This window comes from Panthera onca, chromosome C2 (assembly GCF_046562875.1).
Source record: "Panthera onca isolate mPanOnc1 chromosome C2, mPanOnc1 haplotype 2, whole genome shotgun sequence".
NCBI lineage: Eukaryota > Metazoa > Chordata > Mammalia > Carnivora > Felidae > Panthera > Panthera onca.
The window spans coordinates 132,986,812-133,523,073 of record NC_138347.1 but is presented as its reverse complement, the minus strand read 5'-3'; the positions used below and the strand labels follow the sequence as shown (position 1 = coordinate 133,523,073).

Sequence of the window (536,262 nt, the reverse complement as noted above, 5' to 3'; positions counted from 1 at the left end):
ATTACATACCTTACAAAAGTGACAGCTTCTGCAGGTGTGAGCAATTAGGATTTCTCTAACCCCATTGGAGGATGCCTGCCACTCCCTGCTTCCTACAAATTGCTCATGATTACATATTTGAATGGGAAACCATTTTACAAATTATTCCTTGTTAAGGGCTTGAAACAAAGGACAAATGAATAGGGAATCACAGTTAAAAATACTATCCCCTAGCTCACAAAATGCTTACATGGGGGAGGTGTATCTAAGGAAGTCAAATGAGGGGCATTTGACAGGGGAAGGGGTTCAGTAAGAGGTGGCTCCCAAATAGAGGTAAATGTCTAGTAAGGGATGAGGCATCCCAATAAGTGGCACAGAGCCACAGGTGCTATTCAGTGGGTCAACACTTGGGACCGAGGCAAGTAGTTCCCATCTGAGACCTGATCATGGTAGCAGGGTCCAGTCACTAAGCAAAGATTTGGGGGCAGATTTCATTCTTAGAGGGGAACTGAGTTCTTGGATAGGGTCAAATGTTGAACCTTTGGACAAAGATGAATGCCAAAATTGAGAGTGGAGAAGGGGAGGGGGGGGAACAAACTGTTAATGGGCACTATCTGTGAAGGCAGCACAGGCCATCCAGGGTCACCCCAGAGGGCACTGGGTCCCAGTCTGCAATCCCAAGTGACAGAATTTGGAATATCACTTCCAATCTTTCTCTGGTGGCCAATGCTCCCCTGTGGTGACCACACAGGGGAGGGGATTCTGGAAATGTAGTTGTGTAGTCCCAGTTTAACCAAATTGGCAGCAGATACAATGTTGGGAAGCCAAGGTGAGAGTGGGGCACTTCATTTGTTCTTAAGCAGGTAGAATGATAGTAGCACGATGTCATTTGGATTACATGTAGTGTTGATATCATTATCCCAGTGTTAACTGGAACCAAGTTTTTGTTAATGTGTCGAGTATTGTACTACAAACCACCCAAAACTTAAAACAGTAGTCGTTTGTTCTCTCTTGTGTCTAGGGATCAGCAGGAGTTGGCTGGTGACTGTAAACAGCAGGCTGCAGCTGGTTCTGGTCCCATGCCACCCTTCTTCCTCAGACCCGGGGACTTGCCAGGACAGCAGTGCAAGAGCCATGTCTGCCAGTTTTCCATTGGCCAAAACAAGTCACATGGCCAAGCCCAAAGTCAAGGTGCAGGGAAATACAATTCTCCCATGGAGGTGGTGGGTAGGGAAGGGGTGGCTATTTTTGGAAAGTAATCTAAGTGTCAGGCTTGGCATTTCAATCCAATACTTTTGACTCCAAATCTCATGTTCTCTCTTCTGTGGCCATGTTGGAATAATTGAAAAATTTTCCAAGTGATAAAATGGAAGCAGTTTGAAACATTAAAATAAGTCAGCCACTCTCATGTTGCTGGCCAGACATCAGACAGCAAGCCCATGGGACTAATTTTTTGCTAATTTTTTGTGTTTTGAGATGAGCGAGTCTTTGGCTGTGTTTTCCATATTCAAATTCAGAGCAATGTAACTCTAGTAATAACAGATTAATATTTCCAAAGTCTGCCATAAATATCCACTTGAAGATATTGAATTATTAGCCCTAATTATAGAGAGAAATGGAACATAGGCTCATATGACGTCATTAAAAGTGAGATGTAATACTCATGGGAACCTTCACTACCCACCTTACTGACATGTCTGTTTCCTGCTTGCTGGCCCTTTGGGATGTTCATTTTGAATGTTTTTATGACAACTAATTCCCTGATACATTTCAGCAGTACCCAATGGTTTGTTATCCAAACTGTTTCAAATCAGGTGAGCGGCTCTTGCTTCAAGTCTCAGGTGACTGTGGTGCCATATCTGAAACCTTGAACTTTAGACCTTTGACACAGTCCACCAGATACAGCTTATATGTTTCCAGCCAAATGTGGCCTACTCATGACTTGTCCATCTGGCATGGCTAAGCACTCTACACACCATGCTGAGGGGGAAAAAATCAGTGAAGTTAGAATTGAAGCAGGACTTTCTGCTTATAAAAGTGTTAGGATTGTTAGTAGTTAGCCCTCAAATGGATAAGTACTCTTATTCAATCAGTAAATATGCTCCAAGGTATTTTTGTTTATGAGAATTGGGCCTCATCTCTTCAAAGGGCAATTAAAGAAATAGAATTATATTATGGAGACTCTTTAAGAACAAGATGGAAATGTTTTGCTCCTGTAAATGACCCAAAGGCATGCATTGATAGTTAAGGATTAGAAACTTGGTTCTCTTTGCCAAACTTAACCCTTATTCACCATCACTTTTTTTTAACTTTATTTTTTATTTTTTTAAAATTTACATCCAAATTAGTTAGCGTATAGTGAAGCAATGATTTCAAGAGTAGATTCCTTAATGCCCCTTACCCATTTAGCCCATCCCCCCTCCCACCACCCCTCCCATAACCCTCAGGTTTGTTCTCCATATTTATGAGTCTCTTCTATTTTGTTCCCTCCCTGTTTTTATATTATTTTTGTTTCCCTTCCCTTATGTTCATCTGTTTTGTCTCTTAAAGTCCTTATATGAGTGAAGTCATATGATTTTTGTCTTTGTCTGACTGACTAATTTCACTTAGCATAAAGCCTCCAGTTCCATCCATGTATTTGCAAATGGCAAGATTTCATTCTTTTTGATAGCCGAGTCATACTCGATTGTATATATATACCACATTTTCTTTATCCATTCATCCATCGATGGACATTTGGGCTCTTTCCATACTTTGGCTATTGTTGATAGTGCTGCTATAAACATGGGAGTGCATGTGTCCCTTCGAAACAGCACACCTGTATCCCGTGGATAAATGCCTAGTAGTGCAATTTCTGGGTTGTAGGGTAGTTCTATTTTTAGTTTTTTGAGAAACCTCCATACTGTTTTCCAGAGTGGCTGCACCAGCTTGTATTCCCTCCAACAATGCAAAAGAGATCTCTTTCTCCGCATGTTTGCCAACATCTGTTGTTGCCTGAGTTGTTAATGTTAGCCATTCTGACAGGTGTGAGGTGGCATCTCATTGTGATTTTGATTTGTATTTCCCTGATAATGAGTGATGTGGAGCATTTTTTCATGTGTCGGTTGGCCATCTGGATGTCTTCTTTGAAGAAGTGTCTATTCATGTATTTTGCCCATTTCTTCACTGGATTATTTGGTTTTTGGGTGTTGAGTTTGATAAGTTCTTTGTAGATTTTGGATACTAACCCTTTATCTGATATGTCATTTGCAAATATCTTCTCCCGTTCTGTCAGTTGCCTTTTAGTTTTGCTAATTGTTTCCTTCGCTGTGCAAAAGCTTCTTATTTTGATGAGGTCCCAGTAGTTCATTTTTGTTTTTGTTTCCCTTGCCTCTGGAGACGTGTGGGGTAAGAAGTTGCTGCGGCCAAGATCAAAGAGGTTTTTGCCTGCTTTCTCCTCGAGGATTGTGATGGATTCCTGTCTTACATTGAGGTCTTTCATCCATTTTGAGTTATTTTTGTGTATGGTGTAAGAAAGTGGTCCAGGTTCATTCTTCTGCATGTCGCTGTCCAGTTTTGCCAGCACCACTTGCTGAAGAGACTGTCTTTATTCCATTGGATATTCTTTCCTGCTTTGTCAAAGATTAGTTGGCCATACGTTTGTGGGTTCATTTCTGGGTTCTCTATTCTATTCCATTGATCTGAATGTCTGTTCTTGTGCCACACCATCACTTTTTTTTTTTTTTTTTTTTTTTTTAAATTTTTTTTTCAACGTTTTTTATCTTATTTTTGGGACAGAGAGAGACAGAGCATGAACGGGGGAGGGGCAGAGAGAGAGGGAGACACAGAATCGGAAACAGGCTCCAGGCTCCGAGCCATCAGCCCAGAGCCTGACGCGGGGCTCGAACTCACGGACCGCGAGATCGTGACCTGGCTGAAGTCGGACGCTTAACCGACTGCGCCACCCAGGCGCCCCCCACACCATCACTTTTAAGGGAATCACTGCATGGACGTAACCAGGAAAGAGGAATGCCTGACCATGGTCAGATGGCTCCTGTTTTCTTGCTTACACACGCGTTCTGCCCCATCTGTGAGCTCAGTGGGTCAGGGCCCTAGGCAAAGAGGCCAAGGACGTTACTGGTCACCTCTCCAGGCCTTGTCTTAACTGTGAAACAGGGTGGGTGTGAAGAAAGAATTCTGAAGGTCTCTCAGCTGTGTTCTGATATGACTTTTAAGCAGGTGAACAATTATTTCTATTATCTGATGAAGTTGTCCTGTCCTGATTTCTATCCTCTGATGAAGTTGTCCTGATTTGCCTGAAGGAGCAACCTGGGGATGAGTGCCGTGCTCTGGGCTGGGAGAGGGGACAGAGGAAGAGAAGGAGGGGGGAGCTGACAGGGGCCAGGCCCTGTTGGGGGAGCCAGAGCCTCACTGGACAGGAATGTTGACAGCCCAAGCCATGTCAGCAGCTAAAACCTCTCTGGCCCCACATGTTCTTCTTCCCAAGGGGCAGCCTACTTAATGTGAATAACATCTGTGGAAGCTTCACTCCAAGGCCTGAGGCAAACACAGCCCACTGGCTGCCAGGCAAGGGGACATCTTACCCACCTAGCAGGGCTTTTGCATTCTGGAGCTGCGCTGTTCAACATGGTAGCCACTGACTATGTGTGTTTTTTTAAATTTACATTTCAATTAAGATGAAATAAAATTAAGAAGTCAGTTCTTAATTTCAAGTACCCATGTACACATGTGGCTGTGGCTTGTGGCTACCATATTGGATGGTTCAAGTAAAGAACATTTCCATCATCACAGAGAGTTCTATTGAGTGCCTCTGTTCTAGAATGCAGCACAGTGCTCAACTGAAGAAATATAAAATGCCTCTCCCTACTTCCTCTTCTTATATGACCTTTCTTTCTTTGCTTGCATTAGAATGGCCCAGCAATTTATTCTGGGAGGCTGAAAAAGATGAGCTCTTTGATATCAAAAACCTGAGTTCACATCTCAGCTCCCTTAAGTCAAGTTTACGATAGTCACTTTGTTTCTATGTCAGTAAAATGATGAGTTTGAAGATCAGATGGGATAATGAACATGAAATTACTGATAAGACCAATGAACTGTACAGATTCGCACCAAATGATGCACCAAGAGAAAAAGGAGGGGAGATTGTCATTAGAGTTCTATCAAAAAAGGGGTGAGTTTTGGAATAATATTGGTGGCTTTTCCAAGGGGACTGTAAAGGTAAAATAAGGATACTATCTTTGAGGGAGAAAGCACCTATCTCCCATTTCTCCATCCTTAGGGAGTCTTCATGCAAACCAAATGGGCCTAAGAAGAGGCACAAACTTTTGATTTTATAATGCAAGGTTGAGGGGCACGTGGGTGGTTCAGTTGGTTAAGTGTCTGACTCTTGATCTTGGCTCAGGTCATGATCTCACAGTTTGTGAGTTCAAGCCCCTCATCCGGTTCTGCAGTGGTGGCAAGGAGCCTGCTTGGGATTTTGTCTCTTCTTCTCTCTGCCCCTCCCCTGCTCGTGCGTGTGTGTGCACGCGCGCACGCACGCGTGTGCTCTCACTCTCAAAATAAATAAACTTTAAAAAAATAAGAAAATGCAAGGTTGAGGTCCTTCTGACCCCTGGAACTATAAACACACACCATGAAAAATGAACTCAGGGGTCTCTGTATGATAGGGAAAGATAGGATAAAATAAGCAGAGAGAGAAAGGTTAGGACCTGAGGTTCCTGGGTGGGGGAAAACACATGTTTTGGAACAATGCTTGGAGCATCTGACTATAGCAAACCCCCTCGGATAGAAGGTTCCTCTTAAGAATGTAACAAATACCACCTACTTCCCCTTAGGAATTTGACAAAAGACCTAACTGAAAAAACATGGTAGACCATAAAACATATGACCCACAAGGAACATTATGGCCATAGACCATCCCCTCATACTTGGAATCCAGCCAATCAGGAGTGGACAACCCAGCATCTAGAGTTATCAAGCCAATAAGGGTAGAACCTGAGAAGGAACGAGGGGACAGGGAAGGGGACAACCAGAACCTGATAAAACAAGGACCCCTTGCCTATAGAAGGCGTTCACCTTTGAATGCCCCCTCTCTGTAAAGAGAGCTTTCCTGCTGTTCTTTCTTTCTGAGCTTATACTCTCATAAACTTCTGTCTGCTGCTCGTTCCGTATCCACCTCTTCATTCTTTGAAGCAGTGAGCAACGAACTCCGGGTTTTGAGGTAAAAATTCCTACAACATCTGGAGGTACTCAGGAGATCCTCACAAGGCCTACTCCTTAGCCTCTCAAGGAGATGAGAGATGAGAAGTTGTCCTTATTCCTTCTTCTACTTTACTGCAGAAATTCATGTGCAATCATGTCGACTCCAGTCACTTCTGAGTTACCTCACATGTGAGTCTGTTGGTTCTTATGTAACAATAAATTGTGTTTGCTCTCTTCTGTACACACATGAAGAGGTCTTTTTGTTGGCAGGATTGTTTTACGCCCCCAACAGAACCAGCGAACACTTGGGTTTCTGATGTGGAAAGGAGGTGCCTAAGGGAAGGCCTCCTTCTGAAGGAGATGGGCTCAGAGGAGGGCAGGGCTGGGTTTCAGGCTGACTCGCAGTCCAGGGATGCTGCATTTGAGACCCAGGCCAGTCTACGGCCATACCACCCTGAACGCGCCCGATCTCGTCTGATCTTGGAAGCTAAGCAGGGTTGGGCCTGGTTAGTACTTGGATGGGAGAGACCCAGGCCAGAGGAGAGCAGCAGCTCTGGTGTCCTGAGGCCCAGCAGTGGTGTAGGCCAGGAAGGGAGAGGAGTAGTATAGACCAGTCCTGAGACTGCCTGGTAGTAGGGCGGCTTTCCACCTCCAGCATGGCAGACTCCCTGATAACTCCAGAAAAGTCCTTGAAGTGAAATTTCTGTTTTAAGTGCTACAGGGCTTCTTTGCCTTACATGAGATTTCAAGTCACTGAGCTTTCAACAACAAAAGTCCTCATAGTATCCTAGACGCTGGGAAGGAGTCCCAGGTCATACTGTAACTTAGTGGTGGAAGCAGGTGGAAGATTTGGGAGCCTATGTGCCCTTGGCTGAATGGTGGTGAGTGATCACACACTAGTACAGTGCTACACAGGGGCAGGGCGAGGGCAGCCCAATGGCTGTAAGAACTAAGGCACTGAGGGACAAACGAGGGAGGGAACCACCTCGTCCTACCAAACCTGGCGTTGCAGGATTTTCTGTACATCAATACCCAGGCTTCGTTGTCTCGCCGCTTCGACGAATGAAGAGGTGGACACGGAACGAGCAGCAGGCAGAAGTTTATTAGAGTATAAGGTCAGAAAGGAAGAATAGCAGGAAAGCTCTCTTTACAGATAGGGGGCATTTGAAGGTGAATACCCGCAACAATAGGCAGGGGTCTTTGTTTTATAAGATTCTGGTCACCCCTTCCCTGTCCCCTCGTTCCTTGTCAGGTTCTACCCTTACTGGCTGCACAACTCTAGGCGCAGGCGCTGGGTTATCCATTCCTGACTGGCTTGACTCCATTGTGTGAGGAGTCAGACTGGTCAATACTGTCCCTCGGTTAAGATAAGTTTTATGGTTTAGTTATTTCAGTCAGGTATTTTGATTGTCAAATTCCTGAGGGAAACCTGAGGGGGAGTAGGTGGTGTCTTACATTCTTAAGAGGGTCCTTATGCCTGAGGGGGTTTGGCGTAGTCAGATGCTCCCAGCATTGTTTCAAAATATGTGTTTTTCTCCACACAGGGACCTCAGGTCCTAACCTTTCCCTCTCTGCCTATTTTATCCTATCTCTCCCTATTATAATCCCCACTCTGAACACATGACTCCTAACTGCTATTATGAACCAGGACGACGACCGATCTAAACTGCTTCCTGCTGAAGGGGGACGATGACAGGGGAACCGCGCAGTCAGGGCAGGTTCAGAAGTCGATCCAGAGATCCGATCTAATGAGAAGGTGTTTGTTACATCTTGGTTTGCAAAATTACCTTGGATGTCTTATTTTTCTGGCGTATACAACAGCGTCTACGAATGACACACAAAAAGAATATCAGACCAACAAGCAATATTCCAAAGGCAACGCCCCCTAGGGAGGAAGCCACAACATAGGAAGGAAAGCTGCATTGTAGCCATCTTAAAAATCCCTGGCATGTCTGGTCATAATTTTTTACCAATTTAACTATAGCTTTTCCTCCCTCTTCCATACTTATTTGGATCTGGTGATATTGTTGATTAGAATAATTAAGCACCTGAACTAGCTCGTGGTCCTCAATCCTCAATTCTTCCTTTGGCCATCCAGTTTCCATAGGAACAATTCCATGAGGCATATTTAATTCTACCTCAAGGAAAGATTGATCTTCAATATCCAGATTACTATAAGTCTTGTTAATCTTTTGTAAATGTATTCGACCAACGGTTCCAGTGTTGCACCATACTCCAGTATGATTTAGTACATGGTACATATGCTCACAGGTAAAACTCTCTGTGTCAGCTATTTCTCCTTGTTTACTTTCCCAGCAAAATTTCCCTCTACCCATGTACCAAATGCTATTGGTTATCGGGGTAGAGATGAGTGGCCAGACCTGAGCGAAATCAGGGTTCCAGCTTTGTTGAGGGCACAGCCAGATTTTATTTCTCTCTTCGCAGTTAGAAAGAGATATGGGAGCCCAAGCTGATTCATTTGACATTATGGCCCATCGACTCCCCATTGGCAAAATCCTCGTCTGATTTAATATAATCCCTATGCCTGCAAGCTGAACTATTGGATATGAATTAGCATGGTCCATCCGAGGCACATGTGCCCTTAAGATGCAACGCCTCGAGTTACAGCCCCCAGTAATAATCTTCCATAACTTGGGGCTTCCATATATAGGCCATAATTTTTGAGTTTCCAATTCAGCATTCATTAGAGTAGGCCATTGTCCCATGGCCACCTCAGATTCCATCTGCATTAACATGGTGAGCAATCCTTCCTGGGTGAGAATACATGCCCTTTCCCAGGTTTGAGTTTGGAAATGCCTTTGTACGGTTTCTCTGGTCTTACTTATCCACCTTACTAAGACCTCGTTTTCTTTTGAAAGAGTTTCCCATCCTTTGCCTTCTTCTTGAAACAAAGTGCCTTGAATATGGCCTATTTTGGATAAGGAATCCTTTTCCAAATTGTGTCGTTCCTCAGCAGCAGCAAATTCTGCCTGCCCCAATATGCCTAATCCTGTTCCTATCCCTCCTATAAGATCTCTTTTCATTATCTTGTTATTTTGGGGCCAGTAATGTTGTATCCACCATAGGTGTTGTTTCCATTGTAAATCTACGGAGTGGGAGCAATTAGGATAGTAAGTATCAACCCAAAACCTCTTGGTGTCCCAAGTTAGAGTCAACAAAATCGAGGAGACTCCCAGGTAAGCGGTGGTTTGGCTTTGCCACAAAGGTTCCCAAAGCCTTCCGGGTCTAACCGTGATGTTTCCCGTAGGCACTTGGGTCCACCATTGGACCTTTAAGAATAATGCGTGATTAGCCTTCCAGCTGCATTGGCAGGGCAGGAGACTATCTGGACAAGCAATACTATGGCACATCACACATCCAGCTGCAATATCTTGGTCTTCATAACCTGGGACCTTTTTAATTTTTCGATCATCTATATCTATGGCAATACAATGTGTCTTTTTAGTTGAGTTATATAATTCCCTTCCAGTTTCATTGCTGGGCAAAATTTCAGCCCAATATTTATGACTTTGTTCTAATTTTACAAATAAGTAACCTGTAAAAGGTTTGCCCTTAGGTAAGTTAAGGATATGGCTATTATCCCAATGCCAAATTGTAAAATTGCCATATTCCAGGTCATATTTTAAAACACGGTCTCCCTCTATAAAAGTTAGGTTAGCTGCCTCAACCAAAGGGGTCCTATCATTCACCCCTAATAGTGGTGGGGTTGGTGGAATACATACAGGAAGTGTTTCTGAACCCCATAGGCATATTATTATTATATTCCAATATATTGTGTTACTTATCTTCATTCTGTGCTGTCCTTTTCTTGAATATCAATTTAAGGCCTTCTCCTGTTTCACAACTTAACTCAGGCTCCGTGTTGTCCTGTTCTGATGGAAACCATGGCTTAACTCAGGAGCGATGAATCAAGGAGTCAGATTCCAGTACTTTGACAGCAGTAGGATTTGCCAAGATGACCATGTGTGGACCCTTCCACACTGGTCCTAAAGATGGGGACAAAGAAGGAAGGGTTTTCATGAGTACCTGATCTCCTGGGTTATACAGGGGACGCTGGTCATCCCAGAGTTAAGAGACAGATAATTCCTGAAGAGTCTGATGGAATTTAGCCAAAGGAATTACATAGTTTACCAAATCAAATACCTCTTTACCTGCCATCGAGTCATTAACAAGAAAGGGTCTTCCATAAAGAACTTCAGAAGGGTTTAGGCCCTTTTTCATGGGGATAGTTCTAATCTGAAACAAAGCAATTGGAGGTAGGAGTGTCCAGTTCTGACTTGTTTTTTTTTAGGCCATCTTTCTAAGATGTCTCTTAATGCTTTCTTTGGTCTTTTCCACTTTCCCTGAGGTTTGTGGCCTCCAGGCACAGTGCAGATGATAATCAATGCCCAGAGCCCTAGATACCCCTTCGGTTACTGAAGACTTAAAGGAGGGACCATTAGAGCTTTGAAGGGATCTAGGGAGTCCGAAACAGAGGAACGATCTCGTTTAATAGTGCTTAACCACCTCTGAGGCTTTTTTAGTCCTGTGAGGAAAGGCTTCAACCCGAAGTGTGAAGGTATCTACCCATACCAAAAGATGTTTATATCCTTGTGTTTTTGACATATGTGTGAAATCTATTTGCCAATCATCCCTGGGATAATTTCCAGTTCTTTGTAACCCTATTGGAGCCTGCGGGTGAGAGAGTGGGTTATTTCTTTGGCAGATATCGCAGGTTTTTAGAATATATTCAATAGTCTCATCTAAATTCCTTCCTGTAGAAAGTTTTTGAGCCATTTGCAGGGTTTTACCCTACATTTACGTAGGTAAAACCCTGCACATGTAGATGGAAGGTGTAACGTAGAGTTTTTAAGCCTTCCACTGGCTAGCGGCCGGTAAATGAAGTCTGCCGTCATCCATCTACAACTACCCTGTAGGCTGGGGCGTGGAACCCCGTTCTGATGCCCATTGTTTTTTCTTCTGTCGAGTAGTGAGGCTTTTCTTGAGTTATACAGCCATCCCAGATAAGGGAGGCAATGGTAGGAGTAACTTAAGATCTGGCTGCCGATTGTTGTGGCTACAGCCAGCTTGTCTCCCTCTGCTATCTCATCCATTCCTTTTTGGTGTCCTTTGCAGTGTTCTATCTCTAAGGGCTGGTGAACAGCCTGTAAAAGTCGGGTAATTTCCTGGTAATACTTGATAGGAGACCCTGAAGCTGTTAAAAAAAAAAATGTCTTTTGTATCATGAGCATGTAAGACTAGGAAAGCATACTTAGAGTCAGTATAAATGTTAACTGTCTTTGCTTAATTCTAGGGCTCTAGTAAGGGCAACTGATGCGGCCAGCTGAGCACTAGTTCCTGATGGTAGGGTGCCAATTTCCAGAGTTTTATGAAGAGTCACCACTGCATACCCAGCTTTTTGGGAGCCCTGCTCAACAAAAGAACTCCCATCTGTGTAGAGGGTCCATTCTGGGGTTTCCAAAGGAGTTTCCCTTAATTCCTCTCGGGCAGCATAAGTTTGGGCTAACATTTGTTGTGTTAGCTCCTTACCTTCCTCTGGCAGGAAGGCTGCTGGGTTCAGAGAGGAGCAGGTCTTTACGTACACAGCAGGCCCCTTTGGCAGGAGTGCCTGAGGCTGCAGAAAGCGGCTGTGAACTAATGGCTGCCGTCCACCAGTAGGAGCCCCTGGATATTATGTGGGGCCTAGACTGTAAGGTCTTGCCCAAGGGTTAGTTTTGTAGCTTCAGGAATTAAAAGGGCAACATCTGTGTCGGCCCGAAGACATGCAGGCCATCACAAGCTACCAGATCAAGTTCTTTGCCAAGATGCCCCACTGGTTGCTCTATTGGGCCTCATTTCTGAGTCAGAATGCCCAACGCTACCCCCTTTCTCTCTGTAACATATAAGTTAAAAGAACTTCCAATGGGAAGGCTCGAGGCTGGGGCGCCCAACAACGTGAGCTTAAGGTTTCTAAAAGCTTGTTCTCACTCAGTGTCCCATACCAGTAAGTGAGTATTTGTGGCCTATGTGTCCGTGATCAGAGGGAGCGAGTTACCTCTCCATATCCTGATATCCATAAGCGACAATGGCTGGTAGTGCCTAAAAACTCTCAGTTGTCTAAGAAGTTTCTTCCAGAAGGGGGTACGAGACAATAGGCTGAATTCTGTCTTTTCCTAGTCTTCTTGTGCCTTCCAAAAGGATTAATCCTAATATTTAACAGAAGTCTCAGACAATTGGGCCGGTTGGAAGACTTTATATCTTCTTTCTGCTAGAAAATTGAAGAGGGCCTTGGTACCAGCCTGTATAGTTGGTTCAGAAGGGGCACACAGCAAGAGGTCATCTACATATTGCAGCAAAGCGCAATTATCGGCTGAAAATTCCAAAAGATCACGTGTGTTAAGATAGATGTGGACTATCTCAAAAGCCCTGAGGCAACACTGTCCAAGTTAATCGTGAAGCTCGAAGCCGGAAGGACGGGATCCTCAAAGGCAAACAAGAATTGAGAATCTGGATGTACTGGAAAACAGAAGAAAGCGTCTTTTAAATCTAAGACTAAACCATTTCATATCTGGTGGAATCTAGGCCAGCAAGGTATAGGGGTTTGGAACCACAGGGTGGATGGGGACAACCACTTCATTAATGATGTGTAGATCCTGCCCTAGCCTCCATCCCCCATTAGAGTTCTGTACTCCCAATATCGGAGTATTACAGGGGCTGTTACATTCCTTTAAAAGCCCGTGTTCTTCAGAGTTTCTTTAATTTTTATTAGCTCTGTTTTAACCTCTGGTTTTAGAGAATACTGCTTCTGGCATGGAAGAGAAGTGGGATCCTTAAGATGTATTTGCACAGGTATTGAGGTTAAGGCTCTGCCCAGTTCTCCCTGTATCGCCCATACTGGTGAATCATTATCAGTTTCCATCAGAGGGAGGCAGTTGTTTATTTGGCCTAGAGCCAGGAGCACTGTAGTCCCTAATTCAGTCATAATGTCCCTTCCCAGCAAGGGAGTGGGGCTCTCTGGCATTATCAAAAAAAGAATGTGAGAATGAGAGCCTCACTGGGGTTTCTTCCTGTGTCTGTAAAATAGTGGCCAGTTTAGCGTAATTTGAGGGCTTAACCTTAGTTCTTTTTTTTTTTAAGTTCATTTATTTATTTGGAGAGAGAGCAAGCAGGGAGGAGCAGAAAGAGAGAGAAAATCCCAAGCAGACTCTGCACTGCCAGCACAGAGCCCAGTGTGGGGCTGAAACTCAGAAATCATGAGATCATGACCTGAGCCAAAGTCAGATGCTCAACCGACTGAGCCACCCAGGCGCCCCTCCTTTTATCTGTCTTAAGTCTTACAATGAAAAAGGTGCTTGTGATCTTATCATAGTGCTCCCTCCGTGTGGCCCTCCTCCTGGCACTCCAGCTTCTCTTAGGGAAAACATGCCTGTTTCATTATGGGGAAGGCCTGGCTAAGGTGGGCAGTGGGGAGCAGAAGTGCACGTTTTTAAGTCTGGATCTATGGATGGAGGACCCGAGGAGGAGATGGAGGTGGGAGACTTTGCTTCCTCCTTCTCTAGGTCCTGCTTTGGGCGCAGCCAAAGGGCCCTTGATTGTCTCCCCTCCTGACTGCTGGAGCTTGGAAAGGGCTGCCAATAAGCCAGGGTCGACCTTGCGTTGCATACACATGTCCTGATTTTCTCTTAAAGCCCAAAAACATTGAACAGGGGGACTTCTCCCCATTTCCCCTCACATTTACAAAACAAGTCCTATTGTAGGATAGTATTATAATTGATACTTCCCTCTGGCGGCCAGGTTTCCTCCTCCAATTTGTATTGAGGCCAAGCCTCGGTGCAAAAGAAAATGAGTTGCTTTTTCTTCAGGGTTTGTGGATCAAAATCATCCCAGTTTTTCAGAATGTATCCCAAAGGAGTATTGGCCTTGGTTGGGAAATTGCCCATCTATAGGAAAAAGGAGGAAAAGGCGTCCCTTATCTCAATTTCCTATAGCTGGCCAGGAGATACCTTACCTCTTGATCCCGATTGTTGGCCAGGAGAAGCCTCATCTCCTGGCCCCGAGTTTTGACTGGCTATGCGACTGGCAGCCAAAAGCCCTGCCGGTCTCATGAGGTGTTGGGAGTAGTTCTCTTACTCAGGCTTGACCCTACCTCTGAGAGCTGATCTTGTCCTCCCCGATTTCTCCTACCCCTCCATTTCCCCTCCGTGGGATTTTGGGGGGATGGACTGTGACCAAGCAAGACTGCCCTGGTTGTAGAAAGATGCACTAATTTTATTTTGGCCCAACAGTAATTTATATATCGATCGTTGGCCATTGAGGGGGGTGCTAAAAGGACCAAAGTCAAGGTCTATTCCCCTGCCTTGTTCAGCAATGCCCACATAAATATCTTCCAGCCATGTGGACGTCCATTTTAGAGTATCTAGTTTGTTCCAAATCAGCATACACTGGGCTAAGTGTAGCAAAATGGCTCCCATGTAAAAGCCCTTCCTATATTATCCATCCTTTACATGGTACAGGCATCTATTCCTAAAGAGAAACAACACAAGTGTGGAACATTTGGAGGCTACTAGCAAGGTCATCGCCATCGTTTTCTCAGCCTTTGGATCAAAGGAGGGGCAATTTTAACCAGGCCTCGAGCAAAACAACTCAAAAGGTCATGCTGTCCTGATCTTTTGGGTAAAAATCACAGTTCTTTCCATCTTTCTTTCCAAACACCATTAAGTACAAGGAGTACTGTATGTTCTCTCCTGTATATATCTCTCAGACATATAGTAAATCTAGCATCCTGCAGTTGAAGTTAAAACACAAATTAGAGACAGAAAGAGGAGAATTCGCCAGACACCCAAACAGGCAGTCAGCGATCAGGTTCTACCGACAGCCTTCAGGCATTCACCAAAGAGTAGCCTTTGTCAGGACCCTTCACAATTGCTGTTCGGCCTCCCCTGAATCCAGCGCATCTGGGGGTTCTTCTCGAAAGGCAGTTGGGGCTCCATCACACCGACAGTGCCCACTATGTTGGGGGATCAGATGGGAGGAGACCCAGCTCTGCTATTTATTCTTAACTGGCTAACGGGTGCCCATTATTTTGGTTTGAGAGTTTTATTTAGGATAGAAAGGAAAGGCTGGGTGCCGGCTGCTCTTTACTTACAGTTAGAGGACATTGATATCCCGGGATGAGCCCCTAAAGAAAAGTTGCAGGATTTTTTTTTTACCTCAATACCCGGCGAGTTCGTTGTCTCGCCGCTTCGAAGAACGAAGAGGTGGACACGGAACGAGCAGCAGGCAGAAGTTTGTCAGAGTATAAGCTCAGAAAGGAAGAATGGTAGGAAAGCTCTCTTTACAGAGAGGGGGCATTCGAAGGTGCATACCCCTGACTGTAGGCAAGGAACTTTGTTTTACTGGCTTTTGGTCAGCCCTCCTCCCTTCCCCCTCGTTCCTTCTCAGGTTCTGCCCTTACTGGCCGGCCAACTCTAGGCGCTGCGTTGTCCACTCCTCATTGGCCCAACTCCATCGTGTGAGGAGTCAGACTGGTCGTACTGTCCCTCCGTTAACATAAGATTTATGGTTTAGTTATTTTAGTCAGGTATTTTGATTGTCAAATTCCTGAGGGGAAGCCAAGGGGGAGCAGGTGCTGTCTTACATTCTTAAGAGGGACCTTACACCTGAGGGACCTTACACCAGAGGGGGTCAGAGGCTCTGGCATTGTTCCAAAATACGTGTTTTTTCCCCCGCGCAGGGACCTCTCTGCCTATTTTATCCTATCTTTCCCTATTATACTAGAGCTTACGCTGGGGTCCAAAAGGAAGGCAGCTGGAAATTTCAAAGAAGAATTTGGTCAAAACCATTATATACATACATTCCAGTCAAAATTCTTTCAAGGATTCCTAACTTTGTGACAGTATAGAATATTTGGCAACTGCTTTGCACATGTACACACTTTTGGAGAACTTTCCCCTCACTCTGTCTCGTCACATAAGCATTTTGTCATCTCATGTTATCACAAAAAGGAGAGTGAGTACAATACAGTAAAATATTTTGAATGAGAGAGACTACATTCACATAACCTTTATTACAGTGTATTGTTGTAATTGCCCTATTTTATTACTAGTTATTGTTGTTAATCTCTTACTGCGCTTAATTTATAAATGAAAGTTGATCACAGGTGATGAGGGAGCTTAAAGCAAGCTGACATCCCACAAACCACCCCCTCTTCTAAGTGGGATATATATGACATCCCTCAGGCACTCCTGGCTGCCCAGGAACAAAGGAAAGGGGAAAACTGTGATAAAGATCACAGTCCTGCAGGACGTGAGTCTCCATCAGTTTACAAATGTTTTAGTAAATTACAAGAAAATGGCAATCTTATCAATAGCCTAATCTCCAGAAACCTATAGACTCAGTTTCCTGGAGAACTAACGTCACCCTCCCCTCCATAGTGACCTGGGGAACAAAGGCAAGAAGGATACGGTAGGTAAAATTTAAAAAAAAAAATTTTTTTTTGAGAGGGAGAGAGAGACAGAGCACAAGCAAGGGAGAGCAGAGAGAGAGAGAGAGAGAGGGAGACACAGAATCCAAAGCACGCTCCAGGCTCTGAGCTGCCAGTAGAGAGCCTGACGCAGGTCTTGAACTCACAAACGATGAGCTCATGACCTGGGCTGAAACCAAGAGTTGTTGCTTAACTGACTAAGCCACCCAGGCGCCCCTCTTCTGAGTCCTGTTTAGTATATGAAAGTCCTTTTGGAAACCTCCCTTTTGTCTTTACCTTCCCCAGCTCCACAGTATATAACCTTTCACTCATCACGACCCCAGTGCAGCTCTTTCTGCCCATGGGTCCTGTCCCTTGGCACTGTAATAAAAATCACCTTTTTTTTTTTAACCAAAAGCATCCCAAGAATTCTTTCTTGGCTGTCAGCTCCGGACCCCCTCCATTCCAAAACCTCATCAATAGCTGTGTATGCATGGAGAAAAACGATATATGTAGGGTTCAGTACTATTTGCAGGGTCAGGCATCCACTGGGGGTGTTGGAATGTATCCCCCATGGTTAAGGGGGTCTATTGTCATGAAAACAGGAAAGATAGTGATGTGACATTGGCCAGGAGTAAACAGTCAAGAAAGAATACTTGAGACATTTTTGGTGCAAAAAAGTGTTTTTATTGAAGCAGGGAGACAGGACCTGTGGGCAATGTGATTGTGGGGAGCGATTGACTGTATACTTTTCTTTAGGGTGAGGGGCTGGGTAGAAATAAAGGAAGTTTCCAAAAGGATTTGCATGTGTTAAAGAAGATGTACAGGATCCTGGAGGTCTGGCTATTGTCAAACTAAGGTTGTTTTTTGCCTCTAGCGAAACATTAACCTGAAGATAGTAGTGGGTTCTTTGACGAACCTCACACTAGTCCTGTCTCAGGTATTTCTCAATGGGCTGCAAAATAAGGACGTTTAATTTTATCTACATTTCTTTTGCCTTTGTTCTCCTCATCAATAGGACTACAGCAGGGTGGGGAATGGAGCAGTGGGCAGGTATTTCTCAATGGGCTGCAAAATAAGGACGTTTAATTTTATCTACATTTCTTTTGCCTTTGTTCTCATCATCAATAGGACTACAGCAGGGTGGGGAATGGAGCAGTGGGTGGGCAGATAGTTAATGACTGGGTTGGAGAGTTATAATTACCCAAATAACCCCCCACCCCCATCCCCCGCTGCTCACAGATGAGCTGGAGGCCTCACTGCTACACACACAGGCCACATGGTTCCCAGGAGCACCCCCCCCCCCCCCCGTACTGTGGGAGGTGTCCCCCCTCTAGCTGGGTCTTGCGGGCACAAGGTACATCTTCAGTATTAAAGAACTGAAAAAGCTGTCCCCGTGCTTGTTCAGGATGGGGACGGGGGCAGCAGATTCGGGTCAAGGGAAGCCTTGGAAATTTGGAGGGGCCAGGGAGATGGTTAGGGGCTTCTATATTCCTGGTATAGAGAAAACATTTTATTTCAATAGAAAACTGCTTTGTCTAGAGGCCACCCTTACAGGTCTCCTGAGTCTAGCCTCTCATTGTCTTTGAGCTATTTTGCAACTCCGAACTCGTAGGCAACCTACAGCCACCAGATCGCTCTTGCCTGCAGGCATGCAGGTTCTGTGCTGCCCAGTAAAGTTTCAATTGTCTGCCCTCCCACCATATAAATAAACAGGTTTTCCCCTCATTTACATACTCATTGAAATACTCCTCATCTATAAACATGCCTTTTCCTTGGATTCTCTTTTGAACTGGCTATAACGTCTCCTAGTCTCCCATTAGTTAAATAAAATAGTTCCCTATTAGTTAAATAAAATCTTTAACATATTCATTTTTTACATCTGTATGAGGGTCATGATTTTACCCTTTTGTCTTTTGACAGTTTCGGCAGGACTGAGGAGAGGGCAGCTGGAAGGTGAAAGAGGCTATGAGCTACCTGGACACCCCTGGGGGTATAGGGAAGTCGGCGATGGGACCAGAGTGATGCAGTTTTGGAGTGATGGTGGGATTCGGAGCTGACGGCCAAAAAGAATGCTTGAAGACGTCTTTGGTGCAAAAAGGTGATTTTATTAAAGCACGGGGACAGAACCCGTGGGCAGAAAGAGCTGCACTGGGGTTGTGCAGTGAATGCTTACATTCTGTGGAGTTGGGGGGGAGGGGTAAAGTCAAGAGGAAGTTTCTTAAAGGGATTTCCATATGCTAAAGAGAATTTACAGCTTACTGGAGGCATAGCTGTTGTCAAGCTGAGGTTGTTTCGCCCTCTAGCAAAGCATTGATCCTTAAGAGAGTAAAGAGTTCTGGAGATGAGTCTATTGAGATATTTGTAAACTGATGGAGACTATCGTTTACCCATTTGTTTTCTGTCCTTTCCTTTGTTCTTGGGCAGCCAGGGGTGCCTGAGGAATATCACACAGATCCCCCCCCTGGTGGAGGGAGGGGTGTCCTCACTTGTGCTTGACCCTCAGCTTGCCTTATAGCCCCTTATCAGAGGCACCAGGTGTGTGTGGAGGGGCAGAGAATGAGGGAGGGCAGGTTAGGGTTGTCAAATGACATTGAGGGGACATTTCTGGAAGTCTGCAAGGGTTGGATATCTGGGAGCCCCAGGGAACCCACAGCCCTGTGTGAGGAAGAGGGGCTCTAGACTGGACTCCCCTAGCACAGCACCAGTTCTCTGGCGACAGATCTTCTTATCCTCAAATTCCTCATCTACAAAATTGAAGGTGTTATGTGCTTTCTGAGAATCCCTGCAGCATGAGGATTCCATATTGTTCTGGAAACATCTCAGGACTAGTCCAACAGTTCTGCTGAGAGATCATCTAAAACCTGTAAATAAGGCAAAAGGATGGCTGTATGTCCTTCCAGTATCACCCTGGGGCATTATCCAACAAGACCTACTCAAGAATAATCTAAATGTCTATAGAAACGTGCCTCTGGCTTACTATTTATTATTGATTAGGGCTCAGAGTCCATGAGATTGGATGTTAATTTGTGAAAGAGTGGTCACTTCTAAATGTTTTTTTTCCTCGTACAGATGCAAAATAAATTCTATCCACCAGAAAATAGAACTCCCAAAGGTTTCATTGTCCTGTAAGACTTAATCTAATTTAGCGTTTCGTTTCGATATCCTTTCTTCCTCTGATTATGCCAGCCTCTGCTATTCTTTGACCCAAGTTTATCATTCTGCTGATTCCCTCATTAATGAGTTAAATAAACCTTTGGCACATGCTTACTCTAATTTGAATGAGGGTCATATTTTTTTTTTTTTTAACTTTTTGAAACTTACACATTGACAGTATGGTTGCCAGCCTGTGGTAGAGTCTGCATGATCCTGCCCCAAGGTCTCCTCACAGAATAGTGTGATCTGCACTTTCTCATTATTCAACATGCTAGGCGCTGAAGTTGGTTGTGACGGGAGAGGGGGGTAGCTTGGGGGTGGACAGGGGTGGGGATAGAATTCACACTTGTGGCCAAAGAAAAGTTGTTTATTTGTTTCTCAAATCTGCAATTACAGTGAAATGTGCTAAGTCCCATAATAGAGGTTTCCAAATTAAAGATTAGATACTTACAGCAACCCTTGGCTGATGCTTGTGTTCATGTCATCTTTCACATAATGTACACTTAAAAATGGATGTTTAAAATGGTAGCTGGATGTAAAAGAAGAATGAAATCTATGGAGCACCCGGGTGGCTCAGTCGGTTAAGTGTCCAACTCTTGATTTCGACCCACGTCATGATCTCATGGTTCATGGGTTCGAGCACTGCGTTGGGCTCTGTGTTGACAGCGTGGAACCTGCTTGGGATTCTCTCTCTCTCCCTCTCTCTCTCTGCCCCTCCCCTGCTCATGTTCTCTCTCTCAAAATAATTAAATAAACTTTTTTTTTTTAAGAGAATGAAATCTTACCATTTGCAACAACATGGATAGGTCTAAAGGGTATAATGGTAAGTGAAATTGGTCAGAGAAAGACAAATACCGTATGATTCCACTCATATGTGGAATTTAAGAACCAAATGAACAAAGAAAAAGACAAATCAAGAAACAGACTTAACTAAAGAGAACAAACATGGTTACTAGAGGGGAGGTGGGTGGGGAAATGGGTGAAATAGATGATGAAGAATAAGAGTATCCCAAAAAAAGAAAAGAAAAATAAATAAAATGGTAGCTGGAATCTTCAGTGGGTGAACGACTTTTGAGCTACTCAAAAGTGTGGTGATGCTTAAAAGGAAATAGGAGTTTCCTCTCTCTGAATCACTTCACCCCATCAGGGCACGCTCAGCAGCCCAGGGGTTTTTAACTTCCCTGAAATCTCCTGGCACTATTTGTTCTTTTTTGGTATTAAGGTGGCATTGGATTTTGCTGACTTTGTTTTTTTGGCCATGAGGTTGGGGTGAGGGTGGGACACAGATGAACCTGTTTGCTTCACCAGGTTTCACAAACTGTTTTAGGGACAGGTAGCTTGCAGCTTCAACAGCTTGATGTCCACTGACCTGGTGCCTATTCTAATCCTGCCACCAGATGGCGCAAGTTCCCTTGTCAGGACTGCCACAGCCCAACCCAGAAGAAAGCGAGGGCATTGAGATCTGGTGTTTCTGGATTTGAATCCTTTGTTAGTTTTGTGATCTTGGGCAAGCCAGTTTCTCCCTCTGTAAACTTGGAATGATGAAAATCACCAGCCAGTGATGCTGGCTCAGGACAACTCCCTCAGGATGGGGTTTGTAGGCCAGTGTGCCCTGAGTGGAGGGTGTGTGTGAGAGAGGTGGTTAGGGCTGGGCTGTGGGCAAATAGCATGGAATATTAAGCAGGTCAGTTTTTTGTCATAGGCAATGGGGAGCCAGAGCAGCCTTCTGAGCGGAGTTCCGCTGGGACAATATCACCAGTCATGACCCCTGGAAAGAGCAGGGACTGTCCAAAGCTGGGAACTAGGTAATTTCATCCTCATTTCCTCCCAAACCTCCTTCCTTCATCTCTACCTCCTCTCTTTCCCACCTTCTCTTCATTCATTCATTCATTCACTCACTCATCCATTCAATAAATACCTAGTAACCACATACCATATTGAAGATATGTTTTGGTACTTGAATTAATCAGTGAACAACTTTTTCCTGAAGCTTACAGGAACCCATTCACATGATATTTGTATATGCGTTTGTCTTCTTTAATATGGGCCTTCTGAGTTTTGGGGGGCCATCTTCTCCAGCCAGGTAAAGAAGCCAGGGTCATGGGGAGCCTGAGTGCCTCAGTCAGTTAAGCATTCGACTCCTGATTTTGGCTCAGGTCATGATCTCACAGTTTGTGAGCTCGGGCCCCGTGCCGGGCTCTGTGCTGACAGTGCAGAGGCTGCTTGGGATTCTGCCACTCTCCTGTGCTCCCCCTCCACCTTGCTCACCGTCTGGGCACGCTCTCTCTCTCCCTCCCTTTCTCTCTCCCTCTCTCTCTCTCTCTCTCTCAAAATAAATAAACAAACAAACAAACAAAAAAAGAAGCCAGTGTCATGCTCCCCTGTTATCCAGCCCTTCCTTCAATTACATGAGATACTTCAATATTCTCCTACTAATCTCCCTGCCTCTGTAAGACTAAGCTCATTTAAGTGCATTTATGTCACTTGCCATTAAAGGTTCCTGATAGAAAGGCTGACCCATCCAAAAAAAAAAAAAAAAAAGGAAAAGAATTTCTTGATTACGTTAGGATGTAGGACCAGCCCTATAGTGGGGCCTAGGGCCCTGAGGTAGGATTCTCAGAGGCATCTGGATGTCTGGGCTCTGTTCTAATTCTGCAGCCCTGAGTTGGAGAACAAATGTACTTGGCACCAGCTGTGTTTGTCTGGAAAACCCCTGTAATAAAGGAAGACTGTGTTTGTGCATGGTTTTGTGAGGATTCTTCTGAAAGCAGAGCCTGGCACAAGGATTGGGTGCAGTTGGTTGATGTGGGAGATGAAACTGGGAAGTAGGCCTGGGGAAATGAGGAAGTGAGACGGGAAAGAAGGAAAAGCCAATATAAGGGCATGTTCTCAAAGTTGCAGGTTGATTCTGCTAGGCCCTTCTGAGAAGTATACAGAATGCCTCCTAGAATTATCTGCTGAAAAAGTAGAGACTGGAGCTTCTACCCACTGGTTCCTATCCCTGAAATGACTAAGCATTGCCTTGGGAGTGTTAACTTTCCCAGCAAGTCAAGGGGCTTGCTCCCTGGCTCTGTGAACAACTCTGTTTTCATAGAAGATCCGGTGGGGGCGGGGGGGGGGGGGGGGGCGGTGCAGAAGACCCTTAGCATGGGGTTAAGGGAATCAGAGCTGCATAGAGCTGTCCAGCAGCCGTGGCTGAAAGCAGAAGTGGTCTGACGGCATGTGAAGCTGGCACCAGAGGTGTCTCCAACAGCACCTTACTGAACTTTGTAGTCAGAAGTTGCATAACCCCAAGTTGGGTGAGGTGCTGCTGGCCAGATGAGGTTGTCTCTGGCTCATGCTAGCCTCTGTGCAGAACCCCAGTTTTAAGCATGGGAAGAAAAATGTTGAGCTTCCAGAAATTCTGATGAGGTCCTTCTTTGACTTCGCATAGTTTAAGTGGCAATGGTGAGGCTGATTTGGGGATCAAGGAGTCTGATCCTCTTTTGGAACATGTAATTTTCCCTACCGGGTACCCCAACTGTGCTGACTTCCTTAAACCTTTGATTTGCCCAAGGGCATTAAAATGCCTGGCTGTCCTCCAGCCTGGGCCACTATTGTCATTGGTCAAAATAGTGGTCATGCACAAACCTTGCTTCAGAAACTGCCCTACAGGCTCCAAGTCCCATTTAAAGCACTCCTGTGATGGTTTCAGCCAACAGCAGTCTGCAACATGCAATGCCTGTCACTCTCCTCCGTGACAGCCTGGCTCCATTTAGATTAAGTATTGTGTGGCCGGGAAGGTTATCTGAGCTGTCACCATCATGTTTTGTCACCTGCAAACAAATGGCAGGAAATGGATCGGTGGGCCCTCCCTACTTCTGAGGTTCAACCATGGACATCACGGTTGTGAGTCACTGAAGAGGTAGAGAAAATCTACTCATACATCTCCAGGCACCCTTAGAGCTTTTCAAGAGACAGAAGAGCCCTCCTGATCTGTGCCTACTCTTCTGAACCATGTACTTCATGAGCTGATTCTGCTTACAGCCTCGTTGCACTGGGCTAACGAGGGCACCTGTCACTCTCATGAGGGCAACACAGCCTGTATCATATGAGACCCAAGAAAGAAAAAGGCACCAGCCACTTGGCCTGGTACCCATACCTGGGCTGCAGAGTTCCCTCCCTACTTAACACAGCATTTCACAGAACACCAGCATTAGACAAAGTTACTTGTGACCACAATGGAGTGAGACAGAACAAAGCCACGCTGTAATCATGTGAAAAGACAAAAGCAAAAACATTGGGCAAACTACAAAAATGACCAAATAGCTTCCTCTCCCTGGAAAGCATGAATGGTTGTTGATCAACTACAGCTTTAGCCCCACTCTGTGCCTCCCATCTCCTTCTGTATAAAAGATGCTCAACCATAAAATTGCCCCATTTGCTGACAGCATCCAGTCTAGAGCAAGACATACATCCTGGAACTTCCTCGAACCACCTAATCCAAGATCTGCTCTCATAAGCCTCTTTGGACAACCTCCTACACGGTTCATTATGGTGGGTGGTCTCCCTTGTTGCAACGAGTGCCAGGGAACCCACCTTCGATTGGCCACAGGTGTGTTCTGGTGGTGTTGGCTGGTGCCACTGACAGGCCTAAAGGGAAGATGTCCTGCACTGATCTGCTATACAGGAGGGGCTCCCTGGATGCCCAGCACATCAGCTGCAGAAGTGCTCCTTGGAGCCATTTGGCAAAGTGACTTTGGCTCTGACCCTGCGGGAGCCATTTGTTGGTTGGCTCCTGTGACAGATATTTTTGGTACCTAGAGTTACATCCCTGGCCCTCTGGATTTCAGCATCAGCTCTGGGAACACGTTTCCATACAGGCTAGACTCATCTTGCACCATGAGAAGGTCAAGCTCACATCCTTTTCTGCCTTGGGACCTTCTCTGAAGCCTTGGGAGCCTGCTCTGCTCCTGCAAGTTCAGTCTGCAAGGTGCATTTGGAGATGCCCCCAGGAGCAGCCTTTAACCAGTAAAGAAAGGGAACTGGTGGAACAATGTCCCAGCCTGCTGTCCTTCAGGTGGTCAGGTTTGGAACATGTTCTGTGGGCATCTCAGAGTAGGAAGAATCAAGCCTCATTGCTCACAACGCTCTTACATTGGCTTTTCCTCCCTCTTGTCTCCTTCCCACTACTTCCTCACTCTTGCTCCCTGGGGTTACTTCCCAAATAAAGCACCTGCATCCAAGACCTTGTTCAGGTCCGCTCCTTAGGTTACTCCAAACTAACATCCCTGCCCAGGACCCATGCACCACCATTCCCTCCCTATAGGATTTCTTAGCCATAATATTGGCTAAAATTATTTCTGCACCCAGCTCCAATCAAAATTTCCCACGCTCCTTGTCAGAGAGATTGGTTCAGGCATGGGTGCGTTCCCCAAGCCAGTTTGACCACAGATTAATCTCAGGGCTTTTGCTAGGGGTTCTGGAACGTAGATTCAGTCTTTGCCACTGGGCCTGTAGGGGTGGTGGTTTAAAGACACCCCATACAGTTTTTGTTATTCCTTCCTTTGTTAGGTAGGATTTGTTTCCCCTCTTCTTGAATCTGAGATGACGTGTGATTGTTTTGCAATGGAGAACGGTGCAAGGGGTGCTATATCCATTCCAAGTCTGGCCTTGAAGAGGACTACCAGCTTCTGTGTTGCTCATGGGTGTGCGGAGCCACTTTACGAGACACCTGACAGTCCTGCTGGAGAGACCGTGAAAGGGGCCCTGAGGCTACCGGAGAGGGGAGGGCCCAGGTGAGCCCAGCCTGCCACATGCTCCTGCTCAAGGGCCCAGCATGTGAGCACAATTCTAGAGTGGACGAGCCACCAATTGAATGCCACCAAGTGACACCCGTTGGAGTCCCATGAAGAGAGGAACTGCCTAGCCGAGCTATTCCTAAACACCTAACCTACAAAATTGTGAGCTATAATAGACTAGCTGGTTTAAGCCATTAAGTTTAGGGATAATTTGTTATGTGGCAGTTGAGCACTAGAACGGTGTAGTGGGAGGACATGTGGTCTGGAATTATTGTGGCCCGAAGAGAAGTCTAAATCCCTCAGGTGGCCATTTTGGGCAGCCAGGTAATGGAGCTAAACCAGAGGAAGTGATGGATCCCTGTGATCTCTTTCGAGTCCTGGATCAAGCCAGATCTGAAGGCAAACCATCCCAGATTTGCCAATTACATGAGTTTATTATTTCCCCTTTTTGCTTAAATCAGTTTGGGTCAGGTTTTCTTTTGCTTATAAACCAAAATATCCCAAATGAGCCAACCCTGAGTTTTCCTTTATGTTGTAAAGAATATAAAGTTTAGTTTTGTTCTGGCCTCTGCAATTGTTGAAGGGCAGTTACCTGATAAGGGTACATTTCAAGGACATCAGAAACCCCTGAACCTAGCGACATGTCAGAATCATCTAGACACCGTTTAGAAATATGGATGTTCAGGCCTCACCAGGTGTGTAGCATTTACTGCCTCGGGGGAAATATTAAAATTCAGAGAAAAGATGTGTGAGTGTGAAAGTCTAGGTTCTGAGGGAAGTGGGGTATATCCACATAGCCTGAAGCTCTCCTGAGGAACCAAAGTGAAACTTCCATACAAGCCCCCACTCCGTTGTCTGGGATATTGGATATGCCCGGATGGCGCCCCGGCCGACTTGGGAGAAGAGTAGGGGGTTAGCTGCTGATATGTGCCTTGGGAAGGGTGCTGGGCTAGTCCCCACTCCAGACTGCCATCAGGGGTTGTCAAGTGCAGGGCAAACCTATGACTCCACAGGAGGACCCCACCTCCCTGGCTTGCTCTGGGACCCACAGGCTCCAGGTAGAATGCCAAGCCTTCTGTAGGGAAGGTGGGTGCTCACTTCCTGCCCTCAGCATGGCTATCTTTCATGTCTACCACTTCCAGCCCCTTTCAAGTTGTTCTCCTTAGTCTCCTTAGTTAGAACAATGAGTTGTGCTCAGTCCATTTCCAGTCAGCACACTTGGCTTTTCTGATTTGTGTCCCTGGGTGCACTATTTGGAAAAAAAAAAAAAAGATGCTTCTGCTTTTTCAAAAAGGTTCCTTTTTCGTTTGTTTTTTTTTTTTTTTTAATATATGAAATTTATTGTCAAATTGGTTTCCATACAACACCCAGTGCTCATCCCAAAAGGTGCCCTCCTCAATACCCATCACCCAACCTCCCCTCCCTCCCACCCCCCATCAACCCTCAGTTTGTTCTCAGTTTTTAACAGTCTCTTATGCTTTGGCTCTCTCCCACTCTAGCCTCTTTTTTTTTTTTTTCCTTCGCCTCCCCCATGGGTTTCTGTTAAGTTTCTCAGGATCCACATAAGAGTGAAACCATATGGTATCTGTCTTTCTCTGTATGGCTTATTTCACTTAGCATCACACTCTCCAGTTCCATCCACGTTGCTACAAAAGGCCATATTTCATTCTTTCTCATTGCCACGTAGTATTCCATTGTGTATATAAACCACAATTTCTTTTTTTTTTTTTTTTTTTTTTTTTTATTTTTTAATATATGAAATTTACTGTCAAATTGGTTTCCATACAACACCCAGTGCTCATCCCAAAAGGTGCCCTCCTCAATACCCATCACCCACCCTGCCCTCCCTCCCACCCTGCCCTCCCTCCCACCCCCCATCAACCCTCAGTTTGTTCTCAGTTTTTAACAGTCTCTTATGCTTTGGCTCTCTCCCACTCTAACCTCTTTTTTTTTTTTTTTCCTTCCCCTCCCCCATGGGTTTCTGTTACGTTTCTCAGGATCCACATAAGAGTGAAACCATATGGTATCTGTCTTTCTCTGTATGGCTTATTTCACTTAGCATCACACTCTCCAGTTCCATCCATGTTGCTACAAAAGGCCATATTTCATTTTTTCTCATTGCCACGTAGTATTCCATTGTGTATATAAACCACAATTTCTTTATCCATTCATCAGTTGATGGACATTTAGGCTCTTTCCATAATTTGGCTATTGTTGAGAGTGCTGCTATAAACATTGGAGTACAAGTACCCCTATGCATCAGTACTCCTGTATCCCTTGGATAAATTCCTAGCAGTGCTATTGCTGGGTCATAGGATAGGTCTATTTTTAATTTTCTGAGGAACCTCCACACTGCTTTCCAGAGCGGCTGCACCAATTTGCATTCCCACCAACAGTGCAAGAGGGTTCCCGTTTCTCCACATCCTCTCCAGCATCTATAGTCTCCTGATTTGTTCATTTTGGCCACTCTGACTGGCGTGAGGTGATATCTGAGTGTGGTTTTGATTTGTATTTCCCTGATAAGGAGCGACGTTGAACATCTTTTCATGTGCCTGTTGGCCATCCGATGTCTTCTTTAGAGAAGTGTCTATTCATGTTTTCTTCCCATTTCTTGACTGGGTTATTTGTTTTTCGGGTGTGGAGTTTGGTGAGCTCTTTATAGATTTTGGATACTAGCCCTTTGTCCGATATGTCTTTGCAAATATCTTTTCCCATTCCGTTGGTTGCCTTTTAGTTTTGTTGGTTGTTTCCTTTGCTGTGCGGAAGCTTTTTATCTTCATAAGGTCCCAGTAATTCACTTTTGCTTTTAATTCCCTTGCCTTTGGGGATGTGTCGAGTAAGAGATTGCTACGGCTGAGGTCAGAGAGGTCTTTTCCTGCTTTCTCCTCTAAGGTTTTGATGGTTTCCTGTCTCACATTCAGGTCCTTTATCCATTTTGAGTTTATTTTTGTGAATGGTGTGAGAAAGTGGTCTAGTTTCAACCTTCTGCATGTTGCTGTCCAGTTCTCCCAGCACCATTTGTTAAAGAGACTGTCTTTTTTCCATTGGATGTTCTTTCCTGCTTTGTCAAAGATGAGTTGGCCATACGTTTGTGGGTCTAGTTCTGGGGTTTCTATTCTATTCCATTGGTCTATGTGTCTGTTTTTGTGCCAATACCATGCTGTCTTGATGATGACAGCTTTGTAGTAGAGGCTAAAGTCTGGGATTGTGATGCCTCCTGCTTTGGTCTTCTTCTTCAAAATTACTTTGGCTATTCGGGGCCCAAAAAGGTTCCTTTTGATCTCAACGAACTAGATTTATGCATTCTTTAAAATTTTTTTTTTTTTAGCTTATTCAGGATCTTTGTCTCCTAGTCCATAGACTCTGGAAGACTGAAAAGTGATCAAGACAAAATTCTCTTAATAGCACATAAGAGTTCTTGGGAGTCTGAATTTGGGTTCTATAGCTTTTCTTCTCTTGCTTTCACTCTACCTGACTCAGGGTACACATACATGCACAAAAGGTGCTGTTACCACTTGAGTTCAAGTTCAACAGGCATGTATTATGTGTCTAACGAAAGTCAGAAAGTGTGTGAAGAACTTGGGGCAAAAATATGTGCAAAATTTGATTAGTCTAGTGGAGGAATGTGTGTGCTCATTGTAATACTGAGTGGTCGTGTTCAGACAGAGCCACATATATAGTGCCCCTGAAGACGGGCACTTAGCCCAGCCTGGGAGCATGGAGAGATGGTGCATGAACAGATCCTGCATGATGGACAAGAACAAGCTGGTGAAAGGACAGAAGGGCGCTCTGGGCAGAGAGAACAGTGTGGCAGAGGCAGAGAAGAGAAAGTGTTGTACTGGAGACTCCATGTTAAGAGATGGTGTGGTAAGTCCAGAAAGTCAAGGCCAGGCTAGGAATGACCTTGTAGCCAGGTTGCATTGGGGAGGCAGAGCATTGTTTTGAAGGTGGTGGGGAGCCATGGGAGGATTTCCAGCAGGGGAGAACTTAAGGTTCATCACTTGGGTTCTAGTGTCAATTGAAGTTGCCTGAATGAGTGGATCTGAGGTTCCAGGATGAGTCAAGGCTGGAGAAATACCTGGAAATTATCTGAACATAGGTGGATTATGTTTTAAGGGTCACTGAATGCTAGGATGTCCCTACAGCGATTTTGGGAAAATAATTGTTATTTACAAATTTAGGTCTGTTTTGTGTCCCACTTGGCTAACGTATCAAAGGACACATTTGCTTCCTTTCCTGGAATTGTTTTTGAAATCTCTCTGCCTTCCCAGAAACTGAAGAGTACATATCCAACTCTGCCTGAGCCTGTGCTGACATAATATGCAGTGAAGATGATATTTTGCAATTTTCTGATTCATGGGTGATTCATCAAGGTCATCAGAGCTAACAGTTCAGAAAACACATGGGTCAAGGACCTGGAAACGTTCTTGGCACATAGTAGGTATTCAAGAAATATGTATAGTTTTTTAATTTGGAAAGTGACCCTAAGAGTCTAGAATTCACTCTGGAAAGAGCATTATAATTTGGGTTTATAACAGTAAACATACCACCCAGACACTTAACTTTGTCTGGGTGCAAATCTAAAGCCCAGCCATTGAAATTTCTGGATTTTTCATTGCATTGCATTGCTTTCAGAGCACAGAAAGATTTAAACTTTTCCAACTCAGCACTCATGGGTATCGGCCAGATGCTCTTACCTTCTGTGGTTACTGACTGGCCTAAGAGGGAGCAGATTAGAACCAAGGGGTTGGAGGATTTTGTCGTAAGCCCCCCGCCTTATGGAAAAGCCTTGAGAAAATCCAGAGCCCCCTTGACATGATCACATAATAGCTTTCCTGCTCATGGGAAGCAGATGGGGTTAATAGGCTGTAACTTGTTTTCAGCAAAATTCCCAGGCATCTTCCTGTATCATATACTCCCATATGATCTACAACAAAGGAAGGAAATCATTATGAATCCCATGGGAAGATGCCCCCTCTCATTTTTATAAGCCATGCTTACTTGCTTTTTATGTCTCTTTTTAAAAAGCAAATAGAAACCTGCCTCTCAGAGACAGAAATAAAGGAAAAGAGCTTTGTTGGATGGTACTTTGGGGCCACATTTTCCCCTAAAATGTGTGTAATAAGAGAGATCAGAACACTTTTGCTTCATAGAATATCTGACCAATTGTGGTAGTAGAGGGTAAGATCCAGATGGCAGGTACCCTTATGCCTTCCTTTTAGCCAAAAAATGAGTAAACTGAGCTGGGTCTGGGGCAATTAAAGACTACCACTTTGGACAGGAAGCAAAGAGACCTGACCAGCTGGGAGGGCCGTTGCTCAAACAAATATGTGAAGGGATGTTGTTGCTGGGCAAAGAGCTGGAACCTCAAGGAGACAGTAGTGGCTCTGTGCAAACCAGCCCACCACCTAGAGCTATGTGCAAGGCCCTCCCATGGAGAGTGGTCAAGGATATTCTCAGGGGCGCCTGGGTGGTTCAGTCGGTTGAGCATCCAGCTCTTGATTTCAGCACAGGTCATGATCCCAGGGTTGTGGGATCGAGCTCCGCATGGGCTCTGTGCTGAGTGTGGAACCTGCTTAAGATTCCCTCTCTCTCTCTGTCTCTCTGTCTCTGTCTATGTCTCTCTCTGTCTACCCCTCTCCCCTTCTTGTGCTCTTGTGCTCTCTCTCAAAAAGAAAAAAAAAAGGTATTCTCCAAGAGTTGACTAAAGAAGTAATGACATTCCCAATGAATAGTAAGAACGGGGGCTTCTCATCCTTCTATTACTTTAAGCATCTGAGTAACAGGGGGGAAGAAACAGGATCTCTCCAAAATAGAAGTCAACAGGCCTCAACTGTGGCTTCCATCTGGGTACCCAGCTCTATGGAGCTATGTGTCCCTTGTGCGTTGGTGAAGGCTCACTGGACAATGACACGTAGGCTCAGCAGTGTGGAGAGCAGAACACTAGGTTATAAGGTAGAGATGGGGTTGGACAGCTCTAGCCCTGTCCTTGAGGGTGGGGAGGAGGAGGCACCCCAGGATCTTTGTTTTATCTGGAGTCAGCCTTGGATATGCCAACACTGACACTTGAAGGGGCATGATGGGCTGGCAGCCCCAAACATAGGTTATAACAGGCAGGAGGCATCACTGGGCCTGGCCTTTAAACCTGCATTATGGACCTGTGCTGGCCTCGGAGCACAAGGAGTGAGGTTTGCTGGCCTGGTGCACCCCCGGGGCTCAGGCCAAGCTTTTGGAAATCACTTTATTCTGCTTGCCTTTTGCTGTTTGTGTTTTGAAGTCTGGTGAACTTGGATGTCAGGGAAGAGAGTTTATAGAAATACCCAAAGGTTATTGCTCTTGCCCATGTAAGAGCTTGTATCTGATTGTCTCCAAATCCCAGCTGCAAGAGAATTGTGTCAGGGAAGGGAGGGGGTGTGTGCATTGCCCTTTGTGAGTGTCTTCATCACAATAATGAAAACTACAGTAACAAATTTCATCTGTTAGCACAATTTAATCCTGTTTGCTCAGCTAAAATGCGGAGAGTTGCTCTTTGCTTCTTAGCAGCCTCCCACATTGCTGTTCTTGCAGCCTGTGTGCTCGTTAAGAAAGCTTGTTCTGCCTAACCTCTGGGGACAACGAAGGCCCCTGGAATCTGTAGGTCCCCGGAAGAAAGAAGGCTATGGGCTGAATGTCAATGTTTTATGTTTTTATTAAGAAAAAAAAAAAGATTTATTTGTTCCTATTTCTTTCTAAAAAGGATTGAGGTCTGCTTACAGTGAGAACATATGCTGTATATTGTTTTCCCCTTTTGTTTTTCTTTGCTCTTTTGTTATTTATAGTACAGAAATATTTTACTTTTACATTTTTCAAGCATACAATTTCTTTGGTAATATTTTTCTGTTTTTTGAAATCTATAATTTATCTCCTTCTGCAGCTGGGTCAAAAACTCTATTCCAGGGGGGTGGCAGAGTATGGTTATGCACCAAGTCTGGTTTTCTTTTTTTTTATATATTTATTTATTTATTTTTGACAGAGAGTGAGGGAGAGAATGAGTGGGGGAGGGGCAGAAAGAGAGGGAGACACAGAATCCAGAGCAGGCTCCAGGCTCTGAGCTGTCAGCACAGAGCCTGATGCTGAGCTCAAACTCATGAACCTCGAGATCATGACCTGAGCTGAAGTCAGACGCTCAACCAACTGAACCACCCAGGCGCCCTGAGCCAAGTCTGTGTTTGTAAGTAAAATTTGATTGGGACACAGCCATACTCACGTGTTTATTGTTGTCCGTGGCTGCTTTTGTGCTACAGTGGCGGATGTGAGTAGTTGTGATAGACCGTAGGCCCCGCAATGCCAAAAATATACTGTCTAGCCCTGTAGAGGCAAAGTTTGCTGACCCCTACTCTAGTTCACAATCTAATATAATTTTAACACGTTATCTTGTCTCATTGAATTTATCCTTATTGACACGGTGTGGTGGCCAGACTTATATTGGTTCTTCTCTATACTGATGTTTCCCCACTTCCCCTGAGCGTCCAGTCTCACTGGTATCTATCCAACCTGCAAAGGCCGCTCTCTTTCCTCTCTGTCCCAGACGGGTTTCTCAGCCCTGTTCCTTCCCATCCTCCAACACGGCACACATGTCAGTATGTAAGCCTTGGCTAAAAGTTTCAGGTGAAAATGAGGAAACATGTTTATATTGAGGACTAATCACCTAACTCCGAAAATCCCTCTGGCAAACCCTCCTGCCCCCACTGGAAATCCCTCCTGGATCATCTTGCTCTTCAGGACTTTACCATATCATTTGGCCCATCTCTTCCTCAATACCCCCTTGTATCCGGATCCCCCTCATTTTATCATGGAGAACAATCACGCTCTCCACTCCTATCTTACTAGTATGCCTGCACATCCTCTAACGCTGGTATGCACCAGTTATTGGAAAATAACTAGAATATGAAAGAGAGCATTTTGTGTGTATGTGTGAGATTCAGGAGGAACCTGGGCCTCCCTAGGCTTTAGGCTCCTACAAGGAGGAATACCAGTTAGTGGAATACTTGTGGCCTCTCTCTATGCCTCAGTCATTTTCCCCTAGGGATGAAGGATGTCTACCATTATTGATATGTTTGGGATAAGGACTGAGGATGTTGCCCCTTCCTCAGTCCCTCCCTCCTGAGACACAGCTGCCTAGAGGTCCATACCCCGGTCTTGCAGCTCAGTGGGATAAGCTCAGCTCAAGGGAGTGGGGCATCTGGTACATGGGGTAGGATTACTGAAAAAGAGTGGAATTGATGAAGGGCACCTGGGTTGCTCAGCTGGTTAAGCATCCGACTCTTGGTTTTAGCTCAGGTCATGATCTCACAGTTCTTGAGATCGAGCCCCATGTTGGGCCCTGTGCTGGCAATGCAGAGCCTGCTTGGCATTCTCTCTCCCTCTCTGGGCCCCTCCCCACTTGTGCTCTCTCTCTCTCTCTCTGTCTCTCAAAATAAATTAATTAATTAACTTTTTAAAAAAGAGTGGAATTGATAAGCAGGGTAATTCCTGCAGATGGAAGCTTTTGGAGAGTCAGGCCGTGTATCTTAAGGTGGGTTTTCCCATTAAGAGACACTGAAATAAGGATTTGAGTGTAAGCAGTTTACCTGCACCAGTAGGGAGTGGGAAGGAGATGTGGCCCATTAAAGATGTATTATAAAGCCAGCTACCACTGTGGGTGATTAGAGTAATCCCACAGTAAGCTGTAGGAAATGGTATGGAATTTACACCTCAGAGTTATCCTATTGTAGAGGATGAGGGAGCTGAGGCATCTATACTCCCAGCAGTCATTGATTGAGGACCGCTCCCTGGGGATGACTTTCTGGCCTGCCCCACATCATAAAGCAGCCTTCTTCAGCTTTTAGGAAAAACCCTCAGGCAAAGAAATGCAGATACTGACAGTTGGAAGTTCTTCAGGGGCTCCCTGAAGCTGTAAGGCCAGAGGGAGGTGGGAGGGACCAGAATACTCTATGTCACTACCAGAGACTCTGATGTTGAAGGGTGGATTTGGCATCTCATCTCCTTAGTTGTGCTTTATCTTTATTGTGCAACTCAAGGATTGAGGGAATCAAATTTCGGGCTTTGGCAGAATTTGTTTACTGATCATCTAATCTTATGACTATTAGATGTGGCTAGTTTTCAGAGGTCACAGGTCCCGGCCCATCTCCCAAGGGTCCCCTACAGCTGCCTGTCTGTAGGTCCTCTGTAGATAGGGCTACCTGCCTGCCAGACTGCAGCTGTCTCCTCAAGACAAGGGCTGTATTCCCATGACTAGCAGCCGCACTTCCAGCAGCACCAATCATCCCATGTCCACGTGAAGTGGCATTTCTACTCCTTCCTATCCTGGAGTCTTCCAGGAGAGAAGCGAGGGCTGAGAAGAGCTGAAAAACGGAGCAACTAATTGATGTGATCCGTGCTCCAAAAATCCTTTGGAGAAACCGATAGTGTTCATTCCATCAAGATTAGTCAGTTGTACTTGGTAATGGAAGGGCATAGAGGGCCAGAAGGAGGAAAGGGAGAGTCAGAGAAAAGCTGCCACAGGAGCATGGATGCTGTAAAAACAGCTTTGATCAGAGATGAGAAAAAGAGAAGCTGAAGGCAAGATAAGGAAAGCAAGGAAATCACAACATAACCATGGACCAAACAGCAAGAACAACAAAAAAAGTAAAGAACTCTCCTGGTCAAAAGAGCAGAACTAGTAGACAGAATGAGAAGGAGGAAAAGTATCGAGGGGAGAAAGGAAAAGGAATTACATTGAACAAGGTGTATTGTCCTACATCATATAGGATCAAACCATCCTGCCATGTGGATTCAAAAAAAGATCTGTGAGAAGCAAAGAATAGTTCAAGAACTGGTCCAATGAGGACTCTCCTAGTTCCAAGTAACAACAGAAGACTACTGGAAATGTTTAAATGTTTGCTACTCAGAGAGTGGTCCACAGATCAGCATCAGCATCCCCTGGGAGCTCATTAGGAATATAGAATCTCAGGCCCCACCCTAGACCTACCAAATCAGAATCTGCATACAATCCCTAGCTGATTTGTGAGCACAGTGAAATTTGAGGCCTGCTGGGTTAAATCAAAATATTAAGAGATGTCTCATGGACTCTGAGGACAAGGATCTAGCAAGACCTTGAGAACAAACTGGAACCAGCAACTTGAATACTATCAAGATATTCCATCTATCTCTTGCTTCTCCTTCTGAACAATAAAGTCCAATCATAAAAGTGAAGATCAAACTCTTGGGAATCAAATCTTCCAATTGTCAGTTTTCTCTACTTTTAAAATGATCATTGTGGATAAAATCAAAGCAGAATCCACAGAGAACAGAATTTGAACACTTGGTTACACAGTGAGGAGAAGGTTGAATTTCTATTAGAACTAAATGGAGACATCTGTTTTGTTTAAATTAAGGATCTGTAAGTATCAGCCAGGGACCAAGTTGACAGCCATTTCTATAATAAAGCAATAAATCATGGGGATGGTTAAGGAAGCAAGGAACCCCACATTCTCACTTTGTTCAACCAATTAAGCAATAAGCCATCTGGGTCCTTTTGTTAATTACTGTCAAACACAACTCACACAATTGAATTCTGCCTTTTATTTAATTATATTAATTTATTCCAGCAACTTCAAACACAATGCCAATAATTAAGTTCATTTAAAAAAATAGAGGTCTTGTTTAATTTTTATTTTGCAACTATTAATACCATTTACAAGGTTGACATCTGAGAATGTTTAGCTCCATCTCAGTCTCAGGATGTTAGGGGAATTTGCTTTAAATATAATCATGTCTGAAGGAAGAAGACAGTGTCCAAAATCTCTTCTCTCAATGGGATGATGAATCTATCCAGATCAGCACTATCCAAATAAAACTGTTTGCAGTGATAGAATGTTCTATATCTGTGCTCTCCAATACAGTAGCCACTAGGCACAGGAAGCTATTGAGCACTAGAGATGTGACCAATACAACTGAGGAACTGAGTTTTAATTTTTTTTTTTTTAATTCTAATGAACTTACATTTAAACAGCCACGTGCAGCTAATGGCTACCGTAGACAGCACAGGTCTGGAGCGTATTCTAAGGAGGGAGAAGTGCAGCAGGCCATTGACTTAAGCTGGTAGAAAAAAATATGTTAATTATGATAGGCCTTGTTTAGAAACCCTCACTTCCTACCTACTTTTTCTTATTTGAAATGCACTGAGTTCTGAGACAGCCCAGAGGAGATCAGTATCTTCAAAGGGAGGTTTCCTAGCTGACCATGTGAAGAGTAAACTCCACCTGGAGGAGAAATGGGCATAAATGGTGTCTTCTTAACAGCAGAACCAACCCCACTCCACAGCTCTTTATGGACAAACTAGGTAGGCCAGGTCACAGCCAGGAGAGCCTTTCAGCTCTTGCTAGCACTGGCTCTGCTCTAGCAGAGGCACGCTCTTCCCACAGTTGTGGACATTCAACCTGCAGGCACATTTGGGGGACTGAGGCTCAGAGATGGCCACATCAGCCCTAACGAACATTAACTCCCAACTCTGGTTCCTCTCATGTGAATTTGGGCTCAGATGCTGGCATTCCCTACTGTGGAGGTTTGCCTCTTTGCAGAGGTTGCTATTTGTGATCCAGTCCATGCAAACCCTGTAACAGGGCATCAGGAGAGCTTCTCCACTGTATACACCTTGTTATTGGGAATGCTTAGTCTGATCTGACCCAACGCCAATGACTAATGAGAAATACATTGCATGAGATTCTGGTTGGGGTTAACCAAGCTAGAGAAGGGCTAGGGCAGGGTGAATGGAGGTAGAAAGTCAGGAGGAAATTCTCATTTACATGAAAACATCCTATTCCAGGTGTGCTGACTCTTTCCAGCTGCCAGGCTGAGCTGGAGAATTGGGTCAAAGCTTTTCCATCTTCTCTTCAACCCCGTTCTTTGCTCAGTGGCTTCCCTTCCTTCTTCTGAGCTATGGCTCAACCAGTGAACATGGAATTTGTCCTAATGAACTTAATCCAAAGTTTTGGGGATGTCAGGCCTTTACACCCTTCTCACACTTTAACTTTCATGGTTGGCTACACAGATAGTTCAAGGTAAGGCCATTTGCAAAAATATTATCAACCGGATGTATGTATCCTGGAGGTGTTGCCCAAGACGGTCCATGCCTCTCCTTTGTCAGAGATAAAAGCAATTCTCAAGTGCACGATGGAAAACAAAATAAAACAAACAACAATCTTCTGTACTACATAATGACCATCATCCAGTGATAAAGACAATGAGACAATGAATCCTTTTTTTTTTTTTTTTTTTCTAAAACAGCCAACAGTCAATGCAATAAGGGGCGAGAAGGAAAGACTTTCTATACTCATTCATGGAGTTTTCTTCTCTACTATCACCAGGAGCGCAAACACAAAAGGGTCAGCTTCATGAAATATATATGCTCTTTTAGTTCCCTTGGGGATGAACTGAAATGGCTAAACTTCTCTTTTCCCTTTGACACAGGCATTCATCGTTCATCCACAGTGTAGACGTTGTCAAATCGCCACAGCTGGCTGGCTTTTCCATCACACTGGCGCAGGTACAAATCTTTGCTGTTTTCCTGCACCACAGCTTCCATGCATTTCCCAGAAAGAATGTGAACAATCATTCCATTCTGAAAAAACAGAAAAGACGAGGGAAAAAAGTCATTTCCCTGTAATCACTAGGCAAAGAAGGATATTTCTAAGATTTGTGTTAATCATTACGAGAATTACAGAGGTGGTGTGAACTCGCCTAGTAAAGAACTGCATTATGTTGGTTAGTGTAAAAATAATTTAGGTAAATATATATAATATAAATATATTATGAATATAAATATCATTTGAAACCTTGAGATCATTAATTCAATTACTTTATTGAGATTGTATAATTGTGCCATTTCTTAGTTCTGTTTAGTAACATGCCAGTGTATAGAGCATGTTCAGTCTTTATACCATATTGGTGAAATTCATTGTTATCACTGTGCTTGTACATTTCTGCTTTCAAAATGATTTAGTTTGATCTCTGCCCACTGTGACTCCTGCAATTTAGTACTGTTGCCACCACGTCGCAGTAGAGAGTAAAAGCTCAAGGATACACTGAGGGCCCAAGGCAGCCATGTTTCAAAGACTATAGCTGCCTCCTGCTCAAAGTCCACCAGACTTAATACTGAATCTAGCCATCCCTTCTTCAACAAAAAATTGATTTCTTTATGAAAAGTTAAACATTTTAACCAACAATGCCGAAAATGTCCATTTGTGTATGTACTTTTGAGATAGAATTCACATACCATAATATTTACTCCTTTAAAGTATACAACTTGATGGTTTTTAGTATATTCACAGAGTATATGCAACCATCACTGTAAAAAGAAACCCACTATCATTAGCAATCACTTCCTGTCCCTCCCTTCCAGCCACTGGAAATCACTAATTTGCTTTCTATATTTATGAATTTGTTTATTCTGGACATTTCCTAGAAAGGTAGTCATATAATAGACAGCCTTTTGTGATTGACTTCTTTCACTTTGTATGATATCTTCAAGGGTCATCCATGTTGTAGCATACATGTTACCTAATTTTTTTTCTTTGTATTGTAGTAAAAATAGATAAGATAAAACTTACCATTGTAACTGTTTTTTTTTTAATTTTTTTTTTTAACATTTATTTATTTTTGAGACAGAGAGAGACAGAGCATGAATGGGGGAGGGGCAGAGAGAGAGGGAGACACAGAATCCAAAACAGGCTCCAGGCTCTGAGCTGTCAGCACAGAGCCCGATGCGGGGCTTGAACTCACAGACTGTGAGATCATGACCTGAGCTGAAGTCGGACGCTTAACCGACTGAGCCACCCAGGCGCCCCCATTGTAACCATTTTAAAGGGTAAAGTTCAGTAGTATTAAGTATATTCACATTGTTGTGAAACATATATTCAGGACTTTTTCATCTTTCAAAACTGAAAGTCTATTATTTATTAACCAACTCTCCTCTCCCCCCATTCCCTGGTCAACACTATTTACTTTCTGTTTCTATGAATTTGACTATTTTAGATACCTTATTTAGGTGGAATCTTACAGAATTTGTCCTTTTGTGACACATTTATTTCACTTAGTGTGATGTCCTCAAGGTTCATCCATGTTGTAGCATGTGATCCTTTTAAGGCTGAATAATATTCCATTATACACACACACACACACACACACATACATACATACACACACATACATATACATACATACATACCACATTTTGTTTATCTATTCACCCATCGCTGAATGTTTGGGTTGCTTCTACCTCTTGGCTATTGTAAATAGTGCTACTATGAACAGTAGCTGAATGATAATACTTTTTTAATGTTTATTTATTCTTAGAGAGAGAGAGAGCACGAGCGGGGTAGGGGCAGAGAGAGAAGGAGACAGAGGACCCAAAGCAGACTCTGCACTGACAGCACAGACCCTGATGTGGGGCTTTAACTCATGAGCCATGAGATCATGACCTGAGCAGAAATCGGATGCTTAGCCGACTGAGCCACCCATGTGCCCCATAATACTTTTTTAAAGTCTTAGGTTTTAATGCCTGAAATATATTGGGTATATCTTACTCACTAATCTTGTTCTTATTATTTTAACATGCTGTTTCTAAGATGTATCTTATCCACAGGACTTGGTTAGAATGATCCAAGACGTCTTTGAGCATGTATGGGCCCTAAGTCTTCGGTTCACTTGTCACCAAGTAGAGAAGGAAGGGCCTTTCTGTTGCTCCTAAACCACACCACTGAGGTAGTTGGCTGCTACTGTAACATGCTCCCTGGTCTTACTGGTGACCTGAGCTAATAAACTTCAAAAAGGGACCGTCTCTTCTCTCTGCCACGATCATGGTCAGAGCTTTACAGAGACATGGCAAATGAGTACACTTTAAGATGCTTGTGGTCCAACTTTGCTACAATGTTGGCTTTACTTCCTCCTGAGGTCTTAATGCCAGGTCACTAAGTTCAACAATAGGGGCTCTGGCCTGTATGGTACTATCTGACCCCTTAGAAGACCCTGGGCCACAGTCCCAGCTAGAGGCACTGTTGAGCCCTTCCTGGACAGATTACTTACCTCTTGGAAGTCCCAGTGCTGTTGATGGATAGCAGGCCCTTCCTCGGTGCAGTTCTGAAGAGTCACCTGCTCTTGCCTGATGTCAAGACACAGGTGCTGTGGGCTGCCAAAGTGTATCTCCTTCCTGCCGGTGTGCTTCAGGTGCTGGGACAGAGGGGATGTTTGTTAGCACAGCTAGGAGACCTTCTCCAAAGCTGGAGATGAAAGAAGGGGAGTTCACAATGGGGCTGACGTCAAGTGGCAATCTTTAGATTCTCTTAGGGTCAGCCAACATCGTATCTCATAGCCGAATCCACACGTGCAATGCCAGACTGGACCAAGCCTCTGAAATCTGCACGTGCCAGCTGCTGTCGCATTCATATTTCTACACTGTGGCATGTTTCTCCATTAGTCTCTCTTACTGCATCATGGTGAGGCCATAAAAGAGTGCCGTGTGTTGTGTGAGTGCACTACCGCAAGAGCACATGAGGAGCACTTCTGAGGCCCAAGAGATCTCTTTCTGGAGAGAGCTGACCTGGCCTGTCACCTGGCCCAAAACAAATTGTCTGTTGCATCTGATGACTCTCACTCATGGTCATTTTTTTCCTCCAGTGTTTTATACGATTCGATTGTGCATATCTTTGCAGAGGGGCTCTCACTGTAGGAAGCCTGTGTGCCCTGGCCGGAGAGCACGCTCTGACAAAACCAATTTCTGTTTATTCCTGCCAAGTGCAACCTGAGTGGATCTTATATTAATTTTGCGGTTGGGAAGCAGTGTTGCCCTCAGTGATCTGTGCATTCACATGGGGCCTCGCGCTTAGAAGGGGTTAGTGTTCTTGGTTTAATGTATTTGGTTTAATGCTCTCCTGTTACTATCTTGAAATCCTTTTTGTTTTTGTTTTTGGTTTTGTTTTGTTTTGTTTTGTTTTTTGAGATAAGGCACAAGTGAAAGAAGGGCAGAGAGAGAGGAAAAAGAGAGAGAGAGAAGGGCAGGGCTCACCTGATGTGGGGCTCAAACCCACGAACTGTGAAATCATAACCTGAGCCAAAGTTAGATGCTTAACCAATTGAGCCACCCAGGCGCCCTATCTTGAAATTCTTTTTTTTTCTTTTTTTTAACATTTACTATATTTGAGAGAGAGTGTGAGCAAGGGAGGGGCAGAGAGAGAGACGACACAGAATCCGAGGCAGGCTCCAGGCTCTGAGCTGTCAGCACAGAGCCCCACGTGGGCCTCCGACTCATGAACTGTGAGATCATGACCTGAGCCAAAGTCAGATGCTTAACCGACTGAGCCACCCAGGTGCCCCAAGATGTTACACAGTTTTGAAATTCTTAATAATTGTTGAACTGTGGGCTCCACATTTTCACTTTGCGCTGGGCCCCAAAATTAGATAGCCATTCCCGCTTGAGGATTCTCACACCACACAATTCATATAAATTTGAATCCTACACCCATATTAGATGCAGACTTGTGGTTAAAAAAATTTTTAAGAGTGATTTTATCCTATACAAAGACCCTGTGGAGACAGACAAGCTTCCTTGTCATCTTCCTGTGGCAGTGGGTGGATTTTTCTAGTCAAACTTTTCACAGGTAAGTTACTCTTTGAAGGTCAAAGCTGGCTTTCTATGGCATCTCATTTCCAACTTCTCATCTGTCAAAGGCTGCAAGTAGGCTCTCACTGACTACTGCATGTAGCTAATGGCTCATGTATCCTGAGGCAGGATAGCTTGGCCAATGCCCTGTGGCTCTATTTTCAGATGCCTCTTGATTTGTGGCCCCTGGAGATTTCCCTTTGTTACAAATTCACTTACTTATGTGTTTCTTCTTAATTTTTTATCTGGCATATCTAGGTGCTTTTAGGAAAAGGGCTTTCAGCTTATCCAGCTCACAATTTTGCTAGATATAGAGGTCCTTGCTAGTCCCCTCCTCCCCACCAAGAATCAGAAAACCCACAAAAGCGAACATTCTGTTCGCATGCCTGAGACTGCATTATTCCCGGTTGCAGAGGAGGAAACCAAGACTTGGAGGGTTTAAGAAGCCTCTGATGTCACACAGCCAGAAAGTGGTGAGCTCTTGCCACCATATTACACTGCTTCCTCACTTAGCAATTTATATCTGTATCCTTCTCCCCTGTGCCAGGTGTGAATGCCTTTTGCTGTGTTCCGGAACACTGGTAAAGGGCAAAGCGGAAAGAGGCCACATGGGTCCTAAGAACCTGCTTCCCCATGTGCCCTCCAGATGCAGGCCTCCCTGCCCCCAGCCCAGCCCCCTCCGCACCCCCCACCTCCAGGATCCCAGAACCTGCTTTGCCAAGCCTGGCCTCACCGGTCCTCCCTCCAAGACATGTTCTGGCATTTGCCTCCAGGCTCTCGGGGCCTCATCTGACTCATTTGATCAATATCTCTAGCAACTCGTACTTTGTTGCTTATTTTTAACACAGGCCTTTGGGATATGACACCTTAATGCAAAGGCCCCTGTCACAGGCTAAAAGAGATTTGGGGGCGGGCTAGGCCTTTCTAGGTTCACCCAAGTTGTGAAAAGAAGTGGACCCACCGACCCTCAGCCAGCATCTCTGAGCCTTCCCACCACCTCGGGGAGTTATTCTGTGATGGCAAATTTGAAGAGAAGCTTAGCCTAAGATACAAAGAGATCTTCCTGATAAACAAGGGGTCTTCATGGATGCTGGAATGACCCTGCTGCATCGAGAGCCTTTCTCTGACTCAATTACCTTCTTCTCTTCTCAGACACTTGAGGGCGTAAAATATACCAACCCCTGGGGTGCTGCAGGAGGAAATATGGTTCTATCCTTTCACTCATTCCTTTAGCTTCTGGGAATTATGAACTAGGGATTTTAGAGCGCCAGGGACCATAGGGGGCTTCATGGGAATCTATTCACCCTGGAAATTGTTAAAATTTTGTGCAGCTGTGCTTATATGTGGTTTGTTTTTTTTTTTCTGGGAAAGGGTCCTTAGAATTTATTACCTTCTTAAATGAACGATGTGACCTGTAATAAAGAGTCTAACTCCTTGTCTAATGTCTGGTCTCTTAGCATTCAAGCTCCACTCCTTCACCTTATATCCTTGCTCTACTTCTGGGCAAGCTCTTAAGAGAGCCCCGTGCTTTCTTCTTTGGTGCTGGTGGGAAGTTCAATCCAGGTAAGCCCAGCCAGAGCTTGGGAACCCTCACCTGACCAACCGCCCCCCAACCACATAAGAGCCAAAGTCAGCCGCCCCTTCTTGCTGTCTTGCTGTCTTGCTTGTCTTGCTCGCTTGGGAGCCTGTCCTGCTCCACTAGGAAGTCTCATTAGGTGAATAATGATGCTTTCCATTCTCTGTTGTTGCATGTGGGGAGTCATCAGTTTCAATATCTGAACCAAATTTGGGGTCAGGGGTTGATCTTGCCCCCACAAGGCAACCACTAGATACAACCTAAAAAGATGAGGAAGCACAGGGAGGGATGGAGGGCCCTACTAGGCCTTCCTAGGCCTACACTTTAACCAGGTGCCACCTGGATTTCTTGATGTCAGTTTCAAATAGTCTGTCCTGTGGTGAACCATCTATATCCAAGAACAGGAACCTTGGCTCAAGGAAGGGCCTCCCCCTGTGGGCAGGGTGCCTGTCAGGCATGTTCAGCATCTCTCTTCGGCTGCCCTTTGGGCCATTAGCTTTTTCTGTCACCAGGGCAGCCCTATCCATCTTGGGTACTGACAGGTCTGGCCACACTGCAGAGTGGGGCCTCGGGGAAAGTCGTGCAGTTTGTCTTCATTGCTGCATCTCGGTCCTTCCCCAGCAGTCATCAGAGCCCTTTCTCCTGGGGAGAGGCCCCATCAGCCCTGGCATCCCAGTACAGCTTATGTGCTGTTCCCCAGGGGTATTTGTGCTCTCCGCTTTCCATCTGACTGTGGAATGAAAGACTTTCTCCTTGTGGAAGGAATCCCATGGACCAAATTGCTCTGTGCCTGGGAAATCTTCTAAATGACGCCAGTGCTCTGCAGCTTGGAGCCAGGGACCCCATCTGTGTGGAAGCCCTACTCTAGCAAGTGCAGCAGATGGTTGGCCAAGGCCACGAGGCCTATCTGCTCCAAATCCAGCCCTCCTTCTCTGCTTCACACACACACACACACACACACACACATATACACATGCGTGCATATGCAGAGACACCCACACAGACAGACAGATATATGCACAGAGACACAGACAGCAGACATGCACACACCAGGCCTCTGTTGTGCAGTAAAGATCCCCCTCTGTGAACTCTGGCTCCCATAGAGCCCCGTTAAATCCTGGAAAGCCACAACACATCTGCGTGGGAGGACTCGGAATCAGAGGACTGAGACAAGACTGTAACCACAAGTTGTGGGTTGGAGGCACCACTGTAAGTGGGGAACACACTCTGGGGTCCCCTTCCCTCCTCAGTGCTTCTGTGCCTACAGCGCCCACTTGGATGACCCATATTACCCCATCTCTGGTTCTAGCTGGCTGAGGATCTCTGGCTGGTCCAGATGTTTCAAGTGGTGCCCTGATAGAAATGTGTGTCAATTTCTTTGACCTCTGATTAGAGATTTTTAATTTAAATAGGGAGGTTTTCCACAAACTCCGGATTTCCAATGTCTTTTAAATTTGGGGGCTAATCTCATAATACTGGACCCACTTACAAAAGAGAAAACATGTGTTGAGGCTGGGGGACGGGCATAGCTGTCCTTTCTGATGGGCACGTGCTCCTCAGGCATAGCAGCCTCCACCCAGCTCACTGTGCTCATCCCTGCCTGACCCTGGGGATATATGAGTTTGCAACCCCTGGGTCAGTCACTCTCTGAGCCTCAGTTTCCTCATCTGTTAGATGAAAGCATTGGCTAGATAGTCTCTATTTGCTTCAGGCTCAGATGCTTGTATTCTCTGATGATGGCCCATGTCTGTGATTGTGCCTGGGGGCGGCGTGGGCAGAGCTGGGATGCGTCATTGTGGTGGGGGACATGGCACCACTGAAAGGAGGTGCCCCAAAGGGAAGTGAGGAGCATCCCAGGAAAAACCATTCTTAGGTCTTGCCCGGATGTTACCCTGAGAACTCTGACTACCCACCTGTTGCTGCCGGCTGTCACTGCAAGGAGCTAGCATCATGGTGCAGCCCAGGATGTCCCCTTCTTCCTGGCAGTCAACACAGAAGCCAAGTCCGGTGTTGTGGAGCTGAAAGTGGACATCCATACGGAAGTGAACCCCGCCCTCCACTGTTAAGACACCCTCCATCAGGCGCTAGTCCTCCTCTCCTCCTTCCCTGCAGTGTAGCTCACGGTTCCAGGTTCAGGCCACAGAAATAAGCAAGGTCAAGCTAAAGCCTCTAATCCCAATGGACAGGAGGCAGGCCACATCTGTCATGATGAAAGGACCTGAAACAGGTTTTGGGGCAACCCAGTCATCTCCCTCAGGGTAGGCATGGAAGCCTCCGAGGCTCCCCTGACCTCGGGACTGTGTGGCCAGGGTCATGGACAAACATCTGAGTATCCAGTTTCTGTATTGGGAGGCTGCCCATCCCCTCCCCTTCCTCCTCATCTTCCCGGGGGCATGCCTTGCCTTTCCAGAGAACCTGGGCCTGCACTCAGATGGGTAAAGCTCAGGGTAGATGTTGGCCAGAAACCAGTGGAACGTCCGACAACCCAGTCTCCTTTGCAGCTGCAGGCGTTCTGTGCAGTCTGGCTTCTCAGCCTGATGGAGGAGAAAGACACGGGCACTGAGATGGGGGAAGGCCGACTGTTCACCACAATTCACACGTGGGGGAGGGACAGAGGTAGCTGGGAAGAAGCTGAAGGATTGGGACAGAGTGAGGGGACCAAGGCCACGGTTCCCTAGGGCCGTAGCCAGGCGGGGAAAGTCATGTGTTAGGGGAAGAAGTTTAGAAGGGACAGAGTAGGATGGTCCTCCCTACAGAGAGCTGTGGAACCAGCAGTGTGGTTGTGAGAGCACTCCCTCCCCAATCCTTCACATCTTCAGTCTACAAAGACGATTATACCTGTGCTTTAAGGACTTTTTGTGGAAGCTGGCAAAATGGCGGGGCTTTGCACCTAGGCTGGTGTGCTGCAGCACCATAATGAGCCATATGGAGGCAGGAACTGACCCAAAGGCAACTGAGATGAAATAAGCTAGGAAATTGTGGGGTGGGATGGGGGCAAGACAAGTTTACTTTTCTTCCCCTCCTAGTGCCCAATTTCCTCCATTACCATTAATAAATCATTCCTTTGGGCTACTCTATCCCCTTTCCTTGAGATTCTCCTTTATAATACAATTGTCCTGGGATGGATATCGGGTAAGTCCTTAACACTCGAGTATAAATTTATACATTTGGCTATATTGATAAGATACAAGGAAACCTACCTATACATTTAGTATTAAATCCTGGATACCTTGAGGGAAGACAGGGGTGCTAAGGAGGGGTAGGAAGGACCAAAAATAAAAACAAAAAAGAGAGATCATATTTCCTGGGGTAAGGAGAGGAAGGGAGAGGGGGCTGGAACAAGAAGTCCATGTCAGAGTTCCAGTTTGATGGCCTTTAGTCTGGCAATTAAACACTGGGCTAACAGGCTGAATGAAGTGATTCCGCTTTTTTCCATCTTTTACTCCTCAGATATAAATGGTGTGGATCTGCCATACTGACATGCTCTCGGTATGCTTCCCAGACTATGATCCCCTGAGCACCTGGCTCAGAAATGCCCACGGAACTTGTTAAAAATGCAGGTTCCTAGGCCCTATACCAGAGACTATGATTCAGTAGGTTGGGCCAGCAACCCTGGAATCTGCATTTTGACCGTTTCTCCTGCTGAGTTTTATCCACAGAAAGTTTGGGATCAACTTCTCTAAGGCAGGGATGTCTTGTTTATTCAGCACACCTGCCTACCATTAAACCAAAGAGATCTATTACTCTTTACTCTAAGGAAATTAGTGTAAGTTTTTTATGGTTTCTTGGCTTTCTTAGTGTTCGTTTGAGACCTCACCAGTCATTCTGCAGGGCTGGACTTTGCTACCAAAGCAGGAACATTCCTTCATGAATTTTCCATCACCTTCACCTTTCTCAGTGGTCAAACAAAGTGGCAAATCTCTCCAGCCTTTTGTTTGATCTCAAATGAGGGGCATGTGCTGACAATGAACTTTCCCTTCTGTACAACCAAACTTGACAGGGGAAAAACAAGAGAATGTTAACTCCTCCAACAGTGAAACCCTGACCTTGTCTTTTGGGTGCCTATAATTTCTGTATCTCAAAATCCATGTGAGGGTTTGGATAGAAGGATAGAAATTGTAGAGCAAAATTAATTTTTAGCTACTTAAATTTAAACTAAGAGCATAAAGTTAACGTCTCCAACCTTCAGGGAGGCAGTGATATTATTAAAATCTTAACATCGATGTCAGCCATAGGACATTTCCAAAACATGAATTAAGAGGAATGTACCAAAAAAAAAAAAAAAAAAAAAAAGCCAGAAAAACAAATGTCTTCTCATTTACCAGTAGGAGGTGCCATTGTCCTTGTGAAAGTCATCAGATGACCAGATGACGGGGAGATTTGTGGATCAGAGAATGGAGCACACCCAGCAGTGTGGGCAGGCTGGTGAGAGGCTTATGGGAGTTGTCCCAAGACCTTTGTGGGTCACGGAAATCTTATCTTCGGAGCCCCCACTCCCAGCCTAGGAAACAGTAATGGGAACCCACGTCTCATGCTGAATAGTATTTATGTGCCAGTTCCACGAGAATTGGGCTACGTGGCAGTTGAAGATGTGCTGTTTGTGGACATTAATGAAATGTTTAAAATTTTAAAATTTTTGTGGCTTGTTTTGGATCTTTTATGTTTATATTTATATTTATATTTGTTTCATGTCTTGGATGATTCCACAGTTTGAGTGCTTTGCTCAGGAGGAAAGGGCGCTCTGAGACCCGTCACTGCTTATTCCCTGCCCAGTCTGCCCTCTGGCCCCACGATAAAGGATCGCAGCCCATAGATGTCCCACAGACCTCAGGGGGCTCCAGGCCAAGACCAGCTGTGACGCTGTGTGGAGATGCTTGGGACAGACAGGCAGCTCTGCCAGGGGGCCACTTGAGAGGGGCAACTTAAGGGAAGCACAAGCCAGAAGCTTTTGTTTTCCCCTCCAGGTTGGACAGAGAGGCACTCCTTGGCCCAGCCTCCTGCTGGCGGCCCGTGCCGGGCCCAGAGGCCCCTGCCAGGATCTCTCCTTACCTGGCTCAAGGAGAAGGCCTCTGGGCTGTGCCTGTAGAAGGTTTCTTTGAATGAGCCCAGCCAGGTCTCGGCGATGCGAACCTTGTTCCGCAGAGTGGCCTCCTGATCACGGGGGGACTGGGCTTCCTGATTTTGATAGATGTGCCCCACCCGAGAACAGGGAAGGATTTCAACAGAGCCACCACAGAGCCAGGCCTGCCATAAAAGGAGAAAATAAATATCTGAACACAACTCCAAGGACATGGAGTTAGGGATCCTGACAGGGGCTGGAAAAATGCACAGGAAATCACGAACACAAAATGGTGAAGAGAACGATAGTCCGAGGGGTGCCTCAGAGTTTCCAGATCTGGGAGTTCCGGGCAGGCGAGTGACAGTGCGGGAAGAATGGGTGCGGTTGTCCCGGGACAGAACCAGTGGAGTAAGGGAGCCGCATCCATGCAATACCGGAACGGGCCCTTTCCCAAAAGCACATGGACACGTTTGGCACCTTTAGAGATATAGCTGTGTGGATTAGCACCCCTGTTCCCCAAAGCTGCTTCCTCAGGGAAAAAGGGGTCCCTGGTGGTCAGAGAGTTCTCCAGTAAAATTCATTTGAAAGGAAGCCTTTCGTTTCATCCTGGGGATCAAGAGGAAAGCGAAAACATTTCTAGCAGAAGGCAACATGTGGACTGAAACACACCAAAAACAGAGTTCCCAAACTCTGGGCCATGGTACCCCTGGGGGTGCCCCATCAACCTCAAAGGGCCGTGCAGGATATTTTAAATGTTTGAGAAAAACACGGTGACATCTATTGGGTGTTCTGCAAACTACAAGCTTGAGATAATTCATGATTTCCACATTAGATGGCTGTATTTTCGATAATGTACACCTTTACGGGGTTGGGTTTTCAGTGGTTGCTGTGATGAAAAAGCCAGTCTCGTGTTCAAATCGACATGGAACGGGAAATGAAGGTGATGGTGTCTGGTCTGATTCCAAGGCTTGAGAAGTTGTGCAGTGCCCAACACTAAATTTAGGCACTAAATTTTTAGCGCAAATACTTATTTTTTGGAACTATAGTAGTTCCCCCTTATCCATGGGGGACATGTTTCAAGACCCCCGGCAGATGCCGGAAATCACGGATAGTTCTGGACCCTATATACACTATGTTTTTTCTTATACCATACATACATACATACCCGTGATAAAGTTTAATAAATAAATGAAGCACAGTAAGAGATTAACAATAACTAATAATACAATAGAACAATATCATGATATACTGTAATAAAAGTTATGTGAATGTGGTTTCTCTCTCTCTCAAAATGTCATCTTATATTGTACCCACTCTTCTTCATGTGGTGATGGGAGATAATAAAATGCCTACGTGATGAGATGGAGTAAGGAAATGACAAGGCATTGTGACCTAGGGTTAGGCTACTACCCGTCTGATGATACCTCAGAAGGAGGATCATCTGCTTCTGGACCAAGGTGGACCATGGGCAACTGAATCCGTGGACGAGGCAGGACCAGTGAGCGCAATGCACAGAACTGTTTGGCATTTGTTTTGGCCTATGGGTGCCATGAATAACGCCTGAGATGCCAAGGGTGCTGTGAACACAGAATGTACGGGAACCCCTGTGCTACAGTGTAGACGGCTGATATGATGCCCTTTCCTATGCACAGGTTGGATAGCTGGTTTCAAGAGGGAGGCTGGGGGCACAATCAGAATAGGGCATGATAGACGTGGGAAGGGAAAGAAACACACTACATTTCATGACTCGATACATTGCCTGCAGCTTTATCCCTGACCAGGGGCATTTCTAATGGCTGCGTCTCAGCTGGGACCTCACATACTACTCCACAGAACCCATCTGGCTCCTCCCTTGGTCCAGGACATACCTTGAGAGACAGTTCGAGGTTTTCACCACCCCGCAGTGACATGAGAGGGTCATATGCACCAGTGTTTTGGAAGTAATGTCTGTCCATGGCCACAACACCACTGGGCACCACAGGGCTCCTAGGCAGAGAGAAGACAGGAACAGACTGCAGTTCAGAACCTCAAGTATATCGGGAAGTCTTACCATGTGGGAGCTCCAGGGGCCGAGAGAGTGGACTCTGGGCCCAGATAGACCTCAGTGCTTTTAATTGCAAGACTGGAGCCAAGCAACCAGGTCAAAAATCCCAGTATTTTTTTTTTTTTTTTTTTTTTTTTTTTTTTTAAGATTCATTTGTTCTTGAGAGAGAGTGTGTGAGCAGAGGAGGTGCAGAGAGAGAGGCCGGGAGAGAAGATCTGAAGCAGGTTCTGTGCTGACAGCAGCAAGCCCAATGCGGGGCTCAAACTGCAGATGGAGGGCGACTGCCCGGGGGTAAACACCACATGATCCCTTGTCCCACGGGCCCTTCTTACAATGTGACATTGATATTGCTTCCCCCTGAGAGGTGGGGTCTAGTCTTCTTCCTTCCCATGAACCTGGATGGGCCTGCGATTATGTTGGAAGTGACCCTGGGTGACTTCTGAGGTTTGGTTATAGAACGGGATATGTACTCTGAAACATTATACTGACTGAAAGAAGCCCGACACAAAAGGTCACATATCCTATGATTCCATTTATATGAAACATCCAGAACAGATCAATCCATAGAGACAGACAGTGGTTGATGGTTGCCAGGCACTGGGGGGAGGAGAGGGTGGGAAACACCACTTAATAGGTATGGGATTTTACTGTAAAGTGATGGAGATGTTTTGGAACTAGATAGAGGTGGTGGCCGCACAACATTGTGAACGTGCTACCTGCTGCTGAATTGTTCATTTTTAAACGGCTCACTTGTGTTACGTGAAATTCACGGCAATAAATTGTTCTTTTAAAGGGGGAGAGGGATACAGCTTGTTTCACCTGGGCCTCTTGAGTGGGATACTTAGTCTTAGAACCCAGTGCCATGGTGTGGCCAGCCCCACGTGCAGTGACCTCAGGGAGAGAGCGGGTGAAGTTCCCACTGAGGTCCCCCGATAGCCAGCATGAACCTTCAGACATTCAAGGAGCCTCACGGGGATTCCAGCCCCACCCCCACGGCCCCTTGAGCCATTTCCTGCCATTCTAGTCTAGTGCATGGTCCTGCTGAGGCCCCAGATACCACGGAGCAGAGACACCCAACCCTGATGCTTCCTTTCATAATTCATGACACACAGAATCTGTGCGCTTAAAAAAACGGTTGTTGTTTTACAGTGAAGTTTGGGTGGTTTGTTACAGAACAGAAGATATCTAGAACATCTTCTTAAATAGAATAATTGTCCCAAACCCAAACACACCCAAAAACCAAAGCAAGCAAGCAACCATAAAATTTGATATATTTTGAGAGTTACGGTGTCTTAGCATTCACCTGGCTGAATTCTTCCTTTTTAGCAAGAAAGTACTTGAGGCCAGGGAAATTCCAGTGTTACCTGGAGAAGTAGAGTTAGCTCAAGATCCCAGCTCGGGTTCTCTCACTGCCCCACACAGAGGCATCCACTGACGCTCCCTGGAGGAACTTAAGCTGGACCCCATTCCCATAAGAATATAACACTAATAACACCAAGTGTTGCGCTCGGCACTCTCTCCATGGTTTTCACGCAGGAACTCTTTTACTTAGCCTTCCCAACAACCCTTTTGCCCTCAATTCACTGATAAGGAAACTGAGGCACAGAGTAAGCAACTTGCTAGGAAACTGGTGGGGCTGGGATTAGATCCCAGGCAGTTTGGCTGCTGAGTCCACCCTGAGGAAGCAGAGGTATAAAGCAGGCTATGTGACAGAACCTCACCTGATGGGGCTGATGGGGGACCGGAGGGCCTTCCTGTCTCGCTCTGGCAAAGGCTCCCAGTGGAAATCCAGCTTCCAGTCCAACACTCCACGCTGCAGGTCCTTGGAAGGGTAATACTGCAAAGTCTTCCAGTCAATCACGTCTATGACTGGAGACACCACCCGGCTCCTGGAAAGCATTGTGGAATCAAATAAGGGATACAAACCATTCACTTACTGGAGGTTAGAAAGATGATCTACACTTGCACTGCCCAGTATGGGAGCCAGTGGCCACAATATGGTCTGGGTTGAGGTGTGGTGTAAGGGTCAAATACACACTGGATTTAGAAGACTTAGTATGAAAAAAAGATGTAAAAATCTCAGTAATTTTTCCATTCATCGCATGTTGAAATAATAACATTTTGGATATATTGGGTTTGCTAAAATGTATTATTAAAATTAACTTCATCTGTTTCTTTTTGTTTTGTAATGTGACTATTAGAAATGTTTAAATTATATACATGGCTCATTATATTTCTGTTAGTACTGTTCTAGAAAATATGTTTTTGCATGAGGGGCTGGGAGCTCATTTCATTAAATAGCATGCCTGCCTCTTTTTTTTATTTAAAAACATTTTTTTAAATGTTTATTTATTTTTGAAGGAGAGAGAGACAGAGTGTGAGTAGGGGAGGGGCAGAGAGAGAGAGAGAGACAGAATCTAAAGCAGGCTCCAGGCCCTGAGCTGTCAGCACAGAGCCTGAAGCGGGGCTCGAATTCACAAACCGCGAGATCGTGACCTGAGCCGAAGTTGGATGCTCAACCGACAAAGCCACCCAGGCGCCCCCCTGCCTCTTTCTTTTTTCATAAACCTCTGTTGATAACACTGAAAGACAGGAGAATGGGGTTCTAGGCTCAGCTCTGCCACTAATGGGCTGTGTGATCTTGAGACAGCTGCCATACCTCTCCGGGCCTTGGTTTCCTCCTTTGTAAAGCGGGAGGTTGAACCACGTCCCACAAATACCTTTCTCAGCAGTAACACTCTAGGACTATGGCTATTGACTTCTTTTGGGGTCTTTTTCCCTTTGAAAAGTGTAGACTCCTCTTCAGAAAAATAATCATAGGCACATATCCAAAGTATTATGCATAATTTCAGAAGGTTCATGGGCCCCTGCTCTAGGGTCTGTTTCTTGTTCCTGTATTATACAACTTGATTGGCTTGAGGAATCAGGTTTGCCAAGCCCCAGACGTGTCCCTGATGTTAATGCAAGTGTATGTGGGCACATGGTGTCTACAAGCAAATGGCGGTCCTGCGTCTAGACTTATTTGCTTGTTCATTTACTGATGGCTGTTGGTGACGGTATTTTATCCTTTTGTGTGATTGTTGTTTGTTTTGTTCTGCTTGCAACAGCCTGGGATATGACCTCAGGGAAGGTAATGTGGGAAACTGGTACAGGTCAGAAGCTTTTTTTTTATCTCAAATATAATTTATTGCCAAGTTGGCTAACATACAGTGTATACAGAGTGCTGTTGCTTTTGGGGGTAGGTTCTGTGGTTCATCGCTTACATACAACTTCACATTGTAACTAGACAGGTGACCACTCAGGTGGTGTGCCAGGAGCTGATCTCCACCTAGCCAATATCTCAGTCGCATTGTTTTCTGTTTTGTCACAGGTTTTCTCTCATGGCTGTTACTTTTTTTTTTTTTTTTAATTTGAGACAAAGAGAGAGAGCATGAGTGGGGAGAGGGCCAGAGGGAGAAAGAGAAAACCTTAAGCAGGCTCCACGTTCAGCGTGGAACCTGATGTGGGGCTTGATCTCATAACCTTGGGATCATACAAAATCAAGAGTCGCGTTCAACTGACTAAGTCACCCAGGTGCCCCCAATGACTATCAGTTCTAAAATCTATGCCAGGAAATAGATCAGTCCTGAACTCGGGGGTGGCTGGGAGGTGCCACTCTAAGAGAAGAGAGATTCCTGGCAGGAGAGATGCCAGCCACGCTGTGTTTTACACTTCTATTGATGTCCATCTCTGTTCCTTCCATCTTGGAGATGGCCAGGACTAGGGTAGCCCAGGCTACATGGAGAGGGCCAGGCTGGTCTTGGGACTCAATTATCTGTCCTCAAGTGACTGACGTTGGCATAAGAAGTCATGGGGTTTATATTTAGAGCAAGGACTCTGATATGGTTTTCCTGCCCTTTTCACATTGTTGCCTCTGGAAGGGAAGGGAAACTTAATCCCTCTGGGTCTCCACTATTTCTGGCATCCTGAATTGACCAAAGAAAACTGAGAGGCAAGATCAAGGAAGAAAGGAGGACACCCAACCCCCCCACCCCACCCCAAGTCCCCACTTACGGCAGAGTGAACTGAGCAGATGGAATGGATTTGGCTCCGGGCAAAGCATTTTGTGGAATTTCAGAATCGAGAGCCAGGGAAGCCGTGTGGCTGAATCCTGAAGAATCCCCTCAAATTTGTGCCATCTTAGTAATCATAACAGGACAAGAAAGGAAATTGCATCCGAGCAACCATACAGCTTGCTGGTCCTAGATCTTCGAGCTGTGTCCTTCCTGACAAAGGTGTACATTACTTTTGACCGGAAAATGGGAACTCTGGAATTTATCGAATTTCTCTTTTTGCTCTGTGTTGCTGGAACCTCAGAGTCTATGCAAAGCTCGCGATTAATAACTGTATCACCCCTCATATCCAACGCTACCTTTTCCTGGCTGAAATCTCCTTTTGCTTCTATCTTGACCAGACACTTAGGTGATTATTCACGAACCTCTCTAAGTGCCTTTTGGGTAGAGATTAAGAGGATAGCAGCTGCTTGACCACGGCTGAATTAGGGAGTGACTGTAGTCTAGTGACTCAAAAATGGTGATTTAAAAAACCCAAACAGTCTTATATTTAGCTTTGGGTTTTGCACCTACAGATGTGTCTGGTGTTCTTGGAATACGCTTAACGCAACATGGCAACGCTGCCTTGTTTGACTTGGAAGGAGCTCAAAGTGTCTGCTTATGCCATCATTCTCTCTTTCAAATTGAGCTTTAACTCTCAGGCAAGTGCAAGGCTGATTCTCTTGTAAGCCTCTCTAAGTTCCAGGTCAGGCGATTGGGTTTCACAAGACACACAGAGGTAGGAGAGCTATCAGCCAACACTGGTTGACTGTTGACTGTAATACATGAGGTCAGCTTAACTGGGGTTTCAACCTTACCAACCAAACCTAGTTTATTTGTAAGCCCTAGTTTATCTCATCCTGCCTTATTCCTGTGCTTCAGTGTCCCTCTGGGTCTATGATGACTACAGTCATTTTGGAAGTTCACCCAGATTCTCGGTGTTGGGGAAATTATCAAGGCTCTAAATTCTCTCGCCCCAGAGCTCTTGCTTCTCAAGGGTGACCCCAGGACTGCCGCGGCTGGCTCTTTCAGACTCTGTCATGCTGAGGGGTGTGGAGCAAGATGAGGGCTGGAGAATTTCCCAGGGACATGAGACCAAAAGGAGGCTGCTCCCTTTGTGGGCTGGAGGCATCTTGGGCCCCTGCTGCTCCTCAGCGCGCACGCACACACACACACACACACACACACACCACTTTTACACAGGATTCCTCAGACTGCTTTCCATCATTTAACCTCTTGCAGGGCAGAGTGGTTCTTGCTTCTCCCCACTGAGCAGGCCCAGCCCTGGCTAAGCACTAGGTGACCTTAAGAACTAGGTATCTCGGGGCGCCTGGGTGGCTCAGTCGGTTAAGCGTCTGACTTCAGCTCAGGTCATGATCTCACAGTCCATGAGTTCGAGCCCCGCGTCAGGCTCTGTGCTGACAGCTCGGAGCCTGGTGTCTGCTTCAGATTCTCTGTCTCCCTCTCTCTGACCCTCCTCCGTTCATGTTCTGTCTCTGTCTCGAAAATGAAAAAATATCAAAAAATATATATATTTTTTTAAATAATAAAAAAAAAAAAAGAACTAGGTGTCTCTAAGATAGAGGACCAGACCCAATTTAAGTGGAAAACAACTTAAACAACCTCTGGAGCCAGCATCGCCCCTCAGGGGGTGTTGTCTTTGAGCACTTCACTAAGGACTGCCCCCTTCCCACTGGAAACCTTCATTTGTCTAGGGCCATGACTCTCACTCCATGGCTTGGGTACTAGAGCTGGCAGTTAGCACATGGCAGTTGACCGCTACCCTTGATCTTCACCTTTGTTGCTTTACATGGAAACCAACCACCAATCAGCACCTTTAATTCTGCTCTACAAAAACTGCTCTTTGAGTAACTCCGTCTGGGGCTGCTATGTACAGTTATGTGGGCTGTGCACTGCCCAAACTTAGAGAATGCCTCAAATACTGACGTTGGAAATTTGCATACCTATTTCTAAAATTTCTGGCAGTTATCATTAAGGTATGTTGTTCTACAAAACGAATGTATTATGACACATGTTCTGAGGAATGGGAGTAAAGGGTAATGAAGAAAGGAATCCTTTTACCAGTTCATACAAAGTTGCCATATGGCTCTCCATAGACCTGTTCTGTGGGCAAGGACAGAGAACCAGGGCTAGGAACCAGGCCTTGAACCCTCTGACCAGGTTGATGAGGAAGTTATGGCTCTTTGAAATAGTTGATTTATGGCTTGTTACACTGTTACTCATCATCCCACTCCACCTTTTTAATGAAAGTTCTTAAAGACCTTTTCTTACCTTCTGCACAGTGGGTCCTCACCTGGTGACAGAATGCCTCTTGCCATGAACCTCAGCTGGGGACCCTTTCCTCTCTCAAAGAGCAGCAGCTATTAGGAACTGTGCCCACTGGCTTCTATGGCTTTGCTTTACACGAGGTGAGTGGCCACAGGAGGCCAGAGGAACACTTGAGCAAAGTTGCCATGGGAGTAAAACAAACCTTAAGAGGGGACCCAGCTGCAGGTTTCAGAGTATCATTGTGTGCAGTGGAGAGAGATGAGAAATCAGACCCAAGAGAGGTAGCTTTTCTTTCAGACCCTCACCTGCAAAGGCCTTCAAGGTGAACACTAGGTCCCAGAGCAAATAGGGTGCACAGGAAGCTGTGAATGAGGTGGGGGGTCGCAAAAAGATGGTCAAACCACAGAAGGGAGGGGACATGATGAGGGAGCCAAGCCAGAATGGGTCTGGGACCAGAGGCTGTGTATGTGTGTGTGTGTGTGTGTGTGTGTGTGTGTGTGTATACACACGTGTGCAAGAAAGAGAGAGAGAGAGAGAAACAGACAGAGAGAAGGAGGGAGAATGAGAGAGAGAAGGAGAGGGGGAGAAGTTTGATAAAGAGAAGAAGGGAAGAGCCCAGGAAATTAAAATTTCATGGACCCACCTCTTCACTGTGGAAGGTTTCTCAGGGAGACCCATTTTATTTCAAGCTGAGGACACTGAGGTATTGCCAAGTCTTCCTCACTCAGCCTAGAGTGAGAAATCTCCAGATCTGTGAAAATGGCACCAATGTGAGAAGCAGACATGAGGGGCTTGTTCTAATCAATGTTTTAACACGTGTCTCACAACCAGGGTGGGGGTGGGTATGACCAAATTTTACTCCCTGATCAGCTTCTCCAATTCTTTTTTTTTTTTTTTTTTTAAATAGAGTTTATTTATTTATTTATTTTGAGAGAGAGAGCAAGAAAAGGAGGGGGAGAGAGAGAGGGAGAGAGAGAGAATCCCAAGCAGACTCTGCACTGTCAGCACAGAGCCCGATATGGGGCTCAAACTCACACACCATGAGATCACAAACCAGAGTCAGACGCTTAACTGACTGAGTCATACAGGTACCGCTCTCCAATTCTTAAAAAAATTCCTAGACAACAAAAAGAGCAGTGGACCCAGAGTTGGAACACCTGGCTCACCTGCAGAGTCTCTGTGTGCCCTTGCAGATCATTTCACCCCAGGGAGCCCCAACATCCCTCTCTGTGAAACGGGAGCAGAATTAGCCGCCTGAGACATCTCACGAGGAGGGCAGGTCAATGAAGAATTATACGAAAGCGATCTGTTAGGGTTATGCATACATATGGCTTAATAATATATGACCAGGCTCCTAAATGTCTGCATAAAAGAAAACAGCCCAGCTATTGAGTGCCTGTATGACCCTGAGGGGTCTCCTTGCCCTCCTAGGAACTCGGTTTTTTTCAGCAGTGCAATCCTGAGGTAGGACTAGATGGTTTTACAGGTCCCTCTGAAAGCCATCTGTCTATGCAGGGAATAGGCAGGACCAACTTTAGGTCCTGCTCCAAAGATACACAGTCCTTGTGATTTTGAGAGGAGAATCCAAGATGGCAGAGTTGCAGGCTTCGCGTGTTTGCTTGCCTTGGTCTTGGTGCTGGACTTATGCACGTTTCCTTTTCTTCTGAGATAATAGCCAAGGATGGGCAGTAATCTGCGTCATGGTCCTGCATAATTAATCCTTCTTGATTTCGCTTGAGCTCTGATGGTTCTTTATTAAAAAGGAATTGCTGGACTATTAACAATTTGCATTGTGCTGCTCGAAAGCTCCTCCGTCTAGTGGAATATGCTAATTCCTCTACCTCCTCGTCCAGTAATGACTTTTTTTTATATGTGGTCATCCCCAACTTCAAAGGAGACAGCGAACATTTACCAGGGGAAGGAATGCAAGAATAGAAGTCATAAGGCTTGGTTCTAGCATCAGCCCTGTCTGGCGGGGCATCGTCAGAAGCAATCATTTGTTGAACCCCTACTGTGTAATAGGCCTCTGCAAACCCCACGGGCTGGTCCAAGGTGGGCTAGCCACCAGGTTTTGCTCTTCCTTAGTGGGATATTCAGGTTGAAGAAAGTGGTCGACAAGACATGTTTAGAAACTGTATAAGGAGAGCAGGAAGTGGGGGAGTAAATGACAGTAAGATGGGGAAAGAAGAATGGAAAATGGTCAAGGAAGAAATTTTAAATGTTTGGCTAATGCAATTGTCTCTGACTGCACATTCCTGAGGCCTTGGTTAGAACATTAGAGACCCCTCATCCAGAAAAGCAATGCTGGTTCTCGATAGAAGTTTAGCAATCACCGGGTCTAATGCTTTCTTTTTAGGGATAAGTACCTATGAGCAAAGTATAAAGACTTTTTCTCAGGTTATATTACAATCTTGATTAAAATTGCTCACTTTTCATCAAAGAGAGTGATAACCATGGTAAGATGTTACCCTATCCAGGAGTATTTGCAACTTAATAGAAGCTGTTCTCCAGGCCTCAGTCTTTGTGTCTAGAAGGCAGCAAACAAGGCAGATGGACTGGAGAACCTCTAACTTCCCTTCCAACGTTACCTCCTTGTACTTTTGAAAAGGCTCAAACTCAAACATCAGAAAAAAAAAACAATGACACATGCTGCTCTCTAATGGCGGAGGAGACTTGGGGACTCTTTCAGTGGTGGATAGATGCTCTGTGAGTGGCTGAGGCTGCCGATAATTTCTCCCAATCCCACCTCTTCCTCCCCAGACCTCAGGGGTGAAGTTACCTGTCACCAGCTATTCTGCTGAGGAGGGGCTCCAGCCAGCCCGGGTGGCACTCACAGTGGGAATCCACGAAGACCAGCACGTCCCCGGTGGCCCTGGTGGCCCCCAGCATCCGAGCCCCGATGGCCCCCAGCCTCTTGTTGCTCCTGAGCAACTTCACCCCCTCCAGCCTGGCCACGTATTCGCTGAGAGAAGACTTGAGTTGTCCTGGAATCGACAGAGTCATGGTCAGTGGGGTCACAGACACCACAGCCGGTGAAATTGTGACGACTGTCACTAGGATCACTATCAGCAATTCTCTTGGGAGCTGGGGTGAGCATAACGTCCTGAGACTCAGATACGTTCCACTGTGGCTGTTGCTAGGATGTAAGTTGCTTAGTTAGTTTGGGGTGGGTCAGTATTCTCTCTGGTAAAAACCAGCAGAGATGGTCATAAAACCAGGAGAGGAGAGGAGTGGCTAACCTTCTCTAACTGCAGCAGCGAGGGTATGCAGATACTGTTGGTGCCCTACGCAGATGCCCTAGGGTCCCTTTTACTGGTTTGGTTTTGGTTTTCATGTAGCTGTGGGTTTACTACTAATTGTAGTCTGCATCCTTCTCTGGAGACAGGCCCTTGGATATGGACCTGCCTCTCCTGTGAGTGCCAGAGAGTCATGCAGAACACCACCCTTGGCCCCACGTGCCCAGGGCCAATGACCAAACAGTGCAGGGTTACCAAAACCCGCTTTCTTGCCCCAAGGCAGGACAGATCCTGAGGTGCAGCTTGCACTGCAGAGCTGTCTGTGGGATCGGGCTGTGGCTGGACTTCATCTGAAACCTCATCTTGGTTTAGCTCCTTCCTCTCCTTCTCCTACTTCCCCCACTCTTCTGTGGGGTTCCCCTGAGAGTGCAGTGCCCCCCAAATCACGAGCACATGAATCTCATCTCAGGCTCCACTTCTAAGAAATCTGACCTAAGACAGTGGTTCAAGACAGAGGGTCCGTGAAATGTGGCTGCTGGTGGGCCATTGGTGGTGCTGGCCAAAGTGGTCTCCTTGTAGTGGTAGGGGTGGGTGGGCAGCACAGTGGGTCGAAGAGAATGAGCCAAGAATCTAGACTTTCTTTAGGAACAATGATTCCATAGGGGATAAAGAATGAGAGAGGCTTCTTAGGTTTTTCATGTAAGATAAGAAAAGCTGTGTGTGTGTGTGTGTGTGTGTGTGTGTGTGTGTGCGTGCGCGCGCGCACACATACGCCAAGATGAACAAGCCAGTGGAGACCAAAGGAATAATGTATTCAGAAAGAAGTAGCGTCCTCCATGAAGTCGTGGAAATGGGGCGCCCCTAATCACTGAACTAAGACGTTCTCAAGGGCAGGGATCGTACCTCACCCATTTCCACTGCTCTGAGCCCTAGCACAGGGCTGGCCTATGGTAGGCATTCAGTGCGTGTGTGTTGAACAGAACTAAGCCAAAGAGCAAGGATTTCCTCAGTTCCTCAGCCCAGAGACAGTCTTGACAGGGATACACCCAGCCCTGCTGCTTTGGCGACTGGGTCTCCGGCGAGGGGAGGCTCAGGCAGTCTTTTTAAAGCTCCACCTTTTAAACAGCATGTGGCTCCCCAAGGAGACTTTTCTGCAGGGGAAACTGTCGAGCAGTGGATGGATTTCCAGTCACTTGGCTGTTGAATTTCTTGGTGGTAAAATTTTTTGCCTATTTATTACTTTATAATTATTTTTCTGGTAAGCTTATTAGCCCCAGGTCCATTCCCTCGAGAAGGACATCTATTAGCAAAGCTATTAAAATTTCTGAACTTGGATATGTGAAAAACAGCCCGATGGTGACTCCACTGTATTGAACACTGCTGGTTGTCTTATCCAACATTCATTCCCCCGCTCCATCCTACTAGAAGAAGCTTGACTTTGTTCAGTGCAGCTAAAATCACTCACTTACCCCAAGACTCCCTTGCTACTAGTAATAGACTTTTGATCCAACACTGGTAGAAATATACAGACATATGGGCCTGAAGCCCCCCAAAGAAAAGCAGTGTTTCTCAAAGTGCAGTACATAAACCAGCAGCATCCCCATCACCTGAAATATCGTTAGAAATGCATATTCTTGGGCCCAATACCAGAATTGGGGGCTCTCTGGGGGAAAAGCTAGTAATCAGTGTTTTAGCAAGCCCGGTGATTCTGATGTACATTCAAGCTTGAGAACCGCTGAACCTTCTTCTGTCTCCATCATCTTTTAGTGACTCAGTCATGCAACGGGCTGGTCCCTAGTAGTGAGTTTCCCGTCAGTGTAAACATCTGAGCAGATTCTGCGAGTCTAGGCTCTGGGCCCGACTCTGCTGCGCTTGGCCTGACTCAGTCCTGGTCAAGTCTCATCTCTAGGCCTCAGCTTCCTCATCTGAAAAATGAATGGATTAGGCTAACCAAGAGTGATTTAATGACTAATCCGCTCAAGTGCATCACCCAGTGTCTAGGAGGCAGTGAGCACGTATGAATGGCCACCCTGCTGTGATTCTAGAGTGTCTTGGGAAGAAGCGTATTAGGATGTGTGGAGGTTGGGACTGGGAGATACCTCCCTGGGATCAGGCTGGAGTTACTTCCCGGGACTCTGGCTCAGATCTCTTTGCCTTGCTTGGTGGCTGTGCTCTCTATGCCTTCTCCCCCTATTTCCTTACTGGTTGCCCCTGGGGCTCTTCACTCATGAGTTACCTGCACCTGAATCCTCATCTGGAGGTACGCTTCTGGGAACCTGGCCTCCAGGGGCTCCAAACCCCAGTCTTTGCATGGGAACCCCCCAGGGTCCAGGCCCACCCGAAGAGCTGGGAGGAGCCCATAGCCACCTTGCTGGCTGAGGTCGTCCACCAGGATGATCTCCTTCAGGAAGGCCCTGGGCACCGTGTCAAGGATACTGTGCATGGTTCTCAGGAGGGTGGACCAGGCCTCGTCGTGGAAACAGAGGATGATGCTGGCTGTGGGCAGGCTCTCCTCGGGGTGCTGTTGCAGACACCTGAAGGGCAGAGAACCAGAAGAACAAAATAAACATTGGACGGCCTCTAACTCCCTCCCTAGGGCCTGACTGGAGCTGCTTTAACCAGACGGCTCACCCCATCCCCCAACTTAGTAGCTGTCTCTCTGGGTTTGCTTGAAACTTCCGTGTAAAGAGAACCCATCACACCCTCGCAGTGGTGCTATGATCTCCCAGTCCTCATATCCCAGGAGCATCTTGACAGTGTTTAATCCACGTCTCTCTCATAGCAGTTGAGGGGTGTTTCCACCACTCCCAGGAGACGGCTGTCCTAATCTGTAAAATGGGAATGAAGGACATCACCCACCTCACGGAGCTGTTGTTAGGCTTGAATAGGACGAGGTACACAGTGTGTGTCTTATGAACACAAATTATCATTCATTGAAGGGCAGAAACACTATTCTCTTTGTGTCTGCTTCCATACAGTCTAGCATAGCACCTGGCACATAATAAATGTTAAGTATTATTCTTATTCTTGCGGAAGGACAAGGATTGAACATGTGCGAGGGCCAACAAAATGCCAGACCCTTTACACATATTACTGCTTGTTTACACTAAAATACGTCTTTGGTTTGGGCTTTTACCCCCATTTGGGGGATAAGGAAACCGAGGCTCAGAGAATGGGCAAGACTTATCAAATGTCACAGTACCAGTAAGTGGCAGAGAGGTTCAAAGCTGTCGTGCCCTTTCCCCTCTGCTGGTTCGTGGCTGGACAGATGGGAGTGTGAGGAGCTCCCTCCTCCAGGCCATTCGCAGGCCTGTCCGGTTCCCTCCTTCCTTTGCAGATGAGCACGATGCTTCGGATTTGCTTTGCCCTGCCTCTGCTGAGGGTTCCGACTGAGACCACAGTGGAATGAATTACAACAACAACGGGATGCGTAGAGCAGTGCGTGACTCACGACTGTTCACGGAGGCACTTGTTTTCCTAGGTCGCTTCTAAATGTCCCTCCGTGGAGGAGTATTTGCTTTTGAGTAGGGCTTATCTCAGGGACCTCAAACTTCCGACACCTAAAGGCAATTGTGATGGTCAAAGTGCATGCGGTTCTTAGTCTGACAGCCAGACTAAGGCTGGCCCCGCCTGAGAGAAATACCAGGCTGCCCCATTGGCTCACCATCCCTCTGCCTGGCACCGTGCTAACCAAGGCAGAAACCCTCCGTGTGCAGGACACCTGCATGTGACTCGGGAAAAATCCTATCGCAGGCGGTGAAGGGAATTGATAGTCAGGAAGAGCTTTAAGGTAACAGTAAAACAGAAATCCTAGATTTCAAAAAAAAAAAATGAACATCCCATAAACTAGCTGTGCCAGTTACTTTATTAGTTTCTGTATGTATGCACTCTTTCTTTCCATAAAGGATTTGAAGTCACTCAAAAGGAATACGTACAATCAAATAATGGTAATATAAAAGTAAGGATGAAAATCAGGAGTAGGGAAATACAAGCAAGAGTAGAAAGTCAACATTTGGAGAAAGAACATAAATATATAGGCCATAAGGGCCTGGGTGTTTCCAGAAAGAATTTTAAATGTGAGCTTCCTAGTAGCCAAAGGAAAACAGGAGGTTTATTCTGCAACGGAATTGACACCATCGGAGAGGTTACATCCCAGATTTTTTAAGGGAAAGTGATGTTCTTTCTAATACTTTTTTTAAAAATAACTTTTATTTTGAAATAGTTTAAGACTCAAGAAGTTGCAAAAATAGTACAGAGAGTTCCTGTGTTATCATCACCCAGCTTCCCCCAGTGATGATATGTTACGTAACCATCCACCACGAGCAAAATCAGGAATTTCACACGGTTCAGATACTATTAGCTCAAATACAGACCTTATCTGAACTTCACCAGTTGTTACATCCAGCACTAGTTTTTAAGAGAAATTCCTATGGACTTTAGAAAGAAGTCCCTAAATGGGTGACAGCGTCCTTAGCAGCATGCCTGTGACAAATGAAATAATGAGTTTTATACGCACTTTTACAGTCTGCTTTCAGGGCTGTTCAGATAACAGGTCCAAAGGGGAACCCATTCCCGTAAGGTTTTTGGAAGATAAAGGGGTCCCCAGCGCATATTGTGGGCTATGCGGAGGTATTTTACCCCTTCATCTCCTCCCCCCATTCCCCCCTCCGTTCTCCCCAAACCCCGGTGGAACTTTTCTCCCCCACCCCACTGACTTTGAGAATTTCCACTCTGCCCTCAGAATTGCTCTAGACCTGTTCACAAACAGATTCAAAATTTCCTTTGTGTCCTCTCTGTTTCCTTTGTGGTTGAGAGTGTAGGCAAATCCCGGAGTCCTAGGACGGGGGCATCTGGTGGCTGTGAAAAGAAATCATGCCTCCTTCGTGAATCCAGTAGGTACTGAAAACATCACTAGGGCAATGGCTTGGGGTCATGCTTGGGGACAGAGAGGCCTGCATATGGCATTCTTGAGGCTGCAGTTTTTTCATTTGTTTGTTTTTAATGTTTATTTTTTTTTGAGAGAGAGGCAGACAGAGCGAGAGCAGAGGAGGGGCAGAGAGAGAGGGAGACCCAGAATCTGAAGCAGACTCCAGGCTCCGAGCTGTCAGCACAGAGCCCGACGGGGGGCTCGAACTCACAAACCATAGGATCATGACCTGAGCTGAAGTCAGACACTTAACAGGACTGAGCCACCCAGGTGCCCCGGGGGCTGCAGTTTTACTGGGACTGAAGTCTGTCACCTTGGTGCAGAACATGGCCTCGTCTTTTCTGTCCCCAGTCCATAGAATGTGAGCACTGGAAACAGCAGTGTGTGGTGCGTGTGTCCTTGAAGAAAGGTGCTGAAAGAGCTTATACTTTAGGATCATATTTAGATTTGAATCTTCACCTTGCTGCTTCCTAACCCCTTGGGTAATATACCCGATATTTATAAGCCTTCATTTCCTCATCTGAACACTGGATGATATTTACCCCTTGGGTCTGTTGTGAGAACGTAAGCCTTTTTCTGAGCATGTCATAGGCTTAACCTCAGTTTTCTCATCTGTAAAATGGGGTTGTTGGGAGGGCCAAATGAGTTAATACATATAAAGTACTCATAGTAAGAGTTCAATAAATGTTCATTTTTATTATTTCTTACAAGCCTTCTGTGTGCCAGGATACCTCACTACCTGAATTTGTTTGTCTATAAAATGAGGATAACACGTAGATTTACTTTACGGGGCTGTGTAAAGATTATATAAACAAAGATGTGTGTTGTGTGCTTTGTCCATACAAGCTTTCAATAAATGGAAGCTGTTGCCATTACTCAGGTTAGTGTTGTGTGCGGGCTGGTTTCCGGTGTTGCTTTCTATCGTGGCAGAAGACTGGTCAGGTGTTCTAAAAATAAGGACTGCTGGTACTTGTAGGATTTTCCCACATGCTATGTCATTTAATGCTCACTCCCATCGCGGGGCTTTTGCATTGCCCAACTCCAGTGGGTGCCACGCTCATAGAATGCCACGTGATGGTGCCCCTCGGAGTTGTACAGCATGACGGTAGCATCCACCACAGAGGATTCCAGGCAAAGAAAGCCATATGAGTGATTGGAGTTCATCCAGATCCCCTGCCGGACCCACTCTCTGTAGAACACCAGCCTACAATCGCCCAGGCAGCCATTGGGAACAAGGGCCTCCCAGCCCCTTTGTTCATCCAAGTGGCTTAGGTGGCTTCCATTTTGTTTTGTAAAAATACAGGATGAACTCTCCTCAAGAGAGTAAGGCTTGTGATAGCAAGCATCCACTCACTCCTTAACTGACGTGAGTGTGTGAGGCTTGGGAGATTCTGATGGAACAGTAAGGAATGGTCCGGATCATGGGGCCCTGATCACCTGTGTCTGGGAACCCTGGGCCCCTGATGTCACCACGGGGATACTAGGTCCCTAAGGAGAGAGAGGGCACAAGGAAGGAGGTGGGAAATGGGGAAAGGAAGGCAGTTGGCACTAAAAGCCTGCCGTCTGCTTCACAATATACCCATGCTTCCTCCCCACCTCCCACCAATCTTACAGAGCTTTGGAGGGTGGAGAGCGAGGGGTGTGGTAGGCCAGAACTAGGGAGAGAGCTTGAGCAGTGATTCAGAGAAGTTGCTGGAAGCCTCTAAAAAAACAAGCAAGCAAACAAAACAAACCCTCTAAAATCCAGCCAACAAAGATTGTTAAAGGGGGGCCTTAAAGTTTATCTAGGCCACCACCTCCTTGCAAGTGCTCCTTGGTCGGGTACAGAGTGAGCACACACTCAAACGTCCGCAGAGACTGGCATACATCCAGAGGACAGCAACCTGGCCCCGTGGGGGCTGCAGTGAGCTGAAGATCACATGCCTCACCCGCCACCCCCCACCCGCCGCCCTCCCCAAGAGCAGCCAATGTTACTAGGAGGAAATTCAGTCCAGTGTTGCCGGATCTTTCTGATTTTCAGAAAGAGCCATAAACCTGAATTATTTATGGGAAATCTCTTGGTTTGATTAAAAAAAAATTTTTTTTGAGGGATACCTGCGTGGCTCAGTCAGCTGAGTGTCTGACTTCGGCTCAGGTCATGATCTTGCAGTCATGAGTTTGAGCCCCGCGTCTGGCTCTGTGCTGACAGTTCAGAGCCTGGAGCCTGTTTTGGATTCTGTGTCTCCCTCTCTCTCTGTCCCTCCCCTGCTTGTGCTGTCTCTGTCTCAAGTAAATAAATGTTAAAATTTTTTTTTTTAATTTTTGAGAGAAGGAGAGAGAGAGCAAGAGGAGGAGAGGGGAAGAGGGAGAGAGAAAGAACCCCAAGCAGACTCCATGATCAGCATGGAGCCCGACACAGAGCTCAGTCCCATGACACTGGGATCATGACCTGAGCTGAAATCAAGAGTTAGACACTCAACCGACTGAGCCACCCAGGTGCCCCAAATCTGTCAATTTTTAAATATTGGTCACTCTTCCAATATTAAAAAAAAAAAGACTATGGCCTAGCTGGCTCAGTCAGTAGAGTATATGACTCTTGATCTCAGAGCTGTGGGTTCAAGCCCCATGTTGGGTATAGAGATTACTTACAAATAAAATCTTAAACAAAAACAACTGTGGCCAAACCACATGTCTGTGACAGGATACAACTTGCGAACTGTCATTTGGTGACATCTGAGTTACCCCTGACTCCTGTGACTCCTGTCCTTCATCCCAGGCAACAATTTGCCTTCGGTGCTTCTTTTCCCTCTAAGACCCTCATGCTTGGAGCCAGCAAGCGCTATGATTAGAGCCCGAGCCGGGGTACTGGTCTGGAGGGAAGAGTGTGAGACGAGGTGTCAGAGAGCATGTGCCGTGTGCACTGAAGAAGACCTATGTCGTGCTCAGACTTCCGAATCCCCTGTGAGGAAGGGAAATAAGGGACTTTGAGCAGGTCTGTCTCTTCTCTGGGGCCCAGTTTCCATATTTGATGAGGGAGGAGTTCACTCACTGCACAGTGTCTAAAGACATTTCCAGCTTTGTCGTCTACACTCTGTTCTCTCATTGTCTACAATGGGGGACTGGGGAAATTAGGGTGGACCATGTGATATTGCAGTGTCTTATTAATATTCCTTATAGCCACCACTTAATGAGTCTTCTCTTCCTGTGTACCAGGTGCTGTGCTAAATACATGCGTTATCACATCTAATCCTCCCAAGTGCATTTTGAAATAGGTCTTTTCACGTGTGCAGAGATGGTCACCATAATTCTGTCCACCCTCACATGCATGTTCCTTTGAGACGTGACTGTGCCGCTTTTCTCACTGAGAAGTGCAACCTATTTCTCCACCCCCCGAACCTAGCTGGTCTTGTGATTTTTTCTGATGGATAGAATGTACTGGAAGTGATGTTCTCTCAAGATTAGGTTCCCAGGGGCCTTGCCGCTTCTGCTGGCTGCCATAAACTGCAATGCCAGGAAGGCTATCTACTCTAACAGAGGGTGAGAGGCCACTTGGAGAAAAGCTGAGGTTCCCCAGAAGACAACCAGCATCGGCTGCCAGGTACGTGAGTGAGGCCATCTTGGATCGCTCAGTCCCAGTTAGCCTCCAGAGGACAGCAACCACAGGAAGGACCCCAGGTGGGGCTGGCAGAAGAAATGCTCAGCTCAGTCCAGCCTAATTATAGAATCATGGGTAAATGGTTATCGTTTTAAGCTACTAGTGTTTTGAAGTAATGATTGCATTGAGACGTAATTCACACCTCATAAAATCCACCCTTAAAAAAGTATACAATTCAGTGGTTTCTAGTATCTTCACAAACCTGTTCATCTACTACTGCTATCTAATTTCAGAATATTTTCTTTTTAGATTTTTAAAAATATTTCTTTCTTATTTTTGAGAGAGAGAGAGAGAGGAAAAAAACATGAGCGGGGAGGAGCAGAAGGATAGGGGGGTGCAGAGGGTCTGAAACAGGCTCAGTGTTGACAGCAGAGAGCCCGATGCAGGGCTCAAACTCATGAACCGCGAGATCATGGCCTGAACCGAAGTTGGACGCTTAACCAACTGATCCACCCAGGTGCCCCCCCAGAATATTTTCATCACCCCAAAAGAAACCTATTACCCATTAGCAGTTACTCCCCATCCCTCTGTCATCCACGCCAGCCCCAGGCAAACACTAATGTACTTTCTGTCTCTATAGACTTCCCTACTCTGGACACTTTATACGTATGAATGGAATCACACAGTACGTGGCCTTTTGTGACTGGCTTCTTTCACTTAGCATAATGTTCTCAAGGTTCATCATGTTGTAGCGTGTATTAGTACGTCACTCTTTTTTACTGCCAAATAATATTCGTTGTTTGAATACACCATGTTTTATTTATCTGTTTGTCAGCTGATGGGCATTTGTTTCCATTTTCGGTTGTTTTGAATAACGCTGCAATGAAAATTCATGCACAAGTTGTTATGAACTCATCAAACAAGTTTTTTGGAACATATGAACTATGTTTTCAGTTCTCTTGGTTGTATACCCAGGATTGGCATTTCCGAGTCATGTGGTAACCATTAAGCGTTTTGAGGAGCTGCCAGACTATTTTCCAAAGCAGCTGCACCACTTTGCAACCCCACCAGCAATGTGTGAGGATTTCAACCTCTTCACATCCTTGTCAGCACTTGTCATTGTCTGTCTTTTTTATTTTAGCCTTTCCAGTGGGGGGTGAAGTGGTATCTACTGTGGTTTTCATTTGTGTTTCCCTGCTAACTAATGGCTTGAACATCTTTTCATGTGTTTTTTGGCCATTTTCATGTATTCCTTGGAGTAATACCTATTCAAATCTTTGCCTATTTTTTAAATATAAATTTTTATTTATATTTGAGAGAGAGAGAGAGAGAGATAATTGACAGTGTGTGAGTGGGGAAGAGGCAGATATAGATGGAGACAGAATCTGAAGCAGGCTCCAGGCTCCCAGCTGTCAACACAGAGCCCGATGTGGGTTCAAACTCACAAGTCGTGAGATCATGACCTGAGCCAAAGTCAGATGCTTAACTGACTGAGCCACCCAGGCTTCTGGAAATCTTTGCCTATTTCTAAATTAGGTGTCATTTTGCTGAGTTGTAAGGGTTCTTTATGTATTCTGAAACAAACCCCTTATTAGATTTGTAAATATTTTCTCCCGTTCTTGGGTTGTATTTTCGCTGTCTTGAAGCACAACACTTTTAATTTTCATGAAGTTCAGTTTATCTGTTTTTTTAAGCCATGGAATTTTGAGGTGGTGTGTGTGCAGCACTAGATAATGGGTTCATATTCCCATTTTAAAGATGAGGAAACCAGAGCCCAGAGAGCCTAAGTTACACAGCAGATAGCAGATGGCCAGTCTGACTCTGCACCTAATGCTCTTAACCAGTATAGATATCGCTATTTTTGACGAAAGTGCTGACAGAATGTTCTGGATTCAGAGTCGTGAGGCTTGGGTCCCACTGTCCGGATCAAAGTGACAATGATGGAGGGTTATCTGAAGAATACTCAATCCATTGATTCCTTCACATGTTCTGGGCTGTCTACACTGATTCGTTAAGGTCCTCAGAAAGCACTGTCTTGGCTGCCTTAGAAACGTGCTTATGTGGAGTCATGCTTGGCATCACTCTCTCAGCTTTCATCAGGTTTATGAAACCTGCTTTGCATTACAGAGGGAAACTGTTGAGGCTGTCGTGTCCTCTATCACTGACTATTCCCTCTACGCAGCTTTGAAGGCAAATTCCTTTCAGGCAGAAGTGTCGGGAAAAGGCACTTTTCTTCCTCTGAGGACTTGGTATGTTTTCTCCTCATGAGCAATAAGGATCATGATATATCTAAGGTGTTTCCTTTCTCAGTTTGGCTGCCAGGAAGCTCAGAGTAAGGAAATAGGATATTTAGTCACCGAGACGGTTCTACGGATTGTCTGTCTTCATTTTAATTTTCTCTTTGATCCTGACCTTCCATCGTCCAACTGGTGGTTTAACAGATATTTACTGACAAGCTTATATGCATGAGGACTAAAATAGATAAGATCGTTGAAGCAGAATTGTGATGGCCCAGCCATATCCCCTTCGGCCCTATCAATATAGTACAGAACAGCCTGCCTTCCAATCGTGTGAGGGCTTTCTCTGACTGCTGGAGATGCTCTCCTCAAGCAGGGCTGAAGAGCTGGAGAATTAACCTCCCACCCGCCCCTGACAGCTGTCCTCAGCCAGCGATGAGAAAGAGTTGGCATATTAATACCCAGCAACCCCTGACCCTAAGGAGGTCTAACACATGGAGCTGCGTGTGCCACAGCCTCTCCCAGATTCCCCCGCAGGCCGAGCTCTAGCTCTAGTTAACCACCGAGGTAACTGCCTTGAAAACACACCTTTCGTTGCTGTCCTATTTTCTGCTCCACATTGCCAGTCCCCTACCGGTGCTCCCTGACATCATCTGCAAAACAAATGCTTGTCTCAGGGTTTGCTTTGGAGGAACCCAAGCTAAGATAGTCTCTGGTGTCATGGAGCTTACATCCTATTAAGCGGATGACCAAATAATTATTTAACCACCGTAGCAAGTGCTCCAAGGAGATCCTCAGGGAGTGGGGCAGCAGTGAGATGACAGGCAAGACCTGAAGGGTGGGTAGGAGGCAGTTGAAGGAAGGTGTGTGGGTGGGGAACAGTGTTCCTGACAGGTGTCATAGCGTCTGCTAAGGCCTAGAGGTAAAAAGGAGCTTGGTGTATACCAGTAACTGAAGGAAGGTGTTCCAAAGTATATTTCCCCTTATCTTGATTAACATCATATTAATAGCGATTTTCTATTTTATGATGTATTTTTAAATCCTTTGAGGGATGAAGGTAGGTAGGTAAACAAACAAGTGAGCAAAAGGTAAATGGTCCATGCAAGTGGCCCCGGGCAAGTCACTTCACCTGCCCACGTCTCGCATCCTTTCTGTCGAGTGGGGATGCACATTCTTCCTGCTCTATCTGTGCCATGGCTCTGTTGGGGGGAATCAGTGGGGCGGCGCATAGAAACAGCTTTCGGACATTGCAGAGCAGTATCCAAATGTGACAGGTGGTTGTGAAAAGGAAGAAATGCACATTCTTCTTATTAGCTAATAGGGTTACGTTCTTTGTTCTTCAACCATATATCTGGTGGATATTTTACTATCTCAGTTCGTATACATGAAAAGCTCACCTGACCTCATGTGTCCATCTTCTGAGTGGCAGCAGTGGGGAAGGAAAGACCAAGGGCTTTGGAATCCAATCAACTCGGCTTTGAATCCTGGTTCTGCTATTTACATCCCCTAATTAGTCAACACAAGGATGCTGTTACTTTTCGATAGCCCAGGGGAACTTCTTGGATTAAAGGGATCGTCCTGGCTCTAGAGAGCTGCTGAATACAAGTTAGTTTCATATCTTCACACTCCAAGATCAGGGGAGTCCGGGTCTGGCTTTATACACCGATGCATGCCCTCTCTGCATGCAGCTCCAGGGTCCCCTGTGAACTCAGAAAATGCATTTGGATGATGATTCTGGAGAGGATGAGTCACAGCTTTGCGCCAGATGGCCTGGCTGTGGCACAAACACCGCCCCCACCCTTTCCTCACCTGGCCAGGGTAGAAAGCTTTCTGCTGGGTTTTCTGTCTTGGGGTTACTGACCTCCAGCTTCTACCAAATCAGCAGAAGTCCCCCACGCAGACGAGTTTCCATATCGCTGCCCTGAGCCCAGCGATGTAACAACCTGGTTGCTTATCTGTATCCCTCAACTCACCCCAAGCTCCTTGGGTTTGGGGCGGGGTCCTGCTCACCTTCTCACCTTTGATAGTTGCTAAATAATTATTTGTTCAGTGAATGAAGGTAGACACTGTTCTTGCTCACAAGGAGTATATAGACTGGTTGTCTATATAAATGGGAGGGTAATAACCGTAGACTCAGTTCTCCACAATCTGTGAAAATCCCAATGTTTAGTACATTTTGTCTGTAGTTAATGGGGCTCATCGTGGGAACACCAATTTCCAGGCCATGCCTGGAGACACAAGGGCTGGGACACGGCCTGGGGATGATCCTGTGAGGGATGGACAGTGTTCCTATGAATGAGAGGGAAGTATGTTCAGGCTGGAGCCTGTGGGTAAGGCTAATGCTGCCCGCCTATCATTCCCCAGAGTTAGAGAGAAGTCATACAAGGGGCACACAGTCTCTTTGTAGGGTCCTCAGAAGCCTCACAGCCTCCTTCTAGGGGCTCCAGGCATCCTTAGCTTTGCTCTGATTCTGGCTCCTCAGCCCTGGACTAAAAGTGGGCACTGACAGGTAGTCGCTGGTCTGAACACTGACCAGAGCCTATGAAGCATCCTGGCACAGTAGTTTCCCCTAACAGGCATAGCCTCCCCCAAATAATGGCCAAGTGAAACTTCCAGATCCTCTGTCTCAAGGAGTTTGATATTCAGACAGAGAGGATCAGCAGTTGGTAGCAGGTCATAGGACAGGCAGTAAGTCAAAGGTGAGGCAGCAGAAGTCAAGAGGTAGCCCAGTGCCTCTCACACGTTAACCTGTACCTGTACCACCGGGGCATCTCCATAAATGCAGATTTGGATCTAGGAGGTCTGGGTGGGGCCTGAGGTTCTGCATCTCAGGTGATCCCGATGCTGCTGGGCCTCCAGACCAGAGCTCGAGTAGAGGACAATGGTTGTTAGTGACGAGACACCGGCAAGTAAGTGGCCATGAGGACGATATGAGCAGGCTCCAGGGACGCCAGCTGCTGGAGGACATCAGGAAGGCTGAGCCCTAGAAGTACCATGGCTCGTGAGTGTCTTTCCTGTCCTCCTCCTATACCACCCGCAGTCCTCCCTGGACTGTCCCTGTTCCTCACTTCCTGTGCAAACTACAGGAACCCCACCACCTGCAGTAACACCAGTGTTTCTGCTCCTTTTCACCTAAAAGGGCCTTGGCAGGAGTTCTCAGCCTGGCTGCACATTAGAATCACTTAGGAGAGTCCCCTCGAATTGTATCTAATTGGTTGGTCTGGGGTGGAGCCTGGGTGTGATGATTTATAAAATTCTGCAGCTGATTCCAATGTGCAGGCAGGGCTGTGAACCATTGGCCTCATCAGCATTTCTCAAGCTCTGACATGAATATAAATCAGCTAGAGATCTTGTTAAAAATAGAGATTTTCATCTAGTAGGTCTGAGTGGGGCTTGAAAGTCTGCATTTTTGATGCTGCAGGTCTGAGGACCATACTTTCAGCGGAAATAGCAGTTTCCTTAAGAATTAAACAAGATGAGATGCAGGTTGACCACCTCTGATCTAATCCCCAAGCCTAACCCGAAGCACAAAGCAAGACTCTACTGCATTGGCTACCACGGGCACATTTGATCTCAAGGGGTTACATTTTTTTTTTATGTTTATTTATTTTTGAGAGAGAGGGAGACAGAGTGTGAGCATGGGAGGGGCAGAGAGAGAGGGAGACACAGAATTCGAAGCAGGCTCCAGGCTCCCAAGCTGTCAGCACAGAGCCCGACCGGGGCTTGAACTCATGAATCTCAAACCGTGAGGCCATGACCTAAGCCGAAGTCGGACGCTCAACTGACTGAGCCACCCAGGCGCCCTGTGATCTCAAAGGGTTATACTCAGCCTTGTCTACACCACAGGCACTGAGGATGGGTGGAGATCTGGGGACGCACGGCTCCCAGCCCTGGCTACACTGGGCTTGAGGGCTGAAAGCTTGGTACTTGTGAGTTCCCCTTGTGACCTGGCTGGCCGGGCACCAGAACAAGCACGCCTACTCACCACACTGGGTTGTCTTCCCTCCGTTCCTGAGTGGGAGGGTAGATAAGCTGAGTTCCAGCACCAGGTGTTTGCCCCAGCCTGCTCCTTCCTGCTCTCCCCTGCAAGCTCCCACTGCAGGGCCGCACCTACTCACTCCGATTTATTGGTGCCCTGCCAGCCGTCTTCTCTCACTTTTGTAGCCCAGGTGTCAGGGCCAACATAGGGGTGGGGAGACATGCTGGAGTGGCTCCCTGCCTGCCTGGAACTTGACTGACCTGACCGGAAGGTAGACTGCACCACCACCTTCTCCTTGACAAAATAGAGCTGCTGCCAAAGCGGCCTCTGGGCGGGAGGGAGGGAACGAAGCGGAGGATACCCCTTCCTATGTCTTCCCACTGCCTGTGAAATGCCATTGCCCACCTGGTGCCCCACAGCGTTGCTTCTCAGCCCCGGCTGCGCATCAGAACTACCTGGGGAGGCCCAGGCCCCTCCCCAGACCAACTAAATAAGAATCCCTGGTAGTGGGACCCCAGTATGGGTCGTTTGTAACACTTACCAGGGGCTTCCAGTGTGCCACCAAGTGAGTGATGATTTAGCAGCCCACGGGGTAGAAAATAACTCTTTGATCAGAGAAAGGACAATGACGTGATGTCCACAGCTGCCTGCTCTGGCTTTTCTCCATCTTTCAATTCACTCCTAGACCCTATACTCCAGAATATGATAAGGACAACTTCCGTTTGGATTTGAATTCCGGGGCGGGGGTGGGGGGGGAGATCATCAACATTTTATCTCATTTAACCTACAACCCCACGCAAGGGTGTTATTTTATCTACATTTTACAGTTGAGGAAACTGAGGCTTAGAGAGGCTGAGTGATTATACAAGGTCACACAGTAAGAGATGGGGCCGGGTTTCGGCCCCAGGTTTCCTGTTCTTTGGGCATGTGAGTTAGTCACAGTTGCCGGTATATAAACCAGGCTAACACGGGCCAAAATATGAACCCAAGTTATAAACTGATGCGAGTAGGTAGGTAGCACAGAGCCAGCAATAGCCGAGCTGACATTTATATTTAAGTACAAAACTCCAGGTCATGAAGGGGACTGTGTGGCTCACTACTTCTCTTTTCTATTTTCCAATCCCGCGACTCCCTTCTCTGTGGAATCTTCCAGAGCTCTACTACTTCTCTGCTCATTGTCTGTATCAGTGGTTCCCCAAACTAACATCAGCTTTTTAAAATTCAGATCACTGCATTCCAAATCAGAACTATGGGGAGTCTCTAGAAAAGTGGTCTGAAAATCTACATTTTTAACAAGCAATGTGGGGGAATCCACAAGTACATACTTGGCAAACCAGCGATAAAGCCCCTTGCTGCTCAAAAACGTGGCCTGTGGACCAACAACACCGGTACCAACTGGGAGCTTGATAGAAGTGTAGCATCTTGGGTGGAACCCCTAGCCTACTACATTAGACTGTGCATTTTAATGAGATTCCCCGGGGCAAGGGGTTTGCATACACTTGAAAGTCTGAGAAGCGTGGCTCTGTCCAACCTGTTAGATACAAAGAGTGCCCACACATCAGCAGCATGAACGTCTCCCAGGAAACTTGTCGAAACCAAATTCTTGGGCCCCACCCTTGACCCTTGAGTCAGGTACTGTAGGAGAGGAGGCCAGGAAGCTGCATTATAGCAAGCCCTCTCGGTGGTCCCATGTGAACTCAGGTTTGAGAGCCACTGCCTAGACCAGATTACAAGAGCGCTTTCTCCGTCAGGAGCCTCTTTGATGCGGACAGTCGTTGCCCTACGCTAGGCCCCAGGATGATCAAGGAGAGCTGGGCTCGGAAGAGCCTTGAAAGCTGTTGTGCCACAGGAGGCTGAAGGGCAAGGCCTGCTCCTCCCCGACCCCCTCTGTGAGAGCAGCTTTGAGGCGCCGAGTCAGTCCTAGTCTTCAGTCTGGGGCTCCCATGTGGGCCCCTCTCTTTACTTCCTCTATATATTCATTTGCTATTCCCGCGCCTGCCCCAGGACCCAGCCCTCCACACAACACAGCCACTCCCCGGAGCTTCCTCTGTTCTTGTAAAGAATGCATTGGTCAGCACGCATGGAGTTCACATTTCCCCAGTGATGTCGTGCTATGGACCCCTTTTCTGCGCCTTACTTGTGTCACTCAGCATGGTACTTGAAGGTCTCCCTCCACCGGGTATTGTGCACTGAGTCTGTTGCTTCTACGTCCCGCCGTGTCTCTGGGCTGTGCCCAGCTTCCCTGGTGCCCACTCATGACGTGTCCAGGTGGTTTCCAACTCTTCAGTGCCACCAAGGATGCTGTGACAGACATCCTCCTCCGTGTCTCCCTGAGGACCAGTGTGAGCTCTCCCTAATTTATAGGTGGAAAAACTTGAAATTCTTCTAGCCTAAGTGACTTGCTCAGAAAGTACAACGTGGTGGTTAAGAACATGGCTTTGCAGCCAGAGAAAGACAGATATCATATGATTTCACTCAGATGTGGAATTTGAGAAACTTAGCAGATGATCATAGAGGAAGGAAAGGAAAAATAAGATAAAAACAGAGAAGGAGGCAAGCCATAAGAGACTCCGAAATACAGAGAACAGGGCACCTGTGTGGCTCAGTCAGTTAAGCATCCGACTTTGGCTCAGGTCATGATCTCATGGCTTGTGAGTTTGAGCCCCGCATAGGGCTCTGTGCTGACAGCTCGGAGCCCGGAGCCCGTTTCAGATTCTGTCTCCCTCTCTCTCTGACCACCCACCCCCATTCACACTTTGTCTCTCTCCCTCCCTCAAGTATAAATAAACATTAAAAAAATTTTAATACAAAGAACAGAGGGTTGACAGAGTGGGAGGGTGGGGAAAATGGGTGATGGGCATTAAGAAGGGCACTTGTAATGAGCACTGGGTGTTGTATGTAAATGATGAATCGTTGGATTCTACTCCTAAAGCCAAGGCCACACTGTATCACACTGTATGTTATCTAACTTAAGAATAACACAACAAAACAAACAAACAGAAAGAACATGACTTTGGTGTCAGACACACCTGGTCAGATAACCTGGCCCCAGTCCCTTCACCTTTCTGTTTCTCAGTTTACACATCTGTAAAATGGAAATATTAATGGTATCCAGCTTATGGGTTCATTAGGAAGATTAAGTGAATTAAAACCACTTAGCAGGGTTCCTAGCACATAGTAAGTGCTCAGATAAAAGTTCACCGTAATTTTACCTTTCTTTCCAGAGTTTGCCTTTTGACCTTTTACACTGACTTTTTTCTCTGTCTTGGTCCTACATTATTACTAACTTCCTGGCATGCCCCTTTTCAAAATGACCTCCAGCAGTGACCCCGGAGGTACTCAGAAAAAAGCCTGTGGCCTGGATGGGGGTGATGAGCAAAGGCCAGGGCTGGTCTAGAGGTTTCGGTGCACGAAGGGCGCGCGGGACTAGCCCAAGTTGGGACAGGCTTGTGCAAAGCCCTGGGGTGGGTGGTGCTTGGCACACTCCAGCAGAAGGCAGAGGGACTGGGGTCTCCAGAGTTCTCCCAACCCTGGTGGGAAAGCAGAGCAGGACTCGCACAGAGTAGGTGCTTAATATATGGCCGTTCTTTCATAAGCTGAATTTTGGCCTGGTTTTAAAGCGCTGACAGTAGGAGAGTCCTGTCACCCTGGAGGGACAGTGGGGGCTTGTTGCCTCAGTTTGCAGAGGATCCCTTGTATGTCCTGAGAGGGGCCAGAAGAGACACCCAGCACCTGAACTGCAGAGGGTAGAGGAGAGGCTGGGGGCCAAGGCCCAGACCGCACAGGCTGCAGGGAGCAGCTGCGACCAGCAGAGGGCGCCACACACCTCTAGACAGAGCCGATGGCTGTCGTTAGAACCGGGGCAAGGGGAGGGAAGTATGGGGCGGGGAGACCAACCGTCCAGGTTTGCCAGGGACCGGGAGGCGTCCCAGTCCGGGGAGACCGAGACAAACTGAGCCGAGGTGGTCACCCTGGCTTGAAGCAGTGACCACTGAAGTGGTGCGCACGCGATGTCAGTGCACGTCGCACACGTGACACAAAATGTGCCCACACTCACAGCGCAGGCGCGCAACACCTACCAGGCACTTCACACCAGAAGCATAACACACACAACACACTTGCACACACACACGTACAACTCGCCCAACGCCTTTCTAACCTACGTGCACCACACGCACACACAACGCCTGTGCGCTTCGCACTGCACGAATAGCACACACAGCACACCTACCCGTGTACAACTCTAACAAGGCGTTTATACCACACATGCGAGTCGCACACTCACACAGGCACATCAAACACACGTAGCCCGGGCACAACACAACATACATGCACACACGTCCCGCAAAAACGCATACACAACAAAAGCCAAATCACAACACACGTGCGCGCGTCACACCAGGGCGAAACATACGCAATCACGCGTGTACCACACACGCCACTGCACCTATCAATGTGCACACGCGCATAAGGACACGGACACATCCACACACACGTGCACGTGTGATTACACGTGCACAACTCACACCGCAACGCACGCGGGTACTAGGCACGCGGGCACCACGTAATCCACTACGCGCACGTACTACACGCAGCACACGTACGTAGCATCCATTCGCCACACACGATACAGTGCGTGTACGACACACTCACGCGCAACTATATGCAACGTACCCACAGAACTTCATAGTCACAACGCACTTGCATAATGCAGAGACACACATACACGCCTCTGGGTGGCCAGAGACCCTCTTGCTTGAGGCAATGCTTCTTATCAGCAAAATGAAGATACTCATTTTTGTCTTAGGCCAAAGAGAAAGATGTATCCAAAGACTTTGAGAACAGTACGTTCACTCATTTGGCAATCACTCGCTTCCTGTGTGCGTGGCAGGGACCCCGGCATCGATCAAACCAATACGTCAGCGACCGTTTGGCTTTGACCCCGAGGGTGACTGCCAAGCGGCCAGACCGACAGGAACCCCACCAGGGATCAGAGGAGTACACTGTCTTGCTCTTGACCGCGGCTCTAGATGGATCCACTCACTCGGAAGGTCTGAACGTGGGTTTGCTTCGTGAGAAGCACTCTGGGCTCTAGGAAGAGCAGTGGCTTACAGGGAAGGGTTTTCCCAGAGCTAACCAGTCGCACCGGCCACGGATGCCCGACTGGGGCCCTCCTCTGCAGCCAGCCACAGTAAGGGAGGGGGAGGACAGGGGATGCACAAGGGGAGCTCAGCATCTCCTGGGTATAGCCTGGATGCACTCTCCAGCTTGGCTTCCGGGGGTGGGGCTACCCCGCCAGGTCAGGCTGCAGCACCACCGCATTCTAGCTCCTGCGCACTGGTACTGTCCCCTTAAGTCTAATGGGGTGGCAGTTCAGGCACACTGGAGCTTCTTCCTTCCTGGATTCAAATCCCTGCTTTGGCACCTGCTAGCTGTGTGACGGTGGGCAAGTTACTCAGCCTCTCTGTGCCTTGTTTTCATACCTGTAAAATAAGCCTGATGGTAATAATAGCACTCATCTTGTAAGGACTGATAGACGAACAGCTCTTAGATTAAAATCAGGCACATGGAAGGAGTCACGTAGATGTTAGCTGCGATTGTTACTTTGACCCGAAATGAAAGCAAACCCTAACAACAATCATAATATCAAAACGTCCTGGAGGCGGGGTGTTAGAACTGGAAGGTGGGTTGGAGAACATCTGCCCCAAGCTCCTGTGTGGTATATGGATAAAGCTGTTTGACCTGATAGTCCTGAGACAGAAGGACTAGAACCAGGATGGGGAAGGGAAGAACCAGTAAGAGCTCCCCTTTTCCTCACCTGCAGGGCTGGTTAAATCAGAGTTTCTCACTCAGTGGGTCTGGGATGCGGTCTGAGACTCTGCGTTTCTAACAAGTCCCCAGGTTATGCTGCTGCGGCTGGTCCAGGGACCAAACCTTGGGAACTGCTGCCCTAAGGACAGCCGGTGGCAGAAAGTTGGCATTCCTGGGTCTGTTGATGATGCCTCAGTACCTGGGGGAAGGGGAAGCCAGGGCCTTACTTACAGTGGATGCCGTACCTCGGGCAGCGCCCTCTGCAGGGGGATGCGGGCACTGAGCGCCTCCTCCAGGCTGAGTGGGGTCAGCTCATCTTCAGATACCTCCCCATCTTCCTCCTCGGCCCCCCAGTCCCTCTCTGGGGCCTCCTCATCCTGCCTTCTGCTCGGCTGTCTGATGAGCCGGTAGCTGCCACCTTTCCTGCCCTGGGTCTTGTTCCTTCTGGCCCTGGGTGAGGCCACGGCCACCAGGAGCTGATCCTCCCGCAGTGAGATAAAGGGGGGCAGGCCCTCCAGGGGGCTGTACTCTTGGCCCTCATCCTCGGCCTCCAGCACCCATTCCTGGGATTCCCCGAAGTCCAGGCGATACCCAGCACCTGGGCTGTGTTGGGTGGCCAGGACTGTGACCGCGTGGTGCGGGGCGTGCGGGGGAGGGTGCAGCATGGCCACCATCAGCAGCACGCATCCCAGCATCAGTAAGAGCAGCAGGAATTGCAGTCTGCACGGCCCATGCCTGCATCGCTTCCTTAGGAGCATGTTGCTGGAACTTGCCATATGCAACAGGTCATATTCACGTTCGCGTCCTCCTCCTGCTCCAGGTTCCTTCGGGCTTGCAGGAGAACCTGGCTTCCTAGTTCCACCTGGAAGTTTTTTGCTGGTCACTTAACCTGCTCCTTTTTTTCCCATCTGACATTTGCCAACAGCATGTGTAAGACTGACTTCCACTTATAATCAGAAAGCCACGGGACCTCTCTGAGTGGATTTCTGTATTGCCTTCTGAGAGCCCATTCACAGGGACTTCAAATTGAATTGTTTGGCCCCTTTTACCCCCTTTTTCTCCTAAGGAAAAAAAAATTATTCCATTCTGCTCAGGTGTTTAGTCCCACGTGTTTCGTCTCCCCCCTTGCATGAATGGTCAGGTTGCTAGGCGATGTCTGGAGAGGCAGCTGGTGGGTCCTCAGTCCAGCAGCGCTGACAGTGGTCCTCCTTTGGACGCTTCAAGTCAGGTCAGATCAACAGATGTGAAGCCGGCAGGCAGCGCCTGATTTCCTTTCACACATAGCTCTGCGCTCAGCTGAGAGCCCTCTGCCAGACGCAGCCCCAGCCAAGCCAAGCCTCGCTCCTGGTCCTAATGCCCTCACTGTTCCCGGGGCTTTGCACAGTCCCGCAGCGCACAGCTCCAGGGCAAAATATAAACCGTCACTGCTAGGACCGAACCCAAACAGGAACATCCCAGAAGTTCAGATCTGAATCTCGTTCATAGTTCATAGGAAGACTTCTTTCCCCCACCCACAGGGGAAGGAAATAGTACTCCCTCCTGGTTTCAGAAAGCCTGTGCCTGTGGCATAGATGCAAACAGCTGTCTATTTGTACCCTCAGCCTCCCACAGGCGATGTGTGAAGTTAGGCTGGACTCTCCCTCCTTGCTGAGGACCACTGTCCTTGTCCCTCTGAAAATGACGGAAGCTGGGGGGGGAGGGGAGACGCTCCTGTATGACCCTCCTGCCACCAAAGCATCTGAAGGCACTGGCCACTAAGCAGGGGCATCCGGTGAGGAGTGTTCCTTCAGTTGTAAAACCTCCTTCATCCAACCAACAGATGTTGACGCGCACCTACTATGTGCCAAAACTATTCCGGGACTGGGAGTCCAGCAATGAATAAAGCACCAAAATTTGTGCCTCATGGAGTTTACCTTCTAGTGGGAGAGGCAGACAGAGAATTAATTCAGAAAGGCAGTGGGTCAGGGGTGATACGGGTGAAGGAGAAAAGTAAAGCAGGGAAAGGGGCTGGAGAGCATGAGCTGGGGACTGACAGGGGACACTGAGTGGTGAGGGGAGGCTTCACAGAAGAGCTAGCATCTGTGTGAGAAGGAGGGGCAGGCAGTGATGTGAGGATGAGCATTTGGGGCAGGGGGCATAGCAAATGTGAAGGTCCTGTGGCAAGCACGTGCCAGGCCTTTGGAGGAGCAGAGAGAACCAGTGTGGCAGGAGCAGAATGAGGAGGGCAGAGTGGGATGGAAAACAGGACGAAAGAGGTAAGGTGGGGGCAGGAGGTGAGGGGGGATCCTACGGGACATCGGAGTGCATCGTAGGAATTTTGGCTTCTCTTCTTTCCTCTGAGTAAGATGTGAGCCCTTGGAGGGTTGTGAGCGGAGGACAGACACAATTGACTCAGATTTAAATGGGATCACTCTGGCTGCTGTGTTGGCATCAGACTGGGGGAGCAAAGGGTAGAAGCAGGGAGTCAAGTCAGGCTAACATTATTGCAGCGAGAAACGATGAGGGTGTGGACCAAAGTGGCATCAGTGGAGGAGGTGTGGAGTAGGCAACTACTGGACATATTTTTTTAATGTTTATTTATTTGTTTATTTTGAGAGAGAGAGAGGGAGGGAGAGTGGGAGAGGGGCAGAGAGAGGGGGAGAGAGGGGGGAGGGACAGAGAGACAGAGAGAGAGAGAGAGAGAGAGAGAGAGAGTGGGAGAGGGGCAGAGAGAGAGAGACAGAGACAGAGAGAGAGAATCCCAAGCAGGCTCTGAACTGTCAGCACAGAGCCTGACCCGGGGCTTGATCCTGCAAATCAAGAGATCATGACGTGATTTGAAATCGAGTCAGATGCTCAACCAACTGGGCCACCCAGGTGCCCCGGCTTCTGGGTATATTTTCAGGAAGAACCTACAGCAGGTGCTGATGAACTGATACCCAGTGTCAGAGAAAGAAAGGAGTCAAGGATGATTTTCAAGCTTTCAAGTCTGGTAGTTGGAAGAGTAGAGTTGCCATCGGCCGAGATGTGGGAGACCAGGAGTTGGTAGAAGGGGATGAATGGCAGTGGCTCCTTGGGCCATGTGAAGTTTGAGATGTCTTCTAGACAGTCAAGGGGACATGGAGAGTAGGCAGTGGGACATGCAATAGCTGGAGGTGAAGGGAGAGGTCTGGCTTGCAGGTGGTAAAACTTCACAGGGATGATGTCTGAAGCCATGAGATCCAAGGTCACGGAGCGCGAGATGTAGATGGGAGACAGAATGGATGCCAGCATGCTCAGAGTTCCTGAGCTTCTGGCCCGAATAGCTGATCAAGGGTGACTAACTCCGCATTTCTTCTGATGACTGCAGAACGGCCCAGCCTTCCCAGTAATCAGGAGTGGAGTGGGGGGAGGAACGCCACTGGGGAATTCCTGAAATGAATTGCTCGTTGTTTCTGTTTTGATTTTGATCTTGGAATGTGAGCTTAAACATCTCATGGAAAAAAAAATGCTTTTCCTTTTGATTCTGTTGCTTCTTCTAGAGCGTGTGTGAGTGTGCATGAGTGTGTGTGTGTGTGTGTGTTTCCCCTGAAGCCTTTCAGAGTCAGAGGTGACATGGTGGGTTATATGTGATTGTTCCTAATAGGCTAGCACAGTGTCCCGATGGACAGCAGTTAGGGATTGCTGGATTGGACCGTGCTTTCCGAATCCCACATCAGGGTAGGCTGGGGTGAGAGTTGTATGGCTTTCAGGTTCAAGACACAGGCACTCTGGAAGATGTAATTTAGAATTTCTGGTACATTTTGAGGCTCACGAGGATGATTCCAGGGGACTTTCAGAGAACAAGGTAGGCACAGTCTCCAGCCTCAGGGCAGAACACCCTCCCCTACCCTCTCCGGCAACATTGGTTTCAAACTCGTCAGCCACATCATGCCTCCTCGGGGCCTTTACCTGGCCCGTCCTTTGCTTGACTGCTTTTTCCCCAGAAACCAGCCATAAGGCTCATTTACTCGCTTTTGTGTTTTTTCCCCACCGTTTCACAGCGGAAGCCCTCCATCTTACCCATGGTGTTCTCTGTCCTCTTGCCTCGCTTTCTTTGAGAGTCTCTGGAGCTCTTCCCAACAATTGATAAGTAAGACACTTGGCTCTTTGTTGTCTATGCCCCCATCCCACCTCCATAAGAGGTGGGCTCCACAAGGAGAGCTGTTCTATCAGTTTGTTCACTGCTGTTTCCCCAGAGACTGTATCTGGCAGAGCGTAAGCACTTAATAAATATTTGTCGAATGAATATAGGGACGATGCTGTAGCTATTCTGATTCAACTCAAGTGAGGTCTGTGTGTCCTCTGAGACTCTGGGATATGGATCAGCCCTAAAAGGTTCCACACAGCCCATAATCATGGGGTGATACTTTCAGTCTGCCCAGAAGGAAATAAAATTCCCATGTACATCCCCCCGTGGACAGAGCCACCCCAAGTAGAGGGAGCAGCAGGCCTTCCTGGCCCATCCCAGCCCCTGGCTCACAGGGGTGTTACTTTGCTGCTTGTACCAGCTAAAGGAGCCCCCCTTTAGCACCCAGATATCAGCCATGCATCTTCAGTCTACAACGCTGGCACTTAGCTTCTGTCTTCATGCAGCTGGAATTTTCTTCTCTGTGTCTTCCACTCAAAACAAAAGCAAGCAAGCCATGGATCTCCAAACACAACATAAAGTCCTTTTAGTCTCCACCTTATTCCTCTCAGCCTGGTTGGCTTGGTCGGAAAAGCATGTGACTCTTGATCTGGGGGTCATGTGTTCAAGCCCCCACTGGGTGTGGTGATTACTAAAATAATAAATAGGGATGCCTGGGTGGTTCTGTTGGTTGAGTGTCTGACTTCGGCTCAGCTCATGATCTCACGGTTCACAGGTTCAAGCCCTATGTCAGACTCTGTGCTGACAGCTCAGAGCCTGGAGCCTGCTTCGGATTCTGTGTCTCCCTCTCTCTCTCTGCCCTTCCCCCGCTTATGCTCTGTCTCTCAAAGATAAGTAAAATAAAACATTAAAAATTGAAATAATAAATAAATAAACTTAAAAAAAAAGAGAAAGAAATGGGACTTCCCTGAGGGACATCCCTTCTGTCACTTCCCAGAGCCTCAGGGGCTACCCTGCCCCTGTCCAGGTCTAGTTAGAGGAGGAAGGGCTGGACACAGTCCCATAGGCCCTGTCCCCCATTATCTCTCTCTTCTCTTTCTCACCTGTATTCCTATTACGGGTTGAACTGTGTCCCCTCAAAAGAGGTTGAAGTCCTATACATGGGTACCTGGGAATACGACCTTATTTGGAAACAGGGTCTTTGCAGATGATCAAGTACGATGAGGTCATGAAAGTGAACCCCAATTCACCATTACCGATGTCCTTATGCAAGGAGAGGTTTGGACAGAGGCGCACACAGGGTGAAGATGTGAAGAGGAAGGCAGAGATCAGAGTGATGCACCGAGGGACACCAAAGATTGCCGGCGAGCCACCAGCAGCTGGGGGAGGGGCATGGGACAGGGTCCCCCTCACAGCCCCAGAGAGAACCAAGTCTCTGACACCTCGATTTCCGACTTCAGCCTCCAGACTGTGAGAAAATGGATGTCTGTCGTTTAAGCACCACCCGGTCTGCGGTGCTTTGCGATACCAGCTCCGGAAACTAATATAGTTCCTTTTGCCCGCCCACCTTTTCCTTCCCTCAGCTCTCCCTCTCCCTGGCTTTTCTCATAGGACACAGCGCCTTTAGTGTAGAAAAGACTGCTATTTGCCTAGAAAAAAGTTGAGTTTTCAGTTCAGTTTCGTAGCAGGTTAAAGTGCCTGAACAAGTCAGAGACTGAGAGATTCACAGTGGGCATCCGCTAGTAAATAAACACTGTGCCTTGTAACAGGGGACCTGGCCCAGGTGATTCAAGATGTCGTCAACAGGGGTATGTCTGGTCACCATTCGGATTCCCATCTGAACCTGAGATGAAGAGAAGAGCAAGAAACAGGATGAGAAGATAGTTCCCCAAGGTGCGTCCTCTGCTTTACTTCGTTATCACACATGGTGATGGCTGTTTGCTTTTTTGGCCCCCCTGTTACCGGTCCCTCCATCTTTGTCTCTCCCACAAGCAGCGCGGTGCCCGCTCAGCAACACGCGTCAAGTTCATGGCTCTTGAAGATGAGACCTGATGTACACTGAACGCAGCATTGAGAATAAGGTGACAGCCTGGACGGGTCCCAATGTTCAGCCTAAGAGAGGGGAGAAAAGAAATGGGAGGCCATGCCAGCCCCACCTCCCCCCTTCCCTCAGACCACCTGACGGAACCGGGCCTGAGGTGGCCAACCCCACCGCACTCCTGGTTCTCTGCTGTAACCCATTTGGCTTGGCTTTCCTTGTGCATGGATTGTACTGGAAAAGAGCATCACCAGTGGTTAGGTTGTGTGTCAAGGCCACCATGACAAGCACTGACAGAGAGCAGGTTTACACAGGGCTACCTCAAGGGAGGAGTGGCATCCTTGATGCCTGTAAGCCACCTCTCTGTGCCCAACCACCACCAGCAGGGTCATCTTCAAACGCAAGAGTGACCAAGAATATAGACCCCTCTTAGGCCCTTCTCAGACACACTGAGCTAGAGTTGATGTGGGTGGGCCCAGGCATCTGTGTTTTAACAGGCCTTCCAGATGCTTCTGATGTCAGCTAAGGATGGAGAGTTCTCTCACAAAGAATGTATCTCCCTCAGGGCACCTGGGAAGCTTGGTGAGTTAAGCATCCAACTCTTGACTTCGGCTCAGGTCATGATCTCACGGTGTGAGTTCGAGCCCCACGTCAGGCTCTGCGCTCTCAGCTTGGGATTCTGTCTCCCTCCCTTGCTGCCCCCCAATCCCACTTGCTTGCTCTCTCTCTCAAAAAAAAGTTTCTTCCTCAATGTATATAATTGTCAAAGCACTATGCTGTTTACCTAAAATGAATATAATATTGTGTCATTCTACTTCAATTCAAATAAAAAATTTTTTAAAATAAAGAATACATCTCCCTTAACATGACAAAGAAGAAATCCAAACTCAGGTTGCTTCTCTCTTTCTCCCTGGCCTGGGACATATGCTTCTTGGGCATGAAGGGGAAGTAAGGGAGCTCAGTTTTGTGTGTACAAATCCCGGGTCACAGACTCAGATGTGCAAGGACACATTCTCCTCAGTGTGGGTTCATGAGTTTATTTACAACAAAAATAAAAACACCCATCCAGCCTTTACACATAAACCAGTCTCAGAAAGTTCACATTTTTTTCATCCCCTTCCTCTCCCCAGGGCAGAGTCTAGGTTGTGGGTGCTACACAGGGCCCAGGCATTGAGAGGGAGCATGCCTGTCCTCGTCATTGTCATTTATCTATGCCAGAGTCCCCTGAAAGGGCCCCGTTCCCATCTGGCCTCTAGAAACTTCCCTACAGAGGTTCTGCTGAATCCACTTGTTCTCCAAACACAAGGCTTCCTTGGGTCACAGTCTTCCCAAGGCCCAGCCACACCACTCTTTTTGGGGGGCCCGGGGAACTCTCTGAGACTGCCTCACACCCACCAGCCTAAACCTATGTAAGAATTTTCTCCTGCTCTCCCGCTCTTGCTCTGTGCTGGTCGAAGAGGATTCTGGGAAATTACCATCACCCTGGACAGTACCTGAGCATGGGGACACTGGTCCTCTCTATGTGGGGCTTCTGTCATTTACCTCCGCATGTACTTTCTGCCTTGAGAATTGGCTTAGAGGAGGGGCTTAGGGAACTTTTTAGGAACCCATCAGGATCCAAGGTCTCTTTGCTTTCCCTTCCCTTCAATTATTTCCTCTCCTGGCCTAGTGGATTCAAACAAACAAACCAACAACAACAACAACAACAACAAAAAATATATACATATATATATAATTTTATTTTTAATTCCCCAAGAGATTTTAGCAGCCATGGTTGATTGACTACACTAGACCCACTTGGCCTTGCTCTGAGTTCAACCACAGCTGCAGACGGACACTAGCTGTTCGTGCAGAGAGCTTACCACAGTGCCCACATCTCCCTGCCCATCTGAGAGTCTCTCCAACATCAGGGAGCTTGCTCACCCTTCATGCAGAGTGAGGCAGGAAAGTTAGGGATTTAACTACCGGAGCAATTTCCGTCATTAAGGAAAGGAAATTGGTGTATAATACTGAATAAGCTCAGAGAAACTATTCTGAGATATGACTTCCACAATTCATTAGAGAATTCCTAGCAGGATTGAGGTCCCAGTTGTCCCCAGTGGCAGTCTGCTTATCAATACGCCCTTTGTCCATGTTCTCCCTTCTTTGTCTCATTCTCGCCATCCCCTTGCTTGGACTTCCTGTTTCTCTCCCCACATAAACTACCTGCATCCAAGTTCTTTTAGCGGAATCCAAACTAAGAAAGAGATGCCAACCAGCATAAAGACTTTATTTCTTTTCTTCCTGGTTGTAGAGGAAAGTAATTGCTGAAAGAAACAACTTCCTATAGTATTCTGCAAGATTATTTCTGTTCATTTTATGTAAGTCTAACTATGACACATTTCCTGATCTGAAGTCTGTGCAATAAAATGGATACCTATGTAATCAGCACTTTATTAGATCTGAAGTCCTTAAAGGAGTGAAACATTCTTCAGCATATTCTATATTATGCCTGGAAAAATATGTTGAAGGGTAAAGGCCATGCCTGATATTGTAAAGTCAGACTGTCTTAAAAAAAAAAAACAACTAATTTTTTAGTTTAGATATACTAATTAGATTAACTAATCCCAGTGACCCTAACAGTACTTTGGAATTCATTCTAATCACCCAATTCCACTAAAAAAAAATTTTTTTAAAAGATCCCGTTATTTTGTTTTCAGGTCATGATTATGTATTTCTTTTAAGGCAACAGCTGCTCTCCTAAGTATTCAGAAAATTCCCCCTGCTGCTCGGCAGGCTGCTCAGTGATACCAGCCAGGGGCAGACAGGGAGGGAGATCACGAACACTAAGCTTATCCCCTGTGGATCCATCCGGATAGGTGGGGGAGTGACAGCACTGACTCTGCCTGCCGGGGGAAGCCTAGACTTGGGCAATGGCCATGACCCAAATCAACATCGTGCTGAGCCCAGAAACAAGACTTCAGACAGCTCCTGCCAGCTCCCAGCAGCAATGTACCAGGCAAGTGACTCCATACAAATTCAGTTGGTGTGCATTTTGGCTTCATGTTGTGAGAACACTCCAGAAGAGCCTCTTCTTATTTTTTCCATCTTTTCAGCTGCCGATGACTCTCCTGTCCTTCTGAATGGGGACCAAGATTCTCGTAACCACCCTCAGACCTGCCACGTGAGCCCTCTCTGGGTGAAATCAGTAGCTACTGATGCCACAATCTACTCTCAGCAGACTGTACTTTGGGGACCTTTGGCTCTTGTACAGAACAGGGAGGCACTGTTGATACTCTTCAGGTGTTCTTCCATTTTTTGGGTTTCTGTCCCTATTTAGCCTATTAGACCTCCAAAGCCAAGCATTTAATTCTTTGCAAGCAACATTCTTCAGTGCCATCCTCTTCTCCCCAAGGTTCCACTTGCCAGAATGGGGAAAGGCCTAGGGCACAGAAGAAATTATGGAGAGCAAACACACCAGTTATCCCGCCATTTGAGCCCCAGGTGCTTTGAAGGACTGAGATCTAGGAGAACAACGTGTCTCTGTCTTTCATTATTCCTCTAATTCTGAAAGCAAGGGTCTACTTTCTGTCCTGGTGTAAAAAGCAGGGTGAATGCACCACCCTCAATACTCAAATTTGAAAATGTGTAGCCCGTGTGTGTGTGTGTGTGTGTGTGCATGCGTCTGCGGGCGTGCATATGCATTTGTAGGATACATGTGGGATAGACTTTGCAGATAATTACACTGACTTGAACTGGGGCTGAAGGGATTAAAGATGCTGCTAAACTTTTGAGAGTACTTGGAAGAATAATTGCACCGGGCTCGATGTGGATTTCGGAGAGAGATGAGTCAAGTGACCAATATATGAGGTTTGCAGTATTTATAATTACTCTTTTGGAAAAGCACTGTGAAATCCTACTGGGTGTATTTATTATTATGTTGCCTCCATTCATTCTGAAAACATTACTGAATATTCATTATGTGCCAGGCAAGGTGCCTGGCATGAAGGATAAAAAAATGAATAAGATATGGTCAGTAAGAGAGGTCCACAAGCAATTACAGCCACATACTTTGCTGGGAGTAATCATAGAGATGTGTACAAATATTTGGGTAAATATGAAGAAAACAAAATAAAATGTAAAGACCTGACGTTTCTCCAGGCCTGTTGATGAACAACGAAAGTGCGATTATCTCTCCACCCATCCACAGGCTGTAAGATCTTAGAAAGCTGCGTGGGATCTTGCATGCTTGGCACCTGCTGGTGCTGTAATTTCCAAAGGGCTTTTTAGTAGTGTGTCAATAATGAATTAAAGCCAAACTGGTTCCAGCTTTGAGGCTGTCACTCTCAAAGCCCTGCCTTTGGTTCTGTGACATATAGACAGAACTAAGAAGGAGCTTCAGCAGGTGACCTTGAGGGAGGAAGTTGATCCTGCCATGACCCTCCCACTGGGTCTTGATCCATGGAAGGTGGGTTTAGAAGGAAAATTTTTGTCTTCATCAGCTCATTTTAACCACATGGAGAATTCTGATCATATGGAGAGCTTTCTCCTTATCAACCCAGTTCCTGGACTTTTTGTGTTGCAGTTTTAGGAAAATGGATAGAGAGACACTGAACTAGAGAGGCATGGGGAAGAGAAATGGATTCTCGTGTTGGTCAGTTCTCAGGTTCTAGTTTGGTCTGGGAGAATCTGAATGATGGGAAAAGTGGAGAATAAAGAGGAGAAAGGGGCGGAGGAGGGGGATCCACCATGAAAGAGGCTAAGTCGATCCGTCTAATAAAGAGGTGAGACAGGAGAAAAGGGAAAACGTGAAGAAAGCCCAACGGACTGGGCATGAGAGTGAGAGATGTCAAGTTTGGAGGATGAGATGCCCAGAAATAGCTACAGAAAACAACAGTAGGAGAAGAGATGAAAGGAATTTTAAGAGGTGGCTCTGTTCTTTACTCATCAGTCACAAAGCCCACGCTCTTCTCAAGTGCACATAGAACATTCTCCACAATAGAACACATGGTAAACCATAAAATGAGCCTCAATAAATTTAAAAGTATTGAAATCATACAAAATATGTTCTCCAACCAATTACAATCAATAGCAGAAAGAAATTTAGAAATTTACAAATATGGGAAATTGAACAATGTACTCCTTAACACCCAATGGGTCAAATAGGAAATCGTATGAGAACTTAGAAAATAATTTAAAATAAATGAGGGGCGCCTGGGTGGCGCAGTCGGTTAAGCGTCCGACTTCAGCCAGGTCACGATCTCGCGGTCCGTGAGTTCGAGCCCCGCGTCAGGCTCTGGGCTGATGGCTCGGAGCCTGGAGCCTGTTTCCGATTCTGTGTCTCCCTCTCTCTCTGCCCCTCCCCCGTTCATGCTCTGTCTCTCTCTGTCCCAAAAAAATAAATAAAAAAAAAAAAACGTTGAAAAAAAAAATAAATGAAAATGAAGATAAAACATACCAACACTTATGGGATGTAGCTAAAGCTACATAGAGGGGAATTTATAGCTGTAATTGCCTATATTAAAAGAGAAGAGGGGCACCTGGGTGGCTCAGTCGGTTAAGCGTCCGACTTCAGCTCAGATCATGATCTCACGGTCCGTGAGTTCGAGCCCCACATCGGGCTCTGTGCTGACAGCTAGGAGCCTGGAGTCTGCCTCGGATTCTGTTTCCCTCTCTCTCTGCCCCTTTCCCACTTGCACTCTGTCTCTTTCTGTCTCTCAAAAATAAATAAACATTAAAAAAATTAAAATAAAAAGAGAAGAAAAATTTCAAATCAATAACCTAACCTACTACTTTAGGATTCTGCAAAACAAACAGCCAACTAAACCTAAAGCAAGCAGGAAGAAGAAAAAAAAAATAAAAATCTTGGACATTATAAAGCTGCCTCATTTTATTTAACAGCCACATAGTATTTCACTGACTGGATAAACTATTCAGTGGTTAATTTAACCGGTCTTGTACCAATACACATATAGGTTGTTACCAATTTTTGCTTTTATAATAATCCTGCCTTCCGTATCCTTACACACACAACATCTCACATATGTGTGCATATTATTTGTGAATTCTTGCAAGTGGAATTTCTGAGCCAAATAAAATGTGCATTAAAAACTTTAAAGCTATTACAAATTGTACTCCAAAGAGGTTGAATTAATTTACACTTGCAATAATAAAAGATAAAAATGTCTGTTTCCCCATGATGTTACCTGTATACAATGTTATTAACCTTTTTAATCTTAGCCTACCTGATAAGTGAGAAATGGTATCTGAGCAACAAAAACTCTAAGGTACCTAGTAACAAGTCTCACAAAATTTGTGGGCAAGATATAAATTTTATCAAAGGAATAAAAGCAAACCTGCAGAGAAACAGCATGATCCTGGGTGAGAAGACTCAATATCATGAAGATGTGAATTCTTCTCAAATTCAGCTATAAATTCACTCTCGTTTTATTCACAGTCCTAATTGAGCTTCCATAGATCTTCACAAGCCGTCCTACAATTCCTACAGAAGGGTAAAGAACCAAGAATGGGTAAGTATGAAGACCAAGGATGTCTCTAGATATCTAAATTTATAAAGCTATAATAATTAAATAGTGTGGTATTGGCAAATGAATGAGAAACAGATCAATGGAACAGAACAGCGAGCCCAGATACAGACCGGTAAAAATTTTAAAGCCTGGTGATACTAATTCAGTCAAGGATGGGGAGGAAAGGGACGGTTCACATTACTGGCGTCTGTGTAAGCTGGTGTCTTTGAGGAGCATTTTGGCAATATCCAGTAATGTCAAGGATGCACGCACTGGACAGCCCAGCATTCGCGCTTCTGGGAAGATCTTTTGTACATGTTCACACACACACACACACACACACACACACGTACAAGGATATTCACTGAAGCACTGTAATGACAGAAGATAGGAAATAACCCAAATGTCCACATAATGTCACATAATGAAGTTCCATACAAGCAGTTAGAATGAGTGAACAAAAACTACATGAACTACATCAACACACACAAATCTGTAAAACATAATATCGCGTGAAAACTTACGTTGTAATGGGACAGTGTAATACCTGTGTGCGTTTTTGAAATAACCAAAATAATACCACATATTAAGCACATGTGGTAAACATAAAAATTACTAAAAAGTAAAACACTTCTAGGAGATGAGCACTACTGGAAATGGAGGAAAGAATGGAATAGAGTAGGGGAGGGGGATGTAGCTGTTCCATAACTTCAAATATTGATTAAAACCAAAGATCTGAGGCCCGTATGAGCACAAATCAACTTTTTAAAAACTCGGAATGTAAATACGTGAGTGTCTATTACATGATTTTCAATATGTTTGAGATATTTCATAATCAAAAGAAAGTTAGCTGGTATCTTACTAATGTTTGAATATCCATTTCTGCATGGCCTCAGCCTTTACTCAGTGTATATTATTAGCATCAGAGATGTCCATTGAAAAGAGCAAACCCACTGCCATTTTTATATTTTACCATCCAGTGGAAACAAGATCTGTGAAAACTTAGTGTGGTATTTAGGACATTTCTCTCATCTTCATTTTGTTGTTCTTGTCACCTATCCTTTCTGATTAATGAGTGGACAGACTTAAAACGAAAGGTTCCTATGTTTTTGGGAGGGCAAAAATAAGGAAAGGAACTGGAGAGACAGAAAATTCCACAGCCATTCCTTCCATTTCCTGGGAAGAACATCCCTTAAAATTATATAGTAGGCAGCTCCCCACTGAATCTCTAAGGCCTGAAGGAAGAAATCTAGGGAGCGTTGGAAGCCACCTTAAGCCAAGCATGGCAGGAGGCTTGTCTGTGCCTTCTCCTTGACAGGGTATTTGGGAAAGTTGGCCCCTGGTCCAGCTTCTCCATTGTGTCTCCTCCCAAGGACCACAAGTGCCCGCATACCACCAGGTACCAGGGATGGGCCTAAATGACCTGCAATTTGAAGCCACCCTCTAACAAAGCCTCTGACTTCTCTTACTCTTTTTTTACTCTCTGAATTTGATTTCCTATTTCTAGTTTCTGTCGCTCTGCCTTCAAGTGAAATAATCTTTCCTTCTGTAGCATCTAATTTTCTATGAACCCCATCCAGTGTACTTTTTCATTTTTCATCTCAAACATTCTAATTTTATCACTAGCAGTTCTCTTTGGATCTTTTTTTATATCTTCCATGTCTCTACCTAAGGTGCTCAATCTGTCCTCCACTTTCAAATGTTGGGAATATGTATTTATGACAATGGTTTCCATGTTCTTGTCTACTGATACTATCTGTGTCATTTCTTGGTCTGTTTCTATTAATATTTCTCCTCACTACAGGTCATAATTTACCGGTTCTTTGCATGCCTAGTAATTTTTTCTTTGATGCCAGACGCTGTGAATTTTATCTTCTTGGTTGTTGGATATTTTTGTATTTCTGTATTATTGAGCATTGCTCTGGAAGGTAGTACACTTACTCGGAAACAGCTTGGCCTCCGAGCAGTCTTTAGATGAGGGCCAATTTCTCCCCACTACCGAAGCAAGACCCTTTTGAGTTCTCTGCCTGATGCCCCCGGAATCACAAGGTTTTCCACTCTGGCTGGTGGGAACATTAATATTCCCCACACTCTGTAAGCTCTGAGGATTCTTCCCTCTGTTCCCTTCTTCCTCATGTTTCCTCTCACGCATGTCCTGATCAGAGCTCATATGAAGACTCACAGATCCTTGCAAACCTCTGAAGCTCTCTTTGCACACAGCTCTTGACTCTCCAGTACTTTGCCTTGTAAATCCCAACCAGCTTGGCCTCCTTGGTCCCCCCAGCTCCATCTCTTCAACTCACGGCTACCCCCAGGTTCCACCTGGGTTCCTCTTTCCTGCAGTGCAACCTGGATACAGTCTCTAGGCAACACTCCGGGGAAATCTTAGGACTCACCTTGTTTGGTCCCCTCTCTTGGGGATCCTGTGCTGCCTGATGGCCAATCCCTGCAAACCATAGTGTAATATTTCTCCCAGGGTTTTTAGTTGCTACTGAGTTCTTTGAGGAAGAAAGCGTTTCTGTGGTGCTGTCTTTATTTGGGGTCCCCCAGAAGCTGACTCTGGGGTATAGCTGATTATTCATTATGCACAGATCTTTGTGAATTTGCCTCCTTATTATAATATTTGTAACCTCAAAACCAACATCCGTGGCACTTTCACATTCACTTGTGGACATGCAGAGTGTGACAAAAAAGATGGGGTTACCTGATATGTCCACTGCCAGCTGAAGTCAAACATGGTAACACTCTGCCTTCTTGTTTCAGCTCCTATATTGTAACCAAGTATCCTTTTTCACGTTCTATTTTGTGCCACATTTTCCCCGTTTTTGTGCTTTTCGTTGGTGCCCCCAAGCCTATTACTTAAGTGCTGTCAAGTGTTCCTAAGCCCAAGAAGGCTGTGATGTGCTTCATGGAGAAAATATGTATTAAATAAGCTTCGTTCAGTCATGAGTTATAGTGCCGTTAGTGACGAGTCCAATGTTTATGAATCAGTGGTATATATTGAATAACATATCTTTGAACATAAGCACAAAAAACAAGGTTATATATTGATTGGTTGATGAAAACATTGTGACCAAAAGCCTAGGAACCCAACCCCCAGAAGCAACGATTCAGTATTCGCTATTTCTGTGTTCATGACAACTGCATAAAGCGTAGCTACAAATTCTCATTATTGTATGATAAACTGTACACTTAATTTATTCAGGTGAGATAGGAAAGGAAAGGAAAGGAAAGGAAAAACACTGGCGGGGAGAGAAGAGAGACAGGAAAAGTCAGGTAGCCTTTAAAGGGTATGTCATCCAGGCAGTTACCACGGTGCGTAACTAGAGCTTAATATCCTTGGGGACCTCTGGGACCCAGGGTACAACATGTGTCTCAGAATAATCCCAAACAGGGGGAGGAAGCTGGGGTTTGCATGCACCAACTCCCATCAGTTGGAGACTGTTGGGAAGGGGCAATTTATGACCTTCTAGGGAGCAGAGGGAGTAGCTACCAAAGAAAAACCTCAGGCAAAAGGGTACAGAGCCTGGCAATTGACATTCAGCCTGGGTTTCTACTATAGTGGGAGAGGGGGATCTGTAACAGACAGGACGGCCGGGGCTGTAAACTCAGATGCCTCCAGAAGTCAGGCAGGTCACAAAAGCAAGAGAAATAGGCCAGGTGGGACTGCAGGAGCTGGCAAGTTCCTATCTCGGTTGGACAAGAACAGCTGTCGCTCAGTACAGCCAATTTTTGCCATGCAGGAAAAATAGGCCTATCCTTTTCAAATCTCCTGATCTTTCAAGAAAAGTGGGAAATTCATATTTTTAAAAATGTGAAATCCCCAATTAGTAAAAGTTGGCAACGAATTCAAACATTTTAAAATACACCGTTAAGGCCAAAGAAAACATGTTGGCAGGCCAACTTCAGCCCACAGACTGCCAATTTGCAACCTCTCTGATGGAAGATGTGCAAAACTCCACCTGTTGGGTACGAGCCCAGGAAAATGTATCTTTATCTCATGTACAATCTCAGGCATCCCGGGACAGTCAAGAGATGCTGAGAAGTCTGCCCTGACGTGCACGTGGCAAAGCACCTCTGTGTCTGTCTAGTGAGCTCACCTCTCTCCTGCCTCGAGGTTTATCAGATGTCCAAGGACAACCATTTGTCATGGCTGGTGGAGTTCTCCATGATTTCTTGTCCCTGTGCTGGCATTTTTCTTCTCGTGAAAAAATAGCTGAGCCTACTGGACTATTTGTCTGGCATCTGCTAGTCTGCACAGCCAGTCAACCCACTCCATAGCTGAGACAGGGCTGCCTGCCCAACCTTCCACCTGCACACAAAACAGAGATTGTCAGAAGGAGCTTGCAATGGCAGTATTTGTGGAAGCAGAGACTAGGGAATTAGCCACCATCTGGCATTTTCTGCAACCCAGAGGGAGGGAGAGGTCACTGGTTGTGGGGAATGGCAGAGTACCTATTCAGTCAGGGGTCAGTGGTCAACCAGAAGGGCAGAATCACCAGGAAATACATGTATATTCTTCAATTCTAAGCCATTACTCTTAGCCATTACTCTCCCAATTGGTGAGTCCCAGCCTGGTTGACCCTACCAGACATGATTCTTTGACTCATAGTGATCTAAAGACTGTTGTGGTTTTGTTTTTTTCTGGTTTTTTTTTTTTTTGTTTGTTTTGTTTTGTTTTGTTTTGTGGCTGAGTCCAGGAGGACTTGGCTGTTCTGGCCTGTGACCTCATTGTTTATCTTCATTTTTTAAAGCTTCTGCCTCCCTTCCGTAGACCGGATCAGAGATGGACACAGCAGGGTAGATGTGTGAAATAAACCCTAGCCAGCGTTACTATAATCTTGGACACCCAAACAATGGGTCACATGTCCACAGCTCGTGATTTCTCCACAGTTTGGCTGAACCTGAGTTCTTCCACTTTTATCTGCCATTTGAGATGGGAAGGCATTGGAAATAGCTAATCTGTGAACATTGACAGTGTAAAATCCAAAAGGATAGAGAGGAGGTGAATTTGTGAGCAACCCAATCTTAGTCCCTAGGGAAAGACTAGAAAATACATATAGTCTGATATGCAAAGGTCTGACATGATCCAGATGCTGGATGCTTCTGGTTCAGCATCCAACTCTCCTTATACTCTGCAGCACCTGGAAGGGGAAGGGCGGGTGCTATAGGCCTTCCTATAGGACAGGTATATCCTATATATAGGATATATATATCCTATATATATATATATATATATACAGGACATTCAGGTATAGGAAGATAAAGAGGTCAATGGTCCCCAAGATGGGGGACTGGGATTTGCTCCTTGGATGTCCTTTGCACAGTGTCCCAATTTACAAGAGTGGGACTGTCTCTAAAGGAGGCTTTTGAAAATCTTTTGTGATCTCTTTACAAACATGAGATGATCCTTGAGAGAAAGTGTATAGGCTGGAGATGACTCTTGACAACAGCGGTTTGCCAATAAGCAAGAGTGGAGCAGGCAGAAATGTAGGCCCTCCCTGACTTTAGAGAGGAGGCAGGGCTGGTTCCCTGAACAGAGAACTCTCATGGCCTGCTGGAGTCTTCCATTAGGCTTCATGTTCAGAAGGCTATGTATCTAGACAGTTTGGGGCATAGACACCCCCCCCCCCCAGGTAATTCTGCAATTCTTTTTTTTTTTTTAATTTTTTAACGTTTATTTATTTTTGAGACAGAGAGAGACAGAGCATGAACGGGGGAGGGGCAGAGAGAGAGGGAGACACAGAATCCAAAGCAGGCTCCAGGCTCTGAGCCATCAGCCCAGAGCCCGATGCGGGGCTCGAACTCACGGACCGCGAGATCATGACCTGAGTTGAAGTCGGACGCTTAACCGACTGAGCCACCCAGGCGCCCCTGCAATTCTTAAATAAGGACATTGTGAGTATACTGAGTAAGTTGGAGGTAAGTCTGGAGGAAATTTCTGAGAGATTGTCTTAGAGGCTAGAACTGAAGTTTATGCACCTCATTTGGGGTTGCTCACAAGTGTGGTGGACATTGGATCCCAGTCCAAATTCTGCAACTCATTGTCTATGTAGTCCTGGAAATGCTTCCATATATTCACAGAAGGAAAGGATGAGATGTTCCCCAGAGAATTCTCACAGCTAACGTTCTCTGATGGAAACTGGACATGCATTATAAAATGGAGATTTTACTTGAGCCATTTATATAGAACCTCTGAATTGTCATGCAGCTGGAGGAAAGTGAATAAATCTTAAACAACCCACACAGCGTCCCTGCTTTCCGAACAAGAGAGTTCTTGGAAACCAAATTCCTAGCATCTGCAAATACAACCCCATGGAGAACCAAGTCACCAGCCACAAAGAGCCATAGCTTCAGGCATAAAACTACCCTGCATTCCCATTAAAAATGCCCATGCTCTTGGCTCAAAATATTGGTCTGCATTTTAAATTATATTTGCATATTGATTTTAAGACTCCCTCACAACTCTGTAAATAAATCAAATAAATTAATTAGAAGAACTGACTGTGGTAGCTCTCCAACCCAGCAGTGAAATCACTCTCACAAAGTGCAAAGTTGAGCTTGTAACCAATCTACATAATTGTGTCCTTGATTGGGGAAGATAAGTGTGCTTTGAAGGCAATCCTCTGCTCCTTACTGGGCTTCTTGGAGAGACCAGAAGACAATGTCAGAGAAAGGCCAAAGGACGTTTCTTGGGTTGGGTATTTGGGCATCAGTCTTTTTTCTGCATGAGTTGTGGGGGAAAGCATGCATCCTGAAAAGGTAGCTTTGGATTAAAAATTGGAAGCTTTGCATCACAAGAATCAGCATGAACTGCTTTGTAGAGTCTGTACAACATTTTTATGCTCTGCTTCTTCCTAAAAATAGCAATTACCATCTGCATTTTATTTGTTTGTATTTTAGGACTTTCTTCTGAAAGGGTTTGTGGTGGCTTGTGTGTACATTCAATTTTATTGAACAGAATAAATAGCTAAGGACGCGGGGTCAAAGGGAAAGTCAGCTTAGGGAGTAAGATGAAACCAGAAGTCAAATTAGCATATGAAGCGTAGATCATGAAGTCTATGCAATTGCTAAAAGCGAGCCACTCTGATCTTCCTAGCAGTCAATGTAAAGAAGGAAATATGACTAGTCATCAGAATCACGGTATTCATAGAATAAGAACATTCCAACCGTATAATCAATAGATTCCCCTGGTCATTGTCTATGAAACCTGGGATCCAGGATTTTAATCTTTATTATTTTTTTTTTCAGGGTTTTAATCTTTAAACGGCGCATACCTAGAGAAAAAAATGTGCATGTTGGTCAGTTACGAGTAGTATCAAATGTTTTGACAGTCAAGAAAATGTAATATAAGGGTTATATTCTCTTTGGCTTGAAAAAAAGTGTTACGGTTCACACTGGGACTTATGCCTGTGGAGATCCACTCCACACTCACAGGGAGGTGGGCTGGAGCGGACCATGGATAGAAGCAAGGTTTTCCTCAGAAAACTGTATTTTGGACATAGAGACATTCGAGCGCCCAGTGTTTCAGGTCCTTAGGGCAGTGGATCTTAACTCTTGCTGTGCATCAGAATGACTGGGAGCTTTGAACAACATTGAAACCCAGTCCCCCAGGGGATTCTCACGTGTATCCAGAGATGAGGACCACTGCCCAGGGCGTGGGTGGGGTTGTTTCAGGTGGGAAAAACCCAGGGTAGCTGCTACCAATCATCGATCATAGCCATAGTTAGTAGGATGCCCTTGCTATATCTGGCTGTGAATGATGGAAGATCCTGGTGAACAATGAGGGAAAATGTACCTGGAGATAGTAAACCAGGAGTTGATCTGTTGCATCAAATTATTGGAACTTAGCCAGTTAGTCTTGGAAGACGTCTGCCCACAGGAAGGACTTAAGCCTTTTCAGAATGGGGCCTCCTGCTGTGACGTTGGTTTGCAGAGTGACCAACCATCTCAGTTCTAGGTTTCCCAAGCCATGGGGCTTTCATTGCTAAAACTAGGAAATCCCAGGGATGAGTTGGTCATTCTGTTAGTTTGGCTTCTTCTCAAGGCAGCATCAGAGAGTAGAAAGGGGTGACTTGGCCAACGAGGAAGAGTCAGACCTGAGACACTTGGGACTTGTTCTGAGGCAGAGCAGGGCTGGGGCTTCCTGTGGGTGTTTATCTGCTCAGCTGTGACCTCCTTTCTAGAGGGACTGCCAAGGGCAAGGTTCTCTGCCTTCACCTCTGTCCCTATCTCCCCGGGACATCTCTGCGTCCACTCCAGATTCCAGTAGGGGCCCAGGGCTCTGGAACCTTTGGGGCTTCAGGGAAGTGGAACCTCCTCAAACCCTGAGATCTATTCTATCGGCCTCTCCAGGACCATGGCTCTCCTCCAAAGTTAGGGCATGGGCTTTCAAGACTTTTGCCTGGAAACTTTGTCCTTGAAAATCAAGTGGGCAGCCCCTGCGTTACAAACACTCAGATAATACAAGATTCCCACAGGCAAACGGTGACCTGCTACCAGAGTTGGTTTTGTGGGCATTCACAAGGGGCGCTGTGATCACAAGGGCCCATGCTTAGTTTAATGTTCTGCTGTTGCCATTTTGAAATCTTTAATAATTTTTGAGCAAACCACCCCATATTTTCATTTTACACTGGGTCCTGCAAATTATTTAGCCCACCCTGCCTGCCACCCCGGCCCAAAGGCAACCCTTCCACTTTCATTCTACCCCAACAAATTGCCTTCTGCGGCTTTCGCCAGGGGCGCCATTATAGACAAGACTGACAATAAAATGGCAGAGATTTTACCTCAGGGCCAGTTCCTGAGACTATTTTACAGCACGTCATTGTATAGTGTTTCCAGACACCATATATGTAAGTAACCTTAGGTACATAGATAATAATAATAAAATGTAGTCAAATAATTAGGAAGTGATGAATTTTGAGCACCCCATTACCTTTTTTTTTAATGTTAATGTAGGTATAAATGTATATAATTTAATTTTTAATAATGAGCATGTTTAGCAACCAGCTAGCGAGATTCCTAACATTTAACAACTGGCTGTCATGAGCCAGCACCATTTGGCTCAAGCACGTCTCTACCTCTGAAACTGGACTCCATGATTAACAGTGCTGTGATCAACCAACGATGTTATCTTAAGAACATAGAAGGGACAAGCGGTGGAACACATTTTCTAGAATGTCAGTGACTTTACGAAAACAACTTTTTTTTTTTTGTAATTGCAAAGAGCCTGGAAAGGAAATGGCACATTTCTCCCTGGGAGGCAATATGTCAATCTTGCCGCTCGTTTACAATGCTTCTTCAGTGGTATCTCACTGCGTTTCACTGGCATGGTCAAAGTTCTGGAAAGAAAGGAGTGGGAACAATCTGGGGAAGAATTTCTCATTTTTGCCCCAAGTTGCTAACAACTCCATTAATACTGTACTCTACAGAAAAGTCAACTGCTGAAATGTGGGCGTAAATACTTTTACAGATTCTTTTGCTTGAGTAGAGGGAGTGTTTAAGGTCTGAATTTCACAGTTTAATATCTCACCAAGACTTTCTACACCAGCTTTCCCATTTCTCTTTTGTTTTTCCTGGTGGTATTTTCCAGCAGACGAACAGATCAGGGGTCTGCCTGGTTCTTGAAGGGAGCAGGCAACAGCTGCCTCAGTAGAAGCATGAAGGAATTAATGTGACTTCCAGAGTGTCAAAAGTCTCTTAATGAGCTGTTAGCATTTGGTACAACTTGCCACAGTGGCTGTGACTTGAGGACTTCCAGATATTGCTTTTGGAGTTGAAAAAACTCCCTGAGATCTAGGGCCCAAGCTCCCTTTTCCCCTCTCTGTCATTGTATCTGTGGTTACTGCAAGAATCTGCCCATAGTGGGTGTTTGATAAACCAATATCCCAAGCTGATCAGTTAGAGGGTGTGAGTTATAGTGAAGGGATAACCGTTCTTACCATTTTTTTTTTCATTTCTTTATTGAGTTACAATCTACATGTAGTAAAATACACATATCTTAAGTGTATAGCTCGATGCTTTTTTGCATATACATATGTAAGTATCCATGTGACCACCACCCTATCAAGATGTACATTTCCTTCACCCTAGAAAATTCCCTTGTGTCCTTTTCCAGTCAATACCAACTTCCCCAGAGGTAACCACTATTTTCATCCTTTCATAGGGCTGCCATAATAAAATACAATAGACTGGGTGGCTTAAACAACAGAAATTAATTTTCTCACAGTTCTGGAGCCTCAAAGTCCAAGATCAAGGTTCTGGCCAATTCAGTTCCTGGTGAGAGCCCTCTTCTTGGTTTGTAGATTGCCACCTTCCCACTGTGTCCTCACATGACCTGTTCTTTGTATGTATGTGAGCACTGTGGTCTCCCTTCTTAAAAAAGACACTAATCTTGGGGCGCCTGGGTGGCTCAGTCAGTTGGGCATCCGACTTCAGCTCAGGTCATGATCTCGTGGTCTGTGGATTCTGGCTCCATGTCAGGCTCTGTGCTGACAGCTCAAAGCCTGGAGCCTGTTTCAGATTCTGTGTCTCCCTCTCGCTCTGCTCTTTCCCCGTTAACACTCTGTGTCTCTCAAAAACAAATAAACATTAAAAACAAAAATAAAGAAAGACACTAATCTAATTGGATCAGGGCCTCTCCATTACAGCCTCATTTATCCTTTATTTCTTTCTTAGAGGCCCCATCTCCAAATATAGCCACACTGGGGATTAAGGCTTCAACACAGGAATTTGGTGGGGGGGACACACAAACATTCAGTCTATAATAGACCTCTATCACAGAGTAGCATTGCTGGTTCCAGAGTTTCATGGAAATGGAATCATACCATATATGCTCTTTTGTGTGTGTTTCTTTTGCTCAATGTCATGCTTTTGAGATTTTTCCATGTTGTTGCATGTGTCAGTGCATCTTTCTATAGCTGAATAACATTTTGTTGTATAAAGAAACCATAATTGGTTTATCCATTCCCTATTGATGAACATTTGAGTGGTTTCCAATTTTCCAAGAGATATTTATTCTTTGTAGGGCTCTGTGTTCGCTCCTGGGCTATCAAGAAATATAAACTATGTCCCTGCCCATCAGAAGCTGATGCTTGGGATCTGTGCTTGAAAAACAGCTAAGATTGCACCAACATATCAAACAAAATATGACTCTGACTCAATGAACACAGACTGAGTCAAGGACTCAGAAGGAGGGAGTTTTTTAAGGAACATCAGTACAGTCTGTTTGTAAATACATGTACTTAGAAGATGAGCCAGCTTTAAAACATCAGCTGCCGGAGAACCAAAAGCAACTTCAAGCGAGGTCAGAGCTGGCAGGTAGTTGGGCCTGTTGCATGGGTACCTCTGGGAAGCCTCATAAATGTCCCATTGCCTGTGTCCTGGGCCAAAGAGCTTAATGAAGTGGGAGTAGGGTGAAAATATTCCCCTTGGAACACAGCTGGCTCCTGTCTTGTTTTTGTGGTTTTCTCCAAGAGGGTGGGGAGGGAAAGGTCTGTCCTCAGAAGGACAACCAGATGCCACATCTATGGTCAGGAAGGGCTCTCCGTGGCCAGGCATAGATGTTCCAAGCTGTGGGAAGGCAGGGTGGGCAAAAGGGATATTGGTCTGGGGTCCCAGTTTGGGGTCTAGAGGGTGCATATTCAGCAGCTCTGACCCAAAATTGAATTTGGGTGAGTTGGGTAGGGTTTTGGGCACCAAGAACAGTGCCATAAGCGTAGATATGGGGCTGGAACATGACTGCCCCCAAAGGGGACCTGAGAGTCTGTGGGCAGAGCTGCTAACATCCCTGTCTGTGAGGCTGAGAGTTGAGGTCTCATTTGTTTTCATAAACCTTTGGAAGCTCACCTCTCCAATTCCTACCCCACCAACCTCTAATTCTTAGAGCTTTGCCTTTCTTTAGAGCTTTGCCTCTAAGGTCACTTTCAACTCAATCATGCTGTGTGAGTGGTCACACAGCATGATTGAGTTGAAAGTGACCTTAGAGCTCCTAAGCATTCAGAGGTGAAAGAGTGGTAGAATGGGCAAGTTTGGGGAGATTTCAGGAGAGTTATTCAGTGAAATCTCCTAATGATAGTTTTATGACCATGTTGGTGTTAATGACATCAATAATATTACATAATAATGATGTCCTGGTTGCTTGGGTTTTAAATTTTCTTTAAAAAAAATTTTTTTTTCATTGAAAGGACAAAAAACATCTTACATAAAATTTGGGGAGGGGGGGGATGAGAAATCTTCCTACGAGCACCTCCTCACAGATATTTTCATGTTTGTCTTAACTTCCAGTTCCTATCTTAAATACTGTCTTCTCACAAGCTCACCTCAGCATTTTCCATGTTGCTGCAATAGTCTTGACAATGATTATACTTAATAGCTGCATAATATTTAATGTTGATGTACCACAATTTTTTATTTTCCATTGCTGGACATCTTAGCATCCTGATTTTCCTATTATCTATAACTCTGCAACTGAATAATTCCTTAAAAAAAATTTTTTTTTTAACCTGAAGGTGCCCCTTACCGCAACCCTGAGGGAGGCCCAGGGTGTCATCAGTGATTGAAGAACAGAAAGATGAAGAGGACTCATGACTTAAGACTGCATTTTTGTGGGTCCAAGGGGAACCAAAACTAGAGGTGCTGTGGGGATAACTTCCCAGGGCATAATTATGAAAATGCTTTAAAAAAACCATAATTCCCATAAAAATACATTATGAGTACATAATGTTTTTTTATTTGTTTTTATTTATTTATTTATTTATTTTATGTTTTGGCACCTATTTTATTAGGATAAACTTCTAGAAGTGGAATTGCTGTGTCCAAGTGATATGGTGATGCTTTTTTTTTCTTTTTCAAAGAAAGGAAATAATTTTTAATTTGAATTTCCTCTTCTAGTTTTATGTTGGAAAGGAAAGCCTTTCAGTCAAATTACCTAAGAACCATATTGCTTAAAACAAGACATGCTAAAAAAAAAAAAAAAGATGAAAACAGAAAATAGAACTTGTGTTTTAAGCCACCCTGATTAGCCTGTCAGCTTATAATTTTGGTAGCACTTTCTCAAAGAAAGTCATTGCTATGCATGTTCTTTTCTTTAATTTTATTTTTTTTAATTTACATCCAAATTAGTTAGCATGTAGTGCAACAATGATTTCAGTAGATTCCTTAGTACCCCTTACCCATTTAGCCCATCCCCCCTCCCACCATCCCTCCAGCAACCCTTTGTTTGTTCTTCATATTCAAGAGTCTCTTACGTTTTGTCCCCCTCCCTATTTTTATATTATTTTTGCTTCCCTTCCCTTATGTTCATCTGTTTTGTCTCCTAAAGTCCTCATATGAGTGAAGTCATATGATATTTGTCTTTCTCTAATTTCGCTTAGCATAATACCCTCCAGTTCCATCCACGTAGTTGCAAATGGCAAGATTTCATTCTTTTTCATTCCCGAGTAATACACCATTGTGTGTGTGGTGTGTGTGTGTGTGTGTGTGTGTGTGTATATATATATATATATATATATACACAACATCTTCTTTATCCATTCATCCATCGATGGACGTTTGGGCTCTTTCCATAATTTGGCTACTGTTGATAGTGCTGCTATAAACATGGGGGTGCACGTGTCCCTTCGAAACAGTATACCTGTGTCCCTTGGATAAATACCTACATAATGTTTTTTTAAAATGTTTATCTATTTTTGAGAGAGAGAGAGACAGAGCACAAGTGGGGGAGGGGCAGAGAGAGAAGGAGACAGAGAATCCAAATCAGGCTCCAGGCTCTGAGCTGCCAGCACAGAGCCCAACACATGGCCCAAACCCATGAACCACGAGATCATGACCTGAGTTGAAGTCAGATGCCCAACTGACTGAGCCACCCAGGTGCCCCTCACAGTTTTATCTTAACTCGTTAATAAGGAACCAGGTGTATAAGATGTACAAGGTAACGTATATATGGAAGTACAAGAAAAAATATGGAATAAGTTCACTAAGTTAGAAACAAACTAGTTATTTTTTTCAAGGCAATAAAACCATAACCTTTAGAATTATAGTTTCTATCAAACAGATGCCACTTTTCTCTCTACAGGAAAACAATCGTTTGTACCACTATTGGATAAAAACCATTTGTACCTTAATGATTTTCAACAAATTAATAGCTAACCTTGGAGAGTCATAAAATATTGACTCAAGACTAAATAGCAAGTCAAACGAAGTTTGACTAGAAAGTCAAAGGACCCCAAGGTAGGCTTGACAATAGGGGCCATGTATCTACTTTGCTTTATTTCTGACTTTTTGCTATTGTTTTTCTTGAAGAGAGAAGTGACCAAGGAGGAGACTCCATATTATTGATGATATTAACTGCCTCTCCAGTTCCTTCAGTGCAGGGGGGCCCAGCTGGGTTGTGCTCCTGGCTTCCAGCCGTGTGGGGTGCAGAGGGCCTGTGAGCACAAGAAAGGGAGCTTTGAATAACGAATGCACAACCTCTGGGGATGGATGGAGAGGGAGGGCCCACAGCGTGTGGGAGGAACAGGAGCTGAGCCCTGGGATTTGGCTAGAGCCCCAGCCTACCCCTAACTCACAAGGACTCTTGGAAGGCTGCGTGGAAGGGAGTTTAAAAGCTCAGGTGGAATCTGTTCATTTTACCTAATTGAGTGATCCTTTCCTTACAGGGTGGAGTTCTGCCCGGTGCTTTTGAGCCATTAACAGGATTGTTCACTCTCATCGCTGCACCTTTTTTGTGTTGTTTAATTTTTTAAGTTTGTTTATTTACTTTGAGAGAGAGAGAGAGACAGAGACAGAGACACAGAGAGAGACAGAGAGAGAGAGCACTGGGGAGGGGCAGAGGGAGGAAGAGAGAGAGAATCCCACTGGCAGTGTGGAGCCCAATGCAGGGCTCAGACTCACAAACCATGAGACCATGATCCGAGTCAAAATCTAGAGTCGGATGCTCAACTGACTGAGCCACCCAGGCGCCCCACCACTGCCCCGTTCTTATCCCAAACATCCCTTACTTAGCACACTGAACCTGGAAGTCTAAATGACAGTCTCTGCCTCTGGCTTTGTTCTTTCCCTTCCAGTTCCTGGCCTGGGATCATCGTTGCCCCTTCCTACCTTTCCAGAGCAGAAGCTGGCTCTTTGCGGCACAACAGTGGGGGTAGCTTCTGATTAGGAAAGAGAGCTCCAGTCAGGGTGGCAAACTTGTCCGGGTATTCCCAGAACTTCCTGGATTAAAAAACTGAAAGTCCCACATCCCAGGAACCCCCTCAGTCCAGGTAAACTGGGACAGTTGGTCAGCCTAAGTCCAGTCCCACTTGCCATCCAGGCAGCTGTTGGATGCTGCTGTTCCCAATCCCTGATGGTTCTTTTAACTCTTTCCCCTCGGGTTTCCTAGTCTTAATGTTCTCATTGAAGCACTCTTAAATACCTTCTTAATTTGTGAAACTCAGGCCTTAGCTCCAGACTCATAAATTTCCTGTGTCTTTCATTCTGGAACAGAAATGGATACAAGTTTTACATTTTTATTTTCTAGCAAGGAGGTATTTGTGGAGGCTTCCAAGAAGACAAACTGAACAGGATGGGATGTTTGCTTTCATGGATCAGAAATGAATCACATCACTTTCTTTCAGTAATGACACAGAGTTGCAGAGTCACAAGAAAGAAACAACAGAAAGAAAATGTTTTTGGGGTGGGGGGGGGGGTAGGTTGTGAATAAAGCTCCTGCGTGGAGACCCAGGATTGTGAGACAGAGATTGACGGTGTTTGACTGTGGTTGCCTCTAGAAGGACAATAAACTTGCCATGCTTATTTACAACTAGCGCTGTTTCTGAATGCTCTCTCTAGGCATTTATTCTGCTCCAGGGTCTTTAGAAAAACAGGTTAATAACTGGCCAAGGGAAGGGGGGAAAGGGAGACTGTCGGTGTGGAATGGTCCATGCCTGAACTCCTCTCAGGGATGAAGGCAAAAGCAGATCCCTGGAGAAGGGGGCGTCGTGCACAGCTCTGAAAATAAAATGTTATTGGCTCAAGTCTGAAACTGTCACTTTCCACTGAGATGGAATATATGACTCAGAAAAGAGAAGCACCAAATATTATGCAGACTGCCTTTGGGGAAAGAAAAAAAAAAACACCCACTTCTTATAAAAACACTTTTTTGGGATGAAGGATCTGATTTCAACTGATGAGTCATCACTGTGTTTTTTTACCACTTAGCCAAAAAATGAGGTTTTTAAAAAAGCATTTCTTGAAGCAAATTCTTCCACTGCTTGGGTTTCTCTCATCTGAGAGAGAAGGTATTCCAAGCACTTCCATCCACAGTGCCAGAAGCTGTCCCAATTAGCAGGAAGGATGTAGTGGGACAAGATTTGTAACCATCAAGCTCCAGATTCATCATGAACAAGCAACCTGAAGGTAATAGTTGTGATTTAGAAACAAGAAATTATCAAAAAATAGATTTTAAAACACAAATTTCAATTAGTAAAGAGTATGTTTTAAAATGACACAGTGAATGTTAGAAGCAAAGGGATTTATGAGAGCTTGGTGAGAGCATTGTAGCAGAGGTGACCTGCCTTGGTTTACCAAGGACAGTTTTATTCATGCTTGAAAAGCACCCACTTTTGCTCTCAAAACGTCTTGCATTGGACAGTGAATTATATGGTCATCTTAGCTATATTGATTCTAAAATATGCCTGAAGATTCTTTGACACTCTTCCCGTCAAGAAGTCTATATCCATTCCTCTTGAAAATGGATGAGCTTTTGTAACTGCTTGGGTAAGTGGTGCGTGATATGATATGGCTTCTATCCTGCCCTCTCTCACACACCCTAGAAACTCAGCCACCATATTTCAGGAAAGCCCAGGCCACATGGAGAGGCCATGCGTATGTGTTCCATCTGATAACCCCTGCTGAGGTCCCAGCAGATAGCCATCATGAACTTTCAGACAGCTGAGTGCATTTTCCTTCAGATGATTCCAGTTCCCAGCTTTGGAGCCAGCCCAGCCAATGCGAACTAGGGCCGAGATGATGCAGTCCATCATCATTGTTTTAAGCCTACGCTTTGGGATGATTTGTTATGCCGCAATAGACAATCAGAACATCACTGTGTTTTTATTTCTTAAAACTGTCCCAATTGTGATATATAAGTATTTTTTAAACGATTTGCTTTATGGATTTATGGAATGAATAGATGAATACAAAAACCCGGAAAGTACACGGGAGTGCCAGTGAGGTGGAAATGAAAATCAGACCAGTTCCTGAGGATCCAAAAAATTATTTTGGTTATTAGAAAAGCGAGGAAGGAATATTGCTCACATAAGGCATCTGTGGAGCTGGCTGCCATTTTGTAAGTTTGCATTTGCCAACCATCCAATCATGTCTGGGCGTACACTATCTCAACAAAAGCCTTTGATAATCTTTTGACACCTTTAAGAGTTAGGTTCAGGGTAGATTCTTGGTTCAAGCAATTTCATCAATGCACTTATACAAGATTTAGCTGTAATCACATACCAAAACAAGTATCGTCTCTCATGGGTGGAAACTTTTCAAAGGGAAATAACTTCTCAAGAAAGGAGCAAAACAGAACAAAACACCAATTTGTCAATTTGTGAACACCAGGCAGAACTCAAGGTCCTGATGAATGAGCTTGGCTAGAAGAAGATGTATTCGGGGCCAGAAGCAGCTAACTGCCTCAGATGAGAGTGACGGGCCGTGCAAACAATCACAGAGTATGAATGACTGTCTTTGGGCTTCTTGGGTGTTGACTGCAGGTGAACAAATTAAATGCGTCTTCAAAGAACTGGGCCTCAGAAGAGTTGATACATATCTCCTACTACTGGGGGAGGAACAGACAACCTTGTGAACTGGAGCCACTCAAATGTCACATAACTTAACACTGGTAATCCTTCTGTCTACACCTCTTCCATCCTCCGCTCAGTTTCCCCAGTGTCTGTATCTCCAGTCTCCTTGGAGGCAGGAGAAAAGTAGACATTAAATACTGAAGATGGGGAAGGGGTTCTTGCCCACTCTTATTGGCTGGTGTTTGCACACACGCCCTTCTTTTTATTTTTTATTCATTTTCATTTTTTTAAGTTTTTTTTTAATGTTTATTTATTTTTGAGAAGGAGACAGACAGAGCACAAGGAGGGGAGCAAAGAGAGAGGGAGACAGAATCTGAAGCAGGCTCCAGGCTCTGAGCTGTTAGCATAGAGCCTGACATGGGACTCGAACTCATGAACCATGAGATCATGACCTGAGCCGAAGTCGTCCACTTAGCCGATGGAGCCACCCAGGCACTCCTATTTTTTTAAGTTCCAATCTATTTACTTTTAGAGAGAGAGAAACTGCACGAGGGGCAGAGAGAGAGGAAGAGAGAACCCCAAGCATGTTCTGCACTATCAGTGCAGAGCCTGATGCGGAGCTTGAACTCACGAACCAGAAGATCATGACCTGAGCCAAAGTCGAAGGCTTAAACGACTAAGCCACCCAGGTGCCCCACTCCCTGCTTTTTAAATCCAGTGTTCCATTTATAGTGCAATGGGCTGAATGTTTGTGCCCCTGCCCCAATTTGTATGTTGAAATCCTAACCCCCAGTGTGATGGCAGAAGCGGAGGGGTGGTGGTGGGGGGGGTTTGGAATGTGAATAGTAGTGTAATTACTACTACAAATAGCAGGCAAGAGGGCTCTCTTGCCCTCTTTCTTCCACGTGGGGCTACAACAAGAAAACAGCAGTCTACAACCCCGGAAGAGGGGTCTCACAAGAACCTGACCATACTGGACTGATCTCTGACTTCTGGCCTCCAGAACTGTGAGAAATAGACGCCTGTTGTTTACAAGCCCCTCAGTTTGTGGCTATTTTGTTATAGCAGCCTGAGCTAAGACGGCTACCAAACCTCTGTCCTTTCTAGACTCATTGTGTTCTCTCTTCCCTCTGTAAGTTTGCCCTGAAATGCCCTATCATTGCCCGTCCCGTATATTCCCTATAGTTAACTTTGAGTGCTCTCCTCTTTCAGGGGTCAGTTCGGGTGTTATAGTGGAGGCTGCCCGCACCCCACCAAGATCCCTGTTAGTCGGGCAGGTACACTCATCCCAGCTGCTGAAAGCTACATCCTTTCCCACAGATTCACCCGCAGCCAGCAGGAGCTCCTTTTCCCAGAATTATGCAGGATGTTAGGCACCCTCCTCCCAGGGAGCAGCCTATAGCCCACGACTGACTGATAAGGAGAACAGAAGTCTGGCCTCTTCGACTCCATGAAGGGCAACTCTGGTGCAACTGACACTACCTTCCAGATACACCCTTGGGATCAAACTAAGGCTAGACTCCACCGCTGAAATCACATCTCTGCCTACCTGCTCCCCCTGCTCTGTCATGCTTCCCTCATTTCTTCACAGAATTTTTCTGATCTCCTTCAATAAATCACTTGTCCAATGGGGCTCCTGGGCGGCTCAGTCGGTTCGGTGTCCGACTTCAGCTCAGGTCATGATCTCGTGGTTCGTGGGTTCGAGTCCAGCATCAGGCACTGGCCGTGCTGACAGCTCAGAGCCTGCAGCCTGCTTTGGACTCTCTGTCTCCTTTTCTCTCTGCCCCTCTCCCACTCGTGCTCTGTCTCTATCTCTCTCTCTCTCAAAAATAAACATTAAAATTTTTTTTAAAAATCCCACACTCTAAACATAAAATTAAAAAAATAATAAATAAATAAATCAATCACTTGTCCAAGATTTCTCCTTTCAGGCTCTCCTTGGAGGGGGCCTAACCCAAGCAGATGATGTTTCTTCTGGGAGACTTTCTCTAACCATTTCCCATACAAACTGAAGGGAACTTCTTTTTTTTTTTTTTTTTTTAATTTTTTTTTTGTATGTTTACTCATTTTTGAAAGACAGAGAGAGACAGAGCACAAGCGGGGTGGGGCAGAGAGAGAGGGGGACACAGAATCCGGAGCAAGCTCCAGGCTCTGAGCTGTCAGCACAGAGCCTGACACGGGGCTCAAACTCACGAACCGCGAGATCATGACCTGAGCCGAAGTCAGACGCTCAACAGACTGAGCCACCCAGGTGTCCCCTGAAGGGACCTTCTTTTGTGCACACACCTCTACACTGAGCTTCTCACCAAGTATTGGAATCATTGGTTGATTTACTTATCAGTCTCCCCACTAGTCCACTGACAGCAGAAACCCTGACCCACTGATCTCTTCCTCCCCAGCTTCCAGGACAGTGTTTGGCCTTTAGCTGGTGCTCTGGAAGAGTTTGAGGAGTTAAATTCTTGGGGACTTTTTGAAAGAGAATGGATGAGCCTCACTTTGGCCTCCCATGTTGGAAGAGGGTTCAGAAAAAAAAAAAATCACAGAGATGGCTATAGAAACAGGATCTGGACCCTGGAATGTTGGTTAACATTGTTGAAAATGGACTGTAATCTTCCAGGTGGGTCAATGAATGATTATCAGTTCAATCACTTACAGGGTGCAATGGAAGGTTTTTTAAAAATGTTGGGGCACCTGGGTGGCTCAGTCAGTTAAGCATCTGACTCTTGATTTTGGCTCAGGTCATGATCTCACAGTTTGTGAGTTTGAGCCTTGCATTTGGCTCTTTGCTGACAGTGCGGGGCCTGCTTGGGATTCTTTCTCCCTCTCTCTCTGCCCCCTTCCCCTCCACCAAAATAAATAAATAAATATTTTAAAAAAGTAATACATAGGCCATGTCTTCAAACAACTTAAAATCCAGTTTGGAAAAGATTGATTATAAATATATGAAGAACCATTCCAAAACAGATCATGAACCAACTTGTAGCTCTGGTGAAGAACAGGAAGAAATAGGTTTAAACTATGGTTACAAATATGGGGAACTGTCTGACTCAACTTTCTGACTGGCAGAAAACTGCAAGTCTCGTCAGCCCTGACAAAGTCTCTGTCTTTGACCAGATTTGAGTCTGTTCCTCTGAGCCCTCTTCTTGACTGGGCCTCAACCTTGGCTTGTGAAAACCGCAAACACCCAACACAAATTATTTGTCTGCCCTCTACACTAAGAGGCTTGCACAACACTAGCATCGTTTCTAACAGCTCAAGGGCGCATTCCTAGAATGATGGCCCTAGTCTACTTAAATTCCTGCTTGAGAAAGCTCAATGCTGCCAAAAGAATTTACTGTTTGTTCTAAAACCTGACTATAGGCTCCTGGCCTCCCTTTTCTTAGAAGCATTTATTTTCAAAAACTTGCAGTTGTAAATCTTTTCTCTTTTTGTGCTGTATCTTCCACAAGCTAGGAACATTTTTCTCAAGGGCCAGAGAGCCATCGCTTTGAAATGTAATCATCAAGAAAGGTAAGGCCCTGTCACCCAGTTTTCGGCACATCAGTTATTCTGCCCTGACCCCAACTCTTAAAAGTGCTTTTCCTTTGGCACACCCCAGCGCTTAAAAAGCCACCTGCCCTTCATCTCAGCGAAGCCGGGCGGAGGCCTCTCCCCTACTGCAGTAGTACTGAATAAAGTATGTCTTACTGCCTTTAGCTAGTGGTTTGGCTGTTTCTCTTTGACAGAACCCAAGGAAGCTGTGACTTCAACATGAATGGAAAGCTCTGAAAAGGAGGGCAATGGGGTTCCACTTCAGAGGTTTTGTCCCATAGGGAAGTAAGAGGTGGACAAAGTAAACTTTTCAAGCCCCTCTCCCAGCCAATTTGTCAGATGGTTGGTAAAATATCCTTTAGGAGCCTGTGGGTTTAAGGAAAGGATCAGCAATGAATTAGGTCCCCAAAGGAAACAGAAAAGTTGTCTCTCTAGTAATCAAGAACGAGGCCGGTCCTGACCCTGTTTATCCATTCCTGGGTGACTTTAGATAGATTGCAGGACTCCCCTGAGCCTCAGTTTCTCCATTCTATAAAAAGAAAGGGTTGTACAAATGATGTTCAAGCTCCGTTCCCTGAATTCCTGAATTATCTGGAAAATCCCTCCTGCTAATCACTCTTGATGGTTATGTTGAAATCCCTGTCAGCTGTGTGTTGAGGTGGGGGAGGAGCTCTCTGTTGTGTGCCAAGAAAGAGCTGTCACACCTCTTCTAGGGCCATATGTGGCCAGGATCCCCTGGGAAACCAAAAGCACACATGCTTGCCAGAGAGTCTAACTTTGTGACTCAGAAACTGCCATCTGCTAAACAGCTTTTAATTGAAGCTCCAAGAGGCAGAAGCTGGCTGGAAAAATCTTGCAAGTTGATCCAATAGGATTATCTTCTCTAAAAGAGGTTTTTCTATGTTTAATTAGTTGGAAGCCATTTTGCTACAGATGGATTATTCAGGTGTCAGTCCTTTTGGTGCCCTGCCCCCTCCCCTCTGTATTTGAGTCCCACAGATTCTTTAGTTAGTAGCAGCCTCCAATTTCCGCCCCCCACCCCCACCCCAAGACTGCACTGCCTAACCTCTGAGGCATCCAGTGCCACGGAAGCCTTTTCCCCACCATTCAGGATACAGGTGAGCTGTTTCAACCTGGATGGAGAAGCCTAATGTAGTCAGTTCTCAATTTTTGGTAATCTGAGTCAGTTACATATATTCAGGAACCAAAAACTCATGGTCGCATCGGTCTACTGAGTCATCCTGAAGTCATGAGCCTGAAAGGCAACACCAACCAAAGGGAAACCCAGTCATTTCAGGGGCAGAAATTTAACCCTTTGCAGTCAGAGCTACAGAGGGCTTTCAGTGGCTAAGACCAGCTTCACCTGCAGCTGGCAAGAGGTGGGTGAAGGAATAAATACCCAGAGTCTGAGGCTTCTTCCAATCTGGGATTTGGACTGCTGCGATTCCTTGTCTGTCCTCACGGGACATATTGTGAGATTCTGCTATGACAAAATGGGTAGAGTCAGGGAGTGGAGACAGCGTTGGAACCAACGTCAGACACGGCTGCACAAGTGAGGGTGCAGTTCAAAGCGCTTCTAGGGTTGCAAGTGGGTAAAATACTCCATTTCAACGCACAGGTAGGTAATATTTTCTTAATATAACCTTTTTATTACGGAAAATTTCAAAACATATGGAAGTGGAGAGAACATTTAAAGGATTTCCATATACCAATAGCCTGGTTTCAATAATTAACAACTCAAGGCTAATCTCATTTCACCCAAATCCCCACCAATCTCCTCACTCCCACTTCACTCCCCATATAACGTCTTCACGTTTTAGAAGGGAACCAAGGCTATAAGCATAAATGAGGAAGAATAAATTGGGTCCGTTATTCTCAATGAGTGGGGAGAGGTGAAGGGTAGAGGGCATATATTACATTCTTTGGTATGACTTGTCTGTTTTGGAAAAAGCAAGATTGATAATACACTTAATAATACAATTATTGGGGATCCTGGGTGGCGCAGTCGGTTAAGCGTCCGACTTCAGCCAGGTCATGATCTCGCGGTCCGTGAGTTCGAGCCCCGCGTCGGGCTCTGGGCTGATGGCTCAGAGCCTGGAGCCTGTTTCCGATTCTGTGTCTCCCTCTCTCTGCCCCTCCCCCGTTCATGCTCTGTCTGTCTCTCTCTGTCCCAAAAATAAATAAAAAACGTTGAAAAAAAAAATTTAAGAAAAAAAAATAATAATACAATTATTATATTATGTAATTATTATCTGGAACGTGAAAAAACAATACCTATTGTTGTCATAATATAAATTACAGAAAGCAAAGCAAGACAAAAGTTTTCACGAATCAGGGTGGGGATGACACCTAACGTCTCAGTCTGTGAGGTTTTTATGTTTATCAGAAAGAGGTCAGGGGTTAGAATAGGTCATAAAATACAGAATTAGGATCTGTCCAAAATCCCTCTCCTCTTTTGCCTGCCAGGATTTACAGTCCTAACACCTGGGAATTGGAGGCCATAGCTAGTCTCGTTTATAGCATCTAGCATAGTTCTGTGTAACTGTGGGCTTCACTGAACGCCTGGGAGAAGTGGCTTTTCCTAAAGTCATTGTTAATATATGAACCAGTGGGAGATTTAGAGGAAATGACTTCTGAACATCTTTCACATAGCATTTCCAAATTTGAAAAGTAAGCAAGCTCCAGATTGGAAACATTGCTTGAAAATAAGCAAATCTTGTAGTTTTAAAACTCTGTTCCCTGGAACCTTATGGCCCTATGAGGGGATTGGCAAGCATTGACCTGTCCCGATCCACCGTGGAAGAACTGAACTCTCTATTGCTTTTGTTTTATATTTGGGTTTTGTTGTACACTTTCATCAGAATTTCATAAATGAGTTCTGCTACTGAAAAAAACAGTGATGGAGCACCTGGGTGGCTCAGTGGGTGAAGCATCTGACTGTTGGTTTTGGCTCAGGTCATGATCTCACAGTTCTCGTGAGAACGAGCCCCATGTCAGGCTCCATGCTGAAAGCACAGAGCCTGCTTGGGATTCTCTCTCTCCTTCTCTCTCTGTCCCTCCCCCACTCACACTCTCCTTTCTCAAAATAAACAAATAAATTTGAAAAAAAAATTTTAAAAACCAGTGATGATAATCTTCTTTCACGGAGGAGGAGCTGGTGGTATGGAGAGAGACATGGGACTTGCCCGAGCTCACACGACAGGGTAGTGCAGTGCTGGGACCAGAGCCTGGTATCCTGATGTGGTCGTTGATGTGGTCGTTGGATTGGGAGCTGCAGAAAAAGGGAAAAACCTTTGGAATGAAAGTGCTATCCACTCAAGTTCTCCTTCCAACTCCAGGGTCAGGCTCAGCAACTTTCCAATGGTTTGTTCTGTAATGGTTCCAGTGAGGAAGAGTCACTGTGGTTCAAGAAAACAAATGACTAAACAAACAAACAAGAAGCAGAATCGGACCTATAAATGCAGAGAATAAACGGATGGTTGCTGGACGGGAGGGGGATGGGGAGATAAACAATATGGGTGAAGGGGAGAGGGAGATACAGGCTTCCAGTTATGGAATGAATAAGTTATGAGAATAAAAGGCACAGCATAAGGAACACACTCGATGGTATTGGGACAGTGTTGTGTAGTGATGGATGATAGCTACAATTGTGGTGAGCATAGCAGAATGTATAAACTTGTCAAATCACTGTCATACCCCTGAAACTAATGTAACCTTCTGTGTCAACTATACTCAAAAAATGTTTTAAAAAGAAAAGTGGTGTCCTAGAACACCCCTGTGCTGCTGGTTGAGGGACATGGTAGGCTGAGCCCCTGAACTCTCAAACAGAAGCTCACCGTTGCTAAATGTTCCTCTCGGACTCAGCTAATCCCCCAGAAAGGAGAGTGTGGACACATCGTACCCTTAGGGAACAATAGAGGAACTCTGGACTGGATATTTGGGAGGATTCCTGCAGAGGAAGCCATGGATCGGACACATGGCAACATGATGGAGAATGCAAGCTGTGGTTTTCTCTGCTGAGCTGGAGAATCCTTGACTCACGGCCCTCAGAGTACGTGCTATGAGCTAAGTCCGTGTCAGTGGTTGCAAATGCGTGGTCGGGAGACTGAGCACTACCCTCAGACATGTTTTGTTTAGATTGCAAGGTGTTTGAATATATTTTGGGGGTCAGTCACCAATGTAAATTGAGAGATTAAAACCTAGATTTCTGGTGCCTCTTAGGAAAGAAAAAAAGGAAGGAAGAAAGATCTGGTAACTCTGAACACCACCGACAACACACTCTTCTCAGCCATCTGGAAGCTTTAATACATTCTTCTGTTTGCGTTAGTCCCCACCGTTCCCTATTGCCTCACACCCAGCCTGCTTCACTTGTTCAGTTTACCTCCAGGGTCCTTAGCAATCTGGATTGGGGTGACCTAATATTCTGACAGAATGTTTCAGACAAACATTCTCAAATGTTAGCGTCAGAATCCTCTTGGTGCTTGCCTGAGGCTGTGCCCAAGAGACCTGGTAGATTTATTAGGCTCAGGATTTGCATTTTAAACCAGCAGCCCAGGTGGTTTCATGGCATAGTCTAAGAAAAGCTACTATAAAGTCAAGGTTCTCAATGCTGGGTACACATTTGAATCCTGTGGTGACAGGGAGATTTTACAACATATTCAGCTTTTACCCCAAACTAAATGAATCAGGAAACACTAGAGCGACAGCCCAAAACGGTTAATACTTCCTCATTTGTATTTTTTAATTCCCCAAATACACAAAATGCGGAAGAAGAATTTGTTTGACTCCTTTAAACTTCTTAGCTAGATTCACCAGCTATTAACATCTCGCCGTCCCCACGCCATCACACACACACTTCGTGCAGCCAAACCATTCAAAAGAAAGCTACTGACTTTGCTACTTTGCCCCTAAATGTTGCAGCATGCCTCCCTTTAGAAAAAAGTGTATTCTTCCACACAAGCACATAGCATGGCCAAGCCTGAGAAGAATCGCGGTTTCCTTGTGCTAAGATTCAGCTCCAATACATCCAGCAAGAACCTCACATAGGTGATTCTTGGGGATGTTCTGTACCTTCCACATCACATCAGGAGGCAATACACGCAGTGGTTCACAAACTTCAGCATACACCTCGAGGGCTTGTTAAAACCCAGATTGCTGGGCCCTACCCTTGGAGTGTCTGATTCCAGAGGTCTGGGATGGGGCCCGAGCCTTTTCGTTTTTTGTAAGTTCCCAGGCGCTCCTGGTGCTGCCAGACCAGCTTCTCAGTTTGGAGAACAACTGACCTCATGGCAGATCTTCCCACTATTGCAATAAGTACTGATTTTTTTTAAGTTTATTTCTTTATTTTAAGGGGAGGGAGGGAGGGAGAGAGAGAGAGAGAGAGAGAGAGAGAGAGAGAGAGAGAGAGAGAGAGAGGCGCGGCAGGAGTGGGAGAGGAGCAGAGAGAAAGGGAGAGAGAATCCCAGGCAGGCTCCACACTGCCAGCACAAAGCCCAATGAGAGGCTCCAACTCACGAAACTGTGAGATCGTGACCTGAGCTGAAATCAAGAGTCGGACGCTTAACTGACTGAGCCACCCAGGTGACCCAGTGTTGATGTTTTTAAAGTTCCAGGAGGCAATGACAACACACAGCCAGCATGGGGAACCAGTGCTAGTCTGGCCCCTTGATGCTCAGATACAGACCTCGGAGCTACAACAGCGGCATCACCAGGGAGACTGTGAGAAGTGTGGGCTCTCAGGCCTCCCCCCCAGACCTACCAGACCAGAACCTGCACTTTCACAAAATCCACAGGGACCCATGCACACGTTAAAGTTTGTGCAGTGCTGCTTTGGAGCTTCTCTAGAAGCTTCTAGAAGCTTCTCCCACACCTCACCTGGCCCCTGGAGGTGGCTCTGCAACCATGGCACCAGGGTGGGTGAGGTGGCTCCAGGTGTCTCTGGGGGCCAGATGGAGCCTGCGCTGATGGGTCCCCCAGCCCTGGAGGAAGCGGAAGAAAATACAACCTACCAGCTTCACTCTGCACCCACTCTCTCACCTCTACTTCAGGGTTCTTAAGTCATTTTGAAGAACCCCCTCGCTTCAGTTCCATCTCTAATTTTGGTGCCTTGTATTTCCTGCTCCTCTGGCTTGGGCTTCCTCCTCAAGGGTGGCATTGTTTAGTCTTGGGATTTCTGAGTGCACCGTGTTTTCTAACCCCCGGGGATATAAAGGTGACTAAAACAAATTCCCACCCTTAGGGACCCTGCAGCCTGGTTTCCCTGTTTCCCAACTGGCCACCTGCATGGCATTGTCAGGTCCCTACCTCAGCCTTTTCGGTGGCCTGTTGTCCCCACTCACTTGTTGGCTCCGGACCTGCAGGGTTGGGTTGGACACAGAGCTCACCTGACCTCTTCTTCCTGCCAGTTTTGGGACGGGGGCTATTTAGGGCCATCTACCAGCTATCAACAAATAGTCATTCATCAAACATCTACAGGGAACCAGCTGTGAACTAGACCTCGGATTCCATGGAGAGGTGGTTCCTGGCCTTTGATTACCCACAACATGGAAGAGGAGATGAGACATTTGTGGAAAAGGTAATAATACCAGGAAGAATGTGTTTGAAGACGTTCATGAGATCTCAGACTGGAGAGAAATCATTTCCCGTTATGAAATTAAAGCAGGCTTCAGGGAAGGGGAGGTGATATTTGCAAAGAGCCATTCGACATCTTCAGGGTTGGATAAAATAACCAGGTGGCTTGGCTTGGCTTTGAGACTGGCTCGGGAGTTGCTCAGAGTCAGACCCTGTTTACGGCAAACCCACTTCCACACCTTCGGCGTCAAGGAGAAGGCAATATATTTGCTCATAAAGCATTTTACAAGCCTGAGCAATGGGGCATGGAACGTAAAGGGCTCTAACTAATTCAGTGCTGTGGTGGAAATAGCTTCAACATGTGGGAGGAGAAGAACCAAGTGGGTAATGTGACGACTGGGGATTAGAAACAGCCATCAGAAGAACTGATCTGCACTTTCCACTCCTGGCAGAGAGCAGGTCTGTCAGGAACATAAGCAGATGGCTGGTCCAGGGAGGCTCAGAAGCAAGTCTAGGGCTGGGTAAACTATTGTCCTGGGTGAAACTGAGTTCAGGGATGATCAGGAGAAGGGGACAGAAGAAGAATCAGAAAGAGAGCAGCAAAGACGCCACTTCCCCATCTCAGAGCACCGGGCAGCAGAACCATAATTCCTTAGCTTGATCATCAGTTCAAAAGGAGGCCCCTGCTGGGGATGGTCAGGGATGATTTCAGGGCGGAGGGAAATCTTACAACTTGAGTTGAAACTTTCCATGTAGTTGGGGAGTTGTGGGAAAGTAGAGAACAGCACATAGGAAGCACATGAGCACATGTGCTGGTCCTGGGAATGATGAGACCATGATGGGCTTCCACGGTGGCCCTGTGCTGGCCCTGCTCTCCACTTCTCCCTGCATCCCTGCCCTTTGCTGTGAAACTGGGGTGCCCTCCCACTGGGACTCTGGGCCAGTCATGTGCTTGCTTTGACCAATAGCATGAGACAGAAGAGGTTGCATGCAATAAAGGATTAACTCAGCAAGTGTGATGGTCCAAATCCTGAACATTCCAAAGGAAATTTTGGCCCTGGGCGGCACCTGGTTCCCAGGAGGTAACCTCTAAGTCCTCCGAATAGCCTGCCTCATAGGAGAGAGGCCTTGGGCCAGGCCAGATAGTCATGCTAACAGTGTTATTAATGATGGGGGCCCTGGGCTACATGGTATTAGCTTGATCTCTGGAAGGACTGGAAACTAAGGTCAGTCACAGTGCAGTCAGCCAAGCCAAGTGACCAACTTCCAGGGTAAGAACCCTGGGCACCAAGGCTTGGGTGAGCTCGGCAATATGCCACGTATGTTGTCACCCATCGTTGCTGGGAGAAATACGTACTGTCTGTGTGCAGAACTCCACTGGAGAGGTCAGCTGGCAGCTTGCAGCCTGGAGTCTCTGAGACTCTGACCTTTGAGCCAGGGCTGAGTTAATCTGTATCCTTTTGCTGTAGCAAATTGTAACCATGAGTGTAACAGCATTGCTCAGTTCTGTGACCCCTTCTGGTGAACCTGAGGGTAGTCTTGGTGACCTCCAAACTGTAGGCACTATACCAATCCTGGGCCTAGTCCTGAAGAGGCCTTAAAAGTGCTTCTTCTTGGGGGCCCCTGGGTGACTCATTTGGTTAAGCAACTGACTCTTGATTTGAGCTCGGGTCATGATCTCACAGTTTGTGAGTTCGAGCCCCGCATCAGGCTCTGTGCTAACAGTGTGGAGCCTGCTTGGGATTTTCTCTTTCCCTCTCTCTGCCTGTCTCCAACTCGTGCTCTCTAGCTCGAAAAAATAAACTAGCAAAAAATAAAAATTTAAAAAAAAAAAAGTGTTTCTTCTTGTTCTCTTGCATTCAGTCAATTGTCTTAAGAATTACCGCCTGGGTGGGGGCACCTGGGTGGCTCAGTCGGTTAAGTGTCCCCCTTCAGCTCAGGTCATGATCTTGCAGTCCTGTGAGTTCAAGCCCCACGTCGGGCTCTGTGCTGACAGCTCAGAGCCTGGAGCCTGCTTCGGATTCTGTGTCTCCCTCTCTCTCTCTGCCCCTCTCCCACTCCGCTCTGTCTCTGTCTCTCAAAAATAGATAAACATTAAAAAAAGAAAAAAAAAAAAAAGAAGGGTATGCTTGAGTCTTCCCACTAGTCCAGGAGGGGAAAGAGAGACATGTGGAGCAGTGCCACGTCCAACAGTTTCATCCTAGATCAGTTTACCACCAGCTGGCTGCACATGAGCGAGACACATGGAGAACAGCAGAACCACCAGGCTGAACTACCCATCCCTGACACCAAGCTGACCTACAGGCTCATGAGAAATAATATATACTTATTGTTTTAAGACGCTGAGCTTTGGAGTGATGCATCTGTCATGCAGCAGTAGAATCGATAAGCCTCCAAACAACTGAGGTGTCAGTCGTGCTCTAACTGATATCAGGGCCTCAAGAGGCCTCTGCAAGCAGGTTAATTTGAGGGACTATCCATCCCCAACTTCCAAGTCAGGATAGAGTCACAAAGCCTGCAGCCATGTAGCTTCATTCACGCAACACAAGTGATCAGCGTCTCCAAAACATGCCCAAGATCACCAAGGCCTGGGAGAAGTAACATGGCCGAAAGGAGAAGGGTGGTCTGAAAGCAGGGTTAGGTAAGAGGGAGAAAGAGTGGGTCCCAGGGAGAAGTGCAAAAAGAAGAGAAAGACGAATAAACATGAAGAAAAAGACAAATGGAGGGAGGGGTGGGGAAAAATCTTGGGAGTATTTTTTACAACCTCCCAACAGGTTAATGCACTCTTACACCAGGCAGCATGTGCCTTCCAAGATGCTGCAGGCTTCCCAGGCTCATTCCTGGATTCAGGATTCCTGAATCCAGGCTCCTACTCTTCTGGGATATACCACTGACCTTTTGGACTTTACCGGTTTTGAATTCTCTGGCTCTGACTCTCTGTACCCTCCCTTAAACAAGGTTTGCTTCATTCTCTGGATCCATCCACTCCCAGGCTCCCCGGTGTCCCACCACTACTTGATGGAACCCTAGTCTCCAGGACCCTGCCCAGGCTGATGCCCTCCAGCCTAGGACTCCCCCGACTACCTGTGGTAGATCAGATCACTTTATAACAAATATTCACTGCCTTTACTCCAACTCCTTGAAGGGAGTTACTTACACACACATTGATGTGGAGCTTGGCCATGTGAGTTGATTTTGGCCAATGAAATGTGAGTGCAAGTAAAAATTTGCTTATTACAAGCTTATGTTTAAGGGACATAGTGTTTCTGGCTGCTTCTCCAGGAGATTCTGATCTCCACCATGAGAGATCATGCCCCAGGTCACTGTTGTCCCTTCATATCAGGTCCAGAATGAGACATGAGGGGCAGATGTGAATTTGATCTTCAGCTTGAAATAGAGCTATCTTGGTCAACTCATGGGCATTAAAAACCAATTTGGGGGCAGCTTGTTATGTAGCACATTATAATGGTTGATGACTAATACACCACTCATGAAGAAGGAGAGACACCATCTTACTGAAGTGGGATCACCATTATGACATTAGCTACCCCAAATCACCAATTAAGAAAAGTTCTTTTTATTCAGATACACTTCCATAAACCCATCCTTGGCATCAACATTTTTAAGCACGATAGAATTTGGCTATTACTTTGTTCACAAGAGGTGGGGGAAATGATGCTAAAACATGGATGCTCTGAAGAAAACCCCCAAGTGAGAGCTGGTCCACTATAACCAGTCCAAATGAAGGCGAAAGAGACAAAGTGTTACGATTGTCTCCGGGAAAGAAACTTGTATACAAGCAAATTGAACTCCTCGCTTCTCTCTCGTTTGGCTGCTTTGATGTCAGGAGGATGTAAGTCTGAGACTATGGGAGAGCTCACTCGGTACCCTGCTGCAGGCTGTGCTTAGAAGAAAAAGATTTTGCAGACCTCATAAGATAGGCACCTTGGAGTATGTGAAGGGTTGCCATGGGGAAGAGGGATTACACTGGTTTTCTATGTGGGGTGGAAGACACAGGAGTCAGAACATTCAGAGGAATTCTCTGAAAAGAGACATCATGTACTGCCAAGGGAGAGAAGGATCCTGTTTTCCACCATGGGAGGTATTTGTGTGTTGAATGAATGACGACCTTCATTCAATAATGAAATTCAATAGGGGCGCCTGGGTGGCTCCGTCCGTGGAGCGTCTGACTTCGGCTCAGGTCATGATCTCGCGGTTTGTGGGTTGGAGCTCTCCTTCGGGCTCGCTGCTGTCAGCACCGAGCCCGCTTTAGATCCTCTGTCCCCCTCTCTGCCCCTCCCCTGCTTGTTCTGTCTCTCTCAAAAAATAAATAAATAAATAAATAAAACATAAAAAAGTTGAAATTCATTCAATAAATATGTCTTCAGAGCCGGCCACATGCCAGGTGTTATGCAAGGTGCTGAGTGATGGACAAAGCAAGCATAGTATCTCCCTTCCTGTGGTTTTTAAGTCTGGTGGTGAAATTAGGTATCGTACATGCAGCACATAAGTGAACATATAATGCAGGAAGCGCCTTAAGAGTGTAACAACTGCTTTACGTTAGGTGGTCAGGTTGGATAGGTTAACATTTGTCACTAATGTGACTGATTAAGTGTTTGGAAACCCTTTTATCTCAGATGTATAGGCCCTTCCCCAAGCCCAGTTGGTGATTGAAATGGTTCTAAGCAGTCAGTGACCTCTCATCTCCTTTGACCAGTGACAGATTGTAGGGAGGTCATTTACCAATGAAATGAAAGTCATTTCTGGCCAATGATAGGAAAATCAAAATCTGTTGGCTAGGCCTTATTAGAAAATGTTGCTTTTCGGATAAAAGATGGACAGACTTAGAGTAAATGGCCTTTGCTCTTTGTCCTTCCTTCTTTCAGACTAAAATATTTGAGTGATGCCTGGAGGTATGGCAGTCATCTTGTGACCATGAGGCAGCAGGCCAAGTATTCTAAGAGTAGAGGAATGGAAGGACAGGAAGAGCCTGGTTCTAGCAACATTAACAAGCTGCTGTGTCAGCCCTGAACTATGTATGTCTGACCTCTTCTTAAGTAAGAAAAAAAAAACCTGTTTGTTTTAGCTGGAGAAGCTGAGTTTGCTCTCCCTTGTAGTCTAACACTTCCCACTGATGAGTCCAATAGAACTCTCGAAGGAAATAACATTTGCTGAGACCTGAGGGATGAACACCTGCTATCCAAGTGGACAGTGAGACAGAAGCGTGGCAGGAAGAGGGGCAGCATGTGTAAACAGCCTCGGCAGGAAGATTGGCTTGTGTGAAAAACTAAAAGAAGGGCTGATGGTCTGAAGTTAAGAGAGCAAAGCATGGCCAGATCAGGCCAGGCCATGTAGGATGTGGTCTTTTTTTTTTTTTTTTTTTTTTTTTTTTTTTTTTTTTTTTTTTTTTTTTTACAATCTACACTTGACATGATTTTCAACAACTGAAAGGTTGGAGTAATGAAGCAGACCTTCGAGTCGCCTGTCACCAATGCAAGCCATGTGCTCTCCAGAGTACATAGCATGTGCTGCTGACTCTTGCTAAGCCTGGACAAACATTTCCCTGTATTTTTCCCTTAACCTGATTAGTTGTGAATCTGTAGCCAGTGTCAGAAAATGGGATAAAATATTTGGTGGTTTGGTTCCTGGCCGGTTTGCTTCGGTGCTGGCTATTGATCATATAAAGAGAAAAATAGTCATCTTTGCCCTTGAAATATGAATTCAACCGTTTTTACTTTGAGTGATAATGGAAGGCAGATTTCTACTGTTTACAGTTAAGTCTTTCAGGAACCTCGCTAACTTTTTTTTCTTGATATGAGGAGAGTTGATAAAGATCCTGTTTTCAGAGTGTGTAGGGAAACTCCAAGGCATCATGCAGGATGTTGAGGCTAGTAACCACAGGACACTGGCACCACCTCTAGGGCTGAAGGTTCCAGGAGGGAGAATGTTGCTCAGGGACTGGTAAAGACGGACATAGCAGAGTCCAGAGGAAGAACATGCTGAGTGACGAGGGCTTCCTGCAGAAGCTGTGAACTCCTGTCGAGGGACAGTCAGCCCATAGAGACTCTGCAAGGAGGGAGCCAAAAGAATAAACACCCCCCTGGCTCTCCCACTCACTCCCATCTTCTCCCAGCGGTCCTTGTTAGCAAAACCTGACCAGAAGCCAGGAGCATGAGAGATCCCACTGACTTTTAAATGACTAGAAAAGGGAATGTAGGTTTAATGCAACAGAAAAACAATGTAGGAAAGAAAATTCCTATTGCAGCTAGAGAAACAACACTGTTTGTTTATAACTATTTGTTATAATTTTTTAAGTGTCTAAATTGTGTCCCTCAGAATTATTTCATTCAGGACAAATCATCTCCACTTAGAACTCCAGGCTGCTGGAAAGAGGCAGAACGATCTAGCATCAGAACCATCCCAGTCAGGTGTCTTTGGCCTCTGGGAGATGGAATGAGGCCAAGCCAGGTGGGAGGTGGGCTGGTGGGTGGTTCCTTCTTCTCACTCCCACGTTTGTTTTAACTCATGTGCTGAGCCCTCCTGCCACCGATAGTACGCAGAGACATTTCAGACCAACGATGCTTATCCTTTGGATCTCAGAACCCTCAATGAGAAAACTCTCCGGTGGGGACACTGGAAACCCAGACTCAGTGGATTGATGTGGGCACCCTGGCCTCAGTCACCATGACTCCGTATTCACTCAGGGAAACGCTGAAGTAAAGGAAAATGAAGTCCCCAAGCACCAATGGTGGGGAAACCCTCACATGCACTCCATGTACCTATAACCACATTCCTTCTCCACCGTCCCCTCGGCAAAGATGGGTGGGACCGCTTTGTCCTTAATGTGCACTGTGGGTATACACAGGTGGCTTGCCCTAAACCTTGCTGTGTTTCGAGAAGACCCAGCACACCTGGGCCTGGTGAGGAACAGTAAAGACGAGACACGATGTGACACCAAACAGATCCTACACGTAAGGTCGTAGCAACCTGGTCTTGCTCCCACTAGAAAATCAGGGCCTGGTGAACCTGGACGTCATGTCCCAATGCCTGGGCCTTGCTGCCATCCCAACCCCCCCACCGGGCCCCCCGCCGTCTAGTCCGTCTGCATCTGCCTCCCACCAAGTAAGTCTGCAGGTGCTGCACGGCCGCCACTTTGTTCCACGACATATGAAGAACAATCGTCTCCAGGAGAGTTTCTGACCCATTCCTGGCACGAACTAGTAGGTCTGACGGAGCAAACTTCACATTTGCAGCTTCCTGACTCTAAGTGACGAGACATCTGATGAAGAAAATCAATATTTAGTTGCCACAGTGGAGATTTATTGTATTTGCCATTCCAGTCTGACAGTTAAAATTCGTGAGTGGCCATAATTGTCATTGATTGGTGTGCAGATGAGTTCACGGAAACAAGGAGGAGGGGCGATGTATGAGACGCGGCTTTCACTCTGAGCTGGGCCCCGTAATTGCACCTTCACAGCAAAAGAAAGGCATTGACTGAATATCTCTCAGGTACCGGCAGAGATTTTACCAACTGGATTTGGGCTGAAAGGGACACTTCTGGGCCCTTGCCCATGAGGTCAATGCCTTTCCCCTTCCTCCTTTCCACACCCCTCCAGCCCTTTTAAAAAAGTGTTCATTTATTTTTGAGAGAGACACAGAGAGACAGAGCATGAATGGGGGAGGGTCAGAGAGAGAGGGAGACACAGAATCTGAAACAGGCTCCAGGCTCCGAGCCGTCAGCACAGAGCCCGACGCGGGGCTCGAACTCACGAACCGCGAGATCATGCCCTGAGCCGAAGTTGGAGGCTTAATGGACTGAGCCACCCAGTCAACCCCTCCGCCCCTTTTAAATCCCTCTTGCCAGACGTGCCCCCAGACCTCCTCCCTCGAGGGCCCGTGGATCCAGCCTGCTGGGATGTCTCCCTCTTGGGAGCTTTGCCACCAATATCTGTGCACCTGTCTGAGGCCCCAGCACCTCCTTCCCCATCACCCCCACCACCTCGACTTTGGGTCTCAGTCAGCAAACACTGTTTTGAGAGTCTTCCGTACTAGATTGAAATCTCTTGGCAGTCAAGGACTCTTTGTGACCCAGCTCAGTTGTGGCTACTTGTAGTTATTATCACGGATGATAAATGAAGATGCCGATTCCGTCCTCAGTGATAGAAGGAAATGCCACACCTCCTGTTTATCTCCTTTGCTTGCAGAGGTTAAGGAATAGTTGGTCTCCCAACTTTGTTTTTACCCCCACCTTTCAGAAAAAACTGTTTTGGGGTTGCAAACATTGCTTCCTCCCAGTCATCAACACAGGGACCCCCCCCCTCCACAAAGGGTTTTGTCCTGGGAGGTTGCAGGAGATGAGTTTCTTTGTTTACTGAAATCGACTGGACAGGGGATTCCTGCATTCACAATTCACTTGTTCTTCTCAAACCTCCCAAAGCATTACAAAGGGAGGAGCTTGTACTCAGCCTCAGCAGGAAAAGTCAGAGCCTGGGCTCCTCTGGGGAGTACCAGCGGACTCACATTAACGATGAAACCCCACGTTTGTCCAAGTCTCTCTCTCTCTCAGGACATCCGGCCTCCGGTAGGACAATCACTTCTGGGAACCCACAGAGGATGTCTTGGATGTGCTCTCAGAAAAGTGTTCTTGACCCCCCTGTGACAGCCGCCATGTTCCCTGGTCCTGCTCTGACTCTGTTTGGTAGTGCCCACAGTGCCCAAGAAGATCCTTCCAGGGTATGCACACTAGGTTGGGCCTTTCTATCTTTCTTTCTTTCTTTCTTTCTTTCTTTCTTTCTTTCTTTCTTTCTTTCTTTCTTTCCTTCTCTTTCTGTCTTTCTGTCTTTCTCTCTTTCTTTCTTCCTTTCTTTCTTTCTTTATTTCTTTCAGTTTATTTATTTTGAAAGAGAGAGAATGAGCAGGGGAGGGGCAGAGAGAGAGAGAGGGAGAGAGAGAATCCCAAGCAGGTTCCATGCTGGTCAGCACAGAGCCTGATGTGAGGCCCCAACTCATGAACTGCAAGATCATGAGCTGAGCCAAAATCAAGAGTCAGATGCTCAGCCAGTGAAGCCACCCAGGTGCCCCCTGGGCATTCCTTTCTGATGACTCTGATGCCTCACACTTTGCTACATGAGGACCAACTCCCTGTGGCTTTTACCCTTGTGGCTCATAGCATGAGTGGTGAGAGAAGTCTTGGAGTGTTTCCTTGCTCCCAGCTTCTCAGTCTCCTTCAGGACTCAGATAGAAACTCCCAAGGGACTTGGCTGAGGGCAAGTCTGAATGACAGCAGCCTCCTTCCCCCCATCCCCCCCACTGGCTCTGAGTGGTCTCTGCCCTTAGATCTCTAAGGTTCATATTGTCTAGAAGCCCGGCCCCCTCCTCCTGTAGGATCAGTTCTCTCCCAGAAGCCTTGCACATGTCCCTACTCTGTTTAGAGCTCTAGCCACAGGAAGACAGTCTTGGCTTAGGGAAGATGGGTAGAAAGGATGCTTCAAGCTGGTGGGAACAAATATGCAGAGGTGGGATGTCACATGGGGGGAACAGCAGGCTGAAAACCTTACGTGACCCAGAGCTTCTGAAGTGGGGTCTAGAGAACTGGGGTTGATGAAAAGGGGTTCAGTCAGGTTCTGATTTGGTGCCACACAGCCAGGCAGTAAGGAACCCATGGCAGTCGTTGAGCACAGGGTGACTTAGTGTAACAGTTGTGGTGTCCAGTCTCCAGAGCCCCTCCACAATTCCCACTTTCCACTTTTCATGGTTTTGTGTAGCCCCCTCCCACGCTGGATGGGGCCAACCTATTAGCCAATAGTATTGAGGATATGATGGTGTGTGACTTCTGACTAGGTCCAAAAAGACACTCTGGTGAAAAAAGACATTTTTTCATCCTTATAAAATGAAAAAATTACTATTCTGTTGTAAAGAGATATTGAAATAGAACAGCAGGGCTGGGGATAACGGTATAAGAATTATTGCACAATTTATCAAGATACAAGTACTTAGATATTCTTTTGTTTCTTCACATCCCACAATATTCATTCTGCCTTAGCAGAATAGTCTGTCCATTTCAGGCAGATCACCCTCATTCAGTTCTACATGTTTCTAAGCAGTCTAATTCCCCTGCCTGAAATTGGTACCTCATTTTCCCCATTTATTCTGAAGACCAAATAAATATGGCCCACAGACATTCCCATGGTCTACCATACCTTCACAAAGCCAGGAGGGATGGTGCTGGCTGGGCCCATCAAGGTCAAATATAACCGCATATGTCCATCTGTCTCTTTAAGGCTAGCTTTAGCTTCCATAAACATTTTTGGAAAATCATTAATAAGCATCAATGACTATTGAAATGTTTGGAGTCTTGAGGACATAGCTTATTGTGGGGAGAGGGGACAGGGATAGAAAGAGGGGTGGAAGATTTAAGTTCTCATGAAGAATATGAACAATGTATATAGTCGATCCTCGTTAGTCACGGATTCCACATTTGCAAATAGCACTTACTGGCTAAAATGTATTTGTAACCCCTAAACCAAACACTTGCAGTGTTTTCATTGTCATTTGCTGACGTATGCAGAGAACCAGAAATTTTGAGTGACCCAATACGCACAAATCCGACTGAGGTGGGTCGAGGCAGCACTCTGCCCTCCTGCTCTGGCTCTCACACAGAGGTGTCCAGAGGACGGAGGGGGTGGGGGCAGCACAATGTAGTTCAAGAAGCTGTGTCTGGGGCTGGATGAATAGGGTTTGAATCCCAACTCTGGCACCTGTTAGCGAGGCAGCCTAGGGCAAGTCACTTCACACTTCTGAACCTCGTTCTCTCTTTTGTAAATTAAGAAAATAGAATCTACCAAGAAAAATTGTTTTTAGGATTTAGGAACTATAATCTATGTGAGATGGGTGTGTGTGTGTGTGTGTGTGTGTGTGTGTGTGTGTGTGTGTTTTCCCCTGAGAACAACGTTTCAGTATTCACTGATTCAGTGGTCCCTATGACTATATAGAACATAACTACCACAAGTAACAAAAGACAACTGTCTTTGGTCTAAGCCAATGGTGGGCATGTTGCTCTGTCCAGCCACTCCAACAATGACCATAAGGGAGAAGTCCCGTGAACAACGCGTACAGGAAAACTGTCCAAGATGGTAGTTCAAAGACTGGAAAAATTGGCCAAGACGTCAGCAGAGGCAAGTCTACATTATTTTTCAGCTGAGCGAAGCCGTGGTTGAGCTATCCAGCCTGGAATCAGACCAGGAAGAGGAGTCACACGGAGTCTGCCCCAAGCAAATCAAAGGGGGGTCCGTTCCACTCAAAACTACCATTTTATTACATGTGCTTAGCTCCCGCTAGATACAAGGACCAGCTCTGCGGTCTTCAGCTCCTGCCAGAGGCACAGCAGTATACAGAGAACCCCTCAGATGCTGCTGCCAGGTTTTGGTTCATGTGAACCATTTGTAATTATTCTGTTTCTACAATGAGCCTACCCACTGTGCCAGTGAAAACTGTCAGCATGTGGAGTCTAGTGACTTGTGTGATATGCCCCGGGGACAACAGACCACGAGACAAGAGGTGGCTCATAACAACAGAGAAACACAAACAAACAAAGACACTGTATTTCGTGGCATGCCTCCCGATTACATGAAAGAGCTCCGAGAGGAGACGAGGCTGAAGGAAAGGCAAGTAAATTGTGCGAGGACTTGATACAGTCTGATTCGTCCAAGCGTCACCACCAGCGCCTCCATCTGAAAGTACAGAACTACTGAGTCATGGGGCACATAAGTATGCCCGCTGTCCGAAGTTTTGGTACCGGTTCACGTGCCCGTCGGCCGTGTAAGAGAATTCTAGTCGCTCCACACGGTCACCAACACTCGGTGGTATCAGTCTCTTTAACCGGATCTTGAATCTTGAGTGGACAGTCTCAGGGGCAGGGAAAATAGCCAGAGCTTGTTTGTTCCAATGAGATCATCCCGCCAGGGTAGTCCCACAACCCTGGTACATGGTCCCCGGGAGCGCCATTTCTGTGCGAAGCTCTTCTGCCTTCCCAGCAATTTTCTGAGCTCCCTGATGTCCTCCTTTAAAGACCATTTTGCCCAAAGACCATTTTTGCCGAGTCCGTCTCTGCCACCTGTCACCAAGGAACACAGCTGAGGCAATAGTCAAAGCTACTGAGGATTCCAGACTGCGCCTCCCCGGACCTGAGCAGCAAGGTGCAGCCTCATGGGCCACACGCTGTAGCTACATTGAAATTCTTCCTTCCTCCAAGCTCACCAGGTTGGCCCCGCTTCCCTGTCTTTGCAGAGTATCTTTGCTCTGTCCAGAATTCGCTTCCAGCTCCCTGTTCACTTGGGAACATATTTCAGAATGAAGCCTAAATATCACCTTCTCTGGGAAACCTTCTCCGACCACCTCGTGCAGTTGTGTCCTACTCCACTGAGGAGAATACTGGTCACACCCTGCCAACGGCTGTCCCCCATGAATTCATATGTTGAAGCCCCAACCCCTAGTACCTCAGAATGTGTCTGGATTTGGAGATGGGGACTTTGAAGCAGTGAGTCAGACAGTCAAGGCCCTAACCCAATATGACAGGTGTCCTCATAAGAGAGATCAGAACACAAAGAGGCACCAGGGATGCTCATGCCTGGACAAACTCTATGTGAAGAGGACACAGGCAGTGAGCAGCCCTCTGCAAGCCGAGGGGAGAGGCCTCGGGAGAAACCAAGCCTGACTGCTGACACCTCCATCTCAGACTTCCAGCCTCCAGAACTGTGAGAAAATAAATGTCCGGGCACCTGGGTGGCTCAGTCGGTTAAGCGTCTGACTTTGGCTCAGGTCATGATCATCTTGTGGTTTGTGGGTTCAAAAGCCCCGTGTCAGGCTCTGTGCTGACAGCTCGGAGCCTGGAGCCTGCTTCAGATCCTGTGTCTCCCTCTCTCTCTGCCCATCCCCTACTTGCTCTCTCTCTCTCTCTCAAAAATAAACATTTTAAAGAATTTAAAAGAAAAGAAATTTCTTTTAAGTTTAAGCCCCCTGTGTCTCAGGTATGACACAGACCCCCTGTCTGTGTCTCAGGTATGACAGCCTGAGGTGACTAATGCACACCCCCCCTGCTAGAGTACTTCACGGTGTCACCTGTAGTCATTCATCCACCTGACTGATCCCTGTTCCCAAGAAAGCTCTCATCTGTACTCCCTGAACCCATCACAGTCCCAGGCCCCTTATGGAGGCTCCATGAATGTTTGGTGGGCAAAGGAGGCATGAGTGCTAAGGACAAAGCCAGGAAGGATAGACAGTGGTTCCCTTTTACCCTCCTCCAGTCCTCCAGTCCTCCTCCTTGGGATCTGGTGTGGTCCACGGAAGCAAGAGACCCCTCAGAGTTTCACTAGCTTCTTCAGCTTGGAGCTGTCACCACCTTTCAGCCACATAGGCCCACAGCTTGGGTAAGATCCATCGGTGACTTCAGCCCCTGACTAGGGTTTATAGAAAACACATCCTTCGCTGATCTCAGCTGTCTGCAGCTTCAGGGGCTGCTCCTGGAAAGAGAACCAGTGGTTCTCAAACTTTGGCATGCATCAAAATCAGCTGGCAGGCCTATTAGAGCACAGATGGCTGGGCCACCCCCATAGTTTCTTATTCAATAGGTCTGAGGTAGGGCCTGAGAGTTTACATTTCTAACAAGTTTCCAAGTGATGCCAATGCTGCCCGCCAGTTTAGACACTAATCTAGGCAAAGGGAAGTAGGCATTCTAGGGAAGGATGATAGAAAAGATTCCACGAATCCAGGCAGAATGAGATAAAAGGGGATAGGAATGTATGACTTGGCCAAAAAGTGCTCAGCGTGGGCTGGGCAGAGCCTGACAGTGGAGACGGATGCTGACAAAGTTCTAAGACCATCTCACAGTACCCAGGTTCAGGTGGACCACCAAAGGGCAGTGAGAACATCTCAGTTTATTTCCAGATCTGCAAACATTCCTGGGGATTCTACAGTTTATAGGTTAGACACTGAGCTGGTGCAATGGGGTGTCGTGGGGAGGGGTAGGTTCTGAGTGGCTTGGTTGCCCTCAACTGTGTGCCTGGATCACTTAACCTCTCCTTCCAGGCCTTTGTTACTTTATTCTCCTTAACCCCTTCAGGGTTGCTGCAAGGATGAAAGGAGAGTTGGACAAAGAAGCACTTTGTAAATTGTGAAATTCTGCAGAAGCACAAAGCGTTTAGGAACTGCAGGGATGTTAGAAGTGAGCAGGACTATGTCCTTGTCCACAGGCGGTCACGCCCTGGAGCAGGAGGTTCTGCACACAAAGCACCTGTAAATCCTACTAGGACTTTGCTTCCCTTCATCTCTCTCGTTACCATCTAGCCGAAGTGGCCTCATTGCCCTCCCAGACCACTCAGCAATTCCCTGGGTCTTGTCCTGTAAGCCAACTATACAGCAGCCAGGGGGATTGTTTAAAAAATCTAACCACATCATCTCACTCACACTTAAAATGTTCTGAGAGTCTCTTCCTATTGTCTTGAAACAAAGTTTAAGTTCTCTCTGGAACTCTAAGACTGTGTATGCTCAGCCTGAGCCCATCGTTCTAGCCTCAGCTTGGCCCCTTCTTGAGGATGCCAGCCAATCCTTCTCTGAATGCAAGAAACTTCTCTCTGCCTCAGGGCCTTTGTCTCCTGTCCTCTGCTGGAAAAGCCCTTTCTCTCTGCTCTCTCTCTCAGCCTGCTCACCCTTAAGATCTCACTGTGGCCTTCAGCAGCCCACAATCTCAATCAGGTCATTCTTCTGTTCTCTTCCATTTATTTCACAGCTCTTTGTAATATGTATTTTTCGTTTGTTTAGTGCATGTCTTCTGACCCAATTGTTAGGCTCCGAAAGCTGAGATTATGTCTGTTTCACTCATTTTTTTTTATCCATCAGGGTGTCTTGGATGAAAGTAACAGAAATCAATCTGGCTAATCTAAGAAAAAGGGAATTTGTTGGAAGGACGTCTGGAGTTAGTAGTCAGGCCAGAGAACAGGTCTTGGAAACAAGCAGGAACAAGGCAGCTCTAAAAAGCAGGAAGCTAAAATGGCAGGAAATATTCTGGTAAAAATGGCCTGATTGGGATGTGAGATCCCTGAATGCCAACTTATTTTCAGTTTCTTTAACAATCTGTTTTGATTTAAAATCCGGGGCGCCTGGGTGGCTTGGTCGGTTAGGTGTCCGACTTCGGCTCAGGTCATGATCTCACGGTCCGTGAGTTCGAGCCCTGCGTCGGGCTCTGTGCTGATAGTTCAGAGCCTGGAGCCTGTTTCAGATTCTGTGTCTCCCTCTCTCTCTGCTCCTCCCCTGTTCATGCTCTGTCTCTCTCTGTCTCAAAAATAAATAAACGTTAAAAAATTAAAATAAAATAAAATAAAATAAAATAAAATAAAATAAAATCCAGAGTGAAAACACTTAATTGGCCTGGCTTAGATCATGGGCTCACCCTTGGCTTGAGGAGGGAGAGAAGCCTCATTGGACTGGTTCCAAAAGAAAGTCTAAAAAAGGAAGGAAGGAAGGAAGGAAGGAAGGAAGGAAGGAAGGAAGAAAGAAAAGAAAGAAAAAGAAAAAGGGAAAAAAAAGTGTGTTTGGTTGGCTCTTCTGAAGGGAAGAATGTGTGACACAGCCTCAAACAAGGTATCTACTAGGCCACTGAATTGATTCCTGCTGACTATCCAGACAGGGTAGCTACCCAATAAAAATATTGGTTTAATGAATAAATGAAAACTTGCTTCTGGGAAAAGTTCAGAGCTTGCTCAGTACACATTCTTAAAAAGAAGAGATTGTAAATGCCGGTCTTGGTGCTTTGGAATGTAAACCTCTTGGTACATTTAACAATACTTGGAACCACACATCCTCATTTAGTGTAATAGAATCTATAAGCAATTGGGAATAGTAGGGAGTCATATACCTTCAGCCAAGGACAAACCCAAAATATTCCTGAGATGTCATATCCAGTCCTACTTCTAAGGAGCTCAGAAGATGGTGATTTTTATCTCTCTGGGTAACTTTCTCTAGCATTAACCAGGAAGACTTCCTCTTCGGTCTTTAGGGACATACAGCCCATCACGCACTGAGCCACCTCACAAGAGACTGGGCAATAGAACAGGAGGCATTTGAAGGCAGTTGCCTCTCTTGGTGTCTCAGGAGGACCAAAAAAAAAATCTATAGCCTTCCCTTAAATTATGTATTTATTGAGGAAGAAAATAGATATGTGAGAGAGGAATGAGGGGCACTGAGTGAGAACTTGGTCTTATCTGGCTAGTTAGCAGAACATTCTTATATCTCATGGTTTAAAGATTTCTTTTTCTTTTCAGGATTTGTGAGTAAAATATTTTTAATTTTCAGGAGAACAGAGACATTTCCAGATTCCACTTCCAGGGCCCTTTGGCTACCCTTCCAGTGCCAGAAAATGTTCTCCAAAGGTCTCAGACCAGACATCTGCATTTCCCAATGAGTTTTGTAGCCAAGAAAATTTTAAAGAGGAGACATTTTCAGTTATCCTTTGTAGCTTTATAAACTGCTCCCAAAACTGACTTAAAAACAACAGCTATTCATAATTTTTCATGATTCTGTGGACGACTGGTATCAGCTGAGTTGCTCTTCTGTTCCACATGGTATAGCTGAGGTCACTCATGGGCTATATGCAGCTGGGAGCTTGGCTGGATCTGAGACGTCCAAGATGGACTCTCATCCTCCAGGACCTCTCACCATTGGGTAATTCAGCCCAAATGTCTTTATAGCATGGCGGTTGACTTTCAAGAAGGAGCATTTCAAGAGGACAAACTCCAATGTGAATTCATTTATCACGCCTCTGTTGCATCACTTTGCTAATGTCTCAATGACCAAACCAAGTCTCTGGTTAAGTGCAGAGTCAGTGTGGGAGGGGAGTACACAAGGGTATAAACACCAAGAGGCATGGTTCATTGGAGGCCACCAATGTAGCAATCTACCCCCAAAAGAGCGGGGTTTCTGTGCAGGTGGAGTCTCCCCCATTGTCAGTACTTAGGTAAGGATCCATAATCCAATATCTGGTCTATGACTTTGCAGCTCCAGAAATTCAAGGTGATTGGGGTGCATCTAGCCCCATTCTTTTCTCTGAAAATGCCTCTTATCCACAGACCCTGCCAAAGAAATGAGTTTTGGTTGTCATGCTTTTATTTTAAGATCCTGTCTCCTTTATTTTATTGTAAGCCACTGATCTCTTAAGGTTGTTTGTTAGGCAACATTGTTATGCCAGCAGCTGACTAATACAAATCCCAATGTTAAAGGTCCTGATTGGTCAGTTTTCTGCTCCACTGATCATTGAGGGCCTCAGTCTCCTTAATCTTGCAATTCTACCAACCCTTAGTGTATGATCCTGATCTGCATGTTTGGAGCCTGGGTACGGGCCTGGTCAGGTATTATCTTTGGGAAGGGGAAAAATGCATGGAGAAGCACAAAGGCAATACTTAAAGGCCAAAACTTGGAAGTTGAGTGCATCATTGTCATTTATATTCAACTGGCAAGAATATAGTTACATGACCACCCCTAACTGCAAAGGAGGTTGGGAAATGTAATCTCTAGCTGAGTAGCCAATGGACAATGGAAGAAGAGGAAAATAGCTTTTGGTGAACAATTAGTAATCTCTACCAATAGATGGGGGAAATAGCTAAAAATCTTTGAAGATTTTCATGGATAGTAAGATAGTATGAGGTATCATAGTGACATAGTTTCTGAAACAAGCCAGAAAATGAAACAAATTTGATACAGCCTGTACAAATAACAATGAGAAATGTGATAGTCCTGTTTTGTTCTGTGCTATTTAACATTCCTCTTACAGTATAGCATCCAGTTCATGGTCACCCTTTTAGGAAGAACAAAGACAAACAAAAGTATATTCAGAGGGAGTGAACTGGTGATGAAGGCCTCAGAAGTAGGTCATAAGCAGAATAGGTAAGGACTTGGGGACTTTTACATTGAAGAGAATATTTGGGAAACAAAATGGCTGCCTTCAGATGTTTTAAAGTATGTCATGGTGGGGGTGCCTGGGTTGCTCGGTTGGTTGAGTGTCTGACATTGGCTCAGGTCACGATCTCACGGTATGTGAATTTGAGCCCCATGTCAGGCTCTGTGCTGATGGCTCAGAGCCTGGAGCCTGCTTCGGATTCTCTCTCCCTCTCTCTCTGCCCCTCCCCTGCTTGTGCTCTGTCTCTCTCTCTCTCTCAAAAAAATAAAATAAAATAAAATAAAAATAAAGTATGTCATGGTGAAAAGAGATAAAATTTATTCTGTAGAGCCCTCAGGAATAGATATAAGATAATAAAAGGAAACTACAGAGAAGGGCACCCGGGTGGCTGAGTTGGGTAAGTGTCTGACTCTTGATCTCAGCTCAAGTCATGACCTCATCATGGTCCTGAGATCAAGCCCCTTATCAGTCTCTGGGCTGAGCATGGAGCCTGCCTGGAATCCTCTCGCTCCCTCTCTCTTGCCACTTCCCAGCTCATGCACATGCTCTCTCTCTCTCTCAAAAATAAATAAACATTTTTTTAAAAAGGAAATTACAGAGAAATATATATATATGTTCATATAAGAAAAGATGATTTAGCAGAGAGGTCCAAAATGATTTACACCTCAGATGCATCTTGGACTAGAAGCAACTGAAAAAATGCTAGCACTTGTCGATGACCTACAATGTGCTCAGTATGGCTCAGGCACTCTCACATACTATTCCTTCCAAACTCTGAAAGTCTATAAATGATGAGGCTGCACCCTACAACTTTCTGAAGTCTTCTGAAGAGGCCACATTCCTCCACCTATATTAAATCATACTAGTTCCTATCTGAGAGTTTTCTCTTTTCCTGACTTTGTCTCCAAATTCTGGAGGCAATTTACTGCAACTCTCCATACTTTTCTTTAAATCCTTTTTTTTTTTTTTTTTTTTTTTTTTTTTTGACTCACTGACAATCTTGCAGAGAACATATGTGAGTTAAATTTGTGGGGCGGAACTTCCTAGGGAGAAGATCCTGTTGTATGTATACCAAGTTGTGGGTTCTGCGGTGGATGAAGAAGCTGGCCATGGCAGGGAAAGAGGAATCCTATCACTTAGTAATTTTCCGATTCCCAGCAGAAACCTGAGATTTTTGAGCGGGAGGTTATAGTCTGGGCTAGCATAGCTTTGTGGTGACCCTCATGTCTACTGCATTACCGCATGGGGGAGTCTGGAGAATGCTGCCAAGGAGGGTGAGTGGGCTGGTTTGGAAGCTCGGTCCGGTGCACAGATGTCCAGTGTCTTCCATAGACCTCCTCTGGCAACTAGTGGGAAAAGATGCCTTTTCTGATAAGTTAGGAGTTCCTCTTTCCTCACTAGAGTTAAGAGTCCTTTTCTTATTCCTTGTACCACCGGAACCAAAGTTCCTGGATCTCCCAGATGTATCCCCTTATCTCTCTTTAATTCAACAGTCACCCGAGTCAATACAGAACCTCTAATGCTATGTTATTTTACCAGTGGGGAGCCCAGACAGGAGATAGAAAGTGACATTGAGGAAGACACCCTAAAACTCCAAATCTCCTGAAAAGTTTGAGAAGCTTTAATATTTTGTACGCACCAGCAGTAAGTGGTAAGAACTTCACACGCATCCCCAGGAAATTGAGAGACAGCTGAGAGGGTGAGGTAGGAACCTCTCTGGACACATAAATATTCCAGTTAAGCTGTGAGGAAAGTGCACAGAAGACAATTCAAAGCCCCAGGAGCCATGAAGTAGCATGCCTGAGAAGACTGCTTAGAGAACAAGGGTGTCCTCTCTCTCATACACACCCATACTTCACCTCCCAGCCCCCAGTCTCTTCTTGTGTCCTTGAAACCCTAGAGCCTCATATTTTGCCAGATGTTAATAGAGATTGGCTATGCTCAAGAGTCACAGACTCTAAAGTGTGATTGGGAAGGTTCTTGTCTTGCAAACTTGTGGAATAGAATTGTGAGCACGATCCCATTCAGCCTTTCCAGCGATGGGAGCTCCAGCCAGCCGCCAGTGATTTACCCAACAGAAAGCATATTTCATCACAGCAAGCAATAATTTTTTCCCAAAGCAACAGAATGTAGACTCAAATGAGAGATGCATATTCTTTCTGTTGACTTTCTTTGTTTTTCCTCTTGATTTTCTAAGGACCTCTCATCTTCTGTCTTCAGCTTCTCTTATGGCAAGTGCTACCAAATTACTTGAGAACAGTTCCAGCTGAGCATCCGAAAGAAATGGACCCAAAGAAGATTGGGGATGGATATGATGTCATTACTCTTCATTAGGATTATTTCCTTGTTCTAGATTCCAATAAAGTGAAATTACTGAGTTAAAAGATATGAACATTGTTAAGGACTTTGATACACATCACCAAACTACTTCCAGAAAAGTTATACCATTGCTGCTGTCTTGTATTTTTCATATTTAGTCCCTTAGCAATGTCCTTTTTCTAAAGCTAGTGGCTATACTATCTACCTGAATTATATCACAAGCCCCCATCCTTAGAACTTAAGTCCTAACTTTGATACTTAGAATTTGCCCCACTCACTTGCCCCACTCACTAGAGCTGGGAATATTTGAAAATTGAGTTTAGAATAAATCCTTATTCATATCTGGAGCTCCCACTCCAGGATTACACCAGCCTCATTACACACCCAATACACTAGCCATACTTTTGAAATGAACTCATCACATTAACTGGCAACATTTTGTTAGTGAAGGAAATAAGCAAAGGCTATCTTCTCTCAAGAAGAAAGAAGTGTTGCTGGGAAATCTCAGGTTGCCTCCTATGTAATTGTTTAAATGTTCCTCTCATTAAAGTATTTGCATTGTCTCTGGTCTCTTGTTGGGGAACAGACTGAGGAAGACAATCAGGAAAAAGAAATATTGAGAAAAAGAAATATTGAGATCTCCATTAAATTGCCCTCCAGCTTGGGATACATAATTAATTGGACTGATTTTGACCACAAGCAACAGAAAAGCCAACTCAAAAATTAAGTTATGACCTCACACAGAATGGTCCAACAGTGTTTTCAAGGACACTGACTCTTTCATCTTCTACTCTGTCATTCTCAGTGTGTCAGCAACACTGTTTCCATGCTACCTCCTCTTGGTCAGAGGACAACTGTAACCATATATTGCTGCCATAGCCTTGGACAGTCAGTTTCATACATGTTAAGTCTAAGATGTCTATTACTCGCCCAGGTGTGGATGTGGAGAAGGCATCTGTGTGTATGTCTCTGAAGTTTAGGAGAGACATCTGGTCTGGGTATATAAATTTGTGAGTCACTGGCATAGAGTTGATGTTTAAAGCCATGAGACTGGGTGAGGTCATCAAGAGAGTGAATGCAGACAGAGGAAAGGGTCAAAGATGGATCCCTAAGGACTCTCGTGTTAAAAGGTTAGAAAGAAGTGGCAAAGCCAGCAAAGGAGCATGAAAAGAAGCAAACAAAGAGACGGGAAGAAAACCAGAAGAGTGTGGCGGCCTGGAATCCAAGCTTAGGAAGGGCACCAAGGAAGAGGGAATTATCAGCTGTGCCCAGAGCTACTGAGGGGTCAAGAAAAAAGACTGAGAATCAGGAATTATATCTAGCAACACATTCATTTCTGTCCTTGATAAGTACAGTTTTAATTTAGTGGTAGGGGCAAAATCCTGCCTGGAGTGGTTTAAGAGAGAGTGGTTAGAGAGGAATTAGATACTGTGAGTTTAGAAAAATCTTTCCAATTTTTCTACACAGGGAAGCAAATAAAATGTAATCAAAAGCAGATATTTTTTGATGGGAAAATAACAGCATATTTGTATAAATAGGAATGATCTGCAAGATAGTGAAAAATTAATGATATAGAGAAGAGACAAATGGTTGGGGTAAGGTCTTTGAGTATAGGAAAATGGTTGGGAATTCCTATACAAACAAGATCATTCTTTCTAGAGGAGCACAGATAATCCATCTATAGTATTGGGTGGGAAATCAGATGGTGGCTGGTGGGTAGTAAGTGTAGTGGTGGGAGTTCACAGAAGCTCTTCTTTAATTGTGACGAACAGAGTCCTCAGCTAAGAGTGAGGATGGAGGGGGCAGAATTGGAGGTTTGAGAAGGAGGGAAAAGATGTGGAATCACTGTGTGATTTAATAACCATGTGATGGGCAGCAACAATAAGGACGCATTTGAAGTTCATGCCTTTAAAATGCGGATGATAATAAAAACACTTCATGACAGGCTGTCATGAAGATTAAATGAGTCAACTTATGTAAAGTAATCAGAACATGCTTGGCATGTGGTAACACTTTGGAAGTCTTAACTGTTATTAGGAGCAGCAGAAAGGCATAGATTTGTTAAGTCAGCGGAACTTGAGCAGTGAGTGAGATTCTAATTCAGTTATATTATTTATCACAGGGAGGTCTAATAGTAAATATAATAGTAAATACAAGAAAAAGCAATAAAACTAGGAGGAGGCAAAACACATTTATCTTGAGATGACTTTGAAGCACTCAGCATCAACCTCATGGTGGCCCTTAATTTATCTAGATGTTAGAGGTCAGGAGAGCTGTTGCCTGTGGGAGGTGAGCGGAAAGGCGAGAGAGAAGGTGTGCAGAGACACAGGCAATAATTCTGTTTCTTCATCTGGTGCTGGTTCTATAGGTGTGATTAGTTTGAAAACAAAAAGATCAAGCTGTACATTTGAGATATGTGTACTTTTCTGTATATACATATACCTCAATAAAAAGCTTTAAGTACATAAAAATTTAACTTAAAAAATTTTTAACAATGGGAATGCAAGCTGGTGCAGCCACTCTGGAAAATAGTATGGAGGTTCCTCAAAAAACTAAAAATAGAACTACCCTACGACCCAGCAATTGCACTACTAGGCATTGATCCACGGGATACAGGTGTGCTGTTTCGAAGGGATACATGCACCCCAATGTTTATAGCAGCACAATCAACAATAGCCAAGGTATGGAAAGAGACCAAATGTCCATCGATGGATGAATGGATAAAGAAAATGTGGTACATATATACAACGGAGTATTACTCGGCAATGAAAAAGAATGAAATCTTGCCGTTTGCAACCACATGAATGGAACTGGAGGGTATTATGCCAAGTGAAATTAGTCAGTCAGAGAAAGACAAAAATCATATAACTTCACTCACATGAGGACTTTAAGAGACAAAACAGATGAACATAAGGGAAGTGAAACAAAAATAATATAAAAACAGGGAGGGGGACAAAACAGAAGAGACTCTGAAATATGGAGAACAAATAAATAGAGGGTTACTGGAGGGGTTGTGGGAGGGGGGATGTGCTAAATGTGTAAGGGGCACTAAGGAATCTACTCCTGAAATCATTGTTGCACCATATGCCTACTAAGTTGGATGTAAATTATAAAAAATTAAAAATAAAATTAAAAAAAATTTTAATGAGCATAGAAACCATGAGATGAATGTCTACTAATGTCAGTAGACTTCCTTGGAGAATGATAAACTTGCTCCTTATTTAAATTTTCCTTTTTTGAACTGAAGCTATCTTGAGTGGGTTTCTTCAGCCTGGGGGATGAGCTGCTGATCCCCAAGCCTCTTCTCCTGGGAGGCAGCCCTCCATAATGACAGAGATGTGGAGCCCAGAACTCTTCCCTTCCCTTCCCCTCATCCTGGCCATCTTCAAAAGTAGATGGCTCTATTCTCTTCAGAAAGTTAAGTAGTCTTCAAATTATTAATCTCTAACATCTCATCAAGATCAACATTTATCAAATTCTGCTAAGAGTCTTGAGTTCTTTAAGAAAAGATAATGTGAACCACTAGTGACTAACTCATTAGTGACTCTCTCATCTAACAAGTCACTGCAAAGTCACTCCAAAACAGAGGCCGGATCTAACTAATTTTGTGGCCATTCTAGTCTCCACTCGCCCATCGAACGCTCTGCCTGTGCGGAAGAGAAGCAGCGTCTCACATCAGGCTGGGGGGTGAGATGGGGTTGCTGATGGCTGGATCATCAGCCAACACAGTTTCAGGATTCAGGCTGAGATGTCTTGTAGTCAGCCCAGGCCCTTAGGACTGTGGTTAGAGCTACGCTCTCAGAAGCTTGGTGATTTATACCCCCACCTCAGTCCCCTGGATGGCTTCATGAGAAACTAGAAACAACTCAGAGTCCCGGTCCTCCCACACACCTTCAAGAGAACAGACATCCAGCCCGTGAAGAAGCGGCTGAGCAATGAGGTGTCGCAGCCAAGAGGAGATCAGACCCTGGGCGCTGAGCCCTAACCCTCTCCAGATGGCTCAGCTGTCCAAACCTAACCCAGGCCCAGACAACTGAAGCAGCGCCTTCTCTAGACAGACTCAGATCGACCCAGTTTCATCCAATACAGTAATTATTGTGAAGCCAAATCTATGGAAACTCGACTCTCGATATCCAGTCTTCATGCATCTAATATGACCATTTTCATATGCATCTCTGACCTTTTGTGGGGTGGAATAGATGACTTCACTTGCCTCCAACCGCAATGACTAAGACTTAAAGGCTGCGTTTGCTTGGAAATGCAATTTGGCTTCAGTGGAATCATTCTGTCTCATGTGGATTATGCATCTCCAGATCTCCTTGTGCTGTTCAGAAGACAAGAGTTCTGAGGGTGAGTGCTTCCACTCAACATCATGGCCAAGTGGGAGCTTTATTCATTTACAACAAATATTTAATGAGCACATGTTCTGTTCCATGAACCACTCTAACTACTAAGAATATGTCATGAGTAAGATAGATGAAACCCCTTCTTTCATAGGGTTTACATTCTAGAGAGGAGATAGATAACGAACAAGATTTTTGGTAAGATTTTTAACGATAATTCCAGCTATGGATAGGGACTGTGAACACAAAGGAAACAATGTGGTGAGAGGAAGAGGGGCTAAGGTGGCAGAGAGCTCCCTGGGGAATGTCACATCTAAGCTCAGATTTAAATAACAAGGAGGCGCCTCCAGGCAAAGATCTGGGGGAGGTATTCCAGGCAGAAAGAACAGCGCTTAAAGGCTTGAAGGCAGGGACCAACTTGGCATGTTCAGAACCAAAAGAATGTCGATATGGCTGGGGTAAAGGAAAGAAGGCCAATGAACTGCATAGGGGCTAGATCATGTAAGACTGTGGGCCGTGATAAGAACTAAAATTTGCCTGCCTGATAAGGACAGATCATTTAAATATACTGAGTAGTACCAAAGGGAAAAATGTAGTTTTGTTATATAGCGAAGTGGTTAGGGGCTCAGGCTCTGGAAACAGAACTCTCTTGGGCTATATTCCGACTTTACCACTATGATGTGTGAGCTTAGGCGAGTGGCCTAACCTCTCTGGGCCACAGTTCCCTTATTTTTAAGTTGAAGGTAATAGTAGTTTCTACTGAGAGATATTAATTTGTTTTGAGGATCAAATAAGTTTACATATTTATGGAGCCTAGGATAATTCCCGGCATGTGGTAATGCTTACATTTTAAGTGTTTCATTGTTGTTGTGCTATTGTTATAGACTTATTGATAATGAGAAGAGGACTTTCTCTTTTTGTTTAATGTTTATTTATTTTTGACAGAGAGAGAGAGCACAAGTGGGCGAGGGACAGAGAGAGGGAGACACAGAATCTGATGTAGGCTTCAGGCTCTGAGCTGTCAGCACAGAGCCCGATGTAGGGCTTGAACCCACAAGCCGCAAGATCATGACCTGAGCAGAAGTCAGACGCCTAACTGACTGAGCCACCCAGGAGCCCCAAAAGACTTTTTTTTTTAAGTTTATTTATTCGTTGAGAGAGAAAGAGAGAGTGAGCACAAGCAGGGAAGGGGCAGAGAGAGAGGGAGAGAGAGAACCTCAAGCAGGCTCAATGCTGTCAGTGCAGAGCCCAACACAGGGCTCGATCCCACAAACTGAGAGATCATGACCTGAGCCAAAATCAAGACTCAGACACTTAACCAACTGAGCCGCCCAGGCGCCCAAGGAAAGGACTTTAAGTGTGCTCTTCACTACGCTACATTTAAAATTTTTAAATGGTTATTGTAATAACATTGTCATAAATTGCATTATGTGTCCTTAATTCTCTTTCCCTTCCTTCTCTTGCCATGGCTTCTGTATTAATCTGCCAGAGCAAACAACAGAATTTTTTAAATTTAAAATAAAAATCTTAAACAACAGAAATTTATTTTCTCACATTTCTGGAAGCTGGAAGTCCATGATCAAGGTGTTAACAGGGTTGGTTCCTCCTGAGGGCCGTGAAAGGAAGATCTTCTTGACTTGCAAATATCTTCTATCCGTGTCTTCACATTGTCCTCTCCTGGCCTGTGTCTCACTATCCAAATTTCCCCTTTTTATAAGGACACCAGTCACTTTAGATGAAGGCCCATCTTATTTATTTTTTAAATTCTCATCCAAATTAGTTAGCATATAGTGCACAATGATTTCGGGAGTAGATTCCTTAGTGCCCCTTACCCATTTAGCCCGTCTCCCCTCCCACAACCCCTCCAGTAACCCTCAGTTTGTTCTCCATATTTATGAGTCTCTTCTGTTTTGTCCCCCTCCCTGTTTTTATATTATTTTTGCTTCCCTTCCCTTATGTGATGAAGGCCCACCTTAATGACTTTATTTGAACTCGAATATCTCTGTAAAGACCCTGTTTCCAAATGAGGTCACATTATGAGGTGCTAGGGGTTAAGAGGTTTCCATAGGGACTTTAGTGGACACAATTCAAGAGCTTCACCAAATGGAATCCACCTCTTCATCCCACTTATTTTGGGCTTGGTCATATATGACTTGCTTTGGCAAATAGAATGTGGGCAGAAGTGACACTTGCCCGTTCCAAGACAATATCTTAAGAGGCATCACATGTTTTCACATGTTCCTCTTGATCATGTGATCTCTGCAATGAGAATGTCATGCCCTGGGTCACCAAGGTGACTTTAGTCAGAGTTTCAAAATGAAATTAAGCCGAACCAAAGCTAAAGTCTGGAGTCCAGCCTAGCCAAGCTGATCTACATCTGGCCCACAATCACTCAGCAAACCAATTGGCAAGACATAAATATGTTGTTATAAGCCATCAGAAGTTCTGGGGCTATTTGTCAGGCAGCATTAGCACAGTAAAAACTGGCTAATGAAACATTTAAAATATTTCAAACATTTTCACTCAGAATATAATAATCAACGATTTTTGTTTGCTCACCTCCAATCTTCCAGTCTTGATCCTGATGCCTTCATACTTTTTTAGCGGTGTTTAATTATGTGCCATTATCATTTCAGGCTCTGATTTTTTTTTCTATTTAGCACCATGTCAGACACCTTTCATGCTGCTTCACAGCTGTCATAACAGTCAAAGGTCCTGTCTACATAGCACCTCCTTCATCTTGTCCTCTCTGGGGGTCTCCCGTGAACTCAGCCCATCTCTACCACAGTTTGCTTCGTCCCTAGCATTTCTAACACTTCCAGATTGTTGCAGTTATAAACGCTGTTGCAAAAGGGTGTGGTAAAGCCAGGCTGCCTGCAGGCCTGCCTGCTGACCGCTGGCAGGCCCCCAGGATGTACCAGTCTATTCCATCTTGCCACTGGTCAGTGAGTGGTCTTCAGCCTCGCTGAATTTTAGAAGCCCAACTGTGTCAGTGCTCCCGAATTAACCAGATGCAGAAAGACAGTGATATAAACCAAACCCATGCATTTCCAGCAAGGAGAAGCTCCCCAGGTCAGGGATTGGATAGTTTCTAGCTCATAATGAGGGTTTCCACTTTCTCAATACTCCTGCCTGAGGAGCTAAGTTTGTCCCAAGACTGGCAAATTTACAATCAGAGCAAGAGGAGAATGAGGGCTATTTCACTCAGCCTGGGAGGGAGGTCTGATGAGTGACCACACAGCACTGTGCTTGAGACTCAGGTCTCTTTCCTCAGGCCTATATGAGACAGTCACTGAGTCCTTACTCTCTGACACCTTGGTGTTTCTATGTTCTCTACAGAGGAATCAGAGGGCCTCAGCTGCTGGAGATGGGGTGAATAACTGTCATCAAATTGCACTTGTATAGCTGAAGAAATGTGACTTCCACTGCTTGGGATATACATTTGGGCTAATCTCAAGTAACATACTTGAAGAAGTATTATAAGGATATTTAGCACCGGGGGTGGGGGTGGGGCACCTGGCTGGCTCAGTTGGTGGAGCATGCATCTCTTGATCTCAGGGCTATGGGTTTGAACCCCACGTTGGGTTTACTTAAAAATGTTAAAAAAAAGAATATTTGGAATTTGAAGAAGTAGGTTTGCGTTTCATCCCTTATCAGTGTCCTAAATGGCCTTGGCTGAAAAACTTAACCCCTCTGAGCCCAGTTTCCCCATCTGCCCCTGCAGAGGCAGACTTTCCAAGGTCATTAGGTGAACATGTTTTGAGATCTAACAGTGTTGTAAAAATGGCAGTTGTTTCTACGGCTGCTTGGGGCTCCCCTCCATCACACAGAATTCGCCAGGCTCACCAAACTCCTTGCAAAGTTTGCCATGGTAGAATGCGCCAATGACTATTATACCCCAAGGAGCCCCCCCAAAAAGTCCCTCAGGGGGTAAAACAGGGGATATAAATAGCTGTGTACCTTCTACACACATTCCATGGGTTAGTGACCTGAAATTCCATCCATTGTCTCCCTTCTTCAACTCTCATTAAGGAATGGCTTTAATTTGGGGGTCCAGGGTGGTGTAGGTGATGTATGGAGATTCTAGTGAAATGTCAGGGTATGCCAAAGTGAGGTGAGCCATGATTACAAATGCTAACAATCATCAAGATAATCATATCGTGGAGCGCCTGGGTGGCTCAGTTGAATAAGCATCCAACTTCAGCTCAGGTCATGATTTCATGGTCCGCGGGTTCGAGCCCCACGTTGGGCTCTGTGCTGACAGCTCAGAGCCTGGATCCTGCTTCAGATTCTGTGTCTCCATCTCTCTCTGCCCCTCCCCTGCTCACACTCTGTCTCTCTTTCTCTAAAATAAATAAACATTAAAACAAATTTTTTTTAAAGATAATCATATCTCATGACTTTTATTTCTCAAAGTCCTCTTGGAAAAAAAGTATGAAGTAATCTTCAGTATTTGTAAAGTGAATAGCATCTATACACAATTTTTCTTCAGTTTGTCTTTGCCTTCATCTTCTGGTTTATTGAAAGCAGAAGGTGCAGGTGATAATTAGCAACTGGTGTTTGTGTGCATGTGTGTGGGGAGACAAAAACAGCAATAGACAGAAAAGGAGGGGGAGAGAGAAAAATTAGGAGGAAAGAGAAGGTGAATAGAAGAAGAGGAACAAGAGACAATAAATGCTCACAATGGTAAGATAGAACTGAAAGAAAAAAGGGAGGATAAAGAAGATGAAGAAGAAAGAAGGGGTGAGATGTAGCAAGAGAGAAGAGAGGAGGAAGAGGAAGAAGAGGTAAAGGGAGGCAGACACCTTCCAGCGGGAGCTGGCCCCTCAAGCTGGTTTCAGGAAATGAGCCATATGTTCTAGAGGGCATCTTGCTCCATTGTTTCTAAACTTCAAAGGTTCAGGGGCACCTGAGTGGCTCAGTCGGTTAAGCGTCCGACTTTGGCTCAGGTCATGATCTCACGGTCCGTGAGTTCAAGCCCTGTGTCGGGCTCTGTTCTGACAGCTCAGAGCCTGGAGCTTGTTTCAGATTCTGTGTCTTCCTCTCTCTCTGACCCTCCCCCATTCATGCTCTGTCTCTCCCTGTCTCAAAAATAAATAAACGTTAAAAATTTTTTTTAATAAAAAATAAATAAAATAAAATAAACTTCTAAGGTTCAGAAGTTTAATTTTGTTAGAACACCCGGAGATGACCATGGGCTAGGAAAGGAGTTTCATACAAGCCAAACTCAAAGGAAGTTGAAATAAGTTCCAGAATAACCCTTCATTGTCAAAGATAACACCTTCCCAATATTCACAGATTGGTGTCCAGTCTCCTGAGTTCCCTGTTCCTGGACTCAGACAACATAATTAGTGTCAGACTGGAGCTCTGGCAAGTCTGGTGGGATATTTTGATGACCTCCCAGAAGGGCCCAGACTGAACTTTTTTTCTGGCCTGAATTCTCATTTCTGCCTATGACTCTCCATGAAGTAGGCATCATCAATCACTACGGCAGTTTTTCAGAGCACAGAGCTGAGGCTTATAGACATTAAGGAACTTGCCCAAGACCAAACCATAGTGAGGATTCAGGCTTCAGTTTGACTGCAGGGCCCAAGGACATGACAGGTGTGAGAATAGTTAGAACCACACCTGCCCCGTGGTAGACACTCAGCACAGCTGTCACCTCTGCTACTAGATGCCATCACTGAGCCCAGGGAAATGGGCAATTCCAACCACTGCTGCCCAAATCAATCCTCTGCCATATTTGCTTTTTACATGTCTCCTTTCAGCTATGGATGGCTTAATTAACGAAGCCTAAGTCATGTATTGGAGCCTCCAAGATGTTCTGGGAATTGCTACATAGTGGGCAGGAAAATTCATAACCACTGACCTGGCCTGATGCACACAAGCATGTTCAGGCAGCCCTGTTATTAGGTGAAACACAATACAGTCAAAGCATCTGTTAAAATATCAAAATCCTTCCGAACCAGCTGGTAAGTCATCACTATCTCCAGCTCCCAAGTGCCCACCACCATCCAGGAAATCCCAGCTTTCCCCTAAGATACTTCCTCAGTTCAGCGACTGGGATGTTTACCTTTATGTCACCTTTACTGGGCCATGGGGTGCCCGGATATTTGGGTAAACATTATTGTGGGTGTGTCTGTCAGTGACAGTATTTCTATATGAGCTTAACATTTGAATCAGTGGATCAAGGATAGCAGATTGCCCTCCGTAATGTGGGTGGCCCTCACCCAAACAACTGAAGACCTGAATAAAACAAAAAGTCTGGGCAAGAGGGACTTCTCTCTGACTGTTTCAAGCTGGGACATTGGTCTTCTCCTGCCTTTGGATTCAGACTCAGGCTGGAACTAACACCACTGGGTCTCCTGGGTCTCTAGCCTGCTGACTGCTGCTCTTGGGACCTCTCGGTCTCTGTAATCATATAAGTCAATTCCTTCTATATTGGAAGAAGGTAGATAGAGGTAGATAGATAGATTAGATAGATGATAGATAATAGAGATAGAGACAGACAGAGATGATAGAGAGACAGAGAGAGATCTGGTATATATCTGTTTCTCGGGAGAACCCAGATTAACACATTATCTAAAGGGTTGACGCCTGGCCAACAGCCTTTGGGACCTTCCTCAAGCCAGCGTGGCAGAGTATCACCGTGATTAGCTGCTGCCAGAGATGCCCCAGTAATTAAACATTTTGGCTCCCCCAACAGGTGCGTGCCTCTGACTGCTCCAGGCAACAGCGTCCCCGGAGAGCACAGAGTGGAGGAGTCACCAATCTGAACTTCTGTATCACGCCAGGTCCCATCCATCTGCTGGAAGAGAGGCGTCTTGTCCTGCCAGTCCAACATCAGTGCCTGCTTGCCAGGCCTGGGCCAAAATGCTTCAATAAGTCTTTGCCATCTGTGGGTGGAATCGACTGAGGGGAAGTGGGGGCCCCCAAGAGGCAGGATGGTTGTTACCACGGGTTGTTACCAGACATCCATAGGTGTCTGGCTTGTAATAGATCTGTGTCCAAGATCCAGGTCCCATACCTGTTAAGTCCCTGTGCCAAGAGCCCACATAAAAAGAAAGCACAGTTTTGTCTTCATTCTTCCCGGACCCATTCACACACAGACCTAGATGGGAGGGAACTGCATCGTCTTTTCCACTCTGCATATATTTTCCAGGATAATCGGATGTAGGAGAAAAACATATTTAGTCAAATAAAGAAGTCAGTTTGTCACAGAAACTTCTGTAGGAGGGGAAAAGGCTCAGAAAAACCACAAGAAAGTAGACAAACCCCCAAGTTTATAGGGAGTGGCAATTGCTGTTTGTTGTCTGTGCTCAGCAGTAAAACAACTCAACATCGGAGATTTAAAAAAAAAAAAAAAAATCATCAGTTCCTGTGTGTTAATGTGGGTTTAGCTGCGGGCTTCAGGCCTCTGATTCTACTCGTTCTGGGTGAGAGATGTGTGAAAAGAGGGAATGTGTGCGTGTGTAAGTGCTGGGGCAAAAGAGGGAGGAAGGGTGGGAGAAGGAGAATATAGAAAACAGAACGAAAGCAGCATTTGAGACAGATGGCGAGGGAGGAAACTACGACATTTCCTTTCTTGGCTTAACTGAGGCAGTGGATCGGAGCAGAGTGTTCAGCTCCAGAAGATGGCTGTATGAGAAGCCCTAAGGGGGAGCACGGGGTGACAACCAGGAGCCAGAGCAACGCAGCCAGGGGTGCCCCCAGAGTCCTGGGGGCTGCTGTGTTGGCCACTCTCTGTCCCCTTTCGTGTGTAGGTTAGACAAGATTGATGAGAGACTGGAGCCTGGCGTTCCCCAACAAGCTGGGGAAGGTCCACATTGCTGTTTAGTCTTCAAATATTTCACCTTGACCTCCCTGCAGCTTTGGTATTTGTCTGGTCCTGCACTTGGGGGAGGATGCAAGCGATCCTGTTGGTGGCAAGATATTGGTGGCCAGCTCCAGATCCAGGGCTCTTGGCTGGCAGGTGGAGGGGACAGGATGCCTGGGGCCCCAGGGAGGAAGAGCGGACTCCAGAGACCCCAAGATGAAGGTCACCAAACTGGGAGCAAAGGTAGCACAGGCTCCTTCTGTCTCTCCTGATAATGGCCTAGGATGTGTGCTGCCATGGCTATGGGAAGGGAGTGGGGAACAGAACAGTTTTATAGGCTTAGATAAGATTTCAGCTGGACTGGGAGGTCTCCTTGGTGTGCTAAAGTGTCAAAAAGCCATTCAACTTTCCCAAGGTCCTGTGAGCCAGCCTGATCTCTGTCCTACTCAGAGGAATTTTCCAAGACCCATGACATTAATATGATATGAAGGAATTAAGTTTCCTTCTGGGCAGGGGATGGACTGCAGCAGATTCTGTTTTTCAAAAACAGCTGCTACATCTCTCATCGTACATGTTCTTCTAGAACAGGGGTCAACAAACTACAGCCTGTGGGCTAGCTGTCTGTTTTTGCAATTAAAGTTTTATTGGAACACAGTCTTGCTCATTTTGTCTATGGCTGCCAGGGTGTTGCAGCTTCCTGACAGAGCACCGGGAGAGCTCCGGCAGAGTCTGGCTGCCTGCCGCCCATTGTCGGCGTAAGCCATGCATCTGAGCGCCACCCAGCCCCCCTTCCCTCGCCTCTGCTGGGCTTCTTCTGTCAAGGTGATGGGCTATAGCTTCAGGTCCCCTTCTGTACCCCGGCTCCCCCAAGCCCCACCTTAGCTGTCTAGCCCTTCCCTGTGACTCTTCTCCCTTCCCCCTTTCTATGGCTGGAATGCAGAAGTGGTGGTGGCCTACCCCTAGGGCTAGGATGGAACGAAGACAAGCAAGAAAATAAAGGCGGGGGGGGGGGGGGGGCGGGGGGGGGGGCGGGGGGGGAGCCAGTCACCGAGAAAGAGGTCACAAATTTAAAAGATGCCTTTCTATTTGGGGAGGATTCACAGGGTTTCCCCCACAGGGCAGCTTTTAATTTAAATTACTTCCAACCCACAGCAAGACTTGTCTTTATCCAAGATGGGTCGGTTCCCAGGATGGCCCATGGCAATGTCTGTGCAGCTGAAGGGTTGAACTGTCTCAGGAAGCCAAATGGACAGCCGAGAGCACTGGAGACATGCCCTTAGTGATGCACATGCTGTAGCAAGGCACCGACACGCCACATTCTCCCCCCAAGAATTGGGGATCATTCCAAATGGACCGGCTGCTCTGGGGAAAGGCACATCAAGTTCATCAAGTCAGGGCACAGCTGGCAAAAACAGCCATTTCGTTTTATGGCTGATTTAGTAGCTGTTTCAGCTGGCTTAAATTTCTTTGCACATTTAGCAATTAACCCCTTCTTAGCATGTTCTAGAAAATAAAGTATCTTGTAGGGTCTGCTGAGCATTCAGGTCTGGTCCACAGGCTGTCGTCTGCATGTTCCCAACAACAAATGAGAATCTCTAACAGCTGGCAATGGCATTTGTGTAAATAGGTTAGGCAAAATTTATTGATTTGTGCAACACCCTTTCAAGGAAATTTTCCAAGGTAGAAGGTTGGGTCTCTGCCTTTAAAGAATTAATTGTACTTGACTTTTTCATTATTGAGGGTGAAGAGGGAGGAAGTGAATGAACTTGAAGACATCAGACCTTCCCCTGGATCTGCAGAGACTCAAACTCTCAGCACCTCAGTTTCTTCCTCCAGAAAGAGGACATGGGATTTATCTACCTTGTAGGGATGCGGTGAGGATCAAAAGGAGAATCTGGATGGAAGACTTCTGTCAACTGTAAGGTGCTAAAGGCTAGTCAGAGATTTGTTAAAACTAGTTCCCTCTTATATTCTCTCTCCTCCTTCCACAGGCATGTAAACTCCAAGTGTGCAAACTCAAAGTTTGCTGTTATTAAAATTATAGATGATCAGACCTGTGCTTGATCTTATTTTAGCTCCCTGTTTGCACTGTCATCACAAAACCAAGCTATGATTAGACAAGGAGCTCAGGCTAAATGAGTCACAAATTTGGCAGGATTTGCCTCTAGTGTTTTGACAAGTGTGTGTGTGTGTGTGTGTGTGTGTGTGTGTGTGTGCGCGCGCATGTGAGCCCATGCATATATACTCATGAGCACCAGGCATAATCACTCACTGGGATCACTCTGATTAACGACACCGTAAAACCCGGTGAACTCTGCAAATGTCTCTCCAAGACACTCAATCAAGGATCTTGCATACTATACTCATCTCTGCACTTTCTTTCCTGTGGATATTCAACAAATAGCTGATGGTGGAAGGCTCTGAGGGTGTTAGGCTGGGCCTGGGTGCTCCTTCTGGGACCAATGTATTGGATTCTTATATATTTATGCATTTGGAGTTTCTACGACTTTATCTATTTTCTTTCCCATGTATGATCTTTACACTAGTAAGTTGGCAACGGTTCATGGTCCCACACCAAGCTGCCTGCCTTAGCATACTAGCTGCTGCCCTGGAAAAACTCACCTTGGGTCCTACAAGATCTCTTCCACTTGTACTTCCAATACAGAGCCTTTACTGTAGGACAGAACTCCCAAAATAAAAGACTCCCTGTCCCTAAGATAAATGTGTCAATTGTAGAGATAAGGGGGAAGAATCAGAAAATAATTAAAATTTGCTTGAGATCCTGAATGTAAAATTCCTCCACAGTTTCCTCCTCTTCCTGTTAAAAAAAAATTGTTTTGGAAAAGTGACCTTGGGCAGGGGAGGAGAATGTTGGAGCATGGCTGTGACTACTCTGGTCAGATCACTTCCACCAGCTCATTCTCCTGGAACTTCCACACCCTGGAATGCTACTTCTCGTTAGCAACATGGCCTAAAGATCTAGGCTGACATCTTTGGTGGGTTTTGAAAGAGAGTCATGCCCTGGATGAGGTAACTTCCACAAAGAGCTGCAAACTCAATGCTCCCTACTTATTCCCTATGCTCATCCTGATGGTGCGAGTCTTGGAGGGACAGAGGCCAAGAAACTTTGTCATTTGGTGAAATCTACAAAAAGGGCACAGTTGAGCAATTTCAAGAAAACCATAACCCAAGGTGAGTTCAAGATACAATGCTTTCTACCATCATTTGTAATCAAAGGATTATAAAAAGAAATCACTTTTTAAAATACATAAATTATTACTGGCATAGCTATTAGCATGCTTGCTTCCTGACCTCCAGAAAGTTTGTCTCCATTTTACAGACCATCAGATGTCTCAGTCTCCCAGTGCAGCTGTTACCCCCAGACCACTCTCCCCACCACTGCTCTGAGCATGCACTGGCCCACCCCAATCTTTGACACTGCTCTCCCTCAGACACTTCCACTGGGCCCTTCGGGTCTCACATTCCGCCATCGCTAAAATCTTCTAGAGCTTTGCCATCTTCTCTGAGCCTTCCCTTCACCTCTTGTCCTAACTCTGGAAACTGGGTCTGTTCTGAAGATACCACCTCCCCCTGAGCCCTACCGAGTGGAGGCTGGTTTGTTCTCTCACAATTATCCTCCTTTGCTCTGTAATTACCACTTCCAAGCCATTTTCCATTCTTCTACTGAAAGAGCAGACCTAGGCCGGCCGACTCCATCTTGTTCTGTATCCTCCATCTTGAGTGACTATGTAACCGACATGGCCACAGAAAGAAGTTCCCGCTCAAACCTCAGACCACGCCTCCTCCCCTTGAGTAACTTCCCACTCACCTGCTCACCTGTTCTAACTTCCTGATCAAACTATGCCCAGCAACCTTCGTGATGGGACTCTGACCTTTCCCCAGTCAATCGGCTAGCAAGCCAATTGGCTGAGGCCACGACCCTTCCCCAACCAATCGGCTAAGGCCATGATCCCTATAAAACTTTTGTGCTTTTGAAACCCACTCTCTCTCTCTCTCTGGCATCTCACCGCTGCGTCGTTGCAGGTAGGGGATCGAACTCGAGCTAGCTCGAATAAAGGCTCTTTGCTTTTGCATCGGACTCGGCTCCCTGGTGGTCTTTGGGGATCATGAATTCTGGGCATAACACTACCTGCAAAACCCAGGTTCCTCTGAAGCTCATGCTTCCAAATTAGATCTTCCCAACCTCTCTCCGGCCCTGTAATCTCATAATCCCTAAGGATCATCCCTTAATCATGGAATTTTCCAGCACCTGGCCCCCTATCTTTCTCTCCACTCAGGCTCTGTAACCACAACTTTAAATACATATGTGGATGACTTGTCTTCATTTCTCACCTCCATTTATCCTTTCCTCTAATGCCCTGCCCCCAGTCAACCTTGTCCATAGTCATTCTGACCTCATCACCACTGACAAAAGCACCACCTCAGAAACCTTCCTGCTCACTTACTCAGACAAGCCATTCCAACCTACCAACACTGCTTCTCCATGGAGACTTTCAGTCCAGAAGTGATGGTTTCTTTATCCGTTATCCCCTCAAGAGTCTACCCTCCTGTTTCTCCAAATTACATTCTGTGATCCATCTTTCCACTCACTGCCTGGCAACCTCCCCCGACTCCCTTATCCTGTCTCCCTGCCACATGCTCACCTGGTTAAGTCCCAGCTCACCTGGTTAATCCCAGCTCAGGTTGAATTCACCCTCCACCCACTCCAGACCTCTGAGTAGCAGCTCCCGCTGAAGGAAAATGCACAACTGTGCCAACGGGTCTCACATTAAATTTACGGTGACTGCAACCTTACGTGGGCCTTATCTGGATAGCTTGTCCCACCTGCCAACAGATGCCCTGCCATTCTTGAACATGACCCTCATGGACTTTCTTTTCTGTCCTCAAACTGCCCACATCCCCTCCTCTGGCTTTATTTCCAGATGAGTATCTTGTCTGATATTTTGATGAACAAATAGAAATCAGTCAGAAACTCTCCCACCTTCCTACTACCAAATCTGTCAATCCACCTGTGTCTGACCCCAAACCTCTACTCTCCCTCCTGCTAAGATGGATGAAGTATCCCTGCTCCCGTCTAAAGGGAACACCTCCCTCTCACCTTCTCAAAGTTGTCGCCCTAAAGTTATTCCTGCTCCCTAACTTCGTGGACAACCTCGAAGCCAGACACTTACCCCAAGTAGCTCTCAAAATAGCATCCCTTATCTCCCACACCTTATCTGGGGGCAAGGCCAAGACTAGCATGGAGAAGGACAGATACCGGGGCACCTGTGAGTGTGACCTTTAACTTCCAGCCCTCAGTGCCTTTCTTGCCTCTTTCTAGTCCTGACCTTGTCTCTAGGCTCTTTGAAGCCATGCCCCAGTCTCTTTTTGTATCTTTTCCCCAGACTGTGACAAACTCCTAACTCCTCTTTAACATTCACCACAGTTATAATCAAATAATTGTGTAATTATTTGTTCGATGTATCTCTCTCCTACTGGAACACAAGCTCCCTGAGGCCAGGAGCATATCGACCACATTCACTGTCATCTTCCATAACAACTCTGTTCCTCAGTTTCCCTGTCTGTAGAATGGGGGAAAATAAAGTACTTAATAGATTTTGGGTTTTATGATTAACAATATCCACAGCAGTTGGTAAATTACCAGCACATAAGAGGTACTTCGTCAATAATTTGAATGAATCCATAAATGAAGAAATCATTCCAGGACTGATGCATGGATGAAGATTCAACAGGTTTGAGTACTTTTCTGAATGGAGCAAACTATGAAAAATTGGCAACAAAATGACCTGAGGATACAAGCCTTCTCCTTTTTCTGGTGGCTCGTGAAATGCACTCCATATATATCTTCCTCTCCCATACTCGTGGTTACCTTTATTCTGCTGTCCCAGGTGCCCATTATCAAACCGGGTCCAACCTGCCCTTTCCTTCCCAGCTCCAGGGGAGTCACTGCGTGAAATCTTTGGCAAAACAAAATCAGTAGCGCAGCTTTCCCCTGACATACTGGATAAGGCTTATCAAGCTCTTCAGGGAAATACAAAGGCAGGGAGACTGTTCTGCAAGTTGCTACAGCAAAGTAGTTGCTAAGGAAACAGCCCTATCTCTGGTCTCCTTCTCTACCCCTCAGGGCCTTCCCACCCTTCCTAGGGCCCATGCCACCCTCCTGACAGGCCCCTGTACTTCTGTTCCCTCCATCTCCTTCCTCTCCTTGAAGAGGAACAAAGAGAGACCAAGTCTAGGCCAGACAGCCAAGGAGGCCCTGCAGAAAGCTTTCAGGCTCCTGTTCCTAGTGACCCATTGCCTTCAGGGGCCTCAGCTCTCAAATCTGATTCCCACCCTTCCCTGCACCTCCCTCTCCATTCCCCCCCTCCTCAAACACTGCAAACACGGCACCACAAAATGCCCAGATGCAGGCTTTGGTTTGGCCCTGCAGGATTGACACAGATAACCCGGGCACTTGCCAAAAAGAAATAATAGCTACAACCTGTTCATAGTATCAAGAAGTAAGTGGTATGGGGCAACGCCTTGGTCTCTGGGTGTGGTTTCTCTCCCAGTCTGGTGGCCTGCACTACACATCTCAGAGGAGTCACGGCAGCACAGCCTTCGGCTCCCATGGGTGCATCCTCAGGAGCAATTTTCCTTATTGCTTCCCCTCACCCACTGTTTCTCTTCCCCCCTCCCTCACTCCCTCCATACAGTCAGCTTTCTGACTTTCTTCAGGTTTCCCTCAGGGTCAACTGTCTAATATTTGATTTCACTTCGAAGGTGCTATGGCCTTCTCTGTTCCCCTCTCTTGAAGCATGGCCCAGATCTGAATGGCTGCCAAGCTGGGAGTAGAAGCAGCCCCGTGTTTCCCAGCTTCCCAAGACCCTCCCATGTCTGCCTCCCTTACCCATCAGCCCTTGCTTCAGGGTGACCTTGTTTCAAAGCATCAGTCTTGGCAGATGCCTCCTTTCCTTAGCTTCCCGGGAAAACCTGTGGCTTCGCTATGAGACAGAAGCTCTTTTTTTTTTTTTTTTTAATGTTTATTTACTTATTTTTGAGAAAGAGAGAGAGTACGAACAGGGGAGGGACAAAAAGAGAAGAAGAAAGAGAATCTCAAGCAGCCTCCGTGCTCAGTGCAAAGCTCAATGCAGGGCTTGATCTCACGACCCTGGGATCATGACCTGAGACAAAATCAAGAGTCAGACATTTAACTGACTGAGCCACCCAGGGCCCCAAGATGGAAGCTCTTTTAACTATACACATTGCTAATAGAAAGCTCTTTAGATATTTGTTTTACAATAGGAATTAATAGGAAAACATAGACTTTTTCCAAACCAGCCTTTCCTTTATATTATTTTGAAGGGACACTCCTGGATCCAAAGGAATAAGATCTTTCCACTGGGAACGACTCCTGAATGACTTGATTTCCAGTAACAGAAAAAAAAGAAAAAAAAAATAATATATATGAATATATATATATATATAGAGAGAGAGAGAGAGAGAGAGTCAGAAAATCACTGTTGGATTTAACTGGACACTGAAAATTCACACTAACGTTAGCTCCTTATCTTTCTTATCTTTCTGTCTTTTACAAGGAGACTCTGCTGGCATGCCAGGCTTTTGGCAGAAAAAATATGTTATTGTTCCAAGTACCTGACTGAGTTGAAAACATCCTTGTTGGGTGTTTCATTCTGTGTTTGAGTGAACTAAAAAATGAGACAGGCACAGCTGTATGTGTAGGGACTTGCCTACTTCTTAGCTGTGTGACCTCAGGTGAGTTACCATTCCTCTCTGAGCTTCAGCGTCCTCATCTTTACAATAGGGATAAAACTGCGGTCCTTATGCCATTATTGTTAAGAATAACATTGAAATAACTTATGTGGAACACCTCGTATGGTGCCTGATACATAGAGGCAATCAGTGAATGGAAGTCACAACAGGAAAGCTGGCCTGTGTGCAGGTTCAGCCAAGGGTGGAGGGGGTTTGGGGAAGAGACTGTTTTCCATCCAGGGCACCAAGACTCCTCACTGCACAATTATCCATTAGGCTCATCCTTCTCAGGCCTCCTATCTTTGATATCTAAAGACGTTCACTTATTAGGGACTTCCTTGGGACAAGTGTAGGTCTGACAAGGGACGTCTGAATCCAGGAGATGAAGTGGAAACTACATGTATTTTATTGTAGTAACTAAAAATCGAGTTAACTAAAGCTTGTGGTTTACTAAGAACGGATAGTGGGGCTGCCCACCAGGGTTTTCTCCCCATCTTCCTCAGAAAAAGAAGCTGTCACATCACAATTGGGCAAGTCTTCTGGGCCACTCTTTGCTACGAGCATGTAAGCCAGGGACACCCCTATAATGGAAAAAACGCCTTTTTGAAAAATGTTTACTTATTTTTGAGAGAAGGAGAGAGAGAGAGACCCACCCCCCCCCCACCTTCACCAGTGCTCCGTCCCACAAAATTCAAATCTTTGAATTTAGAAAAAGGGATCTTGGCCTAGGCCCATTGGCCCCAAACCCAAAAATATAGTTGAGAGAGAATTCATGAACTGGCTTTGACCCTAAAAGGGGAAACAGAAGGAAATGGTAGTTTTGTCCTTTTGAGGCCATGGCTCTTTGGATCTACTTATGCCCTGGTAATGAGCAGTATATGTGAGTGGAAAAACACAGCTGGCCTTTGGGAGCTCAGACCCTTAAGGCTTGGGGAGCCCTTCTGACAGAGAATAAAGGATGTTCTTCCTTCTTAAGGGGTGGCTGAGTCTATCAGTCTTTTTTTTTTTTTTTAATTTTTTTTTTTAACGTTTTATTTATTTTTGAGACAGGGAGAGACAGAGCATGAACAGGGCAGGGTCAGAGAGAGGGAGGCACAGAATCTGAAACAGGCTCTAGGCTCTGATCTGTCAGCACAGAGCCCGATGCGGGGCTCGAACTCACAGACCGCGAGATCATGACCTGAGCCGAAGTCGGCCGCTTAACTGACTGAGCCACCCAGGCGCCCCTATCAGTCTTAACCCAACCATTTACGAGGCAAATAGACTCCAAAAACAGCTCCGATTCCACTCTCATAGGACAATCTGTCATGAAAGGAAATGGCAGGATGAGATCAGCAAGCAGCTCCCAGATAGGCAAGCTTAGAAGGTGGTTAGATACAAACTCTGGTCTTTCTGATATTCCTAGCGAGCGAAGGAGGCCCGAGAGTTTCTCTTTAGGGCCCAAGGACACATATTCATCCTAGCGCAAATGATAAAAAGAAAGTCAGAAAGAGAGACTGGCGAAAGAAAAATGTAAATCAGAGGCAATTGATTTACTGTGTGATTGTGGTATGAATTTCCAATCTCTCCTGACTATGAGTCAAAGGAATCCTCACTGGGGAGTGGGCAAGAACATCTGTGTCCTGATCCTATCTTTCCCCTTCTTTTATCACCTGGTTCTGCAGTCCTCACTGATCCCCCCCTTTGTGTGTCATGCCTTCCACAGTTCAGGCAGTAGGAAGGATGCTTTCTTGAACAAAAGTGCCCTGGATATTTTAGCTTTTACACTGAGATTCCTACTCTCTCCAGCTTCCAATTGCTCATGGTTCCAACCTGAAGGCACAGAGCTTCATCACCTGTATTCGTAGCTTTAGCTCTGCCTTTGCTCTTGGGACATTAAGGGAGTTTGCCCTCTTTTCCCGAGTTGTGAAATGCCTGCTCCTGGTTTACTGGGAATGTCTTGTGCTGCCTGAGCAGCTGAACACCTGCCTCTCTTCCCCTGTGTCCTCTCTGCCTGCCTTGCAAGAGGACGAGGAGATCTTAAAGCCTTCCTTGTTTATTGGGTGGCGAGAGATGTAAACAGACTGAAAAGGCCTGTCCTGAATCATCACCAACTCTGCCGGTGCACTGTCAACAGCAACCCCGCCCCCCCCACCCCCCACCCCCCACCCCCCCCCCGCCCCGCCACTGGCCAAACCCCAGCCTCAGCTCTCTGAGGCCTTTATTTTCCTGGCTTGTTACTTACCTATTTTATGCCCATGTCTGTGCAAGCTCCCTAGGCTCCAGACACACACTGCCCAGCTCAGTTGGGCCCCAGGAATTCAGCCTGGAAACCTGTAATCAACCAAAGTACCACTAGGGTGGCCGCCACTAGGAGCACATTTAGTGACACAAAAGGTCCCAGACAGACCTTGGTCTCTAAGGCCTCCAGCTGCCAGGGACTGGCATGTTAGGCCAAAGCTTGAGGAGTTTTAAGTTTAGAAAATTCTCAGTCCCTGATATCAAAATCACCAACTTTAGATGCCCTGTGTAAAACATACAAGGTATACGCACTGAAAGGGTATCAAATTATGAATACTGGAGTTTTTGATTGATTACAGGTTTTTTGTTTGTTTTTAAAATTATCAGCCTGGGGGCGCCTGGGTGGCTCTAAGCGTCCGACTTCAGCTCAGGTCATGATCTCACGGTCCATGAGTTCAAGCCCCGCATTGGGCTCTGTGCTGACAGCTCAGAGCCTGGAGCCTGTTTCAGATTCTGTGTCTCCCTCTCTCTCTGTCCCTCCCCTGGTCTCTGTCTCTCTCTATCTCAAAAATAAATAAATGTTAAAAAAAAATTTAAAAAAAAATTATCAGCCTTCACAAGAATCTCTATTGTGTTTTTGCAAACTTTGTGTGTAATATTCAGGTGTGTACTATAACTTCAAACTTTTTATTTTGCAACAAAAAGCCCAGAGGATCTTTTGAAGAAAAACACAAATAAGCACAGGAGAAATAATACAACAATGATAAGATCCCCAAACAGCCCATGCAGTAAAATTAAGGGGAAAAAGTTCTAACGGGTTCCAGTCTAATTCCAGCAAAGTCCTCCTCAGAGAATGGAGATAAAGTATGTGTGTGTAAGAGTCTGAATGTGTCTGGGGGGGTGGAGGTGCATGTGTGAGTGTAAGTCACAGGAGTGTAAGCATGTGTGTGAGTGGGGATGTGAATGCATAAGCATGTGTGAGGGTAAGTATAACTGAGTGTAAATGTGAGTGTATAAGTGGGAATGTGTGTGTGTGTGTGTGTGTATGTGTTGAGTGGGCGTAAACAGCAGTGTATTTGTTTGTAAGTGCAGCTTATGTGAATGTGAGTGAATGCACATTGAGTGTGGGCGTGAATGTGTGCCTTGAAGTTGTGTGAGTGTGTGTTAGGTGTGTGAGTGTGTAAACATAAGCTTGTGTAAGCAAAAGCGTGTGAGTGTCCACACGCACGAATATAAATTGTGTTATGAATGTGAGCGTGTGTGAGTGCAAGTTGTGTGAGCGTGTGCGTTTACTATGAAAGAGGATCCAAAGATGCAACGTGACAGGATCTGGGCTCGGAAAATCGATCATTTCTTCTTCTTTTTTTAAATGTTTATTTATTTCTGGGAGAGGCAGGGGGAGGGGCAGAGAGAGGGGAACAGAAGATGTGAATCGGGCTCCATGCTGACAGCAGAGAGCCTGATGTGGGGCTCAAACCCATAAACTGTGAGATCATGACCTGAGCCAAAGTCAGATGCTTAACTGAGCCACTCAGGCGCTCCTGAAAGTCAATCACTTCTGAGCACGCACAACAGCTTGATTATGAGACCGTCTCAGGAACTGGTAATGATGAGGATGACCATTTGTCTCAATTTGCTCAGGTCAGAGCTCACTTATGCCTGTTATCCTGGCATAATTATCATTATTTTGTAGCCATGTTGATATTGTGGCTGAGGTATAGCTTATATCAGTAAAATACACACCTTTTGAGAGAGCTGGCCAATGACTTTTACAAATACACACATCCATGGAATCATCCCCATAATAAAGATACAAATATTTCCAGCACGCATTCTCAAAAACATCTTGCTTTGGAAGAGTTGTCCTAGTAAAGTCCTCCAGGATTTCTCCTCAGCCCACCAGGAGGAGGGTGGATTTCACTGTCCACTGACATTAAGCCATCTTCTGGCCCTTGTATGAGATTTTACACATGCTGGGGGCACCTGGGTGGCTCAGTCGGTTAAACGTTTGACTTCGGCTCAGGTCATGATCTCACGGTCCGTGAGTTTGAGCCCCACGTCAGGCTCTGTGCTGACAGCTCAGAGCCTGAAGCCTGTTTCAGATTCTGTGTCTCCCTCTCTCTCTGACCCTCCCCCATTCATGCTCTGTCTCTCTCTGTCCCAAAAATAAATAAACGTTAGAAAAAAAATTAAAAAAAAAAAAAGATTTTACACATGCTGGAGAATCGCAGTAAACGTACCGCAGCTGTCTGGAAACCAAGAAGAGTTAAATTACATCGGGTTGACTTGATGGGCTCAGAGGATGTGTGGATTCTGGAAGGTGGAGACTATTAGAACAAACACCTTCATGGAAATTACCATTAATCCAAAGCGTCTGAACTTCCCTTTACCCCGTCTCCACCACTCTGGCCTTCCCCTGCCAAACTTTCCTTTGATTAAAGGAGTGACTCATCCCCATCGGGAATCATATAGGATCTGTGGGAAAGAGTATGGGATTTGGAGTCTGCCAGGCTTGGCCTTGCAACTTGACTGCACCATTAGCTAGCTCTGTGTCTTTGGGTAAGTTAGTTAACCTCTTAAGGCCTCAGTTTCTTGATCAGTAAAGAGGATAACATGATCTACTCTGCAGAGTTGGGGTCAGGCTTTGATTGAATGAATACAACGTATTTGGTACATGGGCACCAAATATATGATAACTAACGTTTAAGTCAGATTTATTGATCAGCATAAAAGCAAGCCGTGGCAGATCAGCTTTTCCAGAAATGGCCACAGCAATGTCTCCAGTCCCATTCATTCTTCTAGAACTTTGCCACTCCCCACCAAGAGGCAGAGTCTCCCCCACCCCACCTTGAATTTGACAGGACTTTGTGACTGCCTGAATGAATAACATGTGACAGAAGCAATGCTACATGACTTCTGAGGATAGGTGGAAAAAGGCAACATAGCTTTTGCTTGACACTCCCTCTCCCTCAGGATGATCTCCTCTGGGAACCAGCCACCCTCCTGTGAGGAAGCCCAAACTGGCCCCCATAGAGAGACTGAACGGAGAGGCCCATGGGAAGAGGAACTAAGACCCCCAGCCAAGAGCCATAATCAACCACTAGACACGCTCGAGTGAATGAGCTTTTAGATGGTCCTAACCCTCAGCCCCTGAGTCTTCCAACTGAGGCCCCAGAAACTGAGAAACAAATTTAAGCTATCCTTGCTGTGCCCTATTCAAATACCTACCCCATGAGTCTATGAGCATAATAAGTGATTATTTAAGCTTCTAAGTTTGAGGGTAATTTGTTACACGGCCATAGCAACTGGAGCTCAGGGTAATCAGAGTTTTGTTGGATGGGGCTGACATTTCTCACAGACGTCTGACTCAGACCAAATGAATGTGAACACAGCTCTCGGCTTTTGCCCATCTGAACCTCAAAGGTGGGGAGTCTGCTACACAAGTGTGTCCTATTGCCTGTTCTTACTCACAAAATGAATTGATTCCATTATTCAAACTCAAAGTGGTTTCCTATATGCCGACTCCTGGAGCCCTGTCTGTTCTTGAACACTAACCATTTACTAGCCTGTGGGAAGGGGAATCATAAAATAATCAACTATATTATATCCAAAGACGCTTTAAGTTCTGTATGCAAACTGGCTGTTATCCTCTCCAAATATCAGTTATGAAAGCTTTAATCCTGTTTATTTTCTGTCTCACAAAGATGGAAACTTTACTCAGTGCCACGAATGCATCTGGGGAAGGAGGGAGTTATGGCAGACTAGCCAGACCTCCAGTGGCAGCCAAGAATCATCAGGAAAATCAGGCCAGAAAGAGGGGCAGCAGCAAGATCAGCTTTCCAGACTGGCCCACAGCAAGAAAAATGGGTCCAATGGGCAGACCATGCAAAAAGAGCCTGACCATGGCCTAGAGCCTGTCACATGGTCATGGCAAGGAAGCCAGTATAAGAGAGTAGTGAGACCATGGGCTTTGGATCAAACAAACCTGGGTTCAGCTCTGGTTTCTCCACATACATGCAGTGTGAACTTGGTTAAGTACCTTAACTCCTCAATTCTGTCAACTGTCAAAACAGTACCTACATGTGGCAAAGGCAGCTCACTATCTACCAAAGATATGTACTCCTCTTGCGTAGTGCAGTTATGGCTGGAAAGCAGATGTCTAGCATCTAAGTTGGACCATGTGACAAGATGGACCAGTGTGATTGATGTATTAGTGTGCCTTGCCTACATGATCATCCCCTTTCGTGGTGACCTTGGAGGCCAAAAGTTGAAGATGATGACTTCACAGGATTGAGTGAGGCTGTATCCCTATGTCACCACATGGAAGAGACCCACTTGACTAGGAACATGCCCATCAGACTTTGTGTGAGCGAAAAATAAACTTTTACTAGGCGAAGACACTGAATATTGGAGGTGTCTGTTACAGAACGTAGCCCCCTAGTTTAGAGAATTGAGACATACATAGTTGTAGATAATTATAGAGTTGCTTACTATCTGGTTTCTCCATTTGGCTGATGCTCCTTGAGGGCAAGGATTGGGCCCTGGGGAGCCACAGTGCCCTCCACTGTGTCTGGTACATACCAAGAAGGTAAGCAAATTTGAATTGCTTATCTGCAGCTTGATGAAGAGAAGAGAATTAGAACCTGGACTTTTTAGCAATAGGAGAAAGAAAAGGTTGATGTTAAAAAAGACATTTACATTAATACTTCACTACAAAATGTACTTATTTAAACTTTTGTCAAAAGGACCAAAAACAAAACAAAACAAAAAACAAAAACAAAAAACAAAAAACAACACCCACCTGGCAGTAGTCATAATTTGCCAGTTTGAAACTTTGATGCCAAAGAGGTCCAAGGAAATGAGTTTTCCCATTAGAAGTTTTGGAAACCAAAGCTTACTATTAGATTTTCTTTAAAGTTTCACAAAACTTTTACAAGTTAATTAAATGGTTCGCTTAACCACTGGTTCATGTTTCCACAGATGGAGTGGAGTGGTCTAGGGGAAGAAACAATTGTGTAAATGCAAATTTGGTACAAAAAATGTACCTGAAAATAATATCTTATCAGTAACATCAGGGTTTTCTCTTTGAATCATTAGGGTGAACAAACAACTTGCATTTATATAGAGCACTTTCCTTTTTTATTGTTCCCAGTGTGTTCTCACAACAATCCTAAGAGTTAGGGCATGTTTTATTGTCATCATTTCACTGACAGAAAATCTATGAAATAAAGTGAGCTGTGATTTGGCCAACATCTCATGGCTCACGTGAGAATCAGAAGCCAGGCCCCCTGACTCTCAGCATAGGACTTTTTCTCCACAAGACCTCCCAGGTTGATATGGGTTCAACATGGATGACCGCCCACAGAGAACCAAGTCAAACAAACTGTTTTTGAGCCCAGTCTGGGTAACGTCTCATGATTGGGTGTCTTACAGGGTAAAAAGTAAACTAAAACACAGTTCCACAATCCAATAATAACCCAAAAATAATAAGTAGGTGAACAGGTAAAAAACAAAATATTGTAGTAGCAATTCCTCTTCAGGACAGGTACAAGGTAAGGACAAGGTAAGACTATAGGTGTGAAATGAGAAATACGCAGCATACCCAGGAAGTGTGATAGCCATCCAGAAGAGGGAAAGAGGATGTAGGGCTAGAATTTCAGAAAGGCTGGAGGGGTGGAGGAATTGGGATTTCAGAAAAGGGTAGAATTATGTAATAAAAACGGTCTTATCTGCTCAGTACCCCTCCCTTATTCTTCTGAGAACATGCCCCCCTTTATTTGGGGGGTCATTCCTTCCCCTATTCCAGTCATTTGGGATTGATTCAGGATGAGGTTGCCAGTGATAGCATCCTACACCTTGGCTGTTAGTGGGCATGGGACTCATTCTGGCCAATTAGAATTTTTAGGGGGAAAAAAAGAACTGGAACTAAAAGAAGGAACCATTCCTGCTTGTATGAGACCACTGGTGGCCAGGGGTCCTGCTTTGTGGAGGAGACTGGGCTGAGAAAAGGAAGCTGAGATGAGAGATAGGACAAGAGACTACTGGTGGCATCAGGAATGTGGTTCCAGTAGCCTCCACCTCAGCACACCCCTGCCTTCCCTGCAGCTTATGGTCGCATTGAGCTAATCACTCTCTCCTTTTTCCAATGGGGGTCAAGTGGAGCTCATGTCACTTGCACACATAGTCTTGCCTAACGCAATAGGCGGAGAGAGGAGGGGAAGCCGCCCTCTCTTTGGCAGAAGGTACTAAACGAGCCTACATGGAAAGTGTGGAGGCACAAGACTTCTTTGGGGACAGTGAAGAAGCCCGTTGTTCTAGGGCTGAGGATAAGCATAAAGAAAGAGTGAGATACCAAGCACTGAGCATGCTGATTTTGAGACTAGAGCAGGACATGTCCATGGAGACACTGAGCAGGCAACAGGGCGTGGGAGTAGGTCTCCAGAGAGAAGCTAACGCTGATGCAACTCTAGCGAAAAGGGTGCTACACTCAGAGTCAAAAAGACTCCAAAGATAAAGGGAGTATGTGCAGATTAAAGTGGTTCATGAATTTAAGAGAATATTTTTCATTTGGGAGCTATCTGTGTGGAGGAGTCATAGATGTAGAAAAGGGAAAGAAGAGGAGAGAGAGTCTTGGATAAGTGATTAGTCACAATTAGTCCCTACAATTAAAGCATCAAAGAATCAAGAGAAAGCAGAGTCACAAAAGCCAGGGAAGCAAAGAGTTTAAAGGAGAGATTGAACTGTGGTTAAAAAAAAAAGAGAGAGAGAGAGAACCAGTGAAGCCGGTAAGAAGGTTGGTGCGATGTCTGTTTGAATTTGAGGAGCAGGAAGTTATTGGTGAATGAACTTGGATATGGCAGAATGGTAGCGAATGATGGAGAAAAGTTACGGGTAAGGTGATGTATGCTGTCAGTGCCCACCCGCATTCCCTCAGTTTTCCAGTGAGCTCCTGCTGACCTTCCAGTGTGGAATCTGCATCTCTGTGCCTGAGAGACCTTTCCCCACAGAATCACAGGAGGCCGCTCTGCCGGTGAGGAAACCCAGAAGTTGTGGGGAATTAACAGCCCCCAGAAGCAGCCCTTGGACATACGAGTTCGGGTTTGTGTATGAACCCCCCACCTCTCTTGCCTTGCCTCCGCGGGGGGAGGGCAATTCTGAGGGATGGATTTTGCAGCATTTGCGCAGCGTTTCCTCCACTGTGCAAGTGCACTCGTCTGTAGCTGGGTTCTTTTTCCCGTCTTACTTCTCGAGTCCCCAGCAGCAAGTTCCCTGCATTTCCCATTTCCCAAGTGAATGACTGGCACCTGAATCCTCAGCTCAGCATCTGCTTCTGAGTGAAACTGAGCTAAGAGAGGTGATCCTGTGACTTTGGGCTCAAACTAGGGCACCTGTGAGAGTGAAAGGGAGGGGACGTTGTTAATAATGATGCTGGGACAAATAACGATGCTGGGGCAAAGCAGGACTCTGCATATCTGGAGGTATGGCCTCCCTGGCTCTGTGCCTCTCCTTTGAGAGGATGGCATTCAAACACCAATTCCTTAGAATAACAGAGTGATTACCGACCATGCAGGAAGTAAAGATGCCTTTTCTTTAGTGAGCATTTGTGTCCTGTGCCCCATTACCTGGAGGGCTCTGGAAAAGAATATGTCAGTTCAAGAGTGGGAAAATATCTCAGGAGGAGAATGGACCATAAGAAGTAGGTCAGTGTCCAGCCCCCAGGAAAACGAGGCTCATGCGTTTCTGTGATTCTGGGCTCCGAGGCTGCGAGCAATCCTGTCAACCGTGGTCGATAAGACGCTCGTCTTAAGGCATCGCTGGGCACCCCCTTCCTGCTCCCTCTCGCCTTCCATCAGTCACGTGGGTACGCGCCTCTCTGCAGCTGCACAAATGGACAAAGCTCCTCTGACAGCCCTTCCTTACCGACTCGGCTGGTACCAACAGCCCTAAGGGTATCATCTGGAAACCTGGCTGCTTTGATACCAGAGCTCTTCCACTTCACACGGTTCCACAGTATCCTTTGATCATGCCTCCTCTAAAAAGAGAATGTTTTCTGCCAGAAAATCTTTCAAGAAAGCTGCTCCATTTTCTCACATGGTTGAAGAGCAGCTGGATGTGATAGTGTTGAGAAAGGACGAGACACCAATATTTTTTCTCTGCCCTGTGCACATATTAATCCCCATCCCTGGATTCAAGATGCGAGTTGCTGCATTATGTCAATGGTGCAGATGAAGTGACTCTGGAGGGGGAGGGACCTTGGCCTCTCCAGTGCCAGGTGCCAGCTGCTTCCTGCAGCTCCCAGGACATCCCTTCCTGGGAGATGCACCTCATCCCTCTGACTGTCTGTTCTTGACAAACTGGCTCCCAGCTGCCCCACTTGAATGTGGAGTTGATATATAAATAGATAGATCAACATGTGCTGTGCTAAGCCCCTTCTATGTGTGAGCTCGCTTCATCCCCACAATTCCATGAAGCAAATCTCGTTAATCATTCTGTGTTACAAGTGCGAGCTAAGAGGCAGAGAGACTAAGTAGCTTGCCGGAGCTCTCAGTAAAGTTTGCAGTTTGAGCAACGGAAAACAGAAAAGCCCATGGGGTACTCCCTGAGTACTTACCCTGAGGTAAGGGGGGTGGGTTGGCTGGGTTGGCTGAGGAAGGAACAGCTCTGGTGAGTCTCAGTACCACAGAGTTTTCATTAACTCAGTAGATTAAAATACGGTTCTGTAGCTCCACTCCTATCCTAGACCTCAGGCCTGGGGGTATGATGTCCCATGGATGGCCCAGGCACACTTTATCAGGACACCAGACTGTGCTCCTTGTCTCCAGACCCCAGCTCCTTCTCCAGTTCTCAGCTTTGCCGTGGGTTTTTCTCCTGATAAAAGCTGCCCCTCACTGTGCCCTTGTGTCACAGATCAAATTCATTACCTCCTCAGGAAAGACCCTAAAGACCCTTCCACCCTCTCACTGCCCTTAGATCTTATACACCGGTGTCCTTCTCTGCCTGTCCTCTGCGCAGAACTTTGCTTGTCCCCCATCATGGCAGACAGTAGGCAAGTGGCCATGGGTATCTCTCAGCTAGACCAGCAATAGCTGAACAGGCTCCTCTCACGTTTATATTCAGAGGGCGAGTTGCTGAACCAGGCTCCGTGATGCTCCCCAAACACACACATGATTTCCCACCTTGATGGCTTTGCTCATGCTGTTCTCTCTACCACGAATGACTCCTCTCTGACTGCCCATCTGTTAAGGCACAGTACCAGGTAGCCACTGCTTGATGCCCTCACTAAGCCCCTCGCTGGACATCCTCCACATCCCCCTGGAACCCTGGAGGCTTTTTGTCTGTATCCCTCTTAGGTCATACGTGTGCTGCCTTCTCCTCTGAGATATGCGTATTTATGTTCACGTTTTCTTTTCCAGTCTGTGGGTTCATCAAAGACTGAATCACAGTTATTCAACTGTGCTTCTTCAATTTGCTTAGCAGAGAGCCTGGCATGTGGGGTGTTTTTGAATGAAAGAAAAGGGTATACTCTTGCAGACAGGAAAAAAAGCAATGTCTGGTTCTGAAAATTGCAAATAACATATTTGCTGAATAGATGATGTACTTGATGCATCAAATAAAATAATACTTATATCCCAATTCCTATCCTTTGGACATGGGGTCCAAAGGGTAACTCTGAGAATCCAAACAGATCAACGCTCTGCTTAAAAGAGTAGATTCTAGGGGCTCCTGGTGGCTCAGTCGGTTAAGCATCCGACTTCAGCTCAGGTATGATCTCATGGTGCATCAGGCTTTGTGCTGACAGCTCGGAGCCTGGAGCCTGCTTCAGATTCTGTGTCCCTTTCTCACTCTGCCCCTTCCCCACTCATTCTCTCTCTCTCTCTCTCTCTCTCTCTCTCTCTCTCTCTCAAGAATAAATAAACATCAAAAAAAAAAAGAATAGATTCTAACATTGAATTATATTAGTCATGGGAGAGGGCCTAAGAGAGGTCACGTGGGAGTGAATCTTCCCCACCTTCTCTCCTCACCTCCATCTTCCATTGGAATGTTGACAAACCAACTCCAAGGTTTCATACCCTCTCTATGATTTTTCTTTTAAAGAGTCTGATATGGAATTGATTACATAAGGTTTATAGCAAGGTCTTCTTCATTCTTGACTCTTCAGAAGCCTTGTACCTTTTGAGTAGACTTGGAGATAGTGTCTAGTAATGATAATAAGGATAGTACCAGTAGCACAGTAATAACTACCAAGCTCTTTACAAGATTCCTTACTCGGGGCATTTTGATCACAGGCAACGAGAACTAATTCTGGCTAATTTAAGCCCAAAAGAGAGACCTTGAGAGATGTACTATATGCCGTCAGTGTTCCACTCAGATCCTCTGTAATTTTGTCATACTCACCCAGCAGCCACTGTTGGCTCCAGACAGTGCATAGCTGGCCCGTTCACCGGACATCTGGCCTGTGCCAACGCACGTCTCCTCACCTGGCAGATTACCCTCCAACTCCCAGCAGCCCAGGGCCAATGACTGACTAATTTGGGGGTCAGAGAAGGCCAACCACTTGGCCTCAAGGCAAAATTTGCTCCGGAGTGCAATTCACACCAACAGCCACTAGGCTGAGGCTAGATCCCTGCTGAGATGGCATCCTAGCTCTTTCTCTGCTCAATCCTGCTTCCCTCACTTCCTTCCAGATTTCTCCTGAGGGCATCAATAACCCATATGCCAAGAGGCCCCACCTCAGGCTCTGTTTCTAGGGACCCCAACCTAAGACAAAAGGGCATTGGGAAGACCACAGAGCCAAGAGAGGATAATACCCAGGGCAGCCCTCGGGGCTCTGAAGAAGGAACTAAAATCTGATTTCAGTCTGCCTGTCTCAGGATGAATTAGCTCCAACAATTTTCAGGGGTTTTATTTCTGCCTACTGAAGATTCAGATTTAAAAAAAAAATCCTTCTCCTGGATCATATGCCCACCTTAGTGCAAGGGTAGAATGAGGCATCTCCTACAGCTGTCCTACCAAATTATTATTGCCTGGGTACCTTGGTACCTTGAGGTAACAAATACCATCTCACTCAATCCTTAGAACAGGCTGTGAGGTAAACCTGTCATACAACTGAAGAAACCAAGGCACAACTCAGGAAAGACCAAAGAGTATACCCCCAATTTTTTACACCCAAAATTTTTTGATTCAAAAATCCTACTCTGTAGAGTTGACTCCCCAATATCCATTTCACCCTCATATGGATAGTAAGTCCATCATGGCAATCCCATCCCCTTTGGCAGTTATTGGTTTAAGACTGGGCCTTGTCTTTGTCCTGGCCAAAGAGACACAAGGGGAATTTTTCTGGGCTCTTCTGAGGAATATCTCTTTGTTCCTAAGAACAAGACCCAAGAAGGGACCATCCCCGACTCTTCCCCTTGACATTGCTAAGTCTGGGTCCAACAACCAAAAACTTCCTCAGACATCTTGCTCACCCTTGTTCATGGGTCAGAGAGGTGGGCAAGTCTGAAAGAATCACAGAGACATGGAGCCAGTCTGGAGCCTGCTAACACTCTGGTGTCTTTGTTATATGACAAAATAAAATCCCACTATCATTTAGGATATAGCCCAAGATGGGGATGTCTGTTCCTTTTAGCCAAAAGCAACCCAAATGATGTACTTACTACCCTGGGCTGAAAAAGATGCCAAAGGAATGAAGACATTTTCAAAGATAAGTCCCGGGACAACTCATGACTTTGAGAATGGCCATTTCCTAGCTGTGTAACCTGAGACAAGTTTTCTGACCTCTCTGAATCACAGTTTCCTCATATGTAAAACAGAGATGGTATTTGTATGTACTCCATGACATGGCTGTAAGGATTAAATAGGGTCAAGCATTTAGAAGAAACAACTTACCACCTGGCACATAGTAAGTGTGCACTAAATACTTGGCTATTAGATATACTCTCGAAAGAAAAGTTGAAATAGAATAAAAAGTGAATATTGATTGCTTTTATATAGCTAGTGAATATTTCACAATTTTTTCCTCTACTCTCTCCAGATTGTTTCTGAGATCCGCATATATACCTGACTCAGCCATCACATCCTTTCCTGTCACACACACAATTCTGTCATGCACCCACTTACAAGTTTGTTCATATTTGAATTGTGAACTTCTAAAAGGCTAAGACTCCTCCTGTTCTGTTTATTTGAATAACATGATTCCAAGAACATGTGAACACAATATATTCTTAGCTCAGTGGTTTCTAACCACAGGTCAAAAATCAAATGGGATTGCATTAAAAACTGAGAACAAACTGAGGGTTGATGGGGGGTGGGAGGGAGGGCAGGGTGGGTGATGGGTATTGAGGAGGGCACGTTTTGGGATGAGCACTGGGTGTTGTATGGAAACCAATTTGACAGTAAATTTCATATATTAAAAAATAAAAAAAAAAAACAACAAATGGGATTGCATTGGGTTCTTAAACATTTTTGGATCATGAACCCATTTTAAGAATCAAATAAACGCTGTGGACCAACTCCCAGGCAAATAAACAACCAAGCAAAATGTCCATACGCTGGATCTCTTCACCTTCCCCAGGCATGAGACTCCCCGAATTAAAATCTTTAAAATAAACCAGAAACAAAACAGTGAATGAATAATGTCATGTGCAGCAGCTTCACAAACTACATCTTGTTTAATCTTTAGAAAAATGCCAAGGTGAAGGGGTGGCTCTTCTCTGCAGGTTCAGAGATGGTAGATTTCACGTGTAACATGATACATCTACGTGTTTCACTATCCTGGCTTATAAGCCCTCCTTGTTTCCTCACAGGCCTGCCATAGATCACCAACCAAATTTGTAGGCAGAAACAATCACTTCCATGTCAATTCTGCCAGTGAGGAAACTGAGGCATTCTGAGGAGTAGGTCTCATGAGAAGTAGAGATAGTAGGATAAGGTCAACCCAGGTCATCTGGCCTTCATTCATTGGCTCTCTCCTTCCTTCATTCTCTTAGACATCTGAGCATTGAAGGTGATATTGTAGGTGCCAGGCACCGGACCAGGATCTGGTGCATGCGGCATTGTAGAAAGAATCCATGGCAAGTAGGCCTGGATTTGGATTCTAGTTCCATCAGTTAGTTGCTATGTGACCTTGAAGAAGTTAATTAATGCTCTGAGCTGCAATTTTCTTGTCTGTAAAGTGGGGTTAGTTGTGGGGGTTGTCCTACAGATCGAGGAGGTCTATGTCAGGAAAGTAACCTATCCAGGGCCCCCACAGAGTACACACTGGACAGGGGTCACTTGCAGACACATTTGATCTATTTTAGGTTGTCAGATGAGAAGCCCTTCGAGAAAAAAAGTACAGTCCTGCCCAGGAGAGGGACTCAGTAAAAAGGGCAGAGCAGAGACGACGTGCAGTAACACAGGGAACATTAACTTCCTCTTCTCTCCAGACCACTCAGCTGACACTCCTCTTTGTTTTCATGCTGAAAAGGGAAAAATCTTTCCCTGGCAGTTGGAACCAGATTTTTTCCATTAATCTTCCCTTTGCGTGTTGTTTCACCAAGTTCCAAAGTGACACCAAACAAACCCCAGAATTTCACACCAAGGAGAATGGAAAAATACACCCTTGCCAGGGCTGGGCACAGCCTTTTCAGTCCAGGGTAGTGAGTATATCAGCTGGGTTATTGTTGGCTAAAAGGAACAGAAATCCCCACCTTGGGCTACATCTTAAATGATAGAGGATTTTATTTTGTCATATAACAAAGACTCCAGAGGGTTAGTAGGCTCCAGACTGGCTGCATGCCCAGACAGAGGAGCAAGGGGCCATTTCTTCAGGGGGAATTATCAGCACCCTCTACAGCTGTATCCCAAGAGAACACACAAAAGCGGCTTCCCACAGACCTCCCCAAATATTTGAATGCAGTCTTGAAAGAGTGCTTTAAAAATTTCTGGACGTCTAAATAAAAATGATATGCCTGGGAAATATGAAGACTGCCACTGGGGGGCCAGCCAACCACATGAGTCCTGTCTTCCGCCCCAAAGTCTCTATCAGGGGCTAGACTTCAATTTTTCTATTCAGGGGCTCATCAGTTTCCTTCCAGCCATGCTGGATGATATTTAAAATGGATTCCATGAGCCAGTCCAGTCTGATATCCTCTCTAGATATGGAAAAGATCCTCTCCACACACATAGAGTGAAATAAATGGGGACAAGGAAACCAAGCCAGACCTGCAGGCCCAGAATCTAGTCAGGATTGGCTAGAATGTGCCTTGAAGTATTCCCAGTGTTTGGTGGCAGAAAATCAGCCTCCTTGCTCAATGGAATGGTTGTTTTGCCACTGAATAGCTAGCTATTAATTGTGCCAGTGGGTCTTTTCTTTCACACCAGGGTGGGGCTGGGGTCAGGAGGGTCACCCAATCATCTGAATGTGAGCGTCTTGTCTCTGGACACTGTCCTGCTACTTGGAGGCTGCTGGGTCAGCAGAGGGCTAAGGGGAGGGAGTAAGATGTTGCTCTCTCATGCATCTTTCCCTCCATGGGCTTGTGGAGCTATGGGGCTGGTTCCTGTCCAGGCTCTACCACCCACGGCTGCGTGTGTCTGTGATGGAGGAGGGGGACAGACAGCAACGCAGCCTGCCGCTGGTCCATCTCGAAGCCCCTCTCCCAACCCCTTCCAAAGAAACTCATCCCTCTCCCTTTTTCAGCCAAAGAACAAAAACCTTTGTGGATGTTGACCTGGAGACAGATCCCCAAGAAGTCACAACCTACCAGTTCCACAAATAGCCAGACTCGAATCTCAGTGTGGGCTCAGCTGAACACTCCATTTTCTTGGAACCCATAGGGTCTACCCACTGCCTACCGTGGTTGAGAGCACAGCTCATGTTTACACTGATCCCTTCATGTGCATTTTCCCATTTCGTCTTCACTCCCACCCTAAGAGGATGAGGAAACAGCAGGAGGAAGTTGATTAGCTCCCCCAAGGTCACCCAGTTGATCAGCAGAGAGCAGGGATTCAAACCCACCATGGCTGAATGGTCTCCCAACATGTTCTGCTGCCTCCCACTGGTTGGATGAGCAAATAGCCCCTCAGAAATGCAGTTTTCTCCTCTGTAACATGGGGTATTCTGATGTTTGCATGGGTTAATGTTTGTAAAGAGCCTCACTATGTTGGGTACATAAGGCCTTTTCCTCCAGCCACGTAAGTGTGTGAGAAGTGGCAGAAGATGCACGTTGAGTCAGAAAAGTCTCCGGAAATTAAAGTGTGCGAAGTGTATCTTTTTTTGCCCATAGATAGCCTGTCCTTTCTGAACACATGTTACTGGTCCCTCTCACTGCTGTCACTGGAATTGTGCTGTCGATGAGGTCCAGGGCATTTGTATTTTTAAAAAGTCCATGAGGAGAGGAATGCTTCACGTAAAGGATATAATTACTTGTGGTAGGGTTTGAAGCACTGAGGTGTTTGTGGTTCTGCCATTTAGATGACCTATTCATAAAGATAGTCCTCCGGCAGCCATAAACCAGAGGCATCACCGCCCAAGAACCAGCAATGGCCACTGGTGAGTAGTGCAAGGCCAGATAGAAACAAGGGGAAAAGGGTTGCCTCTAGATTACAAAGCCACCCCTACTCCCAATTAGTAAAGATTCCAGGAAGAGGAGGGGGAGTGAAGTGGGACCCATCCTGGGCCATGAAGCAGAGGACTTGAATTCAAGTTCTCCATGCCTACTCTAGACCTGGCTGTGAGTACCACCCTTGCTCCACCCTGCCAGGCTCTCCATTCAGCATCACACTAATGTCACACATCCCATCTCACCTCACCCACACCCACTGCTCCTCTTGAATTGTCCCCAACACCCCCCATGGCGGACTGATCTAGAAGCCCCTGAGTCATGTCTGGCTCCGTCAGGCCCTTGGCCTCCCCACCTTACATCCACAAGGTCTCACACTCACTCACACACACCTGTTCTCTCAGCAAATGTGTAATGAGACCTGACCACAGTAGTGAGGGTATGACTCTCCCTGCCCTGGCCTTCTCCATCAGGGCCCTCCTTGAGTGACAGTTCTCCCTACCTACCTTCTCTCTATTCCTTCTCTTCTGACCCACAGCTGCCAGGGAAATCTTTCTAGAGAACTGCTTGGATCATACTCCTCGTTGCCTCTCTCTCAGCCCCACTATTAGCCCCCAAGAAGTCACAACCTACCAGTTCCACAAATAGTCTTGAAGAACTGCAGTGAGTATTAAAGGAGATCATGTTGGGGCGCCTGGGTGGCTCAGTCGGTTAAGCATCCGACTTCAGCTCAGGTCACGATCTCGCGGTCTGTGAGTTCGAGCCCTGCGTCAGGCTCTGGGCTGATGGCTCAGAGCCTGGAGCCTGCTTCCAATTCTGTGTCTCCCTCTCTCTCTGCCCCTCCCCCGTTCGTGCTCTGTCTCTCTCTGTCCCAAAAATAAATAAACGTTAAAAAAAAAAATTTAAAGGAGATCATGTTATATAGACACTCTCAGCCACACAATAGGTATTTAAGAACAGTTTGTTGAATTGATCTGACTTGTTTGGCTTTTCCCAGGTTAGCTAGTTACCAGTTACCAGGGACTTTCTGGACTCCAGGCACTGAGCCAGGTCACTTATACACATCATCCTTTGTTGTCTTCTTATCAACCCTGTGAGGAAGAGTCTTCTGTTATACCCATTTGTAGCTGAGGAAACTGAGGCCCACAAAGCTGAAGTACTCTGTCCCTGGTATCTTAGAGAAAGGGCAGAGGTGAGACTAAAATCCAGGTCTAACTGTGATGCCACAGAGCCTCTCTCAGTGGCTTCCTTCTTTGTGAACATAATGCTGGATGTCCTCCCCTCCTCACAGAGAAGCTTGGAGAATCAAATGAGTAATAAACCCAGAATGGTAGGCCTGAGAGGGCCCTCAGAGATCATCCTGTCCAACCTCCTCGTTTTATAGATAAGGCAACTGAGGTCCAGAGAGGAAACTTACCCAACACCCAACAGTTATTGGCAGAACTTGGAACTATAGGTTTTTAACCACCCTTTCTTTTATTGTGAAAAATAACACGCATACAGAAAATAAAATGGCTTAATGAAAGATTTAAAATGAACACTCTTGAATCATCAGCTATTTCAAGAAATAAAACATTCCAACATGCCAGAAACCCCCTCTCACATCTGTCTCCTTCTTAAAGGTAACCACAGACCTAACTTTTATGGGAACCATTTACTTGCTTTTCTTAATAGTATCGTCACTGCAGTATACACCCCTACACACTAGAGTCAGTTTTTCCTAACGTTGAACTTAACAGTGTAATGTAACAGTACATTCCCCTTTGTGTGTAGCTTCTTTCACTAAATAATGTTTGAGAATCTCATCCATATTGTCACATGTAGCTGTAGCCTACCCATGTTTATTGTTGTATGGTACTTGTACTGGGTTGAATACTGTCTCCCCAAAATTCATGTCCACCCAGAACCTCAGAATGTGGCCTTTTTTGGAAATAGGGTGTTTTGTTTTTTTGTTTTTTTGTTTTTTTGTTTTTGCAGATGTAATGAGTTAAGATGAGGTCATAGTGGATTAGAGCGGACCCTGAATCCAATGATCGGTATCTTTATAAGAAGGCCATTTGAAAACACAGAGCAAAACAGAGAGGAGAACACAATGTGAAAACAGGGGCAGAGATCGGAGCCATGCAGCTACAAGCCAAGGAACGCCAAGGGTTGCTGGCAACCACCATGGGAGAGACGTAGAATAAATTCTCCCTCAGAGCCTTCAGAAGGAACCAGCCCTGCAGACATCATGCCTTGGGACTCCTAGCCTCCTGAATTGTGAAAAAATAAGTTTCTGTGATTGTAAGCAACCCAGTTTGTGATATCTTGTTATGGTAGCCCCAAGAAATGAATACAGTATTCCACTGTGTGAATCAGTCACAGTTGGCTTATAAACATACCACCATTTCTTGATCCATTCTGTAGTTGAGGTAGTTTGGATATTTCAGGTGGGAAACACTTATGGATAATGCCTCTGTGAACACTGTTGTTCATGTGTCCTGATGCAAAAGGACATGTGATTCTCTGGATGGCGTGCCTCCAATGCACCCTACTGCTACCTGAGTGGCCATCCTTCTATGGCCATAGCAGAACTTCCTGGTCCTGGTCATGAAACACACTCAGATGAAGGCAAAAAGGACAACAGTATAATCAGCAGAGCTCTTCTGGGGATGCCCCCTCTGACCTGCCCCAGCTGCAGCCAAAGCTTCAGAATCAGGGCCCTTCAACCTTTCCTGCCAGAACTCTCCCCCAGGCCTCCATCCCTGGCCTTGCCATGGCCCTGACCTAGTCATCACTTCCTGTGTTCAGGAACCACCCTCCATTGACTTTGACCTTGCGTCTGCCCCCAGCCGGAGTCTCTAAACTCCCGTTCAGCTCCTTTCTTCTTTTGCTGGTCAACTGGGTTTGGAACTGCACCCTACTCTATTGTTGTTCACTGGGCTCAGCCAATACATCTCAGATCAAAAGTCCTTAACAATGGGCCCTTTATGCAAGGAGAGGCTTCTGAATTATTTTCTTTCCATCTACCAGGAAATCCATTGGCTTTAGAGAATGGCTTCTTTTAAGGACAGGGGAAGGTTGAGGACAGAAAACACAGGCATCATGGGGCAGAAGAGGTAAATGGTGTATGTGGTAGAAGCAGAGATGTCAGTACATGTGGCTGGAACAGCATCTCCCAGTGGGAAAGTCACAATAAAAAAGAATGTTTGTGGGGCGCCTGGGTGGCTCAGTCGGTTGGGCGTCCGACTTCAGCCCAGGTCACGATCTCGTGGTCCCTGAGTTCGAGCCCCGCGTCGGGCTCTGGGCTGATGGCTCGGAGCCTGGAGCCTGCTTCCAATTCTGTGTCTCCCTCTCTCTCTGCCCCTCCCCCGTTCATGCTCTGTCTCTGTCTCAAAAAGAAATAAATGTTAAAAAAAAAAATTAAAAAAAAAAAAAAAAAAAAAGAATGTTTGTGTCAGCCTCCAAACGGTTGCCTTTACTCGGTGCCCATTCCTCAAGATGAGTCACTTCCTAAACTTCCAGGGCCATGAGTATGATTGTTTATTTGACACGAACACTGAGCTTGTTTTCATTGCTGCAATACTATCCCAAAGCATATTGGGCTGGCTTGTTTCTGAGTAACAACATCCTCTTATTATGAATTCTGTATTTCATTTGGACCTATCTTCATAGCATTTGTATTACTCTGTACAACTCGTTCTGGGAAATTGTGAAAATAGCAATATTGAGGTGGATAGAATTCTTTTTTTTTTTTTTCCTTTTATTTTTAGGGAAATCCTACTGCTTTGATTTTGAAATCTGATGACAAATCTGTGGTTAACTCCACCCATCAGTGCTCTGAAGCCAGGAGTTGAATGTTTTTTCTGTGAGGATTTCAGCAGCCAATACTCATTCACTCTTGCTCTTCCTACAGAGAAGTTCTGGGAAGGTGATGGGTGAAGGGGAGGTGTGGTTGAGAGCCCAAATGCCTAGAGTTATGGTAAATGGGAAATTTTTAAAAAGAACCATGACTTTTCAGTGATGCCAAGGTCTTCCCTCCCAACTCATAAGTTAACTGGAGGTTGGAGGTATATCAACCAAGGTTAAATCAGGAAAGCAGAACCTTCATGAGGAATACAGAAAAACACAGATTTGGTATGGGGATTAGACCTTGAGTAATGGTGGGATTTGGTGAAAATGTGTAGAGCTGTTACATCTGCATCTGGTGGGAGTCAGTCCTAAAGTCATTGTAGATTGGCAGGTCTGATAGTTTGGAAGGAAGGAAGGTGGGACAGGAAGTGGAGGAGAACAAGGGCAACGATAACTATAAACTATGGGAACAAACAGTAATCCGCAAGGACAATCTGAAATCCATGAGAACCAGCTGAAAGCCATATCTGTCTCCCATCACCTCAACATCAACTACATGGAAGCTGGGACCCTTCATCATGGAGCCGCGCACATACCCAGCCAGGACTGGGAGAAGCTTCAGGAGGAGGTCCGGAGGGAGTAGGGGAGGTGGCAGGGCCACTGCTGCCCTGCACCAGCTGAGTCAGCCTGCAGATCAATGATGAGCTACAGCAGCACCTTGTGCCCTACCCTGACCTTCAGATCGTGGTGACTGCGGCTTCACTTCCAGCTGCCAAATCTGATGTGAATTTTTCATATGACAATTCTCGCCCAGACAACATAAGGAAAGGAATTCTGGGAGATGTGGTTCTGGTAGCTAGATTAACATAATACAAAACCATCAGAGGGGTGCAGTCAGAAATACCAGGCAGATGTTAAGTATGATGCTCCATTTTGGAGGCACCGCTCAGTTAACATATACATACTACTTACTGTGTGCCAGACACCCTCCTAGGCATTTGTGTATATTCATTACATATACTCATTCAATCCTTTCAACAGCCCTATGAAGTAGTTGCTTTTATTATCCTTATTTTTCAGATGAGAAAATTGAGTCCTGGAGATCACAAAGCTAGTAACCAAGAGGCAAATCCTAATACAACAGCAGTAATATTAGGCAGTCTTTCATCCATCCTTATTTTTTTATGACCTGCCATTCTTTAATCTGAATTCTGCTTTTGTTTACTTTTCTATTTTTTAAAAAATATATTTGTCCTTCTCTCTGAGAACTGAGAGCCTCTGACTGAGGTCCATGAATACATGATCCTGGTATGATTATAGCTCTCCTCTTCCCTGCAAACCATCTGAAAAAGAAACCAATGTATTTTCTCATCTCTTCTCCATTCCAGGGTAAAAATCTTTGCCTGGGAAGAACTCACCAGAATACTAACTAGGTTCATTTCCCAAGGTTATATAAGGTGGCGATTAAGAGCCCAGAATGTGAATTCCATCTTCATTGGGCACTGGCTGTGTGACCTTGGGCAAATTATGGGCAAGTTGAGCTAATATTGTTATTTGTTTTAGTCAGTTATTGCTGCATAACAAATTAACCCAAATAGTGTTTTAACCAATTATTAATTCTTGCTTGTGTATCTGAGGCTTTGTGTATCTGTAGGTCTGCTGATCAAGGCTGGCAGCAGCTGGGTGGCTTTGCTTCAACTGAAGATTCAGCCAGGCTTCAATCTTCATTGATTTGGGGTGCATTCTGTTCCATGTGTATTCAGTGTTACTAGGAGGCAGCAACTACTGAGTATAAACTCTTCTCATGGAAATGGAAGAGGTACAAGAGAAACAGAATCCAGCACTGCTCCTTTAGAACTAGGCTCTAATCTGTCATACCATCATGTCTATGCACATTCCATTGGCCCAAATGCAAGTCAAGGTCAGGGAAGTACAAATATACATGGCAAATATAGATGGCAGGTGGTGTAGACTAAGAGAGGGGGACGAACTGGAGCCAATAATGTATAATACTTAACAACGTTATTATTATTTAAAAGCAAACAATTATTCTTAGGTTCCCCTTTAAATACATTTCTAGATTGCAGAAGTTTAACTTTCAGAAAGAAAAGCAGAAGTGAGTTGATATTTCCAATTTGGACAGTTGACTAAATGGACAGCATTCAGAGGAGAACTTTAGGCTTGTTTCTCTGCTCTCCTCCCAATACCTCTAGGTCAAATTCTGCGCCACAATATCCATTGTAAATTCCTGTGATCCACAGGCTTTGGTTCATTGATTGATGTCATCCACATATTGGTATCCTTCACAGCATCAACTGCATGCCTCAAACATGGTCAGGTGTACTTGAAGCCTGACCTAGGAGACAGAGGCCCCATTCTAAGGTCTTACCATCTTCTGCTTCCTTTCTAAGCATCCCACCCAAAGACACTTCATCTCCAACATATAAAATTTGAACCATGATTCTCAAGAATTCTGGGGATAGATTGTGCCTCCAGGGAGAAAAGTCTGTTTCATCTTTGTGACTCAGGTATGTCAACGGCACAAGCTTGAATTTCCTTGCTTTTACATGTCTGCATCTTGTATCTTCTTATTGTTAATGTGTCATTTGTTAAAAAAAAATGTTTTGTTCCCGTGGTGGGGAGTATCATCCATATTTATTCTCTGGGGTGAGCTTTCTTCATTTATTTATCTGGAAAAAAAATAAACACTTTTTTTTTTTTGGAGCAGAATTAACATTGGTCAGCTGACCTCCCTGTAATTGGGGCAGACTTCCCCTGAAAGAACCTTTTACTTGCAGAAGTCTTAACAACAACAGCATCAAATCAAAACCAAATCCCTTTGCCAGTTCTCCACCACACTACAAACTCCTTGAAGGAAACAAGTCATGTTGTCTTCACGTTTAAATTTGCGCAAAGCCTGGCACACTTGGAATTCAAATTATCTTTGTTAATTAAATGAGTAAATTCCAAACTTCTGTGACAGGGTCCTCGTGGCAATACTTCTGAAAACAAGAATATCGCCAGGTTAAGTTGCAGTGGTTGTGGAAGCAATTTTATAGGGAATGATTAATTGTAGGCAAAATTATGACATGGGTGTATAATTCTCTTCAGATCTCCGAGTCTCAGTGCTACAGACCTCATTCTCAAAGTCCTGCTACCCTACAGTTCTCTGGCTCTCTCCCATGAAGCAAAAATGTAGATGGGGTTTAAGGCTATTTATTTATTTTTATTCACAATGATTTATGGGCATCTATTATAAGTTGGGCACTATGTAGGTTTTAGGGACTAAGAAGTCAAATATAGCATGGTAACTGCCCTTAGGGAGTTCACAGTTTGATGGGGGATATAAATGTGTAAACTAATGATTATCACACTGCATGACAAACTCCCAAATGCTTCATGAATCCAGAAGAGGCATCCCCCGTACTTCCTGGAAGAGGTGACATCTGAGCTGATTTTTGGTGGACAAATGAGTTGGGGATGGGGTGCCGTTCCAGCAGAAGGAACGGTATGTACAAGGACTCATGTTGGACACCAGCAAACGTTCTTGGAACACCACGGAGGTCCACATGGCTGAGGAAAAGGGTGTGAGTTCGGGTGTGGCCAGAGCTGTAGCCGCAGAGGGAAGCCGGCTCAGGCCTGCCATCTCTTAAGGCGTCTTGAGAAGTGTTGATTTATCCTGGGGCAGTGGGGAGTCACCAAAAGTTTGCAAACAGGAAAATGACCTGATCAGATTTGTGATTTAAAAAGATACAGACATAAATCAAGGAGACTAGTTCTGAGACCACTGCAATTATCAGGCAAGAACAAGTGGCCCTGTTGAGAGGCCCCTACTCAGTGACAGGTCAGTTGTAGAGTTTCACCCCACGATGCTCTGCACATGCTTTGGTCTGTGTGCCTTTAACACATTACAAGCTTTGGCTAATTTTTTGCACTTGACTTGAATTTCCTTGTTTGGTGGTCATTTCATCCTGCCAAGTTTGAAGTTTACAGCCTACAACGTTTGATAGCTTTTCAGTACATAGTTTTCAGACTTTTTTTTTTTTCTAAGTGGAAAACTATGGGGATATTTCATGCTTGAAACCCAGGAGTGCATAAATGGCTTAGTTCAAACTTTTCCCAAAATATTGACTTTGGGTAAAGACCAAATATCTGAATTTCAGGCCAGAGCTCAGTAAAAGGTTAGATATCTTTGTGGTTTCTTCTTAAAAAAGAGAGAGTCTCAGAGAGAGAGAGAGAGAGAGAGAGAGAGAGAGAGAGAAAGAGAGAGAAAGAGAATGAGAGAGGGAGAGAAGAGGAAAGAGAACAAGAAGTTTCTCATTTCATCATTTGAAGAATTAGCATCTGAAAAAATAAAATCCTATCCATCCATGTAAACTTCCCCGATTCCATGGAAGATGTCAGTATCAAATTCTGAACTTTTGGATCAAAATGTAAGACTCCATATTCCCCATCACACTCAGCACTCTCTTGCCATCTTCCTTCCTTTCCTGGCTGTACCTGCAGTCTCTCCCTAAATTGTCACCACCAGCAGGACAGAGTCCCAAGTAAGAGTGGCCTGGGCTGTTTGTCACTAGAATATAAAAGAATTTTCCAATGATTCTCCAAAGAGAAGCAATAAGCAAGTAAAATTAAAATTTTGCTTTCCATTTTCTCAGGTCTAAGCTAACCATACCTGATTCTGAAGCCGAGTGTAATGCAACTGGATATAACCCATTTGCTGTCCCCTCACAACTCCCTTAGACCAGGGTTCTGAATGCTGTGGAAATTTAGGGGCTGTTTTGATTAACTATTACTGTACAAAACCACCCCAGGACATAAGGACTTAGAACAAAACATTTTATTATCTCCCACAATTCTGTGGATTGACCAGGTGTTTATATGTCTTGCTGGTGTTGCCTGGGGTATTGGGATGGTTGGAAGGTCCTCAAAGGTTTCACTCATATGACTGCAAGTTGGTGCTGGCTGTCAACCGGGAGTTCAGCTGGGACTATCTGCTGGAGACCTCAGTTCTCCTCCACTTGGGCCCTTCACATGGCTAACTGGACTTCCTCATGGTGAGGCAGCTGAGTTCCAAGAAGGGATATTCCAATAGGTGAATGAAGATAGAAGTGGCCATTCTCTTACATAGAGTACTTCTATGTTCTGTTGGTTAAAGCCAGTCACACAGCTAGCCCAGATTCAAGGGGAGGTGAAATAAACTACCACTTATTGGAGAAATGGCAAGGGAATATTTCATGAGAGCATATGAGATGGGAGATAGAGCTGTGACATCTCTGGCCAGAAGAAGAGGAAAGACAATTCAAAGAGGCTTTGTGGACAGCTAACTTTGAAGTGCTTAGACTTGGATGGTAACGGTCAGACTCAGTGGTCCCTGGGGAAGGATCAGTGTGAGTAGCTATGCACTAAACCCTTTACAGAGAACAAGCACCCTCACAGGCTTGTTGCCTGGGAGGTGGTTAGAAATATCCTTCTTGTAAAAATGGTCTTTAATTCAGTCTTTGTAATTCTGGCCCAGCACACAACCTGAACCTGAGGAAAGTAGTCATTGTCATTTCCTTCAAAACAAGTTGCCAACTCTGGGTCATGAGACCCCAGCGACAACTAATGGACTCAGGATCCCAGAGTAGAGAAGCTAGACCCAGGGGAGACCAGCAGCCAATGAGAAGGCCTAGCTGAAACTCTGTCCAATAGAATCACTTCTTATTGGTAAGGCATAGACAATTACAAGGATGCCCAGTTCCTCACCCTTTGGAAATTGTAATGCAAAATGAATTGAGAATTGAGAGAGGAATGGTGAAGCAGAAAGCTGAAAAGATGAAACAGAGAGAGAAGCAGAGGCAAAAACAACAACAACAACAACAACAACAACAACAGCTGAGTCATGAGGTTCTGATGGAGTCAATGTGGCAGAAAGAAGTGGATTCTCAGTTTTGGGGAACAAGATTCTTGGGACACAGAGCAACAGTCAGGTTGAAGGGTGAACACATTAGTTTTCTTTAAGTCTGACCTCATCGCCCAGCCCTCACCTTTACTACCTATACTCCAGCCACATTGGCCTTTGTATTCCTTAAACGTGCCAGAGTTGTCACATATGAGCTTTGTACCAAATGATCCCTATGCCTGAAAGATTCTGCCCCAGCCCTTCTCCCAGCTGGCTCCCCTAGAGCTCTCAAGTCTCGGCTACCATGCCACTTCTTCGAAAAAGTCTTCTTGGTCCATGCAATCTGACGTAGCCTCACCCCCTTCTCCCTTCTCCCTCCCTATCACATCCCCAGATTCTTTTCTTCATAGCACTTGTATTTTTGTACTATCTGTCAACCCTCACTTGAGTGGAAGCTCCATGAAGGCAAGAACCTTATGTGTCTTATTCACTGCTAGAGTCCCCAGAGCCTAGCACACTATCAGACATAGTTGGTGCTCAATAAATATTTGTTCAGCTGAATCTTTATTCCTCACAAATTGAAGGAGCCTCACACAACAGGACAAGGTCCTGAAACACTTCATGGTAGAGACACCCTTTATGCCTACAGCAAGATAGACAAAGCCATAGAACCCACCTGTATTGATGAATATTTAAGTTCCCTAAAAATAGAACAGAAACTGTTACTGAATAAAAGCAAAGCTAAGGACATTTTGCACCCTTTTAATTACTGGATAGGATTAATCCAGACAGAATATTGGATACTTTCGGGGAGGAGCCAAGATGGCGGAACGGCATGGAAGTTTTTTGTGTGTCTCGCATCCATGAAATACAGCCAGACCAACACTAAACCATCCTACACACCTAGAAAACCGACTGGAGGATTAACACAACATGATGTACAGGATTGCACAACCTGAACCACAGAATTCAGCAGTTATGCGGCGGGGAGAAGTGAACTTGGGGAGCCAGAAGGTGCAGGAACGGAGGTGCTTTTGTGAGCGAAGAGAGGACAGAGACTGGGTGGGGGGAGGATAGGGAAAAGCACCCCTCCCCAAAAGCAGGTGGAGAGAAAGTAGAAAATTGGAAACAGCCGCAGGGACTAAACCAAAAAGGGAGAAAGGAGAAAGGAGAAGGTTTAAATTCCATTAAGACTATAAACAAGGGGAGCACAAAGGCTGCAACTCTGCAGCTCCATACCTGGCGGTGCTCTGGTGGGAAAGGTGAATCCCCAGGAACAGAGTGGGGTCCAGGAGGTCCTCAGGCCACACGGGGGAAAGTTGTCCCAATGCTGGAAGGACATTTGGTAGAGACTGTTGAAGCCACCTGGTCCTGGCAGACCCCAGAAAATGGCACATTCGCTGGTGCTGGAACAAGGTCGTTAAGGTGAAGCCTGGTGCCAGATGTGTGTTGTGATTTTCTATAATCCCTGAAATGCTGCTGCTACACTGTCTCGTGAACTTTTTCTGGGGCGGGTGGCACCTGGCCGCAGTCTCGGGGCACCGGCAGCAGCAGGGTCCAGCAAGCGTTCCTGGGTGTGGCCGACATTCGGCCACTGCTCGGTGAGACCCTCCCGCAGAGAGGCGGAACGGGTCAAAGCCTCAGTCCTTCGGAAGTAAGGGGCCGGGGGAAACAGCCGCATCTGAGACAAAACTCGGGAGAGAGGTACTGCCTGGGGCCTGGTCACGGAGAGTGAAAGAGAGGGAAGTGGACGAAAGCTGAAGACAGAGGACCAGTGCGCGATTGCTGATACGGGAGAACACACTGGGTAGCTGGGTAGCGCCATTTTAACCGTTCCGCGCATGCGGATACGCACCTACGAGCGCTGCAACAATCCACCCCAGTAGGCTAGCAGCGCCATCTAGTGGAGAACGGAGCCATTACACTGAGCCCCGCCCAACTGGGCCAACCTGGCTCTTCAAGAACAAGTCTCACCGCCGGCTTAGTTTATGGACTATAAAGCACTACATAGACTGACTTCTAGGGGAAAACGAAGTAATTTCAGTCCTACTTCAATCTGTTAGCAAGTCCATCTATTCCATTTTCCTTCTTTCTTTTTTTTCTCTTTTACACTTCTTTTTCTTGAATACAGAAAGAGAAAAAACTCATTTTTATTTTTAATTTTTATTAAAAATATTTTTCTTTAATTTTTATTACTATATTTTTTACTTTTGTGTATTTTTTTCAAATTCTATTTTACTTCCATCATTTTATTTTAGTCTACTTCAGTATATTCACCTTTTCAAATTTTCAAACTATTTCCCTTTTTCTTTCTCTTTTTTCTCTTTTTCATTTCTTTTCTTTTTCTTGAATGCAGAAAGAGAAAAACTTCATTTTTACTTTCAATTTCTATTAAAATATTTTTCTTTAATTTTTTTACTATATATTTTGCTTTTATGTAAATTTTTTCAAATTCTATTTACTTCCATCATTTAATTTTAGTCTACTACAGTGTATTCACTTTTTCAAATGTTCAAATGATTTCCTTTTTTTTCTTTATTTTTTTAATCTTTTTTCTCTTTTTCGTTTCTTTTCTTTTCCTTGAATACAGAAAAAGAAAATATTCAAATTTATTTTTAATTTTTATTAATTTTCTTTAATTTTTTTCTACTTTATTCTTTACTTTTGTGTATATTTTTTCAAATTCTATCTTACTCCCATCATCTCATTTTAGTCTACTTCAGTGTATTCATTTTTTCAAATTCTCAAACGATTTCCCTTCTCCCCCATTTTTTTTCTCTAATCTGTCAAACCACTTTCAACACCCAGACCAAAACACACCTAGAATCTAGCATCATTTATTCAGTTTTTGTGTGTGTTTAATTTTTTAATTTTAATTTTTTTATTTTAATTTTTCTACCTCATTAATTCTTTTTCTCCCTTCAAAACGACAAAACAAAGAATTCACCCCAAAAGAAATCATGAAGAAACGACAGCCAGGGATTTAACCAACACAGATACAAGCAAGATGTCTGGACCAGAATTTAGAATCACGATAATAAGAATACTAGCTGGAGTTGAAAATAGATTAGAATTCCTTTCTGCAGAGATAAAAGAAGTAAAAAATAGCCAGAATGAAATTAAAAATGCCAAAACTAAGCTGCAATCACGGATGGATGCAGTGGCAGCAAGGATGGATGGGGCAGAACAGAGAATCAGCAATATAGACAACAAACTTATAGAGAATAATGAAGCAGAAAAAAAGAGAGAGATTAAGGCAAAAGACCAAGATTTAAGAATTAGAGAAATCAGTGACTCATTAAAAAGGGACAACATCAGAATCATAGGGGTCCCAAAAGAGGAAGAGAGAGAAATAGGGGTAGAAGGGTTATGTGAGCAAATCATAGCAGAAAACTTTGCTAACCCGGGGAAAGACAGACATCAAAATCCAGGAAGCACAGAGGACCCCCATTAGATTCAACAAAAACCGACCATCAACAAGGCATATCATAGTCAAATTCACAAAATACTCAGGCAAGGAGAGAATCATGAAACCAGCAAGGGAAAAAAAAGTCCCTAACCTACAAGGGAAGACAGATCAGGTTTGCAGCAGACCTATCCACAGACTTGGCAGGCCAGAAAGGAGTGGCAGGATATATTCAGTGTGCTGAATCAGAAAAATATGCAGCCAAGAATTCTTTATCCAGCAAGGCTGTCATTCAAACTAGAAGGAGAGATAAAAAGTTTTCCCAGACAAACAAAAATTAAAGGAGTTTGTGACCACTAAACCAGCCCTGCAAGAAATTTAAAAAAAAAAATTTTTAATGTTTTTATTTATTTTTGAGACAGAGAGAGACAGAGCATGAGCAGGGGAGGGGCAGAGAGAGGGGGAGACAAAGAATCTGAAGTGGGCTCCAGGCTCTGAGCTGTCAGCACAGAGCCCAATGCAGGGCTCAAACTCACAAAGTGTGAGATCATGACCGGAGCTGAAATCGGACACTCAACCAACTGAGCCACCCAGGTGCCATATATATATATATATATACATATATATATATATATATATTATATATATAAATACCAAAAGCAACAAAGATTAGAAAGGACTAGAGAATGCCACCAGACACTCCAACTCTACAAGCATCATAATGGCAATAAATTCATACCTTTCAGTACTCACTGTAAACATCAATGGACTCAATGCTCCAATCAAAAGACATAGGGTGACAGAATGGATAAGAAAACAAGATCCATCTATATGCTGTTTACAAGAGACCCACTTTAGACCTTAAGACACCTTCAGATTGAAAATAAGGGGATGGAGAACCATCTATCATGCTAATGGTCAACAAAAGAAAGCCGGAGTAGCCATACTTATATCAGACAATCTAGACTTTAAAATAAAGACTGTATCAAGAGATGCAGAAGGGCATTATATCATAATCAAGGGGTCTATCCACCAAGAAGACCTAACAATTGTAAACATTTAGGTGCCAAATGTGCGAGCACCCAAATATATAAATCAATTAATCACAAACATAAAGAAACTCATCGATAGTAATACCATAAGAGTAAGAGACTTCAACACCCCACTCACAACGGACAGATCATCTAATCAAAAAATCCACAAGGATTTTGTGTCATTGGAATGACACACTGGACCAGATGGACTTAACAGATATATTCAGAACATTTCATCCTAAAGCAGCAGAATATACATTCTTCTCCAGTGCACATGGAATGTTCTCCAGAATAGACCATATACTGGGGCACAAATCAGCCTCAAGTAAGTACAAAAAGATTGAGATCATACCATGCTTATTTTCAGACCACAACGCTATGAAACTTGAAATCAACCACAAGAAAAAATTTGGAAAGATAACAAATACTTGGAGACTGAAGAACATCCTACTAAAGAATGAATGGGCTAACCAAGCAGTTAAAGAGGAAATTAAAAAGTATATGGAAGTCAATGAAAATGATAACACCACAACCCAAAACCTCTGGAATGCAGCAAAGGCAGTCATAAGAGGAAAGTATATAGCAATCCAGGCCTTCCTAAAGAAGGACAAAAGATCTCAGATACACACCTAACCTGACACCTTAAGGAGCTGGAAAAAGAACAGCAAATAAAACCCCAAACCAGCAGAAGACAGGAAATAATAAAGATTAGAGCAGAAATTAATGCTATCGAAACCAAAAAACAGAACAGATCAATGAAATCCAAAGCCAGTTCTTTGAAAGAATTAAAACTGATAAACCACTAGCCAGTTTGATCAAAAAGAAAAAGGAAAGGACCCAAATAAATTAAATCAAGAATGAAAGAGGAGAGATCACAACCAACACAGCAGAAATAAAAAAAATAACAAGAGAATATTATGAACAATTATATGCCAATAAAAAGAGCAATCTGGAAGATATGGACAAATTCCTAGAAACATATACACTACCAAAACTGAAACAGGAAGAAATAGAAAATTTGAACAGACCCATAACCAGGAAGGAAATCGAATTAGTAATCAAAAATCTGCCAAAAAACAAGAGTCCAGGGCTGATGGTTTCCAGGGGAATTCTACCAAACATTTAAGGAAGAGTTAACACCTATTCTCTTGAAGGTGTTTCAAAAAATAGAAATGGAAGGAAAACTTCCATACTCTTTCTGTGAAGCCAGCATTACCTTGATTCCAAAACCAGACAAAGACCCCACTAAAAAGGAGAACTATAGACCAATTTCCCTAATGAACATGGATGCAAAAATCCTCAAGTAGATATTAGTCAACCGGCTCCAACAATACATTAAAGATATTATTCACCACAACCAAGTGGGATTTATACCTGGGATGCAGGGCTGGTTCAATATCTGCAAAACAATTAACATGATTCATCACATCAATAAAAGGACAAGAACCATATGATCCTCTCAATAGATGCAGAGAAAGCATTTGACAAAATACAGCATCTTTTCTTGATAAAAACCCTCAAGAAAGTAGGGATAGAAAGAGCATACCTCAAGATCATAAAAGCCATATTTTAAAGACCCAATGCTAATATCATCCTCAATGGGGAAAAACTGAGAGCTTTCCCCCTAAGGTCAGGAACAAGACAGGGATGTCCACTCTCGCCACTGTTATTCAACATAGTATTGGAAGTCTTAGCCTCTGCAATAAGACAACACAAAGAAATAAAAGGCATCCAAATCAGCCAGGAGGAGGTCAAACTTTCACTCTTCGCAGATGACATGATACTCTATATGGAAAACCCGAAAGATTCCACCAAAAAACTGCTAGAATTCATTCATGAATTCAGCAAAGTTGCAGGATATAACATCAATGCAGAGAAATCAGTTGCATTCCTATATACCAACAATGAAGTGACAGAAAGAGAAATCAAGGAATTTATCCCATTTACAGTTGCACAAAAAAACCATAAAATACCTAGGAATAAATCCAACCAAAAGAGGTGAAAAATCTATACACTGAAAACTATAGAAAGCTTATGAAAGAAATTGAAGAAGACACAAAGAAATGGAAAAAGATTCCATGCTCCTGGATGGGAAGAACAAATATTGTTAAACTGTAGATACTACCCAAAACAATCTACATATTCAATGCAGTCCCTATCAAAATAACATCAGCATTCTTCACAGAGCTAGAACAAATAATCTTAAAATTTGTATGGAACCAGAAAAGACCCTGAATAGCCAAAGCAATCTTGAAAAAGAAAACCAAAGCAGGAGGCATCACAATCCCAGACTTCAAGCTATACTACAAAGCTGTAATCATCAAGACAGTACGGTACTGGCACAAGAACAGACACTCAGATCAATGGAACAGAATAGAGAACCCAGAAATGGACCCACAAACGTATGGCCAACTGATCTTGGACAAAGCAGGAAAGAATATCCAATGGAATAAAGACAGTCTCTTCAGCAAGTGGTGCTGGCAAAACTGGATGGCGACATGCAGAAGAATGAACCTGGACCACTTTCCTACACCATACACAAAAATGAACTCAAAATGGATGAAAGACCTCAATGTAAGAGAGGAAGCCATCACAATCCTCGAGGAGAAAGCAGGCAAAAACCTCTTTGATCTTGGCTGCAGCAACTTCTTACTCAACACGTCTCCAGAGGCAAGGGAAACAAAAGCAAAAATGAACTACTGGGACCTCATCAAAATAAAAAGCTTCTGCACAGCTAAGGAAAGAGTCAGCAAAACTAAAAGGCAACCGACAGAATGGGAGAAGATATTTGCAAATGACATATCAGATAAAGGGTTAGTATCCAAAATCTACAAAGAACTTATCAAACTCAACACCCAAAAACCAAATAATCCAGTGAAGAAATGGGCAAAAGACATGAATAGACACTTCTCCAAGGAAGACATCCACATGGCCAACTGACACATGAGAAAATGCTCAACAAAACTCATCATCCAAGAAATACAAATCAAAATCACAATGCGATACCACCTTACCTGTCAGAATGGCTAATATTAACAACTCAGGCAAGAACAGATGTTGGCGAGGATGTGGAGAATGAGGATCTCTTTTGCACTGTTGGTGGGAATGCAAGCTGGTGCAGCCACTCTGGAAAACAGTATGGAGGTTCCTCAAAAAACTAAAAATAGAACTACCCTACGACCCAGCAATTGCACTACTAGGCATTTATCCACAGGATACAGGTGTGCTGTTTCGAAGGGACACATGCACCCCCATGTTTATAGCAGCACAATCAACAATAGCCAAAGTATGGAAAGAGCCCAAATGTCTCTCAATGGATGAATGGATAAAGAAGATGTGGTATATATATACAATGGAGTATTACTCGGCGATCAAAAAGAATGAAATCGTGCCATTTGCAACTACGTGAATGGAACTGGAGGGTATTATGCCAAGTGAAATTAGTCAGAGAAAGGCAAAAATCATATGACTTCACTCATATGAGGACTTTAAGAGACAAAACACATGAACATAAGGGAAGGGAAACAAAAATAATATAAAAATTGGGACGGGTACAAAACATAAGAGACTCATAAATATGGAGAACAAACTGAGGGTTGCTGGAGGGGTTGTGGGAGGGGGGATGGGCCAAATGGATAAGGGGCACTAAGGAATCTACTCCTGAAATCATTGTTGCACCATATGCCTACTAATTTGGATGTAAATTTTAAAAAATAAAAAATGAAATAAAAAAGGGTATTGGAAATTTAAATTATAAAGGTGGTAGCATGAGTGAGTAGTTGTGATTATTGAACTGTTCCCTATTTTGACAGTGGTGATGGTTACAATTGTCAAAATTCATAGAACTGTATACCAAGAGTGACTTTTATTGCTTGTGTAATTTGAGGAATAAACAATTTAGGTAATTACAAAAAAAAAAAAAAGAATACTGGATACTTTCCATTGATACTCAAGGACAATCAAAATGAGTCAAGTAATTTCTGCTCATTGGAAACTTTTGAGGATCTTCCTTCCCTCAACAGCTCACCATCTGCCCTCCCACCACCGCAAACATGCATTCTAAGGTAACACTTGTAAATATGTTTGGGTTTGCAGATGATATGCCTAAGCTATATGCATATCTTTCTGAGTTTTGTCCTCTAAGCAAGCATTCAATGTCCTGAACATTTTAACCTCTGATCTTAGAGGAAAACCTTCTAAGGCCAAAAGCTTTTGAATGCCTGAAAAAATACCTGAAAAAAATGATATTGTTTCTCAAACAGAACAAATATAATTCAAGAGATGTTTGAGCAAAATGTACATCAAACATTACACAATGTCTACTTGTTCACTGAGCTATGTTCTTGTACTTCCCACGGGGTAGAAGGGTCAGAGTACCTTTTAATATCCTTGGGGGATGGGAATACTATCAAAGGTCATATGCCAAGCATTGTTTAACCTCGTTACACTCACACTTTTCAGTGTTCCCAAGCCTTGACTGACATGACCTCATCCATACACACATCTATACGTGAAGTCTTTGCCACATGAACAAGATCTACAGAAGTAAACTGACATGTACTTGATTTTTGAGTTGAGGCTTAGTATGTGATCTGTGACTAGGATTCCCAATTCCCTGGGAGAGAACCAATCTCAAGTACATCCCATTTTCCCATCAATACACTTGTCCTTGTCAGATCCCATGTCCTCACTTTAGTATAGAGGACAAGGATCTCAGGGTATGACTCAGGGTGTGCAGCAAAGGGGGTCTCAGGATCAGGGTTCCCCTGATGGCGTCCCCAGGCTGACTCTCTCATCCCACTCTCCTGCCTCCATGTTTCCAGTGGAAGCAGCAATAAGGGATTAAGGACCCATCAAGAGAATCTTCTGGAAGCCTTGGGAACTGGATGAGAAAGGAGGTCAGGAAGTGAGGAGGGAGACTGGGAAAAGCATGCAGAGATTACAAACTCCCATATATAATTAATGGAGGTGGGAGGTTACTTAATGGGGAAAATCCTGTCAGTCCTTAAGAGGTGAATTTTGAACCTCCATTTCTGTGGTGCATGTAATTTTCCATACAAGTTATCTCTCAGAGATTCCCTGCCAGATATTGATTCCCATCCTCCACATTGGAGCTCTAGTGTTTGGGTTTGTTGCAAAGCATCTTCAATATGTGTTTAATATTGTGTGAGCAATTGAAGAATGTGGGGACTTATAACAAATCTAAAACAGCTTAAAATCAAGGGTTTGGTGTAAATAGCTTTGCGGTTGTTATGTTTTCAGTGTTTTCACAGGCTGTTATTCCAGACCATTCCAAAGTAGAGAGAAGTCATCCTATTTTTAAAGACCTCCAGAGTAGATTCCACTGTCTTCTTTCACAGCCTGGTCTGGTGTCTACCAACTCTCAGAGTTGGCAAGTGTTCCTCGGATCTAACTAAATTCTGCCTACAGAAGCTCAGGCCACCCAGCCATGGGAGCCAGAGGAACCTTCTACCATCTTGGATATCATCTTCTTCGGGCCTTCAAGATGGTCAGTAAGCCTTTGGAGACTTGATCATCTTAATTCCCATAGCCTCCTTTGAATCTGGAGTATCTGCTCTTCTAGAAGCCCAGTATTGAATTTCCCCCTCATCGAAGAGGTCGTTTCACCTGCTGGAGAGAAGGAAAGTGGCACTGTGAGCAGAGCTTAGCTTAGTTTCGAGGGTGAGTGGGTGAGGGAGCAAGAGGTCCTGGCGCCCACACAGGCCTGCCTGTTCATACTGCTAGCCCTGCCAGCTGCTGTCAACTGCTCCCCCGGCACTCTGTGCTCCAAGCCAGGGGACTAATCTCCTTCCCCCCATGTTTGTCCTCTGCTCTTCAAGGAATAGGGGCCAGAAGCGTCAAGGAAGTATGGCCTCACCCAAGAGGAAAAGGAAGCTCAAAAGCTGGCTCAGAGGGTGAGGTTCTGCTGGGTCATAGGATGCATCTGGCCTTAACATTTCTGAGGAAGGAAGGGAGGCAAGAAATCAGATCCCAGTGACCTTCTGAAAGCTGCTCAGACTCTGAGATTTGCCACATGCCTGTGATTGCCCAGATTAAGGCTCAAAACTGACTTGAGATCTCTTCTAGCTCACATCCTGACTCCAATATAAGGGCTACACAAGAAAGAGAATGGAGGTTATGACCAGGAAGTGTTGCCATGCCATAAAATTCCAGGGGGTACTATTCACACAGGAAGGTAGAACCCTGAAAAAGAAAGATTTGTGGGTAAAAGGTGTATGGGGGCGCACTGCCTGCATTGAGAGAGTAGCCCTGAATACAGGCACAGCTTAGGAGCTCCCAGACTCCGCATGGCCTGGGTGCAGGGAGTCCTTCAGAATGCAAGTTTCACTGACGTGCAGTTGTGGGTGGAAAGAACATTTGTCTTTAAGTCAGAGGCCTAAGTTCCACCCCGATCTCTAGGGACACGCTGGGGGTCTTACGTTTTTCTGGGTTAGATCAGTGGTTTCCACACAGGCTACCCATTTTGTGCCAAAAAATTTCACAGACCTCCACATGTCACATCTTCCAAGGTGAGTTAAGGCCTAAAGATAAAATATAGGATGAAACTATTGCCCTATAAAAATGTCCCTTTAAAATCCTTTAAATTACTTGCAAACACAGAGATACACTTATTTTGATAGGCATTTGTTAAGATCAGAGACCCACTGAGGGGAAGTAGTCACATCTACCAATAATGCCCAGCATCTCTTCATTGAGAAGAATAGTAGTCAAATCTCTAAGGTTATTAAATGGTTATGGGTTTAATTTTTGTTTTGCTGTTTGTGAGTTTGCTAAGCCCATCTCCTCTAATTGCATGGATTCAGTATGCACACGATGCAACTCTCTCCTAAATGTATTTAAATATGTTTGTTGATTAGAGGCTCCTGGGTGGCTCAGTCTATTTATTAAGCATCTGGCTCTTGGTTTTGGCTCAGGTCATGATCTCACAGTTCCTGAGTTCGAGCCTTGCATTGGGCTCTGAGCTGCCCGTGCAGAGCCTGCTTGGGATTCTGTCTCTCTCTCTCTCTCTCAGAATAAATAAATAAACTTTAAAAAATTGTTGATTAAAAAAAGTTCGGTGTGAGGGGCACCTGGGAATCTCAGTCGATTGGGCGTCTGACTTCAGCTTAGGTCATGATCTCACAGTTTGTGAGTTCGAGCCCCGTGTTGGGCTCTGTGCTGACAGCTCAGAGCCTGGAGCCTGCTTCAGATTCTGTGTTTTCCTCTCTCTCTGAACCTCCCCCGTTCATGCTCTGTCTCTCTCTGTCTCAAAAATAAATAAACATTAAAAAAAATTTTTTTTAAGTTCAGTGTGATACATGTGACTAGAAACTCAGAAAAGTTTTTATATGAATTTGTGTTTTATTTGTTGCAACAGCATCTATGCACATTTGTAAAAACTTCTAAAAAAATGTACAGGTATGGGGGTGCCTGGGTGGCTCAGTCAGTTAAGCATCTGACTCTTGATTTCAGCTCAGGTCATGGTTCTTGAGATCGAGTGCCTGCTTGGGAGTCTCTCTTCTCTCTGCCCCTACCTCCACTCACTCTCTCTCTCTCTCTTAAAATAATTTTTTTAAAATGTACAGGTATGATGAGATGTATGAATTATCCAGGGATGGATGGTGCTAGATGCAGATGGGCTAGCTGACCCCTGGCTGTATGGCCAAGATGGTCAAATGGGAGCTAAGTTAATGGGAAGCTCTGAACAATCCGCAGCTTGAAATCTCAACCTGTCTGTGCTCCGCAGGCAAGTCTGTGCTGATTGACCAAGAAGGGTATCTTGGCTTTCAACCCACATTTCAAAAAACTAATTTTGAAAAAGAGTGGTTGGACTTATTTTTATCTAGTCCCTGGACGCCAGTTATACCTTACATGCTGCCTTGTCATTTTTAGGGTGTTTGTGTGCATTATTACCTGTGGATCTCCGAACAGCCCTCGGAGGCAGGCAAAATGAGTACATTTCCCATTTTTCAGACTCAGAAACCAAAGCTCCAAAATCCAAGGGTCTCGTCTGAGATCCAACAAGCTAAATAAATATTAGAGCTGGAACCAGAATCCGAGTTTTCTAGTTTAAAAACGGTCTAGTTTCCAAAACATTAACATAAAACACAAGCTCTATCACTGCGCTTATCTGGAAGGGTTTGTTTATTCTTGCCTAAAACAGAGACATTCCTATGTGACCACTGAACTTTCCTTCCAGCCCCAGAATAATTCTTTAAATTCTCAGCTCGAATTCCTCTAGATGAGTGCTGTTCTCTGGACCTTGTTCGTCTGCCCCCCTCTGGTGGCCGTTACACAAATAACAGGTCGTAGAGCAACTCCTAGGGCAGTGGTTGCCTTCTCTTTCATCAATCATTCATGCAAACAGCACCTACTATGTGCCGGGCTCTGCACTAGGTGCTGGACATACAAAAGTCAACAAGTTAGGCACTGCCGGCAGAGGCAGTAGACAAACAAGTGAATCGATGATTACAAAAGAGTCATGGGGGAAGTATGCAGAAAATGCTAGGAATATGCAAAAGACACCTGGGCTGGCCTTGTGGGTAAAAGAGTAGATACCTAGGAAAGGAAAAGCAGTGCCTGAGCAGAGTTCCAAAGACCAAATAGGAGTGGGAAATGGGAGGAGGCATTAGGACTTCAGGGAGCTGCCAGGATCTAGTTCAAGATGGTGGAATTCAGACCACAGGTTGCAAGGGAGAAGACCAAGAGGTAGGTCAGAGGGATTGACTGGGGCCAAATGAGGAAAAGCTTTTTATGTCATGCCAGCATTTGAGCTTAAAACCCCTAGGCTAGAGGTCTCCAAACTTTTTCCGTCATTTGCACCATCAATTAAAATATTTGAGTATGGGGGCGCCCTGGTGGCTTTGGTTGGTTAAGCATCCAACTTGAACTCAGGTCATGATCTTGCGGTTTGTGGATTGAAGCCCGGCATCAGATTCTGCAATGACAGTGTGGAGCCTGTTTGGGATTCTCTCTCTCTCTCTCTCTCTCTCTCTCTCTCTCTCTCTCTTTCTCTCCCCCCATCCCCCACTTGAACTCTCTCAAAAACAAATAAATAAAAACTTAAAAAATAATATTTGACTATGCATCTCTAACAAATGGGTGTTTATTTAAACAATTTAATACCTAAGCAATGCAGTGTGATGATTAAGAGTATGAGGTCTAGAGCCAAACTGACTAGGTTCAAATCCTGACCTTGCTAGTTATTCACGGCGTGACATTGAACAAATAACCTCTCTGTACCTCAGCACCTTCATCTGCAAACTGAGGAAAATAGCAGGCCTAACTTGTAAGATTGTGGAGGAGGATTCAATGAGCTAATTCATGGGGAAAATTTAACACAATGCCTGATATGTAGTATATGTTATATTAGCTAATGGTATTAAACACATTTACCATTTATTGCTATTATAAAAGCGGAGTTGAGATTTACAACAAGGAGGGACCCAATTTACTCCCAGAAGGTCTATTTTAACGCAAACTTAGTCCAAAATGTCAAGAATTAATCTGGTCTTCAAAATCTTCAACATGAAGAGCAGACTACTCCCAACCCCCCACCTGCCTACCTAGGACGAAAATAGCTTTGTCATCCCTGGATCCTACTTATGCCCAAACTCATGCATGTAGGTGATTCCTCCGTTTAACTCAAAAAGGGGCGAGGGGGCAGGGCCAGAGAGCCCCAGGGGATGATGTTACTTGTCTGAGCACCACCCTTTGGAATTTTAAAAAGAAGATATAAATACCTAATAAACTACCTTTGAAAAACATTTTTATTTTAATTATTAGGGTACAAGCTGTTACTGTGCTCTCTAAAAATGTGTTTGTGAAAAGATAAAACTTGTTTGATTTTTTTTATAATCTCGGTTTATAAAACCATGTAATGTAGCTATTCAAATTTCTAGTTCTAAATTCATATTATTCCAGTACTTGGTTTTGAAGTAATTGAAAAGGAGCTTCACCAACATGCATAGATACCAAATGCAAAAAGTGCTTTATGGCTATGCCCTAAAAAATAGTGATATTCATCTTCCTGTCTCATCCACCAATTATGCAAAGGTATTTGTTGAAATTTAGCTGACAGTTTCCATTTTTCCTGAAGCCAATCCGTTGTTCTTGCAAAATAATTGGAGGGTTTTACCTTTTCACACTGTTAATGAATTCGTTTATTTAAATAATTTTTTTAATGTTTATTTATTTTTGAGATAGAGACAGATTGTGAGCGGGGGAGGGGTAGAGAGAAAGGAAGACACAGAATCCAAAGCAGGCTCCAGGCTCTGAGCTGTCAGCACAAAGCCTGACTCGGGGCTCAGACTCACCAATCGTGATAATGACCTGAGCTGATGTTGGACACTCAAACAACTGAGCCATTCAGGAACCCCACAAATTCATTTATTTTAAAAGATTTGTATATAACGTTAGAATACCCTGTTTCCAAGTTTTTATTTCTTTAATTTTTTTAAGGTTTATTTATTTTGAGAGTGAGGGAGAGAGAGAGCACAAGCAGGGGAGGGGCAAAGAGAGAGGGAAAGAGAGAATCCCAAGCAGGCTCCCTGCGGTCAGCACAGAGCCCATTGTGGGGCTTGAACTCACAAACCACCACATCATGACCTGAGCTGAAATCAAGAATCAGATGCCTAACGATTGCACCACTCAGCGCCCCAAGTTTTTAAAGTAAGTTGATAAATGAGCTTTTATAGATGTCCCACTTAAATAATTTTCAGCCTTAAAACCACATAACCCTGGAAAATTTTCCACTCTCCATTTTCAGTATAAACTAAAGGCAGGAGTTTATTTTCAAAAGCTATTACTCTCTCACACTTTGTTACAACATAACCTTTGCCTCCAAGAGACAAGTGTATTTATTTTTTTCCAAATATCTTGTAGGTACATTTTCCTGACACCACTTTCGTCATGGAAAAGGTCAGCAGATTTAAAACCTTGTCCATTTATAAAAGAAAGATTCATAACATGCTTACCTTTGATAATTCTTTTAAGTACTTTGCCAAGGGGAAACCCTTTTTACCTCACCTCGTATTGATTATGAGACCAGCTGTATTTCTCATCTTCATTTTTTTCTTCTTCTAGGTATGGAGTTGTAACTTGCTTTTTTCTTCTTTTTGTTAAAAAAAAAAAATTCATACGTACACATATCTATAAAACAAAAAGCCCTCACTGGGCCTACAGATGAAATATATAACACTCTTACCTAACATAATTTTAACTCAGTGGTATGCTGTAAAATGTGTAACAACCAGAAGTCTGAAAAGAAGAAAAGACCCTGATTTGTAGTATTTGCCAACTTCCGGGGATAAACATTCTCACCATGGTCAGTTGCAAGCTACCAACATGCTGTCCCTGATCGCAGAGTTGGGAAGAGATGCAAAGCAGCGAACCATTAGATAACGTGTCCATCATTCAGCTACAGAGATGTAAATGACCTCAAGAGCTTACATATTAGGGCGCCTGGGTGGCTCAGTCAGTTAAGCATCTGATTTCAGCTCAGGTCATGACCTCATGGTCCATGAGTTCCAGTCTCGCGTGGGGTGAGCACGAGCCCCTGGTGAGCCCCACTTCTCTCTCTTTCTCTCTCCCTCTCTCTCTCTCTCTCTCTCTGCCCCTCGCTCACTTGCACCTACTCTCTCTCTCTCTCAAAAAAAAAAAAGCTTACATAGTAGCAAAATGTGGTAAAATAGTTAGGAAGTGATAAGTATATTTAAGTATGCATGACTTTTGTTTTAAAAATAATTTAAGTATAGGTTTATATAATTTTATATTTAATAATGGCTCTGCTTATCAACCAGCTCACAGAACTCCTGAAAATTTGATAATATGCTCTCATGACCCCTTATAAAACTGTCCCGCCCACCATTCTGACCTTGTTATGCTAAAAGAGCAGAGCCCTGTCTGTGTTTATCTGTGCGTGTGCGTGTATACATGTGTGCATCATGTGTGTGTTTGTGTATGTTCCAACTATAAATTGTCTTTACTTCTGAAGGAAACATTTATATGCTAGACGTCTGATTTTTTTATATAAGGAGCTTTTGAAATTAAATATTTTTTAAAAAGAATAATTTGGTCAAGTTCTAACAAAAATGTTAATGTCTGTTTTACATTAATTTTAAATGTTAATAATCTGAATTCACATTATATTTACCGGTTGGTTTGGGAGTAATCAGCATCTTTTCAATATTGACTTCTAAGCTATCAATGAGCATGTCTCTCCATTTACTCTTGTCTTTTTACATCTCAATAAAGTTTTAAAGTTTTTTTTTTTTTTACTGTTGGGCCTTTTTAAGTGTGCTACTTGGTAATACATGATTCTAGTTGCCATGGCTAATAGAATGGATTTTTCCCTAATATTTCCAAATTGGTTATTGATATTATGTAAAAACCACTGATATTATATATAAAAACTATTGTTTTTTATATATTTATTATATAAACAGGGCTCTTTTTTAAAGTTTATTTATTTATTTTGAGAAAGAGAGAGAGAAAGAGACAGAGAGAGAGGAGTGGGGGAGGGGCAGAGAGAGGGAGAGAGAGAGGGAATCTCAAGCAGTCTCCCTGCTTTCAGCAGAGACCCCGATGTGAGGTGCAAGCTCATGAACTTTGAGATCATGACCTGAGCCGAAACCAAGAATCAGACGCTTAACTGACCGAGCCACCCAGGCGCCCCTATATAAGCAGAATTTTTATCGGAAAATATCTTTAGCTTTTAAACAGTATGTAGCAGGTCTCCAGAATCAGTGCTCAGAATCTCAAGCAGGCTCCAGAATCAGCTTGTTCAGGTTAGAATCCCAGCTCTAGCACTCACCACTCACCACCTACTTTATCTTCTAGAACTTCATTTCCTTATCCATACAATAGAAGCAATAATAAATGTGCCTTGTAATGTTCTTGTAAGGATTAAATGACATAATATAGGTAAAGCACTTCACGGGGACCCTGACAGACAGGAAGCACTTGGACAATAAAAATGATTTTATATTCTTGAGCCTCTTGGATTTGCCATGTATATTATCAGACTTATATAGAGTGATACTTTCATATTCCTTCTTAGCAACATTGACATTCACTTTTTTCTCTCTTTTTAACTAAGATTAATGGGTTCTTTTTTTTTTTTCCTATTGAATTGGGTTGACCAAAATTTTGAAAATGTTCAATGATAACCATGTTATTGGCCTCCCAAATCTTATTCTTGACTTTGTTAAGCAGTACATTAGCCTTTCATTGTTAAGTATGATGATAACAATCAGTTTCAGAAAGATATTATTGACTTTTTCGTTTAAAATTTTTCCCTATTTACTGTTTTTTCAAGAAATAAGTAGAAGGTAGTTTTTCTCTTTTGGCTATCAATGAGATGAATTATTATAAAACATTTGTATATGATTCTTTTATTACTTTAGTTACTAATGTAATATTTGATCATATCCTCCTTGTAAAAATGTTAAACAATAGAGAGCTATACAGAAAAGATCAAAGGTCCATTCTTTGGCCCCATTACTATCTCCATTGACCCTATCCTGATTGCTCAAGTTATCTTCTATAGAAAAAGCTTTTTTTTACATTAATTTACAAACACATGTATAGATACATAAACACATATTTCTATTTTTAAATATTAATGGGATCATTCTATAATATAATTGAGCCCACAAGTTTTGTTTTGTTGTGTATTTTTTACTTAATGTGTCAAAGATTTTTCTGTTTCAGCACATATAGAGTAACACATTCTTTTTTAGTTAGCTGCTTCATATTCCTTAGTGTGGAAATAACAGTGTGATTTAGTCATTCCCTTACTGATGAATATTTAGGTTGTTTCTCTTTTTTGGTAATACAAAAAAAAAATGCTACAATATACATTCTTATAGACATTCTTGTGCCTATATGAGAATTTTTTTTAGGACACCGCCATAAGGGATATTGAGAAATCACAGATTAGATTTTGTTTTAATTTAGTAGATTCTACCAAGTTATACTTCCAAAGGGCTATACCAATTTATTCCCCCACCAACAATGTCTCAGATTTTTCTATGAAGGTCATGGATATATTAATGTTTTCTTCATCCTTAATAAATTTTGCTCATTTGTGTTTTATTAGAAATCATTCATTTACCCACATCTCACAACTTGTAGTACAAAGGTCAACATAATGATCTATACGATAAAGCCTGTATGTCTCTCCTTTATCTGTGGTTATAGTCCTTCCCTCATTCTACAGTGTTTGTTTTTTCCTGTCCTTTTTCTTGATTGGCTTTGCAGAAGGGTTCTCTTTTCTTCTCATGTTTTAAAGAAACATCTCTTTGATTAACAACTGACCCTTGAACAGCATGGGTTTGAGCCGTGCAAGTCCACTGCTACAGAGATTTTTTACTGTATAGTACTGTAAATGTATTTTTCTTTCTCTTCCTTCCAGAGCTTCTTTGTTCTAGCTAACTTTATTGTAAGAATGCAGCATATGACAAATATAACATGCCAAATACGTGTTAATCGGCTATGTTATCACAAAGGCATTTGATCAACAGTAGGCGATTAGTGGTGAAGTTTCAGGGGAGAGTCACAAGTGGTACGTGGGTTTTCTCTGTGCCAGGTTTCGTGGCCCTACCCTAACTCCCGTGTCATTCAGACGTCAACTGTACTTAGCAAACTTACTGATTTTCTCTTTTCTGACCACTCATCTCTGTTTTAATCTTCATCGATTCCTTCTTACTTTTCTTAGTCATATTTTCTTGGCTCTCCTTTTAACTTCTGGTTGAATGGTTTATTTTTTATTTTTTTCTTGTTTAATTATAAAAGCTGATAAAGCGCCTAGTGATTCTACGTGCACAGCCTTGGCCTTCTTGCTTATGTAATGCCCTTGTTATCACTGCTTTCTAAACAATCTCTAATTGTACTTTTGATTTCTCTTTAATCCAAAGGTTATGTAGGAGTATGTGGGGTTTATTTTGTTGTTTTCCTTTCTGAGTTGCTCTGCATTGTAGTCCAAGATTGTGGCCTGAATTATTTCTTCTTCATCAAATATGTTAAATTTTTTCTTGTGGCCTAATCGCCGATCACATTTCCCAAATGTTGCATGGGTTACAAACAGAGGATAGATTCTCTGCAGGGAACAAAAGGTGACATATATCTGTAGTTGGGAAAATATTTTGATACGACCTGATTCAAGTCAGTCAACTGAATCACTGAATGCGGTTTTTAATTTTTTTTAATGTTTTTATTTATTTTTGAGACAAAGAGAGACAGAGCATGAGCAGGGGAGGGGCAAAGAGAGAGGGAGACACAGAATCTGAAGCAGGCTCCAGGCTCTGAGCTGTCAGCACAGAGCCCGAAGCCGGGCTCGAATTCATGGTGTGTGAGATCATGATCTGAGCTGAAGTTGGACGCTTAACCCACTGAGCCACCCAGGCACCCCTGAATGCAGTTTTTAAGTCACAGAAGACAAAGTGCTTTTTTTATTGAAAGAGCCAGGCTTTGTTGAGATTTTAGAAGAAGAAGATGGAGGAAGACAAGGAAGAACAGGAGGAAGAGAGAAGAAAGGAGGCAAGAAAGTTACTTTGCTCAGAATTCTAGAAACTAGAGCCTAAATATCCTCCAATTTTTTTTTTAACGTTTATTTATTTTTGAGACAGAGAGAGACAGAGCATGAACAGGGGAGGGGCACAGAGAGAGGGAGACACAGAATCTGAAACAGGCTCCAGGCTCCGAGCTGTCAGCACAGAGCCCAACGCGGGGCTCGAACTCACGGACCGTGAGATCATGACCTGAGCCGAAGTTGGACGCTTAACCGACCAAGCCACCCAGGCGCCCCAATATCCTCCAATTTTGGAGGACTCGCTAACTATAGAGATTTGTACTATCAACCCTAGACTCGAGAAGATGGCAGAAATAATAGAAAACTAATTTTCTATACTTGAGGGGATAAGTGCATAAGGAAGAGGGTTGGAGAGGTATAGGAAAGTTGGATGCACGTGAGTGTTTCCGAGTGGTGGCTGTGGTCCTGCCCTTGCCCAGTGTTGAAATCCTGAAAGAGAGGAGGGAGGATTTGGGTTTGAGGCTCTGAAGAAAGCCCTGTTTCTCCCCTGCAGCCCTAGAAGAAGGGACCCTCTCCAAGTGTTCTATGCCAACACAGTGTGACCACCTTGGAGTAGAAAATGGTGGTAGGGCTGATCTAGACAAAGAGAGGACTCCAGTGGCTCTCTGATGACTGCCGAGAGAGCTGGCAGGAGAGTTTACCTGGGCAAGGGGTGCAGTTACCTGCGTTAGTGGGGTGAAGGCTTAGGCTCCAAAATCACAGACATACCTCAGGACATCTGCCAGAACTGAGGTAAGACCCAAGGTTCCCAGGAACCCTGGGCACAGGTCCGGCCAAGAAAACAGACTAGCTTTGTCCTTTGGCCACTAAGGAAGGAAGCTACCACCAAATACCAAGTGGGACAAGATTGTGCAGTAGAGACCAGCGTTGTCTCACACATCTTCAAAACCATAAGGTCATCTGAGCCTTTTAAACCCAAAAGAAACCCCAAAGAATGGGAAAGGCAACCTCAAGAGATGCAAATTTTCTTCATATTTTAATATCTCTGGGATGGGGATGTGAGTTACAATCAATGACCCCATATAGTTACCCTCATTTGGCCAGTTTGTAGTCATGACATAGTCATGGGTGTCTATTTATGTGTGAAGATCAAAAGTACCAGTTTCAAAACTTGCAGAATAAATGGGTATCAACAACTTGGAGAAAAATCCCAAAGTAATAGGGAAACATTCGTTACCCTTAGAAATACAATGGCTCTAGGGAGGGATGAGAGAAGCAGTCAATAAAACACTCCCAAAACAGAGCCCAAAAGTTGGGGTTTCAGATTGGGTTCCCCAGGAAGTAGGATCTGATATGAAGATAACCATGCAGAAGTCTTATTAGGGAATACCCCTGGAATTGACACCTGTGGAAGAAGCAGATTGGGTGGAGAAAGAAACTGAGCTGTGATGTAGTCACAACAAAGGACTCAGCCAAACTCATGGGGAGCTCTGAAGATGGCTGACCCTTTACAGTAGCTCCAGATTGGGGCAAGGGGCCAGACCTTTATGTCTCTGTGTTGGCCACTTTTAGGGGGCACATCTTGGGCAAGGTGGACTTTTTTCAAATAAGGCAATCCTGAAAGAGGACTGACAAGTGAGAGCCGTCTGCCGGCAACAATCCCAGCAGCTGAGGGAACAAGAGTTTCCTTGCTAAAGGAGAATCTGAGTGGCACATCACAGCTTTCACCACAGCATGCTGGCTCTACCTGATTGAAAATGTGGCTTACAAAGCACCCGGCACCATTGGCTTTTGGATTTTTTATGGATTCATTTTAAGAAATGCTTTACCACCAAAGCTCTTGATGGCATAGAGGATAATATTGTGTGGAAAACACAACATCAATGACTCTGAGTCAAAAAAAAAATGATGCCATTGGATTATGGTGTTGTAGACCCACACTCAGAATAGGTGTCTCTTGCTGTGAGAACAAATAGCCACCGAGTGATCAGTTGGTCTTCTGGAGGAGAAGTGCCATATCAGGGACTCAGCATTGGTCTCTGTTGATGGCAAGTCAGACATTTAGAGGGGGCAATAGCTGTATCAGTTTTTAAGAGTGTGAGTCCATGTAAGTAGGTCCATGTGGAACCCCTATGTCTGTACCGTGGCCAGTCCACTCATGGGTCCATTTGATAATTTATCATGCCATATCTGGGGAAAGCTAATGATGAAGTCTGGCTGATGTCAACTTTGGTTGGGCATTTTGTCTACCTGGATGTTCAATTCCTGTTTTGTGGTGGATGCTTTATAGTGGATACTAACATGTCATACAAAAATCTTCACGCTTGATGCTCACTCCCAGAGATTGTCTATTTGCTTCTACCCCAGAATTTTTTGTTCCAAATCTTCCAGTCATTGTCTTTCTAGGCCTCTAGACAGTACATCAACTCTTTGAACATTTCCCATGAGTCCATAAGTATTCTTATCTTGGGCAACTTCTATTTCCACACAAAGTGGATAGCAGGTGCACTACCTACAGCTCGACCCATCAACAAGCTTTTCCCTTTCCACTTTCTTTCAGTGCCAATGCTGAGCGTGGTTGTGATACGGAAGCTTCATATTCAGCTTTTATCCACGTACTGAACCAATACAAATGTAAACCAAGTCAAGGTTTTTCCTCTTCCATCAACTGGTCTTATAGGATCCCTCATGTGGCTATAAAGATGAGCTGATAAGCTGACGGAGGGGTGCAAATGCAAGAATGGTGGGTGACAGGTAAGCAAACTGTCCATGCAGTTTACTCATGCCCTCTTGTCTTGCTTGGGCTCAATTCCAGGTGTACCATTTCCACCTTACAGCAGATTGCTGCTCACCTCACCCAATTTATGCCTTAGAAGATCCAACAATTTGCTATGAGGAACTGAATTTCGATGTCAAAAATCAGAGTCAGGGGTAGCTCTATTTTCTCCTTTTTATGATTTACAATAAATATAACATTTGGAAAGACTTCCCAGGACCTCAAATTCCTGGAAGAAGCAGAAAAAATGGGGACAGGAGATGATTTGGTTGTGAGGTCGGGATCCATAATGATGGCAATCTGGAATTTGAGGAGCAAATTCAGTGGCAAGACAGACTGGTTTCAAGCAGTAATAGCACTTAGGGACAGAGTTGGAGGCAGAGAAATTCCTAAAGTGAGTGGCTGACTGAGATGAGGACATCCATATACAATGGAGCCACGTATGTTGGATGCTCATATGTTTCAAGTTCCATAAGCACCTCTTACATGAAGCACAGAAGTGATATGAAGCACAGCTGAAGGTGGACATTGCCTGTATTCGGTTATGTGATAGGTTGAATACGGCCACAAAACCTTTGCCACTCTTCCCAAGAGGGAGTCTCCCCCCCTCAAATATAGGCAAACTCTGTGACCTGTTGGTTTGACCAACAGAATATGACAGACATGCCAGTGTGGTGTAGCTTCCAGGATTAACCCCCAAGATCACTATGCTGTGAGGGAACCAAGCCTCTGGAGAAAAAGAAGCCATTTGGAAGAACACAAATGCACTAGAGATGTGCACAAGGTCAAACTTGAGGCTGAGCTCTGCCAGATGGATGGTCCCAGCTGACATCCCCTGGAGCAGAAGGACCACCCAGCTCATCCCTGCCTGAATTCCTGGCACACAGAATTGTGAACAAAAGTCAACGGTTGCTGTTTGCACCAACAAAGTCTTAGGGTAGTCTATTATGCAGCAGTACATAACTACAACAGGTTACTACAGTGTCCAGTGACAGCGGGCTTACGAGAAACCATAGTTTTGATGACTCTTACCCCTTTAGATAGAACAGAAATGAACCTATCAGCAGTCTGGGTGAGAAGCAGTGGAGAGAGAATCCGGAGACACTGACTCAGTAAGTCTGTCTCTTTAAAGGAAACTCATTTTCTATTTGGTTTTCCAAGGCTCTCTGTCATAAAGGAGACACTGGCTTTATTATTAGAGCATCTCACATGATTAAGCTAATGTTTCTATATTCCTCCTCCTCAACCACACCTCCTTCTCCCCACCTCCACCACCATCCCCGCCACTGACAACAAAAAGGCCTTGCTTGAGGCTTATTCTGCAAATATGACATATGTACATAAAATCATCCAAATAAAAGAACGTTTTAAATAAAATGAACTTAGCCCCCAAAAAAACCTCTTTTTAGTATTTTTATATAGTTTTCTTGACCTTGATGAACAAGTAAATGCAGCATATCCCAAGGGCATCTGTCTCCTCAGCTCTGCAGAGAACTCCCTGGAACTTCTCCGAGGAGTTTATTGAGCTCCTACTATGCTCCAGGCACTGTTCTAGGCATTTGGGATACATTGGCATACAAAATAGGCCAAAAAAGATAAAAATCACTGTCTTCTTGGAGCTTACACTCAACTGAGGAAAGACAGACAATAAATACAATAAGTATGTAAATTATACGGTGTAACAGAAAGTGAAAAGTTCCGTTGGGAAAGTAGAACGTGGTGAGGTGGAATAGCGTTACAGGAGGAGGGGAACAGGTTTCAGTACCAAACAGTACCACACCCATTGAGGTAGGCCTCATTAAAGAGATGACTTTTGCACAAAGACTTGAAGGAGGAGAGGGAATGGCCATCTGGGTATCTAGCAGAAGGGCATTCCAGGCAGAGGCAACAAGGAGGGCAAAGATGGGAATATGCCTGGTGAGTTCAAGGAACAAGAATATTATTGTGCCTGGTGAGAAATGAGGGTGAAGAATGAGGGTGGGAGAGAGAGAGGGTAGTTGGTGGGATAAGTGTCAATCATGTAGAGCCTTTGGCCATTGTAAAGTGTGGCTTTACCTCTGATTGAAGTGGGGGCCATTACTGGCAAAGAAACGACATATGCTGATGTGCCTTTTCCACAGGATCCCTCTGACCTCTGAACTCAGAATAAACTTGCAGGGAACAAGGACAGAGGGAGTCTACTGCACTAATCCAAGGGAGAGATGAGGATCCATGCCCTGAGTTGGGGCTATGTTGAGTACATGGCATATAAAACACGGGGGAAAGAATGAGAGGAATGTAAATGGTTTTTCTTGTTCTCTTTGACGTACCAACTCTGCTCTAGACTACGGCTAGAGGCTGAACTGGTCCCGGCTGATCTTTTCTGGGGATTATGACAAATGGAATGGAGGTAGTGAGAGAGAAAGGGAGACTGTTTCCTTCCAAGTGTGCTGGCAACTGCTCATCTTAGAGGAGTGGCTGGCCGGTCCAGAGAAATCTGATCCTCGCTTGATGTGTATTTTGGGGCACTGAGTGCTTGTGCACTCTTTGAACAGGAAATTCAGCCAGCCGGTCGATAATGGCTGAGTTTTAAAGACTGAAAATACCTCTCATCTAGGAGCACTGGCACCCAGCTTCCTTCCAAAAGAACTGGGGGAGGAACTTGCAGCCAAATATGCAGCAGGACATGTGGGCTAAGAGGAATAAGTTCTCCTGGGCTTTTGATGTTCTAACGTCACTTCCCTTTACACGTGACTCACAGATAATCCCATGCCTGCCACATTCAAGGGAGTACAATGAATGCTATAAAGGAAACTGTCTGGAAGGATTTAGCCCCAGAGCTGAATTCATCCAAGACCCACATCAAATACTTGGAGTGAGCTGATGACCCTGTGACTCGTCTTATTCCTCTAAACACATGATCATCCCCAAATAAATCCACTTCATCAGAGGTTCTTCTCAGTTGTGGTTTGGTCAATCAAAACTTGCTGCAGTTTATACAGAGGTTTAGGAACCCTAAGGGAACTTGACTTTTAAAAGGTGGTCTATTGTATTTTCCTTTGTCCCTTTTCTGTATATCTGGCCTCCTTTTCTCTTTTTCCTCAGCTCAGCCCCAAGACTCTCACTGTTTCTTTCAATCAACCAACACCTTTTGGGGACCTCCTATGTACCAAGCACTGAGCTCAGCTTTACAGATTCAGAGCTAAATAATTCAAAATCCCTAGACTTAATTGTATTTACTGTCGAAAGTACAGGGACTTGTACAGAACCCTGATGTACTATGAACAAGAGCTGTAACTAAGTACCCCAAAGGAGGGTTAGATTAGCTTCTGTACCAAGTCTTGGAGTGTGAGATAAAGAGATAAGTGTACACATAGCAGAGAAAATAATAGCTAATAACTACAACTGCTCCTCCCCAAAATATTTTTTTTTATTATTTTTGTTTTGAGAGAAATAAAGAGAGACAGAGCAGAGGAAGGGCAGAGAGAGAGGGAGACACAGAATTCAAAGCAGGCTCCAGGCTCCGAGCTGTCAGCACAGAGCCCTACGCAGGGTTCAAACTCACAAACCATGAGATCATGACCTGAGCAGAAATCTCAACTTAACCAACTAAGACACCCAAGCGCCCCCCTCAAAATATTTTTATACATATAAAGTTATTGTAAGTGTGTTAATAGAAAAGGTGCATAGTACCCAATTTACAAATAATAATAAAATCTACAATACTTATTATTGTAGATTACATTAGTCAATTAATTCTCGTAAAATGTTTTCACTGATTTTTGCTGAAACTTTGAATCCATAACCAAACTATGGTTGCAACTGATATGGATATTGGTTGCTATTTTGTTTTCACAAATGAGGAAGACAAAAGTGAGATAAGAACGCATGTCAGAACTTCACTGGATGGTTGATGACATGAGCCACTTTGCTGAATCAGGTAATCGTTTCAAATATCGGAAGAGTATTTTCTTACGTTTTTATACTATTCATAACATAATACTTATAGACATGACACATTTTTTAATGTAATATGTGTTATTAACAGTTATCTGTCGTTTTCTCTTGTTTTTTTTTTTTTTAACATTTATTTGTTTAGGGGAGACAGCAAGGGGGGGAGGGAGGGAGAGAGGGGGACAGAGGATCCAAAGTGAGCTCTGTGCTGACAGGCCAACAGCAGCAAGCCCGATGTGAGTGAGGCTCAACCTTAGGAACGTGAGATCATGACCTGAGCCACCCAGGTGCCCCTTACCTGTTACTTTCTTAAGTCTGGGCAATCAACAAAACAATGAATCAAGTCCTGATTTGTAACATTTGTTGATTTCTGAGGCTGCCATGGCCAATCTCAAGCCACCAGCGTGGCAAATAGATGCACAATAGCAAGATATGATACAGTATTTCCAGCATACAGATACAATAGACGTAAATAACCTCAAGGGCATAAGTAACAGGAAAATGCAGCAAAATAGAAAGGATGAGCTTTGAGCAATTATTTCCTTTTTATTTCCTTTTTATTTTATTTTTTTTTTAATTTTTTTTTAACGTTTTTTTTTTTTTATTTTATTTTTGAGACAGAGAGAGACAGAGTATGAACAGGGGAGGGGAAGAGAGAGAGGGAGACACAGAATCCGAAATGGGCTCCAGGCTCTGAGCTGTCAGCACAGAGCCCGACGCGGGGCTCGAACCCCCAAACCGTGGGATCATGACCTGAGCCGAAGTCGGACGCTCAACCGACTGAGCCACCCAGGCACCCCCTATTTCCTTTTTAAATATAACTTATCAAATGATGAGTTAATGTAACTTAATGTTTAATAATGGCTATGTTTAACAGTCGTCTTGCAAATTGCCTGGAAACTGAGCAACTGGTTCTCGTCAACCTATCCAAACCACCTCCAGCACAGAACTGATCCCAGCATACAGTGGGAATTCAAATAATGACAACTTCCTTTCTTTCTTCTATTAAGAACCAAAAAAATAGAAATAAATTAGCTGAGGTGAGAGAAAAAAAATGACTGCCATGAATCCATAAAGAAAGGACTTTCCAGAAAGCAGCGGTAATGTTTGCCCCTCCTTCGTCTGAGTGCTCTCTGGGTTATTTTCTCTGGGAAGTGTCAGGCCCACTTTGCTCTGTGAAGGAGAAAGGGCTCTGTGGAATGACCCACATGTGTCAGTCTCCCTCCCAAGCAGGCTGAGCGCGATGGGCTTCCCCACAGAGCAGATAATGCTCCCGCTTTGTGTCCAGACAAGGGCACTCACCCCTGCCTGACCTCACATGCTGTGTCAAGTGACATGGATAGACTGTCTCCAGCGGCTCAGCCATCTCCTTGCCCAGCAAGAACTGGAAATATTTGTGACAGTGGCACAAAGAACATTTCTCAAGCGTCAATCGGGAAAACACTCCATCCTTCTGAAATTCATGTGACAAAACCCACGGGGAGTAAGCTGCTAATATTGAAATAACAAAAGCCATATGCTCTCTGACAGCAGTTTGGGTTTTAAAATACACCTCACCATCCCTGTGAGCTGGTGCTTAACAATCCTTTTTCAGACACCTCCACCAAGCACCAATGGGCTTGCTCTCAGGATGACAAAGAACCAGAGTGTTCCAAATGATGGTCTTAAGGGGTTTGTAAAATGTGATAGCACCTTTTACTTGGAGCACTCAGCAAGGTTTCCTTTGCCTACAGGCTGGAAAGTGAGGACAGGTAAAGAGGAACAGAGAGAGCTAAGAGGAAGTCACGTCCCCAAGCTGGGCAAAGTGATGGTCAAGCTAGTAATCAATTCCCACTTCCCTGGATGAGTATCCAAGGACGACTGCTTCATCTTCTATCTCAGTGGCCACAAGAGATGGCAGAGAGGACCAGCCACGTTGCACATCTATTATTTTGTCCTACACTCTCCCTACTTCTTAGAACCTTCCTTCCCATTTTCTAAGAATCAAGCCACATGGTTTCCATGGGAGCAACCAGTTTGTGCAATATTATCTTGCTCCTCTAGCTACAGATGATGGATTCAGGGATAGGCATCCAGCCCGATTAAAGCTAATCAATCTTATCTCCTAGGAAATTTTGACTTTGTGCTTTGGAAAAGGGATGGGTCTCTCTCCAGAATGCTGAATCTGCCACATGCAAAAATTTGGTCCAGTTGGTGGCCGTGTTCCTCGGTGTAGATTAAGTAGGAGACAAAACCAGTCATTACATGACAGAAAAGAAAAGAAGACAGTAGAGAAAAGCAGAGGCAAGCCATGGTGAGAAATCATTTCAAGTCCATGGTTCTACTGGGATCCTGATGCCCAAATGCCCTGCTATCTGTAGGTCCATATCACTCTTATAAGCCTTTTAAAGCCCTGAATGGCTAGCTTTCCAGGTAATTCTGTGCTGCCCATCAGTGTCCTCTGATGAGTTAGTCTACCATATGGCTTCCTGTTTGCTGCTATAAAAAAAATGACTATTTTTGAACTGTCATCAATGGCAATAATAATAATAATATTTATGGAGCCCTTACAAGTAGCAAAACAGTGCATTTAGAACTGTACATAATTTAGTTCACCTAATCCTACCAACCATCCTATACAGACGGTATTATTTTTATCCCTATTTTACAGATGGGTAGCAATGGGTCTTTGAGCTTTCTATGATTAAGCATCTACACCCCATGGGTCCACCAGAACATGTGAGGAGCTGTGTCCCTTGAGTACTACTATTTGTCTCACTAAACATCCTGATTTCTGTTTCAAAAATATGGCTGTTCTGTTAATTAATTAATTAATCTATGTTTTGCCTTTTTTTAGGAAAGAATTTGAGGAGCACTTCTTTAATAGATAGATAGATGATAGGTAGATAGATAGATGAAAGATAGATTGGTAGATAATGCAGTGCAAAATAATACATTTTATTGGATGCTCAATTGGGATAAAGAGAACGTGCAAACAAGAAGATACGATGAATGCAGGAATAATGACTGTGCAGCAAAAGCATCCAACACAGCGTAATATGGAAGACACTTACCACAGCGTTGTTTACAATAATACAAAGTTAGAAAGAAAGCATAGGTACCACATGAAGAGACAGGATAAATTATGACACATCCATTTGATAAAATGTATCATAAAATCAGACCAAGGACGTTAGAAAATGGTCACAATAGATTTTTTTTATTGATAAAACAGACTGTGAGTTGTGACACCAGTTTTGTGAAAATTTAAGGCAGATGGGAACAAACCTCAGGCCACAAATCCAAGACTGCAAGTGACCATCTTTCTTTAATTTACTTTCATAATGTTCAAGTGGTAGGAATGTAATCATATAACAGCCGCACACCTCGCCAGAGTTCTGGGCACTGTATCCTGAAAACACAACGGTGCCATTCTAACTCGCCCCTACCCGTGCCTTCTCCCCACCTCCTCTGTTGCCAATGACATACACACTTTGGCCACTGGAGTATGCCCAAGTAGGAACAAAAATTCATTTGAAGAGATACATGTCCATATTATCCCAGGGTACATGAAATACTAGTGAATTGTTAGTCCACATGTGTCACTCGTAATAGAGTTATCCACAATCTCGCTATAAATTCACGGAGGGTGAGTATGCTCACTCTTGCCTGGGCTAGACCATGGGACATGAATGGAGTCTTGAAATATGTTTGCATGGCTGAGCCATTCTCTTGTGCCCTTGGATCCACTGTGACAGAAATGCACTCTGGGTAGTTGCTGCCCCTTTGGCCTGGGCCCCTGTGGAGCTGAGGTGAACCCAACCTGCAGACTGGAGCCTGTAACAGAATGCTGACCCAGCTAAGTTGTAGCCAACCCATGGAACAGTAGGCATAGACTAAGAGATTGTTTCGTGCCACTGAACTTTGAGATGATTTGTGACACAGCACTGTCGTGGTAATAGTTCACTGATACATGTGCATCACGTTCCTCCCCACAGCACCTCTGCTACAAGAAAACCACTGGATATACCCTTTGGAGAAGAAAAACGCGTGACAGAGGAGTTCATCCAATAAAGTTATTTGATGTCAACAAGTGTCCTTGCTGTCTTTCTGACTTGGTCTCTGTGAAGCATTTAGCTAGGCTTCTCCATGATATTTCAGCCTCGCATCTGTTTTGTTTGGTCAAGCAGCCTGCAAGGGTGTCCAACGGGCAGTAGTCCACTCATGCAAGCACGGGCCCTAGATAATAGCCCACAGAGTCATGAGCAAGTGTAAGTTCCTGATACGACTCTCCCAACAGCCCGTGTGATAAACAGTCTCCCTCACCTCCCAGGGCCTTCCCCCCCACACCGTGAGTGCCTTCGATAAGACCCCCATGGACCTTATCAAAATTCTTCTCTTTTTTGTTTGAATTGACCGATCTGGTCTCAGCCTCGGAACCCCAAAGCACTTCACCCATGAACCCTAGTAAAGGCATGTGCCCAGGGCCTGTTGCTCCCTTTGTCTGCACCCTGCCTTGACCTCCCTGTGGCCCCTGGAGGCATGCTGTGTACTTCCTCCAGGACCTGTGAGTGATAAACCTATTTCAGTTTCTCCTGTGGTCTGTTGTTGAACCACAGCTCACCATCCCAGACCCTCTGCTTCCCTTACCAAATGTTAATTTAACAAAGTCCCAACAGTCTCCTTTTCCAGCTCATGGGATCTGTCTGAAGTGTGTCCAGAGAGGAAACAAATGCATATGGCCCAGTATGACCTCGCCACACAGAGGCAAATGCCAACTCCAACGGTTCAGGTGAACATCAAAACATTTGCTAAAAGACCCCAAACCCCAGGGTATGTTTCCAGTGTGGAGACCTATTGTCTCTCATCTAGAGTACGTTGTCCAATATCGCCAAGGATTAAACAAAATCATGTGTGTGAAACTTTGTTGAACTGTGCTCCCAGATAGGAGCCCCAGCCGTTCCATATTTGAAGTCGGAACAGAAGGAGGGGTTGATCCTTGGGCATGGGCCAGGCTCTCAGCTGAAGGAGAAACCAGCAAAAAAAAAACCTGATTTTTTTTTTTTTTTCCCAGCAAAGATATATTGGAGACAATTCAGAAACTCAGGTAGTGAGGTGAAAGACCATATCTCCTATCTGGGTCTGCACCAGTTTCCCCCACACTGGTATATATACATCAAGTGAGGAATGTCCGTGTTATCAATTGATTCTGTAAACGAACAAGAGGAAGACACACTGCTATTTCCAAGTTTTGTCGATAACGGCAAGGGGGTTTCAGCCCAGGGAACTGACAGAGCCCAGAGAGAGTCTGACAGAGACAGAAGTGCCAATGGGCTGATGGGCAACAAGCTATGAACACTAATAAGTAATGGTGCTCCTTGAGCCACCCAGATCAACTAATGTTCCTCATATCCTTTTCTTGGAGTCAGCTTCAGGGCAGTCCAAATTAAGAAGGGTTTGTTGTGTTTTTTTTTTTTAATGTTTATTTATTTTTGAGAGAGAGAGACAGAGTGTGAGTGGGCAAGGGGCAGAGAGAGAGGGAAACACAGTCTGAAGCAGGCTCCAGGCTCTGAGCTGTCAGCACAGAGCCCAATCCAAGGCTCAAACTCATGAACCGCAAGATCTGAGCCAAAGTCAGACGCTTAACCAACCGAGCCACCCAGACACCCCCAGGGGGGGTTCAAATTAAGACCTGAAGACTGCTCAGATTCTTTCCCCCGCGCAGAGAGACTCTGTCTTTTTGATATAGTCAGCTCACAAACTGGGCGTCTTAAATAACAGAAATGATTTTCTCATAGTCCAAGACCAACCGGGTTGATTCCTTCCGGGGCTATGAGGAAGAATCTGGCCCATGCTACCCCAGCTTCTGTGGTTTGCTGGCCATCTTTGGCGTTACTTGGCTTGTAGACGCATCACCCCAATCTCTGCCTTCATGTCCTCCTGGTGTTTCCATGAGTCTACACCTGAGTCCGAAGTTCCCCTTTGTGCAAGGACACCAGTCGTGTTGGATTAGGAGCCCACTCCAGTGTGACCTCATCATCACTAATTACGCCTTCCATGAACCTATTCCAAATAAGGTCACATTCTAAGGTACTGGGGGTGAGGACTTCGACGTATGAATTAGGAGAGGGAGACCATTCAACCCACAACAACAGGTTGAAGTACAGTATAATGGTTAAGGCACAGAAAGGAAATTGACTCGGTTTGAATTTTTACTGTTCCATTTCCTCGCTCAGTGACCTTGGGCAACTTCTTAACATCTCTGAATCTTAGTCTCCTCACCTATGAAATGGAGAGGATAACAGCCGTCTCAGAGAGTCGTCGGCAGGATTAAATTCAGTGATGCGTCTAAGTGCAAAATAAGTGAGAATATATCATTCTTGTTACTGTTCATAGCTTGCTGCCCATCGGTCCTTTGGCACTTCTCCCTCTGGCAGAGTCTCTCTGGGCAGCCCCCTGGGCTGAAACCCTCTTTCCATTATCATTACAACTTGGAAATAGCAGTGTTCCTTCCTCCTGTTCTTCCTGGGGTTGCCTGGGCTTTTCTTTCTTCAGAGTCAGTTGATAACATTGACATTCCTCACTTGGTAGATGAGCCTGCATGGGGGAAACCAGGGGTGTGCAGCATGGGAAAGTGAATCAGGAAAGGGGAGTCTCCAGTCAACAGTGTCTGAGTGGCGTGGCGGCCACTCTGGGCAACTGGAGCCCCATCCTATGGAGGAACTCCAGGAAACAGACAAAACACAGACCTCGGAGTTATCGCTAAGAAGAATGGAGGAGTCAAGGCATTTACACACATTAAATCCTATTAATCCTGGCTGAGAGCTACACTGGAGGAGAGGTAGCATTAATCTCCTGATGCTTCTGGCCTACCGCGTGGGTAGACAGGAAGGCCTCCCACAGTTTCAAAGAAAGCCCTCAGGCAAGAGTTGCAGCTGTTGGTAGTTGAAATTTCGCCTGCGGCACAATGGAGGCCCTAAGGACATGGTAGAGACACTTCTGTAGATTTTTCCTCTTGTCCAAACCAGCATCCCAGTGGGTTGGTGAACCATGTTATTGAGAAAAGTTAAAGTTGAGCGTGAGCAGCAAATGATCCAGGACCAATATCGCAAGAGCCACCAAATTAAAATGAAAATTCGTGGAGAACACTCATTTCTCATTAGCAGGAGTGCTGCTGCCATAAAGGCAAATTCATTACCTGAACGGTCTGGGGGCCTCCAGGTGGGATGAGGATCATCAGTGTTAATAAACCTGGTGCCAAAAACCAAGTGCAAATCTAAAGTTGTTGTTTGCACAAGCGGGAGAGGAACAGAGAGAGGGGGAGAAGAAGAGACTCTCAACCAGGCTCTGCACTGTCAGCACAGAGACTGACGCAGGGCTGGAACTCACCAACCGTGAGATCGCGACCTGAACCGAAATCAAGAGTCGGATGCTGAACCGACTGAGCTACCCAGGTGCCCTCCTGAAGGCAAATTTAGAGCTCGGTATTCTGTCTCGGTCAAAGGGGTGTGGGCTGATCACAGGTAGATGGCCATTTTTATTGTTTCCAGCATCGAGGGAAACACCCTTCTCAGAAAATAAATGCTGGACTTGTGTTTGGGACCCTTTCTCCAATCCTTGCAGTGCCCTTTTTATCCGTCCAGGGCCAGGTCAAGTTCACCACTCCCTGCCCATCAACCCCGCAGAAGCCACTTGGTCTGAACTGATGTTCAGAACACTTGTCTGCTCTGGGAGGTAACATCAAACGATGCAGGGCAGCAAGTAAGAAGCCACCATGGAGCTCAGCTGAGACACACAAGTCCCTCATGCCAGCCCTCCTTAAAATGAGGGTAGGCCGAGTCAGAACCCTCAGGTCTGGGTCTCCTCCATAATATCTCTTCTGTCATTTATGTTATTATTGCCGTATCTCTTTTCTTAATTCTCATTATTACTGAAACATCTCTGCATGTGTTCTGTCTCTGCAAAGCCATCATTACCTCCTTGAGGGCAGAGATCATTAATTCTACAGGTTTGGGGTACCCTGTAGCTTCTTGTCTTCTTCCCTGCCAACAGAACTCAAATTTTGTTCAGGAGGTGAGGTGTCCAATTTTGGACAGTGACACCTGCGAATAAGTCTGTTGTGAGGGCTTCTGGGAAGGCCTTTGCCTTCAATAAAAAGAGGCCAATAATGGTGGTGTTGTTCCTCTTTTCTACTTTGTTTTTGTCCTGCTTTCAACGGAGATGTGATGGCCGGAGCTGACACAATAGCCTTGTAACCATGAGGGAAAGTCTGAAAGAATTAGACAAATGCTGCTCCTGATACTGCTGAACTCAGGAACCAACCCAGTGACTGCCTACCTCCAAACTTCTTCTTGAGTGAGAACAAGCCCCCGCATGTTTAAGCCACTGTAGATGAGCTGTCCATGCTTGCAGCTTCACAATCGTCTTTGCCAGAAGAAAGAGCAGAAACTGTAGGAACACAAGTTCCGCTACGTTGTGTTCTGTTCTGCTTCCCAAATCCCGCAGAAGGGCTTGGCGAAAATCGCGTCTCCTGTGAAATCTGAACTAGAAGTGATATCTGGGATGTAAGGAAATATCTGAATTTGCCTACTACAGAGGGGTCAGAATAGAGTTGAGTGAGCTACTCTGCAATACCATACCGTCCATGGTGAGTAGGGAGATGGGGGTCCCCAGGAATGCTATTCCTAAGTCATGCTTGTTGTAGCAAAGTAACACGCTAGCTGTTGTAACAGGCAAACCCCCAAATCTTGATGGCTTAGCACAATAGAAGCTTATCATTTAATCCTGCGTCTTGATGATTGTGGAAGGGCGATGGGAGTGTCCTGTACTGTACAGTCATTTTGGGGTCCAAACGGTCTTCTTCAATACTCAACCGGGAGACAGAGGAAAACACGCTCACTTCTTCAAAGTCTTGACCTGGAAGAGACGTATATCACTTCCATTCGTATTCCGTTGACGCAAACTCGCCGTGTTGCTCCCACCTGGTAAGATACAAGGAACATGGTCTCTGGCTTGGCAGCAACTTCCTTAGAACACTGCTCTAGATGGAGAGAACAAACCTTTGGTGGACAGCTAGCTCTCTGCCACCAGCTAAACTGGATAGAATCTCTGTGGATGCCTTCATCCCTAACGTGGTGCATCAGGGCTCAGTAACTCTTCAGTCCATAAACGGATGAATAAACGAATCTTTGCATCTCAACCCACTTGTTAAATTTAAAGAAACTAGTATCTTTTTAATGCCAATGCCCATAAAAATCATTTTCTCCTAAGAATCATTTTAAAATGTTGCTAACCCTTTTTAAGCGAGGGGAACATGCATTAATAACTTGAATGTATCATTTTAAATTCAGTTTATGATATTGAGGATCTTTTTCATTTTTAAAAATTTTAATTCCAGTATAGTTAACGTACAGTTATATTAGTTTCAGCTGTACAATATAGTGATTCAACAATTCTGTCCATTACTCAGTGCTCATCATGATAAGGATATTCTTAATCCCCTTCACCTATTTTAGCCATGCCCCCACCCACCTCCCCTCTGGTAACCATCAGTTTACTCTCTATAGCTAAGTCGGCTTTTTGGTTTGTCTCGTTGCATCTTTGTTCATTTGTTTAGCTTCTTAAATTCCACATAGGAGTGAGATCATATGGTATTTGTCTTTCTTTGACTGATGTATTTCACTTAGAATTATACCTCTAGATCCATCCATATTGTTGCCAATGGCAAGATTTCATTCTTTTATGGCTGAGTAATACTCCATGGTATGTATATGCCACATCTTCTTTATCCATTCATCTATTGATGGACCCTTGGGCTGCCTCCAGAATTTGGCTATTGTAAATAATGCTGCAATAAACACAGGGTTGCATGTATCTATCCCAATTCGTGTTTTTGTATTCTTTGGGTAAATACCCAGTAGTGAAATTAATGGATCCCAGGGTAGTTCTGTTTAAAAATTTTTGATGAGGGGCGCCTGGGTGGCTCAGTCGGTTAAGCGTCCAACTTCAGCTCAGGTCACGATCTCGCAGTCCATGAGTTCAAGCCCCGTGTCGGGCTCTGGGCTGATGGCTCAGAGCCTGAAGCCTGCTTCCGATTCTGTGTCTCCCTCTCTCTCTGCCCCTCCCCCGTTCATGCTCTGTCTCTCTCTGTCTCAAAAATAAATAAACATTAAAAAAAAATTAAAAAAAAATTTTTTTTTGATGAACCTCCATACTGTTTTCCACAGTGGCTGCACCAATTTGCATACCCACCAACAGTGCGTGAGGGTTCCTTTTTCTCCACATCCTCACCAACACTTATTGTTTATTGTGACCTTGAGGTTCTTAACTGGGGAAGTCTATGGATAGGATTCAGAAAGTTTGTACTTTGGGTAGGGAAAAGGTAACATTTTATTTTCACTAATCTGTAATTGAAATTTAACATTTCCTTCAATTCTGCGGGTAGGTACCCCATCATAGGAATGTTAGCAGCACCTGTGACTGTCACCAAGCAAAATCAAAGATATTTTTATGCTATTTTACAGTTATTGTAGATAACTTATTGCTAAAGCTCATCATCGCTTTGAAACTATTGTGGTCAGTGGACCTGCTGTTGGATCTTGATTGCATGTTAACAAAGAAACACATATTGTGTTTCAGATATTTTGATAGCTGTCCTTTAATAACATAGTTGTACTATGTTATATTTTATGCATGTCAATTTTTCTTCAGCAGGGGGTCCAGAGGCTTCACTAGATTGCCAAAAGGATCCATGGATCAGATAAAATTAAGACCCCCTGCTCTAGAGTGTGCAAGGCTATTGGTGCAAACAGCTTCCCACCACCCTTTTAAGTAAATAGTTCCTTCTCTTTTGCCCCTCCTCCCAGCCTAGCTCCCTTCCCCCAATTTTTTGGGATCTTCAGTTGTCCTGGGCTCTTCTCAGAGACTGGTGGGAGGCCTGTGTTGTATCTTCAGAACTGGATAGAGTTGGCCAGGCAGCTCCCCCAAGGGAAGGGGAAGCAAGGAAATGTGGTCATGTCTGATTCCTGGGCCTCACCCCGAATCACTGAACACGCCAGAACTGTGTGGATGCTCCTCCAGATGCCCTGAGGGCACCAAAGCAGGCTTTCGTCTGGGCTTCCTTCTTCCCTCCCAGCAAGCCCAGGGATTTCCCCTGATCAGACAAGCTTCTGCAGTGAAGGGCATGGGTTGCTTTCCTCCCCAGCAAATATTCACACCTTCCTTTTGCACTGCTCCAGGAGATGCTAGTTAAGTGCTATTAATTGGGACCTGATTTGCATCCCTTATGGATTATTAGCTGTTTGTAGCTAATGGGGATCAAAGCTTGCACATACAACTCCACCCCATTCACCCCCCGCAGGGGCCTGGGTTACCCCAGTCTGCTCCTCGGAGCCTAGTGAGAACAAGGAATAACAGGTTTGACATGGTAGGGCCAGGATGCCCCCTGGAAATGGAATTGACACACACCCCTGGCTCCCGAGTGACACAAAGGAAGCCCTTTCACCGTGCTTGCTTGGGAGGATGGCTGCACGACTTCTGGGCTGTGCTGTATGGTTTAGTCCACTGTAGGAGATTTTTCCTGGCACCCCTGCCCCCAAGCCCTGTCATCACAAGCTGGCTGGCATTAGAATTTGAAGAGATTTTTTTTTTGTCTTGGTTTTTTTTTTTTTTTTTTTTTTAATCAGTCTTTAAGTGCTCTTTGTGTTCATAATTAGTCGTAAGCCCTGGGATGGCTCAATTCACTTCCCTGTGCGGGCACCCGCCCCCCCTTGCTTGCCCAAGTGCTGTTAATTAGCCCTGCAAAGATCGGCAAGCCTGATTGGCAGCAGCTTTTGCAAAAAGGTTCCCAGCCCTCTCAGCAACAAAGAAAAAACGTCTTAGCATCTCGGTATCATAGCTGTCATCCGATTCTTTGCTTTCTCATTCTGCTACTGCTGAGGATTTCATGGATGCATTTATTTATTTTGAAATGTTAGCACCAACGTTTTGGTAGAAATTTGTAAGTTTCGCGTTTGAAAAATAACCTTGTGTTTGAGATTTGTCACATTTGCAAGAAGGGATGGAATGGGGGCGGGGCATTCCTTTTTAGAGTAAGAACAGGGCTAGCTGTTTAGAAAGCTGCCTGGCAGTGTCACTAAATCTAAGCATGGACACACCCGTGAGCTGGCAGTCCCACTCCTGGGTAGTTCCCCCAGAAATGCACTGAGCGCTTCCTCAAAAAGTGCTGAAACGTGCCCAGTTGCACTATCATAGTAGCCTCAAACTAGAAACTGCCCAAATGCCCATCAACAATATAATGACTTTTAAAACTGGGCGAATTCACACAATGGAACACCATACAGCAGTGAGAATACAGACTGCAGCTACAAACAACAATATGGATGAATTTCAGAAACGCAAAATTGAGATAGACACAAAAGAGAGTATCCTGTGTCATTCTGCTTACAGCGAGAACAAAAATTGGTGAAAATTAATCTATGCTATTCGTCCAAAAAGTGGTTAATTTGGGGTAAGGGGGGCAGGCAGTAGGAACTAGAAGGGTTTCCTGGATGCTGGTCATGTTCTATCCCTGACCTGTAGGTTGGTTATAAGAGAGCGGTTAGTGGTTACTGTATGAAAATGTATTGAATTGTAAATGTGTGTGTGTACTTTTCTGCACATATATTGCACTTCAGTAAATAGTTTTTTGTTTTTTTTTAAATGGTGCCAGGTTGAAGTTACCTTCTTAGGAGGAAGCTTTAAGGTTACCTGCTCGTTTAGTAATTTGGAGTAGACACAGTTGATTTTGCCTCCCTAGCCAGCTGAACTCTGCCTGGGATGTGGTATCCTAGAGGCCTGGGGCTGCTTTAAGGACCGAGGTCCCTTGATCATGGACTGTGGTTCTGAAAGCCTAGGAAGTCATCCTAATCATGGCTCAAAGAAAACCAGGTAGATGACCTGAAGAACTTAAGTACAGGGGGGAAAGTCAGGGATGAGAAAAGGAATACAAGGCATACAAAGTTGTCTAGGTTCATCCCCTAGGCACCCTAGGCATGGTGGCCAGGGCCTGGGGGCATCTTTAAACCCTATGAAAAATTTGGAGGGCTTAAAAACATGTGTAATGACTCCAAAAGGCAAAACAGAAAATTATATGATCAAAATCAATACATAATTGTCTATAAAACATAACATTTATGTAAAGTAATTCAGTATTTCTCAAAAACTAATGAGCATACAAAACCTCTGGGGATCTTGCTTGAACTCAGATTCAGATTCAGTAGGTCTGGGATGGGGCCTGAGACTCTGCATTTCTAACAAGCTCCTAGGTGATACCACTGCTTCTAGTCCATGGACCACACTGAATAGCAAAGAAATAGTTAACTGCAGCTCAACCAACTCTTACACAGTTGTAAATACAATAGATACTAAAAATATAAAACAAAAACTCAAAATAATTTTTATTATGATAAAATATACATAATGTAAAAGTTTTTTACGGTTTATTATTTTTGAGAGAGAGAGCATGAGAGAGCAGGGGAGGGAAAGAGGCAAAGGACAGAGGATCTGTGGTGGGCTCTGTGCTCACGGCAGAGAGCCCGATGCAGGGCTTGAACTCGCCAACCATGAGATCATGAGATCGAGTCAGACGCTCGGCTGACTGAGCCACCCAGGTGCCCCCACAATAATAATTATTTTAAGAATCATGGTAAACTGTCATTGTGGTGGCCCAGATGAACATATCTCCCCATATGTATGCCCTTGTGTAATTCCCTCCCACATAAACTGTGGGCTTGGCCTGTCAGTCCTTTGAGTAAAAAAAAAAAAAAAAAAAAAAAAAAGAAAGAAAGAAATGTAGAGAAAGCAATGCTAAGCCAGTTTCAAGACTAGACTTTAATTTGTCTGGCAGCTTCTGTTTCCTCCCTCTTGGAATGCTTACTCTTGGAACAGTCCTTCTTGGAACTCAGCCACCATGCTATGAGGCAGTCCAAGTAGCCACGTGGAGAGGCCCACATGGAGAAGAACCAAGGCCCCCAGATGACAGCCCCAACTGAACTCCCAGTCAAGCTCCATCTGACTCCAGATGCCCAGGCATTCCAGACATTTCGGTCTCAGCTGAGCTCCTGGTCCAGCCTTCAGACAGTTCCAGCTAACTCCATTTGGAGGAAAACCACCACTGAAAGACGACATGTTGTTGTTTTAAGCCACTAAGTTTTGAGGTGATTTGTTACACAGCATTAGCTAACTGCAACAAAACCCTCTCAAATGTTTTGGAGCAAGAACAAAATGCAGTTTATCTAATTACATGTTATCAAATGTAAGATACTTGATATACAGTGAAACAGGTCCAGAATCTTCAAAGACCTTAAATATCCCAGGTCCTAACAAAAGGACCAGCAAATCCTGCTGCAGCTGGTAGGAGAAGGGCTTCTGAGTCACTCCAGTCCCTAGAACCAGTAGCTGCAGCAGGATTTTTGTGGCTGTTGTGGCCGCTGTTGTTTTGTTTGGGTGAAAGGCCTGGCTGGCCCAGATCAGCCTGCCAGTTAGCTGCTATCATCTTTATGGCAAAGAAGGCAGCTGGGGATTTTTCCACATATGTGCCTTGGCATATGGCTTCTGGGGGATTTGAACTCTTAATTAGAAGCTTCCTTTTGCCCAGAAATTATTGTGCAGCTGAGTGATAAGAATGAAATCAGCCAAGTCTGATCTCAGATTCCCAGAAGCACAGCAAATAAGCAGACCGAACAGGAAACCTTGAAAGCAGTGGCTGAGATGTGCTTCTCACCTCACCCTGTCCTTGAGTCCCTGAGCCCTCTCTCACTGCCACACACTACAAGGAAACCAGCTTCTGCTTTGCTCTGTTCTACCAATCTGGGGCCCGATGGCCCACACCTGCAGGAACCTCCCTGACCTTAAGCAAAGAGAATGGTGGGCAGTGGTTCACTCATTATTCAATAATATATATTAAGAATGTCCTGTGTGCCAGGCAGGCACTATGCCGGGCATATGTTAGTAAATAGAATAGACATAGCCCTTCCTGTCAAGGAGGCCACAGCTCAGTGGAGGAGACAGATGGTAAATAGGTAAGCACACAAAAACCATAGAAATGCCGCATCCATTCCTGCCTTGGAGTCTGTTTGCATGATTTCCTCCTCTGAAGTTGCTCTTTATTCTCATATTTTTGTTGTTAGATGTCAGCTTAAACACAACCTCCTGGCAACGGCCTTCCCTGCCACCCAGTCTGATCCATCCTTCTGATTTTATTCTCTGAGTAGCACTTACTATTACCAGATATTTTGAGTGTTTATTGGTTTATCATCTCTTTCTCATCCAACGAAAGTAAGCTCCAAGAGAACAGGATCTCTTGTTCGCTGCTCTGTCTGGAGCCCCGTTAACACGGTGCCCAGCATGTAGTAGGTGCTCAGTAAATGTGAAGGAATCAATGAATGAACCATGACATAAAGTTGGCATCTCACCTTTACATCACCAAAAGTTTTATTTTTTATCATATGCAAGTTAGCTGCTGATTTTACTTACTTTTTCCCACATAAGAAGAAAGAAAGAGGGGCGCCTGGGTGGCGCAGTCGGTTAAGCGTCCGACTTCAGCCAGGTCACGATCTCACGGTCCGTGAGTTCGAGCCCCGCGTCAGGCTCTGGGCTGATGGCTCAGAGCCTGGAGCCTGTTTCCGATTCTGTGTCTCCCTCTCTCTCTGTCCCTCCCCCGTTCATGCTCTGTCTCTCTCTGTCCCAAAAATAAATAAACGTTGAAAAAAATTAAAAAAAAAAAAAAAAAAAAAAGAAGAAAGAAAGAAAGAAAGAAAGAAAATTGTGATAATTTGCACATTTTTAAAAGGACAAGTAGGTACTAACAGCCCATTTTGTCTTCCATTCCTCATGAAAAACCTGGGGCATCAGAGAAGACTGACAGAATTCTAGCCAGAAACAATGCAAGTGGACATTTTAGTCAGGGGAGGGGGGAGGTTCTTAACCTGGGTAAGTGCGTTACATCCAATGGGCCTTGAGAAATCTTGAATTGTGCCCAGGCCCTCATTACGATTGTCACAATGTCCAGGTGGGCATGACTGACTTGAGAAGCTCCCGCCAACACTGGGACTCATTGTCAAGTATTTTAAGATCATTGTCCATCCACCCCTCCATTGAGCACTTGCGAGCCCGGTGCGGAACGGGCGCTGTGCTAGACCTGAGTGTATAAAGATGAACACAACACAGTCTCTGACCTCAAGGTGCTCAGACATCATGGAGGAGACTGAGACCAAAACCAACGGGTATCGTAGGCTGTGATTCATGCAGTGAAGGAGCTGGGCGGAGGAACACCCTGGTGGGACACCTAACACAACCCCTGGTCAGGGGTTGCCCGGAGGAGGCGTTTCCCAAGTTGAATGTCAACAAACTAGAAACGGAATGGGCAGGGTGGACAGAAGGGACAAGAGGGTATGGGCACAGAGGGGAAAAACAGCTTGAGAAGTCAGAGAACAATGAGGAATTGCGAAAGGGTGCTGGAGCAGAGGAGGGCAAGGAGGAAGAGGTGGAAGATGAGGTTGGCCAGACAGCAGGAAACGGTTGGCACAACGTTGGACTCCGGTTCTGATGATGAGATGTTACCTTGTTCCTTCTCTCCTCCTTGCCTTAGCATCCCACCTGGGACCTAGTAACCTGCCGGGTAAGAACAGGATCCAGATTTATGAAGAGCAGTGTGAGCATTTTTGTCATTGTTGTTCATTTCTTTAGGAAGACCTTTTTACCTGCATTAGAGAGTCTGAAGGTAAGCATTTTTCCCTTGTACTTCTTTTTGCTCCTAGTAACAGCTAGCTTTTAAAAAGTCAGCATATGTCCATTAACTTTGAAAAACTGCAGCAAAGAATCCAGGAAATTTCCACTGTTTGGACAACCGGCAAAGAGAATAGTTTTCTCTCAGCAGCAGGCCACGGTTTCACCCATACTGCAGTCAGAGAGGACAGACAGCAAACTGGAGAGAGAGAGTAGCATTGAATGGGACTTATTTTTTTCCCAGTTTCTTAGAAAACCTTAGAGACCCGAATTTTGTTTTCCTTTTCCACAATGAAAATGTGAATATTTCTTGTAGTTCCTTCTGCTTTGTTCATCAAAAACCTTGGCCACTAAAATAGGTGCCGTGGTGCTGTGCAACCTAAAAGGGCAATTTTGGAAGAAGCCCTACAGGGTAGATTTCCGGCTCCCCTCCCAGGCTATTCACCGAGGGGCAAAGAAATTCCTTTTAACCTGGACTACTCAGCAATAAATGTTTTGCCCACATTTAGACCGATAGCCAGAGATCCCTTGTCATCTTAAAATCTGCTGTGCTGGGTTTACACACACTCACATCATGAGACTTGGAGGGGAGGGGGCCGAGTGCTATTGGTGCCTCAAGAGAGAGAGGGGCGGAAGGACCTCAGATGAGTGTGTGGCATCGCCTGCGGCTGCCTGGGGCTGGTAGCACAGTGACTTTGGGGCCTGGGGGACTGGGGACAAGAGGCAGGGAACAGCAGGAGAGGGCAGTATTAATACCAGGATCACGGCCACTGGAAAGGGCATGAAGTCCCGTTAGCCCCACGGCAACACGACCCTCAGAGATGATGACAAGTTCCGGGACAAAAGGGGAATGTGAGAGATTGACCAGATTTAGCAAATAAAAATGGAGGATGCTCAGTTAAATTAGAATTTCAGATTAAAAAGAAATGAAAAATAAAATTTTAATGTATAAGACGTCCTATGTAATACTTGGGATAGACTTACACTAAAAATTATTTATTTGGTTTTTCTCTAATCTGAAATTCTAATTTACCAAGCTGTCCTCTATTTTATCTGGCAATCCTACCTTGTAGATCTGCAGCCCACCAGATCCTCCCCCGTAGTATTTTCTTTCCCCTTTCCTCCTCTTCTGGCCCTCCTTCTTCCCCATCAATACACGAAAGGATCTGACAATAGGTCCCAAGTAACTGAAGCTCATTTAATACCAGTGTATTCTCTTGCCTCAATTTGCATGTTTTCTCTTTTGAGGTTGTCAAACGTTTAAAGACTTTGTTCCCAGCTGAAGTTACCTAAGCAATATGCAGCTGATGAGGGGAGAGCTGGAAGCGAACTGCCTTAATTCAGGTAGAAATGTTGGAGGGTTTGAGCTGTTCTCGCCAGGCTCTCTGCAACCAGCACCTCTCCCCTGAGAAATTCAGTTCACAGCCTGTGGATCCAGTTGTTGCTAACGAAGCTCGTTGCTGCTCAGGAGTTTACATTTGGGGAGCAGGGAGAAAGGGAACACTCTGGGAAGAAAGAGGCTGAGACCAACATCCAGCTCTTGCATGGTAAGATCTAGGATGTCTGTTATTTAGTTTATGTGAGTGTCAGAGTTTGCATGTGAGGTGATAATTAAGTGGTAGGTGGTACCGGGGAAAATTATCAACACAGAGGCTGATGAAAGACACCAGAGACCTAAACACATCAGCAAAGTTAAATGGATTTGGCTGTGTAGAAGTAATACTAATTGCAGTCATTTTGGTGTGCCGTCTACCATGGATGCCTAACTGGTGCCATAATGCTTATGGGTATCATTATACATGCCTTCCGCTAACTTTGTTGTAAAGTATAATTTGATTAGAACTGGAGACTCAACATGTATTCAACCGAGCCTGTACAGTTGGTTACTCACACTGAACGGATACCCGCTACTCTTGAGACTTTAGTGCAAACGGGGCCTGGGTCATGGTGAGAAAAGCAACTGCGCGGGCAGCCTCTGAAATAGCTCCGACAACGCCCTATGTCCCGGGACTCGGGCCTTCTCGTCATCCCTTCCCCTCCGGCGTGGCCTGGACCTGACTCACTCCCAACACACAGAAAACAACGAAAGGGATGGATGTCACTTCTGAGATCAGAAAAACGCCTGTGACTTCTGTCCTCCTAGCCTTCTCTCATGCTCTCTGGCTCTCTGGCTTGCTTGCTCTAGGAAAAGCCAGCTGTCACGTTGTCAGCTGCCCTCTGGAGAGGCACACATGGCAAGGAACTGAGGCAGGCCTCTGGCCAACAGCCAGCAAGAACCTGAGACTTGCCAATAGCCGCACGCGCGTGGGTTCAGCTTCCCCGAGCTGAGCTTTGAGATGCAGGCAGCCCTGATGGACACCTGCAACGAGGTTGAGGTTGCAACCTCGTGAGGAGCTCCAAACTGCAGGGAAACTGCCCCACAGAAACTGCGAGATAATAATAATTATTATTATTAACTTAGCAATAATAAATGTTCGTTGTTTTACCCTGCTAAAAATTGGGGGTTATTTATTAGATAGCCACAGGTAACTACTACAGTCGCTTATTCAAGACAGGACTTACAGGGTTTCTTGGGTGGCTCAGTCGGAAAAGTATGCAACTCTTGATCTTGGGGTCATGAGTTCAAGCCTCACGCTGGACCTAGAACTTTAGGGGGAAAAAAGACTGTACTTATGTGGTAGGGAGGTATGTCATTGAGAGAGGTGGCTGATTGTATTGTATTCTATGATGCAGACACAGCAACAAATGAGGCATCTACACCATGTGGGGGGTGTGTGTGTGTAGTGGGTAGGGACGGGGCAAAAAGAAAGACATGGAAACTGGTGGTTTACTGCATCAGCATTGCCAAGTTCTTGTAGCTCTAGCAGTGCTCCCACCTGTCACTGAACAATCTTGAAGTCTTGGTGTTATAACTCAGACCTGCTGTTTCCTGTTTGCAAACTGAATCTCCAGTCACTGGCTGGGCCCCAAATTGCTATCTTTCTTCTCCCTTTGATTTGTGTTCTTGGGTCAGTCTGTGCTGACCAGGTCACAGGCTACTTCTTTCTGCAACTCCTTGGATATTAATTAACTCTTCGGGGAGGTGGGCTAGTTAGTCAAAGCTCTTGTCTCTTGACTTCAAACCTACCATTCTGGACTCCGCTTGGCGCTGTGGGCCTGGAGCCCCGCAAGCCGAATTCCTGCTTTGTCAGCAGCTCCTTGCCAGGTTCTGCCAATAGGGGGCGTTAGAGGGCGCTTGCCAGGCTGAAGGACTTGTTCTCTCAATGCTGCTTCCCCTCTACTTCCTGTTCCTACAAGCATCGCCCCAGCTGTAGCAGGTCCTGTGGCAGCAGCCGAATGTCTTCAAAACTGTACAGCCAACCTCACAGGGCCCTGTGAGACGCTAGCAGGCGCTGCGTCGCACTCACTTCTCGGAGGGTGGGGTCCCAACCCCCAGGACGTCCTCTGAGTTCCTAAGTTTTCATAATGTCAATCTCTTCCTCGAGTACCCCAGCCTGAGGAGCGGTGGCTGCTTCCCACAGTTGCCACCTCCACGATACGTTAGGGTTCTTGCTTTTCCAGTTACCTTATTCACAACCTTGTCTTGAAAGGGCGGGCCTATGCCGGCCGACTCCATCTTGTTCTGTGTTCTCCACCTTGAGTGACTATGTCCCCGACATGACCCCTTTTCCGGGAAAATCACAGACACCTCAGACCACGCCTCCTCCCCTTGAGTAACCTCCCGCTCACCCGTTCAAACTTCCTGATCAAAACACGCCCAGTAACAGGACTCCGACCCTTCCCCAGCCAATCGGCCGAGGCCACGACCCTTCCCCAGCCAATCGGCTGAGGCCACAGCCATTACCTCACCAACTGCCCCTAGACCCCTATAAAACCTTGTGCTTTTGAAACTCGCTCTCTCTCCCTGGTATCTCACCGCTGCGTCGGTGCAGGTAGGGGATTGAGCTCGAGCTAGCTCGAATAAAGGTTCTTTTGCTTTTGCATCGGACTCGGCTCCCTGGTGGTCTTTGGGGATCACGAATTCTGGGCATAACAGTCTATCGAATCCTCTCTTATAGAAACAAACCGATGCAATTTCTGTGTCCCAATTATACTCGGGCTGTTACAGGGGCTCCCCCGCCCCTACTCCTGGCCTCTGACCAGGCTCGGCCCCAGCTTCCCATCTTACCTCTTGAAAGAAAGCTGCCCACCCTGCAGGGGCACAACCCCACCAGGGACTCTTCTGGAAGTTGTGTGCCCTAGGCTCCTGCTGGCCTCACACTCGTTCCAGCCTGGCCTTTCGGAGAGAGCCAGGAAGTGGGGACCACAGACACCAGCCGACCTCAGAGCCAGACACAGTGACAGTCTCAGAGGAGGAGAGACGTTAGTATAAAGAAGCCAGAGTCCACCCAGCTCAGGGATTGTTGGTGCCATACAGATGATCCCTGACTTAGGATGGATCGACTTGGATTTTTCGACTTCACGGTGGTGCAAAACCACCATAGAAACAGCACTTCGAATTTTGGTCTTCTCTGGGCTAGTGCTATGGAGTCTCTGATCCTCTCTCATGAGTCTGGGCTCAGGCAGTCATGTGATCACAAGGGTAAACATTCGCTCTACTTCAACCATTCTGTTTTTCACTCTCTGTACAGTGTTCAATAAATTACATGGGTTACTCAACATTTTATTATCAAATGGGCTTTGTGTTAGATGATTTTGCCCGACTATAGGCTAATTAAGCATTCGGAGCATGTTCAAATTAGGCTAGGCTAAGCTATGAGGTTAGGTATATGAGATGCATTTTCTTTTTTTTTTAAGTTTTATTTACTTTGAGAGAGGGGGGTGGTGCACTCACATGCACACAAGTAGGGGAGGGGCAGAGAGAAGGAGAGACAGAATCCCAAGCAGGCTCCCACTGTCAGCGCAGAGCCGGATGTGGGGCTCCAACTCATCAACTGTGAGATCATGACCTGAGCCGAGATCAAGAGTCAGAGGCTTGCTTAACTGACTGAGCCACCCAGGCACCCCTACATTTTCAATTTACAGTATTTTCAACTTATGATGGGTTATGAGGACACAATCCCCTCACAAGCTGAGGGAGATCTGTATGTCCAAACACAGCTGGAGCCACAGGTGACAGCTGAGAACAGGTGGCTGGGAGGAGCAGCACTGGGCCACCAGGTCTGGGTACCGTGTGGGGTTATGGTCCACCTGCTGCTGGCTGGTTTCATCTGCTTATGCTACACCTCCACGGTTGGCTCTGTCATTTCTTTCAAAGGGTCCAATGTCACAAGTCTCCGACTGACAAATGGCCGCGAGGCCAAGGAAAGGACTGTATTTTTAAATATTTGTGTTTAAGTTAGGGGGCCCTTTGAAACACAATTGCTTAAAAAAGGAGGCCAGAGTATAAACTTAAATTTGCATGCGAAACTCAGTATAACAAGCAGAGTCTAACCAGAAAAACTGAATTCAGTTTGTATCTAAGCAGATCGGGGTGTAACGCAGTGAATTGGTTACACAGTCAGTGGAAAAATCTAAGTGTCCAAACAGCCACCCAGAGATTAGCACCACAGGAAGCCAGTAGGCTTCAAGGCAGGAAGGACGGAGGGAAAGAAGTGGTATTGGAGGCTGGGTTCTCCAAAAGCAGACTTAAGCATAGTTTGGGGTATAAGACACTTACTAAGGGTCAACCCCTGGGAAGTGGGAGAAGCAGCAGCAGGATGTCAGGGGAAGAAGGTGCAGTGGGGTGCAGCCTGAACTAAACCTCAGCCAAGTCTGGAGGGTTGCTCACCAGAGCATCCCGCATCAAGCCAACACGGTGAGGCATTTAATACCGCACTCCCTCGGTCACCAGATGTAGGTGGTTTGGAAAGGCACGACCTCCAGCAAGGCTGACCCTGCGGTAGCTGACAGCTGGAGGCTGGCTGCGTGCCCTGCCGTTGGGCAGCAAGTCCTTCCTTGAAGGAGATTTGAGCATTTTGTGTTTGCCACCGCACTTTCACTGGAGCCCAGGGGCTCAGGTTCCCTGGCGGAGGCAGGAAACACACTGGGCCTGAACAGGAGAAGTAGAGCTGGGAGACAAGGCTGCCAATGGAGAACCTGCCCAGGGCAGAAAGGGAGAAGAGAAACACCTGCCCTCCCCCTTCCTCTTCCTTATAATGTCTGATCCATAGCTCTTACTGGCCTGGCCAGAAACAGCTAACAGGGAGCTTGAGAAGCTCCACAGGACGCTTGAGAAATGCAGCCTGCTGGTGTCAACACCCTTGAGCAGAGCTGAGGAAGGGAAAGGACCCTGCAAGCAAACAGGCCCAGGAAATCAACTTTTCTTCTTTTTTTGGTTTATTTTTTTTATAGAGAGTGGGGGGGAGGGGGTTGGGGCAGAGAGGAGAGAGAATCTTTTTTTTTTAATTTTTTTAAATGTTTATTTTTGACAGAGAGAGAGAGAGAGAGAGAGAGAGAGACAGAGCATGAGCAGGGGAGAGGCAGAGAGAGAGGGAGACACAGAATCCAAAGCAGGCTCCAGGCTCCGAGCTGTCAGCACAGCGCCCAACGCAGGGCTTGAACTCACAGACCGCGAGATCATGACCTGAGCCAAAGTCAGATGCTCAGCCGACTGAGCCACCCAGGCGCCCCAACTTTTCTTCTTTCCAAAGCCCACCTGTCTCCCCTGTGATGAGCACTGTGCTGCCCCACCCAGCACGGCCTGCAGAAACCAAGGACTCACCCCCTCAGCTGCTGGGAGTGCTGCTGGGAGACAGTCCTTCGGTTGTGACCCTCTTTGGGGACGGTGATGGCTAAAAGCACCACTGTGCCCAAGGTTGTACCCCTTCCTGTGGCGGCCGATACCTAATGACTGAGGCGAGGCAAAAAGGTCCAGCCCAATTAGGAACCACTCTGAAGGGCCGTCTGGCTTCAGAACTCCCAAGAGTTGATGAACACCGTCTCTGAGAAAAGCATCGTAGCTCAGCTTTTCCCTCTGTCCAGTCTTGCTTTCTTTCCCCCCAGGCTCCTTCCTTTCTCCCTCATAAACCTCCTACATACTAATCATCTCAGAGGCTCCTTCCTGGGAACCCAAGCTGGGACATTCATGTTAGGTTCCATAATTGAGTTAACTTTGTTTTGATCCTTTCGGCCTTCGGGGTATCCTCCTGTCATACCAGGGAGTGAGGAATCCCCTACCTGGCCTCCATTCGGTGACTCATACATCCACTGCTAGAATGTTCTTCACAGACAATCAGCAGCCTCAGTCCTTCACCTCATTTAGGTCTCTGCCCAAATGTCATCCACCCATGAATCAAAGCCTTCTCTAGCACCAGACTCTTCCTTACCTTTCTTTACAGCACTTATCGTCAGCTGACCAATTATTTACAATTATTTCTTTATCATGTCTCCACTCAAGAACAGGGAGTTTGGATTTGTTCATAGCTGTTTGCCACACAGTGTGAGCTCAGTTAAATTGACTAATGAATTCATGCGTTCGTTTAGTGAGTGCCAAGCCCTGTGTCAGACACTGATGATGCGTTTGGAAATTTCTGGTCTAGTGGGGAAATTAGACAAGTAGAAAAATCATGGTAACACAACGTGGCAAGTCAGTAACCGAGGCATAGTTGTCAACCGATGAGATCAACTTAGGCAGCCAGGGCAGAGCTCCAGAGAGCAGGTGATAAGGGATTAGCTCCCCAAGGAAGGGCAGAGAAGACAGGTCCTGGAATGGGTGAGCTGTAGAGTGGTCCAGGCACACAGGTGGGTGACAGCAGAGGTCTCTAGGACATCAGGGTCAAAAGGGCAATGAGACAAGGAAGGCCAGGCATGCCCTAAGATCCAGCCAGCACTGCCTTTTCTGGAGTTCCTCATACGTTTGCTTGAATGTGCAAAAATTCACATACAAGGGTGATCACTGCCACACTGGTTACAATGGCAGAAAAAAAGGAGCAACATAAATGTTGATCAAGAGGGAAACGGCTAAATCAGTAAAGGAACCTATGCACTTTGGAGTACGGCAGCTATTATATCAGTCATGGGGCACCTGGGTGGCTCAGTCGGTTAAGCGGCCGACTTTGGCTCAGGTCATGATCTCACGGTTCGTGAGTTCGAGCCCCACGTGGGGCTCTGTGCTGACAGCTCAGAGCCTGGAGCCTGTTTCAGATTCTGTGTCTCCCTCTCTCTGACCCTCCCCCGTTCATGCTCTGTCTCTCTCTGTCTCAAAAATAAATAAACATTAAAAAAAAAAATTAAAGAGGGAAATGGCTAAATCAGTAAAGGAACCTATGCACTTTGGAGTACGGCAGCTATTATATCAGTCTTTATGCACCAACTTGCAAAGACTATATGTACACATTATAATAGTAAGTGGAAAGGGAGATCATGGAAGTATATCAACATATTCATACCCTTTTGTTCAAATACACACACATGGACGCATATGTGTGTTTACATAAACAGAGACTCCTCTGGAAGGAAACTTAGTTGACAGTGGAATAGTGGGACGGGAACAGACAAGGGGAGGCTTTTGTCTTGGGGGTATTATTTGAGTTTGTTAAAATTGTCATGGATTAACTTTCACATTAAATAAAAGGAAAGGAAGAGAGAGAAGCAAGTCCTACAAGCTTAAGGCCACCAGGCAGAAGAGACAAACTGAAGATCCACAATTACAAAGAGGATAACTGATCAAAGCAGGTCAGAGGTGGAATGCTTGGGTGGCTCAGTCGGTGAACATCCGGCTTCGGCTCAGGTCATGATCTCACAGTTCGTGAGTTCGAGCCCTGCGTTAGGCTCTTTGCTGACCGCTCGGAGCCTGGAGCCTGCTTCGGATTCTGTGTCTCCCTCTCTCTCTCTCTCTCAAAAATAAATAAACATTAAAAGCAGGTCAGAGGGGTTAAAGCAAATTAGAGATAGGAGTCAGGAAAGTGAGCTAATTCAAGAGCAGGGCAGGGCAGCGGGGAGGGACTGGGACCTAGGTGACCTAATTCCAGGAGCAGCACTGTTGACTCTCTGGCCTCCAGGCCACTTCCGGCCTCACGTGTGAGGCTGTCAGAGCCTCCCTCAGTTACACTGCACTTTGAAGGAGGAGTAGCAGAGTTCAGATGATGAGCCCTAGCCTTCGAGCTTTCTCTACCTCAGTACTCCGTTCCTACATCCCTGAGGACAGAGAAGGTGGAGCGCTTCTGCCTTCTCTTACCAGCTCCTTTCACCAAAGCAGGTCTTTTCTTCTTTGCTCCTTGTGAGACTTCTCAAAGCCTTTAGCAAGCTTTATTTTTTTATTTTTTTTATTTTTTGCATTATGAAGCTCTAACAGGGGATGCTGTATGCAGCATTTCCAAAAATGATCTGGCCACAGAGCACTCTTTCATTAGGTAATATATTTTAATTGTAATTAAGTTTTAATTACACAAGTACTCTGTGGGTGTTTTCTCCTTGTAAAGAACATCCAGTCTACCCTGCTGGAGGGAAAGGCCACATGGAAAAAGAGGCCCTGGAGGATGAGACACCACATGGTGAGAGAAATCAAGTAGAAAAGGTCCAAGGCATAGCAGCCTTGAGGGTGGGGCCATCTTGACCATCCAGCCCAGTCCCGCTGAATGCAGTTGCACGAGAGGGCCAGATGGTTCTGTGTGGAAGAACCCTGTGGGAAGTCTTGACCCAGAGAATCATGAGAAATAATTGATTTTTGTTTTAAGCCACTAAGCTTCAGTGTGGTTCCTTATGCAGCAATAGATAACAGATACATTCTCTCATCCCATCCCCAATGTCAATCTCCCCCTTCCCCAAGGAAACATTATCTTGAAATTTGTCTTTATCATTACTTGGTTTTAAAAAAAAATAGTTCTATCAAGTATTGTTTTGCAATATAATATATGATTTGTAGCTGTTTTTTAGCATTATAAATATAGATTCATGCTACATGTATTTTGGGGAGAATAGAATTGTGGAATACTCACCCAATGAAATACTGTCACACTAGTGAAAATGAATATTGCCACACACAATACCACGGGTGGATGAAAAGCTTAGAGTCATAGTGTTGTATTGAAAACAGCAAGTTGCAAAAGACTATAATACAGATCATTCATCTTTTCGTATCATTATTGGCCATTTCTTCTTCTTTGATTTTCTGGTTCATTTCTTTTATCCATTTTTCTTTTGGGTTGTTTGTCTTTTTCTTATTGATTTGTTGGAATTCTTTATTCATTTTTAGAAGTGTCCCACTGAAGGTAGAGTACGAGGAATTACTTGAATCTGGAGAAACATTTCCAAGAATAGAGTTTAAAATTACCAAATCATACCAACCAACAAAAAGCACCCTGGAAGGTATTGAAAAAAATTGGACAAAATTAATAACAAATTACCGGGCTCTTCAACTTCTGGGCTAAAAATTCCAAGGATCAAAGACCCAAAAGAGTTTTGGGCTCTATTGCCAGATAAGAGGCTATTTATATACATCCACACTGCACAGAGGTTCTATTTCATATTTTCTTCGCTACCAATAGGAAATGCATCATTTAACTTGAGATATGGCCCCCCTTTTAAACATTTCTTAGGATAGACCAATGAATTACTGTTCTCCCAGCAGCGAATTTATATTGCACTAAGAAAAAATAGACTCCTTTAACCCCTGAAGAGTCACATTTCTTTCATTTAGGTCACTTGATAGGGCCATTATAGACTCCGATAAGACATGTGGGACTCTGTTTAATATCAGGCAATTTTCTTGTGCCTCTTCATTTATTAAAAGAATGTATCCATTAGCAGTCATTAGTACATTCTGTCAAGATGGAGGCTAAATTATCCTCGATGGCTTAAGAGAAAATGCTTTTTGAAGAAAAATAATGGCATTAATTGCTCAGTGGAATAGATACGGCTTTCTTTGTCATAACCTCTCCCTCCTCCCCCCAGTGCAATTGGACACTGCTTACCTCTGTGAAAGATCCAGGCCATTTTCTCCTTACCCTATGAGTCAGCTCCTTGCTCCAGCCTGTGGCCTCTCCAGTGGCAGGCCACTATCCACAGGGAATACACAGAGCTCCTCGGCCCATCACAGTGAGGAAACTTGACCGATTCCTCTTGCTCCCTAATTCATCCAAGGGTGGAAGAGGAAGGAGACGTCTCACTTAGCAAACAATCTCATTTGAAGGGACTCAGTTTTAGCAACAGGAAGCAAACCACATTAGAGAAATAATTGCCCTCCTATAGCTCCAAACTGAAACCCATCTCCTTTTTGACATTTCATTTGGAACATATGCTTTCTGGAATGTGTGGTTGGAGGAAGGAGGTTGTAGGAGTGTATGTTTGTGTGTGGTATGTTTTCATAATTAAAAACAAATTTCCTATGTACCTTTTTTATTAAAAATCTTAAGGTTTGATTAGTGAAAAGCTCCCATCTCCTAATATGGGTATATCTCCAGGTTCTGTCTTTCTCTACTCCCTCCCTCTCAGATTATGTCAGTTCTCACAGGCATTAGTAATTACATCTGTTTTAGTTAAGATATGTTCAGGGGAAAGTAATAAAATACCAACTAACAGTAACATAAGTAACAAAGACATTTAATAAACTTGTGTGTAACAAGAAGTCTGGAGGTAGGCAATTCCAGACTTGGTTCAGCAGATCAACAAGGACACCAGTGACTGACCAAAGGTTCTTACTCTCTTTCCGCTTTGTCACCATCACTGTGACATATGTGTCAGCCATATCTCTCAACACGTCAAGCCACATCTCTCCAACAATCCCATTCTCTCCTGACAGGGTCGCAAGCAGGAAGGAAAGAAATGAAAGCCAAACGGCCTTCTCCTCATGGAGGTCTGTTTTATCAGGAAGAAAATCCTTCCAGAAGTCCCTTGGCCATTGGCCAGAATTGGATCACATGTTCACCCCTTGACCAACCAAAGGGAAATAAGTTATCATGTTTGGACCTTGGCCAGTCATGATTTATCCTCCCTGTCTGAGCCATTGCAACCCAAACACAGGTGGGATTCTACTCAGAAGAAAAGAGGAATTGAGGAGGCAACAGCTCCCAGATCTTATTTCCAGCCCTGACCAGCTCTAGTTACATCTTTCCAACTGCCTAATGGGCAGCACTACCTCTTGTCCTACTACCATCCCAAACTCAGTCATTTGGGGAACAGATTCCTTTTTCTTATCTCCTAATACTGCCTCTCTTTTCTGCGTTTCCTGACATTTCCAGTGGTAATTTCATCCACCCATTATGGAGGCTTTGAAACTTAGGATTACTTTTGATGTCCTCTCTGTCTGGACTTCCTTACCCAGTTGGTCCCCAAGAGAAGTCAATTCTCTGTCTTCCTAACATCTTCTACTCTGGTTCATCGTTCCCACTCTTTTTGCCACTCCCGCCGTCATGCTGTTCCAGTGGCACATGGGCCCCTTCATGTCATCTGAAATAGGCCCCAGCCTCAGAGTCACGCACTCTGCAACCACACTCACCTTCTTAAAGCCTGCAGTCCTCATTCCTCCCACATCTAGAAACATACACCCATGGGAAAAAACTTTTTAGTTTGGGTTTTAAGATATTCCACATTACATTTGAAAACGCTTCCCCATTATTCTCTGCTCCAGTCATACTGGTCAGTTCACTGTTCCCTGAAATATGCTTCATGCACCCATTTGTCCACACCATTCCCTTTAAAAAGAAACTTCAGGGTTAAATAACTAGACAAGTGTAACTAGACAAGTGTAACTCTGCAATGGCCATATTACTGGTGCTTTACAATGTGCCAAAATAATAGTTGCAAGGTAAATAATGACATAATATCCATAGTCAAATATTGGGGAAAGTTTTAAAAATATTTCATCCTAGTGTTGAGCTTCAGAGAGTTCAGAGCCCTTTTAAAAGATAAAGGTAGTAGCACTCTAGACCAGGACTGTAATAGATTCTTCAAAAGAGTAGCAATAGGATAGGGGCACCTGGGAGGGCGGGGGGGGGGGGGTGGTGTTCAGTCGATTAAGCATGACTCTTGGTGTCAGTTCAGGTCATGATCTCACAGTTAGTGGGATTGAGCCCCAAGTCGGGGCACTGTTAGTGCAAACCCTGCTTGGGATTCTCTCTCTCTCTCCACCTCCCACCCCTCAAGATAAATAAACTTAAAAAAAAAAAGAGTAGAAGTAAATCTATACAGTATGATGTCATCTCTTGGTGGAAGGACCATTTATTCGTTCATTCATTGGTAATCAGGAGATTGCAATTTCATTGCCTGACAACTGCCAGGCAGAATTCTTGGCAGGAGAACTCTCTATATTTAGGAAAATATCTTGACAAATTGCTTGGGGGTAGAAAGTGAGGTTCAGACAGAATCTGACTACACTATTTTTATCAGGGTGCCATGCTCGTGTCTAGGTAAGTGAAGGACTTATCTTCTTAAGCATTTTTTCAGAAAGAAAAAACAAATCACTCGAAGAAAAACGGCAAGGTTATCAAGGCAGAACCTTGGGTCGAAAACCAGGATATACTCCGAACTGTTTTCTGTTCAAATATTTTATGAACAAAAAAGTAGGAGGCTTTGGGCTTGGCTGTTAAGATCAGGTGAAGGTAGGGTCTGGTATCAAGTTGCCCATAGGGCTTCTCTGAAGGAATTTGTCAAAGTACAGCTTTTTGTTAATATCTAGGGTTTATAAGCCTAGCAGGAACTCTGGCTCTGTCCCTTCAAAGCTTTGTCGAAACTCTATGAACTCATTTCTTCATTTGGAAGATAGAAGTGGGGGTGGGGGTAGGGGGGACACTATACTCCACCCAGGCCTGCTTTGTATTGTGTTTCCTATATGCATCCACACATTTATGTTAAACTGACTTCTCATTTTTTGATTCACATTTCTTTGGTAAAATTGTCTATATCAGTAGTGATGCCTTTGGCTAAAAGTAACAGAAACTCCATTTCAACTGGTTCATACCTTAAAGGGGATTTACTGACTCATGCAACTAAAAGAGTCCAGATGTACAATAGCCATCAAGTGTGGTTCCATCAGCCTCCAAACTGCCTCTCTATCATCTGTTTGGTCCCTCCCTCTTTTGTAGGTTCGCAGCATAGTCAGGCTGACGGCAAGGTGACCGTAGCATCTCCTGGCTTTGCAATCTGGCCATAACAATGTCCAAAGAAGAGGGACCACTCCGCTCAGTAACACGGCTGTTAAGAGTGAGACCTCTTAAACACTCTTTACCCTAGACAATAGATGTCACATGTGCACTGTAAAAAACTTGAAAAATAGAGACAAACAGATTGAAAATCATAACTCAGTCACTCAGAAAACCACTCCTTTAGCATTTTTCTTCTAACGAGTTTTTGCAATTGTTAAGATTCTAGAGTTTTAGCAATTTTGAATCCTTTTTATTTAATATTATGTCACAATCATTTTCCACATCATTATAAATCTCTTGAAAATAGTACTTTTAATGACGACACAGTGCTCAATTAATTTATGTTCTAAAATGGAAAAAAAAAAAAAAAAGTGAGACCTCTTACCCTGAAACTCCTGCCAAACCTTCCATTGCATCATCTCATTGGCGAGAATTTGGTCAGATGCCCACCCCTGAACCAATCCCTTTGGCCTGAGGAATGTCACACACTAACTAAGGTCTGGATTCCTAGACTTTTTCTGCAGCAAGGAGGGAAGATTATTCAGACCAATCAAGCCCACACTGCAACTGGAGGTGGAGTCAACTTCCCTAAACCTCAGGGCTGCATGGACCCAAAAAGACTCCCTGAACAAATCAGGGGGCCGCCAGAAACAGGCAAAAGGAAATGGATGCTGGGTAAGCATCTTCAAAGTTCCTTCTGTACAAAATTATAGAATACCTATCTCATCTCATACCACTAAACAGGATACAGGCATGTCTGATAACCAGAGGCTGCAATGTTCACAGAGTTCAAGTCTGCCAGATCTTTATCTAACAAGGAAATGGGAAGCATGTAAACAGTGACCGCTCTGTGGGTAACCATCCACCAGCATACGTGAAGCCAATTGTTTCCACTCCATATGGGATACTAATCAGCTTAATTATGTGGGGGAAAAAAAAAAAAAAACAACTCAAGAACCAAAACTGCTCCAACGTTTCACCAGAGTTGGGGGGAAAAAAAGGTGAAAAATATGCTTTCTTCAAACAGAACAGGAAAATGTTTGAAAGGAACAATCAAAAGTGAAATATTCTTTAATCGCTGGGGTTTTTTTCACCAGAGGAACATAAAAGATGTTGGAAAATATACTCTGTTCAGATAGAAAAATAGAGTGTTGGAAAAGATCAATCAGAGACTGAGCAGTTTTTAATTGTCAGTGATTAATATCCATTTTTATTCTGCTACCAAATTTACACTCAGCATTTACATAATATTTGCAAAATACTATGTTTATCGGTTTTGTGGGTGTGGCGAGAAGTCTGTCAATCCAACCCTGCTTTTGATCTCAAATTGACTTAGAAGAACAGTCGATCCATTCTTCCAACAAAACATCTATTGAGGGCCTCTGACGTACCAGGCTGCCCCGTGCCTGCCGTATAGTCACGTGGTCAGCCAGCTGCCTTCCTTACCTTTCACAGAAAGAAGGTGCCTTGGAGGCCATCATCCAAGGCCCTTCTTTTGAGCACCCTGATCCTTCCTCTGATGCCAGCTCAGATGGGTCACCGACTTATTAAGCTCCCACTACCAAGAAAGAACAATACAAAATGCGTTGTGCGAAGATAAAGAGAAATCATTAACATACCTCATATTCCTGGGACCTTCGCAACCTTTCTGGAGATATAGCACCACCAGGAAAGAAAGAAGAGCCCATCTTCTTTCAAAGAGTTGGTGAACTGACACCGGAAGGGTAGGTAGTGCAGGAGTAAACTATGTCCAGGTTAATATTATATGTGTGCAGGGTGGGAAGGGAGACTGGCATGAATGGAGAACAGTGGGGATGAACCACTAAAGGCTAAACTGAGGAAGGCTTGGAAGTCAGAGATAGATTTAGACCCCATGGACTAAGGAAAAGGGAAATGGTTTACATCTCAAAAGCAAGGCTGTGATCCAGTGCTTCCTCCCCCCACCCCCCCTAAAATCCTGCCTGTTGAAGCAGCCAATGTGGTACAGTAGAAAGAGTAAAGCCTTTGGTGTCCAGCTAACCTAGGGTTGAATCCTGGGTCAACCACTTGCCAGCCACGTGACCTTGGGAAAACTACTTATCCTCCCTGAGCCTCGGTTTTCTCATGTAAATAAAGAAATGAAGCCCATGTTCTAAAGTTGTGCTGTCTAGTGAGGTAGACATAAGCCCTGTGTAGCTATTGCACTTGAAATGCAGCTTGTCCAAATTCAGATGTGCTCTTAGTATGAAATGTACACCAGATTTGGAAAATTGAGTATGAAAAAGTAAAAAGAAAAATATCTCGTAATTCTTTATATTGATTATATGCTGAAATGATAATGTCGGATATATTGGGTTAAATAAAATACATTATGGAAATTCATTTTATCTGTTTCTTTTTGCTTTTTGTAATGTAGCTATTGGAAACTTTAAAATTACATAGCTATAATGTTAGGCAAGGCAAGAAACAGTTCTTTTTTTCTGGTAGGAACTGGAAGTAGAATTTTGTTCCTTAATGTCTTTAAAATCAGTGAGCACAGTAATTTGTAAACATGGCTACAATTTCTATCAATGCCAGTTGGCCGTGTCCTCCTACTCAGACTCTGAGCTGAACTTGCTACTTGCTTTGCTGATGGGACTTGAGCAAACAGGGTGCGAGCAGAGGCTGTCAAAGTGCTTGTGCATCAGGGCTAACTCTCCTGTGTTCTTGGGAACCTCACAGCTAAATGAATAAACCCAAGCTAGCCTGCTGAATGACAAAAGATACATGGTCAAGTTTCCCCAATGCCCCAGCTGTCATGGAGCCAACCACCAGACATGTAAGTAAGGTCATGCTAGGTCATCCAGCCCCAACTGAGCTGATCTAGCTGACCCACAGAATCATGAGAAATCATAAATGTTTATTGTTTTAACATAAGTTTTGGGGCATCTTGTGCAGCAAAGGGTAGCTGGTAGAGTGTGGATGGGTCCATGACAGCCATGATATTGGTAGAATCTTCACCAGAGTCTGGGGAAGAATGGAGACTGAAAAATTCCAGTTAATCTGGTCTCTGAGGGGAGAACTTTCAACTGCGTTCATACACACATATACACTGACACACACACACACACACACACACACAACTGAGAGGAGAATTAGAAATGTGGGTGTAAACAGATTAAAGATCTCACACAGGATTTTCCAACCTTTTGGGGCATAAAGATTTCTTTTTCTGAGGGCAAAACACTTGGACAGTTGTTTATTAATATCTATCTATTGACAGAGAACATATATAATGCCCAGAGAGCCCCTGCTGGTATTTACATGCATTTATGAAATTGAGATAAAAGAAATCTTTCTAGATGGATCAATTAAAATATGGTGCCACCTGGGGATGACTCAGCCCCAAAGTAGGACAAATGGCTCATGGAAAGGAATTGGGGTTTGTTTTCAACCCTTGTATGAGCCCCCTCATACAAGGCACTTGGGGCCAGGGGACAACCCATTTAACCATAGGGAAGCCCTGATGACCCAAAGACTCTATGGATTCAGTAAAGCCTTGAAATAAAACTGTGTTTGGCTCATAGGAACAGAATCTGGATGAATTTGAAAAATAGTCATTATTTTACAGAAAAGACAAAAAAAAAGCTTTGAGGTTTGAAATGGATTCAGACTCCTTGCCATAAACTTATACTTCCCCAAGGCTCTATAGTCCAGAGCTGGGTTCAGACAACTCAAGATTGTGTCTAATGGTCACAGTGGGGCAAGAGTGAGGGTGACATTGTCCATCTCTGGCCCGAACTCAGTTCACAGCTGCAGATCAAGTGTGAGTATTGGCAAAGGAAATACAGTGACAACTTACCACTTTGCCCCACATTGAAATCACGGGATATGATGCTAAATTAATCCTTTTACGTTTTGTTCACACGTATTTTTCTGTGAAAAAAAGATGCCTACAAGTGAATAATCTTAACATAAAATTCTGAGTTATTAATAGCACTCAGTTTGAGCCATGAGTTAATTTAGCCACTCAAGTGTCTCAGCGTAACCGAAATGTGCCATCTTAAAAACTGCTCCGGTGCATCAGGTTCCCCCAAAAGGGCACAGATTCCAAAGATGGGCATTGGAACATTATTCTATCGCTCCTCACATCCAACCAAACACTAAATTCAATACAGAAATATGCCTTCGTATCCGTTGACTGTTCTCTTGAGACTGTGTGATCCTCTGCAACGATGTCTTGTGTTTGCATGAGGCATTCGCTTTTTTAGAGCCCATTCATGAAACCACAGAACATAAACCACAGAACTATTTTAGACAGTTAAAATAAGTTTTTCTTTTCACAGTGATCTTATGGGATGACAGGGGCAAGCATTGCACTTTTGCCTGCTTCAGAGATGGGGGGAAATTGCAGGACAGAGACGGTATTCCCAAAAGTATTAGCAGAACTAGTCAGTGCCCAGCTCTCCCCACTAACATGTAGCTGCTTTCTAAGGGGCAATAGGACATCCCAAGGACCATACTTTTCAACTCATTAGTTAACCCAAGCCAGTGGCATGCTGGCAAATGTATAACAACTGAATCTCCAAGTGACAAAGCCGTGATTTGCACAACTTGCCAATTTCCATGGTATAAAGACGCCTATTGCAGCTGATACCCAGCTACCGCGTGATATCACCGAGTGCAGCTGGGGAGAGGTGCTCAGCAATACTCCATTATTTAATATTTCTGTACAATAGACTTCAGCAACCTCAAGAATGTGATAGTAGTAAAATGTAGTCAAATAATTAGTACATGATGAATTTTGAATATTTGTTACCTCCATTTTTAAATAGAATTTATTTAATTGTAAGTTCTTATAAGTTAATTTTTAATGATGGCCGTATCACCCAATTCCTGAAAATTTAACAATTGTCTCTCACTCGTCAGGAGGAGCTAACTTCGCATGCTCCCCGCCCCCCCCCCCCCCCAAGCCTTCCTTTCAAGTTATTTCAGTTTTAAAATAAAATACATATTACCCCTAGGGGGCACAGCCAGGGATACACTTAACTCAGTCCTCCCCAACTAACACACATATTTTGACACTTTTTAGGTTGCACAAGCGAACGCATAGCAATTTGTAGATGGCCTGGGCTAAAAGTCAAAGACAAGTGCTAGAAGCAGAGGTCTGAGGACTGTTGATAGGATTAAGGAATATGCACTGAGGAATGTTCATACAACCTTCCTGAAGACCAGAACAAAGAAAATCTGCCCTCCTGTTGCAGAAGAAGAGAGTACCTTTGGTCTGAATTATTCCGCTTTGGCTACTGACTGAACTAAACCAGATTATTACACAAGTTTCCATTTTCTTCTAGCTTGGCCTAAGGTTTATGTTTGGGACATAAAATATTAGCACTGGGAAAGATAGTAGTCAAGCCCGCCTCATCAGTTTACAGATGAGAAACCCAGAGGATGAGGGAATAGAGTAAGGCAAATAAGGTACTGGGGGTGCAAAATTTAAAGAGGCATGTATTCTCAGGGTCAAGTGCAGTAAGGATCCAGTGTCTCCTTAAATTTTGCACTCGAGGCACCTCACTCGCTTCGCCTTCTCCTGGTCCTGAAACAAATGCCCAAAGAGGTCCAGTTTTCTCTGCTAGCTGGAACTAATACAGGTCCTTTAACCTCTGCTCTGGAATCTTCCCCTCCAGTAGGCTACCCCCAGCTCTGGCCAACCTTTGGAGGGAATACCTTCAAAACCACGCAGGAAGTTTTGTGCCCAGCTAGAGTAGCAGTTCTGGCTCTCAATCGAGGTGGCATAATAGAATATCCCCAGGGAGCCTTAACTGTTTCTGATTCCCGGGTGCCACTCAGATTTTAATTTCAGACTTGTTCTGAGATGGGCCCTGCATCATATTTATTTGTTTTTTTTTAATATTTTTTAACATTTATTCATTTTTGAGAGAGAGAGACAGAGACAGACAGACAGACAGAGCATTAGTGGGGGAGGAGCAGAGAGAGAGGGAGACACAGAATCCAAAGCAGGCTCCAGGTTCCGAGCTGTCAGCACAGAGCCCGACGTAGGGCTTGAACTCACAAACCATGAGATCATGACCTGAGCTGAAGTCAGATGATTAATCGACTGAGCCACCCAGGTGCCCCTGTTTATTTGTTTTTAAAGCTCCTCTGTGATTATTATATGCAGCCAAGGTTGAGAACCATTGCATAATAAAAACAATAATAATAATAACTGTCCAAATAAAAACCCAGATTAGTTAAGAAAGGGCAGGTTTTGTTTAAGCCGTGGTGTGGAACATCATTGTTTGTGTCCTTTCCCATTGTTATTGTTAATTCAGTACATTATCTGCATCCATAAAGAACTACCTTATTTAAGAAAAAATGAAAATCAAACAAGCATGTAGCACCTTGGCCTGCATTAAGACTGCACTGATTCTGTCCCACAGTGCAAGACCTCACCCACCACAAGGCAATCATAGTATTCCAACGGGTGGACTTTTGCACTCTCAGTGGGAAAAATGCAAAGCAATATATATACAAGGGTGGGGCACCTGGGTGGCTCAGTTGGTTAAGCGTCTGACTTCCACTCAGGTCATGATCTCACTACTCGTGAGTTCAAGCCCCACATCGCGCTCTGTGCTAACAGCTTGGAGCCTGGAGCCTGCTTCAGATTCTGTGTCTCCTTCTCTCTCTGCCCCTTCCTGCTCACGCTCTGTCTCTCTCTGTCTCTCAAAAATAAATAAATGTAAAAAAAAATTTTTTTAATAAATGAACATTTAAAAAATTAAAAAATATATATAAACAAGGGAAAATAGAACCATTTGACCAAACAATGACTTTGCTAATTTACAAATCACTCCTCTTATTGATTGAGACACAGAGGATCCTCCAAAAGGAAGAGAGATTTTACCATTTTCATCAGTGTTTGTCAGAGATTTGAGAGCAAGAATTCTGCATTTATTCAAAAATATTCTAGACTATAGGCTTTTTAGTAACACGGGTATACCCAGAAATCCCTATTTCACTCAAGAAAAAGTAAACTCTATGAATCAATTTGTGGTGGTGGTTCCCTGATTGCATACATTAGTCAAAACTCATAGAACTGTACACACTAAAAGTGGTCAATCTCACTGTAAGTAAATAGCATCTCAATTTTTAAAAATTAAACATAGGGAGGGGCGCCTGGGTGGGTCAGTCAACTCTTGACTTAGGCTCAGCCCCACGTGGTTCATGAAATCCAGCCCCACATCAGGCTCTATGCTGACAGTGCGAAGCTTGTTTGGGATTCTCTCTCTCCTTCTCTCTCTGCCCCTCCTGTGTGTTCAATCTCTCTCTCTCTCTCTCAAAATGGATGAATAAACTTAAAAAATAAAATAAAATTGCTCTTCTGAAGGCATTGTTTGTACTGCAGGCCAGCATCTCTGAGACTAAAGACCTACTCAGTTGCCTGTGTAATCCTGGGTATCCCGTTTAAGCACAAGTTATTCATCTTTGAGAACTAACAAAATCAGGTATTAGAAATCATGGTATCACTGAGTAGAATAAATTGTCTGTGAATTTAAATGCAACAATAGCAGAAAGTTTGCCATATGTCAGGCACTGTAATGAAATGATCAAACTTTTCTTTTCAACAGGACCACTCTGGCTTCTATGTTGAGAAGTGATAGAGGTGAAGGGAGGAAGGGGTGTGAACAAAGTGGAAGCAGGGAGGCCCATTAGAAGGGTATTGAAACATTCAGGTGAGAGATAGTGATGGTTTGGTCCGCAGTGAAGGTCGTGAAAGTGGTGGGACAAGGTTGCCGTTTGGATATTTTGAAGACAGAATCTATCATCTTTGCCAATAGATTGGATTTGAGGTGTTAGAGAAGAAGAGGAGGCAAGAATGTCCTATAGATTTGAGCTCCTGAATAGCTAGAAGGATGGAGTTGCCATTTCCTGGGATGGGAAGATAAAAGAGAAGGAAATTGCAAAGGACAGAAGGTCAGGTGTTCGGCATGTTAAGAGTGAGATATCTACTAGCTGTCCAGTAGGGTTGTCAAATGGGCAAGTGGAGAAATGAGTCTGGAGTTCAGAGGAAGGGTCAGCACTGCAGGTGGGTAAGCTACAGCCATGACGCTGGAAAACTTACCATTGGATGAGGGAGGTAAGAAAGAGAAGAGGTCCAAGGACTGGGATCTGGGACACTGCAACATCAGAAGGTTGTGGAGGTAAAGAGCAGCCAGCAAGGGACCGAGCAGGAGCAGCTAACAAGGTAAGAAGAGGGTGATATCCTGGAAGATGAGGGAAGACAGTGTATCTGTAGGGGGAAAGATCTACTGCATCAAAAAGATCTTGGAGGTTAAACTTTTAGTGAGGCAACCTGAAGGCTGAGTGGCCGGTAGCCCTCCCTGGATCTCAGTCCAAGAGGCCACCCTTCCTTCCTCACTGTCAGCTTGCCCATTTCTATCTCTGTCACGTGTGTTATTACTCTCTCCTGTAGTCAGCTCCATTCTCTATCTTGAGCTCTCCTCTTGGTCATTTCACTATTTCCGGTGCCCTGTGTATGCTCAATAAATGGTTATTGACTAAACAAAAGATGAATGAGTGAGAAAATGGTTAGGGATGGGGACGGGACTGGAGAGAGGTTTATATGCCTCCCATCCCCAACATCTAAGGAAAATGAGTTGTCTTCAAGTGCCACAAGAGTCAGGGTTCAGTTGGAGCCTCTTCTCTTGGCTCACATGCACTGTTATATTTTCTGGAATTCTGATAGCTGGCTATTAAAAACAGCCATAATTAAAAACTACATTATGCAAACTTATACCCAAATAAATACATTAAATGCAAAGGTAATAAAATCTCCACTTCCCAATTATTTCACTACATTTTACTATTCTCTGTGCTCTTGAGTTTACCACTTCTATTGTATCTGAATGGTGGAAACACTATAAAATGCGGTGCTATTGGATTCTTCTTCCCAACATCGCATTCGGTGGTATCATGTTGGTAGCTTGAAACAGAAACAGACTACGGTGAGAGTGTTTCCACCACAGACACAAGCACTTTCTACAAATCAGGGACCCCTCCCCCCAGTCTGTTGTTAAACCTTTGCCATCTTACCATTGGCAATGTTCTTTTATTATTATTTTTTTATTTGAGAGAGAGAGAGAGAATCTTTAAAAAAAAATTTTTTTTTTAAATGTTCATTCATCTTTGAGAGAGAGAGAGACAGAGCATGAGCAGGGGAGGGGCGGAGAGAGAGGGAGACACAGAATCCAAAACAGGCTCCATGCTCCGAGCTGACAGCACAGAGTCCAACACAGGGCTCGAACCCGGGAACGGCATGACTGGAGCAGAAGTTGAACACTCAAACGACTGAGTCACCCAGGTAAATATATATATTTTTAGATGTTTATTTATTTATTTTGGGAGGGGAGGGGCAGAGAGGAAAAGAGAGAAAGAATCCCAAGCAGGCCCCATGCCCAGCACAGAGCCCGATTTGTGGCTTGATCTCACGACTCTGAGATCATGACCTGAGCAGAAATCAAGAGTTGGATGCTTAACCAACTGAGCCATCCAGGCGCCCCAGCCCCTGGTTATTCTATATTTCCTATAACAACCTCCAGTAGGCGACCTTTCTTCAACGGGGGAAAAAAAGATCACTGAATTCTCTGAGAAAGCAACATTTTCTTCTTTTAATTTCTATCTTTTACTTGTGTGGATTGCAGGTGGACAAAACAACCAGTGGATTCACTGAATTCTTTTTCTCCCACCAGTGGTTTGATGGTTTGCAGACAGCTAGTGTTTAGCGCCATCAATCAAAGACGTTTGAACATCACCACTGATGACTTCTCTCCCAACCACCACCCTGCAGCCTCTTCTGCTGGATTCTCATGAGAGAAAGTTTAGATTTATAAAAATCACTCATTATTATTTAACTGGGTCGGCAGCTGAGCTGGTTATGAAACATGTGTCTGGATCGGAAATGTGGGTATAAACTGCCAGACTTTAGGGAATTAAAAAAAAAACATATATGGTGAATGTGGAGGAGAGTAAGATTATTCCCTTTGAATGCTAAGATTCCAGCCTGATTCCTCTCCAGGTCTCTCTCCAGCTCCCGGATGATGCAATTCATCTCCCCACTGGAGTGCATTATGCTCTCTTTAAAGACCCAGAGCTAATGGAATGCTGAGAAAATCAATCCTTTCTTATTATGCAGGCCTGCTGTTTGGTAAATGGAAAGCAAATCCTTTCTTCTTCTAAGTAGGAAAAAAAAAAAACAAACAAACTTGAGAGACACCTTGATTATATCCTCTGCATGTCCTGAATGAGAGTCTACACACAATATCTGTGCTTAACATACATCGAATTCAAGAAGGCCAGGTGCATATCCACTCACAATTCAATGGAGAGACGGCACACACACACCCTCTCTATCTCTCTTTCTTTCTCTCTCTCCTCTGAAGAGGGCATATATCATAATGCAATACTTAGGAGGAGATGTATTAAATTGACATCTCACATCCATAGTAATTTTTTTTACCATTTATTAAGCATTTACCATGTGCCAATTATCATGCTTTAAGCATACTTTTTTTTTAAATTTATTTATTTTGAGAAAGAGAGAACAAGTGGGGGAGGGACAGAGAGAGGATCACAAGCAGGTTCCATGCTGTCAGCAAGGAGCCCAATGCGGGGCTTGGGCCCATGAGCCGTGAGGTCATGACCTGAGCTGAAATCAAACGTCATAGCCAACAGGTACCCCTAAACATTTCTTTTAAACAACAACCTCAGTAAGTATATTCTATTCTTATCCCCATTTTACATTGAGCAAACTAGGTGAGATAAGTGGACTGAGGACACTGTTGGGAACACACTCTGGATTTAAGCCCAGTTCTGTCTGACTCTAAAACCAGGGCTACGAAACTTAGTTCCATGCTGATGATCATGCCTCACTTAGAACTAACAAAGTGAAAAGCTATGGGCAGTGTCAGATTTGATATAAGGATTCTGCTAAGAGTGAGAATACATTGCCTTGCAAAAAGATGAGCTCCCTGATACTGGAGGTATTCAAGAAAAAGTTGAAAGAACACTTCCTAGTGGAGGCTTCACCATTTGGTAGGCTTCTTGTTCTAAGAAGAATGGTTGGTCAAATCTATTTCCCTAAGTGGATTTTTCACCAGAGAAACAGAGAACATATTTTTGGTAAGAAAGTTGACTGTTCTAGGGGCACCTGGGTGGTGGCTCAGTCAGTCAAGCGCCGACCTCGGCTCAGGTCGTGATCTTGCGGTTCATGAGTTCGAGCCCCACGTCGGGCTCTGTGCTGACAGCTCAGAGCCTGGAGCCTGCTTCGGATTCTGTGTCTCCCTCTCTCTCTGCCCTTCCCACACTCGCACTCTGTCTCTCAAAAATAAATAAACATTAAAAAAAAAAAAAAGAAAGAAAAAAAGTTGACTGTTCTACAAAACCAGACTAGAAATGATGGACAAAATGCAATGATTGGGCCATCGTGAGGAAGGACTTCTTTTTAGTCCATGCAGTGAACAAGGCTTCGCTGAGAATGATGACCTTCTCTCCATGAGGTTGTTTATGGAAAAGCTGGTGACCACACATAGAGTTTCTTTTGCCTCTACCCTTGTCTAGGGGACTTTATTTTCTCTCACTTGTAGTTTTGCCCCATTTTCCTAACTGATCCGTCCTCCAATCTCTCCACAACCTAGCCCATCCTCACACTGATCTGAGTTATCACCACCACCACCCAAGGCAGTCTTACTTTTCGCTCTCTTGCTTAAAGACTTGTTAGCTCACATTGGCAGACTGAGTTCCCAGGGAAGCAGGACGAGACAGAGACCAGCAGGTCCGATGTTTACTCAGCAGAGCTCTTGACATGAACACCTGTGGCCAGGAGGAAAGGAGGCAGGACTGGGCACATGGAGAAGTCATCACAGCAGAGCTGCAACTAATCCCAAGGGGGACTTTCGATACTGGGACGGCCCTTCAGAGTTCTCCTGAAGTGGGGTAAGATGGGCAGCCTCTTTCTACTCCTATGTAGACCAGTCATCAGATGTAGGCTGCTCCAGGAAGCTGCGCGAGTTCAGGCAAGGCGGCTGCCTTCAGGAAAGAGTGCAAGAGAACTGAGACACAGGGCCATCTGCTAGCAGCACTCCATGAAGCTTAAGCCCACCGCTCCTGAAAGGGGATCTGGGCAACACAGCACAGTATATGCCAGTGGAACACACTCAACTCTTTGACCTGACCTGCCAGGCCCTTTGCAATCTAGCCCCCGCTACCTGCCCAGCCCCATCTTTCTCCATTCCCTATTGCTGAACACAGATCCATTCGGCTTCTCAGGGGATTCTTCAATGTGCTGCCACTTTCATGATTTGTACATACGACTCGCTCTTTCTAGGATGCCCTTACCTGCTGTATTAGCTTCCTATGGCTGCTGTAACAAATTACCACAAACCATGTGCCTTAAAACAACACACATTTATTTCCTCACAGTCCTGGAGGTCCAAAGTCCAAACTTCAGTTCACCCAAGTCGAAATGCAGGTGTCAGCAGAGCCATGCTCCCTGAAAGCTCTGGGGAAGAATCCAACTGTCTTTTCCAGCCTCTAGAACTACATTCTTCGCATTCCTTGGCTCCAAGTTCCTTCCTTCGTCTTCAAAGCCAGCAGCAAAGTACGTATCTTGCTTCATTGTCACCTTCACTTCTGCTGCTGTTACACCTACCTTTGTCGCCCTCTTATAAGGGTATTTGTGATTGCATTTGGGGGTCCACCGGGATAATATCGGACAATCTCTCCCACCTCGAGATACTTAATCACACCTGCAGGTCTCTTCTGTCATATAAAGGTAATGTTCGCAGACTCCAGAAAAAAGGACCTGGTTATCTTTGGGGGCCATTATTCCGCCTACCACACCTGCCTCGACCCACCTCCCTCTCTTTCAAGTCCCAGATCAAGTGTCACCTCTTCTGTGAAACTTACACTGACATTCTCAGGTAGCTTGAATTGGCACCGCATTGTCATCCCTCAGCACTCAGCCTATGTCTTTATTCAATCAGTTACGCTCTCATGCGTACTTCAGTCATGAAACGATGAATTCATTCATTCGTTGAGCACTTCCTATGTGCCAGGCACCGTTATGAATTCTTGGGATTTGAACAGTGAACAAATGGGACAAAAGGCCCTGCCACTGTCTAGCTTCTATTCCAATGAAGGTGGACAGACAACTTAAAGTTAACATAAATAGTGTGTTAGGAAAAAACAAGTAGGCAAAAAAAAAAAAAAAAAAAAAAAAAAAAAAAAAAAAAGCAAGAGCATGAGCATGAGCGACAGCCAGGTATAGGAGAATAGGAATGTAGCGGAGGAAGATGGAAATAGTTGCAATTTAAAATAGGTGGCCAAGGAAGGCCTCAAGGAAATGGTGACATTTGAGTAAAGCCTCAAAGGAGATCTGGATGGATATCTGGCAGAAGAGCTTTCTCTAGGTAGAGGGAAGCACGAGCACCAAGGTTCTGAGGCTAGTGTATGGCTTACCTGTTTGGGGAGTAGAGAAGAGTTTCTAGAGCATTTTGTGCAGAGGGGTAATGTGATCTGTCTTTTAACAGGATCCCTTTCCTGGGGCTGCCACATATAGCCCTATGGGGTGTACATTCCACAGCACAGTCTAGTGGGTTCCGTTTACATTTTTAGTCCATGTACATAGACTATATGTGTAACAAAGAAACTATAATGGCTACTGGCTGAGAGAAAATGAAGGAGATGCCAGGGTGGAAGCAAGAAGACCAATGAAAAGGCCTTTATAATAATTCAGGCAATCTATCTACCGCTAGGCATCTCCAATGCCTAGAACAGTACCTGGAACATGGTAAGCAGACAAGAATAAAATGACTATCACATTTTGTATCATAGTGTAAGCTAGATTTGAGGACTCACTGGTTACTTCTTGGATTCATACTCTTGAATGAAGGGGTAGACCAGATGATTTTTCAAATCTAAAATTCTGTCAACCCAACTGCCATCTGGGCTTCGCCATTAGGATGTTCCACTATCATCTCCAATTCTACACGTTTAACCTGTATTTCTTTCTTTCTACCCTCCCCACCTGAAAGAAGTTCCTCCTGGCTTTCCTCATCTGTTGATGGAGGCATCATTTTCCCACCTAGATTTGAAATCTGTTATTTTAACCAACTGTATCCAGGTCCAAGTCCTGGGACACCTCTTCTTTCAATTTCACTGCCCATAACCCAATCCTGCCCTCACCACGTCTCCCCAGGAGCCAAGAGCCCACGGTGGCATCTCATTCTCTATCCGCCACCAAGTTTCTGCATTTGCGTCTTGCCATCCCTCCCCACCCCTCAGATGCTCTCCTGTCCTTTGCTGTACCTCCAGGACTTCCATCCAAGCTCAAGCCCTTTACGGTCCTTTGTCAGTCCCTATTGGCCCCATCCCTCTATGATCCCATTCTCCTCAAAATTTCTCTGCCCTTTGTGGCCTGGCATTTGGTAATATCTAGAGAGGAGGTGATGGGTAGGGGAAAGAATGCAAGCTTTGGAGGCAGTCAGGTGGGAATAAAATCCCAGCTCAGCCATCTCCTAGTGTGGGGTCTTGGGAATTCATTCACATTCTCTGGGCCATAGTTTCTTCATATTAAAACTTTTTAAAAAAATTAAAACTTTAAAAAGTCTACTTTGTAGACCTGTGTGAGCATCCAAAGATAATGTTTACAAAGCATCTTGTACACATTAGGCGCTTGGTAAATACTGATTCCTTCTTCCCTGCCTGCTGTCCCTTGCCCGCAGCTCCAGTGCTTGTGTTTGGCATTTTGATTCCTTTCCCTACCACCTTATTGAATTCAGTTAAATTCTTATTTATAAGTATATGTTAATAACACATTTATTTCAGCCCGGGTTAGAACACCAGATTTTGGAAAACCCTTTCTCAGTAATTACCTACTTTAGATATGTATCAAAATCACCTTACAATTGTCACTGTCAATTTTTTCAACTTATTTGGATATTCTCAAAAGTGCTCTACAATAGAAGAGAATAGTGTAATGAACCTCTGTGTACCTGTTACCCAGCTCCAATAATTGTCAATTCTTAGCCAGTCTTGTTTCATCTATTACTCTAAATTTTTATTTCCGAAGCATTTTTCCCCAGAGTATTTTACAGCAAATCTCAGACATCATATTGTTCTACATATAAATAATTCAGTAGGTATCTCTACTATGTAAAGACTAGTCTCAGTTTGCTAGACCTGCCATAACAAAATACCATAGATTCAGTGACTTAAACAACAGAAATTTATTTTCTAACAGTTCTGGAATCTATAAGTCCAAGATCAAGGCATCAGCAGGTTTGGTTTTTCCTGAGGCCTCTCTTCTTGGCTTACAGATGGCCACCTTCTCTCTGTAACCCCACATGGCATTTTCTCTGTGCCCATGCACTCATGGTATCTTTTCCTCTTCTTATAAGGACACCAGGCCTACTGCATTAGAGCTCCACCCTTATGATCTCATTTAATCTTAATTATTTCTTTAAAGGCCCTGTCTCCAAATATATCCCTTTGGGGGGTAGGGCTTCAACATTTAAATTTTGGGGGAACACAATTCAGTCCATAATAGGACTTCTCAAAAACATGATTGTAACATCATTATTATACCTAAAAAATAATAATAATTGCTTAATATTATCTAATATCCTGTCCTTGCTTAAACTTTCCTAGTTGCCCCAAAAACATTTTAATTTTTAAGTTTTTTTTTTTTTTTTTTTTTGAGAGAGAGAGAGAGCGAGACAGAGTATGAGTGCGGGAGGGGCAGAGAGAGAGGGAGACACAGAATCCAAAGCCGGCTCCAGGCTCTGAGCTATCAGCACAGAGCCCGACGCGGGGCTTGAACTCACGGACTGCAAGATCATGACCTGAGCCGAAGTCAGACGCTTAACCAACTGAGCCACCCAGGTGAGCTGCCCCAAAAACATTTTTAAATTGTTTAAATTAAGATTCAAAAGGGAGCATATTGTTTTAGAAATACAGATTCCCAGGTCTTTACCCTGGAGTTGTGATTTAGCTTCCACCCACCTGCCTCTTCAGGAGGCAGCCTCTGTGGAGTCATGATAATTTTTGACTGTAATGTTACCCCAATGGAAGTTTGGCCATAAATGTTTTAATCAAAATTATGCCAACATTGATAGATTTCTATCAAGAAAGTAATTTCTACAATAAGTGTTTTGTTTGTTTGTTTTTGAAAGAGAGAGAGAATGACCAAGCAGGGGAGGGGCAGAGCGAGTTGGGGAAAGAGAATCTTAAGCAGGCTCCATGCCCAGCTTGGAGATCAATTTGGGACTTGATCTCACAACCGCAAGATCACGACCTGAGCCAAAATCAAGGGTCTGAGGCTTAGACAGAGCCCCCCAGGTGCCCCTAGAATAAGTGTTTTCTTTACTGAAGTATAGTTGGCATACAGTATCATATTCGTTTCACATGTACGACATAGTGATTGACAATTAGATACATTATGCAGTGCTCACCATAGTAAGTGTAGTTATCATCGGTCACCATACAATGTTATTACAATATTATTGACTATATTCCCTATGCTGTACTTTTCATTCTTGTGACTTATTTATTTTATAAATGTGTGCCTCTTAATCTCCTTAATCTCCTCAACCTACTCTCTAATCTCTTCCTTTGCTGGCAACTACCAGTTTGGTCTCTCTATTTATGATTCTGTTTCTGATTTTTTGTTTGTTCATTTGCTTTGTTTTTTAAATTCCACATATAAGTGTAACCATATGGTATTTGTCTTTCTCTGTCTCACTTATTTCACTCAGCATAATATCCTCTAGGTTCATCCAGGTTGTCACAAAGGGCAAGATTTCTTTTCTTTTTTTATGTCTGAGTAATATTCCATTGTATATATGTATACATGACATCTTTATTCATTCATAGGGCTTGTTTCCCTATCTTGGCTATTGTAAATAATGCTGCAATAAACATAGGGGTGCATGTGTCTTTCTGAATTAGTTTTTTTGTTTTCTTCAGGTGAATATTGAGAAGTAAAATTACAGGATCATATGGTATTTCTATTTTTAATTTTTTGAGGGACCTCACATTGTTTTCCATAGTGGCTGCACCAATTTATGTTCCCACCAACTGTGCATGAAGATTCCCAGAACAAATGTCATTAAGTAATAAAATTCATTGATTCCCTAAGCACAATTCGTTTCCAGTTTTACCACTTTTATTATAGTTTATGGGAATTATTTTCATCAGCATTAATTCTTTTTCTGTTTAAATGTTACAATGAAATCTGATTCAGGTTTTCATCCATGTCAAATTTTCCCAATTATAACATCTGCCTTTCATTTTGTGGCCATTATTTCTACTAAATCCAATTTTTCCCCAGTCAGATTTGGGTGTCTACATTTTGGTCAAGGTTGGATTCTTCAGGCCATTTTTTTCCGGGTATGTAGTTTTAGCTGTTGTTACTCTTATTTTGTGGTGGTTATTTCCATCAGGAATATTCATTATTACTTGGTAATAGGCTGAGAGCTTAGATTTATTTCTTTACTTATCCATGAAAAAATGCTATGTATCTAAGACATAGCAAGGGAGATAAAGTGTAGGAGTCAGAAAATGACAAAAAGAGACACACACAGGGGAGACAGATTGAGACAGAAGCTGCAGCTATCTTGAGATACTGTTTGCTAAGCTCTCTGAGGGGTCTGAATGTCCTGAGGGTCAAAATGGCGAGATTAAAACAATATGGAGACCGCAGTATGGTTGTTGAGCATGGGCTAGGCAAATAATTCCAGGACTTTAAATCCTAGGAAGTTAAACACACAGTGTTACTCACCCCGCCTCCTCCCCCTTTTATGGCTCTTTTTATTTCCTTCTTATCCTTGCCTTGGGACTGAATTTTAGCCCTCTGCTCTTCTTGAACTTCAGACTGACCACAGCCTGCCCCAAACCTCTGTTCCTTCCCTTCTATTGTTCATAAAGCACCTTTATCAGTGGTGACCTCCCACATGGTTTTATCAATGTCTAGCACAGTGCCCTACATGCAGTGAGTGTCCAATAATTACTTGTTACTGGTTTATCTTAAAGTATCACCCTTCTGATTTAAACTCCCATAAGCTAGGCCACTGTTAACAAAATCCAAACACATCTAACTCGACCTACCACTTCCTGGGGCTTAAGTGGGTGGATGGAGCCAGATTCGGCAATTCTGAACTGTTGGGGGGCCTCTCAATCTGTCTGCAGAATTGAAGCTTGAAAAGTTTTATTTTTTGCCGACGTTCCCTAGCAAATGCCTGCTGCACACCCACACACTTAGCCTGCAAGAAGAGAAGAGCTGTTGCAAGAATTGTTCCCTCTGGGACCAATCACCACAGGAGCAGCCCTCCCTGAAGATTCGTCCAGCGGGGGGCCTCCAGTCCCTCTAGTCCAGCCCCCCAGCTGCCATCCGCAGAAGCTCAGAAGGAGGAGGTGTTGAGGGGAGGTGCAGAGAAGGGCTACAAATGGCAGCTCCTGGAGGGAGAGTGAGGCCCTGGCGGAGTGACCCTGTGGAGGCCAGGAGGAGGGACACAGAAACCAAGCCAACAGAGAGACAAGTAGATAAGGAGAAGACTACAGGGCTAGGTTTTTGCAGTTGTCTTAAATGGCTTGGAATGGCGGCACCCATAACGTAAACTGTGTGATTACAGCGTTAAAACCTGAGGATTAGCAAAAGAAAACAGAAGTAACAAGAGAGATCTGCTGGCATTTAAGGGAATAGGAGAAACAAGACTGAGACGGGCTAGACTTGATGTTTCTCAGACTCGGCTGCAGGTTGAGATCGCCTAGGGAGATTTAAAAAGACTGAGGCGTGGGTCCCACCCCAAGAGACTTAGTTAATTGGTTTGGGGTGGGTTCTGGGCATCCAGATTTTGTAAACGCTCCCCAAGGGGTTCTAAAGTACAGCCAGCTGAGATCAACTGAGCTACACTGAAGACCGAAAAGGAAATACAATCTGCTGTGTCTTCTGTGGCCCCGCAATGCAAGAGAGAAGGACCTTGGGCCGGACCCCCTTTGGTGTCTGTGGCCAGCTGTGTGTCTCAGTGGAGACAGCTGAGCATGTGCATCTCCAAGTCTTGGTTCTGGTTTGGGCTTGACCACCACCGTGGCTGGTGTGACCTTGGACAATGGGAGTCCTGGTCAGAGAAGACCTGAGCTCACCCTGTGCTGGGCTGGTCACTTCTCCCTGCCTGCACTTCCCTCACATAATCTCCAGCTCTGAAACATTTCAAGTCTCTACTTTCATTAAAATAGCCCAGTCACTTCTAGTTCAACAGATTTTTTTTTCATGAATTATTCAAACTTGGGAGTTGAATGTTGAAAATAACATGTTCGAGTTGTCCTCATTAGGAAGCTTTTAGCTGCGGATCTCCTGTCTTCCACTATATTTACAAAGCCCGGTATCCGCAGTTTTGGGGATGAACGCAGTCAATCACTTACAAAGTCTCTAGAGAATTCCACATGGAAATAAAGTAAGTAATAAAGCCCACACAATAAACAGAAATGGTGCAACAAAGGGAGCAATAAGGAGCAGCCGTGGGCACCCACAGCCTTCAGTAAGCCTCTCGGCCTCGCTGGGCTTCTGTTTCACTTATGTTCATGAATGTCTACTTCATGCCTACCTTGTAGAAGGGGAATTAAACAGATGACAGTTGCCCTTGAAGGATCCCTAATCTGGGGGATTGTGGCAGACTCATAAATAGCCAATGATAAGGGAATATGAATGAGAGGCAGAAAGTGGTACAGGCTTTTAACATCTGACTTTCTCCTTGACTTTTAACCATGAAGCAGTAAATCAGAGGAAGCAGAAGGTGGGACTGAGCGATGACACCCCTCAGAGGGGCCCAGAGCCTCTGCCTGTGGGACACCATAAAATCATCACAGACGTTGCCACGTTCCAGACAACACAGGGCTTCATTGCAATTGCGTCTTTAGATGGGATTGCTAAAGCGTGGAAATGAAAACCTAGTGGTCTGTATAATTTGTAATAAACTTATAAATATATTGTAACTCTAGAAGAAAGGTATTTCTAGAGAACAGAAGTGAGATAAAATTCATTTGCTTGGTTTTCAAGATCATTCTCCTTAAAGGGGCGCGTGGCTCAGTCGGTTAAGTGTCCGACTTCGGCTCAGGTCACGATCACACACAGTCTGTGAGTTCGAGCCCCGTGTCGGGCTCTGTGCTGACAGTTCAGAGCCTGGAGCCTGCTTCTGATTCTATGTCTCCCTCTCTCTCCTCTCCTCCCCTACTCGCGCTCTCTGGCTCTCAAAAATGAATAAATGTTAAAAAAAATTTTTTTAAAAAAGATCATTCTCCTTATTATTACTTCATGATTAAATAAATCCCACCCAGGACGGTGGAGAAAGTTATATCTGGTGACTGTGTTCATGCATATCTCTGCAAGAATCAGCAGACAGTAGTATCTGGAATTTTCACAGTATATGTCAAGGAGGTGAGGAAATTAAAATGCTAAGACATTTATGATATCATTTTACTTTGCATTGGAAAAGATGGTTGTAAGCTGTCATAATATAAACCAGTAATTCCTGACCTCTAGTGTGCATGGGAATCACATGTAAACTCGGTTAAAACACTGCTGGTCCCACCCCCAGGATTTTTGATTCAGTAAGCCTGGGCCCGAGCTGGAGTATTCGCATTTCTAACAATTTCCCAGCTGCTGCTGCTGCTGCTGCTGCTGCTGCTGCTGCTGCTGCTCCTGCTGCTGCTGCTGCTCCTGCTGCTGCTGCTGCTGATTAGGGACCACACTTTGGAAACTGCTAATAAGGGTATATAATTTCACTATACAAAATGCTGTGCAAAGCAGGAAAAAAAAATGCATTTGAGGACTCTCAGTGCTGTGCTTCTGCTCTACTGTGTGATCTCTCTTGTCTATTCATGTTCTGACTTAGCTCTCATAACCTATAACACTGATCTGTGGTTGATCAGCAGTAGAGAAACGTGTGTCTTCTTGGCCACCATCATCTTAAAGTATTATTGGCATATAAGTGCTATTGTAAAATCTGAAATTTGGCTCGTCGGTGCAGATTATTTTTCCGCCAGTATCTTCACGAGTGAATGAGATGATTTTTAAGAACTTGCTCTGGGTTAGAATCCCATGATTTTATGAAGCAATGATTTTTAAGAAGCACTGTCCATTTGTTTTGGAAGGAGGAGCAACATCTGTTATATACATCCATTCAGCTACTTATGTGCTAGGCCTCATTTAATTCCCTTGTGGCCCTTTGAGCTGCTGGCCATCTTAGAGATAGAGACATAGAAGTTCACAGAGCTTAGGTAACTTGTCTGCATCCCTCAGCTAATGAGTGATGGAGCAGATTTTGAACTCTGGGCAGTCCTTGCTCTGTCCAGCACACTGTGGGCTTTTCTGCTGTGGAGGCAAAGTGAGAATGATGTCGGGGAAATGCTCCTTCCCACGGACTTCTGCTCCCAAACACCACTGCCACTAGGGTGTTTGTGCCCAAGAGGGAAGCTTTGGTGCCAGGGGCCCTTGTTTAGAGATCTGGAATCCCACACACATGGAGAGTGAATGTGGGGCCAGAAGGGAGGGCGGAGGGCTAGGCCAAGCTCAGATAGCACAACTGTCAACCCAGCAAAAAATACAGAGAAAGGCGAAAACATTTCAAAAATACAACCACAGCCATTTTCTTCTTGTTAGAGCCAGTAGCTTTTGACCCTTGATTTGAATGGGCTTTTATTTTCCGTAAAAAAAAAAAAAAAAGGAAAAAAAAAGCTATTCTATTTGCAGCTCCCCTAATGACAGTGTTCACAGGGATGATGGGAGGAAATCTCTCCGTGACACAGGCGGGTCTTGCCAATCTTAACATCAAGTGATTCAAAATCACAGGCTGGAATGAAACTCAGGGAGGAAAACAGACCTACCCAAATCTGACCATTAGCGAGACGGAAGTAAGAGCTATCAACCAACACTTACCAAGGGTCCCTTAGGGGCCATCTAGTCTTACATAAGCAGCTTTTCAAATTATTTGTAATCAGAAAGCCCAGCTCAGCCAGTCCCATAGGCTGCTAGAAACCCAACCAGCAGACTTCGTAGAGAACGGAAGCCAGGAGCATTAGCAGCAGACGCTGAAGAGGTATTTAAATGATAGCCTACCCTAGGAAGAAGCCCACGCGGGGAACACGGACAGATTCCAGGCTGCGAAGCCACGTTCTTCCGGGAGGGGAGTGGCGGTGGTCCAGCTCAGTGTTTCTCAGACTTGAATGTGCTTGCAAATCACCCTGAGATTCCATCAAATGCAGATTCTGATTCCATAGGTCTGGAGTAGGCCCAAGAGTCTGCATTTCTACCCAGCTCCCAGGTGATGCTGATGCTGCCTGTCCACAGACCACATTCCAATAGCAAGAATCTGGACAACTTTCCATGTGAGTCTTGAGTTCTTACGGGAGTCAATTTTCAGATCCTCAAAGCCTGTTTTTCCTCTTTTCTCAAATCTACCTAAGAAAAAATGAGGTCAAAGTTGTACGTTCCTCTTGTGAAATGGACATCTTTCCACCTTACAGAGCAAAGGCCCTCCTCCTTCCATCTCACATCTTAGGGAATACATTGCCTCCGGTACAAAACCCACCAGGTTCCCTGGTAAAGCAACAATGTGAAACATCGATGTTATGACTGAGAAACTGACTCACTCTAATAAATGGTTACAAACATTTTCACAAGTCAAAGAGTATTGATTCCTTGCTTGCAACAAAGTTGAAGGAGATGTCAATTATCCACTGAGTGTTCTTTTAAAATAATCTTGAGGGGCACCTGGGTGGCTCCATGGATTAAGTGTCCGACTCTTCCTTTTAGCTCAGGTCATGATCTCAAGGTTTGTGAGTTTGAGCCCCTGATCAGGCTCTGCACTGACAGCCCGCAGGGAGTCTGCTTGGGATTCTCTCTCTCTCTCTCTCTCTCTCTCTCTGTCCCTCCCGCACTTGTGCGCGGGCGCACACACACACACACGCACACACACCCGCTCTCTCTCTCTCTCTCTCAAGATAAATACATTAATACAAAAATAAATTTTGAGGAAAAAACAACCACTAAGTGATTTTGAACGTTTAACTCAAAAAAATTCAAAGAATTAAAATGACATTTCTATAACAAAACTTCCAATCCCACTGCTTAAATATGAACAAAATATCTCAGCATTTACATCTTTTAAAAAACAAAAAAAAATTGGGGTGCCTGGGTGGCTCAGTCAGTTGACTGTCCGACTTTTGCTCAGGTCATGATCTCACAGCTCGTGAGTTCGAGCCGCACAACAGGCTCTGGGCTGACAGCTCAGAGCCTACGGCCTGTTTTGGATTCTGTCTCCTCCTCTCTCTCTGCCCTTCCCCCACTCGCTCTCCATCTGTCTCTCTCTCTCTCTAATATAAATAAAAATTTTTTTAAATTAAAAAAATAAAAATAAAAAATGAAACAATAGAATGAGTACTGATGCTGAAACCTATTCCATTTTGGCAATTTTATTAATAGTCAACATGGAAATATCAATTTGTTTTAAAAAGCAGAGCAATGTAAATAAAGAAAATATCTCTTATGAAAAGATCTGTTTCCAATAAACATTTTGTTTAAAAATAATAATTACCCAAACACATTTATGTTGTTTTCATAATTTGTATACCAGTGATGACTGTATGACTCAACCCAGAAGAAATGTGTTAACACTTAGAGACTTATAGGCTCTGAGTTTATATATATTATTTTGTTATAGAAAAAGATGACACAAATTATGTTTCATAAGGATAAAGTTTTATGAGGTAAAGGAAGGGAAATAGGAATCAAAGAGAAGAAAGAATGATGCAACGTTTAAGAACCTGTTCTTCTATTTCTAAAATGATGCTGATGTCAAATCACCATGGTATATAGGTTCCATTGGAAGCATTTTTAAAAATCATATAAAAGTCTTGTTTTAAATGTCAATACTTTATGAAGAGTTTGCCCTTGTGTATTTTTATCACATGATTATATATCAAATTACCATAGAATATAGATTCCATTGGAAACAGTTTTTGAACTGTGCAAAAGGTTTGTTTTAAAATATCAGCATTTAGGGGTGCCTGGGTAGCTTAGCTGGTCGAGCATCCAACTGTTGATTTTGGCTCAGGTCATGATCTCACAGTTCATGGGACCAAGTCCCACGTCAGGCTCCAAGCTGACAGTGGGGAACCTACTTGGGATTCTCTTTCTCCCTCTCTCTCCACCACTCACACTCAATCTCTCTTTCAAAATAACTAAATAAACTTAAAAAAAATAAAAAATAATAAAATGTTGGTATTCATAATAAGCAGACACTTGCACTCTTTACAACTACTTAAACTCATAACAAAATGTAAATGAAAATTATGAACTATACATAGCTTTTCATATTTTCTCTAACAAGTTCATAGCAAAACAAACAAAAAGTTTGAAGACCACATGTCTGAAAGCTTTTCCTCTGATCTTCAAGGCGCATCAGGACATATCAAGACACAGAGTCATCTTGTCTGCTATGAAGCCCTCTCAGGCGAGCAGAGCAACCCCCTTGTGACCTCGTGCCTCCAAGTCTGCCCAAGACCTGATTCCAACCTCACACTGTCATCCCGCAGTGCGATTACCTCTAACTCCTGTTCACATCCTCTCCAGCAGCTCCTTAGCCCAGGCATGAAGGAGCAACTCAATGCTGGAGGACAGATGAAGGATGGATGGATGCATGCATACATGGACAGATTGCAGCCTACGTAGTCAGGCATTCTAGATTATTCAGGACAAAAGCATTGATGTTTAAGGTTAAAAACAGCTCTCTGAGACCCTGATTCCAAGGGGCTTTCTGTATAATAGCATTCCACCAGATTATCACCACCTCCTGCTCATATCATAAAGGGTACACCTGACTGGGAGGAATTAATGTTGTGGCAGAACAGTCTCCTCAGCTTTTAGGAGGATTATCTTTGGTATCTTGGTTTTACTGGTTAGTTTTTTATTTTAATTTTAAAATAACTGTATTCAAATTATGGGTTATTTATATGGTTTTGTTTGTTTGTTTTCTTTTTTTTGGAAGTGGGGAGGTGGGAGGAATAGGGAAGGTTGATAGAGAAGATAAAAGAGAATACAGATTGGTATCTCCAAACGATATCATCACTTCCTTGAGTTATTTAATACATAGCCATCCATTCCAGTCATCTTCTCATTTTTGATCTCCATTTTTCTTCCTTATTTAATACTTATAAAAATGTATAAAGTATTAGTAATAATAGTATAAACTGGGGCACCTGGGTCACTCAGTCAGTTAAGTGTCTGGCTCTTAACTTTGGCTCAGGTCATGACCTCACAGTTCATGAGTTTGAGCCCCATGTCGGGCTCTACACTGACAATGCAGAGCCTACTTGGGATTCTCTCTCTCTCTGCCCCTCCCTCACTTGTGTGCTCTGTCTTTCTCTCAAAATAAATAAATATACTTAAAATTTTTTTTTAAATATGAACTTTCATGGATCGACCACTCTGTTCAAGAAAGAGAACATTATCAGTCCCAAGTCCCCTCTGTGCCCCACCTTCGTGTCTTTCTCCTGACTTCCCTTTTCCCAAAAGTAAGCACTGCTCTAAGCTGTGTGTATATCATCCCATCACTTTTTTAAAAATAGATTTTCACACGTCTTAACACTATATGGTTCAGTTTTGCCTGTTTTTGCACTTTGTATGTTATCATAGTCCATATATTCTTCTACAACGTGATGTTTTTCACTTGACATTTTGTTGGAAAAAAGCATCCATCTTGTGTACGTAGCTAAAGTTCATTAATTTTCATTGTAGCAAGGTATTCATTGCACAAGTATGGCAAAGATGATCCATTTTCCTATTGATAGTCATTTAAATAGTATTTTATTGTTTTCACTACAGTAGAAGTGCTGCTGTGGACATATTTGAACCTACCTCAGTTGCACACGTGTATGAGTTAGTAGGAGGAGGGATCCACCCATTCCTAGGAATTTCTGGGTTACAGAACACTTTATGTGCATGTTCAGCTTTACTAGATAATGCCAAATTATTTCTTTTTTTATTTTTTTTTCATGTTTGTGAGAGAGAGAGCAGAGCGTGGGTGGGGGAGGGGCAGAGAGAGAGGGAGACACAGAATCCAAAGCAGGCTCCAGGTTCTGAGCTGTCAGCACAGAGCCCGACGTGGGGTTTCAACCCACGAACCGCGAGATCATGACCTGAGCCGAAGTCAGACGTTCAACCAGCTGAGCCACCCAGCCGCCCCAATAATGCCAGATTATTTCTAAAAGTGGTTGGAATAATTTATACTCCCACCAGCAGTGTATAAGACTTCATGTTAACCCATGGCTTCACCAACATGTTTTTAAAATGTTTTATCAATTTGGGGGCTATAAAATGTTACCTCATTCTTTAATTTGTATTTCCCTAATTATAAATGATTGAACATGTTTCCCTGTTTATTGGACATTCATGGTTTCTTTTCTATTAAATACCTTTCTGTGCCTCTTGCCTATTTTTTTAATAGAGTTTTTGCTTTTTCATTGATTTTTAAAATATGTGTGTATTAAACGTGTGTTATAAAACATATGTCTTATATATATATTACACAACATACGTTTTTTTTCTGGATAGAATTCCTTGTCAGTTATGTTTTGTGAATTTCTTTTCCCAGATTATATCTTGTATTTCACATTGTTCTGCCTTCTTTTGATAATCACAAGTTCTTAATTTTCACAGAGCCAAGTTTGACAACACTTTCCTTGCCTATTTTTCTTTGTTTAGAAAACTGTTTCCTGTATGGAGATCAAACAGGTATTCTCCTACATTTTCTTCTAAAAGTTTTGAAATTTTCCTTTTCACACGCAACTCTTTGGTTTACCTCGAATTCACTATTGTGTTCTGTGTGAGGGAGGAACCAAACCCAAAAAAATTTTCCCGTAAGTATATTGCATGTTCCATACTTTTCTCCCCAATCTGTAGTGCCAGCTCCATTATTGGTATAAAACATTCCTAACCATGCATGGGGCAAGTTCTGGGATCTGCTCTGTTCCGTTGGTTTCAATCTAAAAAATCTCTCTTTAGCTTCTTTCCAATTGTGCTTTAATCAGTGTGGGGAAGTCATACCATTATCCTCATTTGGCTGAGGATTTGGGGGGCTATCTGGTAACTGCATCTACCTCACAGCATTGGCGTGAAGATCTCACACAGGATATGACACACACATTGTTTAATAAAATGCCTGGCCCAGAGTAAACCCCTCAGTAAGCTGTACTTATCATTACCGTGATACCTTATAGTGTTCATAATTTACTTTCTTTAGTGTCAACAGTGGCTACATTCCTTAAAAAATAAATTTATTTTATTTTTATAATTTATTATAAAATTATCTGAGGATATTCAGGGAGGGGGCAGGCCATGTAGCATATACTGCCTGTTTTATGCCAACAAAATTAATTAAAAGAAAAGAGGAATTAAGTCATGAAAAAATATGTGTGTGTATCAGGAGGAAGGATATTAAAAGGAGAGGTGGGCTCTTTGGCCAATGATCAGCCCAGGCCAGATCTGAGAGTGTTTGAAAATTTCATCAAGATTTAAATTTAAGGCATCTTATGGATTGTGGTGATATTAAAATATGTCCACAAATTCTTTTTTTAATTTTTTTTCATTTTATTTATTTGAGAGAGAGAGACAGAGAGAGAGAGAGAGAGAGAGAGAGAGAGAATCTTAAGCAGGCTTCACGCTCAGCACGGAGCCCAGTGTAGGGCTCGATCCCACAACCCTGGGATCATGACCTGAACCAAAATCAAGAGTTAGACGCTCAACCGACTGAGCCACCCAGGTGCCCCTGTCCACAAATTCTTTAACATTCCTCTTCTCAAAAAGTGGAGCCTAAATCCCTTCCCTCAAGTGTGGGCTAGACTTAATGGCTTACTCCTACTAACTAATAGATTGTGCTGGAAGTGATATTTATGTGACTTCCAAGATCAGGATCCAAGGTGTATGGCTTCATTTTTGCCCTCTTTTGAATTATTCATAGTGGAGGAAACCAAGTGATATGCTGTGTGGACACTCAGGTAGTCCTAGGGAGAGGTCCATGTGGTGAGGAACTGAGGGAACCATCTTGGCAACAGATCATCCAGCCCCAGTCAAGCCTTGAGATGACTACAGTCCCAGCAAAATCTTGACTGCGACTTCATGACAGACCTTGAGTCAGAACCACTTAGCAAAGCTGCTTCCTAATTTCTCAGCCCCAGAAACTATTGAGATAATAAATGTTTGTTGTTTTAAGCCACTACGTTTTGAGTTAATCAGCAGTAGATAACTCATATATGGGTCTTCCATGGTTGATAACAAATAAAAAAAGTGATAAAAAATAAATAATTAAAACGTTAAAATTAAAAAATAAATTAATTTAAAAAATAAAATTCAAACAAGTTAATTTAAAAAATTAAAAAATAAAGAAAAAGAAGCTGAGGAGAAGACAGTGATGGATATGAGGAAATGACTTGATGTTTGTATCTGGATAATGACCAGGGTTGGTAGAGGTTTCCATAGTCCAGTGACATTTGCTTAAAAGTAGAAGAGGTACTATCCCATTTGTTAATTTGCTTATTTTAATGAGGAAGAATATTAAGATGAAGAACAGCATTTTAAGTACATGATGTGTCTTCACCTGTATCAATGAATAGCTCCGTTTTACAGATGAAGAAATATAGCTCAGAGTTACACAACCAGTAAGTGGAGAAGCCTGCCCAACTCCAGAGCCCATTCCCTTAAAATTTATGTTATACTGGAATCTTCTATGATACCATAGTCAGTCTTATTATAGAATATCTAATTTCTACCATCCGATTTCATAAACACTTGTTGAACACCCACAGTGTAAGCATCTCACTACCTATGTGATCCCAAATTAAATCTGGGCCTGTCCCTGCTCTTGAGTTGTACACAATCTCAACATAATATCTAAAAGCTGTGACCTTCTCGCCACTTCTGCTGGCACACCCTACCCGAAGGCATCATCCTTCCTCACCTACACCCCTACAAATAGCCTTCCCTAACTGGTTGCCTTGCTGTATTCCTGCCCTGCTCCCTCTGTTCTCCACGTGTCCAAAATGATCTTGTCAAAATACCATTTCAGTCATGACACTCGCCTGTTAATACCCACCAATGGCTTTCCACCGAATAAAATCCAATCCCTTCACCACAACCTGCACAACTCCACAGAGTCTAGTCTCTGCCTGTCCCTGATCCCTCTTTCTTTCCCAGTGGCCTCATTTTCCAGCCACATAGGCCACTTCTCCAGTCCTCAGTCCTGTCGGGCCTCCTTCTTCCTGGAAAACTTGTCCTGCTCTTCCCATACTTCCGATCTCAGTTTAAATGTCACCTCCTCAAGGGAGATTTCTCAGACTGCCCCCTTACTCTACCCACCTTCTGTCTCCCAGCACATCATGGGTTTCCTTACAGCAATTATCACAATATTATGCACTAATACATTTGCTTATTTTTCTATTTTCCCCACTGGAATGTAAACCTCTTGAAGGCCAAAGCCATGTATATCAAGATCACACTTTTTTATGTCCAACCTAGTTCTGTGCCTGCATAGTGTGGATGCTGAATAACTATTTATTGAATGAATCAACTGATCAGCTGAGGGGGGGAGAAAACCAGCAAATAATTATAATATAGGTGTCAATCATAATGGTTACCATTTCTCAAATGCTCCTGATGAGCCAGGCAATGTATTCATACACTTAAAATCTTGTTTTGTTGAGTTCTTATATTGTTCCAAGTCCTTACAAATACCATTTTTTATTTCCACAAGAACTCTGCAGAGCAAATACTATCATCTTCATTATTACAGATGAGGAAACTGAGGCTGTACACAATTTATAACATAGTTTATGGAAGGCCACTAGACAAGAAAGTGGAAAAGTCAAGATGTAACAGAATAGTCTTGCTACCAAGACTACACCTTTGCCTTTTTAAAAATATGTTTATTTATTTTTGAGAGAGAGAGCGTGAGCAGGGAAGGGGCAGAAAGAAAGGGGGAGGCAGGGTCCCAGGAGGGTTCTGTGCTGACAGTGGTGAGCCTGAAGCGGGGCTCAAACTCACAAAACATGAGATCATGACCTGAGCCAAAGTGAGACACTCAACTGAGTGAGCCACCCAGGTACCCCTACATCTCTGCCTTATATCACATCATGTCTCTAAAACTTGGTACGTCACACAAAACATGAGTTAAGTGCAAATCCTTGTATCACCATCACCCTATTCTAACCAATGAAGAACCAGTTATAACCAGGGATGTACCAAGTGCTATAGAACTCCCTGCACTTACTTAATAAAATATAATTGTATACATTAACGCGTTTACGTATATGAAGTGCTTAGCTTCATGCCAGGCACAAAATAGTCACTCAAGAAACGGTTGCTCTACCTGGGAGGTTGACTCTCAAGGTGGTTAAGGGCATGGACTTTGGAGCCAGGCTAAATCTGAATTTGAATCTGGTCTCTTCAACTTACTAGTTACATGACCTCGGGTAAGTTCGCTCACACTTCACACCTCGATATCTTCTTAGGTTTGCTGTAAGATTAAATGCATTTCAAATGCTTGGCACAGTACCTGGCACATGATAAACAGCTAACAATCAATAATTTTCATTGTGTTGGCTATTGAAGCATCACAGAAAAAGTGTTTAACTCTCCTCAGAGCAGCTGCATGCTGTGTTACCTGATGTTAGCACCTTTGCATTTCAGGGGGCTGTGCAAGCATGGAGCCCATCAATGCTGCCCCATTTATTTGGTCATATGGCTGACCCTGTCTTCTTTCAGACTGTTTCCTGATAATGTGGAGTATTTGGAATTCTTAACTTGTGGTTATTGTTTACCAAATGAAACAAATATATATATATATATATATATATATATATATATATATATATACACACATATACACACATATATACACACATATATATGTGTGTGTGTGTGTGTATATATATATATATATATATATATATATATATGTTGAAGCAAGAGAAAACTGACCTCTCACATCAGTTCTTCCTAGCTGTGCATGCTTGGGGTTGGTTAAGTGACTTTTCTGAGTTTCTGTTTCTTCATCTATAAAATGAATACAGTAAAACTTACTTGCTAGATTATTAGGATTATTTGAATGTATATGAGTCATGTGGGACAGTGAATTGTGCATAGTAGGTCCTCAATCCATAGCAAATAAACTCATTTGCTGATCCAGAGACCCAGACCCTAAGTTAGGTGTCAAAACTAAAAAAGAAAAAAAAGGTATCTTTCTGCATCATAGATTCTAACACATGGATTATAAAATGATAATTTCATTTGGATCACATGGTGGTATTGCTGTTGCCAACATTTAAATATTGGCAGATACATTAATACCGTTGGATAACTTCCATCGTCCTCAAGGTATGTTTTCACTAGAAGCATTGGAAGAGACAGTAGGTGTTGTCTCCCATAAATTAAACACTATGTTAATAATTCATTAATTTATGATGAAAAACATTAACTTTAGGAAGCAGGACTCAAGCCTTCTCTAATCAACACATTCTCTTCCGGGAGGAGATGTACATGGATGGCCAGATTGTAGACAGAGGATTCCTTGGTGAAGAGCAAATCAGAATATGGGGTGTGTTCAACAATCCCAATGGCCAGTGACATCAATCCATAATGAATTCATCCAATAATTCCCTCCAAGGGGAACTACAGGAAAGAGCTCCAAGGGGCAATTACCTGAGTCTACGCTCTCTAATGGACAGCCCTGGAGAACACCATTGACTTGTTATTCTTTTGCACACTTGACTCTTCTTTGGTTGCGCTCCATGCAGACATAGTTCAGTTCAAGCCCTCCTATGTAATAAAATTGATAAGTGTAGTGTGTTAGCAGAATACTTTTTTAAGTAAATAGGGGAAAAGTTCACTGGAAAAAAATGAGGGAATTATAAGAAAAGAATGCATTCAACATTTTATTCCAAAATTTAAACGCACCTTTGTATGTCAATCTTTTGATCTAGGACTAAGACCGATTCTTTAAAATTTACCTCATTTCCCTTGCATAAAGCCCACCTACAAGGAGTCATCTACAATTTCCTTTTAGGTTTTTTTAAAGTGGAGGAAGAACATAAAGGTCCCTATGAAGCAATCTGAGGGCAGAATACTTCTAGATTTTTACAATTTCAACCCAAAGTTGTCTCATTTACGTATCATTCAATGGCAACTTTAATAAAAAGCACCTTGGCCAAGTTTTTCACAGCACCTAACTTAATTTTCATCAGTACAAGAACTCATCATTTTTTTTTTTTTGCACTCATTATTTCACAGATTAACATAGTATTTTATTTAAGTATATAATTACAAAAGGCACAACTGGCATAAAACAGGTTTGGGAACAAACCCAACTGAGTCTAGGAAAGTCTATAATGTTATTAGGAGATATACATCAGACTGGACTTCCAGCCAGAAGTTTTTAGTGAGATGTGGGCATTCATCAGAATGTCTTACAGAGAAAACAGCACATCAGCTAACCTAGCTAGTCTGTTCAGTGGGAGTCAGTTAAAAAAATACAATCTAGAAGCTTTTTTTTCAGATCATGGCTTATATAACTGGTTGGATCCATGCTCTCTTAGATACAATTACAATCCTCTCTTGCCTCCCTGAGAATACAGCCACCCACTATTTAGCCACCCAATGAGTGATTATTAAGTCAGGAAGATTCCCTTCTCATTTATCGCAAGCTCATTTTGTAGCTCCAAGTTTGGAACTTACCTTGCTATAGCCACTGTGTGATACTTCCAGGATCTGTTATAAGGATCAAATGTGAGGGGTGCCTGAGTGGCTCAGGTGGTTAAGTGGCCAACTTTGGCTCAGGTCATGATCTCGAGGTTCACAAGTTCAAGCCCTGCATTGGGCTCTGTGCTGACAGCTCAGAGCCTGGAGCCTGCTTCGGATTCTGTGTCTCCCTCTCTCTCTGCCCCTCCTTTGCTTGTGCTCTGTCTCTCTCACTCTGGAAAATAAATAATAAAACATTTTTTTTAAAATGTTAAAAAAAAAAAAAGAAACTGTATCTGTGAGAACACTTTGTTAACTCAAAAGCCTTAATCTAAAGGCTGTCATTCATTCTGTGTGCATTTATCAAACCATCCTGTTAGATTGTGGGTTCCATGAGGATAGGAAAAAAACCATTCCATACAAAGCCAGCAGAGTACTGACCACGCAGTGAGGACCAAGATTACTTGGGAATTGATATTCTATGGGCATATGTAAATCATCCTCGTTGTTCTTATCTGCCAGGTACAAGCATATGCTGGAAAGAGGATCCCGTCAATTCTGCCCATCCCATAAGTACTAGAACATTGTCAATGATCAAGAAAATAATGAATTTTACAGGATCCTTCACTCCAGAAGGAATCAGCTGGTGGCAGCTCCTCGGAATTATCTGGGATGACAAAGGAGATTGACAAGGAAGATGAGCAGGTGGTTTTGTCTGAAAGGAGTGGCACTTTCACATAAAACCACAGCTCAATTTTTTTTGACATTTTTCTTTGCTCTCTTCCTATGCTATAAAAAGTCTGTTTTGAAATCATTGAATGTATTTTTTTACAGGCAAAGTTTCTGTTTTTTCAGGAAGGATAACCACCTACCATTACTGATTTATTTCTTCCTGGTCATTGGTGATATCTTTGTGGTATTTTTCTTTTTCGTGTTTTTTTCTTTCTTTCCTTTTTTTTTTTTTTTTTTTTTTTGCAAAGATGGTGGGTGGCAATAGAAGAGTATAAAGAAGTGTCTGTTACAGAGAAAAAGCATCTGAGTTCTTGATGTCCCAAAGCCAGAGCAAGTCTTCTAAGCTCAAATATTCTATAACAATCATTCTTAAACTTTAACCTGCATCAGAATCTCCTGGAGGGCTTGTTAAACAGATTACTGGACTCCGCCTCCAGGGTTTCTGATTCAGTAGGTCTAGGATGAGGCCCCAAGAATTTACATTTCCAACAAGTCCCCAGCTGATGCTGACACTATAGGTCTGGGACCATACATTGAGCACCACTGCCCTAGCCCTAGAATGCTAGTTCAGTTACCATATATTGAACACCTACAATGGGCTAGGCTCTGTGCTGGGGATACCAAGATGGGTGAGACTCATCTCATGCCCTTGAGGAGTCAAAGGCATGGAGCAAAAAATAGACATAGACATGAATTCATTTACTCATTGAGCACTGTTAAGGGAATACAGCATCAAAGTTCTTTCTCTGGGCCTCAGTTTCCCTCCTCACATCCCAGGCTTCTGGTGTACCATCCCACTGCTCTTTTCGACACTAGCTCTTCCCCTCTCTGACTGGGTGACCAGGGTAGAGAACCGGCTCCAGAAGGTCACAGATGAAAAGGAACCTTGGGTTCTTGAGGAGTGGGTAGAGAAGACAGGGGCTGGTTTCTTTTTATTAGTATGTCCGTGAAGCTCCCTTCTGGGCCAAGAGAGCACTGAGGAAGGAGCCAGAGGGGCCTGGACATAGGTCAGCAGCACTTTGGTGTGGAAGGCAGAGTGAGCATGTCAGAAATTATCCCCTCACCCAATCTCTACCCTTGAAATCCTTATTTCTTCATGTCCAAATGTCACCCTTAATTTAAACCTTGGCTTAGATGCCATCGTGTGTGCAAAGCCTTTCTTGGCCCTCTATCCTTCACTGTCTCCACTGAACCTGCTTCCCTCACTGTGAATAATTACAGGATTTTATTCTTGCCTCTTCTGGGGCAGCTGCTTCCTCCTGCCGTTTAGAATAGCCCAGTCTTTTCTCTCTTGCTGACCATGAATTCCATCTTTTCTTAGAATTCTCCATTGCACGTGGTGCCAGGCCTCACACAGCATTCAACACACATCAGAATGTGGAATGAATCAGAATGTGGAATGAGGAATGAATAAACTAAGAGTTCATGCTACAGAAATCACTTCAATCCCAAAACCCACAATGTGAAGCAAAAGAGAGCGGAAGGGAAGTGGGGATGGAAGGAAATGGGAAATGGAGTAGGTAGGCTGACCAGTTCCAGAATTTGGCTAGGGACTGGGCTGAAGAGATTATAGGCCTTGCCAGAGATTATGATTTAGTGGAGGATCACGGGAGCTCCAGGGTTCACGTATTCACTCAGTTATTTGCTTAGTGTTTCCTTTCTTTAGTGTTCCCAGTGTAACCAGGCTCCCTTGGGCAGCACCTGCTCTCACCCTGAACCTCCTGGAAACAGAACTCACCATTTGATGTGTCCCTCAAGACAGATCCACAATGCACTCACAGAAGAGACAATTTACTGAAGGTTTTGTTGGAGAGAATGGGGAGAGGATTGACCTCACACACCACAACACAAGACTTCTTCAATTCCTAAGGGGTATCTTGGTTCCCTTCCAAATCCTCTTCTAGTCAGCTCCTTCGCTGCTCCCTGCTTCCTTCCCCAGACAGCCTCCAAAGCCCTGTTTGCTGCCCTGAGCACTTCAGATCTTCTCAGATATAATACTTCACTCTGCAAAATGGAAGCCTAAGAGTTAGCCAACCACAATAACCTATGGCTCCTGAACAAGTCCCTCGGAGGCCCCAGAACAGCCCTCTTGCACACTCAGTCTACACAGATGTACGAACTCTTATTACCCAGCCTCCATACTGCTCCCCACTCAGTGAGCATGCCCTTATGGAGTCCCCTCCCAAACGCATTAGAGCTGGCCTGTGTGACAAATAGAATTTGGTGTTAGTAGATTGTGTGACTGCTGGATTAGAGCAAAATGGCCTCCAAACCTCTACTTTATTCTTCCAGATTACCTGCTCCTAGTGCCTTGAACTGCATGTAAGATGCACATCTATCCTGAGGCCACGAGCTGGAAGTACCACATGAGAAATCTCATAGAGAGTCTTGGCTCTGTGCAAAGAGAGACTGAAATGCCCAGCCAGCCCTCAGCAGATCCAGCCCCAGCCATTTGAGTCACTCCAGCTGGGGGCCCAGATGTGGCATGGAGCGGAGACAAGCTCTGTCCAAATTGCAGATTCCTGATAGACTCCTGTTACTTTAGGCCAGTAACTGTGGGGATGATCTGTTATATGGCAACAGATAACAAGGTAAGTGCTTTTATTACTTTTATTTTATAGAGGAGAAAAATGCGGGTCAGAGAAGTGAAGTAACTTACCCAGTAAGTGGTGGTGTCTAGATTTGGATGCAAGCAATCTGGCTTCTAAGTCTGTTCTCACAACGTCAAAGGCTTTACATAAACCCAGAACCTTCTTCAACATTCAAATGTTGAAGGTGTGGACCTCACAGACTGTTGTTCTTTATGGGGCCATGATGCTCCAGGCACCGTGATGTAACTTCTGGCTCACCACTGCCTCTCTCAGTCTGTAAGTTCTTGTTCTCCGTCAGCCAGGCATGGCATACACTCAGTTTCACACCAGAGCAATTCAAATTCCTGAAAACCAGCTTACACATCCAGCAAATCCACTCTCAAGCACATCAGGACGTTCCTGTTGGCCAGTCTTCCATTTTCCTCATAGCAGGGGAGCCTCTTTGGAAAAAGAACTTGGGGTCGGAAAACTCAGAGCCAAGGGAGTAAATGATGCACGATAGGGAAGTTCAGCCCAACATGTGGAACTGCAGTGGGGAGGAGGTAGGGGGTCTGCCTAGTGTCTGGGTTGTGAGGTAAACAACTGATGTGGTCATGTGCTGGCTATTCTCTGCCTGGCCCTGCTCTCCTGCGTGCACTCTCCCCCTTCCTCTGCCCTGCTCTGCGCTCAGGGAAACTGATCCCAGGGGACTGCATCAGCTGGGCTCCCTTGTCAGGTGGATACTGATCGTACTCAGCAATGAGAGGCACTGGCCGGAGACTGGAAAGTGGGAGGAGAGAGGATTCAGCTCTGCACCGTATTTGTGGCCTTGGCTGCACCCCTCCACAGACACAGCTCCTCAATGGCTCCAGCTCATACGAGCTCTGGTAAGACCGCCTTTTTGCCCCTTTCTCCTTCCAAGCCTAAAAGGGTGGTAACATCTTCCCGTCAGTCTCTGGATGCCTCAACATCCTGTTTGTTCCCTTGACCTGAACACACCTTTGTAAGCAGATCCCTCCTGAAAGTCTCCTCGGTTGTACCATCTGGGTGAAGTTGATTTCAGCTGAGACTCTGATTCAGGTGCCCAGGTGTGCACATGGGCTGAGCAAGGTGAGTCAGAAGAAGTAAGGGGCAGATTGGGGTGGGAGTGTTTGGGAGCTGGCCCTGCACCAAAGTATAAATGTCAGATACTCTCAGACATAGTGCTGGCTGGGCCCAACAGATGCTTCGAAGAGCACTTATTTACCATCCACCCATTTGGGGAGCCTGGCAAAGCCCTTCCTTCTATAGGAGAATGATAATCCAAGCCTCCTATGGTCTTCACTGTGGCCAGCCAGGACACCATTACTCCAGGACAGAGCTGGAGAAACCCCCATATATGCTTTTGCTTTTGTTTTTGCAAACATTGCAACATTCCCTTTCTAGCATGAACCTAGATGCACCTCTGCCTCAGTTCAGACCTTGGCTCTACCCCTTGGTACCTGTGTGACGTTGAATAAATAGGTAATCCCTCTGGGCCTCTGTGTTCTCATCTGTAAAATGAGGGATAATAATGGGTTTGGGGCAAGGACTAAATGACCTACTACATATACAGCTCTTAGCACAGCACCTGACACCAGCCAGTGCTCAAAATTGTTACTATCTGCACCGCTTACGTAGCCACGCGACCCTAGGCAGTTCACTTCACCTTTCTGTGCCTCCATTTCCTCCTTGATCAACTGGAGAAGTAACACAGACCTCCTGCATTACAAGGAGATCAAAATGAAGAAAATGTCAATGAAAGCATTCTAGAAGCTCTAAGCATCTTATGAATACAAGGCCTGTTTAAAAAAAAAATGTAATAATAATTACCACAATTGAAAAACTAGCGGGGGCCCTAAAGACATGTTTCAGTAAGTCTTCATGCCATTATCCATAATGAGATGGAGAAGGAATTTAATAATAAGACCCATGAGAAGGTCTCAGGTAAAGAACAAATCATGAAAGAAAGAAAGAAAGAAAGAAAGAAAGAAAGAAAGAAAGAAAGAAAGAAAAGGTTAAGAAAACTTCTGAGAAATGGATTTGGTTTCATTTCTAAGCCTACCCATTTAAACGCACCTCCTGAAAAGGAATTTCTACCACAATATATTTTCCAAATTCACTGATCATTAAGCCACGTATGAACAATGACTAAAACACACAGGATCAGATGCATTGAAATGAGTGAGTCCCCCCAGGAAAACACCTAGAGGAGTTCCCCCACCTCCCCAGGCATCCAGAGTGGACCACTCCCCTCCTCAGGGCAGGACACCTCCCTGCCCACGCCCAGCCGGGAAGACAGCCACAGGCCAGGGCCCAGGGCCCGGAGCCATGACTGTGTTTTTGGGAAATTAGACTCTCAAACCAGACTACTTTTGTTTTCTTGCCTCTCGTGATCTGCCTTTCCCTTCATGATAATGAAAGCATTGACTTTGTGGTAAGGGTTTTAACATCTCCAGACTCAGAGTATGGTCTGTGGACCAGCAGTACCAGCATCACCAGGAGCTCGTTAGAAGTCTACAATCTTAGGCCCCACCTCAGCCCTGTTGAATCAGAATCTGCATTTTAACATGATCCTCAGGTGATTCGTAGGCTCATTAAAGTTTGAGAAGCACTGTTTTAATCTTTCTGAGCCTCATACTTATCTTGCAAGGTTATTGTGAGGATTAAATATGTTCAAAGTGGCTGGCAAGAACTAAGTGCTAAATACATTTTTATCCTCTTCTTTACCCGGCACCCTGCACTGCCTCTGTGCCCGGTCTCCATCTGCCTGAGCCCTTCTTCTTGGCCTGGGCTTCTGAAAGCTGACCTTAACTTGCTTACTCAGACCCTGCCACTTGGCCAGTGCCCCAGACTGACCTCAACTCTTTCCTTGGAGTCCCTGGCAGACTCACTGGGGCCTGTTGCTATACTTTTCAGCACTCCCTGCTGACCTAGACTGTCCTAGACTTATCCTTGCTCTCCCCAAGCCCCACCTCTCTTGGCCCATCGCTGCCTTTGGACACCAAAAACTCTACAACAGCACGTATTTTAGTCACGCTGCCATTGCTCAAAATGGCCTTGGAACTGCTCCTTGGAATTTGCCTTTGCAACCTCACACGGTGCCTGGCCCAGCAGAGTCACTAACTAAATATTCCTTAGAGGAATGAATGAAGAACAAGCCTTCATACTGGGCCACAGGGTTTGTATCTCCTTTTGGGGATTCAGTTTCTTTGCTTTTCCTTTTTCCCACTTTTCTTTGCCATCTCAAAAGTGTGATGCAGAAGGCTGAGATTCAATGTTGACCCAGAAAGAAAGAACCAATGAGAATGCCTGACTTGTTACGATTCTAGACCTCAATTCTCTATGCAAGGGAGCCCCTGTGGCCCCCAGGGTCCAGCCCTGCTCACTATGATAACATGCTGGGGCTTGAGGCCAAATTGCCAGAAAGTACTGTCAGGTCCTGGCCTGGCCTTCTGTGCTTAGGTGGCTATGGGCTATCGGTATCCTGTCCAAATCTCCTTCACTGGCTAGTACGCACGTCACCCAGCTGCTGCAAGTGCTAGGGCCTGAAGCTCCCACCTGTGACCTTCTTTGGACAATTGCTATTGAATGAGCCACCTCACCTAGAAAATTAGGATATATGTCATCCTCACTCTCACCCCAAGGAACCAATGACTGAAGGATATAGGGGTATAAAAGCCAGCACCTTTGTCTCCAGGTGAGAGAACTCTGTAGTGCAGCTCACATTGCAGAGCTCCCACAGATCAGGCCAAGGCTAGAATTTACCTGAGACCACATCCCCGACCAGCTCATTCCTCTGCTTCCTTTACTCCTTTACAAGTTTCCTTCTAGGGCATCCCTCAATAAACTGTGTGCACCTGAAACTCTTTGTCAGGCTCTGGTTCCAGGAAAACTGGCCGAAAACAGCGCTTTTGGGATTGAGTGGCAGAACAAGGTTTCTGTGTTCAGGATCCTGAGGGCTCAGCAGACACCATCTCGACACCAGCCCGACATGACTTATACTGGCATCTCCCGCCCACTCCCATCAGCCCCTGGAGGCCCCAGAGCCAACTCTAAGAGAGAGCGATGAGAATCTAGAGCCGTGTTGTCCAAAATGGTAGCCACTAGCTACAGGTGACTGCTGAACATTTGAAATGTGGCTCATGCAATTAAAAAGCCGGATAGTTAATTTCACTTTATTTTAATTTAAAAAATTGGTATTCGGGGTGCCGGGGTGGCTCAGTCGGTTGAGCTTCCGACTTCGGCTCAGGTCATGATCTCGTGGTCTCTGAGTTCAAGCCCCGCATCGGGCTCTGTGCTGGCAGCTCAGAGCCTGGAGACTGTTTCTGTGCTGACAGCTCAGAGCCTGGAGCCTGCTTTGGATTCTGTGTCTCCCTCTCTCTCTGCCCTTCCCCCGCTCATGCTCTGTCTCTCTCTCTCTCTCTCTGTCAAAAATAAAAATAAACATTAAAAAAAATTTTTTTAAATAAAAAAATTAAAAAAACAAAAAATTGGTACTCAATTCAGTTATTAGGAAACTATTAAGCATATTTGTAACAACTTGGGTGTGTAAATCTACATCTTTGCAGGTTGCAAATCTTTTTTAAAAAAATTTACATCCAAGTTAATTAGCATAGAGTGCAATAATGATTTCAGTAGAATCCAGTGATTCATCTCCCACATATAACATCCAGTGCTCATCCCAACAAGTGTCCTCCCTAATGCCCCTTGCCCATTTAGCCCATCCCCCCACCCACCTCCCCTCCTGCGACCCTCAATTTGTTCTCTGTATTTAAGAGTCTCATATCTTGCCACCCTCCCTGTTTTTATATTATTTTTGCTTCCCTTCCCTTATGTTCATCTGTTTTGTATCTTAAATTCCACATATGAGGGAAGTCACATGACATTTGTCTTTCTCTGACTAATTTTGCTTAGGATAATGCCCTCTAGTTCCATCCACATGGTTGCAAATGGCAAGATTTCATTATTTTTGATTGCCGAGTAATACTCCATTATATATATATATGTATATGTATACATATACATATATATATATAATTTATCCATTAATTTGTCGATAGACATTTGGGCTCTTTCCATACTTTGGCTGTTGTTGATAGTGCTGCTATAAGCATTGGGGTGCATGTGCCCCTTCGAAACAGCACACCGGGATCCTTTGGATAAATTTCAGGTTGCAAATCTTATGAAATCCAAATACAGTTCAAGGATTTTTCCAATGGAAATTTAGCATCCAAATTGAGAGGTGCTGTATGTATTAAAAAGGTACACCAGATTCTAGAGATCTAGTATTAAAAGATAACATAAAAGATACCATTAATATTTTTATTTATTTTTTAATTAAAAAATGTTTATTTATTTATTTTTGAGAGAGTTGGGAAGGGGCGGGGGAGGGGGGGAGCGGAGAGAGAGAATCCCAAGCAGGCTCTGAGCTGTTAGCTCAGAGCCCAATGTAGGGCTTGATCTCACAAACCCTGGGGTCATGACCTGAGCCAAAATCAAGAGTAGGATGCCTGACCGACTGAGCCACCCAGGCACCCCTCATTAATATTTTTAATATTGGTTACATGTTAAAATAATATTTTATTTACTTTGTTAAATAAAATGTTATTAGTATTTAAACTATGGCTTTGAAAAATGTTTAATTATGTACATAATAAGAATATGTACTAATTACATGTGTAATAAGAATTAAATGCAAGGACCAGGCAGGGTACTGGAGTCCAGACTGAAATGTGACCAAAAAGGACTTAGAGATACTGAGCCCTAGAGATGTTAAGATAAAACAGTTGCTCATATATCCTCTCAGGCAACTCCCATGTCTCAAGTGGGGTTCCCCAGAAACAGACATTGATATGAGGATTAATGTGCAAAGGAATTATTGCCAAAAAGCTGGTAGGAAGTGGAGGACAGGATAGGGAAACAGGGAAAACCGGGAATGATTTCAGCAGTCTGCAGAGGGCAGCTTAAGCTTCACCCAGATGGCAAATTCTGGAGTATAAGTTATACTTCAGAGGTTGTCTCAACTCCAGGTGAGGGAGGCTGGTTTTCAAAGCCCCCCACCAATCAGTCCCTTGTCAAAGGACTCAGCAGGAGACCTAAACTCCTGGGTACCTCCTACTTGTGATCCTAGGCAAAGCAGCTCTAGCAGCCCAAAGAGAGTTCTAAGAAAAAGAGTTACATGTACAGACTATTGAAGGCAAAAGCACGCTGAAGCCAGGGGAGGAGTGACCAGACATAGTAAAGAAATTTAAGGATTCTGGGTAGTGCATCAACAGCCTCCACTGTACTCCATCTTGGAAGGTCACCTGCGTACAACTCTTCCCTGCAGCCTGAAGAGTGTAGCTGGATCAGCAACCTTATGTGCTCTCTTCAATTCACCTTCTGGTTTTCAGACTGTTCTTACAGAGTTTCCTTTTGGGTCACTATAAATCCAGGAGAGCCCAGCTGGTAAGGGCTCCATACCCTCTACCTGGCTAAAAATGAAGCAGTTCTACTTTTATTTTCTCCTATGTATTGTGTTTCCAAGGATGATTTTGCTTAACCAGAGGTCTCCACAGCTAAAAGAAAGCCTTGAAAACTACAGTGATAGGCCGTGGTCAAAATAAGTGTATTACTTTTTTTTTTTTTTATCACTGGATAACAAATCGCCCAAAACTTAGAAGCTCAAAATAACATACATTTTTTTCTCACAGTCTCTGTAGGTCAGAAGTCCAAGCACAGCTAAGCTCAGAGTCTCATAAGGCTGCCATCTAGGTATTGACAGAGGCTGTGGTCTCATCAGAGGCTTGACTAGGGAAGGATCTGATTCCAAGCTCCTTCAGGCTGTTGGCAGAATTGATCTCCTTGTAACTGTAGGACTAGGGCCTGTTTTCTTGCTGACTGTCAGCAAATATGGGCCACCCAAAGTTTCTTGCCAGGTGGGCCCCTCCATAGGCCCTCTTGTGACAAGGCAGCTTACTCCTTCAAGGCATAATGAAGTCTCTCTAGTCTATGCTAGCAAGATAGAGCTATATATGTATATAATAACATAATCATGAGTGATATATAACAACATAATCATGAAAGTGACACCCTTGCCATGTTCTAGGGTGAGTTCCTAGTCCTACCCACACTCAAAGGGAGGACATGATACAGGACATAAAAATGGGGCCATACTAGTGTCTGTCCACCACACTGGTTATAGAGGAATGATGTTTAATTGGAGGCTTCTTGGTAAAAGCCTTGCCATGTAAGAGAAAGAATTGCTATATTTCTAATTCTTCCATTCATACCAACCTGGTCTTAAGCAAGCAAGCAAGGTCTTTCTTGTGCAGACCCTAAATGATTTTGATCTATTGTCTTGCTTTCTGACCTCTCATATCTGTGTGCATTTTGACAACACATTTTCAACCAGTATCTCTAGACCACGGGTGCAGTCTTGGGCTTGCCCTGGCTAGTTACATAGCCCTATCTCTGCATTCTTACAGCTGTTGCCTCTGGTCCCACACCTAATAGTCTTTTTTTTTTTTTTTTTTTTTTTCCACTTAATTTCCTGCCTTGGTTTTCATATATTCAATCAAAACTGTCACATGGGAAAAAGCTACAGCTCACTGGATCAAACAAAACACATTATAATAATTAAAAAGCAAATCTTGGTTAAATTTCCTCAGATAAGAAGGAGTTACTTTAGATTAACTGTACTTGACTACCTTGATAAATTTGACATCATTTAGATTTTTAGTTTAGCCTTATGGTAATTTTTAAACAACATCTGTAGGATACCAGCTTCAGGGAATTTGGCCGGCATTACTAAAAGTCACATTTTGCTGAAAGCTTGTTGAATTTAGAGCTCACATTTTATGTAAAATTTGAAGACTTTGATGCTTAATACCTCCAATTTATTACCTCTCTGAGGTCTTAAAGTGTCATTATACTTTATTTCACCAATGAAAACAGTAAATAGTAAATGTTAGGGAATGAAACAAAAACAAGTTATTCATCAAGCATTATCAGAAAAAGAAAACCTTAAGAATCACCAGAGAAACAAAAGGAATTTGAGAACTGAAGATCAATCCAGAGACTGACTAATCAGGAATGGCAAATATTTAGCATGGATGCCTCAACTTCCCAACTGGTGCCCGTGGCAGACATCATCAATTCATCACTACATTCCTCTGCTGAGTCTGAATAGGGCTTCTGAGTTCTCCATTCCCAGAAATGACTACTACTTTAGATAAGGCTCTTTAGTTACAAGTAATAGAAACCAACTTGAGCCACCTTGAGCAAATAAGGAGGAAATTCATAGAAACATACAAGGGTGTCCTAAAGAAGTCCAGCACAAGTATGTAGCTAGGCCTCAGGAACCAGGAACCAGAAAGCCATCAGGCCTCTGTCCCTTACCTCTGCATGTTTCTGCCTGCTTCTTTTCACTTTTTTTCTCTTCAGTCAGGCTTTCTCTTCATCTCCAATCTGCTTGAGGTCATGCGGCCACTCTTAGCACCCATGTTTTCTTATTCCAATTATAGCCTCCTACAGTGACTGTATCTGAATCTCAGCATCAGATTCCCAAGGGAGAAGCTCTGACTGACTGTGCTTAGATCAGGTGACTACCTCTGACCCCGTCAACCCTCATCTAAAAGGTAGGGACAGCGTTCAAAATGGCTATGTAGTGCCCGCTCCCGTGGAATGGCGAGCAGTTCTCAGAAAGGGCAGGGATGGCTCACAGCCTGAGCAGAAAAGTCAGAGATCTTTTCTATTACTATTATCAATCAACAGGCAGTGGCATAAGATGAAACACATTTTCTCCTTAGGATCTAGATCAGGCAAGACCAGTAGGGCTTCCGTGGATGGCGGACATGTTCTGTATCTGCACGCTCAGATGTGATAGCCACTCACCACATGTGAGCTGTCAAGTACTTGAAATGTGTGTGGGGAACCGAATTGTTAATCTTATTTACTTTTAATTTAAATTTAAATAGCCATATATAGCAAGTGGCCACCATACCAGGCAGTGTAGTTTAAAGATAAGGAAACTGAGCTCCCAGACCACAAAGCTAGTTAATAACACAACTGGAACTGAATGCTTGCTCTCCTCTGTCTTTAAAATCTTTCCATCCCATTAGTTGGAATTGAGGAATCCACACAAAGGATCTTCCCAGGTAATTCAAATTTGCTACTTTAAGTGTCCACACCTAACCATTCGTTGATGTCAAGCTTTCTGAAGTGTACTGCACACATCCCTGCCTTGGAAAAAAGCCATGTGGCCGTAATTGTAGACTTTTCTTAATAACACCAAGTGTGAACCTCAGTTGTCACTCTGGGGAATAATAATGAGGCCCTCAGAACAGGGCCTAGTGAGGCTTACAGGGCTGTCTTCCCCACACTTAACGTCTCTACAGCTGGGAGCGATTTGGCTGTTTCCTCTCTCCTTGTCACATCTTGATGTGGTGGCTTATGACAGCATCCCACCTCCCTTCACTAGCTCAGCAACGAACCAAGTACAGGAACTTGATCCATTAGTGAGCTTAATTTCACCCACGATTCTAAACCATTAGGCCTGGGGGAGTTTCACAACTGAGTCAGGTACACAGGGTTTTGTATAAAATTTTCCACAATACACAGTTTTTTTTTCTTAAAGGTGTATAATGATGTGAGTCTCATGAAAGCTGTTTGCGGGATAAATGGTATGATGTTTTTTGGTTTTTGGTTGGTTTTTTTTTTTTTTATTGTGCCACTGTGGGTATGTCAATATTGCCATGTCTAGGGTACCAAGATAGGATAAGACTGTGCACAAAATATTTCAAGAAATGAGATGGAAACTTGGTGTGGATTATTTTAGATTACTTTCCTGAGCTCTTTTTCCAGTGTGTTTTCAGGTCGTGGAATAGCCACAGTTTTACAAATCTTTTGAAAATATTCAAACTCCAAAGTGAATTTGAAGGATACTAAAAGAAATAATTCGTTTCTGTATTCTCTGCTTATATGGGGGCCAGACTTGCAGTAATTGTATCTATTCAAAACACATCTGAGTGCGTGAGAGCCAGAAAGGGCTCAAAGCGAAGGGAATAGTTGTCGCAAAGCCCATGCACTAGAGACCCTGACCTGTAGCCAGGAGAAACAAGACACCCTGATGGCCTTCAGCCTGGGTCTCATGCTCTTCTCCTGGAGCCTGGACTGAGGGTGTGTGAGAAGGGTGGTTCAAAAGGAAATCTGGGCTCTGCTTCCCGGACCACCAAAAGCCACTATATGACTATATGCTCTGTTCACCATTTCTGGGGAGAATATAATCTATTTTAGAAATATTTCCCTTACACGATTAAAATGTTTGGGTTTTTGTAGCATCTGTGAGGTGAGCTTTCAGTTATCTGGAAAAAAAAAAAAAAAAAAAAAGGTTTATGCAGAGGCACACCACCAGACAGAGGTCCTGCATTTTCACTTGGCCTTCTGAAAACACCGTGAGGATTTGTTCAAGGGAAGCACTCATTTTGCCTTTATGCTACTTTACAAAATAACTTCGCTAACGCGTTCATCAGTTCATCAGTTATTTATAGTCAAGTCTTGATTATCCTCTAGGCAGGTTCCTGGCACGGTTTTCAGCCCTCTGTTTGCCTTTCTCACCTCCCACGGACACACACACTTCTGCAGCTTGTAGCAACTTAGAATTTCCCCTGAGTCACAGCTCCCCTACCCCTCGTGCCAGCTCAGCCGCCCTTCCCCCAAGGTGTCTACAAACCCAAACAACAGTTACCTACCTCCCCACGGCCTTTCCCAAGAACCAGACGAGGCCGCCAGAGAGGATTCTGGGGTTCCTGGGAAGCATGCGGAGAGCCCCAGATCTTGCGGGAAGGCTGGAGAGGGGTCACTAGCCAGGGCGGAGCGGGGACATCCACTAGCTTCCCATCTCATTTCACAGCATGGCATCACTTTGTTTGAAGTGTTATGTATTCCCAAGACATGTGACACACCCTCCCCTCCTCAAATTCCAGATGAGTACAAAAACAAATTCCTAAGTTGCATCAGAATTATTTCTTTTCTATCTGCACTTTGGGCCTCCGTGAAAGTGGCACTGGCATTTTTTTTTTTTTTTTTTTGTGATGAGGAATAGATTCTAGGTCTCCTAATTCCTGAGCCAGAGATGTTTCCATGCTGCCCTTAGAGCAGTGGTTCTCAGTCTTGGGATTCTGATGCCTCGGCCTCAGCTCTAGAGATTCTGATTTTAACTGATCTGAGGTTAGACCTGAGCACTGGGCTCTTCACACATCCTCCAAGCGGTTCTAGTGTGCAGCCAAGGCTGAGAACCACTGGCTCAGAGCCTCACTTGGCTAATAGTGATTGCGAGTGCAGCTCTTCAGTTGCACAGCTGTGGCTCCACTGATTTAGAATAAATGTTTGACTAGGAAGGGGAGGAGATGTACACACACACACAGAACAATTCAGGGGCTGTTGCACATCGCCAGGGTGAACATTTCATTCACTCATTCAGTCCACAAACATTTATTGAGGCCCGCCACTAGAATGGGTAGATGCAAAAATGCATGATAAAGTCACTAACCTCCAGGATATAACAACCCCCTAGAAGAAGCTTTCCGACAGGTTCTCTGGACCCCCAGAGTCCCCTAGAGGGACAGTCAATTCTAGCCCTTCCTCCTTCCTGGTTTATGCCCAGTTAGTGACTCATAATTCCCCTGCATTTGCACATGATTTGACTGAACATATATAATCCTGATGCTTGTAGTCTCTGGTTGCTCTGCAGAGTACAGTTGCTTGAATTATGACAGTTATCTCTGCTAATAAAGTTCACTTTTTTACTGCAGAGTTATAAATACATATGCAGCTTGCATATTCGAGGAGGCATGTGGGAGGAAACGCTGAGCTGTGGGGCCCTTCTAGAACAGAAGCCACTCCCTGGCACCTGCACATACATAACTTTCCTGATACATCCCTCCGTGCACTACTCCCCCCCCCCCCCCCCCCCCCCCACCATCCCAAAGGCTCATCTTCAGGGCTTTCTTATAAAAAGGATTTACTGTATACGACCCTGGTGAGAAGATCAGAAATTAGCATCCTTGACATTTGCCTGCTTTCCTCAGCACCCAAATGGATTCAGAGCCATCAGCTTCCCTTTTCCTAGGAGAAAACTGGTCCCACAGTCTCTGAGGAGACTGGAATGGCATTAACTGGGATGTAAAGCGACAGCCAAATGGGGATTAGGAAGACAGGCAGCAGGAAGGGGGGATGGCCGATCTTGTAAATTTGAGCCCTGCAAATAAGTTCATTAAGTCTAGGATCTGCTCGGGGTGCTGGTAAGGCATATAAAGGAGCAGCAGACAAATAAATCTAGCCAGTTGTTTGAAGGAGAAGAGCTAATGGAGGAATTTTTCTAAAAGGAACTTTAACTTTTTACTGAATGCAATAACACTATGCATTATCAATCAGCTGACTATAATTTTACAATTTAGCCTGGAATTTGAACTGCCTGCAGGAGATTGTACCTTGTGGGTAATAATAGGTATGCATGGTGAATGTTGTATAGCATATTTCCTTAAAATATATAGCGGGCTACTTTGGTAACGAATATGTTTATTTGCAGAGAAAATTACGATTATGGTGTGACTCAGCATGGAGCAGGCACTGCTGGTTGTCTAACCAACAGCTTTTCCCCATTTTCCTTGCTAGTCAAGGAAATCCCACTGAGTTGGGAGGGGGTGGCTAGATTTCCACTCTCCCCCAAGTGACAGGGTTGAGAGTGACTTCGCCCTCCCCCCAGGATCAAAGGGAAATCCACACGGGCCTCAGCCAATCCCAGTGACCCATTCCCCTCGCTGGAGCTACTTCAGGGGTGGGTGTACTGGACTGTCTGCTGCCAGCATGGTACCACTATTTGCCTCTAAGTCGAGGACCTGTGCTGTCCAGAATGACCATCTCTGCCCTGTTCCAGCTCATTGCTCGCAAGAGGAACTCGGGTCAGGATTTGCAAAGAGGACGGTGTTATTCCTCTAGAGATAGTTGTAGCTGCATGGGTGGGCAGATGAGAAAGTCCCCACAGCTTCCTGGCACAAATGTAAGGAATTACACACTTAGGTGTTTGAGGCTAAGGTTGTTCAGGGTCAGCTCCTCTGATCTTTAAGGATAGAGTTTCTAAACTCTGCTCCCCTGGCTCTCCCAGGAGTTGTGGGAGATTCTACGATAGGTCTGTTAGATCCAGGATGCATCGAGTGGCTTTAGTTTTCCATCCTGAACCCTGACTGATACAGTGGCCAGGGGTCCAGTATTGACCAATAGGCTGGAGTGCTTTTCTTTACCTCTGAGAAGCAGACTGTAGGAGAGACAGCCCCTATCTGCTGCCTCTGGATGACGTGGCATTTGGATGTGATGCCTGGTACAGCTGTCACCATTTGCTGCCCGCCTGAAATAGAGCCAATATGCAAGTAAAAGGAGAGCCGAGAGAAATGCCCAGCAAGAGGAGCTGAAGTCCTGATGTACCTGCAGCCAATGGCTTTCTAATTGGCACAGACATATTCTTTAAGGAAGCAAATGTTAAGATAGTTTGACAGTGGCTGCCGTGTTTTCTGAGGATGAGACATTATAGAGTGATTCACACCTGCTCTCCAGCCTTTTCTTCTTATATTCTTCCCCCACCCCAGCAAATGAATATCCAGATAATCTCTGTCTCAAATGTATCACACACCTTTGAAATATCTATGTGAATTATTGGTTTGCATTGGCATATGTGTCTACAATATTATTGCACCTTTTTTTTTCAAACTCCAATTACACTTTAAAAGACTTATACTGCCAAAGCATTAGTATAATCCTATCATTTTGAATTTCTTCTTGTTTTACCCATACACATTCAGTCCTCACTTTGCAGGATAGTGCAGGAGCAAAAAAATGACCCTGAAAGCTGAAGCTATACCAAGCAATCTTAATAATTAACAGGAAAAATTACAACTGTTGCATGAAAGTTTTTTCTAAAATACTAAAAACTCTTACTTTCATTTATAAACATATGGGGGTACTTTAAAAATGGTAAAAGTTACATTTATTTGATACAATGTTACTTAAAACATTGGAAACATTGATTAAATGTTCTATTTCTTTGAAAAATTTGAGTCGTTTGAACAGTGCTTATCTTCAGAGCATCTTTTCTCTGCCTTGGCAAATTGTCATGTCATTCTAAGTTTAGAGCAGCTTCTAACATTTTATCCTTTACACTTACAGTGTAAGTATAACTTTAGAGTTTTTTAAATATGAAAATTTTGTCCATGTCACTTCCCCTGAGACATCCTCCTTTTTTTTTTTTTTTTTTTTTTAATGTTTATTTATTTTTGAGACAGAGAGAGACAGAGCATGAACAGGGGAGGGGCAGAGAGAGAGGGAGACACAGAATCTGAAACAGGCTCCAGGCTCTGAGCGGTCAGCACAGAGCCTGACGCGGGGCTCGAACTCACAGACCGTGAGATCATGACCTGAGCCGAAGTCGGATGCTTAACCGACCGAGCCACCCAGGCGCCCCGAGACATCCTCCTTTTTGCCACACCACTCACTGATGATAAATTTGCCTTCTGGCTGTGTACCTATGTTTCTTGAATAGCTGCAGTGTCAACATTCTCACTGTAGAAACTTATGTATTATTTGCAACCCAAATAATCATGATATAGGAAGCATTATTACTATTATTGTTGTAAATTCCATATGAAAACTTCCTGGTGAGTTCTAAATCAGTTATAGTAGTAGCACTTGAAGAGAACTGTCCACAAACCTTGGGAGTCTGCCTCTGGACAGGCAAAAAAGCATGTTGTTATATGAATTCTCCCATCCTATTGAGTACTGACTTCCTAAAATGCCATTGTTCTTCCCCAGGACCCCCTTGGGTGCACCACAAGGCATTGTTTTGGTTTTGGAACCTATCTACCCTTCTGGGAAAAAGAAAAGAAGTCAAGTTTTTACCTGAGGAAAGCCAGCTGGGCACAAAGGAAATTTGTTTTGTGAAGTCGCTATCCATTCAGGCTAGCAATCAAGAGAATCTTATGGGTCAAGTGACAGTACCTTCCTGGATTACTGTGTTAAAAAGGACTTTCAGGGGCGCCTGGGTGGCTCGGTCAGTTAAGCGGCTGAATTCAGCTCAGGTCATGGTCTCGCGGTCCGTGAGTTCGAGCCCCACGTCAGGCTCTGTGCTGACAGCTCAGAGCCTGGAGCCTGTTTCAGATTCTGTGTCTCCCTCTCTCTGACCCTCCCCCATTCATGCTCTGTCTCTCTCTGTCTCAAAAATAAATAAACGTTAAAATAAATAAATAAATAAATAAATAAATAAATAAATAAATAAAAAGGACTTTCAGACGATGTCTAGGCTCAACAGAAAAAAGCATCGCAATTGATTAGCAACGTCTGTTACAGTTAAGGGAGAGGAGAGTAAGGGTATCTGCTCTGGACAGGCCATTCCTAATCTAGAGGCTGCCTCTTGGTAAGGTCAGCCATCCAAGTCTGGCAGCATACGAAAACATATTTGATATCTCAGGGATGGACTCGCACCAACCAAATTCATAAGAAACTGATATATAAATCAGAAAGACAGTTTATTGACTTGATTTAGAAATGAAACTGCGAATGTGCACCTGTTATTAAATGGGAACTTGAATGGCATAATGAAGGAACTTTGGAGTCAGGCAGACCTAGTTTTGCACCACGGCAGCAGCTCTCAGTAGCTACAGGCTCGTCCATAGCATTCTGTTGATAAGGACATTGACGCTGTGTCTGGGGTCAGTAGGAAAAAATGTCCTGGTTAATTAACTATGTCTGAAGCGGTCAAAATGGGGAAAGTGGGAGTGGCTATTGTTGTTACATATTGTTATATGTTCCAGTTTTTAACCAGTGAATGCATGCTGGATTCCTGATAGGAGAGTCTGTTTTCTAGAATCGAAAAACTGCTTTGCGAACAAGGATATAAAAGATGTTTGCTGCAAGATTTGTATGGTTAGTATCACCGAGGCATCTTCACAGTATAAACACAAAGGACACATAAATAAGAAATGATGGTTTGTGGTTCTGGACACTCACTCTCCTGCTCAGAGCTGGAGAGAAAATGGTCACATTTTGTCTCCTATCTATCCTCCATTTTATATACACATTATAGACCAGTGCTGACCAACAGAAATATAATGCAAGCCATAAATGTGAACTATGTAGGTTATTTTAAATTTTCTAGTAGCCATATGAAAAAGTGAAGAGAAATTAACACCTTTTTACAAGGATTCGACCAGTTTTATTACCTCTATACCTTGTGTACATACCGTCATCTTTAGAGAATAATCTCTACATTTAGCTATTGGAGTATCTCTGGCCAAGGACTGGTATCTCAGAGGAGACTGGGGGCCTGGTCCCTCCAAGCCTTAGCTCTCTCTAGTCTTACTGCTGGGTGGTAGGCAGCAGCTGCCCAGCCTGGCATTTGTGGTTCTTTTTGTGGAACACTGGTCTCTCCACAACCACCGTTCTGTCGGGCCCTCAGCAAAGCTGAACCATTTTTCTACCTTGGATTCTTTCAAAGTTTCTCCTATAACCATAATTTTTTTAACTTGGAGAAAAGAACAGGCTCCTTTTTCTTCTTTAAACTGCATTTATGGCACCATTACTGGTTTTCCCTAAACCAGTGGTTCTCATACTTGAGTGAACATCAGCCTCACCTGGAGGGTTTGTTAAATCACTGGTCCAGCTCCAGAGTTTCAGCTTCAGTAGGTCTGAGGTGGGGCTTGAGCATCTGCATTGCTAAAAGTTCCCAGGGGATGGCAGTGCTGTGGTCCAGGAACCACACTTTGAGAACCACTGATATTTACCTTTCATTTCAGTGCAGGAAGGAGATGAGAGGCTTTGGGTATCTGAAAGTGAAAGAATTTGGGGAAGTGAAAAGCATCAGGTTACATCTTTCCTCCAAAATAAGTCAAACCCAGTTCTGTCGTTATTCTTTCCCCTGAACCAGCATCTTAGCATGCTCGAACACCTCCTCTTCCAAGATTTCTCCCCCAGTCTCCTGCTAGAGGCAGAGCAACGGGGCCTCTGTCTTTCACAGACCTCTTTTACAGCCCTCTATTGTTCTCTGATGTTGTAAGCATCTGGGCATGCATGTTGACAGTCATGTGCAGTAGGGCTGGAGACTTCTTTTGGCTAGCAGCACCCTCTCCCTAACACCAGGACCTCTCATAGAACTCTCTTGGCCAAAGAGTATTGAATGATTGAGTGAATGAATGATTCATGTTTGGAAAACAAGAAGAGGACTATTCACATGTTAGTTAAAACTTTCCCAAGTATCAGAGATAACAATGACACAAGAAATTGTTAAGAAAAAAAAAAAACCCAAAAAACAACAGACACACTTGGACCTCCTGAGAACTCATTATAACTTTAATATCACTTACATGGTGTCAATCACACACAGTTCTAAACACCTATCATGGTTTTACAGACACAACTTCCATTTGACATAGATGCTGTTACTTGGAGTGATAGACTTGTAAGGCATGTTATTATGAAGAAAATGTTTTCGGTGCCCTTAAATCACTGGGTCTCAGGGGCGCTTGGGTGACTCAGTCGGCTAAGCCTGTGACCTCAGCTCCGGTCATGATCTTGTGGTTGGTGGGCTCGAGCCCCACATTGGGCTCTGACAGCTCAGAGACTGGAGCCTGTTTCAGATTCTGTGTCTACCTCTTTATGCCCTTCCCTCTGCTCATGGTCTGTCTCTCAAAAATGAAGAAATGTTTTAAAAAAATAAAAATAAACCCACTGGTCTCAGAGACCCTTCTTTTTTTTTTTAAACTTTTTATTTTGGAAAATTTCAAATATATACAAAGGTAAAGAGGACAATACGATGAACCTTCATGAACGAATAATCTAGCTTCAATAATGATCAACTCTTGGCAAATCTTGTTTAATCTATAACTTCACTCACTTCAGTAATACATGTATTTCTTATGAAGCAACCCCCAGTGTATATCAGCTCATACATAAAAAGTTTCAGTGTGTATCTCTAATATTTGAAGATTATTTTAAGAATATAACTACACTGGGGTGCCTGGGTGGCTCAGGTTGAGTGTTGGACCCTCGGTTTCAGCTCAGGTCATGATCTCACATTTCATGAGTTTGAGCCCCACATCGGGCTCTAAGCTGACAGCACAGAGCCTGCTTGGGTTTCTCTCTCCCTATCTCTCTGCCCCTCCCTGGCTTGTGCTGTCTCTCTCTCAAAATAAGTAAATAAACTTAAAAAAAAAAAAAAGAATATAACCACACTGTCATTATCACACTTAATAAATCCTTAACATCATCAAATATTAAAAAAATTTTTTTTTAATGTTTATTTATTTTTGAGAGAGACAGAGTGTGAGGGGGAGAGGGACTGCGAGAGGAAGACACAGAATCAGAAGTAGGCTCCAGGCTCCGAGCTGTCAGCACAGAGCCTGACGCGGGGCTTGAACTCACAAACAGTGAGGTGACCTGAGCTGAAGTCGGACGCTCAACCGACTGAGCCACCCAGGCGCCCCAAAATCATCAAGTATTTTAACCAGTGTTTCAATTTTCCCATTGTCTCATAAACCTTTTCAGTTTGTTTATCTAAACAACTTGTATTCAAGTTGTATTGGTGTATTCAGAATACAATTGGTTTATAAATTGCCATTGGTTGACATGCAGTTAAATCCCTCCTTTTTAAAAAAAATTTTTTTTAATGTTTAGTTATTTCTGAGAGAGAGAGAGAGAGAGACAGAATCTGAAGCAGGCTGCAGGCTCCAAGCTGTCAGCACAGAACCCGATGAGAGGCTCCAACCCTGGAACCACAAGATCATGACCTGAGCCACAAATGGACGCCCAACTGACTGAGCCACCCAGGCGCTCCAAGTCCTTCTTTTTAATTGTTGGGTTCTCATTCTTTCCCTTTTGGGTTTTTAATTATTATTATTATTATTATTATTATTATTATTATTATTATTTTATTCTGAGAAAGAGATAGAGAGCAAGCTGGGGAGGGGCAAAGAGAGAGGGAAACAGAATCCCAAGTAGGCTTCATGCTGCCAGCGCAGAGCCCGACACAGGGCTCAAACTCACAAACCGTAAGATCATGACCTGAGCTGAAATCAAGAGTCAGATGCTTAACCGACTGAGCCACCCATGGACCCCCCTTTGGGTTTTTTTTAAAAAAATTATTTGCTGAAGAAACTGGGTTGGTTGTTCTATAAGGTTTCCCACAGTCTGGAGTTTGCATATTATATTTCTGTTGTACCATTTACCCCTATTCATTCTGTCCCTCTATAGGTACAGATCTAGGATTTATAGGTAAATCCTAAGCTAATTTCTTTTGAGATTTTTATATTTTATCCTTGCATTAAAAAACAAGAGTAAAAATGTAGCATACCATACACACTTTCTCTGCCTTGCTTTTCTTCACTGAATGTTATATCGTGGTGATCACTCCACCACAGTTTACAGAGGAATACCGCATTTCTTTTTTATAGCTGCATATTACTCCATCATATGTTACATAGCTTATTCAACCAGTCCTCTACTGATAGACAAGTGAACTGTTTGAAGTTTGTTGCTACTACACACGGTGCTGCAATGAATAGCCAATACCTCTCATTGTATTTTTGCCTGGGTATTTCTGGAATAGATTCCTAGAAGGGAAACTGCTGAGACAAAGGATAATTGCATTTGTAATTTTGCTAGAAATTGCAGAAGCTCTGCTTTTTAATTTAATTTAATTAAATTATTTTTTTAAAGTTTATTTATTTTTGAGAGAGAGAGACACACACACACACACACACAGAGTATAAGTGGGGGAAGGGCAGAGAGAGAGAGGGAGACACAGAATCCAAAGCAGGCTCCAGGCTCTGTGCTGACAGCTCAGAGCCCGACACGGGGCTCAAACCCACAATCCGTGAGGTCATGACCTGAGCCGAAGTTGGACGCCTAACTGACTGAGCCACCCAGGCGCCTCCAGAAGTTCTGCTTTTAAATGCAATGTGTTTCCAGAAGTTTTGTTATAAAATGGATCCTGGAACAGATCCTATTTTAATTATCTATTGCAATATAACAAATCCCCCCCACAAGTAGTCGCTTAAAATAACACCATTTATTATTTCTCCTCATTGTGCAGTGTGGGTGGGGCTCCCCAGGGATGGTTTCTCTCTGTTCCATTCGGTTCACTGGGACAGCCTGGCTGAAGCTACAGAATCCATGGGACTTTATTCACACCTTTCATGCCTCAGCTGTATGGCTGGAATGGCTGGACACTGCCTGGGCTTCTCTCTCTCCATGTGGTCTCAAGTTATCCACAATTCCAAGTTTCTTAAGCATGACAGTAAAACAGGAAACTGCAAGTCCTCTTAAGGTGTAGGCCTGGATTCATACGACTGTTACTTCCGCATTCCACAGGCCAAAGCAAGTCTCATGGCCATCCAGAGTCACAGGGAAGGAAAATAAACCCTATCCTCTGGTGGGAAGAATAACATGCGTACATAGAGATGAAAACAATTGTTAATGGCCATCTTTCAGGCAATCTACCACAGATCACCACTGCATATGCATTATATAGACCAAAAACACATGCCCTATTCTTATCTCCTTCAACATCAGCAGAATCTGGAAAGAGTCCATAAAGGTGGTAAGTGAAACACCTTTTTATGCTGCAGTGTTAAGTGTGGGGCATGGTAAAGCTCAAGGGGACCCAAAGGGGAGATAACATCTATCAAGGAAAAGGGAGAAAGTCTTGCTTTGAGGCATGGTTCCTGATCACCTATCTAGAACATAAATCTACTAACAGCTATTATATTCATCCATTCTGTTTGTTTATTCAAGAACATTGTTCCAGGTTCAAAGAGTTCAAAGGGGTGAAAATAACAGACAAGGTCTTAGCTCTTGTAGTACTTACTTTCTAAATGGGGAAATGTAGAACATGGTAAGGGATAGAAAGATATGTAAGAGAATATCCTGCCCTTGAGGAAATTTCAATGTACAGTTGAAAGTGGGGATGATAAGTAATCATGACCTACCTAGAACCAAATAGAGATGATGGAAAGGCAAATACCATTTTGTACAAGTGGAGGGACACAAACACAGAGTACCTGCTCTGCATAAATAGCTACAACACTAACAGGACTGACCGCTGAAGTACAAATCTGAGGAAAGGAGAGGTTCAAAGGAAAATAGAGGAAAGGAGGGATCATTGTGGCCTGGGGAAGTCAGGGAACACTGCATTATGGGAGAGAGGTATTGTAGGGACCAGAGGCTTCTTCTGTGTCTCTGATGACATATTGGCAAGTCCCAGGGGTTGTTGTGTGATTAAAGGTTCTCACCAAGATGGCTTCCCTACAAGATGGCCTCCTACTACGTGCTGAGAGAAAGGGAAAGGCAAAATGGATTTTTTTTAAGGATATGTATTTTAAGAGAGAGAGAGAGAGAGAGAGAGAGAGAGAGAGAATCCTAAGCAGGCTCCACACTGTCAATACAGAGCCTGATGCGGGGCTTGAACTCATGAACTGTGAAATCATGACCTGAGCTAAAAGCAAGAGTTGATCACATAAACGACTGAGCTCCCTGGGTGCCCCCCAAATGGGGTTTTAAAATGCAGTTCTACATAAAATATCCTATTATTCAAAGGCCAAAATTGGGAGTTCTATGACAGATGTTCAAGGCCTTGTCCTTGGCTGTCATATCTACATGTTCTCCCTTGGTGATCTCACTCAGCTACATGGCTTTACATAGTATCGAAATGCCAATGACTCACAAAAGGACATCTTCAGCTCTGACATCTTGCCATACTCACATATCAACCATTTATAATCTACATACTCATTTGGAAGTCTAATAAGCTTCACATGGCCAAAATGGAATCCTTGATTTTCCCTGGAAAAACTCTGCTCCTCCTCCCGTTTCCCTATCACTTAGTGGCACCACCAGCACCAAGTTACTTAAGCCAAAACACTGGAGTCTTTCTTGACCCCTCTCTTTTTCTAACACGCCATCTCCAACTAATCAGTTGGTCCTGGTGTTGTTCTACCTTCAGAATGGATCTCAAATTCAACTACTCAACGCTTCTTGCCCTGCACCAAACTACCATCACCTCTCACAACCTAACCCATCTCTTGCCTCCTCTCACGCTTCCCTCAGTCTATTACCTACATAGATATCAGAGTAAACTTTTAAAAAATAAAAGTAAGGTCATATAATATCCCTCATTAAAATCCTCCAATGGATTAAAAAAAAAAAATCCTCCAATGGCTTACCATAGCAATTTCATTAAAATTCAACTTCCTAGCCTTGGCTTACAAGGCCCAATATTATTCTAGCCCTGACTCTTGCTTCAGCCTCACCTTACATTACACTTTACTGCCCTTACAGCTCTCCAGCCACAATGGCTTCTTTGTTTCCAAAACATGCTGAAGTTGTGGCTTTCTTGGGAACTCTACATTGCTCTTTCCCTGCCCCTCTTCTTTGCATGACTGCAAACTCTTCATTTTTTAGGTCTCCGTTCAGATGGCACCTCCTTAGAGATACCTCTCCTGACAACCTAATTTAAAGAAGCCCACAGTTAAAATTCACTAATCAAGGCACAGAGGGCACAATGATGAATAATATAACAAAGTTCTAGCTCTTGGGATACTTAACATTTTAAATGGAGAGAATGCAGAACATGGTAAGGAATATATTGTTACATGGTAAGGGATATATTATTGTTATATTCTCCATAGCATTGATCATACTCTGAAAGATATCTTAATCATCTTCCTATTTAGGTCCATCTCCCACTCTATTCAGTATACATTGGCAAAGGGAGATAGGAAAGGGTCTGTAGCTGTCTTACTCTCCATAATATTTCCAGCTCTTATGATGGCACTTAGCATATAGTTGGATCTCAATGAATATTTGTTAACTGTATGACTGAATGTGCTTGCGTATATTAAAAATTACAGAAGTAACATTTTAGTTATAAAGGAAGAATTTGTTATAGAAGAAAAACTGTTTATATACCCTTTATTCCAATCATATCCTTCTAAATCTTGACTTCCAATCCCACCCCAACATTATGCTGATGTCAAGAATTATTGGACCCCTTCATTACATTTGCCACCAGGGAAATGCACGTCAGCCTAATTACTCCACAGTGGTATGCATTTCCTAGAGGGCAACACACCTCTTTGCTTCCTGTAAAAAATGTGTTCTTTCAGGGCTGTGTTAAACATTGGTGCTCCAGCTACGGTTTCTGATAGTACTTTCTTGACATATGCAATCATGACCTAGCTAGAACCAAATAGAGATAATGGAAAGACAAACACAACTTTGTGTTAAGTGAAGGGAAACAAACACAGATTAGGGGATCTACTCTGCACGCTGTAAGATCTAACACAAATGACAATGAACCTGACTTAACAGTCTTACGCTGGGCAAATTATATAGTCCTTCATGGTTCAATTTCCTCTTTCTGTAACATCTGGATAATAGTGCTTATTCTTCCTGACTTCCTTGTGAAATATGCATTATTTTAGATCATAGAATTATGGAATGTTAGGCCCTCAGGTATCCTGGGAATCATCTAATCCATATCCAAATGTGGAAACTGAAGCCTGGTGAGGGTAAGTGATATACCTTACCTAAGCTCACAGCTAATTACTAGCATGACTGGAACTAGAATTCATATCTTCTGACCCTTAGACCAGTGTTTTTTGTCCTCCCCTACTGCAATGTTTGCTGTTGTTTAGCTTTTCCTGGGTGTCTGTATTATCTTCAAGTTAGTTCACACAATTCTTGGAGATAGTGATAATTTGTCTCTCCCACAGTGCTTCCTTGGTTATATATATAAATATCTATTTAAAAAAAGGGGCACCTGTGTGGCTCAGTTGGCTAAGTGTCTGAATTTGGCTCAGGTCATGGTCTCACAGTTCGGTTCATAAGTTCAAGCCCTGCATCAGGCTCACTGCTGTCAGTGCAAAGCCTGGTTTGGATCCTCGGCCCCCTCTCTCGCTGCCCCTCCCCCACTCTCGCTTTCTCTCAAAAATAAATTAAAACACATTAAAAAAAGAGTAGTTGCCATCCCTCCCTGTCATAATTAGCTGTAACTTTCCAGCTACTTCCCCTCATTCATTGAAAATTTTAGCAACTGGTTCACTACCTTTCTTTCCATGTGACTCATTTTTCTTGGTGACTTCAATAAGCTCATAAATGAACTATATGACACTCTGACCACTTAGTTTACTGAACTCTTCACCTCCAATGAGATTTTTCTCCACCCACCTCAGCCATCCATTCTCATGGTTATGTATTGTAATTCTAAATCTTGATTTTTAAGCATTCCATTGTTTGACTACTGCCTCTTGTCTTCCAGTTCACTTATTATAATAGCCTGACTCCAACCCTTCTGCAACCCCATCAGGAGCTCTGATCCTTTGGCCCCATCAGTGTTTCAACTGTCCCTTCCTCTCCTCACTCTCTTCTTCATCCAGCCTAGAATCCCTGGTCATTCACTGCAATCAGTCCTTTGTGTACATCCACAACTCCATTGCCACTTTCTTTATCACTTGCCTGGAAAAATGCCAATCCTGGTTAAAGCCAACTCTCTACCTATCTTGTCCCTACACCTAAGCAGTGGAAAAAACCTTGTTAAAACAGTCAAAACTTGTGCTGTTTAAACTTATGATTATAAATTAGAGGAGGGCCCTCAACAATGCCCAGTAATCCCTCATTTCCTTAGTCAACCCACTCTCGTTCTTCTAGACTTTTTAAATTTAAATCCCACACTCTCGGGGCACCTGGGTGGCTCAGTTGGTTAAACATCCCACTTCCGTTCAGGTCATGATCTCCCAGTTCCGAGTTTGAGCCCTGCGTGGGGCTCTGTGCTGACGGCTCAGATTCTCCCTCTCTCTCTGCCCCTCCCTGACTCTTGCTCTGTCTCTCTCTCTCTGAAAAATAAATAAACATTAAAAAAATTAAAAAAAAATCCCACACTCTCAATGCCCAATACTCACTCTTACCTGATATTCTCACCCACTGATATACTGGGGGAAAAAATAAAATTAAGCAAAAGAGAGGTACCAGCATCTTTTCCAATAATCTTATCTTCCCCACTTTCCCAACCTCCATGTCCTAAAATGAATGAAGTGTCCATTCTAATAAGGCTAAACTCTCTGTTGAGAGATAGTTCTCCATGTGTCTCTCATATTTGTTTTGATTCAGGCGATCTTATCAAGGATATTTGTAGAGTGAATAGCCTGGGAAGACAGAGATAGTATCTTCCTTTGGAGCAAAAAGCAGGAATACTTACTGTCCACTATAATAAAAATAATGTCTCTCTCTGGAGCAAAGGATAGGCATGTTTACTTCCCAGTGTAAAAGATTCAGGTTCACTAAGCTCAGATTTCCTTACTTGTAATGCAACCCACTGCATGTACAGGCATCTCCTGGCCCTCTTCACATTGCTCTGTGGGAACTGAGGCTCAGGAAATTGATATAATAAAATTCTGATCTCTGGCTACTGCTTTTACTGTGAGAGATGAAATCCTTTGTCTCTGACCCAGGGGTCTCATGTTTTTTTGTTTTTTTTTTTGTTTTTTTTGTTTTTTTGTTTTTTTTTTGCCAGCATCCATGAAATTATGACAGGCTAACTGTTAGCATGCAAGGTGGATGAAATCTCATACATTGCAGAGTTCTTGATACTTTCTACTTCTGAATTACATCTCATTTCCTCTTGCCTTTTCAAGGACTTTGTTCTACAGGTAACTGCTCTTTCTTTTGTATAGTCAATTTTTCCCTTTCATCTGTATCACACCTCAGCCTATACATGGGATGTAATATCTACCACCTTAAAAGACAAAAACAGCTTCCCTTAGGCTTCTCGTTTCCCTGCAACTACTGCTCCATTTCTCTACAGCCTTTTAGAATAAGACTCCTTTAAAAAGTTGTCTTTATTCCTTTTTTCCACCTCTTCACTTTTCATTCTCTTCTAACTCATTCCAATCAGGTTTTTAATTATACCATTTTTTCTGAAACCCTTCCTAAAGTTGTCAGCAACCTCCATATGGTTTAATCCAATGGCCCTAAAAAAATCCAATTTCTCTTTTTATTGGATTTAGCAGCAATCAACCAGTTGACTACTCTTTCTTTCTTGAAATTCATTCTTGGTTTCTGGTTTTTCTTATCCCACTCAATCTCCTTTGCTAACTCTTCCTGCTCTACTGAGAAGATTATGAGTTTTTTTGTCCTTTATTACATTAATATAGCACATTACTTGATTGTCGGATGTTAAACTAACTTTGCATTCCTGGAATAAATCCAACTTGGCCATGATATATTATTCTTTTTTTTTTTTCATGTTGCTGAACTTTATTTGGTAATATTTTGCTAAGGATTTTTGCATCTTTGTTCATAAGGGATATTGGTCTGCAGTCTTTTCTTCTTGTGATGTCTTTGACTGGCTTTGGTTTCAGGATATTACTGGCCTCATAAAATACATTGGGGAGTATTCTCTTTGTTTTCTCAAAGAATTTGTGAAGGGTTGGTCTTATTTCTTCTTTAAACATTTTTTTTTTAATGTTTACTTATTTTTGAGAGAGAGACACAGCATGAGCAGGGGAGGGGCAGAGAGAGAGGGAGACACCAGAATCCGAAGCAGGCTCCAGGCTCTGAGCTGTCCACACAGAGCCTGACGCGGGGCTCAAATTCACGGACCATGAGATCATGACCTGAGCCAAAGTTGGATGCTTAACCAACTAAGCCACCAACTAAGGCACCCCATTCTTATTTCTTCTTTAAAACGTTTGATTGAATTCACCAGTGACACCATCTGGGCCTGGCTTTTGTTTGTGAGATTTTAAATTACTAATGCAATATCTTTACTTGTTAAAGGTTTATGCAGATATTTTGTTTCTTCTTGAGTCAGTCTTGGTTATTTGTGTACTTATAGAAATTTTTCCATTTTATCTAAGTTGTTTAATTTATTGACATTTAGCTGTTGATAATATTCCCTTATAATCCTTTTAATTTCTGCAGAGTTGGTAGCAATATCTTTCTATCTTTTATAACTTTAGTAATTGGTGCCTTTTCTCTTAGCTTCTTGGTCAGTCTAGTTAAGGGTTTGTCAATTTTATTGATTTTTTCAAAGAATCAGCTTTAAAAAATTTTCTCTATTGTTTTTCTGCTATAATAATTACTTAATTCCTTCTACTTGCTTTGTGTTTAGCTTGCTCTTTGTTTTCTAGTTTAATGCAGAATCTTAGGTTTTTAAGACTTTTTTTTCTTTTATTTAATTTTCAAGTTAGTTAACATACAGTGTAGTCTTGGGCTTCAGGAGTAGAACCTAGTGAGTATCTCTTACATATGATACCCAGTGCTTCTCCTGAAAAGTGCTCTTCTTAATGCCCGTTGGCCATTTAACCCACTCCCCCACCTCCCAGCAACCCTGTTTGTTTTCTGTACTTAAGAGTCTCTTATGGTTTGCCTCCCTCTCTGTTTTTATCTTCTTTTTCCTTCTCTTCCCTTATGTTCATCTGTTGAGTTTCTCAAATTCCACATATGAGTGAAATCATGATATCTTTCTGACTTATTTCACTTAGCATAATATCCTCCAGTTCCATCCACATTGTTGCAAATGGCAATATTTCACTTTTTCATCACTGTGTAGTATTCCATTGTACGTATGTGTTTATATATATACATATATATACATTTCTTGTATATATATATACATATGCATATGTATATATATGTACATATATATACCACATCTTCTTTATTCATTCATCATGGGATGGGCACTTAGGCTCTTTCCACAATTAGGCTAATGCTGATAGCACCACTATAAACATTGGGGTACATGTGCCCCTTTGAATCAGCATTTTTGTATCCTTTGGATAAATTCCTAGTAGTGCAATTGCTGGGTCATAGGGTAGTTGTATTTTTAATTTTTTGAGGAATCTCCATACTGTTTTCCAGAATGGCTGCACCAGTTTGCATTCCCACCAACAGTGCAAAATGGTTCCCCTTTCTCCATATCCTTGCCAACATCTGTTGTTTCCTGAGTTGTTAGTTTTAGCTATTCTGACTGGTGTGAGGTGGTATCGCACTATGGTTTTGATTTGTATTTCCCTGATGATGAGTGATGTTGAGCATGTTTTCATGTGTCCGTTTGCCATCTGGATGTAAGAACTTTTTTCTTATATAGGCATCTAAAGTTACACATTTCTCTCTAAGCACTGCTTTAGATACATGCCATGAATTTTGATTAATTTTCCTTGTGATTCTTCTTTGACTCGTTGGTTATTCAGGAGTGTGTTGCTTAATTTCCAACTATTTAGTGTTTTCTCAGATTCTTTCTGTATAGATCTCTAATTCCATTGTGGCCAGAGGACATACTTTGTATAATTTGTCTTCTTTATTTTATTGGGACTTGTTTTAGGCTATAGTGTATGGTCTAGCCTGGAGAATGTTCCATATGCACGTGAAAAGAAATGTGCATTTTGCAGCTTTTGGACAGAGTATTTTATAAAAGTTAAGACAAGTTGGTTGATAGTGTTGTTAAAGTCTTCTATAGTTGTTCTATCGAAAGTGGGATATTGAAATGTCTATTATTATCTATTTCTCCTTTCACTTTTGCCAGTTTTTGTGTCATACATTTTGGGAGATGGTTCTTTGATGTATATATAACTATTATATCTTCTAGATGTGTTGACCATTTATCAAAAACATGTCCAATAATATTTCTTGTCTTTCAATATGCCTGATATTAATATAGTCACTCTAGGCCTCCTATGGTTACTGTTTGTATGGTCTATCTTTTCCATCCTTTACTTTCAATATAATACCTTTAAACTCAGGTGTGTCTCTTGTAGGCCTGTGACATAGAGTTGGGTCTTGCTGTTTTATTATGTTTGATAGTATCTGCCTTTTGAGTAGCATGTTTAGTCCAATCATATTTATGTACTTATTGCTATAGTCAGAATTTCTTTTGCGATTTTGACAGTTGTTTTCTGTATGTCTCATGTGTTTTTTATTCCAGTGAAGTAATGGAGCCATGAAGCACTAATATATTTGGAAACCACTTAAACAATTTCTCACTGAACAAAATATGCAGGGTACAAAAAATAGAAGAAATGACTCCTACTTCTGTTATTTAAACATAACTTTATTTAATATTGGGGTATATTTTTTTTGCAGGCTTAAAATTTTCCCTATTCAGATTTTTGCTTTTTTTGTTTTTGTTTACATAGTTTATATCTCTGCACACATTTGTTTATCTTTATCCTATGTAGTCTATTATATGCGTTTTCTGTGTTTCAAACACAAAGCAGCTATCACCAGCAAAGATATTTGAAGCAGTTAAGCAGAGATCTCCTTGGAAGAGCTTTTGACCAAATGAAATGGTTCTGCATGGCCTTGTTGAAACAATTACACTTGTCAAAAACTGGGTATGTTTTTGACAAGTGTATCTGGGTGCTCAGTTGGTTGAACTTCTGACCCTTGATTTTGGCTCAGGTCATGATCTCAGGGTCATAGGATCAAGCCTCTTATCTGGATCTTTGCTGAGCATGGAGCCCACTTAAGATTCTCTCTCACTTTGCCCCTCTCCCCTGCTCATGCTCTCTCTCTCTCTCAAAAACAAAAACACAATACTAGATATGTCAGAGGGTGTTTGGAAGACAAGGTATCTGAAAAGCACTTGGTACATCAGAAGTCTTGGTTATGCACTTGGTTTTTAGCTTCCTACTTTGTGAAGTAAAACAAAGGAGAGGCATTTTCTCTTGCACGTTTTGTAAAATTTACCTATAAAATGGCTGGACTAAATGTCTGGAGGAACGGTATGGACTATATTTTACTACTGATTATGGGTGTGTATGTGTGTGTACATATCTATAATCTCACATGATATCAAGCTTATTGATCCCATGGTATTCTAATCTTTTATCTGCTTGTTTATTAGTTTTTGCATTTATCAATTTCTCTATGTAGTTTTAGCAAACTTTGCTCTATGTGGTTAAGTGCGCATTAGTTCATCATTGTATCATGACTGTAGGTTGTCCTGGTGGACAGTTCCTTCTATAATTACTACATGTCACTCTTTATCTCTATCAATCTTTGTTTTAAATTCTTATGTTGGATATTGATATTATTAGATGAACAATTTTTTGGTTAGTATTTTCTTGGTAGTTTTTTAAAAAATAAATTGCCTTTCTCCAAATGTTTGGTAATATGTTCTAACCATATAGTTGCAAACGGCACATGGCTGTGTTTCTTCCCTTAAAAACCCTGTCTAAATGTGTTTTTTGTGTCATTTTTTAATAATATAAACCATTTATATTTATTAATACCACTTTGATTTCTCTCTAGAATCTTGTTTCCTATTTATCCTTTGCTTTTCTTTCTCTTCTTTTTTGCCTGCTAATCCAGTAACTAAGTTTTCTGTAGGTCATTTTTTTCCTCTATAGATTAGGAAGTTAGACATTCTATTCTACTTCTCTAATTTTGGTGAATACCTTTCAATGTTTAATATATATCTATATCTATATCTATCTATATATATATCAGTAATAGACTGTCATATTCAAGGCTGCCATAATCTTTTATTTTTAATTTATTTTTTGGAAAGAGAGAGAGAGCACTAGCAGGAGAGAGGGGCAAGAGGGAGACAGGGAGAGAATCTTAAGCAGGGTCCACCCTTAGTGTGGGGCCCAATGGGGGCCTTGATCCCAGGACTCTGGGATCATGACCTGAACCGAAATCAAGAGTTAGATGCTCAACTGACTGAGCCACCCAGGTGCCCCGCCATAATCTTTTAAATAACATTTCTATATTTAGGATAATTCCCTGGTTATAAATCTCACCTTCCCAATATAAAATTCAGAACTCTGATTTCTTGCCTCCCTTGCAACCAAGATGCGGGCCTATGACATATGCTGTGCTAGCCAGAAGCACCTGTGGAAATGTGAGGAATGTGAGGATACAAGCTCTGCACACAGCTTTCATTTTCCTGGTGTAGGTAAAGATGAAAACATCAAGCTTATAACGGCGGCGGTCATTGCAAAGTCCTGATGTTGATAGCAGGAACAGGGGAAGAAAAGTTGAGTTCACGGCATTTAGTGTCTGATGGGAATAGCAGCAGTTTCTTTACCATGAAAGTTCTGCTGCATGGTTTAGGGCAATTTTTTTCTAGAACCTTAACCCAAGCTTTTCTTTTTTCTTCTTACCCAATGACCCTGGAGCTGCTGAATGTCAATTTAAGAAATTCTTGCTTGAAGTCTGTTGTTTGCAACAAAGGATTTTAACCAATATAATAACTTGTGAAAGTCTGAAGTTAAGGCATATTTCACTCCTGAGTAAAAGAAATTGAGTCTTTAATTCAGAACTCCCTTTCTGCCATCATCTATGATATTTTTAAGGGCTAATATTTTAATTTCACCTGGTTTTAAAATTCCAAAATACTGTAATATAAAAAAATAATCTTGATTTAGATTAACCAATATATTTGTTAATTTATTTGTTTATTCTTCCTTATCCCATACTTACTTACTCCTTTTGGGTTCAGCTTTTCTTATTGGAGCAAATTCTTTAGTATGTCCTCCAATGAGCATCTGTGAGTACTAAATTTGAAAATGTGTTTATTTTGTTCTTCCTTTTGAAAGATAGTTTAGCTGGGTATAGAATACTAGTTTTTCAGTTATGGACTGTCAGTACTTTGAAGATATTTTCCTTCTGTCACCTATTGCTGCTTATAAATCTGCTGACAGCTCATTCCTGTCAAAATGGTACCTTTTAACATTTTCTTATTGCATTTGGCATTCTGTAATTTCACTCCTCTATACAGGTCTTAGTTTCAAAAATTTATTCTGCTTGAGCCTCAGCATTTTCTTTTGATTTGGTAACCCATGGTTTCTTCAGGTCTGAAAAATTCTCACAATCATCTCTTTGGATATTGCCTCTCATTTTCTCTCCTCCAGAAACTCTTTTAGATGTATACTGGCTCTTCTATATCTATCTTTCAGGTCTCTGAACTTATCTTGGCTGCTCTGGCAGGTTATTATATGCATTTTCCATGTATTTCAGTCTCTATATAAAAATCATTTATATAAGCGTCATCTGGTTCAAAATTTCCTACCACATTAATTGCTCTTCTGGCTTTCAAAGCTCTTATGCATCCAGACCCTGACATTAGTTAGGTAACTATGGGCTCACAACATCTCTGGGCCCGTTTCCCAACACAAAGAGATAACTGAGGTTATTGAAAAATGTAAATGAAGTGACACATTTAAGGTGCTGACAAGTTCTCCAGACATAGCAGCACACTACATAAAATTTACTGTGACTGCCTAAATCAAAGCAGTTTCCCTGGTGGTCACATCTGTATGACACCTTTCCTTCTACCATTTTAGACATGAATTCTGAATGGAAGCTGTTTTCAGTTCTAAGACCTTGCTCCTTTGGACTGAGGCCTGGTCACATGAGTCTAGCCCAACTGATTAGTCATTCCTTGAAACTTTAAATTTGACATTTCCTTTTTGACTATAGAGTACTTAAAATGTGAATAGAGCTGCTGGCTGTAGTAAAAGAGAATGAAAATGACATTTTAAGAAGTGTGTGTGTGGGTGGGGGTGAGGGAATGGGTAGGAGAGATTGCTGACCATTCAAGTTCCTGGCTTCATTAGCTTTGATGATATGGGATTTTTCAATACTATAGATTCCTTTAATATTTGAATGTTTTATAATAGGGAGGAATAACCTTATCATAAAGATTTGAAAAATTTTATCAGAATCTGAACACAAATCTTACTTCATTGTATTGTTCAATCATATCCATTTTTTATTCTTACTTTCCAGAATGATTGTTATCCTCTCTCCAGCTTTGGAAATGTAGTTGTAATAACATTATATTTGAATGGTCCTGCAGAGTTCCCACAGACTTTCCTATCATTATCTTATTTGATTGTGTGAGATGAACAGGCCAGGTAATGTTACGATTAATTTTTACAAATTGTGAAATTAAGACTCAAGTTACATGTTGTTCAGGACAAAGAAGGGTGGGAACTGAGCTAGATATTAAGCATTCTCTACCAGGAGAGCTCAGAGCTTACCATTTGCAAGACTGTCAAAGATGACACATTATAAAATATTTTCACTAATTATTGTTCATTAGGATTTTCAGGTGAGTTCTGAAAAGTTTCATTAGCTCAACTGTAAAACCTATTAAAATGCACTCTGTCCACAACTTAAATTCATACTCTCAAATGCACTTGTGTTCTCCCAAAAGTTAATCTTTGCCGTGTTGTGAATCAAGTTCCCGTTGTGCTTTTAAATTTTAGAACTTTAACCTGGGGAAGATATTGAGAGTAAAGTTGGGGGAGAAGGGGACATATTAATTCCTGGCTAGACATCCACAGTGCTTAACAGGTTCACGTAGGAATGAGGGTAAATTCTTACACCCCTTGACTAAGAACTATGTTGGGTATAGCCTGTGGGTAATTATTTACAAAGGTGACTTGTAATCACAAAGTAGTCTAGTAATATCATCACACTTTTGTTTTGGAAAATTCAAATGCTTTCACAACCTAACTCATTCACACTCACTGAACTGACAAGGAGTGGCTGAATGACAAGATCTGCTGAAGTTATTGAAGTATAGGAGAGTGAGATACTGAAAATAATACAAAGCAAGAATAGTTTAGCTTCCTTTTTAGCCTCAGCATGATTGCTACCTCTTAGGAGAATCTTTCCATTTCAAGCAGAAAATATAATTTATGATGAGGATTGTTAATTTTAGATAAGAAATTGTTTCTATGAAATCAAGGCATTGATATGTCATAGAATATTGGAAGGATCATACTATTAATCAGCAGTGTTCTTCATTTTGCACTCTGATATTTTCATTTTCTATGGGGCTAAAGATAAGCTTTTTGTTTTAAGGATAGCATTATTATAAGCTGACAGTCCTGGCATAGGTCCCCTTTTCTCCTGACTGCCACTAGACTCAAATCGATCCTCTAAATACAGTCCGTCCCAAGAGACACAATTGATGTCGGAAAAGAGGACTTTTTTAAACCGAGCCTGACGTCACACATTTGTGCTCTAACCATCTGTACCTTTTATTAACCAGGGGCTGGAGCCGCCCAGGGGGACAGACACAGGCGCACAACAGCCTTCTCCCACACAAGCCTGGAATGGCAACAGTGTGCTGCTGCCTTAGAAAGAAAAGCCGTTTCAGAACTGTGGGGTGGCGTGGGGGTGTGTGTGTGGCAGGGTGAGGGAATCATTTCTCTTCTTCTCCATCCAAGGATGCTATTTATTGGAAATCCAGCACATCTTTTATTATTTTTTTTCAATTGATTTCTCTCGAGTGGGAGGCAAAACCCTTTAGATGCGAGAGAAGAAAAGGAAAAAAAAAATGCAAGCCGGGCAGGAGGATTTTGGAGAACCACAGCTTTGCTTCGGATTGGGACTACAGGCAGAGAAAGACTCCAGCCAGCGTCCACAACCTGTTTGGCCTGCAAAGATGCCGCTGTTCCGCCCCGAGTGCAGCATTGCTCCCCTTCCCCTCCCCCCTCCCTCCGGCTCCGTGCTGCCCCTGGGAGGGCGGCAGCCCCCAAGAGTCACCTCTCACTCCCTGCCGTGCCCAGTCCAAGTCCGGAGGGGCGTGTGCTGGGGAAGAGCACTCCTTCTCCTTCGACGCGCGAGACCCGGGGAGTTTACGCTCCCCTGTAGCCCCCTCCTTCTGGCCTTGCCCACAGTCCCCGAGAGGGCAGCAGCCTCCTGGCGAACGCCTCTCCCCCCACTCGTGTGACTCCTTCTTCCTCCCCCAGCCCAGGGGCGCATTCTCACTCTCCCTCCACGTGTGTGTCCGGTTCGCCTCTCTCCCGTCGCAGGAAGGCAGCAGCCCCCAGGTGCCCACCTCTCACGCCCCTTCCGGCCCCTCACCCAGTTCCTTCAGCGTCCTCTAGCTTTGGGGAGCGTCCGCACTCCTCCTCCACGTGCGAGCCCAGGGCCGTTACCCCGCTTCCAGATACTCCCCCCCCACCCCCGCGCCACCTCTAGCCAGGGCTCCGCCCACCGCGCCCGGGGCGCGCGCCCAGGAGTACCTGGCCACCCCTCCCCCGGCTTGGCGCCGCTTCCCTCCCACCTCCCCCGCCCCGCGCGCAGTAGCTCGCAGCCCACCCCTCGCAGCTTCCTTCTCTCCGCCCCCTCCCTCTCCAGGAGGTGGGGGGGGGGCAACGAACGGGCGCGGTGGCGTGGCCAATGGGCGCTCGGCTTACTCTGGCCTCTCCCCCGCGCAGCCGCCAATCGCGGCGGGCGGTGGTGGTAATATTGTGGAGTGGAGTTTGGATGCCGCCGCTGCCGCGGGCTGGAGCGGCGCGGCCGCGGGGGCTGCCAGGGTATTTCGGGAAGGGGGCGTGAGGAGGCGGCGGCTGCGGCGGTGGGCGTCTGTGGCTGCGGCAGCGTGTGGAGGCAGCTGAGAGAAAGAGAAAGAAAGGAAAGAAGAGGGCGGGGGAGTACTCAGGAGGAGGCGGGACCGACCGGGCTCCTTACCTCTCGGTAGCGGCGGCGGGCGGCCCGGGAGGCGGCACCGCCCCCTGCCCGCGGACTCCTCAGCGCAGCCAGCCGCGGACCCGCTGGCTCCGGGCAGCGACCGAAGCTACGGGGGCGGAAGCGGTGGGCCGGGGCGGCGGCGGAGGCGACCGCCATGGCGTTCCTCAAACTCCGTGACCAGGTAGGTGAGGGGCGGCGGGGCGGGATCGCGCCGACCGGAGAGGAAGGAAGGGAGGGAGGGCGGCGGGCCAGCTGTGTGGGCCGCCCGGGCGCCCGCTCGGCGGGGTGGGTGCGAGGGAGGCGGGGTGCCGCCCCGGGGACTAGCGCGCTGAGGCCGGGCCGGGGACCGCGGGCGACCCGCCTGTCAGCGAAGCACCGGCCGGGTGAAGCCCACGTGCGGCTGGGGGGCTCGCCGCCGTCTCCGGTCGCCGCCGCGTGAGGGGCGGGTCCCGCGCTGGCCGCCTAGGCGCCCGCGCCCGGCGCGCTGCCGGGTGTGCACCTCCTCTCTCCTGCCAGGTGAGGCTCGGGCCTAACAGGTGGCTTTCCGCTGCCGGGCGGGAGCGGTGCTGGCGGCCGTGACCTTAGGTCACGACCTTGCTCGCCTGTTTGCTTCGCCGGATAGTTTGAGGCACGCTCTCTCCGGGTTAAAGTCGGTTGATTCTGCTTCGGGACTAGCTATTCAACCTGCAAGTTCCTAGACTTGTTTTCTTTTGACATTTTGTGCACCATTTTGGTTACTTTTCTTGACTTACGAAGAGCTGGTCGAAGAATACCTGAAGTGCCGAAGAGAGTAGTGACTCTTTCGCACTGAAGAAAAAAATTGTGTCTAGGAACGAAATGGCAACTATATCAGAATGATTTGTACACCTGAAAATATGGAAATAAGGGTAAGAAGGCTTTCAGGCGGTGCAGAGGCTTCCAAACATTTGTGTCTCTTTAAGGAGAGGGAAATTAACGTATGAAATTTACCGAGAGGCAGTAGACGTAATAGTGCTGAGAATTTATTTTTGCCATTTGTTTTTTTTTTTTTTTTGAACAGAAGGTACTGGGCAGATTTGAAGGGAAAGTAACTTACATATATTGGGAAACTGTTCTTAAAGTGAGTACCCCTTTTTCAGAAACAATGAGGAAAAACTTGAGATGTCTTTTTTAATATCATCTCTTAGTGAATACTGTGCCTTAAATTCTGAATCTTGGTATCATGAATTCTCATTTCATAAATGAATTTTGTTTTCTTTTTTAGGCCGTTGGCTTAACGCGTGTATCATTGGGTATCAGGAAGGTTTTAGCTGGTGTTAGCAGCGTCAGGAATGATACTTTGAAAAACTCTCCTGTTCAGTGAAGTTTATACATTGTATTTCAAGTGATAGAATAGCATTGTCCATTATGATAGCTACTAGCCTACCTGTGGCAACATAAGTTTTAATTAGTTAAAATTAAATAAAATAAAAAGTTCATTACTCTTAGTCTTGGCAGCCACATTTCAAGTGCTTGGTAGCCACATGTGGTTATTGACTGTGGTATTGGACAGCACAGATACAGAACATTTATATCATCAGAAAGTTCTATGGGATAGCACTGTTGAAGAATAACAGGTAAAACAGAACTAATTCCTGTATAATCAAGTCATGATATACTCTTAAAGGTGTAAAATTCAAGATCTAGATTCTCTAATCTTTACCAATCTAATGGCACTTTGTGCTTCCCTAGGTTATAGTTGAAGTAATGATTGATTTTTATTTTGTTTCTAGTCCTCCTTTTTGAAAACGTTACTTCTGCGATTTGGATCATAGCGTGCATTAGGAATTTGGTGCACTTTTAGGAGATTATCTCATTTTATTCACCATCAGGTTTAAACAGAAACAAGATTATGTTTTCAGATTGACATAAAGTCTACTTGCACCTTTGCATTTGTGTATTTAGGAATTGGAATTATGAAATAATTGTGATGCTTCAGTTTTATATAGCATCTGTTAATACTCAGTGGTGGTGATGATATGTAAAATGTCACCTGTAAACTTAAGGCTACTTGGACAAGTTAATGAAGTGACATAGCTCAGACGGGAAGAACGTTGAGGTTTACCTCTAAACTACAAAGTAATTGACTCATCTGGTCTCTCTTTTGGAAGACTTTGAGAAATGAGTTTGATTTGCCTATTTCAAAGGGAATAGCTGCTTTTATAAGTCATCTTGTATGTTGATATTTTATTGGCTATTAGAAATGAGAGTAAAAATGAAATGGAATACAAATATAATTTTAACCTACATGAAAAACAGTTCAGGTAGATGAATTATTTTATTTGGGGAAAAGGAGCTGACAGTGTAGATAAGTACACATAATTTTAAAGCTGGAAGATACTTAACCTAGCATTTAACTCCGTCCTCATTTACATTTGGGATAGGAAATAGTTCAACCTACTTTTTTTCTATTATTGCCATATTTACCTTGTATTTTGTTCTAGCTCTGCAAATACAACTATTATAAATAGAACCTATTAATGGATAGGAGTTGTTCTTTGTGTGCATAAGCATCAGGTGGGTTCTAGATGGTTTAAATATAAAATCAGTGATTAAATAAAGCAGTTTGTTTTCATGTCCGGTAAATCTGGATAAGACAGCTTTCCCCCTTTCCATGGCAATACCTAATATGGGGGTAAGAACAGGATTGAGTTTTCAGTTGGACATCAAATCTGATTGTACCATTGCATTCATGAATTGCAATTATGAAGCAATTGGGATGCTACTCTGGTTTTATATAGTATCTGTTAATACTCACTGTAGTGATAATATGTGAAGTGTCACCTGTGAACTTTAGGATATCTGGACAAGAACTTGGACTAGTGCATTATTCTTTGTTAGTAGATGAAAATAATTTTTAATTGTAAATGAGGCGAAAATTGTTTTCTCTTTGAGGACTAGAAACATGAACTGTCCCCTCGATTTTTTTCACATTAAAGTGTTTATACAGCATGAATCTCTTACAATTGTAGGATTATATTCAACAGGTATCACTATCCAGATTTTTATCTTTGCAGTTAGCAAAAATGTAATCATATGATTATATTTAAATTAAAAAAATATATTTTTCAGCTTTATTGAAATATTGACATATAACATGTAAGTTAAAGGTGTACAGTGTGATGTTTTGATACATACATATAATGCAAAAGGAATACATAATAAGGTTAGTTAACACCTCCGTCCCCTCCCACAATTACTTTGTGTGTGTGTGTGTGTGTGTGTGTGTGTAGATAAGGTCTACTTTCTTCACAGCTTTGAAGTTTGTGTGTGTGTGTGTATGCATACACGCATGCACATATATATAATGCAGTATTGTTAATTGTAGTTGCTTGCTGTACGTTAGATCCCTAGAACTTCTTTATAGCTGGAAATTTGTACCTTTTGGCCAATTACATAATTACATTTTAATTTATCAGCAATTACATTTTAATTTATCAGAAATGATTCATAGTCTGCCCTCATAAGAGAGAGAAGACTGTCTTTGTTCAGACTGTGTAGGGTAACAAACTCACAATTGGGAAGCTAAATGGTAACTGGCCCTGGCTTTAGCACCTAGAAGATAGTAGGGAGTGATGGCGATCATGGCAGATAGGAGCAGGTATATTAGCTGCTGCTTATTAGCTCCAGGACATTGTTACTGTGCAGGTGTGCCTAGTATTTTTAAAATTCCAATTTTCTTTAGGAAGTTAGAGATCCAGATACTTATGAAAAAAATCTCTCTATAAGTATTGGTAGGTAAGTTGGTAGTTACCATTGATTAAAAAGTTAAAGCTGTAGTTTTACAAATAGGCTGGTAGGGGACCAGTTTGTAATCATGAGTTTAGCTTAGCTTGAGAAAGCAAACTACAAAATAAGATTCTTATTTTAAAAGAGCAGTTTTCTTTCAGATAAAGTAGTTAGAATGGTCATAAACTTAAAAAAAATAAGATGTAATGCATATACCATAAAAGTCATCCTTTAAAGTGTACATTTCAACCAAAGCAATTTCGAGGGGGGGAAAAAAAAAGGCTGGAGGTATCACAATCCCAGATTCAAGATGCACTGCACAGCTGTAATAACCAAAACAGTATGATACTGTCACAAAAGTAGATACATAGATCAATGGAACAGAATAGAGAGCCCAGAAATAAACACTTGCTTATTTGGTCAATTACCATATGACAAAGGTGGCAAGAATATACAGTGGGTAAAAGACAAACAACAACAACAACAAACAAAACAAACAAAAAAACAGAAAAGGCAACCTACTGAATGGGAGAAGATATTTTCAAATGATATATCTAATAAGGGGTTAATATCTAAAATATATGGAGAATTTACACAATTCAGCATTGGGGAAACATCATAATCTGATTAAAACATGGACAGAGGACCTAGGTAGACATTTTTCCAAAGAAATACAGATGGCCAACAGATACAAGCAAAGATACTCCACATCACTCATCATCAGGGAAATACAAATTTAAAAAAACAGTGAGATATCACCTAACACCTGTCAAAATGGCTAGAATCAAAAAGAAAAGAAACAAGTGTTGGTGAGGATGTGGAGAAAAAGGTGTGCTGGGAACGTAAATCGGTGTAGCTACTGTGGGAAACTGTATAGAGGCTCCTCAACACACACACACACACACACACACACACACACACACACACACACAGGAATATTAGTCAGCCATAATAAAAGAACAAGATCTTGTCATTTGCAGCAACATGGGTATACCTCGAGGGTATTATGGTAAGTAAAATAAGTAGGCAAAAGACAAATACCATATGAATTTCACTTACATGTGAAATCTGAAACAACCAAGCAAACAAAAATCTGAAACAGTCCCATAAGTAATAGGTGGTTGCCTGAGGGGAACGGAGTGGGGGATGGGCTAAAGGGGATGAAGGAAGTAGGAGCTACAAGCTTCCAGTTACAGAATGCATAAGCTACAGGGATTTTCATACAGCATAAGAAACACAGTCAGTAGTATATAATAGTATCATATCACAGTACCATCATTGTAATGGTAGCTGCACTTGTGATGATCATAGCATAATGAATAGAGTTGTTGAGTTGCTGTGCTGTATATCTGAAACCAGTGTAACATTGTGTGTCAGCTGTACTTCAATTTTAAAAAAACATTCAATAAGTAACACCCCCAGAAAAGTGTGCAATTCAGTAGATTTTAGTATAGTTGCAAAATTGTGTAGCCATTAGCAGTTACTCCCCATTTTCCCTTACCTCTAGCCCCTGGGGAGTGCTGATTTACTACTTTCTGTCTTTATGAAGTTGCCTATTCTGGATATTCATACAAATGAAATTATACAACATGTGACTTTTTATGTCTCACTTCTTTTACTTAGTATAATATCTTTAAGGTCATCCATTCATGTAGTATGAATCAGTTCATAAAATTTTTATCATATTAAAGAGTTTCTTTTAAAAATTTCTATACTTTTATGTTGTTTTATTGCTTCTTGTAGTGTGCACATGTATAATCTGGGATGTTTGTTTCTATTTTCTGAATTTGTTTTAAAACTGGAGTTAGACTTTGTTTGCAGTAGCACTAAAGGATAATAGTTTTTATATTTGGATTATTTTTGTGTAGGAGCCATCTTTGTGTTCTCTTTTGGGTTAATGGTCATTAGGTAAGGATTCTTGTTATGTTGAAGGGTTTTTTTTTTTTTTTTTTTTTTTGAGCAGGGTTAGCATATATCAATAAATAGATATTGAATGGGTGAGAATAATTTGACTGCTGTTTTGGATAGTTAGTATGCTCTCACTTGATCAAGTATCTACTTAGGGTAGAGCATTTTTTGACCTTTCAGTAGAAAAAAAAAGATCCTAAAAAAAAACTTATAATTAGGGGTACAGAATATGTGAAATGCATGAAAAACACTGAATGCTTATATATCCAAGTATTCTCTATTGAGTGTTCCCTTGCTTTGTGTTGGAGACTTTGGGGCACACAAAGGTACAGTAGCCACCATCTCTGCCCTTAAAAGTCTTATTGGCTAGAAAAGGAGAAATGATACATAAATGCACAGTATCTGAAACACTTCACCTGAAAGGGTTTGTAGAGGTTGAAGAAAGCATATGGAGCATGTTATTTGGACATGTATCTAACAGTTAAAAAGTAAGTGTTTCTTGTGTTTACTGGGTTTTTGATGCCTTGTATAGTAATAGAACATGTAAAGTTGTAGAACATAAAAGATGTAGATAACATGTTTCAGAATTCAGAAAGGATCAGGTGATCTGGTTGTAGGTGGAAGGAAACTTTTATGGCAAGGGAAGTATTTGAGTTTCACAGGAAGGATTTGTTGAAAGCAAATACTTTGAAGGAAAGCAACAAGAGAGAGCTATGAAGACAGGCCAAAAAAAGAATACAGTATATCTATCTATGCTGGGGTACTGAGGAGATAGATCTGATTGGTGTGGGTAGTTGGAAAGGATGGGAGATAGATCAGCTAAACTAACAGTGACTACATTGTGAAGTACTTTGAATACAAGATATTAAGAAGTTTGGACTTGATTGGTAGTTGAGGGAAGTTCTAATAGGTGGGCTTTCTTAATCTAAGGTCTGTGAAGGGCTTCTGGAGGAATATGCATATATGTACTTAAGAGGTGTCATAACTTTTATTAGAACCTGTGAGGAGTCCACAACACCCACAAGTTAAATAGCCACTATGTTATGAGTTTTAGAAGAGTGGATTACAGAAGACAAACAGGAACACCCAAGACCAGTTAGGTGGCTACTGCTATCATTCAGAACATATGTAAAACATTTTAGTGCAAGCCAAGCACATTAAGTAATAAGCAGAAGTTTGAATGGGAATGAGTATATCTTTAAAGGATCCTCATAGCTATATTAATGGCTCACTTAAGTATACAATTAAGAGTGTCTTATATGACACCTGACAGTTTTTTGTTGCATAGTTCCACTAGGGTAAATTAAATATGAAAATGCAATTAATGTTGATTATGGTAGTAAAAAAGAGCAGATAATCCAAGTGGTTAAATTTGGGTTGTATTAGGTTTTCTTTCCAGTATTGTATCTTATTTCCTTTTTATTTTTCTAGTCTAATGTAAAATTAGTATTCAGTGAATACACTCAACCTGGGTTGAAGTGAGACGCTCATGGAGACAGTTTTGTGCCTGGGAAGAATATATTAGGGTAAAGTCTTTTTGTTCTGGAGATTGTATTCTGTGGACAGTTCACATCAAACACACACAGTGATACTGAATCATATAGTTATACAGTGCTTCTCATTTAAAGCAAATATTAATGAAATCTCCAGTTACTTTAACCAGTAATGTTTTAAAATGTAACGGTACATTGGTATACAATGGTTAAAGGTACTCAAATACTTCAAGTTTAATTTCTACTCCTGCTCCTTGGTCCCAGTTCTTTGTTAAGTGATTCATCCACCTTCCTTATATGATACTGGTTTTTTAAAAAAGGATTCTTCTGGATGCACCTGGGTGGCTCAGTCGGTTGAGTATACAACTCTTGATTTTGGCTCAAGTCATGATCCCAGGTTTGGGTGATTGAGCCTTGTGTCAGGCTGAGCGTGGAGCTTGCTTGGGATTCTCTCTCTCTTTCCCTCAACCCCTCCCCCCACTTGTGTGCATGCTCACTCTCTCTTTAAAAACAAAAATTAACATTAAAATTGAAAAGAATGAAGAATTCTTCTCTGTGTATACTGATTGGCATGCAAGGCAAAGTCTGGGTAGAACTACTACTCCCACAACTTTAGTGAAAAGTTCACTTTGCCTAGTAAATTTAAGTTCAACTTCTTAATTGGTGATGGTTTATTTAAATTTATTATAAATTTAAAGGTATATCTTTTCTACTCTTAAGGATTTAAGAACACAGATAATATTAAAACATACAGCATGTGACAGTTAAAATATTTAAAAAGGAAAATCAGAAAGCAGTTGCTTATGAAATATCTACTTGTTCAGAAGCCTGGAATGAGAATTATTATAGTTTATTACTACATTTAACTTTATTTCTTGTTACCTAAGGTACCAGCCCCCCCCCCCCCCCCCCCCCCCGCCAGCTTTGTATCTTATAATAGGAAGTATAAATTAGTCTGGAGAGGCAGCCTTTTCTCTTGCATCATTTTCTGGATTAAAAAGTTTGATAGCCTTTTCTTTTTTAAACAGCTTTACTGCAATATAATTCACACCAATTTAAGTTGTACAGTTCGGTGATTTTTAGTATATTCACAGAGCTGTATAAGCATCACCTCAATCAATTTTAGATCATTTCTAGTCATACTGAAAAGAAACCTCTTATCCCTAAACTATCATTCCCTCAACCCCCCATCCTTCGTAGCCATAGACAACTGCTAGTCTGTCTATTTTCTGTCTCTATATATTTACCTATTTTAGTTAGCATGTTTGTAAGGCTCATCTGTATTGTAGCATGTGTCAGTATTTTTATTGCTGAATAATATAATATTACATTGTATCATACCACGTTTTACCTATCCATTCAGTAGTTAATAGGCACTTGGATTATTCTCACTTTTTGGCTAGTATGAATGATACTGCGAGAACATTTGTGTACAAATGTTTTTATGTGGACAAAAGTTTTCATTTCTCTTGGTGCTTAGAATGGACTAGTTGGGTCATATGGGAACTCTATAGCCTTTTAAGGAACTGCCAGACCATTTTCCAAGAGTGGCTGCACCATTTTACATTCCCACCAGCAGTGCATGAGGGTTCCAGTTTCTCCATATCCTCAATAATGCTTATTATTGTTTATCTTCTTTCATTGTTTAGTCATGGTATCTCCTTGTGGTTTTGATTTGTATTTCCCTGATGGCTAATAATGTTGGGCATCTTTTCATCATAGCCTTTGCCCAGTTTTTTAAATTGGGCTATTTGTCTTTTTATTGTTGAGTTGGAGTTCTTTAAATATTTTAGATACAAGTCCCTTATCAGATATATGATTTGCAAAAAATTTCTCCCATTCTGTAGGCTGTCTTTCTGCTTGCTTGTTAGTATTCTTTGAAGCACAAAAGCTTTTAATTATGAAGTCCAACTTGTCTGATTCATAGGGTTTTGACTAGGGAGCCTACGTGGGTAGGGTATGCAAGAAGAGGAGTTGGCTTGAGGATGAGATGAATTCAGTTTTATATACGTTTAGGTCCTAGTAGAACAGTTAATTGGGAAAGTTGTTATAGGAGGCAGTTAAATGTGAGGCTGGGCTCAGAGAAAAGTGTTTTCAGTAGTAATAGAGGTGAATGAGATCACTTAATGGGAAAAGTTCATGGCCTAGGAGAGTATAATGGGGAATATGGAATGCGTGGAGGAAAGGAAGCCTGAGAAGAAGCTACCAGAGTTAGGAAGAGAGCCTTGAGAGACTGATCACAGGCCAGAGGAGGGAGGAATTTCCCAAGTTGTACCTGTGTTGTTCTCTTAGGCACAAAGTCTCGATTTTTTCATCACTTTTCAGGTTTCTTTTTATCCAGCACATTGTTGTAAACTTTCCGTGGAAATATTTTTCCTATTTGCCCCAATTTGTTTACTTCCTAAGCCAGTAATTCCTAAGTTGGGCATACATCAAAATCAGTTGGCCAGCTTTAATACAGGATTTTAGTGTCCTACTAGACATACTGAATAAGAATCACCTGGGGTAATGTCCCAGAATCTATATTGTAAAACCTCTTAAGGTAAAAAGAGTGGTTTGCTCTTCACCAAGCTTGTTTCCTTTTCTCTTGGATCCCAGCTAACTTATATTTTCCAGCCCCTCTTGCATTTGGGATGGCCATATGATTGAGATATGGCCATAGGAAATTAAGCAGAAGTGTTGAGTGTTTCTTCAGACCTGGCAAATACAAACCTTTCTTGAACAATCCTCTCTTCTCTCTTCTCCTCTCTCCTGCTGGCTGGGTGTTGTCTGCCAAAGCAACTTTGGAATTGATGGGTCCAAGGATGCTGAACTTCTGTCAGCCTGGGTCATCTCCAGCCTCCTCATGCCCACAGCTGATCATTAACATGGATTTTTGGACTTCATGTAAGCATGAAATAAAAATAAGCTATTATGTCACACTTTGGGATTTATCTATTATAACATCCATTGTTACTTTAGTCAGTATACCTCCTTAGCTTATTAACCACAAATTCTGTTTTGGGATCCATTGCCCTTGGTTTATACTGTTTTGCATTTTAAAACTCATTTATATGGTAAGTTAGTCTTCAGCTATTGACTTCCAGACCTTATACATTAATATTGTGTTTTCTTTGTAAAAATTTTCATGGAAATGATTATAATTAACATCCTGATTATTTTATTATCTAACAAACATTTGTATGCCTGCTGTGTGCTGGCCCTTGATACTAGGGATACAGCTGTGTATAAAACATGGTCTCTGTCTTCTAGTATGGGATAAGATGGAATTAGATAAGGGCAATTATCTTACGTGTGCTTTGAGAGCATCAAGGGAGAAACGGCAGATTGAACCCAGTTGTGGAGTTGGGGGTCCTCAAAGTTATTTTAATGGGATTTTGTTTACCCATGTTCCTTTTGTAATCTTGTTCTCTCTTCTTGTTGGTAGATAAGAGCCATACATAGCCTATATAAAATATCCTTTTAGAGGAACAAATAATACAAGTCAATTTTGGTAGGTTTGTGTTACATGTGGGTATTTTATTTGAGTGTATATTTTTTCTTTCCTTTTTTTTTCAATTTTCTTTAATGTTTGTCAGTTTTTGAGAGAAAGAGAGACAGAGTGTGAGCAGGGGAGGGGCAGAGAGAGGGAGACACAGAATCTGAAGCAAGCTCCAGGTTCTAAGTGGTGAGCACAGAGCCCATGCAGGGCTTGAACTCCTGAATTGCGAGATATGACCTGAGCCAAAGTCAGATGCTTAACTGAGTGAGAGTGAGCCACCCACCCAGGTGCCCTTTTCTTTTCTTCTTTCTTTCTTTCTTTCTTTCTTTCTTTCTTTCTTTCTTTCTTTCTTTCTAAGTTTATTTAGTTTGAGAGAGAGACAGCGTGAATATGGTAGGGGCAGGGAAAGAAAAGAGGGAGAGAGAGAATCCCAAGAAGCCTCCACACTGCCAGTGCAGAGCCTGACTCGGGGCTTGAACCCATGAAACTGTGAGATCCTGACCTGAGCTGCGACCAAGAGCCAGATGCTTAACCTTAGACTGAGCCATCCAGGCACCCCATGTGTATATATATTTTCTTAATCTCTACCACCAGGAAAGAATAGAATACTTTATTTAGAGAACTGCAAATCTTAGTCTTGATGCAGATTATATTGTTAAACTTTTCCTGGAGTTAACTAAAGTTGTTTTTTGTTGTTGTTGTTTTTTGCTTTGTCTTGTTCTTAAAGAAATACTATATGTTGTCTTTTTGAGGGAACTTTCTGATTAGAAATGGTGAAAGTCAGAAAGGACCTACTTACTATTAGTGTTGTATTCTTATTAGTGTAAATTAGGAAAAAGTCAGATAATTCAAACAGGACTTTGAAAGAGTGTGTGTGTGTGTGTGTGTGTGTGTGTGTGTGTGTGTAAATAGGTAAACAAGAGCCTTCTATATTGACTAGTTCTCTGAATGGTGAGAGACTTCCTCCAGTTTTTGAAAGCTTACATGCTAGGCAGTGTGTAGTTCCAAAGTGTTACACTGGGTCATGCCAAGGGTGAGAAGAGTGTCTCTGGGAGAACTAAAAACAGCTAGGCAAGCAACGACCACGTCCTGAAGAAAAGGAGTTGAACTTGAGGGTTGAAAACACCTGGTTTTTAAGGGATGTAAAAGCAAACTGCAGCATCAGGAGTGAGCAGTGGAGTTGAAATCAGATGAATAGATCAGAATAGCATATGTAGTATTTATCATGTAGATCCAATAAGTAGCCTAATCCAGGGTATAGGCAGGTAGTTAACAACTAGCATGTCTGTTAGAGCTTGAATGATTCATACAGAGAAGATGTCTGAAATCAAAGGACTTCAATAGATGAAGCCAAAGGGCTATAACCTTTCAGACCTTCTCATTTGATACTGTAGCAGGGACAGGGAGAAGGAACCTGGTAGGAGTATTTCCCAATTTAGAAACATCAAAAGGTGTAAGTGAATACAGTATAGATGTACTATAGAAATGTTCTGGAACATTGTATACATGTTAAATAATGGTTAATCCACTCATTTAATAGTGAGCAACTTTTCAAGGCGCCTGGGTGGCTCAGACAGTTCAGCGTCTGACTCTTGATTTTGGCTCAGGTCATGATCTCATGGTTCTTGGGTTCGAACCCCACATCGGGCTCTGCGCTGAAAGTGTGGAGCCTGCCTGGGATTCTCTGTCTCTCCCTCTCTCTCTGCCTCTCCTCTGTTCACACACACACAGTCTCTCTCAAAATAAATAAATATTAAAAAATTTTTTTAAGAGAGTAACTTTTCTATTTTAATGAAACTTAGGGTAAATTACTTTAAATATAGAGTCTGTTAATAAAACAAATTATCCTTCAGTTTATCTTTTACCATAAAGCTGAAATTGTATATATCACCTTAAGTTTAGACATACTGGCTGTTCAGCTATTATAGATGGTCAGTAACACATGGATTATTTTGGATGTCCTGGTGCATTATTGGCTTTAGAAACTCCTTTGTTTTGGCTGTTGAATTACTGCTTTTAAAATGTCACTAAACAACCTATTTGTATTTTCTTTTCCTTACCAGCAATTTCTACTTTTTAAGACTTCTATTAGACTATAAGATTCCATTATGAAGTCAAATGAACTTTTTTACCAGCTCACCTTGTAGTTTCTTCAGCATCTTGGAGCCACAGTTTTGAACATGGAATTTCTTTTCTCTGACTACAGCAGCTTCTTTCGTTGTTGGTTCTCTTACTTCCTCACCCTAGTGAACCTGAGCTTTGCTGTATTGGAACCTGCTTTACCTAGTCCACTGGGTTTGATTTGGCCACAAACTGGCCTAATGAGAAGCTTTGACCTCCTGGTTTGAGCAGTACTGGTTAGGGTAGTGTTTTCTGAAGCATGGGACAACTTTTACTTGAGATTTATTGTGGGTGACCTGTCTACTTTGATTGCCAGATGTTGACTGATGCTTCCTTGGTTCCAATCCAGACTCATGAGTATTTCCTGGTATCCTGCTTCGTTCTCACTTTCCTCTTGCCTATTCGGAAATCTCCCAGCTCACTCCATTGCAGCCTTTCGTGGTAACTGTTCTGTAGGTTTCATTTTGTCCTCTTCAACACGCTTCCCTCCTCCCTTCAACTATCACCCCATTCCTAACCATCTTGCTGCTTTCATTTCTGTTTTTCCACCTCTACCTCCTTTCTTTTAATCCTTTTTGACCCTGCCTCTTGAACCTCAACTACAAACTTACAGTCTCTTCCTCTTCGTCTGTCTTCTGCCTTTTACAACTTGTCCATTTTTCCCCCTCCCACACCCTTCTCAGGCTGGATCCTTTCCTCAGCAAGCCTTGTTTCTCAGTGGGAACTTTCCCTGCAGTTTCTTCCCTTAATGCTGTTATCATGTCAGTCTTATGTCCTGTCCTCTAGGTTTTATACTCCTGTCTTTAGCCCCAGTGTCACCTTTTACCTTGTAGCTCCATTCTTCCCTGCAGCTGTGTCAGGCAAGGGAAGCAAATGACTTTAAGAAAAATGTTAAGTAAATAATAGTGGATGTCACCATGCATGGATACGGCAAACACTGATGATAATCTTAATTGAATGTCTGAAATGGTAGAATACATGCTTTTAATTCTGGCTCATTAATTTATCACCTCTGTGACCTTGGGCCAGTTATTTCACTTGAATTTGAGCTTTCTCACCTAAAAAGGGAGATAATAGTGTCTGTCTCACAGAGTTAATGAATTAAGATGAGAGTGTATAAAAACTCTAATACATAGTTAGTATTTGCTAAATGGTAGCTACTATTGTACTGAAGATGACTTTGGCTTGAGTGATCTGGGCAGCTCTACCTTTGTCTTACTATGTGATGACCTCGGGCAAAGAAGCTAAATCTGAGCCTGAGTTTGGTTGGTTGGTTGTTTTAACATCTTTTTTGAGATATAATTGACATACCACAAAATACACCCATTTAAAATATACAGAGCAGTGTTGTTGTTTTTTCTTTCTTTTTTTTTAAGTAAATTCACAGGGTTGTGCAACCATCACTGTAGTCTTAATTTTTTAACATTTTTGTCGCCTCAGAAAGAAGCCCCATACCCAGCAGACACCCCATTCCTCCTAAATCCCCACCTACTCCCTTCCCCCTGCCCTGCCCTTCCCTTCCCTTAGTCTTAGGCAACCACTAATCTCCTTTCTGTTTATATGCATTTGCTTATTCTGGACACTTGATATAAATAGAGTCATAAAATATGTTATCTGTTATGATTGGCTTCTTTCACTTATAAGGTTTTCAAGTTCATTCATACTGTAGCACGTATCAGAAGTTCATTTCTTTTTATTGCTGTATTGGGTTGTTTCTACTTTCTGAATGAAGTAAAATGGCATGGCGATATCTTCATTTAATTGTGAGAATTGTGGGTATGTTGATAAAGCATGTAGTATGTAGTAGCTCAATTAATGATCACTTAAGCAAACAACTTAAATTCCTGTATTCCCTTGACTTTCTCAGTTAACTAATCAATTACTTCTACAATATATATTCTCTTATTTTAGCTTTGGGACCACTAAAATTGGTGAGGAAAGTAAGGAACCCAAGTTGAATACACTCCAGTTTGCTGATATCTAACTTCAGTTGCACCTTCAAAGCTGCTTAATCCTTATCATTTCTTTTCTGTGTCCATTAATCTTCATTTCTAACTTCTCCATTTTAACACATAGTTGTGTCTCCTAATTTACTAAGAGAAGTCTCCTTACCCATGGAAGCTTTCTTATGGATCTCCTTCCTTATTGCACATGCTTTATTTCTGCACTTTGCTTTTTCCCCTCTATCTTCTTTTTCTTATTTTGGCTGAGAGAAATGAATATACGTTTTTCTTTCTCAGAGCATTTTTTTCTGCTGTAATCCTAGTCATATCCTCATCTGTGATTTAAATGTATTATTTCTTATTTTTTCATATTTTTTCACTTTCTCTCCCTGCTCTCACACATTGCTATATATTGGTGTCTGGATGGACACTACCTGTTAATCAAGATTCTAATACTCAGATTGTGCAAAACCAAGTAAGCAATACCCCTTGTAGAATTCGGCCTTAACAAGTGTTACTTATGTTTGAGTATGCCATATGTTATAATATAACTTTTAAAATAGTGCTTACTTCATTGTAAAGCAGTAAGTCAAGGTCATTTGAGTTGAAATTTTTTGATTAGAATAGTGAAAACATTTTCCTTTTCATTGTCCTTTGTTAAGGTTAATTACATGTAATATTTTAGAAAGAGTATCCTTTTATTATTATTCCTGGAGACAAATCTGACCCACCCTTCAGGTAGTCTTCTCTCTGAACCACATTGATTGTAAAATGTGCTGATTTTGTATAATTGTCATTGGTTCCACATTCCTGTGTCCCTAAGCACCCTGTTGGAAAATCTTCCTTTTTACCCAATTCAGTTCTCTCCAGCTATAATTCAGTCATTTTTTGTTCTGTTGTCTATAGTAAGGATCCTGTGTGGCTGATCAACCTTTCAAGTTGGATTCAAGGACCTGGCAATTGGTGAGACCAGTGGTTCCTTTTTTAAAAACAATTTTAAGGTATAATTTACATACTATAAAATTCATCTGTTTTAAGAGCACAGTTCAGTTCTTTTAGTAAATTTAAAGAGTTTGCACTCAGCACCACAATCCAGTTTTAGAACATTTCCATCACCCAAAAAGATACCTGTTTTGGAAAACATCAGTTCTTCTCCTAGTGTTGCTCTCTTATTCTCATACCATTACCACACTTGTCACACTAATGACACCAGATGGGTGTCCTACAATTCAACTCAATTTTGACACTGTTGACCTGGAGAAAGCATCAGATTCCATAGGTTAAGGACTTAGTCCCACAAGACCCCCCCCCCCTTCCCCTACTGATGGCAGTTGCAAATCCAGGTTATCACCTGTGCTTCTGACTGACTATAAATTGTAAGTTCCCAAGTAATTTGTTAGAGTGGCTCACAGAACTCAAAGAAACATTTTACTAGCTAGATTACTGGTTTATTACAAAAGGATATAACTAAGAAACAGCCAGATGGAAGAGATGCATAGGGCAAGGTATGTGGGAAGGGGCATGGAGCCTCTGTGCTCTCTGGGTATGCCACTCTCCCCCAATCTTAATGTGTTCACCAACCTAGAAGCTCTCTGAACCCCATCCTTTTGGCTTTTAATGGAGGCTTTGTTACATGGGCACAATTGACTAAATCATTGATGATTGAATTTCCAGCCCCTCTCTCCTCCCTAGAAGTCAGGGGTAGGGGTAGGGATGCTGGTGGACTGAAAGTTACAAACCCTCTGATCACCTTGGTTGGTTATCTTGAGGTGGTTTCCAAAAGTCACTTAACATAACAAAAGACTTATAGCTCACAGCACTGGAAATTCCAAAGATTTAGGAACTTTTTTTAGAAGAGTTTGTGAAGGACTAGTATAATTTTTAATTTAAATATTTGACATAATTCAGTCATGAAGTTGTGTAGGCAAGAACTTTTCTTTGTGGTAAGCTTTTAAATTACTAATTCAGTCTTGTAGGTCTATTCAGATTTTTTATTTTTAAGTTTAGGTAATTTGTGTTTTTTTAGGGAATTTGCTCATTTTATCTAATTTGGCATAGAGTTGTTCATAGTATTCCTTTATAAACTTTTTAATTTACCTGAGGTTGATAGTTTTGTACCCCTTTTCATGTCTGACTTTAGTTATTTGTCTCCATTCTTTAACTGGTCAGCCTAGCTAAAGGTTTGTTAATTTTGTTTGTCTTTTCAAAGAACCAATTTTGGGTTTTGATTTTTATCTTTTCTATGGTATTGATTTTCCTTCTAATATTTACAGTTTCTTTCCTTCTGCTTGTTTTGGGTTTGGTTTGCTTTTTTTCTAATTTCTTAAGATGGAAGCTTACTTGAGGTCTTTCTAATATTGCTGTGTGCAGCTGTAAACTTCCTAGGAGTTTTGATATATTTTTTTTTATTAAAAATTTTTTAATGTTTATTTTTGAGAGAGAGAGAGACAGACAGAGCACAAGTGGAAGTAGGGTAGAGAGGGGGAGACAGAGAGTCTGAAGCAGGCTTCAGGCTCTGAGCTGTCAACACAGACCTGACTGGGCTTGAACTCACAAGCTGAGCTGTATGATCATGACCTCAGCTGAAGTCGGATGCTTACCTGACTGAGCCACCCAGGCGCCCCTGTTTTGTTTTTGTTTTCATTTAGCTTAGAATCTTGAGATTTTTGTCTTTGACCTGTAGGTTATTTAGAAGTGTCTCATTTAGGGGCGCCCGGGTGGCTCAGTCGGTTGAGCGTCCGACTTTGGCTCAGGTCATGATCTCGCGGTACGTGAGTTTGAGCCTCGCGTCGGGCTCTGTGCTGACAGCTCAGAGCCTGGAGCCTGTTTCGGATTCTGTGTCTTCCTCTCTCTCTGACCCTCCCCCATTCATGCTGTGTCTCTCTCTGTCTCAAAAATAAATAAACGTTAAAAAAAAAAAATTAAAAAAAGTGTTTCATTTAATATCCAGACATTTATGGATTTCCCAAGTTTCTTTCTCTTTTTTTTTCTAATTCCATTGTGATTGAGGAATATTTTTTGTATTCTTCATATCATTTTTTCCCACATTTTTATAACAATTTATTTAACTAAGAAATCCAACATCATTATTTGAATTATAATCCATACCAGAATAATGAGTAAGATAAGTTACATACTTTTTAAAAAAATTTTTATTATTGAAGTATAGTTGACATATAGTATTCTATTAATTTCAGGTATACAACATTGTGATTTAAAAATTCTATACGGGGGCGCCTGGGTGGCTCAGTTGGTTAAGCGTCCAACTTCGGCTCAGGTCATGATCTTGCGGTCCGTGAGTTCGAGCCCCACGTCGGGCTCTGTGCTGAAAGCTCAGAGTCCAGAGCCTGTTTCAGATTCTGTGTCTCCCTCTCTCTCTGACCCTTCCCCATTCATGCTGTCTTTCTCTGTCTCAAAAATAAACTTTAAAAAAATTAAAAAAATAAATAAAAATTCTATACGTAACTCAGTGCTCACCGTGTTAAGTGTGGTCACCATCTTTCACTATACAACATTATTATAGTGTTATTGACTATTTTCCCTATGCTGCATTTTTTTATTTCTGTGACTTCTTTTATAACTGGAAGTCTGTACTTCTCAGTCCTCTTTACCTATTGTGCCCATCCCCCATTCCCTTTGGCATCCATCACTTTGTTCTCTGTATTCATGAGTCTGTTTCTTGTTTCTGTTTCTTTGTTTGAGATTCCACATACAATGAAATATAGTATTTGTCTTTGACTTATTTCACCTTGTATAACACACTCTAGATCCATCCATGTCACAAATGACAAGATCTTACTCTTTTTATGGCTGAGTAATATTCCATTTTGTATATATGCCACATCTTCTTTATCCTAGGTTACTTCCGTATCTTGGTTACTGTAAATAATGCAGCAATAAAAACAGGGGTGTGTATGTCTTTTCAGGTTAGTGTTTTCATTTTGAGGGGGGTAAATACCCAGTAATGGAATTACTGGATCCTGTGGTATTTCTGTTTAAATTTTTTGAGGAACTTCCATTCTCTTTTCCACAGTGGGTGCACCAATTTACATTTCTATCAGTAGTGTGCAAGAGTTCCCTTTTCCCCACATCCCTGCCCAAACTGGTTATTTCTTATCATCTTTTTTTTTTTAATGTTTGTTTATTTGTGAGTGTGGGTGAGAGAGAGAGCCTGTACGCATGGGCTTGCAAGAGCAAGTGGGGGGGGGACGGGTAGAGTGAGAGGGGGACAGAAGATCCTAAGAGCCTCCACACTGACCCCAGAGAGCCTGATGCAGGGCTCAAACCTGTGAACCGTGAGATCATGACCTGAGTTGAAGTCAGAAGCTTAACTGACTGAGCCACCCAGGTGCCCCTCTTGTCTTTTTGATACTGGCCTTTTCTGACTGGTATGAGATACTTCATTGTGGTTTTGATTTTCATTTCAATTTTTTAAATTTGAGATTTGTTTTATGGACCTAGCATATGATGTATCAAAAAGAATGTTCTGTGCATGCTTGAGAAGAATGTGAATTCTGCTGTTGCTGGGTAGAGCCTTCCACATATGTTGGTAAGGTCAAGTTGGTTAATAGTGTTGTTTAAATTCAGTATTCTTCCTGATTTCCTGTTTACTTGTTCTATTGTTTAATTGCCTATTTCTTCCTTCATCTCTTTCATTTTTTGCTTACCTTATTTTGGGTTATTTTGTTAGGTGAATATGTTTACATTTACTATATCTTCCTGTTAAATTGATGCTTTTAATATTATAAAATAACCCTCTTTGGAAAAAAAAAAGCCCTCTTTGTCTCAAGCAACTTTTTTTTTTTTTTTTTTTTTTTTTTTTTTTTTTACTGAAGTCTATTTTGTCAGATATTTTTTGAGCTACTCCAGTTCTGATGTTATTGTTTGCATGTTATATCTTTTTCCATCCTTTTAATATATTTGTGCCTTTGAATCTAAAATGTATCTTGTAGATGGCATATATTTGGGTATTGCTTTTTTATCCATGTAACAGATATGTCTTTTTAATGGACTGTTTAATCCTTTCCTGTTTCATATTATTTTTGAAATAGTTGGGTTTGTATCTCCCATTTTGATTTTCGGTTTTTGTATACCTCATGTATTTTTTTTGTTTCTCATTTATCACCTTTGTGTTTTCTTTTTAGCATTTAAATTTTATAACTTTTTAAAATTATACTTTCCTTTTTTTTCCCAATCCTTTTTTTAAAAATACTCATAATTTACATCCAAGTTAGCATATACTGCAATAATGATTTTATACCTTTCTTAGTGTTTGTTTTAGGGATTACAGCATACCTTAGAATTTATCACAGTCTACTTCAGATTAATACTAATGATGCTCAGTATATAATAAGTTCACTTATGTAATAAAGTGGACAATACAGTGTTTTAATTATTGCTTTAAACAATATATGTCTTTTATGTTTTTATTATTTTTTTAACAATGTATGTCTTTCAAGGTTTTTTTAATGTTTATTTTTGAGAGACAGAATGTGTGTGGGGGAGGAGCAGAGAGAGAAGGAGACACGATTGGAGGCAAGCTCCAGGCTCTGAGCTGTCACCATAGAACCTGACGTGGGGCTTGGGCTCAGGAGCTGTGAGATCATAACCTGAGCCAAAGTTGGACACTTAACTGAGCCACCCAGGTGCCCCAACAATGTATGTCTTTTAAAGAAGAGAAGAAAAGAGTAAAATATTTATAGTCTTTTGTAAATGTATTTTACACATTGTGTTTACCATTTCTGATCTCTGTTTCTTCTTGTGGATTTGAGTTACCTTCTGGCGTCATTTCCTTCCTCCAGTGTAGCTTCATTCCCTTTTTCCTTTTTGTGTTATTATTGTCAGAGATGCTACATCTTTATATGTTATAAGCCTAATAATACAATTTTATAATTGTTTTATACGGTTACTTTTTAAATCAATATAGTAAAACATTTATTTTTAATGTATTTATAGCCATTTTTCCTTTACTTGTAATCATCTGTGCCAATGTTTATTTTTCATATGGATTCTGAATTACTATCTGTTATCACTTCCTTTCATCCTGAATAACTTCCTTTAGTATTTGGCTTACATCTATATCTTTCAAAGAATACATGTAAGTATTAGTGAGCCCCTCTCCCATCTTTTCAGTTGGAGACTCATATGCCTTATCTTACACACTGGTATTAGTTGAGTGAGGATTGAGAAAGGTTGGCAGGAGATGAGGCTGGAGTGGGGAAGTATGTAGGGGTCAATTCCTGGAGTATCTTATGTTCTAAGCTATGGAACTTGAACCTTATAGCTGTGGGGAGCAACTATTGGAAGATTTTATGTAGAATTCTTATGTCATACTTGAGCCTTGAGGAAAGGACTTTGCAAAGACTGGATTCTGAATGCTTGTTTAGAGATGGCAGTGACAAACCGTGGGCTGTAAGAGGAAAGTAAATCTGCCTTTTTCTCTGGAATTCCTTCTTTGTTCTTTTGAGCAATTAAATGCTGTTTATATCCAAGTAGCCACTTCCTTGCAGTCATAAAATATTTATGGATTTGTGACAGAGTAATATAGTTTGTAGAGTAGGAACCATGGGAGCAGTCTGTGAAGTTTGTGAAACAAAGTTTGAGAACCACTGTTACAGGATGAACAGATTGCTTACCTTTTGTGTATATGGAATGGAGTGTATATTGAAACATAGAAACATCTTGTGGGATCTGACCTTTTTTTTTTTTTCTTCTCTCTCTTTTTATTCTTAAAGCTGGGTATACCTAAGCTGTATCTTTTAGTAGTTTTTCTATGACAGGGAAGTGTTTGATCTTTTTCTTATTTGGTGCGCGTGCGCGCACACACACACACACACACTATATAGTTTTCTTTTATATAGTACTTGTTAGGAAAAATTAAAGAGCAGAAAGTTTATTCATTCTAGGTTTTTGCTACCAGTTCTTTCCAGAAGTATAAAATGAAAGGAAAAATAAGTCCCCTTCTTCAGTCTTCTCAGATTCTATTCTAAACTATCCTTGTGATTGTCAACTTGTCAATTTGTTTTCACCTTTGAATAACTTGTGCAGGAGACGACCTTGTTTCTGGACTACTCTCACTTATTGCCTGCAGTAGGTTTTAGGAATGCAGGAGCTCTTTTTCTCCTTACTCATAAAGTCAATAAACTATATTTTTCAAGAGTCGAATATACTGTTTTCATTTAACTGATGGAAGTTAGAATTGAAACTACAAGGAAACTTATCTGTTTAGTCCTGAGCTTATAATTTCCCAAAGAATAAGGGCCACAGTTTTGGCCAGCACCAATCACATAGCAAGGAGTTTAGGCATATAATTATGTCACAGGCTTTCTTAAATACTAGCATGCAAAAATAACATTTTTACCTATCACATTCAATACTTCGATAATATCTTGACTAATATTGGTGGGAATGCAGGAAATTGGTCCCATTATACTGTTTTATTTCTCTGTAGCATTTTCTGAAATAATTCTGTTTATTTGTTTACATGTTTATGATCTGTCTCTCTCTATATTGGAATGCAAGCTTGTAGAGAGTAAGAACCATATCTGTCTGTTATTTATTGTCATATCCCCATTACCTAATAGTAATGCTTTGCATATATGGTGGACACTCAAATAATTGCTGGATTAATAATGGATTCTGATTAGGTGTATCTGGGATGGGATGCTGGTACCTATATTTTTAAAGAGAAGCATCTCCACTTATTTTGAAGTGCATTCCTAAGGTTGAGAAACACTGCCTATATCTTCGTTCTCTTATGTGCAGTAATGTGTATGAAGTACAGAAGATTTATATGTACCTTTACTAAAAGATCACTGTTAGAGGCATCCTTCACTCTTGAAATTGGAAACCTGTGACTGAGTTCCCTAGAAGGAAGAGTTTAGTTTAGAACTGTTTTCCAAGTATTGTTTGCAGGTAAGACTCAGAATGGACAATTGCTTTCCATCATCAAACAATTAAGTTTAGAGGAGGATGAGAAGATAGAGCTAAAATGAAATTTATTCCTTTTTTTAAAAGCACGAAAAGAAGGGGCACTTGGGTGGCTCAGTCAGTTAAGCATCTGACTTTTGGTTTTGGTGCAGGTCATGATCTCATGGTTTGTGAGATCAAGCCCTGCCTCAGGCTCTGCCATGTCAGCACAGAGCCTGCTTGGGATTCTCTCTCTCCCTCTCTCTCTGCCCTTCCCCTGCTTGTGTATGCATGTGTGAGCATGCTCTCTTTCAAAATAAATAAACATTAAAAAACGGCAAGGACAGTCTTCCTAGATGATTTTCCTTTAAAAAAGTGATTCTCAGTAGGAGGGGTAGGTGTATTATACAATGACTAGAGACATTTTTGATATAACTGGGCAGGGGGAAAGGATAATACTGGCATATATTGGATAGAAGTCCGGGTATTGCTAAATGTCCAACAATGAACAGGACATCCAGTCCTAACAATGAATCGTTTGTTCTGAAATGTCAACGTTGCAGAGGTTGAGAAGCTGTTCTTTAAACAGGCTGCTTGGAGAAAACATTGGTAGTTACCTTGGAGTTTGGCAGTTAGGGAGCCCGTGGAGCTTGCATGTGCGTACATCCACACATACACACCAGGTTTTGGCCCTGGGCAAAACTGAGTATCTTGTGTAGAAAAATCTCTAGGTGTGGAATTGGCTTTTATATACTCAGGAGTTTGATTGTAACTAACCTTGTGCTAGTTTGGGAGGTCCCTAAGACCGCTATCAGCTTCAGTAATTTGCTAGGAGGACTCCAAGAACTCAGCAAAGCTTTTATATTCATGGTTATGATTTATTACAGTGAAAGGATATAGATTAAAACCAGGAATGGGTAAAGGCCCACAGACCAGAGTCTAGGTGAGTTCCAGATACGATCTTCTAGTTGTTCTCTCCCAGTGGAGTCATGTGGACAGTGCTTATTTCCCCCAGCAACAAAGTATGACAACCTACATGGAGTATTAGCAATTAGGAGTGTTGCCACCCTGTCTGAGCCTTAGGGTCCAGGCTTTTTACTGGGGGTCAGTCACATAGTCTTCAGTCCCTTAAGAGGTCAGGCTGATGCTGCATGGCCTAAATCCTTCACCATAAATCACATTATTAGACTATTTGTTGTGGCCCATGTTCTCCAGGTAAACAGAGACACTTTTGCCAAACAGGACATTCCAAGGGCTTAGAGGTTACCTTCTAGAAGCTGGGGAAAGGCCAAATCTTTTTTTGCAAGGTGAAGCCTTTACTGCACACTTTGGGCCTGCTGTTTTTTTCTTTCTTTGGAAACAGCTATCCGAGTGATTCTTAGGGGGCTAGTTTAGGATGTTCTGTTATTGATCAGTAGTTTATACCTAGATCTTATATCTTAGAGACCTGTTGGTACATATAAATCTGTGGTTCTCAAAGTGTGCTTCGTGGACCTCTGGGAGTCCCTGAGATCAAAACTGTTCTCATAGTAACAGTAAAATATTATGTGCCCCTTTTACTTTGTTAACATTTGAACTAATGGTACAAAAGTCATGGTGAGTAAAACTGCTGATAACTGTTTTAGGAATCTCACCAGTGGCACCAATCTGTCTAGTTGTGTGTATCCTTTACTGCCATGCACTCAGAGTTTACCAAAACAAAACAAAAACCGCCCATTTCCCTTAAGAATGTTTTTAAGTGGGGCGCCTGGGTGGCGCAGTCGGTTAAGCGTCCGACTTCAGCCAGGTCACGATCTCACAGTCCGTGGGTTCGAGCCCCGCGTCAGGCTCTGGGCTGATGGCTCGGAGCCTGGAGCCTGTTTCCGATTCTGTGTCTCCCTCTCTCTCTGCCCCTCCCCCGTTCATGCTCTGTCTCTCTCTGTCCCAAAAATAAATAAAAAAAAATAAAAATAAATAAAAAAAAAAAGAAAAAAAAAAAAAAAGAATGTTTTTAAGTATAATATAATTTTATTATGCTTGAATCTTGAACATCTGTATGGTAAAATGGGTATGTACTGCACAGGAAAAGCACTTTGGGGATGGACTTGCCAGCTGAACTAGGCATTTTCTATGAAATAAATCCCTTTTTACTTGAAAGAGGAACTGACAGACTGGTTATTCAGAGTTGGATATTTGGCAAATATTTTCTTGAAAAGGAACAAAGGAGACGTCATTTCGAGGAAAGGAGTTGTCAATATTTGTTACTATTAATAAAATTTGAGTTTTCCAGAAGGAAATCAGAAAACTCATTTTCTGTAGAGAGAATCTGTATTGTTCACCTTGAGTTTAGCAGCTTCACAGTACTTAAAAGACTTCTGATAATGTTAGTAATGATTTTAATAAGGGTAACTTTTTGATATTGTAGATAATGAAATGTGTCAAGGGTTGGAAGACCTGAATAACTCCATGAAATAGTATTTTCTTAAGGACTGATTTGTGATGTTATAAAAACACTCATGGGTCAAAGATACATTCAAAGTGTATGGATTTCATGTGAAAAGTATGAAAAGTTTGTGGATAATAGTTTTATATTTCACATTGCAACTAGCCTTTAATAGATCCTACTTGACAAGTTTTGATGTAAAATCAAAGGAAGATACCCATAATTATCTGAAAAGGCTTTTAAAATATGCTACCATTTTCTGTCTAGTTATGAGTACAGATTTTCTTCATATTACTTGAATCAGGATAATTTATTATGGATTGAACACAGAGCATATATGAGACTACAGCTATTTTCTATGAAGCTAGACATTAAAGTGATTTGTAAAAATGTAAAACAGTGCCACTCTTCCTACTGATTTTTAAAACTTTCATACAGTTATTTATATTGATTTGTAATGTATTAAGTGAATTCAAATAAATATTTAAACAATTTCTCAGTTTTAATTTTGAGTATAGGAGACATCAACATAAATAGCTTTCACAGACAAAACTCTTTAGGTTCTTCAGTAATTTAAAAGTGTGAAGGAGTGTTGAGGCCAAAATTTTTTGAACACATGACTTCCTGAGATTCATCCCATAGATATTGTTGAACCTAAGTTTGTGTCTCTTGTGGGGTTAGGCTACCACAGGCTAGCAGGTTTAAATTCCTTGGGCTTTGGCAGAAAGTTCTGGCTTTTTACTTTTACCTGAGTATATTTTTAATGTGCAAAATACATAGAATTTATCATGGTTACATTCTGATTTCATATGGCTAGAAAAGTATTATTTCTAGATCAGATGAGTGGAGAATTCTATCTGGAAGAATGACAAGAAGAATTGCAGGAAATGGTAAATAAATTATTTTCTAGAAGTTTCTAGGCAAATGATTATAGAAAAAGCATTGTATGAGAGTCTCAGAGAAACAGGATAAGATTGAGCAAGCACTTTACATATAAGAGATTGCATGCTCATGAAAAGGGGTTATGATAGAATCATTTTAATTATCGACATGCACTATAGCTTTATCTAACCATAAAGAAATAACAGGTTTTCTGTTTCTGTAAACACTGAAAATAAGCTCTGTGGGTTGAGTGAATTGTTGGTGGGTTACTATGGAATTTATTTCAGGCAACATTTGGGAGAACCTTACTGAAAGTAATTTAGAAGAAAAGAGACTTTCCATGGATTTTTTTTTTTTTAATCTGTACATTAATCAGGAATACTTTGATTTAAAATCCTGGTCTGGTTAAACCTTTGTAGAGGGTTAGTTTGGCTTGTTTAGGTAAGACTTTGAGAAATATCTGTGAAGTCCGTGAATAAGTGCAGTGTGGTGTGCAAAGCTGTAAAAGATTCAGAAGAAATCAGGAAAATTTGTCAGGGGTCAAGTTAAAAACTTATAGGCAGTTGTTCCCCCCCAGATATTAATAAACTTAATATTAATAAGTTTATTATTATAAAGTATAATAAAGTATTAATATAAAGTATTAATTATAAAATATATAAAATATTAAAAAGTATATGCTTTTTTATATGTAGTACTTTATTTAGTTCATCGTGGGTTTATGACCCTTAATCATTTCTTAGCAGGGATTAAGAACTAGAGTATTAGGAAAAGATCATAATTTGTTTTTTTTCTCAAGTCCTAGTAGAAATAATACTAACATCGATATTTGTATACTTGGATGTTTTTCACTAGTTAAATGTGAGGAAATTCTGTTTTTAAAAAAAATCTTGCCTTGGGGGCTCCTGGTTGGCTCAGTCGGTTGTGTCCAACTCTTGATTTTGGCTCAGTTCATAATATGGTTGGTCACAGGATCAAGCTCCACATTAGGCTCTGCTTGAGATTCTCTCCCCCTTGCACCATCTCCCTCTGCCCCTACCCTGCTTGTGCACTCGCTGTCTCTCTCTCTCTGAAAAAATCAAAACAGAAACAAACAAACAAACAAAAAAAACCCCCCCACGTTTCACCTTGGAACAAAGATTTTTTTTTTTCTGAAGCACCTAGGTGGCTCAGTTGGTTAAGCATCTGACTTAATTTTGGCTCAGGTCATGATCTCACAGTTTTGTTAGTTTGAGCCTGCATCAGGCTCTGTGCTGGTAGTACGGAGCCTACTTGGGATTCTCTCTCTGCCTCCCCACACTTGCGCTGTCTCTGTTTCTCTTGAAAAAAAAAAAAAAAAAAAAAAAGGGAATAGATTTTTTCTAATTACTGGTGTACTTTTTGGAAACATTTAAGCAGGTACTGTTGTATAAATTCCATGTTATTTTTTTTCTTTTATACTCTCCACTTTCTCATTTTAGATTTATATTTTCTATTCTAACTGAACAGTGACAAGAGATTTTTAGAGGCACAGGTCTTTATAAATTTTGTGTGTGTGCAATAGAATCCATCAATACTATTTTCTTTCCTCAGGTGTTAAAAAAAATTCTTATTCTAAAATTAATCAAACAAAAATACATATTATCCTAAACTGTAAATTATTTATTTATGTAAAAACAAAACATTATTTATATTTTTTATTGTGGTAAAATATACATATATAAAATTTATCATTTAAACCATTTTAAGGTGTACAATTCATTGACATTAAATACATTCACATTGTGCAGCCATCATTACCATCTAGCTCCTCTGCAACTTTTTAATCTTCACAAAATGAAACTCCATACACATTGAATGTTATCTTTTCATTCACTTTACCCCCCAACCCCTGAACAAAATGAGGTTTGTCAAAAAATCCCCCGTCCTTGTATCTGCATAAATAAGAACACTGGAAGGGTACAACAGGAAACCAAGAAAAGTGATTATAGAGGCAGGAAGGTGGGAGGGCAGTGGTGGGAATGAGCTTTCTCAATTTTTGCCCTTTTGTATGTGTGTGGGTTATATATTTTGAGAGAGAGAGCAAACACAAGCAGGGGGTGGGCAGACAGAGAAGGAGAGAGAATCCCAAGTGTTGGCAGTGTGGAGCCCAATGTAGAGCTTGATCTCACAAACTGCAGGATCATGACCTGAGCGGAAATCACTAATCGGATCCTTAACCGACTAACCCATGCAGTTGTCACTCAATTTATGCTCTTTTAATACAGTTCTGATTATTTAAAAAGATGTGACTCTATTGCTCAATGAAAATAAAATAAAATGACAATTGCAGAAGGAAAAAAATGCCCTATCCTTTTGTGATTAACTTATTTTACTTAACATAATGTCTTCAAGGTTTATCCATGTTGTGGAATATGTCAAAATATCTTTACTTTTTTTTTTAAATGTTTATTTTTGAGAGAGTGAGAGAGAGCGAGAGAGCGAGAGAGAGAGAGAGAGAGAGAGAGTGGGGGAGAGCCAGAGAGAGAGGGAGACACAGAATCCAAAGCAGGCTCCAGGCTCTGAGCTGTCAGCACAGAGCCCAAGATGGGGCTCGAACTTACGAACCGTGAGATCATGACCTGAGCCAAAGTTGGACGCTTAACCCACTGAACCACTCAGGCACCCCAAAATATCTTTACTTTTTAAGGCTGAATAATATTTCAGCGTATGTATGTGCGACATTTTGTGTGTCTGTTTAATCCATCTGTGGACACTTGGGTTATTTCCTAAGGGTCCTTTTGGCTTTTGGTGAATAATGAACTTGTACATATCAATATGTTTCAGTTCCTGCTTTCAGTTCTTTTGGGTATATCTGCAAAACTATAATTGTTGGATCGTATGGTAATTCTGTGTTTAATTTTTGAGGAAATACCGTACTGTGATCTGTGCATTAATGGCTGTACCATTTTACATTCTCACCAACAATGCATGAGAGTTTCACTTTCTCTGCATCCTTGGCAACATTTGTTATTTTCTTTTTTCTTTTTTTCTGTAATTTCCATTCTAATGTGTATGAAGTGGTATTTTGTGGTTTTCATTTGCATTTCCCTACTAGTGATATTGAGCATCTTTTCATGTGCTTATTGCCATTTGCCCATTATTTAATTGGGCTGTTACTGTTTTTGAACTGTCGGAGTTCTTTATATATTCTGGATATTAACTTCTTATCAGATACATGATTTGCAGATATGTTCTGTCTTTCAGTAGGTTTCTTTTTCACTCCATTGCTAGTGAAAATTTTACTATTTCCTGCACAAAATTTTAAATTTTGATTAAGTTCAGTTTATTTTTTCTTTTGTTACCTGTGCTTTTGTCATAGCCAAATCCACTGTCATGAAGTTTTTCCCCTGTTTTCTTCTAAGGATTTTTTCATAATTTTAGCTCTTGTGTATAAGTCTTTGATCCATTTTGAATTAAATTTTGTATATGGTGTGAGGTAAGGGTCCAACTTCATTCTTTTGCTTATGGTTATGCAGTTTTCCCAACACCACTTGTTGAAAAGACTGTCCTTTCCTTCACTGAATGGTCTTGGCACCCTTGTTAGAATCATTTGATCATATATGTATGGGAGGGTTTATTTCCGGGCTCTGTTCCTTTGGTCTGCATGTCTTAATGGCCGATTCCACACTGTTTTGATTACTGTGGCTTTTGTAAAAAGTTATGAAATCAGGACATGTGAAACTTTAAAAAAAATTTTTTTTTTGAGATTGTTCTAGCTATTCAGAGTCTCTTGAGATTCCATATGGAGTCTAGGATGGATTTTTTTTTTAAGATTTATTGATTTATTTATTTTATTTTTGAAAGAGGCAGAGAGAGAGGGAGAAAGAAATCCCAAGTAGGCTCCACACTGTCACTGCAGAGCCTGACACAGGGCTGGAACCCAGGAACCTTAAGATTATGACCTGAGCTGAAATCAAGAGTCAGACACTTCACTGACTGAACCACCCAGGCGCCCTAGGATGGATTTTTTTTTTTTTAATCTATAAAAAACATTGTTGGGATTTTGATAGGGATTATATTCAATATATTATTTTGAATTATATTGAATCTGTAGATTTCTCTATGTAAATTTTAACAAAATTAAGTCTTCCAATTCATGAACACAGATTATGTTTCTATTTATTTGTGTTGTCTTTAATTTCTTTCAGCAGTGTTAAAGTAGTTTTCAGTGTACAGATCTTTTGCCTCCTTGGTTAAATTTATTCCCAAGTATTTCATTCTTTTTGATGCTGTTGTAAATGGAATTATTTTCTTAATTTCCTTTTTGGGTTGTTGTTATTGTATTGAAAGACAACTAATTTTTGTATGTTGATGTTGCATCCTGCAACTTTGCTGTATTCACTTATTAGTTCTAATATATATAGGATGTGTGTGTAATCTTTGGGTTTTTCTATTTGTAAAGTCATGTTGTCTGTGAACAGGGCTAATTTTACTTCTTCCTTTCCAGTTTGGATGCCTTTTCTTTTTTCGTGTGTATTACTTTTAACTGATGGAGAAATTAAATGGGATATGATATTAGTTGATTTAGAAACCTTTTTATCCAAAGACCTACTATGGAAAATACATCTTGAAAATTTTCTGTTTTGTTCCATTGGAAAGCTTGGGGGTTTTATTTACAGAGTGATAAAGACTGCCTACATTGCAAAGAAAATAGATTATAGATTTAAAACGGGGTTTGTTTTGTTTTTGTTTTGCTATCTCAGAAAGCCTAATCACATAGGCAGTTAATCTTCCAGTCCCTGACTTTTTGCACATTTTTTGTGTTTTCTGCTTGCTTTTAAAGGTAACTAATTAGTATCTAATTAGCATCTAATTGTTCTTTGGAGTTTTTGTTGTTAAAGATATTTGTATAAGAGATGCCTAAAACTGACATTATAGATATATAAAATGTAAGGTCATTAAAAGCACATTGTACACTGGAAATGAACTTTAATCATGTAGGTAAAATCTTAGATGAGAGAACTGAGGCCTAGAGACGATGTTAGCTTTACACAAGATTGTAGTGTTAATTGTCAGAGCCAGGACTAAAACCTTTTTAGTAATTTTTCTCTTATTCTGTCTATCTGAACCATTGATTACTGCAATAGCCTGTAACTATCTTTCTGGACTTTAGACTCATCCTTTAATTTATTCTGGCTACTGAATCCAGAGCATAATATTTCTAACATATGAATGTGATTAGTCGTATCAGTGTGTCAGTTTTTCATTTACTAGCCATTATCTTTGGGATAATATTAGCATTAAATAACAGCTAAGTCCCTTACATATGTTGTCTGATTTAATTCCTTAAATTTTTTTTTTAATGTTTATTTATTTTTGAGAGAGAGAGACAGAGTGTGAGTAGGGGAGGGTCAGAGAGAGAGGGAGACACAGAATCCGAAGCAGGCTCCAGGCTCCAAGCTGTCAGCACAGAGCCTGATGCAGGGCTCGAACTCACAGACTGCAAGATCATGACCTGAGCCAAAGTTGGACGCTTAACTGACTGAGCCACCCAGGCGCCCCTGATTGAATTCTTTAAATAGGCCTTTGCTGTTAATTATCCCAGATTTATAGATGAGGAAGCTGAGACCGGGGCCTAAATGCAGGATTGTCTGATTTCAAACTTTATGTTCCTAGGCACTATATTATGCTACTTAAGTAGGGTATTCAAGACACCTCATATTATGATTCTTACACACTTTTCTAGTGTTTGGTTGACATTTTTAACTGTAAGTTCCTTGAGGGTAGAGATCATGTCCCAGACCAAGTAGTTGCATAATATATAGTAGGTACTAGGTAAGAGTTGAGTAGATTTTAAGCAATGAGTGACTAGCACAGGAGAGTGAAAACAGCCTAGTGTGGAAAGACATGAGTATTACATTGGAAGGAAAAGATTGCTCTGATTGGCCATATGCATCAAGTTCAGTCTTTGGGTTAAAGCAAAATAGTGAGAGGTAATAGAATGAGGGAAATGAAACCCAGGGAGATGATTAAAAATAGCAATTATTTGTTCTTGATATAATTAATTATATTCTTGGATTGTAAGAATTTGAATATGAATTCTCTAATTTAATGTTTTCAGGTCTTGTGTGGTTAAGAAAGGAAGTGCCTGAAAACTAGAGACAAGGAAAGGTTACTACATTTTTCAAAAGGGGTAAGAAGATTATAAACCTTGATGTGGCTCTCAAGTGAGATTCTAGAATAAATTATTTAAAGAGTTACTTGTTTTCAGGACAGGTGAAGCACTAATCATTAAGAATTAGCCTAAATTCATTGAGCCTAACTTTTTGTGTATGAAGCTTGCTATCTTAAATGGAATGCGAGAGATTTAAGGCATACTCCTCAAATTTGCTGATAGCACAGATATGGGAGGGATAATGCATTAGCCAGGGTGGGCTAGATTTTGCTGTAGTAATAATGCCTAAATCTCAGTAGCTTAAAAATAAGAGATTTATTTTTTTTATGTTTGTTTATTTATTTTTTAACGTTTTATTTATTTTTGAGACAGGGAGAGACAGAGCATGAACAGGGGAGGGTCAGAGAGAGGGAGACACAGAATCTGAAACAGGCTCCAGGCTCTGAGCTGTCAGCACAGAGCCCGACACGGGGCTCAAACTCAAGGACCGCAAGATCATGACCTGAGCCGAAGTCGCCGCTTAACCGACTGAGCCACCCAGGCGCCCCTTTGTTTGTTTGTTTTTGAGAGAGAGAGAGAGTTGGGGGCCAGGGGCAGAGAGAGAGGGAGACAGAATCCTAAGCAAGCTCTGTGCCATCAGCGCAGAGCCCGATACGGGGCTCAGTCCCATGAACCATGAGATCATGACTTAAGCCGAAATTAAGAATTGGACACTTAAACCCACTGAGCCACCCAGTGCCCCCAAAATAAGAGATTTATTTATTGCTTGTATAACGTGTCCATTCTCAGGTCAGCAGAGTACTCTGCTTTGTGTTGTCCTCATTCAGGAACCTGGTCTGGAGTTTTTAACTTGTGGAACATCAACTTGTATTTGTGGTAGGAGAAAGGGAACCTGATGAATTACTTATCAACCCTCAAAGTCTTCTGTCATATCACTTCAACTCATATTTAATTGATCAAAGCAAGTTATATGACCACATCCAACTTGGGTGTAATTCTACCATAACTTGGAAGGAAGAGACCCAGAAATATTGCTAATATCAATATCAACTAAGATGAATAAAGATATATGATGACATATTAAGCTAAGAGGATTGATTTTTGATAGGCTGATGTGATCAGCTGAATCAAAGAGAAATTGAATAGGGAGAAGTGTAAGATCCTGTCTTTCCATCCAAAAATTAATTCCAGTAACATATTGTTGATGGAAGGTGGGATGTGGTGAGGTACATCTTACTGGCTTATCAACACATGTGACAAAAAGAAGCGTAGTCATTGGTGCAAGGGAAATGACAAGGAGGCCTCAATTCTGACTATTCCACACCTGAATTATCACATTTCTGGCTATAGATGCATGTTCAGAGGGGAGGTACACTTGAAATTGAGTATATGAAATGAATAAGGCAAATAGGAATGTATAGCTGGGAAAATTATCCTAGACAGGAGAATGGGAGGCATCATGACTTCCTCATATATTTGGAGATGTGCTGTGTAGAAGCAGGAGTGAATTTATCATATGTCAGACTAAGAACTAGTGGGTGAAAACTGTAGGAAGTGATTTCAGTTCACTGTAAAGAAGAATTATCCTGGTTTAGAGGTGGCGTACAGTACTTCTTCCTGCAGATAATCAAAATCAGATTGATTCCCCTGAATTTCTGTGATGCTAAATGAAGAATACCTGTCAATATACCAAGAACTTTCATAAACACTTTAATACAATGAGTGTGCAAACATTTAGGTAATTATTACTAAAAGTGAGATTTAGGGGCGCCTGGGTGGCTCAGTCGGTTAAACGTCCGACTTCGGCTCAGGTCACGATCTCGCGGTCCGTGAGTTCGAGCCCCACGTCGGGCTCTGGGCTGATGGCTGAGAGCCTGGAGCCTGCTTCCGATTCTGTGTCTTCCTCTCTCTCTGCCCCTCCCCTGTTCATGCGCTGTCTCTCTCTGTCTCAAAAATAAATAAACGTTAAAAAAAAATTAAATAAAAGTGAGATTTAATGAATTAGTGAACTAGTAAAACACATCTTTATACCTATTGTATACTGGAACTATACTAGAAATTTTGTGAATTTTTTTCTAAATCTTACTTTAGTCTCATTTTATAGATGAGGAAACTGATTCAGAGATTGTTACTTGCCCAGGTTTATTGCTGACTAGTGGATCAAGTAAGGATTTTAACCAAGATCTCTTTGATTCCCAAGACTGCTTTTTCTACCATTCCACTACAATAGATACATTGTTTTCCATACCTACTATATTGGTGCCTTGGGTAACAGTACCACCTTACTTTTGGATTCCATCTCTCCATCTTTCTGTACCTCACCACATAGTTCTAATGGGACTGCCCAGAGTTTTCTACTACTTGGTCACCCCCCACCTCCCTTCACATAGGCCAGTCAGAATTCCCTGGGAGTTTTTAACTAAAACCAGGGAAGAGAATCATCCTTCTGTGGTGATAGATGCAGAAAGGTGCTGTACTTGAGAGCTGTCAATATTTGCCACTCTTTGAAGGAAGCTGGACTGCACTGAGAGAAAATGACACCTATTGTCTGACAAATGTCTTGGCTGCGTGAATGTGTGGTTCCAGTTGTTCCTGATGCCCATCTGCAATCCTTTCCTTGCCATGATTAGTTATTCCACCCTTCTCCTATTTGAGACCTCCCTAGTAGCATTCAAAAAATTTGCCTTTTTGCAGTAGCGGAAAGAATTGATTAGGGCCTTGAACAGTCCTGGTTACTTTTGATAGATGAGAGGTGGCTGTGAGGGCTATGTGCTGGGGAAACTCTCTGATAGGGAAGAAATTAACCACTGAAGAAGACTGTCATTTCAGTGGCTCTTGAACGTGCAGGGTTTTTTTTTTTGTGTGTGTGTGTGTATATATTGGGGAAAAGTGGAGTTGTCAGCAGTGGTTATTTTTCAGAATTAATTTGTTAAAAGCCACTGGATCCATTTAACCAAATGCAGCCTGTGGTATACTGAAATCTTATGACAGGCAGAGCTCTTCTGGTTGAGTAGTGTTTGGAGCCCTGGCCTCCTCTTCCTACCTCTTTTCTGTCCTCTTCTTGGCTACTGCTACCTGAGACATCTTGATATGATCTAGAAGGATTTTTTTTTTCCTTCCTTCCAAAGTCTGCCCTTCTGTAGGTTCTTAAAGACCAGAGAGATAGCAGCTACTCTGGGGATTGGTGGAGGAAAGAAAGAAAATGATAGAGAAGGAAAATGATAGGGATATGTTTATTAAGTACTTAAAGTGTAGTGAGTACTTTATATGAATTTGACATAAGTGGTATTCTTATTACAGTTATGGGGATTCAGGCTCAAAAGAGATTAAATGACTTTACCAAGGTCACAGGGCTAATCCCAGATCTGTTCTAAGTCTAAAATTTGACCATTTCATATAACTACTAGAGAACAAATAGCTGCGCAGTTGTTCGTGTATGTAAGCCAAAGATCAGAGTTAGTTGCATCTGACTTAATCTAACAAAAGACAAAGGCAGGGCAAAGGTTAGGAGCAGGAACAAGAGGAAAATGGTTCTATAAAGGACTAAAAAGAAAAGAAACATGAAAATGATGATAGTCCATAGTAATAGCTAACTGGATTATGCTCAGTGATACCCAGAAAGAGTATCTCCATCACACTTCTATACAAAGTGCTGTTATCAGCCAGACAGCCAAAGTTGTAAGACCTACATCTTTGCCTTAAAAAATGAATGATTCTCAAAAGATAAGAATTTTTCTCTATTTCAAAATTAATAGGAACAAACTTTTTTCTTTTCCCAAATGAAATGAATAGATATGTGTGGAGTTTCTGAAGGGTGATGACCTTGGTATTACAAACTGAAAAGCAGCTCTCTATAAGCATTAAGTAGAGTAGAGGGTAAGGAAAGGACATTGTTTTATTTCTTCCTTCCTTTTTTTTTTTTTTAAAGTCTCTCTTAGGCAGTTTACACGGATAAGCAGACAACCCTGAAAGAAACTAGTACTCAGTTCTAAAACTTGCATTACCTTAATATTCAAACAAACAACAAAAAAACTGTACCTATATATATAAAATGGGTGCTGAGGCTTAGCATATTTTCGTTAATTTTCTGAGAGCAGTACATTTCGTATGGTGTTTCTCTGTGTCCTAGGGTCTCACTGAAGTGCTTTGTGATTGGAATTGGAGTGGTGACCTGGTGGACCTCTGGGCCTGCATTCTTTTTCTTAATCAGAGTGGGGTCTGTTTTGGTTGTCATCTGTCTATACATTCTCATGAATGTGTGGGAAGGTGAAGGCATACACACATATATTAGATGAAATCATCTGAAATCTTAGTTTTGATGAAAGGATACTCTCAGATTCAAATTATATGTATCAGAACATTGTTGTTCAGTAGGGTTAACTCATTATCTTAAGTGTTCTTACATGTCTTTTTGGAATTTGCTATGTTTTTGCCTATAAATTGTGTTTGGATCCAGTGTTAATGACTGTTGCAGCCCATGTCAGTGGAATTATTTTCAGTTGATGATTAGAGATGATGAATTTTAGAGTTTGTTTATAAGCTGCCAGCTTTTGTGTGATACACAAATAGTGAAAGTGACAAGTTTGGTGCAGGTTGACAAGGATGTGTCTTTTGTACATTGTATTAGTAATACAGATAAGATAATATTATGAATCAGATTTAGTAATAGAAATGAAGAGCTTCTGGATAGAGGCTCCTCAGGCTTTGATTTTAACTGTAGAATTTTGTAGAAAGGCAGCCTAAGTTCCCTAACTAGAAGGTGGTGTAATTGAACTTGAATTAGAAGAAAGACTAAAAATCAAGCTCATATTGGACTATTTTTTTTTTTTTTACTTTGGTTTAATGGATATGCACAAACATTTCAACAACATGGGAGATCCTAAAGAAAATAACTCATAAGCCTACCAGTCTTTCATAACTGTGTGGGTTCCTAATTCCTATGTATATGTATTATAGATTTCTCTCCTTCCATGTTATTGGTCTTATCTTACTTGGATTGATGTAGTAGTTCTCTGACCAATCTATCCTTTTCCAGTCTTGACCCTATTTAAGTTTTTTCTTTGTTCATTTGCTTTGTTTCTTAAATTCCATGTGAATGAAATCGTATGGTATTTGTCCTTCTCTGACTGATGTATTTCACTTAGCACTATACTCTCTGTATCCATCCATGTTGTTGCAAATGGAAACAGTTCGTTCTTTTTTATGGCTGAATTAACATTCTCTTATGTATATATTACCATATCTTTATCCATTCATCAATTAGTGGACACTTGGGCTGTGTCCATAGTTTGACTATTTGTAAATAATGCTGCAACAAACATAGGTGTGTATATGTATCCCTTTGAATTAGTGTTTTTGTGTTAAATACCCTGTAGTGCAAACACTGGATCATAGGATAGTTATATTTTTACTTTTTTGAGGAACCTCCATACTGTTTTCCACAGTGGCTGCACTAGTTTGCATTCCCATAAACAGTGCACGAGGGTTTCTTTTTCTTCACATCCTTGCCAACACGTTGTTTCTTGTGTTTTTGATTTTCGCTGTTCTGACAGGTGTGAGGTGATATCTCATCGCGGTTTTGATTTCCATTTCCCTGATGATGGATGATGTTGAGCATCCTTTCATGTGTCTTTGGCCATCTGTATGTTTTCTTTGGAGAGATAATCTGTTCATGCCTTCTGCCATTTTTAAATTATATTATTTGGGGGTTTTTTTGGTGTTGTGTAAGTTTTTTATATATTTTGGACACCAACCCTTTACCAGATCTGACATTTGCAAATATTTCTCCCATTTAGTGGGTTGCCTTTTAGTTTTATTGATTATTGCCTTCACTGTGCATTTTGATGTACTCCCAATAGTTTATTTTTGCTTTTGTTTCCCTTGCCTCAGGAGACATACCTAGAAAAATGTTGCTACCACCAGTGTTAGAGAAATGACTATCTGTGCTGTCTTCTAGGATTTTTATGGTTTCAAGTCTCATTTTTAGGGTCTTAATCCATTTTGAGTTTATTTTTGTTTATGGCATAAGAAAGTGGTGTGGTTTCATTCTTCTTGCATGTAGCTGTCCAGTTTTCCCAACACCATTTGTTGAAGAGACTGTCTTTTTCCCTTTGCATATTCTTGTCTCCTTTGTTGAAGATGAATTGGGTTTATTCATGGGTTTATTTCTGGGTTCTTTATTTTGTTCCATTGATTTATGTGTCTATTTTTTGTGCCAGTACCATACATAGTGTTTTGAATACTGCAGCTTTATGGTATGTCTTCAAGTCTGGGATTGTGATACCTATAATTTTGTTCTTCTTTTTCAAGATTGCTTTGGCTATTTGGGGTCTTTTGTTCCATACAAATTTTAGGATTATTTGTCCTAGTTCTGTGAAAAATGCTGTTGTTATTTTGATAGGAATTGCATTAAATCTGTAGATTGCTTTGGGTAGTATGGACATTTTAACAGTATTTGTTTTTCCAGTTCATGAACATGAAATATCTTTCCCTTTGTTTGTGTTGCCTTAATTTTCTTTCATCATTGTTCTATAGTTTTCAGAGTATAGGTCTTTCACCTCCTTGGTTAAGTACATTTCTAGGTATTTTATTATTTTTGGTGCAGATGTAAATGGGATTGTTTTTCTTAATTTCTCTTTCTGCTACTTCATTGATAGTGTATAGAATGCAACAGATTTCTGTATATTGATTTTGTATCCTGTGACTTTACTGAATTCATTTTATCCGTTCCAGTAGTTTTTTGGTGGAGCCTTTAAGGTTTTCTATATATCGTATCATGTTATTTGCAAATAGTGACAGTTTTACTTATTCCTTACCAATTTGATTGCCTTTGTTGTTGTTGTTGTTGTTGTTGTTGTCTGATTGCTGTGGCTAGGACTTCCAGTACTGTGTGAATACAGGTGCTGAGAGTGGACATCCTTGTCTTGTTCCTGATCTTAGGGGAAAAGCTCTTTCACTGTTGAGGATTATGTTAGCTGTGGGTTTTTCATAGATGGCCTTTATTATGTTGAGGTATGTTCCCTCTAAACCTACTTTGTTGAGAGTTTTTATCACAAATGGATGTTGTACTTTGTCAAATGCTTTTTCTGCATCTGTAGAAATGATCATATAGTTTTTATCCTTTCTCTTGTTGTGATGTATCACGTTGATTTGCAAATGTTGAACTACCCTTGTATCCCAGGAATACATTCTGTTTGATTGTGGTGAGTAATTTGTTTAATGTATTGTGGGACTCAGTTTACTAATATTTTATTGATGGTATTGCATCTGTGTTCATCAGAGATGTTGGCCTGTAGTTCCTTTTTTTGGTAGTCTTTATCTGGTTTTGGTATCAGGGTAATGCTGGCCTCATATAAGGAGTTTGGAATCTTTTCTTCCTCTTCTATTTTTTTTTTTTTTTGAAAGTTTTTGAATCTTTTATTGGAATATTAGGTTGACACTAATAGACTATCTTTTACTGGCTCTCTGGCAGCCTTTTTTAAGAAAGCTTTTAAACTTATTCCAGAGGTCCCCTGTCAAAAGAACTTAACTTTATTTTATTTTTTATTATTTTTTTTCAATATATGAAATTTATTGTCAAATTGGTTTCCATACAACACCCAGTGCTCATCCCAAAAGGAGCCCTCCTCAATACCCACCACGCACCCTCCTCTCCCTCCCACCCCCATCAACCCTCAGTTTGTTCTCAGTTTTTAAGAGTCTCTTATGCTTTGGCTCTCTCCCACTCTAACCTCTTTTTTTGTTTTTTAATTTTTTCTTCCTCTTCTATTTTTGGAAAAGTTTGATGTAAGTATGACTCTTTAACTAATTGGTATAATTCATCTGGTCCTAGACTTTTGTTTAAGAGTTTTTTGATTAATGATTCAATTTCATTGCTGGTAATTTTCAAATTGCCTTTCTGATTCAGTTTTGCGAGGTTATATGTTTCTAGGAATTTATCCATTTCTTCTAGGTTTGTTGGCATGTAATTTTTCATAATCCCTTATAATCCTTTGTATTTCTGTGGTGTCAGTTGTTTCATTTCTGATTTTGTTTGAGTCCTCTCTTTCACCTTCTCTCTCTCTCTCTTTCTTTTTTTTTTTCTGATGTATGTAGGTTATGGTTTATCAATTTTGTTGGTCTTTTCAACAAACCAGCTCCTGGTTTCATCAATCTGTAAGAATGATCTTTCTTGATGATTTTTAAGTTAGATTTCAAAATTAGATTATATTTTTTGATTTGAAATTTTCAGACACACAGGATAAAATAAAATGCGATAGAAATCTAAATATCACCAGGAATAAACACATTTCGTTTGTGTTTCTATAAGAATGAAATAGTTACATCTACAGCTGGAGCCCCATTCCCATTTTTCCCTGGGTAATCGGCTTGAAGGTTTGTTTTTTTTTTTAACATTTATACCGTATTTCATATTTATAAACAATATATGTTATCATTTTTGTGTTTTCTAAACTTTTAAATGGTATATGTATCTTTTGCAACTCTCTTTTAAGAATTTAACAGTGTTGATACATTTGTTATAATCACTATATATCTCATACAAGTAAACATTTTATTTCCTTAATAGTGCAGTTAGGTAGTTTGCAGTTTTGAGCTACTAGAAAGAGTATTGGAGTAGATGTTCTGGTGTGTCTCCTTGTGTGTGTATCACAGTTTCTCTGAGGTCCGTGTGGGGCAGTAGACTTCCTGGGTCACAGCATACATACATATTCATTCACCTTTATTATGTGATTTTTATTTTCTCCCAAGTGGTTATACCAATTATATTGCCTCTTTACTCTCAAACTTGTTAATAGTTGTTTTGGTTTGACTTTGGTTTTTACAGTTTGACGGGTGTGAAGTAATATCTTGTTTTAATTTGTATCCCAGGTTCCTGGTGAGATTGAATATGTTTTCATGTGTTTTGACCAATTGGAAGTTTTTGTGTGAATCACCCGTTTGTTTTCTTACAGTGTAGTCGTGTGTGTGTGTGTGTGTGTGTGTGTGTGTGTGTGTTCGTGTTCATTATGAATTTTGTTGGTTTTGCCAAGTGAACATCTCAGTAGATTTCTAGTCTTCACTTTGTTTATGGGGTCTTGTTCAGGGCTTTTTAATTGTGGCATAATCATACTTACCAGTATTTTATGTTCTTTTTTTCCTTTCTTATGTAAGGAACCCATCAAGGTTCTAAAAGTATTCAGTTTCTTCTTAAAATTTGCAGTTTAATTACTCACTTAGTTTTCTGATCCACCTAGAATTTTATTTTTGTTTATGGTGTGAGGTTCAATTTTTTTTTTCAAAATTGACTTTTCCTTACCCTTTGTTTTTCTATAAACATTTTTAAAAATTTCAAATCCCCATGAAAATTCTTGAGCTTAACTAGTATTCCATTGAAATTACAGATTTAATTTGGAAAATTGACCTTATACAATACTGAGTCTGGAAAAAGCAGATTCTCATGCAGCAGCTACCTCAAACCTTACTCCTATTGTCTCCCCATGCATTTTTCTCACAGTTGACATCAGAGAATAATAGCTTTACCTTCTCTTCATTAAATCTTGCATGAGTGTTCCTTATTGGCAGATTCCATCCTTGAATATTTGCGGGGTGAGGGGGTGGGGTAGCGGCATGTGGGGCGGAGGAGGGTTCTGGGAAATGTAGTTCCGGTGTAGTTCCAAACTTCTGCCCTGTGATGCAGAGGAGACTATAGAATAGGGTATTGATGATGCAGATTCCACAGTACACAAGCCAAGCAAGCATATACAAATATGTTCCTATTTTCCTCTCCCTTTTAACATACAAGGTGGCTTGATTGTTGTATACTTTTCCCCTCAACTGATATGTTTTGGAGATCTTTTTTAATGGGATTTACATTCATAGTTTTGCTAACTATTGTCAGCTGCCCTCTCCTGAGGTTGTATCAATTTATATTTCCACCCATAGTGTGTCACTTCCATTGTTTTGCATCTTAACTTTGCATCCTGCTCTCTCCTATTACAAATGCCATTTTACCTTTATTTGATAAACTCTTTGTTGTTTAAAGACCTTGAAGTCATCCTGGCAGAAGTGATACCCGGCAATATGCATGCACATGAATATACTTAGGTCATCTTACTCTACTATATTAGGATAGTTGTGCTTTCTCTTTGATTATATCACATGTTTTATTAATTATTTATGAACATTTTCTTTGTGACCCTTTGTAGGCATGGGCTTTTTTAGTTGTCATTGTATATCCTTCTATCATAAACACATTGGGTATGTGTTTGTCTCCTTTACTAAACTATAAATCCTTTAGAACAGTGCTGTGCTAGTTCTTTGTTGGCAGCACCTAGCACATAATAACAACTCTAACTGTTGGAATGAATAATACGTAATTCTAAACAAAGGGTATATGTAGCTTTCTAAACTTTTTTCATTTAGCACAGTTCATTATGCTAGATGCTTTACATATATGAATATGACTCATTAAAATCATTGTTTAGTCTTTTTGCAGAAATTGAGTTGTGTGAATACGTTATGCATTCTGGATACTAGACTCAGATACATAATTTGTAAATAGTTTTTGATTCTTTCAGGACATCTTTCCACTTTTTTAAATAGTGTCCTTTGCACAAAAGTTTTAATTTTGGTAAAGTTCAGTTTGTCGGTTTGGTGTGATATCTAAGAAACCCTCGCCAGATCCGAGGTGGTGAAGATTTACTCGAAAATTTCTTCTAAGAGTTTTATAGTGTTAGCTTTTACATTTAGGTCTTTGATCTTTTTTGAATGTTACAAGGTGAAGCTCCAATTTCATTCTTTTGCATGTGGATGTCCAGTTGTCTCAGCACTGATTTTTGAAGAAGCTATTCTTTCCCATTGAACACTCTTCGCACCCTTAATCCAAACTAATTGACCATAGATGTAAGGGTTTATTTTCATCCTCTCAGTTATGTTCTGTTGACCTATGTATTAGGTCTGTCCTTATGTTAGTACCACAATGTTGTGATTACTGTAGTTTTGTAATAACATTTGAAATCATGAAGTGTGAGCTTTCTGTGTTCTTGTTTTCCAAGAATGTTTGGACTATTCTGAGTCCCTTGTATTTCTATATGAATTTTATGATCAGTTTTTCCATTTCTGCAAAAAAAAAGGCTGTTGTGATTTTGATAGTAATGGCATTGAATCTGTAGATCACTTAGGGGAATATTTCCATTTTAACAATATTAAGTATTCTAATCCACGAACACAGGTTCATGGATTTTTTAAGTTTTATTTTGAGGGAGATACAGACAGTGTGAGTGGGGGAGGGGCAGAGAGAGAGGGAGAGCGAATCCTAAGCAGGCTCCATGCTGTCAGCACAGAGCCCAGTGCAGGGCTTAAACTCATGAAATCATGAGACCATGACCTGAGCCAAAACCAAGAGTTGGACGCTTAACTAGCTGAGCCACCCAGGTGCCCCTCTTTCTACACTGTTTTGTAGTTTTCTGTGTACAAGTCTTGCACCTCCTTGGTTAAATTTATTCCAAAGTATTTTGTGCGGTTTTGTTTGTTTGTTTGATGCTACTGTTGATGGAATAATGTGGGGTGTTTTTTTTTAATGTTTATTAATTTTTGAAAGACAGAGACAGAGTGTGAGTGGGGGAGAGGCAAAGAGAGGGAGACACAGAATCCGAAACAGGCTCTAGGCTCTGAGCTGTCAGCACAGAGCCCAACATGGGGCTCAAACTCACGAGCCCGAGAGATCATGACCTGAGCTGAAGTCAGATGCTTAAACAGCTGAGCCACTCAGGCACCCCAATGGAATAATGTTTTTAATTTTGGATTGTTCATGGCTAGTGCATAGAAAATCTGATTTTGTGACTTGATCTTATATTCTGTAACTTTGCTGAATTTGTTCATCAGTTTTGACAGGTTTTTTTTTCGGAGATTCCTTAGGATTTTCTGTATATAAGATCATATCATTGGCAAATAAGAGATAGTTTTACTTCTTCCTTTTTTTTTTAATAGATTTTTTTTTGAGAGAGAGAGAGAAAGAGCGGGTGCAAGTGAGGGAGGGGCAGAGAGAGAGAGAGAGAGAGAGAGAGAGAGAGAGAGAAGCAGGGCTTGTGCTCACCCAATGTGGGGCTCGAGCTCACTGAGGCCGGGTTCAAACTCACGAAATGTGACATCATGACCTGAGCTGAAGTCAGATGCTTAACTGATTGAGCCACCCAGGTGCCCCTACTTCTTCCTTTTCAATTTGGATGCCTTTTATTAGCTTCTTGTTGCTCAGTTAATCTTGATAGAATTTCCAGCACAGTGTTGAATATAAGTGGCATAAGTGGGTGTTTTGTCTTGTTCCTGATCTTAGGAGAAAAGCTTTGAGTCTTTCGATATTAACTATGATGTTAACTGTGGGTTTTTCATAAGCACCCTTTATCATATCAGGGAATTTCTCTTCTAGTTTATGGAGTGCTTTTATCATGAAAGCATGTTGGATTTTGTCAAATACTTTTTCTCTGGGTCATTTGAGATTATCGTGTGGCTTTTTCCCTTCATCTATTTATTTGGCATATTATATTATATTATATTATATTATATTAATTTTCTTTTTAGTATTTACCATGCTTGCATTCTTGGGATAAATCCCACTTGGTCATGGTTTAGAACTCTTATATGTTGCTGGATTTTGTTTGCTAATACTTTGTTGAGGATTTTTCATCTGTATTCGTAAGGAATATTGGTCAGTAGTTTGTTTTTCCTTGTGATGTCTTTTTCTAGGTTCGGTGTTCTAGTAATGTTGGCCTCAAAAAATGTGGATATCCATTTGTTTGAGCACTGTGTGTTGAAGAAAGTGTGCATCTGTTCTCTCCCTTTCTGTTTTGAGAAGGATCCACGTTAACTTTCCTTGAAATGTGTGGTAAGCTTCCGTCAGCGAAGCCTTCTAGTCCTGGGCTTTTCTTTGTTGGAAAGTTTTGAATACTGAAACAATCTCTTTGCCTGTTCCAAGTCTGTTTAAAGTTTCTGTTTCTTCTTCCCTTACTTCCCTTACTATATAGCTGTATTTCCTTAATATAGGTCAGTATTATTTTCTTCTTTTTTCCTGTAGATTTTATGACTGTATAAGCAAGTATCTCTCTTACTCCCCACCTTTTACACAACAGATAGTATACTAGATACACCGTTGTGCATCTTGATTGTTCACTCTACTTCCAGTATCTTGAGTTCGTTCCCCATCAGTACTTAAGGAGTTTATACATTCCTCTGGCTGCTTAGTATTTTATGGTCCTATATCCTGTTCCCTGTTGACATCTAGGTTGTCTCTAATCTTTTGCTAATGCACACAATGCTGCAGTGAATACCCACATACTACAGTGCAGTTGTGCAGATTTCGTAGGTTAAGGTCCTCCACAGGACACTTAAGACACTATATGTAGCTCCAGGGTTCCCAGGCCACCCATGGCTTCTGACCAACTGGCTGTAAATTTGGGGTTTCCCATCATCCCCTCATGTTCAATAATTTGCTAGAATGATTCCCAGAACTCAGGAAAGTGCTATACTTACAATTACAATTTTCTTATAGAGATCTGAATCAGCAAAAGAGATTCATAAGAGGAGGTCTGAGAGGGTCCCAAAGTCATAAGTCTCTATGTCCTCTGGACATGTCACCCTCTTAGTATATGGATACTCGAGCTTCAGTGTCAAGATTTTTTATGGAGGATTCACTTTATAGGTATGATAGATTGAATCATTCGTTATATGATTAAACTCAATTTTTAGCCCTGTTCCATGAGGTCAGCTGGTCAGGTTATTATGACATGGCTCACAGTCCAAACCCTCTTATCACATGTTTGTTCTTTTCAGCATGGCCAGCCCAATATGGAACAATCTAGGGCCTACCATGAGTTACCTCATTAAGCATAAACCCTGATATGGTCTAGGGGCTCACCATGAATAACAAAGACACTTGTATCACTCAGGAAATTAATTACTAGGTTTTAGAAGCTCTTAGGTACCCAGGACAAAGGCCAGACAAATTTTTTATTATTTAACACTTACATATATTACTTTGTGTGTAGATACATCAACTATAAGATAAATTCCTCTTCCTCCTCCCCCTTTCTTTTCCCACTTTCACATGATTTAATAACCAAAACCAAGGAAAGCTATATTTGAGAAGTCTTTCTCCCACTTTGAGTCCCACAAATAAAACTTGTACAACCCACTCCAAATGAGTATCTATGTTTTCCTTGGTATCCTTTATGTTTTTATATGCAAATAAAAGCAAATGTATAGGTCTTTTTCTCGACTGTATAGTTTCTAATGTAACTTGCTGTTTTTTCCCTTAAAAATACAGAAATACATTTCCAGGGCATATGAGTAGAATATGCATTCACAGTTTGATTGGATATTAACAAATTGCTCTCCCACAGAGATTATATTAAAACATTATTTCAGTCTAGAACCTGAATAGTTTCAGACTTCTTGATCTTTGCCAGTTTGAGAGATGAACAGTGGTTTATTTGTGTAGCTTTAATGTGAATTTCTGTTATGAAATTGAACATCTTTGTATGTTTGCACATTTGTGTTTCCTTTTCTATGAATTGTTTCTATTCTTTACCTAGTTTTTAGTGGAATGGTTTTTCCTTAATGTTTTTAAATGGTTAAATTATGAATTTTTTGTGGCTTTCTAAATTTTTGTGTCTTCCCTATTATTTAAAAAAATTTTTTTTAAATGTTTATTTATCTTTGAGAGACAGAGACAGAGTGGGGGCAGGGGAGGGGCAGAGAGAGAGAGAGGGAGACACAGAATCTGAAGCAGGCTCCAGGCTCTGAGCTGTTGGCACAGTCTGATGCGGGGCTCAAACTCACAGGCCATGAGATCATGACCTGAGCCAAAGTCAGCCGCTTGACTAACTGAGCCACCCAGGTGCCCCATTCCTATTAGGTTATTTTAATAAAACTATTGTGTGCTTTTTTCTTTTATAGTTTTTCTCTTTTTTATTAAGATGTAATTTAGCTGTAGTAAAATATATTCTTTTTGGTTTACAGTTTTGTGATATCTTACAAATGCATCTAATGACAACTAAAATTGAGATATAAAACATTTCCATCATCCCTAAAAATTCAGTTGTGTCCTTTTGTATTCATCGCCTCCTAAGGTCCCCAGCTCTTGGCAACTACTTTTCTCTGTCCTTAAGGTTTTACTTTTTGTGAAATGCCATAAGAAATTGATTAATTATGTAGCCTTTCATTTAGCATACATGTTGTTGGTGTGTTCGGTTATTGACTGCTTCTTTTTCTATGACAGGTTGTTTTCTATTACATGGATTTACCACAGTTTATTTACCTACTCTCTAGTTGAGGAATATTTGGGTTATTTCAAGGTTTTGGAGGTTATGAATAAAGCCAATATAGTGTTCATGTATAAGATTTTTGTGAGCATAAATTTTTATTTTATTGGTTTTATATATAGGAATAGAATTACTGAATTATGTGTTAATTATATGTATAACTTTAAGGAACTGTCCACTTTCCAAAGTGGCTGTACCATTTTGCATTCCCAACACTAATGTATGAGAATTATAATTGCTCTGCCTCTTTTCCAGCATTCTGGATTGTCAGGTTTTGTTTTTTTGTGTGTTTTGTTTTGTTTTGAGAGACTGCAAGGGCTCAATCCCACTTACCCTGGAATCATGACCTGAGCCAAAGTCAAGAGTCAGATGCTCAACTGATTGAGCAATGCAGGCGCCCCAAGTCAGTTTTTTTTTTTTAAAGTCATTCTACTAGGTGCGTAATAGTATCTCATTGTGCTTTAATTCGAATTCTGCTAGTGTTTAATGTCTGTATATCGCCTTTTGTGAAATGCCAAACTGTTTACATCTTTGCCCATTTAAAAAATTGGGCTTTTCTATTTTTTTTTTTTAATGTTTATTTATTTTTGAGAGAGAGAGAGAGAGAGAGAGAGAGAGAGACAGAGTACAAGCAGGGGAAGGGCAGAGAGAGGGAGACACAGAATCCGAAGCAGGCTCCAGGCTCTGAGTTGTCAGCACAGAGCCTGATGCGGGGCTTGAACTCACAGACTGCAAGATCATGACCTGAGCCAAAGTCATCCGCTCAACCAATTGAGCCACCTGGCGCCCCATGGGCTTTTCTATTAATGAGTTATATGAGTTATTTATTTTGGATGTAAATCCTTTGTTGTTTTGTTTTTTCCTTGCCAATGTCTTTTCTGGTTGTTCCAGACCATTTGTGGGGAAGATTATTTTTTCTCTGTTGAATTGTTTTTGTGCCGTTGTCAAAAATCACTTGACCATGTATGTGTGCATCTATTTCTGGACTCTTTTGTTCCATTTTATCAGATCTATATGTCTGTCTGTCTTGCAATACCACATTGTCTTGGTTACTATAGCTTTCTAGTAGTGTGAATCCTCAAACTTTATTCTTCTCTTTAAATATTGTTTTGGCTCTTCTCTGTAAATTTTGCCTTTCCATATAAATTTTTGAATCCATTTATTCATTTTTACAAATACCACTAGTATACTTTGATTGGGATTGTGTTGAATCTGTAGATTAAATGTGGAAAAATTGACATCTTTTTTTTTTTTTTTTTTTTTTTTTTTAATTTTTTTTTTTCAACGTTTTTTATTTATTTTTGGGACAGAGAGAGACAGAGCATGAAGGGGGGAGGGGCAGAGAGAGAGGGAGACACAGAATCGGAAACAGGCTCCAGGCTCCGAGCCATCAGCCCAGAGCCTGACGCGGGGCTCGAACTCACGGACCGCGAGATCGTGACCTGGCTGAAGTCGGACGCTTAACCGACTGCGCCACCCAGGCGCCCCGAAAAATTGACATCTTAACAGTATTGAGTCTTTGAACCCATGAATGTGGTATCTCTTCATTTATTTAGGTCTTTGATTTCCTTCAATATTTTATAGTTTTTAGCATACAGATTCTGCATATATTTTTTAAATTCATAAACTTAAACATGTCAGTTTTTGGGGTGCTTTTATAAATGCTACTGCTTTTAAAATTTTGATTTCCACTTCATTGGTAGTATGTATAAATATAATTGTATTCCATGACTTGGCTGAACTTACTAGATATGGAAACTTTTTCAGAGATTCCATGGCATTTCCCACATAGATAATCATGTGTGCTAATACAGGTAGTTTTCTTTCTTTCTAAATTGTATGCCTTTTATTTCTTCTTTTAGCCCTATTGCAGTTCTAGGGCTTCCAATATGATACTGAATAGGATTGATGAGAGCAGGCATCCCTGTCTTGTTTTTTCCCCTCAGGGAGAAATCAGTCCATTTCCTAGGATTTTTATAGTTCTTTTAACACATACATTTCAGTATAATGACCACTTAGGAGAAGAATGCTATTAATTTTTTTCCAGATGGCTTCCAGTTTTCCTGATATCTTTCATTGACTAGTGTACCATATGTATGTATGTCCATGTCCCCCCCCCCCCCCCCCCACGAACTTCTGTCAGAGCACTTATTGCACTGCTTCACTGTTTACTTTTTACTTATCTTTTTTTCTTAATAGAAGATGAGCATTTTTGGGCGGAATAAGAAATAGTGCCTCCCCTCAAAGAACTTAAATTGTAAATAATGGGTATTATTAGGTTAGACCAAATGAAATTACCATTTCTAATATTTAACCTGTAAAATCTTATGTCTAGTTGGGACCCAAACAGTAAAACAAGAAAAGAAGATGAAAATTCTCTTATGCTAACAAGGTCTAGTTATCAGTGTGAGAAATGTTAGTGCATAAGAAATTGTTCATCACTGTTGTATGCTTATAAGCAAAGCCCAGAACTGAATATACTGATGTAAATGGGATATAACCCCTGCCCTTGAAGGAAATACTTTCTCTGTGGAAGACAGTGTCTTTACAATATTCAAATGTAGACACATATATCTGTCAATATATGTGCAGATTTACTCTCATTTTGAATCTACTTGTGATCTTAGGTTCATACTTCTCAGTGTCTTGGACTATAAGACACTTTGGCAGTGATTTCTGTAAGTTACTGAGAAGCTTGACATAATTTTGTGTGTGATAATTTTATGTGAAAAAATACATACATTGTTCAGTTTAATGTGACAGTTATTTCAGTTACTTGGTATTTTGTAGATTTCCTTTTGGAATAACTTAATATTTTAAAAAAGACAGGCTTTAAAAAAATACAAAAAAAAAGGCATTAGGGAAATCATAATAGAAAAACAGAAAACTGTTTTATATTATAACATAATATAAAAATATAAATACTCCAATTTTTGGTGTAAATTTTTATAGTAAATTATATATGGAGGGAAACTATAATATTTTTGTGTTATATATATTTGTATAATACTTAGGCTTTCAAGCTGGTCTTTTACTACTCTATAAGTCTGGAAAAAAGAATATATGGGAGACTTTGCGTAAACCTCATGAAGTCAGAAACTACTCTTGTTTACTGTTACATTCCTTGTACTTAGCACATAAGTAGTTATTAACCAATGATTATTGATTTAGTATTGATTAGAGTAAGGGAATGTAATCTTTACATGAAATTTGTTGATTTTAGTTAATAGGAATGAAAGTTATTATAATCACATGTTGCTTGATAAGCATCAAGAGAGTTGCATAGTTTTTGAGGCAATTAAATTTTATTTATAAATCTGTAGTAACAGAAGACTATTTTCAAATAATCCGGAATTTGCTCTTGGTATTGTTTTGAACTTGACTATTAACAAGATTAAAATACAACTTTTAAAACCTATAAAGCACCTTTTTTTAAAGTTGAAACTCTTCTTTAAAATACATGACTCAGTGGGGCGCCTGGGTGGCGCAGTCGGTTAAGCCTCCGACTTCAGCCAGGTCACGATCTCGCGGTCCGTGAGTTCGAGCCCCGCGTCAGGCTCTGGGCTGATGGCTCGGAGCCTGGAGCCTGTTTCCGATTCTGTGTCTCCCTCTCTCTCTGCCCCTCCCCCGTTCATGCTCTGTCTCTCTCTGTCCCAAAAATAAATAAAAAACGTTGAAAAAAAAAAAAATTTTAAAATACATGACTCAGAGAAGACTACCTTTGTGTTAGTAGTAATAATACAGTAGCAGTACACAGGAAATTTACTTTCCTTTGTATTTACTGCCACCAAATGGCAAATTAATAATATTACTATGTCTGTTATATTAACACTATAAAAGACCTACTAAAGGTAATGCCCCTTTTAATATTGTTTTGGGAGGGTTAATTTGTTCAAAAAGAGTTTTGACAACGGAAGAAAAAACAAATTTTAATATGTTTAGAACTGTAGCTAGGGGCACCTGGGTGGCTCAGTTGGTTCAGTGTTTGACCTTGGCTAAGGTCATGATCTCACGGTTCGTGAGTTCAAGCCCTGCTTTGGGCTCTGTGCTGACAACTTAGAGCCTGGAGCCTGCTTCAGATTCTGTCTCCGTCTCTCTGCCCCTCCCCCCGCTCATGCTCTCTCTTTCTCTTTCTCTCTCAAATATAAATAAACATTAAAAAATGGGAAAAAAAAAAAAAAGAACTGTAGCTAACCTTTTTCTAGCCAGAGTAGATAGATTGGTTTCTATAAGGCATTAGAGCAAAGCAGAAATCACTATGACAAAGATGATAAAAACTGGTACCTCAAACCTAATAAGAAATAAGTTTGACAACATATTTTTATGCAGGGAATTTAATTCTGACCTTTGTTCTTTCTAGGTTATCGTATCTGAGAAAGATGGTTCCAGAATATTTTAGGCCTAATTTTATTTGAAGATAAGCCATTTCACTAAAAATGGCTATTAAGATATTCTGGAAAAATTGTTATATAAGAGTGTAAAGAAACAGAAGCAACCCAAATGTTCAGTCTTAGGAAATTGGTTAAATACTTTTTAATTTTATGTTATGTAGTTATTGAAAGTGTAATAGAGGCATATTTAACGAGATGGATAAAGGTCCATGTGGTTAAATGGAGAGCAATGGGGAGAAGCAAGTTACTAAACAGTGTATTCTCACAGTGTTTTAAAAAGTACATTTACCTTTGGGAAATACTATTGTGATTTCTTAAATTTATGTATTTCTAAAATGAACATGTTTTTAAATGTTCAGAAATTATATAGATTGAATATTTTATACTTCATAGACAGTTTCTTAGATTAAAACATCCCCATGGAAGCACTTATTATATATTCATTTATTATAGTGAATATATTTGAATAGTTTTGGGTTTTTTCTTTTTGAATGATGAAAATGTCTTCTTGCAGGCAATTTTGACTCAGCCCACTTTTTGAGTCTCTTCTAATTGGTTCATATAAACGAAACCTTTACAAAAACTGCCTTGTTGGATAGTTTAATAATTTTCTTTCTTGACAGAAGGGTAAAACTTCTGAGTTAGTAGGTTTTGAATATTATCTAATAATTCAATGTTTTGTTAAGGTGCTAGTTATTTTTATAACATAGCCCTTCATTTCTAGGGTCAGCATATTCTTGCTTTTGATATCTGTTTTCTGCCACAGGCCTGAGATTGGAATTGAAGCAATACAACTACTGCTTCCACCAGAGGAAAATAGTATGGGAATTCCTATTATGGTAGGTTATTTTCCAGTAGTCTCTCTGCAGTAATATAGGCAGCTCTCTTAATGTGTTAGTTTGTTGGTATTTATGCCTCATCATAAATTAAGCATAGCTTTTCTACATAAATCCTTTGTTGTAGACATTTTGTTTAGAAGTGTGGTGGTCCCTGTATTCCTGGAAAACTTATTTATAACAACTTAATTTGAATAGATTTTCAGTGGAGGGGCTTAAAAATCTGATTTAAGATCTCGGTGTTGTAGTTTGAAGAAGAGAAATATGAAATAGCTGAAAATAATGGTATTGTAGTTAGTTTCTTTTTTTAAACGAGTAAATTACTAGATGTTTCATTCTTGTCAAGTTGTATGCATCCCTTTGCTCATAGCTCATTCTCTTACATGTTACATGTTTGTGGTGCACTCTGTAAACGTCAGCCATTCATTAATCACTGGGGAAGCAGTTATGTGAGTGACTCCCATGTTTTTAGTGAAAGTAGTTTAAAAATCTCACAAAACCTAGGAGTGTTAGACTTGAGGTGCTTGTGAAGACAGTAGAAACTGGTTTGGTATCATTGGCATTGTTTGTTAGGCTTCTTATTTGAAATTCAAACATACCGAAAAGTTGTGTAGAAAGGAAAAACCAATGGCCCAGTAAGTGGATTCTTTACTATTATCAAGTTTCACCTTGCTGTACTTTCTGTTAAATATTTTTGCTCCTAAATGGTAGTACCATTAGATATTAAGTAGACTCAATGCAAAGTTGTTTTATGACAAAACAAATCACCCTTTCCGGGTTTTTGTTACAATTTGTTCTTAGTTAAAATTTTCTTTGTTTTTTAAAAAAGAGGAAGTGAATAGAACGCTATTATGTTGAAAGCTGAAAGATTTTGTCCATCTGTATTCTGGTAGGAGGGGAAAGAGTATTGGGAAAACGTTAGTTTGTGTTCCTCAAATTGGAATAATTTTGATGACATTAAAGATTCATATTCTCTTGAAATTTTGAATTCTGTTTGAACTAACCAGCTGTGACTCTTTACTTGGCCTTTCAGAATTATCTACTAAATTATCACTTAAACACACACACACACACACACACACACACACACACAACACAACACACAACACACACAGGATGCCTCTCATTTGTTGTTACCTGGATGGCTTTTGCTGGCTAGAATTCCATTGGAAACACATCCCCTCACACACCTTATTTCTGTTGTTTATAAATCATTTTCTAACTATTAGCTTAATAAAAGCTTTGAGTCTTGAAGTACTCCTATCCTAATTCAATCAAGGATTTGAGTAATGGGTAGGCAAGACAGAAAAAGGAAAAAGTGTCAAGATAGTAAGGATAAAATTTGATTAGAAAAATGGCAACAAATAGCAGACATCATCAATATCACATGGCTCATTTATTTTTTTATTTCCTGATAATGTGTGTTAGAGATCATGCAGTCACAAATTCAACTACTTTTGCTATACGATCATTGTGTAAATTGTAATTTTCATCTTTTACCACTAGATGGTGGTTTTGCGTTGGTTTCTGCAGACTGTCTAAATTTACATATTATTTTAAAATACATCATAAAGAACAATGAAATTAAATTTTGTTAGTGATACAGTTCTTCATATAGACAAACTAGTTCAACATAACCATTATTTGTGATATATATAGTAATTATTTTTAAAAAGATAAATCAGTATGTATGAAATGGTTAAGAGCTATGCCTGAGCATATTTTCTTTCTTTCTTTCTTTTTTTTTTTTTTTTAATTTATTTAATGTTTATTTATTTTTGAGAGAGGGAGAGACAGAGTGCAAGCTGGGGAGGGGCAGAGAGAGAGAGGGAGACACAGAATCCGAAGCAGGCTCCAGGCTCCAAGCTGTCTGCACAGCGCCCGATGCGGGGCTCGAACTCACGAACCGTGAGATCATGACCTGGGCCAAAGTCGGACGTTCAACCAACTGAGCCACCCAGGCACCCCAGCCTGACCATATTTTCTAATACAGTCTTCAGTCCACTACCTTAGAAACATTTTAGATGTTTTGGTTTTTTTAGATGATACTATAATTTAAATGGCACCTAAATAAAACACCATTTCTTGATTTGTAATGTTAGAAAATACATACAGATAGCTCAGGCTTTTAAAATTGTTTTTGATGATCATTTTTTCTATCTAGTAGCCATCCATTAAAGTCTTTTATTTCACAAATAACACATTGAAATTCTCTTTTGTTGGTAGCCAAGTGACTTTTAGTTATCCTGCTTGAGCAATTTGAGTTGATGTAGGATTGTAGAGTTTACTTGGGATTGTAACAAGGTTGTAGAGATCCCAGTTCAAGGAAATAATAATCTTATGTAATAAAGCATTCACTTATGTTTTAAAGAGCAAAGTAAGTACAGAGTCTAGAGCATCAGTGTCTCTAAACACCTTTTGCTTAGGCCTTCGTTCTCCAATTCAGTCTGTTATTATTATTTCCTTTTCTGTTCTTTAAAGGATTATTTATATGAGAACAAAATTATGAAAACAGGCATCTTAAATTACCCTTTGCATTCTGCTCTTCACTAGATATTTGATAGCTTTTGAGGTATGAATTGAGAGGCAGTTTTAGCCCAGCAAGTTTCAGGTCTCTGTAGCTCTGCTCTGCATTCAGTGCTAAGTGGTTCTAGTCCCTGGAGCTATGGGTATGGAGTTGTTAAATGGCTCTGGCTTGGCAAGTTTGCTTCTGAACAGTCTTCACTTAGGCACTCTTCAAATTTTGGTCCTAACTTCTGTTACTTTTTGGAATGTGAACTTTTGTCATTTAACCCTTGTAGAAGTTATTTTTCTTACCTCTAAAGTAGTGATGGGGTTTAGCAAATAAGAATCATGAAAGAATCATGATAAGAATCAGAAAAAAATAATTATATGCACACAGGAAGGAAAGAACAGAGTACCCATAATCCTGCCACTGAGTTTAATTAATCTGTTGTTACTTAAAAATCTTCTGATCATTATTTAACATAATTAGAATATATTTTATATACTGTGTTTCACTTAATACTTTTATGAGTATTGTTTGTCCCATATTTTTAGAAATTCTTTAAAATTTTGTTACTAAATATCATTCAGTTTTATTGTATGATATATACTGTGTTTTAAATCATTTTATTCAACATAAAATTAGTTTTATTGTTATAAATGATACTTCAGTAAAATCTTTCATGCAAAGTTTTGTAGGCCTCCCTTTTCCTTGTATTTACACTATTGTAAGAAATGCTAGCTTAAAAAATTTGAAAGACTTATCAATGCTATTGACAAGAGTTGGCAAACTTTTTTCCCAGAAAAGTCCCAAGTCCCAGTTTACTCCTTTCATCATCCCTTGTAGTCCCTAGGTTGGACAATAACAGGAGCCTGCTGTTGTTTTCTGTCTTTAATACCACCTCATTTTTAGGCCATCATTTACACTGTATGCACAGTGAGGCTTCAAGATATAATCTGATTATGTCACTTTTTGACTTAAACTTTTTTGGTGGTTTCCCCAGTATTCAGGTTAAAATGTATATACTTTAATGTGGCATCCAAGGGCCTTCATGATTTAGCCCCTGTCTGATTTTCCAGCCTTATTGTAATGTAACCCTGCTATGTAAGCAGGTAGGAAGGGAACATTCTAAGCAGGGGGAACAGCATATTCTGAGGCACAGCTACAGGAAACAACATGGTATATTTGAATTGCACCAAGTACATTTATATATGTGAAACCAAGGTAAGTGGTGGATGTCTTTAGTGTATTTTAATAAAACTTAATGACTAAATAAAAGGCAAATAATATTTTATCTATGATTTAGAAAGTAACTGGTGATGAAGAGAATTATTAATCAAGACTCTTGGTTACGACAAAAATCCCAACTCAAAATGACTTACATGCAAAAGGAAATTTACTGGCCAGGCAGAGCTAGATCCAGGACTTGGTGACAGTAGATTCCCCATCACCACCCACCCCTTTAACATTTTGTCCTTTTTTTTTTTCTCTCCTACAGGCAGTTTAGCTTACATTGTCCTTAGTTATAATTATAAAAGAAAAGAGAGTATCTTTCCTGACAGCCTTGGCAGGAAAGCAAGTCCTAAGAAAGACCCTATCTGGCTTTGATCATATGTTCATCCCTGAATTAGCATGTGACTAGGAGTAAGTGGTCTTCTGGCCATCCCTGGGTCTCTTGTATATCTTTGGACCAGATGAACTCCCGAAAGGAAAGCATTCTTGTGAAAGAATCTATGTTTACTATAAGGATGGATAGAAGTGGAGAAAGGAGAACCAGGAATTGAGAGACCAGTTAAGAGGTTTTCCGGGGCACCTGGGTGACTCAGTTGGTTGAGTGTCTGACTTCTGCTCAGGTCATGATCCTGCAGTTCGTGGGTTTGAGCTCTGCGTTGGGTTCTCTGCTGTCAGTGCAGAGCCTGCTTTGGATCCTCTGTCTGTCTCTCTCTCTCTCTCTCTCTCTCTCCCCCCCTCTCTCCCCCTCTCTCCCCCCTTCCCCCACTCGCTCTCTGTCTCTATCAAAATAAATGAAAAAAAAAAAAAAGGTGGTTTTCATAACTCAGGTTGAGGACTTAAGTGGGTCTGAAATAGATCACTGTGAAGAAAGTTCAGGAGGATTTTAGGTAAAATGCCTAGGAGTGGGTGACCAGTTAGAAGTGGGAGATGAAGGGGGTGCCTGGATGGCTTAGTCAGTTGAGCGTCTGACTTCAGCTCAGGCCATGATCTCATGGTTTGTGAGTTCAAGCCCTGCGTCGGGCTCTGTGCTGAGAGCTCAGAGCCTGGAGCCTGCTTTGGATTCTGTGTCTCCCTCTCTGTTCCTCCCCTGCTCGCACTCTGTCTGTCTCTCTCTTTCTCAAAAATAATAAACATTAAAAAAAAGAAAAAGAAGTGGGAGGTGAAGTGAGAGTAGGCTTCTAGATAATTCTTTGTGTTCTGGGCTACTGTATATATATGGTGATGCCATTATTATTAACCAATCTGGGAAGGTTAGGAAAAGAACACTTTGGGGGAGTGGACTAGAGATGGTAAGTTGATTTTTGACATACTGAGTCTGAGATAGTCTAGAATATGCAGGTAAAATGGCCTGTTGTACATTTGGAAGTTGTGTCTGGAGGTTAGGATTGGAAATAAAGACTTGAAAGTATCAAATGTGATGGCTGATATTATAGATGAGATTGTCCAAGAGGAGGTTATCAGACAGGGGTAAGAAAAGTGGGCTGAAAGAAAAGCCAGTATTTAAATATGGACGGTGGAAGAAAAGTCAAGTGGAAGGGGCCAAAAAAGAAGGTTTAGAAATAGAGGTGAAAATTTTATGCAAGAGAGTTTTTTTTTAATGTTTATTTATTAATTTTTGAGAGAATGAGAGAGAGAGCAGGGGAGGGGTAGAGAGAGAGGGAGACAGAGGGTCCGAAGCAGGCTCTGTGCTGACAGCAGAGAGCCTGACACAGGGCTCAAACTCCCGAACTATGAAATCATGACCGGAGCAGAAACCAAGAGTCAGATGCTTAACCCACTGAGCCGCCCAGGCGCCCCTGGAAGATAGTTTTAATAAAGATCATTGGTATCCAGTATTACAGACTAGTTGAGAAAAATGCAGATTTTGTAATAAGTTACCACTGGTGACCTTAGAGCAATTTCACTTGAATGGTGAGTATGGAAGTCAGATTGCAGTAGGGTGAAACAAGGGTGAAACAAGTGGCTTTGAATACTTTTTCTTCTGTGAGTATAAGCTCCTTCCCAATGACTGCAAAGTCATTAAGGTATGGTATCTGGCATGTAAGAAGTGTTTAATAAATGGCCACGAGTAACTGAAAGATCAGAGAGGAAAATCAAAGGTACAAATATCTTTGAAAGTAAACCAGAAGGAAGTTGAAGGAACTCATCCTTGCTGTTCTCTTTCTCTCTCAGGTAGAACGCCAAAAAATAGTGTCTCCCTAGCTTGCTTACCTTAGAGCATAGCTGTGAGGAAGCAATGTAGGAATAGATGTGAGAGCATTCTTAAACTAGGAATTGCTGAATCAAATGGAAGGGAGTAATACTTTTCATTTCTGGCATTTTAATTTTGAAATCAGGGACTTCAAATCAGATGCGTTTTGGTTCTCACCAACTCAGAACCTGTTTGCTTCCTTAACAACTGCTAATTTAACGTCTCTTAGATGTGTGATTTGTAGGAGCTAGGCTTTGGAAACAAATGGTCCTGGGTTAGAGTCCATTTTTCTCTACTTGTTAGCCATGTAATTGCCAGTGTTTTACTTTTCCACCTCAGAGTTTTATCTGTGAAATTGGAAGTAGAAATTACTTGACAGACATGTTACAACTGAGTACACATAAAGTACCTAGAATTGTCATAGGTATTCACATTACCTGGGATGTTCATCCCAGCCTCATATGATCAGCCAGCCTTGTTCCATCTTCACATAAAATAATGCTAGATAAAAGTACTATCTTATATTGAACCAAATCTAATCTTGCTGCTTGTTATTATTATTCATTGATCTAGTTCTTATCTCTAGACCTGTGCACATTTGGTATCTCTTCACAGTGATAGCACTTCAGATATTTTAACACTATCATATTCTCCCTGACTCCTTTTCAGACAAAATACCTTCAGCTTCATTGACACTTAGGATATGGTTTTTAGATCCACCATCATCCTGGCTTTAAATGTGTTCTAGTCTCATTACTCTAGATGTAGTTTGACCTATGTCTAGGAATTAGCCTGACCTTTCCTAGAGGAGGAAAATGAGATTAATGAGAAACTTTTTTTGAGATAAAACTTTAATTTTAATGGGTCAAAATTAAAGTGTAATTTTAATATTTCATACACTAAAATATACTCTTGTTAATGGCATTTATAAAGTGATTGCCTTTAGTCTGCTTTAAGATAAATTACTTGTGACTGTTTTTTCCCCCTTTAAAAATAAATCTCTATAGCCCTCAGTATTATCTAGCACTAGTGTGTTGTGATTCATTAACAAGAATGAGAAAATAAACTGTTTCTTAAAGTTTATTTATTTGGAGAGAGAGAGGGAGAGAGAGAATTCGACTGAGGGCCTGATCTCATGAACCATGAGATCATGACCCAAGCTGAAATCAAGAAATCAAGGGGAGCCATCCAGGCACCCCTAGTAAAGTAAACTATTGAAATAAAATGCCAAGATTCAGTTTTTCAGTGTAATACAAAGCATACTATTTGTTGTCCATTCACCAGCCATCACCCACTTCCTTCCTTGCAGGACCCCAGTTTTGTTTGGTTGGTTACTCCTCTTATACATGACTTGGAAAAGTCCTTAATAGTGTAAAGCTAATCCTCCTCTACCTAGTAGTGATTTGTTTCGGGAAGAACATAAGAACCAAGACTGGTCACATGTCAGGAAAAGTCAGGTTAGGTAGCTTCTAGGAAAGTCTTCCTTGCACCTAAAATGAGAGACACAGCAGGAAACTTCCCTTTCTGCTGGGCAACAATATGTGTCTGATATGATGGCCTTGAAGTATGGCAGGTTATCTGTGACTATGAAGGGAATTATCCTGAGGGCCGTACTGAGTCTGACAGAGAAGACTCAGCCAGAGCCTAGATGTCAGTCAGTTACCTTAGAACCACCATAATTTCACTTCTTGTTGTTTATGGTAAGTTTCTTTATTGTTTAAACTAGTTGACTATAACATGCTGTTTTAGTTTAGTTTAGGGTAGCCCTAATGTTAAAGAACAAAATATTTGAAAGTCTGCTCTACAGAAAAGTAGACACTTTGTGGAAGGCCCATTAAGATACAATGATGAGTGGCACCAGGGTGACTTGGTTGGTTGAATGTCTGTCCAACTTCAGCTCAGGTCGTGATTTTGCGGTTTGTGAGTTTGAGCCCCACATCAGGCTCTGTGCTGGCAGTGCAGAGCCTTCTTGGGATTCTCTCTCTCTCCTCTTTCACTCAAAAATTAAAATAAACATTAAAAAACAGAGATGTAATGATGAGTCTCATTAATTTTAAGATCACATTAGAATTATATTCGGGTCAAAAACTTCATGGGTATTCTCAACTACTGAATGTTCAGACTATGAACAAAACAGGCAAAAACATTTCTGTATTGCAGTAACTGATGCAGATTTAATTACCCAGTTAGTCAAGAGTTGAGCTAATTATCAATTCTGATAGGGGCCCTTTCTTTCCATTTAAGAAGTTCAAAATTGACTACATCTAAAGGAATTGGATGTTGTCTTACTCTGAAGTAACATCAAGTTATAAGCATGGCTTTTTGCAGGTTTATCAACGGCATGAAAATCTTATTTATCCAAAAAAATTCCATGCCTGATACACATTAGAAACACCCTTTCCTTCTTTTAACAATAGAAGCTATTTTATAAAATTTTAGATAGCACTTTTTAGTAAAGGGAGCTGAAGAATATGAAAAGTGTTCTTTTCTATCTGAGTCATCACTTGGACTTTAAAATAGTTACAAGTTTTAGTATTTTTGTCTCTACCCTTCTACAGTTTAGAAAGATGTGAATCATTTTCTTTAGTATTTCCCAAATGATAGCTGCTTTGAAAGGGAAGTGGTGTATGTGGTCCCAGTTTGTGTGTGAAATAACTAGCATACACTTTCCTTACTGATTTTACTGCACTTTGTGGGAATCCCTTGGACGTCTCATGTAATTATTGGTTATAAATGTAAACATTGGGTAACCATAGCAACTTATTCTTAAATTGAAAAGTTTCTCCAGTTTTTAAAGGGATATTATTTATCCCAGTGTCACCACATTGTAGAAACCAGAATGAATTGCAAATAATCTCTCCTTAGTTTTTTCTTAAAGGAGGGCAGAAATTCAGCCTGTTTAAAAATCGTACACTCTGCTAATTTGTAATATTGGACATAAGTTGTCTTTGATGCAGTTGCTGAGAAATAATTATGTAAATAATAACATAAAATTATATTTCAGAGAATGTGCTTATCCTGGGCCTGGTGGGACATAAGTCATATGCCAGAGATTCTGCTAGTTAACATGCATCCCAGCCAAAAAATTATACTAATAAGAGACAGATCAAATAAGGTGTTTAAAAGTAACACAGCTTAAATAACTAATTCATTCTAGCCTTCAGTCTGATAAATACTTTTGCTTAATTTCAAACTACTTCTTGAGGTAATCAAAATTATGAAGAAAATAATTTAACTTTTAAAAATATTGCTTAAATACAGTACTACATACTTGACAACAGAATGGTTTCCTCCCCTTTCTCTGTTACTTTTAGCATACTGAGTGTACTCTAGAAAACTACCTAAATTGTTATATTCGTCTTGTTAAATTTTTTGCTTGCATACTTTTTGAAGGAAATAATTGTTTCTTTTAAGACATCTAAAATTTTTTTAATGTTTATTTTTGGGAGGCGGGGGAGAGACAGCACGAGTGGGGGAGGGGCGGAGCAAGTGGGAGAATCTGAAGCAGGCTCCAGGCTCTGAGCTGTCAGCACAGTGCCCGATGTGGGGCTCAACTCACGAGCCATGAGGACTCAAATCTAAAAACAGTCATTTAAATATTGATTTAGACCTTAACGTCTCATGTATAACTCTTGAATCTCTACTCTTTTCAGGAAGTCCATTCCATTTCCTGTCTTAATTGAAACTGTGTTTTCATAAGTACATTCTTCTCCAGAGGTCTGCTTAAGTATTATTGTTCCTCTGCTCATAGCCGGTATATCTTGGGAATGTGTGTGTGTGTGTGTGTGTGTGTGTGTGTGTGAGAGAGAGAGAGAGAGAGAGAGAGAGAGAGAGAGAGAGAGAGTGTGTGTGTGTGTGTGTGTGTGTGTGTGTGTGTGTGTGTGTGTAGGAGAGAGGGGAGCGGCGTCAGCATTCTTCTAGTCGTCCACTACAGCTATTGAATGTTACAAGTCTACCTATCTATAAAAAATCTTTTGAAGCACATGCCATCTGGCTAGGTGAGTCCTGTTTTTTGTTGCTATTGTCTGTCAAATCTCACTCTGCAGTTCTACATCTGGGTCAGAGTTATATCAGTTATCTACATGATTTCATTTCTTTGTAGATGACATTTTGAATATCATACTTCCCAGTGTACCAACTTCCACACCAGCGATACTCTCCACTTGGCTCTAACCATATACTCCACTAAGCACATCCCACAATTTGTTTCTTGTACTGAAACTACCTGCACTTCTGTATTTTTATTATTATCTAGCCTAGACCTCATGACCCATTACTTTCAGCTGCTAAACATTCACACTTATTCCTTTTCAACTTTATACTTTCACTTCCACTTACCTTACCTACATCAACCCTTCCTTCTTGCTTCAGAAGACAAAGATCTTCTCTTCATAACTCAAGGTAATTTTCCACCTCCATACTGCAACCCCCTTTTTTCTGCATCTGTGAGATCTTCCTTCCCCAGTTATTCTTTTTTTGTTGTTTGTTTTTTAGTTATTCCCCATTTTTAATCTTTTCTTTTTTGACGATACTGTCTTCTAATCTATGAACACAGGATATCTTTTTGTTTATGTCATTTTAATTTTTTCATCCATGTTTTGTAATTTTTTAATGTACAAGTCTTTTACTTTTCTAGTCAAGTTTATTACCAATTATCTTATTGTTTATGATGCTATTGTAAATGAGATTATTTTCTTAATTTCCTTTTCAGATAGTTTATTCTTAGTGTATAGAAATGCAACTGATTTGGTTAATATTTGTATCCTGCACCTTTACTGAATTAATTAATTCTAAGGTTTTTTTGTGTGCAATCTAAAGGGTTTTGTACAAAGTTTATGTCTTCTACACACAGAATACTTCTTTCTTTCTGATTTGGATGCCATTTATTTCTTTTTCTTGCCTAATTGGTCTGGCTAGAAAATTCAGTACTATGTTAAATAGAAGTAATGAGAGAGTGCATCTTTGCCATGTTTCTGATCTTAGAGGAAAAGCTTTCAGTTTTTCACCACTGAATTTGTGGACTTCTCATATATTGTCTGTATTATGTTAAGGTACTTTCCTTCTATTCCTAGTGTGTTGCAAGTTTTTATCACGAAAAGGTGTTGAATTTTTTCAAATGTTTTTTTTTCTGTATCTATTGAGGTGATTGTGTCATTTTTTTAATCCTTCATTCTGTTAATACCGTGTGTTAACTCATTTTTGTATGATGAACCATGATTTCATGTCAGGCATAAGTCCCACTTTGTCATGGCATAGGATGTTTTTAATGTAATGTTGAATTTGGTTTGCTAGTGTTTCGTTGACACTTTTTGTATCTATGTTTGTCAGGAATTCTGTTTTCGCTTATAATTTTCTTTTTTTGTAGTGTCTTTGTCTGGTTTGGTATCGGGGTGATTCTGGCCCATAAAATGAGTTCAGAAGTGTTCCTTTTCAATTTTTTTGGAAGAGTTTGAGAAGGATTGGCATTAATTATTTAAATGTTTGGTATAATTCACCAGTAATGCCATTTGGTCCTGAGCTTTTCATTGTTGGAGGTGTTTGATTACTGATTCAGTCTTTTTCTATTCATGATTCAGTCTTTGGTAGGTTGTATGTTTCTAGGAATTCATCCATTTATTTTAGGTTACTCAATTTCTTGGCATTATAATTGTTCATAGTAATCCCTTATCCTTCCCACCCACCCCTCCACCCCTTCCCCCCCTTTCCTGTGGCATCAGTTATAATGTCTCATCTCCTTTTTCACTTTTGGTTTCATTTGAGTTCCCTGTTTTTCCTAGTCTAGCTAAAGTTTTGACAATTTAATATTTTCAAATAACCAATCCAGTTTTTTTCCCCTTATCTCATTTAGTTCTGCTCTAATCATTATTTTCTTCCTTCTGCTAACTTTGGGTTTAGCTGCTGCTTTTTCTAGCTCCTTCAGGTGTAAAGTTAGGTTATTTGAGGTCTTACTTTTCTTTTTTTTTTAGTAGCTACCATTTTTATAGTACAAGATGTTTTAAGCCCCTTTCATGTGTTCTCAACAATCTTATGAGGCTCCATCATTATTCTCGCTTAAATTTGGGGAAACAGATACAAAGAGGCTATATGACTTAATAAAGGTCACACAGCTAAAAAATATTGGTAGAAAAGGAGAGGTTTACTTTTTGCTCTTTCTACTTCCCATTGTTTGACTTTTTTCTTTTCCTGCAAAGTATCATCTGAATGATAACTTATGCAATATGGTTTCAAAGTTGGCACTTTTAACTATAATGTTATCTTTATTTTGTGTGTAATAGTTGTTCAATAAGTGTTTATTGAATGAAGAAATGAATGAAAGTATGGGTGAATGAAATGACCCCAGAAATCTGGAATAAAATTCCAGAGACCTAAGTTTAGTGCCAACTCTGTGCCTGACATTGAGGTCTTTATTTTTTAATATAGGTGTTTATCAAAATAAACTTCCCTCTTAGTACTGCCTTTTTTACATCCCATAAGTTTTGGTATGTTTTGTTTCTGTTTTTGTCTCAAGATACTGAGATATTTCTAACTTGCCTTTTGATTTCTTCTTTGATCTGTTGGTTTTTCAAGAGTGTGTTATTTTAATTTCCACACATTATTTTTCCAGTATTCCTTTTGCTATGGATTGTTAGTTTCATTCTGTTTTGGTCAGAAAAGATATTTGGTATGATTTCTTCTTAAAATTGTTGAAATTTGTTTTGTGACCTAAGATGTCAACTTATCCTGGAGAATGTTCTTTGTGTGCTTGAGAACAATGTGTATTCTGCTACTGTTGGGTGGAATGTTCTGTTAAGCCCATTTGGTCTATACTGTTCAAGCCAACTATTTTCTTGCTGATTACCTGTCATATGTTCTATCCATTATTGAAAATGGGATATTGAAGTCTGCTACTATTATTATTATATTGCTGTCAAGTTTTCCCTTTAGTTCTGTCAGTGTTTGCTAAATCTATTTAGATGCTCTAATGTTGGGTGTGTGTATTTCTCTTCCTAGTTTTGTCATTATATAGAGTCCTTTGTCCCATTTGACACTTTTTGACTTAGAGTCTATTTTGTCTGATGAAGTTTAGCCACGCTGTTCTTTTTTTTGTTACCATTTACATGGAATACCTTTTCCATCCCTTCACTTTCAGCCTACATGTGCCCTTAAATCTAAAGTTAGTCTCTTGTAGACCACATAGAGTTGGATCTTTTTTTTTTAATGTTTATTTATTTATGGGGGGGGGGGGAGGGAGGGAGGGAGGGAGAGAGAGAGAGAGAGAGAGAGAGAGAGGGAGGGAGGAAGAGAGGAAGAGGGAGACAGAATCCCAAGCTGACAGCACAGAGCCTGATACAGGGCTCATACTCACAAACTGTGAGATCATGACCTGAGCCGAAATTAAGAGTCGGACACTTAACCAACTTGAGCCACCCAGGAGCCCTGGATCTTGGATTTTTAAAATCCATTCAGTCATACCATATCTTTTGATTGGTTAGTTCTTTTTTGAAAATCAAGTTCTTTAGCCTTCTACGTGTTTATCTTGATCTTTGCCTTTTTTCCCCTTAGCCCTTTTTGGGTTAAATATTACCCAACTTATTCTTTTCTCAGAGCCAATTTTATTGAAGAAATCTAATCGATGGTCACTACCACTACTTTTGGTACCTTCCTTTCATCATGAATCAACCTGTTCTTATCAGAAAAGGGACATAAAGTTATAAAATGCCAGAACTGAAAACAACTTGGTCAATTTCATTTGCTTCAACAGCAAAACAAAGGTGCCTAAAGAAATGAAGTAATGTGCTGACAGATAGCTAGTCAACTTTTGTTAACTTCAACTTATGAATTCTGTATGGAACCCTAGTGTATGTGAAGAGACCTTTGAATACTGAAGAAAATGGGACCTTAAGAAGTTCATGTACTTTGTTTCATATGAAAATAATGTTGTTGCCTTCAAGCCAGGGCTAATACTGTGAAAAATTAGAGAGATGTATGTGTTTTTAGGGAAGAAACAAAGGGGAAAAGAAAGAGAACTAGTGAACCATTCAAGTTATGACAGAAATATTTAGGAACAGTCAACTAAGGCTGTTGTGATTATTTTACTATGAAGCAGTCTAACAATAACAGTGTATGTTCATATTATTGACTCCGAGCCATCATAAAAATCGATGTTCTTTTCTGTAAGACAGTGATGTAGGTAGCATATTTTAGGTTTCTGTCTAGAACAGTTAAACTTTTAAAAAGTTAGTCTTTATAGGGTCTAAACCAGTGTTGTGTAATACGATAGTCACTAGGCAGATATGGCTGGCTAATGTAACTGAGGAACTGAATTCTTGATTTAGTTTAATCTAAATTTTAAGAATACATGATTTAGTTACTGGAACTTAAAAAATATGTTTGTGGGGTGCCTGGGTGGCTGACAGCTCAGAGCCTGGAGCCTGCTTCAGATTCTGTGTCTCTTTCTCTGCCCTTTCCCCACTCATGCTCTGTCTCTCAAAAAATGAGTAAATGTTAAAATATATATATATATATATGATTGTAACAACTCAGGCACATGTATTTACATTCTCAACTGTAAATTTTTTTATCTCTAAATACAGATCTGTTATTTCCAATGAAAATTTAATGTTCATATTGAGATATGCTTTAAGTATAAAATATGCAACAAATTTTGAAGGTAATAAAAAATGTAAAATATCCAATAACTATATTGATTACAAGCTGAAATGATAATATTTGGGATCTATTTAATTACATGAAATACTGCTATTATTAATTTTCACCATTTTAAAATGTATTTACTAGAAAATTTTAAAGTATGTGGCTTATTTTTTATTTCTGTTTGGCACTTGTCTACTCTCTGAGTAACTAAACTATTAGTCTGGCATTGTAAATAGTTTTTTTTTAAATGTTTATTTATTTATGTATTTATAGGGAGGGAGAGAGAGAATGTGCACACTAGTGGGGAGGGGCAGAGAGAGAGGGAGAGAGAATCCTAGGCAGAGAATCTGTGCTGTCAGCTGTCAGCACAGAGCCCATTGCAGGGCTTGATCTCCCCAACCGTGAGCTGAAATCAAGAGCCAGTGCTTAACTGACTGGGCCACCCAGAAGCCCCTGTAAATAGTATTAATGTTAAATAAAACTAACAAAACGGTTTGAACGATTTTCTTAGAAATGTAATCGTCAAGAGGAGGTTTTGGTTAGATATTCTAGCTAGTTGACCGTTGGTTTGAGAAAGCACCCTTCCAATAAATCAGAGGAAAAAGTAGCAACAGTGAAGTTTATGAACAGTTTCATAAAAACCATCATTTTTTTAAGAGAATGGACAATTAGAAGATATCTTTATGTACCAATTACAATTGTTAATATGCTATACTCTTACCAATGACTTTATTAGTAGCAGGTTTGTCTTATACTTCATATTTAGGTCTCTGTATATACTACTTTTTACACTACTTTTTACTATCACTTGTGTTCTTGTACTGGTTAATTTTTCTTGTGTACCTCATTTAGACTATATAAGGTCTTTTCCCCCCCTGCTTTACTGAGGTATAATTGACAAGTAAAAATTGTATTACTTAAGGTGTACAATGTGATAATTTGAAATACATATCCATTGTGAAATGGTTACTACTATCAAGCTAAAAGTATGTTTATTAATACATCTGTCACCTCTCATAGTTACCTTTTTTGTTTCTTTTGTGGTAAGAACACAAGATATACTCTCAGTAGATTTGAAGTATACAGTACAGTATTGTTAACTGTAGCTGTATGTATAGATCTCCCAAAGTTACTATTCTTAAAACTGAAAGTTTGTACTCTTTGACCAGAGTTTCCCCATCTCTACCTTCAAGCCCCTGGCAGCCACCATTCGACTCTCTGTTTCTAGGAGTTCAAGTAAGAGGAATCATACAGTATTTGTTTTTTGTGTCTGGCTTATTTATGCTTATTTTATTAGCATAAATGTCCTCTGTGTTCATCCATGTTGTAGGAAATAGCAGAATTTCTTTGATTTTTATGGCTGAATAATACTCCATTGTGTATACATACACCACATTTTTTTTTTTTTTTTAATCCATTCATCCTTTGACAGACACTTAGGTTGTTTCCATATTTTGTCTTTGTGAATAATGTTGCAATGAACATGGGAGGGTAGATGTCTCTTTGAGATACTGATTTCATTTTTTTTGGATGTATACCCAGAAGTGAGATTGCAGGATCTGATAGTAGTTTTATATTTAACTTTTTGAGGAAGTGCCGTACTGTTTTTGATGGTGGTTGTACCAATTTACATTCAACCAACAGTGTGCAAGGGTTCCCTTTTCTCCACATCCTTATCAGCACAAGAGTGCCCTTTCATGTACCTGTGGACATTTGTATGGCTTTCTTTAGCAAAATATTTATTTAGGTTTTTTGCCCATTAAAAAAAATAAAGTTATTTATATGTTTTTTGCTATTGAGTTGTATGCGTTCCTTATATAGTTTGAATATTAATTTATTATTGGATATATATGGTTACAGATAAGATATTTTCTCCCTTTCCATTGATTGTCTTTTTATTTTGTTGATAGTTTCCTTTGCCGTGCAGAAGCTTTTTAGTTTGATGTAGTCCCTTTTGTTTCTGTTTGCCTTTGTTGCCTGTGCTTTTGGTGTCATAGCCAAAAAATCATTAGGTTGCGTAAGGCCTTTGAATGTGGAGATGATATAGGACATTTCATAATCTCTTGGTGTGTGTATAGTAGAGTGGAAATATTAATAGGAAATATTTGTTGAATTAGTTGCTATTGTAATTTTGAATGTTTTAGATTAAGGTATTTTTGCCAAACATTTTTTAGATTATTTCAATGTACTGAATCTTGGGTAATATGGAACCCAATCTTACCATCCTTTAGGAACTTTTTTATACTCCTCTTTGAAATTAGACAGGTTCAGGATTGTTAACACTTTGTTTTCAAATCATGAGAGTAGATGTTAAGATACATATTTTGGATTAAGATTGGAACCGACTTAGAGCTTGAAGGGTCCTTAGATATGATAGAACAAGTCTTATTACTCATTTTAATACCTTTGGAAACTGAAGAAGGCCTAGATTGCTTAAAGTCTTGCAAGCACTAGTTGCTTGCATAAAACACCTAGGAGTTGTTTGTGGTTACCATCTTCTCCCTCACCCCTAAATCCGGTCTATTAGCATGTCCTATAAATCCTATTTCTAAAATATATCTCAGTCTCTGCATTTACATGCCCAGCATCCTAGTTCAGATTACCCACTCTTTGGATTATTTCAACAGTCTCCTGGATTATTTCAACTAGTCCTCTGACTTCCTTCTTCTCCTCAAATTTGTTCTCTACACTGAAGCCACATAATCTTTTTAAAGCAAATCATCATGACTGCCTAGCTTAAAAATTTCTAATGACTTTTCAATCACTTAGGAAATACAAACTTTATAACTTGGCTTACAAAGTTCTGTATAATCTGAGTTTAACTGTTTCTCCCAACTACATCTGCTCCTCATAGTTACTCATAGTTGCTTACTGCAGCCATGTGGACCTAGTTTTTTTCCAAGAAATTTTTTCCTTCTACACTTTATTGCAGTTTGCAGTATATAATATTTATTTGTATGTAAGCTCCATTAGAATAAGGATTGACTGTTTATTCATAATTTTGTTTCCTTAGCCTAGCAGAAAGCCTGACACATAGTAGATGATGAATAAATACAGATGAATGGATGAGTCATTGTCTGACTGGATGTTACTGAGCCTCTACTTTCCGTATATAAATTGGATAATAGTATCCACAAGACGTGATTGAGGATTCAATGAAAATATTTGTGATAAATATGTTTCCTTCTCCCTCCACGGATTAATATAGTGGATTTGTTTTTTGAGCTGTTTTCTGGTTAGTTATTTCTATTTCAGTTTGTTGCAGCTAATGTTTATAATCCATTTTAATTTTTGAAAATTTAAGTAGCTATACTGTACTGGAGTATGGATCACTGATTGATGATTGGAGGAAGAGGAAGAGTACCACTTAGTGTTAGTTTCAGCTCTGAGTAAAGAGACTCAAAAATCACAAAGACTTATACAAGGTGGAACTTCTCTTTGTAACCTAAGAGTTGGGAAGTGGGCAGTCTAGGGCTTTTATGGCAGTTTTGTCCCACAAAGTCCTCAGGGACCCAGATCCCCTCTAATATACTGTTCCATCACCCTAGACTCTGGTCCTTATTTGGTTTAAGATGGTGGTGAGTCATCCATGTTCCAGGAAGCAGGGTGGATATACCATTTGTCCTTGTAGGAATAGGCAGTTTTCTGGAAGCCACACAACACCTCTACTTAAAATGCTGGTCACAACTTTGTCTTGTGGCTTCTAGCCTAGAAGTCTCAGGCTTCTAGGCTGAGAAGTATAGACATTGTTCTAGGAGGCCCTGTACTTACCTAAAAATTAAGTCTTCTGGGCAAATGGAATATGGGAAGAATGGATGCAGAATATAGATAGGTCGTAGTAGAACACATCAGAGTAATAATAGGTAACATTAATATATGTTAACAATATGCAGTATATGATAGTATTAATGGAAGGGGTAACAATTCATTATACCATTATAATATACCAGTGGGGTCAAACCACTTGAGATCATTGGATAACATTGGTTGTCAGCCATTTTGGAAGTATGGTTGGGTAAACATTTAAAAAGTGGTCTAGTTTGTAAATATATTACATGCAGAGAGTTAATTTGCATGTATTATAAGGATCTTGAATTCATCACTTTTTAAATACGTAATGTTATTTTTTCAGTGGCTGTACTAATACTGAGGAAGCTAACCAATAACCTAACAAGAGCTATTTAAGATTTTTTTCCCCCCTCCTTCTCCCCCATTTTCTTTTAAAATCTGTTCATAGGATTTTTCTAAAATATATGGACAGATGAGGCCTAGCTCAAGAAGATTGTTCAGGATTCTTGAACTATGAGAAATGTTTCTGAAACATGGTTTAAATCCATTTCTTACCATCTTTCACCACAAGCTTTTTATTTTTCAATACTAAGACACTAGCGTGCTCTGCTCTATCCACCCTGAGTAAAATTCCTATTCGATGATAATCAATATGGAGGTCACAGATTTTCAAGAGATAAGATAACTTTGGATTGAATCTGTATGCAGAAAGAAAAAATCACATGTGTCCGAAAAACTTTTGGTGTAACAAAATTAGGAACCAAAAAAAAATCTTTTGCGATGTTAAAATATTTTATCGTTAAACAAAGGTTTAAACCAGCTTTCCATTATGTGATTCTGTGAAGAGTAGGAGTAAGCTGTTGATAGGATACATTTTAGTATAAAGAATGGAAGGATTATGAAGTCAGAATTGTAATTTATTGGCTTATTAAAAACTTAATTTGGCTTAAAGAGTAAATGCCTCAAGATAAAAACCACATCCCCTTACCATTGTTCAATTGAAAAAAAAATTGTTGAACTTAAGTTTGCACTATCTTTGTCAGTAATTTTTTATCATAAATACTTTGTACATTCCTAATGTTTTAAATAGTTACTTACCTGTTTTTTTTTTTTTTAAGATGTGAATTCCTTGTATTAGGGGTCTGTCTCATTCAGTAGAAGATTTAAAACAGTGCTATATGGTGCTGTTAACTTAAATAATAAAAAATAGTGCAGCAATTATCTCAGTTTTTTCATCTTCCTTTGATTATATTGGATATCATGGGCCAGGAATTTTTTTTTTTAACGTTTATTCATTTTCAAGAGACAGAGCACACGAGTGGGGGAGGGGCAGAGAGAGAGGGAGACACAGAACCAGAAGTAGGCTCCAGGCTCAGAGCTGTCAATACAGAGCCCCATGCGGGGCTCGAACTCACGTGACTTGAGCCTAAGTCGGACACTTAACCGACTGAGCCACCCAGGCACCCTAATGAATTTTTTTTTTTTTACATTTTTTTTTTTAAGTAGGCTCCATGCCCAACGTGGGACTTGAACTCACCACTGTGAGATGAAGAGTCTTGTGCTGTACTGACTGAGCCAGCTAGGCACCTCATGGGCCAGTTCTCTTTCCGTAGACTGTAAAGTACAGTGAATGTTCAAGAATGGCAAAACCCATAATCCTACTTCTTGCCTAAGTTTACTCCTTCCTCCCCTCCGTAATGCTTACTTAATTCTTGTTTGGTTATTCCAGTGTTAAGACAAGCTTCTAGCAGTCTCTCCAGAAGCCTGGAAAGGGTAGGGTGAGGGGAGTGTACTTAGCAACTGAATGAGATCTCTAGACATTAGTCTGAATCATCTCACCAGTAGGGGGAGAAATCGACAGTAGTCCTCTCCTCACTACCTTCACATGGGAAATCATTCTACTCCCCTAAATATCCATAATAATAAGATTATCTACATTTTATTTTAAACTTCACTCTGAATAACACTATGAAGTAGATTCTGTTAATGTTCTTTATTAGATGTTGAAGTGAGACCGAGATTAAGTAACTTGCTCAAGGTCACGGTTAGGTTTGTTAGTGCAGAAACTGGATGAGAACACAGGCAGTTTGGCTACAAAGCCTACATTCTCAATCACTGTGCTATTATTGTATTTCTCCTAGGTAAAAATCTCTAAAGACTATTATTCTTATTTTATAAGTGCAAAGACATTTAGGCCCAGGGCATTTAAGTAGCTTGCCCAAGGACAGAACTAATAAATAATGGAATCAGAATTTGAATTCCAGGTAGGCTGACCTCCTGAGGCCTTAATTTTAGCTGTCATCCTGTATCATTGGTTTATATCCTGTCAACTTCTGCATTTTAAGTTGCTCAACTTCTACACCTTAATGCCTCTTGTGTTTTTGGATTAAAGTAAGTGTATATATATATACACACACTCTTAATATATACACATGAATCCCCTGTTGTCTTTATAATTTTACCACTCTATTCCAGAGTCTTGTGACATAATAGAATTAATTTCATTGAAATTGTTTACAAGTGGGAGAAAGTAGAAGGAAACTCTGTGTGTGTGTGTGTGTGTGTGTGTGTGTGTGTGTGTGTGTGTGTGTGTGTAAACATAGTCTCTGCCTTCAAAGAGCTTGTTCTCTGGCTGGGAAAGACCTAAGTACGGAAGTTGACCTAGAACAAGAAATAGGATGTACCTGCTTAAGTCTAACTAAGTAGCTGAACTTACACACTGAATACTTTGGAACGAGTTAAAATTGTCTGTATAAAAAGAGATTTTGTTTGGGGTGCAAAAAACCCCTGAAGACAGAATATAGGATATTGTCACCACAGTGATTTAATTTTTACATATTTCATATATCAAGATGATATTTTTGAGTTAGTCATGTGGAGATAGTTAACATCATTTTGTATGCAAAAATATTTGCATGTCTTTAATTTGGCTTAAAACCATTTTGCTTACTTTAAAATTCAACTCTGCAAATTGTTAGCATATTTCAGTACCTTGGTACAATTATGTTAGGATTACAGGTTCTTTAATAGATTGATATTTAATGGTTTTTGTTCTTAAATTCTGGCATTTCTTATATTACCCATATCATGCGGATTTTTTTTTTTTTCTTTTTGTGTTTTGGTAAGTAAATTAGCTTAAACACATGAGATAACACTAGCCCTGAAATACCCATTTAAAAATAACTTGTTTAGGAGTATTATGACAATAAATAGTATATTCTTTGTTACCTTAACTTTTCATAGCCATTATAGGTTACCTGTTTTTTAAGATTACTTTGACAATCTAGTATAGGTTGCAAAGATCTTGAGAGAGTAGTGGGGTGGGGGTGTGTGCACAAGTGCGTACACTCAGTGGAAGCAGAATAGATTAGAAAGAAAGAGCATGTGTTTGGAATTAGACACAAGTTTAGTAATTTGTATGACTGGATAAAATACTTAATTTTTGAGTCAGTTTTTTCCGTCTATTATATGGAAACATAGCAAGGTTATTGTGAGTTTTAAATGAGAATGTACAACACTTATTAGCACATCGTAAATGTTCAAAAATAGCTATTATGTTCCTTAATTTAAAAAAATGCTAGTTGATAGGAGAAAGAACAAAAATTGAAGGGAAACCATAGTATTTGTAATTTTTCTGTTAGAAAATAACTCGCATGCTTAATAGAGAAAGAAGGGAAAGCTTACAATAGATTGGTTGTTTTTGACACTTCCTTGTAGCTTTGGGGAAATTAATTTTATAGAGGAAGAAACATCTGACTTTTTTATGTTACCTCGTGCCTTTTTGACATAGAGAAAATGAATACTTAGGGCATTAAACAATAGTTTTATGCCGCTATTTAACGGATTTAAGGCTTTATTCCATTTCCAGATGGGAAGGTGGAATTATTTAATTTCTTCAGTGAAATTCAGATGATCCACAGAAGCTTAGAGCTAGGATTTTTACATTATGAAATTTTTGTTTTTTGCCTTTAAAATATGACATGATTGATTAAATTCAACAACAGAAATTGTAAATTTTAAATTTCTTTGCTTAAACTTTTTTGCATTTTTGAAAATAAATGCATCTGGTATATTAAAAATGATCTTGGTAAAAAAATAAAATCTCAGATTTGTGTTTTTCTGTTATCATAAAATATTTCTCCATCTCTTTTATGGGTCCACTGCAGACATTCTTATTGCAGTTGTCATTTATAGGGTTAAACATTTGCTATATTGTAACATACGAAAGCAGTTAAGCTGTTTGGAATTGTTTACTTGCTAAAACCAGTGTTAGTCAGCAGAGGCAGTACACCAGATTTCCTTGTGGCTTTTAGTGGAAAATGTTAAAAGCGCACTCATTTTTCAGTTATAGAATTTTTCAGTTTGATCTGGATTAGTCACAGAACTGGCATGAACCTTCTAATTGTGAAGGCTGTCCAAATGCACTATTTTTTTCTCCTGCTAGAGGAAGTTACATCCCCGAGCAGTAGCTCAGATCTCTGGTAAGTGTAACATGTGAGCATTACTAGGCATTTCATCCTGCGGTTCTGCAGTCTTTGCTATTCAGACTGTTGCTCAGTTGGAATGCTTCTGTGGGGCCGATCCTGAGGTTCTGTAGAGATTTTTTAAGGACCTACCTATTTGGAGGTATCAGTGGCTGTTTTGCAAGATCATCTGGGGAACAGGAAAACATCTGAAATCTACTGAAAAGGATAACTGTAGCGGTTTTCACAGTGGAAGGAAACTATATTGGCACAGAGCAGATGATTGAATAAAGTAGTTGGCTCAAAGAAGATGCACAGTCTGCTGTTTTTTCCTGTGAATGAAGACTATTTAATGGAAGCTGTATTCATGTGGAGATCAAAGGAAACACTGGAATGATAAACTACTGGGCTTTTCTCTCTCTTTTTTTAAATGAAAAGCCTGAAGCAGTAATTTGAGCTCAAATGCCTTCTAATTCCTTCGCAGCCTGCCTGTTCCGTTAGGATCCTCTGCTAACACTATTTCTGCCTGGTGCTGTGCCCTTTTGCTGGAGCAGCCACAGACAACTGCCTGATGGAGAAAGAATGAACGCTCTGCCTTGCTTATGCTATCGATGGGAATAAAGCTATCTGTGTTTCTTCTTTATATGGGATATCTGGATTAATCAAGCTGTATTCTAGTACCAAGAGTCCTATTGTCTCTTGGGGTCTGACTCATCGCATGTAAATGTACTGCAGCTTTGCTATTAATGCAGAGTGTTGTTGTTTTTTTTCTTTCCCAAACACAGAAAGAATTGTCAACCTCTGAGCTTCATTTTAAGAATTTATGCTGAGCTCTAGATATTTTTTTTTTCCTCTGGATAGTATCTGCTTTAAACCAGAAGCTGAAGAAATGAAGACAAATTAGAAGTGGAAACAGAATAGTGAGATTTTTTTTTTTTTTTTTTTTTTTTTTTTCCAATTATAAGCAAGTCAGCTACTGGTAACTATATGACCTTGCAGGCAAGAGTGGGTATAGCTGTAATCCTCTCTGTCACAGTAGTTGTTTCTCATTTCATTCTGTATTGTGTGGTGTTGTCACCCCAAACAATAATCTTTTTATGCAAGTAAATTTCTGTGAGACAGAGAGCAATATGATTATTTTGGTAAGGGAAAAATATTTTTAGATGAGCTTGTACTGGACTCCGTTTTAGTTAGTGACATGTTGATATGAAATTTCTTTTAAGTATTACAGTAACCCAACAGAAAATAACAGAATTTTGTTGTTTTTAGGAAGTTATGTTATGTAGTCATAATTTTAAACTTCAGTTTTTCTGATAGTACTTACTAACTTTAAAAAACCAGCTGCGCTGTTCAGAGAATGATCCTAAGTGTTGTACAGAAGAGGAGGAAAAACTATTTGTGCTCTTCCAACTGTGACTTTTATCACATAGCTTGGAATTTAGTGTTTTAAAAGAGCGAATGAGTCGAGTGTGTATTGTTGTTTTGGAGGAGGTAGAAGATGAATCTCCTGCATTCATTTCTAAATTGCCACAGGAAAATAAATCCCCACATTCACCACCACCTTCTGGAAGTGTATTGGTAAGATATGAGAGTTTATGTTTATTATCTTCTACTGAACTAATGGGGTAAATTTTATCTTTTAAGAATAAACATAAGGTAGCTTCCACTCGTTTTATTAAAAACCCAAATAAAAGCAGTATAGGTATGTAAATATGATGCAGTATTACTTGTGTATAAAATGGACACAGTTTTGGTTTTACTTCTTCAGACGTTTAGCTAACATTCTCAGACTTTCCTTACTATGTATTACTCTCTTACAAAGACTTTTTAAAAAATAATTTGAGAATTGTAGTCCTGGCAACCACGTTTCTGTTTTCATTTTGTGGTTTTAAAAAATGATGTAATGAGAATGAGGAACTGTATGTTTTAGGAAAGGTTTACTACTGCTAGCAACACCGAGGCACAACCTTTTCTGTAATGAATTTTATGTATTTACATGCAGCACTTTTATATGAAAAAGAATCAGACTTCCTTACCCTTATTTTTAATGCTGTTGTCAATTGGTTTGTTTGACTAGTATAATATGATACCTTATCAAAGAGACTGTTGTTGATTAAGAAATTGTTATATTTAGACATGCACGTGTTTGCCTCTTCGTGTTATTCAGGTATATGCTATTTTTTGGTCTTTGAATAATAGTGATTTTCATCAATTGCCAGATTTTCTTTCTTCGGATTTAAATCTGTGTAACAGGTAATGCTAACCCATGCAAGTTATTGAATGCCCCAAACAGAACTTTTCAAAAAGGCCTGCCTTCATGGGCATCAGTGTGGCCTGGCAATGGCTTGTTTGACAACTTATGTCCCACAAGTAGATGTTGAGATGTCACACTTGTATTTGGAAGAGACTTTGTTTTTACCATATATATGAACAAAAGACTTCTACTCAGGTTTGATTGTGTTTATTGTACTACCTAATTTTGGCCATACTGAATTGATTTTTTTTTTTTTTTTTTAATTAGGCCTTTTTTATTCAAGGAGGAATCCTGTACTTTCATACAATTTGACTCAATAAAAGTATTGGTTAATGTCAAAAACAAATTGATTATTGTTGCTAAAGAGAAGAAGAATTTTAGGTTTAAAAATTATGTGGAAATATCTTTAGAATTATCCATGCAGTGTGATTAATATTTTTATTACTCTCTTGTGTTTTAGCCATCACTGGTGCAAGCTATATTTAATGGAGATCCTGATGAAGTTCGAGCACTAATATTTAAGAAAGAAGATGTTAACTTTCAGGTAAAACAATTAATTCACTGATACTGGCCTTTAAATCTACTTATAAAAACTCTTTTCTAGAATTATGACTTTGTTAAAAAAGACGTAACAGTTCTGTAACAGTTGTTTTAAATGAGGGCAGAGGGTCTTGAAGTAGTTGCCTCAAAAGAAGGGGACTGGGTGTATATTCAGGGTAAAAACTAACACAAGAGGACTAGGAACCAGTGAGGGTCCTTTGTTTCCACAGCTTTTTACTTGGGAATATTTTACAGAAAAGTTGAAACAATATTCTGAATACCCACATACACTCCACGTAGATCCAGCAGTGAGAACATTTTGCCACATTTGCTTTCCCTCTCATATTTACACATATTTTATATACAGACACATACGGTTTTTTCTTTTGCTGAATCCATTTGAAAGTAAGTTGTGGACATCGTGACATTTGACTGTTAAATACTTGTATGCATTTTAGATGAGGGTTCTTTTTTGTGAACTCTAAGAGACATTTCTGTTAAGTTTATAATAGATCGAATTTGTTTTCTGTAAATAAGTATGGTAAGCATTATACACAGACTCATCTGTTTGAGCCTCTCAGTAAAGAAAGACATATTGTTTGAAAAGTCTCCAAACTGAAAGATGTAGTGGATTTAACATTCAGGACTGACATGAGAGACAGTTTTATACAGATTGGGCATATGGATAATTTTCTGTTTCTCTAGTGGCCAGTAGTTTCTTTAATTTACTGAATTGAGGCTAAAGATATATAATTTACTATAGTAAGATCTAATTCATTAATGTGTATATTTTTACGGGAAACAGGTTGACAGTACATTCTTCATACATAATTCAGTCCTCTGAATTATTGTGGTGAGGGGGTCATGATTCATAAAGTTGCCATAGCAACACCAAAACAGATGACCTAAAATGATTGGTAGTTCTGCAAAAGCCTGCAAGGTCATCTCAAGCTCTCATCTTTCTTTCATTCTTTCATACAGTACTACTGTGATAATGTTAAGTAGATATAAAAAGTATTAATCTTTTGAAAGTTGGATTATCCAAATAAATTTAATCTTTAGCTAAAATGGTTCATTCTAACGTTAGAGTGATCAAAATGCTATTACTACATTTTTTTAAAACCTTCCTAAATGAATTGCCTTTAAATTTATATTTATTGGAAACATGCACCTAATTCAGGATATATTTATTTATTTTAAATGGAGTGCCTGGTTACTTTACCTAATTGGGGTGTTCTGAAGAGTCTATTTTTTTCTTAGGACAGAAAATAGTTACAGGGGTATAGAGTTAATGAAAAGGAAAAAAATGGCTTTCTGTTCTGTTGAACTCTAGTTTTTTGGGTTTGTTTGCTAGTTTTCTTAATAGTACTAACAAATCTTATCTTGGTGAGAAAGTTTGGACTATAATGCTACTTACCATGATTAATTTCCCTGTCATTATGCAGTCTCATAGCCAACACTGTTTTCTGCTATATTGATCAAATTATTTTAAATTTTTAAAAATTACTCAGAATCATCTTGAGCATAAGTTTATTCTACTGTGATGTCCTTGGAAACTATTGTGTATGTGTCATTAGTGTGTCACCCCCAAACATTTATGATTTTTAGCCTCTACTTATAGATTCCTTTCTTTACTTGCTTTTAACCACCACTTCTTTTTTTTTTCTTCAATATATGAAATTTATTGTCAAATTGGTTTCCATACAACACCCAGTGCTCATCCCAAAAGGTGCCCTCCTCAATACCCATCACCCACCCTCCTCTCCCTCCCTCCCTCCCCCCATCAACCCTCAGTTTGTTCTCAGTTTTTAAGAGTCTCTTATGCTTTGGCTCTCTCCCACTCTAACCTCTTTTTCTTTTTTTTTCCCCTTCCCCTCCCCCATGGGTTTCTGTTAAGTTTCTCAGGATCCACATGACAGTGAAAACATATGGTATCTGTCTTCCTCTGTATGGCTTATTTCACTTAGCATCACACTCTCCAGTTCCATCCACGTTGCTACAAAGGGCCATATTTCGTTCTTTCTCATTGCCATGTAGTACTCCATTGTGTATATAAACCACAATTTCTTTATCCATTCATCAGTTGATGGACATTTAGGCTCTTTCCATAATAACCACCATCTCTTAACATCTCCTAGCTGGTGCCCTTACTGCGACTTAGGGCAGAACTAAAAGGTTAGTACTTCAAATCAGTAGGCTTTTCTTGAGGGTGGGTGACTTCAGTAGTCTTCAGTGATTCATGGGTTTTTGACAAGTTATTCTACAGCTGCTTTTATGTCTTTTCTCATGTGACTCTTAGTAGTTGAGAGTATTGTCATAATTTTACAATTTGTTAAATCTGTGATCTGAGTTAAATCTGTGATTGTTGATAGGTAATAAAGTATGTTTAAGCTTTATGTCAGTGTGACAGTGGTGTTTTTTTAAAAATAATTTTATTTAAATAAGTAATTGAGAATAACATCTCTTTGAAACGTACAGTTTTTGAAGTTGTTTTTATCAGTTTTTAGAATGGGTGAATGGGTATACAAATTCAGATTTGTTTCTGTACTGTTAAATGAACATTGTATTTTTTTAGATTTAGTTTCTTCAGTCATGTCCTGAAGTTTTGGATACTGTGAATCACCAAATAGCATTTTTCTTAGTAACATACCTAAATTGATTTTTAACAAAACTCTTAATTTAAAATACATGTGTATTATTTGGTTGAGAAGGAAGTCTTCTGTTGTGGAGGCTTAGGTAAGATGATTTCACTAGAAATGCTGGAGTTCTGGTGGCTCAGTTGCTTAAATGTCCAGCTCTTGATTTTGGCTCAGGTCATGATCTAACGGTTCCTGAGTTTGGGTCCTGCATCGGACTCTGCACTAGCAGCGTAGAGCCTGCTTGGGATTCTCTCTCCCTGCTTCTCCCCTGCTCATGCGTGTGCGCTCTCTTCTCTCTCTCTCTCTCTCTCTCTCTCTCAAATAAATTTTTAAAAATGTTGGAGTTTCATATTTGGAGGCTTTGGGCCACAAGTAATTGAGTGCCTACCTAAATACAGGTTTATTGCTTTTATAATAATTTACTCTAGAGCAAGGCAGTTTGGTTGGTTAAGATCGTACTGTCAGAGCTCTGGGTGAGTGGCTCTGTGAGGCTTTCAGCTTTCTTCTCCTAGTAGAGATGACTGATGCATTTTGTGCTTATGACACACAGCCAAAGAAATGGAAAGGGGACTCTCCCTGTAAGTTTCCTTTTTCTTTGTATTTTTAATCAAGCAAAACTATCTTTTTCCAAATCCCCTCCAAACTCCCCCTGAGATTGGACTGGTTACTGGCTTACTCTAAACCAATCCACCAGCAAAGGTAGAATGGGATTAGCATTTTGCTTAGATTAGTCATTGTTTTTCACCTGGTTCATCCCCTGGGACAAGAATAGAGGCTTATCATCACTGGTTATATTACCATTCCATATGTGGAGAAAATTCGCATTTTCATAGGAAGGCATAAAGGGGAAATAGTTGTTTCGGTAGTAACCTAATAGAAGATTTTTGATTGCCTAGAAGCAGTTGAAGTAGCAAACTTTTGGAAAAATAAGTTACCTGGTTATGGAAGAAACACTGTTAATCAAAAAGGTGATACTGTCAAAAATTTATGAAAGCAGAATGGTATGTATATATAGTGTAAAGAACAATTGGAATTTAAGTTATTAGACCTAAGTACTCCTGTTTTCTTACCTTATTGCCTGTATATACTACTTGAGCAAATCCGTTTAAGTTCTTTGAGGCTCTCTTTTGTTATAAAATGCGTGGATTACAATAATGGCTTTCAGGGTGTTTGCCTCTCCAAATTTAAGATGCTCTAAGGTGTGCCTGGGTGGCTCAGTAGATTAAGGGGTTAAGCATCCAACTTGGGCTCAGAACTCAGGTCATGATCTTACATTCATGAATTTGAGCCCCACATCAGGCTGTCTGTTAGCACAGAGCCTGCTTTGGAGCCTCTCTCTGCCCCCTCCCCTGCATGCCTCTCAAAATTAAATCAGATAAACATTTAAAAAAAAATTTTTAAGATGGTCTAAAAATTCTGAATGACCTTGAATGACCTCCTGCTTTTGCCCAGAAGGTTTCATTTGTATTTCTAAATATATGTAGCCAAAATAATAATTATTGTTATTTCCTTTCCCGAGGATTTAGTAGAACTTAATGCCCTATTGTAGAGTCCAAATAATTTAGTCTAAAATATCAATAACATATTTCAGAGGAAAGGTCTGACTTTGTCAGAAAATTATTTCTACATAAAGAAATTGTTTTCCTGTATCCAGAGTGATAGAAATTGGTGTTAATTATAGAATTTTATTTCAGAGACAGTGATATGCCTAAATCTTTTTATGTTATGATTCAGTTCATACAACAATCTTGTAATGTTGGTAGGTTAGCATTTACATTCCACTAATAGATAACAAAACTACAATTCAGAAAGGTTAAATATCTCCAGGACCAGTAAGTATAGCAGGAACAGGAATTTGAACCCATGTCAGACTTGATAGTAACTGGGAAAATAAAGTAAATTGGAGAGAGAGAAATAGTTTTTTTCTTTTGTCAAATAGTGCCATAAAGCAGTAATGGTTCAGAAGTGGATTTTCCCCCAAAAAGTTAGGTCGATTCTATGGACTCCTATCTTTTAAACTGTAATTCAAGTGGATTCCTAATTTTCATGATACCAAGTGCTGTTAATGTTAGCATTGCAAATGAGTGACTACATAAGCCTCCCTGATGTCTTAATTTTTGGCTGGATAAAAATGTCATTCAAGATAATACCAAACTAGAGGTAATTATAATTTAGCCAATGCTGTTCTCAGTATTCAAAACAGGAATGCTTAGATTATGAGTGACCCTTTTTAAACACAAAAGAGTTGATTTAAGAGCTAGTCAATAAGTAGATCTTCCCTATATCTACCATATAACTTAGTATTTTTGAAAATGCTATCTTGTATATTTTATTAGCTTCTGAATTTAGCTTTGTCATTCAAAGTATTTTGGGATTGATTTGCCAAAATAGCCTTCCAAATTATTAACATCGTTAAGCTTTCAAAAGTACTTTCTGGGATCATTGAAATGATGTTGATTTTACTTTGTCAGATGAAGTGCTCAGCAAATCTATATATACACATCATACAAACAGATCATTAGTTTTCATTATTATTATAATAATATTGTTGGCAGTTAACACAAAGTAGTAAACCCTAAGTTTACACAGGTTGCCTGAATTCTACCCACCCCCATCCTTCACTGTGTTCTCTAGTCTTTTCTGGAAATTAACAAGAAATGCTCTAATCTTTAACCAGTCTTTCTTGTGGCCACATGTCACTTCTGCTGGCTGTCAGTATACCACACTTTTGGTGTTCTAAGTTCTTAAAACCTCTTCACTCAGTTACTTGAGGTCATGTGCACTCTCTGCCCTAAAATTGTACATGTGCACATGGTCTTTTTTAGCTACTTACAGTAATTAGTAATGGAACCTGTGACCAACCCTTCAACCCCTTCTCAAGTGTACCCACCCAACTTCTAGCTGGCTTCCATGGAACATTGAGTAGTAAGGGGGGGAGTGAAGAAGAGCAAGGAACCAACTCAGTTAACACCCAGGAGAGAATTCCTCTATAGTTTCTAGGTGCCTAGAGATGACACCTCTCCTCTATTCTTGCCGGTGCTTCTAGCATCTAGCCTCAAATTTTTAAATTTTCTTCACCAATGGTCAGTTTTCCCCCAAGATCTTAAATGAGTTTACATCCTGTCATTGTGACTATAAATGGCTTTGGAAGATTCTGAAACAAAGAAGGTATTATCTAATGAAACTAGCTGTTTTTGCAGCTAGAGACTGATGGTGACTTATTTTTATATTCCATTCATGTATTGTTTTTTATTTAGCATATACACATTCTTCAACATTTTTTTTTTTTTAATTTATTTTTGGGACAGAGAGAGACAGAGCATGAACGGGGGAGGGGCAGACAGAGAGGGAGACACAGAATCGGAAACAGGCTCCAGGCTCCGAGCCATCAGCCCAGAGCCTGACGCGGGGCTCGAACTCACGGACCGCGAGATCGTGACCTGGCTGAAGTCGGACGCCCAACCGACTGCGCCACCCAGGCGCCCCTAGCATATACACATTCTGCATCTTTCATTTTTCATCTCCAATATATTTGGGGAATATATATTGGGAATGTAGTATATTAGTCCATATTAGTAATGAGAACTTCTCATTTTTCTTTATAGCCACATCATTTTCCATTGTTTATAATGTAATTTATTTAACTAGTCCCCTTTTAGAGAGCATTTGGATTATTTTAAATCTTGCTAATTGGAAATAAATTGAGATCTTTTCACCAAGAAAACAAAAATTCTGCTTCAGTGGACATGCAAAAATTTTGGAATGTTTATATTTATTATAAATTATTAAATTATCATCTTTCCAAATAGACTAAATGTCCTCTTAGTTCTTTGAAGCAATTTTACTGGACATGTATAAATAGATGTTGGGTAAACAGTGATATGTTTTTTTTTAAAGTTTATTTATTTTGAGAGAGGGAGAGAGAGTGTGTGCACACATGCTCAGAAAGGGGCAGAAAGAGAGGGAGAGAGAGAATCCCAAGCAGGCTCCGCACTGTCAGTACAGAGCCCAGCGCGGGGCTCGAACTCAGGAACTGTGAAATCATGACCTGAGCTGAAACCAAGAGTCGGACACTTAACTGATTGAGCTACCCAGGTACCCCAACTGTGATATTTTTAATAGAGATCAGGTACTTTTACTTGCATAGTCTGAAATAATGCTGATGAGTTTTTATACTCATAACTGTATATAAGTAATATGTTAGGTAGTATAACAAAAATGGCATAAATTCTGTCCTAAATTTTAGACAGAGCTAAAGTTACTAATTGGTCTGTTAGTCTCAGCTAGTACCTGAGCCTTTTTTTTTTTTTTTTTTTTTTTTAGGTTTTAGTGAGGTATAATTGATATACAATGAATTACATATATTTCAATTATACTGTTTCATAAATTTTGACATATGCATATACCTGTGAAACCTTCACCATAATCAAGGTAGCTAATGCTTCCATCACTTCCAAAAGATTCCATTTGCCCCTCCATAACCTCTGATTTGCTTTGTATCCCTACAGATTAATTTGTATTTTCTAGAGCTTTATATAAATGAGATTATACAATATGTCTTCCTTTTGTCTGGCATTTTTTCACTCAGCATAATTATTTTGAATCTCACATGTTGTGGCATGGTATTAACAGTTCTTTTCTGTTGCTGAGTAGTATTCCATTGTAACTATAAACACAATTTGTTTATCCACTTAACTATCGATGGACATTTGAGTTGTTTCCCGTTTTCATCTATTACGAATAAAGCTATGATGAACCTTTCTGTACAAGTCTTTGTATGAATATAGGCTTTCCTTTCTCTTGGGTAAATGTCTAGTGGTGGAAAGGTCAGACTATATGGTAGGTATCTATATGTTTAACTTTTTAAGAAATTGCCGGCTGTTTCCAAATTGGTTGTATCATTATACATTCCCACCACCAAGACATGAGAATGCCAGTTTTTCCACATTCTCACCAATATTTGGTAAGGTCAGTCTTTTCTAATCTTAAAAATTCTAATAGATGTGTATCCATCCCACAGTGTATCTCATTGTAGTTTTAATTTACATTTCTGTGATGACTAATGATATTGAACATCTTTTCATGTGCCTCTTGGCAATCTGTATATCTATCCTCTTTGGTGAAGTGTCTTTCAAATGTTTTTGCTAGTTTCTTTGTTTTTTTTTCCCCCCTTAATTGGATTGTTTGCTTGCTCTCGAGTTTTGAGAGTTCTTTGTATGTTCTGGATACAAGTACTCAATCTGTGGTTGTGTTTTCATTCTCTTAAGAATGTATTTGAAGAGCAGAAGTTTTAAATTTTGTTGATGTCCAGTTTATCAGTTTATTCTGTTATGGATTGTGGTTTTGGTGTTGTATCTAAAAAGATCTCTATCTCCGCATCATGTAGATTTTCTTTGTATCTCCCAGAAGTTTTGTATTTTACATTTAGATCTACAGACTATTTTGAGTTAATATTTGCATATTATGCAAGGTATATGCCAAAGTTCACTTTTTTAATATGTAGATATATTCAGTTCTTAGATACTTGTGGAAAAACAAGACTATTTCACTGAATTGTCTTTGTGTCTTTATTAAGTCAGTTGTTAATGCCAGTGCCATACTGTTGAGATATGGTAGCATTTTATAATAAGTCTTGAAATCATCAACTTTTTTTTTTTCAAAATTGTGTGAGTACTTAGTGTTTTTATATATATTTTAGAATCAGCTTGTCCGTCTCTGGGGAGAAAATTGGATTATGTTGATCTGTAGGTGAAGTTGGCAAAAATTAACATCTTAACAATATTGAGTCTTCTCACCCAGCTCTCCATTTATTTAGGTCATTTTTAATTTCTCTCAGCAGATTTTGTAATTTCACTGTGGATGGCCTTTTTACATACTTTGTTAAATTTATATTTTACAAATTTTGTTCTTACTATAAATGGTATTTAATTCAAAATATGTTAAATATCCAGTACTGCTGAGGTAAGTTTCTTTTTGAGTACTCTCTCCAGTGCTCCAGGAAACACAAGTTTTTTACCCTGGCTGGCGGGAACAGATTACTTCCCTGTATGCAATCCAGGCACTATTCCTTCAAAATCCATGTATCCTCACTGGTGATGCTATCACCTCCAACTTGGCAAAATTTATTTTTTTGCTCTGTGTGTGTGTGTGTGTGTGTGTGTGTGTGTGTGTGTGTATGAGAGAGAGAGAGAGAGAATCTTGCATATTACAATGATTATGGCCTTCCAAAGGATTAAACTGTAGAAATTAGATAGATACACAGTAGTAGTAAAATTTCATGAGGGCAGTTAGGAAAAATAAAGTATCAAAAACCTCCTGGATTAGGATGATAAGGAGAAAATGGTTGAGAAGCACTACTTTAATTGCTTTAGATGCTTCTTTTCACCAGACTTGGGTAGTATTTTTATACACTTGTGCTGCTCAGTACTTAGTTGAGTATACAAGTGCATAATCTGAAGATCTCTGGCATTTTCTAGCTGTACCATCCTCTCTCTGTTACTCTGTCCTGAGAATTCTAGTCCCTATTCTCCCCAGACTGTGGCATTACCTTACTTTGCCTTATTCTAATAGGACCTGGTATTGATATGTAAATTTGGGAGCACCTGGCTGGCTCACCTGGTAGAGCATGTGACTCTTGATCTTATGGTTGTGAGTTAAAGCCCCACGTTGGGCACGGAGCCTACCTAAAAAAAATAATAAAATAAAGATATGTAATTTTGGTGTTTTATTTTTTTACTGGGAAGAGCAAGTAAATCTTAGCATAGGAGTATCTGTTTACTGCTAAATCTATAGAAGAGGGTAAATTCAGTGTTTAAAATAGGATTCTTCCTATTGTCTTTTTAATATTACTACTGATAGAGCAATGTGTGGGTTACAACATGAATTAATACTTACATTCTAAACTTCCTAAATAGAATATGCTTGAGGGCAAGAACCATGCCTTCCATTTTGTAGGATAGGTAGCACTGGAAAGGGATCTTAGAAATTAAGTGGTTGTATCATCTCTGTTAAAGATGAGACAAAACTAAAGTCTTGGAGTTTATTTGATTTGGTCACTTATATTTAGCAGAGATAGCATAAGAGCCTAGTTTTCTTAATGTCCAGTTTGTTTTCTGTCCATGTTGTCTCCATTGGTTTGTCACCCCTCAATTCTGCCTAGTGGTTTCACATTACAGTAAGTTTCTTAGCTTTTGTCCTATAGCTATTAAGTATGTAAACTCTTAATAAATACCTGCTAGCTTAATTTGGTATAACTTGGTATGTTCGTCCATTCCCTTGAAAAATTATGTGCCAGTTACTATGCTGGGTACTGGGGAGACAAGTCCAGTCATACATACTTTTTCCCCCTATTCTTCCCTGCTCTTTCCTGACTCAGGATATCGCTTGTGCCCGCGTTGTCTCCAATTCAGTCTTTGCTTCATCTTCAGTTTCTCTTTGTTCTTTAGGTTACCCCTGATAGTAGGCAGAATTCCTAAGATGGCCCACAAGAATCTTACTCCCCCTCCATGTACATATCCTGTATAATTTTCTGTACTGTAAATATGATAGGATAGCACTCTTGTGATTACTTTATAACATTTGGCACAGTTGACTAGGAAGGTGAGATTAGCTGAGTAGACCTGACCTAATTACATGAACCCTTTAAATGTGGACCTAGGGGCGCCTGGGTGGCTCAGTCGGTTAAGCAGCCGACTTTGGCCCACGTCATGATCTCACAGTTCATGGGTTCAAGTCCTGCATTGGGTTCTGTGCTGACAGCTCAGAGCCTGGAGCCTGCTTTGGATTCTAGGTCTCCCTTTCTCTCTCTGCCTCTCCTTTCTGCTGCTCACATTCTGTCTTTTTCAAAAATAAATATTAAAAAAAAATTAAATGTGTATCTAGAGTCAGAAACAAAGACAGTAAGGGATTTGATGTGAGGCAGGTTCTGTGTTGCTGACTTTGAACATGGAGGGGAGCATGTGGACAAAGGCACTCTTCTGTAATAACTTTATCATTTGCAGTATTCTCTTGATGATCTGTCAGAGCATTGACTTTAAAGAGACAATGAGATGGGATATTCTACCGAGTTCTTTGTCAAGGGGACTAAATCCCATCTTGCCCCCAATGCTTAGGAATAGAAGTTGGTTCTAGGGAAGGCATTTAATAAAGTTCTTAGTGTTAGTTTCCCTGACCAACTAGAAAGCAGCTTTCATATTATTGTATTAACGTCCAAATCATCATCATTAAATAAAAGTAAAGTTTGCACAATTGCTGAACACACAGCACAGAAGCAGCACAGGAAATGATGGAAACTTCATAGGTGAAGAGGAGATGCTGGAAGCTGCCAGTCATTGTTAAAGCTGCCTCATAAGCCCAGTGTATAGTTTTTGATAACATGGGGTTCACTCTTCATGTTGCCAGAGCAGTGCCACATATGAACAAATCTAAATAGCTGATATACTGGTAATTGTGCATAAACCAAGGTACCTGTAATAATCAAAAAGAAGCCCAGAAGAGAGAATTAAAGAAGAACAAAAAACGGTGCATGATGGTACGGGCTGCAGTTTTAAGGATGAAAGATCCCAAACAGATTATTCGGGACATGGAGAAATTGGATGAAATGGAGCTTAACCCAGTGCAGCAAACAGTTAAATGAGAAGGTGCTGAAGATAAGTGTAAAAAGCTGCGTGAAACCTTTTAACATATTCTACAACTCTGTGGAAGAGAATCTGGATATTTACAAAGAATTGAGAAAGCTAGAAGTAGAGTATGAACAGAAGAGGGCTCAACCTAGCCAATATTTTGATGCTGTCAAGAATGCTCAGCATGGGGCGCCTGGGTGGCGCAGTCGGTTAAGCGTCCGACTTCAGCCAGGTCACGATCTCGCGGTCCGTGAGTTCGAGCCCCGCGTCAGGCTCTGGGCTGATGGCTCGGAGCCTGGAGCCTGTTTCCGATTCTGTGTCTCCCTCTCTCTCTGCCCCTCCCCCGTTCATGCTCTGTCTCTCTCTGTCCCAAAAATAAATAAAAAACGTTGAAAAAAAATTTTTTTTAAATAAAAAAAATAAAAAAAAAAAAAAGAATGCTCAGCATGTGGAAGTGGAGAGCATTCCCTTGCCAGATATGCCACATGCTCCTTCCAACATTCTGATCCAGGACATTCCACTTCCTGGTGCCCAGCCACGCTCCATCCTTAAAACGTCCTCGCCTATGACCTTCAACGCAGGTAGTTTCTATATTTCCTCTTCTTGGACATGGTGTTCTACATTTGCCCCCTGGCAGAAAACCTCCTGGTCCTCCCCCTGGTCCACCACCTCCTCAAGTCTTGCAAATGTATGGCTGTAAAGTAGGCTTTGCTCTAGATCTTTCCCCCTCATAGGTGGGATGAAGACATTTTATATAGTCCTGAACTTGCTCAACGGGGTCATGATGATGATGTTTCCAGCACCAGCGAAGATGATGGTATTCTGAGGACATGGATCAAGATAAGCATGATGACAGTACTGATGACAGTGACACTGATGGGTCAGATGGAGAAAGTGAAGGGTCTGAATTTGTGCACTGTGATGATAATGAAAGAGACAACAATGAAGAAAAAAAGTCAGGTCTGAGTGTAAGATTTGCACATATGCCTGGAAAATCAAGGAAGAAAAAGAACATGAAGGAGCTGACTCCTCTTCAAGCCATGATGCTTTAAATGGCAGGTCAGGAAGTCCCAGAGGAGGGACGAGCAGTAGAAGAAATTTCAGAGGATGATGATGAAGGTGATTCTGATGATTCTGAAGTGGAAAAGCAGTCACAAAAACAGCATAAAGAGGAATCTCTCTTTCTGATGGCACATTTCCCGCCTCTTCATAGCAGCAAGCTCCCACGCAGTCTGTTCCTCCTTCTCAGATACAAGCATCTCCCATGCCAGAACCACCTCCTCTTGGACCACCACCTGCTCCACCTTTACAGTCACCTGGACCACCTACTTGGCCTTCCTCCTGGACCACTTCCAGGAGCTCCTCCATTCCTGAGACCATCTGGAATGCCAGGGCTCCAAGGGCCTTTACCTCGACTTTTACCTCCAGGCCCACCACCAGGCTGGCCCCCTGGCCCTCCCTCAGGTCCACTTCCAGGTCTGCCTCCTGGCCCTCCTCTTCGGGGACCCCCACCAAGGCTACCTCCCCCTGCACCTCCAAGTATTCCTCCACCCCGTCCTGGCATGATGTGCTCACCTTTGGTGCCTCTACTTGGACCTGCCCCACCTGGGCTTTTCCCACCAGCTCCCTTGCTGAACCCGGGGGGTTTTTTTTTTTAAATTTTTTTTTTTTCAATGTTTTTTATTTATTTTTGGGACAGAGAGAGACAGAGCATGAAAGGGGGAGGGGCAGAGAGAGAGGGAGACACAGAATCGGAAACAGGCTCCAGGCTCTGAGCCATCAGCCCAGAGCCCGACGCGGGGCTCGAACTCACGGACCGCGAGATCGTGACCTGGCTGAAGTCGGAGGCTTAACCGACTGCGCCACCCAGGCGCCCCTGAACCCGGGGGTTTTAAGTGCTCCACCCAACTTGATTCAGCAACCCAAGGCGGATGATACAAGCGCAGCCACCGTTGAGAAGAAAGCCACAGCATCCATCAGTGCCAAGCCACGGATCACCAATCCCTAGGCGGAGATTACTTGATTTGTGCCCACTGCAGTGAGGGTACATCAAGAGAATAAAGGGACCGTTGCTGCTCCCCAGAGAAAGTCAGAGGATGATTCTGCTGTGCCTCTTGCCAAAGCAGCCCCCAAATCTGGTCCATCTGTTCCCATTTCGGGGCAAACTAAGGATGATGTTTATGAAGCTTTCATGAAAGAAACGGAAGGGCTACTGTGACAGCTTTTTTATTTTTAATTTTTTAAAATGTTTATTTTTGAGAGACAGAGCACAAGTGGGGGAGGGGCAGAGAGTGAGGGAGACACAGAATCCCAAACAGGCTCCAGGCTCTGAGCTGTCAGCACAGAGCCCAACGCGGGGCTCGAACCCACAGACCGTGAGATCGTGACCTGAGCTGAAGTCGGATGCTCAACCCACTGAGCCACCCAGGCGCCCCTGCCGTGACAGCTTTTAATGCCAGAACGGGTTTCTATTCGCATGTGTGGTTCATGGGGAAAGAGGCTCGTATTAAACTTAGTGAAAGAGCTGCCAGGGTATTTTTAAATTTCATTTCAAGAAATATCCTAAAATTTAGCCTTGTTCAGAATTTATTGCATATAAGAGAGAGTTATTTCATTCAGAATAGATTGGTTATTGAAGCCAGGCTGCTAACATCTATTCCCTTCTTACCACCATTTTCATCCCGTTTGTTTCCCTTCTCCAATTCTTTGGAAACATGGTCAGGGGATCTTTGTTACTTGTTTTGATTCTCTTCTTGTGTGCTATTGGCACTGGAGTAGAGATTTCTGAAAAAAGTTTATTTTACCCCATCTTGCCTTTTGTGTTTGACCTATTTTAATATTTTCTTGTAAATATTTTGTAATATTTTAGTAAAATGGGTTGCAATGTCATTTCCTATTACAAATCAAAATATGTGGGAAGAAATTGTACAGTTCTTTGATTAAAATTGTTTCCCACTGACCTAAACTTTGAGTGTTTCATGGAATAAATAAATAAATGTTTGACAAGAAAACAGCAACAGCAACAAAGTACCTGTAATAGCCAGAGTCAGATTTGGGAAAGGAAACAACTTCTCCCATCCCACCCAAATCATGTAGTCACAAAGAAAACATATTTTAATTACATAATCTTAAATTACCTAGGATGAAAGTGAGTGATTTAATTAATAATAGATTAATTACTAAATGAATAAACATTTTCCATAAAATTACAGTGACACATCTTGAGATATGTTTTTCCGTATCTTATTATAATTACTTGTTGTGTAAAACAGGTAAACAACATAAATATTTTAAACTAATAATGTACCATTGTTTTCTTTGGTAGTTTTTATACAGAACTAATGATTTGAATATTACTTACCACAGTGATTTAAATCATGTTCTCTTGTGCAAGCTCAATAAATTAATAATAAAGTTATTTTAGAATACATTTATCTCTGCATATGAGAAAAATATGATTTATAAAATGCTTTATGTCAAGTTTTTATCATTAGTTTGGAAGATAAATGTGTACAGTGAGGGTTTTGGGTTTTGTTTACATAGAAGCTAGATTACATTAATTTTTTTGTTTGGGTTTTTTAAGATTGCCTTACACAAATTTCTGTCAACATAATTTCCGTTTTTATTCTTAATTCCTTTGTAGACCCAAATTGGTGGTTGGGGGAAGGGCATGGGTGCAAGGGGTGAGTAGTTTTCTTTTTCAATTTTCAGGTGACTTTTTTTTCGTTTTCATTTTGAACATTAGTTCAAGAGAACAAAACTTGCCCAACCAACAAAGGAAGCTACTGTTGTTGTTCTTAAGCCGAAATACCATATTAGGTCCTGTGTCTTCTGCCAGGTTTTTATATGCTTTTCCTTTTAGTTCAGTTGTATTTTAATTGATATTTTAGACAAGTGATTGAACACTCATGTTCAATGTTTTTTCTCCTTTTAATCTTTTAAAAATTTAAAAATTTTAAAAAAGATTCTTTGAATCTTTTAAAAACCTTTAAAAATCTTTTAAAAATCTTTTAATACTCAAAAATATGTAAAACAAATGTAGACTATAATGAATTATTTAAATGTAACCTCTACCCAGATCAAAAAAGACAATGTTGCTATTGCTACAAAAGCTGTCTTGGTGCCCACTTTATGATCAGAAGTATTTATTCCCATCCTGCAATATAGGCATTACTATGACTTGTATAATAGTCTCTCTCTGTTTTCTTTTATAATTTTGCCATTTAATCTTTCCTCTCCAAACAATACAATTTAATTTTGCATATTTTTAAGTTAAATGAATCTTGCAACATATATTCTTTCGGATCTGGGTTCTTCTGCACGGCACTATCTTATTTCAAAACTTTACCCGTGTTATATGAACCTAAGATTATTCATAATATTCCGCTGAATGCATGCACCACAGTTTATCCATATTCTGCTATTGATAGATAGTTGTTTCCAGCTTTTTGCCTATTATGAATAATGCAGCTATTCAGAAACGTGCCTCTGTTGCACATGAGCATGCATTTCTCTAGGATATATGCCCACTCAGAATTTCTGATATATAGGCTATGCATACGTTCATTCAGCTTAAATGAGAATGCTGTATTAAGCAATTTATACTCCCATGAAAATTGTATGAGATTTCTTTTTGCTCCACATTTTTGGACTACATCCTTTTTGTTTTGTAGCCATTCTATTTGTTATGTAGTAGTTAGTGTGTCTCATTATTTGTACAAAGTTTGAGTTTTTTTTGATGACAATGTCAAATACCTTTTTATATGTTTATTAGACATTCACATAGCCTCTTTTATCAAATGCCTATTAAATCTCTTGCCCATTTTTCTTTTGAGTTCTCTTTCTTTGCTTATTAATTTACATTTCTTTATGTATGCAGAATATGAACCTTTTGTGAACTGTGTATGTTGCAGATGTCTTCTCCCAGTCCAGCTTGACTTTTCACTCTTGTGTCATTGAACATGAGGTCTTAATTTAATGCAGTAAAATTTTTCAGTATTTTCCTTTATGGTTAATGCTTTTGAGCTTTTTGTAAAAATGTTTATTTTTATTTTTGAGAGAGAGCAAGACAGAGCTTGAATGGGGGAGAGGCAGAGAGAGAGGGAGATAGAATCTAAAGCAGGCTCCAGGCTCTGAGCTGTCAGCACAGAACCTGATGTGGGGCTTGAACTCAAGAACTGAACCACAAGATCATGACCTTAGCCGAAGTTGTACGCTTAACCAGCTGAGCCACCCAGGCGCCCCTTCATAGAAATTCTTGAAATCACACTGTGTAAGACCCCCATCCCCCAACTATGTTCTTTTCACTCAAAATTGCTCTGGCTGTTCTAGTATCTTTGCCTTTCCATGTAAATTTTAGATCATTAGTATCTAAAAGGAATCCTGCTGAGATTTTGAGTAAGATTACATTGAATCCATAGATCAAATTGACATCTTAGCAATAATGAGTCTTCTAATTCATGAACATGTTATCTCTATGTAGGTTTTCTGTAAGTCTTTAATGAGTATCTTACAGTGAATGTATACGGATCCTGCAAGTTTTTATTAGATTTATACCCAAGCATTTTTCTGGCTTTTCTTTCTTTCCTTCTTTCTTTCCTTCTTTCTTTCCTTCTTTTGTATTGTAAATGTAAAGTCTTTAACATTTTTAATTTCCAGTTAATTGCTAGTATGTGGAAATACATTTGCTTGTTGTATATTGACCTTGCATTCAGCAACTTTTATAAACTCATTTTTGGATTTTTTATAATAAATTTTCTTGGGATTTTCTCCATGAACAATATGTCATTTATAAATAGAGACAGTTTTATGTTTTCTTTCCCAATCTATATGCCTTTTGCTTCTTTTTATTCTTACTGACTTAGGACTACCAGTATGAGAATGAATAGGAATGACGAGAGTAGACATCCTTGCCTTGTTTCTGATCTCAGAAGGAAAACATTTACTCTTTCACCATTAAATAACTGGTATATTTCTCACGCCAGTTAGAGTCGCCAAAATGAACAAATCAGGAGACTATAGATGCTGGAGAGGATGTGGAGAAACGGGAACCCTCTTGCACTGTTGGTGGGAATGCAAATTGGTGCAGCCACTCTGGAAAACAGTGTGGAGGTTCCTCAGAAAATTAAAAATAGACCTACCCTATGACCCAGCAATAGCACTGCTAGGAATTTACCCAAGGGATACAAGAGTACTGATGCATAGGGGCACTTGTACCCCAATGTTTATAGCAGCACTCTCAACAATAGCCAAATTATGGAAAGAGCCTAAATGTCCATCAACTGATGAATGGATAAAGAAATTGTGGTTTATATACACAATGGAGTACTACATGGCAATGAGAAAGAACGAAATATGGCCCTTTGTAGCAATGTGGATGGAACTGGAGAGTGTGATGCTAAGTGAAATAAGCCATACAGAGAAAGACAGATACCATATGTTTTCACTCTTATGTGGATCCTGAGAAGCCTAACAGAAACCCATGGGGGAGGGGAAGGGGAAAAAAAAAGAAAAAGAGGTTAGAGTGGGAGAGAGCCAAAGCATAAGAGACTCTTAAAAACTGAGAACAAACTGAGGGTTGATGGGGGGTGGGAGGCAGGGCAGGGTGGGTGATGGGTATTGAGGAGGGCACCTTTTGGGATGAGCACTGGGTGTTGTATGGAAACCAATTTGACAATAAATTTCATATATTGAAAAATAAATAAAAAAAAAAAGTTTGCAGCACTCTCAACAATTACTAAATTATGGAAAGAGCCTAAATGTCCATCAACTGATGAATGGATAAAGAAATTGTGGTTTCTGTACACAATGGAATACTACGTGGCAATGGGAAAGAATGAAATACGGCCTTTTGTAGCAACATGGATGGAACTGGAGAGTGTTACGCTAAGTGAAATAACTCATACAGAGAAGGACAGACTCCATATGTTTTCACTCCTATGTGGATCCTGAGAAACTTAACAGAAGACCATGAGGGAGGGGAAGAAAAAAAATGGTTAGAGAGGGAGGGAGCCAAAACATAAGAGACTCCTAAAAACTGAGAACAAACTGAGGGTTTATGGAGGATGGGAGGGAGGGGAGGGTGGGTGATGGGTATTGAGGAGGGCACCTGTTGGGATGAGCACTGGGTGTTGTATGGAAACCAATTTGACAATAAATTTCATGATAAAAAAAAAAGGTTAAAAAAAAATAAATAACTGGTATATTTCAAGTTCAAGATTCCCCCCACCCTTTGATAGTAGCTGTAGAATCTGAAACTTACATGATTTTAAAGTTCTACTCTAAATTAAGGTTTAAGGTTATGAAATGTATAATTTACAAGTGTTGCATATTCAGATTACCTTTATTAAGTTGGAATATATGCTTAATTTAACAGTTAAATATCATGGTTATAGACAGTGTATGTGCATATATGTGTGACAGTCTAGATTTATTTTTCTTCAAGTTGTTACTGTATAAAATGTTACCACTGCTGTAGATTAATACTTAAAGTTGAGTGAGGGCATGTTTGGGTAGCCTCATTCAGGTATTTGTTTATTAATGGAGTGAAATGTCCTGTCACTCCAAGGCACTAATTTAGTTTTTTTAAAAGTTTGATCAAAAAAAAAAAAAAAGTTTGATCAAGAAGTGTGAGTAGTGAAGCTATTTGTTAGATGTATCTTACTTGTTTACTAGCCATAAACTGAAAGTGTTAGTAATTGGTTTAAATATATAAATCTTTCAGTTGCATGTATAGTCTTGTAGACAAGAATGTGGTATTTTTATGCTAAAATGATTTGTCTTATGGTAGGTTCACCTGTGTTCTGATTCTTTTCTAAGAAATGAAAATCTCTCACTCTTTTTCCCAGACTTTGTAAGTATCACCTACTTGTAACTAACCCAAATAGAGAGCTGTAGAAAAGAATATTAAGATTGCCATATTGTGAAAAAATTTTCTAGAGTGGGACCATACTTCTACAGTTATGTAAGGGTGAGGAATCCCTTGTTACTGGTATGATTTTTAAAAATACATTATTTTCCAGAATCTAACGTATGTTCAGATATTTAGAGATAAACACATGCACATGAAAAATGACTGATTGCTTACATCACTGTTGCTGTTAATTTATTTAAACTCCAAGGAAGTGAAGAGGTCCAGAATGTAAACAGCAAGAAGGACCTTGATCTGTAAATCAGGCAAACTAGACTCTAGTCTGTCTTTCAGTAGTTTAGCCTCTCTGAGCCCTGTTCTTCTCATTTGTAAAATGAGGTGATTGAACTTGCTCTCTAAGGCTATTTCTATCCCTAATATATTACTTTGACAACTCATTAAACTATTATATTTGCTTTCTAAATTATATCACTTAAGTCTGGGTTATTTCACAACAATTTGGGGGGAACGGGAGGGTATTTCAGCAGATTTAGTTAAGAATCAGGTTAATGGTTCCTTTTTTCTTCTGTTACCCTTTTCAGTGAGTGGTAACAATATTGATTTGAATATTTTCTCTAGGTGTCTTTCTTGTTCTACTTTTCTTACACACATCAAAGGCTATATAAAAATCACAAAGTGGCAGAAACTTTGACTATTTTGTTAGTGCCCATTTGTTTCCCATTTTCCTCTAATGAGCAGAGCTCTGATTTTGTTTGGGCATTTGATCCCCCATGTCACTGGAAAATGATCCCCTTCCTACCTCCAGGGTGTCATAATCAAGTGGTTGATGTAGGCATAGCAAGTGACACAAGACTGGACAATGAGAAGTGAGAGAAAGTTACATGGATGCCTTTGGGGCAGTTTCCTCACTGATTAAAAATAGACATAAAGGACACTTCCGGTTTCTAGTTCCATATGTAAGAAACTTGGAAGTTGCCACTCTGTTCTAACAAGTACAAAGCTGAACAGACTGAAAATTTAACAGCTCTTCTTGGGTCCATAACAGCCCTTCTTGTGACCCAGGGCAAACCACTGCCCCTAAGATCAGATAGACACAAACGAACATAGAAAGCTGAGGCTTGAAGAGCAGACTCGTGAGTAGCAACTGCTCAGGAATCAGTGCTGGGAAGGAAAAACTGAACTTTGATTGACAGATTGCTGAGGGTCAGTGTGGATAATTCTGAGAGTTGAAAACACCAGGGGATCCAGTCACAGGCCACCACAGTATTGTAAGGTTTACCTCCAGGAGCCAAATGAGGTTCTCACAGTAAATATCAGAGAAAACCCCTCACGCTTCTAGCAGGGGCCCGGGGTGGGGGGGTGGGGAGCATTTTGAAATATGACAGAGCACTCCATCCTTTTTTATTTTTTAATGTTTTATTTATTTTTGAAAGAGTGCAAACCAGGGAGGGGCAAAGAGAGAGGGACAGAGTATCTGAAGTGGGCTCTGCGCTGATAGCAGCAAGCCTGATGTGGGGCTTGAACTCATAAACTGTGAGATCATGACCTGAGCTGAAGTTGGATGCTCAACTGACTGAGCCATGCAGGTGCCCCCAGAGCACTCTGTTCTTAACAAGGCCTGCCCTCTGGGGGAGACTAGTTAACCAGAGGCTGACTGACTCTGGAGGAAAGGAAATACCCAACTCCAGCCCCCTCTAGCCATTCTGTCCCACCTGGAGGCAGGGGAGGGTGGCTGGGAAACACTTGTGAAGTTCACAGACCAGAGGTATAAGCTCACTAAATAAAAAACCTAATCATAGGACATTTCCCCTCCCCTCACACCTCACAACACATTAATTATGAAAGGCCTATTTACAGTGGTTCCTTTTACCCAGTACATCATGTCTGGTTATCAAGAAAAAATTAGAAGATATATAAAAGGCAAAAAGCACAGTTTGAAGAGAGATGGAAATCCTAAGAAAGAACCAAAAGGAAATGCTAGAGATCAAAAACAGTAAAAGATTTAAAAAAAAAAAAAAAAAAGTTTTTGTTGAACTTCTTAAATAGACTGGACATAGCTGAAGAAAAATCTCTGAGCTAGAAGACCTAACAATAGAATCCTCATAAACTGAGAAAGCAAAGAAAATAAAGACTTAAAATAACAGAGTATCTATGAGACAACTACAAAAGGTGTAACCAACTTGTAATAGGAATTCCAAAAGGCAAAGGAAGAAAAAGGAGCAGAATAAACATTTGAAACAATCATGACTGAGAATTTTCCCAAACTAAAGACCCTAAGCTACATATCCAGGAAGTTCAGAGAACACTAAGCAATATAAATATAAATAACACAGCTACAACAACAAACAACAGCTAGGTGTATCATTTTGCAAATTGTAGAAAACGATAGAGAAAAAATACCGTACCTATAAAAGAGCAAAGATAAGAATTATATTCAACTTCTCAGAAACCATACAAGCAAGAAGAGAGTGGAGTGAAATATTTAAAAAGGTAAAGGAGAATGGTGCCTGGGTGGCTCAGTCAGTTAAGCATCTGACTCTTGATTTTCGCTCAGGTCATGATCTCATGGTTTGTGGGTTTGAGCCCTGTGTCGGGCTCTGCACTGACAGCGTGGGGCCTGCTTGGGATTCTATGTCTTGCTCTCTCTCTGCCCCTCCCCCTGCGCTCACTAGCTCTCTCTCATAAATGAATGAGTGAATGAATGAATACATAAGTGAAATAAAAAGGTAAAGGAGAATAAAGATTTTCTTAAGCAAATAAAAATTAAAGAAGTTTGTTACTGGTAGACCTGCCTTGTAAGAAATGTTAAATGAAGTTCTTACATGGAAGGAAAATAACACAGATCAAAAACTCAGATTCACATAAGGAAGAGAATTGAGTATGTCAAAGTAAAATGAAAATAGTTTTCTTATTTTTAATCTAATGTATAAGCTTGTTTAAAGTAACGTATTATGTGTGCTTATATATGTGTATATATATATCCTACGTATATACAACGTGTGTGTGTGTATACGCACATATATATTTTTTTCATTGTTTATACTTCTATGTAAGTGAAATGGATGACAGCAATGATACAAGGGACAGGAAGGAGAATTAGGATTAATTTGTTATTAATAAGACATTGCCTATTAAGTGGTATCGTGATATTTGAAAATAGATTTGGATTAGTTGTGAATTTCTACTGTAAACTCTAGGGCAGCCATTAAAAAAATTATTTTTCAAGTATAACCAATATTCTGAGAAAAGAAAATGGAGTCATACTACAGGCTCAGTTAAAACCACAAAATGCAGAAAAAGAGTGAAGGATAAAAACAGGAACAAAAAATGAGGGAAACAAACAAAAATGTAGCAAATATAGTAGATAATAATCCATCTGTATCACTAATGCTCTGAGTATACCAGTTAAAAGACAGAGATTGTCATTAGTGGATCATAAAACAAGACCCAATTATATGTTGTTTTTGAGAAACCTACTTTAAATAAAAAGAAATCTATAGATTAAAAGTAAATGGATGATGAAAAATACGCTAGCACTTATCAAAAGAAGGCAGGAGTAGCTATATATACTTCAGACAGAATAGACTTCAGAGCAAGGAAAGTTATCAGGGATAAAGAAGGGTGTTAAATAATAATAAAAGTGTCATTTCTTGAGAAAGAAATAACAAACTTTAATGTGTATGCACCTAACAGCAGAGTATCAAGTTATGGAGATAGTATAAACAGGAAGGGTTGGTGGGGGATGGAGATGAACAGGTAGAACACAGAGGATTTTTAGGGCAGTGAAAATACTCTAATAATATAATGATAGATAAGTGTCATCATGCATTTGTCCAAACCCATAGAATTTACATCATCAAGAGTGAAACCCAAGGTAAACTTTGGATGATTATGATGTGTCAGTGTGGGTCCATCACCTACACTGTACATTGTAACAAATGTATCACTCTATTAGGGGCCGTTGATAATGGTGGGTGCTGTGCACGCCTGGAAGTAGGGAGTATATTGGAAATCTCTGTACTTTCCCTTCATTTTGCTGTGAATCTAAAACAATTGTCTCTTTTTTATATAGTTTTTTTCATGTTTATTTAAACATTTCTTTAATGTTTATTTATTTGGCGGGGGGGGGGGGGGGGGGGAAGAGGCGGGAGGGACAGAGAGAGGAGACACAGAATCTGAAGCAGGCTCCAGGCTCTGAGCTGTCAGCACAGAGCCTGATGCGAGGTTCGAACTCACAAACTGTGAGATTGTGACCTGAGCCGAAGTTGGTTGCTTAACTGACTGAGCCAACCAGGTGCCCCAACAATAATGTTAACTAAAAAAACATTTTTTTAATATAAAAAATAAGAGCACAAGAGAGGAAGAGATGGCTTTTTTCCCCCTGCTACTGGCTGTTGTTTGGGGTGAACTAGCTTGGATGAGCCTATACTTTGGTTATGTGGTTGTGGTTGGCAAAGTAGAAAGGTAGAATTTCTTACACCTGGTTGATGTCTTTGAGTTGCTAAATCAACCAGTTTTACCCCTGTCCTGTATAAGAGTAAATCTTATTTTTAAAGCATTTTTAAAAAATGCTTATTTTTTTTGAGAGAGAAAGAGTGTGAGCCGGGGAGGGGCACAGAGACAGGGAGAGAGAATCCCAAGCAGGTCTGTGCTGTGAGATCTGTGAGATCATGACCTAAGCCAAAATCAAGAGTTGGACACTTAACTGTCTGAGCCACCCAGATGCCCCTTAAACCATTTTTAGTTAGTGTTTTTCTGTACTTGGAAAGCTACATAGAATACAATTAAAGCACTAATTGTAAACATTAATTTTGTGTCCTGATAGTGCTGCTTTAAAAATCCCATTAATACAGAATTGAACTAAGAGAATAATTTTCTCCCTTTTCCTGCCTCTCTTTCTCCTTCCTTATCTCTTGCTCCCCTTCCCTAGCTTCCCTAGAATATGTTGATTACAGTGTTCTTTGTAAAATAACTGAGGGGTCATGTAAAATCTCCTTGTCTACTGTCATCCAAAGTGATTGTCACTGTCAAAAACTAAACTCTTGTAGTTACTTTACATTTTGAATTGTGCTTCTGTTTGACTTTAATTTTTATCTGTCTTAGGAGTTTTGACCATGAGTTTGATAAATTCAAGCTAGGAAATATTTATTAAACATCCATTGTATTGTTCTGGGTTTCTTAAAGATTGGATTACCTTTGTTGTAGTGAAAAGATTAGGATTTATGAAGAATCCCTTGCTATGTATAAGATATGTTATTTGAGATGAAATGTTTTTGTTTTTTAGTTTAACCAGAAGAATTAACTGATTCATTTATATTATTTGAAACATAGCTGATTATATTACATTGTTCATTGGTAAATTGTCTGGTAGAATTATTGCTAAATTTTCAGAAACTTAGGAGTTTAGACATACATACCTATGCAGTGTCTCTAGTATTTAAATATATACATCCTGATCTCGATCTAGCTAATACAGCTTTTCTAAAGGGATGAAAAGAAAGGTAGTATTCTTATTACCTGATTGTTCCTTAGCTATTCCTTTTCCTTTCTGTGTGACTATAGAAAGGGAATAGAGAAACACATCATTTATAGGTTAGTGATAGTTCTGTCCTGTGTCTAAAAGTAATAAGCTAGATTTCAGCTTCCTTAAGGTGTGGGGAAACTCCGCCTCCAGCTTAAGGTGTGGGGAAACTCCACCTCCAGCCCAAATTGCTGAGCAGTCTACTTGGAGCAGTTTTGCTGCTTTCAAAGACGCTCAAGAGAAGCCACAGCTGGTCCAGCTTCGAATAGATAGGGATTGAATGGACTGCTTACATTTAGTTGTAGTTGTTAATTATAATTGTCAATAGAACATTTTAATGAAAAGCATGAGTTTGGAGGTAGTTTCCTCATCTTTAAAAATAATATTTAAACTATACAGTAAGTTTGCAAAGTAAAACAACTGTTTCAAGTGCTTTATGCAATGCCTACCACAAAATAAAGATCTGTAGGGTTGCCCTCATTTTCTGAGAAACTCTCCCCATTCCACATAGTTACTGTGATCAGTATGTTGATATTGTATTTTGTACATAAAATATAACTTCTTTACCTATTCTCACTTGATTGATACATGAGTAGGATCTAACCAAAATAGAGTCAATCAGAATACTATTTTAGGATTTGGAATTAAAAGACTTCTCTTTGGACTACTGAAGTTCTAAGAGTAAATCTCAGGATCTGTATGGATGGGTTGTTTTTTTTGTTTTTTTGTTTTTTTGTTTTTTTTGAACTATGAGGAAAAGTGTTGTTGGTGAAGGGGGGAAAAAAAAGCTGATACATGGAAAAACAGAGACAAAAAGTGGTCCTGAATGTGTAAAGTGCTTGATTTTAGTTCTTATGGTCTAGCCATGCCCCTTCCTTACCTAAATTTTGTTTGTTTGATACCCAATTCCATGAGGCATTTCACTCTTTTTAATAAGTCCATTTTGCCTAAACTAGTTTAATTTAGATTTCTGTCACTTGCACCCAGTAATATCTAATACCTGTATTAAATAAATAGTAACTATTACGGGCAATTAGAGAACAAGACAATAATGTACTTAGTTGAAACACTTTTTATTTCAAGTTATATTAGTCTGCTAAATGCTAATGATTTTTCATGTCATAATCTGAAACTTTAAGGTTCCATAGAGGTTTTCATAATATTTCTTGGGAAAGAGCGATAGCATACATCTTAGAACTGGTTTTTAATTCATTTATGAAGAGTTGTCTGTACCCAGGAATTTGGATAGCCATCTCTTAGAGGCAGTTCTAGAATGTGCTTTGTTCTAGGACCCCAAAGTCAATTATAGAAATCTTCTACAACCTATAATACATTAGAATATCATGATTCATGGCAAATTTTCTTCATTAATATTTTAATTTATTTAAACCTCTCTAGTGCCTATGAGGTATATAACTTTGAGTCAAGTGCTATATGGGCATAAAATTAGACAACTTATTTTCTCTAGATATTTATTACCTAATAATGAAGCCATGACATAAACCCAAAATTGAACAATAACCAAAATGTCAGCTGTGTGGTACAGATGATAATGTCATAATAGGGAACACAGAGTGATTTGAGTGTACTCACATGGTCTTGAAGCCTTGGTAAAGGAGATAGAACTTGGGCTGTGAAGACTGGAAGGGATTTGGGTAGGGGAAAGACATTCTGGGCAAAGGGAACAAAGGTGAAAGATGACAATGTGCCATTACTCATTCTGTTAATAGAAATTAACTATTGTGGTTCCAGCTATAGGTTAGTGGCTTTTGAATATCAGGTTATAGAGGTAGAGTGGAGATGATTGGTGGTGGTCACAGTCACTACAGGGATTGAGCAGGGTAGCTAATGAATGTGAAATTGCCTCCCAGGTTTGATCTGCTAGCAGGTAAACCAGTTGGATCTCTAACGTGATTTGAGGATGAGAGGATAAGGTTGGAGGATAGTAGTGAATTTAAAAATAAAACATAATCAGGGCACCTGGGTGGCTTGGTCAGTTGAGCATCTGACTCTGATTTCAGCCCAGGTCATGGGATTGAGCCCTGTATCAGGCTCCACACTGAGTGTGGAATCTGCTTAAGATTCTCTCTCTCTCTCTCTCTCTCTCTCTCTCTCTCTCTCTCTCTCTCCCTCTCTCCCTCTCCCTCTCCCTCTCCCTCCCTCCCCCTCTCCCTCTCCCTCTCCCTCCCTCCCTCCCTCCCTCCCTCCCTCTCTCTCTCCCTCTCTCTCTCTCTCTCTCTCTCTCTCCCCCTCTCCCTCTCTCTCTCCCTCTCTCCCTCCCTCCCTCCCTCCTTCCCTCCCTCCCTCCCTCTCCCTGATTGCACTCTGTCTGTCCCAAAATGAAATTTTAAAAACTAAAAAAGTAAATAAAACACAATGTAAGGATTGTTCCAAACAGCTGTAAGTATACAAAGTACCACTTATGTACCAGAGTAAGCTAGAGTTTTATTTGAAGCAGCTACAGACATCCACCAGCACCCTACAGAACCGTATCCCAAGGCTGAGGTTCCTTATGTGCAGTTTTGAGAACAGCCAGGCCTTATAACTTATTTATGAAAGGGTAAGACAAGATTGGGTCTGATAAAGTCCTAGGTAAGTTCAGCTGAACTCTGTGGACCACAAACAGCATTGGAAGTTAATAGCTGACTACTATACATGGGAGTTTCAGTCTGATAGTACAGAGAAAAGAGAAAGGGAAAAAAATTACTAAGAAAATTTTGATTAAAATTTGGTAAGAAAAGTGAAGTCAGGCCACAGAATGTTTTGAAGGAGAATTATTAGTTTTAAGCAGACCATGGTGCTTAAAGCTCCCGTGCATAATGGAACATTACAAATAGAGGCTGTGTAAGAAGTTAGGAGCCCAACTGCCTGTGTTTGAATGTTGATTCTGCCACTGCCACGTGATCTTGAGTAAGTTCCTTAAACCTTCCTGTGCCTTGATTTCTTTATCTGTAGAATAAGGAAATACATTGGTTCCTTAACCCTGCAGGGTAAAGTGCTTGGGGCAGTCCTAGCAGAAAGTAAGCACTAGATAAGTGTTGATTGTTGAGATTTTTAGGATTACTATTCTTAAGAGGTTATAGCTAATATATATAAACACTTTCAGTTACTGGACAAGGGCAGAATTACAGAATTGAGTCCTTGCTATGAAAGTCGTGGTTGAATCCATGTAAGTGGATAAATTCTCACAGTCTCTAAGTATTTCTTGTACGAATGTTCTGTTTCACTTTCACTTTAGCATTTCTGACTTTTCACTTTTTGGTTTTCCTACTCTATATGTTTCCTCTCATTCCAACCTGATCCTGAAATCTGCTTTATATTAAAAGCTCCTACACAAAATATTGAGAATGTACAAGTACAGTTTTAGTTCCCAGATTTTACTTAAGATACTTCCCCTTAGATACAATCCTTTTCCTGACCTGTGCTTGGGATCTACCATGGATTCCCTTCTTTCTCACAGCCTCATTCCCTAGGTTGTCCAATCTTGCTTGCCTATGTTTTATAGACTCCTTTTGGAGCTCACTATAACACAACATATAAACCAAAATATAATAGGATTTTTCTGAATACTTTTTTAAAACTTTAAAGAAATTATAGATATATCAGAAATTGCAGAAGTGGTACAGAGAGATCCTTTCTTTCCATCAACCAGATTCTTCAAATGTGGTGACATCATACTGTGCATTATTAAAACCAGGAAACTGATATTGGTACAATACAACTAATTACAGAATAGACTTCTCTTGGATTTCACCAGTTTTTTTGCATTCATTTATTTATTTTGCATTCATTTATTTGGCATCGTCTTTATGAATAATCGTATGACATTTTGTCACATGTGTAGATTTGTATAACTACCAACACGTTTAAGATACAGAACTGTTGCATCACTGTGAAGAACTCCTTCACGTTCCGATCACTTGCGTATCTCTCTTTTGTATGTACCAGCTCAGCATATTGGCCCAACCCCAAATTGTTAGCAATCCCTGATCTTCTTAACCCATCTGTTGTAGGCCATCTTCTTTCAGGATTATCGTTTGTTAGAGTTATAGCTATTTTTTGTTTGTTCTTATTTGGGGAGTGTGGGCAGTTAAGTTTTGGTTGCCCTAATCATGTGCACAAAATATTTTTTCTGAGTAGTTACATAAGAACTGTAAGACAAGTGTACTTCAGAATATATGATCAAATCTATGTGATCAAAGTTAATATTTGTTGTTTGAGTCTAGTGTATATATTCAATAATTCTAGTTGGGATTATTTTAAGAATACTACATTGAGATGCAGTGGTTTCTTAAAAAACTGACTTCATATCTGAGAAACATTGTTTTTGTAATGTGTACCTGGTACTTGTGAAAATGCCTGGGATATTAAAATATTTTTAGGATTTTTAATAAATAGCTTTTCAGTTGGTATAAATGTTATTTTTAATTTTTTCCTTTTTTACTTTTTGAAACATGTACATGGTAATAACTCCAAACAATACCAAAGGCTACAAATAGTGAAAACTCTTTCTCACACTTTAAACCCTAGTCCGGCAGTTCCCGTTCACCCAGAGGTAATCACTCTATTAGTTTCTTGAGTATCCTTCCAAAGATATTTTATGCATAATCAAGCCAAAGTGGATGTAGAACCTTTTATCATACAATTGTTCTAAGCCTGCATTTTTTCATTTAACACTGTGCTTTAAAGACTTTTCCATTGATAAGGAACATTGAGGTCTGCTTGTTTTTTTAAATTGGGGGCATGGTGTGATATTAGGATTTATAATAAAAAGTATATATTTGGTCTCTGTTCCCATTTCTGGCAGTGAGCTCCTAAAAACCCTTGGAATTTCCTGTGAGAGAGCAATGAAAGATGTCTTTTTTATGTAAATGAAGTGACTTTTGGAAAGCTTAGAATGAGGGCTCCTTGCCAGTGGAGCCAACCTTGTGATTAGAGGGTGGGGACTCTCAGTCCCCCTTTCCCCCAGTACCACTGCCTCTGGGGAGTGGATTAAGCTTAGTTGCCAGCAGGTGTTGATGCAATCAGTCATGTCTACTAAGGAAACCTTCATAAAAGTCCCAAAGGAGGGGGTTTGGAGAACTTCCAGGTTGGTTGACCAGAAACCCTTACACCTGCCACTGTGCTGGACCTGAAACACTATCAGGATTAAAGTTCTTTGTTCAGCATCTCACTCTATGTTTCTTTTCCATCTGGCTGTTGATTCGTACCCTCTAATGTCCTTGTAATGAACTGGCAGTCTAGTGAGAAAAACTGGTTTACTGAACCCTGTGAGCACTGTAGCAAGGAGGGTGTCAGGGGAACCTTTGATTAATAGCCATTTGGTTAGAAGAAGTACAGGTACACAACCTGGACTTGCTATTGGCATTTCAAGTGCAGGGGGAGGTCTTGTAAGACTGAACCTTTAGCCTATGGGATCTGATGCTCTCCCCTAGTCTGAGTTGAATGGTAACACCATTGTGTATTGGGGCTTTGCTTAGATGTGTGGAGGGAAAAAAACCTACACAATGAAACTGGATGTAGAACCCTTACATGGTATTTCACTTTATGAATGTACAACTAGAAGTTCTCTCATCTGATAGCTTTTATAACTGGTAGTTAATAAGTTTGACAGAGGGAACTATAAAAAGTGATCTTTGAGCTTTTTATTGTAATAATGTTTACTTGACAGCCATCTTTTTTTTTTTTTTTTTTTTTTTTTTAATTGAGCCGAGGCTTTTTTGTTGACAATGTGGATTCTGCTGTTCATTGTTATCTTCCTTCTATAGACCCTGCCCCCAGTGCATTATCTGTAACCCATTTTGGGTTTCTTTATCTGTAACCCATTTTGGGTGTGAGAATTTAGACACTTAAGAATCAAACTTAGAGGGAGCCTGGGTGGCTCAGTCAGTTAAGCTTCTGACTCTGGATTTTGACTCAGGTCATGGTCTCACTCTTTATGGGATTGAGCCCCAGGTTAGGCTCCGCACTGACAGCATGGAACCTGGTTGGGATTCTCTCTCTCCCTCTCTCTACTCCTCCCCTGCTTGTTCTCTCTCTCTCTCTCTCTCTCTCTCTCTTTCTCTTTCTCTCTGTCTCTTTTTCTCAAAATAAATAAACATTAAAAAAAGAATCAAACTTAGGGCAAAACTGCCCATTTGTTGACTATTTGCCTTAGTGATTCATTTCTCAGCCACACCCAGTTCAGTAGCACTTTTTTTGATAGCTTACCTTTATTGAGTCTTTATGTGATATTCAGTCTAGTGATCATAGAAACAATTTGCTTTTCCCACTCCTATTTTATCAGCTTAAATAATACTTAAATTACATAGTTATGATTGCAATTTGGACGAACATTTGTGGTAACAAACACATCTTATCCTTGATAAATAGACACCCAGTGGTGGGAATAAAAGTGGTAGCCTAATAGTCAAAATACACCGTGTGCCAGAGTCTTCATTAGTTTTACACAGGAAAACAGAGTATCAATTAATCATGTGAGTCAGTTAAATGAAGGTTGGTTAAGAGCTTCTTGTATTTCGTTTTAGATCGCCATTCGCCTGTTGGTGGGCATTTAAATTGTTTCCAGCATTTTGCTTCCTACAATAATCAATAAATATACTTAATCATTTTGTTTGCATATACGTAGGAATATCTTTATCTAAAAATTCCCTGAACTAGAATTAGTGTGTACAAGGGGATAGTCATTTTTTCATATTAGTAAATTTTGCTAGAGGGAAATCTTAAATATTGTGTAATTATCAATACTTAACTATCGTAAAGTAAAATATAGGTAGATTTATTTCTTTTAAAATTATCCAATGTGTTCCTTTTTTCCTTTAGTTTGATTTGTAGAGAGGAAAACTATGTTCATGAGTCATAAAATACATGAATAGTATTCAATGCATTGAGTCATAGAATTCCAGACATCTCTCACACATAAATGACTCACTTTGTGTGTGTGCTGTGTGTGTGGTTTATCCTTTGCAATAGATATGTTTCTCAATTTGAGTAAGTCTGATCATATTTAAACACTCTAGGGAAGTTTGCTGTGTTAATGATTAATACTGAAAAGCCTTAAACCAAGGATCCTTTTATTAAAATGACTAAATTAGGACTCAGCTTTGAATAAAGTCTGAGATTTTAGTGGCTCTAATGTTGGTTATCAACAACTATTCAGTGATTTCTGTGCAAAGAATTCTGTTTGGTGGGGTATATACTGGAATAAAAAACATGATCTTGTGGAAATTAATTGTGGTTAGAGAGACATGAGCTCTTATCACTAAACAATTTTGATAGCCACTGTACCAACCTCCCGTTACTGAAACATCTGTTAATACCTAAATGATAAAAAACAGTATCACAAATGTATTAAAGTTATATGAAAAAGCCAATGAAGAGCAAGTGATAAATACACACATTTTTATAATACCTTTTTATATGCTACTGTTAAACCTTTTTTGGACTGCCTATTAATATTTTTTTCATCTCTCTTTTGACTAGCAACTTTTTTCCTAATTTATTCTCAATTGTCCAATTATTCTTTCTTAAAGTATTTGGGGTATTGCCAAACTAGAAAATTACTGCATCGTGAAATAAACTTTTTCTTTTTCTTAAAATTTGAAAGCTATCATATTCTAATACGGTAAGAGACACCAAACCTCTTTAAGTGAGAAATTTATTGGGGCAGCTGGGCGGTTCAGTTGGTCGAACCTCCCAATTCATGATTGCAGCTCAGGTCATGATCCTGGCGTTTGTAGGATCAAGCCCTGCGTTGGGCTTGGCGCTGAGCATGGAGCCTGCTTAAGATTCTCTTTCTCCCTCTGCCCCTCTCCCCCACATGCATGTGCTCTCTCAAATAAATAGATAAATAAATAGGAAATTTATTTCTCCTAATAGTATAGGAGTTAGTGGTCCAGGTTTGTAGAGCAACTCTGTTCTATAGAAGATCATTCAACATCTAATTGCTTGATAGTCTTCTAGTATATTGGCCTAACCTCTGTAGAATCAAAGCTGGCTCAGTTTCACATCTGCCTTCCAGCCTGTGGGAAGTGGGAAAGTATTAGTCCTTCTCTAAGGTGGTTGTCTGCTAAATTAAAGATGACCTGGAGCGCCTGGGTGGCGCAGTCGGTTAAGCGTCCGACTTCAGCCAGGTCACGATCTCGCGGTCTGTGAGTTCGAGCCCCGCGTCAGGCTCTGGGCTGATGGCTCGGAGCCTGGAGCCTGTTTCCGATTCTGTGTCTCCCTCTCTCTCTGCCCCTCCCCCGTTCATGCTCTGTCTCTCTCTGTCCCAAAAATAAATAAAAAACGTTGAAAAAAAAATTAAAAAAAAAAAAAAAAAAGATGACCTGAAAGTTGTGTCTTTACTTCCACCTTACATACCACACTGGTTCACACTAAGTAACAAAACCTAAAGGCAGACTAGGAGTATATTCTGTTACTGCATGGGTAAATAACCAGCTACGACTTTATTTGTATGGACAAAAGGTAAAATAAATAATGGAAAACAACTAACAGTCTATCACAAAGCTGTATCCAAAAATTTGGGTGTAAATTTCAAAATAACTCTATGTAAATAGCTTTCTCAGATGCAACCAAGTCAGCAATACCCTTGTAACTTTAGATGAGGTGTAAACATGAATTAAAAATCCCTGAATGTCACTTTACCCCACAATCTTGCTTCTGAAACTGGAGATCATTTGTGTTTGAGCAGGGGAGGTACATGACGCCTTACATTAGTTGTAGCTTCTCTTCTTGAAGGAAGATTTGGAAGACTATGTATTTTTTAATGACAGTATAATTAAATACATTGTTACATTAGTTTCAGGTGTAAAATGTAATGGTTCAGCAGTTTTATACATTTCTCAGTGCTTATCAAGATAAGTGTACTCTGAGTCCCCTTTATCTGTTCCACCCATCCCCCAACTCATCTCCCCTTTGGCAACCACCAGTTTGTTCTCTGTATTTTAGAGTGTGTGTATGTTAGAGTGTGTGTATGTTGGGTTTTTTTTTTTTTTTTTTTTTTGTCTCTTTTTTTCTTGGTTCATTTGTTCAGTTTCATAAATTCCACATAAATTCATATGATATTTGTCTTTCTTTGCCTGACTTACTTCACTTAGCATTATTGCAAATGGTAAGATTTTATTCTTTTTTTTTTTATGGCTGAGTAGTAGTCCATTGTGTATATATGCCACATCTTTATCCATGTATCTATGGATAGACACTTGTGTTGCTTCCATGGTTGTATGTAATGCTGCAGTAAACATAGGGATGCATATATTTTTTGGAATTAGTGTTTTTCTTTTTTGGAGGTAAATATCCAGTAGTGGAATTACTGGATCATATGGTAATTCTATTTTTAATTTTTTGAGGAACTTTCTTACTGTTTTCCACAGTGGCTGCATTAATTTGCATTCCCACTATCAGTGCACAAGGGTTGCCTTTTCTCCATATCCTTGCCAATACTTGTTATTTCTTCTCTTTTTGATTTTGGTGATTCTGACAGGTGATATCTCATTGTGGTTTTAATTTACATTTCCCTGATGGTTAGTGATGTTGAACAACTTTCCAAGTGTCTGGTGGGCATCTGCATGTCTTCTTTGGAAAAATGTCTATTCAGGTCCTCTGCCTATTTTTTAATTGGATTGTTTGTTTGTTTGTTTGTTTGTTTTGGTTGAGTCATACAGATTCTTGAGATAGTTTGGATATTAACCCCTTATAGGATAGATCAGTTACAAGTATCATTTCCCATTCAGTAGATTGCCTGTTTGTTTTGTTGATGCTTTATTTTTTTTTTGCTGTGCAAAATGGAAAACTGTATATTTTTTTATGTTTAAAAAGATAGGAATATATTTTAGAGCCACAAACAAAATTGGCAGGAATTTTAAGAAAAACCTTACGACTGTTTTAAGGGATAGCTTCAAATCCCCAGAGAAATATTCTGGGGTACCTGTGGAAACATTTTGATAGGCAAAACTTTTGGTTTGTTAGGGTTTGTTTTATTTAGTTAGGTTAACAATTCCAAACTATGTAAAATTGTGGAAATGTATTGAGGAGGAATAGGATGAAGTCAAAGAAATTTGCATTCGTATATCAGCAGCATATAGGCATCTTTAGTCAAAGAAAGCCTAAGAAGCTATTTCTCTGTTCACCTTAGGTTTTATTTTTGCTGTACTTTATATTTAAGGCCAAAATATTTTTTCAGGTCTTTCTTCTCCTAGCAAGGAAATATTTTGTTAATGGGACTTGCTGACTTAGACTAGGGTTGTGGAACTTGTAAGTTGGTAGTTCATGGTTCTTCTTCATTTAAAGTACACTGAAATCAAGTTTATGTTAAAACTTAAGTTCCACATTTCCTTCTTCTCACAGGACAATGAAAAGAGAACTCCACTTCATGCTGCTGCCTATCTTGGAGATGCAGAAATCATTGAACTGCTTATTTTATCTGGTATGTAAAGCTCTATATAATAAGAGCACATGATGCATATTTTTGTCATAATTAATGTTTATCAAACCTAGTTGACTATTTCCTTATATTTGTTTCCTAAGCTGAAACTTGCTTGTTCATTCTACAGCTGACCTTCTGTCACGTGCTAGGTCCTACTGTAGTGCGTAGAGTACATCAGAGAGCAAAACAAAGATTACTGCCCTTCTGGAGTGTATACTCTAATAAGGAAAAACAGGCTATAAATACAAGTAAATAAATGTTATAGCATGTTTGAAGATGATAACTGCTATAGAAAAATAAAAAGGTAGGTGAGAATTATGGGGTGAGATGAGCAGTATATAAGCTCAGGCAGTACATCGACTATTCATAGTAGGCCTGATTCACCGTAGAGTGACTGGGAGACAATTGCAGTTCTTCAAGGGGAAGGTGATGTGGCTCAGACCAAGTGCTGTAGTGGAGATATTGAGAAGTGGTAGTAATTTGATGTATTTTGAAAGTGATGGCAGCCAGGTGTCTATCTGTAAGTAGCTTCTATCTAACTCTTTTTGAGGGCCGGTAAAATACATTTTAGGAACTTGTACTTTATTGTACAGATCAGACGGTCTGTCGTCAAACAGAGTTCAGATACATTTTTGTTGTAGCCAAGTTATTATAAGTTATATTTGTTGGAAAAGGATGCACGTGCTTGAATTGTGCTTGTGTTGTCAAATTGCGATATACACACAGTGCAATTGGAGAAATAGTATCATTCATTTAATTTTGGGGAGTAAGACCACTGAGAGAATTTTTGAATGAAGATCCCAATTCAATAGCCTAAATAGACTTTTGCCATTTTATAAGTTTATGAAAGTTTTAAAATCTGGGTTTTATAACAAATTGTATGCTTATATAGAATTAAATATAATTAAATATTGACCCAGCTAATATTCTTTTTTTATTGAAGTATAATTAACCTACAATGTTATATTAGTTTCAGGTGTACAACAAACACATTACTCAGTGCTTCCCAGATGATATTCTTATATTAGTTTCTTCATGAGTAACTTCATCACAGATGAACTTCCTTGAAGATGTCTGTTCCTCTGTGAATGCTAGCTCCCTAGTTTCTAGCTTAAATTTACTAGAGATAAGAACGGAGGAGGTACAAGAGAAAAATCATATTTCCTCTTAATTAAGGTTTCTACTATAATAATATGAATTGATGGATATAGATTTATATATGGAATTTTCTTTACAAACATTTTCCAAGAAACAGTTTCTTTTTTTTGTTAAGAAATAGGTATGCTACAAACAGTACAGTTCCTGCTAATTTAATGTCTAGGACTTTGGATAAGAACTATACTGCTAGGTTTCTAATTTTAACACAGAATTCTGTTTATTTACTTCACATTTTAATGCAAAGATGTTATGACTTAACATGGAGGGTTCTTTTTTCCCATTTTTAATTTTTTAACCTAGGAGAAACTTTTCAAATGCTCAAAGTTTGACTTAATCCCTGGCTTTTAAAGTGAATGCACCAAGGATTTTTAGCTACCTATAGAAGGTTGACTTCCTTGTCTCTGTATTATATAGTCAGATGAACCTTATGATATGATAATATCAGATATCAGCTTCAAAATAATAAACATTTGAGAGGATGCTTAATTTCTTTTGAATAATATGAATAGAAATAATGTATAAAATTAACCACCATACATTTATTAAAAACTATTTCAGCTTGTCTTTGAAAAATACTTTTAATACTATGTTTTATCAGTTTCATGGGTAATAGTTCATATAGTTGTATTTATAGTTCTCAGGATAAAAAATTACATTTTTACCTTAACCTCTCACTGTATTATTTCCTGGCTCCAAATTTCCTTTGCCTTCAGTTTCTACTACTCTCCCTTTTGCACATTCTGCTCTAATGCCACTGGCCTTCCATTCTGGGTCTTTGAACTGCTCCTTCTTTAACCTCAAACTGTCTTTTCTCAAATAGCCACGTGATCTTACCTTTTTTTATGTCCTTGCTCAGATGTTACCCCCTCGGGGAAGTGACGCCTGATCACTGCCACCACCGCCACCATCCTTTCCCTCTCCTTTGTGTTATCTTTTTTCCTAGTACTTATTATCTGATATTCTTTTAAAATTTTGCTACTTGTTTCCAATCATTCTCTCCTTACTAGAATGCAAACTCCAGGGCAAGGATGGATTTAGTCAGCTTTGTTTTCTAACATATTTATTCCCAATACCTACAATAGTTTTGGATACTTGTTGAGTGAATGTGTGGTTATAGCAATATAAGTTTAGGCTCTTCACATTTTGGTCTCAGTTTCTAAGGTCTTTCGTGGAAGTGAGAATGGGAGAGGTGGGAATGAGGTAGGAATGTGGGGGTGCAGGGTAAGTGGAAAAGGAAAGAAGAGGGGCGCCTGGGTGGCTCAGTCGGTTAAGCGTCCGACTTCGGCTCAGGTCACGATCTCGCGGTCCGTGAGTTCAAGCCCCGCATCGGGCTCTGTGCCGACAGCTCAGAGCCTGGAGCCTGTTTCAGATTCTGTGTCTCCCTCTCTCCCTGCCCCTCCCCTGTTCATGCTCTGTCTCTCTCTGTCTCAAAAATAAATAAACGTTAAAAAAAATTTTTTTTAAAAATAAATAAATACCAAAATTTAAAAAAAAAAAAAGAAAAGAAAAGGAAAGAAGACAAATGATTTGTTTCTTATGGATGCAACTCAAGCTCTTCCTTAGACTTTGTTTCTCTTCAGACAACCACGTAGGCTCTAAGAAAAATAAATAAAAACTTACTTGGATCTGGAATAAAATGAGTTGCAATGAAATCCAAGGCTAAGTTTCTACTAAACCAGAACCTCCATTTTCTACTTACAAATGAAAAAAAAGTAAATGAACCAGGCTCTGTGTTGCCAGGAGAAGCATAGTAGATAGTAGATAGAAGATAGTATAAAGAGCATAGATTCTGTGGCCAGATAGATTTAGGTGCAAATCTTAGTCCTACCTCTTAGCACCTTTGTGAACTTTGGGAGGTTGTTTAATCTCTCAGCTTTAACTTCCTCTTCTGAAGGAATTTATAAATTTATATTTATTTTCAGATTTAATATTTTTATATATATTTTAAAATTTACATTTTAAATATAAATCATTTATATTTCTAATATAAATTTTATAGGTTTGAAGCAAATGAGATGATGTTATTAAGATATCTAGAAAAAGTTCCTGGTACATCATAGATAATTATAATTTGGGCTATTATTTTTTTAAGTTTATTTATTTATTTTGAGAGTGAAAGAGAGAGTGTGGGAGGGAAAGAGAGAAAAATCCCAAGCAGGCTCTGTACTGTCAGTGCAGAAGCCTCATGCGGGCTCGAAGTCACAAACTGTGAGATCATGACTTGAGTGAGCTGAGACCATGTTGGACACTTAACTGACTGAGCCACACAGGAGTCCCTGGGTTATTATTTTTTAAGCACTCCTTTCTTTCCTCAACTTTATTTTGGTCCTGCCAAATAAATAAATAAATTCCTGATATCAGGAATTACCTTTTTTTGTGACTTTTAGATACAATCTCCTAAAAATTCTCCTCTCCCCATTGTGTAATCCACTCACATTCTGAAATGATTAACTGGAGGAGTGACTTGTCTATTGGGGAAATACAGATAAGAGTTTATTTCCACAACCAAGAAAGACAAAGGTTGAAACAAAATAGACTGTACACAGTATTCTTACTCAATTCTAGAATCAAAAAAAGGTGGGGGGGGCGGATTTTAAAACTATACAGAAGGGGTGTGCCATGTTACTGAACAACCAATGGGTGAAAAAAAGAAATAAAAGAGCAAAAAATATCTTGAGACAATTGAAAATGAAAATATACCAAAACTTACGAGGTGTAGCAAAAGCAATTCTAAGAGGAAAGTTCATAGCAGTAATTGCCTGCATTAAGAAAAGCGAAAGAACTCAAACAGCTTGGCTTTTCATCTCAAAGAACAAGAGAAAGAAGAAAGTAAGCCCAAAGTTACCAGAAGGAAGGAAATAACAAAGATCAAAGTAGAAATAAATGAAAATCTAAAAACAATAGAAAAATTAATGAAATTAAGAACTTTTTTTTCCCCCAAAAGATAGGCAAACTGTTAATGAGACTTATTGAGAAGAAAGGAGAGTTACTCAAGTTAAATAAGATCAGAAGGAGGAATCATGCCAACGGATCCCACAGAAACAAAAGGATCAGGAGCACCTGGGTGACTCAGTCGGTTAAACATCCGTCTTCGGCTCAGGTCATGATCTTGGGGTTCATGAGTTTGAGCCCCGCATTAGGCTATGTGCTGACAGCTGGGAGCCTGGAGCCTGCTTACAATTCTGTGTCTCCTTCTCTGTCTGCCCCTCCCCTGCTCACACTCTGTCTCTCAAAAATAAACATTAAAAAATATGTATATATGAAGGATCGTAAGCGACAATGAATAGTTATATACCAACAAATTGGACAACCAAGAAAAAATGGATAAATTTGTACAAACATACAACCTACCAAGATTGCATCATGAAGAAATAGGAAATCTGAACAGACCAATTACTAGTAAGGAGATCGAGTCTGTAGTCAAGAACCTCCTAACAAAGAAAAGTCAAGACAGATGGCTTCACTGGTAGATTCTACCAAATTTTAAGGAAGAAGAAGGAACACTTCCAGACTTCTTTTTTTATGAGGCAAGCATTGTCCTGATAACAAAACCAGACAAGGATACTACGAGAAATGAAAATTATAGTCCAGTATTCCTGATGAACACAGATGCAGAAATCCTCAACACAATATCAGTAAACCAAATTCAATAGTACATTAAAAGGATCATACACCATTTTCAAGTGGGGTTTACTGCAGGAATGTAAGAATGGTTCAACATCTGCAAATCATTGAGAAGCACCACATTAACAAAATGAAGGATAAAAATTACATGATCATCTCAGTGCAGTAAAAACATTTGACAGAATTCATCATCCATTCATGATAAAAACACTCAACATAGTGTTCAATCTAATGAAGGTCATATATGACAAACCCACAGCTACCATCATACTCAACAGTGAAAAGCTGAACATTTTTCCTCTAAAATCAGGAACAAGATGAAGGTACCCACTCTCTTCACTTTGATTCAACATAATCCTGGAAATCCCAGGCAGAGCAAATAGGCAAGAAAAAGAAATTAAAGACATCCAAATTAAAAAGAAATAAGTGAAACTATCTCTATTTGTAGATGACATGACATTATATATAGAAAACTGTACAGTTCACCAAAAAACTGTTAGAACTAATAAATTCAGTAAAGTTTCCGGATACAAAATTAGTATACATAAATCATTGTGTTTCTTTCTATAGATTGATAATGTACTATCAGAAAGAGAAATAAAGAAAACAGTCCCATCAAAAAGATATAAAGTGCATCAAAATGAGTAAGATAGGTAGGAACAAATTTAATCAAGGAGGTAAAAGATTTGTATACTGAAAACAAATAAGTCATTGATGAAAGAAATTGAAGAAGATAAAAATAAATGGAAAGATATTCCATGCTCATGAATTACAAGAATTAATATTGTTAAATCTGTATACTACCCAAAGCAATCTACAGCTTTAATGCATGCAGTCTTTATCAAAATTCCAATGGCATTGTAACAGGAGTAGGAAAAACAGTACTGAAATTTGTATGGAACCACAAAGACCCCAAATAACCCAAACAATCTTGGAAAAGAAAAACAAAGCTAAGGGCATCACATTTTCTGATTTCAAACTATATACAAAGCTGTAGTAACCAAACTAGTATGGTATTGGCATAAAAATAGACACACAGATCAGTGGAGCAAAAAGAAAGCCCAGAACTCAATCCATGTGTATATGATAATTTATGACAAAGCCAAAACTATGCAATGGGTTAAGGGCAGTTTTTTCAATAAATGGTGTTGGGAACACTGAACAGTCACATGCAGAGAATGAAACCTTACCACTGTCTCCTACCATATACAAAAATCAACTAAGAATGGATTAAAGACTTGAAACCATAAAATTCCTAGAAGAAATTGTAGGGGGTAAGCTCTTTGACCTCAGTCTTGGCAGTGATTTTTTTGGATTTGACACCAAAAGCAGAAATAACAAGCAGGGACTACATTGAACTAAAAGGTTTCATTCAGTACAGCAAAGGAAACCAACAAAATGAAAAGGCAATGTACAGAATGGGAGAAAATATTTAAAATTATGTATCTCATAAGGGATTGATATCCAAAATATAGAAAATTCACACAAATCAATAGCAGAACAATCTGATTAAATCTTGGGCAAAGGAACTGGAAAGACATTTTTCCAAAAGAGACCTACATATGGCTGACAGATACATGAAAAGATGCTCATCATCACTATTCATCAGGGAAATGCAAAGCAAAACCACAATGACATATCGTCTCACACTCATTTGAATGGTTTTTATGAAAAAGATGAGGTGAAAAGTTTTGGCAAGAATGTAAAGAAAAGGAAAACCTTGTGTACTGTTGGTAGGAGTGTAAATTGGTAGGGCTACCGTGGAAAACAGTATGAAGATTCCTCAAAACATTAAGAATGGAACTACCTACCATAGGATCCAACAATTCCACTTCTGAGTGTATACCCAAAGGAAATGAAATCACTATCTAGAAGAGATATCTGCACTCGCGTGTTAATGGCAGCATTATTCTCAATAAGCAAGACATGGAAACAGCCTACATGTCTGTCAATGGATGGATAAAGAAATCGTGTGTATGTGTACACTGGAATATTGTTCAGCCATAAAAAAGATAACTGGTCAATGATCCAACAAGATGGATGGACCTTGAGAACATTATGCTAAATGAAATAAGTTAGAGAAAGATAAGTAATGCATATTCTCACTTATATGTGGAATCTGAAAAAAACTGAACTCATTGAAACAGAAGAAATTGCTGGTTGCCAGCGTTGGGGGGAAATGAGTATAGGCAGTCAAAAGGTAGGAACTACTAGTTATAAGTAAGTCCTGGGGATGTAATGTATAGCATGTTGACTGTAGTAAACAATAATGTATATTTGAAAGTTATAGGAGAGTAGATCGTCAAAGTTGTCACAAAATTTTTTTTTAACTATTTGAGGTGATGGATGTTAACTTACTGTAATTTTTTCACAATATACGTTTCAAATCATGTATATTTTAAACTAATACATTTTATATAAGTCAATTATATCTTTTTTTAATATCAAATTTGTTGTCAATAAGTCAGTTATATCGCAATAAAACTGTGAGGAAAAGTATAAATATCACTCAATACAGTAGTCTCCAAATAGTATACTTTAAATCTGCAAAAGTAGACTTTAAGTTTGTGTAGTGGTACTTTAAGAGTTCTACTTAAATTTGGTGTGAAAGCTGTGGTTGTTGAGGCCCAGGTTAGACTCTGATTTCCATACCCTTGATTTCAAATTCTGTGTCCATCAAACAACTTTATAATCATATTGAATGAACTTTTAATAAGTTTACTTAGGAATTAGAATTGAAACTAGGTGTTTGACCTGATCGAGTCTCTAAACAAAGAAGAGAATGGAATACATGGAGAGGAGAAAGTAGGCAACAAAAGTAGGCTAATCTGCCCATGTTAGCAGTGAAAACTGTTAACATAGAAAGTTCAGGGCAGATTGCTCCTGCCTTTCATGTTAATAATTAGTGACATTTTGGGGTGCCTGGGTGGCTCAGTCAGTTAAGTGTCTGACTTTGGTTCCGGTCATGATCTCGGGTCTGAATTCAAGCCCCACATCGGGCTATGTGCTGACAGCTCAGAGCCTGGAGTCTGGTTTGGATTCTGTGTCTCCCTCTCTCTCTCCCCCTCCCCCACTCATGTGTGCGTGCGCGCGCTCTCTCTCTCTCTCAAATAAACATTAAAAAATGGAAAATAATAGTAATTAGTGACATTTTATAGTCATAATGGTGGGGGGATGGGCATTAAAGAGGTACTTTTTGGGATGAGCACTGGGTATCATATGTAAGAGATGAATCACTGGGTTCTACCTGAAACCAGGACTACAGTGTATGTTAACTAAATTGAATTTAAATTAAAAAAATAATAATCTTAAGAAAATTAATGTGAAACAGTCCCCATTTAGCTCTTGCATTATACCAAAGTCATGATATGCTTCAGTAAAAACACAATAAAGTAAATGCATTAATTTTATATTATAAAAACTACTTTGGTGTTGATAACAAGGTTATTTGTTGCTACATATTTCTCTGAAATGAAAAATGAAGAAGATAAAAAGGTTGACATCAGCCTATAGTCCTGTCCTTCCATGTTCGTGTTTGGATTTTGATTGTCTTCTGACTTCCTATGGTGGGAAGTAGGAAACCGTGTTCTCTAATTTGTTTCACTCTTGTGTTTTCATTGTCAAGAATTATGACTTTACGTTCTATTTTGTAATCAGAATTCCCACTGTTTTCACACACACCCCCAGTCTTTATCCATTGCTTCTCTAGCCCCAGGTTTTTTTATTTTTGTGTATCTCTTGGTTGTATAGACAGCATCAAGTTGTTGGGGGCTGGGTGTTTTTTTGTTGTTGTTGTTATTTCTTTTTTTTTTTAATTTTCAGTAAGAGCTCATTCTTATTTATTTGGGACTGTTGCCTTTTTTATTTAACTGAAAGGTAGATTGGCTACTTATAAAATTCTTGATTCATGCTTTCTACTCTCAACTTTATAGATGTTACTTCAGTATCTTCTAGCATTAAATGCAAGTCTTGGATCAGGCTCTTCTCTACTGGCCATTTCCATCTCCCCACTCTCCCCCCCTCCCCCACCCCCCCTGCCCCCAATACCACCTCCACCATTATGGTCACTTCTCTTTTGCCTGGATGCCTGTAGGATTCAATTCTTTATCCCTAAAATCCAGTACTAACTTACGTAGGCTAAATCTGTTGATTATTTTTGCTGGGAAATGTCAGTATGCACTTCTAGCTCTGAAATTTAGATTTTTTTTTAAAGTTTATTTTTACTTATTTTGATAGAGTGATAAGAGAGTGAGCAGGGGGGTGGGGGCAGAGAGGGAAACAGAATCCCAAGCAGGCTCTGCAGTGTCAGTGCAGAGCCCAATGCAGGGCTGAAACTCACGAACCGTGAGATCATGACCTGAGCCAAAATCAAGACTAACCGACGGAGCCACTCAGATGCCCCTAAAACTTAGATTTTTATTTCATGTTTATTGTCCACTGAATCTTTGAATATTTTATTTCTGTGTTTTTCTGTCAGTAAATTTTTTCTACTGTATATTTTTCTATGAGCTTTTTTCTCTGATTGTAATTTTATCTTTTCCTTTTAGTTTTAGGTTATTGTCCTTCATTCATGCATCAAATATTTAATGAGCGTGTCTGTGTATCAAGCACTATTCTAGGTGCTGTGGGTAGAGCAGTAAATAAAATAGATGGAAGTCCCAGCCTTCATGGAGTTTGTTTTGATGGAGGAGTCAGAAGTTAATACCTGTAGCTTGTCTTGTAAGTGATAATTGCTATGAGAAGATTAAAGCAATAGTATATTGGGTGGGGATCAGTTCCTGTTTTATATTAGGTTCTTAGGAAAAGATTCAGTGTTATATGACATTTGAGCAGATAAATGAAGGAGATGAGGAAGCAAACCTTGTACACCATGCAGATATTTAGAGGAAATGGAGAGAACAAGACCAGACACCCTGAGGTGGTGGCATGTTTGGAGGCAAGTGCAAAAAACAGGAAAAGAAGTGGAGGAGGTAGCAAGGTTCCAGATCATGTGTGGCCTTATAGGCTTTGGCAAAGACTTGGTTTGGCCCTTAAAGTGACGTGGAAAGCCAAAGGAGAGTTTTTGAGGGAAGTGACCTGGTCTGATGTAGGTTTTTTGACTGTGGTTCAGATTCCTGGCTGTGTTTTAAATCATGTTTATTTTACCTTCTGTAATTTCTAGGCTTTTATCTATGATTGTCTTATTTTCCTTCTTTCTTTCTTATCTCTGCCAGCTCTCATCCCTTTGCATTGTTTTTCCTCTGTCTTGGAACTCTTTAAGGTCTCTCTTCAGGGCTTACTTTCTCTGAGGTTGTGTATAGAGTAGTTTATAGATTCATCCTCTGCTTTCCTGGGATAATTTCTTTCAGATATACCTATTGACTGTTTGCTCAGTTTATTCTGCTCCCATATATATTTTCCCTAGTGTCCCATGCTGCATCTTTACGTATCTTTGAAGAATATTCTTCTCTCTGGAACAGCTATTTGCTAACAAATAGAGTAGGCAGGGGCAAAAAGTGAGCATCAGTTAGGTTTGTCTGTTCCAGTAGCTCTCACGCTAAATGGGTTTTCTCAGTCTAGCAGAGGAGCTTCCTTCAGTTCTTTGCGTACTTCATGTCATTACCATCTTAGATCACAGGTCCTTAGGTAGTCATCTGCTGGTGTTTGGCTCTTACCCTCCATCTTCATTTGGGTCAAAAGTAGTAAAGATGCCTGGTTGGTCCCTCTTTTAGAACTGCCCCACTTTGTTCTTCTGTATTGTGAAGTTAGAGTTCTGTGAATTACCCACATACTGCTGTAGATCATCTAAAAGATTGTTAGAAAGAGGTTCTGGGACACAGCAGGGAAAAAAGGACAGATGCACATACACACAAACACATTCTTTTAGAAGACTCCGTGGCCTTCCCCAAATCCAAAGAAGCTTCATTTGGTATCCTCCCTCATTTTGGTATAGATTTCACTGTATTTGGTGGAAATTTTCATAGTTTGGTTTGCAGGTGCAACTGTTTTCTCGTTGTATTAAGGATGTTATTTCCTCATATTCTCTTTTATATTTTGGTTAGGTTTTTTGTTAAGAGCAAAACTACAGACTCTCTTTAACCTGCAGTCCAGAACTAAATTCATTGGAAATCATACATTTATACATGATGCACCTCCAAGATTTTTGGATCAGGGGTATCATTCTTGACGTGTTATGTGTAATCAAACAAGTAAATCCTTCTGTAGAATCTATAGTAACACTGGAGTCTAGTGGAATTAACTTCACAGTTATTATTTTTTGAGGTAAAATAGTAAGAGGAAACTTTGGGCTCTTACTACCTTTCAAGTACTATTCTAAATTTACTTTTTCACTCTTAACTCTGTGAAGGTATTATTATTATAGAGAGGGAAACTAAGGTATTTAGATATAATAACTGGCCAAAAGTTACTCTGCTGTAGTCTTGCTCCCCTCTTCACTCTGCCCCCTCCACTCTGCCCACTGACTTAGCAAAATTTGTGTAGATAATTACTTTTAGTGAAGAACTTCTGTTTTAAGGACTAAATGTTCTTGGCTACAAACTATATATATTTTTATGACAGCTATTCATTTAATGCTTGTATTTAAAATGATAGGTTTGGCAGTACCTCAGACTGTTTCTAGTGTGTGATTAACTGGTAAATGACTGTGTTGTGTAAGTCAAAAATTCATTTGGTTAGTCTGTTATAAAAATATAGTCCTTAATAAGGAAATACGAATATTACATTTTTGGTATTAGGAATTAGACATAAAGTATGTGGCCCTTGAAAACCTTCATTGCTGGTATATTAGTTTGCTAGGGCTGCTATAAAAAAGTACCACAAGTTGAGTGACTTAAACAGCAGAAATTTATTTTTTCATAATTCTAGAGGTTAAAAGTCTGAGATCAAGGTTTTGGTGGCATCACTTATTATGCGGCTGTGAGGGAAGGATCTGTTCTAGGCCTCTCTCCATAGCTTGTAGATGACCATTTCTTTTTGTGTCTTCTGTCTGTACATATCTGAGTCCACATTTCTTCTGCTTGAAAGGATACCAGTCATATTAGATTAGGGCCCACCTTAATAACCTCATTTTAACTTATCTCTGTAGAGACCCTGTTTTCAAATAAGTTTTCATTCTGAGATGCTGGGTTTAGGACTTCAACATATGAATTTGGGAAGGGTGGAGGGGACACAGTTTAACCACGGTATCTGGTGTCCATAATACCATCATAAATGATACAGTTCAGCAGCTTTTGGATTTTTTGTTTGTTTGTTTGTTTGTTTGTTTTTTAGCATTGCAGGTGGAAAAGTGGAAATGTAATTGTTTTTTGCTTATTCCACTCCCAACCTGAAAACAGAATCTGAAGCTTTTACCACTGCTTATGGTAGGCAGCCAAAGGAAAGCATTATTTCCAGTTTGAAAAGAGTAATGAAAGTGTTTGGCTCCTGGCCCAGCTCACTGGATTTGGACAGTCTCCTCTGAAGCTTAGGAGTAGCAAAGAGAATTATTCTCTGTAAGGAAAAGCTTGAGAATATTATTAGTGGGAGTACTTATAATGATTATAAACACCTTGACGATAGAAATAACTTTAATAATATCTACTATCAAGTACTTAGCCTAGCTCAGAGGTCAATAGACTTTTTATGTAAAGGGCCAGACAGACACCTGGCAACTACTTTTAATTCTACTCCTCTGATGTGAAAGCCACATAGTTAACATTGTAATAGGTGTAGCTGTATTGCAGTAGAACTTTATTTACCCAGTAGGTGGTTGGCAATCTGTGGGCTGTAATTTGAAGACACCCTGGTATAGATTATGAAGATGCTACCTCATCTACCTAATGTTAAGGTAGGGCAAGGTATTTTAATAAGTATGAAATAATTCATTCTGGGTACCTGTTTCAAAATAGAATAGGATGTTGTAACTAGAAATGGATCATACAGATCACTTAGCAAAACCCTTGTTTTACTAATAACTGAGTTTTCAAAGCTCAGAGAATTGGCACATTTTGTTGACTGATGAGGGGAAAAAACAGATGAGTTGAGACCTAGAGTCAAGTGGGATGCTCCTGATCTGAGTTCCTGACGTGTGGAACCCACTTTGTGGAAACAGGAGCTCCCTCTGTTGTTTCAACCTGGGGCCCATCCTCCCTCGCCCTCTACCCCACCCTCCATGTACACAGCAAGGCATAGGAGACAGGGATTATGATTAACAACATGAAGGTCTGGGTTGTGGGGAACAGCCCCAGGTCACACAGCCTGCTGGTTACAGAGCCATTATTAGATCACAGTTCCTGCTCCCCGGCTCCTTCCACTAACCCCTGACTGTCTCTTCATGAGTGCAGACCTCTCTTCAGCTACACTGTTGTCTAGAGCCCAGAATAGACTGATGTAAGTAAATCAGATTTTTAAAAAAATTATTTTCCTGTTTATCTTCAAATGAACTAGGCATTTGCTTAATCTTGGAAATCTCACCTTAATTTTTTTTCTTTTATAAACTGTCAGAGTACATTTTTATATATATGCATTATTAAATGAAAAGACTGTGTGAAATGAAAAGAGAAGCTGGTTATCTGAATTTTTCTATATAATCATTAACTCTGGTATCAAATGGATACAACCTGTTTTGGTTACCTTGCAGTTTTTTGTTTGCTTGTTTTCTTTTTTGCTTTTAATATTGCAGAAATCTAATCACATTTCTACTCTGGGAAGATGGATCCAAATTCAGATATTTGACATGGCATATGTGCTGGCCGCTTATTTATTATCTTAAGGGAAGGCTCATAGATTTCCCTTATACGTGGATTTGTGGCGGCGGGGGGAGTCTCGTAAAGAAAGTATTTGGTATACTATTGGACATAACTGTCTTGGATTTAATGAAATGTGCTTCTTGCACTGAGAGATTTTCTGTAAATGTTGGTTTGCAGTAGTCAGTCAGTAATACCATTCTTAAATTCCTATCTTAATTTTCTTCAATTTCTCAGCAGTTCTTCCTCTTACCCGAGGGCCTCCCAGTAACCTAACTTCAACACTAGGGATGGAGCTGCTGTTATATATTCTCTTCTGTTTTGATGATTAGGAAATAGTAAAGGAATTAATTCTTTCTTGGTGATTTAGAAACCACAAATATTGTACTCTGCCATGTATAGAGTATGTGGTGTAGTCACTAGAGCTGTTATATTTTGATTTTCTCTCTTTGAAGGCTGTTTTATGTTTTAAGTTGATATGATCTTTTTTCCTCTGTCTCCATCTTCATTGTTAGCCATTGTGACTGGTTTTCAGCTATTAGACTAGTAAACTTTACTCTAGAAATATATTTTCCATTAGTGGAATGACTTTGTAGTTTGTGTTTATGAATATATAGTTAATTTTGGAGCCCTCTGTGTAGAACAGAAGTCTGGTTACCTTCACAATTCTCATAAGATGATTTTTGGGAGCCTGGCCATCTGAAGTGTGCCGCCATGCTTGTTGCTCTTACTCCATTTTCATTTTATACCCACTGCTGCTCTTATAATGTGCATTGCTATGCCGTATTTGCCTGTTAATATGTAAAGCGCATACTAATTAATGGATGTGGGCAGGCGAGATATTTGTTCTGTTGGTGTCCTTAGAAGTAGTTCAACCATTTCTCATCTACTTGACTTTTAATTTCCAGGGAATTAAAACATTTGATTAATGCTATTAGAAGAAACACATGGTTTAAACAAAAGATGAGTGTCTTCTGAAAAAGATATGATCAGATGTCTAAAATCCTATGGTGCTCCTCTTCCTTCAGATAACTATCTTTAGAATCTACAAAGAACAAGCCAGATTTTTTAATCAAGTTGCCTGTTACATTAATAGCAAGTAGTAGTATTTTGTATCCTCAGTAAACTATCAGTGGATTGTTACAGTCACTCATGTTTTTTGATAAATTAACTTTGAATTTGTTATTATGGGGCACCTGGGTGGCTCAGTCGATTAAGTGTCCGAATTTGCCTCTCAGGTCATGATCTCACAGTTCATGAGTTTGAGCCCCACATCAGGATCTGTGCTGACAGCTCAGAGCCTGGAGCCTGCTTCCAATTCTGTGTCTCCCTCTCTATGCTTCTCCCCCGCTCACGTTCTCTCTCTCAAAAATAAACATTTAAAAAATAATAAAAACAATAAAATTTGTTATTAAAAGTGAAGAGATGGGGCACCTGAGTGGCTCAATCAGTTAAGAGTCAGACTGGCTCAGGTCATGATCTCACAGTTTGTAGGTTCACACTCCACATCAGGCTCTGTGCTGGCAACTCAGAGCCTGCTTCAGATTCTGTGTCTCCCTCTCTCTCTCTCTGCCTCTCCCCTACTCTCTCTCCCTCTTTCTCTCTCTCAAAGAGAAACATTAAATAAACATTAAAAAAAACATTAAAAAAAAATAAGTGAAGAGAAAGAAAGACTACTTAATTATCATAACTTAAAGTGGAAAAATGGTACCAGCAGAGTCTTTTACTTTGGGCTGACAAATGGCCATGAAAATTGGATTTTCGTCCTTCAACTATGTATGTGATAACTGTTCCAAAGAAAGACAAAACTATCTTTACTTTCTTCCTAGTTACTTTCCAATTTGAAGCACTTGAAGCCAAATTCTTGGAATTTTTTATGGCCATTCCTTTTATTCCTTCTTCAGTACATTTTTTTTTTTTTTTTAGTAAGTCGTATTTCAATTTTATTTTAAAATTTTTAAATATATATTTAAAGGTATGTGGTACAGTGAAGTTGCCTTTCTACCCCAGTCCTCTATCACACAGTTCTCATTGTACCCCACCACCTACACAAATGTATAGGCAACCACTGTTATTAATGTCTTAGTGTTCCTCCAGAGTTTCCTTCTGCATATAAAGCAAATATGAATATAGATATTTATCTTTTCCGTAGATACTTATCTCTTCCATTTTCTACATAAAATTAAAGAATATTATTCGAACAGTTCTCACTGCTTTTTTCACTTTTTATTTCTCAGATCTTTATCAGCACATAAAGATTCTTCTCATTTTTCATGACAGCCACATTCTATTTCCTTGTTAATTAATATCTGCAACCAGACTTTTGACCCTTCCATTTGCTGAAGATCCATAATCAGGCCTCATTCTTTTCTGCCTTTGTCCAGAGTAATTGTCTTTTCTGAGTGTGTCACTACCTTTGAGGCTTTAAGGCCAATTCTTGCCTTTCAACTATACACATAAATAAAAAATTGTAGAGAGAGGTACAAGGATAATGGAGAACAATTGAAATTCCAACCAGATAAATGGGAGAATGAAGAAGCCTAGCTTCTATATTGCCCCTTTATTGTCTCTAAGGACTCTAACCTCCTAACCAGTAAACATTTAAAATGTTTGCACTATCTACATGATGATTTTTGATGATGATCTTACACAAAATAAATGCTGACTTTATTGTACTCAGGCAGTCTGTGTTTTAACCATTTTGGTCTCCCAAGAGCCTAGCAGATGGTTGTTCAGATGTTTATTACATGAATATTATACTACTCTCTGTAGCTGTTTTTCATTTTGCTGAGCCCCTGTCTTTCACCCAAAGCCTAACTGAACAATCATGAAAAGCTCTCATGTTGGTTCTTGATTCTTTCAGTGTCCTCACTGTCACTGCTCAGAGTTTAGCTACTCTCAGAATTTCAACTTCTTACATTTGTGGATGGTTTTATACACTTACATTTCATTTCATTTTTCTCTCACATTCAAGACTTTTAAATCTATTCTAATAAACATGTATTGTGTGTTTATCATGTTAATCTTTGTAACAAGGTATTAGGAGATCTGCTTTATAGATGAAGAAACAGGTTGAGAGGGATCACACAGCTAGTTAGGAACCCATAGCTAGTAGTTATTAGAGCTGTAACTTCGAGTCACTGCACTTGATTATTCCCTGGAACCTCACACTCAAAACATACAGTGTAAACATTAGACATCTGAATTTAGCCTTGGTTCTACTATACTTTGATGTTAAGCTATCCACTGTACCTGTGTTTCATCATCTAGAAAATAAGGAGTTTGGACTAGATATCTAAAGGCCTTTCTTACTAGCTAGTAATGATCTTGGATATAAATATAGGATTGTTTATAGTGTAGGACCTATTGCCAGTCCTTCTACACTTTTAAGAGCTGGGGCTGTGTGTTTTTACTTAGATATACACTGATGCTACAGTTTGGTTGCTGCTTCTGTTTGGGATTTAGGTACAAAATCAGTGGATTTTATATAGCCAATAGATTTTTCCCTCCTTTTTTTTTTTTTTTTTTTTGGTCTCACTAAATGTATTTATATTCTATTAAGGATAATTTTTATCCATTGCCAGTGACTTTTTATAATTTTTTTAACATTGATTTATATTTGAGAGAGAGAAAGAGAGACAGTGTGTGAGTAGGGGAGGGGCAGAGAGGAGACAGAATCTGAAGCAGGCTCCAGGCTCTGAGCTGTCAGCACAGAACCCGACACAGGGCTCGATCGAACTCACAAACTGTGAGATCATGACCTGAGACCAAGTCTGATGCTTAACCGACTGAGCCACCCAGGTGCCCCAGCAATGATTTTTAAGTAACTGTACGTAGTTGATATTTTTGTAATTACTTAAACCTTTAGGTGTAACCCAGAAAGACATGTGGGTTCATTCATTTCTTTCTCAGTTTTTTTTCCTTAAGTTGGTAGCCATTGTATCCATTTTACACAGGAATACCCAATGCAGTTTTTATCCTCATTGAAGAACTATTTTGATATTATATTGCTTTATACCATGATAGATTCCTAGTAAAGAAATGTAATGAAGACTTTGTAATGGTCTGCATTTTAGATAGGAGTATTCTTATTAAGTATTTGACTTTTTTAAGACACGATTTAAAATGGGATCTTATTTTTACTTTAATATGCTCTGTATAAAGGTGCTTTTCTAGTCTATATATAAAAGGATGTTTCTTTTATTTTTAATAAAAAGAGCTAATACCTTATTGGAGAATTTTGTTTTGTGATTTAATGGTAATTTATTAGCAGAAAGTATAAAAAAATGAAGTACTACTTTTTCAGTTGTTACTTACCCAATTTGGACTATATATAACTAATATTTCAGGAAATTTATTTAAAATATTTTATGTAAAATATTTCAATTTATTTTTTTCTTCTTGTTGCAGGAGCTAGAGTTAATGCCAAAGACAGCAAATGGTTGACACCTTTACACAGAGCAGTTGCATCTTGTAGTGAGGTATGAAATTTCTCTTAGTAAATACATCATATATAAAAACATTATAGTAGGCCTGCCTGTGAGCCCATATTAAAATTCTGTGTTTTCACAAGTAGGAAAAAGCAACTGAAAATACCTAGATTGGTTATTTGACTTTAGAATTTGTACAAACCAAGTTAAGTGTTCCCCATTTCTCTTTTGTGACTAAGGTCTCTTGAAGAGTCTGAAATAGCAAAGAATAGAAAACCCTCCTTGTATATGTCCTACAAGAGAAATTATTTGTTATCTTATAAAATCCTCCTCAATCGTATCTCTACTGGACAGGCTGCAGAGGTTCTGCTGAGTGTAATCAAGAAATAATCTCAGCAGTATATAACGATTCATTGAAGTATTGTTTGGTTAAACACTGAAATTAGCTTCAAAAACATTGCTCGATCTCACATTTTACCAGTTCTAAATATATAACCTAACAATTTTAGGTGTCTTATGGGGAAGAACAGCTTCTTCTTATTTGTAACCCTATACTATTTACTCTTCAAGATAACTGACATTTTTGGAGAACATTCATTTTTATGTTTTTCATACTTCTAGTCCTCATGACATCCTTGTAGGATAGATATTTTGAGGGAATTGTAGTTCATCATTTGCCAGAAACCACTCAACTTTTGAGTAGCAGAAATGGGATGAAAACCTAGACCCTCTTTTTTCTGTCATTTTACTCTTTCTAAAATGTATTCGGTGCATTTTAAAAATGCATTGTGTCCAAAGAACTCTTATCTCTTCACTTTTCTTTGTATTTCTCATTATGAACTACATCTTGAACCCAGAACACGAATTAAACAAGTGAAGAGAAGTAGAGGGTGAGCGGCTGGGAGGGATTTCAAACCCTGCAACGTGACTGCGGCAGTCTGTTAGCTGTAGCCTCCTAGTTGGGAGGAACGGGAGGGAGAGAACCGTGGGTGGTGCACTGGAGCACATCTTACCACATCTGGGTCTGTGATGTGCTGTAGCTGCTGGAATGTGCAACTTGGATCTGGAGAAACTGGCTACAGATATCACTTGCCACTTTCTAGCTCTGTGATCTTAGGCAGATCTGGGGATTATCATGAAAACTAAGACATTAACCAAAATATTTTGAATTCTGAAATTCCTTGGTAATGTTAAGTTTGTGGTTAGCCCTTTTATAAACAGTTTCTGTAAACAAGGCAGTTAAGGAAGATAAACATTACTGTCATTGGAACCTATTAATAAGTTAGTCATACCTATCCAGTTTTTAGTATGACCCTTGGGAATATGATTATTAAAATTAATGGAGTTTTGCCAAATTAAGTCATAAGGGACACTTTGCATATTTGTAGAGATTGTAAAACAGACCAGAAATTCTTAAGATAATTAAAACAGACCAGAAATTCTTAAGATAATTAATATTAGAGGAAGGTAGCAGGTTCCGCCCAAAGATTAACAGCTGATTTTTTAAAACTATGTACTTAGCCTGAACTTACAGGCAAGCTGTAGGTTAGAAAGCAGTGATCTTAATAAGTTTCTTGAGTATGCTTTCAGCCTAAAAATTACTGGGCTGTGTAGTAGTATTCTTTTGTAGGAAACCTAGTCAAGAATACCAGTTGCACCCATGTTCTTTTCATTTTTTCTACTACATCCTGAGAGCAAAAGAGTGCTGTACTTAATTTCATTGAATAAGGAAATATAGCCACAGAAGGGTATGGAAAAGACAAAATTTTAGGCAGCTTTGGTTTATGTTTTTGAAGTACTGTGAGAGAAGAAAGCCCTAAAGAGGGTGCCAATCCTCCAAGGCCTTTGGAAACTAACACCATCATAGAACATAGTGGAGAAGTTAATTCATCACAAAGAGGATGCCTTAGTGCTTAATTCCTGCACTTTACCTGGGTTGAGAAAGGCTGCTTTGGGTTACAAATCCTAAACTCCTCACTCTCCCTCAGTGACATGGCTTCCACACACCTCATCGTATTGGCTGGCTGACTCATCTCATCTCCAGTGGTGATTTGTGACTGCCATTCTTCAAGTCGGAGCATACAATTTAGCTCTCTCAATGCTGAGTATTCTTCTGAATAAATTGATTACTGAGTATTAGGGCTTTTTGTGTGTTCTTGTTTTGGTTTTTTTTAGCTTGTTTTTTTTAAGAAGCCACATCACACTGCTAAATCCTCTGGAAGATATACATTTACTTTTTTAACTTTAGGAATTACATCTTAGTTCTGTCAAGACCCCAAGTTTATATTATCACATGAGATATTAGCAGTCCCTCCCACTATTACGTTTATTTGCGAATGTGTTAGCCCTTCTTTTTCCCATGCCTGACTTCAAATCATTGGTAACAATTGCTTTTAAAAAGGTAGAGCCACGGACAGCTAGTGCTGTAGAAACTCTTCTAGGTGGACCCCAAGCAATGAATAAATACTCTTTGGATAAAATTATTTAACCTTTTGTCATCACCCCATATGTCATAATTTTATTAAAATCTGTGTCATAGGATATTTAGCTGAGTTTTTTCTTAAAAAATTTTTTTTTAATGTTTGTTTATTTTTGAGAGAGAGAGAGATACAGAGCATGAAAAGGGAAGGAGCAGAGAGAGAGAGAGAGAGAATCTAAAGCAGGCTCCAGGCTCTGAGCTGTCAGCACAGAGTCCAACACGGAGTTCAAACCCATGGACCATGAGATAATGACCTGAGCTAAAGTCGGTTGCTTAATCGACTGAGCCACCCGAGCGCCCTACTTAGCTGATTTTTTGAAGTCAAGGCACACCTGGAGTATTTCTTACACATACATAGCCTCTAATAATGGAAAAATTGGAATTAAGGTTGCTATGGTAATATTTATCATTAGTGGAACCGTATATACCTTTTATTATTCCTATATTATTTTCTAAATACTTATAATGTGCTGATAATATGATCTAGAGTTTTACTAGTTCTGACAACAGGCTTATTGATTGTAATTTCTAGAAATCCGCGTTTGGTATGGTTTAATGTCTCCCTCCAGTCTGTAGCGATTTGTTTTTTTCTGAATTTTCAAAGATTACTGCTATTGTGATCTGACCTCCTATTGTGAATGATAAATGGTGGATATGTTAGTCAGCTTGGGTTGCCATAACAAAATATTATTGACTGTGTGGCATAACAACAGAAATTTGTTTTCTCATAGTCTGGAGGCTGGAAGTCCCAGATCAAGGTCCAGCAGAGTTTCTAATGAGGGCTATCTTCTGGGCTTTGCAAACTGCTACTTCTTACTGTATCTTCACATGGTAAAGAGAAGGGGGGGGGGGGGGATCTTTCTCACTTCTCTTCTTCTAAAGTATCAGATCAGGTTGCCTCCCTTATGATCTCATTTAACTTCAATTACCTCCCAAAGACACTGTCTCCAAATATAGTCACACTGGGAGGTTAGGGCTTCAACATATGAATTGTGGGGGAACACAATTCGGTCCATAGCAGTGAACCCCTTGTTCAAACTTTGGTCTGTCTTGATTCTAGGATCTTGGTAACTATGTTTATAGCGTTTCTTAGGTGCCGTCTTACCCACCCTCACCTACCATTAACTGGATTTATTCTTGTTTTTCAGCAAAACAAAAAAATAGTTTTGATTTTTCTATTTCTTGCTAGTGGAACATAAATATTCTCCATACTTTTCAGAAGTATACACTGTGAATTCCAGAGTGGGAATGAATAAGGGAAGCCTGGCACTTATTCCCACTGTTTGCCTAACTTAATCCAATTATAAATTCATTTTGTTTTTAATTATTTTCTAGTACATCCATCAACATATCTACTAACATTTCCCAGGATAATGTTAGTTTTATCCTCCAAATCACAATATACCCTTCTTGAGTTGGAGAATCCTGATGGTGTGTTTGTACCACTTCCTGTCTGTATCCTTTTCTTTATACTCCTTTTTTTTCATTGAAGTATAATTTACAGTAAATGAACACATGTGTAGTCTTGGGTTTGGACACATGTATCCACTCATGTAACCTTTTTTCCCAATCAAGATATGGAAGATTTCCATCACTCCAGCAAGTTACCTCATGTCCCTTTCTAGTCAGTCTTCCCTGTCCCCGAGGCAACCACTGTTCTGATTTCTTCCACCATAGAATAATTTTGCTTATTCTAGAGCTTTATAAAAATGGAACCATACGGTATGTACTCTTGTATCTTGACTTCTTTTGTTCAACTTAATACTTTTTTAAGTTTTGTTGTTGTTGGTTGTCTTTTGGTTTTGGGTGTTTGTTTGTTTTTTGAGAGCAGGGGAGCAGAAAGAGAGAGAAAGAGATAGAATCTCAAGCAGTCTCTGTGCTGTCAGTGCAGAGCCCAACTCAGGGCTTGATCTCACTAACTGTTGAGATAATGACCTAAGCCAAAACCAAGAGACACTTAACTGAGTCAACCAGGGCCCCCAACTTAATATTTTTGAGAGTCTTCCATATTACGTGAATTGAATGTTCATTCCTTTTATTGCTGAAGAGTATTTCACTATATGGATGTACAGTAGTTTATCCATTTTCCTGTTAATGGCTGTCTGCATTTCTGGTTTGTGGCTCTTCTGAATAAAACTACTGTGGACATTCTTGGATGGGTCTTTTTAAATTTCTGTTGGGCAGATAACGAGTGGAATTGTGGGGTCTAGAGTAGGCCTATACATATATATACGCACATATACATGTATATGACTGGCTGACTTCCTTAGCAGATTGATAGGTTACTGGGCCTCTCTCTAGCCTTTGTCAGTCCTGTTAATAAGTATTTATGCTGTTTCCCATATTTCAGACAGTTCTGATTACTTTTTATTTGAAAGGCTTTGAAAGCTATGTGTGAATCAGAGATGATAGTATTTTGTTTAGTCTTCCTCGCTACTTAGTTATTTGACACTTTCGAACACTTTTCATGTACTTTTTTTTTTTTTTTAAGAAAACCAAGGGTCATTATTACTAGACTTAAATAGTTATACCTGGTAAATGAACTGAGATGATTTCTGTTCTGGGCCTTTTTATTTCATACATAGTTTGTCATTCATCTGCCAAAGATAGGATTATTACTACAAGGAAAAACTTCTTGCTAAGTTTAGTTCTGACTATATTGCTTACTGTAGATTGCATACTGGATTCCTTAGTATCTAGCCATGAGGCCAATTTATAGATGTGTTGTGAAGTTTTCCTTGTGTTTCTGGAAGACAAATCCCTTTGGATACTAAACTCTTAAATTGCCTGTTAACTTTCTCACCAGTTAGCATCACAGCATCTGTTTCTTTATTTACCTGTTCGTCTCTTTCTCTCCAGATCATAGTGATTTCTCCTTTTATAAAATACAACGTGTATATTAATTTGGGAGACAGTATGTTTTAAATTTTTATGTATTTATTGTCAAAGTAATAATTCTCTTTAAAACTATTTAGAGTACAAATTAATTGTATCTTGCCATCTAGAAAAATGAGAACTGATGAATGTTTTTAAAGAATATTTGTTAGTATTTCTTGCACATTTTAATGTTGGTATGCCTTTAATTGGACAACAGAAAAGGGCAATGTTTTATCTCATTGCATTTTATAATGGCTCTGAGTAGTACTGCCTTTAGTTCAGAATATTTTATTTTCTTGAATAAATCCGACTCATTTATAGCAGGTTCTGCCAGACTTTTTATTTCCTTAGGAAATTTTAATTCCTTAATATATATAATATATATATGGAATATATATATTACATATATAAACCTTGAATTAAATTTAATATATATATATATTACATATATAAGTTATATATATGATTCCTTAATATATATAATATGTATATATTATATATATATATATAATTTCTAAAACTGTTAACCCATTTGTCTTTTGTAACTTTTACCTTCATATGTTTTAGGAAGCAGTGCAGGTACTTTTGAAGCATTCTGCAGATGTTAATGCTCGAGACAAAAATTGGCAAACCCCTTTACACATCGCTGCTGCTAATAAAGCTGTAAAGTGTGCTGAAGCTTTGGTACCTCTTCTAAGTAATGTAAACGTGTCTGATCGAGCGGGGAGGACCGCATTACATCATGCAGCTTTTAGTGGACATGGTGAGGTAGGTAGTGTTCAGTTAGACAGTGATTCTCTCTCCCATCATCCTCCCACTCACCAGTCTAATTATTAATGAACTTTCCCTTTTTAGCCACTCAATCCATGGTAGTAGCAAACAGAAATATCCGTTTTGCTCATTTTTGTCTAATTTTGCCTTTAGCAAACCCTCGACTTCTTTTCATGATAAAATTTGTGACACAACATTCTCAAATTTTGAAGTTTACATATCAGATATAGCCCTATACACTTGAATTTCATGGTCAAAGGACAACAGAAGATGAAGGAGAGCACTGCCAGCTAAACACAATGTGAAAAGTATGTTCTGGCATTGTGGAAAAAATAATCCAGAAAGATAGAGCAGTTTCATTTTGCTCCCAGAAAGATAGTAAAAAAGGAAAACAGAGATTAGAAAATATTTTCTTATTTATTATCAATGTTTAGTCAAGAATTCTTTGATAACAGACCATGAAAGGAAATAATTTAAGAAAATTAATATTTAGTTTTCTTTTCTTTCTCTTTTTTTCTTGAGAGAGAGAGAGAGAGTAAGCACAAACAGGGAAGGGGCAGAGAGAGAGGGAGACACAGAATCTGAAGCAGGCTCCAGGCTCCAAGCTGTCAGCACAGAACCCGACGCAGGGCTTGAACTCACGAACCATGAGGTCATGATGTGAGCTGAAGGTGGACACTTAGCTGACTGAGCCACCCAGGCACCCCAATATTTAGTTATCTTCTACAACAATCATTGCTTCATGTTAGATATTGTTATGGTAAAGAGTAAGGTTTATGTGTACATAAAAGACTTAGTAAAGAAGGAAAGACAGAGTAACAAAAAAACCTTTGAGGCCAGCTTGCCCATCCTTCATTTTTGTTGCAGACACAGAAACTCGGAGATAAAGTGACATTCCCAAGATTCCATGCCTGAGTGCTAGTGGCTGCAGTGTTGTTTTCACTGTTTCTCTGTTTTTGCAACATAAAGAATCCTTGCCTTCACTGCAGTTAAGGTCACAAGATACGTCCCCTTTTTTGGAACATGGAATGCCCTTTCCTGTGGGGAAACTTATCATAAATATGGTTAGACAGAATAGAAATCTGTGAGGTACTACATCATGAGGTAAGTAGACTACCCAGTGACCTTTGGATCTAACCGTATTATAGATACTACGTTTGTGTTTGAATTAAATTTAAGACATTTCTGGGATAAGAATGCACTTTACATCTTAACAGCACTTTGGGCTATTAAAAGAAATAAAACCTGTTGTTAAATATTCCACCTTTAGACTTCCCATATTTGTACTTCTTTGTTCATAAAATACCAGGACAGGACACAAAAGGGCATCTTTAAAAGATACTGATGCCTGACTTCAGTAACGTGCACTGTAAATCTTTTTTTCATATTTTGTCCTATTATTTATTGAATTATGTTAAAGGGTCTTCACTGTTTAGTCTACAACACAGAAATTCAGTGCCACAGAGATTGAGATGAGTAGTCATCATAAGGGATATTCATGAACAGTTCTTCTACTGAATTTTGATGAAACTGTGTTTATTCTTATTACAGATGGTCAAACTACTCTTGTCTAGAGGTGCCAATATTAATGCTTTTGACAAGAAAGATAGACGGGCAATTCATTGGGCAGCATATATGGGTATGTATGTTTTAAGTTTCATTTTTTGACATTATGTATTCAGGAAAATTTGTACATTTTAGTTCTTGCATTTGGTATAACATCTGTTTTTAAGGATAGTGAGAAGTTACACCATATCTAAATTTGCTGCCCAAGTGGACCCAGCCTGGTAGTGGGGGACATGTCAGGTCCAGTTTTCTTAAAGCTGTTTGAAAATAATTCTGTTTACTTTTAAAGGGAGAGATATCCTAGACACAAGTCTGGGAAGCATAATCTTAGTTGGTGGTTTACTAGAAGCCCATTTTTATATCCATCCTTGTTTTCATGGGAATATTAAGATAGAAGTTATGAAGATGCTTTAAGAAGCCTATTATTTTGGGCCACTGGGTTGAATAGGCAACATCGTGTTTGATTTCTACAACAGTAATTTCACAGAAAGAAACTAAGGCTTAGAGTGTAGGCTTTTCTGCTGTGACATGTATATGTTCTTGAAAAATCTTGGGATTTGCAAAACTGCACCCTACAACCTGACAGAGCTCGTGGGAAAACAGTCTTGGGGTAGACTACCCAAAACCAGGCAACCAGAGTACTAACAGAAACATTAATTGGTTCTTAAGGTGACTTGGACAGCTAGAGTGCAGGCAGATCTTGAGCCTACCTCAAGATATTTTTAAGTGCACAAAAAGAACAGGCTTGTGGGTGCTAAAACCATGCAGTTGGAAGTAAATCTCTAAGTATGGAGGAAGTACAACCTGCCACGAACCTTGCAAGTCCTACAAGGCTAGGGTTATACCTCTGGGAGGAAGAGCTGGATATAGACATTCATTTTTCAAGTTTCTCAAAATAAAACTGAAAGAACTCTTCCTCCCTTTGTAGCGATGGAGCCTCAGAATTTTTTCTCTTCCCTGCCAAAGGTTATAATTCTCCTTCTGCTATTTTGGCTCCTCTGGCTTAAGAAAAATCACATATGGATTGACACCTTATGTGTAATACTAGAGTCATTCCCTGATTTGCCATGCATACTACCTAATTACAAAGACATTTAGCTGGCCACCCTTCTTATAGGCATAGCTTATCCTCAGGACTCCCTGCTCTTGGTTTTGTCTTTTCCTGTTTCTGACATAAAAATAAAAAATTAAAGGAAGATTTGATGGAAGATTATTAATTTTTAAAACTATATAAAATTGTAAAATATGACATTGGAAGAAAATAAATGAGCTCAAACCAGTTGTGTAGATAACCCCAAGGTCCAGCATTTTTTGCCTGTAGTAGAAAAAACCAAAAGCAGCAGAATCCATAGTGAATTGCAAGTCTGACCTTTAGTGTGAGTATAAGGAATGATCAAAAATGAAGGTTCTTGAAGGTTAATATCCTTGTCGGATGTCCCCGTTTTGAAAGCCAGATGCTGAACATTTGGGCTTCTGGTATTTCTCTCACACCAGAGATTCATGCCTCTAGTTATATCATGGGCAATTTTCTTCTGTAACTTGAAAGTAAAACATCCAGAAGCCCGTCTCCTGTAGCATCCGGAAGTCCCTTCCTCACAGCCTGTATATTTTTCATATTTTAAGTCTTGGGGACTTTTCTGAATATTCTTCTGTAGCTTATCCTTCCAGATAGTTTTGGAGCATCTATTCTGAATGATTTGGTACACCTTATGTTAAAGGATTTAAACATGAAGCAGAATTCATCAGGCCTCTTACCTCCAAAGAATTAAGACTTAACTAACCAGTTGTTTTCATGAAATTGAAGGCCAGCAGATTTTGTGGGTTGCCTCTAATTGAGCTCCCAGAATAGCTGGGTGTGTATATCTCAGGAGCCCTCCTTTGATAGCTTTGTTTTCTTTGGTGCACTGAATGTCACTTTTCAGGCCAGTTGTGGATTAAAAAAGGTATTCTGTGTTTCTTGGGCCTCATTTAATTTTTGAGCATAAACATTCAGGGATTTATAATTCTCCTTTCCCTATCTCTTTCAGCATGGAAGAAGAAGAATGTTGACACATAGTTTCTAAAACTGTTCAGCTGTTCTAAGCATTCAGGATTAAAGAGAGCTAAACATGTAAAAGTAGGGAGCTATTGACCGGTCTCATAGACAAGCCCCGTGTCCAGGTCTTTGGCCCTACTAGGGTTATATTCAGAGAATCTGTCAGTATTTGTGAAAGAGACATTAAAATTACATGTAGTCTTCTTATAATTTATTTCTCACAAACTTCCAGTTTGCCCTGGACTTCTATCCCTGGTTGAAGTTCCCCTTACTCTTCTCTTAGGCTCTACCATTTATCCCTATGCTGTTACTGAATTATGTGTCAGTGTTTGGCAACAATATCTCTATCCCTGAAGAGTTCATCATATCCCCCTCCCTACCCTATGTTCACTTTGACTGTGAACCTCCATTGATATCCCTTTTATACACTCATCTTTTCTGTTGCTTTCAGTACTTTTAGCAATATTCAGCCAAGTTCTACCTCAAATCACCTTACCATGATGACTTTGACATAGAAAGTACTGAATAAATATTAATTACCTTGATTAGCAACTCATTCCCGAATTTCTTCTTAAAGCAGTGCATAATTTGAATGAATATGAAATAGTATTTTTTTCTCCTTCCTTTCCTTTTCATAAAGACTTAGAAATTCTGATCACAGTTCATTTTCCTTATTTTTACACAGTCATGAACAAAAGAAAAATTCAGGGAATTTTTCAAGTAAAATTATGTATACTATACATGTCCAAAGAATGCCATTTTCTAAAACTACACCTAGACAAATTACATGAAATCTAGTCTTCCTGGTAGCATAAGTCTATAAATTGACAGGGAGGACACGTACTTGTTCTGGCCAGGGCCACAATGTAGGTAGAACAAATATCATTTATTTCATTCTGGAACTTTATTCCCTTTTTTCTTTTAAATAAGTCACCCTCAAACTGGCTGTGGAGAGGCCCCTTTTTTCATATTTTCAGTGGTTCAGTTAAAGGAATTTATCCATATTTCTGAAATGTGCTTAAATAAGTATTTGTCAGTTTTAAAATTGTAAATTTGCCTATGCGTAGCCCCTTTTCAAGTTTTATTGATGTTAGGAGAAGTTCATACTTCCTGAAATCTACTAGTTTATATGCACAATTAATACGTTCTGTGCCATTTATATGAATGATGTTTTGGTTTTGAACAGTTTTTCTAGTACGTTAGTATTGTGAGCCTTTTAGTCTTAAACATCAAGAGAACTTTGTTTCTTTTTGGTGTATTAGTGAATAATATGCATTTGCCCAGTTGAAAAGCTATGTTTATGTGTGAGGCTTCTAGGTACTGATTTTCACACATTACAATAAATGCAAGTAGCTATCTTTCTAGAGCCATAGATCAGAAGGTGTAATGTGTAGTGAGTGATCTTTGGGCCAGGTGATACTCTTATGTGATAATTACATTTGATTTGGCACCTAATGATTTGATAGATATTCCTTTGGTTTTTTTCCTAAAAATATGGTAGAGATTTCTTATTGAGATGGGGGCAAAAATAGCTGAAAGTATCCACTTTAGTTGGTAATTTACATATAAACAATTAAATCTACTTGATTTTTGTGCATCTTATAACCTGGCCTAATTTTGTCAAGGAAGAGGGGCCTGTGTTTGAAAGCTTCATTTTTATAGTTATTAACTTTACATATTCATTCCCTATGAAGGGATATAAAAAAATGGTGTCATGAACAATTTATTTAACAAATATTTGAGTGCCTATTTGTTTATAACACTGTTCTCAGCCCTGTGGAATATAGCTTTGCCTTTGAAAATATATATTTGGGAAGCTAATACATAAAAGTAATTAGAGGCAATTAAATAAATAATGATATAAGTTTAAGAACCATCAGAAGGTATTATATACTTATTAGATAGTATTTACAGGTATGTAGTGCTTTTGGCTTATAAGGCTTCTAGGGAAGAGAGATAACGGGGTTGATCAGGGAAGATGGGAACTGATGTGGGCCTTCAAGGGTTAGTAACAATCCTTGGAAAGAGACATCCAAGCAGAACATTCCATGCAATGAAGGAATCCCATGAACAAAGGCACAAGGATGGGAAGCATTATGGGAGGAGGAAAAAGCGCTGTATAATCTAATCTGATAAAGACCAAGGGGATATAAAAAGAGAATAGTGGTTCTCCTACTTTCTGGATACATGTCCCCCTTCCTGGCCTCCTTGTTTGGTATGGTGGGGCCTGGTACTAGTTCTGACTAGTGAATTGATAGCAGCATCACCTCTGGACCAGAGCAGTTAATTGCTGATTCAAGATAGATTCTGCAGTCTATTCCTCCTTTTGGTACTGGCTGGCTACATGCAAGGTGGTGTCAGCTATATGAACCTGGGTCCTTGAGTGACTGAGCAGAGCCCTCTGGCCAAGCAATCATGGTGATGATGAGAAATAAAACACCGCTGAGATTTGGGAACTGATTTTTAACCACAGCACACATAACCTAGCCTATCCTGATTGATACAAAGGTGAATAACAAACTAAGTTGATTAAAGACATCTGGTGGAAGTAATAGGGGAGAAGAAGTCTTTAACCACATGTTCTAAAGAGTAACATTTTAAAGAAACCCAAACCCATGTCACTCCCAGATTTTCAAGTATAAGATTCCACTAAGGCAGAGAAACATAAACTTATGTGTTATATCAGACATAAAAAGCTAACTTCAAAACTTGAATGTGTTGGGGTGCCTGGGTGGCTTAGTTGGTTAAGTGTCCGACTTCGGTTCAGGTTATGATCTCATGATTCGTGGGTTTTAGCCCCACATCAGGCTCTGTGCTGACAGCTTGGAGCCTGGAGCCTGCTTTGGATTCTGTGTCTCCCTCTCTCTGCCTCTCGCCCGCTTGCGCTCGCGCTCTCTCTCTCTCTCTCTCTCTCTCTCTCTCGCGCGCGCGCACACACACACACACACACACACACACACAAAAGTAAATAACATTTAAAAAAAAAAAATCGAATGTGTTAAAACAACCTTGAAATCAAGATCTAGACAAACGGAGGGTTATAGATTGTAAGGTTGTCACTGGATAAAATAATAAATACAATAGTTTTCAATTACTTACTGCTGTCAAGATTTATCGAAATTATCTGAATACTTCTTTTTCTTCCATCCTTTCTCTGGTTATAACTTGATTTATTGGTGACTTGTGCATTATTTATTAATTTGCATTTTTACCTTTTTTAAAAAGATATCCACGATTATATTTCATATTTTCCATATGCTCCTCTGCTTTTATTTTTTTCTCTTAAACACATTTTCAGGTCACATCGAAGTAGTGAAATTACTTGTGGCACATGGAGCTGAAGTGACATGCAAGGATAAGAAGTCTTATACACCTCTTCATGCAGCAGCCTCTAGTGGAATGATCAGCGTGGTCAAGTACCTTCTGGATCTTGGAGTTGATGTAGGTATATAGATTGAGCAGTATAAATGAAGGAGGCATTTTGTATGTTTGTGATTACCTTGTTGGCAGAATTTATTTCAAACTTAAAAGATAATTTTATACAATAATATTTGTCTTTTAATTAGATATTTATAGTTCTTTACATAATAATAGTGCACTAATATCTGATCATGTAATTAGTCAAAGTATATTAAGAGGTAAAGTACATTCCAAAGGGGAATGACAATGCAGGTTTTTCTGCTTCATATTTCAAGCCCTGTAGCTCCATTTTAGCCATGGAAATGAGCAGATCAGACACACCTGGATTATTTTTCCTAAATGGTTGGGTCTCTACTGTTAGTCTTACTTGCTTAGTAGTTAGTCTAGTATTCCCATTAAATGACTGTAGCAGTTCACATTACAAAATAATGGCAAGAGCTAGGCAGGAAAACTCAAGGCTTCTTGCCCATCAACTGTAAGTGTTCCTTACTGTATAAATCTGTTTGGTTAGGAAGGTTGTTGCTTTATCAGAATATATTTGATTTCTGAATTGAGATAGTTAAGAATGCCTGTCACTTTCACAGGCCATCCTTTAAGCACTTGTGCTTATATACCTCTCTTAGTATATTTATTTTAGGTACAGTTTTGACAAACTCACCTGATTGTTCAAAATAGATTAAAAAGAGCAAATTAGAAGGGAGCACCTGGGTGGCTCAGTTGGTTGAGCATCTGACTTTGGGTCAGGTCATGATCTCACATTTTGTGAATTCAAGCCCCATGTCAGGCTTGTTGCTGTCATTGTGGAGCCTGCTTCAGATCCTCTGTCCCCAGCCTCTCTCTGCCCCTCCCCTGTTCAAGCTCTTTCTCTCTTGAAAATAATTTTTTTTTTTTTTTTTAAAGAACAAATTAGAAGGAGAGAGAGGGTTAGGCTCTGCCAGAGGGAGGTGTTTTATTTTTTTTATTATTTTTTTTAGTTTCACATAAAATTTATTTTTTTAATATTAAATATAATTTATTGTCAAATTGGTTTCCATACAACACCCAGTGCTCATCCCAACAGGTGCCCTCCTCAATGCCCATCACCCACTTTCCCCTCTCCCCCATCAACCCTCAGTTTGTTCTCAGTATTTAAGAGGGTCTTATGGTTTGCCTCAGAGGGAGGTGTTTTAGATCAATTATAAAAACAATAAAAGGTAAATGGTAGTCTGGTTGGACAAAGAATGCAAGGCAGAATTGTGGAGCTGAATAGACTCAATTTAAGGATTATATGAAACACTGCCTGAAGCAAGCAAATAGTTACTAAATGTGTCAGGATTGTGAGAAGTTGCAAAAATCCTAACGTTGTTAAGTAGGGTCCTGTAGAGTAGGAACAGATAGAAGTTTCATTTCAGCTCAGCAGTTCTATAGCTCTGTTTCACATCCATTCTAGTGCAGTTTTTAAAATTTCTTTTATTGACAGTAAAATAACATTTGTAAACCATGGTGACAGCATTCTTCAAAATAAGTGGTCAGACTTAGAGCTGTTTAGTGACATGTGGCCTCCAATTGCATAATTTATTAGTTTCCCAGGGCTGCCATAACAATTTACCATAAAGTAAGGGACTTAAAACAACAGATTCAATCTCTCAAAGTTCTGGAGACTCAGGGGAATCTATTCCATGTGTCTTAGCTTTTGGTGATGAAATCTAGGTACTTTGACCAAAGTTAAGTGTGTTCCTTTTTCACTTCCTTCAGTTTCTGTTCCCAGAGATTTCAGAAAAGAAAATGTAAAATAGAGTTGTGGTAAGTTGGGGCCAACTTCAAAGTTAGAGGGCACAGTCTCCACACAAGACCACCCTTACTTCCAACCAACTACAAGTTTGGAGTGTTGCCCAGAACTACCTTCGGGTTTGATAATTCACTAGGATTCAAAAAATTTGCTGAAAACTATTATACCCATGGTTTATTACACAAAAAGATACAAATTAAGATTAGCCAAAGGAACAGACACATAGGGCTGGGCCCAGGAGTATTCTAAACACAAAGCTTCCATTGTTCTCTCCTGATGAAGTTAGGACTCCCTACTCTCCTAGCATCAATATATGAGAATATGCTCATGGTATTTGCCAACCGGGAAAGCTCACCATAGCTTTGTTTTCAGAGATTTTATTGGGGCTCCATTACATAAGTGTGATTGGTTGATCAATTACCCACATGGTTGATTTCAGTCTCCAAGTCCACTGATAACAGAGAGCGCCAAAGCTCCCCCTTCTCCTCAAATGACACAGTTGGTTTATGTGGCATGGTCAGATCCTGCCCTTACACTATTGACTGTGGCCAAGCCTATTCTAAGATCCAGTGTAGCCAGCTCCCACCCTAAATAAAGGACCCTTCTATCAAGTATGCCATAGATTACCTCCCAGAAGACAAGGGCAAAGGCCAGGTATCTCTTTGGACAAAGGTCTGGTTCTTTACACAAAAGCCATAGAGAGGCACCTGGGTGGCTCAGTTGGTTGAGCATCCAACTCTTGATTTCAGCTCAAGTCATGATCCCAGGGTCATGGGATTAAGCCTCCATCAGGCTCTGGGCTGAGTGTGGAGCCTGCTTAAAATTCTTACTCTCTCCCTCTGCCCTTGTCCCCCACTCACATGCTTTCTATCTCACATGCTTTCTGTCTCTAAAAAAACAAAAAAAACGAAAAAAAAAACTATAAAGTATTCACCTATTTTATTAGAAACAAAATGAAAAAGAAACTTGAGCTGCAAGAATTACTTCTCAACATTGAGCATATTCGTTTGAACACATTCATTTTATTACAGCATCAACATGTAAGGCTGGAAAATATCTAGACTCCAACTTTGTTGCAAAAATGAAGTAGAAAAAGATGCCACTCATTGTTTAAAATCTTAATCTTCATTAACAACTTCAAGTGAAAAGATTGAAAATATGCATGTTATTCAGTATATCTCAGAATTTTCAGTTTGCATTAATTTGTCATGATTCTTAGATTTAACTCTTACAACTGTACCTTACTTTGAAAGCTTTTAGAAATACGTTTAGTTTTCGTTTACCTAAAATCTCTCTCTCAAAATCATTGAATTTTGTCATGAAGCAGACATTGTATGTATAAATTATATTCCTTGAATGTACAAAATCTATTTCACACCAAAATGCTTTTGTGAATATTCATTATTTTAAAAGAACTTTAGGATTATAAACCTTATCTGTGTATTTATCCTTCTCACTTTAATAATTTGCGACCACAACAGTGCTAAAATAACCTTCATTCTTGAAGCAAGAAGCAAGACTGCTTCATAACATTGAGATTTTTTTTCTTCCAATAGATGAATGAACCAAATGCCTATGGAAATACACCTCTTCATGTAGCCTGCTATAATGGACAAGATGTTGTAGTGAATGAACTTATAGACTGTGGTGCTAATGTAAATCAAAAGAATGAAAAAGGATTTACTCCTTTGCACTTTGCTGCTGCATCAACACATGGAGCGTTGTGTTTAGAGCTTCTAGTAGGCAATGGGGCTGATGTCAATATGAAGGTATGAAATAAAATCAGAATCCATACTATAGTATTTAGGAGTTGGGTGTTTAAAACAATATCGATAACAAATACCATTCGGCAATAAAAAGGAACAAAATACTGATAGACACAAGATCACAGGTGAATCTTAAAAATATTATGCTGAGTCGGGGCGCCTGGGTGGCTCAGTTGGTTGAGCGTCTGACTTCGTCTCAGGTCATGATCTCACGGTTTGTGAGTTCCAGCCCCACATCAGACTCTGCTGACAGCTCAGAGCCTGGAGCCTGCTTCGGATTCTTGTCTCCCTCTCTCTCTGCCCCTCCCCTGCTCATGCTCTGTTTCTCTCTCTCTGTCAAAAATAAATAAACATTAAAAAAAATATTATGCTGAGTCAAAGCCTTACACAAGACTATACATATTATTCCCATTTATATGAAGTTCTAGAACAGATGAAATTCCATCTATATTGGGTTCCAGATTCTGTAGTGGAAATAAAACAGTTGCCCCTGTGAGGAGGGATTGATGAAAAAGGGACATAGAAGAACTTTCTGGGGTGATGATAATATTCTATATTTTGACAGGCTTTATATTATATAAGTAAGCATTTGTCAAAACTCATGAAATAATACATTTAAGATATATGTGCTTCATTGCTTATAAATTTTCCCTTAGGAGGTAACACACCAAGCTGATGTTGAACCCTAATTAATGATATGCATACCAACCTATTTAGACATATCTGCGACTTTTGAAAAACATGAAATAATTGGGTAGATGGCAGGGTGGACACACTGGTATATGATGATGTGCTTATAGTAGAATATTAGTGATAGAATTTAGGTGCTATGTATATGAGTGTTCACAGTAATCTTTCAACATTTCTGTTTTCAATTTTTTTTTTTCAATTTTACAAAAATTGAAAGACCAGTATCAATGTGTTACATGTAAGGAATAGCTGGTTTTTTGTTTTTTGGTTACGGTTACTTTTAGGAATGAGCATTTGAATTTTGAAATACCTGAGAATTCTGGAGCCCCGATAAATGTACTGTCAGTATATAATTCTATGAGAAGCCACATGCAGCCACAGTTTTGAACATCACTACTTTATAATGTGTAATCATCATTTTGATTTTTCCAAGATATTTTCATTGACTCTGTGTTAATTCATCAGTTCATTATTTGAGTATTTGCCAGTCCATATCTTGTGTTATGAAGAAAAGAAAAGCACAAAAAAAAATTGAACTGTTTCAGATTAGTGAAAACATTTAACCTTAAAATGTGTTTTTCAGAACTTTAATTTCTTAAGATTTCATCTTTTGTGGGTATGATGAGCCAGTGTCTTTCAGACTGGTAGAGAAAAGAATCCATTTTCTTATGTCTCTTAACTTTAGATAAGCCTTTAGTGATGCCACTGACTTCCTGTCTGACAGCTGCAATAGTAGCAAGTCCATATATAATTAGGTCTTTGCTCTATAAATTACCCTCTCAGCTACAGGACAAAATTTATGCGTACTATACTTAAGGAAGGAAAGGATATGATATAAGGTATCATAAAGAACTCCTGTTATATATATGCTTAGGTTTATTTTTTTATTTTTATTTTTTAAATGTTTATTTTTCTATTTTTGAGAGAGAGCAAGCAGGGGAGGGGCCGGGAAAGAGGGAGAGAGAGAATCCCAAGCAGGCTCCGCGCTGTCAGCACAGAGCCAGACATGGGGCTCCAACTCATGTACCTGGAGATCGTGACCTGAGCCCAAGTCAAGAGTCAGATGCTTAACCGACTGAGCCACCCAGGCGCCCCCTATATGCTTAAATTTAAAATACCTAATATATGTTTCAGGTTTCCAGTTCTCAGTCATATTACATACTAAAGTTTTTTTTAATCATCTAAAAAATTGCTAAAAATTTTTGATAATAAATTTGAACTCCTTGTTTTGGTTTGAAGAATTCCTGCTGTTTGGATAATTGGGGACCAGAACAATATTTAAACATTTGTGAAGGAAAGAAATTTGTTAATTGTTTCCTCAAAAGCCTAGTAATATTTTTTAATACAGATTAGGTCTTAACATTCCTCAAAAGATCACAACTGATTTTTTTTTTAATTTTTTTAATGTTTGTTTATTTTTGAGAGAGAGAGAACGCGCGCACACGTGCTTGCGCACAAGTGGGGGAGGGGCAGAGAGAGAGGGAGACAGAGAATCCGAAGCAGGTTCCAGGCTCTGGGCTGTCAGCACAGAGCCTGAAGTGGGGCTCAAACTCATGAACTGTGAGATCCTGACCTCGAGCCTAAGTCGGGTGCTTAACTGACTGAGCCGCCCAGGCGCCCCACAACCAAATTTTTTTAGTCTCTATGAGATCTGTTTATGATCAAGTGACTATAGTTAAATTATCTTTTGTGTGTGAAATATTAAGGATCATGGCTTACCTATATCATTAGCTGTGACACATGTTTTAGTTTCTGTTGTGCTGTCTTTAAGGGGTAAAAATTAAGCTTTTTATTTGTACAATGCCATTTAGACATGAATATTGAATATAATTTGATGATAGATCACTTGATTCATACGTCATTGCCTATGTAGCTGACTCTTGTTTTAACTCTATTTGTGATTTGTTTTAACTCTGTTTTCTTTTGAAATATAGAAATGAGAATTAGTCCTACATGAGGCTCATTTACAGTGTAATGCTTAGACCAGTGGTCCTATTTGAAGCTACCTCTTTATTGATTTAGAAAAAAACCAATGGTGGATTTTATACACGACAAGGGAATTTTTTAGGAAAGCAATTGAGATGTGGTGGTTAAGTAGATTTTAAGGCAACAACCTATGATGTTGGTTTAGAAATAGATTTCATAGGGGCACCTGGGTGGCTCAGTCAGTTCAGTATCTGACTCTTGGTTTTGGCTCAGGTCATGATCTCACGGTTCATGTGATCAAACCCGCATGGGGCTGCACACTGACAGCACAGAGCCTGCTTGGGATTCCCTGTCTCCCTCTCTCTGTCCCTCCCCCCCAAAATAAATAAATAAAAGTTAAAAAAGATAAAAAGAAATAGATTTCATAAAGGTTGCCTTAATCTTGCCTAGGGATGTACGACATCCCATTTAAATGCAATTGTGTAGTTATCTTCTAGCTAAGTTCCATTGGAACACAATTCCCATGTTGTTAATGACTTCTAAGGTACCTTCCAGATCTGAAATTATATAAAAATTATTGATAGCTGTGTGCTTTCAACCAATAAGAATGTATATTCATTCAAGAATATATCTTCATTCCAGACACCTGTGTTTCCTATCATTGCCAAATATAGTGCCTATCAAATTGTTGCTTGATTAAGAAGCTAATAAGGCTTTGACACTTGCCTTACATTATAAAAGATACTACTTGGTGTAGCCCTCATATTCTCTGTATCAAGTCATCTCTTTCTCCATTTTGGTGTTTCTGTCCCTGATCAACTTGTGGATGACTAGAAATTGGAATGTGAATTTAAGCTTGAAATTATTCAGTTATTCATTTATAAGTTTTTAAATCGGCTGTCTTTCAAAGTACTGCATAAAGTGAATGGAGTTTAAAAGGCAATATAGGTCGGGTTTTTTTACCTTGCTTTACATGAGCCCTACTGTGTTGATTGTATCACTGAAATGTGTATCTTCCCACTTAACCTTATTCTTAAGAATAAATATTGGTCAGATAAAATACCCAAATATTTTATTTAAAACTTAAATCTAGGAAGTAGTATGTGTGGCTTACTTATTGTTGTTGCTGTTTATGGTCACCTGTGAAACCAACTCTTAGAATGTTGGTAGATCTTTATTTTTTTGTTTAAAACTCCTAATTTGATTCTCAAATTAGTTAAGGTGACTTAAAAAAGAAATTTACCCATTGTCTCCCCAATTCAGAGGGAAATAAATGTGCCCTCCCCCTTCCTAACATGGCTTATGGTGGACTTTTCAGTTGGTAATCTGAATTTTTTTTTTTAGTATATTTGGAATACTTTTTATAATCAGTAAGTATATAGAAAGTAAAAATGTTAATCCAGTGCTACTTATAGCCTTATAGTATATAGTAAAGGACTGCATACTAGCTATGAGACCTTGTTACATTTCTTAACCCCATGGCCTATAAAATCAGGTCAGTAGTATGTAACTCATAGGGTTTTGAGAAGTAAATGACTAATGTATATGAAATATTTTAAAACTGCCTGAAACAGGGGCGTCTGGATGGCTCAGTTGGTTAAGCGCTGGACTTAGGCTCAGGTCATGATCTCATGCTTTGTGAGTTTGAGCCCCACAACAGGCTCTGTGCTGACAGCTCAGAGCCTGGAGCCTGTTTCAGATTCTGTGTCTCCCTCTCTCTCTGTCCCTTTCCTGCTCTCACTCTCAAAAATAAATAAAGATTAAAAATAAATAAAAATAAAACTGCCTGGAACATAGTGCTTACTATTTATGTAAATGTTAGCTATATTTCAAAGTTCATCATTTTATGCATTCAAAATATATATTACAGTTTAGTTTGTTTTTTTTTTTTACTTTGTTTTTTTCTTTTGTTAAAACATGTCTGTCTATAGGTAAAAATTAACATTACAAAATTAAGATATGTTGGGGTGCTTAGGTGGCTTAGTTAAGCATCTAACTCTTGATTTTGGCTCAGGTCCTAATCCTCCCAGTTGTAAGATCAAGCTCTGCATCAAGCTTGTGCTGACAGCACGGAGCCTGCTTGGGATTCACTCTCTCCCTCTCTCTCTGTCCCTCCCCTGCTCGCGCACTCTGTCTCTCTCTCAAAGTAAAGAAACTTTAAAAAATCAAGATATGTTATATAGGGAACATTTTGAAAAGATACTACAAACTAGAATCCCTTTATTAAAATGCTTTTGTACTTTTTGTTTTGTTCTTTTCTGGTTGAAAGAATAACAACTGGTACATTGATAAAAACACCAAACATAACAGACACTGGTATGTTATATGGGTGTTTTACAAAGATTATTCTATTTATTCTGTACCACAGACCTATGAGGTAGAGGTAATTTGTGTCCACTGTCAGTCGAGAAGTGGGGGCTCAAGACGGTAGGCAGTTTCTCCTAAATCTTGCTGTGGTAATTGGAGAACTGGGATTCAGCACAGGTCATTGTGACTCCAGAGCCTACCTTGTTTGCTTGCTTGTTTTCTTTTGTTTTCCCTCCTGTGCACACACTGCCTGCAAAGGTTTGAAAGTTCTTTGAGATAAATTGCCAATTGGATGGCTTGTTTGCTTGAAAAAATTAATATAAAATTATGGAATCAAATATATATAAGTAATTATGAAGTTCGTCTAACACTCCATTATTATGACAGGAGCATTTCTTAAGGAGATCTGCATTATACAATTTTAGTGTAACCTTAGGACACTTGCCACATTTCAGTTTGGAAGAAAAAAAAAAAAATATATATATATATATAAACATACATACGCACACAGAAAGTATGCTGAGTATTGCTGAGGGATTAGGAATTGCAAAATATTTTCTTTCCTTTGTAACAGTCATATTGCATGTTTTGACAAAGTCCTTTCGAATTTCAGAACTTGAATATTAAATACATACATGCACAGCCAGTCTGATTAATTTAAGTCATTTGAGAAAAAAGCTATTTATTATCAATAATTATGACCAAATTAATAAAGTATTCTAAATGAATTATAGTGGTGGAGTTAATTCAGATATTCATTTTTTTCTTTGTTGAGGAGGGATTTAGCATTTCTTAGAATGAAAGAATTGTAGCAATGTGAATTTTTAAAATGTGGGAAACACATCCTAGCTGTACCACTACTGATTATGTGACCTTGGTTGAATCATTTAACATCCTTGTGCTTCAGTTTACCCACCTATGAAATAGGAAAGATATTAAGATTATACCATATCTACCATGCATAGCTTTTTATAAATGGTCGGTATTGAGGGTTTTTTGTATATTTGTGCTTTATAATATCTGTACTTAAAAAAAAATTCTTGGGGCATCTAGATGGCTCAGTCAATTGAGCATCTGACTTTGGCTCAGGTCATGATTTCATGGTTCAGGAGTTCAAGCCCCACGTTGGTCTCTCTCTGTTGGTGCAGAGCCCACTTCAGATCTTCTGTCCCCATCTCTGCCCCTCCCCCATGTTGCACGTGCTCGCTCATGTGCACATGCTCTCTCTCAAAAATAAATGTTTAGGGGCACCTGGGTGGCTCAGTCGGTTAAGCGTCCAGCTTCGGCTCAGGTCATGATCTCACCATCCATGAGTTCAAGCCCTGCATCAGGCTCTGTGCTGACAGCTCAGAGCCTGGAGCCTGCCTTGGATTCTGTATCTCCCTCTCTCTCTGACCCTCCCCTGTTCATGCTCTGTCTCTATCTCAAAAATAAATAAACATTAAAAAAATTTTTTTTTAATAAATGTTTAAAAATTAATTAATTAATTAATTAATTAAAAGTGCCTAATTTTGAACAGCTTGAACTGTTCTGCCTCCATAAGCTTGAACTAAACTTAATGTTTGAGTAATAGTTTTACAAAATAAAGATGTGAGAGGACATTCAGAATAAAACTAAGGATTACATATGACAGATGTAATAATAATTTTAAATCTCTTTTATTTGATTATTTCAGAGCAAGGATGGGAAAACCCCACTGCACATGACTGCCCTCCACGGTAGATTCTCCAGATCACAAACCATTATCCAGAGTGGTAAAAAGTATTTCTGTTTGTTTTTTTTCTTAAATGTAGTAAAAACATCCACAAAATGAATGGTATTGTGGAATTGTTATAACAGTCTATATATTTTTAATATTTGATTTCAGATCTTATGAAAATCAAATAATGAAGAGTACAAAATGCCATGTATATGTATCTTTCACAATTTGTTTTTCATTTGTTTTCATTTTGTTTCCCCTGAATTATAAATATAATTTCTCCAGCAGTTAGTGTGGGCTTTTTTGAAGCATTGCTGAATAGAAGACTTTGCCTTTCCATCGCAGTTTGTATTACACGTTAACAAAACTCTGTTGCATGTATCTTTTTTCCCCCTTTGAATGTTTTGAACTATTTTTAGGATTTTCATTTATTTTCTGAATTTATATTCTTTTGCATTTGAAGTAGCACTAGCCAAGCTAAACCTTTAAATAAAAACTCTTCGGTACATTACTTTAGTGTTTGCCAAGCCGTGTTCCAAGCAACTGTTAGTAGTTCTCAAAATAATAGCTGTTACGGTTCTGCAAAGAAAAAGTAGTAGTTTCATGATCAAATAATTCCTGAAGCATTGCTTGCAATCTTGATGACACATGAAGTTTGCACATTAAAGCTCTGACGTCTTGCTCTAAAGAAATATGTTTACTTTTGTTTTAATACAGTGGTTTCCAAACTTACTGGACCCCAGAACCCTTTTGTCATTGTAAAATGTTAAAAACGTATGCTTAGTTTACAAAATTGTTTTAAGTGTAAGATCTATAACTGCAGTGCCTGGCCCAATAAATGTCCTATGAATGAACTCTAGTTAGATCTCTATATTCATTAGTTTATGCTTGAATAGTGTTTTATGTTACTTTCCACGTAACAGATGCGACTTAATATTAGTCCACTATCTGATGGTATGCTATTTATTGCAGGAGCTGTAATCGACTGTGAGGATAAGAATGGAAACACCCCTTTGCACATAGCAGCAAGGTACGGCCATGAGCTGCTAATCAACACTCTTATTACAAGTGGTGCTGACACTGCAAAGTAAGTACTTAACACAGCGTCGATAGCTGTGATGACTGGGAAACACAGATGGCAGTGAATTGTAGTTTTCTAGATATTTCAAGTAGAAGTGTGGATTTTGTGCCCAATATGGTATTCATTGCTTGAGCTTTTTCCCCTTTGTGTTGATGATATGCTAGAATAGATGTTTAGTATGATTTCATTTGGTAAGGCAGCATAGTGTATTTTTATGTTTTTTACCCCAGTTCATTCTAGATTATGAATAATAAGCAGTTTTGGTTAGAGCTCTTCATTGTTTTGATCTAATTATTTGTAATCTAAATGTAAATGAAAGACCTAAAAATGTTTATATGCTGAATGCTTTTCCTTTTCATCCAAATACTACTACCTGTAGGTCTTTTGCCCCCTCATTTGGTGGGAACAGCTCGCTTTGTCTGTTTTATAAAAGTTTCTATAAAAGATGTTGTTAGAAAGATGGATTCTCTTGCATGTTCTGCAAAAGTAAATATCCTACTGAAGTTGATGTTTATCCTTCCTTTGTGTGCCTTTATATTTTTATTACATTTTATTACATTTATATATATTCGTTAACATGTTTTAAACCTCCTTGTAAACTTTCTGTAACTGTGATGCCACTGTACACTTTTTGCAACTTTTTTGATTTAGCCACGTAGATAAAATTCAGGCTTTTTCCTCACATTTCTACAAATACCTCTAGTTCATTCATTTTATAAAATGTAATTATTTATAAAGAATTCACAGTTTATTCATTCGACGTATTTGCAAACATAAGTTGCTTCCTATTTTTTATTGCTACAACAATTACTACAGTGAAACTTCTTGAACATTTTGTGTTGTGGTAATGATTCTCAATAAGAGTGAGGCAGGGGGATTGAATTTCACACCCTAGGCCAATGTCCAGAGACATTTTTGGTTGTCATAATTTGGTAGAAGGATGTTACTGGCATCTGGTGTGGGTAGAGCCCAGGGGCACTGCTGAACATCCTGCACGCACAGGATAGCCGCCACCCCACCCCCCAAACCCCACATCCAACAAAGTTCATCAGGACAATAATGCCCTGGTTGAAATACCCTACTCCTGGAGGAAAATTGCTAGATAATAAATAAGCTGCAGTCACCTTTAGCCTTTTGCCACATTGCTCTTCAAAGTGTAAAAGTGTGGACTCATTATCTTTTCACTGTAGCTAGTTTCTTTGTCACTTATTTAAATGATTATATTATTCTTGTATTGAGGTTACTGTCCTACTTATTTTAGGCGTGGCATACATGGAATGTTCCCCCTCCATTTGGCAGCTTTAAGTGGTTTTTCAGATTGCTGCAGGAAACTTCTTTCTTCTGGTAAGTGGAACCATTACAGACTGATTCTCCTTTTTTTTTTTTTTTTTTTTTTTTTGTGTGTGTGTGTGTGTCTCCACAAAATCCCCCAAAATTTAATCTCTTTATCCTGCTTTCCCAAAATTACTTATAGATATGTCCAAATGTGAATCATTTATTAAGTCCTCTTAGAAGATGTTGGGTTCTTTAATTTTAACATTCAATTTTCTCTTCAGATCTGGGAAAGGTTTTATCTTTCAGGGATTTCCTTCTTTCTGTTAGTGGGGGAATGGGTTGTAGAATATTTCTAGAGCAGTTTCTGTTCGTTGGATGGTAGTTTTCTTGTATTGTCCCTTTATGCCTAGAAACAGTATCTTCATTTGCATGCTCCTTTTTTAGGAGCTGATAGCCATTCTATAATGTCTCCCAGGTTTGTGAAATATTTATACCATATCTAATTACTGTGTTAAAATACCATAATCATAGTCCGTTTGAAACAAAACAGGGTCTATAGCTTTCTATAAACATTACAAAACTATGATCCTTATTAAATGCATAGAGTTACTGAATATATATGATTTCATTGATTTTAAAGGATAGTCTGTTTCTCAGAGTGTTGAAGTTGAACATATTTTGTATGTTAATACTCACGATTACCGAAAGAATTACGGGAAAGTTTCAGTGAAAATTAACATTTTGTGTGAGACAACACTTCTTTTTTCTTAGTAATTTTTTAAGTTAATTCTACTTTAAGTCTTTAAAAGTTTGTGTATTTCCACAAGTATTCACAAACCCATTTATCTATGAAAGAGAAGTCTAAAATTTCTCCTCAGTGTTAGAAATAGTCCACAGATAGCAGAGCACCTATGGCTTCTTTTAAAAACAACTGTACTAAGAGATAGTTCACATAACATACATTTCACCCATTTAAAGTATATAGTTCAGTGTTTGTTGGTATAGTCGCAGAGATGTGTGACCATCACTAGAGTCGGGTTTAGAACATTCTCATCCTCTTGTTAGCAGTCAGTCCCCATTTCCTCCTGCCTCTCCCTAAGCAATCATTACATTCCGTCTCTATAAATTTGCCTGTTCTGGATAGTTCATAGAAATGGTCACCCAAGATGTGGTCTTTTCTGTCACTTAGCCAAATGTTCTCAAGGATCATCCATATTATAACATGTGTCAGTACTTTGTTGTTGTTGTTGTTGTTGTTGTTGTTGTTTTATTGTTGAATAATATTCCATTGTATCCTGTGGCGCTTTTTTTTAGTGTTTATTTATTTTGAGACAGAGAGAATCCCAAGCAGGCTCTACGCTGTCAGCACAGAGCCTGACGTGAGGCTCAATATCATGAGCTATGAGATCATGACCTGAGCCTAAATCAAGTATTGGACGCTCAACCAACTAAGCATTGTATCCTATGGCTTTTAAACAAGTATGCCAGCACTTGTCCTAAAACTCCCAGTCCTCTAGAGGCATATTTTGGTAGTATTAGACATTATTAAGCTATTTTCAATAATTTTGTGCCTATTTGTAATTCAGTTTTGTTTGAGATTGTGGTGTATGTGACACTTGACATTTCTTGACTTAGAACTTTAGTATGAAGTAACATATCTATGATACTATATAAGATATATCCGTTTTTACAGGATTTGACATTGATACCCCAGATGATTTTGGCAGGACCTGTCTACATGCAGCTGCAGCTGGAGGGTATGTTAACAAAATTTTTACTTTTTAAAGAAGAAGGTAGTTGGTTGTGCCAGTTTTTTCTCTTCTCTTTGTTTCTCTTTATTAGTTCTGAGCTGCCTCAAAATAGAAAACAAACTGTAATAAGAGTGGTTTGGGAGAAGAAAAGTCCAGGATAGTAGAAAATGCTTTTTTTTTAATCTTCCACCTGAGTCATAAATTGTGATTGGGAGAGATAGAGCGAAACTGTAAAAGGAACTATTGCTTTCTATCAGAGAAAAATTATTTCTGGATAAGTGAAAAGAATATATGTCTTCAAATGAGAGCCAGCAAAACATTTAGAGATGTTTTGAGTAATATTAGTGTTCTTTGGGAAAGTATTTGGGGCTTTTTGGTCATAATTTTAGGGAAAAAAGTGTTGATGGTTTGTTTATGTCTTACCTCTACTCAGCGCTAATATATAGGAAGAAGAAAATTTGAGATTGAAAGATTTTGGACAAAGTTTTAAATACTACTCCTACGGGAAAACAGGCTGTTGGTTTGAATAAACAAGCTTCAGTTAAAACTCTTGGTCTCTGAAGCATGCTGCTAATCTAATGTTTCTGATCGTTTAGATCCTAAATCTGTAATAAGCCATTTAATTCATGATGATTTATCAAAAACATCATTTATAAGAATTTTATTCCTGATAATAATTCCTTAATAATTCCCAGTGGTTTCAGATGACAAGTGTGCTGAACCAAGACTGCCACTAGGTCAGTCTCAGTTCCAGAGATGGATTGTGAACTATTATGACTGGGTCCTCTTGTTCTTCCAAGGTCACCAAAGAACCTTCCAGTTAAAAGCTAGCTTCCGTGTTACTTGCCTCCACAGAGAGGGACAAAAGAAAACATGAGTATCTGATCACTTGGCAGTCACAGTTTTTATTGTAATGTAGTAAGTTGATGTTCTGGTTTTTGAAAATGAAATTATAGAAATATCCACACATGTACTCCCCTGTAATTTTAACTAAGGAAACATCTAAGCAATTATAGTATAGGAGAAAATAAGGAAAGCATCTTGGAATGTTATCTGTGTTATCAGGTTTAATTTTTTTTTTTTGCCCATTTTCATTTATTTTGGTATTAAAAACCACTTAAATTTAAACCATTCCATTAAAAGCATGTTGTTTGAAGTTTGTTTTAAAGGTTCCTAAAAACTCTCAGGAAAACTACAAATGTGAACTTTCTTTTAAATAGCGGTTAAACGTGATTCATTTGTTATTTCCTATCAACGTGCCGATCAATATGTGTGTACCTAACTTTTAAAAATTCTAGATAAGGTGAATTTTAATGTTTTAATTTTTATAAAATATAAATCATGTTATTCACTTTACCTTCACTTGAATGAAAGCATGCTTTGATACTTATTTAAACCTACCAATTTCATTTTAAAATTATTGACAATTAAGTCTTATAACTGTATTTTCCCATCTAGGAATTTGGAGTGCCTAAACCTTCTGCTGAACACTGGTGCAGACTTCAACAAAAAGGACAAATTTGGGAGGTACGGTGTGATATAGTTCCTCTATAGAACGTAATTAATGTTATTTACTTAATGAGTAGCATGACCTTCTAACTGGCTTCTGAGAATTAACTGAACCGTTCAGTATCATTTGCATTGTGATCACGATTGAGAAGCCCAAATAAGTCAGTAACTTCTAAATACTCATTTTTACCCACAGTCGTCTTCCACTTGGGCCCCTGCCACAGCCCCAGGCTACCAGGTCTACCTTATGAGCACCTCTGTATATCTTGGTATCATTCCTCCTCCTCCCATATTTATACCATGAAAATGTAAACCCCCATGGTGCCTGAGTTCCTTCAAGAAACTCATAAGACCCAGAACTCAGTAATACATTTCTCCTTCCCCATAAGTCATTTCATGGTCATTTCCCCTATGGGGAAATAGGTTATAAATATATATGAAATTTTTGTTCTCCCGTGTAAACATACACACATAACAACACATCCACACATACCCCTTCATATGACTGGTAGGAAAGCACCTGTGAAGTGACAGTCTCTTTGTAGTCTTTTTAGCTAATCCTTATTCTCACTGTGTAGCCCCAGGCCTCTTTGTGACTAGCATTCATGGTAGCAGTACTTATATCCACCACGACCTGCGAAGTTATTTCGAGTAGGAGTTGATACAGCATGTGCTAAAGCCATACAGGAAATGATGGAAGGCAGTTCACATTGGTTTAAAAAACAGAAGTGGAGGGGTGCCTGGGTGGCTCAGCCAGTTAAGTATCCAACTCTTAATCTCACAGTTCAGGTCTTGATCTCAGGGTTGAGTTCGAGCCCCATGTGGGGCTCTGTGCTGGGCATGAAGCCTACTTTAAAAAATAAAAGTGGCAGTGCAAAAAAGGTTGTGTGTCTTGAGAATTATATCAAAGTACAGGACAAGAAAGAGTGTGTGTCAGAAGGAAATGTGTGGATGTATGTCAGTGCATGTGATGGGCCAGTACAGAAGTAAACAGAATTATGTATGGTAGGGAATCAGAAACGCACAGAAGAAAAAAAAAAACTACTTGACTCCATAATTACTTTGAGGAATAGACTGCTCTCATAGGCTTACTAATAGAAAGAACTAATGACCTGCAAAATCAAAAATCACTTTGGCTTTGCAATGCAATATTTTTACAGCCAATTTGCTTTTATAATTGTACTGTAATCCATCTTGTATTAGTTAATTTGTAGTACTTGAAGAGTTTTTTACTACAGATGCAGAGAGGGCCTCGGAAGCATATTCTGAGTTTAGAAGCTTGAAAGTAATTCAGGGTTAACTGTATTTCTTAAAATGCGATTACTACAGTATATTGTTATCCAATAAAGTAAAATAATGTTTTACTGTCATCTCACTCAGTAAATGTTTTAGAAGAGATTATACCATGAAGACTCTGGACTGTATACCTTCACTTTGTTTTTTTTTTTTTTTTTTTTTTTCTCCTCCTCCCCCCCCTCCTTTTTTTTTTTTTTTTTTTTTTTAAAGTGAAAAGTCATGGGATCATCATAGAGTTGTAATCCAAAGACTAGGGACTCCTAACTTTAGTAACATTCTGTTGCATTTCAGTAACTGAGATGAAAATGGCTACAAATAAATATTCATTCTTTAGAAATTAAAAACAGTACTCTAACTCTTCTGAATAGTGAACAATATGCATTTTTTGCTTAAGAATCCTGTTATTACTGTGCACCTTTACTGTATACTTTACAACTGGGCATTCTTTTAAATGCTTCTATGTTTCTCTTTATCCTTCTACTGAGACAGGAGTAGACGTTTCTTCTACCTCTGTACTGCAAAACATTTTATTAGTATAAGAAAAGCCTTGTTAAAATGAAAGTTTTGAAGTTTCTGAGCAGAATATGAAGGTATCTGTGATATACTCAAAAGACTAGAATTGTTACTGTGGGGACCATGAAATAATTTAACTGTGTTTCTGTTTTATTCCCTATTCTTAGAGGTTCTCTGCCATCTTACTTTCTTCAGCTGGCTTTCTGTCCAGCCTTCCAAAAGACTTAGTATATGGCAGAAATCAATCTCAGGCTCACTATAAATACATTATTTGTAACTGGGTCAAGTAAGAGTAAGCTCTTGTTTACTGGTATATGTCCCTGGCTTTTATTTTTCTGATATTAACTTGGGCACAAAAGATCTCCACTTCACTATGCTGCTGCCAACTGCAATTACCAGTGCCTGTTTGCTCTTGTGGGATCAGGAGCAAGTGTGAATGACCTTGATGAAAGAGGATGCACACCCCTGCACTATGCAGCTACATCAGACACAGATGGCAAGTAAGTATCATGTGGTGAGAATGAAGGATTGTTTCTATAAACCAGCATCTTCCATGTGGATGGCTGTTGGTTTTTTATGCAATTTTATATTTTCTTTTTGTACTTTTTTTTAGTCTCTGGTGTGGGAAATAAATTGGTTTCATAATTATTCCTAAATCATAGTTTACTACCTATTTCTACTCAGCAACCTGCCTTATTGACTGGTCTGGTAGAAGAAAGATAAAGGCCTCTTGTCGTCCTCTCTGCCAAAAGCACATCTCAATATCACCTCCGTGTTTTTTCCCTCTGACTTCTCAGAGGCAGCAGCCTTGAGTTTATCGTAGGGAAAGGGAAGGAGAAGAGAGATGGACAATGCCAACAGAAGATGGGGCAGAGATTGGAATACCAGTATCCGTCAGAGGTAGAGAGTTTATATTTGTAAGAGACCCTTATAAATTGGTATCCAATAAGGGAGTAACCAAACGCAGAATCTGACATGTAGTTGTTGCTAAATATTACTTAAATAAGTAAATGAGATAATAGGCTAACTAAATATTGGCCAAGAATGACTGAATAAGAACAAAGGATTGAGAGATGTGTAAATTATTTTTATAATTAATGTTCAGCTAAAGTTGATCAGAACTGTTTATAGTACCTTATATATATTGCCTTCTTGGAAAAAAATAACCTCCTTGGAGACCGTGATCTTCAGTCTGTGGTATTCTCCATGTGTCTGGGTCAGTTAAGAGCAAAAATAACCTTAAGAAAAAATAAATAGTGATTCTTAGTGAAGGATTTTATAAAATATATGTCAAGGAAGTCTTATTTAACATAGAACTATTTCTTTGGTTTTTACTATTTGCTTTTTACCCTCAAAATAAAAAGCATAATTTGATGGTATTATTCACAAATGTTAATTTGTTATAAATTTTATAACTGATATCAAAGCCATTTCTATCAGTAGCACTTTGTTATGTTGGTTTATAGCTAAAACTCTAATCTTGAAAGCACTAGTAAAATGTACTTTTTGTTTACAACAATATATCGCTTTGTACAATTTCATATATACCCAGAATAGTTAGGTACAGATAGATTTTGGGAGAAGTTAAATTATTTGACTATGTTTTTAGGTAGTGCCTCTTCAAAGAAAGAAAATCTATGGTAAAGACTTTGTAAATAAGAAAGTATTTTGGTAAATTTGGATAAAATAGATCATCCTCTGATTTATAAATTTTGTACTTTCAGGATTCGATTTATAGATTTTCTTGAAATAGGTTATGCCTAAAATGACTATATCACTACCAATAATCCTTTACCATTGCTCCCACAGACTGGTTATTGGGTGTTGCTCAGCAGAATCTACATAAATTCCACTGAGAGGTCACACACATAAACACACACACATGCACATTGAGATTACCCAAAGTTCTCCTGCCCTTAGAAAATTACATTAAATGTTACTTCTTGCACAAAAATCAAAAGAGCAACAGTGTTCAGCCCATACTGTTTAGGATTTGTGGTTTTATTTTAAGCCAACGTACTGTTTCTTTAGAGGTGTACTACTACTAAAGTGAATTAAATCATTAGTTTTCTCATGCCATATAAATGGTTTAGAGCCATAGCTACTAATATTTATTGCTTAAACGTTTAATTCTCAGTGTCTACACCAAGCAGCCTAATGTATAGAAAGAACATGAGCTTTGGGGTCCAAAAGACCCAGTCTAAATCTTGGAGTTTCTATATTTTACCTCTTTGAGCCTGAGCAAGTAATTGCCAAGCAAAATCTTCTTTATCTGTAAGATTAGAAAGAAATGTACTTCTTAGAATTGTGGGGAAAACTGAGATCATGGGTATAAAAGAATCTAGCACTGTTTCTTAGAGCCTCTGTTTCCTTAAAGAATCAGAATCCCAGAGATCCTGTTTAATGCCATCATTTATTGACTCAGTGATTTGTTCCCTGAGAACTTTGTGGAAGCTATAAGCCACAGTAACCATTTTAGGATACCAGAGGCATCCTTTCAATAAGTGATTGTTTTGGAGGCTTAAATAGTAGCATTAAAGATTTATTTTTCTAAGTTGTGCTCATTTAATTCCCAGGTATAGGTCGAATAATAAGAGAATTTGGCATGATTTCATATGTAATTCTGGCAAAGCAAGTATGAAATATTTTCTTAAAGAAAACACAAAATCCCATAGTTTCATATTACTATTATTCAGTAATAAGTGTTGCTTTGTTTTTTTGATGATGACTTACTAATTTCCTATCAGCACCCCCAGGGAAAGTTATTTATATTTTGGAATTTTTGATACCTGACGTTGGTTTTCTGCTATCCAAGAGCGATATAAGTATTTATAACTCTCCTCTGCCTTAATGTCCCTCTGTCTTCAGTTTCAATAAATATTAGAAAAATACGTAAAATCTTTCTTGACTCATTCTACTCATTCTTTTAGTCACCCCCATTGTCCTAGTGTCTGCATTCTTTATAGACAGTCATGACTCAAATACATAGTTGCTGTCACAAGAAACATGTACTAAATATTAATTTAATGTACTAAATATTAATAAGTAAAATTCTCTTTGCCAGTTGAAGAGAAATAGGGCTGTCTTTGAGCAAGATGGTTAAGGATCTCCTCCATACCCATGTGGTATGTATAAGAGAAGGAAAAGATTGGGGGGGGGGGGTTTCTGATTATACATAAAGAAGAAATCCTCTTCATGCCTGTTCTCCTGAGATAACCACTATTAACCTGAATATTTCTGTGTGTGTATGTAGATCATTTCATGTCCATCATAGTCTAATCAAAGTTAAAGCCTTGGTATGTGCCTTTCCTTAGCCTTTTCTGTGTTCATGTAATTGTATATAAATGTTTTTATGAGTATATATATTTCACTGAGATCCACTTTTAAGGTGATAGTTGGCATTTTTCACAAAAATGGTGTATTTTGACTTCTAATATCATTGTTTTGAACTTTATATAAATGGCATCATACAGTTCTTTGTGTAGAAGCTTTATAATCTTTAGATTTCTTCCCAAGTACTTAATACTTTTATTGCCAAAATAAACCTATCTTTAAATTTCCTTTTGTTGTGGTACAGAGGAAATACATTTAGCTTTTGTACATGACTTTATATTCAGCAGGCTTGTGTAACTCATTTTGAAAATGTATGTAAGACAACATTGGGTTTGATAGTGGCTCTGCTACCTGTTGTGAGACTCGGGGCAAGTTACTTTACATCTCTCTACCCATTTTGTCTGTGAAATGGGGGAAATAGTCTGACCTAACTCAAATGGCCAAATAAGGTGTAGGGTATCTGAATGCCTAGAACAGTACCTCTAATCTTCCTGTAAAGATGAGCTGTATTTTTTAAACTATGCTTGATATCTTTTTCTTTTTTCTTCTTTGATAAGAACAGACACTATTATACACCATAATGGGAGAAAATAGAGGAAGGAGGGCCTCTGGTAACAATGCCACATTCCCTGCCCCGGGCTGAGTGGGTCTTACCAAGAGCTCTGACCAGCCATGGGACTCATGGGTGGTAGGGGAAGAGTAGGTGAAATTTAAATAGTTCGAAATGTACTCTGGTTTAAATTATGTGCTTAACTGGAATGATACTTAATTTGTCTAACATATTAAATGAAGGAAACAAAATATGCAACAGTAAGAACAGTTTATTACTTAGCTGTTTCACCATGAATATTGCTCCAGGTTTTGCATACAGCTTATGTTAGGGGAAAGAGAGATTAAAGAGAATATTCATCTTAATTTTTTTGACTTGTATAAAATCAGTGTGTGTGCTAACTTACAATTTCAGAAAAAGGAAAATTAGACTTTCTCCCCTCCATTTTATTTGCAAATTAAATGTGAGGTCCAGATATTCGAGATCACATAATTTGTGGTTCAGTATTTTGTAAGTACCCAGGTTAAAGTATCACTCTAATTCATTAATTCCTGTGCTAAGGCATTTGGTAGCATGAAAGGAGCACTGGATAAAAAGAAAACCTAAGGTCTAGTCCTTGCTTTGCCATATGCTAGCCAAAAGATTTGGAACAAATGATTTGATTTTCGTGAGCCACAGTAATTTTTCCAGTTGTTAAAGGTAATGCTCATCTCACAAAGTAGTTAAGAAATTTTATATTGCTTAGCAAAATCTAAAAGACATGCCAGTAGAAGGAATTTTATCATTTTGAATCAACTGTTAGCCTTTGTTTTGTTACAGGAGACCAATTATCTGAATAATGTGAATGTAAAAAATAATAAATAATATGATAAGAACTACCTACTGCATCTGTAACACTTAAATTATTTGAAACCATTCACTGCTTGGAAGGCAGCTACGCTCACCGCTATACCACCAACACTGCACTAATGCTGTATATTTGGACTAGTCACTATGGATAATGCCTTGAGATGTGCTTTCCTACTTCAGAAAGTAAACATGAACTTACCTACTTGTTTTGCCTTCCTTAAATAAATCTTTTTTTCAGTACTCATATATCAGCAAGTTATCTTAAAATAGTTTGTTCCACGGATAGAATCTTCCTGGTACTCAGGTCTCGGGAGAACTATTTCTGCTCTCTCGCTCTCTATCTCTCTCTCTCTCTCTCACCTAGAGAACTTGATTAAAGATAGATATGCCCTTGTGTGAAATGTTTGTGCCTGCAAAGCAGTGAGACTGTCCTCCAGCCCTGCAGATCTTTTATGCATTCCAGTGAGCATTGACCTCTGAGTTGGATACCTAGGAAAACTGGATACAGTTTATGCCCTGCCTAGAACAATTTGTACTGGCTCCTCAGAGCTAATTTATGAATACCAAAAAATACCAGTCTTCTTACCTTAGAGTCAGATTGAGTTTGTTTGTTTGTTTGTTTTAATCACAATGATACCCAGTTCACCATGTTTGACCAATAATTTTAGCTGTACATAAATATAAAAATCCCACTTAAAAGCATAGACATTTGCTACCATTGAGGATAGTATAATAAATATAGATTCTGCAAGTAATTCCTAGGGGATTGAAAGGATTTTAAGCAATTCAGTGTTAAAGAAATAAGGGTTGGCATTGAAAAGAATAGCCTGGGTAGATAATAGATAATATAGATAAGATATAGATGATAGTTATGTGTACGTATGATATAGTTACTGAAAGACCAATTACGTTGCTTTAGAGTTTTGTTTTTGTGTAACTTCAGTATGCTTTTGGAAACTCGAATTTTTTCATAGGTTTTTTTTTAAATTTTTTGTGTATATTTAACATACAGTGTTAAATTAGTTTCAGGTGTACAATTTAGTGATTAAACTATTCCATACATTACCCATTGTTCATCATGACAAGTGCACTCCTTAAGGAAACACTTGTGCACTCCTTAAGGAAATTTTTAACAAGGAATATTTGACTATAAATTTTCCCCCAGTAGTTGTATTAATATTTAGTTAATATTACAGTCAATATTGCAATATTAGACAAATTATCAATGAATAATTATGAACTTGGAATTTGAGCCTGAATGGAGTTTAGCTTCCTTAGTTGGATTTCTGCCCTCCCCCCCATCTGTCAAATGAATAAACAGAGGCCATTTCACCATAAAGTTGAAATTTCTATTTGATTTGTTCAAGATCACTAGTATATAACAAGTTCTATGGACAGATCTTTTCATTTCTAATTCAGTGCTCTTTGTTGCTGCAGTAACAATAACATGTAATAAAATTGTAACAAGTCATGAACCATATGATGCCTTTGAAAATTATTTTTCTCATGTTTTAATAGCACAGAAATGAAGTAAATCTACCATGGGAAGGTCTTTCTTGTTACCACCATACCACTTTCTACTGAGAACACCCTTCTCCGTCCTCTGATTCGAGATCATTGAAATCTGACCTTGTTTTCCTGAGATTTTTTTTTTATATCCTTTCTTCAGCTTCCTAATGAGATCTTACACTCACTGTGTGTTCCAGATACGTCAGCAGTAATATTGCCAACATTGGATGTTCACCACCACTAAGTTTAATCCTGTCAGATATTGTTTGAGTGGAATAGGTGGTGCCATACATAGTGACTGTGTAAAAGACAGCCCGCAGGTACACTGAGCTTATTGACAGACTCTGGAGATACTCACTCTGAATGAATTTTCTTCATTCTTAGGAACATCTTGCTTGTATTCTTACGATAGTTACAGTCAATGTCATTTAAAGATAAATTTATGTAGTGTAGATATATTTATGATTTTTACATTACTCAAGAAAAGAATTGTAAGAAATTGTAATTGTAAAAAAATAGTTTTTGGTTGCAGGCTGTTTTAATCCTTGGTAAAATGCAAGATTTAGAATTTTGAATGTGTTATTACTATATATAGGTGCCTGGAATACTTATTAAGAAATGATGCAAATCCAGGGATCCGTGACAAGCAAGGATACAATGCAGTTCATTATTCAGCTGCTTATGGTCACCGTCTATGTCTTCAGCTGGTAAGATTCCTGAATTCTTGTGGAAGGGCTAATGTGATTTTATATTCTAATAACATAATGAAAATGAGAATAAATGAATCAAGATACAAACTCTATCACTTTTTAATATTTTTAGAACCTATATACCTCTTAAATTCATACTTGCTTGCCTCAGTATCTTGCGTTCCCTTTTCCCTTTCAAAAAGAAAGAGAAGGGGAAGTGGGTGATGGGCATTGAGGAGGGCACCTGTTGGGATGAGCACTGGGTGTTGTATGGAAACCAATTTGACAATAAGTTTCATACTTTAAAAAAAAAAAAAGGGGGGAAGGAGAAAATTAGATCTCTGGAGAGGGCTACTTATTGTCCTTCCCTTATATTACCACATCACATTGGTGTAGCATTTCTCTTCCTTTAAATAAATGTTTTCTAGAAATTTCTAAAGAACTGTAACCATGTCTTCTGTGAGAGGAGGCCTTTTTTCCCACATATTTAGAGTTCTGAAAAGCCCGTTCTTTTTACAGCCTCTCCTGGTAGGGGAGACAATACTGCAAAGGAACTTTTTATTTCAGTTATGGTCTCATCCTTGAATATATGCACCATTCACTCCATTTTGCCAAATCAAAGACAAGTTAAAAGATTCTCAAGTGTGTAACAAATGCTTCAAGTTAAAGGTTTCTTTATTTAGATTTACCTTATAAATTGTATTAAACTTTGCTTCCCCTCAAAGAGAGTGAGTATTAAAGATTGAAAAAGCAGGTTGACATATTCAATATAGCACTTAAAACCTGCTATCAGAAATAACAGGTATTATCTTAGGTTACTATGTATCTTGTAGACTAATATCTTAGACCCATGAATGTAGATTTGTGGTCTGTTATACACTTGTTTATTTAAAAGACTCAATCTTGGGAGACAAAGGAAGCACAAGTTCAGAATAGAATTTAACAGAAGCCTTGTATAAATAGACCTGTAGTTAACATTTATCTCTAATATATATGAATACTTCCTAAGCTAAATATTCTTATTTTAAATTTTATTTCAGATTGCAAACGAAACTCCTTTAGATGTTGTAAGTAATAATGAATATCCCCTTTACTATTCAGAGTATTATTTCTTTGCTCTCACTAGAGCTGAAGCCTGTTTTACACATTCCTAAGAACAAACATAGTGACAGAAACCATATGTGCAGGGGATGGGAAGGGGTTCTTACTTGGTGGTGAGTAAATAGCATTTCCCTCAAGCTAGTTTATAGCCCTCCCTCAGAGTTCTTATTCTGTGGTACTTACCACACATGCATGATGATCTATTGTGTAAGGTTGCTGAGTGGAGTTTTTCATAATATAATGGACTAAGATTTTAAAATACAATGGTTCAAGTGTCAATTTTTACTCTAAAATTGATTTAAACTTGGGGGAGAGGGAGCAGGAATAACTGCTAGAATATATCCAAAAGTACCATTTCTGACATTTCAAACGCTTTTCCTTCCCAGTTAATGGAAACCTCGGGGACAGACATGCTGAGTGATTCAGACAATAGAGCGACAATAAGCCCTTTACATTTGGCTGTGAGTACTACCTTCACAGCCAACTTGATGGCTGGTTTACTGAAAATATCTCATATATGTTTGTTTGACTCAAACTAGTACCCATGTATGATGATCATGAAATTAAAACTTAAGAATTTTTTTTTAATTCAGAGACTTCTTGAGTGCACTTTGTTATGTTTTGTTTTATTAAAAAAAAAAAAAAAAAAAAAAAGTTGTGGTCTTTGGATTTCCCCCAAAGGCCTACTCTAAGGGAGAGAATATACCTATGATGTGAATTTAAAAAAACACTGCCCTAAAGGAATGGCTTCTAACTTGCTAAACAGAAGTGTATTTTCTGTGGTATTTCTACAACTTTTTGCTTACTTTTTGATCTTGGAGCACTAAGTGTGTGCTCACTGGTCCTTCAGTTACTCATGCTATAGGATTTGGGACACCTGGGTGGTTCAGTCAGTTAAGTGTCCACTCTTGGTTTTGGCTCAGGTCGTTGTCTCGCAGTTCATGAGATCGAGCGCTGTGTCTGGCTCCATGATGACAGTGCAGAGCCTGCTTGGGATTCTCTGTCTCCCTCTCTGTGCCCCGCCCCCTCAAAAATAAATAAACTTATAAAAAAAAGAAACCTCTGGATTTTTCCTCTTAATGATTAGTCCCTAAGAGGAGAAGGTTAGCGAAGTGTAACAATTCTTTAAATCAAATGTGGGAATGAATTACTTTAGGAAATTTCAAGCAGGGCCCAGTCTAGTTCTTTTTGTGCTACAAGAAGAGTCTATTTTTGGAACAGAGCACATTAACAGTTGTTGGGGGTGAGAAAGAGACTAAGAGTCAGGAGACTCCGATATAGTCACCAGCTTTTTGGGAGACTTCTGGTTTTAAATATAGTAAAATGCTTATAAGGAGGGTGTATACTTAAGTTAATGGATCACTACAAGTTCAGTGATCCATTTAATTGTTTCTTCTTATATATGCTATTATTTTTTATAATATTCTCCTTGCATATTTCGTAACACCAACACACGTTCATTGAATTTTCTTGCCCTTTTCCCCACTAGTACTTCCTGCCATTTCCTAAATAACTAGGGAGGCATGCTGCAGCTTCTTGCTTCCTTGCCCTGTGGATCTTTGGAAATACTATGTACTCTCCCAGACGTGCCCAGTAAATAAGTCCTGTGAAAGGGCAAAGCCAGCGTGGAGAAAACAGCCATTTTACTGTTGGTGGCGAGAGATGCAGTCTGAGCAGATGGCAAGGCAGTTCTTCCTGCTCCGTCACCACCATTCTTACACTAGCACTGTCCCTTCCCATCTACTAGGTGCCACACTAAGCATTTTGCCAAGTTTATGAATACGTTACCTCAGAAACTATAGGTTTTTTGTTTTGGGGTGGGGGCGGTTGCTAGGTTTTTACTCCATGGCTGTTATGAATAGTGGTGCAAAATATGAACATGGGTATGCTAAATAGTGGTTTTAAGCTGAAATGGAACCAATTTTGTTAAAATTTAGTAAATTAGGCTCAGTGAACTGTGATTATATCACCACTTTCACATTATATATCTGTTCCTAGGAGGTTTTCAGAAATGACTCGAAGTGCTTTTTTACCCTTCCAAACTCACCCCATCCAAGACACCTTAATGCTGTGAAAACACACCAGCTTGAGGCTTAAGGAAACTGGTGCTTGGTTCTTATCTTTGTACATACTGTGTGTACAAATTCGTTGTCTCAGTCCTATACAAGGACATCCTGACGGGAGGCTCTCTGGCAACTCGTCATGGCTTCTTGTCATCCTTATTGTGTCTCTTCTTGTTATACACTCCTAGTGTCTTATGCATATGGTGTATCTCTCACATTTCTTTCTGTTAATAGCATCATCTCATTGACCAGGTTATTACGGAACAAGATTAGATGTGATCCTAGGACGGTAGAGTTCCATAATCTCCAGTTACTTTAATCTTCGAGGTGGTCAAGAAACTCTGTAGGTAGTGAGAAACATCAAAGAGACCAGTAAGGCCCAGAGCAACTTTACCTCTTTCTGGTACTTTCCGACATTTTCTGCAAGAAATAACTTTACAGCCCTTTGCTGCAGTGTGGGGCCCATTTCTGGCTAAGTGGATATTTTCAGATTTAGCTCAAGTATGGTACAATTTTACATTTTTCAGTTCCCAGTGAAAAGTTCACCTGTGATAACAAACTGCTAAGCTGTAGGTCTGAATGGTGTCAGAAATGACTTGTAAAAGTCCTTTAGCTACAAAGTGGTAATATGAGTGAACTAGAGACAACATTCGTTTTGTGCCAGAGCTGGGTCTTGTTAATTGCTTTAGGTCTTGCTCAGCATCTAGTCCAACGAGAGTAATAGATGTTCAGTTGATATGTTGGTTTTTGAAATGAATTACCTGGAAAGCTTCTTCCTCAACTGTGATAAAGAAGAGGACTTCATTCTGACAAATCTTTAAAAATTTTTGTGTTCTCTTTGTACAGCTAAGACAGAACTTGGCACATAGCAGTTACTCGAGCCAGATTTAGTCTGTCTGTTTTTGTGCTAAAACAAATGTTTATTTTTTTAGATATAGCATGTTATGAGGTAAGGATAGTTATTTTAATTTGAGAAATCAGAAGACTTAAGTATTAACTTCAGTTGCTGGCCATCTCTATAATTTAAGTATAGTCAAATTTTATCAGGGAGTTAAGTGGAGCACTGAATTGTGATTAAGAACACAGGCTTTGAGGGGTGCCTGGGTGACTCAATCAGTTAAGCGTGCGACTTTGACTCAGGTCATGATCTCACAGTTCGTGAGTTTGAGCCCCGCGTCGGGCTCTGTGTTGACAGCTCAGAGCCTGGAACCTGCTTTGGATTCTGTGTCTGTCTCCCTCTCTCTCTGCCCCTCCTCCCCCACTTATGCTCTGTCTCTCTCTTTCTCAAAAATAAATAAACATTAAAAAAAAAAAAAAACTTTTAAAAGAAGAAAAAAAGAACACAGGCTTTGGAATTATAGACTTAGGTTGAAAGTTTTAATTGGATCTGTGTTACACTTTCATTGAATGCTATGAATCAGAAAGTTGTATACTAGTGATAAAATCACCTGTCATTTGAACATTTATTTTCTGCAGTATACCTGTTCTCTAACATATACTCTAACGTTGTACTATTTGGTTATTAGAAATACTTACAGTTAAGTTTTCTGAATTCTCAATAATGCAAGTTTTGGATTATCTCAAATATAATAATAATGTGAAGACAAGTTTACTTCCTTTGTTTTCAAAGACATCTGAGAAGTCAGTCTAAATATGTATTTTTTTAATTTATATTTTTATTTATTCCTAGGCCTATCATGGTCACCACCAAGCACTGGAAGTGTTGGTACAGTCTTTGTTAGATCTTGATGTGAGAAACAGTAGTGGAAGAACACCCTTAGATCTTGCAGCCTTTAAGGGCCATGTTGAATGTGTGGATGTACTCATTAATCAGGGAGCCTCCATTTTAGTAAAAGATTACGTTTTGAAGAGAACACCTATACATGCAGCAGGTATGTCAAATATTACGCATGATTTTATTTACCACTTTCTAATACTCTTTTCTTTTTCAATTTTTCATATGTTATACTCCTGGTAATTATTTTAATAATCTTGACTTTGAAAGGTCGAATGATTTTTCTCTCAGGGAAAAGCCAACAGCAAGATTATAATTGCTTTAAAAAATCATTGTCTACCTTAGAAGTTGGATTTATGTAATAGTCTAACTTCTGAAGTACTTTATCAACAAAACAATACAATATTTTTTACTTCTTTTTGATGGAAATTATTTTGGATTAGTATGTGCTTTCATTTAACGGTTAACAATTTTTGACTTATTGTACCAGAGTACTACATTTAACGTGTATTCACACAGGAGTTATAGAGCACCTACTTTATGCAAGATCTACTCCACGGTGTGATTTTGTGATGTTGCAAATGTGTCAGAATGCAAAATTGTGTAACCATGTCATTGTGAGGACTTGGTAGCTGTGTATGTCTAGCAGATACAAATTCCTGACTCTCCACAGGAATTACTACAAGTCAGTATTCATTTTAAATAACTAAGACTAGGGGTGTCTGGGTGGCTCAGTCGGTTAAACGTCCAACTAGAGCTCAGATCACGATCTCAGGGTTCATGAGTTCGAGCCCCGCATTGGGCTGTCTACTGACAGTGCGGAGCCTGTGTCAGATCCTCTGTCCCCCTCTCTCTACCCCTTCTCCTCTCTCTCTCTTTCTCTTTGAAAAATAAAAGCATTTAAAAAATTAAAAACTAAATACATAAATATAAAAATAAATAAACTAACTTAAAAAAGGGTAGGAGGTGCCTGGGTGGCTCAGTGGGTTAAGTGTCTGACTCTTGATTTCAGCTCAGGTCATGATCTCACAGTCGTAAGATCAAGTCCTGCCTCAGGCTCTACACTGACAGCACAGAACCTGCTTGGGATTCTCTCTCTTTCTCTTTCGCTCTCTCTTTCTGCCCCTCCCCTGCTTGTGCTCTCTCACATTCTCCCTCTCTCTTTCTCTCTCTCTCTCTCTCTCTCTCTCTCTCTCTCTCAAAATAAATAGACTTAAAAGAATAAAACAAATAAGACTGGTCCACTGGAAGGAATCCTAGCCAAGTATTTTTTTTTCACCCCCCACTACTGAATTTTGCAGAGGACTTAATTTACCTTAAAACCTTACTATTTTCTTCTTTATATGATTAGATACATTTCACTTAGTCTATTTTTGTAGAGTGATTTTTAAGAACCACATTTTAATATGGGTTTTGAACTTTACTTCTAGTCCTTTAGGAAACTTGTCTTTTTGAAGACTAGGTAGGTAGGTGACACCCTCTGTTGCTCCAGAGCAGCCTTTCAGAAACTGTTAGATATTTAAGCAGGACTCAAAAACAAAAAATTTTTAAGTGGAATAAAACGCCTATAAATGTGTGTATATTGTTATATGGTAAGAATTAAGTAAAAATGCTGCCATTTTCTGTTATCTTATTCTGAAAAAGAATGAAGTTATATATCATTCAGCAACTTGAAAAATTATGCCGTAAGCACAGATCATTTGAAGAGCTGATTTAAAGCTTTTATGGAGTGGTTTGCACTCTTTATAGATAAATATTGAACCAAGACACTAGCCAGTCCCTCAGAAGTAGCTAACCAATGTCATATAGTCTATAAATTCTATCCAGTGAAACAGCTGCAGTTTACTGTTGGTGCCAACCTATTCAGTAAACACAAGCTTTGGTTCTACACATGTCTTTCAAATTAGGAGATTGCTAGGGAGTACTGTACTCATAAGTCATGAAGAGAACACTGTGATCTTTTATTTTTTTTCTGAAAGTGAGCCAGTTTTCTCCTACAGTGGTACTATGCTTGATATTTTAGATACTGAACTTAGAAAACACAAAAACTCCTCAGTAGCTGCTGTGTACTGAGTGCAAGCGAGTCACTTAAAGAAATGGTGGGCTGGGACACCTGGGTGGCTCAGTTGGTTGAACATCCAACTCTTGATTTCAGCTCAGGTGATGATCCCAGGGTTGTGGGATCGAGCTCCAAATTGGGTTCTGAGCTGAGCATGGAGCTTGCTTAAGATTCTACTCCTATTCTATTCTATTCTATTCTATTCTATTCTATTCTATTCTATTCTCTCTCAAATAAATAAATAAATAGCAGTTAAAAAAATAAAGAAATGGTGGGTCAAACAATTTCCTCGACACATCCCCAGGTGGGATGCTTCAGTGACAGCTGTTATTGATTACTATGAGAGTTGCTGGCTGAGTGTAGCATACAGATGTGGAGTGATGTTGTTACCACAAATCTTAATCGCTATTAGAATTTAATATAGCTTTTAGAAGTTACTATAGAATATTAGGCACCTAGCTTGCTTTCACTAATTTGTCATTTCGAGGCGCTTGGGTGGCTCAGTTGTTTTAAACATCCGACTTTGACTCAGGTCATGATTTCGTGATCTGTGAGTTTGAGCCCCATGTAAGGCTCTGTGTTGACAGCTCAGAGCCTGGAGCCTGCTTTGGATTCTGTCTCCCTTTCTCTCTCCCCCTCCTACACTCCAACGCGTGTGCGCGTGCGCTTGCTCTCTCAAAAATAAACATTAAAAAATATTGTCATCTTTTAATTAGGAAGAATAGTGACAGATATTCCTTTTTGCATCATTACGTGACTTACATATTTCTTTCAACTTCAGATTTTATTATATTATGGGAAGGACCTGAATTTTGCAGAGAATTTAATTTACCTTAAAAGCTTATTATTTTCTTTTGGTTACTTCTACTTTATACCGTTGCCCATTTTATGTATTTGGACATATAAATGCATTCTTTAGAGAGATCATTTTTTCTTTTATTGTATATGTATCAGTTGGAATTCTCATAGTACCCAACTAAAAGGTGGCATAAGTGACAAAAGTTTTAACCTCTTACATAAAATGTTCAGAGGTAGAGTCAGTTCCAGGATTGACTGACTCAGCAGTGGTACCAGAACTCTCTATTATTCTCTTGCCTTTGCAGTCATGGCACAGAATGGCTACTGCTTCTTTACGGTATCACCTCTAAAATCAGGAAAAGGAGGAGGACTTGTCATTATCAGGGATAAAAATATTTCCCAGAAGCCTTCAGACTTAGCATCTCAGTGGTCAGAACTGGATCAGCACTTATCTTGGAAGCTGTCATTGGCAGAGAACAGAGTTGTGATGGACTTGATCTAATCATGGTTTCATCCCTTAGCTGAAGGCATTCCCTTGACCACATTGCCACCACGAAAACCAGATAAAACGAGCGTTATAATACCAGGGCAGATGGTGAGGGATGGCTATGGCCATAATTAACCATGAGGAATTGATACCTGTAGTCAGTTTCACCAACAAAGGCAATATAAAACTTTGTATCTATATATTTTTCTCTTAGACTATTAAATTCAATGAAGCTATCCCACAGTTATATCCAGAAAATGTGCTCTATGATAGAAATTTTCTATTTTATCATTGTAATTACTGAAATTTTAAAATACCACTTTACAGCAACAAATGGTCATTCAGAGTGCTTACGGCTACTAATAGGAAATGCAGAACCACAGAATGCAGTCGACATTCAAGATGGAAATGGACAGTAAGTTTTAATAATTTTTAAATTATTTTTAAGATGTGTGTTAATCTTCATACTTTTAACCCTAAAAGTCTGTCATACTATGTAACTGAGTAACAACAAATACAGTTTTCTCACTTTAAGTATACTTTAGAAGTTGTATCACAAAAAGGCATATTTAGAAAACAGGAGTTTGTTTTTCATGGAGTAGTCTTAAGTTGTAACACTGAACCTATTATTACTCTTGTTGCTCAGGACTCCTCTGATGCTGTCTGTTCTCAACGGGCACACGGACTGTGTTTACTCACTGCTGAACAAAGGAGCAAATGTAGATGCCAAAGATAAATGGGGAAGGACAGCATTGCATAGAGGGGTAAGCAAAAATATTCCCATTGCCTTTCAAAAATTTCTTAGGATCTCCTTTTACCTAAAACTGAACTAGGCTATGTTTATTCTTCTTCATTAAATTTCTCCCAGATAGTCTTTACTCTTTCTTTTAGTATTACAGTTTTTGAGTGCGAATTTTAAACAGCTGTAAAACACAACTTAATCCAGGAAACAATAATGTTGGAACAAAATTTTAAAAACCTAAGACCTTAAGTAGAATTAATGTCAATTTTACTTTTTCTCATCACAACTATTTTCTTACACATTTTTGTCGTTTTCACCTTTGAAACCTTTCACATTTTTACCTTGTTTTCACTGATTTATAAGTTCCTTTGTTCCTGTTTTTTGTAATATGTGTATTTTGACAAAGTTAATGCTTTAGATAAACTTTTAGGCAAATTTCAATAAAAATATTGAATTACTCAAAAAATGATAAATGCTTTGATTGATGGTAGAATATGGGAAATACGGACTTCAAAAGTTTTTAATTAGCAAAAATTGGCATGTTACCCAAGATGACATATTCAACTACCTGCAAATAATTTTTCTTTCAGGCAGTTACAGGCCATGAAGAATGTGTAGATGCATTACTTCAACATGGTGCTAAGTGCTTATTTCGAGATAGCAGGGGCCGGACACCTATACACTTATCAGCTGCCTGTGGACACATTGGTGTTCTTGGAGCCCTTTTGCAGTCAGCAGCATCTGTGGATGCAAATCCAGCCATAGCAGACAATCATGGATATACAGCACTTCATTGGGCTTGCTACAATGGTTAAGTATACACATGCAAATCTACATTAAGTACCATTAATGCACCAAGTAGAGACAAGAAACTCTAGTATATAGCACTCTGATATTCATGAATATTTGTAAGGCAAAGTGTAAGATCGGTAGGAAGCATAGACATCATCTACTACATAGTTCTAGCTTACTCCTATCCCTTGTCATGCTAAAGCCAAGACATTAGTTTGTCAAAGATCTTTTGAGATAAGCTTTCATTAAGTCTGAATTTTTTCTAAATCTTTGCTTCAACAGGTATTTTGCATTTTTAACATACTTTTATAACATGTGTGATGTCTTTTGTATAGTATGCTTGTAGTTTGATTATGTTCTTTTACTTTCTAAGTGCACTTGTGTTAGGCAAAAAAAGGTGGAGAAAATGAAACTGTATCACATTCTGAACTGAAATCTGTGCATGTTTTCAGAGCATATTGTGAGATAAGATCCTTATGTCAATAGTAACATGTATGCTCAACATTTTAAGGGAATAAAATTCTAGCAGATCACAGAAGTAGAAACTTCAGAAACTTCTATTGTTAACTTTGCTGCATAGATCCTTATGTCAATAGTAACATGTATGCTCAACATTTTAAGGGAATAAAATTCTAGCAGATCACAGAAGTAGAAACTTCAGAAACTTCTATTGTTAACTTTGCTGCATAGTTAGAACACACATACTTTTAGCTTCCTAGAGGCTCACAGCCAGATACTCCTTTTATGGGTAAGCTCACTTCACTCAGAGAAGTATAGAGCTATGTTTAAGGTATAAATGTTCAAAATGGAGTTTGGCTTATGAAATATCACTAAAATAAGTAATGAGGCATGTTGAGAGAGAATGATTTTTGCCTTGTGTAGGGCCACAGATTTGATCATGTTATAAAATGCTAAGATACATGACATACATTCCAGACATCAGTTCTGTCAAATTTTGGGCTTTGGGCTTAGCCAGGGATAGAAGATTTTTATTTGTTTTGAATTTCATTGTAGCATTCAGATTACTATTAGTTGTCAGGAGCATACCTAGAAAAAACTAGTTCATAATCATAACAACTTTCCCTCAAAATGTTAAGAAAATAGGGGCGCCTGGGTGGCTTGGTCGGTTGAGCGTCCGACTTCGGCTCGGGTCATGATCTCACGGTCCGTGAGTTCGAGCCCCGCGTCGGGCTCTGTGCTGACAGCTCAGAGCCTGGAGCCTGCTTCCGATTCTGTGTCTCCCTCTCTCTCTGACCCTCCCCCGCTCATGCTCTGTCTCTCTCTGTCTCAAAAATAAATAAACGTTAAAAAAAATTTAAAAAAAAAATGTTAAGAAAATATAAATTGCCTCTTGATATAAATGTTGACGTGCTTAAAAAAGTAAGTATAGTATCTGTTCTAAAATTCAGCTGTCTGCTTTATGAGAGAGTTTAGGTTTCTCTCTTTCTGTACTGTGCTGCTTCATGGTTCTTCATTGGAGCCATTTTGAGGTTTTTTGTTTTTTTCTTGTTTTGTTTTTAACTTATTTTGAGAGAGATAAAGAACAAGGGAGGGAGGGAGGGAGAGAGAGAGAGAAAGAGAGAGAGAATCCCAAGCAGGCTCTGCACTGTCAGCACAAAGCCTGATGTGGGGCTCAAACTCACAAACTGTGAGATTATGACCTGAGCTGAAACCAAGAGTCAGATGTTTAACCTACTGAGCCACCCAGGCACCCCCTACTGGAGCCATTTTGACAAATAATGTTATTGAGTTATGGTGAAAGAAGAGAAACCTGAATCTTGCAAAATTATAGTTTAAATGTTTTCATAAGTATTTTATAGATGCAGTATTTGAATGCTCATATTAATCCTTGTGCCAGAATTGAGAGTTCTAATCTTTTGCTGTGAGAAAGTTTTGATCTCTTCTTAAGGATTGTTCTGTGATTACTGTTGGGCATCCATCATCTCTGAGTACTGATGGTACTATCAAAACTTGAATAGTTCAATGTATTACTAATTCACAAGCTTAGTTTAGTCAGTTTCATTTTTACTGCCTCAGATCCCTAGCCAGAACAGTTTTGTTGAAGATTAAAACCTTTGGGATTTTAGATTCTCTTTTTCCCTTTTAACTAAGTAAAGTTGGTATTTAATGAGTAGAGTGAAGTGGCCAAATATTCAGGCTGAAGTCCAGAGTCAAAAAAGATACTGTATTTTGCCAATGGAATTTGTTTTTATGATGTAACTTGACATCTTCGCAAGTAGAGGAAAACCAAAACGATCTAATATAGTAGGGATACACCTTATGGATGTGAATTTTATTTAAGAAATGAAAGTGTTTTGAAGCAGACTTTTATTGCTTGATTTTTTTTTTTAAACATATCAGAATTAACCATTGGAAAAATCACACAGTAAGCTATCTGTCCTCAGGCAGAGTATTTAGGGTGAATACACTGCTGTAACTATCCTTTGGAGAGTTGCTATCTAGTACATTTCTTATCAGATCTTTATGAAGAACATGGTTTCCCTAAAGTGAGTTCCTGCTGTATTACTGCTGAATTCAGACTCTAAACATGTTGTGTACAAGAGACAAAATAGACAAAATTTTGCATGAGCTTCATGCCTGGTTGCCATTTAAGGATCATAACAGATGCGTCTAATTTCCAGACTGTAGCAAAATTGTGATGATTCTGAATTGAGCTGGAATGAATTAGATGTGTATTGGCTATATGCAATAAGAGACCATACAGACAGTCTAAAATTAATACCATATTTATAGCCAAAAGTCTATTTTATAGTTTGGTGTTCTGAGAGTAGAATATATAAAATGGTTTTACTTCCGCTAGTAATTATTGTATAGCTAAAAACAAAACTGGATGCACTCCAGTAGACCAGAAAACAACCTTTGTCTAAAAATTAAAATGGAATGATGACAAAGTATTACAAAAGAATTGGTTATACATGCTAAGTTTTAGAGTTCCAGATTTCCAGTTTATGTAGTCATTCAGTCACAGGACACTCTTAAGGGTATTTATATTATCCTTTTGTTGCTTTTAAAAATTTATAAATTTTTGTGAAGCTCTATGTATCTTCAGAATATCCCTCTGAAACATGAAGAGACCAGTTTTCTCATCCTTCCATAAACAAGGACACAAAGTGATGAGTTTTCACCTTGATATCATTGCTGGAGATAATCCATAGCCCAGAACTCTGTCTTTGCAGTATGCAGTCTGCTCAGAGAGTGATTCTCAAACCTTTCAGTCTCAGGACCTGGGAGTTAGAGCTATTAATATTTACTATATTGGAAATGAGAACAGAAACTTAAGAATATTAATTAAAGTAATCCATCAAATGTTAATATAAATAACATTTTATAAAAAACATATTTATAATATAAATAACATTATAAAAACATAGTATAAAATAACATTTTTATAAAAAATAACCTCTTTTCAAAACAAAAAAGAATTTTAGTTAGAAGAGTGGCAAATTTCTTTACAGGCTAGTTCAGAACACTAGTTATCAGTGGTACCCCAAGGTTCCCCAGACCCACACCTTGAGAACTGCTATCTAGGAAAATAGGAAACCCTTAAATCTATAATGGACAAATTTCCATGGCTACTTCTTGGTAATGAGTTGACATTTGGAGAGAATGAAAGCAAGGCTTCTCTGGGTGCCTGGGTGGCTCAGTCAGTTAAGCATCTGACTCTTGATTTTGACTCAGGTCAGAATCTCACAGTTCCTGATACTGAGCCCCCTACGATCCCCCCCCCCCCCCAACACACACACCCCCAGTGGCAGGCACTGCTGCTTGGGATTCTCTCTCTTCTTTACTCTCTGCCCCTCCCCCACTCATGCTCCCTCTCTCACTCTCAAAAATAAACATAGGGACACCAATGGGTGGCTCAGTGGGTTAAGTGTCCCACTCTTGGTTTCAGCTCAGGTCATGATCTCACGATTCATGGGTTTGAGCCCCAGGTCAGGCTCTGGGCTGACAGTGGAGAGCCTGCTTGGGATTCTCTGTCTCCTCCTCTCTGCCCCTCCCATGCTCGCTCGCTCTCTCTCTCTCTCTTTCTCTCTCAAAATAAGTAAAACATTTAAATTAAATAAAATTAAACTTAAATAAAAGCCTTCTCAACCTCAGCATTATTGGCATCGTGGGCCAGATAACTCTTTGTTGTGAGGGACTAACGTGTGGATTGAAGGTGTTTAGCAGCATCCCTAGCCTCTTTCCCACTGTATGCACTCCTTTACCCCATCCTCAGTTGTGGTGAGCAAAAATGTCTCTAAACATGATTAAATGTCTCCTGAAAGGCAAAATTGCTCCAGTTGGGAATCCCTGGATTAGAGAAAAGAACTGACAGAAGATGGAACAACTACAGATTTCCTAAAACATACTTTTTAAAAACAGTTATAAGATAAAGGAAGATCTTGGGTGCCTGGCTGGCTCAGTCGGTAGAGCATGCAACTCTTGATCTTGGGGTTGTGAGTTCGAGCCCCACATTGGATGTAGAGATTACTTAAAAATAAAAAAAATATTTTGGGGCACCTGGGTGGCTCAGTTGGTTGAGCGTCTGACTTCAGCTCAGGTCATGATCTCACGGTTCGTGAGTTTGAGCCCTGTGTCAGGCTCTGTGCTGACAGCTCGGAGCCTGGAGCCTGCTTTGGATTCTGTGTCTCCCTCTCTCTGTCCCTCTCCCCCTCATGCTCTGTCTCTTTCTCTCAAAAATAAATAAATATTAAAAAAATTTTTTTAATAAAAAAATAAATATTTTTTTAAAATAAAAAAGGATGCAACCTTTCATTGGCAGCAATTAGTACAGCAGTTGGGGTATTTTAAAACTAAAACCCTGCTTTGAAAATTGGGTAAAGAAAATCTGAGGTTTGGGTTTTTCCTTGTCTTCAAAGTTGCTATTAAAAAGTGTGAGCCTGAAATCTAGCAGTAATCCATATACTTGTCCTTCAGCCCAGCAGTATCATTTCTAGGAAATTGTCCTACAAAATTGTCCTACAAAATGTTTTTTTTTTTTTTTAAGTACTGGAATGTTTCATTTACAGTATTGTTGGTCCTATAACAAAAACAAACCAGCGGTCAAAATACATAATTAGAAATTAGATCATTTATGATAGACTTTAATACTGTGAAGTTTTTCTAAACATTGAAGAATACAATTTCTTTATATGCTACTTTGGAAGGATGTATACAATTTATTAAGTGAAAAACAAGTTGCAGAATTAAAAATTTACATAAAAGTTTTAAAAAGAAGTGCACGTTTATGTGCATGTAGTTGTATATGCCTAGAAATTTTCTGGAAGTGTTAAGATAATAGTATTACAGTCTAGAAAGTGGAACTGGAGTTGGGGGTAGGGATAGGGGCATGTACTTTTTCCCTCCAGACACTTCTGTAGTATTTGAGATTTTATCATTAGCTCATTAGTAAAATCAGAAAATATTTAAATTTTGAAGTTAATTATGCTGTATAAATATGTTAATTTTAAAGTTCTATTATGCTATAGAAATATGACTTTAAAAATGACTGGAACTAGTTACTATGAAAAAGATAATGAGACTAATTTTTTTCCCCATAAAACAAACATTTGTTGTGTCAGTTTATTACTGCTTATAGCAGTTAATAAACTGCTATAAAATTATAAGAAGCTTCTGAATTTCAGGTCTTGAGGTTGTGCTTTGGATTTCAAACTCCTAGAAATGTGATGTTTAACATATTCATTGAACTCTAGTTATTTTAAATCCATGTAAAGTTTTTTCTTATCTGTGTTAGGGATGTGTGGGTGTATATGTGGGCACTTCAGTATCTTTTTTGGATTTTAATATCCAATTCTCATTTACTTATTTAGGTCATGAGACATGTGTAGAACTCCTTTTAGAACAGGAAGTTTTCCAGAAAATGGAGGGAAATGCTTTCAGTCCTTTGCATTGTGCCGTGTAAGTAAAGGCAGATGAATCACATTTGTTCTTAACTATTTACGAAGTGCACCATTGCTGTGAGTGACCACTGTGCTACCTTACACAGGATAAATGACAACGAAGGTGCTGCTGAAATGTTAATCGATACATTAGGTGCCAGCATCGTGAGCGCCACAGATTCAAAAGGAAGGTAGGAACTCCACTGTGTAGGAAATAGTTTGATTTGCAATAGGAAAAAATTTTAACTACTAGTGTGGAAGAATTTGTAGAGAACCCTTTATTAACTAAAAGCTGATTTTTATATTTGCAAGTATTAATTATAAAATCTTAACTATGTTCTCATTATAAAAGACTTTCTTATTTTTATTATGATTTTTAGCCAGTCTTCCTCTTTAAAACTTTAAAATATAAAGATTTCTCTTTTTTTAAAGGTATGTTTATTACCCAGAGGTTATTGTTAATAAAGTTAGCAGCTTTCTAAATAGGAATAAAGACTGAAGGAAAGTCCAGTGGTTGCAATGGGTGGCAATACTTGGTCAGGATTTATTTCCTTTATTTCTTTAATGATGTAATTTTTTTAACAGTTTTATGTTATATTAGATTAAGGGCCTTTTACATTATCAGAAATACAAATTACTCTGTTAGAAATTAGTAAGCTCCAGTAAACCTATTTGTATCCACGCAATGATTTTATAGCCTAATATGTAAACCCTTGAAAATTGCTTATCATAAATTCAGGAATAACTTTTTCGAGAGTATACAACCTACAGATTTAGTGAAGTCTTCCCATTTCTTTGCATTACAGAACCCCTCTCCATGCGGCCGCCTTCACAGACCACGTAGAGTGTTTACAGCTGCTGCTCAGCCATAATGCTCAAGTCAATTCTGTGGACTCTTCTGGGAAAACACCTCTCATGATGGCCGCAGAAAATGGACAGACAAATACAGTTGGTAAAGAAAGTGGTTAAGGCTTTTATTATTATAATGCTATGTTGCTTATGTATGTTTAACTTATGGAAAACTTGGATCTCAAACCTTCTGATTCTATTGAATCTGCCAGTTTTCTCCCCACCCTTGAGCTTTAAACCTTTAGTAACCGGCTTTCAGCCCACATTTTTATCTAGGGCCACAATGTTTTCATTTGCCCTTACTGACTGAACAGTCCACTGTGGCAAGGCAGTATAGAATAGAGGTTAAGACACTGACTCTGGAGTTAGATGGACTGCATGTGAGTCCTAGCTCTGCCAATTAAATGACCTTATGCCTCAATTTTTTAATTTTTAAAGTTGAGAAAAATAACAGGGGCCTACTTTGTAGAGTTACTGGAGAATATGAATCCAGGGCACTAAACTCTCACAGTTAGTTGCTGTTGTGTCTGTGCCTTAGACAGTAATGTGACCATGTAGTGTGTACATTGTATATTACAGTATTTTTCTTGTCCTTAAACTTTCACTAGAGGGATATTTTTGCTTTGTATCTTTCTCTATAGTGAGTTTATTAGTAATCCAAGATATGTATTCATAAACATAAGATTTGATGCAATTTTCCTCCCAGAGATGCTGGTTAGCAGTGCTAGTGCAGATCTGACTTTACAAGATAACAGTAAAAACACCGCCCTCCATTTGGCTTGCAGCAAGGTAGGTACTCATTTTAAGGATATGTTTTCATTGTTAATATCAACAATGGCATTTAAAATTTTTCCATTTCACTAAAGTGAACAGAGCTAGAGATCGAACCTCTGTAATGATCTGTAACCTCTTTAACCTCTGTAATGATATCTCTGACTGACATCAAATTTCTTGAGAAAAAAAGAAAATATTGTATTAGTCACCCTGATATATGAAAGTCTCCAGTGGGCCAAGTAAGTTTTGGAGTATAAGCCTAAATGTAATTATTATCTTCCTTTAATCTCTCCAATCTTAAATATTCTTGTCCTCTGCCCTAAGCCTACTCCACCAACACATGTTGGACAAATATTTAAGGCATAATTAGCCAAGAAAATTCATGGCATTTATATGGTGATGTACATATTGTATGGACTAGAGTTGAGGTTTACTGTATTTGTAAATTTATCTTTAATGATACCTACGTTTTTAAAAGTTATTTGCCATAATTTTAGGGTCATGAAACTAGTGCCTTGTTAATACTGGAAAAGATAACAGATAGAAACCTCATCAATGCAACCAATGCAGCCTTGCAAACGTGAGTATTTTCACGTCTGGTATAAACCTTGTGACCTAGAATTATAAAAATGATTAATAGTTATTTTTTTTCTAACATGGGACTATTGGCATCAGTCTCAGTCACAGAAGCAGTTAAAAAGTAGAGTATCATTTTTATAATTGACAAAATTCATTTCTAAAGTCATCACAATTAAAAGGCTTATCATTTTAAAAGTTTTTGGACTGAAACTTTATAATGGAAAATACTGTGGATTTTTTTTTTCTTGATCTGATTACCCATAATTTTATGAAGAAAAGTAATACTATTCTGTGTGTTTTATGGAAATGAACTGGAATGATATGTTATTTGACACCAGCAGTATATGAGGTAAAAGCTTTACATGTGTCTGTAAACTAGAGAGATTTCAGAAAGAATCAAGTTCTTAATGTGAGCAGCCATCTTTCAAGTGACTGCTTAAGTCTTAGACATACATCTCCCATGTTTCTCTTCTAATTTCTGTTTGCTATTCTACTTTGAGTCTTGGTAAAAACAACAACAACAACAACAAAAAATTCATAATACTGGTTCCCATTCACATATCAGCCATATCTCTTGAGGTTCTAGAAACTAGTCATGGAACCTGTAAATTACTTTCAAAGCCTATTGGAATTTGTGCTATTGCAATTTATGACTTTTATTGTATATTCTATTATATGCATTTGCCAACTTCATTTCTCAAAACAACCACTTAAGAATGCAGTTTAGTTAGTAAAATCTTTTTAAACATTGAGTCTTAGAAGGAAACAAGAGGTATTGGTAAAAGTGAATTGCTGGTGAGGCCCGGGGTTGTGCTTATGCACATTGGCAAGATTTGACAGTGTACTCTGCACGCTGATTTTTTTGTCCCCCATTACCATCTTTATTGCTGTTAGGACTGGGTGCCTCAATTTTGTATCTCTGGGTCATCATAACTTTGCAAAAGTGCTCCTCAACAACCAGGATTGAGAGAGAAAGAGAGAGAGAGAGAGGGAGAATGTGCGCGCATGCACATGCAAGGCCTTGTACCTATTTGTGTGTACACATATACATTTTTTCCTCTAGACCTCTGCATGTTGCTGCCCGAAATGGGCTAACGATGGTGGTTCAGGAACTTTTGGGGAAAGGAGCAAGTGTGCTTGCAGTAGATGAAAATGGTAAGTAGGTTCTGTATTTTCTTTCCTTAAACTGTATTTTACTAGAAGCTCTTATCTTTTGATCCATATTTGAAGTAAAGTAAATGTGGATATTTTTTATTGGTCACAGAGAACAGCTGAAATTAATATTGAATAGTACTTTGTGGCAAAAGGAATAAGGGCAAGAAAAATAAGAAAAGTCTGTCTAACAGATGAACTTCGGAATTTCACTAACTTTGGTTTAGTGTTACCACCTTTGTTCATCTTAGTATTCAAAGAATTTGTTCTGTCAACAAATACTTACCAAGGCCCTAAAGTTAATCTTCCTACTAACTCATTAGATCCTATCCCCTTTTGCCTACTTGAGACTATCACTTTAGCAATTCTTCACTTTGTGTCCTGCAATAAGGACCTTTTGTAGGAGTCTTCCTAGATTATTCCCATCAGTATATAAACATTATTTCCCTCATCTTAAAAAATCTTCCTTTAATTTACTTCTGCAGCTACTGCCATATTTCTCTTCCTCTTTGCAGCAGAATTACTCAAGTGTTGGCTTTCTGCTATCCCCATTTCTTCTCCTCCTTCATTCTCTCCTATGGGCCCTCCGGTCAGACCTTTGCCCCTACCACACCGGTAAACTGTCTCAAGATCACCAGTGACATCAGAGTTTGGCATAACTGATTATGCCTTTCTCTTTTTCTTTTCTTTTTTTTTATAGGAATAAGGGTTTTAATAGGGAATTAAAAATAGACAGGAATAAGGGACTAACTGGGGATGTGAAGGTTGCAATCTGCCATAGCAAGTGTCTGTGGCAAATAATCCAAAGAGTCTCCATATTTCCCTTTATACTGCACACAGTTACATGGATAAATAGGTACAGATTACTTTAGGTCAGGGTAAGAGGGAGATTACAGGGGTGCCTGGGTGGCTCAGTTTAGTGTCTGACTTTGGCTCAGGTCTTGATCTCATGGTTTGTGGGTTTGAGCCCCGCATTGGGCTCTGTGCTGACAGGTCAGAGCCTGAATTCTGCTTCGGATTCTGTTTCTCTCTCTCTCTCTCTCTCTCTCTCTCTCTCTGCCCCTCCCCCGTTCATGCTCTGTCTCTCTCTCTGTCTCAAAAATAAATAAACGTTAAAAAAAAAAAAATTAAAAAAAAAAAAAGATTATAGTATCCTTCTTTAGGTGAACACAGTCTGCCTTCATCCACAAATACATGGTTCCTTGAATTAATAACCAGGTGAGGGTTTGTAATTTGGTATTTTGATGGTTGGATTAAATAACCAGATTCAGTGGAACCAAAATTTTTAATTTTTTATTTTATTTTATATTGAGGCATAACTAACATGCAATATTAATGTTAATTTCAGGTATATACTTTTTTCTTAAAACTCTTCTTTACTTGGCTTTCAGGACTTCATACTTCCTTGGGGTTTGTCGTATGTTACTAGCTACTCCTTCTCAATTTCTTTTGTGGAGTTTCTCCCTCTTGTGCCCAGTTTCTTAATATTGGAGGGCTCTAGGACTCAGTCCTTGGTTCTTTTTCCTTTCCCTATCTACCTCCAGTCATTTGGTTCTGGATACTACCTACATGCTGAGAATTTCTGGATTTGTATCTGTAGCCCAGACCTCTCATAATCTCTGTGGAGATATGATCCATTTGCAGATCCAGCTGCCTAATTGACAGTACTGTATGGATGTCTAATAAACAGCTCAAGCCTAACCTGCTCAGAAGTTAACTGATCTCCTTTTCCCTGCCAAGCCCCTTCTCCCCACAGCCACCTGATCTTAGTCGATGACAATTCTCATCCTTATAGATGCTCAGGACAAAAACCTGGAGTCATCCTTGACTTCTCTCTCTCTCACCTAGTGTAGTGTCCTTCATATACTATTGATCTACCTCCAAAAAAGGCCCACTTTTTTCTCTTCTATTCTTACCACCCTGGCCTGGATCCTTTTAAAATATGTGAGAGTCTTCACTTATAATGATCTACAAGGCCCTACATGACTAGTCCGTGGCCATATTATCTCTCTGACCTCATCTCCTGCTCTTCCTTCTCTCACTCCATTCTGCCATGCCAGCCCCTCTGTACACTCAGGAATGTACACGCATTGTGATCTTTGTTCTGGCTATTTTCTCTGCCTGGAACACTCTGTCCCCACTCAGTCTTTGACTAAGTCCCTCACCTGTTTCAAATCTTTACTCAAGTTTTATCTTCTCATTGAAGCCTATCCTGAACCCCATCTGTACTGCAACCTGCTATAGACAGCTACCATAGCATGCTTAGTCCTGGTTAACATGCTCTATTCTTTCCTCTTCCTTTTTTCCATAGAGCTTATCTTCTAATATATTGTATATGACTTACTTTTTTATTATGTTGACTGTGTGTCTCCCCACTAGAATGAACATAAGATAAGCTCCATGGGGACAGGGAATCTATATCATTTGCATTCGTTGTTATATTCTGAGTGCTGAGGTGCGTGCCTGGATATAGTGATTATTTGTTGGGTGAGTGATTGTGCCAGGCACTGTACTCAATTCTGAAGATAACGATGTAGAATAAGACCGTCTACTTCCTTGAATGGAGTATAAACAGGCTGTTAGAGTGCCCTGGAAGTGGTTCGTTTGGAATAAACTTAAAATGCAATGCAAACACTTAAGAGAATCTTTAGACTCTTGCAGGATCAGGAAAGGCATCCCCAAAAAGCAACTTATAAGCCAAAATCCAAAGGACAAGTAAAAAAAGTAGGGAGAGAGTGACATGTTTAAAAATCTAACAGAAGACACCAACTATTGGAGTACACCAGAGTCTCTTAGATCAAGTGGCAAAAAGGATCTGTGCATTAGGAAATTAGCAGTTAGTCTGCTAGATTAGAATGGGAAAACAAATTAACATTTATAGTTGAGATAAGGTAGTGACCAGAATTATGGTAGAAGCACTGGAGATGAAAAAATTTAACTGTTTCTAGAGATCTTATGATGGGACTCACAGGGACTGTGTGAGGGAAGAGGTCTCACACCACCTACCTTCGAGTGCTGTGTAGATGGAAGTGCTGTTGTTTAAGATTAGAAAGTAGGAGGAAGAGCTAGAGCTAGACTCCCAAGTGGATAATGGGACATAGGGATCTGGAGCCCAAAAGCAAGATCTAGATTGGACATAGAGATGTGGGAATCATAAGTGTATGTGGTCATGAAATCCAAAGAAGTGAATGCTCTCACCTATAAATTCAGACCTACATAGCTTTTTTTTTCCTTTATGTTAATTTATTCTTGAGAGAGACAGAGACAGAGAGAGACAGAGCACAAACAGGAGAGGAGCAGAGCAAGACAGGGACACAGAATCCGAAGCAGGCTCCAGGCTCTGAGCTGTCAGCACAGAGCCCGATGCAGGGCACGAACCCACAAGGCATGAGATCACGACCTGAGCCAAAGTCGGATGCTCAACCGACTGAGCCACCCAGGCACCCCAGACTTACATAGCTTTAAAATAAATTTTCATTATCAGTAAATTACATTTCTGGAAATATAGCTACTATATATAGTTTAAAATGAGGAGCCTAAAATGCTAACCGTATATGTTTGGCCACATTGTGAGACTCTGAATCAATAGCTAACATTCAAATCTTTGTTGATCATTTTGAAGATTTTATATATATTTTTTCCTTATAAAGAAATACAGGGGATAATATAACATAATAATGAAGGTCACCTATGACCACCTGGGTATCTTCTAACACACTTTGCAATGTGAAATAGTAATCATGGTCCAAAGTTGATATGTCATAGCAATATATTTCCATGGATTTTCTGGAGGAAGCGCAATGTTTTATACTTGCATGGGATAAATTAGACCCTCGTCCTCAGGCAGTTTACTTCTCTTACTTTTCTCTTTAGCTGACCATATCAACTCCATGCAGATGAGAGGAGCCTGGTTTTCATCATATTCCAGCTATAAAACACTCCTGAGATGCTCTTCTCCCCCAATCCCTACTCATCCAAGGGATCATGGCCTATCTAATGGGTCACTCTGACTACAATACAATAGGTACCTTCAGACTTTCAGCAGAGCCCTTGAAAGAAGTATGGGCATTGAAGTACTCTCCTACACATTTTGAGTAAACAGGGTTTAATTTAAAAATGCACATGTGGGGTGCCTGGGTGGCTTAGTCAGTTAAGCTTCCGACTTTGACTCAGGTCATAATCTTATAGTTTGTGGTTCAAACCCCGCATCAGGCTCCGTGCTGACAGCTCAGAGCCTGGAGCCTGCTTTGGATACTGTGTCTCCCTCTCTCTCTGCCCCTCCCCCGCTCACACTCTGTCTCTCTCAAAAATAAATAAGTATTTAAAAAAAAATTTTTTTTTTTTTTTTTTTAAATTTGAAAATGCACACGCTTCAGTCACTCCTGCCAAGCTTGTAGGGGCACCAGCTGTTCCCTTCAGCCCTTGACAAAGGGAAGATTTATGAAGGGGAAAAAACAACTTTTTTTTTCTGAAGGCTAATACAGCATGGATAAAAATATATAGGAGATCTGGAAACCACCAAATGCCGGTAGTTAGAATGGATAACTAAACCATGGTATAATCACAATAGTGGAATGTATAACAGTGAAAATGGTATATACTATATACAATACCATGGATAAATCTCACAGACATAATGTTAAGCAAAAGAATCAAGGTATAAACTTATATATACTGTGTGATTCCATTTATATTGAGTTCAAAAAAAGTCTAAACTATAGTGTTTATGAATACAACTAGAAAGGAAAGCATAGCCATGTTTATTACTACATCAGGTATTTATTACCACATCAGGTGTTTATTACCAAATCAGGATAGTGGTTACCTTTGTGAAAAAGAAGAAGGGTAGTGATTAGTAAGGAACATGGGGTCTCCTGGTATGCTGAGAATATTCTTTCTTAATCTGGATGGTGGTTACATGAATGTTTTTTTATAAATCATTTAGCTATTTAAAAAACAAATACAAGGGGTGCCTGGGTGGCTCAGTCGGTTAGGCGTCTGACTTCGGCTCAGGTCATGATCTCACAGCTCGTGAGTTCAAGCCCCGTATCGGGCTCTGTGCTGACAGCTCAGAGCCTGGAGCCTGCTTCTCATCCTGCGTCTCCCTCTCTTTCTGCCCCTCCCCCGCTTGTGCTCTGTCTCTCTCTGTCTCTCAAAAGTGAATAAATGTTAAAAAAAATTTTTTTAAATAAAAAAATAAAAAAACAAATACGAGTTTACAAAATATATACAGCTGGCCCTTGAACAACATAGGTTTGAACCACATGTCATTTAATAACATGGATTTTTTACAGTACTATAAATGTATTTTCTTAGGATTTTTTTCTCTAGCTTACTTTCTTATAAGAATACAGTTTATAGTACATATAACATACAAAATATGTGTTGATTAACTGTTATGTGTTATTGGTAAGGCTTCCAGTCAACGGTAGACTATTCAGAGTTACGTTTTGGGATGTCAAAAGTTACACACAAATTTTTGGGGTACATGGGTGGCTCAGTTGGTTAAGTGTCCAACTCTTGATTTCGGCTCAGGTCATGATCTCACAGTTCATGAGTTCCCAGCCCCGCGTCAGGCTCTGCATTGACAGCGCAGAGCCTGCTTGGAATTCTCTCTCTCCCTCTCTCTTCCCCTCCCTCGTGTTCTTGCTCTCTCTCAAAATTTTTTTAAAAAGTTACAGATTTTCAACTATGCAGGGGTCAATGCCCCTAGCTTCCCACCACATTGTTCAAGGGTCAGCTTGTACATATATGAGTATGAGAGCTAAAACATGAGTGTATATAGTAATAGGGAAAACTGTGTCCAAATGTGCAACAAAAATGAAGCTGTATATTAAAACTTCAAGACATTTGCTGCTAAAGTTCCATATGGGGTGATCTAAACTGAGCATCATATTGTGTGCTCTCCCCATCTTCTCTTTCACTTCATCCTCAGGGTCTTGTACCAGCCGGGGTACCAAATGTTTACTTACTCAGTTTGTTGATACTTTGCAGTGCCTTAAGGCTAAGCTTAGTCAGTCTTCTAACGAAAGAAACAGTTGAAAGCAAAACATTTGTTTTGGCTTAGGAGTTTTTAAAGTTTACCTGTTTTGGGGCGCCTGGTTAGCTCAGTCAGCTAAACATCCAACTTCTTGGTTTTGACTTAGGTCATGATCTCAGTTCATGGGTTCAAGCCCTAGGTAGGGCTCCACACTGACAGCATAGGGTCTGCTTGGGATTTTCTCTCTCTCTCAAAATAAATACATTAAAAATAATAATAATAAAGTTTACCAAAAAGTTGATCGATAGCCAACTGTCTTTCATTCAATACACATCTTTGGGCACCTGCTCAGTGCCTCATTCATGAATGTGTACACTTTTAGATTTCTCAGCATGTAAACTCTTAAGTAACTATAAATTAATGATTAAGATTCTTCCGGCATTCTGAAGGAAGCTTTATCAGTCTGAGGTGTTCTTGTTTTTGTTTTTGTTTTTGTTTTTGTTTTTGTTTTTAAATTCTAGCTCAGTATCTTCTGTGAACTCAGGTGGATATGGTTTAAGTTTTGGGATCTTGAAGCAATCACCATCTCCGGGCCTCAGTTTCTTTCCTCTTCTGTAACATAACTAAGGTCTCCTCTCATACTAGATTTCTATGACTTTTCTCTTTTCTACTGAGTGGAAATTTTCTAAATCGTTTTAAACAAACAGTTCATTATAAACCAGGTAATTTAAAACATGTCTGAAATTGAAGGCCATTTGAGCTTATTTCCTTATATCCATGCAGTGGGTCTCAGGATGTCTAATTATTTAAATTTTATCTTTAATTCTAGGCTATACCCCAGCTTTGGCCTGTGCTCCCAATAAGGATGTGGCTGATTGCCTGGCTCTCATTTTGGCCACCATGATGCCTGTCTCATCAAGTAGCCCTTTATCATCCCTGACATTCAATGCCATTAACCGTTATACCAACACCTCAAAAACAGTCAGCTTTGAAGCCTTGCCCATCATGAGGAATGAACCTAGCTCCTATTGCAGTTTCAACAACATTGGCGGGGAACAGGAGTACTTATACACCGATGTGGACGAGCTCAATGACTCTGATTCCGAGACCTACTAAGAGGCTGAGCCAGAGGTCTAAGTGAGGAGTTCTGACGCTAACGCTTCAGATTGTGCTTTTTCAGGAAAAAGGCACTTTCTTACTCACGTACAAATTCAACCTAAAAGGAGAGATCACAGAGTGAGCAAGTATGAGAAATGTGATACATTAGGAAGAAGAGTTTTAAAGGCAAGTTTTGCAAAAGGAACTTCTAGAATCTTGAAATAGACTTGACCAGAGAAAAACACTTTGATGTCAAGTTACTTTGTGGAGTTGTTTAATTTGGTTTTGCAGTGCCAGGAATAATTTGGGACACTGTGCACCCTAATCTGCTTACACAAGCAACACTATTCTAAAAGAAGAGATAAGGACACTAGATTAAAAATTTACCAATAAAACTACAACTAAATTTAAGGGCAATAAAAGTTTGGTATAGTAGGCATTATGTGCACAGCAAATTGCCAAAGGACCAAGTAACTTAAAAGTTTTTTAATAGAATGCCATTTTGTGGAAACTGGAATAGGTGAAATGAGACATTATCTAAACCAAACTTTAATATTTCTGAAAATGAAGCTGAGATTTGGTTTTAAACGTTGATTTTTTTTTAAGAAAACATCTGAAAGCCTTCGAATACTGTATTAAACCATGAGAGAAAGCAGATGTATTTTTACATTTTTTCTTTTACATAAAAATTTAAAAATTCCAACTTTTATAATATTAGAATTAAAAACCAGCTGACTGAGTGCAGTCAGGGTGAAAATACTGGTGATATTGACATGAGATAGATTGGAGTCGGGCTGTTGTTGCCCACTTTTGAATGGTTTAGGTTTAAAATTGAACTATTTTTGTTTCAAAATGTAAAGAATTTCTTAGAAGAAGAAAATTTCGTGAAATCAAAAAAGTAGATTATTTTCACCCTATTGCAGCTATATGGTCCTGGGAAATGGAGTTTTCAACCTCACTACTTTGGATGGTACAGCTTTGTCTCTTATGTTACTTTTGTGCCTCCACAATGGATTGGGGGATTTTTGTTTTCACTGTTTGGTGAATAATCAAAAGAAAATCCCTTGTTATTGATATGTTAACATCATCGGGTCTCTTGGAAGGCATTTCTGTATTGGGTCCTATTCAGATTTAAACATGCTACTACTTGGGGAAGGAAGCAGTTGCCTGTCGAATTGGAAGACTGCCTTTCAAATAACAGAAAGGCTGATGTTTAGGTTTTTAAATAACCATTTATATGGTTCTGCTTTTACTGTAACTGTCACTTTCCCAGTAAGAGTGATTTCACGTATGTAAGGGGTGTTACAGATCTGGGTGAAGTTCCAGAAATTTTCACAGAATGATACCCAATTTCATTTTATCCTTTTTGTATTGTGCAACTGGAAACTTTATGACATTGTAAATTATCAGCTGGTTTTTCTGAATATAAAGTGTGAAAACACAGAACAGTATTTTGATCTATTTGATAATTTTGTGGGGTTTTTGAAGAATTAATGAGCATGTACATAGAAATAGTGACTGCTTGAATACTGTATTTACTTGCACTCTTTCAGTACATCAAGATACCTGTATATTTTAGAGTATAATAAAACACAGATGTGAGTTGTATTTAATGAATAATGTATTTGTATCTGTGCATATTACCTAAAAATCTATAAAGTTTCTAGGGCATTGACTACTAGATTTTAAGCATTTTTTTTCTAAAATATTTACAGAAATTATAAATGTAATCCTCCATCTTTTCTTTATAATATAAAGAAGTCATAATGGACCCTTCCTAATTGTTAGTGGTAGGAAGGTGAATATGCATTTTAAAGACAGTGGACTACATTTTCTATTGTACCTTTTGAAAAAAATGAAAAAAAACTCAAGAGGATTCTAAAAGTATACATATGTGTGCTTTCTCTTTCCTTTTAGGAATTCTCTTCTGAATTCCCTGAGGGAATTTTCTAGAATCTCAGAATTGAAAGAGACCTGAGGTTCATCCAGTCTAACCTCTTAACAAAATGCAGGAGTCCCTTCTACAAGGGTGATCTTTCCACCTTGAACACTTCCAGTGACTCTACCTCACCAAGCAGTCCATTCAGTTGTTGAGCAGCTCTAACTGTTAGAAAGGTCTTCCTTAGATGGAGTTGAAGCCTCCCTCCCGGTAACTTCTGTCCTTGTGCCCGGGTCTGTCCTCCAAGAGAACGCTGAGAACGTTGGAAGGATGAATCTTACGCCCTCTGCCATGTCTTCTCTTTTACAGGCTGTTTGACTTACCTGCTGAAGTGATTTCCAGAAGGACTCATGAAACACACTGTTAGATTTACCCATCTAATGAAATCCAAGGTGTAGCTATAAAGTAACAAGCTGTTTTTAATTTCTCCTCACACACACCAAAACTTAGGTCTTGCATCACTTTATGTAAATGATGCCACTGCTGAAATTGTTTGTGAGGTGGTTATTTCAATTGCTTGCCCACTAGGAAATCTGTTTCCTTGCTTTGTGGTCGCATTTTGTGATAGTCTGTCCCCAACTGATCAGCCACTTCTTTGGTCTGAACCTAATGAGGGGAAATCCCAAGCTACTGGTCCAAATAGTATTTGAGCAGCACTAGTATGGTTGGAGTACATACATGGACAGCTTCAGTGAATGAACACAGGGCCACAGTAAGTTCCTTTACAGTTACACCTTGTATGTTAAAAGCATTCAGGCCCTGCTCTGAAGTGGTTTTTATCCTCATACAGAATAGAAGAGCCTGTTTGCTTTTTTAACTTCTGCATGGAAGATGACATCTGAAATATCTGATGTGTATTATAGTAAAACCAGCTTCTGCTCTAGAACTACTTTGGGGGAAATGGTGGTAATAGCAAATGACTTCCTTTAACAAGACACTCATCTCAAACAGTGCCATTTAGTTCAGGAGATCTCTAAGTGTAGCTGTCAATTTGGGGTTTAATTTGGCTTATATTGGACCTTTTAAACGAAATAAAGTTTTTTAATGCAATAAATCAAGTGTCTTTCATTTTTACATGCAAACTTTTTTTTTCAAACTTCTTTATCTTTTGATGGCTAATTAGTATTCAGACTAGTTTTTACCCTTCTTTAAAAACTTGACTTCTCACAAAAGCTGTTTTAGAATTTAGATGAGCCTAATGGGGTTTTTCAAATATTCACTCAACAAATATTTATTGCTTGCCTGCCATATACTTGAGGGTGGGGATGGGCAGAAAGAACCTAGAAAGCATGGTGGTATCCTCTAGGAGTTCTCATCTCATCATGGAAAGACATATACCTGAAAATAGAAAGGACAAAAGTATAATTGAGATGAACTGCTAGGGGAGGTCAGAGAACAAAAGGAAGATCAAAACAGGCTTTCTGGGGGAGATGACCTTGAGACTGGACATGGAGGAACAGCTATATTTTGGGCAGGTCGAGAGGGGCAAATATTAGCCTAGGTGAGAAGAGCAAAATCAGTAGTTTGTAAAATGGCTGGTGAAAGGGAGAGGATGGAATAGGTGTTAGCACTTAGCACTCCAGAGCACAAAAAGACCGTGCAGACCTACAAAAGAGCTAATTATACACATGCACGGAGATGAGCTACAAAAGTGAGAACAAATAGATATAAATAGGTGACTGGAGGAGCAGGCAAAAAGGACTTTAATAACCTTGCTCAAAATCATCTTATGCTGGTAATGATAAGTCAAAATGCCTGTACAGTGTTTGTCATGTACGAGGCGAGGTTGTAAGAAACTGAAGTACATCTCTTAATCCACGAACTATCCTATGAGGTAGGTACTATTAATAGTATCATTCAACAGGTGAGGAATGAGGCAGAGAGGTGAAGTGACTTTTCCCCAAGATTGCCTGGCCAGTAATTCCTGAAGCCTAAATTTAAATCCCAGCAGTCATTTCCATTGTCTGTGCTCTTATCCAACTAATGATCTCTAACGTGCTTTCTGGTCTTTGCTGAAATTGGTGATTTTCAAGTTGGACCACATTCCTGACAACTCAATTATGTAAGTTCCTTTCAGTGTTATTCTCCTCCGTCCCCAGTTTTAGAAGAAACATAAATGTGACCACAACAGATGTTTTTTGAACATCTGCTCTGTACAGAAACTGCTAGGTTCTGGGCATGTTGCAGTGAAGGAAAAGGGAACAAGATTTGCCCTTGCGATGAGTCTAAGAGAATGATACGTACTTAGGTTTCAGTTGCTATTGCTGCCCCAAATCTGCTCAACTTAAAATAATCGTTCTCACTCATGCTTTTGCAGGTTGGCTGACAGGCTTGGCTGGGTTACTGCTTCAAGCTGGAGATCTGGCTGAGCTTGACTACTTGCCATGATTTGAGCTCGGGTCTGCTCCATCTGTGTTCTTCGGACTTGGACTAGACTGCAGAAGTTGTCCAGAAGTTCTCAGTGACAATGACAAAAGCACAAGAAGGCAAGCCTAATCACACAAACACAGTTTATGCTTCTGCGTGCGTCACATGTGCTAATACTCCACTGGCCAGAGCAAGTCACATGGCCAACCCAGCCTCAGTGGGATGGGGCCATTTGGCTCTGCCCACTGGGGAGGGATAGTTTGAGTTCAGTTCCCACAATTCACTTAGCCCTGAACTGATGAGTCAACCAGTCTGTCATTGTTTGCAATTTGTCCATGGGCATTCTTGGTAGTCTTTTGTTTTCTGGCTCCTTCCTTTCTTGTGGTCCCCCTTCTGGTGGTGTAGGTGGTTCACATATAAAACTGGGTAGCAAGACTTTATTTTGAATTGTAAAGTTTTTGACAGTGCAGAACTGATTGGTTAGGTGTTGGATTTGCCCTTTTCCAGAGGTGGTGAAGTCAACTCTTTGCCTACCTAAAACTCCAGAAGAATGTAGTACCAGTCCCCTTTTGGATCTTAACTGTGACCATCCCTTTCAAACCAGAGCCCAGTCTAATGGAAGATAGAAAGTAAAGCTTGGCTAAGTGACTTACTTTTAAGGCAAAAAAAAAAAAAAAAAAAGCTAGTGTATAAAGTGCTCCACTCTATCTAGATCATTTCTCCATCTCACCCTCTCCAGCACTTGTGTAAGTCTCTATTTCTCCACTTCATTTTTCTTTTTTGTGTTCTCATTTCTTTATGGTTATTTTACTCTCTTGCACTTAAGATTTTTAGTGGTCTTCTCTCTTAAATTAGGACTGAAATACAGGCTCAAGTGCTATTTCCTTAATTAGAAAAGCCAGTAGTTTAATCTTAAAATATTTTCTTTTCTTTACCCTTCTCTAAACTTTAAGAAAAACTGCATTTTCACTTTTTTTTAATATTTGTTTATTTTTGAGAGAGACAGAGCGTGAATGGGGGAGGGGCAGAGAGAGAGGGAGACACAGAATCCGAAGCAGGCTCCAGGCTCTGAGCTGTCAGGACAGAGCCCGACGTGGGACTCAAACTCACGAACCGTGAGATCATGACCTGAGCCAAAGTCAGACATTGAACCGACTGAGCCACCCAGGCGCCCCACGTTTTTACTTTTAAGGCCTATTTAGCCCTTTAGCAAACACTTCTTGAGTACATATACTGTGACAAATACTGTTTAAATACTGGAGCAGTACCAGGGATACAATAATAAACCTGGTGAGGTCACTGCCATCAAGAAGCTCATGTTTTAGTTGGGGAGACAGACAAGAAAGATGACAGAACGTGATTACTCTGTAAAGAAGGATTTGTGAGAATATCTGGATAGGAGGGAGAGGTCCTTGAGGATAAAGAATGCTTTGCCATTTGTGCACCAGGGGATTACACAAATATTCTGATGTGAGACACAGATTTTGCTGAGAAAGTGGAAGAATGTTGAAGTAACAAAATAATAAAAGCAGGAAAGGATAGATTGAGAGGGTGAGCTAATCCACAAAAGTAAACCAGGGGATTCTGCTGAGGCTAACTGACCCAAAAGCATGTCATAGGTCAACCTAGGGATCGATTATCATTTGATCTGGGTTGATTGAAAGTGTTTCTTAGATGCCTGCTGGGTCAACCTTCCCCAGTCTATGGCATGTAACTTGCTTCACCTTCCAACTAAAAATGAAGATGGCACAATGCTTAAGGTTGGACAGGTTAGCACTAAGCTCTCAAACTTGAGCTCTATGCTAATGTAATAGTTGGCCAACCCTCCCCCACCAAAATGGGAAGTTCATTTCTGGTACCCAAAATAATAGCGGGTGCTATGAGTAACACTGTCTCAGACCTAGTAGAAATAATCAAAGTGCATTTTTTATGTTGATAGGTAAGTTTTTTACATGACCTGCTTCTTGTATAACCTGCTTTTGAGCCCTTATGTCTGCCACAAAGATGACAGGACCCAGCACACAGGAGAGAAAAGTAGCTTGTGGTTCTGATATGCATGGTAAGAAATGCTAAAATCTGAGAAAATGTGAATGAGGAGAATTCAAGGGATAGGAGATTCTGTTGAAGGCATTTGTCTCAGTCTACCTCTAGGTAGCAATAAATGTGTAGGCATGGGAAGAAGTCTGTCAATTGCCTGCAGTTAGGCAACTAATAGGATTAGACACTAAGTGGTCAAATAGCTTTTACTAACTGATGTCAGTGAAAATGGCAGAGGAAGGACCTGTAAGAACAGTGACCGTTGTGACATTTTAACTTGCTCTAATGCCATTCCTCATTCCAGCTCTGCAGTAGCAGATGGCTAACAGTCCACATTCCCAATGCAGTCTATTAGTCACCAGAGAGAACAAAACAAAGCTAGAGCTCTTTTGAAGCCTCATTCCCAAAGAGATGCCATTGTTTGGCCTGCCTGATGGTTTCCTGGAATACCTCATTTATAAGGCTGTCTGTAGTTGAACTAACTCAGAGTGGACCCAGTATAAAAAGTACTCTCATTGGAGGGGTGTTTGTTAAAAACATTTGTAGGCAAGACTCTTAATGTTGCACTCGCCTTAGGTGATTGAAAAGAGCTGAGTCAAGCAAATAGACTAACCAAAGAGTTGAAAAGGAAAAGCCGAGGGAATCGATATCCACAGGAGCTTTGAAAACCTCTTACATAGTTCTAGGAATCTACAATGTCATATGCACACACGGGGCTGTTGCCACCTGTGAAAGACCTAAGGCCACCCTAAGCTCTCACCTGTGGCTAATTTTGAGGCTGTACAAACAAGTGGAAGCTAGTTTTCAACTGCTAGGCTGTTAGGAAGGCATACCTTAACACATACACACATAGCCCCTTGGCAAAAACTGGGAAATTTTATGTTGTTGTGGTTATTGTTGTTGTTGTTGCGGGGGTTTGAGGAAATGTCTAATCATTAGCCAGCTGCTAAGCTGAGTAAAAAATTTCATTGACCACACATGGCAAAGTATGCAGACTTTACAGAATTTGTTATTCTATTCATTCAGAATTCTGTAACAAGTAGCAATGACAGCAAATCTGGGTAGGGAGATGAATCTGATTTCCAGAACTGTGTTATATTATTTAAAATGTCTAATTTTCAACAAAAGGTTTTGATACGTACAAAAGCTATGGCCCATACACAGGAAAAACAATCAGTTGAAACTGTCCTTCTTCAAGGACATAGGGCTTACCAGACAAAGACCTTAAATTATGTTCAAGGAGCTAAAGGAAGCCATGTCTAAAAAATTAAATGAAAGTATTTTTGAATGCCTCACTAAATAAAGATTATCAATAAATTATTTAGAAATTATATTTTAAAAAGCAAATGGAAATCTTTGATTTGGAAAGTACAATAAATAGCTGAAATAGAGGGTCTCAATATTAGATTTCAGTAGGCAGAAGAAAAAATCAGTGAGCTTGAAAATATATCCATTGTGAGTAGCCAGCCTAAGGAATGTGTGTTGGAGGTGGGAGAGACTCACGGAGAGACCTGTGTGACATAATCAGACATACCAGCATACACATAAGGGAAAGCCTGGAAGGAGAACAGAAAGGGGGACAGAAAGAATATTTGAAGACCTATGACTGAAAACCGACCAAGTTTGAAAAATGTTAATGTACGAATTCAAAAAACTCAACACCAGGGGCTGCCTGGGTGACTCAGTTAAACATCTGACTCTTGATTTCAGCTCAGGTCATGATCCCGTGGTTCATGGGATCCAGCCCCGCATCGGGCTCCATGTTGAGCATGGAGCCTGCTGGAGATTCTCTCCATCTCTCTCCCCTCTCTCTGCCCCTTCGCCACTCACACTCTCTCTATCAAAATAAATAAACTTCAAAACCAAAAACAAAACAAACAAAAAAACCCTCAACACCAGGGTGACTGGGTGGATCAGTCATTTAAGCTTCCAACTGTTGATTTCAGCTCAGGTCATGATCTCATGGTTGTGAGGTTGAACCCCATGTCGGCCCTACACTGGGCATGGAGCCTGCTTAAGATTCTCTCTCTCCCTCTCCCTCTTCCCCTCCCCCTCCCCTGCTCACACACACACTCTAAATAAATAAAATATTAAAAAAAAAAAGTTCAACACCAAGTAGAATAAATTCAAAGAGATCTAATGTATGCACGTTATAAGCAAACTATCAAAAGACAAAAAAGAACCTTCAAAGCAGAAAGAAACAACTATCACTGTGTACAAGGAATCCTAAATAAAATTGACAGCTAGTTTCTCATCAGAGTCCAGTGGAGATCAGAAAGTAGTAGGTTGACCTATTCAAGGTGCTGAAAGACAAATGATTATCAATCAAGAATTCTTTATCCAGGACAATTATCCTTCAAAAATGAAGGACAAATTAAGACATTCTCAGAATAACCAAAACTGAGAGAACTTGTCACTAGCAGACCTGCCCTTCAAGAAATACTAAAGGGAGTCCTTCAGACTGACGAGAGAACATTAGACAATAACTCAAATGCGCATGAAGAAATAAAGAGCAGCAGTAAAGGTAACAGCAAAGTAAATTTAAAGGACAATATGTAAATGTATTTCTGTAACTCTTTTTTACTCCTGTCTGATTTAAAAGACAGCTGCATGGGGTGCCTGGGTGGCTCAGTCGGTTAAGCATCTGACTTTAGCTCAGGTCATGATCTCATGGTTCGTGGGTTCGAGCCCCACGTTGGGCTCTGTGCTGACAGCTCGGAGCCTGGAGCCTGTTTCAGATTCTGTGTCTCCCTCTCTCTCTTCGCCCCTCCCCTGCTTGTGCTCTTTCTCTCTCTCAGAAATAAATATTTAAAAATAAATAAAAAATAAAAGCTGCATAAAGCTGCAATTACAAATTACGTTGATAAGGACCATGTGTGCCTAAAAATGTAATTTATGACAGCACAAAGGTACAGGAAATAGAGCTACATAGGAGAAAAGATTTTGTATAGCGTTGAAATTTTGTTTTATTAATCTGAACTAGATTGATACAAATTAAGGTGTTAATTGTAATCCCCAGGACAAACACTGAGAAAATAACTATAAAATATAAAAGAAATGACAATGAGAATTAAAATGGTAACCCTAGAAAATATCTAACACAAAATAAGCCAGGAATGGAGGACTAGAGAAATAAAAAAGATATGGCAGATAGAAAACAAACAGCAGCTGTAAATTTTACCTTATCAGTAATTACATTAAATGTAAGTAGATTAAACTCTATAATTACAAGATAGAGATTAATAGAATGAATATAAGACATCAATTATACGCGGCCTAGAAGAGACACGCTTTACATTCAGTGACACAAGTTGAAAGTAAGAAGATGATAAAATAAACAACCATGTAAACAGCAACCAAAAGAGCTGTTAGTGACTGTACTCCTAAATAACTAATGGGTCAAGAAATAAACTGGAAAATACCTGAGATAAATGAAAACAAAAGTACCACATTCCAAAACTTACGAGATGGCAGTGAAAGCAGTGCTTAGAGGGAAATCTAGCTGTAAACATAAAAAGAAAGAAAGGTCTCAATTCTGTAACCTAATCTTTGACCTTAAAAAAAACTAGAAAAAAGAAGTGCAGACTAAACCCAAAGCAAGCAGAAGAAAGGAAATAATAAATATATTATAGCCGAAATAAACGAAGTAGAGATTCAAAACACCTTAGAGAAAAACCAACAAAACAAAATTGTTCCTTTGAAAAGATCAACACAGTTGATAAATCTGTGGTTAGAATGACCAAGAAGAAAAAAATACTCACTGAAGTCAGGAATGAAGAGGGGGCATTCTACTGACTTCATAAAAATAAAAAGAATTATAAAAGAATAAATAACACAAATTATTACATACCAACACATTTGCTAACCTAGACAAAATGGACACATTTTTAGAAAGACAAATTATCAAAATGGTTTCAGGAAGATAACAGAAAATCTGAGTAGACCATAGCAAGTAAAGACGTTGAATTAGTAATAAAATATTTCAAAAAGAGAAGCTTAGGACCAGAAGACTTCAGTGGTGAGTTCTGCAAAACATGTAAAGAATTACCAGTCTTTCTTTCAAAAACTTTTTTTTTCCTTAAAGGAGTGGAAGGAACACTTCCCAACTCACTCTATGTGGTTGATTTTAACCTGATACCAAATCAAACCAAAGTATCACAAGAAAAGAACACCACGGACCGATATCCTTTCTGATGATAGATGTAAAAAATCCTTAACAAAATCCTATCAAACTGAACCCATCACTATCTAGAAAGCATTGTCCACCAGGGATATCTCTTACGAATACAGATGTAAAAATCACACACAAAATAGTATCAAATAGAATCCATCAATCCATAAGAAATTATTATACACCTTGACGAAGTGGGATTTATCCAAGGAATGCCAGGTAGTTTCAACATACAAAACTAAGTCAATGAAGTACATAATATATTATCAATACAATAAAGGCGAGGAGGCACTAGATTGTCTCTATTGATGGAAAAAATCATTTGACAAAAATTCAACATCTCATGGTAACAACGGAAGAATAGGGAAAACTTACCTGATAAAGAGCATCTATGAAAAACCCACAGCCAATATCATACTTCATGATGAACAACTGAAAACTTACCATCTAAGATCAGGAACAAGACAAAGATGTCCACTCTAATGACATGTATTGAACATTGGACTAGAAGTTCAGGCCAGAGCAATTAGGAAAAAAAAGATACCCACATTGAAAAGGATGTTAAACTATTTGTAGGTTACGTGATCTTGTATATAGAAAATCCTAAGGAATCCACCAAAAAAGTGTTACTGCTGATAAATTTGGCAAGATTGCTGGATACAAAAATCAGTTGTGTTTGGGGGCACCTGGGTGTCTCAGTCAGTTGAGTGCCTGACTTTGGCTCAGGTCACGATCTTGTGGTTCATGTGTTCAGCCCCACATCAGGCTTGCTGCTCTCGCCCTGTCAGCACAGAGCCTGTTTCAGATTTTCTGTCCCCTGCCTCTGCCCCTCCCCTGCTTGTGCCCTCTCAGAAAAATAAAACATTTTTAAAAATCAATTGCATTTTTATACACTTGCAACGAACAATCCAAAAATGAAATGAAAATTCCATTTATAATAGCATCCACAAAAGTAAAGAATACTTGGAAATAAATTTAACAAAAGAGGTATAAGAGTTGTACCCAAAAAATATAAAACCTCACTGAAAGAAAGTAAAGAATACCTAAATAAATGGAAAGACATCCTGTATTCATGAATTGGAAGACTTAATGTTAGAATAGCAACATTCCCTAAATTGATCTATCACATGAATGCAATCCCTGTGAAAATTCCATTGTCTTTTTGGCAGATACTGGCAAGCTGACCCTAAAATTCATACGGGATGGCAAAGGATGCATAATACCAAAACAATTTTAGTAAGAACAAAGAAGACTCACACTTCCTAATTTCAAAACTTACAACAAAGCTACAGTTATCAGGACAATGTGGTACTTGCTTTAGCTTAATGATAGACATAGCTAGAGATCAGTGGAATAGAATTAAGAGTCTAGAAATAAACCCATTCATCTATGGCCAATAGATTTCAATTAAGGGTACCAAAGATTCCTGCAGAAGGTGCCTTTGCTCAACCCCTCACCCACAGGCACCATCTTCTGGATCCATAAACCCATACCAAAAAGGCAGCTGGGACCATCCACACCTGAGAAGGGGTGTTTATTTGAAATATAGAAAGTCCACACTCTTGCATAGTGCTTGCAATATGCTTCATTACTGATGTTGATGATTACATGAAGTTGTGATAAGAAAGCCTAGTTAATTCATTGATTTACCATGCACACACTGCCTGGTTTCAAAACCTGGCTCCTACAACTGAGTGGGCTTGAGCCTGTGGTTTAACCTTAATGTCTTTGTTTCCTCTTCTGTGAAATTCAGGTAATATAGATCTCTGTCTCATAGAGTTATTGGAAAGATTAATTGAGTCACTATGCCCAATAATAATAAATAAAAACTATCAATATTGCAGTCTCCTTTGAGGTAGATTTAGAATGGTCACAAATTGTTTTACATTCTTCCCACCAATGGGTTGTGTCTATGTTTCTTCCCCTTGAATGCAGATGGGCTCTGTAGCAACTTTACCAATAGGATATGGTAGAAGAGCCACTGCCCCAGCCTTCAGAAACTGACAACTCCCCCTTCCTGTCTTTTCTAACAGATGTCCTGTTAGAAGTCTATTTTGAGACCACCACGCTCGAGGACCACATGGAGAGACCCAGCAGAGCCTGTCAGCTGCCCCCATCAGTGTGCCAGGCATGTGAGTGGGGGAACTATCTTGAAAGGGTAACCTTTCAAGGTTAACCTTGAAAGGGTAACCTTGAAAGGCTGGCAACCCCAGCCCTAAACCATTCCAGCTTGAGAGAGACTGGCTGCTACACACACGAGTCCTTCCCAGGTTCCTGACACACAAAGCCATGAGCAAATTGAAATGGTTATTTCAAGTCATTACATTTCGGGGTAGTTCTGTTACTTAGCAGTAATCACAACACTGATTATGAAAATCTAAACACTAAACAAATGAATGAGTTGGAAGGAGTGGGTAGTCTCTAGCCTAGGGAAACGATGACTCATGTTACAAATTAGGTCCTCATTTTAGTTGTTTTACAAAATACGAGAGTTCCTGTCATATGTGGATGCTGTTTATGTCCTTATTTACTCCTAGAAAGGACACAGGGAAAAGAGTCTCCAAGGGTGTTTGAACTGAAATCAATGAGTTTAACCTTACGGATGGGACCTTAGGCTTGGAAAAGGGAGAGAAGGCGCTCCAGGTCACACAGCAAGTTAGGAGGAAGCTAGGCCTGCCTCTGCACTCTTAAGCCAGAACTTTAAAAATACTATTTTATTTCTTGGTTTATTTATATTTTTGTTGTGCTACCTTGCAGGAACAAATCTATTTTGTGACACATCCATTTTACACATTCAACAGACAGTGCCCATGTCCCTAGGAAAGGTCTGAAACAGAATGTTATCAGGGCCTGTGGAATGTAGGAGCCAATTTTGGTATACTAGTTGCAAAACAATGAAAATCTTCACCCTTTTCAGATTCATTTGTAATGCCAAAATAGTGGCTCTTATTGTATCTTTTTGTCTCTATATTCCATCAACCCACTAATTATCCTTATACATTTCACACTCACTGTATGATGATTCACTCCCCCCCCAACCCCCCACCCCCAGTACTCAGCACATTATGATTCAGAGGACACATCCTTCTATGTTTTTTAGGTTTGGTGGGGTTTTTTTGTTTTTGGTTTTTTGTTTTTGGTTTTGTTTTTTTTCAATGGTGGCTGAAAAATTTGGACTGCAGCCATTCTTTGATGATGTGTATTTTACTGAAAACAAATGTCTGTCTGTTATCTGTGAATACAGGGGTTCTTTTTCTCCGTTTGTTTTGACATATTCAGTAGTCTTCTAAAAACTGATGCAGGATTATATTAGAAAATATCAAACTTAAAATGGATAATCCCAAATAATTACTTTTTCCCTTCAATTACTAGTTAATTTATTATAAATTTTAAACTATTTTTCAGAGCTTCTTGGTGAGTCCTCATGGGTGGTCATGAACTGTGACTGTCTCAGGAAGGAGTGGGGTTTCTGAAAACCCCATCAGCAGCCAGAGGAATCACTTAATTGACTGTGCCATTCCCCTGCTTAATACCCTCTAACTGCTTCCCATATAAACTCAAACTCCTGCCATGGCCTACCAGGGCCTGCATAACCTAAAGTTTGACAAACTTCTATGGTTGATTTAAATCATTCTGACTGTCATAGGTAACAAACCACTTCAAAATGTAATGGCTTAAAATAACCACTCATTTTGCTTATGAATCTGCAACTTGGTCAGTGCAAGGTGGAGGAAGCCAACCTCTGCTCGGCACGCTGGGGCTGTTATCTGAGGGCTGTGGGATCTGATGGTTGAGAAGCTGGCTCTGCTGTCATATGGGAACCCAACTGGGGCTGAGAGTTGAGGACCTCAATTTCTCTCCACATGAATCTCCCCATGCGGCCTTCATTTCCTTGGAGTGTGGTTAGGTTCCAAGAGTGAAATCCCCAAGAAAGAACCAGACAGACCATATAAGTCATTCACGACCTAGATTTGAAAGTCATGTCTGCCACACTGTGTCACATCTGCCACACTACATTCATGGAGGCAGTTATGAAGTCCTGCCCAGGGTCAAGGGAAGGAGCATAGATCTCATGATGGGGAATGGCAAAGTTTTGGAGGAACAAGTAGCACTGGAAATGTTGCAGACATTTTTGGAAAATAAATTACCACAATATGCTTTACTGATTTCTTTTGGGGGGTGTGTGTGTGTGTGCGCGCGCGCACGCGCGTGTGTAAATCCCATGTTTAAATGAGCCTTAGGTGGTAAGCTCTCTCTAAAGATAATAGTCTTTTCTTATGTGTTTACAAACTGTACAATTTCTAACACAGTATTTTATGTGCAGCTAACACTTAATTTTCACACCTGATTTTATGAGCTGCAAGATATTCATAATTGAGTCAATAATTTTTAAAGACTTAGAATCCCCAAATATATCTTATCTTAAAATCACACTGTACATAATTTTATCTTTATTTGATTATTCAGGAATCATTTTAGGAACCCTACAATTCTTTGAGATCAATAGATACCACTTTCAACATTCCAGTACTCAGAGAAAATGTAAATGCTGACCATTTACAGGTTCTGTAGGAATATTTAGAGTGTGGAAATGAGAAAGGCGGTGTCTTTACTTTCAGTGTAGTAGTATCTTTAGTTATCACATCAGGACCCTATGGCAATAAACTCGGGATTCATAAGATAAACTACAGAATAAGTCTTGAAGTTAAAGGGCACAGCATCAAGAATTTCATTCTGCCAAATCAGGTGGTAATATATCAGAAATTTTAAACACTGAAAGTATTGATAAAACCGATCATCTGACTTGCATGGAAGGTTTAGTACAGGCATGTCCAGTAAGCATAAAAACAAGCAACCATCTTATTATATATTTTATTCAAAATGTTGAAGCACCAGATTAAAAGATTTCAAAAGCATTCCATGCCAGTTTTCTTCCATTGGAACTGAATAAAGGGATTATACTGAAAATATCTGCAGATTGGGGATCCTGAATGGCTCAGTTGGTTTAGCGTCCAACTTTGGCTCAGGTCATGATCTCACAGTTTGTGAGTTAGAGCCCCACATCGGGCTCTGTGCTGAAGCCTGGTTTGGGTTCTGTGTCTCCCTCATTCTCTTCCCCTCCCCCACTCACACTCTGTCTCTCTCTCTTTCTCAAAAGTGAATAAATGTTAAAAATTTTTTAAAAATATCTGCAGATAGTTTCCATAAGATTTCTGCATTCCCATGAAGCCTTTTGTGAACTTTCAAAGTTACACACAACCTGATGCAAGGCAATTCCTTAACTATAGATCATATTTTCCCCACACTGATCTGTCTTTGATCAAAGAAAAGTAATGTATTTGGGTGACAAAAAAAGTCCCACAGAAAGGGGAATAATGGGTTGAAAACTAGCATGAGGATAGGAGAGAAGAGTGTTCTGAACTGGTCATTTGGAAACTAGCTATGCCTCGGTCCTGGGGTGGGGATTCCAGGCTCTAGCTCTGATGCTAGGATACTGGTTTAGCCTTGGGCAAGGCACTTCCCATCCAAGCCTCAGTTCTCTCTTCTTTAAAATGGACACACTTGCCCCTTTCAGAGAACTGATATGGGGAGCTGATTACTAAGGCGTGCACACATGCTTTGAAAAATGCACAGCACTGGAGTAATGGTCTCACACTTGATTAGGATCACCTGAAAGCTTATTAAACACAGAGTGATGGGACCTATCCCCAGAGCCCAAGAATTTGTTTTCCTAACAAGTTCCCAGGTGACGCTAGTGCTGCTGGGTTGGGACCACCCTTTGAGAACCACTGTCTGTATGATGCCAGGCTGGGGGGACGGGGCGGGTGTGGGGAGAGGGGCGGAGGGTTAGGTAATTCTGGAGACAGGAAGATTTTCCTGGCCACTCTCAGAATGCCTTTTCTAGAACTTCCAATTTCAAAGCAGCCAACATCTGCTCATTGTGGGCCCCTCTTTGTGGTTTTCTCCCTCTATTTGAGAATATTGCCCAGGTGCACTTCAGTCTTCAAAACCATGAGAAAAGAAAGGTTATTTCTGAGCTAGTCCAGCAGATAATAACTACTAGTAGCACTTGTATCATATATAGTGGGAGAGAGACCTGTAAAGGGGCAGTAGTCAGGACAGCTGGAAGACAGAGCATCAGATGCATTGGAATTTTGGCAGGGGATTGAGGTGCTGTCAGGAAGATTACTGCATTCATTATCGTTGCGTAAAAAATTACCCCCAAACTTAGAGGCTTAAAACAACATTTTTTTTAATTTTCTTTTTTTTAAATTTTTTAAAATGTTTTATTTATTTTTGAGACAGAGAGAGACAGAACATGAGCAGGGAAGGGGCAGAGAGAGAGGGAGACATAGAATCTGAAGCAGGCTCCAGGCTCTGAGCTGTCAGCACAGAGCCTGACGCAGGGCTCGAACTCACAGACTCTGAGATCATGACCTGAGCCAAAGTCGGATGCTCAACCAACTGAGCCACCCAGGCGCCCCTAATTTTCTTTCTTTTTAATGTGTGTTTATTTTTGAGAGAGAGAGAGAGAGAGCGAGCATGAGTGGGGGAAGGGCAGAGAGAGAGAGGGAGACACAGAATCTGAAGCAGGCTCCAGGCTCTGAGCTGTTAGCACAGAGCCTGACCCAAGGCTCAAACTCACGAGCTGTGAGATATGACCGAGCTGAAGTCAGATGCTTAGCTGACTGAGCCACCCAGGTACCCCTAAAACAACAAACATTTATCTGAAGGTTTCTGAGGGTTAGCAATTCGAGAGTGGCGTAGCTAGGTTGTTTTGGCTGAGAGTCTCTCAGAAAGTTGTAGTCAAGACATTGGCCAGGGTGGCAGTTATCTAAAGGCTGGACTGGGGCTGGAGGATCCACTTGCAACACAGCTCACTTATGGGACTAGCGACAGGAGGCTTCAGTTTCTTGCTAAATGGGCCTTTCCATAAGGCTCCGTGAGACATGGTAGCTGGCTTTCCCCCGAGCAAGTGATCCAACATGGAAGGTAGGCAACCAAGACAGAAGCCACAGGATCTTTGATATCTAATCTCAGAAAATAACAGGACATTGTGTCTGCCATGTTCTAGTGGTCACATAGAACAACCATGGAACAATGTGGGAAGGCACCACACAAGAGTGTCCATAGGGATCAGTGGGAGCTATGTTAAGACTAGCTACCATGGTTATGCTCATTAAGAAACCTGTTTGTCCACAGGGCTGTCTCTTCCCTGACTCCCTCTCTCAAATGAACTTGTTCATAAGCTCCCAGAATGTGTTGGGAGCATCATGTGCTGCAGTTTCCTCCCTACACACTCCCCCCTTCTCCATCCTGTTGTGTGACCGTAGCACTGACTTCTGCAGACAGCACCAGCTGCACTTTCTTGTTCTCTGCCTTGCTGTTGGGTCCAACCAATAGGAAGCAGCAGCAGGTGATGAAAGGGTAGCAGAAGAGAGAAAAGACATGGTACTTCTTGCCTGGCCTCCTTCTGTGTAAGATCACTGTAGTCTGCCTGGATCTCCCTTCTAAAGGCTGCAGCTCCTGCCGGGCTGCTCTCTCCATACAGCTTCCTTCCCTCCCCTGATTCTGTAACCACTTGAGCCCTTCATACCTTCAGGCCTGGGAGGCTAATGGCTCCTGCTATTGCTAGCCCCTGAATATTGGACTGCCCTTTGCAGGCTTCCCTATAACCCCTGCCCACACCTGTGTAAATTGCTCTGTTATTACTCCTCTGTGTTAATGGGGTGTGCAGTCTCCTTCCTGCTATGACCCTGACTGCAACAGCATGTAACTAGTGTCAGAGAGAAATTTATGCTCAGAGGAAGCAGGCCTGGTGGACATCTACTGTTTCTGCCCAAGCATATCCCACCCACCACCCTGCCTCAGCGTTCCTTTGGGGATCCAGCCCTGCCCACTTCCTGTGTCTTGTCAGAGCCATGCCCATGATCCCTCACTCTCCCGGTGGGCCTGGGATTTGCTGCTGGCCAACAGGCCAATAAGAATATCATGGCCCTCTGAACAGTGATTGGGCATGTGGCCCAAGGCAGAGCCAGGAAGGCTCAGTTCTGGGACTTTGTGAAAAGAGAAGCTCTTTCCTTAGGGGTTGCTAAAGCATCAGATGACGCCTCGGGCTGTGGTGGCCATTATCATTACCATTATATGGGGAGTCTGTCTGGGAAAGAAGCTGATAAAGAACGCCAAGTACAGACATACTACATACACCCATACACACACAGACGCTGTTCACAGACTGTTTCAGCTCCTGAATCCAGCCATGCCTGAAGAGATCTACTCTCTAGACTCTTCAGTTACATAAGTCAATAAATGATAATTTTTGCTCAAACCAAAAAAAAAAAAAAAAAAAAAGTGCGTGAGTTACACATACATGACTCCTAGCAGCTCATTGATCTATTGGTAATTTTTTTTTTAACCGTTTGTTAGATTTTTACTTCAATGCTAGAAAACTTTAAAAAGAGAAAAAAATTGTTGTTCTTTTGTTGTTTCAGCCTGTCTAAATGAAATAAGCATGCTTGGTGACTGCTCAGTCATTCATTCATTCACTCATTCATTCAGCACCCATGTATTGAGCCCAGATTTTAAAAACCACAGAGGGGTGCCAGGAGCCATAGACACAAAGATTAGTAGCACATGGACTGTGTTCTCAGATGGCATCTCCATAGTCACCGTGAAGAAGATGCAGATTCCAGCACCAGCTCTAATCAGCACATGGGCAGTTCACTAGCATCTCTGTCAGTTTTCCTTGTCTGCAAGATGGCCCTATCAAGCCTTCTTTAAGGCTCATGGAGAAAGTTAAGGGAGCCATTTATGTGCCACATCCAGCACAAAGCTGTCACTCACTACAGGGCAGATACTCTTGGTGCAGCTCACATCCTGGCAGAGAGGACCTGGATAAGTAGTATGGCCCGATGGGGAAGGGCTCTGGGAACAGGAAAAGTCAATTCGGTGGAAGAAGATTCACAAAGTGCATGTCATGGAGTGGACCTTCAAGGATGGAGGAGTTTCCCCATCAAAAGAGGCATTTTAGCAAAGACAACATTGCTAAGGCCACATTGTGCTCAGCATATCAGGGAATTGAGAGAATTTGGCCATGGTGGAATCAGGGAGCTGGATTCATAGTGTGGGGTCAGCGTGGGGCTCAGCACAGGCAGGGGGCAGGTTGTGTAGGGTATGAACTTCAGGGAGGCGAGGAAAAAGAGAAGCAGGATTTGGACTGAGGGGTTTGGTAACCAGCTCCAAGATGGTGCCCAGTATCCTCACCTCCTGGCCTGTGTCCTGTCCCCTCCTTCAATGAACAAGGCTGATCTGGGTAAGCCAAGAAGATAGTATGGAATGATAAAGTGTGACTTCTGAGCGTGGGTCATAATAGACACTGTGGCTTCTACCTTGGTCTCCCTTGGATCACTTGCTCCATGGGAAGCCAGCTGCCACTTTGGACAGCCAAATAGCCCTACGGAAAGGACCCTGTGTTGAGCCACTGAGCCTCCTGCCAGCAGCCAGCCATGTGGCTGCACCAAACTGATGGGTGGTAGTTTTCTAGAGCTGCCATAAAAAAGTACCACCAAATGGGTGGTTTAAAACATAGAAATTTACTACCTCATAGTTCTGGAGGCTAAAAGTCCAATATCAAGGTGTTAGCAGGGCCATGCTCCTCCTGAGACCTGTAGGGGAGAATCCTTCCTTGACTCTGCTAGCTTCTGATGTTTCTCAGTAATCCTTGGTGTTCCTTGGCTCATGGATGCATCCCTCCACTATGCCTCTCTTGTCACATGGCTGTCTTCTCCCTGTGTGTCTATATCTTCTCCTTTTCTTATAAGGACACGGGTCACATTGGATTAAGGGGCCACCCTATTTAAGTGTGATCTCATCTTAATTAATCACATCTACAAAGACCCTATTTCCAAATAAGATCACAGTATGATGTATGGGGGTGAAGACTTCAACGCATCTTTTTGGGGAACACAGTTGATGATAACGTTCTCCACCTCCAGTGAAGCCTTCAGCTGACCACAGCTCCAGCTCACATCTTGACTGCAGCCTCATGAGACCTTGAGCTAGAACAACCCAGCTAAGCCACTCCCAGATTCTTGACTCATGGAAACTGCGTGAATTAATCATGTTCACGATTGCTTTAAGCCACTAAGATTTGTTATGTGGGAATAGGCAATCAACACAAGGAGGAAGACATGGCAGTAAAAGACCAAAGGCCTCCACAGCAATCCTACTCAACAGAGCTTCAGGTTATATCAGCATTTATTTTAAATCAGAGCCTTTTTATGCAACATTTCATACTGCTAAAACTTTTTTGAAAAAGTTTTGCCCTATGTACATTCACTTTGTTGAGAAACCATTTGTTCATCTAGTGGGTAATTGGGTGTTTGAGCAGTTCTGAGTTTCACTGGGAATCCATGCAGCTGACTCAGATTTTCCCTCTCTGGGCAGAGCTCCGGTGCCAGGCTGGCTGGCTGGTCTGGGGTCAGGTGCATACTCCCGGTTCAATGCGTGATGGCCAGGGGATGGGGCCACAAGGTACAGAGCAGGGCCACCTGTGGGTAAGGGGCGGCCCAGGTGTGTTTCCCTCAGCAGGGCCATGGGCAGGCTGTCTCTCCCTGCAGGAGGGGGCGGTGGGCACCAGCATTGACAGTCTGTGATCAGGCTGTGGATTTTGTCTTCTCTAGGAACAGGCCTTTTTAAGTCCAGTGTGAACACAGCTCATTGTGCCTCTCACTTCCTCTGTGAGGAAAGCCACAGACAGGCACAGCTGCACCTACATGAGAAACCACATGGACCAACCGACTTCCCCCAAGTCTGATTTGACCAAAAATACATTTGATTTCCTGCCTCTATGTTATGGTCAAGATTACCATTTGTTTCCTTGAATTTCAGGATTACAGTTGACAAAAGCATGTCACAACCATTAGTCATAGGTGGGTTTTTTTTCCTGAAAATGATTCATTTTACTCATTTTCCCATCCTCCTCTTTGTTCTGTCAGCTGGCAGCTACTTTTTATTATAAAAATAATTTTGTGTTACCCCCATCATTTATATCTTCCCTCATTTCTACTTCATAAACAATTGGTTCTAACTTGTCAATAGAAAGTAACTCAGGGAAAGTTCTAGGTGCTCTGTTCAGAAGGGCAGAATGTGTATCCAGCAGGTGCTTCATAAGTGCTTACTGGATGGAGTAGTTCCACCAAGTCTGTATTTAGGTCTACTGTCTCTGTACGTCTTTTTCTCGGGCTGAGTTGAAAACTCTTGGCATGAAGCAACAATATGCATTTTTAAGATGATTTCTATTTCCCTGGTGTTTGGGGCAGGGAGCTAAGTGGGTGGCAGACAGCCACATCCAGAGAGACAAGCTCACTCCTCCTGGCAGGTCCTGTACTGGGGACGGCAGGCAGGCTCTGCCATTTGGTGGGAGGGGTCCCGCTCCCATTCCAGGAGGACTTCCCAGGCCTTCCTCAGGAATTCTGAGTTCTTCCTGCTTATTCCCTAAAGATGTGACTCACTCCAAACCTTTGCGAGTGAGCAGTGAGTCAGCAGGGGTTTTGCTTTTTTGGATCATTCCCACATGGATTATTCAACGCACATTATATGAATGAGAAGACCGTGGTGTGACAGGGTTTAAATAAATCGTCCAAGGTCTATGCAGTGAAGAGTAAGCCGTGAGGCCAAGGATGTGAGCCTGGACAGTCTTGAGACCAGGGTCTGTACTCTTTATTCTGCCTAAAAGCCAGAAAAGGGGTCTAGAAGGCTATGCTGCAAGGGAATGGGGAAGGAATCCCATTTTTTACTTTGTATAATTATATATATGCACATACTGCTTTAAAAAACCTAATTAAAAAAAACTAAACAGCCACACCATGGAAGAGGCAAATCACAGAAGGCTAATTATCCATCTTAAAAATTATTCATTTTCCTACTTAAAAATTATCTGAGTTACTAGGCATTGATTCAAAATGACTTTGAAATGTTGGCTACAAGTAATACAGAAATGAGTGGCCTAAAAATGTCTTCCCTCACTGATTACGTTGGTTCTGCATCTGGAACTCCTATTGTGGGAGGGCCTTGCTCTGCACCTGGTGGGCTTTCCAAAAACACCTGTTGTGTGATCAGATTAATGAATGACTACAGAGGGCCAACCTCCATGGCAGCTCTTGCAACTTTTCTTCAAGAGGCGTGATGCCTCTCTCAAAGGGTAGGCCCTCTGGGGACTGTTCATGGAATCATGCCTGCATCGTTCCATCCTGCTCAGTTGGGCAACTGGAAGGCTCTTGCCCAAAGTTAGCATGATTTATTTAGGTCCCCGGAATCCCTGGATGACACATGTTGTGCAGAAAGAATCCTCTTACTCATACTTTCCCTCTGCTGCCCCTCTCTTCAGCACTTGTTTCCAGCCTCTCTCTGTCTTTCTC

At 41.3% G+C, this 536,262-nt stretch overlaps 2 protein-coding genes, 2 long non-coding RNA genes and 1 pseudogene across 18 annotated transcripts; 3 read left to right on the top strand and 2 right to left on the bottom strand.

Moving 5' to 3' along the window:
- The first annotated feature begins 1,042 nt into the window (after positions 1 to 1,042).
- Positions 1,043 to 109,509, top strand: LOC144612789 (uncharacterized). 2 transcript variants are annotated; one of them, XR_014135250.1, is made up of 6 exons: positions 1,043 to 1,170; positions 18,566 to 18,743; positions 38,068 to 38,143; positions 93,638 to 93,710; positions 108,773 to 108,967; positions 109,225 to 109,509. It is a non-coding gene; the product is annotated as an uncharacterized LOC144612789 (long non-coding RNA). The 2 variants fall into 2 exon arrangements; XR_009612038.3 differs by lacking the exons at positions 1,043 to 1,170; positions 18,566 to 18,743; positions 38,068 to 38,143; positions 93,638 to 93,710 and having other exon boundaries at positions 107,403 to 108,967.
- Positions 36,161 to 82,678, bottom strand: GALNT15 (polypeptide N-acetylgalactosaminyltransferase 15). The gene is made up of 10 exons (XM_060638600.3): positions 81,308 to 82,678; positions 62,916 to 63,082; positions 60,092 to 60,296; positions 52,654 to 52,821; positions 50,757 to 50,874; positions 48,879 to 49,073; positions 46,232 to 46,363; positions 45,743 to 45,847; positions 40,681 to 40,824; positions 36,161 to 38,218 (listed from the first exon to the last, which is right to left on the bottom strand). Exons 1-10 carry the CDS (start codon positions 81,850 to 81,852, stop codon positions 38,072 to 38,074), a joined length of 1,926 nt encoding a protein of 641 aa, XP_060494583.3. The 5' UTR covers positions 81,853 to 82,678; the 3' UTR covers positions 36,161 to 38,071.
- A 132,039-nt stretch (positions 109,510 to 241,548) lies between the features above and the next one.
- Positions 241,549 to 317,862, bottom strand: LOC144612788 (uncharacterized). Of its 5 annotated transcripts, XR_013549866.1 has the most exons (6): positions 317,767 to 317,862; positions 299,520 to 299,711; positions 282,005 to 282,274; positions 279,536 to 279,765; positions 278,504 to 278,620; positions 277,784 to 277,858 (listed from the first exon to the last, which is right to left on the bottom strand). It is a non-coding gene; the product is annotated as an uncharacterized LOC144612788 (long non-coding RNA). The 5 variants fall into 5 exon arrangements; XR_013549863.1 differs by lacking the exons at positions 277,784 to 277,858; positions 278,504 to 278,620; positions 279,536 to 279,765; positions 282,005 to 282,274 and adding exons at positions 288,249 to 289,683; positions 293,152 to 293,204; positions 296,142 to 296,245 and having other exon boundaries at positions 299,670 to 299,711; XR_013549867.1 differs by lacking the exons at positions 277,784 to 277,858; positions 278,504 to 278,620; positions 279,536 to 279,765; positions 282,005 to 282,274 and adding exons at positions 288,249 to 289,683; positions 296,142 to 296,245.
- A 273-nt stretch (positions 317,863 to 318,135) lies between these two features.
- ANKRD28 (ankyrin repeat domain 28) lies at positions 318,136 to 516,322 on the top strand. Of its 10 annotated transcripts, XM_060638617.3 has the most exons (30): positions 318,136 to 318,556; positions 328,302 to 328,409; positions 370,867 to 370,939; positions 396,467 to 396,550; positions 431,545 to 431,623; positions 449,539 to 449,609; positions 455,482 to 455,682; positions 457,237 to 457,324; positions 462,585 to 462,727; positions 466,031 to 466,243; positions 472,839 to 472,917; positions 473,835 to 473,949; positions 475,205 to 475,287; positions 476,912 to 476,975; positions 478,428 to 478,496; positions 480,647 to 480,787; positions 487,124 to 487,235; positions 488,258 to 488,284; positions 488,705 to 488,779; positions 492,072 to 492,273; positions 495,788 to 495,875; positions 496,107 to 496,224; positions 496,793 to 497,012; positions 502,829 to 502,916; positions 503,005 to 503,088; positions 503,704 to 503,849; positions 504,453 to 504,535; positions 505,018 to 505,100; positions 506,163 to 506,254; positions 513,061 to 516,322. In XM_060638617.3, coding segments are annotated over exons 2-30 (3,210 nt in total). In that variant the 5' UTR covers positions 318,136 to 318,556; positions 328,302 to 328,407; the 3' UTR covers positions 513,348 to 516,322. The 10 variants fall into 10 exon arrangements, 9 of the variants coding, with proteins under 9 accessions (XP_060494600.1, XP_060494602.1, XP_060494601.1 ...); XM_060638619.3 differs by lacking the exon at positions 328,302 to 328,409; XR_013549862.2 differs by lacking the exons at positions 318,136 to 318,556; positions 328,302 to 328,409; positions 370,867 to 370,939 and adding an exon at positions 393,781 to 395,330 and having other exon boundaries at positions 513,061 to 513,515; positions 515,247 to 516,322.
- Positions 407,632 to 410,935, top strand: LOC132675629 (WW domain-binding protein 11-like; annotated as a pseudogene).
- Positions 516,323 to 536,262: the final 19,940 nt, after the last annotated feature.

Excerpts from the sequence above, each read along its gene's own strand:
- ANKRD28 (XM_060638616.3), top strand. The coding sequence starts at position 395,211 with ATGAGTCGAGTGTGTATTGTTGTTTTGGAGGAGGTAGAAGATGAATCT. Across the intron at positions 504,536-505,017 it reads TCCATTTGGCTTGCAGCAAG|GGTCATGAAACTAGTGCCTT; the intron begins GTAGGTACTCAT and ends CCATAATTTTAG. Across the intron at positions 505,101-506,162 it reads ACCAATGCAGCCTTGCAAAC|ACCTCTGCATGTTGCTGCCC; the intron begins GTGAGTATTTTC and ends TTTTTCCTCTAG.
- GALNT15 (XM_060638600.3), bottom strand. The coding sequence starts at position 81,852 with ATGGCAAGTTCCAGCAACATGCTCCTAAGGAAGCGATGCAGGCATGGG. Across the intron at positions 60,297-62,915 it reads GGACGACCTCAGCCAGCAAG|GACAACTCAAGTCTTCTCTC; the intron begins GTGGCTATGGGC and ends TGTCGATTCCAG. Across the intron at positions 50,875-52,653 it reads TCCCCCATCAGCCCCATCAG|GAGCCCTGTGGTGCCCAGTG; the intron begins GTGAGGTTCTGT and ends CTCTCTGCCTAG.